Source organism: Camelus bactrianus, chromosome 32 (genome assembly GCF_048773025.1).
Source record: "Camelus bactrianus isolate YW-2024 breed Bactrian camel chromosome 32, ASM4877302v1, whole genome shotgun sequence".
Taxonomy (NCBI): domain Eukaryota; kingdom Metazoa; phylum Chordata; class Mammalia; order Artiodactyla; family Camelidae; genus Camelus; species Camelus bactrianus.
Window position 1 is genome coordinate 16,177,773 of NC_133570.1, and position 430,749 is coordinate 16,608,521.

The 430,749-nt window shown below is 48.4% G+C and overlaps 5 protein-coding genes, 4 long non-coding RNA genes, 1 other non-coding gene and 1 pseudogene across 25 annotated transcripts; 5 read left to right on the top strand and 6 right to left on the bottom strand.

The window, feature by feature from the left end:
* Nucleotides 1-6,018: 6,018 nt before the first annotated feature.
* Nucleotides 6,019-46,493, bottom strand: LOC141575775 (uncharacterized). Of its 2 annotated transcripts, XR_012503584.1 has the most exons (4): nt 46,249-46,493; nt 46,029-46,091; nt 7,017-7,079; nt 6,019-6,234 (listed from the first exon to the last, which is right to left on the bottom strand). It is a non-coding gene; the product is annotated as an uncharacterized LOC141575775 (long non-coding RNA). The 2 variants fall into 2 exon arrangements; XR_012503585.1 differs by lacking the exon at nt 46,029-46,091.
* Nucleotides 46,494-100,573: 54,080 nt separating this feature from the next.
* LOC105083136 (ubiquitin-conjugating enzyme E2 D2 pseudogene) lies at nt 100,574-102,681 on the bottom strand (annotated as a pseudogene).
* A 10,302-nt stretch (nt 102,682-112,983) lies between these two features.
* LOC141575779 (uncharacterized) lies at nt 112,984-130,814 on the bottom strand. The gene is made up of 8 exons (XR_012503593.1): nt 130,573-130,814; nt 124,063-127,419; nt 123,669-123,876; nt 123,129-123,256; nt 122,251-122,966; nt 119,766-119,867; nt 117,645-117,768; nt 112,984-115,657 (listed from the first exon to the last, which is right to left on the bottom strand). It is a non-coding gene; the product is annotated as an uncharacterized LOC141575779 (long non-coding RNA).
* A 12,899-nt stretch (nt 130,815-143,713) lies between these two features.
* Nucleotides 143,714-216,815, top strand: SGSM1 (small G protein signaling modulator 1). Of its 3 annotated transcripts, XM_074356772.1 has the most exons (26): nt 143,714-143,806; nt 143,905-143,948; nt 165,554-165,629; nt 168,341-168,503; nt 171,139-171,291; nt 174,127-174,194; nt 174,474-174,619; nt 174,751-174,882; nt 177,308-177,432; nt 180,953-181,020; nt 182,261-182,424; nt 182,605-182,737; nt 186,139-186,303; nt 188,187-188,325; nt 190,839-190,903; nt 191,808-191,953; nt 196,030-196,158; nt 199,031-199,213; nt 200,507-200,575; nt 202,143-202,733; nt 205,009-205,133; nt 207,541-207,623; nt 209,889-209,998; nt 211,292-211,388; nt 212,400-212,567; nt 214,670-216,815. In XM_074356772.1, exons 1-26 carry the CDS (start codon nt 143,788-143,790, stop codon nt 214,756-214,758), a joined length of 3,450 nt encoding a protein of 1,149 aa, XP_074212873.1. In that variant the 5' UTR covers nt 143,714-143,787; the 3' UTR covers nt 214,759-216,815. The 3 variants fall into 3 exon arrangements, 2 of the variants coding, with proteins under 2 accessions (XP_074212873.1, XP_074212874.1); XM_074356773.1 differs by lacking the exon at nt 186,139-186,303; XR_012503720.1 differs by lacking the exons at nt 211,292-211,388; nt 212,400-212,567; nt 214,670-216,815 and adding an exon at nt 207,085-207,162 and having other exon boundaries at nt 209,889-209,941.
* On the bottom strand, nt 145,472-147,746 carry LOC141575818 (uncharacterized). The gene is made up of 2 exons (XR_012503721.1): nt 147,609-147,746; nt 145,472-146,182 (listed from the first exon to the last, which is right to left on the bottom strand). It is a non-coding gene; the product is annotated as an uncharacterized LOC141575818 (long non-coding RNA).
* A 4,980-nt stretch (nt 216,816-221,795) lies between the features above and the next one.
* On the bottom strand, nt 221,796-229,543 carry LHFPL7 (LHFPL tetraspan subfamily member 7). The gene is made up of 4 exons (XM_010951256.3): nt 229,458-229,543; nt 225,736-225,953; nt 224,815-224,953; nt 221,796-222,351 (listed from the first exon to the last, which is right to left on the bottom strand). Exons 2-4 carry the CDS (start codon nt 225,934-225,936, stop codon nt 222,098-222,100), a joined length of 594 nt encoding a protein of 197 aa, XP_010949558.2. The 5' UTR covers nt 225,937-225,953; nt 229,458-229,543; the 3' UTR covers nt 221,796-222,097.
* Nucleotides 229,544-235,316: 5,773 nt separating this feature from the next.
* On the top strand, nt 235,317-394,116 carry KIAA1671 (KIAA1671 ortholog). 6 transcript variants are annotated; one of them, XM_074356218.1, is made up of 13 exons: nt 235,324-235,410; nt 279,949-280,100; nt 281,879-283,498; nt 285,359-285,446; nt 288,919-291,681; nt 298,051-298,185; nt 375,682-375,800; nt 378,924-379,179; nt 381,864-382,038; nt 383,753-383,877; nt 385,782-385,924; nt 387,701-387,783; nt 389,000-394,116. In XM_074356218.1, the coding sequence occupies exons 3-12, from the start codon at nt 281,934-281,936 to the stop codon at nt 387,777-387,779; spliced, it is 5,448 nt and encodes a 1,815-aa protein (XP_074212319.1). In that variant the 5' UTR covers nt 235,324-235,410; nt 279,949-280,100; nt 281,879-281,933; the 3' UTR covers nt 387,780-387,783; nt 389,000-394,116. The 6 variants fall into 6 exon arrangements, with proteins under 6 accessions (XP_074212318.1, XP_074212320.1, XP_074212319.1 ...); XM_074356217.1 differs by lacking the exon at nt 279,949-280,100 and having other exon boundaries at nt 235,317-235,410; XM_074356219.1 differs by lacking the exons at nt 279,949-280,100; nt 389,000-394,116 and adding an exon at nt 387,965-388,993 and having other exon boundaries at nt 235,317-235,410.
* LOC123615739 (uncharacterized) lies at nt 317,242-332,612 on the bottom strand. Of its 4 annotated transcripts, XR_012503640.1 has the most exons (5): nt 332,475-332,612; nt 328,790-331,393; nt 326,833-328,362; nt 321,800-321,851; nt 317,242-320,739 (listed from the first exon to the last, which is right to left on the bottom strand). It is a non-coding gene; the product is annotated as an uncharacterized LOC123615739 (long non-coding RNA). The 4 variants fall into 4 exon arrangements; XR_012503639.1 differs by lacking the exon at nt 317,242-320,739 and having other exon boundaries at nt 320,760-321,851; XR_012503641.1 differs by lacking the exons at nt 317,242-320,739; nt 321,800-321,851 and having other exon boundaries at nt 323,164-326,985; nt 328,208-328,362.
* TRNAG-ACC (transfer RNA glycine (anticodon ACC)) lies at nt 386,093-386,166 on the top strand. Its single transcript has one exon. It is a non-coding gene; the product is annotated as a tRNA-Gly (tRNA).
* Nucleotides 394,117-394,269: 153 nt separating the features above from the next.
* On the top strand, nt 394,270-406,439 carry CRYBB3 (crystallin beta B3). Its single transcript, XM_045513907.2, has 5 exons — nt 394,270-397,864; nt 399,231-399,349; nt 400,321-400,453; nt 401,233-401,375; nt 402,527-406,439. The coding sequence occupies exons 1-5, from the start codon at nt 397,790-397,792 to the stop codon at nt 402,690-402,692; spliced, it is 636 nt and encodes a 211-aa protein (XP_045369863.1). The 5' UTR covers nt 394,270-397,789; the 3' UTR covers nt 402,693-406,439.
* A 635-nt stretch (nt 406,440-407,074) lies between these two features.
* On the top strand, nt 407,075-420,648 carry CRYBB2 (crystallin beta B2). 5 transcript variants are annotated; one of them, XM_074356148.1, is made up of 7 exons: nt 407,075-407,488; nt 411,313-411,416; nt 412,889-412,968; nt 415,782-415,900; nt 417,226-417,358; nt 418,473-418,615; nt 420,394-420,648. In XM_074356148.1, exons 1-7 carry the CDS (start codon nt 407,436-407,438, stop codon nt 420,560-420,562), a joined length of 801 nt encoding a protein of 266 aa, XP_074212249.1. In that variant the 5' UTR covers nt 407,075-407,435; the 3' UTR covers nt 420,563-420,648. The 5 variants fall into 5 exon arrangements, with proteins under 5 accessions (XP_074212249.1, XP_074212251.1, XP_074212250.1 ...); XM_074356149.1 differs by having other exon boundaries at nt 407,337-407,488; nt 411,054-411,416; XM_045513909.2 differs by lacking the exon at nt 407,075-407,488 and adding an exon at nt 407,528-409,280 and having other exon boundaries at nt 411,054-411,416.
* Nucleotides 420,649-430,749: the final 10,101 nt, after the last annotated feature.

Here is a 430,749-nt window from a genome sequence, read left to right on the forward strand (position 1 = left end):
CTTTAGTCAATTTGCAGGTTCCCAATCACTGAATGTAAGACGGTAAAGGAAATAGTCTCCTTCTCAACAATTTCCAGGAGCTAAATTTTTAATAACTCCTACTTAGATCCTTTATTCCCTTTTCTGTCGTTTCAGTGTGCTTACTTGGCAAAACTCCCAACTGCACAACAGACTGATTATCACTCTTTCCCCTCACGTCCCCCCAGGCATCTAAGTGCTGCTGAAGAAAGTCACGCACTGCCCAGCGATCCTGCTACTTTTATTTAATTTGCACCTTCTTCCTTCTCAGTGATGATTTCAGATTCCCCTCTCTGTAAACATCTCCCTCTGTTTCTTCCCCTCTCACATGAACCAGACAGTCTTACTTCTGACGACAAACTTCCTGAAGGATTTGCCTGCTTCCCCACCAGCAGTCTGTCCCCACCCACTCTGGTGTGTCTTCCCCTTCCTCCATCCCCACGCAGCGAGTCACTGATGACTCCCACGTCTAAACCAAAGTGACACCTTTCCAGCCCTTGTCTAACTGAACTCATTCCTCCGGGCATTCCATGTAACTGACCTCTGTAACTGACAGCTGCCTACAGCTTCCTCTTTAGTCTTGAGCTGAAGAGGATGTTGAAGGTGAGGGCTGCAGCCTTCTTGGTGAGTTCACTCAGTTTACCCTGGCTGTCTCCGATGGGTATACACAGGAAGTACACGTGTTACTCAATTTTTGTTTATTTTTCTCCTGTTAGTCTGCCTCATGTCAGGTTAATTCTTAGACCAGCCAGATGAGCCTAGAAGGGTCGAGGGACGCTCCGCGCCCCCACCCCAGCACAAGTCTGAGCACAGGTAGCTGTGCTCATTCACAGCTGGCGTGGGCGCTGCCGCGCCTGCAGGGAAGAGATCAATGGCAAACTCCGCTATTCCTCCAGCACTAGCCAGTGAGCTGAAGCTCACCTGAATGTCCTCCAGGCTGAGCTGGGGTCACTGCTCCCGGCAGCAGAAGACTGCCTTTGTGAAAGAAAAATAAAAATTGAGTCTGCATTGCTCGAGAGGGCTCACGAAGGAGGTGTGACTTAACGCACATCTCAGCCCACAGAGAATCCGGCCCTGTGAGCATTTATTACCCTAAAGAAGTCATCCGGAACACCTGCCAGAAACTTCAGCTACTTACTGAGCCCCTACCCTGAAATAAACTGTGATTCCTTAAGGACACGTGTCTCCTGACTGACTCACATCAGTGTCAGTCACAATCCTCATCAGGCAACTTTTGACAGCCTCTTGGCTTTTTGTCTTTATAAGCCCCTGACTCCCGTCTTGAAACACTCAGTTTTACCCAAATCTGTGTCTCCCAAGTCACAATTTATTTCTTCCAGTTTTACTGAGAGATAATTGACTTGCAGCACTGTATTAGAAGTTGAAGGCATACAGCACCAATTTCCCACCGCCCTTGGCCGAGACCCCCAGCTTACCAGCACAGGTGAGGCAGAGCACCGCAAGGGCCAGGGGCAGGGGCTCAGGGCTGGGATGGCAGAAAATCTGAACTTGTGGAGGCGGGCCCAGGGTCAAGCTGGCTGAAGCCAGGAGTCCTGCCCCCAAACAGGTCTTGGGGGATCTGGCAGGGAGGGGAGGGGGTCTCGGGAAGCTCTGTGCACTAAAGTTGGGTTTACCACCCTGACTCTTCCTTTAGCCTTCTCTGGGCCATTTATTTTCCCACGCCTCAATTGACCCATCTGTAAAATGGAAACTATATGTGAGGGACTCCACTGAGACCTGCGTCCCGTTGCTGCCGACGACCACTGTGGGGCCTGGGCGAGCCTCTGCTCCCCCTTGGGGCTCCATTTCACCAGCCATAAGATGAGGGGTTTGGACGGGGCAGGCTTTAGGGGTTCTCTCTTCACGGTGGGATTCAGATAAGCCTCAACTTGAGCCCAGGAAATGTGGGTTCTGTGACCTTGGCCAAGGCCCTTCACCTTTCTGAGCTGCCTCAGTTTCCTCACCTGCAAAATGGGGACCACACAGGTCCCCACCTCAGAGGATGGGCTTGCAGCTCTGAAACAATCCACATAGAAGACTGATCCCACAGGAGCTGCCCGAGGACCCTCAGCTCCTGTTAGCTGACAGAGTCAGTGCAGAGCTCAGGAGTCAGGCAGCCTGCGCTGGGATTCAGGTCCCACCCGGTGAGGACATGCCTGGAATTCAGTTGCTGTTGTCACTGGGCCTCAGTTTCCTCAGCTATAGAGTGGGGATGATAACGTTTCCAAAGGGCTGATTTCAGGCTATGAGGATGAAAGAACCACGTGACATGCCTGTCATGGTGCCTGGCCCACAGCAGGCACCCAGTACCTGCCAGAGGTGAGGCTGAAGATGCGGGTGATGAGAAAGCAATTCCGGGCAGATGCAGCAAAGCCCCTGTGTCCCCCGGCTCTCCACACGGACATTCCCTCCTGCTGTGGGTCCCTCGGCTCTCTGGCTCTGATGTCCTCATCTCAGCCAGAAGGTTCAGGATCTTGTAGGGGCCACACGCCCCTCAGTCCTGGGAGCCCCTAAATCCTGTGGTTATTAGACCCCATGTGCCAAGCCCCAGCAGTGATGTTCGCCGCAGGCAATTGCTTGGATCTTGGCCAAAAGTGGGGGGAGGAACTGAGGACCCCTCTGACCACCCTCCTCAGTCCCTATGATCCTTAGGGCCAAGGAACGTAGAGCACTCGGGGAGGAGGCCGGATTTGGTGCTGGAATAGGAAAGCTTGGATCTGCTGCAGACTGGTGGAGTGCCTCCAGGGGCCTCAGCATCCTCACCTCTGAAGTGAGGAGATGCTGCCCTCCGGCTTGAATGGTCAGGGAGTTCTGGGAAAGGGCTCGGCTCACAGTGGGCGCTTCAGTCATGTCGGCATTCTCCACTCCCCTAGAGGGGGAGGAAGGGGAGTCAGCTCATGTCCAGAGCTCTGCCCTGGTGTGTGTGCCCGGTGGCACTGGGGATGTTGGGGAGGACCAGCTGCCAGTCTGAGGTAGGTCTGAAGGAACATCACGGTGTATCAGGAGCTGAAACTCTGGCCCTGAGCTCTGCCTTCAGAGCCACTCATGTGGGTCAGAATCCCTGCAGGGTAGCTGAGCAGTGATGCTGAAAATCCAGGAACACAAGCCGCCCCGTCACCCCCTTCACTTTGCAGGCACTGCGTGTGCTGCTCAGTTATCCTGGTCATCACAGTGCAGATTGTCCCTGTCACAGCTCACCAGCAGGGTGGCTCCACACCCACCAAGCCCCCAGACCCACTTCTGCTGTCAATGGCAAAGCAGAGCTGGTGGTAGGGTCCCAGACCAACCAGCACCCCTCCCCAGTGTCCCCCTGGCCGTCCTCTGAACCCCATCTGTTCATCTTCACCCCACCCTCTGAGGATAGGTCCGCTCCTGCTCAAGAAATGGAAATGGCTCCCTAGTGCCTACACCGTCAAGTCTAACTACATGGCTGTCTTTCATGGATGTCCGTGTTTTGTCTGCAGCCAGCATCCTCTTTCCCAAGGCAACTTCCTGACTGTGAGACCCATTCCTCCCTCCAGTCCTTGTTCCTTGCTGTCCCCGCACCTGGAATGTCATCCTTCTGGCATCGCTCTGGAGCCCAGCTCAAGTGGACTTCAAGTGAGTCCTTGCTCACGAAACCCATCCTGACCTTCTTCTCTGAGCTCCCAGGGCATTAAGCGCCACCACAGTCCAGCCCAAAGCTCGTAGTTTCATCCTTGGTAGGTTTCCCTTTTCACCTACATCAGGGGCTTGACATACTACTGCCCAAGGGCCACGTTGGGCTCAGCCACTGCCTGTTTTTCTGAGTGGAGTTTTATTGGAACACTGTCACCTCCCTTTGTTTCCATGCTGCCTGCAGCTCTCATCCCACAGTGGCAGAACCAAGTACCTGCAGCGGAGACAGCATGGCTCCAAAGCCTCAAATAGTTACTAGCTTGTTCTTGCAGAAAGTGTTTGCCGACCCCCAGTCTAGACTGAAAATCCAGAAGGACTTTTCCCTTCAAAGGAAGGTTTGGGCACCTGTGTGCTTGAAAATTCTTGGTGATGATTTTTCTCCCAGTGGAAGGCCCCCGGCCATGCCTGGCTCCTCTTTGGCCCCCCCCCCGACCTCGGCATCAGCTGGGACGCAGGGGGACACCTGAGGGGCCTCATCCCTCTTAACCCAGCCTAGAGCAGCTCCAAACTCCATCCCCCTTTCTGGGCCCAGCCACAGATCCCCTGCCTTGTCCACAAAGCCCCTAACCTGCCTGGCTTCACAGCTCAGGTCGCAGTCCAGGGCTGTGTCTGCAAGGGGAGGGCAGAGGGTAAGTCACGACAGGGTTCCCAGGAGCCCAGCACAGGCCCATGGCCTCCACCTTCTAACCTGTCTCAGGACCCATCTGGGGCCAGACAGACAAGTCATTTCCAAGAAGACACTGCCCAGAGGTGAGAGCATCTGGAGCCCCCCACCCTGGGCTAGGGGCACAGGGGCCTTGGGGAGGAAGAAGGGTCAGAGAAAAGGTCAACTGCTGCCCCCTCCAGGAAGCCTTCCCTGAACTCACTCTCTTCTGCATCCCTACAGTCCTCACTGGGGTGCGCCCTGTATGGAGCCCAGGTCGCCCTGGACGCCCCTGGTCGGTGTGGAGCTGCTTCATCTCCTTGGGATGGGGCAGTGAGCCTGGACTCTGGTGTCAGACAGTCGTGGATGTGAGTCTGGGCTGGCGCCTGCTGGCTGTGTGGCTTCTCTGAGCCTCAGCTTCTTCCCAATTCCCAGCCCCCGTCCCACCTTCTTAATCTTTCTCCCTAGAAATGTGGGGAGATTTTACACCAGTGAGACACTGAAGGGAGAGAGAAGACACCCAGCCCCCAGTATAGAGAGAATTTGAAATGATTTTTAATCGTGTGAAATGACACCCGATCACCGTGCAACAGGGCATGAATCTCACAAACACAACATGGGGCAAAAGGACGTGTGTAATATGATTCCATCCACAGAGAATTCAAATATAGGCTAAAATAGACTGTATTATTTGGGTGTGACCACAAGATAGTGGTTACCTCTGCGGGAGGGAGGGGCTTATGATCAGAGAGGAGCTTGGGAGCAGGGTATGCTTTGGGGTGCTTGTCACATTCCGTGTTCTGTTTCTTGACCTGAGTGATGGTTGCCCAAGTGTTTGCTTGGTATCTATTCACTAATGTGTGTGTGTGTGCACACACACACACACATAAAATAAAGCTTTGTGCACGTTCCTGTATGTGTATTTTCTTTTTTTAATTAAAAAATTTTAATTGAATTATAGTCAGTTACAATGTATCAATTTCTGGTGCACAGCCTAATGTTTCAGTCATACATGTACATACATATATTCCTTTTCATATTCTTTTTCATTATAGTTGGTTACTACCAGATATTGAATATAGTTCCCTGTGCTATACAGTAGAAATTTGCTTTTTCTGTATGTGTATTTTCCAATGAGCAAGGATGTCTCTGTGTTCTGGGAGGGGGAGGCAGAGAGATACCCAGCCTCAATCCTAACAAAAGGAAAGCAAATTAAAGCAACAGTGAGAATCTGTCCTCTCAGATTGTCAAAAAAGAAAAATGGCTGATAATGCACAGAGCTGGCCCAAATGTTGGTGGGTGCGTGAAGGTGTACGGTCTTTTTTGAAAAGCCATTTGGCAATATCTACCAGAATTTTAAATGTACATTGCTTATAGCTCACCGGAATCTGCTTCTAAGAATGCTTCCTGCACGCAGAAAACAAACTATGGTTCCCAAAGGGCACAGGGCGGGGATAAGTTAAGAGTTTGGGGTTAACAGATACACATGACTCTATATAAAATAAACAACAAGGTCCTACTGTAGAGCACAAAGAATGATATTCAATTTCTTTTAATGACATATAATGGAGAAAAATCTGAAGACAAGAAATATATAAGTATTTACATGTATAACTGAATCGCTTTGCTGTATGTGCGAAACTGTTACCGAGTCCAAACTCCGCTCACTGCACGACAGGCCAATAAATCAAAAGATGAGGTGTTGGGGCAAAGAATGGCAACTTTATTTGGAAAGCCAGCTGACTGAGAGGATGGCCAACTAATGCCTTGGAGAACCATCCTCCCCCAGTCAGAATACAGGCTCATTCTATACAAAAAAAAAAAAAAAGGCGGGGTGCGTGTTAGTTGTTGTAAACTTCTTGCTGTAGGAGTTCTTTGTTCCCGCAGCTGTCCGCGTGCGCCAGGCCATGGTGCTCCTGCAAAACCGCCAACAAAACAAATGTTACTTTCTAGTCTGCAGCTTGTTGTTCCAGGAGTGCAGAAGTGCTGACAGCCTTAAAGGCCAGCGCCCGGAGAACAGGCTCTCCTATTTCAGGCTACAGGCAACATTGTTTCCCAAAAGGTGCAGAGCCGGCAAGGCTGCGCCTGGAAAACAGGGCACAGGGTTAAAGGAAAAGGAACAGATCTAATGTGGAGTCAGATTTGTTCTTTTCTATTACATCACCAGTATTTGTCATTATTTTTTAAACTGCGCATGAAAAGATGCTCAACTTCGCTAATAATTAGAGAAATGCAAATGCAACCAACAATGTATTGAAAAATCCGAAGTAATCAAAAGCAGAGCACAGGACAGTGAACCCTCTGTGCCCATCTGCTGCAAGGATCACGAACTCCTGCCACTCTTGTTGGACAGATACTCAACATCCCTGCTCCTATGCGATTCTGGGGTTTTTTTGGGGGGTGGGGGGAAATGAGGCTTATTTATTTTAATGGAGATACTGGGGACTGAAGCCAGGACCTTGTGTAGGCGAGGCACGCGCTCTACCACTGAGCTGTACCGTCTCCCCCTCCCCAAGCTTTTCTGACGCACATCCAAGCATCATTTCAGCCCTAAATACTTCAGTGATTCAATACTCAGTTAACTATATTAAATTACCCATTATCCCAATGAACAGGCACTAAACTCAAAACAAAACGCCTTGAGCCCTCTGGCCACACAGATGTGCCTCCCCACCCTGGTCAGAGGACACTGGTTCACCTTTCATGTGGACTCTTGGCAAGCTGTTCTGGAAAGGGGCTGCGTGCATCAGGTCACATACTTCTAAAGACCAGAACAGAGAGAGAAGGTCACATTAGGTCATTTATCTCACAGCAAAGATGGACAAAGAAATCAGTGCTGAAAACAAGGCACATCTTTGTCACTTAGTGTAAAATAAATGGAGTCTCGGGGCTGGTGGAAATGTTCTCGGCTGTCCACCGAGGTAGCTGCCGGCCACCTGCGGTGATCAAGTCCTTGGAATGTGGCTGAGGAACTGAATTTTCAGTTTACTTACTTTTGACTAATTTCAGTGTGGACACGCACAAACCCAGCCTTGAACGTGGCCTTTGCTTTCCGGCACTGATGGCCTGACAGCCCTCCCTGCACAGGCAGAAAGAAGGCACTTCCTGTGCAAACAGGGCAGGAGGCAGGAGGAAGGGATGGCACCAGTGTCCCCAGAGCCCCAGACAAAGTTCTGAGCGGTGGCCCTGAACGTGCTGCTGGGTCACTAGCTGCTTTAGAGAGGCGATGACACCCTACACCACGCAAGGCCCATCCATTCTCCAGGAGAACCCAGTGTGGAGAAAAATTTACTTCCAGCATCACAGGGGTGACAGAACTCCCAGAGCCCCACCGTGCATCCACAGATGGTCAAGCACAGGGCACCCTTCCCGAGTCTGGGGCCCGCAAACAGGAAGGCTCCCCCGACTGGTGCCTTCACCTCAGGGCAGAAGATGAGCATGAGTTCCTGCACCTCCTACTCTGCACCTAACCTGCAACCATAATAAAGCAGGTTATTAAACAGAAATCAGAGCGTCAAAGCATATGACTGCCAAGAGTTTCCCTTGAGGAGCTCCCCCAAGGTGACAGCAAAGCTAAGACCGAGAGGAGGGAAAGAAGGCTTTCTGTCCCCAACAGGTGAGGGTCCTGTTGTCACCTAACAGACACCTAATGCAGCGGTCAGCAGCCATCCCCGGCTCCACCAGAACCCCCCAGAGGGAGGCTGACCCCCCAAGCTCCTGGTCACCTGTGCCTGAATCCTGTGCGCAGAATACATGTGACAGGTGCACTCGGAGCCAGCACGCACACGAGCTGTTCCCGGGCCTCCTCTAGAAGTGTGTATGTGTGGCGGGGTTGGGGGGGGGACATGCTCAAGGAAGGAGAGCACCGGATGGTGAGGCACAGCTTGCAAACAGGAACGAGGGTGGTGTCTGTGGGAGCCTATGCATCTACAGAAAGGTAGAGGAATGTCACCACTCATGTGCTGTGGTCTCCAGGACATATTTACTGGCAAGCAAAAAATGCAAAGTGGAGACGGGTGATCGGCCAGCCTGCGCCAGCAGGGCAGGAGGGCATTTGGAAGGTGACTGAGTGCAAGGAAGTGGCCTGGCCAATGGGTGGCATCATGGGGACAGAGCCACACAGACAGGGGTCTCTACTGGTGGTAAAGCACCTGCCTACCAGCGGTGCCCCTCCAGACGGGCCATCCAGCCATTTTTGCTGCTTCCTGCTGCCACAGCCAATGAGCTCAAATTTTTGCCCCCAAACCAAACCACAGAAAGACGGTGAGCGGCTATAAAAGTCAGCATTAGAAACAAGCAGGCAGCAATGTGGGAGGGTTTGGAGAGTGTCATTTTAAGTGAAATAAGCCAGAAAGAGAAAGAAAAACACCATATATCATTCATATGTGGAATCTAAAAAAGACACTAATGAACTCATCGACAAAACAGAAACAGACTCACGGAGTTAGTAAACAATCTTCTCTTACTGGTGGTGGGGAAATAGGGGCTGAGAAGGAATAAATTCAGAAGTTTGAAATTTGCAAATATTAACTATATATAAAACTATATATATATATATATATATATATACTTAAAACAAATTTCTGTACAGCACAATACTCAATATCTTCTAATAACCTTTAATAAAAAAGAATATAAAAATGAATATATGTATGTAATGCATGACTGGGACACTGTGCTATACATCAGACATTGACACGTTGTAACTAACCATACATCAATTAAAAAAATCAAAACAAAGCAGTGTAAAACTATTGTAAAACAAAAAGTTTAACAAGTATACACACATACAAGTTAAAAAGAATAAACTACATTGCGAAAAATTTCAGGTTGGGTTTAGACGGCAGAATTTGAAAAACAAAATGAAACAGCCCTTCTCCAGAAAGCAGAGATTCAGAGCCAGATCAACACAGTCATGGTGTCCCCGGCAGCTGGGGGATGGCGAACCCATTTGTCTAATTTGTGGCAATTTGAAGGCCACATCCACCCTTAACATCTCCATCTATATTAGTGGGAGCCCACATGGATGCCAAATGTACTTTGCCACCACTTTCCTTGGAGACACGAAAATCACCACCAAGGAGAGGTCGGTGTCTGGAGTCTGGATGTGATGGGATGGAGTTCGAGGAGCCAGGTGTCTTCCACCTTCCAAAGTCCACCCGGTGGACCGACTGGAAGACATTACCTCTATTTCTAGAAGGACCAAAGCAACAGTGCAGAATTCCAGGCTGGAGCTGAGGAGGCCGCACTGAGCTTGGCTGCAGGCCATCTTTTTATCTATGTTTCAGAAGTAGCCACCCACTCATAAGTCAAAGCTTTAAGATCAACTGACAGCTATTCATAACATCTTTTCTAGATGCCCAGTGCTACGTTCCTCACTCAGGGGAGTCATTACACAGTGCAGACTTGAGACCCAGGCCCACAAGGAAGGAGACACCAAGGATGTGTGTCAGTGGGGCAGCGGGGCCCAGCCTTCACCCACCTCCTGAGAGCTGGAAGGTCCGTCCGCTGTGGAGGCCGGTCTCCCAGGGCTGGGGGGCCTGTGAGAGTCCCAGACACCTCAGAAAGGCTGTGCTTGTGTCCAGGGATAGACAACGAAAATTTAAGGGTCTGGGCAGGTAAGGATCTCATCGGTCCCAGATTTTTCTTTACCAAAGGTTTTTTTTTTCCCCCCTAGGTATTTTTCATTACTATTTTTATTTATTTTTTTATTTTTTGTGGGGAGGTAATTAGATTTATTTATTTATTTTACTGGAGGTGCTGGGGACTGAACCCAGGACTTCGTGCATGGTAAGCACCCGCTCTACCACTGTGCTATACCCTCCCCCCTCTTTTCCAAAGTGTCTAACACAGGATCACACTCCTTCCAGAAGCCAACAAATGTCCAGGTGTTGCCCTGACAACTCCTTTCAGCTGATGAGAGATGAGTTCTGCCCCTCCAGCTTCAAACTCCTATGGTTCCATAATTATATTTTTCTCATGTGGAACAGAATATAATTATATTATTGTCTGTAATGAGATGTGCTAAGATTATTTTATCATCAAGGTTACCCATTTGTAGGTTAGTCACCAGTGAACCCAACCCATCTTCAGTTATTTCAGACAGAACAATGAAAAGTCAGCAAGGAAACATTTGCTGAAGAAAATCAATCATCTGAAAACTAGAATTTTTAAAAAGATTAAAGTGTAGTGATTTACAAGTTGTGTTAGTTTCATGTGTCTAGCAGAGTGACTTGGTTATACATGTATATCTCTCTTCTTTTTCAGATACTTTTCCATTGTCGGTTATTACAAGAGACTGAATACAGTCCCCTGTGCTGTACGGTAGGCCCTTGGTATGTATTTCAGATGTAGCCGTGTGCATCTGTTAGTCCCAAACTCCTAAATTAGTTTGCTTCCATAATTATTTTTTGTTCATACAAGGCATCCTTGACATTTTCTATTTTGTAAAGGAAAAGCTTTTGACAGTTAAATCTTATTTCCTAAAAGGGCAGCAGGACCAGAAGAGACAGCAGCCTCTAAGGGGTCCCCGCCACCAACCCGATCAATCCCACAGGGCGGCCCCTGCCCTGCCCTGGGGCCAGTGACCAAGGGGCACCTTCAGGCCTGGACACACATGGACAAGGCTGTGCTTTATGTGTGTGTGTTCAGAAAAAGCCACATGTGAGGGGAACTTTCCTGTATTAAACATTTCAATTTCATGATAAGTGATTACTATTTAAAGGAATATTCCCTAACTTACTCGGTTGTAAAACATTCACATGTATTTAGGGTGAAGATTCAGCTCTCCCTCAGCTGTCCCTGGACACCAGCTCCTCAGGGAGCCACACGCCACCTCCCCGCCACCGGTGCTACAGGTCAGGGTGGCCATGCGAGTCACAGGGGGCAGGACAATGAGGGCCTGGGGGTCCCCTCTCTCTGGAAAGGGTCTCCTTGGAGCAGAGCAGCAGAAGGAAAGCTGGAAGATGTGGATCCTGACCAGAGGTTGTACCCAGCATGCTTTGGTTTTTGCAGACACAGGTGTGAGGCGGCCAGTCCCGTGGCACAGCCAGCCCCCTACAGGCCCGGCAGTCTGACTGTCATGCCCAGCACAGCGTACAGGGCACCCTGGTCTCGGTCATTGCAAAACGCAACCCTGCCCCTGCCAAGCTGCCAGGGCCCTGGAGACAAGAGACTGCTTTAAGAAGCAACAGTGCAGGAGGAGAGGGGACAGCTCAAGTTGTAGAGCGTGTGCTCAGCATGCACAGGGTTCTGGGTTCAATCCCCAGTACCGCCTCTAAAAATATATAAATAAACCTAATCACCCGCCGCCAAATAAGCACCAAAGCAGCGACAGAGCAAAGACCTCCGTATACGGATCTAGAAGGCAACGCAATTCCCACTGAAATCCCAGTATGCTTTTTTAATCTATTTGACAAGCTGATTCTAATCCTTCCAAAGCAGAACCAGGATCCACGAAGAGGCAGAAGGTGCTTGAAGACATGAGGTCAGGAACACGTCCTGTCCGGCATCAGGACTGAAGTTAGAGCTACAATGCATGAGGCTATGAGCTGGAAGCCAGGGACAGATGCACAGACCAGTGGAACGTGGAAGAAAGCCAGGAGACAGAGCAGCGTGTCCACCGGGAGCTGCAGGGGGACAGAGTGACCCTGGGGACCAGCAAGGAGAGGCATCGCCCTTCAGCCACTCGAGGAGGGACAACTGGTCACCCCCCCAGGGAGGGACAAACAAACTTCCTCCACGTCTCATATCGGACACCAAAACCAACCCCAGAGGTATTAAAACTGAAACGTAGAAAGCAAAACCTGCAACGTGTACACGGAAAAATGCAAGAATATCTCCACGGCTCCTAGGTAGCAAAGGACTTCTTTTAAGAGACACAAAATGTGTTAACCATGAAAAACAAGTGACTATATTCAAAGAGTATCAGTTTATCAAATACCACCACTACTGGAGTGACAACTCAAGCCACAGACAGGGAGAGGTGTGTGCATCAAATGTAACACAGAAGATACACAGATTATAGTAAAATGGACACATGACACGAAGGGAGCATTTAACAGCAGGGAAAACGCCCCACTCCTCAGTCCTGAGGGAGACGCAGAGCGAGGCCCGTGAGAGCCCGTGTCACACTCACTAGGCCCTCAGTTCAGAGCTGTCCGTGGACATGACCTACAGGGGACAGAGGGACAGGCTAAATGACACCAGAGGCAATCAGTGGAGAAAGTGGGTGTCCCACACATGATTTCTTAGTGCTGAGGGGCTCCTAGTGTCTGCTTATCAGGCTCTCCACACAGCAGGGATGGGGCACATGCAGCTATTTAAATGTAAAATAATTAAAATTCAATAAAATTTAAAAATCAGTTCTTCCGTCACGTGGAGCCGCACTTCGAGGGCTCAACAGCCTCAGCTCCGAACTCTCCATCACAGACAGCGCTCCCGGGCAACGGCGATCTACACCTTACGTGTGTCACATATGTTCATTTAGATGCAGCAAATACTGTATAATAAAACATTGACGATGCTCACAGGGTAAACCATTCTTTAACGATGAACTCCATTGCATATCTGTTTTTCTTTTTTTTAAATGATTTTTCAAAATTTCCAATTTTATTTAATAGAATGGGTTTTGAACAGAATAGAAAAAACTCAATGGTAGTTTTTAGAAATTTATATAGAGAGAAATAGAACATCATCTGCAGAGAAAAAATAGCATAGGAATAAAAAAAATGATGCCATGATTTGTTAAAGCTTAAAAATCGTATTTCCAAATAGGAAAAAAAAGTTTACCTTTAATTTGAAATTTTTTTGTTTTTCAATTGTAGGAAACAAATTCAAATTAAAGTCTAAATAGTCATGAAGAAAACCCTTGCTCCCCTTCCCTTATTAATGATCCCAATAAATCAAGCCTCTAAATCTTCCCCCTCCCAGCACCCCGGGGCGGGGCCCGCCAGACCCAGGCGGGGCTGGGCGCCCACCAGGCTCCGCTGGTGGGGCAGGCAGGAGAGGACGGCGTCGCCCACCTCCCGCAGGTTCTGGAAGCACGCTGTCTTCAGCTCCGCGTATTCGACGACGTCCTTCATCTGGAACTGGAAGATCTCCAGGATGCCTGTGGTGGTGAGGGGTGAGTCTGGGGTTGGGGGAGGCTGGAGGGGCAGGAGATGCCCCAGGGTGCCCCCTGGGGTCCCTGGCAGGAGCATCCTCTGACACGGCCACTGTGCCCACATGGGCATGGCCACCCGTCTCCTGAGCCCAGCACCACCTGGGCCCTGGGCCTCAGCTCCAGAGCCTCTTGTCTCTGTCAGCCCTGTGCAGACAGAGCTCGTGCTACTGTGCTTTGCAGACACTGTGTGTTTTGCACATTGAAGTTTGTGGTGACCCCGCATCAAGCAAGTCTACAGGTGCCATTTCCCCAACAGCATCTTCTCACTTCCCGCCTCTGTGTCACATCGTGGTCATCCTTACAACAGTTTAAACTTAGAAACTTTTTTTAGATTTTTTCCCCCTTATATTATTTTTGTTTTTGCTTTGGGGCCTTGGATTTTCTTATTTATCTACTTATTTGTTTATCTATCTATTTATTTTTAATAGCAGTACTGGGGATTGAACCCAGGACCTCGTGCATGCTAAGCACACACTTTACCACTTGAGCTACACCCTCCTCCCTTAATTTTTAAACCCTTTTCTATTTTATAATTAAAAATTTATTTATGTATTTAGCCAAGTGGAGAGGTAATTATTTATTTAGTTCGTTTTTAGATGGAGGTACTAGGGATTGAACCCAGGACCTTGTGCATGCTAAGCACACGCTCTACCACTGAGCTACACCCTGCCCCCATTTTAAAGTTCATTATTATATTTGTTAGGGTGACCTGTGAGCAGTGGTCTTGGATGTCACTATGCCAAAAGGTCACAACTTGCTGAAGGCTCAGATGTTGGTTGGCATGTTTCAGCAATGAAGTGTTTTTTAATTACGGTGTGTACGTTCTTTAAGACATAATGCTGTTATGTACTTAACACACTACAGTCTAGTGTACACATAACTTTGCATGCCCTGGGAAACCAAACAAGTCAGGGGGCTCGCTTCTTTGCGGTGGTCTGGAGCCAAACCCGCCATGTCTCCCAGGTTTGCTTGTATCTTCCGAGGAGGCATCATGGCCAGCAGATATAGGAAAGGTAATTGATAAAACTCACTTCACAGGCACAGAGGGGAGTGTACTTAATCTGATAAAGGACATCCAGGAAAGCCCTGCAGATAAACTCCTACTGGGTGGTGACACCCGCACAGCTTCCCCCAGGGCTCCTGAGCAAGACAGCGAGTCTCCACTGCTGTCCTGGAGGCCCTGGACCTTGTGATATGGCAGGAAAAGACACAAGGCGTGAAGCCTGGACAGAAAGTCAATGTCGCCTGACTCAATCCGATAGTCAGTGCTGACCCAGTCAGAACTCCCCGAGCTGACTCCAGAATGGGTAGTCACACAGAAGACGTGGAAAAGCCAAAACAACCCCGAGAGGGACAAAGTCAGAGACTTAAGAGGTTTCAAACCCCTCACCCCAACAGGTCGGCCCAGGGTGCTGACCCACAAGGACCCATGGCCCTGCCCGCCCAAGAGGCCATCGCTTCCTCTCGTGGTCCACCGCCCACCCCATCCACCCCCCAGGCCTCAGTATCACCCAGCGTGAGCTCAGACCCTCCCAGGGGGATGTTCCTCCACATGTGTAGCCCCCCCAACAGGCACTAAATAGCAGGGTTCCCCCAGCAACACCGTGTCATCTACACGAGGCGCACAAGGTGCCACAGGCCTGGCCACACAGTGGGGTGAGGACATGCAGGGAGCGGCCCTGAAGTCCACAGCTCTGCCCCAGACCAGCTCTGGATTTGGCCTAAATGGCTTCATCTCCGACATTAAAAATGTCCCCCTCTGGCCAGGATCTGAGCACCAGTTTTATGACCCCAGTGTTACCATCTGTTTCTGACAATGGACTCAGGCTCCCGAGCCAGGCTCACCGACGGTCCTTTCCCTCCCCAGCGGCTGAATGGGTCACCTCGCCGTCTCCCGAGACACCAGCAACAGCCCTGGGGGCTCAGCCTCACCAGCCGACTGCCCATCAGAGCAGTCTCCCATGGGTGGTCCACATGTGGGCTCAAGTCACTTAGCAAGGCAGTCATCCAGCTCTCAGGGAAGTATTAATGGATACAAGACAAAAGGCAGTTTTGTTCCAGACAAGGGTTCCTGCAGTCCAGTTTTATCGTGGATGATGCTTTCTGAGATCACGAAGGCTGTTTGTGTGGGGATCCCCAAACCAGCGCTGTTCAGGCCGTGCAAGTCTGGCACCCCGCAGGGCACCCCCGCCCCAGGGCCCTATAGCCGGCCAGTCAGTGTGACAGACGGGCTGCACCCTGCGTGGAGCTGCCCCCAGGCCTGGGCCGGTCAAGCCCGGCGGGCAGCTGGACCTGGCAGTTGAGCTCCCCTCCCCTCCCTGGTCAGTGATGTTCAGGATCCTGGTGTTGCAGGAGAGCTGAGGTGCACAGGGTTCAGAGCCCTGTCACCCCCGCCCCACAACTCCCACACACCCTCCTGCAGCCTGCTCCTGGCTGAAAGGCTGCAGACACTCAGGCTCTGGTTGGCCCCCACCTCCTCCCGGCGGGGAAAAAAGATGGCAACCTTGTCAGTGACTGCCCAATCGGTCTCCCTCCCTGCGGCCGGGCTGACACTGCCCCCACCCCCCGTGCACCCAAGGAGGTGCCATGCTCACTGGGGGGGCCATACTTGTGCCAAGGCAGCCGGCAGACCTCGGGCATCACCTCCATCAGTGTCCCCTCATACTGCAGGATCGTGCCTCGCAGCTGAGGGAGAAGGTCCGTGTCAGCCACCAGCCCCCACTGCCCCATGGGCTGAGGTGTGACAGGGGTTTGGGAAAAGGAGTCTGTTCATAAAATGCCCTGTGATGACCCAGGACTGAGAATCACTGGCTGGAAAGGAAAGCCCCCCTAACCCCACCCCAGGAAGTGGATGCAGAATCCCCCCCCCCCCCCCAGGAAGGCCGCACAACCGAGGGGCACACACCAGGCTCCTGGCCACCTGCAGCAGCTCCCCCCTGGCCGCCGCGATGCCCTGGTAGCCCGCAGCCAGCAGACGACCTGGAAGAGTGGGGGCCCACGAAGCTGCGGCCGCCGCCGTAAATGCCCGAGCAGGCCAGGCTCCAAGGCTGGGGACAGAGAGCGTCAGTGCTTGACGGAGTCTCGGGGATTTCGAAGCGGCCCCTACGTGCTCGTGAAAAGGAGGAACTGCTTGCCAAAGTGCATGAGTACACAGGGCCCTCGGGTGGAGGGATCCGGAGAACCTGTTAGACCCCCCTTACTGGCATCTATGATTTCAACCTGAAGACATGAAAACAAACTTGCTAAAACAGAAGGAAAACAAAGCCATTTGGTTTTCAACATTTATTAAACTGCTGGTCCTACAAAAGCATTTTGAGGTCCTGCAAGGAGAAATGAAATTACCTTATAGCCTCTTTGCTGCCCCCATGGAACTGCTCCCAGTCTCCTGGGGGAGACATGCAGGACAGACTCTGATGGGGTAGGGGAGCTGCATTCTCAGGGATGCAGGGTGGGCTGGCAGGAAAGGTAATCAGGGTGGCTTCCTGTAAGAGGGGGACCTCCAAGCTTGTCTAAGGACATGGGCACACACTCAGCACGGAGACTCCTAACGCAAGCATTCAGTGCTATGCATTTCCCTCACACACTTCTTTAGCTGCACCCTTCACACTTTGATATATTTGCATTTCATTTACTTCAATGTCTTTTTTTAAAAATGTCCCTTGAGTTTTCGTCTTACCCAAGGTTTATTTAGAAATGTGTTCATCTGCGAGTGTTTGGAGATTTTCTTGTCATCTTTTTGTTACTGATTTCTAGTTTGAGTTCACTGTGGTCAGGTAACACACTCTAATATTTCAATTCTTTTAATTGTTTTGAGGTCTGTTCTAGGATATGGTTTATCTTGGAGAATGCTCATGGGCACTTAAAAAGAATCTGTGTGCTGCTGTCATGGGGTGAAGTGTTCTGTACATGCCAATAGTGTCCTGTTGGTTGAAGGTGTTCGGCTGACTTTCTGTGCACTCATGCTTTCAATTACTAAGTGAGAGGAAGGCTGACTTCTCCAGTTACAATTGTGCAGTTCATTTCTCCTTCCACTTACGTCAGTTTTTGCTTCAAGTGTTTTGAAACTCTGCAGTTTGGTGCATCATCATTTAGGATTGCTGTATTTTCTTCCCTGACCTTTTTATCATTATGTAATGTCCCCCCATCCCTGGTAATAGTCTTTGCTCTAAAATCTACTTTATCTTACATTTACACAGTTACTCCTGGTTCCTTCCTTCCTTCCATCTTTTCTTTCTTTATTAGTGGGGAGGTAATTAGATTTATTTATTTGTTTGCTTCTTTATTTAATGGCGGTACTAGGGATTGAACCCAGGGCCTCATGCATGCTAAGCACACATTCTACCACTAAGCTACACCCTCTCCCCTACTCCTGCTTTCTTTTCAAATCAGAAGGGTTTGTTTAAACATATAAAACTTTTGCAAGGAAGCATGATTTAAAAAAATATGAAAGGAACCCTCCTACACTGTTGGTGGGAATGTAGTTTGGTGCAGCCACTGTGGAAAATGGCATGAAGAATCCTTAAAAAACTAAAAGTAAAGTTACTACATCATCCAGCAATCCCACTCCTGGACATATATCTGGAGAAAACTCTAACTTGAAAAGATACATGCACCCCAGTGTTCATAGCAGCACTATTTACAATAGACAAGACATGGAAGCAACTTAAATGTCCATTGATAGATGACTAGATAAAGAAGATGAGATAAATTTATAAAATGGAATACTAGTCAGCCATAAAAAAGAATAAAATAATGCCATTTGCAGCAACATGGATGGACCTAGAGATCATCATTCTAAGTGAAGTCAGACAAAGACAAATATCAAATGATATCACTTATATGTGGAATCTAAAAAAAAAAGATACAAATGAACTTATATACAAAACAGAAATAGACTCACAGACAGAAAACAAAGCATGGTTACCCAAGGGGAAGTGGAGAGAAGGCTAAACTGGGAGTTTGGGATTAGCAGATACTAACTACTGTATGTAAAATAGATAACAAAAAGGCCCTACTGTATAATGCAGGGAACTATATTCAATACTTTAGAATAACCTTTAGTAGAAAAGAATCTGAAAAAGAACAGATAAATATGCATATATGACTGAGTCATTATGCTGTACACCTAAAACTAGCACATTGCAAAATAATTATACATCGATTACCAAAATATAGATTTGCTCATTACTAAATTCTAAGACCTTGATTAGCACAGATGGCACCTTAAAAAATTAACCAAGGATGTAACTGTCAAAACAACACCAGCGCATGAAATGAACATGCGCATCTGAGAGGTGGGCAGCGGCCCGCAGCACTGAGCGCGTTTGCACAGCAGCGGCATGTTGCTGAGTGGCTGGATTTTGTCCTCATCCTTTCAAGAGCATTGAGTGTTCGTGGGCAGGTGGCCAAGTTGCTTGCAAGTCAGCTGGATCCTTTCGTGACCTGTCAGGGTGTGCGGCAGTCACTCCCCGAGGGCTGGTACTGAGACAGGCCCTTCTGGCAACTCTCTCAAGTGCCCAGTGCTCAGTGAGGTTTCTCCGTTCTCGCGGGCAAGGCCCAGTGAGCTCTGGGAACTATTCCATTTACAGCAGCTCCCCCTCTCCTAGTCACGGAGTTTAATATTCAAGCAAAGACTAAAAAGGGCCCCTAGGTTGGTCTCAGGAGCTGTTTCTCTGTGCACCTCTCTCCTCTCTCATACTCTGCCTTGCAAATTCCAGCTGTTTTGGCTTCCTCAATTTCCAGTCTGTCTCCTCCACCAAGCAAGATGTCCAAAGTGCTTCCAGGCAGAAAGCCAGGGAAGTCAGAGTTCACACCCCTCGTTTCCTTTCCCTCAGGGGAACATCCAGTGAAAACAGTTTCTTCAAAAATTGTGTCCACAGTCCCACTTGTTTAAGGATAAAGAATAAATCCAAACTGTTACTCCGATATCCTAAACGACGTTTATTTTTAAAAACTGGGGGGGGGGGAGCGGTAATTAGGTTTGTTTGTTTGTTTGTTTGTTTAATGGAGGTCCTGGGACTGAACCCAGGACCTCGGGATGCTAAGCACACACTCTACCACTGAGCTATACCCTCTCCCCAAACAACTGTTAAACACCGTATTTTGACCGTATGTATTTCTCAATCCAAAGAGCAAAATAATGGAAACAAATACTGAATTCCGGTTAGTAGTTTGCGTTTTGCAGGGGGTAAGGTCAGTAATTCTGAAGCTACTTTCTGCACAGCCTAGAACTGAGCAAATGAGGGCATACACTAAGAAGATGAAACAAGAACCCTCAGTGTAGAAGGAAGTTACAGAAGTGGAACTGAAGCCTGCAGTGCTGAGTGGAAACTGATGGCCACAGTGTGAATACATGGCTTTAGTAGGCAGACAGCAGGGCGGACGGAGGCCCACGGAAACGTTAGGGGTTTAGCTGTGTCCCCCCAAAACAGAACTTGTAGCCCTAATCACCAGTCTCTCAGAATGCGCTCATTCAGACACAGGGTTGTTGCAGATGTAATTAGTCAAGATGAAGCCATTCTGGAGCAGAGTGTGCCCTTAATCCAATATAACAGGGCTGACGACCTCACAGGAAAAGGACAGAGACACAGAAGGAAATCACCATGTACAGACAGAGACAGAGACAGAGACAGAGATGGGCTGGGTTGCAGGCCAGGGACCACTGGCCACACCACAAGTGGGAAGTCCAGAAAAGTCCTTTCCCTGAGTCCCAGAGGGACCAGAGGCAAGGACACACATAACACCCGGGCTTGGCTTAATTTTAAAATATTCTCCATTAAAAGGAGTCCTGGTGAATTGCAGATTTCAAGGATAAGGTAGGAGAGTTCCAAGATGAACCTGGAAGCCCCTGTGGTGCAGAAGGCAAGGCAGGGCAGGGCAGGGCTGCAGAGCCCTGGGGACAGCCCAGAAGACACAGAGACGAGGCGGGAGGGGATCCCACCGACTCGAGCCACAGAATCAAGTCCTGCCAGTAACAGATCATAACCCCGTGTTAGGATCCCTGAGTCCTCACTCACAATAAATGAACAAATAAATAAACACTAACAAGCACACACAGCAGAATGCCAACTACTACTGCAGATGGAATGAAAAAGCTCACACATCACCACCGTTCAGCCGCCGCAGTGAGAACGGCTTTGGGTGAGAATCAACAGGTGCTGAAATCAGTGTTAAGTGTCCAGGAGCAGCTTGTTTAAGGTCTCAGATTATCTCCTTATAAATTACTTATCAACTTCAAACAGAAAAATGGTACCACGCCAGCAGAGAAACTTGGCAGCCACCTCCCTGAGCACGGCCAGTGGTGGGACAGCCTCGTGGAGCACCACACTCTACTCAGGACACACCCGCCTTCGGTGCTGTTCCAGCCAGAGGCCCGACTCTGAGCCCAACTGCTGGCTTACTGCCAAGGCTACAGCACTGTCGCAGTGAGCAGCTGCACAGGTTACACTGAAGTCACAGGCCACCTAAGCGCCCTCCCAGAGTCACCAGGAATAAACAGCAAAACAAGCAGACACGCCAGACAACAAAGGCAGTCCTGGTCTCCTGCAAGCAGCTCTCGGGAAACCCTGACGCAGGAATTAAAACACCGGGCGCGCACTGCGGTTCTCACCCTGGACACACAAAACACCTTTTCCAGCTAATGAAGCATTAAGGGTTCCACCAGAAGACCTAAAAATACAGAATGGCTCCTGCCAGCACCGACAGAAGGGAGAGGTCCCCCAGATCTGCTCTGGTGTGTGCCTGCCTGAACTGCACCCCAGGTTTCTGGGCCCGAGGAGGCTGAGGTCACATCACACTGGTCCCAGCCAGCACACGTACCAAGGTTGCAGCTCTGACACACATGACACTGGGTTTCCAAGTGATCGCCTGGCCTCCAGGCGCCTGGGCTTTGGGTGGGCTCTGCAGACCCGCCCGCGGGCTCCCAGCGCAGCACCAGGCGAAGGCAGCCTTCTGCTCACCGACATGATGTCGACATCATGGAGGGCAGGCTCAGGGGACTGAGGGCGGAGGTCCTGACCTGAGTTCTTGCCACCTTGGCTTTGACGTCGGGGATCCTGACGCCAGCAGGACAGGCAGCCCTGGACAGCGGGGCTGTTCCCTTGCATCAGCCACAGTTGGGGTGAGGGCACCCACGTGGGCCCAGCTCAGAGGGCGGAGCCTCAGAATCTCTTTCCGTAACTCCACACTCCTCACCCAGCTTCCACCCAGATGCCCGAAGCATCCTTCAGAAAACAGTGATTCAGCAGAAGGGTTTACAGCACGTGCCGACGTTCCTCCTCACGTCACTTTCACCTGCCCCTCCCCCCGCCGCCCCACAGTCCTTCCACGGCTCCTGGTGTTTCTGAGGCCTCGGCCCATCTTAATTATTGTCACCAAGATGACCAGGACAGGCGGGCGATGTGTGCACACAGTGCAGTGGCCACAAAGGGGGCCCAGGGGACATTTCAACTGTTCCTTTTGCAAGATCTCTGGGAATCCCTTAAAAGGGAGACAAACGCTTGGCAATCAAAAATGCAATCCAAAGTTAACACCCCAAAAATCACAGCTCCTGGGTAGCCTGATTCTGCTCCCCCTCCCCCGCCCCCACAGTAACATACTTTCTGGACTTGCCGACACTGGGGTTCTGCTGTGTTTCCCCTTGGGAGGTGCCAGTTCTAAGCACTGGGCAAAAATCATTTAAGGGACATAACAGAAATTCATTGCAAAGGTGAAATGGTTCCAAATGGACTAACCAAAGCAACGAACATCTTGCAAACATTGGCCATGACTTCAACAGATTTTCAGAAGCATAACAAGCATGTATATACCCTTGCTAACACGGCATGCTCTCCTTTGAGATCACATGGGGAAAAATGTGTATTTAACAGTATGACTATTGACACTATTTCTGCAAAATAAAAAAGTACATTGTCTTTGACCATATGGCTAAAACTCTAGAAGACATTTTTACAATGGAAATCATTAGGAATTTAATTATTTCCATGTATATATATATTCTAGCTTTTCTACAATTATGGGGAATTACTTGTATAATAAAAATATTTTTTCAGTTAATTCTAACTCTATAACAACTTTAAAAACACCTGTTTCAATAAAGTGGGCACTCAGAAGGGAGCTGACAGGGCTGAGTGGTCTCTCAAGTTTGCTTCTGGTGGCTTATGCCCAGCCAGGCGTGGGGACCCCCGACCCAAGGAGGCTCCTCCACCTGTGGCTCCTGTGGCCACGGCCCCATGTCCCCTCTGCTGCCTGGGGCTGGGCCAACGGCTCTGAGGCACAGCTCCACACACCAGGAACAGGCCTGCCTCCCCACAAGGAAAGCAACGCTGGGTCCCAGACAGACGAGGGCAACAACAGGTATGATCAGGCTGTAGGAGGGCCTCCCTTCGACCCTCAGGGTCAAAGCTCAGCCCCTCTGGATCAAAAAAATCTAGGCCTAGACATCAGCCCTGATTAAGCCAGCACGTGGTGGGATGTTCAGATGCAGTAATGAAGCAAAGTAAAAGCCAAAGACACTTATTTTTAAGCAGTGGTGATGACACTCACAGAGACGCTCACATACACGCACACACTGTCTCTTACACACCCACCATCACTCATATTCCCCCACTGCTCTCACTATTACTCACACACTCTTACATACACGCACACTCCTGAATGTGCTGACACAGAACAGGGCGCAGAGAGGACAAGCCTCAGGCAGGTGGACGCCCAGAGTGCAGGGGCCGCCCCAGGACGTGGGCCGCTTCACGAGGCGGGACCGCACGACCCTGCGGCCAGCAGCCATGCCACCCACCCAGTGGGTGGCTTTGTGCTGCTCAATATAGGAGTGAAATGGTAGGCGGGTGGGAGGGTGGCTGACCAGCTGATACTCATGTCCCCCAACAGCTCAGAGTAGAAGCAACAAAAAGAGAGGCGCCCAGCACATTCCAACGTCTGCAGACTTCAAAGTGTGCAGGCAGTGCCGACCCGGCAGCCGCCGTCCTCGGGCAGCACGAGCCCCACCCCGAGCTGCAGGGGCCGCTCCGGGCGGGAACCCCGGCCCCGCCACGCGGTCCGCCCGAGCCGCGACCGCGCTGCACCCCCTCGGGCTGGCCCACGGCGGCCCCTGCTCACACGGGAGACCAGGAGGGCCTGAGCACCCTGGACGCGGGAAATGATGGGAGACGGGGGGCAGGGTGGAGGCCCTGAGAGCACCCCGCTAGATGCCCGCTGGCGGGGCGCCCAGCATCCCGCGGCGGCGGCGGCGGCGGGCGGGCGGGAAGCCGGGGCCGGGCTCCAGGAGGACGCGGGGGGTGAGTGTGCGGTCAGGCCCCTGCTCAGCAGCGTGTGGGTCACGCGGCTGATTTCCAGGAGGCCATCCAGCTCCCACGGGACCAGAGGCGGGGTGTGAGGGCAGAGCCGGGCCTGGCACCGCGGCCGCCATCCCCCACACGGGCGGCGGTGGGCGGTGGGGGGCTGCGCCGCGGGGCCCCAGGGCCAGGCCAGGAGCGCACGGGGGCCTGGCAGGGGACACGCACTTGCTGCCCACACCCCGATTCAGCCCGTCCTCTCCACTGCTCCTGCAATGCCCTCCTTTCCACGGTTGTACCCCCAGGGCCACTGTCCTTTCTCCACTGTGGTCACCTCCCCACTGTCCACTGCTGGCCTCCAACCCCCTCATGGGGCAGAGAGCACTGGGATGTGTCCACAGCCCCCCGCTGGCAGGCTGTGTGTCCTCAGGTGTTGGCCTGAGTCAGCATCCGTAAGGCACCTGAATTTGTTCCCAAGCACAGCCTCACCACAGAGAGGCCAGCACGTTCAGAGCCAGCCTCCCAGGCTGTCACACTGACTGTCCACAAACCCGCCCAGGTCTGCACTAGCCACCACGCAGCCACCGGTCACATACAGCAACGGGAACATGGCTGGTCTGAACTGAGGTGCACTGTGCGTGAGACACACAAGATTTCAGAAACCGAATGTGAAAACAAAGAATTTAAGATACCCACGTCAATTTGCTTTTATAATGACTGCATGTTGAGCTGTTAATCTGGGGGCATAGTGGGTTAAATAAAACAGATTATTAAAATTAATGTCCCCTATTTCTTTTTCCTTTTCTAATGTGATGTTTAAAACAATCTCCACGGCCATATTCTACTTGTACTGGGCGGCATGGGTCTCGGTCAAAGCCTCAACCAGTGGTTTTCATTTGAATCACATAAGACCAAGGCCAGGGAAGATACTGTGGCCCAGACCAAGCCAGGCCGCAGGAGGGGCCCCTGGGGGCCTCCGATCCTGGACAGCCGCTGGATCCTGAGGAAGCGCTGCAGGGCTCCCTCACCCCCACCCCACAGAGATGCCCTCTGCTCAGAGGGCGCCCCAAGGGGACACCCCCACCCCCAGAAGCTGCTTCGCAGGAACAGTCTTCCTGGAGTCCTTGCCTGCAGACTTTACTCTTGGAAGATTGAAATGGCACAGACTCCTTAATTTGCACTTCCTTCCCTGCTGGCGATCAGATTTTCTGTCCTTGATCACACTGCTCAGACACCCAGGGGACTTTCCTTCTCCTTTAAAGCCCAACACTTTCGCTACAATAGTCCTTGGTGTTGGCCACCTTGGGTCAGTTCTCCCAGGCATGTGATGTAGGCTTTATATATATATAAATACATACACACATATATATATATACATACACACTCCATTCTTCATTTCATCAAAGTTAATTCTTGAGATACCACTTTTAATATTTGTTCCATCTTGTTCCTTTGATTTTCATCCTCAGGGATGTCTATGTGTGTTGCATCTTCACTGACCACCTTCTATGTGATTTTCTCTCAATCCTTTTTGTCTGTCTCTCTTTTCTTTTTCTTTCTTTCTTTATTGAGGTATAGTCAATTTACAATGTTGTGTCAATTTCTGGTGCACAGCACAATTCCTCAGTCATACATGAACATACACATATGTTCATTTTCATATTCTCTTTCACCATACGCTACTAACAGATATTGAATATATTTCCCTGTGCCATACAGTATAAACTTGTTTATCTGTTTTATATACACCATCTGCAAATCTCAAACTCCCAGTTTCTCCCTTCCCACCTCCCTCTCCACTGGCAACCACAAGTCTATATTCCATGTCTGTGAGTCTGTTTTTGTTTTATATATAAGTTCATTTGTGGTTTTTTTTTTTAAAGATCTACATATGAGTGATATCATATGGTATTTTTCTTTCTTTTTCTGGCTAACTTCACTAGAATGACATTCTCCAGGACCACCCATGTTGCTGCAAATTATTTTATCATTTTTAATGGATGAGTAGTATTCCATTGTAGAAATATTTCACAACTTCTATATCCAGTCATCTGTTGATGGACATTTAGGTTGTTTCCATGTCTTGGTGAATGTAAATAATGCTGCTATGAACACTGGGGTGCAGGTGTCTTTTTGAATTAGGATATATGGATATATGGATATCCTGGATATATGCCCAGGAGTGGGATTACTGGGTCATATGGTAAGTCTATTTTTAGTCTTTTGAGGAATCTCCATACTCTTTTCCACAGTGGCTGCACCAAACTGCATTCCCACCAGCAGTGTAGGAGGGTTCCCTTTTCTCCACAACCTCTCCAGCATTTATTGTTGGTGGACTTTTGAATGACGGCCATTCTGGCTGGTGTGATGTGATACCTCATTGTAGTTTTGATTTGCATTTCTCTGATAATTAGTGAGATTGAGCATTTTTTCATGTGCCTATTGGTCATTTGTATGTGTTCATTGAAGAATTGCTTGTTTTGGCCTTCTGCCCATTTTTGGCTATATAATCATGATCCCATGACTCCAGAAAAGTAGGTAAAACACAAAATAATCAGCCCCTCAAGCTGTGACTTGAGGGAAAAAAATACATTGGACTCAGAGACAAGGAAAAAAGAAGCTACCCACATTATATCACAGAAAAAAAACAACAGGACAGAGAAGAGCCACATGACCATGAACATGACATTGTCCAAACACATGAGAGCAAAAAAACAAAACAAACAAACAAACAAAAAGACAAGACAACCCAATTGAGAAGGAAACAATCCTGGAAAAACTGTTAATTTTCTTCAATACAGAAAACTTGTGGTTATACAGTAGGAAAAGGATCTGAATGTTTGGATATGTATTTTGAAGAATTTAGCAGTAAAGTGCCATGCATAATTTTCATGGAAGTGATTCATGACAGGACAAAAATGAAAAAGGACACAAATTACTATCACTTTCCACTTCTGGCTATAATGGAGGAAAAGGGACTCACTTTAACCTACCACCGTAAATAATTAGAAAACTAGAAAAAATATATGGGAGGAAAAACAAATGAGGTTAACAGCCACAACTGGCCCGATGTACTACCTGAGAGCAGTTTCTAGTTCCATGTGCGGGTGAAGGAACCCAGACAGAGGCTGCTGCTCTCACTGAATTGAGGAGCCAGATACCTGAGTCCAGAGAGGGTGGGCATTTAGGATTTGTGGGTCAGGGTACGAAAGAAGAGGAAGCCACACAGAAAGAAAGCTCGGAAACCTGAGGAGGGATCCCCTTACGTGTCTGGCTGAGCACAAATCTGATCATGTGAGCAAATCAACTATCCCAGGTCAGAAAAATAAACCACAAAGAAAGTAAGCAGAGGATTCTTCAAAGCTTATACAGAGCTCAGAAGTGTTCATACTCCCACCAGCCAGAGAAGACAGGCCTGTAATACATGGAGCACTGGGTAAAGTCTTCAGAAAACCATCACCTTATTCCTGGGGTAAAATTAGCCACAAACTAAAGGTTGTTCTGGACTACCCTAACACAGTCTAAAGGCCATCTTCCAAAGGATTTGACTCATTCCAAGTAGTTTAATTTCACACCCCTCCAAAAAATCTGACAGTGTTTAAAGGAGAGACAAAGTCAAACACAGAAAAACAGTAAAATCAATAATGATCTGCATCCAATCACAAATTACTACACATGTGAAGAATCAGGAAAATATTTTTTCTCCAATTACTAGAGGAAAAAAAAACAGACATTAGAAATAAATTATAGAGATGATGGAATCAGTATACAAACAAGTTAAAAGTTATTATAAACATGTTATAGGAACATTAGAAAAACATACAGGAAAAGAAACACGATGGGGGAAAAGTGAAAGATAAAATTCCGTCTATAGATCCAAGAAACTCAACAAATCCTAAGCAGGATAAATATAAAAGAAAACCACTCAGAGGCAAGTCATGGGCAAACGGCTGAAATCTAGGGACAAAAAACCTTAAAATCAGCTGTGGGTGGGTTAGGACCAAAGGAGCTAGAGAAAAAGACATTACACACAGAGGAACAAAGGTGTCGATGACAGCACGACTCTATACAAGTCACAAGGTAATTCAGAAACATGTTAAAAGTATGAGAAAAAAAAAAAAAACTCAACCTAAGATTCTATATCCAGTGTAAATATCTTTCACAAATGACGATGAAAGAAAAAAAAGTAAAATGAACCCTTTTTCAGACATCAAAGCTGACAATTCATCACCAGTAGCCCTGCACTGAGGAAATGTTAAAAGTTTTTCAGGCAGAAGAAATAATCCAGCTGGAAATCTGTGCTGACACAAAGAATAGTGCCAGAAATAATGAATATATGAGAAAATTTAAAAATTTCTTTTCTCATTTTTAAAATCTCTTTCAGAGTTAAGTGACCGTACTTAAAAAAAAACACTACATAATGTGGCATTTATGATGCACGTACATTTAAAATGTATGACAACACAGCGTGATGGAGGGGAGGAGAAATAGAAGCATACCACACATCAAGGGGCATTTTACTTGAAGGTATACACTGGTAACTTACAAATGTACGCTGTTCACCCAGGCACAGCTTCTAAAAATATATAGTAAACAGGTATATTACATAAACCAAGAGCAGAGATAAAATGCAATCATTTTTAAAGCAAATTAATCTCAAAGAATGTAAGAAATGAGGAGTAAAAAAAGACTATGAACAGAAGAACTAACAGAAAAATAGGATGGGAATTTTAAACTCAATCATATAAATAATTACATTAAAAGTAAATGATCTAAACATATTAATTAAATGACAGAAAGTAATTTTCTTCTTTTTCAAAAAAGAAAATGTAAATACACACTGTCTAAAAGACACTTTAAACACACATAAAAAGATGAGTCAAAGTAAAAGGGTTGGCAAAGTTACACCATCCAAACACTAACCCAAAATTAGCCCGGAGGGACCGCCATGTTATCAAAGTGAATTTTAAAACAAGCAACCGCCCCCAAATAATCTGAGGGATAAAGCAGACATTTGATAACGCATCCAAAGGCTGTAACAGTCCTAAGTGTGTATCACATAACAGAGCTTCAAAGTACATGAAGAAGCTGACAGAAATGCAAGTAGACAAATCTGTAATTATAGTTGGAAATCATAACAGTCCTCACTGAACAAGTAGACAAAAAACAAGGATTGAACACTATCAAACAACGTGACCCAGTGAACATTTACACAACATTCCACCCAACAAAAGAATACACATTCTTTTCACAGGCACATGGAGTGTGCACCAAGACAGACCTCAATTCTAGGTCTTAAAGGATGTCTCCCTAAAATGTGAAAGGCTGAAATAACAGAGCGTGTTTTCTTCCTACAGTGCAACTAAATCCGCAGCAGAAACTTGGAAAAATCCCCAAATATTAAGAACTTAACACACTTCTAATGAGCACATGGGTGAAAAAAGAAATCAAAATGGAAATCAGAAAGTATTCTGAATTTGCTGCAAAGAGCACAAGGCTGATGTGAATGTTCCACACTATTTTTACTACGGTAGTGGTTATACAACTACATACACCTCTAAACATTGTTGAATTTTATTGTATAGAAATTATACCTCAATAAAACTATTGTTTAAAAATTTTAAAGAAAAATGTTGAAACAAAATGGCAGGCATACGGGTATTTGGCCTTTCTCTTCCTTTTCCCTAAGTTATAAACTTTGTCCAAAAATAAAGTCCAGAATCAAAACCAAAAACAATTCAAAACATTTCAACTTGCCCTCCTTGAGGAAAATAAATAAAATCAACATTGTATTCACCTCCAAGAAACTATTAAGCATCCTATAATGACTCATTATTCATAAATAACAATATTTTGCTAATAGGACAGATGTAAGTAGTAAGAGATTGGGGAAATAAAAGATTAAATGGCAGCCAGTGGTCACAAGCACCAGAAGAGCTGGGGGACCAAACATCAAGGCACAATGTCAGCTGAGAAAGGAGCTACTAGACCATGTTGAAGAACTTCTGAGCGATACTGTAGGTCCGACTCAACATTTAGGCTGAAAAGCTAAAAGTAAACCTGGGAGCCTGCTATTCACTGCGTGTTCCGATAACAAGTTCCTTTGTTAACCATTGCCCCCGAGACTGGAAATATGTGTTTGTGGATATTTCAGTCCTTAACCAACCAAATTTTTTTGTGTGTACAACATTTTGCATTTTCCTCACACACGGTATCTTGCTATTCAAACTGTATTTCAGGAACTAGCTGCACGGGTATCTCCAGGAGAACTGTTCCAATACAGCATCTTGGGCTCACCTCACATCTACTGATCCCAGAATGACTCAGGCTCTACCCCGATGCACCTGATCCCCACCGTGATCTGCATACATATTCAAGTGTGACAAGCTCTGCAACTGCTCTGCATACGGAAGTTCCCTGACTTCCACCAGCAGTGAGAGCCTTCTTTTTCTACGTGCTTGCTTTAATCTACGCATTTAACGTTAAGTATGTTAATCAGGCTAGTGACCACCGGTGCTACCATTTTAGCAAGATATGTCTTATCTGATGTCACAAGTAATGCACTGATTAGAAAAAGTTCCCAAATGAAATAAAACAGGGGTAGGCAAGCTACAGCCCAAAGGCCAGCATCTGTTTTTTCAACAGAGCTGTACATTCATTCATGTGTGTATTTTCTATCACTGTTTTCATACGACAGTGGCAGGGCTGAAAAGGCAGAGCTTGCAAAATAGATGCCAAACCTACAGAAAGTTTACTCAAGCACTCAATTTCGTTAGTGCTGACTGGTTATAACCACCTTTTCCCCCCACTATAACAGGAGTTCTAACCTGAGATCCGTGTGCCTCTATAGGGGATTCACGAGCCCCTTGATTTTTACAATAAAAATTTCTAAGAATGTGTATATATATATTTGATTCTGGTTTCCATACTTAAATCTTTTATTCATTTATTCATAATTTTATCTGTTTTAATAAATTTACTACACTAACTAGAACTATCAAGCCATGCAGAGTAACAGTGAATGAGAGCATTTGCACTTTGCTCTTGACTTTAATACAAATATCTTTATTTTTCATCATGTAATATATTCATAATATTCCACTAAGGTTTACTCCCATTCCTACTTTAGAAACCTAGTATTTTAAAATTCACATGAAAATCTGGCTAAAATGATGTGTTTAAAACAAACATTTTTTTTTTTTTTTAAGCTTCACATTTCACATCTATAAATGGAAAAATGAAAAAGCCAAAACTATATATGTCTCCTTTATTTCAAACATGTATTCAATTCTTTAAATGTACAGATAGCTCGCTAGGTGCAAAAAATAGCCTGACTAGATGAACTTCTTGTTTAGAAACAATTACTGGACGTAATGATAGCTGACACTTACTGAGCACTTGCTGTAGCTTTTCATGTAAGCCACTCAACTGACCTATAAAGTAAGAACGACTAGCCTGTTTTAAAGAAAACTGAGTTGGGGTATATCTCAGTGGTAGAGTGTGTGCTCAGCATGCATGAGGTCCTGGGTTCAATCCCCGGTACCTCCATTTAAATAAATAAATAAATAAATAAATAAATAAATAAATAAATAAATAAATAAATAAATAAATACAATTAAATTGAGATCTATAAGAAGCCCAAGGTCACACAGCAATTAGGAGACAGTGCCAAGGAGACAACTTTGGTTTCAATCTTCATAACTTTCTAGAATAATTTTATTACAAGGGAAGTTACTGGTTCACATTTTTGCTATGACTAAAAAAAAAATGAAAAGAAAAAAATTATCTAAATATAGCATATAATAGGGATCTTTTAAACCAGTTTAAAATCTAAATTGACATCTACCTTGAAGACGTGGAAAAACATGTAACAAAATAATACAGAAGAATGTACTTCTTATACACCAAATATAGATATTTGATTTCCACAGCTAGTGACTGAAATTGGCACAGTTTCCCCTACAGGAGCCCATGCCAGTCTCCAGCTCCTGCGCTACTTGGCTCTGTCAGACGCCACAGAATTGCCTGCTCCCACACGTGGAGTCTGCATCTACTTAACTGAGATTTGTTCCTATACCTTAGCAACCAGTCAAAAGCTCAAAAAGTAGGGACAGATGCAGCTCTAACACCAAATCTCACTGAGACACTTAAATATTCACTCCTCTCCTCAACCATGTCTGAATAGACCCTGGCCTCTGATCCACTCGTATTTGTTATCTTCTCTCCCCTTTGATACAGATCTGATGCCCTAGTTCCAAGCTGCCTACTTGTCTACTCCAGTTCCTAATCGGCTACCCTATTCCTGACCCCTGTTACTTGCTAGACTCTCCCAGGTTCCATCAACCTATGAAAATATATGCCCTAATAAACGCCGACAATATCATTGCTTCTGTAAGAACAAGCATGAACCAAGAGAAATCATGAGCCAAGCAAAGGAACACCAGACACAGATATGAATACAAGGTGTTGTGTTTCTTGCAAATCAACGTGCAAATCCTACAAAGGAAACCTGGCCCAGAATCTATAGACTTTTCCATAAATGATAAAGCATTCTCCATTATGATCTCATTCAATTCCCATACTTCCCAAACAACATTCTTTCACTTGAAGTATTACGGTATTACTTGACAACAGTACTGGCACCCTCCCCACCTTTATCCTCCTCAAGACTATCCAGGTAGTCCCAGAAGCAGGAGTGTATCCCATAATTACCCCCAAAATATCTTGTGAAAAACATCAACCCTAGTGGAGAGCCCTGCCTCCCCAATGCCCCTTTTGTACCACAAACACAAGCTTTAAATGACCAGGGGGAAACCTGTCACAACTGTCTGAAAGGTGCACAGCATTGTCAAGACTTCAGCAAGCACACACGCCTGCTCAGCCAGAAGCCAGGTCTCCAGCGATGCTCCTGATTAGAGGAGCTACTTAAGAAGACTAGTGTACATGTCTGTGCCCTAGTTGCAAATGAAAGGCTGAGGAGTCTAAATTAGGGAGATGAAATTCTTAAGGCTGAAAATGTACCAAACAAAGCAAGATTTAAAAGGTTCTAGACAGTCAAAGCTCATGACAAATAACTGGCCTCCGCTCTCGCCCCACTGCAGTCTCCTTTTCACACAGCAGCCAGAGGAACAATGTTGAAGTGAAGTCATATCATGTCAGTCTTCCGCTCAAAACCTTCCAAAGGTTTCCCAGCTGCTCTAAGTCCTAGCCATGGCTTGCAAGGCTGACACGATCCTTACAGGAGGCTGCATTTCCGCCACTCCACTCGCGTATCTGTCTCACCTTACCTTCTGCCACTCTCCCCTTACTCTGCAGCCACGTGAGCCTCAACGCCTGTCCCTCTGCCTGGACCATCCTCCCCCAGAGCAGCGCTGGCTGCCACACTTCATTCAGACATCTGCTCAATTTCTTCACGAGCTGTCTCTGATCATCCTGTCTGAAAGCCTATGTCCCAATCACACTCCTTCTAGCCCTGCTTTGCCTTCCTTCACACTATCATTTATTGACATCCCTCCACCACTTGAATGTAAGTTCCGTAAGAACATGGACTTAGATTTGTTCTGTGATGTACCCTCATTACCTAGAACAGAGTAAGAAAGAAAATAGGGGCTCAGTAAATGTCTGCAATAAGAATTAAGGAATCCACTTACTGGTCCATGGAAATACCTGTTTTCATTTATATTTATTTTTAAAAAAAGCAGCCTATACCTTGCTGATAAGAGAGCCATGCATCAATTATCAGGAAATGTGATCTTACGATACTCATCCAAGAAGTATCAGAATTTCTAATAGGTCTAGCATTTGCAAAGTGCAATTTGTTAAAAATAAAATTATTATAGATCTGTTCACTAGATAAGGTTTTAAAAAATCTTCCACTGATGCTATGAGCACATTTCAGATATCGGTCTCTGGAATTACCCATGCAACTTTCAGCACCATTTTGCATGAGTTTCTGGACAGCATTGTAACTGTCATACTGCTGTTGCAACTACGTTTTTCAATAACTACAGAAGTACATGGTCAACGTCTTACTTCATATTTCAACACTTTAGCAAGCACTAGCTTTCATTTATAAGCAGAACTAAACTGCATGGCTTAGAATCCCAGCTCTGCCACTTACTAGCTGAGTGATCTTGGACAAGTTACCTCCCTCTTTGTGCCTCACTTTCCCTGTCTGTTAAATAAGTGAAATGGCAGGATCTGTTACCTAATAGTGTTGTCACCTGGATTAAATGAATTAATGTGCTTACAATAGCATACATTACCTAACAGGTAAGAATTCAGTAAATTATGGCTTAATTAATCAATGAATATACTATCTCACTTAAACCTCAAAACAACCATGTAAGACAAGTACAATTAATCTTAAGATGAGGCACAGAGAGGTTAAGTAACCCAACCAAGAGTACAAAACTTCCTTCTAACACTAACATTCTGTGATTCTAAATTTACCCCAAAATGAAAAGGGTTTTTTTTTTAATAAGGATTCATGTTAATAACATAGTCAACTTTACAACTTTTATTGGATAGAATCAGATAACCATCAAGATGTTCTACATTTCCCTTTAGTCTAATTTTTGCAGGGAATGACAACTGCTAAGTGTTTAAAAAATATTTTTTTAATAGGAAGACATAGTAGTTGAGAAAAAGCAATGAAGTTTTTACAGAGAAAATTCTAACCCATTCAGCCTTAGTAATTTTTTTAAATTAATAGGGAATAAAAAAAATACTCAACGGGGAAACAAACCTACAAATCTAGGAGTAAAAATAATAAAACAATGAACAATGAAAAAAATGAATATTCTATTGTAGTTCCTAAATACAGACCTGGAGCTGCTTTTATCACTCGGATATATTACCCAAGCAGGGCAACGTGAACCACAGGGGACAGACCGGGAAGGACTCAAAGGATGACAACCTTTAACTCCTTTTCTCCCTTCTGCTAAAGCATATAACACTCACTGAGGATGTTCTAATCATGTAAAGTCCTTAACAATAGAGAAAACAGATCTGTCTCCTGACAATGATGAAGACAAAATCCATTTAACCGAGAGTACAGTAAGACGGTAGTGATCTGACATTAAAGGAAAATGACAGCTTCCACTGAGGAAACTTTCTAGATAACTGAAGTTTATCTATGTGCCAAATACCTTTCCACTTGGACTAGTACTGGGTTTTGTTTGTTTGTCCTCTACTTTAGCATCTTCTTGAGCCGGGCTCATCCTTACTAATATCTTTATCCTCAGAGGTCATAATGCTGTGACAACCTCTAGGCTATTGCCTTATTGTGCTGTTGTTCTTATATAAAGCGCTCCATCCTGCAGGGTAGTTATATGTCAATGTCTCTTTTCTCTACTATTACATTATCTATACATAAAAAGCAGACCAACAGCATTTTACTTTCCAGTCCTTAGTTGTAATCACCAGAAATCTGCATAAAATAAATTCATGTGGTGCCTAGTACCTACAAGCTCCATGGGAAATTTGAACATCGCCACACTTAAAAAGAGACGATCATCTTCTTGGTTATGTAAGGACAATGCCCTTAAACTTGTAAGATGCAAACTGAGGTATTTAAGTGTATATAATTAGGAGTTCAGAACAAAAAAACAATATATATTAAGAGAGAGAAAACAAATGTGGCAAAAGATAACCATTAGTAAACTTAGGTAAAAAGTATACAGATGTTCATTGGACTATATATATTACCAACCTTTTAGAAAATATAGAAGATTTTAAGATTAAGAAGTTAGGGAAAAACAAACATAGTATATCAAGCAAATGCCTATGTGTAAAACTGGTAGAAGAATAATTAGATTGTACCTGTGATATGGAGAAAACAGATAACTAATTTTCACAGGTTAAAAGAAAAACGGGGGCGGGGGGAGTAAAGCTACACCAAAAACTCACTTACCTACACACACACAGGAATAGGAGGAAAATGGCCAGCAGACTCTAAGCAGAAAAAATAGAACTTGGTCTCCTTGCCACTGGAGAGCATAGCAGGTCTATTCTTTTTTATAATTTGAGAAAAGCATTTTAATTCCTGTAACTTTTTTGAAAGACACCAGGATTCTGGTATTTACTAAAGGTAGTCTGCCATTAAAAAAATTTTTTTTCCCCTGATGTCTTTTGTGAGTACTTGATCACAAAATTACATAAGGGATTACTTTTCTAATAGATACTTTTGTAAAAGATAGAACCTATATCTCACCATCCAGAGATTTATTACCTGTCCTCAGCTTTTAAAAAATGAATACATATATAAATTTATCTCTGGCAAAACTGAAATGGTATTGTGCATAAAATGTTTCTGTAAGCTGCTTACCCTCTCTTAATTGCAAACACTTTCTAACATCAAAAACGAAAACAACCAAAAACCTTGCAAAGAACTTGACCGACCAAAAGCCAAATGGCTCAAATACTCTAAGCACAAAGAGCCTGAATTATGCTCTGATTGTGAAATGATCCAAGCTTCATACAGAGGCAGAATCTAACAAACTCATTATACTTTTTAAAGCATATGTTTCTTAGAGGCAGTTAAGTTTTTAAGAGCATGAATTCTGGAGCCAGACTGAACACATTCAAATCCTGGCTTCCCTAATTAATAGCTAAAGGGCTTTTCTGACTTGGATAGCTTACCCTCCCTGATCTGTTCCCTCATTTATAAAATGACAGTAACAGAGCCTTACAGAGATGTTGTGGAATGTGAGTTGATACACCCTAACCTGGGCATTTGGTGTATCAACTCCATCCAGAAACCTGGCATACAGTAAGTATGCCCTAAGTGCCAGCCCTTAGGGTTATTTCTCATGTTCCATCAGGAGACAGCATCTTGCTTCCCAGGAATGCCTGCGAACAAAAGCTTCCTTCCTAACTCCTAAATCTAAAGCCTACGATCTTCTGTTCTGATCTAAATTAAATGTAACAGGACAAAAAACACAGAATGAACATGCCATTGACATCAGAGGAGAAGAGACCATCAGTACAGCTCACTGACGGTGGCTCAGTGTCATCTTTGTGTGGGAAAGCAATATTATATAAGAAACAAAGTGAATCATGTTCCTTTTATATGAAAGAAAGTTGATCAGACAATCTTATGAATAGAGGAAGAAAATCTGCAAAAATCTTTTGACATCACAGATCTTTGTGTTTACAGAAAAACTCAATTACAATATATGAGATGATGTGTAAGAATAAGCTAAGGCTGGCACATTCCCGTTCCTCAGGAAAATCACTTGTAATCGAGGTGTTCTGTACAGCCTTTTCACTTGTGCAATTTAAAAACCAGATAACAAGAGCATTTTCCCCAACATAAAATTGTATTTTCTTCCTAAGGAACTTGAGTCATCAACCATGTCTTAGGCATCACATTGTGCTGACCAGGGCTTCTAACATTTATGTATTCACTCTGATCTTAAAGAACTAAATTCCATTAACAAAGCTGTTCTCTTGTAGGACAAAGGCAGATTTCGAGGAACTGTCTTGTCTTATGTTTCAGCAACATACTTAAGTGCCTTTACTGCTGCAGTCTTGGAGAAGCAACTTGTACAATGTGACTTCAAACCTAGCTGCATTATCTATTTCTTCATTAGAAACTAGTCAAATTATTTTCTACAAATATCTACACCTAAGAGCTACAAATGAAAGTTCAAGATAGGAGAGTGTGTCTACAGTTATACGCATATTCCAACACACCCACTTTTTCAGACAAGCTAGTCTCTAAGAATTAAAACTAATGCAGCTAGCTGGCTCACAGTGAAATACTAAACTATAAATTATAAACTAAATCAATCACAAAGGACATAAAACATCGATTTAATACTGAATGTATTAAATTACATCCACTTATGAAATATAACTTAAAAATCCAAAAGTGGAAACATGTACATAATTTAGATTTCCACACTAATTTGAAACTCCTGTACACTATTTCAAGTAAGTGCAGACACAAGGACAGACATTAGCGACCTGCATAAAGGACTGTAACTTTCAACCATCTAACACACACACCCTCACACACACACACACACACACACACACACAATGGCTCTAGTCACTCCCCCAATGTTGGTATCTGTCTATCGCACATCCTACAGTATATCCTAAACCCACCCTCAAGACCTCACCTTTCTCCCATATTGCACCTCAAACCATCTGCCTCTGTCTCTTTCCAGGAAATCTGCATGTGTACATAAAACAATTCTGCCAAAAATGTTACAGATGAAAATAAGTGGAGAGAGGGATGGAGTTATGAGAAAGATATGAAGATTTTTTAGGACTTCCGAGTTAAAATTTTGAAGAAAATAAATTGTGAAAAGTTGAAGCTGAGTAGAACTAATTGTGAAGATAGATTTGCAGAGTAAATTGCTGCTTAAGTGCCTTCAAATATCTTCCCCCACAGAAACTAAAACCCTTCTAATCCAGGCTCTTCTGGGTTAACAAGCAACTGGCTTGGTCTGGTTTTGAGATAATCCCCATGGGCCATCATTCCATCACTGCTAAAAATTAACAGAATCAGGTATTCTTCCCAAACACAAGCTCAAAGATGAAGAGAAGCATGGGCAACCCTGGAAAGCAGACGCCACTTGTTCTGACTGCAGTGCCTGAGCGCTGGAAGAGGGAGGCTTCGCAGGGTAAGAATACGGGAAGCTTAGGCAACTGGAGTAATCAGTGAAGACAGCAAACCGCAGGAAATAACAACAATGCAAAAAAGACAAAGAAGACAGTGACAACAGTGACAAATCTCTGCTAGGGTGGGGTTTCTCAACCTCAGCACTGCAAACATTTGGGGCAGATAATTCGTTGTTGCCGGGGGCTGTCCTAAGCACCGTAAGCTGTTTACCAGCATCGCTGGCCTCTAGGCACTGGGTGCTGGGAGCACCCCTCCAGCTGCGACAACCGAACCGCCTCCATGCCTGCTACAAGTGCTGCGGGCTCTGCTCTGCATATACATTTTTTAATACAGGTTAATTTCTTAAAGGATACAAAACTGCATAAATACTATGATGTAAACTCATAACAACTGGCATTTTAAAAGACTGAATGATGAATATTAAAAAGTGATAAAATCGTATTTGAGAAGGAATTTGGCATTTTTCAGTTCTATTAGATGATGTTTGGTAATGATGTTCCAGTATTTCAACTTCTAAAAATACATTTATTTATCCATATTTTCTAACTGATGGATTCCAAAAGAAAGTAGGTCTGGAAACAACATAATTTTAACAATATTTGCAAAGCACTTTACAGTTTCTTCACCATTTTACAAACTTAACCTACTTAATTCTTAGGAAAAGAAGCAGTGTATAAATATCCCACTCAATTCCTAAGTATAAGATTCTATCTGTGTTCTTTTGAAAACTAAATCCAAACCTCAAAGTTCAAAGATGTGTATGTGTGTATCCTTTGCCATCATCAATGCAAGAAGAGATAAATGAAAAGGTAATTCTGCTCCACAAATCATACATATACATTTGCCTCCAATGCAGAGATCACAGTTTCCCCCACCTTGTCTCTGAAACAAGAATTTTACAATTCACATATAATCAATGGGATCAAGCATATTCTTGACCTGAAGAGTCTAATTCCAGCTTAAGGAGAGTGAATATATACCTGTAAAGGAGAAATAAAATTGATAATGTATCTTTACATCTAATTTCTCCCCTCCTCTCCAAATTCACCAAACTTCTACCTCCCAACTATCTGGACCAAAGCTTCCCAAAAGACTAGGCACAGGTTACTGAAGGACCGTGCAAACTTTTAACCAACCCCCAACAAAAGTATTAGCTTGCAAGTAGGATAAAATCGGACTTTGACACAAACCCCAACCTATAACCTCCTATCTGGATTCAGAATTTTAGACATTTTCAACTTCAAAGCCTGAGTTCCTTAAAGTTTTATAAAATCAGACTCTTTCCAATACAACAGCGTCTGTGGTCCAAATTCAACCCAGAGAGTGAGCCCTCAAGAAATTTTGATACTTTCACATCAAACATTTGCCAAGCTTGACCAGTTTTTCTTCCATGTAATGTCTTTTTCTACTCTTATTTATTTCGACAATCACTACCCTAATCCAGGACTCAATCAACCCAGTTCGTCAAGCGGCTAATTTATTTCCTATTGTATTATATCCCAACGGCTCAATCAATCAAAATTCCAAATACTCTGCCTCACGGTTATCGTGGCCTGTTATGTGAATAATCAGAGTCGCAGTTACCATGGTCCTGTTAGCATCTCCCCTCATTTCCTGCCTTGGATTCCGCACTCCAGGCAGGTAAACCTGCACGCCCCTCACTAGACTGCATGCCATTCCCTGCTACCTCAGAACGCTCTCCCCAGCTGGCTGATGTCTTTCCAGCTGAATAAATTCTCATTTCAACTGCAACTAAACACATAATTGGAACTCTAGTTTTAGGTCTTGATATTTCTGTCTACTCCGACAAACTGTGTTTTTCACTTCTCTTCCCCCTCCAGGCTGTGGCATCATGACTCCTAGAGTCACAGACACACCAGAAAGCCTGGGGACTGAACAGCAGAGCTCTCCCTGTGCACGTTTGCATGCTGTTGAGTTGGAACTGCAGTAGCTTCGGGATGAATTCACCCAATAGCAAAAGGAACCTGCATTCCCTGAGAACTGGTCTCAGCGCTGCTGTTGCAGCAGCCCGGCCAGGACAGGACTGGCCCCACGAGCACCGAGCCGAGGCCTGCGCGCTGCCAGGCGGCAGGGCCACTGCCTCCCAGGGATCTGACTTGGTGGGGGCTGCCTGGCCCTTCCCATCCGCCCTGAGCACGGCTTCCTCCTGCTGCTGTGCAGCCGGGCAGCTCAACTACGTGAGGGCTAGCCCTGCTGGGGTTTCATTCAGAATAAGCAGACTTCAGAGTTGCTAGAAGAATTAGTAACAATCATTCAATAAATCAAATCCTTCTTTGAGAAAAACCCGGGGGCTGTTTGCCCAAGCATGTCACGTAGAGTTGCTCATGTGAAAACACAAAACACAAATCAAGTCCTGCAGCCTGGAGAGTGCGCCCTGCGACTTGGGGCTCAGACTTGAAGGCACCAAGTGTTTCTCTGTTCACAGCCTTTCGCACCTACAATTTGTTTCCTGCAGCTAGTGGCCACGTAGGCCTCTCATTAAACTTTGTGTTAGCAGTTATAGCCAGTGACTGCCCTTGCCCTGCCCCCAAATCTCTCCACGTCAACAAACTCCACTTTTTGATACCCCATATAGACTGCATCTGAAGCTAGGCCACCCTAAAAATATACCTCTAACTTTGGCAAAATTTTCCGGACCATTAGAATGTAGTAAAATTCAAAGATGAACAAGCAAGTTCACTTCATGTGAGTCATAGTCACCAAACCTGTAATGTAATGCACAGCAGCGACTTACTACAAACTAACAGCAAAACAGCATCCGGAGCCCCTGTCATCTACCTCCTGCTTACTCTTTCCTTTAAATACAGAAAGTACTTTTTCTTCATTGATAATTTACATTTCTGGAGAGCCTATTACAATCAGACACTTTAGGCTATGTTTAATATCAATAACCTAGTGTATTAGTTTAGAGCCAGAGTACTCATGATTCAAATCTCAGAAATGATCTACCTGAAGCCTAAGGAATGTGCATTTTATTTGCTGTGTCTTTCTGGTTATTCATCAGTTTCTTCTCTCCATCCTACTTTGCTTCACTTTAACTAATACATCATCCCAGTTGTTTAGAAAGTAACAGGGCAATCGCAACACTAAACACTACACAGCCAAAACAGGTGTTAAAAAAAAAAAAAAAACGACTAAAGTTCATATATCTTACTGCACAGAAGATTCAGAATTTATTTATTCCACTTTACAGGCAAATGTCAAGGATGATTACTTTCTCCACAGAAAATATATTAGAAACAGTTAATCAGAAGGTGACATCCTCAAGGTTTGCAAGAAAACCAGGAAATTTAAATAAAAAGTTGGAAATAGAATTAAAACTAGATACAAGAATAAGAAACACCATCATCTAAGTTTATAATGCCCATTCAGTTGTTTCTGGAAAAATAAAAAACAGAAACTACAAGAGAGCTCAAAATAATAAGTTGTTCTTATACTAAACTTCAACCATTTAAGAAAAGATTAAACTCAGTCCACTTTAGGGACACAATAAATATGTAATACATTTCAGAAAAACTTCCATCAAAAACAGCCAAAATTTTTAAGTCTGGTCCCAGAGATTTTTACACAGCAATCTTCTCTTTGCCAAACCCGTCATCTACCAACAATGTTAGAAAAATGCTTATTGTTGAATTTATTATTCCATTTCATTGTCTTCATTTTGAAAGCAGAGTTTATATTTATAACCCATTCTTTTTAAATTGACATTTAGTCAGTTTACAATGTTGTGTCAATTTCTAGTGTACCAAGTTATACCTCAGTCATGCATATATATACATACATACCTTCTTTTTTTTTTTTTAGTATTTATTTATTTTAAATAAATCTGGATCACACATACCTTTTTATATTCTTTTCCATTATAGGCCACACAAGATACTGAATCTAGTTCCCTGTGCTATACAGTAGAGAACTGTTGTTTATCTGTTCTATATAAAGGACTTAGTATCTGCAAATCTCAACTCCAGTTTGTCCCTTCCCACCTGGTAACCATAAGTTTGTTTTCTATGTCTGTGAGTCTGTCTCTGTTTTGTAAATAAGTTCACTTCTGTCTTTTTTTTTTTTTTTAGATTCAACAAATAAATGATATCATATGGTATTTTTCTCTCTTTCTGGCTTACTTCACTTGGAATGGATGATCTCCAGGTCCATTCATGGTGCTGTAAATGGTATTATTTTATTCTTTTTTTATGGCTGACTAGTATTCCATTGTGTGTGTGTGTGTGTGTGTGTACCACAACTTCTTCATCCAGTCGTCTGTCCATGGACATTTAGGTTGTTTCCATGTCTTGACTATTGTAAATTGTGCTGCTATGAACACTGGGGCGCATGTATCTTTCGAGTTAGAGCTCTGTCTGGATACATGCCCAGGAGTGGGACTGCTGGATCACATGATAAGCCTATTTTTAATTTTTTAAGGAATCTCCATACTGTTTTTCCATAGTGGCTGCACCAAACTACATTCCCACCAGCAGTGCAGGAGGCTTCCTGTTCTCCACACCCTTCCCAGTGTTAATCATTCATGGACTTTTAATGGTGCTCATTCTGACTAGTGGAAGGTGATATCTCTATAACCCATTCTTAAAAGAAAAAAGTTATTTATATGATCTTCAATTAATTTCTTCTTTGTGAGTCTCATCCCAGTAAAAAAAGTAGTGGTTTTTTATTTGCTCACTGAGATGAAGAGATGTGGAAAAATTATAATCATCATTCTTTAGAACTTTCAAATTGTTACTATTATAAAAAACAAAGATTTTAAAAATACCTAATAAGCTAATACTGGATAAAAAGTATTATGAATACCACAGGTTTTATTAACAAATTTTTAGGACTTCTGAAAAAATTAAGAATGACAAACAATATATTAGAATTTGGATAAGTGGTCACAGTCCAAAAAACATTTTGTTTTTAAAGGTTGGAGTCATCCACGCAAGGGGAAGCTGGGGCAGAGACGTGAATGACACACCTACGAGGACTGAGGCAGGTAACAGAACATCAGTGCCACAGGCCACGCACGTCACCAGCCAGGGTGAGGGGACCACGCTGACTGCACACACACCCCGATCTACAAAGGGCAGCTACTGCCCCACCTCTCTGCCCCAGAAGGTGGGAACACAGCCTACCAGTGACTGACTGGATTTTCAAGTCATCCCTAAAAATCCAGAAATCCATAAGCCTCATCGAGAAATTTCCCAGTTTTTCAATGCTGATCACTAGTTGAAATTCAAAGACACTGCAAATCAACAAAACACATCTCTAAGGTGGTCAGTCTAGAGGCCACCTTTAGGCTAAAACATGAATAACTGCTTTCAAAGAGTTATGAGGGTCAATGAATAAAAAGCTCAGCCTTTGAGATCAAACTGGTTTGGGTCTGAATGTGTAGTTCACCACTTAGCAGGTGCATGATGATAGAAAAATTATTTCTTCAAGCCTTCTTCTTCAAATGGAACTCTCTCATAATTGTTGAAAAGTGAAACTTTTAACACAGTATCAGATACATAGCAGACATCACAGAAATGTCCCTTACCCTGACTGCCCCAGCCTGCAAGTCTGCAGGATAATTTAAAAGATACCAGATAATAAACACCCTGGAAGACTTTAAACAAGTTATAAAAAGGAGATCAGAAAACTGAGAGGTGCTTTCACTCCCACTTCCCTCAAACCCTGCTACTCAGAGAGGCCCTGAACATACACAGGGAAGATACAGTTAATGTAGGGGATGAAATGGGCCTTCTTAAAATGAGACCGCTAACTGGAGTATCAATCTCAGTTAATAAGCTGAAGAGTCCGAGCCCCTTAAAGCTAAAGACAAAAAACAGTCTTTCTCTTATTAATTTCACAGACCCTTACTTGCTGGTAGAAGTGAAACAGCTTAAGCTTGGAAACTTTTATAACTTTTGGCAAAAATTCCAGAAAATGTATTTCTATATAATGTGCGGAGCAAAGCATTTATACCAGATTTTTCAATGCAAAAAACATGTCATAATCTAAAGTTCATTTAAAGTATGGTTTCATTAAACCAAAACATTATGGGACTAAATTTACTGCTACAGTTAAAATACCTTTTGACCCCTCATACGCACCAATTAATTTTTTTTAAGGAGAAAAAGAAAAGACAATAACTCGTCAACATATTTTTTTAAAAAAGTAATACTCATACATAAAAGTTCATTGGGCTACACGCAATCATGACAGCTCCAATACATTTCTAGTGTGGTTACAGATAACAAAGAAAAGCACTTCTATATACGTGAGCACATGTCTATATAGACACTTACTGAACTCTAGAAAGTTCATGATGTCTTCCTACAAATGCAGCACAGGCTGGGGCACGTGCTAGAAATGGAGGCACTAGGGAAGTTTAAGTTTTATGACTCTAAACACATGAATTCTCCTTTCCAGCTTCCCACTCCTCACATTAAGTGCAAGAAAAACTAATGCAATATAGAGATTGACAAATTGGATGGGGGAGCAACTGAAAAAGGATTCAGTACCTAAAAATCCACTACGGTGTCTCCTTATGGACACAAACATATCCATCCTCTCATATGAGAACCTGAATGTGTTCTATTCTACACATCACCCTCATATAAACTCCTTACCAACTGGACCATAAATAGCTCTGACTTGTAGATAAAAATATTATATATTAAATAAAATTACAAGTATCTCCATGTACCCAAAAGCTACAATCTTAACCACTAATTTTAAAATGGAAGAGTTATTAATCTTTTTGAAAAAGTTCTGCTTAAAACAAACATCAAAACCTAAGTAGCCTTTTAACCAATGTTTAATGCAAAATGATATTTTTAAGATGACTCTAGAGTTCTGAATTTAGAAAATTTTTGTTTAACAAGGGTCTTAGCCCACGAAGATAAAAAGTAAACTTAACTTTTTTTCTTCAATCATCAAGCTACGCCAGTTTCTACTCTGTTTCACGTTTGAAAAGCAAAGGCTGTCATACATACCACTACTTACCAGTAGTTTAAACTGCCTCACATGTTTTGTCTTATTTTACCTCATAGAAATCAGTGTCTTAACAAAAAGTGAAAATGGACAGAGAAGTGATTTGTTAGAAGCCACATGTAGAAAGTAAACACAAACGTTAAAGAAAAGGCCCTATAGAGGGTCTGCAGCTACAACAGTTTAAACTAAATGCCTACTAGAACCTCCTAACTTGAAATGTTTCTCTGGCAAATGAACACCGCGAGTGTAAAGCAGAAATCTACCTACAGAGCATTATCCAGACCAAACAGAAGACAGGACAAAGCTAAGTGTGGCTCCGCAGTCAGACGACGTCAAAGGGACAAAGGAAAGAAAGGCAACAATCATGACGTGGGATATGCGGATATTTTCTAAATTATCAAATTAGTCTATAAGCATTCAAAGCATTGAGGAAAAAATTTCAATCCAAAGCTTTCGAACACGCCTTGAGGTCTTTAAGTACACTACGGGGAAGTCAAAAAGCTAACCCTGAAATAAAGCACTTTGCACAGCAACCACATGATGCAGCCGGCCCTGGAATACACTGGAAATAAAAGTCATCTTCAAAAACCCGAGTAATCTAAGAAATTATATGGTTTATCAAACTTTAACACCAACCTGGCGGGTGGAGGGCTGCCACTGTTCTCACAATCCACCAACTGCACTAAACGTCTCCTCCACCTGAGAATTTAAGAAAACTCTTCAAGTTGGGTCACCCAGGGGCCATCCCTCTAAAAGACCCAAAATAACGCAGCTTACAGAGCAAACAACGTCTAGAAGCGGCTTAGCTTCCTCCCCACCAACCCTCTCCCCTGGGCAGCAGAATGTTTTTACTGACCGTAAACACAGCCTCTCGCTCTCTCTCCGCAAACCCCGGGCAGAGGCGGGGCGCTGTGCGGAGCAGCCGCTGCCCGGCTGGGACACGCGGGACCCCGACCCCGCTGTCACCGCTCCGCCGGCGGCCCCGCCGCGGAGCCGGCTCGGTTCGGACCGTCGCGCCCGCGAAGATCAGCACAGCGGCCCGGCCGGCGGCGCGCCCCCGGCCCGCGCCCTGGGCGGCGGCTCCGCGCGGCGCTGCGGCTCCCGAACGGCCGCCGGGCGCTGCGGGCGGGAGCTGGGGTTAGGGGTTGACAGTGTCTTACTTTGCACCGTTTTTTTGTTTTTTGTTTTTTGTTTTTGTTTTTGTTTTTGTTTTTTTAACATTTTTTATTGACTTATAATCATTTTACAATGTTGTGTCAAATGCCAGTGTTCAGCACAATTTTTCAGTCATTTATGGACATATACACACTTATTGTCGCATTTTTTTCTCTGTGAGCTACCATAACATTTTGTGTATATTTCCCTGTGCTATACAATAAACAAGTATAATCTTGTTTATCTATGCTACAATTTTCAAAATTGTACTTGGCACTAACTTTAATCCTAAGAGTTATGCCCCTCTTGGGGTCTTACAGATCTCCTAAGAACCTTTACTAGACTGCTGGTTACTCACTGTTGGGCATTTGAAAACAATGATACAATCTAAAACTTGAAAGCAATAATGAAAATCAACCATATTATTTGATATATAAAATATTGAACTAGGAAAAGTATGTATGTTAAGAATAAGGGCAAGAACATGATAGTGTGTATAGCACTTTATGAACAGCTAGGGCTGAACACATATTTTTAAAATTTATTCTATATTTCATTGAATAACAATCTTGTGGCTTGAGTTTGCTCTTTGTGTATGACGGATGTCTAATTTTTAACAATACTGCTGTAAAAAAAGATTGATGAAATTGGGTCTATGCCATGCAAAGGTCCACAATCTACTGCTCAAGAGACAAATTATAAAAATTAATTATGTCACAAGGTGATAAGTCTCAAAATAGTTATGTGATTCATAGAGGAGGCACATTTGTATTTATATTTTGTAGATGAGCAGTTTGCAGTTTGATGGGAGCTGGGCTAGAGGATGAAAATTCTAAGTTGAAACAAGTGTTGCAAATGCGTGGAGACAGGAAAGAGTCTACAAGGAGGGCCAGCTGCATATTGTTTACGACGCCTTTTGTGGGGCGACTAGTAGAGTATATGGGGGATACATAGCAGCCAGAGAGTTAAGGGTGTTGTGCTCTCTGCTGGTTAGTCAGAAGTTTATTAGTAATGTGTAGTCATTGAGAAGATTAAAACACAAAAAAGCGTGGTCATTTGTGAGTTTTAGTAAGAATATTCTGCTAACAATGTAAAAGTTTTGGAGGAAGGGAGGGGTATGACCTAGAGCAGTGATTCACAATCCAGGTAGATTGTAATAAAAAAGAGTTACACAGAGAGTTAAAAAAAAAAAAAAAAAAAACTCCACATATTCTGGTTAACATCCCAAACTGAAAGAATCAATAGGACTGGAACTTGAGAAGCTATGTTTTTTAAAAGCCCACTTATTAGTTATATATTGCTAGATAAGAAGTTATCACAAAACTTGCAGCTAAAGCAACAAACATTCATTATCTCAGAGTTTCTATGGGTCAAGAATTGGGACACTGTTTATTTAGCCAGGCCTTTAGCTTCAAAGTCACTCACAAGGCTGTGAGCAGACTGGGGTTTCATCTGATAACTGTGATCAAACACTGTAGAAAGCATTTTTTCAACTTCAAGAATTAAAGTCAATCCAAATGTATGGATTCATCATAATACAATGTTTAAAAATGATGATAAAAATATAACTAGAACTTTATATATATATATAATATATATATATACACTATATATATATATATATAACCTATAGGTCAAAGAAAATTTTATTTTCAAAATTATAAAATATTTTTAAATGAACAATACTGATAATACCATACATCAAACTTTCAGGATGCAGCCAAATGACTAATTTCAGTGAAATTCATGTCCCCAGAGCCACATGCTAGTAAAGAATTAAAGTTGAAAACAAGCTAAATATCAATCTCTACACGTGATACAAATACACACAAAGTAGCATAAACCAAAATAAAAATGAAAGCATACTTAATGAAACAGAAAACCAATATACAGTAATGGGATCAAAGCATCCAAAATGCTGGTACTTTGTGAAACTCGTAAAGCTAGACTGACTAGTCAAAAGACATGAGATCTGTGTTCCAAATTGCTAAGAATCCAAAATGCCTCAAAAAATATTGTCACAGTCTGAAAAACAAGGACCAAATAACCTATAAAATCATGCTTTTAAAAATCCACCTCTGGTTATGTCACAAGGTAGGAATATAAACTGAATTCCAAAGGGTCCAAATCGCCTTTGAGAAGCAACATAAACTTGTTGAGCATTAGTAAATTATTAGAATTTTTAGAATAAATTAAATAAAATGTTAATGAATTTCTTGAAGACTGAATGATGGCTAGAATCTTGAAAAACCTTGACATAAGAGGAATCCACACATACTCATAGAAAATGTCCCACTGGCCCCCATCAGGTGCTCATAAAACATAGCTGATGTCAGGAAGGAGAGATGTGACATCCCTGGCTGGACAGGCTGACCACACTTCCCAAGGTTTGAGGGGCAGCAGGAAGACCTGGAGAACCTAGGAGCCCGTAGGCACTCAACAAAGCTTTGCATTAAGTAACAAAAGCAGCAGTCTACCATTGAAATAGGTCAAGGGCACAGAGAGAGACTGTAAGACAGGTCAGCAGGTCTGCTAACAGCTGAGGGTGGAACAGGAATACTCAGGAAACCCTCAGACCTGCCACTCAGAGCAATGCCATGGCGGAGTTCCAATGGAGGAATGGGACGCTTTTTGTCTGCTTGATGTAGCTGCAGCAACAGCAGAGCCCAGCCAGGTGGGGTACAGCTGCATTGGATCAGTGCCCCCCACAAACATTCTAACTGAAAATTTTCAAACATAAATTATTATCTCAATATCTACTTTTTTACAATGCCAAGCATACAATAAAAATGGAGTCAAGCAGAAACACGGAAACAGAACATGTTAAAACTATGAATCATAATGAGATGAGATGAGGAAACACAGAACCAAAATCAGAGATAGACCAAATGTTGTCAGACAGGGCAGGGATTTAAAATCGCTATTATTATTACGTTGAAGGATCTAGTGGGAAGGTGAACACACATGAACATATGAGAAATGAAATGGCAACTACTTTTAGAGTTAAATGAAAATCCTATAAAAGTAAAGCACAGTATCAGTGGTTAAGAATTATTTTAAAGGAATGAACTAAAAAAGATGTGGGCAAATTGGTGGAAAGAATCAGAGAACCTGAGCTAGAGCAATACCAGTTAACCACATGGAAATCAAAGACAAACAGAAAAAAATGACAACTGAGCATTCAATAGCTGAGAACATCCCACAGGACAATGTCTAAACGTTTATTGTAGGTAACTGGAAAAATCAAAATAGAAGAAGTAAAGAAGAAAGGGGAAAACATATTTGAAGGGAAAATGGCCAGGAATTTTCTAAAAATAATGAAAGGCAAACAAATGTCAGATCAGAAGCTCACTGAACACCAAGCAGAACAAAAGAGAAGAGAAATATGGCCATGTACCTCACAGACTAGCAATAAAAACCAAGTATAAAGAGAAAAACTTGTAGGCAATTAGTGAAAAAATGAAACACTACATAGAGAGCAACAAAAATTAGGATTGGAAGCAAACATTGCTAGAAATTATAAAAACTAGGAGAAAGTACAATAACATCTCTAAAGAGCTGAAGGAAAAATGTCAACCAGAATTATCTACATAGTAATTTTTTAAAGTGAATGCAAAATAGACTTTTGAAGTATAGCTTTTGAACCCTTCTGTCCTTTTGGTGGGAATGTAAATTGGCATAGCCACTATGAAAAACAGTATAGGGGTTTCTCACAAAACTAAAACTACAGCTATCATACGATCCAGCAATTTGATTCCTGTGTTTGTATCTGAAAAATCAAAAACTCTTAATTTGAAAAGACACCTGCACCCCAATGTTTATAGCAACACTATTTACAATAGCCAAGACATGGAAGCAACACAAGTCCGTATCAACACCTGAATTGATAGAGAAGACGTGGTGTATGTACATGTAAATATATACATAAAGTAATATTACTTAGTCCTATAAAAGAATGAAACTCTGCCATTTGCAGCAATGTGGGCGGGCTTAGAGAATAATAGTATGCTTAGTGAAATAAGTCAGACCGAGAAAGAAAGTACTGTGTGAGATCATTTATCTGCGGGATGTGAAAAATAATATAAATGAGTGTATATGCAAAACAGAAACAGACTCACAGATGTAGAAAACAAACTAATGGTTACCAGTGGGGAGAGGGATGGGTGGGAGGCAAATTAGGGGTACACCATTAAAAGACACGCACTACAATGTATAAAACAGACATCTAACAAGAAGACATTGCACAGCACAGAGAAGTATAGCCATTTATTTATAATAGCTTTGAATAGAGTACAGTCTGTAAAAATGATTAATTACTATGCTGTACTATGCTGTACAGCATAGTAATTTTTTTAAAAAAGGAAAAACATAGAGGCAGGGGCTGGAGGGGGTCAGGTATTGCCAAAACTTTAAGGACTAACCACCTACAAGAATATTAAATGCGTTTTAAAAAGTCAAAAAAAAAAAAAAGCTGACATAATTTATTGCCATCAGGCTTTCACTTTAAGAACTGCTGAAGGCGGGCGGGGCGTCGGGCTGCGGGAGAGCAGGTGGCCATCTCCACAGCCGGTCCCCGGCCCGGCCGCCTGCTCTCCCGCCCCGACCCGCGCTGCGCCTCCGCCTGCGGCCGGCGGCCGGGCGGCCGTGTGGGAAGCGCCGCAGCGCCGCCTGTCGGCCGCCGGGCTCCCCCGCGGAGCGCAGCGGGCAGCGGGGAGCAGGGAGGGTCCCGGCGGCCGTCCGGGCGGCGGCCGTGCCCGCTCGTCGGCCGCGCGCGCTCGGGGGCCGGGCTGGGCGGGGGCGGCGGCCGGTGCGGGGCCCCGCGGGCGCGAGGAGAGGAGCCCCAGGAGGGCCGCGTCCCCCTGGGTGCCCGAGGGCTCGCGTGGGGTCGTGGGTGGAGCAGATCCCATTCCTCGACTCGCCTTGACGCGGGCGGAGGAGGACCGGACCCCTCTTACCTGAGTGAGTCTTTTCTTTCTCTATTTGAGTGAAAAACTGCGGTGCAAAATAAAAGCGCAGAGCAAGGTGGAAGCTAATTGAAGAAAAAGTCACATCTTAGATTAGCTGTTCAACTGCTGCCTCATACTGGATACAATTTTGGTTTCCTATGAGTAGACTTTAACACTAAGGTTTTAGGAATTTGACCGTTAAAAGGTTGTGAAGTTTAAAAGGCTAAGTTTTGTTACTTAAAAGTCTGAGTACCTGTGATCTTTCATTTTCCTAATCATTGTTGAAACGAGATTGTAGAATAGTGTCTTATATTTCATGCCATCCTCGCATAATAAAACGAAGTTTCAATTCTGTAGGCGCTAAAATGGAAGGCTTCAGGGTATATTGTGTTTGATACTTTCAAGGTAATACCATTTCATATTCATTTTAATGAAAAATTGTGTTTTTTAAATTCCTTTTTTATTATGTACAGATGTCAGGGTAAGATCTTTAATGCTTTTAGTGTTGGGGAAGTATTTCGGTATACTTGAGGTCAGAACTATCTAGTAAAGCATGGATGATTTAAAGAGTGACATTTTAGTATTAAAATTTTAATTACTGTCCTTGCTATTTGAAATCGAATGTGCTTGTGAAGGGGGCCGTATCTTTTAGAGTTGTGCTTAGTACCTACCTATAGGCTCTTGAAAATGTAGTAATGAAGTGGTGTATTTTAATTTGATAGTTTTCATTTTGTGGATTTCATTTTTTATTTAAACATGATTTTTTCTCCCTAATATGGTACATAAGAGAGAGTGTGGACATATTTTGAGATTAGATTATGTTAATGGCAGATACTTTAACCACATTTAGTCAGTTTTGGAAGCTGAATATAAACTCTAAAAAGTTACTGATTATTAGTATATTTATTGTACATTGGAAGCCTGCATTTTCTAGTTTATAGTTAAGCTATCTAATTGTTACATTTACAGTGATTTTAGATTTATGAAATTTTATACCTTAGCACAGTTAAAAATAATATATTTTAGGCAGTTATTGATGTTTTCTTAAACCACTGAAATTTACTTTGAAACTGTTGCTAAAAATTGCGCTGGTCAATTTCATATCCCATTTGTTCCTTTTCTGTACTTTACATCGTTGACAGTATTCTCCAACTGGGGAAGGGAGGAGTGCAGAAGCAGTTTTGGACTATGTTTTAGAACTATTTTAAAATTATACTTTCTATTAGCTATACTTTTGTATTGTTTGCTTCTTGGTGGCATGGGAGGGAAAGAGTAGTTGTGTGTAGTTGTGAAATTTAAAATTAGGTGAACTAGATAGACGTACTGTACATGTTTTGTTTTTTACTCGAAAGTAAACATCTATCTTACTGTCAACAATGAACTAATTAACTGGTGTATGTTAGAAATAAAATTTTGAACTCCCAGTCTTTCCCTTCCCACCCCCGTCCCCCTTGGCAACCACAAGTTTGTATTCTATGTCTATGAGTCTGTTTTTGTTCTGTATGTATGTTCATTTTTTTTTTTTTAGAACTGACTTTGAACCTCAATAAGCTTGTGAGAGCATCATTTTGGTGAGCAAACAGTGAAATTCAGACAATGATAAAGTAGTTTCATACTGACAGTAAAAAGAAACAAGAGAATCAAGAAAGTTGTCCATAAAAAGAAAATCAATCTATTTCCTGTCTAGGTTACAGCAGTAAAGGCACGTTTTGCAATACCGAAGCCTTGTGAATTTTATTTGATTGACACAAAATACGTATTCATAGCAATCTTACAGCCCTAACCAGCTGATTTAACACATCATGTGCCAGAAGTGTTTGATGATGCTTTCTTAAGGCTTTTCATTTTTATAAAGTGAAGCAACCTTGATTGATAGTATGAAGAGGATATGAAAGCTCTAGATGCTGATTTATTTCAACAGCTATACTTAGGCAAGATAATGATTTCTTTTAGATATTCTGCTTTCTGTGCTGTATTAGGTGTCAAACTTAGTTCTTTCAAAGAAATTGTATCCCCAAATCAGGGCTTATATCTCTCATTTCTACATCTGTACTCCCTGAAGATTCTATTTACGTTCATTTTAAATATTTATAATAGGGTTTAGAAACAGTGTTAAATATATAGAAATGTTTTTTCCTTTACATAATGAAGATGCTAAGAACAAGGATACCACATCTCTCTCTCTCTCTCTCTAAATTTGTGTGTGTATGTGAGAGAGAGAGAGAAAGTTAGAGACAATTTTGCCATATAAATAAAACTTACCAATGTTCAAATGAGTTGAAAAGCATTATCTCATTTATTTCTTGTGAATTTTCAACAGCCTTGATAGCGTAAGCCCATTCAGATAAGAAAACAACAATTAAGACATTTTTTAAAAAGTGCATACACCTCAGTTCTCACAAGGCCAAGATATAAACCTATATACTCAGGTAACAAATTGTTTTATTTACTTTTTGTTGCTTATTTATTCTGCAATTGAAGCATTATTGGCTCAAGTGTTAATTAACTGACACAAAAGATATATTATCACTAACAATTTAAAGCATAACATTTTACAAATCTGAAATTTGACTGTTTTTGTCACACTCCCTCTTGCATTACCATTTCATTTTCATTCATTCTTGAGTTACTACAAAAGAATCATGGGCATTTTATTTATTTGTAAGATATCTTATCCTACTTAGCTTAAAGAAATTTAGCAATTTTTTTAAAAAGCACTGATGAATTCACACAGAAAAATATTAGAAAACATCCAATGATAGGCTGCCTACGAGTGACTCCGCTTAGATTTAGGATGCACACAGACTGAGTGCAGGAATGGAAATAAATGTTTCAAGCAAATGTTAATGTAAAGAAAGCAAGGGTAGCTACACTTATATCAAACAAAACAGACTTTAAGCAAAAGATAGTTAAGAGACAAAGAAGCATTACATGATAATGAAGGAATCAGTCCATCAAGAAGATATTTTTAAAATTGGGTATAGAAAAAATGTATCTCAGCATAATAAAGGCCGTATATGATGACTATACAGTGGTGGAAGGTTGAAAGCTTTTCTCTAAGATCAGAAGCAAGACAAGAGTGCCCACTCTCAGAACCCTTATTCAGTGTACTACTGGAAGTTCTAGCCAGAGCAATTAGGCACACACACAAAATTAGAGCCACCCAAATTGAAAAAGAGGTAAAACTGTTTGTAGATGACATGATCTTTTCTGTGGAAAATCCTAAAGACGTCACCATAAAAAAACCTTAGAAATAATAATCCAACTCAATAAAGTTGCAGGACATAAAATCAACTGACAACAAAATAGCAGAAAAAGAAATTAAAGAAACAATCTCATTTACCATCACACAGAAAAGAATAAAATACCTAGGAATAAACCTACTGAAGCAGGCGAAAGACCTATACTTGGAAAACTGTAAGGCATTGACGGAGACATTGAAGGCAACACAATCAGATGGGGAGATATTCCATGTTCTTGGATTGGAAGCGTCAATACTGTTAAAATGACCACGCTACCCAAGGAAACCTACAGATTCAGTGCAATCCTTCCTGCTTTGAAGTATATAAATCATGTTAAAAGTACTCCATGTCAGTATTATAAATGAGTATGAATAAAGTACAATATTGCCCAAGGCTATTTATTCCCTCTGAAGCACATTTGTTTCTAAATCTCTTAAATATGGTGTCTGTTATTAAACTCTTATCATTGTTTTAAATTCAATGAAGAAAATTAGAAAAGGCATGGGAAATCTTCAGAGAATGAAGTCATTCTTCTATTTTCAGTCAATCAATTTCAAACAGTCTCAAAAAACTGTGAAATAAGTTTGACTGTTTTCCCTTCTAAATCAGCTTTCAGCTGGCAGCTTAAATGTGCCTTTGCCATGATACTAAAGCCCAGTGATTGTCTCATATATTTTAGGTCCCTGAATGCCAAATATCATTCAATTTCAGAAATGTATTTGACAGTCTTAAAAGAGGAGAAATGATGACTTTAACCATCTATAGTAACCTTGAAACTCTTTCCTTTTTTTCCTTATTTTAAGTTCCAGTGTAAACTTCTTACAATAGTGGTATAACATTAAATAAAACAATTAATTAATTGACTGATTAAACAACTTCAGTTTTATTTTTCTAGATAACATATTTACTCTACACTTTTTTTTAGCATTTTGTTATATTATTTAAAGTCATCTGTGGTTGCATTTTGCTATTATATAAATATTTAAATGTAGTATTTGTTAAATATATTTTCTATCTGTAAAGTGTATATCCAACTGAATATTTTCCCTAAAAAAACAGTAATATTTTTGTATAATCAATCTTTACCACACTGATTCAGTCTTTACATCCAGAAACTTAAATGTTCCACCTGCTTCCCCAAATTAACTATTGAATATTTTTTCTTAAACATACTTCGTAAGTCTAGTTTTAAAATAATTTTTTATAATATCCTATGAACACTGGTTTTCCCTGTATAAACTTCTGGAACTGTTGAGTATTCCTTCTAATAAATAACCATTGGAGTAGAATATGATTTACCTCAGACGTTGGCTCAAAATATAATAATCAAGTCAATGTTTTTACTTATTTTATTTCAAGTCAAGTTAGACATATTGAAGCAGTCTTTCCAAAGCAAATTTTCTAGCCTTAGAAATTTGGTTAAATGATACTATTTACAAATCATTTTTAAAAAAGTTTAGAACATTGATCAGAATATTTTATTACATGAGAAATATTTAAAGAAATCAATCTATGCATTTGATTAGTCATTAAGTAGAAAACAAGTGTAGCTATGCTAGATTAATAGCACTGAACTGTAAAATAAATAAAGCTCTAAAAATAAGCTAATTTGGCATGAGTTGATAATAACCCACTTCATTGATGAACATGAGTTTAAGACATATTTTAACTCTTCGCCCTCATAAAAAAGACCAAATTGAACCAAATTAAAAATAATAAAATTCACCAAGGCATCCTTCCCTTTGGGAGTGATTTTAGGTAACTTTATTTTTCACTCAGATTTTTCTTATATCTACCTTTTACGTCAGTAGTCTTAATGAGGAAATTCAGGGACAATGAGTTGTTCTGGGTCAGTTGTGGTCATTTAAAGTTTAGCTCATTCACCCAGAATGACACCACTGAGTTCCTGTCGTCATTACTGAAGTTACAGAAAATGTGTATTAAAAGTACGTGATTGACTTATTAGAATGTTGTGACATAAGACAAGCACATAATTTTTTAAACTGAAATTTACTTTATCTTTCCTGATTTCTATATTCACTGATCAAATGGAAGGAGTAATTTTACGTTTCTTTGCATGAAAATTTAATGAGATGATATCACACCATTTGGGTAAAATTATGTCATTTAACTTTGCACCTCATTTTAAGAGTTCCAGTCATCAACATATTGTCAGAAGGAAATTTTGTGAGTTGAGACAAATTGCTTGCAAAAAGACATCCTAACTTTGTGAAGGACAGCTAGAAAGATTAAACAGAGTTAGCTCTCAGGTGACAACCAGGCTGAGGAAGTTTGGTTATTGACAAAGAATTAGTGAAGAAAATTCCTTTCTCTCTTTTTGTAACAGATGCAAGAATAATTAGAAACTGACCCAGACGTGTTCACAGTAAACCTATTAAAAATATAATGGCAGCAGCCAGCAAAAAACTGTCACATTTATTCTTTCAATACGTACAACATTCTTATAGCGGCCACGCATTTGCCAGCAATTTTTATTCCCTTTTCTCCTCAACCCCTGATTTAGGCCAGAAGAAATTATGAAGAGCTGGGGGCAGGAGGTGGGAAATATACTCAATATATTTGAAACATATACAAATATGCTCAGATAGCTACAGCTCTCTCTTCTATCTCCCTCTCACCCTCAGTCTAAGGGAAGCAGTCCCTCCTGGTGACAGGGAGACAGTATCAGCGAATCTAAACTTTGAGTGACCGTTGTTCATTAGAGCTTCTCTAATCATTTTTGGCTAGTAAATTAATTTTTGTGCTAAAAATAAATCTTGAAATTTCTGTGTACTTATTTCCTGTTGCTGCTGTAATAAATTATTATAACCTCAGTAGTTTGAAATATTTATTATTTTATATTTCTGGAGATGAGACATCTGAAGTCAATCCTGCTGGGATCAAGTCAAGGTTTTAGGAGGGCTCTGAGGGGAGACTTGTTTTAGTGTCTTTCTGGCATCTTGTGGATACCCACATCCCTTGGCCAGTGGACTCGCCCTGCATCTTCAGAGAACATCACTCCAATCTCCGCCTGCCATCACATCACTTTCTGTGTCCCTGTCTCCTTCTGGGGTCCCCCATATAAGGATTCATGTGATTAAATCAAGCCCATCTGGATAATCTAGGATACTCCCCTCCTATCAAGAACCTTGTCTTAACTATCTACAAAGTTTCTTTTTCATAAAAGATAACATTCATAGGTTCTTGGGATTAGGACATGCACATATTTCGGGGTTCCATTATTCAACCAACCATACACTGGATTCCCAGAAACTTCTCAGGAAAGTGATGCCTTCAGTTTATGTGGTATCTACTTCTGATGCTCCTGATCACAGATATTATGGCCTTAACTCCTGTTCATGAGCATCTGGAGAGAAAGCCACTGTCTTGATCTAAAATACAACACAAATGAGATTCATGTCAATCACCACACTTTTAAAAATAGTTTCGCCAGTGATTCCTTTTAAATTTTTAAGAGGCAATTTGTAAATTGTAAAAATTTCTCCAAGGGTGATTTTTTTCCTATTCATTTTTCTGTTTCATTATTAATGAAGACATATTGGCACTTTCACTTTCTCTGAGGCATTTCAAGTGTTTATATTTGTTTCTTACAACTATAAGCATTTCAACCATTCACAGAAATCACACTAATTTAGAGAAATTAAGCTGTCACTTCTTATAGAGCTGTTTTAATTCACTTTATCACTTGATATAAAAATTCTACTGAAAAAAAGCAAGAGAAATAATAAAATATATGCTTATAGCTTCTTCCATTCTTGCTCTTATAATGGTATGATATAGAATCAAGTCAAATTTTAAGTGTGAGAGAAGTTTTTGAATATATTCATGACTTACATCCCTCTTAAATTTCTCCCTATGACAAGACTAGAACTAACTGATTAATGATTAATCAGTAGGAAAAGTGTGGAATCACAAAGTACTACTCATCACAGACCAGTTTACACCTGCATGGACAAGTGACAGTGACATAAGCACCACTTCCTGAGTGTTTTTATTTTTGTCTTGGAACAACTATTAAGACACCTGTACATTTCCTGTACAAAAGCTATTGAGAGGCAATAGAAGCTGTGCGGTAACTTCAATTTCCCTTCATCTTTCTAAGCTGGGACTCTGTGTTGCTTTATTACTGCCTGCTGCCTAGCTACAAATTATACTTTTCTCCAGCTCCGAGAAATAGTCTATAATTTAATTAATTATTGCTTCTCCTTCATGTGTTCTTTTTACTCTTTCTAGAGCTGCTATCATTCACGTGTTAGACCAGCTCGATCTGTTCTTCCAGATACTCAGCTTTCTTCATCATGTCATTGCCTAATTTATCCACTAAATTCTTCAACAAATAACTCTTGAGCTCCTACTGTGGGTAGTTATTCTTCCAGGTAGGTGCATATTTTGATGAACAAATTCCTCTCCCTCATGTGGCTTATCTTTTAGTGAGAGATGACAGAAAATAAAAATCAGGTGTATTTCAAGAGAAACATAAAGCAAATGAAAGTGGACAGGAAGCTCTGGTAGTTGCTTTTCCCCCAGAGTTTGCCAAGGACAACTTCATGGGCAAATTACCATCAGTCCAGCAGAAATTTAGAGTAAGAGTCACGTATACAGCATAGAGGTCAAAGCAGATCCCCGTCTCTTTATTTTTAACTCTACTTTAAAATAGTTCTTCCATTGAAACATTCTAGATTGCTGTAACTTGAGTCACTATTTCCCTTTGAATTTTCAAAATTAGCTGTTTAATTGAAAAGTATAGTTTGTAGCTGCAGTCTGGCTGTGTACACAAAATGTCTTTGTTCTCCTTTTGAACCTCTTTCCATATTTTAACTATAGTTATCTAAGTTGTCCTCTCTTTCCTCCAGAGACTCTAATCCCTTCAAATTGTATCCATTTTATTCTAACCCATTTTTATCCCTTCCATCCTTAAATTCAAAACTGAGTTGATTCGTTGTGGTAAAGGAGATGGAGAATACCTAAGTAGACTGATTCTGACCCACCTTCACTAGTCAAAGTGTGCTGATAAAGTAGCCATTCTCTTCTGTCTATTGTCCCAGTGTTCCTTATACTAATTTACAAATGCTTACCTAGCTGACAAAGTCAGAAAAGTCTGCAGAATTGCTTTGTTGAGAGAGGCTAAGACCTAACTCATTGTAGTCACACAAGGTTTCCACCGACCATTTTGGTCAAAGAAGGCAGTTGCTTTAAATATGAGGAGAGAAGTGAGAAACCCATTTCAGATCATTATTTTCCTAGAATATCCAATGGATAGTTATATTTTATACAAACTATTATTTTATAATCAACATGAAAATGTTGCAGAAACCTGAATCCTGTTGAGGGACCAAGTGACACTTGGAGTGTTGGATTACTCGGGTTTATTTCACCTGCGGGCCCAGAGGAGTTAACACTCCAAGCTCTGGACCCCATTTGTAGGTTTACACAGGCTTTTATAGGGTTTTAGGTTTTGATTAAGTTTGCACCATATGCAAATTAGGTGTTAGAAATGGACCAATCAGGAGCGAACTTTTGAGAACCAATGGAATTTAAGGGGTAAGTTTCATTTTCCTAGAAGCAAGCAGATTTACAGAAGCACAAAAGCAGGAAGGCAATGGCCCTGCCTTGGAGGTCTTGCTGGTCCCTTTTTACCCTTCCAAAGTATTAGGAAACAGAAAATATATTCAGGAGACTGGAGGGTAACTGGGATATAAATGATTATGATGAATAGGTTAAAGATATCATTTTCAGTGGTAAAAAAGGAGATAATATATGGAAAAGCAGAGAGGAATTGCAAAGATACACATAAAGAAAGAAAAGAAAGATAATGGAAATAAAATATCTGAGTGGAAAAGCTAGGAGAAAAGAAAGAAAACAACTTTATCCTCTCCCCCTGTGTTTGTTTCTCAAGATGATTTCCTATAACTTCCTTAAAAGCATCTCCATTATTGGGCTGCATTTTGTCGTTTAGGCCAATACTTATTGGACAATTGGCTTTACTCTCTTTCTTGGACAGAGTTCCCCAAACTTTGTTCAATTACCAATGGAATACCTGCTACTCATTTTAAAGAGAAGTGTCAGGCTATGAGGGGGCACAGCATCCAGCAGAGCAGAACAATGTCAGCAATCCTAGAGCAAAACGTCTTCACTGGCATTGTGGTAAATACTTCAGTAATACAGAGATGCTGGCATTAATTACAGCTGTTTATTTTTTAAGTGTAGAGAACTCATAAAATAAAATAAAAAATCAGTGAATGTAAATATTTAATATATTTCAAATACAAGTTGTTAGAATAGACATTTTTTCAATATATCTAGAAAATCATAAATTTTATAAAATAAAACAATGTATAATGCCATTGTAAGTGAATGGTAGAAAATTATTGAAGCAATGCATTAAATAATGAAGTAACCATAAACGATAGAACAAAACAAAGAAACTTGAAAATTAAATATTATTTGATTTTTTTTTAACAAGCTAGCTTCAAAGACAGTATGCATCAAAGACAGTATCCCTTTTGGATACTTAGTATATTCTTGCTTAAAAATTTCCAGCTGCTGAAATAGCTCTTTGAAACTCAATACTATTCCTGGAAATTGAAAGGAGATAGTTGTAAATTAACTCAAAATTGTTTTCTCTGATTCTGTAATCTTGAAATACTCTTATCACTTGTTTGAGGTCTTGGAGGAGGTTCTTGGTACATTTTGGGGGGGGCTGAACCATTCTATTATAAGTTGTAATTTTTGTCTCAAATAGAGCATTGTGTTTACTTTTGTCATCTTTGGATTCATCATGTATAAATGAAGATTCTGATGCAGAGTTACTTGTACCAGTTTCACCACTGTCATGTTCCATTTCTTAGAAAAAGCCTTTGAAGTAAGGAAAACCATTCTTAAAATAGAAGCTTTGCAATATTGCTGGATGCTCAGTCTGAGACTCTTATGGGCACAGACAAGTGTATAACAATAGATCACTCATTTCATCAGTTTATCTTTTTGGCTTAAACTGGACAACCGAGTCACTATCCAGATCTCAAGACACGATGCATTATATTTCATAGGTTCTTCAAACCTTAAAATTAAGTTATCAGAACAAGTCTCTGTATTTTGGCCATTCAAATGAGCATGATATACTTCAATCCCAGGAGACAGAAAGTCAGTATTAAAAATAATAAAACAGCCATTTCTCTGGCTTACTGTGTGCTTAGACTGTGGCACAGAAAATCATAAATGCATAAAATATAATGATAGACTGTGATAAGGGCTATAAAATTTAAAAAATAAGGACAGGTTAAAGCAGAGAGAGTAGTGAAGAAGAGCTGTTTTAGGAATGTTTATTAAACTCAACAAGAAAGACATCTTTGAGGAGATGGTATTTGAGTAAAATCCTAAACGAAATGAACATTGAGCACCGTAATTTCTGGTTAAAATGTGTCATAGATAGAAAACCAACAAACACAGGGATTTGAAGCAGATGCTTAAGGTATTCAAGAAACTTCTTGTGGATCAAAGCGGCAGAAACTGAGTACTCAGAGGCACTGCAGTAGAAGGTAATAGTGGAGGGAAAGGCAGAGACAAAATACAGCCAGCATGATACGCATTTAAAGTACTTTAGATTTTATTTAAATGTTACAGGAACCCACCGAGGGAGAGTGGCAGGGGAGTAACATGATTTTAAAACAAATACGTTCTCTTGTGTACAAAAGAGATGATAAGGAAGAAAAAACTTTTCAATTCTGCTTTAGCTGTAGCTCTCACCATTCAAATGATGGCAATTTTGCCTTTTAATTGCTCAGCTAAAAACTATAGAATCATTAATTATACTCTTTTAAACTCAAACCAGTATAAGGGAATATCCTATCAAGTCCATCTTAAAAGTCTATCCAGAATCTAGCCACTTCTTACATGTCCCCTCTCCCATCCTGCTTCGAATCGCTATCCTCTCCTGCCCAGATCACTGCATTAGCTCTTAACTGAGCTCTTCGCATCTATCTGTCCTTCTCTACAGTTGTTCTCCAACACGGCAGCCAAAGCATCACTTTAAAGTATACGCAAAATAAGTCACCCGTTCGCCAGCAGCCCTGCTGTGCTTCCTATTCACCTTAGGGTAAAAGTCAACGGCCTTAAAATGGCATTCGCGGTCAGCACCCGCCCGCCGCTCCAGTTTCCTGCCCGTCTGCACTGCTTCCCCTTGTCTTCCCCTGACCTGCCACACCAGCCTCAGGAGTAGGATCTGAATAGACAGGGACTTGGCATTGGGTTCTCCCTCTGCTGTGAACGCTCGAGATAGCGGCGTGTCCCTTCGCCTCACTCAAACCACCGCCCAGACACTCGCTTTCTCAATGAGACATTCACTCACCATCCTACATACACTTGAATGGGGAGTCAAAGCAGGGAGGGAACGTGGGAGGCTAACGAGATTTCCAGATGAGAAATTTTGGTAGTTTTAACAAGAGAGTCACTTTTGTATAAATAAGTGAATAAATGTAAATAGTAAATAGAAAAAGTAAATAAATGAATAAAAGTGTTCATACACATGATATATATTTATGGGGGACTTAAAAGATTTACTGATATACCAGAAGCAGGCTGAAAGACAAATGAAAGAAATGATGGATCAAATAAAGAACACTGGCAGAAAAGCAAGTTTAATCCTGGGATTAAACGTCAACCACAGGGGAGGGTATAGTTCAAGTGGTAAAGTGAATGCTTAACATGCACAAGGTCCTGGGTTCAATCCTGAGTACCTCCTCTAAAAATAAATAAATAAACCTAATTACCTCCCCTACGAAAAAAAAAAAAAAAGCAAAAAGCAACCATTTCTTCATAATATATGAAGTTTGAGATGCCACATCAGGTTTGTATGGAAATGGACACCAGTTCACCTGGTTGGATGCAGAATTAAACTGGTTTGGTGTTTTCAGGTCAACAGAACATGAAACAAGGGAGATACAGAATTTGAAACTGAATATACAGGTATGCTGAGGGTGATGAGCAGAGAAGAGGAATTTCAACCAGGTAACTAGAGATACCTGTTGGTGGTAGGAAAACATGACGTAATTTCAATATTAGGGTACGTGATTGAGTGAGCTTGAAGTACTTGGAGGATGATCAGAGAGTGGAAACATTTAAATCAAGGTGTTACAGGGCATGTATTTAAAGGTCATGATGAATTAAAAGGCATGACCATGGGAAATGGACCAAGACCAGGAGAAGGAGGGAAAAAAATCATAAAATAATTGTTAAAGGATTTAAGCGACCAAGATAGGTGGATTTGCAAGATAGGTACTGATATCATGAAGAATGCTGACAACAGTGTTAGAGAAAGGGACACAAGCCTAGGGATGCACAGGAACTAAGAGGAGAGGAGATGCTTGAAAGGAGCCTTGGGAGAAAGAAACAGAGTTCGAGGGAGAATGGTCCACGGTATAGCCATCGATGAACATGGACAGGCTTTTGAGGGGGAAGAGGAGAAATGGTGTAGATACGGCAACAAATGAATAGAGCCACCCAAGAGGACTACAGGTCCTCAGGTTTCAGTCAGAAGAAGAAAGGAAAAAATGCAAAAAGAATGTGGCATTGGAAAATTTGCTGCTGACAAAATGAGGTCCTGAGGGAACAGTGGAAAGGGTATTGGATATTGGAGTGTTGGAGGCTGTGCAGAGCAGACTGGGACTAAGATTCATTTGATCAGGTGTCCCCTGGAAGATGTAGAGGTTACACGGTGCTAATTCAAAATGTACGTACATAGCTCTGTACTAACTTCTGTCGTGGTGTTTTATTATTTATTATTTGCAGAGAAATGAGTAGGTCCAGGACTAATGAAGAAAGGATTATACATGTATTTTCAAAATGAACCACTAGGGGGCCAGGCGGCAGGGTGACCTCTATACCAGTCCCCGGGGAATACAAAATTATATTCATGGTGGCAGAAGCTACTCGTGATGGTAAAATGTCAATGGTGTCCCAGATACTTTCAGTTGTAACAGAGTTTCAAACCCTAATCTGAAATATTAATATTGTGCTTAAACTTTAACAAACTTTTTTTCTCAGTTAAATTGCAGAATGATTTATTTGAAAGGGAAAGTTGGACTTACACATACGGCTACTGATTTCAAGGAAAGAAAAATGTAGCCACTAAGCTTTTGAGATAATTAACCCCAAGAGATTGAGGTTTCCTGTTAGTTAAGAACTAGAGAGCCACCAAGGGGAAACATTCCATTATTAGCAAACTCCTCATCCAAAAGTGTGATTGTTTTTTTTCCCCAAAATTAATGTAAAAATGTAACTTTATTATATGTTGAAAGGAAAGCTGTCTACCTATACATTTCTGTGGTCCAACACTCTATTTCAAAGTCACGATGCATGCTCAATTAGGTTGATTTGTGACAGAAACTGAAAATGCTAACTCTCCAGGGCTAACATGGTGAGACATCACACAGACTAATGAAATGATGAAACTGACTTGAGGTAAAAACATATGTTAATACATTGAAATGACACAAAAATTGGGCAAGCCATAATTGGGACTTCGTGAGTAGGAAACAGGAAAAAAAAACAACAAAACAATAAACTAAGAGAATAAAATAGAACATCATTATTCCAGGAAATATCTTTGAATTTGAGGGGAGAAAATAAAAGGTTCAGAAAGCAAAAATCTGTATATAGAACAAAAATTCTGCTTTTTTTTTTTTTAAAGCATAGTGCTTATTTTTCCAATATCGAGTTTCTGGCATATTTTACAAAGGTAACTCTCAGTAAATATTTGTTTAAATGATTGAGTTTCAGGCTGGAAGGAAAAAACAAACTGATGTAAGAGAAAGACACTGAGTAGTTCCATTAACATCGATTTCCTGATTTATGTTTCCTCATTTCATTCTAAATATTCAGAATGTGATCATCTTTACATATAGAAAATATTAGAGGCATTACATTCAGTAAATATTAAAATAGGCAGGTGTGTGTCTCTGTGCTCTGTGTGTGTGTGTGTGTGTGTGTGATGGCAGTACCAGCAGTGCCTCCAAGCCCTCATGTGGTCTAGTGGTCCAGGCCCTTCCCGCTCTGGTGCGCAGCCGAGAGCTCAGAATCTGCCTGCCAGGTCATGATGCCCCTCTGGCCACTGCCCAGCGCTCCTCAGAGGGCTGACCCGGAACCTCAGCACTGCCTCTGGAGGAACTTCTGGGCTGTCTGTTGAGCTCCCTGAGCACCTGACCAGCCCTCACACCCCTGACTTAATGCCGATTCTCGCAACTGCCCCACTCTGATCTATCTTCGAGGCCACCCGCCTGAACCCCTGATTACCATTCACCACAGAAACCTCCTGATCATGTTCCATCCTCCTCCTTAAACATTGCAGTTATTTGAAGACGGTACCTTCCGTCTCCTCCTGTGCTGTCCTTAACAGCTAACCCCCCTGGGCGTTCTTCTCATTCTAATTCTTCAGTATTTGACTACTGGCCCATCACACCTTCCTCTGATACAATCCCAGTCTCACTTATTTCAATATCTGCAGAGTTGACCCAGTTAGAACCCTAGCTTCTCAGATGAGGAGACCGTCTCAGCTCAAAGATCTCAGTCTTCATCCTGCCTCCAACCTACTCCCACTGCAGGGTTCTCCATGCTCCCAAACCATCGCACGTGATGTTCCTGCCATCATCTTAATGTCAAGGATCTCATGCTCCATCAACGGCCTCATTCTCCTTATTAGCTCACTCCTCGTGCTCTGAAGACAGCTCTTCAACCCCATAATCCATTGCCCCTACCAACTCTCAAATGTCTTTCAGCCTCTCCCTGTACCCTTACTTATTGAATTAGATCATGTGGCCCATTTCTATACTCACTGCTTGCATATGCCTGCAAATCCCCTGCGCCTTTCTCTCCATTACTGTAGCCTGATCAAGACCCAATTTTAGTTGAATTGAACACCCAAGCTGTTTCATGTGAACACGTGAATAACTACCCATATCTGAGGATGCTGCACTGTACTGTAGACTGAACTCACTCTTCATCCATGATCACTAACTTCAAGGAGTCCATTATTGCTGCGTTATCAGTAATGCTCCGTTTTCCTCCTCCTCATGTGGATAACGATTTCATGCCTTTTCATTTCACATGACTTCTTATTTTGCTTGAGAAATAGAACAATCAGAAGACACTTTCCAAATGATTCAACCCCACATATTCAAAACACCTAAATCAGTACAAATATCCTGCTTTGTCTCCATTGTAATTGATGTAGTGTCCGCCGTCCTGCCTAAGCCTGCTCCTCTGTTTGTGTGCCGCACCCCAGCCCATCTCTCCTACTGTTTAAAGATGACCAGTTTTGAATGTCCTTCAGCTGCCACTCCATTGCTCTATATTTCTACTACCCTTTATAGGAAAAGTCCATTTCTTTCCCTCCATTCACCTGTGAAATGGGTCTACCCAATATTTTCCCCCACCATTCTGTCCGATCGCTCTTTTCAAGGGAATCCTTATTTCCAATTGCAAAGATCAGTTCTCATTTCTGATCAGTTCTCAGTTCTCTAACTCTAGCCACATTGTTTGAGATAATATAGCACTGTCTTAATATTCTTAAAATATTTCCTGTTTCCTGTGATGATTTTTATAGCCCTGACTCACTGACCGCCACTTCTTAGTTTTATTTTCCTGTCCTTTAATTTCCTCAAATAGAAGAGTGCCCAGGGTCTCATCTGCAGACCTCCCACTTCCCTGTCCAAGCTCCCTTCAAGGTAACTCATCCAGTTTCCTGCTTTAAATGCCATGTCCTTGTTACTGTAATTCAAACACATATGAAGCTGAGACCTTTCCTCTAGAATGGAAACTTATCTGAACATATCTGAACGCCTCTCTCAGGGCTCCCACTTAGCTCTATTAGCTATTGCAGCCAACATGCCCAAACTGATTTCTTGATTTCCACCCTTCCCAACCATGCTTCTTTCTACACACATTTTCTCATTTTAGAGAAATATATTTCAACATTTCAGTGGAGCAAAAAAGCAAGCTTAGCATTATCCTCGACTTCTTTTTATCTCTTGATTCACATCCAGTCCTTCAGCAAAATATTGAATCTTCCCTTTAGAAATATATCCCAAATCTGGCCCTTAATTATCACCATCATGTGACTTCCTGGGGGCAGTGTCAGTCACCACCACCTCTAGGATGTATGTCATAGCACCTTCCTCACTGGTGTCCTTGTGTCTTCCCTTGGGGTCATACAACAATATACAGTCTAGGGAAAGGACGGAATGGTTCCTCAAAGCAGCACCTGCCTACTAGAATGGTCATGCTGACAGCTTTTCTCTACTGCTGTAGAAGAGGGTTTCACTGTTATGAGAGACTCTTCAAGTATTCTTATGTTATTTCTTTCATTTTCTGCAATTACTGTAGCTCATAAACTCCATTTTATTTTCAAATTATTAGCACTCCCAACTAACACATCCTTCAGTAGTTTCAGAGAATCATTGACTTTCTATTCCACCTGCCTGGTGACTCCAAGACATCAATTATCCCTTTTCCTTTCCCACCAGGTTGCACGTGTGCCCTCCCTGCTCTCAGTTTGTAGGCACAGATGAAAATGAGCTCCTGTCTAACACTGTGTTGCCTGTGGTCAGGAGATGCCAGTTGAATTCTTACGTCTGATGTCTTAGTGTCTTTCTCAAGGAAGCACTTTTATTTCCTCTCTCATCTAATCATAGGAATGCAGATCCAGTCCATCTGTGCAAGTAGAGAAACTGATGCCATCATCACCTTTCTATTCTCCTCTCTTCATCTTTACTTCTTCCCCAACTCCACACTCCCCCGCCACCCCAGATTCAGAATAGAAGAGTAGACGCTTGGGTTGAGGTGTGTGGATATAGCAGGGGAGAAGATAAAGGAGGATCTTCCTCATTGGTGCTGTTTGAGTTCAGTGCAGCATCTCAAGAATTTGGTAGAAATACACATTTGCAGCCCTCACTGGGACATATTGAATTAGAAACTCTAGGGGCAAGGGACAACTATTTTTGTTTTAAACAGCTCTTCGGGAGAGTCTAACATGGCTAAAGTCTGGTGCAGCTAGTGTGAGAATCACTTTTAGAAAAATACGCATTTTAAGATAACAATGCACAGATAATTTTTTTGCTAAACGCATTTAAATCAAAGGGCTTTTATTTTTCTTATTTTCAGTGATTCTCTTAATTTCCTTTGAGAAAAGAAAAATGGTCTTTCAGACTACTTTCTGTCACTGTTCATGCTTTATTAGTTTATATTGATGACATCGCCATCACTTCATCTGAGTCAAAGTTAGGGAATTTTTTAACTATCCGTGGTGAGTCGTGGGAGGGATGAGGATCTGGGTGCTGGAAATCCTGTTTTTGTGTTTCAAATTTCGTTACATTCTTACTGATTTCTGAGCTTGGATTTTCACTCTTCATTTGAATTGGACTGTGTTATTCCTGACTCATTAAAGCAGTTTAGTTTTTACTCTCCTGTCACTTCCCTAATATTTCCCAATATCTCCTGTCAAGCTCTAGTAACCAATAGTCTAATTTAGCCAAAGGATGAGACAATATTTTTAATTATGTAGATTCAAGTTAGCACAATGTATGTTGTGCTCAATGTAAATTCTTAAAGAACATGGATGTTACTGGAGAATGTTATCCTAAGTGATGTAAGCCAGAAAGAGAAAGAAACATACCGTATGAGATCGCTTATATGCAGAATCTAAAAAAAAAAAAAAAAAAAAAAAAAAAATACAAAACAGAAACAGACTCATAGACATAGAATACAAACTTGTGATTGCCAGGGGAACAGAGGGTAGGAAGGGACTGTGATTTCAAAATGTAGAATAGATAAACAAGTTTGTACTGTGCAGCATGGGGAAATGCATACAGGATCTTGTGGTGGCTCGCGGCGAAAGAAAATGTGACAATGAATGTATGTATGTTCATGTTTAACTGAAAAATTGTGCTCTACACTGGAATTTGACACAACATTGTAAAATGACTATAACTCAATTTTTAAAAGTTAAAAAAAAAAGAACATGGACAATCTAAACAATTAGAACACATATACTGGCTCATATTAATTTCATGAGTTGTTCATTAATTTCAAAGTTGTTACAACTTGTTACCTACTTTGATGTATCCATCCTTGAGAAACCTAACTTGTATCCTTATAGCATTCATCCTATCAAAAACATGCTTTATAAAGCATTCAAGATCAAATTCCATAATTTTAAGTTTATTAATTATAGAAAAATAAACTGAGGGATGATAGTAATACCTCTAGCTATCTCATTGTATCTTTGATGATAAAATTTAAAACAAAGCCTTCTAGACAACCAGAATAATGCTAGTAAGGGCCAATAAAAGTATCATACTTGATAAAGAATAAATTTTATATATAAAGGTACATTTACCCCATTTATATAATGCTATCCGTATTTTTAAAAGTACATTACTTTTCTAAGTAGATTCACAAATATACTAGCACTATAAGGCTTAGAACCAGAAATTATAATTAAAAAGTCAGTATCTTTAAAAGGATGGATTTATTGGTAAGTGAATATAAGATTGCATGCACTCACTAATTTCACTGGATGGGTAAGATCTAAGGTATCGAAATGATGAGGCTTCTCTTCATTCTCTTTTGAAAATGTCAAATTTTAAAAACTGAATATGTTTCTTTTGTAAACGTGTGTTTAGATTCCTTTGAAATTGCTGAAGGTACTGTCCAGTGTACTTCCGGGATGTACGTGAAAGCTTCTTTTCATTGTGTTTTAAGGCTTTTCCTGTACCAGAGCTTTTAATTTTCCTTTTTTATGAATATTCTAAAATTTTGAGGTTGTTTACTTCCCCTCATTAATGCCCGACAGAACTTACTTTAAGCAGCTGGATAAGTCAAGCAAGAGTGAAGAGCACAAATTGTGCTTCTTAACAGCGTGAGGAAGTATCTACAAAGCTATTTAAAATGGTCTAAAATTATAGGCCCAGATAACTAGGTCACTTCTGTCATTTACAAGTGGGTAATTTTTAGCAAGTTTTTATTTAAATAAGGCACTGCTTCCTAAAACTTTGCCTAAAGATCCTAAATGAAAACTACCAGCTGAGATCTGTGAATTGCAGAAAGAGATAATTACTCTACGCTTTCAAAATATAATATTAATGTTGTATGTGTGCAGTAGAAATAATACAGTGGATACTTACATCACCTCTTCTTTCTAAACCTTCAAATATTACTCAGTTATCCTACAAAAATCCATTATAAAGCAAAATATATGTTTTATAACTGTATGTTCAAATTCTGTCTGAGAATTTCTCAAGCATTTATTTAAAACCAATACCACAATGTTTAAATATCCCATAAAAACACATTCACATTTTTCTACTTTAACTGGAAATAAAATATTGTAAGCCATTAAATAAAATTTAAGCTTGAAACAAAACATTGTTTTATTTCTGCCCACATGGCTTTAAAATTCATATATTTTTGTTTAAAAATAGGAAATTAAGTAATCCTACCTGCAATGATCATCTTTGTCATATTTTATACTTGTGGCATCAGTCTTGCAAAGAAATGACTCATGTGGTGTTTGAAGTTGCTTACAAAGCTTGTCTGTCAATATTGGTGAACACATGCATATGATATCCTAGAAAAGATTAAAAGGTAATTTTTTACAAAAATGTTCAGGTATTTCGAATATAATGAATGGATTCTTACATGGGGAGGGGAGAAAACCATTTACATGAGCAGGTAGTAGAATTTCTCAGTTTAACAATGTGGAAGGTTCTATTTTCCAAAAAATCCCGACATCATTTCCCATGTCACAACCTATTTCTACTACAGTATTTCAACACTCCCCTAAGTGAGAGTTGAGGACCGCACTTCCCTCCTTGAGTGGAAGCAAGCTGTGACTCTGGGGAAAAAGATGTTCTGTGACTTTCAAGGCTAAGTTTAAAAGACCTCTGTCTTGGGAGGTTCGCTATTGGAACCAGCCACCATACTGTGAGGAAGATCAAGCCACATGGATAAGTTATACTTAGGTTTCCAGCCAATATTGGACCTGGTTGACTGCCAGCATCAACCACCAGACATGTAAGGAAGTCATTAATATATGAATATGAATTCTTATTATAAATTCAAGTATCAATCTTATTAAAAGGAAAGATATTCATTTGTAGGAATTATTAAATGATTTCCTAGTCTTACTTCTTTGACTATTAAATTTAAAAGTTAAAATGTAACAGTAAATATAATGAACTGATAAAGAAAAATTGTTTTAAATAACTAAAAATGAAAATTTAGACAATTACATTGTTCACATGGGAGAATTCTGGCAGAAGAACAAAAAAAGGAAATTGAGTGTTTTTGAATTTATGGTTTCTATTTAAAATACGAAAAAATGAAAATAAACAAGTTAAGTAGCTTTTTTGATTTTTCTGAATTTAAAAATTATATGTTAATTAGAATTTTAATTACTTGTACTTTTCAGACAGGTTGGTAATGGTAAAATATATTTTCAAATAGCTTCCTTGTATGATAGATTCACACTTACCTTTGGAATAGGAGTGCAGTCAGTATCATTCTGACACGGTATTGGTGAACATTCATTGACATCAGTTTCACAATTTTGATTGAGAAATCCTTCTGGGCATTCCCCAGTGTAAGCTGTCATTTTGACTAATTCCCCCTTCCCGACAAGACTGAGAAACACAGTGTTCCATTGACTCCTCACAGAATGGGCCTTAAAAGATGACACACACAGAGAAAATAAATATAATCATAGGCGTGTAGCCAACTTAGTACAGAAAAAGGCTCTAGAGTTCATGAAATCTTTTCTAACACATTTATCCTGGTGTAATTTACATACCATAGAACTCACCCATTGCAAATCTAGAATCCAATAATTTTTGCAAATGGAGCTATTGGACCCTCAACACCAGTGTTAGCACATCTCCATTACCAAAGAAGAGCTCTTATATGGTCCCTTCTTGTCCCCAGCTCCACCCCCACACGACCATTCATCTTTCTGTCTCTAGAGATTACTGTTTCTGGGCATTTCATACAAATAGAATGATAACAACATACTATCTTTTGTGATTGGCTTCTTTTCCTTAGAATAAAGTTTTTGAGGATTTTTCATATTGTATCACTATCTTGTTACTCTTTACTGCCAAAGAATCAATTCAAAACTATACAATATTTTATTTATTCATTCACAAGTTGGTAAACATTTGGGTTGATTTCACTTTTCAACTTTTTTACTTAGATTATAATTGACGTATAACATTATGTTAGTTTCAGGCTCATAACATAATGATTCAGTATATGTATATATTGTGAGATCATCATCACCATAAATCTAGTTAACATTCATCATAACACATGGTTACAATTTTTTCAAATTCTTCTTTTGTCAATTTATGTCTTCCTTTGTTTACTTCTTGGTCAGTCCAACTAAAACTATGTCAGTTTTGTTTTTATCAAAAGCCAGTGTTTGTTTTTTATCAATTTCTCTTGTCAGTTTCAATGATTTTGCCATTAATCCTTTCTTTTGTGTCTTTTGGGTTCAGTTTGCTCTTCTTTTTCTAGCCATTCAAGGTAGAAGCTTAGACTATTGCTTTAAGACATTTTTCTTTCTTAATCTGGAAATTTAAAACCATAAACTTCCCTGGGGGCATTGTTTTAGCTAAATTTCATAAATTTTGATATGATGTGAATATGTGTATTCCACTGTGATTCTTCTTTGACTCAGGTTGTCTTAGAAATTTGTTTAATCTCCAAATATTTGGAGATTTCTTAAAATTTTTCTGTCATGAATTTCCAATTTAATTCTATTAGGGTTGGAGAGAATGTGTCATATGACTCTAATTCTTTCAGACTTGTTGAGACTAGCTTTGTGGCCAAGTTCACTTGTTGACAACATTGTCTACCAACAGCAGAGTTGAACGTATGCGCTCTTGGTGCTGATTGCAATGTGAGAGTGGATACCTTCTTAAATTTGTACCCCAGGAAAGTCACCTGCCTTCCACTAATCCCCACACTAAGGTTGTGTGAATAGAACAAATAAAGTAGTGACCTTAAGGCCTAAGACTGGTAGCCCCACTGCAGCTTTCCTAAGAGCAGGATCAATACGTGTTTCATTGCAAAGTTGAGAGGCGTTTGTCAGCTATGGGTCAGCATGTTGCTATGGGCACCCCCTAGTGGCAATTGAAGGTACCTGCAGGACTGGCCTGACAAGCCTCGCCTTACCTGTTAAGTCCTGGGCTTCGAAATGGAACATACTCCTTTACTCCTTGTTGGCCTGATTAGACAATTCATACACGCTGGGGAGAGCTGAATAGAGACATGTTTGACTTCCTGCTAAAAATGGCATACCTGGCCTCCAGAAATTATCTACAGAAAGTAAAAACATATATATATGTGTGTTTCAAGTTTGTAACCCTTGTCAACCAATCACTCTATAACCTAAGGCCAACATGTATACAACATGTTCATTGGAAAAAAAGCTTTATACAAAACTCCAACTATTGTTACTTAGCAAGAATATATAAGCCAAAGAAAAGAAAAAAGAAAAACTTAGAATATATGCTATTAATGGATTTGAAGTTTGAATTGTGCGCCGGATTCTAAAATATAAAGGCAATATAAAATGTTGAATGGTCACAGTATTGACACTGTTATATTAAAATAACTCAGCGTCTAACTTCAGGGTATTAGTACCTGGGTAATTATTCTGATCACACAAAGAAAAAACAAATATGTATTTCTCAATGTTGTGATATACTAACATTATCATATTAAATAATTATAGGAAGTAAAATTTAATTACATTTAAGACATAAAGGTTATTTAGCATCATGGGAAGAATTATTTGAATGACATGACTTCATATGTATGTAATGCTTGCAGTTTCCATGGCGCTTGCATTCATTATATCTGATAAAATCCTTAAGATAAACCTGAGATGTTTAAAACATCATTATTATCTAGTTTTATGTTTGAATTCTTTTTTAAATGAAAAACTCATTTTGCTAGTGGTTAAGCAACTTGCAACATGCCAGACAGTTGGTTGATTAATGGCAGGTTAATAATAAAAAAGTGTGCATTCCGCTTAATCCTATTATAATTCACCACAACATATGCCCACTAGATTTGTTCTTTAAAAAAGAGATTAAGACTCAAAATCACTTGATTGCTAACATTAGTCTTTTAGACAGTTAGATAAGGAGGGGCACCAGGTAGAAGAGGTGGAGGAGAGAGAGGATGGTCTCTCCTCTCTAGATATTTTAGATAATATATCATAGCAACCCTAAACAATGAGCCACACTCCTCCCAACCCATGGATTTTTGTCCTTGTTGTTTATTTATTTGCTTGCTTATTTAGTGACTTGGATGTGTTAGGTGATTAGATAAGCGGGTGCACCAGGCAGATAAGGTGGAGGAGAGGGAGGAGGGTCCGGAAAATGGTGATGTGCCTGCCTTCAGCATAAAGGGGATTTGCTTCCTCTAAATGAGTGTTGGCAGGAAACCGCTTAGAACCTGACAGCCACAACTGCATGGTAGTGACAAGGACATAACCTGATGTGACCCAATGCCGACCGTAATATAATTAGCATTGTGGTTTAGGCACCACCCGCACCCCAGGCCTTTCTGTGTGCATCATGGGTAGGGACATGTGCAAAAGGGGGTGAACAGGGGGAGGAGCCAAGACGGCAGAGTAGAGAGACCCCCCCAGCTTGCCATCTCCCACAAATACACCAAGAATGACATCTACAAGCTCACTGAATCACACGGAACAGCTAATGAACTCTGGCAGAGTGTCTCTCATTTCAAAATACAAGAGGATTCTCAGAAAATCTGGTAAGAAATAAAAGAAAAAACTCAGTGCAGGACCAGTCTTGCAGGCACTGACTGGCACAGGAAGAAAGGTGCCCTCACCCTGGGATGCCCTCTCTATAGCCAGGTGGTCAGTGGGGACAGAAGCGGGGCTTCCGAGGTTCAGAGGAGAAAGTGGCAACTGTGTGGCAGACAGAACTATGGGGAACTGATGCAGAGGGTCCCTGTGACTCCCAGCCCTAGATGCAAGCCAGCAGGGACAAGCCAGGGCTGGCATCAGGAGATCGGTGAGCAGCCCAGGCAGAGGGCTGGGCCCCAGGGCACAGAGGCAGCCTCGGGGGACTGGAGGGTGGTGTGACTTCTGGCTGGGGGTGTGTGTGGAACAGAACAACCTGGGACCCTCGTGAAAAAGCACCACCTCTGGTGTGAGTGAGGGGAGGGGCACGATGCAGCCATGCCATGGCCGCTTTCTCTGCTTCGCTCCATTGTTACTGCGTCCACATGAGAAGAGAGTTGGTGCTTGGTCATAGCCATCACTTCTGTGGGGAGGCAGGGCTGAAGCTGAATCCATACCCAGCGGTCCTGCAACCAGTGGCACAGGCAGGACGGAGGTTTGCTTACAGTCCCAGGCAGAGAGGGCAGGTTTGCTCTCTCTGGACCTTTTGTGGACCCACGCCGCTGGGAAGAGCATGCAGTGAGCAGAGCCCTGACCTATGGCGTTCACCCCAGGCATTCACAACAGGCTGGCGGGCCCTACTGTGTGGGGGGCTGGGGCTGGAGTCCACACTGAAACCCTGGCATGCCACAGGCCCAGGCATGCGACTGCATTCTTGCTACTAACCCCTCACATTGGCAGATCTGGACTCGTGGTTACTGGGGCTCCGAACCTGGGGGACAGCAGAGCTGGTGGTTGACATTCCTGCAGCTAAGGTGGAGACAAAGTAAGTATCAATAAAGAACACTTTGTCAGCCCTCATAACAAGTGACAGATAACTGCCAAGTGGGCATCTCCTGCCTACTCCTCTTCCCAGCTGCAGTGCTCCCACCCTGCCCACCACACAGCCCAGCTCACAAATGGGTATAGAAGCCGATATTCTAGGGAGCAGATTTGGGCCTGACAAGGCTGTGACAACTACAGAACAAAAAAGGAGGTCCAGCGCAACAACAACAACCAAGGCAGGCTCTGAACACCACACCCCTACCCACAGCTCCAACCAAAAGGAGAACAGCCAACACTCATGGAAGAAAGACATGGCAACCATCCACACTAAGCACAGCCATGGCAAACAAACTGTTAGATGCACACAGTTTACACAAGAGCACTCCCACTTTAAATAAAAACAAACAAACAAAAATCAAATAGCCCTTCAAGACCACAGTAGATAATGGGTGTTCCTAAATCCATAGAGCCAGGAAACTATAAGTAAAATGAAGAAGCAGAGGAACCACTCCCAATTAAAAGAATAAGAGAAATCCCATGAAAAAACAATTAATGAAATAGACCTCAATAGTCTACTAGATCATGACCTCAAAAGGGGAATGATCAATGCACTGAAGGAACTAAGAGACTATCAACAGAGACAGAGAATACTTTAAAAAGGAAATTGAAACTATAAAAGAAGAGCCAATTAAAAACAGAAGACTCAATGTCTGAGATAAGAGCAAGATAAAAGCTGTCAAAAGCTGACTAGACAAGGCAGAGGAATGAATTAGTGACTTAGAAGACAGGACAACAGAAGTCAATCAATCAGAACAGCAGACAGAAAAGCAAGTAAGAACCAGTGAAAGCAACATAAGGACCTATGGGATAATATAAAGCATGCCGACCTATGCATAACAGGGGTCCCAGAAGGAGAAGAAAGAGAAATAAAATAACCTTTTCAAAGGTATTTTAAGAAATCATGACTGAAAACTTTCCAAACGTATAGAAGGAAACAGATATCCAAGTACAGGAGGCACAGAGATTCCCAAAAAGGAACCCAAACAGACATACACCAAGACATATTATAATTAAGTAGAAAGAAAGGATTCTAAAGGCAGTAAGAGAAAAACAAAGAGTGAGTTACAAGGCAACCTCCATAAGGCTTTTAGCTGATTTCTCTACACAAACACTGCTGGCTAGAAGGGAGTGGCAAGATATATTCAAAGTCCTGAATGAGAAAAAGCTGCAACTTAGGATATTCTATCTGGCAAGACTATCCTTGAGAGTAGAAGAGAGAGAAAGAATTTCACAGAGAAGCAAAAACGAAAATAATTCAGCACTACTAAACCCATATATTAAAAGAAATATTGAAAGATCTGCTTTAAATGGAAAAGAAACAGGAAGCTACAGAAATGAGAAAACCATAACTGGAGATGTGATAACTACAATGAGTTGCAAGAGAATAAACATGAAGATGAAAAAATAAAGAATATAAAAAATCATAGAAAGGTGGGAGAGGAGGGCAAGAAAATATAGATTTCTCTCTCTCTTTTTCTTCTTTATTTTTCTTCTTTCTTTCTTATTTTTTTTAGGATGTGCTTGAGCCTGCATGACTATCAGTCTAAAGCAAACAGATATAGTAAGGGTAACCACAAATCAAAAGCATACAACAGAGTCACAAATGCCAAAAAGAAACCAGGCTAATACAAAAGAAAGTTATCAAAACACAAAAAGGAAAATAAAAAGGAAAAGAAAGAAATAAAGAAGAAATACCAAGTAACTGGAAAACAAAATTCAAAATGGCAGTAAAGACACATCTATCATCACTGTAAATGTCAATGGACTAAATGCTCCAATCTAAAGACCCAGAGTGGCAGCTTGAATAATCCAACAAGAGCCTACAATGTGCTGCCTACAAGAGACCCACTTCAGAGTGAAGCACACACATAGATTGAAAGTGCGAGGAGGGAAAGATTTTTCATGCAGATGGAGAGTAGCATCACTCATATCAGACAAAATAGGCTTTAAAACAAAAGCCATAAAGAGAGATAAAGAAGGGTACTGTATAATGATGAAAGGAGCAATACAAGATGAGGGTATTACGCTCATTAACTTATACACACCCAACAAAGTAGCACCTAGATATATAAAGCAAATACTAACAGACATAGAGGGAGAAATTAATGGGAATATAATCACAGTAGGAGACTTGAACTCCCCCCTAAGACTGAAACAAGCAATTCTCCAATGAAGACATACAAATGGCCAATAGGCACATGACAAAACACTTAATATTGCTAATTATCAGAGAAATGCAAATCAAAACTATGAGATACCATCTCAGACCCAGTCAGAATGGTCATCATCCAAAAATCCACCAATAAATGCTGGGGAGGCATGGAGAAAAGGGAACCCTCCTACACTGCTAGTGGGAATGTAGTTTGATGCAGCCATTATGGAAAACAGTATGGAAGTTCCTCAAAAGACTAAAAATAGACTTACCATATGATCCAGCAATCCCACTCCTGGGCATATATCCAGAGGGAAACTTAATTCAAAAAGATACATGCACCCCAATGTTCATAGCAGCACTATTTACAATAGCCAAGACATGGAAACAACTTAAATGTCCATCAACAGATGACTGGATAAAGAAGCTGTGATATATTTATACAATGGAATACTACTCAGCCATAAAAATAATAAAAGACGGTCATTTGCAGCAACATAGATGAACATGGAGATCGTCATTCTAAGTGAAGTAAGCCAGAAAGAGAAAGAAAAATACCATATGATATCACTCATATGTGGAATCTAAAAAAGAAAAAATAAAGACAAACAAATTTATTTATAAAACAAACTCACAGACATAGAAAACAAACTTATGGTTACCAGGAGAGGAGGGGTGGGAAGGGATAATTTGGGAGTTTGAGATTTGCAGATACTAACTACTATATGTAAAATAGATTAAAAAAACAAATTTCTACTGTATAGTACAAGGAACTATATTCAATATCTTATAGTAAATTTAGTGGGAAAAGAATATGAAAATACATGTATGCTCCTATATGAGTAAAGTATTGTGCTGTACACCAGAAATTGACACAACATTGTATACTTCAATAAAAATGTATTTTTTAAAAAGGGGCGCAAACATGACGAAGCACTCCAGGGGCAAAGCCATCAATCAATCAAGAGACCATCTCTAAGCGAGGGTATAAGACAGAAGAGTCAAACAGAGCCATTGCTGTCTGCCCTTTGATCAGCCTGCCTCCCACCTTCTTGGAGGTGCACTTTCCTTATGCTAATAAAATCTTTAACTACACAGCACATTTTTTTCTACTGTCTGAATTCTTCTCTTTCAGGTGAGACAAGAACTGAGGTCTTCCCCTTTTGGGGTAACAAGTTCAATACTCCCACTCCAGGATACAACATCATGTGAAAAAAAAAAAAACCCACAAATAAATAAATATTACTTTAGCATCTTGTACAAACAAACCAAAAAAAAAAAAAAAAACCTCTCAAGGCATAAATATACCTCAGGAAAAAAAGGTGAACAGTGAAATGTTCATTTTAAAAGTTTTTATTTTGAAATAATTCACATACAGTTGCAAAGATAGTACTGAGAAGTCCTGGGTGTGGGTACATCCCATAGAACCATGATACAGTATCAAACTAGGAAACCAGCATCAGCACAATGTGTGGCTAAAGCTCTGTGTCATTCTGTCACATGTGTAGATTCAGGTAACACTACCTCTAACACGGTAGAGAACTATTTTAATCACCACAAAGATTTCCTTTTTGTCCCCTTTACAGTCTCACTCATCCCTAGTTCTCTTACAACTTTGTAGCCACTGGCAACCATTAATTTGTTCTCTATCTCTACAGTTTTGTCATTTCAATAATGTTATACAAGTAATGTGTGGCTTTTTGAAATTGACTTTTTTTTTTTTTTCACTTGTAATGCCCTTGAGAGACGAGACTCTAAGTTCTTATGGACTTAGCTTTGCTATAGGAAATTTAAAAGAAACTTTTGTACAGACTTGGTGCAAAGTAGCAGGGGATGCGGCACAGGAAAAGTCGCAGTAATGATCCACTGAACAGTGAGGAAGGAGTCAGCAATCGGTCAGATCCCCAGCTGACATCTCACTAATGACAAGCATAATTTTTGGAACAATGTGGTGGAGACGGTAAAGCGCATCTGTTATTTCAAAGGCGACATGAACTTCTAAGCCATCTTTATAAGCGGGGCATGTTCTTGCCAATGAGATCCTAGGAGAAATTCTGTGTGTTCAGTCCAAGTCAAAGCCTTTGTGTGTGGATACACATCCTTCCATCTCTCCCCATCTTTAGTTCACTGGCCTCTTGGAAGCCACATGTTCTAGTCGGCGCCCCTCCCGTATTCCAGGAGTCTAGCTCCCTGAGTCACTACTTGGGAAAGATCTGCCCTACGGAGGCACCAAGCCTCCAATGACTTTTGTGTAAGGAAAACATTGAGTTAAAATGTAACGTGTCAGGTGAATGTAAATCTAGCCTACAATGACAACTACTGAATAACTCTGCCAAAGTTGAGGTTCTGCCATAATGAGAAGTTAAAACGTGTGGTATTGGCTTCCGGAGTGGTGGGCACCAAGGAAATGTGAAAGGGTGAAAAGCTGACGATTCACATTATAAAGTATCACCTGATGTAACTGGAGAGTAACTGAAATGCAAGCCTTCTCAACACCTGTAGCAGAAGAGGTTGGAAAGCACAAATGTAGTAGAATGTTTCAGCTGCTATTTACTGCTTTTGGCAAGATAGTAAATAAAACAGACTATGGTCTATCTGCAAACAAATAAAAGAATGGAAAAATTGGAAATATCAGGGAGCAATATTCAGAATAAAAACAAAGTGTGATCATTTGCAGGCATGGACTGGTACGGCCCAGAATATGTAGGCTCTCTTTCTACCTCTTCAATATGTTAAAATGTTTGAATGATTCACCATGTGAAAATAAACCCCTTTATGTCAAAATATAGGGCATTAAAAATCTATTCAGCATAAAAAGAATTAGAGGGTAAATGCAAAAGTAGTGATGCCTCCTTTCATCTTTTAAACATCAAAATATGCATACAGCCATGGATATATAAGACACATGGTCCAAATAATTTCAACTATTAAGCAGAAATTCTATTCAATCACCTAAGTAAATTTTACTTTAATGGCAATCTTAATGGGTCTTCTACAAAGGAAACTAGCTCTGCTCTCCTAAGAAGGTGCACATATCCACTAAAAAGTGACAGTAAAGAGAAGATCATTTTAGACTGCAATATTTTATTATGATTTTAGTAAGTTCTTTAGGTCAATGCTCTAATGAAGTGTCAAAATTGTCTAAAGCGATTTGGTGTAAAATAATGCATAGCGGTTAGTTGAATATTTTATCCATAAAAATTCATTTCAGTCTACTTTCATGTGAGAATAAAGCTATTATACTCTAAGGATAGAGCGCACAGAGACATCATCACATAGGAGAGCAATTTGCCTTTTACTCCTGTGGGAAGAGAAAGTAAGAAAAGGTTGCTAGGAGCTCTGCTCAAGGAGTAGAAAAGTGTAATAAGCAACAAAATGAGAAAAATTAAAGAAAGACAGGCAACTTGTCGACTCATGTTTGAAGAATTTGTCAAGATGAAGAATTACTTCAAAATAAGAAAGGGTATTTGATGCAAATATTTAGTATTCATCTGTGTTAAAAGTCATCGTGTGAAATATTGATATTGAGGTATTTAAGATAAATTCAATACTAAGCTACTCATTTTATGCATACCTTAGCAAATACCATTTAAGTACCCTTATTCTTATGTTATTTATTCAGTTTCATCCATGCACGGCATGACATTGTAGCAGTTAAACATATCAGCTTTGTTAACTTCCTAACATGTGACTCTCACTAAGAAAGTAAAGCTGGGCTTTATTAAGGAGTGGATGGTTCACTGTAAGGGGGGAGCGGGCAGGGGCAGGTGAACAGCTGCCCTGCGTTTCTTTGGCAAGTTGGTTACACAGGCTGTAGAAATGAATGGGTGGGGTGTTCATTGGTGATGGAAGGGTTTGGGGTCCTATTCCCTGATTTTCACCCCGACTCCACTTTCCTGAAGGGAGGAGGGATTTTTGTCCTTATTTAGTCTGGATCAGAAGTGTCACGGCATTGGTGCATGGTGGGTACTTCTAATCTGCAAGGCTAATTTTATTGTAATGAGGGTATAATGAGCAAAAGGTTACACTCGGACACTGGAGATTCCTGCTGTTTCCCACCTTTCTTTGTTGGCCTCCAGGCCACTTGTCATCGCAAAATGTGTGGCTGCTTATCAGCCCAGAGGTTCCTGCTTTTCCTTCTGTGCCCAGAGACCCCTGTTGTTTATACGATATATGGTTTCCTGCTTTTGGCCCTGGTGCCCCTCCTTTTAGCCCAATTCCTGCCATTTGGCCTGTGCCCCTTTTCTCTGCTCAGATCTAGCTATCTGCCTGCTCTAATGATTATACCCATTATTATAGATTGAATGTTTGTGTCTCAAATTCATATGTTGAAACCCCTGCCTAATGTGACGACAGTAGGAGGCAGGGCCTGGGGAAGGTAACTAGGATTAGAGGAGCTCATGGGAACGGAGCCCTCATGAGTGGGATTTGTGCCTTATGAAGTCCTGAGAGCCTTCCTCTCTGCTGTCTGCCTTGTGAGGGCATCATGAGAAGCTGGCAGTTGGCAACCTGCAAGCCTTCACCCACACCTGACCGTGTGCCCACCCTGATCTTACACTCCCAGTCTGCAGAACCTGGGGAGTAAGCTCCTGTTGTTTACCAGCCGCCTGGGCTATGCTAGTTCTGTTACAGCAGCCCGAATTGACTGAGATGTCCATTACGGGGCGGGGGGGTGGTAAATGAGGTACAAATGTATCATTCCCCAGAAACTTTGAGGAGTGTCTACAAGAAGCACAAAATATAAGACTGCATTCAAGATGTACCTAAAGATGTGTGAGTCATGAAAAGAAAAAAAAGTCACCTCAGAGCAAATGGATACGGTCCCTAAAGTAAACCCACTCACAGTTCTCAATTCAGAGCAGCAGGAAGCAGAAATCAAGATGGTCTCTGGAGCACTCTGTTAGGGTACAAGGTGGGTGCAGGGGAATCCAAATCAGACTTTGGGAGCTTATTGAAAAGAAGGATGCCTGAGACTAAGTACACCCATCAGGTACGTTTTCATTGAATAAATGCGAGTTTTTCTGGTAGAAAAACTACATTTCCAATTAGAAAACTACTTTTTTAGCAGCAACAAATTGGTGTCAACAAAAAGACAAGGACAGAAGGTCTGCCATTAATACTAAAACTTTCTACCTCAAGGTCATAATCAGTGTATCTCCAATTAGGTAGGAAAGTAAAACCTCTATCAATCTAATTTTGTTCTCATGTTTAATCAAAGCCTTACAGATTTGAACAGGAATCTACTCAGTCTCTGGCTGAAAGCATGTCAATACCCAAATACCAGACAAGCTTGAGAAGACAAAGAAATGAGATCACACATGTGAAAAGAGCCAGTATTTCAAAGGAAGAGTTGAAAAGTACAGCAAACATCCTTGGCTGGAGCAGAGACACTGGTAGGAGAAGAAATAGAAATCTACAATTCAGGGACTGATAGAGCAAAACAAGATTTTTTTTGAAAAGAAATATTAAAGTCAATCTTTCAGTAATTCTTATCAAATAGTGAAAGAATAGATCTACTTGACATTCAGAATATTAAAATGGTCATTTATATACATATATTTGATTATATGTATTAAAAGGAGAATGAAGTATAACATAATAATTAATAATTCAATACCAGGAAAAACTGAAAACAGAAAAAGCATGCCCAAAATTAATACAGAGGAATACAGAATGGCTGACTATACCAATAACATAAAACACAATTTGTAAAGAAAATTGGAGAACTACTCGGACACTGAGCCTAAATTTTCTGAATCATTAAATTTTGTCAAAAGTGTAAAATTGGATTCATTATGTTCCACAACAGCCTTGTTCAAAGAAATAAAATATCAAATAAAATTTGAAATTTTCTAGTAATTACATTTAAAAAAATTAACTAAGCAAATGAAGTTAATTTTAATAATACACTTAACCTACCTCCAATCATTCCCAAACACAATTATTTCAATAATCATCAATATATGATATTATTAATGCCATATTTTATATTTTTTTTATACTGGGCCTTTGAAAACTGACGTGGGAAAGTGTGTTCTTTGCACTTATAGCCGTAAGTGGCTAGTGGTTCTGTCCTGGACAGCACATTTCTAGACAGAGGAAAAATGTAAATCTTCCAATTTCATCTCCCAAAGCTATTCTGAACTTGAAGGCAAACACCTTACTGAGCATAACATTTAATTTCAGTCCCATGCCTAAGGATGGAGGAAGCTTAAGTGAAATATGAGCAATTAAATCTCACTGACATTGAAAAGTAGTACTAAAATACAACCAAGTTAGGTCTATCCTGAGGTTGAAAATTTTAGAAAACATATGAATATAATGTCACACTAATAGAAATAAAAGTATATAAATCTGAGGGACAATGAAATGAAATTGTTCAAACCCCATCCCTGTATCTCATATCTTACAAAAATTATCAGTACAATCAGATTGGATATTTACATGTGATGGGTAAAACAATAAAAGTTTTAGGAAGTAAGATTTCTTAGATATTACACAAATCATTAAAATCTCCTGAAGAATAAGAACATCTACTTATTCAAAGATGCCACTGAGAGACTGAAAACTAAGAGAGAAAATGGGACAAAATATTTTGGACACTGATAATTAGTGAATAGAGTATTTAGGAACTCCTACAGATGAATAAAATATGTAAATTATATGTATGCATATTTATATATTGTGATATACATACTATAAAAACTCTTTAAAGCGTTTTATATATATACATAAAACAACTCAATAAACAGTGAACAAAAAAGTTAGATTCTTCGCAAAAAAGATATCAAATGCCCAATAAAGTTTCAAAGCATTCACTATTATAAGGAAATATAGAAATAAAAATTAAACCAAAATAAAATTCTAGTATGTAGTTGCCAGAGTGGCTGTAATAAAAATGCGTGATGTGCTGAGTGATGCTTGTTTGTACAGAAAAGGGAAGTTTCATACATGCTCACAGGAGTGTAAGTTAGCACAACCCTTTTGCAAACAATGTGTTATTAATTACTAATATTTAACAAATACATAAACCATGACTACAAACTCAACTGATATATATGTAATTGGTATACATATATGCACATATAAATATGTATATATGCATATATATACATTTACAAAGGAGAAACAAGATACAGGTGCAAGAACGCTTATAGTAGAATTATTCATGAAAGTCACAAACTAGAAATTGTCTAGATGATGTCCATCATCATTACATTAGATACATAGTTTTGATATGTTTATACAACTGAAAAGCACACAGTGACGCATTTAGCTAAAGCTAAACTCTCACAAGCATAACATGAATAAAAAAGGCTAGGCAGAGGAGAAAGCATCCTGGAAAATTCCATTCATATGAGATCAAATGAAGAAAAAGAAAGCTAAATTATAAAAATTCTGGAGAGTCTTCATCTTTGAGAGTAGAGGATCGGGGAAAATTCCCAGGAGGGGTATGGGAAGGGCTTCTGGGATGCTGGCGATACTTTATTTCTTGATCTATGTCCCAGTTATGTGGAGTTTTATGTTATGAGAAGTCTATATTCATAACACTAAATGCAATTTAGAAATACATGAAATTAAAGCACTCCCAAAATTAAAATAAAAAAAAAACTGGTTTAAAAAATAACTTATATTATATGTGATAGGAAGATGCTCCTTCTTGTTTCTAAAGGTTTGCTTGTGTCATTGGTAATCTAATGTGAGCCAACCTCAGGCTCACTGGAGGACTTGTTAAAACAGATTGCTGGACCTCATCTCCCAAGTTTGGGTGTCAGTGGGTCTGCATTCATCGCCTCAAACTGAGAGTTTTCATTTCCAGTTAGTTCCCAGGTGATGCTGATGCTGCAGATGCTGGACCACGCATTATAAAGCACCAACCTCTGGTATTCTCTTTGAAAGAGACTTCTCTCCTTGTAGTCACTTAACTAACTCATCCAGCCCCAGCTAAACCATGTACTAGGTTTTCCTGCCCCCAACCACAACCCCTACCATTAGAGGGCGTGCTTCTGCTTGTCCCTAGTACTTCCTTAGAAACTTACGTGTGCTTTTTATCTCCTTGTCTGGGTTTTTAAAATTTCTCCACTTTATACTGGCATTCTTTGGGGGCTTATTTTAATCCTTAGAATTATTTTGATTTTGCTTGTTGAATAAATAAACAAATCCCACTGAGTTCTCAATTTCTTGTGTGGTTTGAATTTTTTCTTTTGCGTTCCTGTATTTCTTGTTTTCAGTTCTCCCTTTGTCAAATTTCAGGCCAGATTCCTCAGGGCTGCCTTCCTCCTGTATTCCTGATGCGTAATGAATTGATGAAACTTGTGTCCAGACAGCCTCCTGCCCTACTAACCCAGAAGAAGACTGAAGAGGTTTTTTGGGGGTGTTTTTTTCCTCTCTTATATATGAAATCCTATTCACCTCTTTCCTGGCTGGGGGCACCATTCCTTTCATAAATTGCCAGGAAATTGACAATCAATTGCTCTTCTCTCATTATGCCCCCCAGCGACTGACTTAATTTCTATTTTCCTTTTCCCCTTTTCTCACCTAATCTTGCTCTGAAGACTTTTCTCACAGTCTGTGAATTATCTCATTTTTTTTTCTTTATTCCAGCTTTACTTCCCACAAAAACACTTTCCTAGAAAATAAATACTTTTCCTGTTTTCTTCACCTTCTGCTTTCAGAACCAGCACTTCCCTTACCACGTCCTTTTCCATCTTCTTTCTGGGTCACCAAAACCTGCTTTTAATATTCAATATTAAATAAACACATCCATCCTCTTGTGTTCAAAACATATGTTTTCTATGTTTAATGAAAAGTCTGTTTTATATTTCATCAAATCCATCTTTTTATGAATCAGTACACAATTACATTCTTTAGAGGAGAAGCATTAGAGAATATAGCTTAATTTTATAAATGCTTTGGAATTTTGTTTATACTACAGAAACATTCAATTACTCTGGTATTCAGGTGATGTGTTATATGATTAATTTAGATGTGTATAGGTAACAGGTAACATCTGTGAATATTGCAGAAATATTATGCCTTCAACTACCCTCAGACCTAGAAGCTATTATCAATAAGGGGCAAGGACACTTCCTCTGCCTTTCCAACTTTCAATGCATAGAAACTATTCCCCTACGTTTTCTGCTCAGGTGTAATTCAAGTCAGGAAGGTAAACCAGAAAGTCATAGACTGTTTTTCTTCTTTGGTGTCTGTATATGCTAAGAGTCTTATTCTAAACATTTATAACCAATGGCAATTGAATGACTAATGTAGCTAAATGTGCATGTCAGTTACAAAGGTTATTTTTGACCAATTGTCTTGATCAGCTGCAAAGCCTTTGGTTGTATAAATATATATTTGATTACAAAGTTAATATTGAATACTGTGGTTACATATTCCTTCATAAGGGCAGCAGATTGCCAAGATGGTGGAGTAGAAGGATGAGGACCTCATCCTCTCCCACAAATACAGTAAAACGACATCTACCTGTGGAACAAATCTCCCAAAATACCTACTGAACTTTGGTAGAATATCTCTTACAACCAGAAATACAAGGAAATCCTCACACAACCAGATAAACAAGTTTCTACTGTATAGCACATGGAACTAGATTCAATATCTTGTAGTAGCCTATAATAAAAAAGAATATGGAAAGGAATATATGTATGTTTATGTATGACTGAAACATTATGCTGTACACCAGAAATTGGCACAGCATTGTAAACTGGCTATACTTCAATTAAAAAGGGCAGGAAAACATTATTTTGTATATGAATAATAAATAATGACTGGAAAAGTGACATTTCAAAAACCTTGAATTTCAAACTCATTTTGCCCTATGTATGTTCTCTGTAACCACTGAGGACAAGTTATATGGGTAATTTTAAATATACTTAGTAAACATACCTAAGTAAAACAAGTAAATTTTTGAAACATGGTTTCTGGTTCAAAACTGTGTCCTGTATAGATAAATATTTGTTTTCTTTGTCTTTTGGGAGCACATTAAAACAATGGCAGTGATTTGTTTATATGTTAAGGAATGCCAAAAATCAGCAGAACCATGAGAACAAAGAGACTGAATAGGTAATTTAAGCCTTTTTGTTTTTCTACAGTTGTCATAGACAATATTTCTGCTTTATAACTAGTAGCTTTGCTACCAGTCTCTGTGTTTTAGAGGCAAAAACAATGACTAATGGGTTTAAATCAAATCTGGTTTGCTTTTTCTTCTCTCTTTCTTTCTGCCATTAGAAATTTGAACAATGAAGTGAGGTCAGGAGCCTCTTTGATAAAATGCTGGCTTTTTACTTTTCATAAAATGCTGGGTGTGATGGGCAAGTTCATGGCTAAGGACTATGCTTTTAATTCTCTTTCAGTCTTCACCAAAGTCTGCTCATGGGTATGGATGGTCATCTCAATAGGCATTGGAGAACTTGAGGCTTTATGACAATACGTTTTTCTTTCTGGGATACTGATGGCAGAGATAAAAGTAAGATATTTTTATGGCTGAATTCACTCATCAGACTCAAGTGCATACAAACTAGAGATTGTAATACAGAAATTTCTTAATAAATTAAGCAGAAATTCTATTTCACTTTATTGTTATTATCATTATTACTCATTTAGCTTTTCCCTCCTTGCGCTAAAACAAAATTTTTTTTCCTTGTCTAATTCCTAGGTAAAATGCAGCAGTGACTTTGTATTTAGTGGTTATTCTATATGGAAGTAAATCAGTAGTTGAATACATTCTTATCTTTAACTGTCAAAATAACAAGGGAAAAATGAGACTGTCCTACTCTGGGTCACAGATAATGTGATACGGTGCCTGTTAGAGTAGCTTAATTCTCCCACGCCACACTCCCGAAGGCACAGATAGCTGAGGGGACTGGCCTGCTGTCCCCTCCACTTTTCACCTTTTTTTTCCTAACTGATAGCCATCCTGCCATGTGTGAGGTGCTATCTAGCTGTGGTTTTGATTTGCATTTTCTCAATGATTCGTGATGCTGAACATTTTTTTCATTGACTCTCCATGGAGAATCTAGGTTTTCTTACCATTTACCTGGAAAGGGGGTGACTTTAATGGAAGGCAATTATAGTTTTTCCATTTCCCTCTCTCTCTGTACACCAAACATTATATTTTTCTGCTAAATGTATGGTTAGGTCTCCTTACCTACCCCCCAAAGTCTAGGGTATTCACTATTTTCAAATTATATAGAAGTCCATTAAACTGAGAATTGAAATTCAATTTTCAGGGTTTTTTTTTTTAGTGAGCATTACTATAAAGAAATAGAAAGTAGTTTTACTAAACTTTTTGGGGTGATTAACTTACAATATATACATATATCAAATCTTTATGTTGTGCACATGAAACTAATATAATTTTATAGTCAATTACATCTCAAAAATGTAGTAAACAGACAAGCAAAATCAGTTTAATTATAGAAGTTTACTATAGGCCTCCCAGAAGAAAGGGTAAAGGTAAATAAGATTTCCCTAATACAGATGTATATATTGGCCTAGCAGCAAGACACGATTGCTGAGGGACATGTCTAAATTCAGATATCTCCATAAAAGCAATGCATTGCATGAGTCCTATTTTTCCTTACTAGCAATTCCAATTCCCAGAAGATAGAGAGACTTAATAATCTGAAATTATTTTTGAACACAAAGGGACAAAGTTATTGACAATAAATTAATCCCAGGATTAAGAAACTTGACATACTGTTCAGATTATTAAACTAAAACCAACAGGATGAAATATAAGAAAAAAATGAATGAAGTCTCCTGGACTTCAGGTTAAATATCTACATAAGGCAACAGATGGAGCACATGTAGATTAACAATAGTTCGTGTGAGAAACCCGAATATCATGTAAAAGAGCAAAGTGATTAAAATGCCGACAGGAGCACTAAAGTAGAGCTAGCAGCAGCAGCTACTGGAATTGGTAAAAAACTCTGAGTCTACGTCTTCTTACTTACTAAGTTCATACCTGACTGTTTCACAGGAGTCAAAATTTTATTTTGTATTTATAGCTTCCCGCAGATTCTACTTAGAAACAAAATTTTCCATGGGAAAATATCTTGCTCAATGAGCTACTTGTAGGAAGTTCTTTCTGGATGAACAGATGTCAGCGTGGGCCAAGGCAATAGCGAAGGTAATCACAGTGGTCAGCTGAGACAAGGTTCCCGCCCACCCACCCCTCCCCACTCCCCGGGTGAAGGAGGACAATGCAAAGGAGAAAGAAAGGAGAGTGAAGCCGGAGAAAGGCGTTAGGAGCCGAGGACAAATTCTCCAGAGGAGAGGCAAGTGGAAAGTCCAAGGAAGTGAAGAAATTATACCCAGGTTAGCAAATTTATCATAATGCTTGTAATGATATTAACCTCTATAGGTAAGGGTGGTTTATAATGACCTCTTTCATATATCAATAGTAAGATTATAAATTTGCTTGCCAAGTCTTAAAGGAAATTTCTTTGTGTACATATGTCAAGAATCTTAAAAATATTGATACACGTGATCCAATAATTTCATGTCTAAAAATTTATTCTAAATTCAACTATGGAAATAATCAGTGATGTAGACAAAGTTTTGTATTTATATTATAGCATTATTTATATATTATTATTTATACATATAATATTTATATATTATTATTTATAGTCAACTGATTTTCCACAATAGTGGAAAAGTCAATTAAATGCACAAAGGACAGTCTTTTCAAAAAAATTTGGTTGGGACAATTACATATCAACATGTGAAAAAGCATATATGTATATACATTTTAAATGAACATACAACTAGAGTGGTTAAATAAACATATTGACTTAATAGAACACTTAAGTAGCTATTAAATTTTAATATTACATCAGTCACTCCTATAGTGTTTATTATGTGTCAGCCACAGCTAGAAACTTGTACATAGAAACTTACACTCACTTAAATCTCACATCTGTTGTGTGAAGTAGTAACTGTCGTTAGGCGCACTTCAGAAACACTGAGGTTAGGTTGGTACCCAAGGTCGCAGGTGGACCTGGACTGTATGCAAATCCATGCCCCTTCCTCAGTGTCTTCCCTCTTTAACTGTTAGGAGACGAACTCGTGAACTGGCTACCCCACGGACACCAAATTCTCCTTTGCCTTAAACTTCACCCATGCCTCCAGGTCTTCAATAACACGAAGACAGCTCTAGAAAATACAGAAAACCCTGCTTCATTCTTGAGAACCCAGGATCACCGAAGAATTCTCTTAAATATAATGCGAGTTGGATCAAATTGCTCTCAAGATATCCAAACCTGTCAAATGCATCGGAGACACCTGAACGCATTGCTAATAAATTCCCCTCTGGAGGCAGCACGGTGGAATTATGGGCTATAAATAAAGGATGTTCTGCACAGGCTTCTGGCAACTGTTAATTGGGAGAGAAATTCCCTGGGGCCAGCACAAGGTGCATGAGCAGAGCAAACTGCTTGAAATTCCGGTTTAACAGCCACTGGAACTTAACACATCGGAAAGCAGACTGCCTGGCCGGATGGCCTTTGGGATTCTAATGCTGGATTTACAAAGTTAAAAGCAAAATACCAGTGAGGCAGGGTTACATGGATTTTTTTCAGCTGCCTTGGGGATGAAGCTGTGCATAGTCAGAGAGAAAGCTAAATACTGAAATCTGACCTCCACCGTAGTGGGTCCAGTATCTGTAAAAAAAAGTATCAGGTAATAAAATGCACTTTCTAGGATGCTCACTTCTCTGGCCACAGACTCACTCCTCCACCTGTTAATCTACTTTGGTATAAACAACCTCCCAGCTCACAACCTAGAAAGACAACATGGGCACTTGAATAGCCAATAAGGGAAGCCGAATCCAAGAGAGTAATTGCATCTTTGTGAGAAATACTGGGGGAGTAAAGACTTCTTTCTTACATAGAATGAGTTTCCAGAAAATAAGTAAAACCAATTTGCAGTTGATGAAAATATCCTGGAAAATACATGAAGAAAATAACACTTGATAAGCATAGAAAAGACATTTTTTAATGACTGTGAGACAATGTTAGCTAATACTGTATGGTAGCATTTGTGTTTGCCATGCCAGGCAGGGCTCTACCAGACTTACGTGGACAGCCGCACTGACCCTCCAGTGCATCGGGCAGCAGCGTCACCCCCGTTATCAATTAGGAAAATGAACCGAGGAAGTTGAGTCCTTTGTTTAACTCAGCACGGCTCTGAATGGCAAACCGCGTGTGTCAGACCCGGGGATCCATCTGCACGTCCTGCTCGTACTGCTTTTCTCTTGCGCCTTCTCAACTTACTGCCTCGACTTTCACTGTTCAGAGTCAAACTTCATGAATTTTCTGACTCCACTGCCTCAGATCTGGACTTCCTTTCCACCATTCCAAGGATGGACAAGATCACTAACAGGCGTCATACTGCAGCATCCAGTGAAGTCTTTTTGTTTGTTTGTTTATTTTTGTTAATGGACCTGCCAGCAGAGCAGCAATTAAAGTGTGGATTGCTCTCTACTTTTTTTTTTTTTTTAATTGTGAACACTTAAAACATGAGCTGTTCTGTTTGAACAAAATTTTAAGTATACAGTATAATATTATTAAATACAAGCACTATGTTTTACAACAGATGCCTAGAACTTCTGCCCCTTGCATAATTGAAATTTTATAGTCTTAAAAAACAAACAAACACCCATTTCCATCTCCCTCCAGCCTTTGGACACCACCATTTTACACTCTGCTTCTACGAATTTGACTACATTAGGTATCTCATATGTGTGGAATCATACATTACCTGTCATTCCATAACTGGCTCATTTTACTCAGTGTAATGTCCTCCAGGTTCTTCCTGGTTGCTGTACATGGCAGGGTTCCCTTCTTTTCAAAGGCTGAGCAATATTCCGATGAAAGTATGTACCACATTTCTGTATCCATTCATCTGTGAATGGGCGTTTAGGTTGCTTTCATATCTTCGCTATTGCAAATAATTATGCAATGAACATGGGAATGAAAATATCCTTTTGGGGCTCCTGGCTCCAATTATTTAGGCTATATACCGAGAAGTGTGATTGCTGGGTCATATAGTAATTCTGTTTCTAATATTTTGAGGATCATAGTGTTTTCCATATCAGCCGGGCCATTCTACATTCTCATCAACAGTGTACAAGGTTTCCAGTTTCTCCACAGCCTCTCCAACACTTTTCTTCTGTTCTTTTGATAACAGCCACCCTAACGAGTATGAAGGGCTGTCTCATTGTCTTCATCTGCATTTCCCTGATGGTTGGTGATGCTGAGTGCATTTTCTTACACCTGTTGGCCATGCGTATGTCCTCTTTGGAAAAATGTCTATTCAAGATTTTGCTCATTTTTAACTGGGTTATTTGTTTTTTGCTATTGAGTTGTAGGAGTTTCTTATATATTTTGGATATAAACACCTTATCGAATGTAAGTTTGGCAAGTAGATTCTCCCATTCTCTTAGGTTGTCTTTTCATTTTATTGATTCTTTGTGCAGAAGCTTTTAGTTTGATACAGTTTCACTTGTGTATTTGGGGGTTTGTTTCCTGTGCTTTTCATGTCATATGTTGGGAACATTTGCCAAGGCCAGTGTCAAAAAGTTTCTCCTCTACGTTTTGTTCCAGGAGGTTTATAGTTTCAGGTCTTGCGTTTAAGTCTTTAATCTATTTTAAGATGATTTTTACTTACAGTGTAAGATAAGGGCCCAGTTTCATTCTCTGAATGTGGATATTCAGTTTTCCCATCACCCTTTGTTGAAGGGACTATGCTCCCCCCCCCCCCTTGTGTGTTCTTTCTCCCTTGTTGAAGATCAGTTGATTACATAGACATAGGTTTATTGTCAGTCTGTTTCTGTTTGTTCCCTTGATTCATATGGCTATCTTTAAACCAGTAATATAGTTTTGATTACTGTAGTTTTGTAATATATTTAGAAATCAGGAAATGTGATGTCTCCAACTTTGTTCTTTCTTAGTATTTCTTCAGCTGTTAAGGATTTTTTCTAGTTCTGTAAGCATTTTTGACTGTCTTCATGTAAAAAATATCATTATGAATTTGATGGGAATAGCACTGAATCTGCAGATTGCTTTGGGGGTATTATGAACATTTTAACACACTAAGTCTTCCAATATATGAATATATATTTCTATTTATTTCTGTCTTCTTTTGTTTCTTTCTTCAACATGTTGCAGTTTTCATGGTACAAATCTTTCACCTCCTTGGGTAAATCTAATCCCAAGTATTTTATTGTCTTTGATGTTAGTGTGAACAGGATTGTTTCCTTAATTTCCTTCTCAGACAGTTCACTGTGTGTATAGCAATCAATTTTTGCATATTGATTTCAAATCTTACAATTTTATTGAATTTGTTTATTAGTTCTAACACTTTTTCATGGGGCCTTATGGTTTTCTTCATACGAGACCAGTTTGTCTGCAAACAGGTATATATTTACTCCTTTTCCAATCTGGAATTCTATTTCTTTCTTTCTTTTTTTTCTAATTGGTTTGGCTAGAATTTCCAGCACCTTGTTGCACAGAAGTGGTGAGAGGGAGCATCCGTAACTTGCTTTTGATCACGAGACAGTCTTTAATTTTTCTTCCTTGAGTCTGACGTTAGCTTCGGGCTTGTCTTCTATTTCCTTTACCACATTGAGGTACATGCCTTGTATCCCTAGTTTGTTAAGCGTTCTTATCATAAAAGAGAGTTGAATTTTGGAAAATTCTTTTTTCTGCATCTATTGAGAAAATCATGGGGGTTTTATCTCTTATTCTGTTAATGTGGTGTGTCACATTACTGGCTGGGCTTGCTGAACCATGCCTACATTCAGGGGGGATAAAGCCCGCTTGATTATGGTGTGTGAGCCTGTTGACTTTGATGGCTAGTATTTTGTTGAGAAGTTTTGCATGTATGTTCATCAGGGATATTGACCTATAACATTCTTCTCTTGTAATACCTTTGCCTGGCTTTGGTATGTGGGTAACCCTGACCTGGTAAAATAGTTTAGAACTATTCTTTCTCCTTCAATTTACTGCAGGCGTTTGAGAAGAAGGGGAAGTAATTCTTTTTTTAAATGTTTGCTAGAATTACCCAGTGAAGACATGTGGTCCTGGGACTTTCTGTTTTTGGAGGCTTTTGATTACTGATTAAATCTCTGTACCGGTAATTAGTCTGTTTACATTTTATATTTCTTCATTATTCAGTCTTTGTAGGTTGTATATTTCTAGGAATTAATCCATTACTTTAAGGCTATGTAAGTTGTTGGCATATACTTGTTTATAGTATTCTCTTCGGATCCTTTTTTATTTTTGTGATATCAGTTGTGGTTTGTCTTTTATTTGTTTGAGTCTTCTCTATTTTTTCTTAGTCTAACTTATAACTGTCAATTTTGTTTATTTTTCAGAAAACCAACTCTTATTTTGATTTTTAAAAATATCTTTCTATGTTTTTGTTTTTGTTTTTGTTTTTGTTTTTGTTTTTTTTTTTTTGCTCTGAGTTTTATTATTTCCTTTCTTAATTTTTGGCTTAGGTTATTCTTCTAAATCAATAAGGTGTAAATTTAGGTGTTTTTTTTTTTTTTGAGGTCTTTCTTAATTTCTGATGTAGGTGTTTATCAATATAATCTTCCCTCTGAGTAATGCTTCTGATGGATCCCATAAGTTTTGGTATGTTGCATTGTCATTTTCATTTATGCTGACATTTTCTGATTTCTCTTTTGAATTTTTCTTGGCTCCATTGTTTGGTAAGGAGCATGATGCTTAATATCCACATATTTGTGAATTTACCAGTTTTCCTTCTGTTGTAGATTTCTAGTTTCATTTATCTGTGGTCAGAAAATATATTTACAATAGCAGGATTTCAATCTTTTAAAATGTGTTAAGTTTGTGACCTAGCATGTGATCTTTCCTGGAGAAAGTTCTGTTTGTTTTTGAGAAGAATGTGTATTCTATTGTTTTGGGGTGGAATGCTCTATATATGTGTGATAGGTCCATTTGGTGTAGATAGCATTATTTGAGTGCACTGTTTCATTATTAATTTTCTGTCTGGATGTTTTGTTCATTATTGAGAGCGGGGTACTGATGTCTCTTACTGTTATTATATCGGTGTTCATTTCTTCCCTTCAGCTCTATTGATGTTTGCCTTGTGTTTCTAGGTACTCTAATGTCAATTGTCCTGGACTGAATCTTCTTTCATTTCACAATGTCCTTCTCTGTCTCTTCTGATAGATTCTGACATACATTCTATTTTGCCTGATGTAAGTAATGCCACTCCTGCTCTCTTTTGTTATTATATTATTTTCCATTCAGCCTCTTTATTAAGTTGATTAAGGAGTTCAGTTTATATGCTTTTTTACGTATCTTTTCTTTGTGATTACCATGAGGCTTACGTAAGGATCTTATAATTATAACAGTCTATATACCCTTTATCTTTTAACTTTTATACTAAAATTAAAAGGAGTCTACACACTAATGTTACAATATTCTGTACTTGTCTGTATATTTACCTTTATCAGTGAATTTTATGATTTCATACTATGCTTTCTTTTTGCTGTTTATCAACTTTAAGCTCTCCCTTTAGTATTTCTTTAAAGCAGTTCTAGTGGTAATGAACTCCCTCCGCTTTTGTTCATCTAAAAAAATCATTTTCTTCTCTTTTATTTTTAGTGTACAGCTTTGCCAGGTATAGCATTCTTGTTTCATAATTTTTCCCCCAGTACTTTGAATATACTATTTCAATCTCTCCTGGCCTGCAAGCTTTCTGCTAAGAAAAGCACTGATCACCTTAAGAGGACTTCCTCCTACATGGTGGGTGATTTTTCTCTGGGTGATTTCAAAATTCATTCTGTCTTTAACTTTTGACAATTTGGTTATCATGTCTCAGCATAGACACCGTCTGTTTCATTTATGGGCTACTTTGGACTTCATGAGTCTGGTATCTACCTCCTTCCCAAGATGTGGGAAGTGTCGGGGCACTAATTTTTTAGACTTTCTGCAACTTTCTGTCTTTTCCCCTTATGGGACTCCCGCACTCTGTGCGTTGTTCATTTGAGGTGTCTCATCTTCTGCTTCCTTTACTCTTTCATTCTTTTTGCTTCTCTGATTGAATTATTTCAAATGACTTGTGTTGAAGTTCACCAATTCCTTCTTTGCTTTGATCAAATCTGATTCTGAAGCTCTCTTTTGAATTTTTAGTTGTATTCTCCAGCTCCAAAATGTATTTACTTCTGTTCTTTCTCTCATTCTCTTTATTTTTTTCTTCCTTCTTTTTTCTTTTTTAATGCCTTCTTTCTCTTTCTTGATATTCGCATTTTTAATATATCATTTCCCTGATTTTGTTTAGTTGTGTATATGTGTTATTTTGTAACTCATAAAAGCATCTTTAAGATGTAGCTTCTTGAAGATGATTATTTTCAACTCTTTTTTGGGAAATTCATAAATCTCCATTTCTTTAGTCTTGGTCTGTAGAGGTTTGTTTTCTGGTTGGGTCATGTTTCTTCTCCATGTTTCTCACAGTTTTCCATTTGTGTCTGCATACTTGTACAAACAGACGCCTCCCCCAGCCTTTACAGACTGGCTTTCACAGGGAAAGGGCCTCACCAGGCAGCCAGCTAGAGAGTCTCAGGCTTTTTCATGGATGTGCACATCCCCCCTTCTCTCTCTCCATCCTGGGCTGTGCGCCTTCTTCCGTTTGTGTGCAGCTGCACTGGCCGTAGTAAGCTGCCACCACTTTCCCTGCGGCTAGTGGGCTGAAAGGCCAAGGGTGCTGGGTGCAGGCTCCACTCTCTTTCTCCCGAGGGAGAAACCATGGGTCAAGCTGCGCCCTCTTGGTGCTGAACTGTGCCTGCTTGGGGGAGGGACTTCTGGGGGTGAAGTGAAGTTGCGTTCTTGCCTGTTTCACTTGGCTGCCATTAGCTCTGTGCTCATCGCCACGCTACAACTTACTGACTTGGATGTGGAGGTCTCATAAAGCTATTTTCCCCCGTGTGTGGTTTCTAAATCAGTGTTGCTGTTGGGGGACAAGAGTTGGGACTTCCCACTCTGCCAGCTCTCTGAAGTCACTCCCCATAGCCTAGTTTTTGAACGCTCCTTCATCTTGGCTTCCTAACGTCTTCTATTGCTCCCATCAGTGCCTTCAGATCAGTGTCTCAGTGCCTCTTCGTGTTCACTTTCATTGCTGGCATTCCTCCGGACCTCGTGCTAAATGCACTTTTCTTCTATTCAAGTTTCCTCCTTGGGTGATACTGCTGTATCCTAGGAAGTCACCTAAGATGCATATAATAATTGGGACAAAATTAAGAATATATTATTATAATAGTGGCTTCTATTCTGAGTATATTTTGTTGTCATGTATTTTGAAAATATTGTATTTATCTTATATATTTGTTCATTAAATATGAAAGTAATGTATTATTGGTGGAAGTATCTTTATATGTTGAAGGAAATTTTGATCTGATTGTGTTCCTGATCGTGCTAATTGAGAAATAAATGTTATTAGGTAATGTAGAGTTAAGATCGTATTCAAATGGCCATTAAAGTTATAAAGGAAATGAAGTATGAAGTCAGAGTTAGCTTTGAAAAGTTGAACTAGTAATTTTAGTAATAATGCCTAACTTTAAAAAACTCCAATTAAATGCATGAAGAAACAAGTATGAAATTAAATTAACTTCATCATTTTATAAACTTGTCTAAATTTTCAAAGTTCAAATATAAAGCTCTCACAAGATTTACATTTAACAGTATCAAGCCAATGTCTCTGGTAACTTGTTTTTATTGTATTTTTAAAAATATGGACTATAATAAAGAAAAATCCCTCACCAGATTCCTTCTGGAAAACAAGAAAATATCCAACAATAACAGCAAGCTTCAAATCCACTTAATTAAAATCTTCAGCTTTATGAAACTAAGCAGATATGTTAAACATTACTCAGTTTTATAAAGGGAACATGAAAGGAATATTGTGGTATTTTCAGAGTAGATATTAAGCTTTTCATAGAACAGTATTGAAAGAGTAATTTCATAAATAGTTTTTTTCCCCAAAGTTAATTACTGGTATGGTAAACAGGACATTATTATGTGCCAGGGGCTCTTCTAGGTACTGGAGCTAGAATAATTAAAAAAGCAGATCAAAATGGCCCCTTCCATGGGTTTTCATTCTGCTAGAAGAACATAACAAGTACATACACATTTTATTATTATTATTATTATTATTATTATTATTATTATTATTACTACTACTACTATTACTACAATATATAGCAAGTTAATTGGTGACTGTGAGGGAAAAAAAAAGCAAAAAAGAGGATAGAGGGTGCTTGAGTGGGGACATAGGGTTTATTATTAAGTAATGTGGTCAGAAAGTGTCTAATTGCACAGTCCAGCAAGGTGGCAGTAAGACTGCGAAAGAGTAAGAGAGGGAATAGTGAGACGGGAGATGAGGTCGGAGATGGAAGGAGACCAGACCATGCAGGTCCTCATCAGGCATTTTAAGGGCTCCTATTACGGTGATCTAGGCAGCCACTAAGTGGAAGGTTTTAGCAGAGTGACAGGATCTGATTCACATTTAAACAGAATCACTCTTGCTCCTATTGGAGGAAAAGGCAAAGGTGGAGTGATTAATTTGGAGACCATGTCCAGTAAACCAGCTAAAGATGCTAAAGATGATGAAATGACACCGAGATGGTAGTGATGGAAGTAGTGAGCAGCAGATTTTAATTCTGTTTTGTTGGTAGGGGCAACAGGATTTTCTGAGGGATTCAGTTTAGATGCAAGAGAAGAGAGAAGTCAAGGATAAATGCAAGTTTTTTTGCCTTGACCAAGGAGAAGAATAGACAGAATAAGGGGAGGGGGGAGGGGTGGTAAAAGGAATATAGGTGTTTGATTTGGGGCATGTTGAATTGAAATGCTGATGGGAATTCCAGGAAACATATCAAGTTGGACATGAGATACGAAGGTTTAGAGAAAATATGTCTGGAGATTAATATTTGGGCATTTTCTTCATGCACACTCTTTTTAGAGCTGTGAAAATGTGACTTAGAGAATGTTTGAGGTTGGAAAAATCCCAGAAATAATTAAATCATGTCCAAACTCATTATATAATATTAGACATAAAAGTAATAATATCCAGTTAGGATCAGAGACTATGAAACATCTAAAACTTTGGATCAGCCTACAAGCCCTTAGGGACGTATTTATTACATTTCCCAAAGGCAAGAAAATAGAAATATTTCAGGAGTTGTTAATGAGATGATGACTTTATAAGGATATTTTCTAATAAAAACTAGTACCCGAGGGAACTTCATAATGACTTTTAAAATTTGAATATACATTTACTTTCTACTTTAAATAGATCTGGATTTGTCTCTTCAACATGTTTCATTTACTTTTTTTTATATATGCAATGACTGTAGTAATCAGTTTATTACACAGATTAATCATTCTTGAACATAAAAGCTCCAGAGGAGCAAATGGGTCTTTAAATATACACAAGCATTTCCATCAAATGAATTTTCACCCTTACATCCAGATAGACCTAAGCAGTTAAAAACATAAGAAAAATGAGCTATTAGCTATGTATTAACTGAGAAACCACATACAAACCAAAGAATATGGAAGACAGAAAGAGGGGCTGAAGGATGAAGGGTGGGGAGATGTAAAAGAATTGGGATCAAAGCCCATCACACTTCATATACTCATAGCTCCAATCCATTTAAATGTTGACCAGTTAAACTTAGACCTTAAAGTAAAGGATGTGGGTAGAGTTTAATCTGGTTGGTCGTAACTTTCACCTAAGATGTAGGTCCTTAGAATGAAATGAATACAAAAACAGCTTTGTGTTCTTCGCCTTGCTTTTCGTAACTGTTTTGAGTTTAACAGGATTCCACTTAAAAAACCACCTCCTAAGGTCAGTGGAGCTTTTCTTCTCCTTTCAAGCCCGCACCATACCCACCACCCCTCACCTTGCTGTTATCCAAATTGAAGTCAATAAGGAAAGCTTTTATTCTCGCACCGAGGTTATGCCTGGAGACCTGGCTTGTCACACACACACTTCTCCGCTAGGAGGCAATGTTGGTACAGAAGTACAGGAGTTCTAGTTTGTCGTTCCAAGTATGTGCAACACGCAGCACTGCTGTATCAGGTAAACATGTGCACGGGGGAAGATGAGGTGTGGGCACATAGAAAGCAGTCAGATGGAAATCAAAAGGACTTTCTCTTTCAGAGTTCCCCTATCTTTATTTGTAGAGGTTATCCAATCATTTCTTTAATTACATCACATACTTCTGAGTCCATTCCCGAGCTATTCTGTTGTGTTTTTCTCCATGTTTTGTAGGTCCTCTGGGCAGTCGCAGGCACTAAAGGATCATCTGGATTGGGGTCACACAGCAGAGAACAGATGGACAAGAGTACTTTTGAAATAGTGCTGGAGACCTCTGTGACTGTAGAATATCAGGACAAATGTTGCCATTACTGTTAATATTTGGATGATAAATTCTTGTAAATGCACGCTTAGGTAGTTTGAAGGGTAACCTGTTAGGAAAAGAATTGTCAAGAAAAATACTCCACCCTGATCAGGACGGTCATTTGGCCCCAATGACATAGCTTGCCAATGGAAAATATCATCTCCAAAGGGACCTGTCCTGGGGGCTCCCGTGCCAGGTCATTCAAGGACGGGGACAGGGGAGGGACAGGGAAGGGGCGAGGGGGCACGAGGTCGCTTCAGTGATCTCAGATCCGCCAGAGAAGATGGGGAGATCCGGAGAGCCGGTCCGGCGGGACTGACTGAGGCCGGGGCCCAGCTGGCTTCTGAGCCTGCCGCAGCGGTCACCGCGCCACCTGGCGGCGGCCCCTGTATGCGGGCTCCGCGGCGCCTCTCGGTCGGACAGCCAGAGGGATTGCCTGCTGCAGGTGGGCGCTGTTTCATTCAGGTTTAATCCCTGTTTTGGCCCAGGGGAAAAATTAACGATTTGAAATGACATGTTTCGTTTTCATTCAACAATGAGACCTGAAATCTGAGTCACGCCTCCTCTTCAAATCATTTCAGTCATTTAGCCAGAGATATCACAGACCTCCGCCTCCCACTGTTTGACTCACACATCCTCTTGAAAATCAGACTTTCAAGGTAAACCCAGCTGATCTCATCATTAACCTGCCCTTTTGAGTGAACAGCACTTCACTGAAAATAAAGCAGAGCCAACTGGCTGGGGAGTAACGTGGAGGATTAACTGGTAAGGGTGCTTGGGAGCCAAGCTTTGCTGAACATCGTGGACTTTGTTAAGGACACGAACTGTTTATGCACAGATGGTGGGAAGCATAATATGTTACAGGTGGAAAGGCCAATATTTAAAAACAAAACACAATAAAACAGAAAAATTATAATGGGTGCTTTCTAAAATTTGCGTGTATTTTACCTAAAGAAGCAAGCTGTCTTTAAAATGTATCACCTTTGAGAGGCTACACGATGGAGCCCTGAATCTCTCCCGTCTTCCTCCCTCCTCTAAACGTACTACAAAAGCCATTGACACGTGCTACTCCTGGCAGCATCTGAAATGTGCCCTTAATGTGAAAAGTGTATCAATATTTTAAGGCTTTATTTATATTCGTCCTCCTCTGTGATGACCTACTGCTCTTATTCCAATCAAAATCTTCTCTTCGTTTTCTGTACTTTTGTAATTCAATTACCTCTACCCTTTGCAGCATGTTTCATATTTATTATGCATTTGGCCTTGGGGGCTAAAAGGCTAATATTCTGCAAGGGTTATACTTCGCATTGTTGCTAGGTCAGTTTCAGTAATGAACAAATGAAAAAATTAACGTTGTATCTGAACCTAATATACTTAAATTGTATGTTTCATTTATGTTAAAGTTATGCCTGAATATGCTTAAATAACTGAGGTTTTCTCACTGATTTAAGGGGAAAATTCAAAGACAAATTCTTATATGAATACGTACAATACGATGTTGCATTTATGCAACAGTACATGAAAATATAAATGTAACCTTATTTATTTATGAGAGTAAAGGTTTAATGAGACTGAAAGGTATTTTTGGAAGTCAAAGATTGTAATGCTTCACATTTTAGTTCTGTTTTCAGGAAAGTTACTGCTTTCCTGATTGAGTTTTGCTTTATATGATATATATTATTTAAAAGGAGACATCCCTTATTATAGGCTAAAAATCAGGAAAACTTTAAGTAAACCATTATGTAAACATGTTTATAGTGACTGAGCGAATGGCTGAAAAGTATAAAGGGAAGGATGGATTAAATTCATGACAACTGGAAAATTGAATAAAGGGTACATGAGATCACTATCTAGTATTTCTTGCACTTGCATGTGAATCTACAAATTATCTATAAGTAAAAAGGTTAAAATATTTTCACACTGAATATAGCATTTTATTTAAAAATGCATTATGGCTAAGAATACAAGAAAAATCTAGCAGCAAAGAAAATTATTGATGTAATTGGTCACATTAGCAGAGTCACGAAACAAAATCACGCGATCATCTTATTCAATGCAGGAAAAAGATATTTAATAAAATTCCACAAACTCTGAGTATAAAATGCCAGAACATTAGGAATGAAAGGGAGATTTCTAAATCTGATAGTGGTTACTTAGTAACAACCAACAACACACATCATTTTTAATGGTGAACACATTATAAACATTTTCTTTAAAAATCCATAGCAAAAGAAGGACGATGCAATGACAGCAGCTATTCAATGTTGTGCTGAGGGGCTCCACCATAACAGTGTGATGAGACAAAAAAAAGAAAACCACAAACGAAGTTATGATTGTCTATTCAGTCCTTGCCAGCATTTTTAATCTCAGCAGATACACAGAAATTGCTAAAAGATTCAGATCAATATCTTGCCACAGTTGTAACCTATTTGTGACACAGCAGCGTTCCACTGCAAATAGTGGGGAGCCCTGTACCATACAGTAAATCCATGTAGAAAAGAGCAGTCTTTTGGGAGAAAGCCTTCATCAAGTTTGCTGAATAAAATGTTAACAGAAAAACAGATACATTTCAGTGCATTTTTAACAATGTGAAAAGAAATGTGCAGAACATCTGTGGTGATAATTATAAGATCGTCCTTACACAGCACATCTAGGATTTACATAAATGCAGAAGTAGATGTGGATACAATAGTTAGTATCTTATAAAAACCATTTCTCCCCACAATCAATCTGTAAATGTAATGAATTTCTACTAAAAACTGATAAATTGGTACTCAAAGGCAGAGACAAGATAGCCAAGACAGTGTTGTATCAAACAAGAAGGGAGATAGAGTTTATCAGATATTGAGAGTTATATACATTATAAATCTTTAGTAATTAAGAGAGTATGATATTTTGTGTTTAGATGGTTGAAGACATGGACCAATGGAACAGAAAGAGAGCCCAGAAATAAACCCATAGACTTACAGTCAATTAATTTTTGACAAAGGAGGTAAGAAGATACAATGGAGTAAAGACAGTCTCTTCAGCAAGTGGTGTTGGGAAAACTGGACAGCAGCATGTAAAGCAATGAAGCTGGAACATTCCCTTACACCATACACAAAAATAGACTCAAAATGGATCAAAGACTTAAACATAAGAAAAGACTCTATAAACCTCCTAGAAGAAAATATAGATAAACCATTCTCTGACATAAATCTTAGCAATGTTCTTCTAGGGCAGTCTACCCAGGCAATAGAAATAAAAGCCAAAATAAACAAATGAGACCTAATTAAACTTATAAGATTTTGCACAGCAAAGGAAACCATAAGCAAAACAAAAGGACAACCTATGGAATGGGAGAAAATATTTGCAAATGATGCAACTGACAAAGGCTTAACTTCCAGAATATATAAACAGCATATATGACTCAATAACAAAACATCAAACAACTCAATCCAAAAATGGGCAGAAGACCTAAACAAGCAATTCTTCAATGAAGGCACACAGATGGCCAATAGGCACATGTAAAAACACTCAATATCACTGACTATCAGAGAAATGCAAATCAAAACTATAATGAGGTATCACTTCACACCAGTGAGAATAGCCATCATTAAAAAGTCCACAAACGATATATGCTGGAGAGGGTGTGGAGAAAAGGGAAACCTCCTACACTGTTGGTGGGAATGTAGTTTGGTGCAGCCATTATGGAAAACTGTATGGAGATCCCTTAAAAATTGAAAATTAAAAATATATGCCACTCCTGGGCATATATCTGGAAGGAGCTCTAAATTTGAAAAGATATATGCACCCCAATGTTTGTAACAGCACTATTTACAATAGCCAAGTCATGGAAGCAACCTAAATATCCATTGACAGATGACTGGATAAGGAAGCTGTGGTATGTTTATATAACAGAATTCTACTCAGCCATAAAAAGGAATAAAATAATGACATTTGCAGCAACATGGATGGATCTGAAGATCATCATTCTAAGTGAAGTAAGTCCAAAAGAGAAAGAAAAATACCATATATCACTTATATGTGGAATCTAAAAAAAGAAAAAAGAGGCACTAGTTAACTTATCTACAAAACAGAAACAGACTCACAGACACAGGAAACAAACATAGTTACCAGGCAGAAAGGGGGTGGGAAAAGATAAACAGAATTTGAGATTTGCAAATATTAACTGCTATATATAAAATAGATAAATAAGATTTTTCTGTATTGCACATGGAAATATACTCAATATTTGTGGTAACCTATTATAAAAGTGAATATATGTATATATATTATGCTTGAAACATGCTGCACACCAGAAACTAATACATCATAAACTGATTATGCTTCAGTTAAACAAAAAAAGGATACATGCACCTCAATGTCCACGGTGACACTATTTACAACAGTCAAGATACAGAAGCAATTTAAATATCTATTAACAGATGATAGGATAAAGAAGATGCATTGTATATATACATGGAGTACTACCCTGCCAGAAAAAATAATAAAATAATGCCATTTCCAGCAACATGGATGGACCTAGAGATTATTATATTAAGTGAAGTAAGTCAGACAGAGAAAGGCAAATATCATGATATTGCTTATATGTGAAATCTAAAAAAAGATACAAATGAACTTATTTACAAACCAGAAATAGTGTCACAGACATAGAAAACAAACTTATGGTTCCCAAAGGGGAAAGGCATGGGGAGGATAAATTAGAAGTTTGGGATTAACATATACACAGTACCATATATAAAATAGATAAACAGCAAGGTCGTACTGTATAGCAGAGGGAACTATATTCAGTATCAATAATGGAAAATAATCTAAAAAATTATATATATATAATTTTTTATGTATGTGCTAACTAGATGACGCAGAAGAAATGGATCAGCTCTTAGACATGCAGCCTGCCGGGGCGGGTCATGACGTCTGAAGAGACCCATAAGTATTTACAATATTGCATCAGAAATCAGAAACCTCCAAACAAAGAAAAACCCAGGACCAGCTGACTTCGTTGGTGAGCTCTACTAAACATTTAAAGAGGAATGAATGCTAACCCTTTTCAAACTCATCCCAAGACTTGAAGAGGAAACAGTCCCCAAGTCGTATGACCAGGTCAGCAGTATCCTGATTCCCATACAAAGGCACCAAAAGAAAAGACAGGCCAACATTTCTGATGAATATGGATGGAAAATCACAGCAATTTTCCAGCAAACCAAATTCAACAGCACATTTAAAAGGATCACACACCACGACCAAGTAGGATTTATCCTTGGGCTGCAAGGATGATTCAGCAGATGAAAATCAATGAACAGGACGCATCACCATTAATGGAATGAAGGATAAAAATCATGTAATCCTCTCAACAGAAGCAGAGAAGGCACTGGACACAGGTCACCACCCTTTCATGATAAAAGCTCTCAATAAACTAAGGAGAACGCCCTCCATGTCATAAAGATCAGATGTGAAAGGCCCACAATGAAACCGATGCTCCGTAATGAAAAACTGAACACGTTTCCTCTCAGATCTGGAGCAATGTGAGGACTCCCGTTCTCACCACTTGCGCTCATCACAGTCGGGGAAGTTCTAGCCGGAGAATTAGGCAGAAATTAATAAAAATAATAATAAAAAAAACCCAAAGACATCCAAATTGGAAAGAAGTAAAAGTGGTCCCTGTTTGCAAACATCATTATCTTCTATTTAGAAAGCCCCGAAGACACCACAAAAATAAAACCAAACCTGTTACAATAAATGTATCACGACAACCTTTTACGTCTGAGGATGACACCGTGAAGGTCAAACGCATCTGAGACCGGCTCAGCCTGCCAGTGAAGCCATCCACAAACCCAAGAAGCCGTGTTTCCAGAACTCCTAGTTACCGAGTGACCACACAAACGCATTTTCTAAATTCGAAAAGCAATTACGCTGAATTGGCTCGTGAGTGATGATGTCCACTTCCTCTCCCAGAAGCCTTAGAATACAGCAGGCGGAGGCACTGACCGCCAGGTGATCCACTGCGGGAGGGCCTGGTAAGCTGGCCGTGTCTTCCCATCTTGCCAACCTCGTGGGAGCGCCGAGGCTGTTGCTGTAGAATGTTCCTGCTGTCACGTGCCCTCGTGCGTTAGCATCCTCTCCCCTGCACCGGATCCTTCTTCTTCCTTCTGTTTACCTGAAGGCTGAGACGTTCCTTCTGCTTCTCTTAGTCGTTCAGCCCGAACCGCTTGGCTAACCCACGACAGAGACTGGGCTCCAGGCGGGAATTGATGAGGCTGCTGGATTTGACTAGGTGGCCGAGTCTGCATGTTTTCAGACATGGAAATAAAGAGTAATGTTATCCACGTGTTCGTCCATCATGTAAAAATTACCATATGCCTGCCACATGCCATGATGCGTGTATCAGGGCGTAAAGCAAAGGAACCTCCCTTGAAAAGCTCACATTCCAGGGACAGAAAATAAATTAAAATGACTTTAGCTTACATAGCATGAGTATGATGATTGCTAGGGAAATGAAGCAAAAAGCAGAAGGCAAAGATGGGAATTTGGGAGCTACGGGGAAGGTGGGGTGTGACGGGGCTGGCGGCAGTAATTAACGGGGGACAAAGCAGAGCCTCAGTGAGAAGGCGACACTGAAACAAAGGCGGGAGGCGGGGGGATAAAGCCACACCAGCTGCAGGTGGAGGGAAGCCAGCAAAGCCCCTAAGGGCGCAGCGCCCACGGAAAAGCAAGGTGCCCCAGGGCGAGGGGTGCAGGGGGACTGGAGCGGTGGTGGGAGGGGGACCAGCTTAAGGAGTCTGCCTCTGCCTCGGAGCAAGTGGGACCCTTACAGGGTGTTAGGCTGAACTTGAATCCAGTCTGTCTGGTTCTGTGTTGGGAAGAGACGGAGGCTGAGACCAGGGCCAAAGCCAGGAGACCAGTTAGGAAGGAGGCCCCGTGCGGGGTCCAGCCAGGGACGCTGGGGGTTGGAGATATAAAGACGGGAACCTGTCCCCATACCAGATCCCACTTAAAGCCATGACGCTGATGTGGTGACCGAGGTGTGAGTACAGGGACCAGGGAGAGGAGGCCCAAAAACTAGATCCTGAGCTTATCGACAGGGCAGGAGGCAGCCCAGCCAAGGGAAGCTGCAGAGGCGGCCAGTGAGGTAGGAGGAAATCCCAGGCTGTGCCGTGACCACCACACGGAGGGAGTTTATCAAAGGAGAAAAGAGGGGAGAGTTCTTCCAGGTACAAGGGATAGGCAGGAACAAGGAGGCAGGACCAAGGAGGACTGAGGACAGACCTGGGGATGTGACCATGTGTAGCATCCCGGTGAAGCTCAGCAAGAGCCGTTTCCATGGAGCGACAGGGAGAGCGCCCGCCCCAGTGGAGGGAAGGGACGGGAGGGGGAGGGGGGCTGGGGTTCAGAGCAGAGACGGGATGTCTTTGCTGGGAGGCAAAGAGCGAGGACTGACTGTGGGGAAAGCGGATGCAGGAGAGGACTCTTGCTGGCTGAGAGCACACTCAGCTGGCTGCAGGCAGGTGGGAGTGATGTAGGAGAGCAGAAACCTGCTGACTCTGGAGATGGAGGGGAGACTTGCAGGGGAGACGCCTGGGGGTAGGCAATTGTTAAAGGGCCCAGGAGCTACTTCCTTTAGGGACGAGCAGAGCTCGTGCCCTAGGGTCTCAGGTGAGGGGCCGAGGCCAGGATGAGGAGAGGCCCTGAAGATGACCTGGAAGTTCCGCTTTGATGTCTGTTTGTCTCGGTGACATAGGAGTTGATGACTAAGGCTGGGAATTAGGGCGGAGGAGGAGGGGGAGGAGGGGTTGGGGCTTGAGCAGGTGGGGGGAGGAGGAGAGAGGAACAGCAGTCCCAGGGGAGAATGAAGGGACCTGACGGGGTCACGTGACTGCCGGGCCGTGCAAAGTGCATGTGGGAGAAGAGAAGACAGAAGTGCATGGAGTCCACAGGGACAGCGAGTTGTAAAGAAGGCGAAGAATTCTATCCAGCCCCGTCTGTTCAAGCACTTGAGTGGAATTTCCTGTTTTGAAGACACTCCCAAAACACAAGTCACTGGCTGAAGCTATGAGATGTAGTTGCCTTTCCGTCCACCGGGGTTGGAAGAAAGGCTGTTTGCATGCGGGAAGACACATGGAAGGGAAGCGATGGGGAGGCTATCAAGGTAGGTGACGCCCACCCACACGTCAGCCTCAGACTCTGACTTTCCTTAAGAGACCTGTTCATTCTCTCAGCAGGAGAGAGCCCTAGACCTGACCTCTACTGGCTCAGCAGCCAATTCTCCCTCCTGCCTGGGGAGGCAGCATCGTTTACATACAGGCAGCAACACTAGGGAGCTCACTGCTGTGCGGAGGCTCCCTGCTTGGGCCAAGCTCACTGCTGGTGGCGCTCCAGGCACCCACGGCGATCCGGGCTTCCTCGGCGCTCTTGGCTCTCGGGGCGTCCCGGGTATTCTTGGCCCTCGGGGTGTCCCCCGTACCACTGGCGCTCCGGGTACCCCTGGCGGCTCTCCAGCGCTCCGGGCGCAGCATGTTCCCGAGATGCTTGACCACGCGCTCTGCCTCCGGCTCGAGCCCTAGCCCTGCCGAGCATTGCTGTCCTGAAGGCGGTGACCCTCAAGGGCAGAGGCCCTTAAAGAACACGGTTATGTCAGGCATCTCCGTATAGTTGCCTGAGAATTTTTTTTAACTATGACATCAAATAAAGCATCCGTTTACTAACTACACACGTTTTCCAATCACGCCAACAGGAGGGACTGCCCCGAAATTGTCAGAGCTGTGTCCTGTAGTAAAAAACAAGGGGCCCCGGTAAGATATTCATGGGAATGTGAGAAAATTGTTGATTATGATTCTCTTCTCCACACAGATTCACAGGACACTGTGGGTCAAGCGCTCGCGAGTACGAGGCGGGTGTGTACCGGGTTCTTCTCACCTACTAGGCGTCCTCTCAGCACAGAGAGGGGCCCTAGACGTTCTCTAACACACACACAAACACACACACACACACACACACACACACACACACACACACACACACACACACACACACACACACACAGCCCGCACAGCTCACCCGCCTTCCTTCCTCCCCTGGAATTAGGAAGCCCTGGCGCTCAGGTCCCGCTCCTCCAGCCCCGCAGCGTCTGAGCGCTGCTCTCCGCGGGGTGAGGGAGGCAGAGCTCCTTCCCAGAAAGGTCAGCGCTTCCCGGGACACAGCCCTGTGCCCGGGAGCAGTCAGCGCCCCGGGGTGGGCTCGCAGGGAGGACCAGCCTGGCCGCTGGGCGGGATGCGCGGCCCACACGGCAGAGCCGGGGCCGCGCCGCCCCAACTTCAACTGCAGCCCCGCCGGCCCCGCCGCTCCCGGCGCCGCCCTGCAGCGCCGCCCCGCGAGTCAGGAGGCGCTGGAGGGCGGGTGGGCTGGGAGCGGGGGCGGCTCTGCCTGCCCTTGGCCCCGCTTCCTCTCACCCATCAACCCTGCGCCTGTTAACCTGCCAGGTGACTCTACCAGATGATGTGCACTTGGAACTCCAGAAACGTTTGTCCTTCCCACTTCACACTTGAACTAAGTCCCTGCTGCTGCCAGTATAACTCACTCACAGCCGCTGAGGCTGTGTTTGGATTCAAGACTAAGTCTCCTTGGCACAGACCCTACAGGTGGATGTGCAGCGATTTGGGTGCAAAGTATGAGGGGGTCTTTTTTTTTTTAAATGATGTTTGTTATGTCGTTCTTTTTGCTGATTGCTTCCAGGTTTCTGTCATTCTTTGGCCTTGAGAATAAAAATGTGTAAAATCACTCATCTTTCTTTTAATATATTTATAATTGCATTGTTTTGCATTTAAATCCTTGGTGTACACAGTGATTATCCATTCTGATTACAAGAAGGAGAGTTATCTGACACTTTTTCTTGAATAATCCTTTCCGTACCTACTGCTGTGAAATTCCACTGTTACCCTGCAGACAGTTGTGTGCATGCTCAGCTCTAAACCTAAAGTCGATTCTGCACTGTCCATGGTGCTCTGATAACACAATGTCTTGTCTGCTGTATCTTGAAACTCTCCTGAAGACCAAAAAAGCCTGTATGTGCTAATGGCTCAAAACTTCCTGGTTCTTCCTTTAAATGTATTCTTTCAAACGCATGTTAGATTCATTGCATGGGGTTCTAGACTATAACAAATTCTGTTTTCCTGTTAATTTGGGGCTATATTGAATTTAGACTTTGATGTAGTTCCTTCAAGTTCATTATTTTCTTCTATCTGATTAAAAAGGATGCTCCATGAATATTACAAATCTATGTTGGTAAGCACACAATGTATAAAATTGTCACTTATATGACACTAACAACATGTAGGAGGGTACACAGAAGAGATCCAAATGTGAGTAGAGGTGTAAGTCACTGAAATTACTTTGGTATTGATCTAAATTAGAACGTTACAAATTCAGGTGTTAGTTGCAGTTCCCTGGGAAACCACTAAGACTATGACGCAGAGTATGTAGTCAGAGAAATGACATGGGCGTGCAGTTGACGCCCTGGAGAATAACCAACAACAGAAAGCAGTGATGGAGGAATCTTAGAACAAAAAGATGTAGCCCGTGTAGAAAACACATGGTGAAAGAACAGAGTCCAGTGCTACCTGACTGGTGATTAATTTAAATCTACATGGTTTGCAAATGCCAATTAATAGGCAGATATTGGCAGAATGGGTAAAAAGCTATGATCGAGCTCTATGCCATCTACAAAAGTCACACTTTAAATTCAAGACACAAAGAGGTTAAAAGTCAAAGGATGGATGAACACATACCAAGCAAATATTAACCAAAAAGGAATTAGACTGGCTTTATTAATATACGGCAAATACACTTTATGATAATATTTTTTCTAGAGACAAAGAAGGACATTTTATAGTGACAAAGGGGTCCACGTTTCGAGGAGGTGACACTTGTAAGCATTTTGCACTGAACAAGATAGCTTCAAAATAGACGAAGCAAACTGACAGAATAGAAAAGGGAAACACGCCCCTCAGCCATATGGCTGGGAACGTCCACATTCAACTTTCCATAGTGGGGAGGATCTGTGATTTCTCGGGCTGCTCCCATCAGCACTGTGGGGTGGACAGCGTGGGGCTGAGACCCCTCGTTGATGGCTCAGGGCACTGAAATGTAGGGAGGTTTATCTGCCCAGAGTCACAGCACTGCTGGGTGGCGGGCCTGAGGCAGGGGGTAGAGTTAATTCCTGGGGGTAGTGATTCCCAAACACCTGGACATGAGATCACGCCCTGGACACCCAAACCGACAGCTCCTCACTCCTCTCCCGCATCCTCCTGCTCTAAGGTTGCTGTGAAGAGACAGTGGGTACCCGGAGGAGGTGCCTGACCCAAAAGAATGGCTCAAATCTTGACCCAACTGCTCACTCCATGTTTCAATCCTGACCCCAAAATACAATGCCTTTCCCCCAAACGAAGACCCCTCAATGGACTGAGGGGATACAGACAAATATCCATCTCCCCCTCCCTTGCCCCTCAGCACTCAATCCCATCAGCTGCTTTGCCGTGAGGTGACCACCCTGAGTGACCAATAGACTGCTTGACTCTCGACTCGGAACCCGGAACATTCCAAACCAACTGCCCACGTGACAGTTGCCCAAAGAATATAACCGTCTTCAACTGACCAAACTGAGATGACGAGCTGTTCATATTCACTAACTGGGAAAGGGGTCTCCTGGGCTGGGGCTTTGGTGGCTGAACAAATGAAGTCTTTGGTAAAAGTGGGTCCTTCTCTTTTTGTGATCATAGACCATGATGAACACTGAGAGAACCGTTGACCTCTTGCTTGGAGAAGACCCCTGGGAAGTATCCGTTCATTCCCAGGTCACACTCCTCTCCTTGTTTCCTGGCTCCCTTGGGGGAGGCGGCTGGATCAAAGCTGGGCTGGGTAAGAGGGAAGCTGCCTCACTGCGAGTGCTTGAAATACTCAAAGTACCCATCAGACTGACTGTGTGGGGCATGACTTTATTCAGATGACAAATATTAATATAGAAGGGGAGGCCCGCACAGTGACCGAGAGCGTGGGAGCTGGTGCCTGACAGTTTGGGTTCAAACCCTGCTTAGAAGCCACATATATTATCTGGGAAATTTATATAGACCCTCTTGTCCTCAGTTTCCTGTTCTGTGATAGGAAAATGTTCATAGGGTCTACTTATGGCTGTTATGAGGCTAATAATACATGAACACAGATAAAGCCTGAGGAAAATGATCAGTACTTCATACATGAACCGATTATTGAAATATTAATAGTGAGAAACAATAAGCAAAAACAGTGGCAGTGATGCCTCCAGAGGAACGGCTGTGAGTCAGGAAAGACGGAAGGTTACTTTTCAGCCTCTTCATGTGTGAAAGGCTTTGCAGCTCAGGGGAGTATCTGTTATCACGTCCTGTGAACTCCACGTCAGCGCTGTGGGGTGGGCAGAGGAGGGGCTGTGACCCACCTTTTGTGGTGCAGGGCACTGAAGTTCAGAGGGGATCAATGACTTGCCCAGAGCCCTAACCCTGATGAGTGATGAATCTGAGACAGGAATGTAGTTGGCCAGCTGGGGACAGAGATCCCCGAACACCTGAGACCTCTAGATCATGCCCTGGACCACTGATCCAAGGGCTCCCCTCACTCCCTGTCCCGCATCCTCCTGTGCCTGCTCCAGGGACGCTGCGGGGAGACCGTTGATGCCCTGGAGGAGGTGCCTGAGGCAGGAGAAGGGTACATGCGTGACCCAGCCTCTTGCCTCTACATTCAAATCCCTGACCCCAATTTATGCACATGCAATCCACCCTCCATCAAAGGCCCTCTGAATGATCGGGGTGTTCACTTTGTTTCTCCTCCCCCAGTATCTTCAGCCTATGGGAGCGTTCCTGGTGCTCAAGCCATCACCCTAGATGGCCAGTCATCTGCTAACTCCCCTAACTGGCTTAGAACCCATTAGACATTTCAAACCAAGCATCCATATAACAGATCCACAAAGACTTAGCTTCACCTTAGCTGACAACTCCCGATGAACCGTTAAAATTCACCAACTGGGAAAGGGGTCTCCTGGGCTGGTGCTTTGGTGGCTGAACGAATGACGTCTGCAGGCCACCAGGGTCCCGATGACTAACCCCTGACCAGTCGTCCGAGCAGCCCAGACTGACGCCTGGCTGAGAGCGGGCAGCGGCTGTGCTGGCTCTGACTGGGCGCCTTTTCCGCCTGGTCCTTCCTCGCCCGGACCCAGGCCCTGCTGTGCACCACAGGCGTCACCCTGGAATCTACTTGTACTGTTTCCACAGGGCCTTCCAGGGAGAGGTTCGCGGGGGTGACGTTTGTGGTTGTGCCCTGTAGTTTGGCCAGATGCCCATCCTCAAGCTGCTGAACCACCGCTGGGGACCAGCGGCTGCAGATTATACTGATTGCAGATGGCGCTCTGGTGCATCCTGGGTCTGATTCCCGCATGGTCCTTCTCTTTTTGCAATCATGTGCCATGAGCCTGGAAAACACAATGAACGTTGAGGGAATTGTTGACACATCATTTGGAGAAAACCTCGGGAAATATCAATTCATTTCCAGGTCATACTCATCTCCCTGTTTATCCACCCCCTCAGAACTGCCAACGGGGTCAAAGCTGGGCTGGGGAAGAGGGAAGCTGCCATGGGGTGTGTGCTGGAAATACTCAAAAATATCCAGCAGACTGAGTGTGTGGGGCATGACTTTATTCAGATGAGAAATATTAATACGGAAAGGGAGCCCAGCACAGTGACCGAGAGCGTGGGAGCTGGAGCCTGCCGGTCTGGGTGCAAATCATATCAGAAGCCACGTGAACACTGCAAGCCCCCCTCTGTCCTCCGTCCCCTGTTCTGTGATGCACAAATGTTAACAAGACCCACTTATTAGCGTTCCCTGATGGAGGCTAATGTCCGAAAACTCAGGTAGACCCTGAAGAAGAATGGCTGGTGCTACCCAAGGGGCGTCCGAATATGAAACGTCCGGCAGAATAAGCAAGAACAATGGTCTCGCCTCCAGAGGGGGCTGGGCTGCCTGCGGGGCAGGGGAGGGTGCATGGCTGTGGGCGTGATGCTTTTACAGCCTGCTCTCATCTCCTGTCACCCCCACGTCGGCCCCGTGGGATACACTGGGCAGGTGCTGTGACCCGTGTCTTAGGGCTCACGGCACTGAAATGCTAGGTTTTTAAGTGACTTTCCGGAGTCACAATGCTGATGACAGATGGATGCGGGACAGGAATGTAGTTGGCTCCCTGGGGACAGAGGTCCCTGAGCTTCCCCTAGATGGTGGCCTGGACACCTGAACCAAGGGCTTCCCTCCCCTCATTCTCTAAATTCTCTAACTCCACGGCTGCCTCAAGGGCAGGAGGTGTCTGACCAACAGGAGGGCAGACGCCCGACCCAGCCTCCACCGTCCGTGTTAATCCCCGACCCCAAGGCTGTCAAGCGTCCCTGAAAGAATGTCCCTCGAAGGACGAGGGCATCGCATCTGAGTCCCTCCCCGCCCAGAACCTTCACACAGCAGCCACCTCAAGCTGAGCCTCCTGCTGGTCTGCCTGGGGGTTGGCTCGGCTCCCGCATGGCTCAGGGCCCCGGCTTCTCCAGGCCCACTGCCCACACAGCACCTCTCTATCGCATTGGCATGGCCCCCGATGACCAGCCCCGGGTGCACCGTTAGTGCTGGTGAATGAGGACGGTGGCCGGCTGGGCTGTGCTTTGGAGGTTTTGTGGGTGAAGCTGGCGTGCCCCACTCACTGTCTGCTGACTATGGATGTGAGCCACTGTCTGAGGAGCTTGGCTACACGGAGACAGGGCCGTGGGGCACTGTCCCGGCTCACCTGCCCCATCAAAATCCAGGCCCCACCAAGCCCTCGTCCATCCCGAGAACCTGAGGTGGCACAAGAGAGAGTCCCCTGTCCTCCTGGAGGGACACCCTCCACAGCCACAGCCACAGCCCGGAGACCCCACCCCAGGACTGTCCCTGAGGATGACGCAGGCCCTCCCAGCCTCTGTCACCAAACGTTCATTCCACTGAGCCGATGGCAGTGTCTCTCCCACTCCCAGATGCCCACTGCTCTCCCAGGCCACACCCAGACCCGCAGCCAGTGATCCTGTCCACAGCAACCCCCTGAACCACCTCTGCGAAACCTCAGTTTCCTTCTTTTCTGTAAATCTCCAGATTTAGACTGACAACTTTGTGGTTTGCATGTGGACATCTACATTCAGGGCAGTTTAGCCCCAAATCCCCCCTTTTTTTAATTCCTGTTGCTGGAGTGATTTCAATATTCCCCTGGTCTGATGCCAGGAGCGTGCGTGTGTCCCCTCGGTGTCCGTTCTCTGGAAGAGAGAGTAGGAGGCTGGTGTCACTTCTGTCTTAAATGTTTCGTGGCAACCAGAGGAAGCCCCCAGAGCCTGAAGTTTACTTTGTGTAAAACTTTGCCTTTTTTTTTACATTTCTTTCTAATTGAAACTTACTGGGCGTACTGCACAGGGCACAGATCTTAGGTGCAGGACTTCATGGCTTCTTGTCAGTAGAAACACATCTGCTTCCAACACCCCGGTTAAATACACAGGACGTCTCGGGGCCCCTGGCAGCCTCCTGCAGGAGGAGAGAGAGAGATTAATGAGGTTACAGGAATGACCTCAGTTGCTCCATGTAGATTCCAGGCAGGCTGGTTTGCACACTGTTGGCTCAAAACGAGTGTGGCCGCGCCCTCTGAACACAGTGGAGTGAGCGGGGAAAATCCAAGCCCTCTGGGGTTTTTCCCTGCGGCCGTCTGGGGCCGGGGTAAAGGGGCTGGGAAACGCTGCTCAGAGGCATCTGGGCTTTTATGGAGGGAGAAGCTATTGCTACCCAGGGAGTTGCGTCCGTCCTGGTTCACGGAGCCCTGCTTCTGTTTAAGGTGCTTTTCTACACTTGCCTGTGTTCCATAAATTTGTTTTAAAAATAAAACCCCCAGGAGATCCCTTTTGCTTCACGTGGAAGCCTCCAATGTTGAGTGCAGGACACGCACCTAAAACTCAGGCTGAGTGTATATACGTTTCAGACAGAAAATAACCAGCTCTGAATCGGTGACTTGGCAGCGGAGGGGCAGGGCGCCCGCTCCTCTTCCTGGGCCCGATGTGCAGACACTGTGCGAGCTCCATCCCCTCAGAGTCTCAGGCTGACACCCCCAGGTCACCGCCATCACTGGTATCAGACCAGAACCTTCCACCCAGACACAGGTGCTGGAATCAGTGGGAGGCACAGAGACGCAGGGAGGTGGGCTCCCTGGGGTGGGTGTGCCGGGACCCAGCGGGGTGACTCAGACCCTGGAAGTGACCTTGGGCCCTGACGTCCCCAGGGCTCAGATCCACAGGGCAACTGGGCCTGTTTGCTGCTCTTTGCCAAATGTGCCTATACACGTCCCACAGGGGCGAGGCAACCCGGGAACTTGGCTGGGCAGCGTTCCAGTGACTGGCCCCCTGAAGAGTGGAAGTGATGCAGAGGATGAGGGAGGCTCTGGGACTCGAGGGCCAAAAGCCCAGGGCCCTCCCCCTCGGGCCCTGTGAGGAGTGGGAAGTCTGGTGACACAGGTGGGAGCGTGGACCCTGTCCCTCCAGCCCACATTGCACACGACCCATCATGAGACCTGCGCGGTGCAAATGGCCAGAGATCTGCCACATTCCCCTTGCCCTTAATGACCACCTCTCTCTCTCTGACACCGGGGCCAAACTTGCCTGGGCCTTTAAACTTAAAAATATCCCGAAGCTGTGGCAAGAGAATCATAAATTTTATAGCTTTACTACAGCCCAACGTGAAAAGCTTACAGAGGACACTGCTTTTCAGGGTGTAATAAAGCCAGATATTTTGTATGTTATTAAATTCTAATATCAGAACACAAAGAAGCACAAACATAACTTGGAATCATGGCCTTTTAACTCATCCCCAATAAGCACTGCTCTGAACTGCCTTCATGGGTTTTTTGCACGTGCTGTATTCAATGTTTACACAGGTGTGAGAAATGTGTAGAAACTCAGGTTGAGAAATGCTGCCATGAGGTCACCCAGGCCCTCCACGGGGCTCCACAGATGCTGAGGGGCCCCCGGGGACTGGGGACTCCCAGCTGAGTTTGGATCCGGCAGTGTCCCCTACTTAACGCCCGGGCGGCCACGTGCCCACAGGGAGGCGGCCGCTCGGGGCCAGGGGAGCCGTCCTGCTTGCAGGAGAGGGACCCCCCACCGCCTACCCTGGGGCCTCTGTCCCCTTCACCCTCTTCCCAGGGGGCCTGAGCTGGGGGGGACCGCGGCTACTCCCAGCGTCTCACCACACCTAGTAATTATCTGGGGGAGTTGCCTGCTGACCCTGGCGGGTTGGAAGGTCCGGGCTGGGTCCTGCAGAGGGAGACGCTGAACCGCCCCAGCGGCGCTCTGCACAGAGAGCACAGTGTGAACGGCACGTGCAGGAGCCACGCTGCACGTGGAGGCCCTGCAGACGCCCCCACCCCCCCCCCATATGCAGGAGCTGCCGGAGCATGCAGCCTGGCAGCCTCAGGGGCTTCTCTGGCTCGGGGACCCCTTTCCTGGCGAGATGCACTCAGGCCATCCTCCACTTGCCTGCGTGCGTTATTACCATCCTCTTGTCTCCATGTCTTGTTTTCTTTTTGTGCACATGCAATGGTGGGTACTTCCATGCTCTTCTCTGGTGGTTTGGTTTCCCTGAAGCACCAAAAAAAAAAAAAAAAAACAAAAAACTTAGGGCTGCGAGTGGGAATGGACCCACTTATGCACCTGCTCTTCTTCCTGCCCTCCCCACACTCACATTTCCTGTTCTGGTTCTTCCTCATCCCCTTTTCCTTCAACCCTTCTCATGAACCCAGGACAAGAGAATTTCCTGACAGCTGGAGGGAAAAGAAGACTCTGTGCGTGTCCCGAGCTGCCCAGGGCAGGACGGCACCCACTGATGGGGGTGGGGGTGGGGGTACAGGGCTGAGTCACACTTCATGGGGAGCTGGGGGGCCCCTCCGGCAGGGTGGGCACACATTTCTACCTCCCAGCGCCGCCTCCTGCCTGGGGACCACGCGGGGTTGCTCAACAGGATTCAGTGCTGCCGTTGGGGTGGGGGTGGGAGTGGGTCAGGAACCAGGGCGGTGCTAAGAGAGTGGGGGAGGGGGCCTGCGGAGGGATCATACCGATTTGAGGGAAGGGTACCAGGACTTCAAGTGCCTGGGTGAGACCAGGTCCTCTAGGATGACAATCATAAATGGAGGGACGAGGGGAGATGGGGAAGTGCTTTTAAAAAGGAGCTTATGAATCAGAGAAGACAGAGAAGTAAATCACACGCAGATTGTCGCTCTCGCTCTCGGACTTTTCAAAACCCACCAAGTGGCCCTCCGCACGGACTGTGACAGAAATGGGGTTGGGATGGCCTTGGAAAAGGAAACGGGAAGCTCAGGGTCGAGGTGAGGACTCAGGGTCCCGCTGCTCCTGGCAGGTTAAAGCCTGGGCTTTGGACCTTCTCAGACCCCACCTCCGCAGTCACCCCCTAGGGCCTCGCCTGCATCACCTCTGCAATGAGGGGGTGGGTCTCGGATCTCCGACATCACTTTTCAGCCCTTCAATTCTATAACTGGGGCCAGGAATGGCCATCTCGTGCCTCCAAGAGGGCAGCCACGGTCCCCATGAGTCACTGTGCATGAATTCCTTTCTGTCTCTCTGCCTCCCTTCACTACATACTTCCCTGTCTGTTTTCTCTCTTGAGTAAAAGCCCCCTTTCTACCTCCCTGTCAACTCCCATCCGTCCCTGTTCTCCAACATGGGCCACGGAAGGAGTAACGATGGGTGTGCTGCCGCCTTCTCCAGGGCATCACTCCACCGCCCCGTCCCACCCCGGGAAGTCCCACCTGTGGTCGCGCTGGGCTCTGGGGGAGAGAGTGACAACCAACTGCACGTAGCAAGTGACCGTCCTGTACCTGGGGGTGATCTTAGGATCTTTAGGCATTGCCAGGTTTACAGGAAGAACACAGATTTTCTGAGGATGAACCCAAGCTTACAGGGACAGTAACTTGTCCCAATGTCCCTAGTCTGCAAATGGTGCAGCAGGGACTCCCCAGCAGGCGTGGCCACATGCACACCCAGTACCTGCCAGGGTGTGTTCTGAGCCTTGGAAGGACCGGGAAGGGGACCTGGGCTTCCCTGCGATAAAGTGACAGCTTGGGCGTGACTGGGGTGTGGGGGAGCAGAGGCAGCACCGTCTGCCTGCAGCCGAGTGTTCTGACACGAGCAGTGATGCCCTGGCCCTGCCGCCGGGAGGCTCTGTCCTGGGGCTACTCCTTCTGCTGAGAGCAAGTGTGTGAGGCCAGCCTGTCCCCTAGGATCCCTGCCGGCCATGCGGGGCTCACGGGGCAGCTGGACGCGGCCTCTCTCAGATGGAAGCACGTGCAGGCTGTATTGCTGGTCCGAGGATTTGGGATTTGAGGAAGGATCGGAGGCGAGAACTGTGCCTCCGGATGTGCCCCTACCCCATCCCCCCTCCAGAAGGACCTCGGAGTACGTGCACAAAGCTGGGAGGTTGTCGTCTCTAACTCGCCCAACCCTAGGAGCGCCCTTATTCAGAAGTAGCCATGAGGACAGGACGCCGAGGTGCTGTCCCTAGACCCGCAGGGGCAGCGGGGGAGGGGCTACTTGTCACCCGGCACCTGGATCCCACACAGAGACCTGTGTCTCCAGGTTCAAGTGATGCATCCACAGGTCAACCCCCACACCCGGCCCAGTAACGCTGGTGCTTCCTTCCCAAGAGATGCCAACCACGCAGAAGCAAAGCCTTGCCTCTGGCAGTGGCACCAGCAGGAGAGGGCAGTTCTTAAGGAAAGAGAGCCTAAAACAGCAAAAACACACTGGCAGCCCACGCAGACGGTCCCTCTGTGACGGCAGTAATATACGCAGGGCGCAGAACAAGCCCGCGTACACATTTCATCGCCTTCTTCTTCTTCTTTTTTTTTGAAATTTCATATCCCTGTTCCCTGGTCTCCAAAGCAGCCTGTGTAGCCCTGCTGCCCCCAGGCCCTCTCCCCTAGGACCCTACCCGGGGGTCGTTCCCCACCTGGAGAGTCTTCATCCTCGATGGTCACATGTGCTCTCCACAAGCCGTTCTTTAGAAACATGAACACGAACCATCACATTAGGAGAGGGAGGGGCTCACGCGGTGTCACCCGGCTCTTTGCTCTGGGATCCCAGCCATCCCCGGGCTCCGTGGAACCAGAGCCCTTCACCGCGACAGTGACCACAGTCGCAGACCTTCACGTGAGAGAGAGGGACCCGCTCAAGCCCTCACTTGCCCGTTTCCGCCGGGGCATCCGAGCTCGAGCCTCTGATCGTCTTGGCCTGTACTTGCAACTGAGATGCACGTGCTTCGGCTTAAGCAGCTCTGAGGATCAGATCCTGGAGCAGACACAGCGCTGCTGCCCAAGAGAATGTTCTGGGAGGACGGGAATGTGCTCTGTTGACTGGGCCCCTGAAATGCGGGCCGGTGTGATGCGGGCCTGCATGTGTCATTGGATCTCCTTTAGTGAATTTAAATAGGAGCAGGCACCTCTGACTCATGGCTCCCACTGGCCAGTGCGAGACTAGAGATGAGAAGATGAGGAAGACATAAGGGCCCCTCCTCTGGTTGCCCCGCGCTGCGAGCAGTTCGATGGTGCGATCTGACGATGCGTTTGCAGGTTCTTTCTGGGCTCGGCCCCTCTGCTGGGGCCCCGGGGACGTTGCGACACTTAGGCCAGCACGCAGGTCCTAGCGGCTTCCCGGCAGGAGGCCCACCTGTAAGCAGAGGCGATGAGCACGGCCCTGCACACCTGTGCTGGACGTGCTCAGAGCAGCGGGGTCGGGGCTGGGGAGGTAGGGGCACTTTGGGAGCCCACCCTCCTCACCCCTGATGTCTCCGGCCCCACTGTGTATTCTGACCTGTCCCTGCGGACTCACCTCCTGGCCCATCCCAGCTGGATCTCGGATCAGGCCCGCTTTGCCCACGAAAGCCAGCCACTTCTTTTTCCCTCAGCAAGTGAGTGGGTCCAGAATACGCCCCACTTTTCCCTTCTTTCTGATGCCACCTGCGGTTACAAAGAAATCGCAGTGAGGACCAGACCCCGATGGGTCCCCTTTGCACAGGTCTTCAGGTCTCTTGCTGACTTCAGCAAACCAGACGGGAAGCTGTGGTCAGGCCGAGGGCCCCCGAGCCCAGCTTGGTGGGCGATGCCCAAGTCCTTCACTCAAGGAGGATTCCTGCTGCCCTGCAAAAGGCCCTCCAATGCGCAGGCTGTGGGGGACGCTGGCCTTTGCAAACGCCCTCTTGGGTCAGGGCTCAGTCGGCAGAGACTCCCGCGACAGTCCCCCACCCCGACCACGGCAATGGTGTACGGTCATCCCCGGGGACTCGGCCAGCTTTTCACACACGCATTTGACTGAAAAGGAAAAGAAGCCAAGAAAGCAGCGTTTCTACCCCAAAAGGAGAGGCGAGCTCACCTTGGTACTAGATGGGACCTCTTTCTCTGCTCAGCTCTGAGCACGTTTTCCAACATGTCCCTAGGGGATCTCGAGGGGGGTGTCTCCGAGAAGCCTCAGGAATTGCTCAGGGAGCGGTGCCTGGTGCGGACGCGGGGGCGGGAGGGTGCGGGCGGGGCTGCTGAGCAAGCAGGGCCCGAGGTGCTGCGGGGCCGTCCTCCTCGTCCTCCTTGGGGACGTGCAGGAAGGGGAAGGAGAGAAATGCAAAAACGGCCATAAGAAACAGAGCCCTTGGCTTCGTCCCTAAAGGCGCCCTAAGGCACCGTGAACGGGTCAGCCTTCACACGCTGTCACCCGCAGGCCGTGACCCAGTGGCGCGGTCCCCACCGCTCCTCCCGCCAGTCCTGAAGCTCACCTGGCTGCCGCCGCCTCCCTGCCCTCTTCCAAGGCCATTTCAGTCTCCAGGACACAGCGGTGCCGCGGCGGCGTGGGAAGTCACGCTGCATGGAAAACAAGAGTTTTCTCCATAGAAGTGATGTGACTGCAGGCAGCGCGGTCTCCTGTGCGCGCTCGAGCATCCTGCGTCATGGGGATATTCCAGCCCAGCACATACGAGGTCACCGAACAGGTGCCATTTAGAAAAATGACGATGATTGGCTCTATGTTCCTCTCACCTCCAGCCTTCCCTCTCTCTGTCACGTGTGTGCACTCTCTGAGAGCGGTGGCCGTCCTTGCTCGGGTGGCGTCCCTGGGTGGGACAGCCCGCGATGGAGAGGACACGGGGCTGAGGATCAGTGCTCTCCCCTTGCAGCCGCACAAGAGAGTTGGAGCCAGGAGGGCAGGCACCAGACACGTTTAGTTCTTAGTCGTCACAGTCCTCAGGGTGAGCAGCTCAAGGATGTCAGGACTCCTGGGGCTCCCGGTGGTGTTGCTGCCAAATACACTGACCTTAACCTGCGCGGGGCCAGCTGCCCAGGAGTGGTGCCCCTGAACCGGCAGAAGGGGACCCCATTGTCCTGGGTGCTGCTGCCTTGGGTGCTCAGAACCTGAGGGCTGACCAGGAGCACGTGGACTCTGTGTGTGTTTTTCACGCTAATGACAGTGGCCCAGGTCTGTGTAAAATGCACCCATCGTGGCTGCTGGGGAGGCCGCCATGCCGAGAACCGTGGCCTCTGGGATGGCGTGCTTGCTGCACAGGGTCCAGAGCATCCGTCCTCTGTCGCTTGGCCCCAGATCCCTCTTCCTCATTGGGAGAACCTTTCCCCCATCCTGTGTCTGCACTGAAGCTCCTCCTCCTGCCCACGTGTGTGGTCCCATGGCACCTGGCCTGTCCCTCTAGGGTAACGTGAGGTCCGCTGCTCCGGGAGCGACCCACCGGCCACCGGGGACCAGCACACACTGCCAACGCTGGTCACGCCCCGTCGCCTCTCCTTTCTGTGCGTGAAGCTCGCTCCAACCCATGATGTGTGTGTGGGTCATCCGTGGAGGTGCCAAGCCCAGGGGCAGCTGACGCGGGGCTGCCGTCTGTGGGTTGCTTCTTTAGCGGTTGGTATTGTGAGGATCTTTGCGGTCCTGCCCGCGCCAGGAGCCCACTCTGGGCACTGGTCCTGGGCCTCCCTGCCCCATGGCTCCTTTGGTCCATGTGACCCTGAGGCCACCCCCTTCTGGCGACAGGGTCTGGGAACCCTGTGGCCTCGGGCACTTCTGAGCACCTGCAGCGACGCTGGTGACTGTGGTCGTTCCACTGATGAGTGACAGGTGCCTGATGGTCTGAACCACAGCAGTGGGGCCACACGCCCCAGTGTTCCCACTTTGCCTCTCTCACTCAGCAGCTTGAGACTGGGACACATGCGTATCTGCACCCCGATTTCTCCACCTGAGGAGGGGGGATGTCGGGCAAACCTGCAGGTGTGGGCGTGGCGGGGCTGAGTGAATCAATGTGGGTGAAGAGTGCGGTGGGCATGGCCGTGCCCACTCCATCCTGCGGGAGAAAGTCAGCCCTGGCCCTTGTGCTGTGTGAGCGGGTCGTGCCTACTGGGGAAGCTCATACACTGCACACGGGTTCACAATTATCCCATTTAAACTGACACACAGAAAGCCCCCCACTCATACTCATGCTCCTGTCCCCACCGCCTCCAAAAGGGAATTCAGCTGTTGCCAGGGACCGCAGGACGCCGCAGGACACTGCATGACACCGCCAGAGGCCTTCGCCCGCCCAGAATGAAGGTTGATTTCACCGCACCCCCGCCCCTCTTTCCCACCAGGGAGCTGTCCTCAGGATGGCTCTCCAGACCAACAGAAGCCAGCAGAATAGCTTCGCCTTCCTCATTCTCTAGCTTTTTTCCTTCTTAGCAGTTGAGTGCTTCCAGAATATGTGCTGTTTTCACTGCTTTTGGGGCTGCCCTGGATGGCAGAAACCTTAGGCTGAGCTCACTCTATCCCTGGCACAAGGAAACGTCAATCACCTCTGGTCCCTCAGTGTGGCAAGGAGGCGGGGGGTCAGGGTCTCTCTTTGGAAGGGCAGCATCCTTGGGCTCCTCTGAGGAACAGCCCTCAGCTGTTCAGCTCCTTTATCTTGGAAAAATAACTTCCCCCACAGCCAGTTGGGTCTGATGTTAATCTTTCTGAGAGGTCACAGAGCTTGAGGACACACTAGCTTTCGTGCAGGGGTCCTCTTGGAGTAAACTGAGGCAGTGGGGGTGTCTCCACATTTCAAGCACACGGCTTTCTTTCTCAGGGAAGGCCAGCACACAGGACATCTGCTTGCTTCTTTGAAGTAATCAGCTGTGGTGGCTGCCTGGAGGGAGATCCTGGGCTGTCCTGAACAGCACCATTCTCCTTTGTCTCTGAGTCTGACTACAGTAGGTGCCTCATGGAAGTGGAACCACACGGCACACGTCCTTTGGAGACTGGCTAATTTCACTGAGCACAATGTCCTCAAGGTTCATCCGTGTTGTACCCTGTATCAGAATCCCCTTCCTTTTTAAGGCTGAATAATATCTCATGGTATAAGTAAACCAAATTTTGCTTATGCATTCATCTGTCAATGGACACTTGGGTGGTTTCCGCCTTCTAGGTTTTGAAAATTGTGCTGCTGTGAACATGGGCATACAAATATGTCTTCAAGACCCTACTTTAGGGTAGATACCCGGAAGTGGAATTGTTGGGTCATACATTAATTCTATTTTTAGTTTTTTGAGAGGTTGGCCATACTGTTTTCTGCTAATGGCTGTACCATTTTACATCCTCCCCTGCGACAGTGCATAAGGATTCTAATTTCTCCACTACCTGGCCAACACTTGTTATTCTGTTTTATGTTTTTGAATAGAAGCCATCCTAATATATGTGAGGATGGTACCTCCCTCAGGATCAGCGATGTTGAGCTCATTTTATTTTATGCGCTTATTGGCCACTTGTGTATCTTCTTTGGAGCGATGTCTAGTCAAGCCTTTTGCCCATTTTTCAGTCAGACTGCAGTTGAGTTGTAAAAGTTTATATATTCTGGATATCAACCCCTTTTCAGACCTATGATTTGGAATATATATTTTTTTCCACTCGTGGGTTTGTCCATCACTGGGCTGAGGTGGAAGAAATGACCAGCCTTGTCTCCAGCTACCCCAACAAGCCCCCTTCGCTGGGACACTAACCAGGAGCAGGGCTGAGAATTGTAAGGAGCTGGGGTGGCGGAGGTGGGGAGGGGGTGGCGGCGGTGGTGCTGGTGGGCACAGTCCCCCTTCCTCGAGGTCCGAAAGTTACACGCAGTTTGAATTTCCTAAAAAAATAAAACAAAACAAAATACACATCAGAAAAAAAGAAAACAAAAATGGTGAAATCAACTTAAATCACAAATTTTTCAACAATATATCCAAAATGCTGGAACGTGTACATGTGGCCCATGGCCTATGGCCACATTTGTAGGGCTCAAGGGTCACACAGAGCTGGTGGCTACCATATTGGACAGGGGGCAAAGCTGCATGTGATTGCCGGGCAGAGGGTTGGGTCTCAGTAATGGTTTAGTTATCAGTGTCCAGATTCTAGCCACCCTTTTTAAGAACCTGAGAAAATTTAAAAAAATAAAAACGATTTGAGGCCTCCCTCCTTGGCTTGCGGACGGCCGCCTTCCCTCTGTGTCTTCACATGACCTTTTCCTCTGGGCTCTTTGTATGTTCTAACCTCCTCTTCTCCTAAGGACATCGGTCACATTGAATTTAGGGCTCACCTGTTGGCCCTGTTTGAGTCAAATCACCTCTTTAAGGTCTTATCTCCAAGTACGGTCTCCTTCTGAGGTTACGGGGGTAACAGGTCAACATATGAATTTGATGGGGAGACACAATTCTCCTCATAACAGAAGTTAAAGTGCTCTAATTTTTCATGGTCTTGTGAGGAGCGGGTAGTCCAGACATCCTCGGGATGAAGAGACAGAGATGTTTACTAAACTACATAGTCATTGGATCAGATGCGTCTTTGTCTCCTGGTGGAGATTTCAGACGTTTGAACACGGGCAGGGAGCTCAGGTCAGAGCAGGGAAGAGTGAAGCCCATTCACGTACTTCAGCTTACCCCAGCTTGCGGGGTAGCTGTCAGATAGCCTTGAAGTACTGTTTTTTATTATTGCATTAGTCAAATGTTGTTACATTGCAATAGTCGCTCAAGAACTAAAGGCTGGCTGGGTTTCTCATATTTGAAGACAAAAGGCCAAAAATATATGGGGGAAGCGTTTAACAACAGCATACCCTCATGTTTCGCCGGGGATTCAGCAACATGGGTCTTTAAAACACGTACAATTTATGCACTGCCGTTGTGGCCTCCTATGTTGAATCTTATAAGTATTTAAAAGGAGCTTCATGATTTTTAGGACACCTTCATTTTTACATTTTAATGCACAGTGACACAAGACGGCTATTTGAGATTTCTACTCTCTAGTCATTGAGTGTCAATAAAATCAAGGCGAAGAATGTCGCACAGGACGGGAATGACACGTGGCCAAATCTCATCTCACCTCCCGCGGGTCCGACCTGATTCCTTACGGAATGTGTTGTGTGTCCTTCAAACTGGACCCACATATTCTAAAGAGTTTAGTGGAAGTGGGAATTTATATCACGTATTAACAAAGGGTAAATATTAATTAGCAAGGCTGAAGGTTTTCATCTTAAAAAAGTATGAGTCTATATAAGTGAGAATTTTACCTACCATCATGTGGTTTACGGATGAAGCACAGAATATTTCCAAATGTATATGAAGTAATATTGACTAAATTGCAACAAATTAAGCAATGCAAGTGCCATTCATTTTGAAATTGTGGCTCAATGTTAAATAAAAATGTTCGTGGTACTTTACTTCAATAAAAACATGTTTGTGGTACTTCCCTGTGTTTTGTAGAAAATTCTCATTTTTTCCAACATTAAATACACATCTAATTGGATTCAAGAGGTGAGGCCTGATGCGAACAGAGTGAGAAGAGATCCTTCAATGTAAAAAGCCCCTTGGAGAAGAAGTGGTATATATGCACAATGGAATACTACTCAGCCACAGAAAAGGATGAAATAATGCCATTGGCAGCAACAGGGATGGACCCAGAGATGATCAGACTAGGTGAAGTAAGTCAGACAGAGAAAGAGAAATATCTTATGATATCACATATATGAAATCTAATAAAAATAGACAAATGATCTTATTTACAAAACAGAGACTCCCAGACATTGAAAGCAAACGTATAGTTACCAAAGGAGACAGGGAGGGTACGGACAAATTCAGAATTTGGGACTAGCAGAGACAAACTACTATATATAAAATATACAAGGTCCTAATGTACAGCACAGGGAACTACATTCAATAGCTTGTAACAAACTATAATGGAAAAAGGACATGAAAAAGAACGTATGTGTAACTGAATTACCTGCTGTACACCAGAAATTAACACATTGTAAATCAACTGAACTTCAACAGAAAAAAAATGAGCATGAAATATTGACACACAAAGATAGGTATCTAATGTTATATTTATATTGTACGTCTATATTTACATATAATGTACTAAATATATATATATATACATGAAACAATGAAGTAGAATCTCTATATTTAATTTTATGACATAAACCTCTCCTTGAGGTCAAAGGAACATCAAGAAACAATGAACACTTGCCAACAGCAATACATTGTGAGATTGGCAAACACTTAAAAAAACTTCTAGGGGGGAGGGTGTAGCTCAGTGGCAGAGTGTGTGCCTAGCCTGCACAAGGTCCTGGGTTCAGTCCCCAGTACCTCCATTAAAAGAAAGGAGAAAAAAAAACATCTAATTACCCCCCAAAAAAACTTTTTTAAAAGAAACTTCTAAAAGTGTGAATTTAAAAATATTCAACAATGTTTAAAAATGTAACAATTTGGAATTTTTATTTCTTAAATTACATTATCAAAATACTATGTACATAATTTAAAAGACTAAAAACAAGTCAGTTTGGATTATTGGTAAAACAAACCAGACGTTATCCACAGTGAATTTTACGTGATGACACCATCAATAGTTTCAATATGCACAAAGTTAACTAGATAAAATAGCAAGCAAAATCTGAAAGCTTGGCGCCCCTGCTGTCCGATGCTCCTGTCCCCGGTGCCGACCTCACAGCCCACCCACTGCCTGGGTCGTCCTCCCTGGCTCCGTGCAGCTGAGATCTGTCAGCGCCTCAGCCCCAGCCTCCCATCAGCCTGCCACCAGGTGCCACAGAATCGTGGACAGTCCCCCACAGACCCCACGAGTCCTGGACCCGATTCTCTGAGGGTTCCACCCTCCACTTCCATCACCGGAGTCCGCCTCCCTGTGGTTACGCAGCTGCCTGGCTGGACCCCTCCGCTGGGGACTGGGCCCTCCCAGTGTCTGCCTGGGGCCATACGTGGATTCACTGCAGGGACGTAACTGCCGGGCCTACCCCATCATTGCTCCAAGACGTCAGCTCCTTGCCCTCTTGTTATTTCCCCCCAAACCATGGCTGTCTTCTTCCTGGGCTCAGCGTCCAGCCATCCCTGCCGCCCCGCAAGACGCTCAGCAGCACCGTTGCTGGGAGCGAGGCAAACAAACGCGTCCCTCCTTCCGCAGATACAGAACGTTGTCCTTGCGCCCCCTAGTGGAGGTCCTGTGCACGCGCCCATTCACGTGGTCGTTAGGGTTCCCGTCTTCCCTGCAAATTAAAGGCACACGATTAATGAACAGCCTATGTTGTTTTCACTCGTTCATTGAAAACCACATGAGCTCCTTTGAGCCCGGAGAGCAGCCTGTTTGGCTTTCAAAACTCCACGAAAACTCCAAGCCCAGCTCAACGGTTGCCTCCTATGTAAACTTGTCCTGATAGGGCTATAAATTATTTCCACCATCATTTGCTTTTCCGTGAGAAACTGAACACCCACCTCGCAGGGCACCGGCCACAATTTTTAGTTAGAGATGTGTGGTTTTCAATTTTTCTTAATTCGATAATACGTGAGGGCTGGGCTCTGTCTTTACAATGACCAAAGAATGCAGCAAAAGGTAACCCACCCGAGGACTCCTTTATAGATTACTTCCTCTGTTTTAATTAAATCGAAGTCTGATTAAGTTAGAGAGGTGGGAACAGGGAGGGGAGCGACCGGGCCAATACAAGGTCTTTTCTGTGTCCATTTCCCACCAGACCCGAGCCACTGGTGGAGGCCAGTGGAGGACAGAGGAGTCAAAGGCAGAAGAGGTGAGTCCACTTTCTTTATTTTGATTTTACTTGTCAGCTGTCTAGAAACGGCAGTTGTGACATAGGAGGGTAAGAGGAACTTAGTAATTAATGAATTCCACAAATGTTGTCTGAGTGTTGACTCAATGTGTAAGAATCATTCTGAGGGAACACCCCCCAACTCCGGGAAGAGTACTCAGTCCCAAGGCTGCAGAGAGGGTGTACTTCCTATTTTCATAGATGGAACTTTTGCTTGGGTAACTCCAGGAAATGGTGAACGGACAGCTTGTCCACCGCTTTTAACACAGATGCGGCCACGTAACACATGCAGGCGGGAAGCTCCCTGTAAGCACGGACCTTTCTTGAAGCTCTGCCCAAGGCTCCATGAAGATTTGCGACTCCCTTTCCAACTTCAAGTCCCCAAAGATGGGGAATGTGTGCTTTCGTATCTGGCCTCTCATGGCCGTGTTCTGGGGGTGATAGCAGTCAGGACACAGTCACTCTGTGCATGTCAAGGTTGTCACTTGTCAGAAGGACTAGTCATTGAACTCTTGCAAAATCACTCTCACTTTCCATGTGCACCTCCCCCCGGCCGTGAACGGGGCTGACGGCATGGACGACACCAGCAGACGTCCATCCGTTGGGACTCTATCGGAAAACCAGTGTGTCTATAGTGTAGACGTATGATCTGCCTCAAAGTGCATCATTTCATGCATGACCCGTCAGGACTGCAAATGGAATTGTTTGATTTGTTTACAAATGTGGAAAACAAACGCCTGGAGTCACGCCCCACATAACCTCTGCACTTGGAGTAGCAAAATGCAGAACCAGAAAAAAACGTGGTTTCACACTGCTAATTCACAGTCTTAATTTTTGAGAGCGCTGGGGACTTGAGGGCAGCGGAGCCAGTGCCCTGAGCTGGACCCAGGGCAGATGGAGAACATCAGACAGGAATCTCTGAGCCCACAGGATCCAGAGAGCCGGCACCCAGGGCCGCCCAGGCAGAGGGAGGAGGGCCTCCGTCAGCACGTGGGGCTCAGGCACAGGGGAGGGTGTCCCGGGCGCCGACAAGGGGGCTTTGTGTGCCCTCCTCTGCTGGGGACACCAGCACGTGCCGGTTACCTTCGTGGGTTCTCTGCCAGCCTTGAAAACTGTCTTCAGAATGTCCTCGTGATACTCTGTCACTGTTTCTTCTCCTCCACTAGGTGGTGCTGTACACCCACCGAAGACAACCATTTGTGACCCCCCGCGAGGGTCCTGGTGTGGAGAAGACAGAGGGGTGATATGGTCCATCTTCCTCATTTTCCAGACAGGGAGTGGGGACCGCAGTGTTTAGCACGGCTACTGGACGTAGCGATGCAATAGCTGTAACTGGTCACACACTCACTGTGTGCCAGGCTTTCTTCTCGAAGTAGCTCCTTAAACCCCATGAGATCCTGCTATATACACCCTCCCACCTCTAAGTCATTTATAGATAGATGTTCTTTATATAGATTCTGTAAACTTCTTATTTGCATATGAGTTGCAAATGTTTTTTCTTACAGCCTATGTCTTGACTTTTAATGTTGTTTACGTTTTCTTTCGTAGTGCTGATGCTTTTAAGTTTTCAAATTGTGCTAAAATCCACATAACACAAAATGTACCTTCAGTCATGTACATTCACAATCTCCAAAACTCTCTTCATCCAGCAAAACCGATAACCATCTGATAACCATCATTCTACTTTATATAAGAATTTTAACCACTCTAGGGAACTCATCAAAGTAGAATCATATAATGTTTGCCTTTTTTGTGCGTGGATCGTTTCACTTACATAATGTCTTGAAGGTTTATCCACAGTGTAGCATGTATCGGAATTTATTTTATTTAAAGACTGAATATTATTTCACTATATATATGCACACATATATATACAACAATTTCTTTCTTCATTCATCTGTCAATGGATATATGTCACTTCCATGTACTGGCTACAGTAAATAATGCTGCTATGAACATGGCTGTGCAAATACCTCTTCGAGGTCTTGCTTTCAATTCTTTTGGGTGTATACCCCGAAGCGAAGTTGCTGGCTCATGTGGTAATTCTATTTGAAATCTTGTGGTGACCACCACACTGTTTTCCACAGTGGCCGCAGCATTTTACATTCCCACCAACACTGCACAAAGTTTCCGGTTTCTCCCCATCCTCTACCACACTCGTCTTTGTTTTGTTGACAGTAACCATTCTGATGGATGTGAGGTGGCATCTCACTCAAGTTCTGATTTGTGTGATGTTTAGTGATTAGTAATCACTAGTGATTAGTAACATTGAGCACCTTTTCATTTGCTTGTTGGCCATTTTGATATCTCTTTGGAAAGACATTTATTCAACTCATTGGCCCATTTTTTAATGGTGACGTCAGTTTTTTGGTACTGAATTATGAGCTCCTTATATATCCTGGATATTAACCCCTTCCAATTATTGGCAAATATTCGCTCCCATCCCCCAGGGTGCCTTTTTCACTCTGTTGATTGTGTCCTCTGATGCACATACGTTAATTTTGATGTCCATTTATCTGTTTTTCTTTGGTGGCCTATGCTTTTGGTGTTACATCCAAGAAATCATTGCCAAGCCCCTGTAGCTTTTGCCTAGGGATCCAACTTTATTTATAATCACATGAATATTTATGGCATTTCTCTCTGCTTCTGCCTCAGCCTTGGCCATGGCACCAGGTTCTGGTTCATTGCCTGGGGACACATTCATGGAAGCAGCTTGTCTGTACCCCTGATAAAGAGCCATTAGGTGGCGCTGTTGTCTCTCTTGATAATGACAGTGATCAATTAGCCTACGTAAAATTCCTTTTATTCAAATTCTTTACAATTGTCTCTAATATCCATGGAGGTTTTTTTTTTTTTTTCTCACGTGCAAAACAGTTTTTAAATCTTTTTTTAAAATCCAGTTTTCCAGGGCCAAGCGCCTTCTCTTCCATCTATATGGAAAGACAGACAAAGCTTTTGGAATCAGGAAGTGTGTGACAAACCACAGTGAAGCATTCTTGGGGCATGAGGACATTTAAAAAATTAATACTGTAGGTGGAGGTTTGTGACCGCCACAGTATCACTGTGGGATCCCTCTTTTAAATAGCCGTAAGTCCGCTTTTACACACCGCCACGTGCACATGCGAGTGGAAGGTTGTCTTCCCAGGAATAATTGCTCAATCTGAGTTTAATTTCCTTACCATTTGTTTTCCTGATTTCATAGGGTCACCTCTTTGAGCCTTCAAATCCCATATTAATTGAGATCTTTTGAGGCCCACGTATCTTCCCCAAACTGTCTTTTGCGCTTCAAAATTAAGTTGTTCAGAGAACACTTTCAGCCCAAGAATTCTTAAGGACTCCCTCTTTCCTGTGAATAGTGGGGCAGAGTGAGGGGGGCTTCCCTGGAAATAAGCCATTAAGGCAGTACATCCAACTGTCAATGACGTGGGTCCTCTGGTGATGAGATTCTTGAGTATGTGATGGTACTTCTTGTAGGGTTTTCTTTCCCCAGATCTGAGCTGCCCCTTTGTAGCACTCACTATTACAGCAGAAATGAGTAGGGTCCCAAGCACCACAAATTGCTATGGGGGGAAGCGTGGGCCTGAACACCTGGGGCCCCCCTCGCCCAAGCACCCCCATGGTGACCACGGGACACAGCACTAAGAATTACCCCGAGTTTGCAGACATGGCTGCCCCTCCCTGAAGTCAGAACCCAGAGGCGCCACCAGGTAGAGCCCCCTTGTCGCAAGTAGAGGGCCTGGTGACACCAAAACAAGGCTGTGCTTAGATGTAGCCTCCTGCCTTTAGTCCTGGTGGCTGTGCTTCTGCCGGGGGTACAGCAAGGAGCAGCCTTGCCATTAGGTCCCCTCATCACCTGCCCAGGACTTTGTTGGACAGAGAACAAGCCGGCCATCAAGCAGCTCAATTTCCTCTGGTTCAGGAGCCACACTCCTAGAGTCTAGGAAGCAAAAGCTGACCTGAAAGAATAGTTTGCTTAAGAAGCAGCTTGGGCTTGGGTTCCTGCATCCCAGACCCTGCTACTGCTCAGCTCTAGGTTTCTAACACAAACCCCCCTCTCATTTCTGCAGGACACTGGAAACCCAAAGCCTCAAAGGGAATGTGGAGAAAAGGAGGCAGGATGAGGCCAGATGGGAGACTTCTAGTGCCCAGACCTTGGGTTCTGATCCCGCTCTCCAAAAGAAGAAACCGGGGCTTCCTGGAGAAGGCGCAGATTCACAAGGAGGCAAGATTCACAAGGAGGCAAGATTCACAGAACAGGTAGGTGCTTCCGGTTCCGTCTGAGACCCCACCCCATAATATTTATTATTATCTTTAGCATTTTCTATTTTGTGAAAAGGTAACATACGTTCATAACAATTTTTTCCAAGCACACTGCTGGAAAGAGTGCACGGTTCACAGCAAGTCTCCCTCCCACACAGCAGTAAAGACAGAGAGACGTATCGGCAGAGGAAAAAAAGAGCCACACACAGGAAGAGAAAATCGACCCTCACACAGCCAGAGGTGCTGTTCCACTTGCCCTTGTTTTCTATAAAATTCCCCCCAAATTTTCCCATCAACTTAAGTGACTCAGAGTGAGTGTCTTTTCTGTCCCGAGAGCCTTGGCTAATATCTGTGTTGGCAGCTCAGTAACTTCCTCAGTAAATTAACGATCCTGTGTACGTAGGTGGCTTTTACACCAAGGTCTCCACAAACACGATGTCATTTGATTCTGATCCTCACAGGTGCACTGGGAGATAGACAAGTAGAATGAACACCTCCCCCATTTTCCAGATGAGAAAACTGAGGCTTACAGAATAAGGAATGATGTTCAGAGGGCAATGGCTGTGAAACAGGAACCAGGACCACCTGAGCGGGGACATCCTGGAGCCCTCATGGGTCATCTGGGAGGAACCCTTTTCTCTCCCACCTACTCTGGCCTCATGCATAGCCATATGCCATGAGCTGCATACTCTTCATTCTTCCATAGCCATGTTTACGCCAAATAGCTTCAGCCCTCTGGCTACAGCTGACTGGAGCAGGCGTGCTCACCTGACCCAGGATAGAATCAATTCATTGGCTAGGCTAAGCCAATCAGATTTTGAAGTCTGCCGACTAGAGACCATTATTTCTTGAGCATCTTCTGCGTGCCAAAAATAGCACTTGGCATCCACTGCATTCTCACAACAAGTTTATATTGATCATTATTGCCTCGTTTTATAAATGTGGGAAGTGAAGTTCAGAAAGGTTAAAGGATATGATCAAGGTCACACAGCTGGTGAGTAGCTGAGTTGAAGTTCAGTCGTGTGTATGTCCAACCAGAGCCTGTGGTCTTAACCACTATGGGATGCTGCCTCCCTTAGTGGACCCCAGAGCTTTCTCAGCCACCTCAATATTCCCCACACGGACACTCAATTTACTGAATGTGCAGTTTGACAAATACATCTTACTGGTTGTCACCTCTGAGCCCTGCGTGTGTTGTTCCTTTTGTTTTCATGCCCTCCCTGGATCTGCCGCCTCCTGGCAGTCAGACTTTGGGCTCTGTTACCCTAATTCATTGACTTCCATTTCCTTGTGTGTAGAGTGGGAAACACTGATTGTAACACTTGCCTCACAAGGACAATGTGAGGATCCATGAGGACTGTGAACCCGCTTTATAAACTTCAGCAATGCTCCCCCAAACGGTCTACAGATTCAAGGCAATCCTTAGGGAAATTCCAACACCATTTTTGCAGAAGTGGAAAAACTGATCCAAAAATTCATATGGAACTTCAAGAGCTCCCAAAGAGCCAAAACAGTCTTGAAAAAAAAGAACAAAATTGGAAAGATTCACACTTCCCTACAGCTACCAAAATGGAGGTACTGGAATGAGGATGGCTATACAGAGCAACTCAATAAAATGAAGGGTCCAGAAATGAGCCCATACGTCTATGATCAATTGATTTTCAAGAGGCTGCCAAGACCATCCAATGGGGGAAACATTCAATGAACAAATGGTCCCAGAACAACTGGATATCCACATGCAAATGAAGTTGGACCCTTACCTCACACCGTATATAAAATTAACTCAAAATGTATTGGAGACACATGTAAGAGCTGTAATTATAAAACCCTTAGAAGAAAATATAGGGGCAAATAGTCATAACATTGGTTTCGGACATGATAGCTTAGATATGACAACAAAAGCACAAGCAACAAAAGAAAAAACACATAAACTGGACTCTGTAAAACTTTTTTGCGCTATCTCAATAGGCCACTATCAAGAAGAGAAAAGACGCAGAATGGAAGAAGACATTTGCAAACTGTATATGTAATCAGAGTCTGCTATCCAAAATACATCATTTGTATAACTCACCAATAAGAAGACAAATAATTCAGGTTTAAAATGAGCAAAAGCCTGGAATAGAACTTCTCCAAAGAAGTTACACAAGTGGCTCACAAGCGTACAAAAAGCTGTTCAACATCATTAGTCATCAGGGAAATGCAATTCAAAATCACAGTGAGATACCACTTCACATCCACTAGGATGACTGTAATCTTAAGAAAGGAAAATAGGTTTTGGCAAGGATGTGGGAAAATTGATAGCCTCTTATGTTAGTGGCAGGAATGCAAAATGTTGCAGACACTATGGAAAAGAATAGGGGAGGTTCCTCAAAATGTTAAACAGAGAATGACCATATGACCATATGACCATGTCTTAGTTTCGACTGTTAGAATGAAATACCATCGCCTGAGTGGCTTATAAACAACAAAAATTTATTTATTTTTATTTATTTTTTTAAAATCTTTTTAAATTGAAGTATACTTAGTTTATACTGTTGTGTCAGAACAGAAATTTGTTTCTCACGGTTCAGAAGGCTAGAAAGTCCAAGATCAAGGCGATGGCAGATTCAGTGTCTGGTGAGAGCCCACATCATGATTCATAGATGGCTACCTTCTGGCTGTGTCTTCATATGGTGGAAGGGGCAAGAGAGTTCTCCAGGGTTTCTTTAAAAGAGCACTAATCCCATTCATGAGGACGCCATCCTCCTGACTTAATCACTTCCCAAAAGCTTCATCTCCAAATACTGTCACATTGTGGATCACGTGTCAACATATAAGTCTGGGGAAACATAAACACTCAGTCTATAGCACCCAGCAATTACTCTCCTGGGTGGATACCCAAGTTAAATAAAGATATCTGTCCACACAAAAACTTGTACACCAAAGTGTACAGCACTATTTATAGCGGCACCATTCACAACAGCCAAAAGGTGGGAACAATCCAAACATCCATCAGCTAATAAATGGATAAACAAAAGTGGTATGTCCATACAATGAAATATTATTAAGCCATAAAAAGGAATGAAGTACTGATACATGCTACAGCATGTATGAATCTCAGAATATAATGGTATGTCACAGAAGCTGGACACAAAGGCAACATGTTGTATCAGTCCATTTACATGAAATCTCCAGAACAGGCAAACTCACAGGGACAGAAAGCAGATTAGTGATTGCCAAAAGGTGACGAAAGTGGGAAATGGGGAGTGAGTGCTTAATGGATACAAGGTTTCCTTTTGAGGAGAAGTGTTCTGAAACCAAACAGTGGTGAGGGTTTCAAGACATTGTGAACTTACTAAATGCCACTGAATTGTCCACTTTAAAATGGTTAGAATGGCGAGTGTTATGTGGCTATTACCACAGTAAATTAAAAATACTTGCTGATGGATAGAAGGTGGGAATAGAAGGTAAGAGACAAATCAAAACTCTCCTAGGTTTCTAGGAAGTTATGGACAGGAGGAGCCTTAAACACTCACTGTGTTCCAGTCTCCACTGCATCCTTTGTCTTCTTTGCCTAAGCATGCTCATTCCCACCCCAGGGCTTTCCACCTGCTCTTCCATGTGCCTGGAATGATCTAGATCTATATTTATTCACATAGAGAGATGTTCCGTTTTCAAGTGAAAAAGTGGGTCAGTTCCTTTTCTATTCATGTTCATGGAAACAGATGAATGTATTACATAGAATAATTGTATCACCAAGATGTTTTCAACTGCAAGTAAGAGAAAACTCTATGTCAGTGATTTCACAATGAGGAAATGTGTTTTCCAAAATAACATGAGCTCCAGAGATGGCTCACTCTGGCCCCATTTCTATCTGATTCTCCTGGCTCTGCTCACCTTATTGCGTTGACCATGCCTTCAGGTTGTTAGATGAATGACAGGAGCACACAAAGTGCCAATTTCCAGGAGAAGTGGGCTATGTAGTTCCCTGGGTTTCTCTCCAAGAATAATACCTTTCCCAGAAAGTACCTAGTGGACTTCCCTCGTGTCTTATTGGTCAGAACTGGGTCACATGCTCACATCTAAACCAATCACTTGCAAAGGGAATAGGTGCACCATGATTGGCTTAGACCAATCAGAACCTACCCAGGATGGAAAGGGGGCACCTCCTCCAAGGTATGTGGCCAAAGGGAGGAGGGTGGATGCCTGGACGAATTCAGTTTCATTAGGAAGAGGGAGAGGGGAATGGATGGATGGTGAGGTGGCAACTAATAGTAGGGGTTCTGTAGAGAAACAGAACCAACAGGCTTTCCTTCTTTCTGTCTGTCTGTCTTTCTTTCTTATAAGGAATTGACTTATGGGACAATGGAGGCTGAGAAATCCCCAGATCTGTAGTCCGCAAGCTGGAGACCCCAGAGGGCTAGTGGTTAACTCCAGTCCAAGTCTGAAGGCCTGAGACCCAAGAGGGGCTAGGATTTCAGTTTGAGTCTGAAGTCGGCAAAAGACAGATGTCCCAGCTCAGGTAGTCAGCCCGGAAGGGTTCCCTCTACTCAGCCTCCTTTGTTCTATTCAGGTCCCCATTAATTAGATGAAGCCCGGCCACAACCTGCTTTACTCAGATATTAATCTGACCTGGAAGCAGCCTCACAGACACACCCAGAATAATATCTCACCAAGTATCTGGGCGCTCTGTGGTCCACTCAAGTTGACCCATAAAGTTAACCATCAGTGCACTTAGGAGCATCCTTTGCCCAGCACCCAACACAATACTAAGAAGGATTTCTCTGTATTGGTTGATTAAGAGTGCTTTGGTTTGAATCCAGCCTCTCTTATGATCTAGCTACAGGTCTTTGATTAAGCTATCTAACTTCCCTGAGCCTTTACTATAAAATGCAGGTAATGAGAGGAACCTACATCGTGAAGTTCGGTGAATTCAGTGAGAAATGTAAGTTTATTGCACAGTGCCAGACACGTTTAAGTGCTCAATAAGATATAGCAATTATCATCATTTTGATTATATTATGAATTGTGAGGTCATGCTTTGTACCAGTATTGAATGTGTTGTCTCTCAGCTCCAAATTCATTCTGCAATGCGGCTCCTCCATCTTAGGCAGGACTGCCCAAGCCTGTTACCACTTGTACCGAGCAAGATGCGGAGCTTTCTCAATAGAGGGCGCTAAAGGGCCACTGCCGGAGAAGCAAGCTTTTCTCACCAGTTCTGGCCGCTGCACCAATGGTCAGCAGCACAGGTATGAGGCAGAGCCTGGGGAGCATGGATCACATGATGGAATTCTGACACCCTGGGGAAGGCTTTGGGACCCAAGAAAGTTTTCTTGCTCTGGCCTCAGGGAGAGTTCAACTCTTCCCCAGCCGATCTTAGGTGGTGGCGCCCCTAGTGGTGAGTGGTCCAACTGCAACGGAGAGAGTCAAGACAGACCTCAGCAAGTCCTGCTCCCATCCATGCTTGTCTTCCTGTTGCTATTAAACCAAACATCGCTAAGTCCTTCATCTTGGAAGAAAAACTCCAGGTTTTCAAGGAAGGACCACACAGGTCACTTTCCCACGCTTAGGGTTTGGCAGGGAAGGGGAAAACTTTGGTTTTGAGAAATGTCTCCCCAGAGTGAGGCTTGGGCACCCTCCTTTTCTAAAGTGCCCCCGTTAACGTAGGGGTGCAGTCAAGGGTGAGAACCACTGGATCTATCTCTTGGGCCCAGAGGGCAGAACTGTGACTGCTGTTCGCTGGCTGTGTGAGCTTAGACAAGCCCTCTCTAGGCTTGGCCTTCTCCGCTATGACATGAAAATGGGGTGGGGGTTGGGGGGATGTTAGTAAGGTCCCTCAAGCAAAGCTGAAAGTCCTTAGCTCAGTAGGTCTCAATATATACACAATATATATATATATTGGTGGGGTGGGGTGGGGCTAACAAGCAACTGTTTCTCATTCTCTGAGCTCCTGGGGGATTCCAGACACCTGCACTGGAGATAGTCTGGTGGGTGGCAGGACTGTGATTGAGACTCCCCTCCCCCAGCAAGGAGCAGGCTGTGTGTCCCACACCAGGCCAATCAGATGCTCCTTCCCTGGGACGGGGCCTTAAATAGATGGAGCTCTCATCACCTGAGTGCTAGAGCCCTAACCACAATGTCTTTGTCGGCTGACCGTTCCCAAGGGGCTCTCTGGCCTTCCAGAGCTGCCTCAGTTTTGTCCCACTTCTGAGTCCTCCAGCCGCTCTTGGACTCTGGGAATTCCCATTATCCTTCCGGTTTTTTCCTTTCTGCCCAAGTTAGACAAATGCAGCTTCTGTGGCTTATGGTGACACTGACAAGTGGAAATGAGGGGACTCTGGATCCACAGCTGCAGAGGGAGGGCATACTCTGAGGTGTCAATACAGGGAGGCCCTTGGGGGAAGGAGGCAAATCCTTAAAATGGACTTCAAGGCCTTACAGGACCTTGGCTCACTACCATCCTCCTGTCTCATGCCATTCCAGCGGCACTGGTCTCCAGGATATTTATCGCACTCAGTGGGCACACTCCTACCTCAGGGCCTTTGCACATGCTGTTTCCTTGTATTCCCTGGAATGCTCTTCCTCCAGAAATCCCTGCAACCTATTCCTTTTCCTCTTTGCTCACATGTCACCTCCTCAGTATCAGCCTTTCTCAGCTATCCTGCTTCAAATACAAATCCCTCCCTGTCTCCTCTGTCAGCTTTATTTTTCTCCAGAAACTTCCACCATACTATATCATCTGCTTATTCATTTGTCTGTCTCCCAAGCCCACCAGGGCAGGTGTTTTGGCTGTCTTGCTCGCATCAGTATCCCCAGTACAGTCACCTGGCCCATAGTAGGTTCTCAATAAATATTTGTAGATCTGAGGTGCTTTCTGGGTGGATACAGTCAGGATCTTAGTAGAACAAGCCTTGGTCCCAAAGAACGCATTGCCTGCTTAGCCCTGGAGGTCCTGGTTGACAGGGGCCCCTACTGGGGTCCTGGCAGTACCCCACTCTCCCAATGACCTTCATATGGGGGGAGGGTACCACTTAAGGCCTAGCCTCTCCCGGATGGAGAACCAGTGTATCTCCGAACACTCTTAACAATACAGGCAGACCTCAGAAATATTACAGGTTCAGTTCCAGACCACAGCAATAAAGCAAGTCACAGGTTTTTTGGTTTCACAGTGCATGTAAAAGTTATGTTTACGCCATACTGTAGTCCATTAAGTGTGAAAGAGCACTATGTCTAAAAACAAGGTACATGCCTTCGTTTAAGGACACTTTACTGCTAAAAATGCTGACCACCCTCTAAGCCTTCAGGGAGGTTTCGATCTTTCTGCTGGTGGAGGGTTTGAAATGGTGCGAGAATTACCAAAAGGTGACACAGAGACACAGAGTGAGCAAACGCTGCTGGGAAAATGACACCAATAGACTTGCTTAATGCAAGGTTGCTACAAACCTGCAATTTTTTTTTTTTAATCTGCAAAGTTCAAGAAAATGAACCCAATTAAACGAGGTATGCCTGTAATAAAGATAATAATAATAATGGTCATAATGGTAATAGCAGTAGCACAGCTGTTTTTCATGGTTGCTGGCCTTTTTCCCTGGGTGTGTGTAAAGTGCTTTACATTCACTATCTCATTTAAGTCTCATATTGTTCCTATGAGGTGATCATATTACACCCATTTTAAAGATGAGAAAACTGAGGCTACGAGCGTGTCATGAGTAGCCACACCGTCTTCGGCCACTTGCGAGCCTGGCACGCAGCAGACGTTGAATAAATGACGCTGTCCTTCCGGTCCCTGTAAGGGGAGGTGGGACAGGTGGTACGGGGCATGGAGGGAGGGAGGTCCCTTGGGAGGGAGGTCCGCGGGCTGGATACTGGGGCCAGGGGGCGGGGGGCGGCGACGCTGTGCTTCGTCAGGGAGGGGCCTCCGCCGGGGACCCGGCGGGGCGGGGCGGCCGTGCGGGGCTGACGTCGGGCGCCGGGGCCGTCACTCGGCGCTCGCCCCGCCCCCGCCCGCCGCGGCCGCAGCCGCGGAGCCCAGCGCTCGGGAGCCGCCGCCGCCGCCGCCGCCGCCGCCGCCGCCGCCGCCGCCGCCGCCGCCGCCGCCGCCGCCGCCGCCGCCGCCGCCGCCGCCGCCGCCGCCGCCGCCGCCCGGGGACTCGGATCGCAGCGCGCGCAGCCATGGCTTCGGGGCCGGCGGGTAAGGGGGCGCGGGGCGCGGGGGCGGCGGGAGGGCGTCCCCAGCCCCTCGGCCCCTGGCCCTCGGCTGACCAGCCGCGCTCTCGTCTCGCCCCACAGAGGCAGAGACCCGACAGAGGCTGCTGCGCACCGTCAAGAAGGAGGTGGGTGCCGGGCGGGGGCGGGGCGACCCCCGGGGGCGGGGGGCCGCCGCAGCCACCGCGGGAAAGCATCTCCAAAGGAGGGGCGGCCACCTCGGGGGTGGGGCTCCCTCGGGGCTGGAGGCAGGTGAGTTTGGGGGTGGGGGAGCCTCAGGTATGGGGGGGACTCTGGATGGTTTTTTTGCTGTGTGCAGGGGAGACTGCAGCGTGAGGGCCCTCCAGATGGGGGGCACACCTGGATAGGCCCAGGTAGGACCCCCTCTTGTGGAGGAGCCGGTGGGTGGGTCTCACCAAGGTGAGACAAACACCTGGGGTCCTGGACGGGGCTGCAGCAGGAGGACAAGACTTAAAGAAGAGGAGAGAGATTCACTTTAGGAAAATAAAGCCTCCCGCCAACCCCCTCCCCTAAATTCTCAGTCCTTGGAGCCACCCCCCAGGAGCCAGGGGACTCCCTCCCTGAGACTCCCAGGTCGGCGGGTTACTCCATTTGTGGGCGTGTGCCCGAGTGCCCCTGGCAGGCAGGGCCCTCTGACCCCCAGTCCCGCCCCACCTTGGCAGGAGGGTGAGAATCAGACGGGGTTCAGCTGCCCTTCTGACCCTTCACTCTCCCTGGGGTGAGACATGAGCCCAGTCTAGTCTTTAGAGTTCATAGCTCATGGCTTCTTGCAGAGCGGGAGACGCCAAGGCAGTGGGTGCCTGGGGTAGCATTTGGATGCCAGGACTGTGTGTGCGTGTGTGCTGCGTGTGTACGCGCAGGCACATGCCTGTGTGGGTGATGACATGTGAGTGCGTTTCTGAGAATGTCTGTGTCTCTGCCTGGAGATATCTAAGTGTCTCTCTCTCTGTGTCCATGTCTCTGTGTGTCTTGTCTGTGTTTCTCGTGTTTCTGATCATGATGTGTGTGAAGCAGGAATCTGTGTGAATGAGTGAGGCTGCAACTGTGTGTGTGACGTGGGGTGTGTGAGTGTGTGTGTCACTGTGTGTATCGCCCACCTCCTATCACCCCCCCCCACCTGGGACCCCATCGCTGCCAAGCTTGCATCACCTCTGCATCTTGAGTGCTCAGACCAGGAGTGGCCACAGACCTCGGGGGCGGGCTTGATCCTGTGTCGGTTGGGGGTGTCAGTATCTGGTGACAGCGCTGACCACCAAGAAGCCCCTCCCCGCATGGTGGCAGATAGCCACCAAGGGCAGCCTGGAGGCTGAGACCTGTTGCTGCCCCTCCCCCGTCAGGCAGCGTGGGCGAGTGTCTGTGTGTGTGTGTCTCTGTGTGTGACATATTCTATTGTTGTTTTAAGAAAGCAGCTCCAGGTGGGTTGCACATTCTAGCATTTCTGAATAAAGAGACAGGATACATGGAATTCCTCGGAGAGGCCCAGAACTTTTCAGCTCAGGCCTCTTGTAGAGACCCCTCTGGGGACCCAAAGAAAGCTCTTTCTAGACTCTCTTTCCACCAAAACCTACACATTCTGATGACGAGGGGAGAGTGTGTCTAGACACCCCCACCCCCACCAAAAGCCTTCAGGTTAAAAACCTACAGTCTTTTTATTCATTTGTTTAATCAAACCTAGCTGTAATACGTGCTTCCCAGATGGTTTTACCTGGCGTGGCTGCGTTTTGAAGGAAGTGGTCGGCTGGTTCAGCTGGGGCGGGTGGGGTACAGGCAGAAGAGCATATGAGCCGGGCATCTTCGAGTGCGTGCTTCCTGCCTCTGGGCAGGCAGGTCTCCGGCTGGGCCCTTGGTCTCAGTGCTGCCACCAGCTCCCTCAGTGCCCTGGAAACTTCCTTCCCCTTTCAGAGAGTCAGTTTCCGGAGAGGGAAGCATTGGTCCAGTGTCCTTGGAGGTCCCATCCATGCCAGTCTAGCTTGGGGTATTGGCCGGGCCGTGGGGGACACTTTCCCCTGGGCGGCCAGTGGTCTGGGGCTGCATCCTCTCTCCTGGGAGCAGCTGAGTTTGGGGCTTGGGATGAGCTTTCTGCCTGGCTCGAGGCCAAGGCCATGTCCTGGTCAGAGGGACCTCTTGGCATCCTGCTTGGTACCTGTGGGGGTCAGGGCAGGGGGCGGTGGGCAGGGGCAGAACCTTGCAAGTTTGGGCAAAGGATCTCAAGTGCCCATTGCCCCCCATCTACAATCAGAAGGCAGGACAGACGAGCAGTAGCGAGTTGGTGGCTGTTAGTAAACGTTGCATTTCTTGGGGCGGGTGCTTCCACTTCCCAGAGCCTGCTGTGTGCCGTGTCCTGTGTGCACAGTAATTTTATGAGGTGAGTGAGGTTGTCCCCATTGTACTGACAAGGAAACAGGCTTAGAGAAGAGGAAGGAGTTCCTCGAGAGCACACAGCCCAGAAGGAACTTACCCCCAGCCCCTTGTGACCCCCAGCCCTGTCTGACGTTGGAGCCAGGTTCTTACCCCCTACGTCACACACATACCCATCCACATCGACACAGCGCCTCAGTCTTGGCAGCTGTGAGCAGTATAATTTCCATCATACAGATGAGAAAACTGGCCTGAGAGAGTGAGTGATGTTTCAAGGGCACAGAACCAGTGAAGGGGAACAGTCTTCTGTCCGTGAGCTCCGTGTTCAGCATGGGTGTCCCCCAAGGGCATGGGGACAAATCCATGCCCCCCCCACAAAGCAGACCTCTTCTCTTCTTTCCGCCTCCTGCCCACCTCTCTGCGGGAGCACCTCCAGTGGAATGGTGAAGGGGAGCTCTTTACCTAGAAATCTGGGAGTGAGCTCAGGTCTTCCTTCTCTCCACCCTCTGGGGTCAGAGCCACATCCCTGCCTGTCGCGGCCTCGCCCAGAGGCACCTCCCATCCTTCTTTCTGGAAGGAGTGGCTTTTGTAGATAAGCCAGGCATTTCTGCAAGCTTTGCCTGAGCCACTGAAGCCACAAAGGCCCGCAGAAGCTTTGGGGCTGGAAGCTCTGGTGCTGACTTGGGGAGCCAGGAAGAGCCAGCACCATGCAGCGGGTTAAGAAAGAGCTTTGGGCTCAGCCAGAGCTGGGTTCAGACCCCAGTGCATTTATTTACTGAGGATTATCTGTGGCCCAGACACTTAGCTGGGATCTGTGGATACAGCGGTGAACAGGATGGGCCCTGCCCTCTGGGGGCTGACCTTCCAGGACAGTGGACAGACCTTGACAGACATCCCAAGTGTAATTAAAAGGATAATTGCAGGCTGTCTTCCGAGGTCTGAAGGAGAGGCCCTTGGCACCACAAGAACACCTAACGGAGAGATGTAACCGCACGCAGGTGGCTCAGGAAGACTTCCCGGAGGAGGTGACATGTAAGACGAGTGAAGGATGAGGAGGCTTTTTAGGTGAAGATAGGAGGTAGCAAGAGACAGAGTAAAGCTGTTCTGGCAGAAGGAACTGCACATGTAAAGACGGTGGCTGGAGGGAGCACCATGCACTTGAGGAATGGGAGGACTCAGAAGTGGCTGGAGTTCAGCAAGAAAGGAGAGCAGTGCGGCCTGCAGAGAGGGGCAGAGCATGTGGTCCTATCCTAAAAGTAAGAGGAAAGGAATGGGGAGGACATGAGGAAAATGGGAAAAGAGGGTGAAATTTATTGCTCGTCAGTGGCACAATCTTGGACCAGCATCTGTTTTACATTCACAAGTGTCTGGGGTTCAGTTTATTCATATTAAGGGTGAAAATTACTCACCTGTCAGTATAAACCATGTGAAAGCACCCATCGCGTCAGCCCGAGCTTCTCCGGGGCAGGCAGGGGTCTTGTTTTTCTGTCTCCCCAGCGCCATCCGAGGGAAAGCTGTAAATGGGGTGGCCTCGGCATAACTCCCTCCAGTTAAATCCACCGACTCTATTTTGGCCCCTTCCTGGCTTGCTTTGCCCTCCCCTCCTTTCCCCTCCCCACCTCCACCCCTTAATTTTGTTTTGGTTCCCAGAGCAGCAGGGACTGGCTTCCTGTTGCCATGACGACTGCCATTAAAGGAGCGGGCCACGTGACATGAGTTGATAAGGGAAGCAAAGTGACTAACTGCCTAGTTTTCCTGCCCCTGGGAGGCTGGGCCTGGGAGGCCTCTTAATTGGAGGGGAGAAGGCAGAGGCTTGTGGGCGGGAGGAGAGGCCTGGGAAGGAGGCAGGTGGGGTGAGGGGGGTGCTGGACAGGAAGCTGTGTTCCTCTCTGCACCCAGGAGCTGGTGGTGTAAGAACTGTCCTGGAGAGCCGCCGCCACAGCTGCTGAGCTTCCCAGCCCCTGAGTAGGGGGTCCGTGTTAGGGGAGGGGGTGGGCATGCTAAGAAGGTTGGAGGGAGTCTGTTACTACTGGGATCCTGTGGTGGCGTCACTCCGTCCCAGTGGCCCTTAATGAAGGAGGGGGGACAATTTTGCCTCCCAGGAAGGAGCTGGTGACTTGATGGCCACAGCATCCTTTGTTCACTGATACGGCAGGCAATATTTTTCTTTCACCGAGGGGGGGCAATTTTGCCTCCCAGGTAGGATTGTCAGATAACATACAGGTCCCACAGTTAAATCCAAATTTTAGATAAACAGCGAATAATTTTTTTTTTTTTTTTAGAATAAGTGTATATTGCTAAATCTGGCAGCCCTAACCCTGGGGACATGTGGCTACGTCTGGAGACATGTTTGGTTGTCACAGCTGGGGGCGCTGCTGGCACCTAGTGGGAGACCAGGTGCTGTTCAGCTTCCTGCAGAGCGTGGGATGGTCCCTGCCACAGAGAGGTATCCAGCCCAGGTGGCCCTGCTTTGCTCAGTGCTCCCCAAATGCCACCTCCTTCACGCTTCACGACAGCCTTAACACAGAGAATAATCACCTCCTTCACTTCATAGAAGAGGAACAGGAGGCACAGAGATATTAAGCAGCCGGCTTTCAGGTCACACAGTGAGTCTGTGGGGAAGCCAGGATTCACATCCCACTTTGTCAGGATCTAAAGGGTGGCTGCACGTTCCCCAAGTCACGGAGAGCAGAGCATAGGGAGCTCCAAGCTTAGCAGGATCCCTGGAAGCGCAGCTTGGGGTCAGACTGTGCAGGGGAAGGAGCTGAGGCTGGAAAGGTCCTTTAGTCCTGGCTAGTGCAGGGCTGTGAGTTCCAGGCTCCCATCAGAAGGTGGGGAGTTCTAGAAAATGCATGAGCAGCGGAGGCTCTTGGAGCTGGACTTCAGGAAGTTCCAGCTGACAGCAGGTGCCAGAGTGGGCTCTCTGCCAGTTCTTGGAAGAAAACTTCCTCTTGCCTTGCCTTCTTTCCTTCTCTCGACTGAAAAAAAATGCACATCCTGTAAGTTGAGAGTTTTATGTTTTATTCGTTGGATTTTCTGAGGACTCAAGCACAAGAAATGGCCTCTCAGATCGCTCTAGGAGACTGTGCCAAAGAGGTAGGGGAGGGGCCAGGATATATAGGAGCTTTTGCAACAAAGGCCAGGTAGTCAGAACATGAAACTATTACTGTTAATTAAAGAAAACCGGGGGAAGGGTATAGCTCAGCAGTGGAGCACATGCTTAGTGTGCAGGAGGTCCCAGGTTCAGTCCCCAGTGCCTGCATTAAAAATTTTTAAAGTTTTTAAAAATAATAAAATTATTTTTAAAAAACAAAATAAAACCAGATATGTCAAGTTAGGGAATTTAGCACTTTTCTACGTGTGAGAAGGTGCACAAGTCTGGGCTCATTGAAGTCATTCCTTTGATGTGCACCCAGCTCTCTAGGGCCAGTGTCCTGTCCTTCCACATCCTGAGTTCCCTCAGGGGACACCATTGGGGGTGGCAGCAGAGGCCCGGCTGCCTGCCTGTCTCCATCCTGAGTTCCCCCTGCTCACTGTCCGGGGTGGCAGTGGTGGTGGCTTATGACTTGATGGTCGCAGCATCCTTTGTTTACCAAGATGGCAGGCAATATTTTTCATTCACACTTCCTTCCACAAATATTTATTGAGTATCTGCCATGTGCTAGGCACGGTTGCAGGAACTGCGGATTGAAAAGTGACCAAAGCAACGTTTCCCTGCTCACATCCCAGGCTCTCTTGAAGCATACGGTCTAGCTGGGGGACAGACAGAGAAACAGTAAATGTGTATTAAAAGTGACCAGTGCTATAAGGAAAAGGAAGCTGGAAAGGTGGTGGAGGGTGGTGGGAAGGGCCCTCCGGACGGGAGATTCAGGGATGGCCTCTCTGACACTGAGTCAAGTGACACTGAGCAGAGACCGGCCTGGCAGACACCTGCGGGAAGGGTGTTCCTGGCAGAGGGAACAGCGTATGCAAAGGCCTTGGGTGGGTAACAGCGAGGAGGCCAGTGAGACTGGAGCAGAGTGAAGAATGGAGGAGGAGGAGGTGGGGTCAGAGGAGGAACGGGAAGCCGATCGTGCACAGCTTGTGGCCCTCAGTGGGAAGCTTTGGCTTTTACTCTGAGTGAGCTGGGAGCCTTGGGGGACTATTTTGAGCATGGGAAAGGGCAGAGCATGAACTCACCTATGTTGTGGCTGCAGGACGGGCAATACCTGGAGGGGACGAATGAGAATACACAGTCTTTAAGCAAGAGAAGGAACTCCTATCTTGCTCTTTCTGAGCGTTCCGTTCCTGGGCTGGAAACCCTGCTGGGCCAAGTGGAGGTTCTGAAAATGAGTGCCGAGCGAATGAACGAAAGGAGAAGTCCTGGGGGGGATATTTTGGGGTTCTCTGATGCTTGCAGGGTTGGCTTACATCAGTTCGTCTGTGTCGTGTTTTCGGGCTTATGACGGCAGAAATCCTCATGAATAATGCAGCTGTCACTGCACACGGTCCATTCTGATGCTGGTTACAGATGTCTGGCAGCGCTGCTTCAGGAGCCTTGGAGACTGATGGGCGTGGGTTTGATGTGAGGAGGGTGACAGCAGGGGCCCTGGCTTTCCTGCTTAGCGATGTCTCCCGCACAGTCTGGCTGGGTCCCCCTGCGGTAGCCTCCTGAGGGGCTCCGGGAGAGGGTGGTGGCATTTGCTGCTGGTTGGCAGGTAGGAAAGGGCATTTCTGCCCGAGGGCAGTTGTTGGTTGCAGAGCCCAGCATGGGAGGTGAGGGACAGCCAACTCCTCATCCCAACTCTGCCCCTAACAGCCGCGGCCTCCTACTGGTCCCTTCTCCCTGTCTCATTCTCCTGGTTTCTAAGTGGGCCAGGTTGGGCAGCTCTGGAATCCTAAGAACCTCGAGCCATCTAATGTGGCCGGCATCACTTAACAATAGCCAAGCCTTCCCCATGTTTCCTCTACTCGGAATTTGCCAAGTGTGTATTTAAGACTTAATAAAACTCAGTAGCTGGTAAGACTTTGGGGAGCCTTCACTCAAGGAAAACAAGGGCTCAACTAAAGCCATTCTCATGGGATAAAGTAGTTTTTAGACAACACGTACTGAGCATTTTATATGGATGACCTCATAGAATTATCTCGATGTCCCTATGAAGTGGATAAAATATTCTCCCTTAAAGAGAAGGAGATCAAAGCACAGAGATGACAGGTAACTCCCCTAAGGTCACAGCGATGGTCAGTGGTGCGGCTGGGGGTGCTTCTCTGGCCTGAGCCTCCTCGTGTATCAGACAGCACAGGTATCGCCCACTGCAGAGCAGCGCTGTTACCCCATCACAGCGTTCACGGAGGGACCAGGCCCAGGGCTCGCCCCACCCAGAGAAGAGTGAGATAGAACTCATTCACAGGAGAACATTTTTGCCATCCTTTCTGGTCACATGTGAACTTGCAGACGCCCTCCGAGTAGGATCTTGCTCTCCCTGGATAAGCCTGGGGCCAGGGGGTGGGGGCTGCTGTGGCCACCGGAGCAGTGCTCCAGACCAGGAAGGGGTGTATTTGGGGGATCCAGAGGGATGGAGCCCTTGAGTGGGAGTCAGGAAGGCCGAGTCTCGACGGACGGCATCCATCCCAGGGTGGGAGGTTGGAGCTTCCCTCTGGGTCTGGATGCTCTTTGGCCCCGTGGAGGTCATCCCTCAGCCTCAGGAGGTCATAACCCTTGTGGGCCTGCCGGCCCTGCGGCTTACCCGCTGTGCGCCCCTGGGTGAGGCTGAGCTCCCATGGGAGGTGGTGTAGCCTTCTTTCTCTTAGTGGTACAAGAAGATAGGTGTGGAATAGATTTTTGTGCTTTTCTTTTGCAGAATCTTTAAGGAACTCACGTTCTGGGTGTTTGTAAAGGGCAGTAACGGGTCCTTTTGCAGTAGCCTCCATACAAAAGTCAGATAATGGAAGCCCTAAGCGATCAAGAGACTTGGTGATACTTTGGGCCTTCAATGAATTCTTCTCTAATTGTTGTTTAGTGAATTATGTCAAAATGGAAAGTTAGAATTAGAACAGCTATCATTTTTCTTTTTTTATTCTTTTTTTGAGAAATAAAAACATCTTTACCACTATTTACAATAGCCAAGACATGGAAACAGCCTAAATGTCCATCAACAGATGACTGGATAAAGAAGATGTGGTATATTTATACAATGGAATACTGTTCAGCCATAAAAACTGACAACATAATGCCATTTACCACTGCCATTTATTAAATACTGCTCTAAATGCTTTCCTCTGTCTCATTTAATCCACAAAGTAGTCTATCTATAGAGTAGGTACAGATAGCCGTTTGTCTTTACTGATGAGGATTTTGAAGCTCAGAGAAGTCAAGACACTGGACCAAGGTCACACAGCTGAGAAGCAGCGGAGCAGAGTATTTTTGCCAGCTCCATCCATTTCGAGTTGGATAATAACTTGCTAACAAAAATAGTTAAAACAGTAAATAAATATATCAATATAAAGCTAAAAGGGAAAGAGAAGCTAAGAAATGGATTTAGTGGTTCAAGGATGTGAGAATCTTGGAGTGATGCAGATTCAGGTACAGCTGTATCCAGGGGTTCCAATGATGTTGTCAGGACCCTGTCTCTCTCCATCTCTCTGTGCTGCTTTTCTCCGTGTTAGCTGTATGCTCTGTCTCTCTCTATGGGAAGGTAGAATGTTGCCCAGCTGCTCTTGGGGCACAATCTGCCAGCTTGGCATCCACAGAAGCAGAGCTTCTGCTTCCCCATGGTTCTTAGCAGAAGTCTTAGGATTAGATCTCATCAGACCAGCGTGGGTCACATGCTCCTTTTGCGCCCATCGCTGTGGGATGGATTTCTCTGATTGGTCAATCCTGGACGGGCAGCGAAGTGTGGAATCAGCCCTGAGATTCCACACTTTGCTGGGAGAGTAAGGGAGAGGACCCAGAGGAGAGTCAAGGTGAAATGACCAGACGGGGAGATGGAAACCAGGCCGGCAAGGCACAGACGTGCACCTCGACAGCCTGAGGGCGCTGCGTTTGGAGCTCAGCCCCTAACAGGGAAGTGGCCACTCTGGTGTTCCACGCTGGGCTGTGATCCCAAGTGCTGCCTGGGGACCTACTGTGTGCCACGTGTCTGCCGGATCAGGGATCTCTACTCAGGGGCATGCAAAACCCTGAAATTGTACAAACGCTTTGTACTTGCAGTATAGACAGAGTATCCTCCGTTATCAGTACCTGCAAAGGATCCACAAGCCAAGTACCCAAATACGGTAGAGAACCGCCCTGCAAGGTGCTAGGTGCAAAGATGAACACAGCTAGTTTCCTGACCTCCGCGTGCTCCGAAATGAAACAGTGTCTCCGATTTTCTAACCCACTGAGCCTTCTAATAACAATAATAACCCCTAATAATAATTAATCATAGTTAGCATTTATTGGGCACCTACTGTATTCCAGACCTGCACTGTCCAATGTGGGCCACTAGTGACCTGTGCCTGTTTACATTTAAATGGAGTAAAATTAAATTAAATTTAAAGATCTAGTTTGTCAACCTCACTAGCCACGTTGCAAGCACTCAGCCACCCCCCATGGGCTAGTGATACCACAATGCGGGGAAGAGCGTTTCCAGAAAGCCCTGTTGTGCTCTACATGTTGTGCTAAGTGTTTTATATCCATTAACATATTTAAGCTTAAAAAAGAGACCTCAGAGGGGTAGGTCCTATTTATTATCCCATTTTACAGATGAGTGCATTGAAGCACAGAGGAAGTGAAGTGACTTGCCGAGGTCACAGAGCTGCTAAGAACCAGGATGCTAACCCAGTCCTTAGACAGTATCCTACCGCTCTCCTCCCAAGGTTGGCTGGAGGTGGTCAGTCCATTTTCTGGCTGCCTCTGTGGGTGTTTTGAGCAACCATCTGGGAATTCCGTTTCTTACTTGCCTGCAGCGGCTCAGGCGCCCAAAGTTGGGGCACCCTTCCAGAGAATCTAGGCACCTCCCGTAGTCCCTGAGGCCCGTGGGTCTGCAGAAACGGGGCGTGTTGCCAGGGGAGCCGCCACATGCAGTGGGCAGAGCACCCGGGAGAAAGCTGGCCGGGGTCCAGGGTGTGGGCAGGGGATGTGAGACGCGCGGACCAATTTCCCTGGGAGCAGTCCTCCGTCTCCATCAGCGGCTGTGCCTGGGAGTATTGACCTGAGGGACCTTGTGGCCAAGAGACCCTTAGGTCAACACTCTCAGAATCACTGGGGAGACTCATTATTAAGGGGCAACTGTACCTGGCAGCGATGACGGGCCCGTTGGTGGGAACCCCACTCTCTGCCCAGGGACACCCCTGCTTCCAGGCATTGGCAGGCTGACCAGTCTGGTCCTCCTGCTCTTAGGAAACAATGCCTGGTGCCTATTTATAGCACATCAGTAAACGATTAACTGGGGCTGGACTGGTAGCTGCCACCACCGGCCAAAGGCATTTGCTTCTCCTGAAAGTGTCACAGCTGCGTTTAGGGGATTCAGAGGGCAGGACTGGAGAGAGAGTTTTCTAACCCTCTAAAGATCCACAGGCTACCGCTTTATCATGTATTTCTTTATCTGCTCACTCCCGTCACTGGGTGCGACTGTGGAAGGACACTCCCGCGGCTTTGGCTGCCTCACCTGAGAGGATGTGGAGGGCTGGGTGGAAGGATGTGGGCCGGAGGGTGGGACAGGTCAGTCCTGGAACTGGGAGTCAGAGGGAGCCCAGCAAGTGCGGCTTTGATCCAGCCCCAGTGGTCGCTGCGGTCCTAGTGCCGGACCCCTTCAGACCCCTGCTCTCCGCAGCCCCAAAGCCCCCTGCAGGCCACCCAGGCTGAGGGCACCAGTGAGTCCCTTTGAGAGGAAACCCTTAGCTCCAAAGCTTGGACCCCTGCCAATATCCTCCAATGAGCGGCAGAGTGAGAAAAGGATTTTTTTTTAAAAGATGGCTTTTTTAGATCAGTTTTAGGTTCACAGTAAAAATGAAGGGGGAAGTATAGAGTTCCTATACACGCCAACCCACACGCATGCACAGCCTCCCCCGCTCTGGGCCCCCCACCAGAGTGGGACATTTGTGACATTGGATGAGCCAACCTTGACACATCGTTATCTCCCTAAGTCCGTAGTTCACATTACGGTTCATTCTTGATGTTGTGCATCCCGGGTGTTGACAGATGCATATGGATCGATCATTATAGTAGCACAGGGAACACTTTCACTGCCCTAACCGTCTTCTGTGCGCTGCCTGTTCATCCCTCCCTGCCCCCGACCCCTGACAACCACCAGTCTTTTTATTGTCTCCATAGTTTTACCTTTTCTAGAATGTCACACTGTTGGAGTCGTATTTCAGCTTGGACGTTTCTTTTTGTGACTATGATTCTTCTTTGGGAACCGATGTGTGGCAGAGAGAGGGAACTAAGAGGTGCCAGGAGTGCTGGGATGTTGGAAAAATGGAAATAGTAGCAATGATACCTCTGTTTTTGTCAGTCTTTGGGCTCGTGTAAGTAAAGCACCCACCCAGCTTGTGGGAAGCGTCTGTAGGCGTCAGTTGAATGAATGAATGAAACTACTGTGTGCCAGGCTCGGTGCAGGGCAGATAGTCATGGGTTTGAATCCCTGCCCCGCCGTTTGAAAAACCTTGTGCCCTTGGGAAGTCATTTAATCTCACCGAGATGCAGTTTCCTCGTCCACAAAATGGGGACAGTAATTGTACCCATTTCTCCAACTTAACATGACAATTTGATGAGATAAACCCCCTAAGCACGGTGCCAGGCACACAGTGAGCGCTTTATAAATAAATGCTGCTTGCTCTTATGTGAAACAGATGCATAAAGCATGCACCACGTGGCTGCTCTTGTATTTAACACTTTATATTGAGTTGTCGGAGCTTTTTATATGTAGTTTGGCTATTAACCCCTTATCGACCATATCATTTGCGAATATTTTCTCTCGTTCCGTTGGTTGTCTTCTGGTTTTGTTGACAGTTTCTCTTGCTGTGCAAAAGCAAGAGAATTGGGTCCCATTTGTTTATTTTTCCTTTTATTTCTTTTGCCTTAGAGACAGATCCAAAAAATATTGCTAAGAAATATACTGTCTTATGCCTGTGAGGCAATATTATATCTAAATCAAATACTAATACTAACATCACCCATTTTATGGATAGGAATGCTGAGGCTCAGAGAAAGGACATGATTTGCCCGAGATCATGCATGCAAGAGCTGGGATCTGAATCCTGGAAGTCTGATTCCAGAACCCAGTGCTCATGGCTGTGCAGTTTCTCTAGGAGCTGGGAAAGGGGCAGCACATCAACTGGAGGGGGTCTCAAGAGGGAGTGAGGAGAAGGTCGCATTACCTGGGTCTGGAACATTGGGTGGTTTTTCCAGAGCTGGAGGTGGACGTAGGAGTGGGTGGGGCTGTCGGGTGGCGGGGACTGCAGAGGCAAAGGTCAGGTGGTGGGGATCACATGGGCCACACAGAAGGAACGCTCATGTGGCTGGAGCTCCAGACTGCAGGAAAGGAAGGGGCAGGACTCAGCAGGAAAGGAAGGTGGGGCCACACCATGGGAGCAGCTTGCAGCCCCAATGTCTGTCTGTGTCTGTGCTTTGGAGATTCCCAAAATATTCCTGTCCCCTCCTCGTCCACCACCCATCAGCCCTGTTCCAATCTCTCCCAGCTGTCACCTCCCGCGTGCCTCGCCCATAACAAATTAAAAAATACAAAGCGGCTAGCTATTTCCGTGTTTGTGCTTTCCCCTGCCACACTGTCTGTACATCTGTTCCTTCTTTTAAGCTCCAAGGTGCCTCTGGGAGGGTGGTGGGAGGGGTGGTTGCAGGAGAAAATTTTTTCCCTCTGCTTTGGAGTTGGAGAATCTGAAGCCCAGAGAGTTCATTTCTATACTTCAAATCTTGAGCATCACCTCCTCCTGGAAGCCCTCCTTGACCTCCCCACCCACCCAGTTTCCTTGTTATCTGTTCTCATAGAACCAAGTTCACTGCAGAGAATGGTCTCGCTTTGTCGTTATTTACCCATTGTTGTGATTTAGTTAATGTCTTTCCACTTCACTAGACTGTGACCTACATGAGGACGGGGGCTTTATCTGCTTGCCTCCTGGTGCTGGACACATAAGAGGTGCTTCCTGAATGTTGAGTGGATGAGTGATAGTTTCAGTTCATGTCATACGTGCTGGGAAGGCAGGTGTTAGCAGAACATGGAAGAGGCACACTTATCCCTGCTTGAGGTCTGGAGAGTCCAGGAAGGCTCCCAGGAGGAGGCGACACCTGGGCTGAAGCCTGAATTGCAGTTAGCCAGCTGGAGCATGCATGGAGGGGCACCTGACAGAAGGCACTACGTAGGCAAAGGCACAGAGGTGAGCTCTTTGTGCCGCCTTTGGTGACCTGTATCCAAAGGTTCCAGAAGGCAAGCCTGGAGATACTGGCCTTCAAAGGCATCTGTATCTTGTTCTCAGCATCCCGGGTGCCAGCCCATCCTCCGCTTACCTGCCTCACCCCAGTGGTTGTCGACGGGGCCTTTGAGTCACCCCCCTTTGCTCCCCACTATCTCCACATGCTAAGAGTTATTTTTAAAGCCACCTCAAGGGCCCTCCAGGCATCCTAACTTAACTGCCCTCTCCACTGTGAGTTTCTTGCAGACGTAAGAGGCGGGCTGCCTGGGGGCCTCTGGCTCATAAATGGATGCTGCCTCAGCGTTACTCACTCACCTGCACTCCCAGGCACCTGCCCCTACGTGGGGCGGGGGTGCTGGCAGGTGGCCGCTCAGGTGATGTGGGTGATGTTTATTTAGGCCTCCTGTGTGCCATGGGCACCGCGCTGGCTGCTGTAACCCGGGGGTCCCTGTGGGCCAAATGTAGCCTGTTTATGTACTTCCCTTTAGCTGAGAGTGCTTTTTGCATTCCAAAGGGTTGTAAAAACAAGAGACTGTGACTTAGGCTGTGGCCTGAAAATAGGTATGCCAGGTTTAGCAAATAAAAATTCAGAATGCCCAATTAAGTTTGAATTTTAGGGAAACAAGTAGTCTTTTAGTAAAAGTATGCACTGTGCACTATTTGGGACGTACTTATACCAAAATATATATACACACACGTACACACACACACACACACACATATACGCACATATATATGTTTCTTATTTATCTGAAATTTAGATTTTCCTGGGCATCCTGTATTTCCTGGGCATCCATCTGGCAGCCCTATTCCAAAGCCTGAAATGTGTGCTGTCTGACTCTGCAGAAGCAGTTTGCCAACCCCAGCCTTACACACATGGCGAATGAGACCAGGCGTCAGAGGGGCTTAGGGCACTGCCTGGAACCCAGCTCAGCAGCATCGGCTGCTGGCATTTGGGTAACTAATCCAATCAGAGTGATCACCACATATGTACTAAGCACCGACTGGTTTTCCAGGCACTGTCCTGGGGGCTCACGGTTTACTTGGGAGAGACGGACGGTAAAGGGATAAACCCACAGGTGTGTAGTGACAGTCTGGTCGTGGTGAGTTCTAAGGTGGCATGAACGAGGCTCGATTTTCGACAGGGTGGATCTGAGCACCGCGCATGTTTTGTCCTTGGAATCCTCACATAGCAGCCCTGGGAGGTGGTACGGGTACCATCCCCATTTCACAGATGAGGAAACTGAGGCCCAGGGTCCCCCAGCTAACTTTGACCCAGGCCTAGTGGCTCCCAAGCTCATGTTCTTACATCACAGAAGTGTGTTCCTTCATCTGGTGCCCTGTGTGTGCTGGGCCCTGTTTGAGCCCCTGCCCCCCAACACACACACACACTGGCCTGTATTTTCCATAGTCCTTACAACAGCCCTGCATTCCGGGCCATGTGATTCCCATCCCATCCGGGGCTCTTCGTGGACGGGCAGGGAGGAGTAGCGAGTTCGTTTGGAACCTGGCAGGTTTCAAGGAGGGGACCCGGGCGTGAGCAGGTGGCGGGTGCTAGGAGGAGCGAGAAGGAGCTCCCCCTTCCAGCTTTGCAGGTCGGCCGGATTTCCCTGCCTCCCTCCAGGGCTTAATCCTCCTTTTATGCTGTTTCAATATTTGCAGGTGGAGGGAGGGTGGGATGGCAGGAGGGCGGGGCATGTTTCTGTGTGGTTGCAGGGTGGGGCCGGAGGTGGGGTGGGGCAGGCACTCAGAGGCCTGAGGTGGAGGGCGGGGAGGGTTGGGGCTGGGTCGCAGCTGGAAGAGGCTGGGGTTGGTGACCAGAGCTGAAGGGCCACCTAGCAATCGCCCGTTCAACCAACCGTCACAAATAGCCAGGCAGTGACTGACAGTCACTGTCATCTCAAGAATCACTGTCATTTGTAGAATCCCTACCGAGTGCCAGGCACCATCTCCATGATCTCATTCAAGCCTCATGTTGCCCCCATTTTACAGATGGGGAGACACATCCAGCGTCATGCGTGTAGTGAGTGGCGAAGGATCTGACCCCAGGGCAGTGTCTCCACCTCCCAGGCTCTTAGCCTCTCTCAGTGGCCTCCTGACATCCTGTCCTTAGAGCTGATAAGCTGGTTCCAAAAGGAGTGAGTTCCCCATCGTTGGAGGAATGCAAGCAGATGTTGGAGGACTCCTTAGAACGGATGCTGGAGAGGGATCAAAGCTTCTTGTCCATGGTGACCTTTGAGGTCCCCCTGCCCCTGGAAGGTCCCCACAGTGGGATGTGGTTGGCAGAGACACATCCAGGAGACCCAGGTCTTCTGCCTCCTAGTACAGTGCCTCTTTCCATCCCTAAGTTGGGAGACTGAGGACTCCCTCCTCACAGGTTTCTCACCACATTGGGATTGCAGAGGGCTGAGCCAGGACTGGGCAGGGCTGGAGGCAGGGCTCCAGGTCAGGCTGTCAGACAAATCTGGGCTCAAGTCCTGGCTGTGTGACCTTTAGGCAAATGGTATAAACCCTCTTGTGTCCATCTTTAAAATGGGAATAATAATGTTCTTGTGAGAACTAAATAAGGCATTCTATGCAAAGTCCCTGGCACTCAGTAGTTATTCTCTTTAATAACAAAAGCAGAACAACAGAACCAAGGAGAGTAACAGAAGCGTTTGTTCACAACGGCCTCTGGCTTTTGCAGAATAACAGTTTCTTAGAACAAAGGGCATGAGTCTGAATCCTGCCGCCTCTGCATGACCTGGGGCAGGTGGTCTAATCTGTGTGTGCATCAGTTTCTCCTTCTGTAAAATGGGAATAGTTTGGGCATTTGCCTCATTAAGGTTGTTGTTCTTACAAATGGTCCCCAGAACCTAGTGATTACTCAAACGAAATGAGCAGTGCGCTTCAGCATCGCAAAGCTCCTGCCCTGCGCTAGCCCTGCCTGCCCATTTGCCGATAACATCACATGTAATCCTCCGCATAGCCCTGCAGGGGAATCAGTTCCACTTTACAGATGGCGAAACTGAGGTGCCAGCAGGGGTGAGGCTTGGCCGAGCTCACACAGGACATGAGTGGCCAAGCTGGGACGGGAAGGCAGGTAGGTCTGTGTCCTCAGAGTGGCACCAACCACAGTCACTGTCTCTGTGCTTCTTAAATGGGGCATGATTCCTGGGTGAGAGCTTAGAAGCTCACAGAGGCCACAAGGAGCCCAGGATGCACACTGATGACTCCCACTGTCTCCAAACCAACCCGTGGTCATTCACATCTGTCTGCCTCCAAGGCAGGACCAAGTTCAAGCCCGTGTATGGCAGCCTGAGAGGGGGGATGGTGGTTGAGCTGAATTTTGGAGGCCTTCTGAGGCTGCCTGGCCCTCTTCCCCCGCCCACAGTGCTGAGCTGTCCCCGGGGATGGCCTCCCCCCTCGCAGGAGTGGGCAGCAGCCTCTTTCTTCCTGTGGCGAGACCGTGTGCCCTCTTCTGCAGGACGCGCAGTGATCCTCCAGGGGAGGCTGGCACGGCATTGCCCTTTAATTTCCTCTCCTGGCTTCAGGCTGTCAGCCTGTTATTAACTTCTGGGGAGACGTTCCAGCTCACAGCTGGGCGCCAGCGGAAGTGAGGAGGAGTCCTCATGTCACAGAACCTCTCCATCAGGCTGAGACCGTCCTCAGTGCTGCATTTGCCTCCTCCTCCACCACCCATCCTGCCCCAGGTCCATCCCCATGATGAGGCCTGGAGCCAGACAGCCACGGACTCCCTCTACAGCCAGCTTCCCGGCTGTGTGACCTCAAGAGCGGGCTTACCCTCTCTGAGTCTCAGGAGCCACTGCTGTAAGCAGACAGCCTTCTGCAAGCCTGTTTGTGTCAACCTCCCAAATTCATCTATTGAAAGCCTGACTTGCAATGGGATGCTCTCACGAGGTGGGAACCCTGATTTAAAGCCAGTCTGTCAGAAGCGCAGGTGATAACCTGAGATTTGCAATTGGCACCAACTTCAGGTGTCTTACAATGGTGGTAAAATACACAGAGCAGAATATTTCCATCCTTAACTATTTTTAAGTTCAGTGGTGTGAAGTATGTTCACCTTGTCCTGTAGCCAATATCCAGAACTCGTTTTATCTTGCAAAACTGAACCTCTGTACCAATTAAGCACTAACTCCCCACGGTGCCTTCCCCTCCACAGCCTCTGGCAATCCCGTTCCACTTTCTCTGTGCATTTGACTACTCTAGATACCTCGTAAAAGTGGAATCCTACGGATCTGTCTCTTTGTTACTGGCTTATTTCACTTACTGTGATGTGCTCAAAGGTTCATCCATGTTGTGGCATGTGTCAGAATTTCCTTCCTTTTCAAGGCTGAATAATATTCCATTGTATGTATATACTATGATGTATTTATCCACTCATCCACCAGTGGACCCTTGGGTTGTTTCCACCTTTTGGCTGTTACGAATAATGCTGCTATGAACATGGAAACCTCTGTATGTGTAATATCTAAATATAAGATCATGTCATCTGGGAAAGGAGATAATTTTATTCTTCCTTTCCAATTTGCATCCTTCTTCTTTCTTTTCTTGCCTGATTTATCTCGCTAAGACTTCCACTGCTGTGTTAAATAGAAGAGGTAAAAGTGGGCATCTTTATCTTGTTTCTGAACTTAGAGGAAAAGATTTTTAATCTTTCACCGTTGAGTATGATGGTAGCTCTGGGCTTTTCATATTCAAGCATACCTTGGAGCTGATGCAGGTTTGCTTCTAGACCACCTCAGTAAAGCAAATATCACAATAAAATCAGTCACGTGAATTTTTTTTTGTTTCCCAGTGCATAAAAGTTATGTTGACACTATACTGTAGTCTGTTAACTGTGCAATAGCATTATATCTAAACAAACAAACAAACAAACAAACAATGTGTATACCTTAATTTAAAAACTCTTTATTGCTCAAAAATGCCAATCATCATATGGCAACTCAGGGTTACCACCAACCTTCAATTTGTGAGAAGCACAATAATTGGAAAGCGCAATAAAACAAGTTATATCTGTGTGACCTTTATTATGCTAAAGTAGTTTCCTTCCGTTCTAGTTTGTTCAGTTTTTTTTTTAATCATGAAACAATGTTGAATTTTGTCAAATGCTTTTTTCTGCATCAACTGAGATGATCATGTGGTGGTTTTTCTTTGTTATGTCAATGTAGTGCTACATTGATTGATTTTTTTGTGTGTGTATGTTGAACCAACCTTGCACTCCAGTGTTAGACTCCACTTCGGCAAGGTGTATAATCCTTTTGAAATGCTGCTGAGGCCTGTCTGCTAGTGTTTTGACGGGGATGTTACTGTCTGTATTTGTTGGAGATGTTGATGTGTGGTTTTTGTGTGGTGCTTTTGTCTGGCTTTGGTTTCAAAGTAATGCTTGCTTCATACAGTGAGTTTGAAAGTGCTCTCTCCTCTTTGATTTTTTTGGGAAGAGTTTGAGGAGAATTAGTCTAATTCTCTGTTAAGCGTTTTGTAAAACTCACCATTGACGCCATCTGGCTCTGACTTTTCTTTGTTGGGAGGTTTTAGATTACAATTCAATCTCCTTGCTACACTTAACAAGTCTACTCAGATTTTGATAAATGTGTGTTTTAGGGATTTATCCATTTACTTTAGGTTATCCACCCTATTGGTATACAGTTGTTCATAAGATTCTTTTATAATCCTCTTTATTTCTGTGGCATCAGTTTTAATGTCCCTTCTTTCAATTCTGATTTCAGTTTTTTGCATCTTCTCTCCTTTTTTCTTAGTCCATCCAGCTTAAAGGCTTTTCAATTATGTTGGTTGTTTGAACTGACTCTTCCTTTTGTTAATTTTTTCTATTGTTTTTCTGTTCTCTTGTTTCTCTCTAACCTTGATTTCTCTCTGCTCCCTTTGGATTTAGTTTGTTGTTCTTTCACAGCTCCATAAGATGTAAAGTGAGATTGTTGATTTGGGATCTTTCTTCTCTTAACTTGAGCATCTTCAATTACAAATTTCCCTCTTAGCGCTGCTTCCATTGCATCCCATAAATGTTTGCATGTTGTGTTTTCATTTCCTCCTGTCTCAAGATATTTGCTATTTTTTCCTTGTAGTTTCTTCTTTGACTCATTGGTTGTTTAAGAATGTGTTTTGAATTTCCATTTATTTCTGGATTTCCCAGTTTCCCTTCTGCTGTTGATTTCTAGCTTCACTCCATTGTGATTGGAAAAGATACTTTGATTTCAGTCTTTTAAAATGTTTTCAGACTTGCTTTGTGTCCAATATATAATCTAATCTGAAGACTGTTCCATATACACTTGAGAAAGTATGTATTCTGCTGTTGCTGGATGGATAGTTCTGTATGTCTGTTGGGTCCAGTTGGTCTATAATGTTGTTCAAGTCCTCTGTTTCCTTTTCTGTCTGGTTGTTCTATTGACTTACCTTCTAACAAGATCCTTCTGGATGTGTTAAGACAGCCTTGAGGAGGTAGATGCAGGGATCTCAGTGAGAGATTAGTGTTAATCCAGGAGAGATGTGACTTGGATCAGGGTCACCAGCATCCCCGGTGCTGGTGGAGGGGATGAGAAATGGTTGGACTCTAGGTATATTTTGACAACAAAGCCAAAGGAGTCAGTTAAGTGACTTTTAGAAGTTGCCAGGGAAAGGAATTTGCCCAGGGTCCTGCAACTAGTGACTGAGCCGGGATTTGAACCCAGATCTGTCTGCCCATGCTGTCTTAGCTCTTGATTCACCACTGTGCTTCTCTGAAAGTAACCCTGAGCAAGCCTCCTTGACACCCACCCCCCTGCTTCCCTGATAGTCCACTGTCTCCACTGCCATGTGTTTGTCCGGAGAGCGTAGCCAGGGATGCTCTGGGTTCTGTCTTACCCTCCAGGAGAGATGTCACTTGGATCAGAAGGAAGAGGGAGAGGGGCACTGAGAGCCTGAGACTGTGCTCAGACGGACGCATGGATGTGCTGGCCTGGCTGAGTCTGCGTGGGCTGCAGAGCAGCCAGAAGTGGCATACGGGCCCATCGATGGGGGTAGATTGAAGACCCCCCTGTCACAGCCCTAGTGATGGAAAGCTGGAGCCAGTCTTTGAGATCATCTCTTCTGACCTCCTTACCCTCAAAGTGGGCAAACTGAGGCCCTAGAGAGGAGAAACGCTTTGCTAAAGTACCACGGTGACCCCAGGCACTGGGGAGGCCTGGAGTCCAGCAAAGCAGAAGGCCGTTCAAGCCACCAGAGGGTCATGTCCACGAGCAGAAGCTTGGCTGCCCTTTCAGCATCATGTCCCCTGCGCCTGGCACATCGTGGGTACTCAGGAAATACTTGTTGACTGAGTGAGCATGGTAGGAAAAGCACACAGCCTGGGGAGTCAGACCCAGCTTGGGTTCTGGCTCTACTCGGCCACTCTACCTTTCTGGGGGAGTTTCTACACATTGCTGAGCCTCTGTTTCCCAAAGTAAGATCACAAATCCAGCTGGCAGGTACCTGAGCAGGGATTTGAACCGGAGTCTCCCAGATTCCAGGGCTGATTTTTCATACTCTGCCTTCCTGATTTTTTTAATGTACCCATTTCATTCATTCATCCATCCACTTAGAAGATGCTTCTGGAGACCTACTATGCACCAGGCACTATTCCAAGCTCCATAGGTACAGCAGTGAACAAGGCAGACAAGACCCTCCCCTTGGGGAAATTATATTCTGGAAGATAGAGACAGACGGTAAACAAATAAACAAATAGGACAGGAAATACTCTGAAGGAACCGTAATAGGAGTGGATGGAGTTGGAGGTGGATGCCTTAGCTTATATGATCAGGGAAGGGGATGACATTTTCGGTGTGACACTGGGCAAAGAGCCTGGAAAATTAATTCAGTTCACTGTGAAGTGTGGGGCTATCAGAGACAGGGGTGGGTGATGCAGCCCAGCCCTTCGGGGTGTCTGCACCCCGGGTGGATCAGGGTCTCCCCGTGTGGCTGCCCTGTCTTCCAGGTGAAGCAGATCATGGAGGAGGCCGTCACACGCAAGTTTGTCCACGAAGACAGCAGCCACATCATCTCCTTCTGTGGTGAGTCAGGGGCCCGCGGATGTGAACAGCGGCTCCTTCCTCTGTGGGCCACCTCGGGGATGTGGCGTCTTTAGGCAAAGGCTCTCACCGTCATTCTTTTGCTTTATAACTGCGAAGTTATTTTCGGATTCCAGAGGGATCCCGTGAGGGAAATTGGAAATAGAGAAAGGCTGAGAGACGAAATTAAGGATGACGTTGGCGCCCCGTGGAGAGGTGATCACGGTTAACACGGAGGCATGCCTTCCCTCCCGGGGGCTTTGTTCATGCCAGCCCCACCCCAAGCAACCGGGGTCTTGCATTTGAGGGATGGGTTCCACATCCTTTCCTTGCCCAGGTAAAGGGAGAGGATGGATGAGGACTTTAAAAAATAATACAAAAATCAAGAGCCATGGTCGCAGCCCAAGGGATCGCGTGCAGCTGGTTCAGCAAAGGCGTCAGGCCAGCAGTTGAGTGCGTGACTCAGCTTCGCTCCCTGAACCAGCAAGGCTCACAAGGTCCCAGAAATAACCGCGCTGCCAGGTTCCTTCTGTACTTTCACAATGGCCAGAGACACGTGTCTCGCGTGCCCCTGAAGTCAGGATTCAGCGCTTAAGCAGTGTGTACGCATACATGGGAAGGTTTCTTCCTTTCTCCCGGAAAACCTTTTTAATTTCATGATTGGAGTGGCTCATAACGAAGGACATGCTGTGTTGCCCCTCTCATGGTCTTGGCCCAGTGGAGGGGCCCATCAGCTTCCGTCCAGATGGCTGGGGACCGAGTGCTCACCGTGACCTGGGAAACCAATGACGTCCGCTCAGCCCCGTGGCAGCCCTGATCTGTTCACACCCCACCTCTGCCACTTCTTTGTTGAGTGACCTTGGGCAAGATTGTACTTTTTTAAAGTGAGATACATTTATTTAAATATAAATAAGTATATTTACATATATATTTAAATATATATGCCCACAAGCACACATACATATGTATATGGGAATCTATATCTATATGTATTTATGTAAACTAGGTATATATCTCCAGCCTTCTTTTTTCTCCTGGGCATTTTTATTTGCAAATTAATAATATGCATGTCTCTTTCAATACTTGCTAGCCTGTTGACCAATTAAAGACTTAGAAGACTAGAGAGTGATAAAAATCATGATCATTCTCTAACTCCGATCAAAGTTGGGGGGTGAGAGAAATCTACCGGCCCTAGACGAAGTCTGCAGGGCGTCCCTGAGGTTTCTCTTACCTATCGGTCCTTTTGAACCAAGCCGGAATGGATCATGAACTTGTTCAATATAAACAAATGACAAGTCCTGGGCGTGTAAGCAAAAATGAAGATATTTCAGAGATCCTCATCCAGAATGTTTTAAATCCATGGGCAGATGGGATAAATGAGGACAGTCATTCAGAGCCAAGTCATTGCAATAATAACAACAATGACGACAAGAAAAGACAAGCAATTAGACGAAAATGTCTTGATATTTCTCCTTGCACGTGGCCTGCCCTTGGCCAGGCTCTCAACTCTGGGAGTGCTGGTGTCCTCATCTGTGAAATGAGTGACTCGCTTCCTAGGTTTTGCCACAGGGATCAGGTAGAGTAAATCTTAGCGCTGACCTGACACCCAGCAGATTCCCCATAAGGAGTAGCTCTTATTATAAACTCAGCATTTTCCCGTAAACATTGATGATGCTCTCAGTGTACACCAGAGTGAGCTCCTAGTCTGCCATGTAAGACAGAACGTGAGAAGGTACTTAATTGCAGGCTGCTGGAAGTACCAGATAGACGATCAGAATGGCCTACACAGGGTCTGTTTCCCAGAAGGGACCGCTGAGGCCCAGAGAGGAAAAGTGATTTGCCTGAGGTCACACAGCAATTTAGTGACAGAGCCCAGGCTACAATGAGGTCTCCTGTTTGGGGAGGACTGGGCAGGGCCTCCAGGGGAAACGCAGAAATGGGAAGATATGACTGAATCCCGTCTTCAAAGGTCCTTTGTGGGGACACAGGCGGGGTGAGCATACCTGGGGCTCTGACCTGGGTGTGAGTGCCAGCTCCATCACATACTTGCTGGGTGGCTGTGGCCAACTCTGTTTCCCTCTGGAAGCCTCAGCTTCCGCATATGAAAATTGGGGATGGTTTTCCTTTCTGCCTGGCTGTGGTGGAGAGTGAATGAGACCCGTGATGTTAGCTGTTCCTGGGATCACGATAGTAAGGACGATGAAGTGACTTTTAACCCAGATAAAGCTCGGCAGTCCCGCGGTCCAGTCTGCTCTCCCTCACGAACAAGAGTAATAGCTGATGTTTGTAAGGCACTCATTAGGTGGCAGGCTCTGTGCAAAGTGCTTCCCATGTGTTTTTTCCACCTCATTCTAACAGCAGCCTTAGGGGGTTGATGTTCATACTGGCCCCATTTTACAGATGAGGAGACTAAGGCACAGAGAAGGGAAGTAATTGCACGTAGTCACACAGCTGATTAGTGGCTGGGAGAGGATGTGAACGGGGATGCTCCGACCTTGGGCAGCCAGCATGGGTTAACCACTAAGCTTTCTTGCTCCCTTTTGAGGGGCCGGAAGGTGGAGAGGCATACATTTTTCCTATGATGCTGTTATGAAATTTGTGATTCTGGGGGTCCCAACTCTTCAAGGCACCCATGTGTGGCTGCAGCTCTGAGCCAAGCTGGGTGCTGGGGAGCCTGAGCAGGGCAGGATCCGCTGACCCTCGTGTCCCCGTAGCGGCGGTGGAGGCCTGCGTCCTTCATGGACTGCGGAGGCGGGCGGCTGGCTTCCTGCGCAGCAACAAGATCGCAGCTCTCTTCATGAAGGTGGGCAAGAGCTTCCCACCGGCCGAGGAGCTGAGCCGCAAGGTCCAGGACCTGGAGCAGCTGATCGAGAGCGCGTGAGTGCCAAGGTTGGGGTACGGGCCAGGGCACCCCCCATGGGACAGTCTACGATCCCCCCGCAACTCTCCTCTCTGCTCCTCAAACCTGCCAGACTCTTTCACACCCCAGGACCTTTGCACATGCTGTATCCTCCACCTTGTTCACACCCCTCATCTTCCACAGCTGGTTCCTTGTCATCACTCGGGCCTTCCCCAAGCGAAGAGTAAATTCCAACCCTCACCCCATTTCTCTTTTATATCCTGCTGTTTGTTGTCTTCCCAATTGTTATCACCGTCTGTAGTTATTCACTCCTTTGTTTACTGTGTGCTTGATTGTTGTCTGTCTTCCCCTTGACTTGACTCTGAACTTAACAGATGCATCGGTATTACTCCCCATGAGGTCCCCAGGGTCTGGGATGGTGCTCAGCACCTGAGAAATGCCCAGGAAACAACTGTCAAATGAATAAATGCCCAGTGGGAGCCAAGCCTGTTCCAAATGCAGGAAATTCAAAGTTTAATGAAATCAATATGATCTCTGTCTGCATGGACCGGATGCTCACAGTGAAGCTGACTGTGTGGCTGACCATGTGTACTGGGGGGAGACTCATGGCCCAAATGTGTTTACATGAGTGCCCCCCACCAGAGCCACCTCCAGAGTCCCGACTGCACAGCCAAACCCCCATCCTGGAGCCTGGTCGTGGGTAGCAAATAGGTTTCAACCCCAGTTGGTACGAGTGGCTGCCCAGAGAACTGTGTTGTGAATGATTCTGGAGCTGTGATTGGGCTTTTCAGGAGAGAGTGCGTGGATTGATTAGCCATGTCTGTCATGGGCAAGAGGCAGGAGAGAGAAGTGTGCATGTCATGTGTTTGCCGTCCCTGCCATGGGTGATGAGTCCACTTCACTGGCTGAGAAATGGCCCTTTCTTTGCCCCTCAGGCCCTGCCAGCCCAGGGGTCTTGGCCAGATCTGCATGATGGGCCAGGCTCTGGATTGGGTATTGCCAGCTGCCATTTGGAATCTGACTCCTCACTACCTGGTCTTTAGGTGCCTTCCAGTCCATCTATTGATTTCCCAGGTGTTTGCTGATAATTTCTTTTTTTAATTTTTTAAAAAAATTTTTTGTTGAAGTATAGTCAGTTTACAGTGTTGTGTTAGTCTCTGGTGTACAGCACAGTGATTTAGTTATATACACATATCTGTATTCTTTTTCATTATAGGTTACAAGATGTTGAATATAGTTCTCTGTGCTATACAGTAGAACCCTGTTGTTTATCTATTTCTTATATAGTAGTTAGTTTCTGCAAATCCCAAACTCCTGTTTTACCCCTCCCCACTCCCTTACCCCCTTGGTAACCATAAGTTTGTTTTCTATGTCTGTGAGTCTGTTTCTGTTTTGTAGAATACCTTCATTTGTATCATTTTTTAAAGATCCCACATATAAGTGATACCATATGATATTTGCCTTTCCCTTTCTGGCTTACTTCACTTAGTATGATAATCTCTAGGTCCATCCATGTTGCTTCAAATGGCATTATTTCATTCTTTTTTATGGCTGAGTAGTATTCCACTATATATATACACACACACACGACTTCTTTATCCAGTCATCTCTTGATGGACATTTAAGTTGCTTCCATGTCTTGACTGATAACTTCTTAAAAGGGTGGATTTCTGTGGACCTTCCATAATACTGGGAGTGACTTTCTGAAAGAGGAATTAGAGATGTTCATTCCAGGTGCTCATTCATTCATTCATGCAGTCACTCCTTCATGAACACATTACTGAGCACCCGCTGTATGCCAGGCCCTGTGCTGGGCCCTGGAGATACAGGCATGAAGAGGCCCAAGGCTTGCCACGTGGTAGACTCTCAGTAAGGATTTTATTTAAGAAGTGACTGAGTTGCTTAGTTCATGCCCTCAAGGTCACAGTGTGGAGGGGAAGACAGAAAAGTGAGTGGGAAGGTAAGCAGCAGAGGCTGAGGGAGCACAGAGGAGGGGCCCCTCTCCAGCTTTGGCTGGTGCGAGAGGGCTTCCTGTAGGAGGGAGTACCCTCATTGGGACCTCAAGGGTGAGCAAGGGTCAGCCAGGGGACGGGGTGGAGAGGAAAACCAGGAAGAAGCAGCAGGTCATGGAAAGTCCTCAGGTGAGAGCTTGGCAGCCTCAGAGACCTGCAGAGATCTCTGTCTGGCTGCACCACGTAGACAGAGGTGGGGAGAGGTAAAGAGATGACTGGAGAGGTAAACTGGGGCAACGTCATGTAGCACCCTGTTTGTTATGAAAAACAGCTTACTTCTCAAGAGAAGTAGGGAGCCACCAAGGGATTTATAATCCAAGATTCTTCTTAGCCAGCACTCCTTTCCAGCAGAAAGAGAGAAAGGAGGGAGACAGACAGACAGACAGAAATTTCAGTATGAGAATCTAGTTCACCCATCAATAGTGTATGAAAGTGTCCATTTTACCACATCTCCACACTCACTTGGTATTATTATTTTCTCAGTCCGTATCTCATTTTCCAGGAGCAGTGTAGGCTCTTGTTGTTCTAGTTGCCATTCCTTCATTTCTTAGAGACGTTGGTCACTTTCCTATTTGCACATTGATCCTGTAGGATTTCCTCCTTTGTGAATATCCATTCTCTTCCTTTTCTGGTCTTGAAGCCGAAATCAGATCCAGGGCCTCCAAGAGAACGTGCGGAAGCTACCGAAACTGCCCAGTCTGTCCCCACTCGCCATCAAGCACCTGTGGATCCGCACAGCCTTGTTCGAGAAGGTCCTGGACAAAATTGTGCATTACCTTGTGGAAAACAGCAGGTGAGTGGGAAGGACCAGACACCTGGGTGCTCTCTGCCTCCACCTGCTGGCCATCTTGGGAATGGCACCCTCTTTCCCCCTTGATATACACTTGATTTGAAAGTGATTAAATAAGGGCCTTCTGGATGTTTGAACTAGCCTAGCCTAGAACCTTGGGAAAATTCACATGTTTAATTGCAATGCAGAGTCTTCAGATTTGGGGAGGGTATAAGGACCTTGCGATCTTAGAGATGTTTCTTCTCGCATGAATTAAGCCCATGTTCTATTCACTAACAGGTGACCTGAGCGGAGTCACTTAGCTTCTCTGTGCCCCTGTTATCTCTCCTGGTGAATGGGACGGGGCAAGAAAAGGAGTTAGCGAGTACACAGCACTTTGGAAATGCATAGTGATGCTTTTTACATTTTCCCTCCTAGCTCAGATTGACCTGGTATAAAGGCTTTATACTGTGAATCCTGTTGTAAGCATTTATTCATGCATCCATTCATTCATCCAATAACTATTTCATGAGCATCTACTGTGTGCCGGGCCCTCATCTAGATATTGGGGATATGTTGGTCTTGCCTGTCATGTTAAAGAGCTCGGATATTATAAAAGGAGCACTGGGGAGCTACTGAAGAATCTATTGTCTGAGAGTCCTGATGGTCAGCACTCATTTCCAGCAAGAGAGAGAAATACATCTGAGAATCTTGCCATCTTTAAGTCTGTGAAAGTGCCTGTTTAACCACATCCTCACACTCAGTGGGTATCATTATTGTCTTTTATTTTTTGCCTGGAACATGTGTTTGCTACGAACATGTGTATAAAAATGCTGAGCAAAGTCCTTGAGTGAGTTTCCTCACCAGGCCAAGCACGCAGAGACTGCTCAGGGAAGTCCACTGCCCTGATGTCCACACCCCAGGCTCAGTCCCCAGCCTGGACAGAAATCTGGGCTCTGGAACTTCACTTAACCTCTTCACCTTCTAGTAAGTCATAACACATCTGTGCCCCCTGCCTTGTTATGGGTTCAGGGTTTCTGTAGTTACTGCCTTTGGCATATGACCTTGTGTTTTCCTGCTGAAAAAAAAAAATGGTCCTATTTATTTAGTGATTTATTTGAGCAGCAATACCAACCTACTGTTTCTTCATTAAGCATTGTATTTTGGGTTTTAGATTCATACAATACTTGCCACAGCGGTACAGAGAGTTCTTGCCTGCCCTCAATGATTACAGCCCTACGTAACCTTAGTACAAGTCTCCAAACCAGGAAATTGCCATTGGTACAGCACTGTTAATCAAACTACCTTTTTTTTTGCAATATAGTTCTGTGAATTTTTTAAAAAAAATTTTGGGGGTAATTAGGTGTATTTATTTATTTATTTTTAGAGGAGGTACTGGGGATTGAACCTAGGACCTCATGCGTGTTAGGCAAATGCTCTACCACTGAGCTATACCCTCCCCGCCACTGTGAAATTTTAACACATGCAGAGTTTCATATAACCAGCACCACACTCCGGATTCAGAACTGTTCCAAAGAAACCCACCACCCCAAAAAAGCTCCCTCAGGCTACCCTTTCTAGTCACATCTTGCTCCCAACCCTACTTGCTGTTTTTAAGGCATCATTTCCAAGGCTTATGATCAGTAACTGCATTGATTTTTGGAACAGAAACTAAGTGGTGGACTGGAAAATATCTCAGATTCTTACCTTCAGATCTGACAGCAAAAATGTATAAACTTGATGTTGAGCATGTACAGGGGGTGTCATTTCTGCCTCAGCCAATATTCTGGTTGATCAAAGATTTCTTTGGGGCAAAATTACAATGATGTTGCTGCCATTTAGTGAGAACTTCTTGGTGTCAGAACTTAATATGTGCTGGTGGATGTTTAGTCCTCCCGAAAACCCGAGCAGGTGAGTTTTGTCATTCTTCCCATTTTACAGCTGAGAACACTGAAGATCAGAGAGGGTGGTTACCTGCCCAAGGACACACAGCAAGGGAGGGTGCAAGTGAGCTGGGCTCCTGCTCAGGCTTTTGACTCCAGACCCTGCATTCTTTACCTCCTGTTCTAGGATGGGAAGAGCCAAGCTGGTTGGGTGCAGCCTGCATTCATCTGCTGTGTGGCCTCCAACAAGTCACTTACCCTCTCTGGGCCCGAGATCCCTCAGGGGGTCAGAACAAGGTCCTTTTCTGGCTCTGAAATTCTGTTGGTTTCTAGACTGTATGAGTTTGCAAAGAATCAGAAACCAGTACACAACAACTCAAAACAAACAGAAAACCAAAACCACTGAGTACTAATTGATAGTGTCGCATGTTATTTTGAAGAGTCAGCGTCTGGGGGCTGTTTTGTACACATCAGGCCAGCATCATCTGCATTATTTATCTGAACAGGAAGCCCTGTTAATACAGCTTTTGGGGACACATCACAGCTGAAAAGCATTTTCATGCCTCAATAATATTAGAAGGGCAGACATCATCTGAGCCTCTAAGTGACTTCTGGTCTGAATGGAAGATGCAGTGGAAGCAGACAGAACCAGGTGGGGCCTGGCAGCTTTCAAATGATTATTCCTGTTTTTCTCATTAAGGCTTTATCACAGCCATGTATTAAGCAGTTACAAGCCAAGCACCCATGCTAAGTGCCTTACCTCTGTTGTCTCTTTCTAACATCCTTCAACAGTCCTATGAGATATATTATTATTATCCCCATTTTACAGATGGGGAAGTCGAGGCTTACAGAGGGAACTGGGTGACCAGAGGGGCATGGAACCCAGTCTGTCTGCTCTTAACCACCAGGCTGTAGTCAGTTGTGCACCCTCTGCTGGTCACCATCCAAACCTGCATGTCCTTTCCTCTCTTGCTAGTAAGTATTATGAGAAGGAGGCACTCCTGATGGACCCCGTGGACGGCCCCATCCTTGCGTCTTTGTTGGGTAAGTGGTCCAGCGCTCTGAGGTTCATCTGCATCTCTGGTCTTGGCTGGTGAGGGCATCTCCTAAGGGTCTCTCCCATGTCCCTCCAGCCTCTCCCTTCAGAACGGCTCGCTGCCTCTTGCTTTCAGGATCTCATGCTGGTCTCTCTTTAGCAGGACCCTGGGGCATCGTGGCTGCTTGGAGCGGGGGAGGGGTAGTAAAATAGGTGGTCCATCTGATGGTGGAAGGGAGGGTGGGATTTCTGGGGCGATGAGTTCCTAGTCCCCATATGCTCTGCAGTGGGGCCCTGCGCCCTGGAGTACACCAAGATGAAGACTTCAGATCACTTCTGGACGGACCCCTCGGCCGATGAGCTGGTCCAGAGGCACCGCATCCACAGCTCACACCTGCGGCAGGACTCGCCCACCAAGCGTCCTGCCCTCTGCGTGAGTGGGGTGGACAGGGGGCCCCATGAGGGAGTCTGGCTGAGTTCTGGACTTGGCATGGAGGTGGGAGCAGAAATGGCACCTTGGTGGTCCCTCCAGTCATCATGCTCCACCTCCCTTCACATGGCCAGATCCAGAAGAGGCATTCGAGTGGCAGCATGGACGACCGGCCATCCCTCTCTGCCCGCGACTATGTGGAGTCCCTGCACCAGAACTCCCGGGCCACCCTGCTCTATGGCAAGAACAACGTTCTGGTTCAGCCGGTGAGAGTTCATGTTGGGCCCAGTTCTTCCACTGGGGGTCTGGCTCCAGGTGACAGAGGAGGAGTTCCCTCGACTCCAGGTTGCTTGTCCATTTATCTGTCCATCTACCCATCCACCCATCCACCCACTCACCCATCTTTTCATTCTTCTGCCAGTATCTCCATCTCTCTCCTCCTGTTCATCCATGGGACATTTCCTTCTATCCATTTATCCATCCGTCCATCTATCCATCGGTCAATATTTCCAGCCAGCCAGCCAATCAGCTCTCTTACAGTCTGTATATTCATCCATCCTTCTATCCATGCATTCACCTACCATTCCTTTATCCATCTGCCTGTATTTATATCCAGCCAACCACCCATCTATTCAGCCATTCATCTACCAATCATTACATTCATCTATCCATCCACCTACTCATTGCTGCCTCTATCCATCCATCCATCCATCTGTCCGTCCATCCATCCATCTGTCCGTCCATCCATGCATCCATTATTACATCCAACCATCTACCCATCTTTACATCCATCTATCCGTCCATCCATCTTTACATCTGTCCATCCATTTGTCCATTTATTTTCCAGCCCATCTATCCCTCCACCTGACCACTCAGCCGTCTATCTGTCGTTCTCTCTTGCTATTGCAAGAGATGCATGAAGGCCCCTACCCCCATGTAATATCTCCTTCGCTGTCCCCTTCCTGGATGGTTGGGATCAGCATGGTGTTTGGGCTCAGCTGGGAGGAAGCGGAGGGAGAGCTGTCAGCCACTTCACCTCTGTGGTCACAATTGCCATCACCCGGTGACCCTGAGCAAGTCACTTCTTCTGAGCCTCGGTATTCGCATCTCCATGAGTATAAGACCCTATTTCCTCAGACCCAAGAATCCATGAATTTAAGATGCACAGTCTCTTAACATAACCATCAGAAAATTTAAAGTGCTATTAAATTATATACAGTGTGTTCTCACCCCTTGGAAATTTCATTTGCTACTTTTTCGAAAAGCTCTTTGAGGCTTGTTTTGAAATAGTTTTTTTTTTTTTTTTCAGCATGTACCCACAAGGGAAAATGTAATTGAAATACGTTCGTTAAGCTAGTCCTAAAACTTCTTCACGTTTCAGGATCCCAACCTTCTGTATCAGTTTTATATCAGTTTGTATTAGATAACGATACAATCTTTTTGTAAAAGATACAATTTTTTTGTATCAGTTTTCTTTTATTAGAGTCATTATCCTTATTTTTTAATATGATTATTATATTATGTATTTTATATATAATGTATAATATAATGCTTATATAATTATATAATTATAATATGATTGTAATAATATTATATTATAGTTATATAATATAATACAATTATTATTATAGTATAATACTTACTATATAATTATTTTCCTGATGTAACTTTCTGTTCCATCAAGAGAAAGGGTCACCAGATCCTGCCTGTGGGCCGAATGCAGCCCTCCGCCTGTTATCTGAGTAAAGCTGTACCAGAACGCGGCCACGCCTGGTACTTTGTGCATTGTGTGTGGTTGCTCTCCCACTATCAGGGCAGAGTTGAATGATTGCAGCAGGACCTGTATGGCTTCCCTATCTGACCCTTTACAGAAAAAGCTTGCTGACCTCTGATCAAGAGGACGGGAGGTACAGCCTCTCGTGCAAACGTGTGCACTCGGTAGTGCTGTGCAGGAAAATCTGGGGTTGTGGGCATCCCCGCGGTGGTGAATAATGGGTCTGTTTCACCGATACCGCATTAGCGTCCCGTTGCTCTGTGCCCAGTCTTCCTACATACGCCACCTGTCCTCTTCCGTTCAGAGCTGACTTACAGCCTAATCTTTCCGAAGATGTTTTAAAAAGCCCCTGTACTCTGCGTGTGGAGCAGCAACCCTGCACAGCACTTAATTGAAGTGACCACGGCGTAAACATCTGTAACCAAGTTTGCACAAGTTCAGGCGAAAGACAGCTCTGTCACAGTTGTGAGACGCCACTGATTATAAGATGCATCCGCATTTCAGGCGCATTAACACATGAGAAACAAACGTGCGTCTTAGGATCGATGAAATACGGCAAGGTTGCTTCCTCCGGGGGTTGCCGTGTGTGGAGCATGTGTGGCAGAGGGGAGTTTGTAGGGGAGTGGGCGACCTCCTGTGTGTGAGGCTTGGAGACAACCCCCCCACCACCACACCCCGCTTGGGATAAAACAGAGCAGGTGAGAAGCACCCTGCAGGAAAATTGAGAAGGCAGAGGATGGGGCTGAGTAGCACTGCCACCTGGATGGAGGTTCAGGGTCTTCCAAGTGGACGTGGCCTTGGAGGGGATGAACCAATCTCTTGGTTCTGGTTGCGTGTCCTTGAGCCTAATCGGCCAGGGTCCATGTCCACTGTGACGCCAGCACCGTGACCAGACCTGCATCCTCCTGTCTCTGCAGAGGGATGACATGGAGGCTGTGCCAGGATACCTGTCCCTGCACCAGACGGCTGACGTCATGACCTTGAAGTGGACTCCCAACCAGCTGATGAACGGGTCTATGGGGGACCTGGACTATGAGAAGAGGTAGGGTGCCGGGTCCCTCCCCTCCTCTTGGTACAGGGAAGTTTGTGCCCCGTCCCCTGTCCCGTGCTCCTGCCCCTGCTCCGTCTGGTTAAATAAGTGTATATGTTTGTGTGTGTGTGTGTGTGTGTGTGTGTGTGTGTGTGTGTGTGTGTGTGTGTGTGTAGACTCTTTCCAAGGGACATAACCAGGACACTGTTACTGTGTTCTGTTCACGTTAAGCCTCAGCACGATTAACACCAGGCTTTGATGTGATTAATATCATTCTCTAAGCTGATTGCTTCCTGGGCAGAGGTTACCATCTGTCCTCAGAGAGGGTCACTGGGCGGTGCAGTCAGTCCTGGCGGAGCCAGATCATTCAGCTCCAGCCAGACTCCTGAGTTTCTGATGGAGAAACCCTCAGGGAGGAACATTGTGGGGGCCGAGGAAGTACTCTTGGCCTTGAAAACCTTCTCTCAGTACATTCATCTGAAACCTTGATATCGGGCCTTCCCTAACCTCCCAGCTGAGTTCGGATCACACAGAGCCCTGAATCTCTTTCGCAGCATTTACAAAAGCATGCTAAATCTGCACCGACTCGGGCTCCGACTGTCCCGCCTTTTAGACCTGAGTTCCACGAAGGCAAGGAGTCTGTCTTGTGCACGTCTTCGCCCCAGCACCTGCCATAGACCGTAGCACATAGTAGGTGCTCAGATAATCTTTGTGAAACAAAGTAGGGAAGTCAAGGGACCTGGACTCATTCATCAGGTATTAACTGAGCACCTGGTATGTGCTAGACACTGCTGGGTATGAGAGAGAGCAGATGCTGAAAAGGAAAGGAAAATCTCTCTCTCTCAGGGCTTATGCTGTATGCACATTATACTTAGGAGACCATGAATAAGCAAGTAAATGAATAAATGTGCGTGATGGGACCCAGTCCTTGCTCAGCCCTCACCTTGCTGGGTGGCGTGGGGTACATCACTCCCTGTCTCTGGGCCTCAGTTTCCCCCTTCTATCAGACGATGGGGTTGGACAGGATAATGTCCCCAGAATGCAAAGGGCTCCCATAGGGTCTGTGGGGGATCCTCAAACATCAAAGTGTCTTCCGCCAAACATCAAAGCTTTAAGCACACACACACCCTGTTTGTTGGTTAAGCCTAAGCCTGGGACTGTGTGGGCAGGGGACTTTGGATGCTAATATCTTGGGAAAGGCATTGGCCCAAATGATTGCCAAGCACTCTCCCTCCAGCTCAGATCATCGGAGACTCTGTTTCTGCATCATCTTTTCCTCTGTGTGTGAACAGGCACACCATAAGTGCTTCGGTACTTAGTTCCAGCTGAATGTGCGCTTCCAAGGTCACTGCCCTTGGGGCTGGGGACTTCCTCAGTCCTGGAGTCTGAACCCCCGTGTTGCCTTTGCCTGGAACTGAAGCTCAGTGGAATAGAAACAGCCAGGGCTCAGAAATGTGGATGATAGCATGAGAAAGGGGGTACCCAGGGGTTGCAGCATGCCTTTGGGGACCAAGGAACAATGAAGATAAGTGGGGGATGCTCCCTGTGTAAGGAGGGTCAGGGCCTCTTTTCTTTTTTCCCAGCCAGCCTTCCCTCTTGCACAACCAGGATCATAACTCCCCAGCTGGGTTTCCTGACGTCCAAGCGGAAATATCACCAGAAAGGTGGATATTTGGTCTCTGGAGTCAGGCCAGACTTGGCTCAAATCTCAGCCCTGTCATGTGGACACTGCTGATGGTCCAACCACTTTATAAACCAGTTTGGAAGTCTCTTATAATATGTGCCTTTGCCATATGGCCCAGCAATTCCACTCTAGAAGCTGTTAGAACATGTAAAACAAAACCAGAAATTCAGCTCTTGCTCCTTCCCAGTTGAGTGACCTTGAACAATCAGCGTTATCTCCCCAAGCCTCAGTTTGTTCATCTGTAAAATGGGGATGTAGTCATGAACCCTCCAAATAGCCATGGAGGGAAGAGTCAATAAGAAAATGCATGTAAAGTGCTTAGCAGGAAGCCTGGCACCTGGAAAGGCCTCCCAGTCAAGGTGTTAATTTACAGAGATCCAAAAGGGCTGAGGCCACAGGGCTCCTCCCCTCCCTGCTGGTGTCTGAGGGTAGTTGGAGAGTTGCTCTGTTCCCTGGGGATCCCAAGATCCAGCATTCAAAATTCTCTCAGAACGTTCTCTGAGCATCTTGCAGAAGTGAACAAAACCCAGTCCCCCTCCAGGAGGTCAGCACCTCTTGGAGATTGTTCAGGAAGATTCTCAGACACAGTGCAGTTCTAAGAACATTTGACCAGATCAGTTGGGAGTCCCCAGGCTAAAACTGACAATTAGAGGAGTCCCCTGTCCCACAGGAATAAACCTGCACTGGCACCCCCGTGTGCTCCATCCTGCCTGAGAGCAGCCCACGGTAGCATGGTTTTGGCACAGACATGATGGTGGATCCAGAGGGGTGACCTCTGAAGCTGTTGGTGAGCTCTGAAGGAAAGCTGAGCAGTGCACTCCTATGGCTACCACAAAGCCCGAGTTCCTGTGGTCCCCCGGCCTCTTGTTCTGAGGGGAAAAGCAAATCTGTTTTAAGACAGCAGTAGGGTTTGAGCTGAAAAAGGAAAACTTTAAGTAAATGATCTTAGAAAGCATTAACCAAGTACTTTTTCATGTATCAGCACTGTGTTGAGCCCATCAAATATGTGATTCTACTTAATCCTTACAGCAACCCTATGTGGTGAGTATTGGCATCATCTCTATTTTATAGAGGAGGAAACTGAGGTTCATGGAAGCCTTGAAGTCACATTGTTGGGACCTGTGAAGTCAAAGCTGTTGAGTGGCTGCTCTGACCACATGGACACATGGTGGCCTGGCCAAGACTTTTTTTTTTTTAAGACTCTTAAATGCTGGTGACAGAAAACCATACTCAAGCTGACTTAAGCACTGGCTCATGTGAGCTGAAAAATCTAGGGGTGGTGGCTTCAGGCATGGCTGGATCCAGGGACTCAAATGATGAGGACCTGAACTCTTTCTGTCTCTTGACCCTACTTTCCTGACTATTGCCTCCATTCACAGGCAGGCTTTTTCTTGCCAGGACCCCCTACATCTCCAGACTTCTATCATCCTTACCTCTACTCCTAACAGAAAGGAGCATCTCTTTCCCAGTAATTCTAACATAAATCCAATAATTGGATCTCGTTGGTTCTGTTTGGGTCATGGGGCTGTCCCTGAACAAGTTACAGTGGCCATAACAGTGTAATATGCTGATTGGCCACATTTGGGTCAGGTGCCTATTCCTGGAGTCCTGGGTGGAGGATGGGTGGGGTCAGCCTTAGCCGTATGGGCTGGAGGTGGAGAAGAGGGGTTCCTTGGAAAATTGGGATACTGGGGCCAGAAGAAGGGGAGATGGAGTCTGGGAAGACCGAGACATGGATGTTGGGGATAGGTGGTCCTGGTGAGGACGGTGGAGGAGCCCATGGGTGTGCCCTTCCCCATGATGAGCTGGGCAGACATCCTGCAGGCCTAACCTTTCCTCCCCTTCCAGTGTCTACTGGGACTACGCCATGACCATCCGCCTGGAGGAGATCGTCTACCTGCACTGCCACCAGCAAGGTAGAGGCGGCGGGTCGAACATGTGGCTGGGGTGTGCCTCCTGGATTGCGTGCCTGCCCCACCCCCTTATTCCCTGTGCAACCTGACAAGTAACCTAACCTCTCTGAGCCCCACTTGCCCCATCTGTAAAATGGGAATCATAACAGAGCCTACTCATGGGGCTGTTGTGAGGATCAGATGGCATTTGTTAAGGGCTCGGCATCAAACCCGTGTGTGAAGCACGGTTCTCACGAGTCACATGCCTGTTATTTCATCACCGCAACAACTCAGTGACAGGGGCCCTGTCATTCCCATTTTAGAGGTGACATGGCACAAAGACACACTTCCTGAGCTCCACACTCTAGTTGTAAACCCCAGCCTTTGTCCTTCCAGAATCAGTGCTCTGAGAACCAAGGACAAACAGCTAGAGTTCTCCTTTGTAGCTCAAAGAAGGTATACCCTGAACAAGCAGAGGGCCATCCTGCTTGAGAAAGCAAGGGATCTGTGCCTCCTCGCCAAGGCACAAAACACAGTGGCTTAAGCTTATTTAATGAGATAGGCCTGGGTTCAGATCCAGGCCCTGCCACTCACCAGCTGTGTGACCTTGGGCAAGTTACATAACGTCTCTGAGCCTCGGTTTCATCATTTGTAAGATAGGCAATCATAGATATGTCTCACGGGGCTCATTTTGGGGATTACAATACGACAGTGCCTTTAACGTGCTGTGCTTGTATGTAGTAAGTGCTCAATACATGCTAGCGAGAGTCGTACATACAAAAATAGGTCAGAGATGGAGGAGGGTATAGATCAGTGGTAGAGTGTGTGCTTAGCATGCATGAGGTCCTGGTTCAATGCCCAGTTCCTCCATTTAAAAAATAAATTAAATAAATAAACCTAATTACCTCCCCTAACCTCCCCCCACAAAAAACAGGTCAGTTCAATTTGTAGAGGGTGCCTGAGGGGTGCAGGGTGTTTGGGGGCATTTTTTTCCTTTGGTGGCTGGCTGCAGGGAGACCAGCCACACTCATCTTGACCTTGGCCTATTGTTCCCCAAAAAACTCTGGTGGGTGGGATGATGGGGAGTCCGAGGAGGTGAAAACTGCCCCGTGACCTTCTGCCCAGGCGTTTCCCAGAGCCTCAGAGCAGGACCCCTGGGTCTGGCTGGGCGTGCCTAGGGGGTGTATATTTTCTGGGAGGGCCCCAGCACCATGCCTCATAGTGACTTCCTGCTGGGTCTCCTCTGGCTGGGTCGCCGTGGCAGTGGACAGCGGCGGGACAGTGGTGTTGGTCAGCCAGGATGGGATCCAGAGACCGCCCTTCCGCTTCCCCAAGGGAGGGCACCTCCTGCAGTTCCTCTCCTGCCTGGAGAACGGGCTGCTCCCTCACGGGCAGCTGGACCCACCGCTCTGGTCTCAGCGGGGGAAGGTGAGCGATGGTGGGGGCCCAGGGAGGCTGGGGTGCGGGTCAGCCGTGGGGAGTGGTCGTTCTTGCCCGTGGACCCTTATGTGGCTGTGTGGGCTCGTGCACATCCAGCGGGGACCCTCATGCTCTGCAGGTGGCGGGGACAGGTGTGTCCAAGGGACCACGCACTGGGTGTTCTTTCAGGGCAAAGTATTTCCCAAACTGCGCAAGCGGAGCCCTCAGGGTTCATCCGAGTCCACGTCCTCAGACAAGGAAGATGACGAGGCCACGGATTATGTGTTCAGAATCATCTACCCCGGCATGCAATCCGAATTCGGTAAGCTGCTCTGGCACTGGGCCCTGTTAGTTAATTCTGGAAATGGCTCCAGGCATGTGGAACTAGAGGACAAGAGATGTGGATTCTGGGGCCAGCAGGGGGACCTGGAATCAGGAAGTCGGGATCTTGAAGACCTCAGTCCTCCCTAAAGACATCCCTGGGTGCGAAGTGGCAAAGGGTAGCAGCAGTGACACAGGCTCTCAAGCCCTTGTTAAGCCTGGGCAAGCCACCTCACCCCTCTGTGCCTCAGTCTCCTCATCTGCAAAATGGGGATGTTCACAGCGCCCCTTTTCATAGGACTCTTGCGGGGATCAAATGAGATAAAGGGCTTGGCACAGAGAGAACACTCAAATGTTAGCGGCTGTTGTGTTGGTATTATTTTACTTCAGTATATTGTTGTGAGGATTCAATGAGATGATAACAGTGAGCAGTGCTAAGCCCACAGAATGAGGCCTTGCACACAGTAGGCCCTCAATCAATGGTTTGTCAGGACAGCAGAGGGGACAGGGAGGCACTGGCACCCGAGATCATAATGTACATCCAACAGTTGCCATGGTGATCACTGTGAAATTGATGCTTAGTGAATGGAAACTTACTAGTAAGCTGCTCATGACCAGAGGGCTGCGGTGAGGATTAAATGAACTAATATTTAAAAAGGTCTCAGAAGGAGGCCTGGCACTTTTTAAGCACCGTATGGATGTCTGGGAAGCAAATTAATAGGAAGTTATAGGTTCTTTCTATAAACTTCATTTTAACCCATTGTGGCCCTGTTGTTCCTGAATGGCTCTGAGCTGCCTTTCATTGAACCAACCACAGCTGGGCACCGAGAGGGTCTTTTGAAAGCAGACCTCCTCCCTGGCGAGGTTGGAATAATCCTACCAGGCCGCTTACTGCCCCAGCTCACACCCCTTGCTGTTGGATCCGGGATGTGAGGCAGGCTTGGTGGGATGAGCTGATGTTGCTTGGGTTACCTTGTGTTTTCACCCGTGTATTTTTCGTGGCCAGTTAGGAACAAAGCCTCTTGTTCCTGTGTCATTAAGAGCCATGGAGCGTCCTGAAGTGTCTCTCCACACCTGTTCCCCCAGGATCAGGGTCTGAAGCCCTCCCAGCCTCTCTGTGGTACCACATCACACAGCCCCAGCCAGATGCCCTGCGGCTGCCTTCCCAGGCCACTCTCTCCACAGAGCCTCTTCCAATAAATAATTTGTAGGGTCTTGCTGGGAGCCAGGCTGGGTGCTGAAGGTCGGACGTCTTTGGGGAATATCCACCTTCGCCTGTCCCTGTGGACCAGCAGAACAGGTGCTGGCTGTGCCCACCCACACCCCTCTGTGCATTCCAGCTGCCAGCCTCAGTGTCTCTTTGCCTGAGGGTTTCTCCAGCCACCAGGGTCCCCTCTGCCCATGGGTGGGGTGGATTAGAATCAGCGTCTCCCTGGAGCAGCCCTCAGCCCGTGACTGGCGGGAGCTGGTGCCCCAGCTCCCTCACCCATTGGGTGAGAACACCGTGTCATGTGTTCTGTACCATCTCCTAGAGGTCCCCCAGGAGATCAGGCACCAGTTGCCCACAGTGGTAACTTACATGGTAACTACCTCATTACTCTCTTTGCCCTTCCCTTCCCTGTCGCCTCACCTCCCCCCTACCCATGCTTCTTGGGAACATCTCCCAAGACTTGCACCTGAATCCTTGTCTGCCTTCAAGGAAACCCCAACCAAGTCAGTTCATTTAGAACAAGGCTTCTCAATCTTCGTACTCCTGACATTTCAGATGGCATCATTCTTTGCAGCGGGAGGTGTCCTGTGCATTGTGGGATGCTTAGCAGCGTCCCTGGTCTCCACTCATGAGTGGCCAAGTAGCAAATCCACCCCCATCACCAACACTGAGTTGTGACAACTGGAAATGTCTCCAGATATTGCCAAGTGGCCTCTGGGGGCAAAATTGTTCCCGGATGAGAAATGCTGGCTTAGGGAAAGAACACATCACTTCTTTCAAGTCTGCCACTGCAGTGTGGCCAAGTGACTTGCCCTCTCCAGGCCCGATGAATGGGGATAACAGCACCCCCACCCAGGATCATATTCTTAGCGGTCAGAGCAATAACACATCAAACACCTAATATGACAGATGCCCAGTGATGCCCTTGTGTGTTACGTGCCACTGTGTGCTAAGCCCACTTATGTGCTCTCTCGGTGTCTTGATTCACTTAATCCTCACCACAGCCCTCCCAGGCAGGTACCATTGTCAACACCATCCCCATTTTTCAGAGGAGGAAACTGAGGCACAGAAAGGTTAAGAAACTGGTCCAGGGCTGCACAGCTCATCTTTGACATGGCTGGAATTTGAACCCAGGTGGTCTGGCTCCAGAGCTTGGTCCTCTCACAAGCACTCCATGCAGATTGTTTTGATGGGGGGTGGGGTGGAAGAGAGCATTGTGGTTTCCCTTTCTTTACCCTCAAGGTCAGGTTTAGCCCACATAGAAATGGTGACCTCATCCTTGGCCGATTTTCTCGGGACCCTGAGCCTCAGAACATTCATGTTATGGTTTTCATCTGCTAGAGCTATAAAGTCTTCTCTGAAGAAGTGCCTAAATCAGGAACCGGCAGACTCCTTCCTGGGGGCCAAATTTGGCCCACTGCTCATATTTGTAAATAAAGTTTTATTGGAACACTGCCACACCCATCCATTTGCATGTTGTCTGTGGTCGCTTTTCAGCCATAGCTGCAGACTTGAAGAGTTGTAACAGAGACTGCATGGCCCACAAAGCCAAAGTACATTACTATCTGGCCTTTTGCAGAAAAAGTTTGCCAACACCTGCCTTAAATAATAAGAGAAAAGAGTTTTACCCTGTGGGAGGCAAGATGTGGCCACAGATGATTCTAAACTCCTTTCTTGAGTCTTCACCACCACCTGGGTCACTCCCCTGCTTCATCACTTATTAGCTGGGTGGTCTTGGGCATGCTGCTTAAACTCTGTGCCTCAGTTTTCTAATCTGTAAAAGGGGATAATGATAGCACGTGAGCTCAGTAAGTGTTAGCGGGAAGAGAAGAGACGGGGACTTTAGTCAAAAGACTAGCTATACTGGTGACTACCTGGTGAGGCTTTGGGTGATTAAGTTGTATCATCATTCTGTGCCTCAGTTTTCTCCTCCATAAAATAGGAAAACGAAATGCATTCCTTACAATGTCAATAAGGATAAGGCAATTTCCTGTGTAGCATGGCACTCAGCACATAGTAGGCACTTTATCGGCATTCTTTCTTCCTCTAATCAAACACCATCCCTGAGAACTGTGTGGAGTAGGGCGGGGGAAAGGTTCAAGCCCCAGAGAATTGGTTCTTCCTGCCTTTTCAGTGTTTCACCCACCTCAGACCTTCCATTTCACCAGTGTATTTTAATTTTGTCTCTTAAGTGGCTTCTGACTCCTCGGGCAGCACTTCCCCCGTCTCCGTGGGCCCTGCCTGGATGGTGGTTCCTGCAGGCCGGTCCGTGTTAGTGGTGGCCAGGGACAGTCGGTGGGCTCAGACCAAATGGGACACCACCCTCCCCACATCCTGCCTGAAGCCTCAATCCCCCAGTAATGTCTGGGCTCCCCCCACCCCTGGGGCTGGGTGCTGGCCACCTCTGCCATGTTGTCATTTGAGTCTTGATCCCATGAGAGATGGAGGCTGGAGAAAAATTGATGCCCTCACATAGTCCTGCCTCCACTCGGCAGGACACAGCTTAGGGTGTCATGGATTCTGTAGCAAAGGTACCCTTTAGTGATGTCTGTAGAGGGTGTGAGGCTGGGGGTGGAGGCATGTTTGCCACACCTGGGAGAAACTGATCAGTGCTTCGTTGAGACTGGCTGAGAACTGGGATGATTCTCCAGAACATTTTACGGGGGCTCACTGGTCTTTCTTGGCTCATTGGTGAGTCTGCATGAACAGGAGTAGTGCAACAAGCCACTTTTGGTGGCCCCAAGAACCTCATCCTGTAGGCAGCTTTCTGTTCAGTCAAGTGGGTGGGGACAGGTGCTGTCAGCTATGGAACTGTGATGACAAGTGGGGCTGGGCCCACAGCTTCCCCTCCCCTTAGAGCCTGAGGGGAGTGGCCGGGTATTACCAGTCATCCTTGAGGAGGCATGGCTCATGGGGCAGATCTGTCCCCCTCTTAATTTCCTACAGCAGGGCTTGGCAAACGGTGGCCCACAAGCCAAATCTAGCCTCGTTCTTTATAGCCCATGAGCTAAGCATGGTGTTTACATTTTAAAATAATTTCTAAAACTCAAAAGAATAATATTTTGTGACATGTGAAAATGATATGAAATTCACATTACAGCGTCCACAAATGAAGTTTTATTAGAACATACTCACACTCATTTGCTTGCATTTTGTCTATGGCTACTTTTGCACAACCACAGCAGAGCTGAGTGATTATGAAAGCAACCAAGGGGCTTCCAAACTCTAAAATATTTTCTACCTGGCTCTGTACAGAAAATATTTGCTGAGCCCTGGCCCAGAGACTATTAATTTTTTGCACCAAGAGGCCAGGAAATTAACTATAGAAATTGTAATGCCTGTGTCTCCAGTATGTTTGTTCTGCAGCGTTGCCGATGCTGTGGTTATCATAGAGCTGAGAAGGAAGACAGTGAGGGAAACTATAAGTGTGGTATCTTTGGGAGCAATTGATCAGGAAATCACCAGTGTCCAGGAGTTAGGAGATCATTTGTGCCCTCTTGGTTCTCGAATGTGGCCGCTATATCAAAACTGTTTTTGAAACACAGATTCAAGGGCTGTATCTCCAGGAAGCTTTCATTCATTAGTTCAGGCATGAGATACAGGCATATGGCTTTCAAACAAGCTCCCCAAATGATTTTGGGGGGGTCCCCAACCTGTTTGAGACTCTCCCGGTGGAGCAGCTATAGGTTCAGGACCATGGACAGCGTAAGGCCCTTGTCCGTGGGGACTCTACTGGGTCCCCTGCCTTTGGGTGCCCTGCCTCATTTGTTCAGCCAGGCTCCCTTCCATCTCACCACCAGGAGCTCCCCCTGAGACCTACCTCTGGGGGCTCGAGGCTATCAGCCTTCCCCAGAAGTCCCCAGCAGGCTCCCCTTCCCTCCTGCCAACCTCCTATGAGGACAACTGAATGACAACATGGTGAGGCTTGGCCTCCTGCTCTGAGATTGGGCCTGTTTTCTTGGCTCTGGTCTCCCTCTGTTCTGTTTCTGTCTCATCAGCTATCATCAGCTCTGCCCGTGTGCTGGGGGTCTGAAATCTTGGTGGTGGCTTTCGTTGGCTCAGATGGGCTCAAGGACCTGGATCAGACAATGATTGGGGTCGCTGTTTCCTACTGTGACCTTCAGGGTCTTTCCCTCTCCCTGTGCTGGCCTGGGGGTGGGCTGTTTGCTTTGGGGTGAGGTTTCTGGGACCCACATAGGCTTGACCAGAGCTGTTCCTCTGCCCCTTCTACCCACCACAGTCCCCCAGGACCTGATGGATGTCTCCGTAAGCAACCTGCCATCCCTATGGCAACCCAGCCCCCGGAAATCCTCCTGCTCATCCTGCTCACAGAGTGGCTCGGCTGATGGTGGCTCAGCCAATGGCTGCAACCATGAGAGGTATGAGGGGCTTGGACCGTGGATGGAGGGAATGGAAGGATTTACCAAAAATCTGTAGACATGCACTCCATACCCTGCACTGAATTCAGAGGTGTGAACATCAGCTGTAGACTCATCCAAGTCTAGGTTAAATCCCAGCCTTGTGAAGTCCCAGCTGTTGGAGCTTCCTTACATATTATCAGTCAGGATAAAGAAGGTTTTGTTGTTGTAACAAACAATCCTAAAATGTCAGTGGCTTACTACCATGAAGGATTATTTATCATGCATGCTGTGTGTCTACCATGGGTCAGCAGGGGGCTCTGCTTTCTTCACATTAAAGGGCCTGGAAGATGGAGCCACCACCGTCTTGAATATGGCGCATCACAGTGACTGAAGGAAAGGTAGCTCTGGATGGAGTTGAACCAACAATTAAATGCTCCAGCCCGAATGCGGCACGTCATTTTAACTCACATCTCGTTGGCCCCACCAACAGGGGGCCAGGAAGTACAGTCTTACCGTGCTCCTAGAAGACAGAAACCAGAAATATTACTTAGTGACAACCACACATGCCTCAGTTTGCTCCTCCAACAAGTGGGGATACTGATGCTGCCTTATGTAGCTGTTGTAAGGACAAGTCAAATAATGGTTTCAAGTGGCCACCACGTGGTACCTGCACATGGTGCTTTTCACTAAATGACACTTCTTTTTTTTAAATTTTATTTATTGGGTTTTTTTTTAAATTTGTGTATTTGTTTTGGGGGGAGGTAATTAGATTTATTTACTTATTTCAATGGAGGTACTGGGGATGGACCCCAGGACCTCGTGCATGCTAGGCATGCACTCTACCACTGAGCTCTACCTTCCCCTGACACATCTTATTTTATTGCAGAAAGTTAAATCCCCAGGTCATCTCTCTCCTTGCCCGTAGAGCTTTGGTGTCTGGAACTACTCAGCTGCTTTATGAGACTAGTTGTGTTTTCCATTGACCCAGCCTGGCCTGCCCTGGGGGGATGGAATCCTTTATTCCTTGCTGGGCCTCTGTCCCAGTGGGTGGGCCAGTCTTCGGCCACAGGAGAGTAAACTGTGAAGATTTATAATTCCTGGCTTTCAGTGTGCGGTATAAGGACCAAAAGCATCATCACTTGAGCAGATCTCTGTTTTTCATCCCAGATCTACTGAAGCAGAATCTGCATTTAATAAGACTCAAGATCACGTGTGGACTTTGAAGCTTGAGACACACTGATATGACCAGAGAGTCTCATATTTTAATGTGCAGCAGAATCATGTGGGGGAGGTAGCAACACATACGGCCTCCTGGACTGCTTCCTAGAGATGCTGATTGAGTGGGTCTGTGCAGGACCTAGGAACCCAATTGCTGGAGAAACCCCAAGTGGTTCTGTGGCTGATGGTCCAGGGACCATTAACAAATGCTGTTCTGACCTACTACCCCCTCTCATGGCATCTGCTTACACACTTGTAGTGATGGGAAACCTGCCACCTCGCAGGCAGCCAAGGCCACCATGGGACAGCTGTCAGTGTGATGCTGTCCTTATGTAACCTGAGCAAGCCTGGGGCACAACGAGGGTGACTTTCATGTTGAATGCCTCCCTGTGCATAACTGGAGGACTTAAGCCATTTGTGCCTCGTTCCGATTCTCCCTGGATCTCCCTGTGGGTGTCTCCTGGAATGTTCTGAGAATAAATATGTAGATATTCCTCTACTCTGTTCTCTCCAAGAATGCACAACACTCCCTTCAGCAATCCTCTTTTGCCCAGTAATTCTGAGGGCTTACTCCTCTCTCCTCTTTCAGCCAAAACAGCCCCCCTCCCCAATTCCCATGCAAGGAGAGGCTCTGAGACACCATCTACTCTGCAGTCAACCAGACTCTGATTCCCAGTCTGGCTCCACTTTGGTTCAGTTGGGTCACTTTAGAACTCAGAACACTTTTCTTCTGATGACAGAAACCCCCTTCAAACTAGTTCAAGTGTAAAAGAAAATCTGTTGACAGAACTGACACATCCAGAGGCACAGTGGCTTCAGGCATGGCTGGATCCAGATGCCCCAAATAGGAATCCCTGTTTCTTAAGTTCTCGACTGTGCTCTGTCTCTATGATGATTTCATTCTCAGGCAGGCCCTTCCTATGCAGTGACAAAAAGGGATCTCAGAAGCTGCTGCCCTATATCCCACTGGCTTAGGATCTTAAGCAGAGAAAAGGGTGTCTGTTTTCTGGTAGTTCCAACAAAAGTCCCAGGGGTGATTCTCATTGGCCCAGGTTGGATCATGTGAGCCCCCTCTGACCCAATCGCTGTGAGTCCAAGCTGAGTCATGCCCTGGGTAGAATCAGCTGCACCCAAACCACAGGGACAGAGTTGGGGAGGAGTTAACTCCCAAGCTGATAGCAAAAGAAGGGGCAGTGATACTTGACTGTCTGATTTTAATCTGTTCCCTAGAGATAAGGAGTTACGCTGCTCTCCAGCAAATGTGGGCTATGTGTTTCTCTATACTAAATGTCTTCCTCTTCCTCCACCTCCAGGGCTCCCTTGAAGCTTCTCTGTGACAATATGAAGTACCAGATCCTTTCCAGAGCCTTCTATGGATGTGCGTATTGGCCTTATTTGCCATGTGCTTTCCAGGGAGCATTTATTCAGTGTCTACTGCATGCATGCCAGCAATACCAGGGCAGGGAGCCTGGCTCTGTGTCTCTGTTTCCTAGATGTTTCGTTTTGGTGAAGTTATGTTTACCTTTCTGAGCCTCAATTGCCTCATTTACAGATAGAGGATAAATGTTCTCTCTTGGTCCTAAGAGGAGGCAGTGAACAATGGGGCTCCATGCTAGAAAGACTTTGGTTTAATCACTGTTGCATCCTACATGCCCACTCTAGAGGGTTTGTTTTCAGAATTGAATGGGAAGCATGTAAAAGGCCCCTAGCTCCCAGCATTGCATGCCATCTGTGCTCAATAAAGGTCACTTCCCTTCTCCTGTGGGCAGAAGCAGAAGAGTAAGGTGGCCCGATTCCTTCCCAAGAACTTAAAAACTAAAATCATAATACAGGTCCTCTGATGATTTCCAAGTAACAGATGAGGCAACTGAAGCACAGAGAGGGGAAGTGACTTGCCCAAGGTCACACAGCTAATAAGTGACAGAGCTGGGACTCAAACCCAGGCTTGCCTGACAGCAGATGCTCTGTTTTTTTCCCATTCTACCGTATTGATTGACAGGTTTTATTTCCTTCGCCTCACAGCCTAGAGGGGGAAGATAAAATATGTGTCTATTTTCAGGGATTCTAGAAATGTGTTACTACATCCTGCATGGGCCTGTGAAATACCAGTGCAGGTCGTAGCTAGCTGGATAGACAGGGCAAGTGTGAGCTCCCTGAAGTCCAGGCTTTTGCCTGTTCTGTTACTACATATTGTGAGTAGGACGGCCCTTTGGAGACTCCACGAGACCAGGCGAGGGGTGTCAGATGGTGGACGGTGACACTTTCACTCCTTCCTCTGGCAGGGCTTGCCTACTGCAGACACCTGTCCACTGTGAGGACCCACCTGTCAGCCCTGGTCAATCACATGATCGTGTCTCCAAACTTGCCCTGTGATGCTGGACACGGGCTGACGGCCGGGATCTGGGAGCAGTACCTTCAGGACAGCACAGTAAGGCTTGGCCTGGCTCGGCCTGTGATGGGGCAGGGACTGCTGGGGGAGGGGACAGACTTCTGGGGGCTGTCTTGTCATATGAGGAAGAGACTCACCTACTTGTGGGGACTCACAGATGGTGTGACATCCTTGTGTTCTATGTATCCAAACCGAAGGCCCCTTCCTCTTCTTAGGAGGAGACCCATTCTGCCCATGGGGGTGAAGATCAAGGAGGGTAGAAAATAACATATGTTCCCTGGAAGGAGTAAAGAATGAATCAGTCCGTAATCATTTATTGAGCATCAGCTGTATGCTCAGTCCTGCATGAAGTGCTGTCAAATCCCCAGCCAGAAGGAACTTAACAGTCCAGTTGCCTACTTAGAATGATGAGAGTCACCGAGTTAAAGGGAGGTGGCTGGACCAAGAAAACCCCACCACTGTTCAAAACTCTTCTCTCACCTCTGCCTTAAGGCTTGAGAATTCTTCCATCAGATATTTCATCTGGAGAGAGATTTATAAGATTTTCTTATTAGAATAAAAACATCCCTGGAGGGAAAATGTTTACGGGTGAAAAAAAGTTTCACAGTGAAATGATTGGGAAAGAAGATTAAACAGCTTTCTGTACCCTGCAGGACTTGTCAGAGCCTTGGCTGTGCCGATACACTTGTCCCACTCAGGAAACTGGGGGGAGTGTGGGAGAGCACATGGAACATTCCTTCAGATGTGTGTGGCCACAGGGACCTTTGTTGAAAAAGTACCTGCAGTGGCTGGTGGAAGGCAAAATCCACTTTGAGAAATCCTGGTTTATCTACTGCCAAGAGCAGGCATTTGGAGGAGATACCTGTGTCTTCCACGTGGGGTGAACCTAGTGACTGAGTCAGCTCAGTGCCTTTCCGCCTGTGCTCTGGGGAGGGCCAGGCCAGCGAGCACCTGAGTCAGATGGATGCTTTTACTTTTTTGCCAAAAAGAGTTGTTTTTCACAGTTATGGGAGGAATGCCTACTTCCTGTAACAATTCAAAGAATGAAGAACGCAGGGATCCAGAATATAACATTTTTTTTATTGAGTTATAGTCATTTTACAATGTTGTGTCAAATTCCAGTATAGAGCACAATTTTTCAGTTATACATGAACATACATACATTCATTGTCACATTCTCTTTCACTGTGAGCCACCACAAGATCCTGTATATATTTCCCTGTGCTACACAGTATAATCTTGTTTATTTATTCTACATTTTGAAATCCCAGTCTGTCCCTTCCCACACCCCGCCGCCCTGGCAACCACAAGTTTGTATTCTATGTCTATGAGTCTGTTTCTGTTTTGTATTTATTTATTTTTTTTTAGAGTGCACATATGAGCGATCTCATACGGTATTTTTCTTTCTCTTTCGGGCTTACTTCACTTAGAATGACATTCTCCAGGAACATCCATGTTGCTGCAAATGGCGTTATGTTGTCGGTTTTTATGGCTGAATAGTATTCCATTGTATAAATATATCACCTCTTCTTTATCCAGTCATCTGTTGATATTTAGGCTGTTTCCATGTCTTGGCTATTGTAAATAGTGCTGCTATGAACATTGGGGTGCAGGTGTCTTTTTGAAGTAGGGTTCCTTCTGGATATATATGCCCAGGAGCGGGATTCCTGTGTCATATGGTAAGTCTATTCCTAGTCTTTTGAGGAATCTCCATACTGTTTTCCACAGTGGCTGCACCAAACTGCATTCCCACCAGCAGTGAAGGAGGGGTTCCCTTTTCTCCACAGCCTCTCCAGTATTTGTCATTTGTGGACTTTTGAATGATGGCCATTCTGACTGGTGTGAGGTGATACCTCATTGTAGTGTTGATTTGCATTTCTCTGATAATTAGTGATATTCAGAATATTTTTTTTTAAGTTTTTACTATCATCTCTCTGCTACAGCCCCCTGGTTCTGATCCCCTGAATTAATGAATACTATCAGTTTGGTGTAGACCCTGCTATACATTTCCTGAGCTGATACATCCACAAATCTCTCTATATATAGCTGAAACTCTTATTTAAAAAAAAAATAAAGTGACATTATATTTGTATTTTAAGTAACTAGCTTACTTTTATATCAAGGATGTCATTCAAATCTCTATGTGAATTGGGCCTGTTAGAACCTTAGCACCTCATATATGGGTGGACCATAATTTGTTCCAGTCTTCCTCTAATGATGGACACCTGGGCTCTTTTTCTTTTTTTTATTTCAAACAATGCTGCAGTCAACATCTTTATAAGCGTATACCTCTCTGTACTAGTTCTCTTATTTTGGGGATAGATTCCTAGAAATAAAATTGGTGTCCACTTTAAATTTAAATAGATACAGCAGCTTACTTTCTCGAAAGGTCACAGTGTTCAGAATCCCAGGTAGTCTGTGAGAGTGCACATTTCCTGAGGAATTCAAAAGATTTATAGTCTTCTGGGCTTCCCTCCGGCTCTACTGATCGAGCATCTCTAAGAGTGGAGCCTGAGAATGTATATTTTTTGAAAGTTCCCCAAATGCTCTTTGTGATCTCCCCAATTTGGGAGGCGCTATTGTAAGGGAAAATCGGTTAAAACAATAAATTAGTCAAAAATGAATAATTAGTATCTCACGTTCCAGCAACGCTTTCACAATCTGCTTGGTTGCGTTGTCGTGTCAGGGTGAACTGAGCTGCAGTAACGCATGGTCCCCACTACTCTAGTTGCTCGACACCATAGAGGGGATATTTCTTGCTCACTTAACGGTCCTGGGTGGGCATTCCTGGTGAGTGGGCACCTCTCCTCCCTCTGGAGGTTCACGGGTCTTTGTCTTGTGGCCCCACCATCCTCTGAGACCTTGTGGTCGTCTACTTCCAGCCAGCAGACGGGAAGTGCAGGGTGTGAAGGGAGTACACCAGCTTCCTCTAAGACCTGGCCTGGAAATGGCTTACATCGCTTCCTCTCACATCCCATTGGCCAGAACCCAATCACATGGCCACACCTACCTGCAAGGGAGGCTGGGAGATGGAGTCCCACTGTGGATTCCGGGAGAAGAGGACATGGATTTCTGATGAGGCATTAACAGCCTCAGCCCCAAATAGTTCTCTGGCTTTTAAACAGTGTTGACAAGGCTGTCTACACAATATGAATCAAAATCCCCAACAGGAACAAAATGGCTGGTTTTGCAACTGTGGTTGGGTACATTTAAGACTAGTGTTAAGATGTAAAATATGGTTTAAATTTTCGAATGTGAATTAAAGAGGTGGGAGGACACAGGACCCCAGTGCCCTTTGGAGTAGCCTTTGAGCAGTCATTGGCACTACACACACACACACACACACACACACACACACACACAGATAGGACCTGCTGGTTCCTTGGCTCAACTGCTCAACTAACTGTAATTTCAAAGCCTTTGCCTGAAAATGAATTTTAAAAAAGAAAGAGGACAAATCTATTCCACAATACAGCAAACAGTTGCTAAATCATCTTAGTGTAAACAGAAGTTATTAGTGCTATGAAGAGCCAGCTGGAAATGATTCCTTTTTGGTTTAATTTTCATTTGGTTTAATTTAATTGTTTAGCTTTAAAACAATTTTCTTAGTGCCAAGTCAAGATTAATAACTCCAAGACAATATTAATAACTCCAAAACAATATTCCCAAATAAGCACAGTACAGAAAATTGGCTAAACATTAAGTAGAAATGTTCATTTATTATATTCTGGCCTTGTGGTTTTGTTTCTGTTTTTTTACAAAAATGGGGTCACCCTAGACCTATTCTGCATCTTGGTTTTTTTTTTTTCCACTTAACAATACACATTGAACATCTTTTTATGTAGGTTATCATAAATGCACCTCCCGCCCTTTTTACTCTCCATGTGGTATCTCCATGGAGAGATGCAGTGTTCCCCCGTTGGCGGGCAGTTGAGGGGTTCCCAGCGTCTTGCCTTTTTTGTATGATGCCAGGAGGCATATCCGGGGACTTGTGGCTTTGCTGGTTCACACCATGATCACTGAGGGCTAGATCTGAGAAGCCGAGCCTCTGGGTCACAGAGTCCATCCCCTGGTTTTCTGTTGACCAGATCTTTTGCTTCCTCCCCTCACTGTAGAGTTACGAGGAGCAGGAGCTGCTGCGTCTCATCTACTACGGGGGCATCCAGCCGGAGATCCGCAAAGCCGTGTGGCCCTTCCTCCTGGGCCACTACCAGTTCGGGATGACAGAAACAGAGAGGAAGGAGGTTGGTTACCCGTGATGGGCAGTGGGGTGTTTGGCAACAAAAAGGAGCAGATGCTGTGGGGCTAAGGGAGCTCTGGTCCCCTGGTGGACCAGGGTGGGGTGGGGAGATGTCGGGGAGCCAGGAAGCTTGAGAGCAGTGCTGTGCAGTAGAAATACAACACAAGCCCCAGATGTCATCTTTTTTTTTTTCTTTTTTTTGTTTTTGTTTTTGTTTTTTTCTGATGAGGAGAGGTAATTAGGTTTACTTATTTATTTTGATGGAGGTACTAGGGGTTGAACCCAGGACGTCATGCATGCTAAGCACGTGCTCTACCACTGAGCTATACCCTCCCCCCACAAAAAAATGTCATTTTTTAATAAATTTTATTTTGAGATAGTGATAGATTCACCTGCAGGTGTAAGAAATAATGCAGAGACATCTCATGTGTCCTTTATTCAGTTTCCCTCAATGGTAACTTCTTACAAAACCTTAACGTAATATCACAGTTAGGATACTGACATTAACATATTGGCAATATAGCTGTCTTCATTATTTTTAAATTAAAGTTTTAAATTAAAAATTTAAAATAAATAATATAATTAATTAATACTAGTAATAATAAAATAAATAATAAAATTCTAAATTAAAGCATATTTTATTGCATTTCTTTTTTGTTGTTCATAATAAATGTGTCTATATTTTTAATTGAGATATGGTTGATTTGCAATATTATATTTACAATTATGTGTTATATTATATATAATTATAAATACTATATTCGTTTCACCCGGTTTCCCCAAATTGAAACATCTTGTAGAACCATTTAGTGTGTTATCAAAACCAGCACGTTAACCTTGGTACAGCACAACTAGTTAGACTACAGACCTTACCAGGGTTTCATTATTTTTTGCAACCTCTTGTGTGTCTGTGTGTGTTTCTATGTTATTTCATCAGGGTGAAATTAATTTTAATAACATATTTTACTTAACCCAGTATATTCAATATATGACCACTTCTGCTTGTAATCAAAATAAAAATTATGACTGAGATATCTTACATTCTTTTATTTATACTAAGTTTTCAAAACCTGGGGACATTTTACACTCAGAGAGTCTGTGCTATTATTTACTAAATGTATGTCTTTAAATTGACTCACCTGAAAATCTATGTAACTTAATTTAAAAGGTGTTTTATATCTCTGCCATCAGTGGAAAACCAAGATGACTTGCCATCATCGAAGGAAACGATAAAAATAAAAAGAATGATAAATGATCATTTATCATAAACGTTGATAAACAACAAAATGAGGTAATTCAGTTCTGCCTAGATGTCAGAGCCTGCCTGAAGCCTCGCTCTCTGTTAAGAAGGGAGATTATAAAGTATTAAGGATGTTTTAAAGACACAGTCGCACCAGACTGGCCTTCCTCGTCGTCAGAAAAGTTGAAGGAGGGTTGAAAATGGAGACTTTCTCGTGCTGATGAGGCTGTGCTGTGAACTGTCCAAAATCATCGCAGTACCAGCGTGAGAATCCAGTGTGGCAGGCCCCGTGCTTGGGACTGGGGACCCAGAGGTGCATTCGATGAGGTCTCTGCCAGTTTGGGGGGGCTTTGTGCAAAATCAGATGGAGGCAAACTCGGGGGCTGTAAGAGCACAGAGCACCTCCACCAGGCAGAAGGCGCCCCGAACTCTTTAAAGGGATTGCTTTGCAGGCAAGGGGAGTGAGGAAGGGTCTCTAGGGAGAGGAGAAACCTGCATGATGCGACGTGTGTGTCTGTGTGCGGAGCGGTGGAGGGGCAGACGGTGCGGACGTGGACAGCTGGGACAGACGGGACGAGGTGGGTGGGGGCGGTGGTGAGAGGTGGGGCTGGAGAGGAAACTGCTGAGTGGGAGACGGGCAGGAGGGGCCAGGCTGGGACAAGCAGGCACAGAAAGGCCATCTGGGTGAGGGGTCCTGGAAGCCCGGCCTAGGGAGGTGGTGGGAATGGAGAAGTGGCCTTGGATGACTCTTTAGAAGTCTGTTGGGAAGGAGCTCCCCGTGACGGGCTTGGGCAGGGTGCTCCCGGAGCCTCTCTCTGGAAGCCCTGAATAGCTAAATGGTTCCTCTCCCATCCCAACCCTGACACGGCGCAGGCTCCCTGCCTTCCCACTTCCTGCGCCTCCACACCCTTTCATCTCATGCCCAGAGGTCTGGCAGATTCATAACCTCAGTTCCCTGGGCTGTGCAACACAGAAACGAAGCAAGCTCCCCTCTTGTTTGCTGAAATCCCACAAGGAAAACCCTCGAAATCTGTGGCCTTTCCCTAAAGCCATTGCTGTAATTAAAAGACGGGGTCATTTTTGTTATCTTTGTGTTCTCGGCACCTGCCCCCTTGCTGGGCATGTGGGGGGCCCTTGGTAAGGGTGTTGAGTGGCTGGAGGGATGGACAGGTGGGGCATCTCGCTCCTCTTGTATTTCATACACCTAGATTGGTGCCAGCACATAGTAGGTACTTACCAAATTAAATGACCAAGTGAATGAATGAATGAGGAAAGAGGAAAAGAAGGGAATACAGAAGGAGAAAAACAGTCTTGTCACTCTATCCTCAAGGCTTTGTACCCTGCCTGGCACAGAGCAGGCTTTCAGTACATACTTGAATAAATGAATGAATGAATGAATGAATGCATAAAAGAAGGAAGATAGGAAGGAGGGGAAAATTGAAAGAATTTGCCTTGCTCACGTTTGTGTATCCTGGCACATAGTAGGTGCTCAGGGACCCATGGACGTTAACTACTCCATGAATGTTGGGTGTTTCCAGGGCCCAGGGGCCTGAGTCAGAGCCACCCTCTTCTGAGTTGGGTTGGTTCTGCCCTGGGGTCCCAGTGTTTCCAGTGACCTTTGTATCTGCCCTGACAGGTGGACGAGCAGATTCATGCCTGCTATGCACAGACCATGTCCGAGTGGCTGGGCTGCGAGGCAATTGTGCGGCAGAGGGAGCGGGAGTCCCACGCGGCTGCCCTGGCCAAGTGCTCATCGGGGGCCAGTCTGGACAGCCACCTGCACCGGCTGATGCACCGGGACTCCACCATCAGCAACGAGGTGATGGGCAGCTAACATCAGGGAGCCGGGGGTGGGGCAGGGGGCGGGGAAGGAGTGCGTCTGCTCCGTCGGGCTGTTGTAGGAATGGAGAGGGCTGGGTGTCTAGGGCCTTGGGACAGAGTCTCCCCCCTGGGTTTTGAGTGGAAGATCACTTCGGAGTCAGACAGACCTGAGTTCAAACTCCAGCCCCTTCATTTCTTAGCTCTGGGGCTCAGGCAAACACCTTTACTTCTGGGCCTCAGTTTCCTTATCTGTGAAATGGGAATGATCGTTTGTAGAGGGAAGATTTGTGTGCAACTCAAATGAGATAATATGTATAAAGCGCCCAGCACAGTGTGAGACTTTCATTTATTCAACAAATACTGTTGAGTACCTACTGTGTGCCAGGTACTGTCAACAATGTCCTGGAGTGTGGGGAATATTCAGTGACCAGGTCAGAGATATCTGTCCTGATAGAATCTCCACTTTAACAGCCCAAAGTAGGAGTTGAAAAGGAAGTCAATTCCCTTTACCAGTGATGTCTCAGTCATCAATTGCCACACTAATGCTGCATAACAAACAACCCCCAAAAGCTAGTGACATCCGACAATAAACATCTAGTTTTCCTTATGAGTCTGTGAGTCAGTGAGGCAGTTCTGCTCCAAACAGGGCTGGTCAGCTACAAGATTTGTTGATCTTCATTGGACTCTCACATGTCTGGGGTGACTCAGCCTGGCTCCTCATGTCTTATTGTCCAGCAGGCTTGCCTGGCCATGTTTTTGCAGTGAAAGCAGCCCCCAGAAAGAGAAAGCAGAAATGCACAAGCATGTTTTAAGTGTCTGCCTGGTCGAGTTTCCCAACATCCCATTGGCCAAAGCAAGTCACATGACCAAGCCTAGCCTCAGAGTCAACAGAGACTAGACGTTAAAGGGCAAAAAGCAAGTCTACAGAGAGGAAGTAAAACGTGGGCATTCATACAACCAGTACTTGGAGTTGAACGAAGGTACTGGCTAGAAGTCTCAAGTGCAGAGCAGTTAAAAGTGGGGTTCTCTGGTTGCAGAGGTTGGGGGTGGGATGGAGGTCCAGTGGCTGCTGTGGCCCCAGGGAGCAGGGAGCGAGTCCCCCCCACCCACTTTTATTTGACAGATGGGAAGCTGAGGCCCTGAGAGGGGACTTGCCCGAGTCAGAAATAGAGATAAGACCTCATTTGCTGGCTCCCAGCCCAGCAGTCCTTCCTGAGCTCAGTGCCGGGGAGGGCCCCCTGAGCCTGGATGCAGCCTCACCTGCACTCCCTCCTGCCCCTTTTGCTTTCAGTCCTCCCAGAGCTGCAGCTCAGGCCGTCAGAACATCCGCCTGCAGAGTGACTCCAGCAGCAGCACACAGGTGACCTTCTGGAGGCCCCTCCCCCTCCCCCATCCCCTCCCTCCAACCTGGAATAATGGGATTGGATGACCCTCCTCTGCACTTATGGTTTATTTGTTTTAGCTTTTTATGCTAGCATTCAAAATTGAAGTTTTAGAAACAACACAAGTAATGCATGAATCTATTCTGTCTATTAAAAAAATTTAAAAGGCCGGTGGGGATAGCTCAGTGGTGGAGCGCACGCTTAGCATGCACAAGGTCCTGGGTTCAATCCCCAGTGCCTCCATTAAAAAAAAAAAAAGGACAAAATTAAAATATTACAGAGAAAACTAAATTTGGCTTTGACCATCTACAATCCCCACATGCCCTCTTTAGAAGTAACATTGCTATCATCAATTTTCTGTGTGTCCTTCCAGACCCTTCTGTCTGCCTTCACATACACAGAAATACGTAGGCAATATGCAAATGATAGTTGCCATGTTTAGTAGTTTTTTAAAATTTCTAAATAAATGCCATCAGATGTGTTCAATAACCTTGCATTTCATTCAAAAAAATTAACTCATTTTCACTCAATATTAAAGAAAAAAGCAAAGTGAAAAAAGTGCATTGTATAAACAAAGGAAATATTAATATACATATATATTTACATCTATTTTCTAAAACAATGGGGGGATAAACCAGAAACTGATTGAAATGGTTACCTAAGAGGGGATGGGACACAAGGAAAGAGGCTCCATTTCCCTGAATAGACTTTGTTTTCTAGTTTTGACTTTGGAGCTAGGTAAGGTTTTTTTACATGATTTAAAGCAGTTTCATTGAAAAGTATTTTTTTAAAACCAGAAACACAGGAAATTAACCGTAAATCAACTTGCTGACGTGACCACACAGAAGAAATATTTCAAGTGATCTTGGGACGTGACCTTGTTCAGTTTGTGCTTGATGGAATACAGCCTAGAGACACACACACAAAAAAAACCCCACAAATAAATCTTGAATATGTATCCTGGATGGAGACTTTTCCACGATACTTCATTTGCATCTAACTGGTTTTGAAAACAGATCCATCGTCGTCAACCCCGTGGATGCTTTTTTAGCCTGTTCCTTGTGTCGTTAACTAATGGTTTGAAAAATCACGTGCAGCAGGGAGGGTGTAGGTCAAGCAGCAGAGCACATGCTTAGCATGCATGAGGTCCTGGGTTCAGTCCCCAGTACCACTAAAAATGAATTAATTTAATTACCTCCCCCAGCCAAAAAAAAAAACCCACGTGCACATGATTTGGTAAGATGAAAGGTTTTCTTTCCCCGCTTCAGTTCCCTAATGCCCCTTCCTCAAAGTCAACTACGGTGCTCCTTTGTTTCTTTCCGGATTATTCTCTGCCTGTGCGTGCATAGAGAACACTTATTTTTCACAAATGGGAGCATATATCATACCGTGTTCTGCCACCCTTTTTACTGACTGCGTAGGGTTCCACTGCACGCTTGTTCCGTGTTTGAACCAATCCCCTGTTGATGGATAGTTAGGTTGCTGTTGGCAGCAGCACCTCAGTGGACATCCTAGTCCATCTGTCTCTGTGCACCTGGTCTGCAGGTCTTTGAGTCTGTGGACGAGGTGGAGCAAGTGGAGGCAGAAGGCAGACTGGAGGAGAAACAGCCCAAGATCCCCAATGGGAACCTGGTAAATGGGACGTGTTCCCCAGACTCCGGCCATCCTTCCTCCCACAACTTCTCCTCGGGCCTCTCGGAGCACTCGGAACCCAGCCTGAGCACAGAAGACAGCGTCATGGATGCCCAGAGACATGCCCCCCTGGTGCTGCGACCCAGGGGCAGCAGCGTGGATGACGGGCAGAGCAGCGAGGCCACCACTTCCAGGGACGAGGTCCCCCGTGAGGAGCTGGCCGTGCAGGACAGCCTGGAGAGCGACCTCCTCGCCAACGAGAGCATGGACGAGTTCATGTCCATCCCTGGCAGCATGGACATGCCTCTGCCCGAAAAGGAGGGCACCGGGATGGAGGGCTGGAGGGGCAGCGAGGCGGAGAAGCACAGCCAGGTGGACAGTGAGGACAACCTCTCAGAGGAGCCCGAGATGGAAAGTCTCTTCCCTGCCCTGGCTTCTCTGGCTGTGACCACATCTGCTAACAACGAGGCGTCCCCCGTGTCTTCCAGTGGTGTCACCTACTCCGTAAGTCACCAGGATTTTTCTCCACTCAGTTCTCTGCAGCCGAGGGAGGGTGGGAGTGTCCCACAAGCCTCAGTTATCCAGAACGACCTCTGTTTCATTGCATTTTCCCCATGATGGAGGAGTCACTGTAGAGTCCTCCATGATTTGGGAGAGAAGATGATGTAATACTTGAAGAACGCAGGCTTTGCAGTCAAACAGTACTAAGTTCAAATCCCAGCTTAGGCACATCACTTTATCTTTCTGAGCCTCATTTTCCCTATCTGTCTAGTACCTTCCTTCCTGAGTTGTCTTCAGAATTAGTGAGTCAGATCCTCTGTGCTTGGCCCATGGTGATTCGTTAATCAGTAGCAGTCTTGACCATGAGCATCTTGATTGACACTCAGGTCCAGTCTCTTTTAAAATTGGAGTTTGCTTTTTTTTTCCAAAAAGCCCAAAGCAAAGGACATCAGCCGAAAGGGAGGTTTTCCGAGCCAGGCGTTGTAGATCCATTTTCTTTTAAAGAACTTACTATTTCTATCCCAGTTTCAAGAGTCAAACACTCAGGCAAGGCTGGATCCAAACACTTCTTTTTCTGTTTTGAGGCTCGTGGTTTGTTGGACTTTATAATGTGCATGTGGATCTATTTTGTTCTGCAAAATTCTCTTCTGTTGTACATTCAACTGTTGCTACTTCCCAAATATTTCATCTCCTTCTGTGGGTCTGATTAAATGCTTGCTAAGCGTTCTCACGCTATTTTCCGTGTATGTTACTTCTCTTTCATTTTATCATCTCTTCGTCCTTCTGTGACTAAATCCTGGATGGTTTCTTTAGATCCCTTTTCAGTTCACTAATTCTTTTTTCCGTAGTGTCTGTGTCTACTTTTCTGGCTCTAGTGACTTTTTAAAAATTTTTATTTTTTAAAAATATTTTATTGTATTATTTATTTTATTTTGGTGGGGGGGAGGTAATTAGGTTTATTTATTTTTAGAGGAGGTTCTGGGGACTGAACCCAGGACCTTGTGCATGCTAAACATACTCTCTACCACTTGAGCTACACCTTCTCCCTCTAGTGACTTTTTGATCTGCTTTTTTTAAGTTTTATTTGGCTTATTTGCACATCTGCTATAAAATATGCTTGATTATTTTAGTCTCTTGCACTCTATTATTATTTTTCATCTCTTTTTAAAATTTCTTTTAAAATGTTAGACATACTTATTTTATATTCTGTTCCTGATCATTCTAATACCTGAAGCCCTCCTGGGTCTGATTCGATTGTCTGGTGTATATGCTGGCTGTCACTCATGGTGCCTTTTTTTTCTCTGGGTGTTTTATGATTTTTGAACATGAGCTCAGATTGCTTAGAACTTCTTCTGTTGCATTATTCGAGGCCTGGGTGGAAGGTGGATTCCTCAAGAGACGATTTGCTTTTTCTTCTTCCTTGTACTCAGGGGAATACCAACCTGAAGACACTTTCATCTAAATTCTCTGCTCTTCCAGATCACCCATGTGGTGAGAATTTGAGTTATACATAAGTTATAAGCCTGATTTGAGGCTGTTAATTATTCAGAGAGGTATCTTATACACTTAATTTAGCACCTATGTTTAAGATAGACAGTTGTCCTTGAGACCCCACGATGCTGGTAGGTTTTTTTCTGCTTTTCTCTTACTGTGGTGTGGCTTTGTGGAGGTCCTTCCTTAAAGTGGGGAGGTCTCTTAGATTTCTTACCCAGGAGAAGCCACAACACTGCAAAGCCCCAGCTTAAATTTTCCCTAATTGGCAGCGTCCCTCAAGGCAAAAGCCAGCTTTGGAATTTTCTTGCCTTGCTGGGTTAACTTTTGACCTTTTAAGTGTTTTTTTTTTTTTCCTTGCAATAGCATTCGTTGAACCATTTCATCAGGATTGTTGGGTCAGGGCATCAGGCCCAGCAATTGCCAGAGCAGGGCTTCTGTTCAAGCTTCCCACTCTTCTTACTCAGTTTTCAGTGGGGAGGGTTGCGCCTCCAGCTACAGCTGTAACTCTCTTCTTGTTTCTTCATCTGTAAAATGGGGGTAATAATTCCATACACCTCATAGGACTGTTTTGTTTTATAAAGGAAAAAAAGAAAAAATTTTTCTCATACAAAGTGAAAGAGGCTTTCTTGGGAAACAACAACAAAGTCAAACACCTGACCGCTCGAGGTAGAGGAAGGTTTTTTTCATTGACAGCAGGAGAGGGTTAGGAGGAAGAGAGAGACTGTCTGGAGGATTACATCGCTGGGGTGCCATGTTCTTTTCCTCTTCCCCTGCGGGTGTGCAGCCGGAGCTGCTGGACCTGTACACGGTGAACCTGCACCGCATCGAGAAGGACGTGCAGAGGTGTGACCGCAACTACTGGTACTTCACGCCCGCCAACCTGGAGAAGCTACGGAACGTCATGTGCAGGTGGCTGGGGCGCGGGGATGGAGCCGTAGGGGGTCCGGAAGGGGTGGCAGAGGGGCGGGCTACAGGGAGCCCAGTTAGAACCGCACTCTCTGCGGCTGGCACCACGCCCAGCTCAAATCTTATTCCAGCCTACCCCGACAACAGTGTAACAATCATGGTCATGATAATCAGAGAGAACACTTATTAAGCGCCTGCTGTATACCAGGCACTATCTTGAGCCCTTCGCTAACATCGTTTCAGTCGATCCCCAGAACAAGCCTATGAAGTAAGTGTTATCCCCTTTTACAGGTGAGGAAATGGAGGCTCAGGGGGGTACCGCCTTGCTCCACATCCCCCGGGGGGACAGTGGCTGAACAAGGACCCCCCTCTCTCTCTCTCTGGGGCTCTAGAATCTGTGCTGTATTTCTCTTAAGCAAAGATCTGGGGCTACTTATTACTTTTCATTAAATATTAACTATTTTATTTCTTAAAATATGGAAGGAACCCATGCTTAGTAAAAACCTGAATCAACTAAGGAAATCAGACGTTCATAAGGTGTAAAGGGAAACTTCTCCGTCCATATCCAGCCATCAGTGCCACTCACCTAGAATTGCTGCTCACAATTTAGTGATATCCTCCCGAGCCGTATATATGCTATATATACATATACAGTAGATACTATATTAAATAATATGTATTATACTATATAATATATAGTATATAACTATGCTTTATGTATTATATCATTAGATAAATATATAATATATAATTCTACAGAATATGTAGTATAATATGAATAGACACATGTTAATATATTAATATTTCTTTAAATATTAATACTTAATGTACTATATTATGCCATATAATATATAGTATAAAATTTACTTTATATATAGTATATAATTATAAATATATAGCATATAATTATACTACATAATATATAGTTAATACTGTGTAATACATAGCATAGGATAATATGAATGCACATGTGTTTTAATTTTTAAAAAATTTTTACCTATATGGGATTATACTATAAACTATTTTTGTACAACTTGCTTTTTACACTCGACTATACTACGTCCTGGATGCAAACTGCTACAACAGCCCATGGGCCAAATGCGGCCCACCACTTGCTTTTGTAAATAAAGTCTGTTTAGAACTCAGCCCTTGCCATATTTACATATTATCTGTGATAGCTTCTGCAGAGTTAAATAACTGAGAACCTATGGCCTACAAAGCTGAAAAATAATTGTTATCTGGACCTCTTAGAAAAGGTTTGACAAACCTTGCTCCAACTCATTTTTATTAATAAACACCACCTCTTTTTTTTTATTTCTTTATTTTTTTTTGGTGGGGGAGGTAATTAGGTTTATTTATTTATTTACTATTTTTAGAGGAGGTGCTGGGAATTGAACCTGGGACCTCATGCTTGCTAAGCATGCGCTCTACTACTTGAGCTATACCTCCCCCAATAAACACCACCTCTTAACTATTCTGCTCTGTAGTCTCCCAAGCAGTTACTGCCACTTAAAATTTAGTTGAGGAAATAACAAATGTAATTAACTTTAATATAGTATGCTACCTTAACATTAAAAAGTGCTGAAGGAGAAGGAAGGATAGGCTGACTTTTACCTCATTGTGGCCCCAGGAGAAATCGTGGAAGGCCTCATAGAGGTGGTGAGTCAAAATGGATTTCGGGGGAATGAGGAGACACTGAAGAAATCATTTAGCATCGAAGTTAAGAGCACATACACTGGAGTGAGGCCACCAGGGTTCAAATCCTGTCTCAACCATTTATTATTAGGTTAACGACTTGGTTAACTCTCTGTGCCTCATTCTCCTTCTCTGTGAAATGGGATGACAATGGTAACTTTTTCATATTATTATTTTGAGAATTGAATGATGCAATACATGTATAGCGGACTGAGCATACAGTAAATGCTCAGTAAATATTAGTTGTTATTATTAACAGGCAGATGGGAATTCCAGACAGAGGGAACTGCTGGGACAAAAGCACAGAGGCATGAATGTGTGCTTTATTTGTACAAAGGTAAATCCCTCAGTGTGGCTGGAAGGGAGGAAGTCCTGGGAAGTGACGGGTGAGACTGTGAAGATGGATTGGGAGGAAACTATGAACACTTTGCACCCCCAGCAAAGGAGTTAAGACATTATCCTGTGACACAGTGGGGAGCCTGTGAAGGTTTTTGAGCATGCAGTGGGCTCCTTGAGCTGAGCTTTAGGAAGGTCATCCTGGTGACTGAGCACAGGATGCTTGAAGAGAGCGAGACTGGGGTTGGGGATGCAGGCAAGAGGCTGAGGGAGTGGTCCAGGTAAGAGATGGGGGAACCAAACCAGGGTGGAGGTATAGGAGTGGGTCAGAGAGGCAGATTGTGGGTGCCATCACGGGCATTGTGTGTCTCTCTTGTAGCTACATCTGGCAGCACATAGAGATCGGCTATGTCCAGGGTATGTGTGACCTCCTGGCTCCACTGCTGGTCATTCTGGATGACGGTGAGTGTATCCTCCCCACCCCAGGACTCAGGATGCAGCTTCCTTCTCACTACAGAGAAGAAGGGTTAACCCTGCTTTGTGATTCCATGGAATGGGTCAGCGCAGGTGCTCAGGAGACCTGTCAAGTAAACAAACCAAGGTTCTAGCGAAGTAAAAAGTCCTCTTGTTCTGTGTTGGCCACTTACTTGCAGGTGCCCAACACCCAGCCAGGCTTTTGCTGGTCACTGACTGTATAAACGTGAATGAGAACAAAGGGAAACCCAGACCCAGATGGCTTCACTGGTGAATTCTACCAAATGCTTAAAGAAGAGTGAATACCAATACTTCACAAACTCTTCCCAAAAACAGAACAGGAGGGAACACTTCCCAACTCATTTTATGAGGCCAGTTCTTACCTGAGGCCCCACTGCTACCCTGATACCAATACCAGACAAAAACATCACAAGAAAACGACAGGCCAATATACTTCATGAAATAAAAGGCAAAAACCTTCAACAGTTGTTGACCAAAGACCCCGTATTGTATGATTTCATTTGTATGAAATGTCCAGAAGAGGCAAATCAATAGAGACAGAAAATAGATTAGTGGTTGACAGGAACGGAGCAGGAGAGGGAAATGCGTGATGACTGTCGATGTATATAGGGTGTCTTTGGGGGGTGATGGAAATGTTCTGAAATTAGGGATGAGGGTTGACAGTTGTGAATATACTGAAGCCACTGAATTACACTCTTGAAAGGGTGAATTTTATGGTACGTAAACCTCAGTAAGGCTGTTTAAAAATGGAGAGTGTAACTCGCTCCTCTTTAGGACTGAGCATAGTGACTTCCTTCCAAAAAGTTCTGTGTAGAAAGAGGTGGAAGATGAGAGAGAAACTATACAGTGGAGAAAACCCTGAAAACTTTGCCTTCACCTGGGTGACCAAGACCGCCATTCATGCTGATCCCGTTTTCCCTTAACACGATGTGGTTAACATGGCACATTCCTTATGCGGTCTTTCTCATAATAACCCATAATTCCAATCTTACTGTGAGAAAAGCGTCAGACGCATTCCAGTAGGGAGTCCCCGTAGAATACCTGACGAGTACGCTTCACAACTGTCAAGGTCATCAGAAAAAGGAAGTGTGAGACACCGCCATGGCCAAGAGGGGCCTGTGGAGACAAGGCCACTGTATGTCATGTAGTCCTTGGATGGGTGCTTGGAACAGAAAAAGGACATTAGGTTAAAAAAAAAAACCCACGGACTTGAGTTAATAACGCATCATCATGTGTCATTAATTGTAACACATGCATGTACTATTGGACGATGTTAGTAATGGGGGAAACTGGGTGGGGGGCATATGGAAACCCTCTCTGTTCTCATCTCAATTTTTCTGTGTATCTAACCTGTTCTGAAACATAAAATTTTAAAAAATAAATAAATGAGATTCTACTGTGCCTTGGGAAACCTTTCCATGACCTTCCTCAAAGTTGGTAGGTGCTAACAGAAAAAAAAAAAAAAGGTACTGTTTTTAAATAAATTCTTTAAACAGAGTTGAACAATATAGAACAGATTTTTTTTAATTACAGGACTTCTCAGAGCCTTTTTTAAATGAATATATGCAGTGGCTCCCTTCGCAGCATTTCCCAGTGTTATTTGACCCTTTCTTGGCATAATGCTTGCAAACACCCTTCCAATATTCACAACTGCTATTTAAATACAGTGGTTCTCAGACTTGAGAATTTCATGAACTCTGTAGAATATTTTTTTTTAAGTTTAGGACCAAACACTGTCAAATTTTTATTATAGCAAACAGGGATCTTTAAAACTGAGCATTTGCTGTCACCATTGTTTCCTAAAAGAAAAGATATTTCAATATGTCTAAGGTGGGAAGTCTGTAATTAATTATTTTTTTCTTCAAGGGTGCGTTCCCAAGAGCAGGTTTTTTTTTAATTTTTGTTGACTTTATTACTTTTTTTAGGGAGGAGAGAATTAGGTTTATTTATTTATATTTATTTATTTTTAACAGAGAAGCTGGAGATTGAACCCAGGACCTTGTGCATGCTAAGCACGCCCTTTACTACTGAGCTATATCCCATCCCTCTGTGATTAATTTAAGACTGGAGTGCATTCCCTGAAATGGTATACACAGGAACGCCATCGTCCGTATGTTTCTCATTTGGCCCTGGACTTCGTGAACCAGCCCGGGGCCTCCGCCCATCACTTTGGGACCTCCGGTCCCTTGGGCAGTGGCAGAGTTGACTGTTTCTCCTGTGCTCTTTCCCCAGAGGCCCTCGCCTTCAGCTGCTTCACGGAGCTCATGAAGAGGATGAACCAGAACTTCCCCCACGGAGGGGCCATGGACACACACTTTGCCAACATGAGGTCGCTAATCCAGGTATGACCTTGTCCGATTCAATAATGTAACTTACTCCAGGTCTGCCCAATGGACCTCAAGTCAGCCTAATGGCCATACCTAGTTTACCTGGACTCAGTAACTCAATCCTACTTAACTCAGTGCAACCCAATTCAGCCCAGTTGAGTGAAACTAAAAAACTCAATTCATCTCAAGCTTCACTCAGCAACTCAAGTCCACTCCACTAGATTCATTCTCAGTGAGTGTTTACTTGGTCCAGACAGTGTGGCTACCATGATGAACAAGACATGACCCTCACCCTTAACAGGATGTTTGATTGTATTGGTCCTTTTCTGCAAAGAAATGTTTGAGTATATTTCTCTCTCTCTCTCTCTGTCTCACACACACACACACACACACACACACACACACACACACACACAGAGCTTTATGGAGGCAAATTCACATACCATAAAATTCACCCCTTCATAATGGTCAATTCACTGGCTTTTGGAATATTCACAGTTGTGAAATCATTATCACTAATTTCAGAACATTTTCATCACTCCAAAAAGAAACCCCACACTCATTTCCTCTCGTGAGCCCTGGAAACCACTAATCTACTTTCTGCTCTGTAGATTTCCCTGTTCTGGACATGTCGTATAGATGGAGTCACACCACATGTGGCCGCTTGAGTCTTTCATGTAGCATCATGTTTTCCAGGTCCATCGGCGTTGTAGCTCGTATCAGCACGTCATTCGTTTTTATTGCCAAATACTCCGTTGCCTGGATAGACCCCATTTTGTTTATCCGTTCATCTGTAGATGGACATTTGGGTTGTTTCCACTTTGCTCTGAGTAATGCTGTTGTGCACATTCACGTGCAAGTTTTTACGTGAACGTAGGTTTTCACTTCCCTTAGGGCTACACCGAGGGGTGGAATTGCAGCTGCACCATTTTACCTTCCCACCCGCCACGTACAGGTGTTCCAGTCTCTCTACTTCCCCACCAGCACTTTGCCATGTTTATCATAGCCATCCGACTGGATGTGGAGTGGTACCTCACCATGGTTTTGGTTTGCATTTGCCTCATCACTAACGACGGTCAGCCTCTCTCATATGCTCATTGGCTATTTGCTTATCTTTAGAGAAATGTCTGGGTCAGGTTGAGCTCGGTTGATTTGCACTTCAAATCCTTTTGCCCACTTTTAAACCCCACCTGGTTGTTAAGGGCTGGGTGTTATCCGGTATGGGGATACAGCACCGTTTATCCAGCTGTTCCCTCTGGTCCAGCCTTTTCCCAGAAGGCGGATGCCTCTCTTGCCTTCCTCTGACAGATCCTGGACTCAGAGCTCTTTGAGCTGATGCATCAGAATGGGGACTACACTCACTTCTACTTCTGCTACCGCTGGTTCCTGCTGGATTTCAAGCGAGGTACAGACTTCAAACTGGGACCTTGTTCCCAGACTCTTGGTAGCAGAACCTCAGGGGAAAAGATACCACGGACGTGAGGCGGGGGGTGTTGGAACAAAGCCCGAGGAAGAGAGTAACACCCATTTGTTGAGTTCTGCCTATCGGTTCACCTACCTTATCATGCAGAGATGCCCTGTGGTAGATGGTGTTCCAATCCCTATTCTACAGGGAGTGAAACGAAGGCTGAGAAGAATTAAATTCAGAGCTAGGCATAGTAGAGCCAGGATCTGAGCCCCCTGCTGCCTGCCTAAACCCAGTTCCCTTTCATTCTATTAAGCTGAGCACTGGGGACCAGGAACTCTGAAATCCACAGACCATCTTTCACACATGACTTGGAAACGATATCTAAACACTGCATTACTATCACGTGAATTTGGGGTGATGCTACTAATAATATCTAACCTGTGTGGAGGTGTTCATTAAGTGCCAGGCACTGTACTGAGCCATTTGTACGTACCATGTCTTCAGTTCTTTATTCCCATTGCCATGAGGAAAGAGAGGCTCATGGAGGGGAGGGGACTAGCCCGAGGTCACCGTGCTAGTGAGTGATGGAGCCAGGATGCAGACTGAGTTTATCGAGCATAGGGAGCCTTGCTCTTCACCAGTGCTCTGTTCTCTTTACTAGATAGATGCAGAAGTGAGCTCTGCCTGTGGGTGGGAGAAAGGGGAGACACCCTCATGGGTGCTAAAGGAGATGGAGGGTGCAGGGAGAGAGGGGCTTCCACTTATAGGATGTCAGAGCTGGAAACATTCAACCTCCCTGATCTGCGTAGCCTGTTCTACAGAAGGGGGAAACTGAGGCTTATGTCAAATGACAGCGTCCAGGTCTCCTGCCTCCTGGCCGAGCTGTCTGCTGCCCAAGGACGGAAGCACGGGGCGCGGCTGGCCTGGGCTTTTTCCAGAGGGAGGGCAGCACGGTGAGCCCCACGGGCGACTCTCCCCCCGCGCGTGTGCGTGTTGGTGTCTTGGCAGAGCTCCTCTACGATGATGTCTTCTCCGTCTGGGAGACCATCTGGGCGGCCAGACACGTCTCATCCGCCCACTACGTGCTGTTCATCGCGCTGGCGCTGGTGGAGGTCTACCGTGACATCATCTTGGAGAACAACATGGATTTCACAGACATCATCAAATTTTTTAATGGTACCCACATGACACATCACTTCCCTTCTCTCTAAGTATCTGCTTCCTCATCTGTGAAAGGGGGTAAGAGTGTCTACTTCAGAGGGTTGATGTGTAGGAAAAGCAGATACAGGAGGGCAGTTGAAATGGCATGAAAAAGGTGCACAGCCTTTGGATTCAAACAGGTGTAGATTCTGGAGCCAACCTTGCCACTCAAGCAAGGGCTGTGTGACCTTGGGCAAGTAACTTCATGTCTCTGGGCTTCAGATTCCTTGGCGATAAAGTGGTACCAACCCTTCCCTCGCACAGCAGTGTCGGGGGGATTAAATGAGACCACGTGGATAAAGTCCAGCAGGTGGTACCTGGCTCATATGAGGGACCCCACCGCCAGAAGCTGTTGCTACTTTTACCACTGTTTTTAAAAAATTCTTTAACTAAAAGAGGTTTTGGAAAAAGCAAAAGAAAAAAAAGCCACCTGTGACCTTACCCTGGAAACATTGTTAGTTTTTTTTTTTTTAAATAAGCTTTTTATTTTGGAATAATTTTAGATTTACAGAAAAATTGCACATAGTACACAGAGTTCCCAGGACCCTTCAGCCAGCTGCCCTGAAGGTTAATTCGTTACCTGATCCTAGTCATTTGTGACAACAAAGAAATTAACATTGATACATTACTTTTAACTAAACTACAGACTTTTTTGATTTCATCTGCTTTTTAACTAATGTCCTATTTCTGCTCCAGGATCCAATCCAGGAAACCATGTGGTTTCATTAAAAAAAAAAAATTTTTTTTTTCCTTCCAGTCTTTCCCATGGTCATGTAGATTTTTATGTTGTTACCATCACAGAATCCAGTTGTATCTCATTTTTTTTTCCCCACTTAATATTTTTAAAAGCATCTTCCACATAATCATTGTTAAAGATGGCAGAATAAACCTGAAGTGGCTCTCTGTAACTTATGAACCATCCCTTATGGTTGGGCATCTGGGATGCTTTCAGTTTGAGGATGTGGTTTGAGAGCCCGAAGCAATTCCTAGCTTAACAGAGAGATTCTCAAACTTTCTCGGTTTACGGCACACCTAGTGTCTCTGTAAAATGTTTGCAGCTTCCCAGACCAAAAGTTCCATTCGGTAACGAGTTAGATCCAAACTACTTAATAAGTATATCTATCATACTTAGTAGCCATTTGAAAAAAAACAATACAGATAAATCTAAAGAAAATAGTATTTTTATTTTGCACTTAAATAAGCACAGTTGCTAATGGATGTGTGCACCTGTTGGGCTTTGCACAACTTCTCAAAGCTTGGAATCGGCCTGGATGCCACCACCTTCGTTTCCTGTTCCGCAGTGGTTTTCATCTGTGGTACCTACTTTCATCAGAGCAATCACTTGCCGAAAACCTAGCTTTGAAAAGCTCTAAAGCCATGGATGGGAAGGTGGTGCGATTTGCGAGTTCACTCGTACTAGCGGTTTATGTGGTGTTTGATGGAGTCAGAGTATCACTGTATTTACCTCAAAATTTCCACGAGTTCACAGTGGAACCCTCTGGGGTTCCTCGGCACCCAAGTTCAGGAACCACAGTCTAAGTGCCTTTTTTTTTTCCTAAATGATTTTTTTCCTAAATGATTTATGATCAACGTCTAAGTTTAGGATTATTCTGCTTTAAAAGTTTAGGATTATTCTGATCGATTTGTGTCCCTCTGGACAAAGTGATTATTTTTGTTTTCTCCCCTTCCCTCCCCTCTCCTTCTGTTGAGTCCATCCTTCTATACTTTTAAGCATCTACCATGTGCCTGGCCTTGCTTTTTTAACAGGTTCCCAGTCATTGTGTTTGTAGGAGTCGGGGTGGGAGGTCCTAACATTGTTTTAAACACACACTGTGAGCCAACTTCATCTCATTTCATCTCTCAGTGACCTTGTAAAAGTAGGTCCGGTTAATGATTCCCATTTCACAGATGAGGAAACTGAGGTCTGGAGATGCAGGCCTTCTCCAAGAGTTGCTCTGGGGATGGATGCCAGACGATGATGAGGGGGATGCCCCAGAGACCCCTCTGGGCGCTGGAAGTATGGCCTCAAGATGGACACAGAAGGAGGCTCATGAGATTTTTGCCTTCTGCTCTTTCAGAAATGGCCGAGCGACACAACACCACACAGGTCCTGAAGCTGGCCCGGGACCTCGTGCACAAGGTGCAGACCCTGATTGAGAACAAGTGAGGGCCGCGTCACCCAGGCACCATCAGCCGAGCCGCCGCCCGCCTGTCCCGCCCGCTTCTCCTCCCGGCCACCGGGGAGCGGAGGTCCTGGTGTCTGTTCATGAGCATGGACTTCTGGGCAAAGAGAGAGTACCCCAGCTTTAGCCACCGGACAGGTGGGGTCGAGGGGTTGCCCCTTCAGTTCAGCCTTACGTTTTCCTGTTTGACCAAAGATCGCCCAAGCCTGGGATTTCTCTTCTGTGGGAGTTGGGGGTTGTCAGTGGACCAAGGGAACATCTTCGTTCGTGGTCCCCAGAATGGTCTCTCTTCTCTCTCCCATCCCTCCACATTGTCCTGTCGGATGAGACTTAGGGAGGGAATTTTTTTTGGAAACGGGGGTAGGAGAGGTCTGCGGGGCTACCTCTGTAGTCTGAAGGGCGCCTTTGGAGATGTTCCAGAACATGGCTGGCAGGTTGGATTGGAGCAGAGCACTGTTGACATTTGGGCTGGGTAATTCTTTTTTGGGGGGGGGAATGCAGCCCTTGGGCACCGTTGGATTTTTAGCAGCATCCCTGGCCTCTACCTGCTGATGCCAGTAGCACACTCCTCCCCAGCCCTTTGTGACAAGCCAGAACACCTCCAGACGGTGCCAGCCCCATTTGAGAACAGCTGGCCTCGAGGTTCCCAGTGAATCTCCCTCCCCACTTGCTTTATACCTGAGCTGCCTGTATCCTGAGATTCCTCCCATTTAGCAAAGGCACGTGGGGGCCCTTCACTCATCTCGCCTGGGGTCTGGAATGCCAATTATTGTATTCTCTCATTTTCTCTCCTCCACTTGGCCCCGGAAGAGACTTCTTCTTTTCAAGAAGGATGTCTGCCTGTGAGAAGTGTCTGTAGGCATGAGATTGGCTTCTTTGGAGTCCTGTCCCAACTCCGCCCCCCCCCCAGGCAGGGCAGAGTCCACACCCCCTTCCTGTCTTCCTAGGGAGGACCTTGCCTCTCCGTCCACACATTGGGTCTGGTGTTCCAGAAGCTTGGAAGGTGTGTGTTGGTGCAAACCACTTGTTCAGGGAGGCTGACTTTCCCCCAAGTGCCCTTGCTCACTCAGGACAAAGGACAGAGTTTGGCCAGGGTGGGCGTGGTGGTGGGGGTCTTCCTTGGGAAAGAAGCTTCGGCTGATGAACTGGTACCAGAGTCACGGCTAAGCCTGGAAATGGTCACCTCCACGTCTTCACACAAAGGGTCACCCATCCCCAAACAGACCGTAAGTGAGCTAATCTACCCTGCCGACCTGCCCTCACAGGAGAGCAGGGCTGCCAGCCCTTCTGTTCTGAGGCTGCACTAGAATCAGGAGAAACAGGAGAGTCAGGGATGGATGCTCATCCGAAGGGCGCCAGGTAGGATTCTGGAGAGGGGAGGAGACTGGGAAAGCGTATTGAAGCACGCGCAGAAGGGGTGCGTTTGTCCTCCAGCCCTGAGCAAACCTGGAAGGGGAGCGATCCCTGCCCGGCATGCTTGTGAAGGCTCTTCCCTCCGACCCAGCACCTTCCGCTGCATCCAAACCCCCAACTTCCGTCCAAGTGGGGTGTCTTGGACAGAATGGAAGAGACTAGACGTTCCTTGAGAGTTGCATCTCCTCGCCGTAGTCCCCCAGCTTCCCAAGATGGGAGAAAAATGTATGAAAGTCCTGTCCAGATAAAAGTTTATTTTGCCACTCAGCTGTTCACTACAGAGGACGTTATTTTAGCAAGACCCAGGACCTTCCGATTCTTAATTTATTTTTTAACAGACCAGTCTGAAAAGTACAGCACAAGATCTTTTCTCTGCCTTGTCTCGTGGTGTTCCAGAGAGCATCGTGGTTGTGACTTGGAATAACTCATATTTATTCTGCTTGGTGTGTTTATTCGGGTCTCTGTGTGTCGTGTGTGTCCTTGTGTCCCAGCATCGAACGCGTGAGAGTCGTTCCATCTATGGAGCGCCTTCTTTTTCTCAGTGTTGCCAACATATCTTGTAACTGTTTACTGAAAAGTCGTGTCTATATAGAGAGACAATATATATATATAAACAGAAATGTGTAAACCTGGGTTATTTTTTGTTTCTGTATTTGGGGATTTTTTTTTTAATTTGAAAGAAAGAAATGTTCACTTCTGAAGATTGTGTCCTCGCACCCCATGCCACGCCTCCACCCCTGTGACCCAGACCCAGAGATGGACAGATTCTTGATAGCTGACTGGCTTTTCCCCAGGAAGTTCAAGGCTGGCCAATCACATGTCATCCTCTGTATCAGTTAGTTGGTACGTAAGTCATGCTGCGTAACAAACCCCTCCCAAGCCTTAGTGGCTTAAAACAGCCATTTATTTAGCTTGTGATTCTGTGGGTCAACAGTATGGGCTTGGTTCAGCTGGGAGGTTCTTCTGGTCATGGCTGGACTTCTTCGTGTGTCTGTGGTCAGCTGATGGCCAGCCAGAAAAAACTCTTGCTTTTGACAGTTGGCTGGCTGTTGGCTAGGACAGTGGGAGAAACTGGGCAGTGTATGTCTCATCTTCCAGTAGGCTAGGTCAGGCTTGTTTACAAGGCCAAGATGGCAGTTTCTAAGAAAGCAAGCAGAATTGTCCCATGCCTCTTGAGAGCTGGGCTTGGAATTGGCATAAAGTCATTTCTACCATATTCTGTTGGACACAGTACATCATATGGCTGAGCTCAGGTTCAAAGGGTGGAGAAATAGACTCCACCAGTTGATGGGAGGCTTTGAAAAGTGACATTGAAAAGGGTTGTCAATATAGGCAGGGAAACAATTGAGGCCATTAACGCAAACAGTCTACCGTGTACCCCAAGGTCCGTGCACAAGAGGGGTCCCTAGATGGCCAGCCACTGGACTCAAAGAGCATCCTTCTAAGTTGATGCCTCAACTGTGTCCCCACTGCTGGGGTAGCTTCTTTGTCACCCCTAATGTTCCCATGGACCATCAGCTTATCTTGACAGCACCCACAATGCCCACTCATGGCCGCTGTTCTGAACCATAGTCCTTGGGCAATGGAGACCTTGCGTGGATCTCCACCCCAGCAGCCTCTGACCGTGGGTCAAGGGAAACTTACGGTTTTCTGCTGCAGAAGCGATGCTTGATTTAATCTAATGTGCACCCATCAGGATTTCAGGTTTTACATAGAAAAAGTTAGTTTCCAAGTAAGCCAGCAAAGTAGAGGAGGAGTTTCAGGTGGCATGGGCAGCTGGGGGGAGCCCAGTCACCACTTTTTTGGAAGATTCCTAGCGGAGGTAAGTCTGAAGCCACACAGCAGTGGGCAGGTGGGGCTGCTTCTTTCTGGGGGAAACTTCTGAGAGCAAAGCATGGTCCCGATATCCTGACCATCCTTTGAAGCCACTGGTCTCATTTCCCCAGCTCCACCCACAACTTGGTACACTGGCTCTCCTCCGGGAGGGCACCACTCTGTTTGCAGCTGCCTGGCCTTGCCAGACCTGGGTACCGAGTGTACAAACAGGCGCTTAGATGCACTATTGACTTACGATGATGGACGGTAGAGTTTATGGGGGAAAAAAATCCTAAGAGAATATTTTTGCGTTTGTAAAAACTTCCCTAAATATGTGCTTTCGCACTTTGCATAGTTGTGAGAAAATGAGTCTCGGGCCACTGGACACATTTTCAGGACTCAGCGCAAGGCTGGAGAAGGGGTCTCTGTTGCCGTGTGTGTGTGTGTGTGTGTGTGTGTGTGTGTGTGTGATGCAAAACTGTCACGGTAGACTCCTCCTCCCATCTTTTTCTTCCTCCTCCCTCTTTCCCTCCACTTCTTTATCTCCTCCTTCCCCCGCCCCTCCTACGCCTCTCCTCTCCTTCCTCTCTCTCTCCCCCTTCTGCCTCCTTTCCTTGTAGCCACGAGTATTTGTCTGTGTACCCGTGTTCTCCTTGAATGATGCTGTTCCCGTTTAGAATGACACTGGGGTGTGAAGGTCCTCTGGCTGCTTGACCATCTCTCTTCTAAACCACGCTCCATTTTCTTTTCACTTGGAGCTTTCCATTTGGCTTGTGGGAGGGAAGAGCTTTCCTTATCAAAGATGGCTCGAGTTTGAGAGATGGTAGACCCATCACTCAATGAGTCTTCTCCCCAAGTTTTATGACAGCATCCCCGAAGCTCCAGTCACCTGCTGTCCACCTTTATGATTTGGACCGTATCTGTGTAACACTAGTAAAGTATTATATCTTTACTAGTTTTCCTTGAATCAGCTCACCTTTTAAACTTCAAACTGATGGAAAGTCAGGATCATTTGCATGAACAGAAGATAGTTATAAAAATCAATATTATTATCTTGCCAAAATACTATTTCCCACCAAAGGCTTTCTGAAGCCTGCTCTCTCGCTCGCTGTTAAGAAGTCATGAGGGCTGGAGAGGCACTAAAGACATGCTAGCCCCAGATAAGCCTCTCTTCTTGGAGGACTTAAAGGAGAACTGAAATGGGAATGATCTGCTCGCTGTGCCAACTAAAATCATCACCTCTGTCTCTTGTCCACTTGTTTGGGGAGCAATGACTTGGGATCCCAAATCTGTCACTTCTTGGCTGTGTGGCCTTAGGCAAGTAACTTTACCTCTCTGAGCCTTAGTCTTCATTTCTGTGAACTGGGAATAATAATGCCTCCCTTGGGTCTGGATTCAGTCCTGGCTCCTCTCTTTCACTGGGACCCTCTGTCCCTAACATCCCCGAGGATGGTTTCCTGGTTGGGACCTCAGTTTCCCCGAGTTCCCGTCATCTGCCTGGCTCAGGTTCTCAGGGCAGTCTCTGAAACCTGAGAGACTGTGGCTGCTGGAGGAGAACTGGGGAAGGGATGAGCTCTGAGCCCTCTTGGGCTGTGATGGAGCACCTGGAGATTGGGGTAGCGGGATCATCACTTCCTGGCAGGAGCAAATCCCACACTGACTCCGCGGTTTGCGTCAGATTCTACTGAGCCAGGAAAGGGCTCTCGGGTCTCTGTGCTGCTAGCTTTCAAGGCACGGGGCACATTGAGAGCTTGAGCCTAGAGGAGCACAGTTTGATCCTTTTTGAAGTGCCACCTTGCCAGTCCTTTGCTAAGTCAACCTTAGGAGAATGCGAATGACGCACAGAACCATGCAGTTCCCTGGGGACTTTCCATTACATCAGGGTGTTATGCAGGAATCTTCCAGCATCTTCCGAGCTTTCCTGATTCGGACTCACGGGCACAGTGGTTTCCAGCCTTGGTAGGCGCAGGGCTCCTTGTGAAAAACAAACGCCTCTTGTGATGAAGAGAAAATCAGGCAGACGGATTCCTCTGTCTCTTGGCAAATAAAGACAGCGTCTCTGTAAATGCTCCTGCTTTACACGCTGCAGAATTGCCCCCTTTGGCATTGCTGAAACTGCTCAAAGAGAAAATTAGGGGACTTGGGGCCATCGTAAGGTTATCACAGAGAGGAGACGGCTCATCCTGAGCACAGGTGGGTGATCTGAAGCTGAGTTTGGGCTTCTCCTTCGTGGCACCTACTTGCTGCCTTTGGCACTGTGACGCTGCTTGGGGCTCCAGGAATCTTCCCACACAAGCCTGATTCACATCAAAGTGTTCCTGATGACACTCGAAATCCACCGCTGGTCTTCAAATCGATTTAAACATCATGTGATGGCTTCCTGGGTTTTCTGTTATTCTATTAATTTTTTCAAAAAGCTGTCAAGTTGTCCTGGTTTTTTTTTCTGAGAGATGAATGCAACCTGCATTCTCTGTGGTCTGTGTGTTTTCCAAAGAATAGAATTGCCCTAATCACATAGTGTTGTTTATGGATATTCTTGGTTGAACATTTAAAGCCAAAAGAGTTTGATGAGCTGGGTCGGGGCAGAGATGATAAATCCAGGTGTTATTTTGCCTCCATCACAGAGTCTGACAGACTTGTATTCAAATCCCAGCTCTGTCACTGATCAGCTGTGCAGCCTTGGGCAAGTGACTTTACCTCTCTGAGTTTGTACTTTTGTGAAATGGGGATGATAAAGCTTCCCTTAAAGGGAGAGTTGGACATTGAATGTTTTTGCTTGCCCAGCATCCTTGCCCCATTCTAGGACCAGCAACTTCTCCCATCTTCTGGGGAACTATATCTCCTACATTATAACTTAACCATGTGGCCTAGTGAGATTACTGAAACGCCCCTCCCCTCCAGGAGTTGTCACATGACCCCATCCTGGCCAATCAGATTCCTTCCTTGGGAAGAGAGCAGTTCACTCATTCTTCTGGAACAGTCAAGCTAGAGGGATGCTGGCCTGGAGCTGCCTGTGCCCGTGCCTCCTACAGGTGGGGAAGCAGGCATGGCTGGATCCAGGTATTCAAATGAAGTCCTTAGACCTCCATCTCTTTCCATCTCATGGCTCCACTCATCTATGCCGGCTCATATAGGTCCCATGCCTATCTCTGACCCAGCCTGTCTGACCAGGCTTGGTTGGCTAGAAGGATTCATTTGTCCATCGTAATGTCTGAAGCGGTCCGAGAGTTGCTGAGGGTTATTTCCCAAGGGGAGATCAGGGTGCTGCCCCCAAAGAATGGGCCGTGATAGGCAAAAGCCACAGACTGAATCCAGCATCCCTGGCAGAGAAAGCAATGTGTGCAAAAGGGGTAGAGCTGTGAAGAGACCCACTGTGGGCTCAGGATGCGGTATGGCTGGAGGGAGAGGTGCAGGGCTCAGTGGGTGATAAGAAAGAAGCTGAGAGGGAGAGGTTGGGACTGGATCGTGGGGCACCTCATGCACCCCAAGTTAACAGTGAACTTTCCACAACAGTGGGACTATATGCATGGAGGGTTGAGACAAGTCCTTAACGCCTGTCCTCCCCTCCCCACCCCAACGCAGGACCAACTTTTATCTATAATGGGTACCCACAAAATGTTTGATGGGAAAATGAGTAATTTTCAAATTCTTCAAGAGGAGAGGAGTTTTTAAAAGGGAGGGAAGAGAGAGAATGTGCACATACCCATTAAAAGAGGTAGTATTTGAGTGAAGACCATGGACTCAGAATTGCCTCTAGGCACTTTTCATTAATAGATTTTATTCTCACCACAGTCCTGTGAGGTAGGGATTACAATAATAGTAACTAAAGTTTATTGAATGCTATGCTTAGCATTGTGCTACAATACATACATACAATATATACAGCATCTCAAGCTAATTTTCCTAACAACCCTACAAGGTATTTCACCCTCCACTTCACAGAAGCATCCCCTGAGGTCCAGAGAGGTGAAGTGTCTGGCCTGAGGTCACACGGCCAGGAAGCAGCAGAGGTGGGATTTGAACCTGGGTGCATAGTGATTTCATACAATTCTAGCGTGGGCTCTTTTTTGCTCCTCCTGGGATATTTTTATTTGCTCATTTCTGGTGCGAGATGATGCTGTCAGCGTCTCGGGAGAAGAGGATGGTCCTCCTCTGGACCTCAGTTGTGTGGGGCCACCTGATCATGGGCAGGAGGCTGGCCAGGACTGCGTTGAGGATGGCGGTCACATAGCCCCAGCCCAGCTGGCACTGACCACTGTGGTACACGGAGGAGGCTAAGCAGACTTCCTTGGCGAATGGGGAAGCCAAGCTGATGGGGAAAACCAGCAGGCCCACGATGGTGGCGGTGGCTAGAGACAGCAGGAAGGAAAACCAGTGTGTCGGTCAGGGGGCTCTGGGCTGGCCGTCCATCCCGGGACCCACCCACCCACCCAGCTGAGACGGGAGGGAAAGAGGCAGAGAAATGGACAAGAGGCGCAGCTGTTAAGGGGCAATAAGAACAGGCTGGAACCGGCTGGAACCAAGGTGGCATTGAGAAGAGTCCAGTCACTGACCTTTAGTTCATTACGCCTTCATTATAATGCTGAAAATCACTCCCCCTTATGCCACGCCAGTGCCGAGGCAGACCATAAAACGCCAAAAACTGGGCAGTGGCCCAGTCCCTGGAAATCCCCACCCTTCCCCGAAAGAGCAAGAGTATTTCCCCCTCTCATTAGCACGTGGAATTGCTCGGCCCGTGGAAACCGACCACCCCGTGCCCTGAGGCCACTCTCGCTCTCTGAGAAGGCCGGCACTCTGCCTCTGGAGCGTGTATCTCACCAAATAAACTTGCTTGCACCCTCATGTGGTGGTGATATTTCCTTCTCCGGCAACACATCTACCCATCCACTCACTTATTTATTGTCTTGTCTATCCTTTTATCCACCTATCACTCAACTAGCCTTCCACCCATCTGTTCATCTACTCACCCATCCATTCAACCATATTCTAAGCCACTCATTGTCTTCATTTTTCTGTCTACCTAGCCATTCACTCACCCGTTCATCTATCCAACCACCCACTTAGCCACCTGCCCCACCTCCAGTCCTTCCATCCATCCATCCATCCATCCATCCATCCATCATCTATCCATCCATCCATATTCCAGTCTACCCATTTTCCCCATCCCTCCATCTATCTATCCATTCTTCCATCCTCTACTAATATATCAGTTCATTCACCTACTTACCCATCCCACTGCTTCATTCATTCGCCAACCCACCCATCCCATCCATCCTGCATTCATTCATCAAAATCTGAGGCGCAGTGGAAGGCACTAATGATACTGAGACACTTCCTCATCTTCAAGGCACTCCCAGTGCAGGAGAATCATGTGACCCCCCCAGCCTCCCTTCAGCCACACCAGTCCACTTGAAGTTCCCTGCACAAGCCTTGCTCTCTTGTCTCCACGCCTTTGCCCCTGATCTTCCCATTACCGGAAATGCCCTTTGCATTTGGCTAATCCCCACTGAGTCTTCCAGACTCAGCTCAGTGGTGCCTCCTCCAGGAAGCCCTCCTTAACACCCCCCACACATTGGGTCTACCTCTAGGAGTTTTTCCTCGCATCCTGTGCTCATCCCTGCTGTGTCAAATATCCGTCAAGTTGTAACTGCCTGATGCACCCACTCCTACTGGACACTGTGGTAGCTTAGAACAAAGACTGTATCCCCATCCATTGATACAACAAATATTGAGGGAGCATCTATTATGTATAAAGCACTGTGTTAGGTGCTGGATGCTAGCAAGGCAGATGTGTCCTTGCCCTCATGGAGCTGACGTTCTAGTGGAAAGAGAGGTGTGATAATCAAGGCGGCAGATAAGATATTTCAGGTAAGTGCCATGAAAAATACAAAGCAAAGTTAAGAAGAAAGAGACCTTAAGGGGAAGGAAGCTCCCTTACCTCGAGGTCATGGAAGATGTCTGTGATATTTGAGCAGAATATGAAGTGGGAGGGGCAAGATGTGAAGATCTGTAGAGGGAGAATTCCAGGCAGAGGGAACAAGCTTGGCGTGTATGAGCAACAGAATGCAAGCCAGTGTGGCTGGAGCACACTGAGCCTGGCAGAGAAGGCGAGAGATGACGTCGGTGAGGGAATGCGGGTTTAATCAGCAGAGCCTCGTTGGTAACAGGAAGTCATAGGAATGTGGATAAGCCAATGTGTGTGGCGCGATCTGATTTCAGTTTTAACAGGACCCACTTGGCCAGGGTGTGGCAGACTGTAGCAGGCAAGTGTGGCAGCAGGAAGACCCGTGAGGCGGTCACCTCTGACCCAGGTGAGAGATGGTGGAGAATTAATTGGATGAGGGTTACAATCAAGACCTGAGCTAGATCCTCCAAAGCCCATGTGTGAATTGGAGAAAAGCAACCCTTCTGGGCAGATGTAGCGCTGCAGTTTCACAGCTTAGCAAGTGGAGCATAGGCTAGATTTCAGCAGCTCTCAGCCCTCAGCTGGACTCCCTTGTGCAGTACACAACCTACCCTACTGTATATGGTGTTTCCAGTAAAAATGATGCAAAGTGGATGGATAGGAGAGAAACAAAGGGGATAGACTGTTAGGACTGGGTTTGGCTGAGGGCAGGAGAGGGTAATGTTAACAATGCCATTCTCTACCCCCAATTTCTGGCTTGTTAAAGGACCAGGAATAGTCTGCAATCCTAGGGTTTATCTCTGAGTTTCCACCAGCAGTCAAGATTCTGTTTACAGACTCATTCATCCATCCACTCATTCATTCCACAAACAGGTCTGGAACACTTCCTATATGACAGTGGATTTACCTGCTGCTGCCTGCACCCAGGGCATTGGGCCACTGCCCCTCCTTGGACAGAGCCCTTTAGGGGCCAGGCCCCAGGACAGGAGGAGAATTGCATTGAAGGCCAACAGGAGCCAGCCTCCGAGGAGCATCGTGGCTGAGACCTGCCAGGAAAAGAAAGGAGGGAGGGTGTTGTCTGGGGTGGGTGCAGTCCTATGCTCTCTCTGCTTACAGATCAGCCCCTGAGTCCTCAAAACCCCACGAGGTCTCTGCCATCATCACCCCTGTTTTACATATAAACAAATGGAGGTACAAGGAGTTGGGTCATTTGCCTCAGGGCACACAGCTAATTAAGCGGTAGAGACAGAATGAAGGTCTCGGTCTATTACCGCCACACCCTCCCTTTATTGAGGACCTGCTGTATGGCAGGTGCGCCAAGGGAGGCACCTTTGAAATCATCCGTTTTGAAGGCTGTGTAATCTGGGAGTCCCCACCCATTGTCCCCATTGTTGAATCTGGCGATTTGCAGCACAACAGAGACCTTCAACATCTTAGCTGGAGTTTCAGACCTAGCAGTGCTTAAAGGATGACCAGGTAGGTGTGTGTAGGTTGTGCACTGCACAACTGGAGGAGCCGCATTTGGGAGTCATCACAGGTTTGCATATTAATTACAGCAATCTTCCAGCAGATGGCAGTACAGTGTCCCGAAGAAAGGACACCCTTTTCCTAATTTGTACAAAGGCGCTGGACTGGCTGGTAGCTGCCTTCAGAATCATCTGGGGTGTTTGCTAAAATGCAGATAGCCAGACCCCACCCCACACCTACAGAGTTAGAGCCTGGAAGGGAGGTGGGCAGAACTTGGCTTTTTTTGGGGGGAGTGGGGTGGCTCTGATGGGTTTAAGAGTGCCCTCCGAGGTCCCAGTGAAACAGTGAGCCCAAGTCTCACCTTCCAGGCAAAGTCAGGAATGTCATCCAGGGACCTGAAGGTCCCACAGCTCTGGTTCCTGCTGTCACCATGGGGCCAGGAGCAGTAGGTGAGCACACCAAAGGAGAAGGTGGGGGCCTGGAACCAGGCAGGGGAGGTAAGGCTGAAGGCTGAGACGCAGGTGAGGGAAAGTCCCAGAGCTGCCCACACGCTGCCCACCATCAGGGACTGTCAGTGACCTAGGGGGTCAACGGGCAAGATTAGTGGAAGGAGAGAAACAGGGGCTGGCAAAGGTCCCCCTCCCCCACCAGCCAGGGATCTGGTCCTGCCTTCAGCTCATCAATCCCGGCTTCGACCTGGGATGCAACGGGAGGTGTTAACTGGGGTGGGGGTGGGGGCGCTGCCCTAACAAGTCCTGCAAGCAGAGACCCCAAATCTTAAAAAAATGTTACTGCTTAAACAGACCTTTAAACACAAACAGTCCTCATAGGAAATAATCATCACGGGTCCAGGCAAGCCCCCTCTCTCATGGTGCATTCATTCATTCATTTGTTCCTTCATACATTCGCTCTGCCCATCAAGCTTTGCACTGTCCAAAGGTCTGCTTGTATCCAGAGGGGGCACCTTTTTCAAAATCACACGGATGCTGTGTTTTGAACAACCCACTATCCATCAGCTAACTCCTCCCAATCCCTGACCGTTTTAATTATTGACCGTGTATGTTTTTGTTTGGAGGTATTTTTACAAAATAGATATTGTTTAGTATGTGTGTATTTTTCGCGTATGTAAATGACACTGTTTTCTATCTTGTCATTTTTTGTGGGGCTGGAAATGATCCTTGGGGGATGTCCACGTGGTACTCGGACCCAGGCTTAAACGTCTCTAAATTATAGAATGCCAGAAGTTACTTAGTTTTCATTCGCCTTGAATCCTCTTTACATAAAGGAGAAAGTCTCTGTTGGAGCTGCTAGATCTTAAACACTTCCCAACCATCTGTCAATCTTCCCTTTTAAGAAGACGGGGAGCCTTGAGCAGGCGACGGAGACTAGTGAGATTTGGGGAATTTGGCTGGATTTTCTTTTATTTGTGGCAGTGGTTTTGTTCTAGTTTTTAGCAGCATACTGGTGATCCATTTAAACTTAAAATGTATGTTAATGAGAAAGAGAGTTGATTTCAAGTCTGGTCTTCCCTAAATAATCATAGAGGTTGGATGGGGAGGCTGAGGCAGGAAAGTGGCTTGTTCATTGCCAGTGTTGTCATTGATGGTCAGAAGTGTGGCCCAGAAGGACCGAGCCAGCCCAAGGGCATACCCAGTGTCAGAAGCAGCTGAGACAGTCAAGGGCATCTACACAGACCTTTCAGGACCAGTGCTTTTCAACCTTGGCTTTCCCTTTGGGAACTCTAAGCCCAGCCAGCACTTCAAACGTGGCCAGAATCCTGGGCTTGGAGGCCGGCCAGTCCCTCCACCGCTTCCTAGCTGTGTGACCTGGGACAAGTTGCCCCATTGCTCTGGGCCTCGGTTTCTCCATCTGTACAAGCAGATTAGAAGTCCCGGGGGGGCAGGTAGTGTTAGGTTCCATCGCTGAGCAGGGTGATGTGGTAGAAAGACGCAGATAAACCACATCCCAGTCTTCCCAGCGCTATGACCTCGGGGAGGGCAACTCGTCTCTCTGGAAAACGGGGCTGGGGTTGCTGTGCAGGTTCTAGGGGGTCAGATGCAGGTGTGTTGCAGGGGGCGGGGCTGAGCTAAGCCCACGCAGGTAGGGGAGGGTTAGGAGACACATTTTATTCCCAGGATTAGAAAAACCTCACAGCAGCTAGCCGGCAAGTGAGAAGCAGCTCCGTGAGGGAGGAGAAATATTTTCCCTCTACAACAAAATCAGCCTCTCCTTTGGAGCTGGCAGGATCCTGAGGGCTGTAATTCCAGCCAGGAAGCTGGGGAGCCCTGAGCTGACTGAGGCCCATGATTCGGCCTCTCTCTGGCTGCCCCAGTGCCTCTCCGGGCGTTTCTGACCTTGAAAGGAGTTTTGTTCTCCAGATAATGTGCTCAATGTCACCTGGGAAAAGCACACTGATCGTCCAGGTGCCCAGAAACTTAAATGAGGCATTATAACCCGAAACCACATCCGGCTGGTCTCCAATCAGCTGGAATCCACCTAGGGGAAACTTGAAAGGGATTGAGTATTTTCTCCTCCGGCGTGGCATTTAACTGTTAATGGCAGTTGACGATTTTTGAGCACCCATCAGGCTCCATTCTAAACTCTTTCAGAGCCTCACTCAGTTTAAGCCCTGTAGCCACTCCATGGTAGGGTGAGTAGTACCCATTTTACAGATGACAAAGAGAAGCCTCAGGAAGCAAGTGATGGACCCAGGACTCAAACTCAAGGAATCGGGCTCCTGATTCTGGGTCCTAAACCCAAAGTGATATCAAGGAATTAGTTTAAAAGGCAAATAAATACCCCAGCGGTTTTCTGGGGCTACCCAGGGTTGGAGTTTGGTCAATCCTCCCCCCTGCTCCAGCCAGGGGAGCACAGATGGTCCCAGGAGAGCCATAGGCAGCCACGGCAGGAGAACTGGGATCGGGGACTTTAGAGGTGGCTGCTAATGCCTTGGGATGTCCTGGGACAAGGAATGTTTGGATTCTGGATCTATATTGAAGGTCGAAGGTAGGACAAGCTGACCAGATTTACTTATGGATTGGACTTGGAGTGTGAAGGACCATGAGGAGGCAAGCATGCCTCCAGGGCTTTTGACCTTGGCAGCTGGGACGGGGGGAGCTGCCATTACTGAGATGGCGAAGCTGCAGGAGGGGCCGGTTTGCTAGCCTAAGTGAAGTCTGATGTGTATTTTGCCCACCCATCGATCTACAGATGCAAACAGACACAGTTGCACACCAAGAGAAAGCTCAGGGAGATGTTGGGGGCAGACAGGGTGACATCCAGGGTGAGGTCTGAAGATGGACAAGTCAGAGTGGATGATGACTTTGACTCCAATCCTTTGTTTCATTCTCCCAGCTGCACGGCCAGGTAAGCCGGATTTCTGGTTCTATTCCAGCTCCATTATGAGTAGGCTGTGTGCACTGGTTCGAATTATGTCATGTAACAGCTCTGAGTCTCAGTTCCCCCATTGCAATGGACTGAATGTTTGTAAGCCCCAAAATTCATACATTGAAATTCGAACCCCCATGGTGATGGTATTAAGAGGTGGGCCTTTGGGAGGTGATGAGGCCGTGAAGGTGGAGCCCTCGTGAATGGGATTAATGCCCTTATAAAAGAGACCCCAGAGAGTGCCCTTGCCCCTTCTGCTGGGTGAAGACACACTTCCTGGCCTTTTACATACCAGGAAGTGGGCTCTCGCCAGACACCTAATCTACCTGCATCTTGATCTTGGAATACCTAGCCTCCAGAACTGTGAGAAACAAATTTCTGTTGGTTATAAGCCATTTAATCCATGGCACTTTGTTACAGCAGCCTGAATAGACTATGTCACCCACTGGCAAAAGGATGGCCACGTCCTAGACTTTAACCTTTTGAGAGTGATAGACTCCTTTGAAAATATGATTTAAAATCATGGAAACATTCCCCGTGCAGGCTTAAATACACACACACACACACACACACACACACACAATATTGTTTGTAATTTCAGGGGCTCGTGGATCCTTAATGCTCATTATGGCCCCTGGACAATACTTTCCTCTCTCCCCACTCCTGACTCCACATCACTCCTCCCTCCAGACTCACCACACTTCTGGTCAAGACCCTCCAACCTGGTCACTTCTTCTCAGGCTCCAGCTTTGAACGTAAGTCTGTGACCTTGTAAAAGGTGTCCTTCCTTTTGAAGGAAACTCTCAGGCTGGTGAACAAAACCCAGGCATGTGATAAGCTGGTCTGAGAGGGGTGTGTGTGTGTGTGTGTGTGTGTGTGTGTTTTCCTTCCTAGTTCCTTAAATCTAGACAGCCTTTCACTGGGGCTGCTGGGTGGGCTGGACAAAGAGGGAAAAGCCAGCCCCAGATCAGGATGGGGTGAGGTTACGGTGTTTCCTGGGTAGGAGAAGGTGCGAATAGGGATTAACCGATCTACATTAAACACCAGGTGTTGAAATTCTTGCCACTGTGCTCTCAACATTTCTGCCTCGGTAATTCTAGTTGAGGGATATTTCTCTGGGATTTGAATATCTACCTTGCAGCCTGTGAACTTCCAGAGAGCAGGCACTGGATCTGAAAAGTCTTTATCCCCAGCATTCAGCATAAAACTTGGCTCAGTGTAGGTGCTTGTCTTGTCTTTTGCTGTAAGTGGTGGAAGTGCAACTCCAACTGGCTCAACTAGAAACGGGAAATGTGTTGGCTTACATAACTGTAAATTCCGTGGACAGCTTCAGGCACAGCTGGATCCAGGTGAACAAGTAATGTCTCTTTCTCTCAGCTCTGTTTTCTGCCGCATTGGGTTCACTCTCAGGCAGATTCTCTCTCACAGTGATGGCTTCTGGTGCCTCCAGGCTTAGCAACCATGGAGAAAAGAAGCTCCTCTTTGCACATAGTTGCCGCAATTGCTGTGACTAACTCTCAGTGGACAAACTTGTGTTACATGCCCTTCCATGAACCAGTTATTGTGGCCAGGGAAATAGGATGCTCTGATTGGCCAGACCTAGGTCCTGAGCCTTAGGACTAGGATTTGGGGACTGTGGATTGGAGTAGGCATGCTATGGGGTTCAATGCACTGGAGAGACATGGAATAAAGGTGGGGAGTGGGGTGGTTTCTAGGAGGAAAACCGAGGTGCTGTGAGCGGAGGATGGATGCTGGGCAGGTGAGAACAACAGGCATCACTGTGATGCTATAAATGCTGACGTGATAAATAAGACACACCAGTTGGTGCTGTCAGAAGCAGGCGGGTCCAGTGAAGCCTGAGACAGAGGTTCAGTCCCAGCTCTGGCACCTACACTCAGTGTGGCCTTGGTCAAGGCATCTTGCCCTTACTGGACCTCAGTCTCCCTGCTGTAAAATGAGAGCGTCTGGAATACACAAGGGTTTTGAAGAGATGATTGCCAGCGCTTTTTTTTCCATTCATTCAACCACATATTTATTCATTTTTCTCTTTCAATCAGTGTTTGTAGAAGGGCTTTGGAGTTAGTCTGAACTGGTTCTGAGTCCCAGTTCTGACGTTTACCAGCTCCATCCGGCTTGATGGGTGCTGCTTCTCAGGTGTGCTTAGCCGCGTCCTTCCCGGCCACCCAGCCGCACTGGACACCATCCAGCCCCCGCTCGCCTCCCGCTGCAGGCGGCCCAGGTCAGTCGCCGCAGCCTCTTGGCCAGCTCAGCCCGCGGTGATGAGGCCGGAGTCCTGGCTCGGTCTCCCAGCACCCCCAGCTGTTGTCCAGCCAACCTGATTGGACCCTTGCCCAGCGGGGTTGGGAGGTGGGGCGACACCTCCTCTTCCACACTCAGGTGAAGCCACTCAGGTGAAGCTCCGGATGTGGAACTGGCTTCCCTCATGGCTGCCTGAGGGTGCAGGTCACACAGCCCAGAAATGTGCAGTTGGGCCAACAGTCACTAAGGAGACAGGAGATGGGATGTCTGCAACATTTCATGTGGCTTCTCCGGAGACACCCTAAGTGACGGAACTCCTGGCTGTATTTTCTTGAAAAGCTCTGGCCAACCCGGTAAGTCATGTCTTTTTTGTTGTTGTTGTTGGGGGGTTGTGTCGCTGGAGGGTAGCAGTTAGGTTTATTTATTTATTTTTTAAATGAAGGTATTGGGGATTGAACCCAGGACCACGTGCATGCGCTCTACCTCCATCATAAGGCACGTCTTATATTTGCTCTCCTTCCTTCCCAGTCTGGCAGTCCCTTTTCCTTCGCTCTTGTTAAGATGGGATCACATCCTGAATAAAGCATTAGCATGTAAATTTTGCCTTAGGCTCTGTTTTCTAGGCAACCCAGACCGTGATCCTAGCTGTGTGACTTTGAATGACTTACTTAAACTCTCTGAGTTTCAGATGCCTTATCTCCAAAAGAGAGATAAAATAGAGCGTAGGATTGTTGTTGTGCTGAATGAGACAGCACAGGCAAAGTCTTGGTTCAATAAATAACAGCTTTGTGGGGGAGGGTATATCTCAAGTGGTAGAGCGCATGCTTAGCATGCATGAGGTCCTGGGTTCAATCCCCAGTACCTCCTCTAAGAATAAAATCAATGAATAAACCTAAATACCTCCCCCCACCAAAACAAAACAAAAAATAACAGCTTTCATTAGTATCATTGCCATGAACCAGGCACTGGACTGTATCACGTGGAAACATTTGTTCAATGTTAAACTCCAGGAATATTTACTGAGGGTTACTGGGCTGCACCCCCAGCTTCAAGACCAAAGAAAGAGGCTGAGACATCAGTGGTTTGAGGGACAGGGGGATCTTACACGTCTAAAGCAAGGTCCTGGAGGGACACCCCACTGTCTGCGCTGTCAGCAGGCAGGACTGGCAGCAGCCTTCGCTCCCGGTGGAGGGATTGGTTAGCATTTACAGTGGGGATTGACATCAGGTTGACTCATTGGTTACCAGGGAAACCAGCAGAAGGGCACGCCCCTTTGATAAGAACAATCACTGGCTGGGGTGGGGGTGGGGGGCAAGAATGAAGGACGGTCAGTCATGTGAGTAGGTGTAAGTGAAGCAGGCACTGGTCGAGCAGGAGATGGACAGGGAGCAAAAGAACAGCCATCCCGAGTGGCCTGACCATACGAAGGTCAACTCTGTTTCAGATATTATACTAATCTCTGCTCCTAAGGAGCTCACAGTTTAGAAAGTGAGACAGAGAAGTGTCATCATGTCATCAGAATCTAGGGGAGGGCAGAAGATTCAGAGGGTGAGGCATGGTGGTCAGCAGTGGTAGTCAGGGGTGGCTTCTTGGAGGAGTTAACATTAAAGCTAAGACCTGAAGGACATGTAGTTGTTACAGATGATGGGCAGGCAGAGGGCAAAGTGTTCCAGACAGACAGCACAGCACGGGCAAAGGCCTGGGGTTGAGAGAAAATATTTCAAAGAACGTACTAGAACGTACTAGCGCTCACCCTCAAGAAATAGGTAAATTACAGGAGAAACAAAATGGAGAAATATACACCAGTAAAAACGCATGAATACGGTCTTTGCCAAGGAGTATGTGAGTTCTAGCGCTATCCTGTTCAATTCAGTAGCTGTACCACACATGGCTATTTAGATTTAAATTGATTAAAATGAAATGAAATGAAAATGCAGTGCCTCAGTCACACCGGTTGAAGAGCTCAACAGTCATCTGTGGCTAATGTTAGCCAGGGCATATATATAAAACATCTCCATCATTGCAGAAAGTTGGACAGTGTTGCCAGAGTCTAAGAGCAGAGCTGGCAAATCAGGACAAACTTCCCGGAGGAGGGGGCAGATGACGGCCGAGAAGGGATTCTGGGAAAGTCTCCAGGTGGCACTGTCCTCTACCCACAGTAAGAGAAAAGCCAGGGCTGGGAGTCGGGGTTGAGGTGTTGGCTCTGAAAACAACATACAACCTGACACCTCTTTGGTCAGGGTGTAATCTCTGGGTGTGTGCCGGCTGGCAGGCTCTCACCTGGGAGGGATGACACTGGAATGCAGGGAGAGAATCAGCCAAGGTGGGGCTGAACCAGGAAGTCCCGCCCCTTCTGGGGCCAGGAGGCCCTTGGGAGTTGTAGTTTGGCACTTTTGGGAGTCCCCTTCAAAGCTTGGGTAGAAGAATTGATCCTGGAATTGGGGTAGGGCATCTTTTGTGGCCTAGAATTGGGGGGTAGGCTGGTTAGGGCTGGGGACACATCTAGGTTTGGGGTTTCTGTGAGGGGTGGCAGAAGAAGGACCGTCTTCTCCCTTCCCCTGTTTAAGTGCTGGGGTGGAGAGGAGGTGCCAAGATAGAGGACTAAGCAGGTTGGGGAGCTGAGAGACATCCAGTTCAGCAGAATCCTCAGCCCACGCGTTCTGGTTAATTGAGATTTGCCGGGGAGAGACAGAAAGTTCCGATAAGGTTAGGGAGGAGAAGTAGCAGAGGGTATCCTATCAGCAGCTGATCATTCTTGCATTTAACCCAATATTTATTGAGCTTAATATTTATCGAGCACTTACTCTGTGCCAAGCCCTGCTCTAAGCATTGAGAATCAGGAAGAGACAAAAGCCCTGCCTCCAGAAATTCTAGAAAGGGCAGCAGACAATAACAATGAATTTGCCTTTGCTCGTATGACATACACATCACGTAAAGGCCCTGCTTAAAGGTGGATTTTGAGGGATTTTAACTTTCAGTCTAGCCGTTCTTAGTCCCCTACCACGAAGTCCCCACCCTGGGAGTGGCAGTCATATTTAAAAGCCACTGAGTTGGGTCCCATTGTTCCCTGTTCTCAAGGCACCAAATGATGCAGGAGATTATTCAAAAATTAAGACCTCATGGGGCCACCACCTCACCATTTCTGGGTTCTGTCACTGTGGGCAAGTCTCTTAGGGAGCCTCAGGCTGCTCCTTGGTAAAATAAGGGGGTGGTGATCCTTACTTCAGAAGTGCGGACTAAAAGAAACAATGGATATGGTGTGTAAATCTCCTGTAACTGGAGTGCCTTCATCTTACACACACACAAATTGAGAGAAAGAGGAGGTAAGAGAGCTCCCTGCCAATTCTCCTGAAGCCACACAGTGTGATGTTTTTTCCTCTCTCTAAATTTATTAAGGTCTAATTGACTTACAATAAATGCATGTATGATTTTAGGCCCTTCGGTTATTCAATCTATATACATTTCCTTGGGAGCAAGTCACAAATGCAATTCAATTTATTTGTGCAAATATTGTTTGCAATGTCTGTAAACTCCACAAGAGCCTGGATCTTGCCAGCTGCTTCACTGCTGGGTCCTCGGCATCCAGCATACAGTAGGCGCTTAATAAAGGTCTATGGCATGAAATGAGTAAAGGATGGGAAAACAGGCATTTTCTCATTCAGAAGTGACTTTCAACGATTCTTCAGCTTGTCCAAAAAGTCTCTATACGCCTCACCCTGCAATCCCCACCTCAACACAATGGCAGCAGGCGTGGCATACAGCAGGCGCCGCGGCGGAATGAACAGCCTCCTGCTAGGGCCCCAGCCCTGCGGCCCCGGGTGCAATTCCCCCGGCTCGCCGCAGGACGGCGCGAGTGCTTCGTGCAGACCCCGCTCGCTCCCGGGACGGCGCCTGCAGCCCTAGCGATTCAATGGGCGAGGCTTTACCCAGCGCCCCTTGAGTTCCCGGGCTGCGTTAGGCTCTGGGGGGCGCAGGCCGCGCGGCTGGTCGGTGTCGGTTGCGGGGGACCCCGGCTGGAGACGGGGACTGACCCCAGGAACGCGGGTGGGGATCATGAACAACATTCTGAGTCAGGCGCGGCGGGGTCGAGGCAGGGGGACCGGGGGTGCTTCCGGGAGGAGCATCGGGGCAAACTCGCGACCTCTGACCTGCCCGACCCTACCCAGGCCCGGCGCCAGCGCGAGAGCACGGGTCGGGCCGGCTGCACTCCGCCCTGGGCCTCTCCGCGCAGGCGCCGCCGGGCAAGGTTCCCATGGCGACGGGGGCGCGTCCCCGCCCGAGGCCCCGCCCCCAGCAGGCTAGGCTGCGCTGGGCCGCGGGCGGCGCGGGCAGGTGCCGCGGGCTGCGGGCAGGTGGTGGCGCGGCGCGGGCCGGCGGCGGCGGCTCCAGGGTAGGTTGCGCGGCGGCCGCGGTGCATGGGGGCCAGCTATCAGCCCCCGTCCCCGGCTTGCGAGGGGGCTGGGGAGGCGGCAGCCGGCGATGGCCGCCAAGTTTCTTCCTGGCTGAGGCCCCGGGAGAAAAGTTGGCAAAGTTGGCCAGGGAAGAGGTGGGGACCCAGTGGATCTCCCCCGGCTCTGAGTCTGCAGGAATGGGGAATCTCGATTTGGGAGCCGGGAGATCTGTCCCTCGAGACTTGGGAGTGGATCCCGCGGGAAGATTCCCACACTGGGCAGCCAATGGATCCCGCGCCACCCGGCCGAAGACTTGGCAGTCGATCCCAGGAGTGGATCGGGAGCCGGCGGCCTGGGGTCCCACTCGATCCCCAGCCTGGGGGTGACGGTGGACAGTGATTAGAAACTGGGAGCTAGTTGATCCCTCTCTCCCGCCCCACGCTGGTCCGAGCCTTGGGGGTGATTCCGAGAGATCTGGTGGCCAGGACCTGGGGGATCCCTGGAGATCCGGGGTACCCAGCCTGAAACTGCTAGGATCTGGACGTCCGTACGGGTTGGAGGCCTGGGAGGTGGACACTGGGAAGCAAGGGTGCGGAGCGAGGCGGAGCCGGGTCAAAGGGATCCTGAGGGCTACGGGGGCGGTGGAGAGAGCAGCTCGCTGGGCCCGGCGGGCTCCGGGGCTCCGGGGCTCCGGCCGCACCCTCCCCGCCGGGCCTGCGCTCCCCTCCGCGCGTCTTCCCAGAGTAGAGGCGCCCAGATGGGATTAAGGCTCAATCCACCCCCCCCTACCCCGCTCCCCGGCAGGCTCTGAGGGCCCCCACCCCGCTGGCGGCTCCGCCTGGGGCTACAGGCGGGGCCCTGGAGAAGGGAAGCAAGCGGCCCACTGACCCCCGACCCGAGCCCGACCTTTCCACACCCGCCTAGCGCACACTCGGCACGGAGCCGGGGCGCCGCGCCCTGAAACCCTGCACGCTGTCCGTGCGTAGTGAGGAGGGCGTGTGACCTCCGCGCGCTGCCTAGGTGGCCAGGGCTTCCTGCCCGCCGGACTGAACTTTCTTAAGCCGGGAACAGCTATTACCTTTCGGGAGGGGAAGGGCTGGACCTGTTGCACAAAGGAAGCGCTTTTTCTTTGCAGCTTCTTTGTGACCTTGGACAAAACACTTAAACCTCCCTGAGCCCAAAACCTCCCCTCTGGGCAAAATGGAGGCGGGGGGGTCACAGTCCTTCCTCTTCTGGGTGACTGGCAGGATTAATAGGTGTAATAGGGATGAAACAGGTAGGAGCGCTGTCAATATTAGTGGACCCTCATTCTGCGGCCTCTCCTCTCCCCTGTCTCATCCCCTCCGCTTCAGGGGCAGTATCTGACTGAAGGCTCCAGAAACTCAACTTGCTGTCTTTTTAACAGCGGGATTGGAGAGGTATTTAACTCGGTCTTCCAGAGTGGTTTAATTGCCCCTCTGATTCCCCCTTGCAGAGAGACGCGCTAGGGTTTGGCTAATCAGTAACCAGGGCATTTGGACAAGGCTTCTCAGCCCAGCTTTCCCTCAGCTAATCCATCAAAGATCCCGGACAAACATGCATTCACCTCCAGACGCCGGCGTCTCATCCCTGGGACAGTTCAGGAGGGAGCTGTGCAGACAGTAGCCACGGTCTTGGTGGTTTTAGGGGAATCCTTTTTAAAGGATTTGCATGGTTGGCAAGGGTGCAATTACCCTAGAGTACAGGGTTTCATTTCGTACAGTGTCTGGGCACGGGCGCCCGCTCATTAGGTCAGCCAGCGTGGGCTGAGCACCTACTATGTGGCAGACAGCGCAGAGGGGTGTGACCCAGGGTGGTATATATAGAATCTGTCCTTCTGGCGTGATGTTCTAGCTTTGAGCAATTCACTTGCCTGGCAGTCCAGTGATGTTGGGGGTGCAGCTGTCACCCCAGATTCTGAGGCTGGAGGCATCCTGTCCCTCTTGGAGGTCCTGGGGGCTGGCTTTTATTCAGAGCTGACCTTGACAGGAGAATGGAACAGTCCACACCCTGGCCTGAGCATTACTCCCCTCTCAGCATCTCCAGAAGACATCTCTGACCAACTTCGAACAACAGCCCCAGAGGAGGGTTTTAAATGTGCTTTCATTCATTCATTCATCAAATATTTCAAGACTGTGTCAAAGAGAAGGCTAGTGGTCACGCCCTTAAGGGGTAAAGCCTTGGTGAAAAGAGGCAATTGTCTGGAAAGAGAGAGCTGGGAGGAGGGGCGGATGCCTTCTGGCCTAGGGAGGGATAGGGGGCAGGAGGTTGAGTTTCGTGGAGAGCTTGCCAGTGGGAAGAGGATGTATTCTGCGCTGGAAAGAGGGAAGAGAAAGTCCTGGATAGACTACTGGAGGAGGAGATGCTGGTGGGGGCCAGGTCAACCACTCCCAGGGGTTTGGGCTTTCTTCTAGGGCGGTGGGGCACCGTGGACGTTTCTCTAGGGGAGACGGAGGGAGTCTGATGTGTGTTCTGAGAAGCTTGCCCCTCTCTTGGGGAGGCTGGATGGGAGGGGGTGTGCCAGGCAGCTGAGAGGCCAGTGAAGAGATTGCTCGAAAAATCCAGGTGAGAGGTGATGGTGGACCTGGACTTGATAGAGACATGGTCAGTGTTGTGTTTTGAAAGTGACTCAGTTGAAGACCCCTTCCTGGAGGCGTGGCCGTCCACTGGAGAAGGAAACCCTTGGGGGAGGTGGCTTAAATATTTTAAGTGTCAGTATTTCATTCAATTCGGTGAACCTTCCTGAGCATTAGTTGTTTCCCTGCCTAGGGATGGTCATAAATATCCAGGTTCTCAAGGACTTTGCACTTGAACCCTCACCACTTCCCTGTGTGAGGGGGTGGGGCTCATCATTCCCATTTTACAGATTCAGGATTTAGTAGTGTGGTGGCGAGGTCTTTGTCAGCCACCAGTGGCAGAGCAGGAATCTGAACTCGCTTCTAACTTGGAATGGGCAGATGTTTGGAGTCAGTGAGGTTGAACAGAAAAGTCACAAAGGGTGGTAAGGTTGAGTTGGGGTGTAGTAGGGGCAAACCCAGGGGGCTTCCAGGAGGAGGCAGGGATGGAAAGCGGGGAGCGACCCAGGGAGACTTGGGGGCAAACCCTGGTGGTGCCCCATCCTGGCTGTGGGCTAAGGCCATGATATTTGTTTTGAGACTCGGCTTCCTCATCTGTAAAATGGGCTCATGATAGGATACTCCCCCTCCCTAAAAGGGTTGTTCTGTGGGTTCAGTGAAGCAGTGCATGGACCATTCCAGGCACAGTGTCTGCACTGGTCCCTGCCCACCAAGTGGTGGGTGTGATTGTCATCACCGTAGTCTGTCATCAGGATGTGTTTCAGGCAGGTAATGCCTACCTCTCCCAACCTTGTGTGTTTAAGGCTGGGGAGGGGATGTGTGTGTGGTGTGTGGACACTTGAGCTGAGTCTCAAAGGCGGGGAGGATCTTCCAGGCAGGAGCGTCACAGGCAAAGGCAGACCTCATTAGGAGAATTGTGTGCTCATTGCATGCACCCAGAATACAGGGTGTGTTGAAGGAATAAAAATTAGACCACTGGCAACAGAAATTCTCTTTACACCCCCTGCTACTCCCTAGATACCCAAACAGGAAGGCTCTGGCAGGTCTGGGATAGAGAGAGCAGGGGAGTTCCTGCCCAGGAGGGGATACATTCCTTCCTCTACTTACCCATCCAGATTATAGGAGGGTGACCCCCCAGACAAGCCACTTCCCTCTTGGAACCTCAGTTTCTTCTTCTGTAAAACGGGAGGATTCGAGAGAATGCAGGTAAAGCACATAACACATCAGAACAACTGCTTTTCACTGAACCCTTTCTTAGGTGCCAGGCTCTGGACAATGCTCTTTTGTTCTTTCTTTCTTTCTTTTTTTTTTTTTCTTTTTTTTTTTTTTTTATTCACAAAAAGCCCGGAGGTGCCTCCTTTTGGGATCCTTGATTCTGCAGTTTAGGAAACTGACGCTTTGAAGGGTCCTTCTGCCCAGACCCACTACTCAAACTCTGATCATTTACAAGGAAGCTAATGAAATTTGAATCCAGGGATACACACACATGCTCGCACACGTTTTTTCCCCCTTCAGTGTAATTAATATTTTATTGAGCATCTTCTGTGGGCAATTCCAAAGAGCCCCTGTCCTCAGGAATCCACTCCACAGGAATCTGGTCAGTTGGGTAGGAGGAAGTGCGGGGGAAGGTAAAGTGAGACAAATTATGGCTTGACCTCTGGGAAGTAGTTACTGCTGCTGCATTTGTTAATTGCTCAGTTAAGTGACCTTTGAAATGGTCTGTAGCTTTGTCTCCACTGAGAATATAAACTACTTCCCTAAAGCCTGATCTTTGGATGTCTACGTCATTGAGTCAGAAGTGATATACACACATACACATGCACACTCACACACACATACACTCACATACTGTGTGCCTATGTGTGTGTACTATATAGTGTTGTGAAAATAACATGTAACAAACCAACCACTTCGAAGATGGCAAAATGATTTTGTATTAAGTGAAAAGTGAAGCCCCACCCAAGACTCCCAGTCCCACCCCAGACCCCGAATCCCATTCTCTAAAGAAAATGCAGTCGGCAGTTTCCCTTGACCCTCCAGAAACTTTCCACATGGGCTCTGTTTACTTCTTTCCAAGCGCTCATCACACTCTGCTATCTTAAGTTGTTTTTATGACCACTCTGGAGCCAGATGGCAAGAGTTGCATCTTGGTTTTGTTACTTATCAGCTGTGTGACCTTGGGCAGGTGACTTAACCTCTCTGAGCTCCAGTTTCTTCATTGGTAAATGGAGGTAATAACGGGCCTTACCTTGAGGGTTGCTGTGAGGAGTAAATGAGAAGGGCCTGGCACACAGTCGGTGCTCAGTCTGTGTTGATTGTTATTATTCTTGTTACTTTGATGGTCGGGGTGGTTAATTAAGAAAGCAGAAATTTTCTTTGTCTTCACTACTGTTTCCTTAGTAAATAGTTGAGGAAGAAATGAGTCAGTGTATATGGATGTACTCTTTTAACAACAGTAATCATAAAACAAAGAATTTCACAAAGAAGTTAAAAATAGATTTGATACAAACTCCTGTAGATAAATAACAAGGTCCTACTGTACAGCACAGGGAACTCTCCTCAATAGCTTGTAATAACCTATAATGAAAAAGGTTATGAAAAAGGATATTTATATGTATAACTGAATCACTATGCTGTACACCAGAAACTAACACATTATAAATCAACTGTACTTCAATTTAAAAAAAGTTAAAAATTAAAAAAAAAAGTTTTAAGTGATTGACAATGGAAATGAAAACAGATTTGGACCCTTCCCCTTTTAGAATGTTACTAGTTATTGAACAGATGCTCTGTTGATGGGCATTGAGTGGTTTGTTTTTTCAGCTATGACGCACAATGTTGCAGTAAACATCCCTGGTCTTTGCATACTTGTTGCAGTCGATTGGAGGACAGATTCCAGGATGGGGAACTGCTGGGGAAAATGGTGTTTAGAATGTTGATCTCGCTTGCCCAGTTTCTCTCCAGAGTGGCTGTATAGCACATAACACCTACTCCTTCCAAGGCTCTGAGAGAGGGGGGCTGTTTGTATATTTCAGAGGGAGGGGAAAGGGTAGGTGGCTTTGGCTTATCAGTGGCCATGGGATATGACCTCTGGCGTGACAGTAGGGAAGGTGATAGTTCCTGCAGGGAGCACATTTTGTGGCCCTGGGTTTTTAATCCAACCTGCTGGGGTCTGTGTCTTGGAAAATATTTATGCATATACATACAAGTCCAGAAACACATGGTCCTTTGTATTAGTCAGGTTGCTCTATGATAATACTGTGTAACAGACATCTCCCAAATCACAGTGACCTTTAACAGCAAACATTTGTTTCATGCTTGTGGCTTATCCGATGGCTGGGCTGACTTTGTCTGGGCTTGGCAGGCAGGCTGGATTGCAGGCTTTGGGTTGGGGTCCTGTCTGCCCCGTGCATCTTCATCTTGGTACCCAGGCTGACAGGCAGCAGCCAGCCAGGACGTGCTCTTGGGTGGTAGACAGCAGATGCTCAGGAGCTCACTGGGAACCCACAGAGCCTCCGAAAGCCTCCACTTGAAACTGGGAAAGTGTCACTTCTGCGCTCACTCTATTGGCCAAAGCAAGTCATATGGCCAAGAACAGCACCAATAATCTCATCGAGGCTGAGAGGGAGCGAGTATCTATTTTCTGAGCAGGAATACAGCCTGCCACATTGTGTTTCTGACGGGGCAGGAAGGTCCTTGCCAAGGTGGAGGGTCTGCCTGGAGGTGGCGGTGAGCATCATGGCTCATGATTTGTGGGGGACACGTCGCAGGAGGGCTCTGGATGAGGAGACCCAGTTTAAGTTTATGACCCAGAACAAGCAGTTCACCTCTCTGAGCCTCAGTTTCCTCAGCTGGAAAATGGGAATAATGCGACCTCTCTGGCAGAGCGGCTGTGAAGCTTGAACAGAGTATTGGATAAGGTGGTGCTTTGTACCTGTGACAGGAGGTTCAAAGGTGAGAGGCCATCAACTTGATGATGATTTTAGACTTGGTTTACAGTTCCTGGTACGCGGGCAAGTGGACTGGGAGATCACAGGGAGGCCAAGGGGTGGCTGCGCAAGGGACTGATCTGGGTTCAAATCCCAGCTGTGCCCCTTGTGGGCCATGTGACCCTCGATCAGTCTCATCACCTCTCTGAGCCTCAGTTTTCCTGTTTGTAAAATGGACACTGGGTGCCTGTGACCATTAGCAAGAGGGACTGTGAAACACTTGGCATGAAGTAGATGAGTAAATGGTTCTGTGACTGCGCAGCTGGGGTGAGGGTTGCTGATTAGGGTGGAGTGAGGAATTCTGCAAAATTGGGTCATCGGTTTGGCAGAATTGGTTGCAGAATTCAGTATTCCCAACATCCCTTTGGTATTTTGCGGAGAATCTGGATCTAGACTGCCTGAGTTCAAACCCCAGCTCCACCACTTTCCAGCTGTGCAACCTTGGGCAAGGCAGTTAACCTTTCTGTGCCTTCGTTTCCTCATCTGTAAAATGGGCGTAATAACATTGCCTGCCTCCTGAGATGAATGGGCATTAAATGAGTTAATACATAGTGCCTGCTAATGAATGTACTTGTGTTGGCTACTGCTGTCATTATTATTAATATTAGTATTATTATCTGTGGGGTGTTGCTTCTGGTCCTTGGAGCACCAGGGTCTTGGAGAAAAGAGTGACTTAGGACTCCTGCTTCCCAGCAAGTGGTTTTCTCCTTCCGCTGTGGCTGGAGGGCTGTCTGTTAATGGATCACTGTTTACAGGACTTTCTGTCCCCATGGCAAGCCTTGATTCACCACTCGGCCCCAGTCCGGCCAGGGAGGGGTCATGGATGCTCTGTGTATAAGGAATATCCACACCACCCCCACGGCGGAAGCAAGCAGGTTTCAGGGAGCCCATGGTTACGTGGGAATATCACTGGGGGCCACCTAGCAGGGTGTAGGGTTAGAAGTCATGCTTACTCCTTCCTTTAATGAACATTTTTTTCCTGTAGCAATCACGTGGCAAATCCTGTGCTGGTCATGGGGAAAATGGGATCTGCTGGACGTCAGGGGTGGATTTCCAGAGGAAGCTAGATGGGAAGGTGGAGAGTCTGGGGTGGGCACCGGCATAGGATTCCTGTGTGACCCTAGGTAGGTCGCTTCACCTCTCTGAGCGTTTTCCTGTCTGTGAAGTGAGTCATGGATGGAGCAAAGTGTCACTGGAGGCGAGAGAGCATAGCCTTTGACCTGTGTGGATCTGATGGTTTCTGCCCTGGCCCATGTGCCTTCAGATGTCTGAGGCTGCCTTTCCTTCACTTGTTGAGACGTGGCTTTTGAGAACAATAAATGTTATCTAGAGTAAAATAAAAATAACAAGTAGAGAGTATCCATTCTGTCCCAGGCACTGCGTTCATCATTGTTGTATTTGATTCTCACACCCCCATTTTACAGAGGAGAAAACTGAGGCTCAGAGAGGGAGTCCCACACCCAGGGCCACTACTGGGAAGGGGGATGCTGATCCTTGTGGCTGGACCCAGCCCCATGCCCTGAATCCCTCCCCTCCTGCTTCCCCCGGGGTAAGGCAGGGCCGAGCTGGGCAATCCCAGTGTTCGGTCCCATTTCCACCATGTCTTTGGTGCATGACTCTGGGCAAATGACTTTGCTTTTCTGAGCCTCAGTTCCCATCTGCAGAGAGAAGATGCTAAGATTTTCCTTGTATGACCCCTTGTGGGGTCAAGTGAGGTAACTGTATACAAAGCCTCCCGCACATAGTTGGCACTTTAAAAATAGGAGCCCTTCCCCATATACAGATAAGGTTAGAGTTTTTTTTTTTTTAATGTGTGTAGGTTATGCCCAGGGATGGCTTTATAGATCACAATGTAAATCTTCCTTGTCTGGAGTAGCAGAAATAGTAATGGTAGCAGTCATTCAAAATGGTAATCAGCATTGACAGACTGCTTCTTATGCCGCGGTTGCTCTGACACATGGGTTTTATCCAGTCCTTTCTCGACTCATTCCTTCAATCAGTGAAGAAAGGGGCTAGTGCTCTTCCCGTTTTACAGATGAGGAAACTGAGTCCCCACGAGCAAACCGGGAGCCCTTCTGGCGTGTGAATCTCCTTGGCGGAGACACAGTGGCACTTTCAGAGTCTCCAGGTCAGGGCTGCAGAGCCATCTCTGTGTTGATTTTTCTTTTCTTTTTGTTTTGCTTCCTCAGTGACGAAAGCCCTTTCTGGGGGCCGTCCTGTTTACCCGCAGCGCAGCGTGGTGAGGTGGTGAGGCACCGCAGTGGGGGAAGGAAGTGCGGGGTATGCGGGGCTGGGGTGGGGGGCCCAGCAGAGGGGAGGCCACCCGCCGAGGTCGTGGTGAACTCACGCCATCCCGCCTGCTGGGACACGGCTCCTGGGCCTCGGTGGGCACGCTGCCTGCTGAGCCCTGCCCAGTGCCCTGGGCTGGGCCGGGGAGTGACTCGGGTGGGGAACTCCCAGGGCGCTTTGGCCTGGGAAGCAGCCCAAGTTTGTCTCTCCTTTTCATTGTAGGGCTCAGCCCTGGAAAGCTCGTGTCTTTGTTTTGAGAACAGATTACCTGCATGCCAGGGACTGTGCTTAGCACGAGAAAGGGGTCCTAGGCCATGGGAAAGATTACAGAGTGTTAGAGTGAGTTCTGGGCCGCTAGTCAGGACTCCCGAGTGCTAGTACCCACTTCTCTGCTGTGTGTCCTTGGGTAAGCCCCTTCCCCTCTCTGGGCCTTTTCACAAGGGGAGGGGGAGCTGGATGAGTAGATCCCAGAGCCTCTTATTCCTGCTGCACCTTCCGGGAAGGATCAGAACCAGCCCTTTAAAAGGTAGGGCCGGGAAAAACCACCATTTGTGGAGGACCTACTGGGTGCCAGCTCCCTTGCTGGGAGGTATTATGTATGCGTCTTCCTGTCAGTCCTCAGAATGACATGGGTGGGTGGTGTTACGAACCCCTCTTACAGATGAGGAAACTGAGGCTCAGAGACGTAAAGCCCTCCTCAAGGTTGCTCAGCTTGAGGTAAGAAGTGGCGAGGCCTGGATTTCAACTCAGGTCGCCTCCCTTGAAAGCCGCCACCTCCCTCCGGCGGTAACTCAACGCGGTGGGCTCCCTCCTTCCACCTCCCCGACCCTGTTGGAAATACCATCTCTCCTCTCAGAACTTCCAGGGCAGTGTTTCCTGTCCTCTCCTGGGACAGTGGGTCATTTTCATTTTTGTTATTTACTAAGTGTCTACTGTGTAACATACCAGGGCCTGTGTGGAGCCCGGGGTCTCAGAGCTGCCCGCCGAGAAGAGAGAGGAGGGGTTGGAGGGCAGTGTGCTCAGGGCTGGGATAGGGGGCATGGGACCTGTGGGGCCACCAGGTGGGGACCTTCTGGCTGCTGTGAAGCCAAACCGGTTCTCTTGACACGCTCAGGACTTGGATGAGACAGGAAGCCTTGGCAACCCGCAGCCCACCTCCTTGGCGAGGCCTTCATCAAAGCCCCTCGGCTTTCCTTCTCTTCATGAAAAGGAGGGTGGGGTGGAAGGGGACAGCAAAAAGCCCTGGAGGAATTTTTGGAATGCCCAGAATGCTGGCTGACCCAGCAGAGCAAGGGTGACCCATCTGCCTTGGCTTTAGTTGGATCAGCTAACTGCTCACTGCAGTTCTTTCTGGGTGTCGCCCAGTTCCTGCTCCGAGGCCCAGGTCATCCCCCTGGGAAGGTGGCTCTTCCATGGACCGCAGGCCACCATCGAAGACACTGCCCAGGTTTGGAGCCGTGCAGCCCTGGGGTCACCACCTGCTTCCGTTTTGTCCCTAACCGTGGGTGTGGCTTCCCCTCTCTGCCTCAGTGTCTGCGCCCGTGAGATGGGGGTGCTGATGCCCGCCTTTCAGCCTTGCTGGGAGCTCCCAGCGGGGTCACGTGGGTGAACGTTGGAGGTGACTGGCTAGGGGATGTCCTTGCTCATTTGTTGGGGTGGGCAGCGATGTTGGGTAAAGCCCCCACTGTGCGCATGCACTGTACTATGCTTGGCCAGTAAGGTGGTGGCCAGGGATAACTTCACTGCACTAATGGATGACTCTCAGTTCATTTTCTCAATTAATCATCTTTATTCTCTTTTTATGCTTCCGACAATCTATTTGCATCATGCTACAGTACATTTTCGTCATCAGACATTTAGAAATACAGATGAACGAAATGGAAGAGGTAAAACTCATATAACCCCACATCCTAAAGATAACCTGGGCTAATGTTTTGGGGTGCGAGTTTTAGACGGGTGCATCTGAGAGATGTCAGCACTGCATCCTGGGGTTTAGAATGTGGGCTTTCTTCTCCAGTCGCTTGGATTCAAATCTTGGCGCTGGAACCTCCTAGCTGTGTGACCTTGGGGATGTCACTTTCCCTCTCTGAGCCTCAGTTTCTCCTCTGTGAAATAAGGTGGCTGTGAGGATTAAATGAGCTAATGTCTGTGAAGTACTTAGGGGATACAGCAAATGCTTCATTTTTAAGAGCTATTGTTTTATACAGATGCATGGGTTTTTGTTTTTTGGTTTTTTTTCTTGTTTTTGGTGCTGAGCCCCTGCCTCACCACGCTATGGGCATGCAGGAATGCTGCAACTTACAACTGGTGGGTTTGGACATTAGGCTTGGGGGGACACCCCGACCACCTCCTCCAGGCAGGGCTGCTGCAGGTGGGGGCGGGGCCAGCTGGTTTGGCTGACACTGAGCGCTCCGGGCACTCTCACAGGCCAGTCCTGATCTTTATCGCTCAGGGATGCTTCCTGTCCCCACTGAGGACTGGGCGTTTGTCCAAATTAAAGCCGCTGGCCGTTCCCAGCGGGCTGGAGGTGGCCCCTGTGAATGAGCTCACCGAGAACCCTTCTTCCTCCTCCGTTGGCTTCAGAAGAAGGGGCTCAGTCACCCCTGGGAGAGGGACAGGGTCAGCCGGCGCCTCTAAGAAGGTCTGAAACTAGGAAGTCACGTGACACCGTTGGGGACCCGGAGAGCCAGAGAGAGGAGGGCGTTTGGGGAGCCATCGGGCAAGGCAGTTAATGGATCCTGCTTTTCAGAAGTGAGTTAGGGGTTGGTGATATCCACAGGGGGCAAGCAGTGTGTCACCAGCTCTGTGACCGTGAGTAAGTCAAACCGCCTCATCTGCCCTCAGTCTCCTCTGTAAAATGGGGCTATTAGTAGGTCTCACCTTATCCAGCTGTCATGCCTTAATATGTAAAGGCTCCTAGCGCAGCCAGGCACGGAGTCAGTGCCTCCTCATGGAGTGAGCCGGGCGCTACGCACTGTTTCATAGTCACGAATTGTCGTTGTTACTATTACTACTGTGTCTTGCTGTCTGATTCCACCCAGCTTGGGAGCCTGCTTCACCATGGCTTCATGCCTTTGAGTGTGTGATAAAACACCCAGCACACAGTAGGTGCTCAACCAAAGGCAGCCGGCAGTGCTTATTTTTTCTTAATTCTTTTTCTGGGGGGGGTGGGTAGGGTGGAAGGTAATTCGGTTTTTATTTATGTATTTATTTTTTGACGAAGGTACTGGGGATTGAACCCAGGACCTTGCGCATGCTAAGCACACACTCTACCACTGAGCCATGCCCTCCCCTCACAGCGGTCATTATTATTAGCTTTGCTGGTGCTGTACGGAGCTGTTGTACAAGACGCAGCTTCCTCGCCAACCCAGCGTCTGTGATTTGGAGCACCTGCCACCTGTGCGTCTTCTGCTGGGGCTGACCTTGAAAACCATGTTTTCATTGACCATGACGCCTTGGTGCCATGCCAGGTTGCCCCTCACCTCCCCATCAGCGGTCCTCCTGGCTCTGTTCATTCACTCCAACTGCTCTGAAGGATGGCCACCACATCTTGGGGGTACCTCTGCAATCCTCCAGATCGAATGTTGTACCCACAACATGGTACATCCCAAATGTCTCTCCCCAGTTTGGGGATGATTAATCTGGCTGCTGTTGTGGGGTGTGGTACTAAATTTGCACCCAGAAACGGTATGTTCAGGAGAGGGGGTGGATCATGGAGGAAGGAGTTTGGCTTGGATGCAGAGTGTTGGGAGCTAACTGGTTTTATGTGCTGCTGGCTCGCGCTGTGGCTGGAGTACCCCCTCGAGCAGGCTGGCATCTTCATATATGACTGGTTTCAGAGTGGAGTGCGGTTGGCGGGTAGAGTTCTTTAACAGTGCTTCCAAAGGCAGAACAATCCTGGGGAATCTCAGGTTCTGGCGTGTGTCTAGTGTGAGGGGGCGGGGGGTAGGGTAGGCAGCTATATCAGGCCAGGACCCCAGCTGGGTTTCCTTGTTATCTGAAATCCAAGATCGTACTAGAGAAAGATGCTAAGTATTAAATATAATTCTTTGGGTGGTTCTCATTACAAAAACAAGACCAGAAGCATTGTAGAACAGAAGCAAAAAATAAAAAAAATAAAAAATGAAAGTCATCTAAAATGTTACCCTCAGGCAGATACTGCAGTGATAAGAAAAACGATCAGTTAATGCTTATTGAGCACTTGCTAAATGCCTTACATGCTTTATCTCATTTCACCTCTTCAGAAAACAGTGCTTATGAGAGATTTGAACTCAGGACCCTGTGCTCACAAACACACAGTCAGAACCATCCAAAAAATCTGGTTCCCCCAGATTGATTCTTCCATCGACCCCATGGGATGTGCTGGACACTGTACTAACCCATTTAATTCTCATGTTGACTCTGAGAGGTAGGGAATTTTCTTATTTCCATTTTCCAGATGGGAGAACTGAGGTCCAGAGAGGTGAAGTCACAAGCGCATGGTCACTCAGGAGGTGGGATTTGAACCCACACAGAGCCTAGGTTTTGAGGATCTAAAGCAGCAATTCTGTGTTTCCAAACTCTAGTCATTTCTTGTATCACCTTGAAATTTTTTCATATTCTGTGTACCACCCGGACTGTTACTCAGTTAACATTTTGCTTGAACTGGATTCACTTTTTAAAATAACAGCTCTGATGAGATATAATTCACATACCGTACGATTCATCCATTCCAAGCGTACAATTCAAATGACAATTAAAAATAGAACTACCATATGATCCAGCAGTCCCATTTCTGGGTATTTATCCAAAGAAAATGAAAACACTAACTTTGAAAAGATATCTGTGCCCCTACATTCACTGAAGCAATATTCACAATAGCCAAGATGTGGAAGCAACCTAAATGTCCACCAATGGATGAATGGATAACGAAGATGTGGTATATACACATGACGGAGTGTTATTCAGCCATCAGAGTGAAATCTTGCCATTTGTGACAACATGGATGGACCTTGAGATCATTATGCTAAGTGAAATAAGTCAGATAGAGAAAGACAAATACTGGATGAGCCCATTTATATGTGTAATCTAAAAAAACCCAAACAAACCGTCCCCCTCCCCCAAACCCCACCCAAATCAAACACAACTCCCCTGCTCCAGCTCATAAATACAAAGAACAGATTGATGCTTGCCAAAGGGAGGGGAGTGGGCCCGGAGGTTGAAACAGATGAAGGTGATCGAAGGGTACAGACTTCCAGTTATAAAATAAATAAGTCCCGGGGATGTAATGTACAGCATGGTGACTATAGTTAATTGTATATTTGAAAGTTGCTAAGAAAGTCAATCTTAACAGTTCTCATCACAAGAAAAACCTTTGCTTGTAATCATGTATGGTGATGGATGTTAACTAGTCTCATTGTAGTGATCATTTTGCAAGGTGTACAAAAATGGACTTACTCTGTTGTACACCTGAAACTAACAAGTATGTCAATTATACCTTAATACAGATTTTTTAAATTAAAAGAAATTTTTGGAATACCCAGTTTCATGGTTTTTAGTATATTCACAGAGTTCTGCCACCTTCACCACAATCAAAATTAGAACATTTTTATGACCATAAAAATAAATTTTGTACCCATTAGCAGTGATTCTCCATTTCCTTCCAGTTACCCCAGCCTCTGGTAACCATTACTTTCTGTCTCTATGGATTTGTCTATTTTGGACATTTCGTATAGATAGAATCATACCGTGTGGTTTTTGTGCTGACCTCTTTGACGTAGCATAGTGCTTTCAGGGTTCACCCACGTTGCCACATATTTCAGGAATCTGTTCCTTTTTTATGGCTGAATAATATTCCTTCGTATGGCCGGCCCACATTTTAACTCATTTTTTAAAAACCTTTAAAAAGGTATTCAACATGCTAGTTCTGTTTCATCTAAAGCACAGGGAAATACATCACTTAAAGCACATTTATCAGTGTTATCACCATAGTCCGTACACACCCCATGCTCTGATGTACTTGGGACCTGACCTTGGAAACTCTCTAATGGGCCACCCCTAGGTGAGCTGTTCTGTCATGTAGTTGTCATTTCTGGGGTGTGTGTGTGTGATGAGATATTTTCCATTTTGTCCCATGAACGAGGAGAGATTTACATCTCAGCGTTGATGGCTCTCTTGCTGTACGCTGCCCCCCCCTCTGCATGTCAGGTTGGAACATATGAAAGTGCCACCTTTTGTAGGCCCACAATGCTGGGATATTGTGATTTCATATGGTACAACCTGAGGCTCGGCCCACGAGGTCAGCCATATTGGTCCCATTTTCCAGATGAGAAAACTGAGCCTCAGAGAGGGAGGTGACTGAGCAAACACAGCCGGGATGGGCAGAACTGGGATCCAAAGTCCCTACTCATTTCATTTGGCCTCTCTGGCCTCCGTTGGCTCTTAGACTGCTGACTCACTGGCAGAATGGGGGCTTTGGGGTATTTTTTTCGGCAGCATGGATGGGCTTCTCTGCACCATCCGCACTCCCCTCCTGGTGGCGTGGGCTGGCCATGTGGCTGCTGCATGCCCTGTGGGAAGCGGTGATCATAGGTGAGGCCACTGGCAGGGAACTGAGCAAGTTCACCCACCTCTGGTCTCCAGAACCTCCGCCAGCCTGGTCCTGCAGCCGGGAACGCTGAGCCCAGCGCATCTCCCCACCCCCTTCCCGGGAGGATTGCTCCACATTTGACAATTCCCTGTCTACGGAGCAGGATGGCAGAATCCCCAGGGGCGGGCATTGGATTGGGGCCCTAACAAGGCTGTCTGGATTTTTGTGCCTTGCCTTTGGAAGCTTTCCTTTCTAGGGGAGGGAACAAAGGGACGCGTGCTTCTCTCAAGGTCACACAGCCAGTGGGGAGAAGTGCGGTAGTTTGAGGGGAACAAGTTGTCAGGATTCCTGCCACCTAATTCCTGTTTCTCTCCACCTGACACCATCCCTACCCCTCTCACCACCACTCCCCCCCGTTGTTGTTGGAGGCATCCGTCCATGCTGTCCCCCCACAGCAGGTGTGGGCTGGCTCAGGGTGTCGGAATGGAGCTCCAGTAGCTACTGGCCACCCACCAGGCTCCTGCACTCCCCCAGGTGACTTGGGGAGCCCACCAGGTGGGCGGGCAGGTCATGACTTGAAGATGCTCCAGCACCCAGCACCCCAGCAGGTGGAGGAACGGGTTTGGCCTCTTTCCCCAACCATCCCCCACACGCCAGGGCTCAGCCGCTGTCTGGGCCTGAGTGTGCCAGGCTTTGCGGGGGGGGGGGGGGGGAATGCTGCTTTGGTCCTTCCTGCCCCAGAGGGACAGAGCCTCTTGGGACCCTGCCAGTGGGGAGGGGAAGGGGGAGACAGGGGCCAAATAACTTAGACCCCTAGAATTGCAGCCTAGTGAGGATGGCCAGGCAGACACAGACCCCAGTTCTGCTCTCGCCCCTGGGCAAATCGTATCACCGCCTTCTGCTTCAGTTTCTTTACCTGCAGCATGTATGACAGTGGGGCCTGCTGCGAAAGACTTCAAAGGGTCAGGCGTGTAGTCGAAGCTCAGTAAATGGCCGTGTAATGGGGGAGAGGGGAGAGAACACAGCCGGCAGGCCCTTGTGTCCAGGAAGCCTGAGCCCGAGTGTTTGGCTTCACCACTTGCTGCTTGTGTCACTCCGGGCAAGTTCGTTCTCAGCCTCAGTTTTCCTGTATGTACAATGGGGATGACAGCAGAACCACCTTCTAATGCGCTGTTATGAGGATTGATTGAGATGCTGCCTGTGGAGTTCTTACTAGCTGGGCATGTCTTTGGCAGCTGTTATTATGATTATTATGATTAATGTAATAATAATATAATAATAATGTTTCCACAGTAGCAGCATCAAACACATCTGAGTGTGTTTACTGGATGATCTTCCAACATTAGGAATGTGTTTCTTTGAAAAGGGGGATACCCAAAGGCCACGGAGGCAGGGGGATGGGTGATGGGACCCCTCAGGGGCCCTTCCTGTCCTGGGATTCTGGGTGAAATGTTAGTCCAAGGCCAGGGACTCTGTTCTGCCTGTCTGGGCCCCTGACCAACGGGGCTGGCGGCTGGGGTGAGGCTGTTGGGTGGATGGTAGAGGGGTTCAAGGGCCAGCTTCCTCCTGGGGTGTGAGGCAGAAGCAGAACGACCTGAGAGTGTCTGAACCCTCTAGCCCTGTGGTCAGCCGGGGGCACCTGCCTTCCCTCCCGCCCCCCAGCCCCTGGGGGCCCGGCGGGGACTGATGTGCCACGGGCTGGTTCATGGACTGGTTTCTCACCCTTAGATTTCCTGGGGGGTGGGGTGGGGGGGGCTGGGCTTGCTGAAGCCCAGACAGGGCAGGGCCTTCTCTTGCTGGCCTGTGTCACCCAGCAAGCCAAGGGCAGAGGGCTCTCAACCCTGGGCTCTGGGCAGGGACACTTTTTTTTATTGCTCAATTGGCCTCTGTTCTTGCTGAGTTTTAATTTCTCCACTTTCTTCCGTGCCGCACGTAGTCTTTTTTTCCTTACTCATAAGTGGCCCTTGGTATTAACCAAACCACAAGGCCAGTAATATACCCCCTTGGGCCTACATATGTTTCATGTGAGTGTCCTCCAAAACCTCAGAGCTCCCTGCCTCCAGTGTGGAGAAGAGGGATGGTAATGAGAACAGCCATCATCATGTTGCTGTTAACACATTGACCACGTGTGGCGAACCGGACACTCTGCTCAGCACTTTATCCCAAGGAACTCATTTCATCCTCCCCACGGTCCCATGATGCAGGTATTGTCATTTTTATGCCCATTTTCCAGATGAGGCAACTGAGGTACAGAGAGGCAAAGTAACTTGCCTGAGTCCACCCAGCTAGCACATGGTAGAACTGGGATTTGAACCCCGGCAGCAAAACCTGGCACCAGATGAAAAATATAAAAGTGATTTTAAAATTGTGGGGAAGTACAAAGAACATAAATTTACCCTCTCGACCGTTGTTAAGCGGACAGGCATTAAGTACGTTCATGTCATTGTGTTACTGTCACCACCATCCATCCGTAGGATTATTTTCATCTTACGAAACTGAAACTCTGTGCCCATTAAACACTAGCTCCCCATCCCCAGCTCCTTGCAGGCCCTGATAACCACTGTGCTTTCTGCCTCTACGAATTGGACTAACTCTAGATAATCTTGTATAAGTGGGTTCATGCAATTTTTGTTCTTTTATGTCTGGCTTATTTTACTGAGCATAATGTCCTGAAGGTTCATCCACGTTGTAACATGTGTCAGAATTTCCTTCCTTTTTAAGGCTGAATAATATTCCATGGTACTTGTGTCCAACTTGTGTCCGTTCATCTGTCCCTGGACACGGGTTACCTCCCCATTTTAGCTATTGTGAACAATGCTGCTATGTTCATGGGTGTAGAAATTTCTCTTTTGAGATCCTGCTTTCAGTTATTTTGGGTAGATACCCAGAACCGGAATTGCTGGATGATCTGATAATTCTATTTTTAATTATTTGCTGAACCTCTGTACTGTCTTCCACGGCAGCTGCACCGGTTTACATTCCCCCCAGCAACGTACAAGGGCTCCCGTTTCTCCACATCCCGCCAACACCTGTTATTTTCTGGGTGGTTTTTTTTTTTCTTTTTGTTACCAACCACCCTAAAAGATGTGGCTGGTACCTGATTTTTGTGGGAGATTCTTAGGATCTGTAGTTGTGGGGCCTCAGTTCCAGTTAGAATGTCTGTTTCATCATGATGTGTGTCCTGGATATACTGTGGCCTCTCCCTCCTGACTGTGAACTTTCCCAGTAGGTGCCCCAGTGCCCCAGAGGGGCAGGCTTGGGTTAGATGCTGAGGAAATAATAAAGACCCTGCTTCTCACTGGCCCAAGGCACATCCGGGGTCATGTGTCTTTTTTTGGGAGAAACGCTTAAGGCCTGGGATCTAATTCTTCCAGGATACTCTCTGGAGACCATGGTCCCAGCTCCTGGGTCAGTGGGGAGCCAGCAGCAGCTGAACACCTGAGACTGGGCTGTTCAGAAGAAAGCCCCAGGTGGGTGGATATAGCTCAGTGGTAAAGCGCATGCTTAACATGCACGAGGTCCTGGGTTCAATCCCTAGCATCTCCATTAAAATAAATAAATAAATAAGAAGAAACTCCCCACCCCCACCCCTGGCAGCTTTAAGAAAACAGGGGTACTGGGACCTCCACCTGGAGGCTCAGGCTTCGTGGCTGTGGGGCGGGGCCTGAGCACCTGTATTAAAAAAGAAATCTTTGCGGGGAGGGTATAGCTCAGTGGTGTAGTGCATGCCGCATGCATGAGGTGCTGGGTTCAATTCCCAGTACCTCTATTTGAATAAACAAATAAACAAACATAATTACCCCGCTCCCCCTCAAAAGAGACATCTCCCCAGGTGAGTCTTGCGGGCACCTGGCCCAAGAAGCACGGCCATATAAAATATCACTCAACTTTGGCCAAAGTTGAGGAATTTATCACAGAACTACCCGAGGGATATGTGTGTGTGTCTGCATCTTTGCTTGAGTGAATGGATAAACAATAAGGGAATGAACGAGTGCAAAGTCCCCCAAGCTCTGTCACCTACACACTATTTTCGTGATTTCTGCCGTGTCTATACAGGCAGACCCCGGAGATACTGCAGGTTTCGTTCCACACCAACCACAAATACAGCAATAAAGCGAGTCACACGAATTTTTGGATTCGCAGTGCACACTGAAGTTATGTTTACACCATACTGTCATCTATCAATTGTGCAATAGCGTTATGTCTAAAAAAATAATGTGCATTCCTTAATTAAAAAACACTTTATTGCTAAAAAATGCTGGTCATCATTCAAGCCTTCAGCTAATCCATAACCCTTTTGGCGGTGAAAGGTTTGAAATACCAGGAGAGTTTCCAAAATGTGACACCGAGACAGGGAATGAGCAAATGCTGTTGGAAAATGGCACCGAAAGATTGGCTGGACGCAGGGTCGCCATAAAACCTTCAAGCTGTGAAAAACGCAGTATCTGCAAAGCGCAATAAAACGAGGTCTGCCTGTATACTTTGTTACTATTCACGTACTATTTTAAAGTCACCCCCCTAGCTGTACTCCCAACAAATACATGTATCATTATTGTAAATTGAAAAAGCCAGTATCTCTGGCCACAAATAGATGTTTACGTTTAAGATACAGAGGAAACCAAACTGCGCCGGTAGGTTTCGACTAAACACAGCCCTCCCATGCTATCTGCTGGGGGCATTGGCTCCAGCACCCGCCAGGGATACCAAAACCTGCGGATGCTCCCGTCTCACTTAGGACAGGCGACCCTCCACATACGGGGCTTCCGCGCTCTCAGATGCAACCAACCGCGCACAGTCAGCATGGCCCACACTCCGCGATTGGTGGGATCCGTGGATGCGGAACCCCCCCGGATGTCGAACCCGCGGCTGTGGACTCCGAGGGTGCAGAGGACAGAAGGTAAATGCTGCATCCGCTAAGGGTTTTGAGCCGGAGGCTCTGCCCTCTTCATTTAAAAAAGGGTGGTTAGCAAGCATTACATAAGCGTTAAGGACAGGCTGACACCCAATGGAGACGGTCCTCTGCCCCGAACTACTTTTCCTCCACGAGTCAGTGCTCTTTACGGCTTAGCCCTTGGCCTGGGTGTCTCCCATGCCTCACAGATGCAGAATCAGGCAGTGAGGGTGTGAGGGAGGAGCGCCGGTGACAGGGACAGTGGGTGGGTCCCAGTGGGCGAGGCCGACCTTTTTGCCCTGGCGTCGCTGGAACTGCCCTGTGGGTGTCCCCGGAACCCGTGCCCAGGGCATCCCTTGCCCCATAGAGGCCCCAGGACCTCCGAGGACTGAAGAGGCTTTTATCTACAGGTTCACTGAGGTCAGGGAGGTCAGGCCCTGGGTGAGGCGCAGAGCCCAGAGGGCACAGGCCTGGCAGCTGCGAGTCAGGAGGGAGAAGAACCCTATCCTCTTGGGCCGGAGTCCCGTGTGGGATGGGCGTCGGCGTCCCGCTGCCTCTGGTGTGGAGGCCGGGGTCTGACTTTTCCTGGATTGTGACCTTGGATGAGCCCCTTGACTTCTCTGAGCTTCTCTTGGCACATGTGTCAGATCAGTTCATTTGGAAACTACAATTGGAGGCCTGCGGGGGCCAGGCTCTGAACTGGTTGCCGCAGGGAGCCCGGCAGCCCAGACGCCTTCTCCCTGGGAGTTTACGGGCTGGTGGGAAGGTGGACATTGCAGGAGGGGAAGAGGAGAAGGAGGCCGGGGAATATCCTTCAGCTGCCGGGCTGCTCAGGCTGTTCTGAGTGTAGTGTGACAAGTAGCCCCTACCTGTGTTGCTTAGAACCATGGAAATACATTCTCTCAACAATCTGGAGGCTGGAAGGCCAATATCAAGGTGTAGGCAAGGCCCCTCCCTCCTCAAAAGCTCTAAGGGGGACCCTTTCTTCTTCCAGCTTCTGGTGGCTTCCAACAATCCTTAGGGTTTCTTGGCTTGTATCTGTATGTCTGTATTTTCTCTTCTTATAAGGACACCAGTCATTGGATCCAGGCCCACCCTAATCCGGTGTGACTTCACTGCGCTAGTAATTATGTCTGCAAAGACCGAATAAGGTCACATTCCAAGATTCCAAGTGGATGCGAATTTTAGGGGGTTGGTATTCAACCCAGTTTGCTAAGAAAGGGCCATTAAAGCTGAGACCTAAAAATGTGGAGTGGTCACAGAGGGTTAGGAGGTGAGGGGAGGGGTTCATTCAGGCAGAGGGAACAGCATGTGCAAAGGCTTTCCAGTGGAAGTGTGGCTGCAGCCAGGGTGACTGGAGCAAGGGGAGTGATGGGGGCTGAGGATGGAGAGACTGGGGGCCTGGGGCACAGAGCCATGGAAAGGGGATGGATTTAATCCTGAGTGCCCCTGGGGGACATAATGTAATTGGGTTCCCTTTTGGAGGAAGGTCATTCTAACTAGAGGCAGGGAAGGGGCATGGCAGTGACTGACAGTGTAGATGCTTTAAGGTTTACCCCCAAGTACATCTACGTCCCACGGGGCAGGGAGGTAGGGCAGCGCTAATATCCCTTGAGGAAATGAAGGCCCAGAGAGGGTAAGCCGTTTCCCCAGGCTCACACAGCTAGGATGAAGCGCGCTCAGGACCCTCACCACTGTCTTCTGTCTGGTGAATGCTCAGTGCACCTGGAGGTGACAGTCCTTGGACCTTTAAAAGGCAGCTGAGATTCCGGGGCAGGGAGAATGCACTGATTTCACACCTGTTCCTGCCTGGGCTGTGTCGTTTGCTTGGCCAAGGGGAGGTTTAGCTACGTGTTGGGGATAAGGTAGCTTCACCAACTTAGTGAGTGTGGAATTAATTCCCTTATATTTGTGAGCCGCTGTGATCCTCCTCTTCAGAGCAGAGCTCCAGAGGAGAAAAAAGCAGGCCAAGGGCAGTCAACACCGACCTGTTCACCGAAGGGCACTTTGCAGGGTTGTGATTAAAACCTTGGCCCAAGGCCCAAAGGCAATAGCAGGATAGTTAAGACTAACAGAACCTTTGAGCTGATGTTTCACTGACATTTTGGGTGTATATTCATGCATAAAGGAACTTTCTTCGTCTTGAGAAGTAAAAATATCTATCTATTCAGATGAAACATCCCAAAGGGCGAATATATTCACTTAACCCACAGTGGGATTGAAAACATAACTTCAGCACCCTCCCCCGGGTACTGAGGATGCTAATATCCTCCTCAGAGACGGGCTTATTTGCTGGATCTGAAATTCCCAGTGGAGTGCAAGGTCATTATTTCCTGCCTTGTCTCTTGTTTCTTTAGTTCCCTCTTTGTCTCAGCGCTGAGAGAGAGATGGTGAGGGAGAGGGAGGAATTGCTCCAGAATACTGCCTTTCTGATGAAGATTTTTCTCCAACTGTGTTTGGAGAGCGCTGTGGGGTGCTCTTTGGGGAGAGAAGCAGATCTGGTGACTGGTGATGCCCTCCCCCAGCCTGGCTGCTGGGATGGACTCGGTACCCGGCAAGGCCGAGAGATGCTCTGTGTGTGTGTGTGTCCGTGTTTTATGTGTGTGTAGGGGTGGGGGTGATGTGTGGCGGAGAGAAGTTAAATTTGGTTCTGGATCTGAGGGCTGGTTTCCTTCCTCTCCTGATTGAAAGGCCCTGTCGAATGAATCACATCCTCTCTTTAGAATTCTGGGCCACAGAATATGGAGGCCAGCCTGGTGTCGTTGGAGGGGTGCCCACCCAGGGCATGTCGGACTCCAGTCTGGGACTCCGTGGAGGGACTTTGGGCCACCCCAAGGGATGAAGCTTGTAGCTTCCCTCTGCGGTGTGTGTATTTCGTTCCTTCCTTCATCCGTCCATCCCCTCATTGCAGACCTAGGTGATGCGCTACCCCCTGCTGGGGAGGGGGCCTTGCGTTAATACGGTGCAAGGAATGGAATCGATGCCAAAAGAGTGAAGGGGAGAGATGGGTGGTGAGGTCCCAGAGATGAGAGCACAGCCGTTTTAGATTCTGATGAGGACATCCCTTCTGAGTCTTGTTCCCCCATCTGTAAAAGAGCATATAGCAGCACCTGCATCCGCTAACGGGAGGCAGAGCTCATACACTCGACGTGTGTAAGGCAGCGCCTGACTCCAGCTGGGATGACGGTGGTGGCGGCGGCGGTGCTGCTTGTGTTAATGTCTTTCTCTGGGGTCACAGGCCTCTCCTCATTTTCTGCCCTCTATGTTAGGAATACGTCACCTGCTTGGATGTGCACTCCCCAGAGCGGACCCTGAGACAGTGACTCAAGTGCAAGAAGCTTGCGTGGGAGGTGGTCCCAGGAAAGACTGCTCAGAGAGTGGGGAAGGGAGACGGTGGAAGGAAGAGGCCATTGCTGGGCATGTTCGTACACAGGTTACCTTGTGGGTGATGGGGGTTCAGCCCCAGTGCAGGCCTCTGGGGATCATGTAGGACACGCACCTCATGTATCTCCCCGAGGGATGGGAGAGCTGGGGTATTTATACTCCAGCTTCTCTCCATCACTGGCTGAGGGTTGCTCCTGGGGCCTTAACTCCCAGCCACTTCTGGCCCATCTTATACCCAGGCTCCCAGGGCAGGGCAAAAGCCCTCAGGAAGAGACTGCAGGGCTTGGGAGTCATACAGGGTTGTGGACAGAACACTGACAGCATCCACTGCACTGGGATTTTGCACCTTTTTCAAGACATAGCTCAGTTGTCTCCTCTGCAGGAAGTCTTGTCCACTCCCCAGTGGCAGCCTCTAGTCCTCCTTGCTCTGCTCCCCCCGCAGCCCTTGGGTCAGCCCCCATCCTAGGGCTTCAGGGCTTGATGCTGTAATCCCTCCTGGGTCTGGGTTGGGGCCACATCTTGTTCACAGATAGAAAGTTTGGTGTGTAGCAGGTGCTGGGACAAATACCGGGTGATGATGAGTTCACGGTAATAAGGCAGGACCCCTGCCCTTGGACACTCACAGCCCTGGGGTGGGAGAGGCAGACGAGTGGCAGGTGGCTGTGGTTCAGGGCAGGAGTGCCCTGGAGGCTGTATATGAAAAGTGGCTGGTTTTTGGAGCCTCTCCAGCTCCCAGACCTCAGGCTTCTAACCCCTGGACGTTCCCTGGCGTTCCCCCTGGAATTCCATAAAGATACCCATGTTCGGGCTCCACCTGCAGAAATGCTAATTGAGTCTAGCACTGCATCTGGCTCTAAATATTGATCGAATCCTTCTGGCTTGGAGTGTTGACGGCCTCTGTATTAGTCTCCTGTGGCTGCTGTAACAAATCACTACCACCCTTAATGGCTGAAAACAACAGAAATTATTCTCTTGAGGTTCGGAGGACAGTCTGGAATCAATTTCACTGAGCAGGAACCAAGGTGTCGGCTCCCTCCAAGGGCCTCTAGGGGAGAATCCTTTTCCCTCCCTTTTCCAGCTTCTAGAGGCTGCTACGTTCCCAGCTCTCTCTCTCCATCTTCAGAGCCACAGCTTAGCATCTTCAAGTGTCTCTCCCCTGAGATTGTCACATGGCCTTCTGTCTTCCGTAGGGAAACCTCCCTCTGCCTCCCTCTTAGAAGGACACATGTGGTTGCATTCAGGGCCCACCCGGATAATCCAGGATGATCCTCCCATCTCAAGATCTTGAACTTAAGTACATTTGTAAAGACTCTTTTTTTCCACGTACGGTAGCAGGGATCCTGCTTCCAGGGCTTAGGACCTGGATATTTTCTGACGCCATCGGTCCTGAGAATGCGTCTCCTGAGCCCCCAGCCCCGGCAGGCACCCCGACCGCCCACCCACAACAGCCATATAGGTTCCTGCAAGGCTGGGCTCCTTACATCTGCTTTCCAGGTGGGGAAGCTGAGGCATGGGGAGGGAGAGTGATTTTCTGAAAGCGAGCCTGCATTTGACCCTGACCTCGCAGCCCCTGAGCCCTGACTCGAGTTCGCCTTCACTCCACACGCGCTGCCGGGCTGTGGATGCTCCTGCGCGGCCCCAGCTCGGGAGCCGGGAGCCCACTCGTTATTTTTAGGGTGTCTCTGTTCTGACCCCCTTCGGTGGGAAGGATTCTCATTTCTGCTTCATGTGACCCTATGGGAAGAAAGTCACTGTTTATGTTAGTTCTTTACAAATGGGCTTTGGGGGCGATCTGACTTATCTGAGAATTGCAGGCGGGAGTGGGGAAGGGCGTCAGACCCAAAGACAGGGAAGGGAAGGGTAGGGGAAAAGAGCTACTCTACATCCCCGCCCCTGCTGCTCTGGGGCCTCCCGTGTCCATCTGGGCTTTGTGTCACTATCCCCATTTCATAGGCGAGAAAACTGAGGCTCGGGGATGGGATTGATTTGCAACCAGAAAGTGGTGGAGCCGGGAATTGAACCCAGGTCCCTCTGACTTTGCGCTAGTGGTAAATCAACAGGCATGGAGAGTGGGAGTTTTGAATTGATTTTTTATGGTCCCTTCGGTTCTGATTTCCTTGCTTCCTGTCGGGGGTGGGAGGGCGGGGAGTTGGGTGGGATTCATGCTCTTCCCCTCACCCTCACATTCAGTCTGTCAGCCAGTCCTGTCATCTGTATGTAAAGCCACACTGTCTCTTCTGTCCATCCCCACTGTCCCTGAATTCGCCCAGGCCCCTCCCATCTCCTACCCAGGAGGCAGCAGGGGCCTCCACTCTTGTCCTCCACAGTTTCTTCTCCCCTGGGCACCCAGAGTGAGCTTCCAGACAGGTCACAGCCCTGCTAAAGCCCCCCAGTGACTTCCTGTCCCATGTAGGAGTGGATCCCAGCTCCTTCCCGCAGAGGCTCTGCCTTACACGCCCCCCCCCCCTTGTCTTGCCCCTGCATCCCCCCCACAGCCTGCCTCCCTCCTGGGTCTCCCCTTTGGAAGGATCTTTCTGAGCTGTTTGCTTGGCAGGCTCCTTCTCTTCACTTGGGTCTCAGCTCAGATGTCACCTCCACAGTGTCAGGTTTCTCCCCGCAACCCCTGACTCTCATCACATAACCCTGCTCTACTGCTTGCACAGCCACCGGTCAGCTCAGGAACGATCACGTCCTTTGGTTCACTTTCCAAGCCGAGACATCCTCAGTTTGCTTTGAGGCTGTATCCCTGATGCTTAGAGCAGTGCACATAGTTGGTGCTTAATGAATGCATTTTTGTTGAGTGAATGGTCCTGGTGAGGAGGTCCAGGTTCAAGTGTGGACCTGGGTCCGGCTCCCTGGATATCCCCGGGCAACTCTCGTCCCCCTCGAGGTCTCCTTGTCAGTGTAACCAGGGAACTTGGGCTGCGTGGTCTCGAAGATGGAAGATTCTGGGCTCCCAGGCCCCAGGAATTCAGGGCTGGTAGGGCTCTTGGTGGGGGGACGTGCTGGCCCAAGGGAAGAGTGTGGGAGGAGGGCTGACCCTGAGCCTCAGGAAAGGGAGGGTCCCTGGGTGGGGAAGAAACTATTTGGGAAGAGTTCCCGAGGTTTAACTAGAGTTCAGGACCCCCCCGCCCCCCGAGAAAACACTGGCTGTTGTCTTAGCTGCAGTGTTGGTGCCGGGAGGGTGTGTGGGGACCTCTGCCAAAGAGGCTTTTGTTTATTTGAGATTTGAACGAAAAAGAAGGCTCTCCTCTTAAAAACACAGCTCCAGAAGTCTCGTTGAGGTTTGGGGATCTGGGGAGAAGAGGGTAGGGATTCCTTCTCACTCTTTGTTAAACATTAAAAAAATTTTTTTTAAATTTTTATTTATTTATTTTAAGCTTTTTTTTTGTGGTGGTGGGGAGGTAATTAGGTTTATCTATTTTTTTTAATCTCCTCCCCCATCACAGCCACCCCCAAGCATCACTCCCCACCTTCACAGACAGAGCTGAGCAGCAAATATTTATACAGTCCATCGTGTATTCGTGTTTGTCCCCAGGCACCCCCAAAATGCACACACATCTCGTACCCACCCAACTGCCTGGAAGCTTGTTCCCCGGACCCAGGCGTACCCCACACACACACCCCACACGCACACACGCACATGTGTGCCGGATGTGAATACAGCAGCTGCCCTGGGTTGCTGCTGTTGGGTTCAGGCCACAGAACCACTGCCTCCAACCTGGCCCCACTGTGAACAGGTCCCCTCTGGGTGTCAACAGGCTTGGCGCAGCAGGCCCTGGCTCATGCCCTGGCCTTGCCCGTCTTTGGGAGGTGGAGTCAGGGTGGCCCCATGGTGACTTGGCCTTGTGGGTGGGCAGCTTCCAGAGTGCTGGCCTTCCCTCTGTAGCCCGGATGCTCGGTCCTCCTGCCTCATCGGTGGGAAGGGCCCACGTCTTGATGGGCGTGCCAGGCCTCTTTGCCCAGTCGGGTAAACTGAGGCTCAGGACACACAGCCAGAGCCACATGCCAGGACCACACTGTCCTGCTTGGGCCTGGCCCAGGCAGCACCTGTCACTCAGGCCGGCTTTGGGGACCCACCCCTCCATATTTTTTAAATTGTCCCCTCTCTTCATTCCTGCCAGTCCAGCAGAAGGGTTCAGGCTTTTGGACTCCGGAGTTTGACAAGATGCGTGACCTTGGACTGGGCCGTTAGTCTCCTTAAACCTCAATTTCCTCCTTTCTCAAGTGGGAAAGATAATAATACCTGTAGTCACGGGGTAATTGTGAGGAATCAAGGAGATGATCTCTGTCCAGAGTTTATTTTAGAGCTGGGGATGTGCGTAGTAAGCATGGTGTGAATGCTTGTTTTCTGGTTAGAGTGGTTATTTCCTCCGGCGCGGGGAGGTCAAGAACTGGGTTTGCCCTGTCCCCGCTGGTTCACTCCCATCCCCTCGCGTCCCCTCCTCAGCAGGGCCACACCACATCAGCGTTCGCGGACGTGGGTCAGGGGAACCCTCCCCCTCCTCTACAGAGCAGGCAGGACATGATTCAGGCCTGAACTGGCGGCCACCGCCCTTGACATTAACAGACCACGCCTGCAACTAAGCTTGCGAGAGGTTGTCTCTGGGGTTTAGAGATGTTGCCAGCGGTGGGTGGGGCTAGGGGCTGGGGCTTGGTCCCTGCTGGAGCTGAGACTGGCCCCTAAAGAGCTGGATGCTTTAAGGATGCCCATGCCCGGGCCTCTGCCAGGAGGCAAGAGTCTTAACTTGCTGAGTCCACGTTGTGGCTGCAGGCTCTGGGCTTTTAGTGGAGGACAGACTCTCAGATGTAGGGAACACACCTACTGTGTGCTTGTAGAATCCTGTCTTGTGTAAGCGTCATGTCTCCCTTGCTACCCACAAGCAAGCCCTGTCTTGTTCACAGCTGCATCCTGGCTCCTACGTACAATGCCTGGCACATAGTAGGAGACCAGTAAAAACAGAACCAACAAATAACCATTGCCAAGTGCTTCTATGTCCTTAGCAAATCTCTCGGCTACTTTTGAGAGTAGATAGGATTATAAACCCACTTGACAGGTGAGGAAACTGAGTCTAAGGGAGATCAGAAACATGTGCCCAAGTTCACAAAGGCAGGATTTGCGTTCGAGTCTGCATGCTGTGAGCTGCTACTCAAAGCTGTCTTCTGACTCAGGTGCCCACTTGCCAGGTGCCGATCTCAAAGCAGCTCTCCCTGCCACTCCCTCTCCCTGCCTTAGAGCCAGCAGTTCTCACCTGGATGCACAGGATGGAGGATGCTGACATGTGAGACGCCCTCCCCCCAGGATTGGGGGACTCAGCAAGGCTCCTGGCAGGCAGGTGGTAACTCCACCTTCTCCCACTCAGGAAATCGGATCAGAGTGCAGGGGAGGCAGGGAGAGGAAGATGATTCTGGGAGAGCCCCAAATGCAGTCTCATGGGTGGCCTCAGATCTGCTCGTTGCTCCTCCCCGCCCCCCCATCCAGATTCAGCTTTTGCCACGTTTTTTCACTCCAGCCCTTAGAGAGCAAGACAGTCAAGTTAACTGGCTTAAAACAGTAGGATCAGTGTCACAAAGAAGCAGCGAGTTGTGGGAACCAAAGCCTACCTCGGGTCGGGGGCAGGGGTCTGGGAAGGCTTCCTGGAGGAAGAAGCATCTCATCAGGGAGCTGTTGCTGCATGAGCGCACGTGGGTACTGACATCACTCAGGAAAAACAGAAATGCCTGGCATTTCCCTGCAGGTCTCTTTCCCATCCAAGGGTGGAATTCTTACAGTTTCTGACTGCCTCTCTGTCACAGCAAACTGAGATCTCCAGGATGAGTGGAGCCAGGAGAAAAGGCGGGGTGGGGGGTGAGGGGCACGACTTGGTAAGAGACGAGGCGCCGGGGTGGGCAGGGCTATGGTGAAGGGCGTGGCTTCATCTCATAAGCACCTGGAGGCCACTGGAAGTTTGAGGTTTTGTTTTCTTAGGCATAATTTACATACAGTAAAGTACACAAATCTAAAGTGTACATTGGAGGCATGTTTACATATGGACACAGCTTGTAACCACCACTCATATCACGATACAGAACATTTCGAGGTCCCCAGAAAGCTTCATTATAGCCCGCTTTAGTCAACACTCCCCAAACCGACCTACCTTCTTCCATTCAGTAGTTTTGCCTATTTCGTGAACCTTGTATTAGTGTACTTTTACAGTATGTGTAATTTTGGGTCCTGCTTGTCTTGCTCACCGTAACATCTATGAGCTTTTCCGCGTGTTTGCATGTCGCAGTAGTTTGGTGTGGGCAGGGCTATGGCTGTGTTGTATACCCCACCATGGGAATGTGCTGCAGTTTATCCAGGCTACTGCGGGTGGACACTTAAGTGGTTTCCAGGTTCTGGCTGTTAACGGATGAAGCCACTGTGAACGCTGATGTCCACATCTTTTGTGGACCCGAGCGCTCATTTCTGTTGGGTAGAAACTCAGGAGTGGAATTGCTGGATCATGAGTGAGATGTAGGTCAGCTTGAGTGAGTCCTGCCAAACAGTTATTCGAAGCGTTTGTGCCAGCGTAAACCCAGCCACACTCCCACGTCCTCGTCAGCCTTTGCTGACGTCCTTCTCCATCGTTTTGGCCCTTGGAGACGTGGGGTAGTATCTCACTGTGATTTTAATTTGTGTTTTCCGGATGACCAGTGAAGTCGAGTATCCTTTCATGTCCTTATTAATCATTTGGAGATTTTTTTTCTGTATGTGTGTGTGTGAAGTGCCTGTTTAAGTCTTTTGTCCTTAAAAAAACCAGACAAAAAAGCAGATTGTCTTTTTTTGTATTTGTTTAGAGTTCTTTATGTATTTTAGATAGAACCCTTTGTGAAGTATATATGTGTGTGTGTGCGCACATGTGCACATGTATATATGACATATTTCATATAATGTAAATTATATTTATAATTATAATATATAGATGAAATACTGTATATTATCTCATTTGTATGTGCAGTATTTTATCCCAGTCCATGTCTTGCCTTTTCATTCTCTTAGCCGTGTCTTCTGATGAACAGAAGTTTTACTTCATTTTATTTAAGATCAGTTTATCCCACGTTTTTCTCTGGAAGCTTTATGGTTTTACCTCACTATACGCACTTACAGGAAGTTCTGTCGGGCGAGTGTGGAGGTGAGACAGGGAAGCAGGAGCTAATAATAGGGTGTGTTATCAAGACAGTGCAGAATGTGTGCCTCAGAGTTTCACCCCAGAGAGGGAGGGAGCTGAGGTATTGATACACCAGTTGTCGTCAGTCTATAGTGGAGGGCAAGCTACACAGCATTGACCCCCTGGCACTTCCGCCTGTGCTACATGCTGGCCAAATGCTCCCATGGCCAGAAACCAAGCCCTCAGCCAGAGAATCTCAGGCGTCTTCAGTGGCCAGCACTGAAAATAATAATTCGTAGTATTTTCAGAAATTTAGTCTGTTTCACTTCGTGCTTTCACTTACTTAGCATTTTTAAAACATTTTTTTTTCTATTATGAGCATATTCATTTTATCAGAAGTCAACACAGCAGAGGAACCAAGAGGGTGGGCTTCGTGTCTCTGAGCCTCAGTTTTCTCGTCTGTAAAATGGGAGTAAAACACTACCTCCCTCGGAGGTTGCCGGGAGAAATGAGTCTTTGCCTCTGACGTGTTTCACGTGGAAACCAGCGACATGTTCAATAAGTAGAAACTGTTCCTGTTGTTATTAATATTGTATGAAATTTGGGGATTATAAGTAAGCAAAAAGAAGATTCAAATCCCCTGCAGTTTCATCTCCCTGCACTGAGAACTAGCCTTTCTGAACATTTCTTACATATTCTTCTAATGCTTTCTCTAAGCACCCATTTATATTTATATACCCATCCACGTGCGTCTCTGTTATAACAAGAACTGGGGTCTTACTGGTCCATATCGTACCTAACGTTTTACATGATTTTTTTTTGTTGTTGTTGGAGGTACGGGAGATTGAACCTAGGACCTCATGTGTGCTAAGCACGCTCTCTACCACTGAGCTAGTACCCTTCCCCACTAACATTTTAAAATTTAACTTTTACTAATTTATTTGGTCAGGTCATTGGCAAGTCTCAAAGAGCAAAGTTACTGAATTGTAAACAGTGAGAGATCTCCTTTGCATCTCTGCCCCTCAGTGTACCCATTTCCCTGGCCACCACCCCCAGGTAATGAATTTGAAACTTACTTCTATTTGTATTTTTCCCCCCAAAACTCTTTGTCACTGCCTCTAGCTAAACGTGTGAAAGATTTGATTATGATCACTCATGTATCACTCAGGGAGTCCCGTATATCCTTGTAAGTGGCAGAGGTTGCCTTAGAAATTGAACTGTGATATCCTGATATAGTTAGGGTGAGATTCTGGCCCCATGGATGGAGGTTTTCTTATGCCAGTTAATAAAGATGATGGATTTAGGCGTCAGAGGGACATCAGTTGATCACCTGGATAGGTGGCGCTCCTGAGTTTAAACCACAGATGCTCCGTGCAATGGCTGGAGCCTCTGCTAAGCAGAACCTTTCATTAAAGCCTCTTCTCTACCGACCTCACCTCTCACCCTGCATTTAAGGCAGCGGGACAAAGAAGTCAAAATAAACTATCCTCCGCAGTGCTAAAGGTCATGACTCGTCTCAATGGGAGACTGATTCTCGGCTCAGTTAAATAAAGTTGAACCTGGGGCAACCAGCCCTGTGGCCCATGTATTCTCGGTGTTGAGAAGGCTGAGGATGAATTTAGAAGATCCGAGGGTTGGGCACCAGCTTGTCCCTTCCTGCCCCCATGACTCCCTCTCTCTGAGCCTCAGTTTGCACATCTGTGTATTGGGACTATACAGTGCTGTCCGGTAGAACTGTCTGCACCATCCAGCCTCTCCTGTCTCCTGAGCACTTAAAGTGGGGCTGCTGTGACTGAGGCATGGAATTTAAAGTTGTATTTAATTTTAGTCAATTGACATTTAAGTTTTAGTAGCTCCCTGGAAAAATGCAGTGCCAGGACCTACCCAGTAGGATTTAATGCTGCTAAGGGTTCCTTGGTGGCCCTGGGGGGACTAATCCAAAGAACTTCAGAGAGGCCTGAGCTTTAGGGTTATTCAGGCAGCGATTCAACTCCATGCTGCCTCCTCCAGGCAGCCCTCCGTTCCTTTCTCCCCAGCCAATTTAAGCTCTGTGTGAGTTTCCTTTTGCCACTGTAATGAATCACTGCAATTTATTGACTTAAGCAATATGAGTTCATTACCTTACAGTTCTGGAGGTCAGAAGTCTAATAGAGGCCGGCTGGGGGGTGTTATTCCTGGAGGTTCTAGGGGAGAATCCATTTCCTTGCCTTTTTCAGCTTCCAGAGGCTGCTGCATACCCTTGGCTTGTGGCCCCGCATCACCCTAATCTCTGTTTCCTTCATCACGTTTTCTCTCTCTGATTCTGACCCTCTTGCCAGTCTTTTCATAAGGAACCTTGTGATGACATCCGGCCCATCCAGATAATCCAGGAGAATCGTCACATCTGAAGAGCCTTCCCTCAGTCACATCGGCAAAGATAAGGGAACAGAGTCACAGATTTTAGGGGTTAGGACCTGGACATCCTGGGGGGTGTTACTCTGCCTACTGTGAGCTCTTCCTCCCGTGTGCCTCCGTCCTACCCCACTGCTGTGGTCACTGTCTGGGGCCATGTCTGCAGCCCTGTCGGCCTCCCCTGCTAGACTATGCTTCAAGGACAAGGATGTTCTCCCCCAAAACTGGCCCGAAAACCCACTCTGAGCTGAACAGTTCCCGTGAACGATAAAATGGCAACGTGCATACCCTCTGGAGTCCGAGAGCCTGAGTGCAATCCCAGATCTGCTAACTTACTAAGACATTGACCTCAGCAAATCACTTGGCCTTTTGAAACCTCAGTTTACCTGTCTGTAGACTGGGGACAATAAATACCATCAGCCCCAGGAGGTCGTAGAGGAAGTTCACAGCAATTGCACACGTAGAGCCCTTGGCACTGTGCCCAGCACAGGGGTGGCACTTCACCCAGCAGCTGTTGACGCCGCCAGGATTAGCAGGGTGGCATTGGGAGTGAGGCTGCCTGAGTTCAAAGCCCGGCTCCATCCCCTGGGAAAACTGCTAAACCTCCTTTGGCCTTGTTGTCCTCATCCATCAAGTGGGCGTGATCGTGCAAACCGACCCCCCGTCCTGAGGGTGGATTAAGTGGGGAAATTCATTTAACGCGCCGTCTGGCACAAAAATCAGCACTCAATTAGTGTTAGTGACCTGATGACGGTAATGATTAATACCAGGCTTTCCCAGGGTCCAGCACTTAATAGGTCGGAGGACAAAGCAACTGAACAAACCTGGGATGGTTCATTGGGTTCTCTCTTTGGCAATCGGGCCAGGTATATTTCTCCAGCTCCACGGAGGCCTGGGTTCTGTGCCAGGCGCGGGGCCGGTCTGTCGTGCCCCGAGGCTGGCTGTGCCAGGCCCTGACAGGTTTACAGGGGTGCCGGGAAGCGGGTCCAGGAGGAGCTGGCTGCCTGGAGGGTGTGGGAGGCACAGTTACCCTCCTGGGAAAACCAAGAGCGGACATGTCGGCCGTCACGACAGGTTTATTGCCATGGGTGGCACCCCGGACGGGAATAGCTGGGTGGGGTGGGGTGGGTGCAGCAGTCAGGGATGGACCTGATGCTATTTACGTCCCTGGGACACGGGTTCAGTCTTGACCATCACTTTGAGGCTTTTCTCCTGCACCTGGTTTGGAGATGTTACATTCTTTGCTACCTCCCGCTGGTTTTAATCGAAACGTGTGTAGACAACAAACTGATACTAGATCTTAGGCAAGCCTTGCGAGCTGTACCGACTTAACCATCACCTTCCTTCCGCTCTTCCCAGCTATGCAACCGGGGTACAGTTTGAGAGTGGGCAGGCTGGAGTCCCCTGAATCACTGTCTCTCCCAAATTCCTTCATCAGAGAGCTAGCTATTCCTTTAAATTTAGCTTAAAAAAAAAAAAATCCCACCAATGCACAAGTCCCTGCACCAGGCTTCATGGTCTCTTTATTTGCTCATTTATTCATCATGCCTTTGCAGGAACCTTATTGTGTGCCAAGTATACTGATGGTGTTTTACATGCACCATCTCATTTAATCCTCAGAAGCCACTGAGGTAGGTAACATGGAACTTAATTTATCCATGAAGAAGCCGAGCTTTCAAGGGTAAAGTGGCTTGTCAAAGCCACGACATTCACTGTTTCCTCAGAAGACATCTGTCCATACTTTTGTCTCCATATAACAGAAACCATAACTAACAATGGCTTAAACAATACATCATAATTTTTTACGTAGCAATGACAACAATGAAAATCCAGAGAACAGTGTAGTTAGTGCAGTGGCTCAGCTGTGTCATCAAGGCCTTTTCCACGCCACTATCCTTTAAGTATCGCTTGTGATCCCACGGTCCCACGATGATTGCCTTGGCTCCAGGCATCACATCTTTGTTCCAGGCAGGAAGATAGGGAGGAAGCACCACAAACTGCAACTGCCTGTTTTTGACTCCAGTGCCACATTCTTTCCACTTTACTGGTGAATTCCAGTCTCATGGGCTTTTGCCATTTCTACATAACCCCTTGTACCATTATTTTATTAAAAAATTCTTCCTTTTTCTGAAAGTTAAATAAAGATTTTAAAAAACCTTTATGAAAATCTCTGTTGTAAACAGCAAACCAGTGTCACTTGTCTTAAATTGAAAATAACAGTAAAATTAAATATAATGAACATAAAATTATATTTTAAAATCTGCTGCTGCAGCTGATGGTCTGAGCTTGGGGCTGTTTCTTCTTTCTTAAACTGGAAGATTAGCAGATAGTGTTGGTGTTAAAGTCATGGTGGCACCAAGCAGAGACAGTCTCAGGGAATTCATTTATTTTGGAGCCGGGAGTGACATGATCAGAACGTCCCAGGGTTTGAGTTTGAGCATAAGGCAGTTCTTGGGCCAAAATAAGCTAATTCCTCCAGAAATCTACTTGTGCTCGGGGAGAGTTATTTATTTTTCTGAAATGCTGTATGCACCTCTCAGGCTTCCTAAGGGGAGAGAGTCTTGTGCTCACATTTTTCTGAGCCCCGCATTGTGCTGGGCCTCTTGAGGAACTGAGTCCTGAGGTTGCCTTTCCTCTGCTGTGAATGTCATTTCCGGAGTGTGTCTTCCTTCCTGCTCACTCTTCCAACGCCAGGCTGGACACAGCCTCCGGGCTGGGCCCAGATTCACCTCTCCCCATGAGCTGTTCTAATTGCCCTTGCAGACGTCACAGTCAAGTTTGTGATGGTCCAGCCATAAATGAGAACCAGTGAAGTGCCTGCGAGGACACAGCCAGCTGGGTGTCCTGGGTTATTGCTCATTATACATCTTTATTGGGTTTGCGCCCCAGGGCAGAGGTTAAGAACTCTAAGCTTTGAGTTGTCAGCATGGGATGTGTTTCCCTTAGGTATAAAGGTCCATTATGCATGTTTCAACAGCTCTAAAAAAAAAAAAAAAAAAAAAGCCCACTTTTAGGCAGAATTTATCTTGGGAACTTTATTTGCATGTGGGCGTTCATTGCAGTGTTGGTTTTAATAGTCAGTGATTGGAAACAACCTAAGGATACAATAGTGCGGGAATGGCTTACCTAATGATGTAATAGCCACATAATGAAACTACAGAAGCTTGAGAAACAGCTTTAGAGCTTGCGCAGCTATTGATGGGAAAGTTGTTTATGACATGTTTTGAAATTAAACAAGCAAACCAAAAAAGCAAGTTCCTAAATAGCGTGCATGACCTGATTCCATTTTAGTTTTGACAAAAAGTTCCCATTTATATTCAATGGCCAGATTGATGGGCATCAGAACGCTCATAACAGCTGTTGGCCCTGGGTGGTGGGATTTAGGATTATTTAAAAACATTTTGCTCATCTGTGTTTTTGAATTTTCCTGTAATGATTGTGTGGAGAGCCTGAAGAGATCTAGTGAAGGGGTGGGTCTCCACCGGAATAGTGCGAGAGCTTTGGATATTGTAGAGAGGGAAATGTCACATCCTTGGGGGAGTCCAGTCTCTCAGGGGACTGAGGTCTCTGCAATCTAGCACAGGGGTGTCACAAATTCTTTCTGTAAAGAGCCCAAGAGTAAATATTTTGGGCTTTCTGTCAAGCACTCAGGTTTGCCTTCATACCTGGGAAGAAGCCATAGGTAACATGTAAATGAGTGGGCGTGTCTGTGTACCAATAAATCTTTATTTACAAGAGCAGGCAATGGGCCAGATGTGGCCTGCAGACTGCAGTCTGCCCATCCTTGATCTAGACAAAAACAAACCAAAAAAAGCTGCTTGATTAATGGTTTCAGTGAGTGCTGTAGCCAGTCCAGAAATAGCACAAATAGTAGGAAGGAACAGGCCAATGAAAGTTGAAAAGGCGGATGTTTAAATAAAGGCAAGAAGATCATTCTTTCTCCAGATCAGCAGTTGCACCTGGACAAGGGGTGCTGGGGTGAAGCAGTTTGGATTATGCTTTGGAGTGTCAAAAATGCGAATTAGCACGCTAAAGTCTCCGAAAAGCCTTGCCGGAAGGCTTAGTTGACACACTGTTGAACCCAGCATTTCCCAAACCCTTTCTATAAACTACAAAACCTTTTTCACAGGCGTGAATGTGACCCTCCCACATCTGGTGGTCTGGAGCCAGTTTGGGAAAAGCCCCCTCAGACTGTTCCTCGGTTTTCCAGAGTCTGGAATGTCAGATGCGCTGAACTCTTAATTCACTCCGACTTGAAACTGACACAGAAGTCAAGGCTACGCTGTAAGGCGGTTCTTACAGAAATCACGCACACTCGGTGGGAACCTTAGCTGTCACTGCTTCTGTCCACAGGGAATGAGAATTTTATTTAGTTCCCCAACAATCCTTTATTGACGGTCGGTTGTTTGGAAGGAATTGGGGGGAAACCAGGGGACATAGGACATACGTCTCAGCGCCCAGAAAGTTGGGCTTCTCCGGGGATGAGTTGCGTAATACAGACCTGATACGTCCTGGGGTTGGGCCAAGTAGAATCACAGAATCTTTAAAACCACGGGGATTTAGCGACCTCTTCTTTCACGAGTGGTGAAACTGAGGTCCAGAGCAAAGCAGGGACTTGTCCAAGCTCTCACTGCAAGCTGGTGGAGGAACTGAGACCAAAACTAGAGTGAGAGATCTTGGGTGAGTCCACGTCTATGAAATGGCAAATCCATAGAGACAGAAAGCAGAGTACTGGTTGCCAGAGGCTGGGGGAGGCAGGGAGGGAAGTGACTGAATGGGTAGAGGATTTCCTTCGGGGTGATGAAAATGGTTTGGAACTGGATAGTGACCATGGTTGCACAACACTGTGAATTTACTAAATGCCACTGGCTGCATGCTTTGAAATGGTTGAAATGATGAATTTCGTGCTATTGATTTCTACCACAATTAAAAAAAAAATAGGATGACAGAATAATTTGTTGTCCAAACTTGGGTACTTTTGGGAACAAATGTGTTCTGTCCCAGGTAAACCAGGATGTGTGGTCACCTTGACTAAAACCATCCAGTTCTGATTCTCAGAGCAGTGTTTCGTACCCTCCAGCGTGACTCTGACTCAAGTTGAAAAAGGCGCCTGATTTTTAGGAAGTTCTGCCTCTCAGACTTTTCACCAACATAGCCTCATGTTGCCCCAAGGAGTGTAGATGAACAAGCTCACAGTATAAGACATGCTGTTCCCCCTGCTGGCTCCAGCCTCCTCCTCTGCTTGGCTGACTCCTACCAATCTCAGTTGAAATGTCACCTCTTCCAGGAAGGCATCCCTGACTACTCCTGCTTTGGTCTTTTACAGCCTCACTTTCTGCCCCCATCAGGGCACTCCCCAAATTTTATGGTGTTTCATTTCTTCCCCTTCCACTAGACTGTGTCACCTGTTGTGATCAGGAACAGGGTCTCCTTTGCTTCCCATTGCATTTCTGGTACGGATTGGGGCATAGCCCAGTGTGGACCACGAGGGCTTTTAATGGAGGTTTGCCTAAAGGATACAGGTCCCAGTGAGCTGAGTCACATGGTAATTAGAGCTTAAGCATTAGGTTTCCTTTATATTTGTTTTTAGTTTCTTGCCTTCTTTTTTTATTGTGGTAAAATACACACAGCATAAAATTTATCACCTTACTATTTTTAAGTGTGCACTAGAGTAGCATGAAGTCCATTCACACTGTTACTCAACCATCACCACCATCCATCTCCAGAATTTTTTTTTTTAAATCATCTCATCTGAAACTCCATGCTCATTAAACAATAAAGCCCCATTCTCTTCACCCTCCAGTCCTTGGCAACCACCATTCTACTTCTGTCTCTGTGAATTTGACTACTCTGGGCGCTTCATATAAGTGGAATCCTACGGTGTTTGTCCTTCTGTGTCTGTCCTGTTTCACTTAGCATCAGGTCCTCAAGATTCATCCATTTTGTATGTGTCAGTTTCCTTCCTCTGTAAGGCTTGAATAATATCCCATTGTTTATCTGCATTTTGTTTATCTGTTCATCCATCAAGAGACATTTGACTGCTGTGAATGATGTTGCTTTGAACACTGGTGGGCAAGTATCTGTCTGACCCCTGCTCTCAGTACTTGTGGGTATGTAACTCTGAGTGGGATCACTGGGTCACACGGCAATTCTGTATTTAGTTTTTAAGGCTCCACCATACAGTTTTCCTGGGCAGTTGCACCATTTTACATTCCCACCAAGCGTGCACAGAGGTTCCAGTTTTCCACATCCTCAACAACGCTGATTTTTTTTTTTTTTAATGATAGCTACTCTCATGGGTGTGCAGTGTCCTTTACATTTGAATACCATAAAAAACAGTTGCTGTAGTGAAGCCCTTGTGAACTTTGGAAGAAACCTTACCAGGGCAGGGGTGTGGATCAGCATAACTCCCACCGCCCCCGGGCAGGTCCCATCACTCTTTCGGTTTCAGTTTTCTCCCCTGTAAGACGGGCTTCACAATGAGACCTGCTTCTTCAGATCGTTAAGGGGACTACCTGAAAGCATCCTTGTAAAGCGCGTAACACAGTCCGTGGCACAGAGCATGTGCTTAATAAGTCATAGTTATCTTTAGTCTCCGCTTTTGAAAGCTCAGAAAATGGGCCAGAGAGAGCCTTGGTACCTCTGCATTTTGAACTGATGGGGCGAACCTAGCTCACAGGGATACTTCAGGATTGAGACATAAAAAGAAATCTGTTTGCCCAAACAACATTAAAAAGGACATTAAAAAGGAATCTCAAAATAAAAGGGAATCTTAAAATTTAACAATTCCACCCTAGGTCCCCAGCACTTTTTTTCCCCCCTCATTGTCCCTTAACACTTTTTTCCCCCTACTCTGTCCCTTTTCTCTTCCAGACCTTGACCAGTTGTATAAACAGTCCTTGCCATTGTCACAGCCTTGAATACAAAAAGATATCGCATCTGCCACCCTCCCTCCAATACGATTCTCATAAATTCTTTCCACTTTCCTGTGTAGACCCCCCCACCACTCACTTTCAAGAGATGCAGAATAGTCCCTTACATGTGGTGAGATGCTTTCCCCTTCTATGGAGAATATGGATTATTTCTAGGTTTTTGCCGTTGTAGCCATGGCAACCAACCCATCTTTTCTGATCACAGGCATTTAATGTACCATTTGTGGACAGGCTGGGAACCAGAGCTCTGGTCTACCTGCTGACATTATTTTTTTTTTTGCAACTTTTGTGACATTTCAAATGGCTTGTGAGTCCTGTGTTTTTTCAAATGAGGATTATCACCCTAAATCCAGGGTGCATTATTGCTGCCCATGGATGAATAACGCTGTAGTGAACATCTTTGTGTACCTGGCTTTCTCTTCCCGTAGATTCCTTCCATAGGATGCGTTTTTAGAAGTGGATTCCTGAGTCCAAAATGAATGTTTCTGGGGGGAGGTATATGTGGGAAAAACACCTGATTTGTAGTCAAGAGATTTCAGCCCCCTCACTACCCCTCACCAGCGTGTGATCTGCTTTGTCTTCCTCATCTCTAGAAAGGTGGTGGGAATAATTTGAAAAGCACAAGATTGTTGAGAATATTAAATGAGAGAAGGTAGAAGGTGCAGGGTCACACAGTAAGTATGGTGTCTGACTCTTGATGGGTCTCACAAAGTATCAGTTGAAGTGAATGTTGGCAAATTGCTTTTATAACTTGCATTGTCCCTGGGAGGAGATGAGCGTGTCAGTTTTTCCACATCCACGCCTGCATTGGATGTTATTGTTTTCTTCTCTCAGGGGTCCTCTCCTTGGAGGTGTTTTTTTGCACACTGACTTTATGTCACAGTACAGCATCAGACCCGGGGGATACAGCTGTGAACCAGACCCAGGACTCTCTGGGCAAGGAGCTCCCAGTTTAGTGCAGGAAACAGGCAATCACCACCTGTGGGATCAATGCTGGGCTAGGGAGAAGCTCCAGGAGTTAGGTATCAGAGCAGAGAAGAGGCTCCTGAACCCACCCTGGGGCATCAGGGAAGGCTTCCTGGAGGAGGTGGCTACTTGGAGCTGAGAACCAAGCGATGCAGAGAGATTAGCCAGGAGGTAGGAAATGACAGTGTAGAGGCATGAAGGTGAGGAAGAGCATAGTGAGTTTTGTGACCTGTCTAGGGTTCACGTGCTGATGTGAGAGACAGACAGAAAGAGGGGGAGGTGTCAATCATGAGGCTGAAGCTGGAGAGACAAAGAGGGTGCTGATCTTGCCGGGCCTCGGAGAGGAAGTTTGATCTTCATTCAGAGGGCAGTGGGGAGATGCTCATGGGCTTTGAGCAGGGAGGGTGACATGGTGGCACCTGTGTATGGGAGAATCACTCGGCTGCTGCTGGAAGAGATTGGAGGAGTCTCCAGCAGGAAACTCACTTACCTGACGTGCTCTGCTTCTTGCGTGTTTATGCTGTTTGTCATCTGTTCCATCTTCATGATTGTCAGCTCCGTGGGAACAGGGCTTTCTTTGTGTTCTGTTCATTGCCATGTCCCCTGAGCCTGGTATATAGTAGGTGCTCAATAATTGTGTGTTGGAACGAATGAATGAATGAGTGAGTGAACGAATGAATGAGCTAGGGCCACAGCCCCGGGGCTGGAGGGGGAGGATGCCCACACTCCAGCGACATTAGACATTGGGCCCTTTCCATCCGGGACCTGTGGGTGGACGAAGCACACGCGTGTGTACCACAGCCCTGCTTTCCGGGGGGGACCTGGGCGTACACTTGGCCCTTCCCACCAAGCGCCACACGGGGTGGATTTGCAGATTCGGGCGCGCAGGTCACGTTCCGGAAGGCGCTGGAAGGTGTCAGGACTGGCTCACACACCCTCACCAGATGGTGGCATTCCCAGGCAGCGGCACTTAGAGACGGCCGAGTGAATGGCGGTGGGCCCCCTGATCGGATCTAGGGGGTGTAATTATGAAATATCGGCAGCAGCTGTTAGAATGAATCAACGCCTCTGAATCGGGGAGAGAGGCTGCCAAACGGGTTCTGAATGGAAGCGCCTCTCCTGCCTTCTCCCCGTGAGGTCCTCTCGGATTCCCTGCTAGCCTCCACGGCTGCGCCCCCAGCATCCAGCACGGAGCCTGGCTCGTAGAAGGAAGGTCAGAAGGACGGATGAATGAAGGCTCTTGAACGAAATCCTGTCTAATTTCAGCAACTGTCGGTCTTGGTGACTCAGTTCCCAGGAACATGGTTTCCTCTGCAGGAAATTGCAGGAAATGGGAATTTCAAACTCTGCACATCAATTCGGGGAGATCAAGCCTGTAGACTTGGCAGGTTCAGCGACAGCAGAGGTACACCCGTTGCCACCCCCCACCTCTACCCGCACACCCTCTGTCTCCTGGTCCACCGCAGCCTCCTGACCTCTCCCCCAGATCAGCCTTGCTCCCTGTCCTTCCCTGCCCCACCCGTGCCGACCTCCTGGATGATTTGTCGGTAAAACCAGACACGGCGCCCACTTGACACGCCTGCTTTCTTCAGGGAGCTCTTGTTTACCTGCCTTTGGCCGCCGTGCTAATACATTTAAAAAGAACGAGCGAGGCCACCCAAAGAATAAACAGCATCTGTCCTCTGCGTAAGTGGGCTTCTGCAATGTTTTGGAAGAGACTAACATTTCTCAAATTAAGCGTAATGTATGTGATGCATTTAAAGTGAGGTTTAGGTTTCCATCGGGTTTCCTTGGATTTTACAACAGGTTAAAAGGAAAACCTGAGAATCAGGGGTTTCTAGGTTTGGGAAAGACTGCAAAATACTTAGCCGTCCACGATGGTGGTTTAACCCTTTTTATCCCCCGCGTTGTTCACTGGCTCGTTCATCCATTCACTGATTCGCTCACGCAACCATGTTTCTATACCAGGCATCTGCCTGACGTTTTAAATGGAAACTCAAGAGGGAGCCCAAGATAGAAAGGGGATTACAGATAACAGAGACACCGTTCTGATTAAGAGGGGTGTGGACCCAGAGCCTTCTTTCTCCTTTTCCTTTCCCTTTGCAGTGTAGCCGCTGAGATGGGTTCAGGGATCTCGAAGTGGGGCGATATTTGTGAACCGTCGATCATGATTCAGCCACATTGCTCTCGGTGGTTCCTCCCAGGCGTGGCTGTACAGAGAAGCATTCCTTCCCGGCACCTTTGGGCAGATGAGCTGGTGTGACCAAGTCGGGTTCATGTGGTCCCAGCAGGTGTCTGACAGTGGGTGTCCCGGGCGGTGGAACGCCTCCCTGTGGTCAGGCGAGGTCCGCAGGTCCAGCGTCCAGCTGAGCTCTTCACAGCTCTTTGGTTCTGTCATTCAGTAGCCGTTGACCTACGGCCGTGCCAGAACCGGCCAGAGCCAGAGGAACTGACGCATCTTACGTCCTAGGTCCCATGAACTCGGGACCCCTATGCTTTTTCAGAATCTTAGAGGGGCCAAGAGAATATTTCTTCCTTCGTTTATTTATTCACTCAATTATTACGTGTTTGGTGCTGTCAGCTGCCAGGCCTCTGTGCTGGTTCCTGGCGATTCAGGGTGCCCTCTGGGGGCTTACCATTGATGAGAAATGAGGGGTTGTGCACTAGGAAATGTAACTGTATGGCTGTGATGAGTCTGGCAGAGTGTATGTGTGTCTCCGTGGATGTTTAAGAGGGAGGTTGTACTGGGCTGGAGAGGGGCTGCTGTGTCTGAACTGTGATCTTAGGGGTGAACCTGTGTCTGTGCGTAGCGACAGGGGTATCCCAGGGAACAGGAACAGCACGTGAAAGGGCCCTGTGGTGGTGTTTGAGGACCTCCAAGAGGTGCAGTGTCCCAATAGTGCTGGAGAAACGGCTCTCAAGTTAGCCAGCTCCTTGAGTGTTCAGGAGTTACCTCCCTCTAAGCCAAGGAAGCCTTCCGGGACCACCACTCCCAATTCCAGGCAGTTAACCCTCCTTTTCCTCTGCTCCCGTGTCCCCCTTTATAAACCACGATGTTTATTGCCCCGGGTTGTCATTACCTGTGCATGTGTTTCTCACACAAGATTCTGGATTCCCCGAATGCAGGGGATATTTCTTACTCATCCTTGTGCACCTGGCAGGTGCTCAAGAAACATGTATCAGAGAGACAGGGGAGATTTTAACTGAGCACCTACTGTGGCTCAGCACCCTGGATGCCCACGTGTCTCTGTAAGGCTGCAGTACTGAAAAGCCAAGAGAGGCGTGAGTTTTACAAGCTGGAGGAGATGCTAGCAGATGCAGTTGGAGCTCAAAAGCTTTTGCGCCGTCTGTGCACATACTGCCAGAACTCCGGAACCGAGGCTGTCGCCCTGTGTCTCCCCAGACCTGCCGAAACTCAGCCTGCTAGGACGAGCCTCCCCTCCCCCGCCGGCTTCTGCCGCGGGAGTGTGCAGACAGCCCGGTTTGCCATGGGACGTGGTACTCCTGGCTTTCCCCCGGTGGTCACGCGTTCCCAGCCAGGACCTGCCAGCTCGGGTAAGTGGGGCTGGAAGGTCCAGGGGGTGCAGGGCTCCTGCGGGTTCCGCCAGGGAATTTTCTCTCTGTTTTTTGCATCCTGTTCTTGTCCTGTGTCTCATGTTCAGGCTACATCCATGTCCCAGAGCAGGGTTCCCAGAGGTCATGGGGACTGGCTCTAACAGTAAACAGTTGTGATTTGGGGCAGGACCCTTAGAACTCCGCCCCATCATTGCAGGCAGTTCCTCCCAATTCTCTGATTTTCCGAGTCTCCATTTCTTTCCCTCTCTTCTGCCTGTCACCCTGTCTAGACAGTGTTCTCCGCTTTGAGGAGAAGGAATCTGTTTAGCACCATCGAGCGTATAAGGAAGAGAAAATATCAAAAAATCTGTCTGCCTTTCTTTCCTGCAGGCTGCTGAGTGAGTCAGAGCTGGGGGCAGCAGGGTGGGGCCCCCGGAAGGGAAGCGGGAGGCTTGCGTGGAACTAAAGTACCTTCCACTTTTAGTGCATCTAGACAGGTGCAGGCTGGGGGCAGTTCTGTGGGGAAAGAGAACACTGATGTGAGCTTGGAGCCAAGGTCAGGGAAGGAATCACGAACAGCAACTTGTCTGGCACTTTGGAAGACCGGAAAGGAATAAGACACGATTTTTTAAAAGGCAGAGTTGAATGGGTCCAGGACTTGAGATGGAGTTTCAGGCTGTGTGATGGCTGGCAAGTCAGGCGACCTCTCTGGGCCCTTTCCCTTCTTCTCCATAGCGGAGATCACGAGAATCCCTGCCTCTTGGGGTTGTGGGAGGATGAATGAGAAAGGAGAGCTCTCCTGCTTTGAGAGAGCAGAGCTCACGGCTGGATGAACCAGGGGCTTCTGCCTGAGCTGCTGCAAAACTGGGGCTGATAATCACATGCCCCACCCCCACAAGGTTGTAAGGAGGATGTGATTTGTAAAACGTGGGACGCGCTTGGCTTGCCGGAGTCCTCGCCCATGGTCAGCTCTCCCCGTTAGCTGTTACTCTTCGTACTAAGACTGCGAAGGCAGCCAGCATGTTTTCGGCATTCAACCGAAAAGAACCCAAAAGCAAACACATAATAACAGCAGGTGGAGTGAAAAATGAGGAGGGAGGGCTTTTTTTTTTTTTTAAGGCTTCTGGAAGGACTGGGGAGGGGAGAGATAAGGGACGGTGATCAACTTTGTGACCTTGGGAACACCAGCTTCCAGTGGCTGTGTGAGCTGGGGCTGGTCACATAACCTCTCTGTGCTTGGCACTCACCAGTGGGTGGTGACAAGGCTGGGACGCCTGACTCTGGCAGGCTCTGAAACGGGAAAATACTGCAGGTGGCAGGACTCTCGCTGGGGCTCATGCCGGACTGCATCGTGTGAGTTTGGAGTCCGAACTGGGTTCGAATCCCAACTTTGCCTCTTATTCCCTGAGTGACTTCGAGCCAGTTACTTGGCCTCTCTGAGCTGGTTTCCGTACCTGTACAGCAGACATCATCACTTTTTACACTAAAGGCTGGCCTTGGGATTAGGGGAGCCAGGAGAGCCCTGGAGAATGTTGGCACCTTTTCCGTATCCTTTGAGCTGGAGTGAACTTCAAAATCGGGCCATTTAGTCCACTGCCCTTGCCCAGAGCTGAGGGGCGGAGAGACTGGCCCAGGCTTGCCCGGTGAAGGCAGTGGGGAGCTACTGACCAGACCCAGGGCTCTGGTCTCTTGATCCCATTTCCCCAAATCTCTGCTTTCAACCCAGGCACTAACTGAATCTTAAATCTTAAATTTACTTTTTTTTTTTTTTTTTTTAGTGGTTGCTTCTCCATCTCTGATATTCTTATTCCCCATGGAGCCACAACCGTAACCATGGCAACTCGCGTGGAGGTTGGCTCCCTCAGTCCTCTGACAGGAGTGCCCGGCCTGGGTGAGCTCTCCAAGGAGGAGACCCTGACTCGGACCTACTTCCGCCAGGCTGGCGACCCCGCCAGGGCCCCCTCGGCACTGCTGTTGGAAGGAAAAAGCCCCCTCAGGAGCCCCGTCCGCTTACTGCCCCTGCCGAGACTTGCCCCCAAACCCTTCTCCAGGGAGAAGGCCGCGGACGTGGTGATACCCCCGTGGCCCAGCCCGACCAGACCCTCTCTGACCAGGGGGCTCTCCCAGGACACAGAGGGGCCGGATCTGGACGAGATGCCTGGCTTGGTGGGGCAGGAGGGGGGCAGCGGGGGCAGTCTGCGAGGCTCGTCTCTGTTTGACAAGGCCGCGGTTGCACGGCCCAGCCCCAGCCCCAGCACCGTGATTCTCTTTGAAACCACCAAAGCCGGCCCCACCCTGGGGAAAGGGGTCAGCCAGGGGGCTCAGGAGGCCGACGCAGGTGTGTCCCAGGGGCCCCCTTCGGGCTCCCGGCCTGAGGTGGCCACCAAGCCTGCCCTGCCGGCCCGAAAGCCTGCAGGGTCCCTTCCCCGACCAGCCTCCCTGTCTCAGGACAGGAGGCCAGTGGCCACCCAAGAGGATACAGGCCCAAAGGAGCCTCTGTCAAAGGCCAGCAGCGTGGAGGACGCGGGCAGCCCCTCTGTGGAGCCCAGGCCACGCCTGAAGAGAAGGCCGGTGTCAGCCATTTTCATCGAGTCTATTCAGCCTCAGAGGCCAGGCCCGGGCGGGGCAGCTGCCATGGGGAAGGTGCCCCCCACCCCGCCTGAGAAGACATGGATGAGGAGGAGGCCCAGGCCTCTGTCTGTGGACCTCACGGCCCGGTTTGAGAGTAGAGAGGCCTTGCAAAGGAGGGTGGCGGATGAGGCCACGACAGGGACCCCTGCCCAGCGATGGGGGCCGGAGAGGCCCGACCCGGAGCCCAAAGTGGACTTCGAGTGTTTGGTCAAAGCAGAGGCTCCTCTTCACGACCAAGATTCCGACTTCCTGCAGGTGGCCAGGAAGATCCAGGAACGGAAGGAGAAGATGCTCCTTAAGCAGGTGAACACAGGCAGCCTCCAAACTGCCGGGGGCTCAGCCAAGGTCAGCCCCACAGATGACTGGAATCTCGGGGAAGAGAAAGCCAAGCTGGACGGGGAGCCGGAGGAGGCCCCCAGGGTCCCCGAGTCCCCTCCACCCAGGCCTGGAAAAGGCCAAGACATTGCTGAGATCAAGAGCAGAGGGGCTGATGGGGACACCTGGGCAGGGGGAGAGAGGCCCCCCAGGGGTGGCTTGAAGAAGCGCGTCAGCCTGTTTGGGGAGGAGAGTGCCTCAGCCTTGGCAGCAGCGTCCGAACCCCCACCAGCCACCCCTGAGTCCCCACTGGCCGCACCACAGTCAGAGAGAGCAGGTGTGAGCGTCCAGGAACGGATCAAAGGCTGGGCTGTTGAGAGCTCAGAAGCGAAGCTGGAGATCAGGAGGAGGGCGGTCCAGGCGCGGCCACTGTCAGCGGATTTGACCAAACTGTAAGTGGGAATATTCCACAGGCTTTCCCTAGCCCTGGAGAGCCTCAGCCCGCCCACTAGAGACCCCTTGGGAAAGGAAACTGCAGGGTGCCAGGCTTACCTGGTGATTTACCCACAGCCCCAAGAGGAAGTGACATTTGCTCCCATTTGTCAGATGGGGAAGCTGAGGTATGTGCCCACAGCCAGGCCGGGAGCTCCATTCGTCCCTTCCCCACTTTGCGCTTTACAGGGGAAGGTAGCGTGCCCATCTCACAGATGTGGACAGGAAAGGTGAAGGGTCGTGAGGAAGTAGGGAGCCCGGTGTAATTCCAGCTCAGGCTGTCTCTGTAGCTAAACTTTCCTTTCCTAAAGTCTGAGGACACTGAATATGTGGCTGAAACCTCCATGAATGACCCAAAAAATAAGATCAGATGGGTGGTGATAACCTGGGCATGTCACTTCCCCTCTGAAGCCTCAGTTTCTTCATCTCCAAGACGGAGCTGATGCTCAGACCTGCCTTAAAGGATTAAGGCAAAGACTCAAAAGAGGTAGTGCTGGAAATCACTTGACCCAAGGGAAGCCTTCAATATGATACGATTAATCCTGTTGGTTAATGATGATTCTCTAAGCTTGGCCTGGCCTCTGACATCCCTGTCTTTGTTTTTCCGCAAGTGGCTTCCCAGCTACGACAGGGAGATGGCACCAGGCGTGCCCACCAACTCGTTAATAGCGTACATGCCGCTGACATACTTTGGCTGGGAGGGAGCTTCCAGGGGGCGGGACCTCTGGGCAGACTGCCCTCCCGGCCCTGGGAACCAGGGCAACCAGCTCGGCCAGGGTTAGACCAGTGGTTCCCGGCATTTAGAATGACCCGGAAAAATGACCTACCCCAAGAGATTCTGATTCACTTGATCTGGGGAGGGGCTCAGATCTTGGTAGTTTTTTAAAAGCTTCCCAGGCGATTTTCATGTGCAGTCAGGCTTGAGAACCCCTGAATTCAGAAAACAAAGAAAGGGGCCTCCCCCACACCCTACACCACCCCTAGTGCCCTGGGTTATTCCCATAAGACAGATGGGAAAACAGAGGCTTGGAGTTTAGAAACAGCTCATGCTCACGCCTCCCAGAAGGCAGACCTTGGACTGCTACATATGGGTCAGCTTTAAGGGGTTTGATTTCTCTCACCTCCCCCGAGCTAATCTTTGGGCATCTACCCTTGAGAACTCTTTAGAGATGGAAAAATTCTAGCTCCAGAACTCCCCTTTCTCCTTCATCCCCTTTACAGTGGGGAATCAGGCCCATAGAGGGACAATGACTGGGCCAAGGTCATCCAGAGAGGCAGAGACACGCCCGTGCCCCCACACATTCCCTGACTCCCCACTGCCCCTGAGTCCATGGTCCCATGGTCGGTCTGCAGTCGGGCTGTTGCGCCTGGGGTTGCAACCATTAATTATCCATCCCGGGTCATCTTCACTCTTCTCCAAACACCCTCATGTAGCTATTAGGGCTTTGGGTAGCCTCTCATCTGCCCTACAACAGACTATGGGGAGGTGTTAATTATCCCCGTTTTATAGATGAGGAGACAGAGGCTCAGGTGATGTCACAAGCCTGACCCAAGCTCCCTCAGTGGGGAGGCAGCAGAGCTGGGGGACTAGCACCCAGGTCTCTTCACCCAAGCCTGGGGCTTCTGCTCCCTGGATGATGCTGTGTTTAAGGTAAGCTGTCTCCACCGGGCCCGAGAGATTTGGCAACTGGCAAAGACATGCCCCTTCTCAAAGGAAACTGGACAGTGTTTCTTTGATGTTCCTGAGCTAGTTACGGGGTGTGGGCTGGAGGGAGTCGCAGCTTCCAGCCCTGTGCAAGTAACTCGGATCTCTGTGCCAGGTTTTCAAGTGCAGCTTCGAGCAATGAAGTCAAATATGAGAAGAGCTCAGAGCTGAGCGGTGAGCTTCCGAAGGAACCTAGAGACAAGGTGAGGCGCTGCCGGGTACATCTTTTATTTTCCAGTGGGAAGTTATACTTTCATGATCTACAGGACCTAGGAAAGAATCAGAATCGTCTCATAAACCATAAACATTTTTTTCCTCTAATGTTGGGACTTGTGAAGTCCCTTCCAGCATAATGGGCTGTGATTCCTGTCCCCTGGGGTTAAATACGGTTTGCAAATATAATAGTTAGGAATTTATTTTTTTCTGTGCTCATAGGAGGAGGGACATGGCTTTCCTATGTTAGACTGTTTGCTTTATTAAGAAATTACTAAGAGTTAAAAAATGTTCATAGAAACCCCCTCAGTCTCTCCCATAATGGTCCCTGCTTTTTTCTCCGCCCTGATTTGTCCACCTAGCAGCAGAAAAAGGACGAAAATCCCCAGCAATTCAATTTCTTAAAAGGTATTTTCATTTAGTCTGTTTAATAGAGAGAAAAAAGCTCCTAACATCTACATATAATTGGTTTGTGGTTGATGGTTTCTGTAGTTTTAATTCTTCTGAAACGGCTTTACTGAGGTATAATTGACTGGACTTATTTAAAGTGTCTAAGCAGGTGAGCTTTGACAGGTGTGTACACCTGTTGAAACTGTCATCTCTATAAAGGTAACGAACATTTCCAGCACAGGCAAATTGTTCTTGGCGATCCCCCTGCCTGCCCCCTCCTCCCCTCAAGCAACTGACCTGCTTTCAGTTACTACAGATTCATTTGCATTTTCTAGATTTTTATGTAAATGGAGCCACTGCTGTTTTTTTTGGTCTGACTTCTTTCACTCGGAATAATTTGAGCTTCATGAGTGTGGTCACACATGATCAACAGTCCACCCCTTTTTACTGCAGGGTGGTATCCCATTGTACGGTTACCGATCATTTGCTTATCCATTCACCCTTTGATGGACATTTGGGATGTTTCCAGTTTGGGGGCCATTGCAAATAAAGCTTCTTTGACCATCTGTTCTCTTTTCTCGTGGCTAAACACTTAGGAGTGGAATGGCTGGATCATACGGTTTCACTTTTTAAGAAACTTAGGTAGAGTTTTAGACATGAGGGCTTGGTTGCAAGCCCGTCTGAACCCCTTCCATCATAAATCCCCAACCAAGGTGAGCCGGCTCTGAACAGCAGGGCCCACCACTCCTGGGCCAGGCAGTTTGCCCTGTATTTATCCTTGGACCTTCTGAAGCATGTCTTTAAAGATGGACAGGAGAGGGGCCCGTTAAAGTAAAACTCCTCAAAGTCACCTTAAGATACCATGGTGGCAACAACCGCAGGAACACAAAAGGCTTCCTGAAGCAAGCGGGGCAAAATGATTGTCATTGAATCCAGGGGATGGGTTGAGCCGATCTTATTCTTTTATTCTTTTATTTATTTTTTCACTCTTTTTTCCGGGGGGGAGGGAAGGGAATTAGGTTTATTTATTTATTTATTATTTTTTAATGGACGTACTGGGGATTGAGCTCAGGACCTCGTGCATGCTAAGCACGCACTCTACCACGGAGCTACACCCTCCCCCCCATTTTTTTTTTTACTTTTAATGATACTTATTTTTTTCTTTCTAGCAAATTTATTATTCTAATCTGTAATTTCATATATGTTGAAAATTTTTCCAAAAAATGAAGAGTTAATAAAGAAACCCTTGCTTTAATTATCATGAGAGTTCATCTCTATAAATAGCCTTTTCTTTTGGTGATTTTTTTTTTCCATTGTGGTAAAATACACGTAACATAAAATATACCTTTTAAACTATTTTTTAAGAACAATAAATATATATATTTTGATTTAAAAAACAAGCTATGTGTGTATACACACGCACACACACACTTAGAAAAATACACACACACGTTTGCAAGAAGATAGTTCTGGAAAGTTCTTCCCAGATCCATTCCCCATTGATAACAGTTGTTATCTGGGAAGGGAACTGGTATTTGATATTTGAATGAGGGCAGAAAAGGACTTGAGCTTTGTCTGTGTTGTTTAGGTCCTTGTACAATGAGAATGGATTCATATATCACTCAAAATTTATGTAATAAAATGTAAACAAAAAATTTAAATCAATATGTTTTTAAAAGTCTTTAATGGCATTCCATCATCTAAAGTAGAGATTAGTGAACTGTGGCCCTGCCTGCTTTGTAACGATTTTAAAACAAACAATTCCTTGGCATTAAGGAGATTCTCAATGTTGTGCAACCATCACCACCACTCTTTAGTTCCGGAATTTTTCATCACCCCAAAATGGTAACCCCTTCCCCAGTCACTTCCCACCCCCCACCCCTGGCCACCACACATCTACTTTATGTCTCTATAGACTTGCCTGTTCTGGACATTCCATATAAGTGGAATCATATAATATGTGGCTTTTTGTGTCTACCTTCTTTCACTTTGCATAATGTTTTCAAGTTTCATCCATATTAGAGCATGTATCAGTGTTTTAGTCTTTTTTATGGCTGAATAATATTCCACTGCACAGGTATACCACATTTTGTTTATCCATTCATCCATCAATGGACACTTGAGTTTCCGCCTCTGGCTACTGCAAATAATGCTGCTGTGGACATTGGTATACAAGTTTTTGTCTGAACACCTGTTTTCAATTCTTTTGGGTGTATACTCAGCAATGGAATTGATGGGTCATTTGGTTAAGTCTTTATTTAACTTACTGAAGTAGACTTATCTCTAACAGAAAAAAAGAAAGATTAGAAAAGGACTAAGTGAAAATGCATGCATATTATAAAAATCAAACAGAACTGAAGTGTAAGTTTAAAAGATGATGTTTTCGCCCTCATTCCTTCTTCCCACCCTCACTCCCTTGCTCATAGTTTGATTTATGTCTTTTCCACTGTTTATCTACATGTATATTTGTAGATACACATGCACACACACGTACATTTTTTAAAATGGTATTTTATTATAAAAATACAGTCTGCTTTTCTCCCACCTCAACACAACAACATTTTATCTGTGCTTAGATGTCACAACATGAGGACCCGCCCCTGCCATGGGTCCAAGTGCCTGTGTAGTATTCAGTTGTTTGGATACATCAGAATTTACTTAGCCAGTACCCTTCAGATGGGCATTTAGGTTGTTCCTGTGTTCTTTTGTTTCACAAACAGTGTTATATGAACGTTCTTGTTCACATAGACTTGTGCACATGGGCAAAGAAGGAATCCTGGGTGGAAACTGGCCAGATAAAAGGCAATGAGTATCTTAAAATCATGACAGACACACTGAATTGCCCAAGAGTCATGCCCACTTATCTTCTCTGCAGCTGTGTCTGAGAGTGTCCGTTTCCCCACATCCTCACTCACACTGGCTGTGTTCAGTCTCTAAAATTTTATAGTATCTCACTGCTGCGATTTGAAAAGCCACCTTTCAATCTCCTCCCTGCTTCCTTTCCATTTCGAATCCTTTAACTTAAACTGGATTGTTTCTTTCTTTCTCTTTCTTTCTTTTTTGCTTTCCCAGCAAAAGGAAGGGCATGATGTGGACGCAGCATCTGTCCCAAGAAGCCCCTGGAAGCCTGAGACGCCCCGGGAGAAGCCCAGGCAGACGGAGCGGAAAGACAGTTCTAACCAAGTGCCCGACGGCTGTCGGGGTGAAAGCGTGGTGGGGGCTCTGAGCCCTTCCGACGGCACTCCAGAAGATGATCGAAGCTTCCAGACCGTGTGGGCCACGGTGTATGAGCATCGTGTGGAGAAACACACCGTGGCTGACCAGTCAGGATGCTGCCCCTTGGCCACGACCCCCAGGGACGTGGCCGATCTCTTGGAGCTCAGATCCAGGCTCCAAGGGAGAAGCTCTTTGCCCCAGACGACATACCTGAAGAGGGAGTGGTTTGAAAATCCCGACCCCGAGACATCGGGGCGAACCACCTTCTCCAACGGTGAGCCCAAACAGCATCGCACGTCCTCCCTCCTGGAAAAATGCCCTTTGGGCGAAAAGGGCAGTAATAGCCCCTTCCTCCAGCGCTCGGAAAGCCCTCCCGCGTCGCAGAGGGTCGAGCCCAAGTACGACATCGTGCACGCGGTTGGGGAGCGCGCGCACAGTGAGGCCGTCCCCAGGGCGCCGGAGGAGAAGGCGGTGACGCTCCGGAGCAGCAGGTCTCAGCTCTCGCTGTCCCGCGAGGTCACCCCCGCTGACCCCGAGTGCAGGCTGGAAGGCCAGGTGGGCTCCGTCCAAAGGGCGAGTTTGATTTGGGAAGCTCGAGGGACGCGTGAGGTCAGTGGGCCAAAGCCTGAATCCCCCCGAGAGCCAAAGGACACATTTGGAGGCAATTGCCTGTCACCCAGGTGGACAGGTGGGGCGACTTCGAGCTGGCAGAAAGCCACCGTGGTGGTCAGTGAAGAGAGAGGCTCGGAACCGAGCCCCGAGGCCACCTCTGTGAGGACCATCCAGGCTGCCATCCGGGAGGCCCAGCACCAGGGGACCGAAGGGGCCGGAATCAAGCCGGGAGAGAGGGGTGCCCCCTGCGGGTGCCCTCTGGGGCCTCCCTCCAGGGCTAAGGGCGAGCCCTCTGACTCCAGAGCCCGGCCACACCCGGACGCACTGGTGCAGAAGGGGCCCCTCGCTGTGGCCGCCGGCCAGGGTGAACCGAGGCCGGAAGCCAGGATGCGGAAGGTGAGTCCCGGGGACCAGAGATTGGAGAGGTGGAGGCGGCGGACTTTACCCCACGACGTGAAGTTTGACGAATTCAGCTTCCTGGCCCCAGAGCACTCTTCAAAGGCAGAGCAGAGACGGACAGATTACTTGAGCCCCACCGCAGGTGCCTTAAGAACCCCACCACCACCCCACACTAGGGCGGAGACCCAGCAGGTGAAGCCTGGTGTTTCACAGGACTGGGCTTTTCCAGCGGCAAAGCAAGGGTCCTCTGGGGAGCCCAAGGCGACGTTTTTTGCAGTGACTTACCAGATTCCTGACACCCAAAAAGCAAAGAGCGTTGTTAAGCCCGGGCCTGAAAACACGGCGGAATATTCCAGAAAAATAGCCACACCTCCATTGCCTCATCCTTTAACATCTACTTTGGTTTCTCTTAACCACGGAGAGCCACTGGAGGCCGTGGGCAGTAAAAACCGGGCCCAGGGCAGAGAGCACGACAATGCAAGCTTTCCAAAGAGTCCAAAGAGGCCGGCAGACCTCCCAGTACCTCTTGGGGACAGGATTCTGGATCCTTCCAGTGAAAGGATCACCGATACCAGTGCTTTATGGGTTCACCGGGGACTGGGTGATGGCACTGGTTTCCACAGCGATTGGAAGGAGAGTGGGAACAGGACACCCCCCAGCAGTGCCCCCAAGACGCCCCCAGCTTTTAAAAGTCGCCCCAGAGCCAGTGATGTCCTCATCAGAAGGAAGACGGAGGTGGTCAGCGAGACATTTCCGGGTAAAATCAAAGATGGCTACAGGTCCAGCGTCCTCGACATTGACGCCCTGATGGCCGAGTATCAGAGGCAGCCGGCCAGAGGCCCCGGGGAGGCTCAGGAGCGGGTGGGGGGTCCACCCGCAGAGGCCATGGGCTCGAACCCCGAGAGGCCTGGCCAGCAAGGCGCCGTGGATTGGAGACGGAGGAGCCTGAAGGGGGGCCCTGAAGCGGAGGGGCCCCGGAAACAAGCCAGTTTTGCCGAAATAAACTCCAGTTCCACCCCTGGCTCGGGGAAGCAGCCGGCGGAGACCCCGGGGACACCCACAGACACCAAGTTCAGCCCTCCCCTGTGGGCTCTGCCGCACCCGGCTGCCCCTGAGAGGTCTCCAGGGGCCTCTTCTGGCCCCGCAGTTCCCAGGAAAAAAGGTCTGAGAGTAGCTGAAGATGAACAGAAGGCCTTTGCTAGTAAACATCATGGTGCAAAGGGCCAGAATCACCCGGCCGAGTCCAAGCCCACCACCAGCTGGGGGGATCCAGGCAGTGGGGACTGTGTGCCGCCCAAGTCCTCCCCCGCTGGCCAGAAGACAGGGGCCCCGAGGACATCCCTCGGGAGGGGAGAGGAGGGCAGTGTGGCCCAATGGGGTGACCACCCACAGGACTGGGGAAGGTCACTGCTGGATGTCAGGAGGGCCTGTTCTGAGAAAGGCCCCCCGGTCAGAATCCAAGAGGGCCTGTCCGTCATGCAGGAAGCCAGAGAGAGGAGGCGAGAGCAGCTCAAAGGGAGGCCCAGCCTCCCCAGGGAGAGTCCGGAGGCCAAAGAGACCAAGATGCAGCCCTGCCGGCAGGAGTTGGGGAACCGAGACAGTCAAAAGGTGAGTACGAAGGCCGTTTCAGTTTTGTCAAACGTTGGTTAAACGTGCAGGCCAGGGGCCTCAGAATCAGAACCTACCTGGGCCAGGTGGGTATGGAAATGAGTGGAGTCTGGCTGGGTGTGAGACGCTAGGGAAAGGTAGGGATTGTGGCAAATGGAGAGCTCATGCCTTAATGTGACAGGGAACAACCACTGCTCAGTCCCCACTGGTTCTTGACCAGTGAGAAAGACTTAACGAGAGAATCAGAAAACAAGACAAAACAGATTTTTGTGTGTAATCTGCACCCCCATCATGAAATGAGGACAACTTACTAAAAAAAAAAAAGCCAAAAAAAACAAACAAACAAACGCTGTTTAGTCCAAACAATGCTCGTGTCCCAGCTCTCTACAGCCTGTGGGCTACCAATTTGAAACTTCTGGCCTAGAACAATGATGACAGGTATCATTTATTTATTAAAAAAATTTTTTTTCAAATCGTTCTTTTTTTTTTCTTCCAGTTTTTTAAAAAATTGAGATATAATTGACATGCACTGTATACTTTTTTTGGTGGGGGGTAGTTTGTGTTTTTTAAATGGAGGTACTGGGGATGGAACCCAGTACCTTGTGCCTATTAGGCACACACTCTACCTCCAAGCTATACCCTCCTCCCCTCACCCGGTATCATTTATTGAGCACCTGCTGTCTTCCTGTAGGTTGCAGCAAGCTCATTATTGTATCCCCAGAATTCAGCATCCTGCCTGACATTTTGTGAACCATTCAAGAAGTGTTTGTTGAATGAGCAAATGAGCGATCTTACGTGACCCTCACGATGGTCCCACAAAAGAGGGAGTGTCGTGGTTCGGGTTTACACAAAAGCAGCCCCTTGAAAGGTGTTTTAGAAGATGACTCCCAGGGGAGCTGGGTGGGGGCGGAGCAGAGAAGTCATGCAGGTGAGGGAAGGCAGGTGAGAAAGGTGCCACTGTGGGCACTGGAGACCGCTGGGAATCAGTGCAGGTCACCTCGGCGTGGCCCTGCCCAAGGGGCAGGGAACCTGGAGTATTTATTTCCCAGTCCCCTTCTGTCCTTGCTTGAGGCTGTCTCTGGGGCTGTTAATGTTCAGACTCCTCTAACCTGGCTGGTGCCACACTCAGTGCTGGAGAGAAAAATCGTCCCACAGCATCAGTGTGTCCCTCAGTGTTGGGCAGAGCGCCCACAACATCTGCTGCAGGTACCATCATCTAGTGCAGATGGACAAAGCTGAGGCTCAGAGAGGTTCAGTAACTTATCCCAGGTCACACAGCACCAAGTGGCAAAACTAGTGTTTGCACCCAGTTCTGGCCTGGTACCCGAGTGTTCGGTGGAATGAGGGATCGTGAAGACGGGGAAGAAATCTGAGGCATGGAGCCTTGTCCTCAGGGCGCTTCAGATCCCTGTGCAGAGATGGGACATGGTGATGAATAGCCAGCCCGGAAATGATATGGTGCAGAGTGTGGCACTGGAGAGAAGCAGCCCAGGAAGGCGTCCCAGAGAAGGGACTGGCTTGAGCCCACCTTGAGGGATGGATGTGAATTTGGATGAGCTGATGAGGGCAGCTGAGGGCATTCTTGGTGGGTGCACAGCCTGTGCAGAGTCTCAGAGGTGGGAAAAAACATGGCATGCCCTGGGGGCAGTGTGGAATCTGACTTAGTGTCCCTCCCCGTCACCCCGCCATCCAACCTAGAAGGGGATGCTGTGGAAATTAAACAATAAGAGAACTCATCTATGGTTAAGAGTGGGTAAGTGGTGGAGTCGGGCCTTGAACCCACGTCTCTTCCAATGACCGCATTCAGGCTTGCGTTGGAATCTCAGCAGCTCAGCTGCGTGGAAAGCAGGCGCTTGGCACTCCCCGAGCCTCAGTTTCCCACCTTCGGGTTAACGAGGATTCCTTCCTCGAAGCACTGCTGTCAGGCTGAGAGGACCTAAATGCCCGGCACGGGCCGAACACGCAGGGGGCCCAGCAGATGGGCTCCGAGAAGGGTGCCCCCCCAACTCCAGGCTGTTGTTGTGGGAACGTGGGCCAGGGGAAAGGCCATGGAAATGTGACACTTCATCTGGGTGCCAGTGCCTTGCTCCGGGGCGCGCTGGCAGCGGGAGAGTTGGGGCCTTGCGGAGGGAGCCCCCGGCCTTGCGTGCCTTGGATGCCTGCCCGGGGTGCCAGGGCCCCACAAGTGCTGGTTGCCAGGGGGTCTGTTTTCTCACCAAGGGACTGGGAATCCTTGGACCAGCTCCCCCGTTCCTCTTCTGTCCTGCTCCAGGATCTCTGGTTCTTGACCTTTGAAAAATAAAGAGCAATGCAGAAATACAAAATGTTGGTTGCTGAAAATTCAAACCTCACAAGAGTGTATAACGTATATAGAAAAGTGTCCCCTTGGACCCCCTTCCCTTTCCCGTCCCCAGATGCATCCAGTTACGGTTTTTTATATCCTTGGGGATTCTCCTGTATTACAGAGTGGCTTACCATCATATATGTATTTATTTAGAAAATTTTAAAGCCTTTATTGGTTATTTAAATTTTATAGGCAATATTACCGTTTATTCTTTTTTTTTTTTAATGGAGGTACTGGGGTTTGAACCCAGGACCTTGTGCATGCTAAGCATGTGTTCTACCACTGAGCTATACCTTTCCTCCCTATGTATTTATTTATAACTGTTGTATTTTTCTTATTGCAAAAGTAATGAATGCTTGAGCACAATTTAAAATGTGATAGAAACACGTGGTTTAGAAGGAAATGCTCCCCAAAATGAGTCTGCAGCACACCCAGGCCCTGTTCATGGTTCTCAACCACGGGCAGCTTTACTTCTTGGGCACGTTTGGCAAAGTTTGAGACAGTTTTTGTTTTCACAACCGGGGAAGAGTTTACTTCTGGCATGTGGTGAGTGGAGACCAAGGATGCTAGCCAGTATTCTGCAATGCACAGGACAGCCCCATCGCAGAGAATGGTCCTGCCCCAAATGTGCGTAGTTCCAACGCTGAGAACCCAGGGCTTGACACAGAGAGATAAACACATACTGTTTTATGAAAACATGGCTGCATTCTCCTGAAAATCTCACAACTTGCTTTCTTAAATGTAGCAGTAAAAAACAGTGCATACCTAATCCCATTGTTTTTCATGGTTGCAAAGTCTTTTATTATGGGACTGAGCCCATTTTTTTTATCCAGAGTCTTGTTGATGGACATTTGGGTTGATTTGAGTTCTAGAGCTTCATCGAGCATCTTGAGATACACCTTTGCTGCCTTGGGTGAAGATGTCTTGATTGACAGCCAGTTCGGCTCATGTACCCCACACAGGGTGTGATGGCAGTTAGTGATTCCTCCCTCCCTCCCTTCCTCCTGCTCTCTCTCTTTCTTTCTCACTTAACATTGATCAAAATTTTGTCCCAGCCCCAAAGATAGCCCCAAAGATAGTTCAATTCCCAGCACCTCACTAACCCCCAAAAATAAAAAAGCACCCCTGGGGATTCTTGGATGGGGGGTCACTGCTGAACCCACAGATCTGCCACCTGCCTTTTTTTTTTTCATATAACGCATCTTGAAGAGCTTGTGGATTCAGCGCACAGAGAGCGAGCGTCCTCATTGTTTTTGGTTGTGTGTGGTGGAGTTGGGTGCTATTTCCCATCTCTTACTATTGACGACCCAGGTCCTTATGTCATTTCGCACACATGTGGGTAATATCCCTGGGTCCAGAAAGGTGGCTGCCCGTCCAAGGGGGACGGGAGTTGGGATTCTGCAGGACTGTGCTGGCTCGCCCTGCAGTGGAGCTCTGCCATGTCACATCCTCACCAGCAACGACGGGGCCCCGTCTCCCCTCAGCCTTGCCAGCCGGCCGGGTGATCAGGCTTCTGGAGCTCATGTACCCCCTGCTCCAAATGAGTCCCCCTCATCTCGTCACTGTGTGTGTGGCCATTTGCAATTCCTTCCCGTCACCTGTGGAAGTTCCGCCACTTTTCTTTTAGAGAAAGAGTTCTTTATTAGGAAGATGAGCCCTCTATACGTTCATGATTTGGCTTCTTCCTGGAAACAGCCCTGGACTGCAAATGCGGCAGACCTGGGATTCGGCAGACCTAGCTTTGTGAATTACCAGCTGTGTGACTCCAGGCACCTTGCCAGACCTCTCTGAGCCTCAGTGTCCTCATCTGTGGAATGGGAATCCTGCCTGCCTCACGGACTAGCTGGAGATTTGTCACAAAATAACGTGCAGTCAAGTGCTTGGTCCAGGGCCTGATGGGAAGAAGGTTTGAGGAAATCAGAGGGATGCACTTAGGGTCAGCCTCCCCTCCTCCACTCATTGAATACACGTGCGAACCCGGGGCCAGGCCCTGTTTGCAGGTCCTTTGCATCAGGCCGTGCTGTCCAGTATGGCAGTCACTAGCCGCATGTGGTCCTTGAAATTCAGAATTCAGTTCCTCAGTCACACTGGACACATCCAAGCGCACAAAAGCCACCAGCGGCCCCCGGCCGTGGCAGTGGGCAGCCCAGATGGGGAACATCGCCACAGCCACAGAGGGCTCTAGTGGGCAGCACTGGTCTGGGTGGGCAAGCCGAGTGAGTGGGATGGTCAGAGAGAGTAAGTCTGGGGGAGACAGAGTAACCTCCCTGTCACCCCCTTTTTCTAAGGGGCTGGTCTCCTGGGAAGGGACTTGACAGATGCCATTCGAGCGATGGAAGAGACCCAGGCAGGCCAAGATCTGTGGGGAGGAGGCAGAGGCAGCAAGTGAAGAGGCCCCAGCACGGAGAGGGGTGGATGCTGGAGGGACCCCAGTGGGCGCTGGACTAGTTGGCTAGAACCAAAGACAGGTGACAACAAATGTCGGTTAGAATGTAGAAAAATTAGAACGCTCATACTCTGCAGATGGGAATGTAAAATGATGCAGTTGCTTTGGAAAATAGTCTGGCAGTCCCCAAAACTGACACCTGGAGTTACCGTATCCCAGGTGTGTATCCAAAGAAATGAAAGCTTATGTCCACACACAAACCTGTACATAAAGATTCCCAGCAGCGATCTCCATAATAGCCAACAAGTGGGAACACCCCGAGTGCCCATCACTGATGAATGGATAAATAAAATGGGGGTGTATCCATACAACAGAATATTATTCGGCCATGAAAAGGAATGAAGCACTGATACATGCCCAGTATGGATGAACCCTGAAAACATGATTCTGTGTGGAAGAGGCCAGGCACAAAGGACCACTTGTGTGATTCCATGTATGTGAAATGTCCTATGTTCTGGCCAATCCATAGAGGCAGAAAGTAGATGAATGGTTGCCCAGGACTGGAAGGCATCAGGGGAATATGGGTGCAGGGCTCTCTAGGGGGTGATGAAGATACTTTAAACGTGAGTGTGATGATGGTTGTAGATCTCTGAGGCAATTTTAAATGGGTCTCAGCTTTGTTGATGGGGCAGAAAGAAGGGATGGAGGGTGAGCCATGGGCCTTGGCCTGCCTAGCTGGTGACAGGCAAGGCAGGGAGGAGTGATTGGAAGGGTCTGTGGCTGGCCTGGGACCCACCTTTCGATGTCCCTCTGTGACACAGGGAGGCTGAGAGGGAACAGCCAGGGAGGTCAGAAGAGAAACAGAGGGTCTTATAAGGCATCAGAAAAGAGGCTGTGAGGCCAGGGATCAGGAATCCAGCCTTGCCCTTCACTCATGCTGTGTGTCCTTAAGCAGATGCCTTCCCTCTCTGGGCCTTCTTTTCCTTGTCTGTGCAGGGACAGTGTGAGGTAAGTCCAGTCTGCATTTTGGAGTCTCATATTTACTGGCTTGTGAATGTTTCCCCTGTGTATAGAAATGGAAGGTTTCACACTAGCATACCTAGTACCGTCGTATTCATGTATCATTTCTCTGTGTATCATGTGCATGTGTGTTTGGATGCATGGAAAGCTGTCTAAAATGAGGTTGCCTAAAGTTGCCAGTGGCAGTAATGAGGCTGGCTAACATTTCTGAGACCAGGATGAAGCAAGCCAGGCGCCCAGGTCTTATGCACATCCGCCCCCTGGTGGCAGCACTGAGTCACATACTTTCCATGTGCTCTTCCTCATTTGGTTCATCCGGGAACCTAGAAGCTAAGGACTGTTATTGTGGGTCTTTTCCCATATGGTCAAGGATCAGAGAGGTTAAGGCACTCACCTGAGGTCACACAGTTATTAAGTGGCTGAGGCTGGGCTGAACCCAGCCCCCCCCCACCCCCCCATCACGGAGGTGGACCGCCGTGAGATGGGGAAGGTAGGGATGCAGCTGGCACTTTAATTTTCCTCTTTGCTCTTTTAGGTAGAATGGACTCTTGGTGCAACATAATCTGCCTGTAAATGGGGAAGCCCCTGTAAAGTTCTCTTCTTGTATTCTGTGCCTCAGGTGCCGCCACAGGACCTGGGGAGAGAGCAGGCCCTCCAGGACCATGAGCTGCAGCTCCGGCAGGTGACCCCCACAGCCGCCGGCCCCCGGAGAAGCCACAGCTTCTGCAAGGACAGGAGGAGCGGTCCCTTCATGGTGAGTGGCACCGGCATGGCTGGAGTGGATGCCACCGGGAGTGTGGCCGTGGGGAGAATCCAGGCTTGGCCCAAGGGCCGGAGGGGGACGAGGACGGGAATCTGGTGTTGCCTGATTGTGCTGCTGTTCGTGACATGGAGGGTGTTTGGTGGCTCTGCCAGGGCAGGCTTCCCCCTTCTTGGGTTTCCAGCCCACTGCAGAGGGGTCACCCCTGCTGCCTAGCACGGAGTGGTTCAGAGAACACGCGCTGGGCCTGGGTTTGAATTCCAGCACCGTCCCTGCCTCTCAGCCTCTTTGAGCGGTTTAGTTAATTTCTCTGCATCTCAGTTTCTTCACCTGGAAAATGGGACTGTGGTTCCAATTTCTTCTGCACTGTTGGGAGAATGGAGTCAGACTGCATGTAGGAACCAGCACAGAGGAATTCAGACAGTAACCGGTGGTTGTGGTAGTGACAGGAGGAAGGCAGTGTCCGGCTGGTAACGGAGCTGGATCACCTGGCTTCAGATCCTGGCTCTGTGTGTAACCTGGCGTCCGGCCTCTGTTTCCTCATCTGCAAAATGGGGCTAATAATAGTATCTCCTTCACAGGGCTGATGTGGGACTCAGATAAGATAACTGGAGATGGGTTTAACACCATCCTGGGTGCACAGCAAACACTTTAATAAGTGTTAGGTTACCATTATCATTATTGTTTTTGAGCCTCCATTGGCCAGCACTTCCTCCCTCTCAGCCTGTTTCCTCACTTGTGGAAGAAGGTGGGTAGAATAACGCAGCAGGACCCTGGGGAGGCCCCTCCCCCGGAACCTCGGTGTCCCCGGCTGGATCCCAGGGCTTTCCCACTTCTGACTTACTGTGATTTTCTTTTCTCATTTTTCTTCGTGTGTGTGTGTGTATGTGTGCGGGTTTTTGGACTTCAGTTCTTCAGAGATCTGCTGAGTTCAGCACTGGCTCGTGAAGTCCCTCCTGGGCCCCAGGCCCTACGTGGGGACATCTGAGATAAGCCTTTTTTAATGAGGCAACACCAGTTCTGTTCCTGAGGTCATTTTGATTTTGAGGCTCCGTGCGTCTCAGTGGTATCTGTGCCTGTTCTCACGTCTCCGCGACGTGGGATCCTGCAGCCTTGAAATCCTAGGTCCATTCCTTCCAGCTTTACGGCCCGAGACAGGAAACTTCACCTCCCTGAACCTCGGTCTCCTCTGTAAAACAGGGTGGGGCAGCATTCTGAGGACCAGGCCCCACTCCTCCTGCCTCAGAAACCCCCTGACCTGGTGATTCCTAAATGCCAACCTCAGACAGACGCACCAGGGTTGCCTCCGGGCTTTTGAATCTGGATTTGCAGGGGGTGTCCCTTGAGATTCCACATCAGGAGCTACCCCCAGAAGCCAGGCCAGGTGGGCATGGGGGCTTAATGACAGACAGGCAGGAAGGAGGGGACCCTGCTGCGTTCCAGCCCATCCCTGCCCAGAGTGGCTGGACCATCTGATGTTTCAAGCAAACCTGAAGATCTTGATTTGATCTTAATGTGAAACCTCACCATTTTTATACACTGGGGAAAAAAAATTTTTTTTTAACTTAACCACACCCCACCACCTTCAATGAACACATGCAGTGTGGGCAGTCCTGTCTCACATATTATCTCGCTGAATCCTTGCCACAACTCGGGGACACTGAGGCTTGGGAAGTAAGTGCCTTGGTCTAGGTTCATACAGTGCGCACATGGCACTGGCGGGACTCCGTCCAAGGATGTCAGACCCTTTTGGAAGCCTCCACCTTCTGGGGGGGTCAAAAATGACCTGAGTGTCCTCCATCAGAAATGACCTGAGTGGGGATTCTTGCTGCAATTTCCCTGTCTTCCCCCCCCCCAATCTTCCTACCCGATTAAAAGGTTATCAGCTTCTGGGTGCAATGTTCACAAGTGACCACCAGAGGGCAGGATAGGGGGGTGCTCTAGTTTGAACACTGCTTTCTTGTTAGTTTTTAACCCGTTTTGCATTAGAGCCTTCATTCTAAACCAAAAAAAAAAAAAAAAAAAAAAGCCAAAATTTCCACAGCCAGTTAGATTTTCATTTAACACTTGTCACTGATTTGGGTGCACGTGTTGTGTTCCCCATCAGGTCCCATCAGGTCAGTTTTGCAAGCCCGTCAGAGCTGCGGGGCTGAATTGGGATGTTCACCTGCCATCCTCACAGCCCTGGCTGCCCTGGTTTGTTTTCTCTGATGCTGTTTCTCTTCTGAAGAAATGATTTTTTTTGCTAGAAAAAAAGTTTTTATTTTATTTCTAAAAGAGGTGTGTTTGGTAGGGGTATGTGTGTGTCTGCGGGATGGGTAGCCCATAATGACAGCCCTGTGAATAGAGAAATGACATTTCTGACCTAAGCAGATATATTTTCAGAGATGCTGAATCCTCTGCTTGAACATAGGGTCGCTTGAGAAGAGGAACGTTCGGTCCTATTTCAAGCCCCGGCCCCTCCCAGTCCATTTCTCTTGGGCCATCTTGGTCAGGCTAGTGGGAGGCTGAGCAGTGGCCGTCAGCAGCCTCCACGCCCCTGGTGGTGATGGACAGCTCCTCCGTACGTGAGTCAGAGTCGGCAAGGGCCACCTTCCCGCTGTTCTCTTAGCCCCTCAGTGAGCAGTGCTGTCAGTCAGTCAGTCAGTCAGTGAGCAGGGCCCCAGCTGTGCCATTATCTGGGACGCATCGCCTGCCAGATGTCGGGCGCTGAGACGGAGGAGCCACAGGCCTGCTTTTGAAGAGCTTTGAAGTTCGCCCCGTGGTTTCCTCCCCTGCTGAGCTCAGCTCTCCCTGCTGGTGTCCCTGTGGGTTTCCTGTCAGCTGCTCTGCCCCAGGTTGGGTGTGGGGCTGATGCGTGTGGTGCATGTGGTCCGCAGGGCCTGGGGGGCAGGAGCCCGGCTCCCCGCCCGGCGCCTCTGCCAAGGGCCTGACGCCCCTCCCCGCCCAGCTTTTCCCTCCTCCCCTCAGACATGGCTCTCGTGGGACCTGGGCTGACCCAACGGAGGTGGTGTTGAGCTGGGGCTCTGGGCTGCCCCACCGTTCACCCGGCAAACTCCCTTTGCTCTCGGGCTCCAGTTTCCTCATCTGGCCGGTGGAGATGATGTTTCCCCCAGGGAAGCACTGTGGGGTCTAAACAAGATGTTTTGGTATTATCCTACCTCAAACGGTGCACAAAATCCTGAGCCGCAGGGGTAATCCATGCCATTTTACAGAAGGGGTAACTGAGGCTCAGGAATGTGGCGTGGCTTGCTAAGATCACACTCTTTTGAAGGAAACATCCAGAAAAGGTTGCCTTGGGTCAGCCTCAGGTGTGCTCTAATTGGCATTTCTAATTTCTGAAAATGGATGCTTCCCCTGCCCCCTACCCCCTCTGCTGGCAGATGGTGACTCTGGGAGCCGGTCTCCCCCTTCCTCAGCATCGTCTTCCCCTGTGCTGGGCGGCTGCCCATAGGAGCAGGCAGAACCCAGGACTGGGTGGGAGGCTTCGGTTCCTCCCGCCTTGGCTCAGGTTCCACCTCGCTGTGTGACCCTGACCAAGTCCCTAGCCCTCTCTGGGCCTCCGTGTTCCCCTCTGTAAAATGGGGCTAACCAAGCCCTCCTTCCAGGGCTGCTCAGAAGCTTAGCTGAGGCAGGAGGAACTTGACTGAAGCTGGAAGGAGCTGTGGGGACCTGTTGATTTATTTCCTTTATGTGGAAGGAGTCAGGGAGCACCCCCCTCAGTGTGTGGCTTGGGGGAGGAACTTGTGCTCACAACTCACATGACACACACGCACACACACACACACACACACTCAGTTCAGGGGCTTCATCCTCTCTTTTTCTGCCGCACAGCTGAAACCGCCTCCATCCAGGGTCTGGACCACTCGGCTGGGTTTGGGAGGGGCCGCCCCTGGGTGGGCCCCCGCTGGAAGAGCCACCAGAGATGCTCCAGGGGGGTGCTCACAGGACCTGAGCGGAGGCTTCCCCGCCCCGAAGGCGGCCTTGGCCATTAGCGGGGCGTGGGCTGGTCCCCTGGCCGCGAGCCGGCCCCTGAATGATTCATGTCGCCTTGAACTTGACTCCTGCGTGACAAGCGGGGTGGGAGGGGCCGCCCCCTCGGGCGGGAGACTGGAAGCGAGCGCGATGCCGGCGGCATAACCCCGGGCGCCAGACATGGAGTATTATTACTGCCCCGGCTTGCTGAAGCTCCTGCGGTGCCTCTGGGTGAGTGCGCTGTCCGGCAGGCGGGCTGGCCGGGACTCCCCCCCCCCCCCCCCCCGCATCCTGCATCCTGCCAACTTTGCTTTCTGGCTCATCTGCCCAGCGGTGTCTCTGTTTCCTGTGCGAAACGGTGGTTGTTTCAAGGAAGAGGGGGCGTTGGGAGAGGGATGGGGGTTTGGTTTGGGAGGCAGAGGGGGTTAGAAGAGCAGGAAATCCTGGCTGCCCTGGGCCAGTGGGCACAGCGGCCCCCTCTCCAGTCCTCGGAAAAGCCAGAAAAACATGGAGCGCGTTAGTGAGTTTTCCAGAAAACGACATTCCTTTGATTTTCAGGACTCTTCTTTATTCTGAAATTATATCCTTGCCTTTGTGTACATGGAAAAACGTCTTGTCTTTTCTGAGATGAAAAGAATAGATTTTGTTTTCCTTTCCGTGAACTTAGTAAGCAAAAGTAAAAAGTTGGAACCCTCTCCTCTGTGGAACAGAGGGAAAAAAACAAAACAAAACTTTTTTGGTGGAATGCCAAAAGCAGGGAACCCACGTAGAAGTGCTTTGTGGGATGTAAAGTGCTTTTCAAATTTTGTTTTGACTCTGAGACTGACCTGCTGTGTGTCCCTGGGCAAGTTGCTTCCCCTCTCTGGGCCTGTGTTTCCTCATCTGTAAAACAAAGGGGCGAGCAGTAGGTGATGGTGGTCTATGTGACATACACCAGGGCTCCTCGAACAGAGGGGCTTAGCAAGGAATCCTCACAGGTGGGTCCCAGAGTTTTCCAGAACATTTGGAACCTGGGTGAGAATGCCCAAATAAGAAAAACTTGGCAAATATTATTTTTTCCCCTGCTGAATGTTTGCAAATACTTCAGATGCCTTCTCACCCAGGGAATTTTCCGGAGCTCCTAAAAATATAATTTTCGGAAACATTGTCCTTCGGTTTTGCTCTCCCTCCCAAGTCCCCTGCTGAGTTGAAAAACTGGAGACCCTCCCAGTCTGTTTCCTGTGATCCTTGACATTTGAATATCATTATAAATGTAAGGCAACATTAATTGATTTTTAAAAAATTTTTAATTACAAAAATGATGCATGGAGTTGGTAGAAAACTTGGAAAGTAGTAGCCTGTGATGATTTGCATTTTGGGGATTCAGCCGCCCACAGGGTCAGGGTCCTGATGACTTCGATGTGCTGTCCTGTGTGTCAGGGAGGCTGTGATGTTGTGATGTATAGTGAGAAATATGTATTTGGCCTTTGTTCCTGGTTCTGGCACAGAGTTCCTGAAACCCTTGGAATTTCCTAAGCGATAAGAGTAACAAAAGGTGTCTAGTTATTCACAGCAAACCCCTTTCAACCGCACCTGCGTCTCTGATACTGGGATGACTTTTGGCCTGCCCCTAAGGCTGGGGGCTGGTTGCCAGGGACACCGACCATGTGAGCTCTTCCTCATTCCCAGGAGAGAGTGACCAGCTAACTATGGACTACCGCGTGGGTCCTGATGCGTGGGGGTGGCCTTCCCTATCCCCGCTGTGGACTCACGGGGTAAAGAACATGCATTCATTCGCCAGTCACTCCTTCAGCCCGGGTCCCTAACTGCTCTTAGGTTTCTGCTCACGGTCATTTCTTCATAACTTTTTTTTACCTTGGAGTACTTTTAGGGTTATAGAAAAGTTGCAGGGGGGGGGGGTCCCTGTGTAGTCTGTATCCAGTGTCCCCCCCATGTTAGCACCCACAGTGCAGGACTGTTAGCTAAACTCCAGACTTGATCCCAGTGGTTCTCATCCAGGGCCGACCTTCAGGGGACACAGCAACGTCTTCTAACCTTTGACGATCATAACTGAGGCCGGGGGCATGCTGCCGGCATCTGGAGGTCAGGGATGCTACTAAAGATCGTACAACGCACAGGACGGCCCCCTGCCCCGGACACCGCCGCCAAGAATGACCCAGCCCCAGACGTCAATCCAGTGAGGCTGAGAAAGGACCCCTGCTTGATTCAGGTCTCACAAGCTTTTCCACTGACGTCCTTTTTCTGTTCCAGGATCCAATCCAGGGTCCTGTGTTGTATTTTGCCTCTAAATTTCACGCATCGCAGTGAACACGAGTGCAGGGTCTCTCTTGGTGTGCCCAGTGATACCACGAATGCTTGCCCGCATCACCTAGAAACCCTCTGTAAATGTGATGTTTAATGGCTGCTTAATTACCTGCGCGTGTCACCAGCCTTGATTTATCAGCCGTTCTCCCGCGGTTGGACACTCAGGTTGCTCCCAGGTGTCAACTACATGAGCAACTTGGTGATAACCGTTCTCAGCCTTAAACCTTTGTTCACCTTTCAGGTTATTTCCCAAGTCAGTTTCTTAGAAGTGGGGCCAAGCGTGGGCTGCAGCAGCAGCTTTCTGCGAAGTTTGTCATTTGTCATTGGGATGTCGGTGGCTTCCTGTTGGCGGCCCGAGTCCCCACGTAGCTGCAGTTCTGTTCTGGGGGCAGAAACCGCACCCCCCCACCTCCACCGTCAAGCCCCATCGCCGCCCAGCATCAGCTGGGAAATGGGGGAGGGAGATTAAGTTTCTGCTTCAAATCATTAGTAACCGTAGCCGGTGGCTACCCTGCCGTGGCTCTTTTGAGTTACTTAATCTCCTCTGTTGCCGAGATAACCCCAAGCCAGACAGTCCGAAAGCCAGTGGCCTTGTTGGGGCCTCGGCACCAAGCTGGTTGCTCGCAATTGTCAAAGGCAACAATAATAATAATGGTAACAAACACAACCAGACGGCCGCTCTCCCCGCCGCCGCTCCTGCTGAGCGCTCACAGCATCAGGGCCCGGGCCAGGTGTCTTCCACGGGGGTCTCACTGTCGCCTCATAAGAACCCGGAACCTCATGTGGGGGGTCTCATTATCATCCCCATTTTTGCCATTGGGAACCTGAGGCTCAGAGAGGTTAAGCTGCTCATTTAAGGTCACCCAGCCAGGAAGTGTCAGGGCCTGTACGGGTCTGAGGACGGGTCTCCAGCTTTGTCATTTTATTTATTTATTTATTTATTTATTTATTTATTTATTTATTTATTTAAATCTCTTAATTTTTAATTTTTAATTTTTTCTAATTTACATGTAATCGGTTTACAATGTTGGTTTCAGGGGTACAGCAAAGCTATTCAGTTATGCATATACATACATAGATATATATATGTGTTTTTTCAGTTTCTTTACCATTATGGCTCATTACAAGAAACTGAATGTAGTTCCCTGTGCCCTACAGCAGGTCCTTGCTGCTCAACCACTTCACATAGAGACATGCGTCATGTTAACCACTTCATTACGGGAGTCTGGTCTTCCCATTTCTCAGATGGGGAAACCGAGGCCCGCAGGCTGAGGTGACTTGCCAGCCTACAGGAAAGCTTTCTGTCCGTTTTGCACAGTGGGGGGGGGGGGGTGAAAGAAGGCTGTTGCCCTGGGCTCTAGAAGGGAGAGCCCTGGCTGAGCACCCCAGCTCCACCAAAGGCAAGTCACACATCGCCTCTATGAGCCTGGGTCCCCATCTGCACGTGGTTGTGCTGAGGATTAGCTAAGATAAGGGACATTAGTGTCCTTGGCACAGGACTGGACTTGCAGGAGGCCCTCACTGTCCAGATGTCCTTTTTGGGGAGTGGGGAGGGCTCCGATATAATGGCAGACACACCCCGCCCCGGGCTTCCGCAGCCTCGCAGAGAGCCCAGGAGCTGACCAGCGGCTGGCCACCTTTCCCTGCTGCGTGTCACCCACCGCCAAGGGAGTTGCCAGGGGTTGTCACTTCTGACAGCTTCTTCAGGAAGATGCTACATGACGCAGAGACCAAACCCAAGGACGGACCCCTGTGCTGTGGGTGGCGAGTCCCTCTCCAGCCCCTTTCACATGCCCCCTTGCCAGGGTCTGTGGTTCAGTGGCTCCATCTCCGATGGAGTGTTGGGGGAACCACTTTGTTTTCCCTGGTGGTTGGCTGGTAAGCTTCATCTCCCCACGTTCGACTCCATGACCAGATTTTTTTTTTTTTTGATGGAAAAATGTCCAGACATCTCATTGTGGCTAGATTGGCATTCTCCTCTCCTCCCCCCGCCCCAGCTTCCTCGCTGCTTCTTTACTTAGCCCTTGACCCTCACTCGGCCTGTGTGAGGGACAGGCAGTCCCAAGACTGTTACATGCATCCGTCTCTCTCCCTCCCTCACTCTCTCACATGTGGCCTCGAGGTTAATCCTCACAGCAGCCCCGAGAGGTGGGTATTATTATTTTACAGACGGAAAAGCTGGAGCTGCAGGACGGTGAGTCCCCAACTGGTACGGAGCAGCCGGGAAGGGGCGGAGCTGGGATCTGAACTTGGAAAGTCTGGCACCGAAGCTGATGGACTTGGTTTCAGTACACAGCTTCCTTCGGGCAAGAAGGATGCCCATCTTCACCCAGCCCCTTGCATGGTGCCCAGCACACAGTAGGTGCTCAGTGCACACCCATCAGTAGTCACCGTGGCTCCAGAATCTCAGATCTTGGCGGCCTCAGTCTGTGCTAAGGGTCTGGTGTGGCTTTAAAACGCCTGTGGCTGAAATAGAAGAACTGACTATTTTTGTGCCCTTGGAGTCGGGGCTGAGGTTTGGACCACAGACAACTTGCATCACGCGAGGTCTGCTCCTAACTCGAGCCCCGGGTGCCTTTGTAAACCCAGTTGCGGAGCAGAGAGCTGGGGCCTGGTGTCAGGCTCCCTACCTAGCTGCTTACTTACAGAGCAGGGGGTTTCGAGGAAAATCTCTTAACCTCTCAGAAAGTCAGTCTTGCCATCTGTACAGTGGGAGCAATAGCATCTCCCTCAGGGGAGGTCCTGCATCCTGAGGTGCTGCCAGCAAGCCCAGGGTTCGTTGGTCCTGAACAAGCATTATCAGCTGAGACCTGTGTAGACACCTAATGGGCCCTCAATTCAATTCAGCTAAATGCCTCTGGCGGGCCCTGTTCTAAGTGTTTGGGGTAAATGAACCAGATGGTCAAAGAATATTAGCCTTGGGGACTAACATTCTATTTGGGGGGTTCAGGCCCGTGAACAACGGGCCTGATAACACAAGAACGTCGTATAGTATGTCGGGGGGGTGGGGTGCTCTGGGGAGGAAGTAAGTGAGAAAGAAAGCTCAGGAGGGTTGGATGGACGGGGCTGGGGGAGGAGAGGGGCCACCCTGAGAAGGTGATGTTTGAGCCATGACTTTGGAAGAAGGGAGGGAATAGGCCGGGGAAGCTTGGGGGAAGAGGCAGCAGCCAGTGCAAATGCCCTGGGGTCCAACTGTGTACAGGCAGGTTAGTGGAACCAGAAGGAGGCCAGGGTGGCTGCAGCAGAGCGAGTGCAGGGAGGGGAGTTGTTGAGGTCACGCAGAGCCCAGCAGTCGCTCCAAAAACTTTGCCTTTGTGCTCTGAAGGGGATGGAGCTGGGGAGGGGGGTCACTTGGAAAGAGAGGGACACAGTCTGACTTGGGTTTTGAACAAAGGTAGAATCGGGGAGACCAGCAAGGAGCCTCGTGGTTGTCCAGGTGGGAGGTGACAGTGGCTCAGACCAAGGGCTGCAGAGGAGGTGGTGAGAAGTGGGCAGATTCTGGATCTGTCCTGGAGGGCAGGCCACAGGATTAGATGTGGATGGGAGAGAAAGAGGAGAACCATGGAGACACTGAGGATTTGGGGCCTGACCGTCGGAAGGATGCAGCTGCCGCTGACGTCTGTTAGGAAAGCTGCAACGGGAGAGGGTCTTGGGGGGCAGACCGGGGTTCGGGATTGGCTTCGGACTTGTGGCGCCTGAAATGTGTGGTAGACACCCTGTGCCATCACACGTTCCCCAACCTTCCCCAGCCTCGCTTTCCCCATCTGTACAATGGAAGGAAATCCCTGCCCTGCCCGTGTCTGAAGGTTGTTGAGATGCTTCTGTGGGAATTTGAAAGAACCCCCCCATAAGGATTAAAATGCCAAGCCCACGTCAGGAGATTCTTTAGCTCCTTGGATGTTTCCCGGCATTTCTGAACCCCCAGGGAGAGGCACTCATAGCTTTTTAAGCACAAGGCCCTGCTAACTTCCACTGTGGGGTTTATGGGAATTCATCTGGACCCAGGCTAGCTCCCCTTGCCGCCTCCCTCATTGTGACAATTTCTGACTCTTTCCACCTGTTACGATCCCTCCCGGCAGGACCACTGCCCCCCAGCCCCTACCCCTTAGTTAGTTTGCAGGATCCTTGATGTAAAATGAAAAGAGAACTCTGTTCTCAGATGCTGATGGCTCCCCAGGCCTGGAAAGGCCCCTCCCTGGTCCTCAGTGGGCCTCGGCCACACTCCCGTGCCACTGGGAGCTGCACGCTGACAGGTTGAAATGAACCCTGCTCTCAGATGGAGGCCTCTCAGGCTAGCAGTCCTTGCCATCCCAAAGGAGCCGTGGCTGGGTTTCAGACATTCCAGGGCTTAGAGCCGCTAGAAGGGACATGCCAATACCGTGACTGCCAAAAGGAATGATAAATGCAGGGTAGAAGCTCTGGAGGGTGGGCATGTGGGCAGAACATTTCAGGGAGCCACGAGTCTGGAGTGTAATTGCTGTGTGACCCTGAGGCAATTGCCTGTCTTCTCTGGGCCTCAGTTTCTCTATTGATATAATGAAGTATTGGGCTGAATTCTCCTTAAGGATTTTTACTGTGCACAGTCTCCCATTTCTAGGGATCCAGTAAGGAATGGAGCTTTGGAATCAGACAGACCTGGATTTGAATCCAGCCTTCCCTGCTGTGTCACCTTGAGCAAGTGGCTTTCTGTCTCTGAGCTTTAGTTTTCTCATCTGGGGATACATAATTTGATTATGTCAGCATCTCATTGTGGAGAGCTGGTACATAATAAGCGCGAAATAAATGGGAGCAGTAATCTTTTTTCACTTCTCAAAGGTATTATCAAAAATGACTGGATACGAGATGTGGGCTGGGGGCCTCACAGGCAGAGTGATTTCCAGATCAAGACACTAGAGGGCGCTCCTGTTCTAACAAATCCCTTGATGAGCCTCTGCCTTTTTAAAGCAGACGCAGAGCTACCCACCCACTTTCCACACCTGGGCACGTGGAACCCTCTCCAGAGAGGCAGGTGCTCTGATTGTCCCCATTTTACAGATGGGGACACTGAGGGATACCCAGCTCGTCCAAAATCACACAGAAGGGAGGCCTCAGAACTGGGTTTCTGGGGCCGAGTTGCTTTCACACTGGAGCCCGGGGTCTCTCTGCGCCTCAGGTCTCCTGCCGCCTGAGTTCCAAGGCCAGAGAAGGCTAAGGAGTCATGAAAACTGCGTCGCCTCCGAGATTGGTCTCAGTGGGCTGTATTTCAGCTGGAAAATCCGTCAGGACAGCAGGGTGTGGTATGGAGCATAAATGAACTTTGCTAAATTTCGCTAAATTCTAGGATGTCGGTCCTTGGAGAGAATCTGCACCTATTTGGGGGGTGAGGGGGAGCAAATCAGGCTTCAGTCCACTAGCAATGGAGGAATGAATGGCTTGGTGTAGGCCAGGGCCCGTTCCGCTACCTGCTTTTGTCACTGGTGGGCAAAGGGATTTTCCAGAGCTTAGAGGGCGCTTGGCTTTGCGAGTTTGAAACTGGGGGAACACGTGATGTCCATGTCTGAGACAGAAGGGATGAGTGGGGAGGCAGCCGGGATGAGCGGGAGGGCACCGCTGAACTGGGAGCCAGGATGCTGGGGTCTGGTCCTGGCACAGTGACCTTGTGTGGGTCACTGCCCTTCCCGAACCCGGCGCCTCACACGTGAGATGCAGTCGTTGGCTTGTCTCAAAGTTGCCTGCTGTGCACGTATAGTGAGTGCCTTCTCGGGGCTGGGCCACGAGCTGGGTCTTAAAGCCTGAGCAGGAGCAGGTCAGGGGGAGGGGTGCAGAGGGACAGTCAGGCATCAGGACCAGCATGTGTGGAGGCCTGGAGATTTGCATTGTCTTTGTTTGGAGGCAGAAGAACACTGTAAATACTTCCTTAAGAGTGAGGTAGTTCCTGGGAGAGAAAGCCACCAAAGAATCTGGCCCCAGTTACTAGCTTAAGAAAACTCTTTGCTTTCTTTTTAAGAAAACTTGATGTTTTATGTAGCAGCTCTGAGGTGGGGAGGGACAACTATTTGCAGGTGTATTCTGCTTAATGTCACGTCGATATTTTGTATCAAACCTGCTCAGATTCATAAACTACAGGCACATTCCTGTTCACATCATATGATGTCATAGTTCCAGTAGGAACGTGATGATACAGTAACCAGATGTCCTCACGTACCTCTTCCTGCGTGTCAGTGTGTGTGTTTGTGCAGCTGCTGGAGAACACCACAGACAGGGCGCCTCAAACAACAGGAATTTGTTTTCCCACGGCTCTGGAGGCTGGAAGTCCAAGATCAAGGTGTCGGCAAGTTCGGTGTCTCCCGAGGCCTCTCCCCTTGGCGGCAGAGGGCCCCCCCTGGCCTGTCCCCACGTGGCCTCATCTCTCTGTGTCCCGATTTCCTCTTCTTGTAAGGACACCCGTCAGGTGGGATTAGGGCCCATCCCCACAGCCTCATTTTCACTCAGTCAACTTTGAAAGGCCCCGTCTTCAAATGCAATCCTCTTCTGCGATCTGGGGTTAGAGCTTCAACGTACATGTTGTGGAGAAACCCAGCGGCCCATGGCCACCGGGCCACAGTCAGAGCACTTTATGTTACTTCATTGTATCCTCGCAGCAGCCCTGGGAGGGAGGCGGTATTGTCGCCCCCATTTTATAGATGGCGAAACCGAGGCTCGGGGAGAAGTTAAGTCCCTTGGGGAAGATTGCACCGCGGCTCGGCAGAGGGTCTGGGATCTGATCCGTGCTGCCTGTCTGGCCTTGGAGCTCACACTATGTTAGCTTCTGTTTATCATGTGGTTTGATTCCTTAAGGATGCTTTTTTTTTTTTTAACCTCTCACATTCTATTGAACGTACCCAGTATTTCCTCTCTGCCTCTCTGTACTCTGCCCTGTCCTTGTTTACGGTGTGATTGGAGAGGCCCCAGAGGGGGAGGGAAGGCACTTAACCAGACCCCATGGCTGCCCCGGCTTGCCTGGGCCCTAGTCGGCCTGCTGGCCACCTGCCCAGGAGGGGCGTACCTGCCCCTCCCGCCCCCATCCGCCTGTGTTTGCTGAGAGCAGCCTGGGCCCCATGAAAGCAGCCTTTGTCCTCCAGTCCTTTCCTCCCAGAGAGATGACCTGTGTCCCAGCTCGGGGACAAAGCAGCGACCTGCCACGTGAGCTCAGGTCAGCCCCAGGAGCCCAGGCTGAGCCGGGGCGGGGGCAGCCTTGGCTATGGGGCTGCAGAGTTAGTGGGATCCAGAAGGCGGCAGAGCCCTCCTGCATCCTGAGTGAGGGATGTGCACCAGACCTTACAGTTTATAAAGTTATTCCATACTTCCCAGGTCGGCAGGGCCTCCCAGATGGGGCAGGCAGCTTTTAGTCACCACGAGGACTCCCTTCAAAACAGAGCAGTGTAAGCCAACCACTGTTTTTTGTGCTCATGATATTCGGTGGGTCTGTGAGATTTGGGGTGTCAGTGGGGAGCCCCGAGCTGCTGGGGGCTGGAACCAGCCAGGAGCTTCTTCACCCACCTGTCTGGTGCCTACAATGACCGGGCTCTCTGGGACCGTGGTCCAGGCACCTGCTGTAGCCCAGGCCTCCTCACAGCATGACGGCTCAGGGCTCCCAGAGCTAAGGCCCCCCTGACGATGGAGCAGCCTCAGAAGTCACATGGCCTCCCGTCTGCTGTTCTCTGTTGGTGGAAGCAGTCACCAGCCCCCCGAGATTCAAGGGGACAGCGCATAGACCCCACCTCTCAATAGGATTGTCAAAGAATGTGCAGCCCTGTTCCAAAGCCCCGACAGCCAGAAGGAAGGAAAGACGTTGCTAGGTAACCTTTACTGAGCACTTACTATGTGCCGGGCACTGGGCCAACGGCTTCCCGGGAGGAACCCCTGTTTGCCTCCCCACGGCCCCAGGGGGTGGTGGATTTGCAGCCCGATGTTTCCCCGACCAGCTTGCAGCCTGAGAGCGCGGGGGACCCCGGGGAGTCAGCGGGGCTGCCGGCAGTTTGGTGTTGAACATGCCACAGTCGGAAGCTGTGGGCTGACTTGGTTTTTTTTCTCCCTTCCTCCTCTAAACTTAGAATCCTTGAGTTCTTGAAAATTCTCACTTAGCTGTCTGATTCATCTCCTCCTCACTCCCAGTTCTTCCCCTTGGCGCTGATTTCAAGTGGTCTCTCTCTCTCCCCAAGGTGCGCCGAGTTCCCCCAAAACCATCACCTGTTCTCCCTCTGCAGCTCCCGGGAAGGGTTCGTCCAAAGCCCCCCACCGCCCGCCTCTCCCTGGGCTTTTGAGGAACTCTTGGTCCTGACGGAGGAACCAAGCCATGGCTCAGCCCTGCGTGCGCGCCGGCTTTTCTGTCCCTCCGGGGCCAGGCCTGGGGCTCATTCCTCTGCCTCCCCAGGGTCTGACGTACAGTAGATGCCTGATGAATGTCTGGTGAACTGAACCCATAATTGGTGAAGGAGAGGGGAAAGGCTGTCTCCCCAAGGACGGAGATTCTCTCCTGTGCACCTCTGGGTTCCTGGCACACAGTAGGCACTCAATAAATGTTCACTGCACCGAATGAAAGAGGGAAGGAAAAGGGGGTGAGACTGGGCCTTGGTTTGTATCCATGTCACGTAAACACAGTGCTTCATGGCCTTTCGTTCCATCAATGAACTCTCCACCAGGAGGGCAGGTATCTTATTTCACATCTGTACCCACAGCCGGGCACACAGTGGGTGCTCAGTATTGTCTCTGGAGCTGAATGAAAGACAAAGCGAATGAAAAGAATGACCCAGTGAAACTGCTCGTCATCAGGGACCTTGCCTTGTTCATCTCTGTCTTTCCAGTGCCCGGCCCAGAGTCTTGTAGTGGATGCTCATTCAGTGTTGAACTGAATGAATGAATATGTGAATGAATAAATGAAAAGTGAAGCTTCTTGAGGGTAGGGACGTGTCTTACTTGTTTCTCCAGTTCCTAGAATAGGGCCTGGCACACAGTAGGTGCTCAATAAATGTCTGTTGAACTGGATTCATGAACGAATGAGCAAAGGAGTACGTAAATGAGACTTTGGGATCTTGTTCGTTTCCTTTCTTTGGTCCTAATACAGGGCCAGGCATACAGCAGGTGCTCAGCACATACTTCCTGTGCTGCCCTGACCTTTGTGGGAGCGTCCTCCATCCCTCACCCATCCCCGCAGCAGACTTCCTCTTGTTCCCGTCTGCACAGGTGGACAGGAAATCCCGGAGGCCTGCCTGAGAGCCGCTTCCCGTATTTCCTTCAGCCTGGGCTGGCCTTGGTGGGACCCGGGCGCCACACCAGGCCCCAGCGCCGGCTGGCCAAGGGACAGTACCCCCCAGGGACCCTGCTTCCTGACCACGTTAGCGGTTCTATTTTAGAGGCTTCCAGGCAGTTATTGCATGAGGCAAGTGAAGCCGGGGACACTGTTCCACTCGGAAGCCAGCCCGTAAAATCACCTTGTCCTGATGCTGGGCAAGGTCTGTAACCCCCTCACAGCTGAGCAGTGGGAACAGAGCAGAGTCAAGGCTTTGGGGTCTGGGAGATCTGGGTTCAAATCTACCTCTGTGACTTTAAGTTGAGCCTCAGTTTTCTCATCTGTGAAATGGGTGTTATAAGCCTCCCTCCCCCACCCCCCCCCCCACACATCCAGGATCCTGGTTTTCTATCTTGACCACAAGTCTGTTGCTCCCTGTGTTCAGGCTGCCCGCTCCTGGAGTTACAATTTCGGTAGATTCCCAGCAACCGTGTTTAAAGAGCTGTCTGCCCCGGTTGATTCTGAGGGGCAGCGTTTCAGGCCGGGTCCCCTAGAAACAGAAATAGAGACGAGGATTCATGTGTCCGCAATTTAGTGACCAAGAGCTTGAGTCCTCCTGATCCCTGGCGGAGTTCTGGGGACCAACAGCACCACAAAGTCAGCCCCACCTTGGAAAAGCTGGGCAGCTCTTCCGCCACAGGCCAGGGCCCACTGTTGGGGAAGAGGCGGCTGTGAGCTGTGGCAGCTAGCACCCCAGAACCTGGGGGGCGGGTACCCCAGCCAGTCCCGGGGGTCTGGCAGGGCACCGACAGCATCCGCTGCGGGCAGCCGGCCTCGAGAGTTACTGACTCAGTGCAGTGAAGTGCTGGGTGTAAATCGGCTGGCTTGGAGACATCAGTGCTCAATAAATAGTAACTTGGTAAAAAGTGAAGCGCCCTTGTGAAGATGGAAGTAGATAAACGGGCTATGTATGGTGCCGCTGACTCCTCTAGCAGGACTGAGTGAGTGCCCTGTGCCGGGCACATCCGTGCCTCCGAGGAGGGGTGACGCCATGTAAATGGATACGTGGGTGATGGTGCAATACCGGGAGTGTCTCCACACACTGGAGGGAGGTGAGGCCCGTTTTTAGCGGGAAGAAATTCAACATAGGTGATGTCCAAACATAAATAAATAGTGTTTTTTTTTAATTGAAAAAGTCACACATGGACGTAGTAAATGTTTCTAACCATGCAACCAACATAGCACGCTAAAGAAAAATTAGTCTCTCTGCCACCTCCAACCTGCAGTCTTCTCCCTCCCTAGAAATTGGTGACAGATTCATGCGTCTCCTTTCAGAAGTATTCTCTGCATATGTAAGACTATCTGTGCATATATCTGTATTTTCTGGATACACACACACACACGCACACATTATTTAACACCCATCAGACCATACATAGTGTTCTATGCCCTGATTTTTCTTTGTCTCACAGCAGTGAGACCTTTCCCTATCAGCACAAGGCGTCTGGCTCCTTCCTGATGGCTTTCTATTTTCCCTCCCACTCTGTTTATGGAGCCAGTCACCTCTCGATGGACACGTAGATCATCTCCAGTTTCGTGTGCCATAAACAACGCTGTGGTGAATATTCTTGTGCAGACGTCCTGGTGCCCTCGTGTGCCGCGTCTGCAGGGGAAGTGCCTCGCGTGGACTTCCTGGGCCGTTTGAAGGTTGAATATGGTTTTCCAGATAGGCTGGGGCTGGCAGGGGTAGGAGAGAGGGGAGAGGAGGTGTCTGGACAGAGCTGGAAACCGAGAGCAGGTGGCCTGCCTCAAACACAGCTGAGGTCTGGGTTCCAGCCTGATGTTCAAATGCAACATCGCAAGTCACGGTTTCCCTCCTGCTCTGAGAATCCAGGGGTGCGGGCAGCTCCTTATAAGGGGTTTGGCCCAGTGGCCTCTTGCCGCTCTTGGGCCCCAGGGCTTGGTGACCTCTGGAGCCTGCAGCTCCAACGCTGTCTCCATTGAGAGATCTTGATTTTTTTTTTAGCATCTAAGGCCCCAGCCTCCCCAAACACACAGCTAGTTTGGAGAGAAGCCACAGTGTTGGCTTCTCTTAGCATCCCCCAGGCTGTCAATCTTGGGCCAGTTCAGCCCGGCTCCCAACCTGAAACTTCGCAGGACTCCAGCCGCGGTGGGGCTCTCAGCTGGCTGTGAGGCTGAGTTGGTTAATGTCTCCTCTTCTCCCAGTCTTTTCCCACATTTGTTTTGAAACTTGAAATCTCAGATGTTGCCTAGACTCCTTTGGTCCTCTAGAATACTGCATTTCTTTGGGAAAACCACATATCCAGAGAGCTTTTCTGAAGCCCCTTTGGGAGAAACAGCCAGGCTGGCTCCTTCCTCTGTAAGGGAAAAGGAATCGCTGGTAGCTGAGTGCTAGCTGTGTACCAGGCACCACCCAGGGCACTTTTTCTGTCATCTCATTGGGTTCACATAGCACCTCGATTAAGCAGTATTTTTTTAATCACCCCTTTATCATGGGCTCAGAGAGGTGCAGTGACTTGCCCAAGATCACACAGCCAATGAGTGATGGATCTACTTGATCCCACAGGTGAGTCCTTTCTCCTCCACCAGCCATGTTGCTCCTTGCTATTTCTTGAGAATTCCATCATGGGAGTGCTGATCTCTGTTCCACGGACTTCTCTCCCTGTGGACCACAGGCTCCACAAGGGCAGGCATCTTCACCTGCTTCATCCTCTGCTGTATCCACTGGAGTCCAGCATAGGGCCTGGCACACAGTGGACATTCAGTGAGTGTTGAATGACCAAGTGCGTGAGTGAAGGTTAAAGTCCTGGTCCATTCCATTACAAGCAACACTTCTGTTTGCTTACAATAGTATTTATGGTGATGATGATGGTGGTGATCTGGTTCCTACTCTCAGAAATAGACTCACATTAAAAAAAAAATTGAAACCTCTTTCTTTGCAAACCAGTTTATCTCCTAGGAGTCTGACATTTTGTGTTTTCCCCCTCTGGGAGCCAAACGAGGATGTCTGTTCTGTAGAATGTCACCGGGGAAAAGATTCTGAACATTTCCTTTTAGAAATTTCTGCGTTAAAAAGTTAAAGCGAGACGGAACTGTACTTGAAGATTTCAGTTGCCATGGCTACCGGGTAACACAGCGAATCGTGTTCATACATATGGTCCTCGCTAGACCTTCAGCCGCTGTAACTCAGCTACAGAATTTCGGCTTTTAAGTGTGTTTTATGCAGTGAGGCTTTGAGAGGAGATTCCTGCCGCTGGGTCTCGGCCGGCCGAAGTGCTTTAACCAGCAGGTATTTTTCTGAGCGTCTCCCAGGCACCTGTCCGCCAGGGTTCATCGTCACAGCATCCTGTGGGTGCTGGGACTGACACCTCCGCTTTAGGGATGAGCACGCGGAGCCCCACAGAGTTTGTGTGGTGTATCTGCGTGTTCATCCGCTCTTTACCTATTCACTTATTCAACAGTGTATCCGCTCAACGGGTACTTTTTGAGCCTCTGCTCTGTGTCAGACACTGGTCTAGGCACCGAGCATCATTGCAGGATGAGAAAAGCAAGGCCCCTGCCCCAGCAGAGCGTGTTTTCCAGTGGGAGAGACAGATAAGATATACAAATAGAAAATACTGATAAATTCATGAAGACAGTAAAACAGGGAGATGTGGCAGAGAGAGGCTGGGAGGAGGTGTGGCTGGAAAGGCCTCTAGAAGGACCTGGCATATGAGCAGAGATCTGAAAGAAGGAGCCCACCTGTGGGGCCCCAGGGGAAGAGTGTTTCAGGCAGTGGGAACAGCACATGCAAAGGCCCTGAGGCTGGAACCAGCGTGGAAGGATTGAAGCCAACAGTAAGGTCAAAGCGGCCGGCCTGGTATTGAGTAAGAGGGGTTGTGGGGAGGCAGGTAGGGGGCTCAAGGGCCAGGCAGAGCATTTGGAGTTTACTCTGATTGTAGTGGAGAATGGACGGAGTGCTCTCGGTGGAGACTAACATGATGGGTGGGATGCAGGATGGGGTGGACGAGAGAGGCGGGAGGTAAAGTGGGGAGGCCGGAGGTGATGGGGGCTGGGATCTGGCGCTGAGGCGGGATGGCAGGGCTTCTGAACCAGAAATGATCTGGTTCAGGCTGACGATTTTTGGAGGGGTTGGGGGATGGTGAGAAGAGGCACTGAGGATGGTTTCCAGGTTTCTGGCCAGGACCGTGGGGTGGGTGGTGGTAGTTTTTGCTGTAACAGAGAAGAGTGTGAAGGAAGAAGATCTGGGGCTGGGGACCGAGAGCTCGGTCCTGGGGTGTTACATCTGAGGCGCCGCTAGACTTCCAAGCAGAGACGGGGGTGGGACTGAAGGACTTTCTGTTTGGCTTTTTAAGATGAGTGATGTTGACGCTTTCCTGATGGGGCCGGCCCAGCGGAGGGGGAGGCACCGGTGCTGCAGGGGACAGGGGGACGGCCAGCTGCGGGGGGTGAGACCGTGGAGCTGGTAAGAGGAGCTTAGGAGGAGGGGCTGGCCCTGGCTGCCAGCTTTGGGGAAGCAGCACCACCACGTTGGCTCCTAGCTGCGGGGGGCCGGAGAGGGTGGGCGCACTCGCCTCTATTAGCTTTGATTTCCTACAGGGTATCGATAGGCAGAAAGGAAGGGGACTTGCAGATTGGTGGAGAGAGGGAGTTGATGAAGCTTTGTAAGCAAGCAGTTTCCTGAGTTCAAATCCAGCCATTCAGCTGCCTCTAAGTTGATGAGCACATTCACTGTGCACTGACTACATGCTAAATGACTCCCCCCACCAGGCAGTGTCTCAGTCCTCACAAAATCCCCCTGAAGAGGTCACTGTTGTTATCCACGTTTACAGATAGGTGAGGAAACTGAGGCTCAGGGAGGTGCAGAGGCTCGCCCAGAGTCACACATCTCCCTGGTGGACGGGCCAGGCTTTGAGCCCACGCGGTCTAGGCTGTAACCACATCAGAGACCCAGATTTCTCATCTTTTAAGGGGAGACAAGACCTCATGAGGTTGTTGGTAGAGCATCAGTGAAATAAAAGATATGGGGGCCCCACCATGTGCTCAGCCCAGGGTAGGTGTGTGAGTGATGGCCTCCCTCCCCGGACCTGTTTCTGTTCACTCGGTGTCCAGGACGTATCACCCGCGGCTGGCATGTCATGCCTGCGTGGCTTTTCCAATTGCTTCGAGAATTTCTCCCGCCAAGGGATCTCATTAAGCCCATTTTGAAATGAGAGCACTCGGCAGGGGGAAGGGAAGTTAGTTACCACAGTTATTATTAAAATCTGAAATAACTTGTTTGGGAGGAATGGGGAGGCGCTGGGATCTGGCCTGACCCTCCTCCTTCCACTCTGTCCGCCCCCAACACACACCCTCTCACTGTCCCCACGTCTTCCTCTTTGGGCAGAGACGCTGGCTTGCAGGCACCTTGTCCACCCCTGCCTCTCCCCCAGCAGTTCTCACGTCGGGCCCCCGTGGCGGGGTGGGGGGGGGCGGCTTTTGCATCCGAGCATACGTTGTTGTAACCTCGGTGCTGTTTTTGAGGAAAGCAAACCGTTAACTCAGACCTTCTTGAGAAAGGATTTGTGTCATCAAAACAGCTAGGACATTTAATGCTGTTCCCGAGTTCGTCAGGCGGGAGCAGAAATGCCCACTGTTGAGACATCAGGGCAGGTGATCTGGTCCCGAGCCCTGAGCTTTCTGGAGGGGCCTGGCACCTGCAGGCACTCAGGATGGTTTTGTGGAACGAATGAGTGGTTTAGACTTGGAGGGCTTTCGCGGGTGGTCAGTGGCGTCCCCTCCTTGTCTGCTAGGAGGACGGAGGCCTGGCAGCACCTGGACACAGCCAAGGCCTCACAGCAGGTTAGCGGCGGGGAGTGAGAGTTGAGAATGACCAGAACACACCTCCCCGGTAGTCGTGCGTCTCAGTGATGGCTGATGCGACATGACCCCCTTGACCTTCCCCCAGCGGCCTCTCCACGCCTCCTTCCCTCTCTTGGAAGGACAAGCATGTAGGCTCGAAGCTCAGGACAGTGTTGACAGAAATTATGTCATGTGTCTTGAGCAAGGTGACTGAAAACAGACGCTTAAGATGCCTTGACCAGTGACGTGTCCTGGTTCTAGTTATGACTTAGTGTTTTAATGACCAGAGTCTGCATCCTGGGTGGGTCTGGGGATCCAGCGCTTCCTTCTGGTCTCTCCCTCCATCCTCCTTCAGGTCCTCACCGAGCACCAGCTCTGTGCCTGGCCCTCTGCTGGAGGCCCTCGTTCACTCAGCAGCTGCTTGTGAAGGGTCTCAGGACTGGGGACACCTTGATAAACAAGACAGACAGCTGTGAGCGTAGGGTTGCTGGGAGCTTTGATCAGGGCTCCCTCCGGAACACATGGATGAAAGCATGTCTGCCCACAAGCCAGACAAAGCCAGGTTCCAGGCCTAGCACTGTGGCTTCCTAGCTCAGTGACCTTGGACCAGACACTGAATGCCTGTGAGCCTCAGTTTCCCCCTCTGCACAAGGGCACAGGGACTGCCCACCTCATCGTGTGGTTTTGGGGGATTCCAGGGGAACAGGTACGTGTGGTTCTTATAAAAGATGGGCTCCATGTGGTCCAATCTCTGCACAGAATCACATCCAGGGGCAAAAAATTTTTTTTAAATTTAAAATTGTAATATTTATTTGTGTCTCTGAAAGTAAAAAGCCACAGGGACACCGGTGACCTGTGAGTCTGCCCAGATTCATTGCTGCACACCTGGTCTGTCTCCTCCCTTGATGGTGTAGCCTGACCTGCCCTCCCGGGCTGGCCTGCGGCTTCCTCTGCCTTGTCTCGGGGCCCGTTGTTCTCCGGTTAGGACAGAAGTCCCCGCTGAGGGGGCAGTGCCGGAGGGAGGGCGGCCGGTTTTCTGCCGGGCCTGCTGGCAAGCAGACTGTCCCTGGGATCAGATGAGAAGCTGCGGAGCCAGACTTGTTCTCGGCCTGTTGCAGATGGTAGCTGGAGAACTGAGCTGGGAGTTCTTCCTGTTCTTTCTGGGATGAGTGGAAAAAAAAATTTTTTTTTTGAAGTCTAGGGCTTCTGGAGAATTCTGTCTGGTGTGTGTGCCCTGGGTGTGCTCTGGCCCCTGGGAATTCCAGGAAGAATTGGGGGTGCTCAACACAGCCCACGTGGGTCCTTGAGGCTGGACAAGTTAAAGCCACTCGTCTACGAGCTGTCCTCAAGGGCTCCCACTGGGGCCTTCTTTGTCAAATTAGGAACATTTCAGGGACTGGGTTTCACTTGTCCTCAGCTCAGCCTCTGGACTCTCAGGCTCCCACCTTCCTTCTTCCCCAACTTTTCTTCTGGACCCACTTGACCAAGACTTACCCATCTCCCGTCCCTTACCCAGAACCTAAGGGCTCTGCTGATTATAAGAGCCACCACTGTTATTTTGTGCGTATGACAGCTTTGTTGAGATATAGTTGACATACAATCAGCGTACACAACTAAAGTGTACAATTTAATGAGTTTTGACATGTGTGTATTCCCAAGGAACCACCACTGTGATTAAAATAATAAACCCATCCTTTACCCCCATGAGTTTCCTCGTGCCCCTCTGCAAGCCATCCCTCCATCCCTGCCCCCGAGCAACCAGGATCTGCTCTCTGTCACAGTAGATCTGTTTGCATTTTCTAGACTTTTATATAAATGGAACTGGACGCCATGTGCTTTCTTCGTCTGGCTCCTTTCACTCCGCCTAATTATCTGAGATCCACCCGTGGCGTGGTTAGGTATCAATGGCTCATTCCTTTTTGTTGCTCAGGACTGTTCCTTTGCGTGGAGGTACCAGTTTGTGTCTCCATCCACCTGTTGACAGACGTTTGGGTTGATTCCACTTTTTGGCTCCTGTGAATAATGGGGCCATGAGCATTGTTGTTCAAGTCTCTGCAGGTTTTCATTTCTCTCCGGTAAACACCTAGAAGTGGAGTGGCTGGATCACACGGTAGGCGTGTGTTAAGCTTTTTTTGAAAAACCTGCTGAACTGTTTTCCAGTGTGGTTGGACCATTTTGCGTCTCATCCCCTGAGAGTTTCGGTTGCCCCAACATTCTTACCAGTACTTGGTACACTTCTGTCGTTCTGTCAGTGAAGATGCTTTTGAAGATGCTGAAAGTAACAAAAGACCCCATAAAGTTGGGTCAAACTGTAAGGACATGTATTATTTCAGATACTTCACCTGGTGGTAGGAGGGAACGTGGTGCAGGGTTCATCAAACTATGGCCGGTGAGCTAAGAATGAGTTTTACATTTTAAAAAGAATATTAAAAAAAAAAAATCCAAAACCAAAAAAATATGTGACAGGGACCACATGTGGCTGACCATACCTGAAGTATTTACTATCTGCCCCTTTAAAAAGTATACCACATCCTGGATTAGTGGATCAACTCGGTTCTTTCCATCTTCCTACGCTCCTTTCAGCATCTTGTCCCCTCATGGTCCCAAAATGGCTGCCACAGTTCCAGCCATTCCTGGGAGACCTGACAACATCTAGCCAAGGAAGAAGGGGTGCATTGGGAGGAAGACTTCTCCCTGAGCCCACCCAGCAGACTTCCCCCCCCAGATCCCATTGGCCAGGATTTGATCCCATGTCTGTGCTCTTGCTGCAAGAGAGGGTGGGGAGTGAATAGTCAGCATTTTCAAGGCTTGGCCAGGAAGGAAGAATGCTGTTCATGGCTGTATTTTTCTGGGCCAGTTCTTTGATTAGTTTCCAGGTGCCCAATTGTCTTGAGTGAGTTTGAACTGGGTATGAGGACCCTGTGTGTCCCTGGCCTTGGTTCCTTTATTTGGGATTCAGGGAGCGTGATGTCTCCTTTAAGCGCTGATGAGAACTGAATGAGGTTTATGTAAAGTGCCTCATGGGTTGCACACAGTCAGCGCTGGAGGACAGTGCAGTGTAATGGTCGCCCCGGGTCCTTGCCGTGTGACACTAGCCAAGTAGCTCTTCTTCTTTCTGCCTTGCTTTCCTTGCCTGTAAAATGGGATTGAGGTGGTCCCCCTCCTTACAAGGTGAATTACCTGATTCAGAGCACTCAGCCTGGGCCTGGTATGGGGTTAGGCCTTAACAAGCGTTTGCTGTGTGCCAGGCCTCAGAATGGGCCCCGGAAATACACGAGGGAATGGAAACAGGCCTGACCTTCACGGTGTCCACAGCCGGCAGGCAGGGGTGAGGGTGTTGGCCCTTGTCGTGACAGCGAGGGGAGTGCTGTGAGGGGAAGCGCAGAGGAGGCACTAAAGTGGGGAGGGAAGCAGGGAAGGCTTCCTGGAGGTGAGGACATTATTGTGAAGTCTTCAAGGGTGCGCAGGAACTGGCCAGGGAAAGAGGAGGGGAGGGGAGGGGAGGGGAGGGGAGGGGAGGGGAGGGGACTGCAGTACAAATGACATAGTGCTTCTTCCCTCCCCTCCCCTCCCACTCATCCCCCATTCCTCGCTTCTCCTCCCCGCCCCTTTCTTCACTTCATTCTTTCATTTATGCATTCATTCAACACTCAGAGCATCCAATGTTCTAGGCATGGGGGCAGTAACAGAGAATGAGACACAAGCTTTCTGCTCTCACGAGCCTTTGTTAGATCATACTAACTAGTCAGGAAAATACCAGATAATGGTATTAACGTGCACAGGAAAGGATGCTAAGATAGAGGGGGTCTGGCAGCTCCTTTGTGCTAGGTCGTCAGGGGAAGATTCTCCGAGGAGGTGAGATTCAGAAATAAGAACCATCACGGTGTGGGGGCAGCAGTCAGGTTGGGGCTGCCGGGAGGTAACTTCCCCGGCAGGAAGCAGCTGAGTGGAGGGAGCCCGGGGTCTCACCTTCACTGCCCTGTGAGGGGACACGGCTCTGGACAGCCCTGAGTCCAGGGTAGCCCAAAGTCCAGGACTCCAAGGCTGCCAGAATATACCTCGTGCCTACAGGTGTGCTATTGTGGGGACCCAAAGGGTGACACACTTTTGTCAGAGTGTTGAGGCTGCCTGGCCGCCCCGCTCCCCGCCCTCCCCGCCTGCTGGGCGCAGCATGGCTCCTGGAACAGCGTGGGTGGCGCAGAGGAGGGGCTCCCCATGTGCCAGGAAGCAAGGCCCAAGATAATAAAACTCTAGCAGGTCGGGAGAAAGCCGAGCCTGTGTGAAGGCATTGGCAAGTGGGGACTGTTGTTCACAGCCGCTCTGAGACGAGAGGAGGGCGGCCGAGGGCCGGCGAGCTGGGCAATGAGAATGGTGGGGGTGGACGTGGGGGGCCAGGGGTGCCGGCTCCTCAGTGCCCATTGTCCCCTTGCCCTCTGAGCCACAGCTGCCGAGCGTGGTTTGCCGCCCTGGCCTCTGAGCCAGACTTCGCCTCTTAGCTCTCGTCACCTCAGTGTCCTCATCCGTGTAATGAGGATAGTTGTTCTGCTCTCACGAGATGGTCAGGACACACATCACGTAACCTTCAGCACCACCTGAAATTTATCCCGTTTTAAAGACAAGGAAAGAGGGGCTCAGAGAAGGCAAGCCACTTGCCCAGGGTGACACAGCACAGAGTCAGTCTTGGGAGCCCTGCCATTAACCGTGTGTGTGTGTGTGTGTGTGTGTGTGTGTGTGTGTGTGTGTGTGTGTGTGTGTGTGTGTGTGTAGGGGGTGACATGAGATGATTTAGGGCCTGGCACATCTTTGGTGCTTAGTAAATATTAACCGCATCCTTGAAGCACTTGAATAGATGTTGACGAGGCATTTGGGAGGCCACGTTTCTTCTAAGTCTGTTCTCACAATGTGAGTGCTCTAGCCGCAGACATCCCCGTCAGAATCTGACTCCATCCCGCCTGCCTGTGCCCAGGGCCTGCATTGTGCCCCTTGACCCAGGAGGCAGGTGTCACAATCTCCATTTGTGGCCCCCTAGGCAGGGAGAGACCACGTGGGTGTTTGCACGAGGCCACGTGGTGTTTGCACCCAGCTCTGCTGCACTCTCGAGGCTGGGCAGGGTGGCCTTTGAGCGGAGGCAGCTGGGGTTTTGAGCTGGACTTCTGGTGCAGCCTCTGTGGGGGTTCAAGGCCCGGAGAGGAGAGGGGTACTGCCTGGGGACCCCCAGTAGTTGGGGCAGAGCCCGGCAGCCCTGAAACCCTGGTCAGTGGGCCCTGGCTTGCCCTCTCCCCTCTGTTCAGCTGGGACAGGTGGGGCACAGGGGACCCTCCGAGGCCCCCAGGCCTGCAGATCCCTGGAGCTGCTGTGGTGGCCGAGGCTGGGAGGGGGACCCCGAGGCCATCTCGGGAAACCCAGTGCTCGTCACAGTCAGGCTTCACTTGGGCTTCACGGCTGACCTGAGTCTGAGGAAGGGAAGTGAAGAGGAAGAAAGAGGAATGGGGATAAGGTCCCTGCTCCCATGACCACCTCTTCTGCACGCCGCCATCCAGCCCCATTCTGGCATGAACCGGGGCGCTCACAGGGGCAGGGCAGCCTGGTGGTTAGGGCCCCGGCTGTGCGCTCAGCCAGACCTGGGTTCCAGCCATGGCTCTGCGCGCGGCAGCTGTGTGACTTGAGCCGGGGTCTTCCTCATTTGGCGTCTATGCAGTGGGGATTGCATGCTCCTGGCTTGGGCAGGTCGGAGAGGTGACCGGGCACACAGCAGGCCCTCGGCAGCTCAGAACTAGTGCAGTTCGTTATTATCTTTACTTCAAAACCCTAGTAAAACCGCTCCGGGGGCCAGGGATTGGGGCGCCAGCACCTGGCATATATAGTAGGTCCTCATGCAGGTGTGTATTGAAGTCAGAAGGGAGGGGGGAGGGAGCAGGGAAGGACGGTGTCTACTCATTCTTCCAGCCTTTTGTTATCCTCAGGGAGAGCCTTCAAATCTTGGGGTGCTGCTTGCGGGGTGCTTAGGGCAGGATAGCAGGCTCGCTGCTCAGGGATGAATTCCCCAGGGGACGCTGTGACTCCCTCGTCCCAGTTTGGATCTGTTGTTCCCCAAGAACATCTTGCTTTCTTTCGCTTACTGATCCAAAAATGCGAAATTCCAGCTGCTCTGGTGGAAAAAGACGTGTCCTCTAACCCCAGGCAAGGCAACCAGATGAAGACTCCAGGGGGGTCCCCCTCGCCTTACCAGGAGGCCTGAGGAGAGGGTGGCCCCCCAGCCCCCAGGGCCACTGGGCAGCCCAGCAGGAGGAACTAGGCGGGGTCCTGGGCCGCCCCGTTTCCATTTTAGGGGAGGCCAGGGCGTGCAGCTTTATTAGACGCCCAGCTCTTCAAAGAGGGGCTGTGATTACAGACTGGCCTTGCCACGCCGGGCGGGGCCACACAGCGGGCTCTCCCCAGTGTGAAAAACGCTACTTTCTACTTGAGCTCGGGGTGGGGCCTGATAAAGCAGGGAGATGCGTTCCTGGCTGTTTCTAGAAAGATCTCCTTTCCAGATGACTTTTTTCTCCCCTCCCAAGATTAATTAAAGGCATCTTAGGTCATTAAAATGACTATTTGAATAAGGATGTAATAAACGAACACAAGGAAAGAGTCTTGGACTTGGTTTATAAATAATCTGGGGTGGACTTGTCAGATCAAGTCATTTCTGGGTGGTTGTTGTTGTTGTTTCCCATATCAGAATTCTTTTCCCTGTTGCCTTGGAAACCAGCCTAGGGAGAGGGATGCTGGGAGTTGTAGGACTTGGGTTCAAGCCTCAGTGAGTCCTTCATTCCACACGGTAGGCATGTCAAGGGCCCTGCTGATTGCTGGATGCTAAGAATCAAGGGTGACTGGGACACGCACCTGCTGCCCGTGGGCTCAGAGTCCAGTGGGGAGACTGATGCGTAAATTGAGTCACAGCCCAGCTTTTAATGATGCAGTGGGGGGTAATACGGCGAGGTGGGAGCCGAGAGGTGGCCTCCATGGGCATGAAGATTTTGAGGGAGGCTTCTTGGAGGAAGGAGTAAACTGAGGTTTGAAGGACAAGAGATTCTGACTAGGCGAGGAACAGGTGGAATGGTGTCCTAGCCAGAGGGAACAGCATGTGCAAAGGACTGAACAAGAGACAGCATGGCACATCCCAGAGACTGTCAAAGTCCAGATTGTGAGCGACTCCTATGGAAAATCAGGGCACCTATCACAGATTTACTATGAGGTCTGGGACAGCTGCCTACCTGGGCCTGATTCTTCAATGAAATGAGAAGTTTGACCTTCGACTGGCCCTCCGAAAACTTTGCTCCATCCCATGGGGAGAGAAAACAGGTTTAAGCTGGGTTCACAAGTCAGCCCTTCTCACACATGGTCCCAGGAATTAGTATCCAGACCACCTGTCAAGAAAGGAAACTATTTGATTTACAAGCAGACAAGTCCTTCTGCAGGCATTTCCTGACCCAAGGTAGTCTGAGGAAGCCAGAGAAGTGTGTGGAATAGTCACTGCCCTCATGCATGGGGCTTAGGGCAGAACTGACCATTTTAAGGGGTTTTAGACATGTGGATAGAGTCTGGCTTTGACCCTGGAAGGGGGAGGGCTTTGGAATCAGACAGATCTGGGTTCAAGTCCCAGAACCCCACTTTCCAGCTCAGTGACCTTGAGCAAATTCCTTCAGCTGTTTAAACCTCACTGCCCTTCTCTGCAAAATGGGGATAATTAAAAACAGAACTCACCCTATAGGGTTGTTGCAAGCGTTACGTGAGGTGAAGTGTACGGGGTAACAAGCTCCCGGCACACGGTAAATCCTCACTTAATGGTTATCATTTTTTCCATTGCATCACCTTCCTCACAACATAACATTAGTAGAGTTCCAGGCCCAGGATGTATACTCCTGGAGTGTCCAGTCTTTGGGGAAGCAGAATGTGCAGAGGGTCGTGCAATTAATCGAGATCTCCTGGGGGAGATTTGCTGAAGGTGGTCTTGGGGTAGGGAGAAGTCTAACAGAGATGGAGAATAGCAGAAGGCAGCTCCAGGCAGGGGTACAGCCTGTGCAGAAGCCCAGAGGCAAGACTGAATATGGCCATGCCCATTGGCCTTTGCATATGCCATTCTCTTTCAGCCTTCTTGGAGAACTCCTATTCACCCTTCAAAACCCTACCCACATTTCATTCTTCCAATTGCAGATCCTCAGTAAATGATCATCTTCCCTTTGCTCTTCATTCCTTAACTTCCTACTTTCTTGGTTGGGTTTCATCTATGCCTCTTAAGTTTCCATTATAGTATGTTATTCACTAGTCCCTCTGAGCCTTGGTACTTGTATTGCAAATGTTCGGGTTTTTTTCTGTTTTTTTCTTCCACCCAAGGGATTCTCTAGAATGTGCTTGTTTGTATCAGACTTAGGGGAGAAAATGATATAGCCTCAGGTTTGAGGTGGTCCATTGGGACTCCCTTCCCCCTTAATGGCAGAAACCAGAAAGCTACCCTGGGCTCTTCAGGGACTATAGGTCCCCTCAGGGCCAGCACAGAGCTCACACAGAGTAACAGCACAGGGAACGCTTGTTGAATGAATGAATGAATGAATGAATGACATTCTGATTTCTGGAACTGCACACGCTCACCCAGAAATGGTGACCTCTAGGCTCTCCATCCCACTGTGGATAAAATCCCCATCTATTTCCTGGATCTCAGTAGCTCCTCCAACACTTTTTGGATTAATTATGTAAGGAGATGGTTTTCTTTCCTTTTAGATGCCCAGCAACATCCCAAGAGTTTCCTGGAGAGAACAGAAGAATTTGCAGAAAAAGTCCTCTGGCGGGGATAGTGCTCGGGCTGCCCCAGTTTTCAGAGAGTGACGCTTTTTATAGTTACACTTTCAGACCACATTGTACCTAAAGGGAGCCAGGAGTGGGGAGCAGGCACGCAATCTGGCTTCCCAGTTCCCTTCTGTACCCCTCTCCCCCGTTATGGAAGGAGGCGGGACTGTGCGGTCCTGCCTGCTGCCTGGTCTCCTCTGCCTTTCCTGACACTCCTCTTCCACCCAGACTGATGTGGCAAGGACCAAGTCCTCCTCTGCCTTGTCCAAGGTGCAAAGCTGGGGCTCGCACACGCTACCACTTAATAGCTGTGTGGCCTTAGGCTGGTCACTGAATCCCCCTGCCTCACTTTTCATCTGTAAAGTGGGGGTAATAACTAATACAAACCTCATTTCATTGGTGGGAGGAGCAGACAGTGTAATACAATGCCGGGCACACAGTAAACAGTACCATCTGCGTCAGTGACAGTGATGACTTTGATGATTTCATCTCTGAAAATCAGAGAGGTTCAGTAACTTACTCAGGGCCACACAGTGAACAAGTGCTAGAGGCACTTAAAGTCTACAAACCCTTAACTATGATACTCTATGGGTTTAGCATATCCAAGGCTGGGACCAGGGTGAGGTAGCTAAAGCACACGCCCAGGGCACAAAACTGAAGGAAGCACCAAAAAAAAGTGTCATCAAGATAAATATCTTAATGCAGTATTTTTTTTTAAATCAAAATTAATTCAAAAATCCATGATGAGCAAACTGTCAACATTATACGTACAGGCAGGATCGGTATTACCGATATTTTTTTCCTTTTGCCTCTGAGGTCAATATGGCTCGGCCCAGCCCTGGCCGAGTCTCTCTTTGTTGGACGATAAGGATTTTACTGACTTTTCACAAAGATGACTATTGTGTATGACTGTGATAAACACCCCTGAAGCAAAAGGTTTGTATAGATCCTTCTCATTTCCAGACAGGTTGCTGGATGTGGAACTGGGTCATGAAACGCAGGGTCAAAAGGCAGGCACACCCTCCCACCCCAACCTTTTATTATGAAACATCTCAAACATACGGAAGAATTGTACAGAGGACACCCGTAGTCTAACCAGGTGGATTCTGCAGTTGCTCAGGGTTTGCTTTATTTGCTTTATGAAGATGTAGCCATCCTTCCATTCCTCTGTGTGTGTGTGTATACACACGTAACTTTTTTTGCTGCATTTCAAAGTAAGTTATAGACATCAGTCCACTTCAGCATGTATGTCCTTAACTGGCAGACCATCATTTTTAAGACTTTGGATCTTAAATGCTAAATTCCCTTCAGGAAATACATACCAATTTCCACTTCCATCTGTGGATAAATGTTCTCTCTCTTGCCGCAGCCTGGCCAACACTGGGTGTTATCATTTTAAAGGTGTCCTAGGTGCTGCTTTGGTTGACCTTTTTTCCTCCTGAAGGTTCTCAGTAAATCTTCCTCACGTCTGTGCCCAGGTGGCCTGTGAAAAAGTTGCGTCCCTTTCCAGCTCCTCGGGCATTTCTGGTGACGCTCTTCTGGGGTTAGATGGGGAGCACCCAGCTCTTTCTCGTCGCGGCTGCCCACTGGAAGTCCCGGTCCGCTGGGCGAGGGAGCAGGGCTGCTGGCTGTAGACGCTCCGTGGGAGGAAAGTGGACAAACCCCGGAGGCCAGAAGCTCTGGGAGCCTGGAGGCTGTACTGCGTGGTGGGTTGGGCCAGACACATGTGTGGAGGTAGGATCTGGGCCCCTGTGCCCTCTCCCTTACCTGTATAATGGGGTGATGCTTCCTACAGGTCCTGCAAGAGCCCCTTGTCCCCCTTCTCTCTCCCCTCACTCTGCTGGCCCTTGGTTTCCTGATGGGTCAGGCGCCATCCTGCTGCTGGGCGTTTGAATCTCCTGTGATTTCTCTGGGTCAGGAAGTTGGGAGGAGCAGGAATTCGGGGCGGGGTGGCTCTGGCTCGGGGCCTCCCGTGGGGTTGCCACCCAGGGCAGCGGTCCTCCAAGGGTTTGATGGGCGACATGGGATCTGCTTCCAGAGTGGCTCGCTCCCGTGGCTGGGAGTCAGTGCTGGCTGTGGGCTGGGGGCCTCAGACTCCACCACGTGGGTCTCTCCGCAGGGCTGCCCGAGCGCCCTCACAACCTGGCAGTCGGTCGGCTTCCTCCAGCACAAGGTGGAAGCTGTGATGCCTTTTATGGTCTCACTTTGGAAGTTACTTCTGCCTTATCTCTTGGGAACACAAACCACTGACTCATTGTGGGAGGGGACCACACCAGGGTGTGAACCACAGGGGGCAGGGATCCGTTTGAGGGGGCTGCCTACCGCCTTGGAAGACCTTCGCAGATGACGTCACCTCTCTGGGCCTCAGTCTCCTCCTCTGTCAAATGGGTTTGTGTGAGGATTCATGAGTTAATGCCTATGAACGCTTAGAATGGCACCAGAGTCTCAGTTACACTCTCAGTAAATGTTAGTCACCAGGATAGTGTCCCGCCGGACTGTGAGCCTTGAAGACAGGGATGGTTCTCAGTCTCTGTCTCCGGGGCCCATCCCGGAGTGCGCAGTCTCTGTTTATGTGAATGAGCGGGAGAATGAATGAATGATCATACACCCCAAGGACCAGGCATCCAGAGAAGGAGACCCGCGTTGGCTGCATTGTGAGACGTCTCCATGAAAAACTTTCTCAAGTGAGGCCCTCTGATCGGTGTCTAGGGAGCAAATATTTGTTCAAAACTGGGGCGATGTGGGTGGGGAAAAGTGCCCAGGATGCAATCAGACTGATCAAAGTTTCACTCTCGGACTCGGCGTTTGAGCAATGAATATTTACTGAGCCACAGCTCTGGACCATTCGCCAAGTCAGACCCGGAGTGGGGCAGGAAGGGAGGAAACAGCCTCCGTCCATGCTCTGGTGGTACCCTTGCTGTGTGACCTTGGGCAAGTGAATCTGTGTCTCTGAGTCTGCATTTCCTCGTCTGTAACGCAGAGGGTGGATCCCTGCCAGAAGGAGAATGCTGCTTCAACAAGTGTGCCTCCCTTCAGGATTCAGCCTCTGCTGACCCCTCCCCACAGGCACCCCCTCCAGTCTCAGATGCTGCTGTCTTGTGTCGCCCCCACCCCGGGAAATTCCAACCACTCCAGCTCCACAAGAGTTAAAAACCCAGGCGCTCATGTGACCCAGTGTAAACCATGAATCATTCCCCTTGCTCCCTGTGCCGAGCCTGCGCGCCCAGGATGGGGCAGGTGCTGTGCCCCGGGGTTGCCATGGCAACCCCGCCTGTACTGAAATGCAGCCCGGCCCCGTTCCTTCCTTGGGGGCCTTGGGGGCTGTTTCACCTGGCTGGGTGTTGCCTTTCAGGGAGGGAGGGAGAGAAGGCTGGAACAGAGGGAGAGAGGGAGGGAGAGAGAGGGAGGCACGCTTAGGGAGGAACAAGTGGAAATGGAGACAGGGGAAGGAAGGAGAGGCTGGAAACCTGACAGAGAAACGGACCGCCAGAGGGAGACAGACTGACAACCGGCCAGAGGTCCCAAGACGCTTGCTGCCTGTCACCCTAGAGGCAGTTTCCCAACTGTTCCAGCCTTCCCCGGGCTGCCAGATCTCCGACATACATGCACACATGCGCCCACATGCACACACGTGCCGCCGCATCTCCCCGTGCGCCCGCGGTCAGGGCACAGGGCGGGTAGGCTGTTGGGCACGTGCAGCCACCATCAGCCCCGCGGGATGGTGAGCGAGTTGGGACTTGGGGGGAAGAACAAATAGAGGCGGACGTCAGCTCCCTGGGCGGCCACCTCCCTGAGGCCCCTCCTGCATTCCTGGGCAGCGAAGCCCCTCGCTGAGAACGGGGGCTGATGTCATCCTGGGCTGCCAAGCCAGGGGACCTGGGGCCCCGGTGGCTGCCTCTGGAAATGAGCTAGCTGCCTGCCAGCCCACAGGTTTGGAACCGCCGGCCGGAGGACTGGAAACCTGCACAGGTCAGGTGAGCGGGGTCCCCGCCGCCACGGGCAACCAGGCACGGGGCAGAGACAGTGGGGGACACCCAGTCCTTCCAGCGGGTGCCTGCGGGGGGCCGCCTACCTGGGAGAAAGTGAGGACGAGGGTGCTCGGGGGCCACTGCCTCTTCCTTCCCCCACCTCTGGGGACCGTCACGCCCTGGAGCCAGCGAGGCAACCCAGTTCCTCAAAGCTCCTCGTCACCCGAGCCAGCCAGCCAGCCAGCCTGCGGGTGCTGGGAACTGGATCTTGGAGCTCCCAGCGTGTTTACTCACAGCTCCGGGGGGTGGACTCGCAGCCTGACCCTGAACCGCCTCCGGTTCTAAGCGAGACCCGAGGATGCCGCCAGCTGCTGGCTCAGCAATGTCTATTTACTCTCGGTCCGGCTGAAGAGGGCTGCTGGCTTTTCTCTCCAGCGAGCCCAGAACTTCCATGAGTGGACAGTAGGAAGAGGGGAGAGGGCCCTGACATCTCACCTCCTTCCTCCCTCTCCTCCCGGCCCCATGGATTACCTGGGAGACAAACTCACGGTGGCCCAAAGCCACATGACCCAGTGGATGGGGACCGTCCGGCGGTCCTTCCAGGAGGCCCTCAACTTAGTGACCACCACGGTGGGCCACGAGCGGGCGAGCGGAGAGCCCGCCAGCCGGACCCCCTTCAAGCGCACCTCATCCTTCCGACACCTCGCTTCCCGGAGCCGGGAATCTTTCCGCCGCTTCTCGGCCCGCAGCCAGCAGAGATTTTCTTCCCTGAGGAAAAGGCAGCCGGACTCAGAGCCACCGGATCTTGTAAGCTTATTATGTTTTTTTAAAAATATTAAAACAAGTGTGAAAACTCCTCCCCGCCCCAGGGAGGAGGAGGAGGGGGTCCCATAGATCCAGCCGGGGAAGTGGCCTCTTCCAGAATCATTGTCAGTCGAGCCCAGCCGCTTCCTGCTCCCGTGCCTGGGAGAGGCGTGTGGTGGTGATTCCCCTGACCGTGGACTTGCTCGCTCCCCCGAAGCGGTCGGGAGATTTATACCGGATTCAGTGTCTGTCCAGACGGGGCAGGCACACGAGCGGGGCTGGCTTTGCCCGTGGGTTTATCTGTAAGTGCCGGCACTCCAGCCCCGACACAAATGCCTGTCCGCCCTATTTTTAGGGAGGCTTAGCTGGCACCTGCTTCATCCCTCACAACCCTCTGGGATGACCCAGGGTCCACGTCATGTACACGTGTGGTTGTGGCTCTCATGGCCTGTCGTTGAGCCAAATCGCGAGGTCTCATCTGATCACCCGAAGTGGTGGGCAGGTTTGCCCGCTGACCCATGAGCCTGGGGCTTGGTGTGAGTGGGCCAGGATGGGGGTGCCCAGTCTGGGTCCTGGGACTCCACCATCTCTCACTCTGGCAAGCTTGATGGGGCTTGGGAGGCCAGGGTGGAAAGACATCTAATAATTAACAACCCAATCTGCAAAAAGGTTTTTTTCCTCAAGGACCTTACTGATGATTTAGAGCAGTGGCGCTGAGCCCAGAGAGGGAAAGACACCTGCCTAGGGAAGCACAGCAAATAAGCGGCAAAGCCAGGGCCAGAACCCCCAGCTCTGATCCCCACTCAGGGTTATTTCCGGCCAAGCTCCAGACCTTCCTGATAACTTCAGGGAAGCCCACACCACTGACCAGGATGAACTCAGACAGGGCCTGGTATTATCACGAAAGAGACATCTGCCACCTGACTATGTGACCCAGTTCGTAGGACACTGAAGATGGGTGAAGGGCTCAGCCATCTCCTTCCCTGGATTCAGCCTTGTGATGAGTCCCGATGGTCATTACAGGACCCAGCATTTAGGGATGGAGCTGCGGGGTGCACCAGGCTCTGAGGCAGCCTCCTGCACCCACATGGTCCCTGAAAGCCTACACCAGCCCTCAGGGTGCAGAGACCCCCCCCCCCCCAGCTAGCCGAGAGGTGCGGTGATGGTCCCAGGGTCACACAGCAACCAGAGCACTCAGGTGCACACACATGTCTCATTAATGTGACATCTCTTTCCCTTCTGGGTCTGTGCTGCTTTGTGGCTCTGGACAAATCATCGGGGCCTGAATATATGAGACAGTTCCCCAGCCCAACCTCTGGGGGGGTGACTTAGCCCAGGGGGGGAAAGCCTCTCATTCATTCTTTCTGTCCCTCTATGGGTGTGTCCATCTGTCTCTCTCCTCCTTCACTCTTGTTCCCTCCCTGGCAGTTCAGTTAAGGGTGTGAGGTTGGTAATGTTCAGTTCTGCCGCCGTGTGACCCTGGGCGTTGGCCTGAGTCCCCAGGCCTCATTGCCCTGCCCTCCTGCTTGCTGAATGAATGAATGAATGGATGGATGAAGTTAGGTGGCGCAGGGCCTTTGTCTCCTCTGTTCACTGTTGCCATGCAGTGCCTCCAACAATGTTACTACTTGCTAGATAAATCTGGGCTAAATAAATCTGTTCCCTTCCCATTTAGTATTTGTCCTCTACCAGTTGGCATTGGAGTTGAAAGCTTGAATCAGACTTGGCCATGCCCTGGCAGAGGGACCTTGACCCATTCTCAAGCCTCAGTTTCCTCTTCTGTCAAATGGGGAGAACTCCTCAGGTGACTGAAACGGGCACCCACCCGATGCCTGGCACGATGTAGGTGTGTGCTCACAGATGCTTTCTGTCTGTTGGGTACCATGATGTTTTGACTGAGCAGAATGGGGGCAGAGTTGGGATGGGGACACCTGCTCTGTTGCAAAGGACCTGGGTTTGACTCCTGGTTCTGCTACTTCTCAGCTGTGTGACCTTGGGTGGACTGTTCCCCCTCTGTGTGCCTCAGTTTCCTCATCTGCGAAATGGGGATTATCCTCATGCCCTATGTACGTTTACCATCTCACTTAAGGGCAGTGACATGCCCTTAGACATGTGATGCCTGGGGCCGTGCTTAGCCCATGGTATGTGTGCCTTAAAAGTTAGCTGTTGTGACAACCAAACCTTTTCTTTCAAACGAGTCCTTCAAAGATTCCCAGTGAACTGGGAAGTCCACACACGCCCCTTTTACTTGGGGACTTTGCTTAAATATTTGTTTCATGGGAGAAAGTTTTTTAAAGCCACAGACTAGAGTTCAGGACACCTGCGAGATCTCTGGGTGGGGCTGGGAGGGGGACAGGATTTCAGTCTTTAGGACTTAAACTTGTACGTGATTTATCTAAATAAGCCTTCTGTTCCAAATCCTGCCTCAGGCTCCTATTTACTCCGAGCAGAGTGGAAGAATCTATGGCAGGCAGAAAGTCACCCTCAGAGGCGTGCCCCGAAACGTTTTTCTAAAGCCAGCCTTGAACTAATTTGCTAATGGCCTGCCTTGGCGGCGTCTGCGGGATAGAGGTGGGGAGAGGGGAAACAATCGCATTGTCTCTGAGGACAAAGGCAGGAAGAAGCACGTCTGTGCCGCAGCCCAGCGCGAGCCTGAGAACGAAGCCAGCAGATGAGGTGGGCTGCAAGCAGAGGCCAGGCAGAAAATTCCAGAAGCCAGGCACGGTGGCAGTGCCACAGAGGCCGAGGGCTGGAGTAAAAGTGGGAAGAGAGGGTGTCCTCCAGGGCCAACGGTGTTCTGTTCCACAGAGAGGGCTTTGGAACTGGACAGACTTGGGGTCAAGTCTCAGCTCCCCCGTATGCTGGCCCGGTGACCTTGGGCAAGTTAAATCACCTCTCTCAGCCTCAGTGTCCTCATCTGTGAAGTGGGGGTTCTTCTGGGACTTGTCTGGTGGGGGGTCCAGTGGGACAGAATGAGTAAGAAACCAGCCCGGCCCTGGCACCTGTTACGCACCTGGCATCCAGGAAGGGCTCAGAGAGTGTGCGTTTCTTGCCACTTTCAAGGGGGGACTGGATGCAGGTGCTGTGGATATGAGTCCCACCTGCAGGTGGCCACACTGGTGCCACTTGCAAAGGAGATAAGAAGCTACCTGACCTTTCGTGGGCGTTTACTGTGTGCCAGGCCCTAAGCGTTAGGTGTGAGGTGTCCCTTCTTTGTGTATCTTCATTCATCCACCCACATTTTCATTCCACCAGTATTTATCAAGCACCCACTAGGGGCTGGCGCTGGGGAAAGAGCTGTGAGTAAACCAGACACAACTCCAGCCTCTATAGAGTTGCCTTTAAGAGAGTAAATAATAAAACCCCACGTCAGCACATAAGTATGTCATGTATGTTCTGAAAACGAGGGAGCTGTCTTAAAAGATCAAGGGCTTGTCTGTAACACCAAACTCATGCCATATGTCAGAGTTTATCGGACACCCCCATGGCAATCTTGGGCCTGGTCGTTCTTTGGGGGCCGGAGAGCAGTCCTGCATAGGACCATCCCTGGCCTTTCCCCACTAGATGCCAGTAGCACCCTCAAGTCATGACAACCAAAAATGTCTCCAGACATTTGCCAAGTGTCTCCGGGAGAAGAGGGCAGAACATCCACCCCCTCCCCAGCTGAGAACCCCTGCTGTAGGTAAATCAGTTTGGGGTCTATAATCATAACCAGGGTACTCTTCCAAGGACCTGAGTTGGGGAAGAGAGGCAGGCAGGGACCCGACATCCCTCAAGCTTACCAGGAGTTGGTCTCATCAAATCCACACATTTGCCTGCCCCTGAGAGACGTGGGGTGGAGCCCCATATTTCATAGATGAGAAATCAGAAGCACAGAGAGGTCAAGTCACAGGCCTGGGGCCACACAGCTGGGATCGGTGAGGCTGAGACTCCAACACTCTAGTGTGTCGGCCCTGCTTGGCCCACGGCGGCACCCGGTGCTGGGGACTCATTGTCGAAGCATCGGAGTCCATGCTTTGATCCTCAGTGGGAGTGTTTGGTTCTGTGTCAATTATGGAGTGAAATGGATGCTTAAAATATTCAGGAGGGCTCAGCATCTCCCCCCTCCACAAATGTACACACTCTCCCTCCCTCCTTTTTTAGCAAGTGGGAGAGAATTTGAAGGGAAAGAGATATTTGTGACTCTCATCTTCAGAAGCCCCGATTTCAGTCAATGGCTCCTCCGTGTCCGTTTCTTTAGACTGCCATAATAAACGACCACACGCATGGTGGCTGAGGACAACCGAAGTGTGGAGACCAAACGTCCCAAATTAAGGTGTTGTCAGGCCACGTCCCCTTCTGGGGTTCTCAGGGCGGGTCCTTCCTGCCTCTTCCAGCCGCCGAGGGCTCCTGCGTTCCTGGGCTCGTGGCCTCATACGTGCAGTCCCTACCACTGGCCTCACATGGCTTCTCCTCTGTCTCTTATGAGGACACTTGTCATTGGATTTAGGGCCCTCCAGATCATTCAGCATGGTCTCATCTGGAGAACCATAACTGAATTAGTTAACGTCTGCAAAGACCTTCTTCCCAAGTAAAGTCACATTCGCAGGTGCCGGCGGTTAGGTTGTGGACGTATCTCTTTGGAGGCCACCATTCAGCGCACTATGCCCTCCTCACTGCTTCTACTCTGGCCTCTTCCCCTCCAGGGCATCCTTCCCCCAGCCCCCTAGGGGGAAGTTGTCCCCCTGCCTCACTCAGACCTAGGAAGCCCCAGCTTCTTCCCGTGGCCTGCAAGGCCCTGTGGGACCTCGCCCTGCCTCCCTCTTGCCCTGACTCTTACTGCCGTCCTCCGTGCTCATCTCACTCCTGCCACTCTGACCTCCTGCTCTTCTTCAGTCACCACACGCTCCTTCCAGACCCAGAGACTTGGCCCTCACAGTTCCCTCTGCCTGGAATGCTGTTCCCTCTCCCTTCACGTCCGCAGAGAGGGTTCTCGACAGCCAGGGCTGGGACAAATCCCTGCCGTGCCGTGTTTCTCTCCACCCTGTTAATGTCCTCCTGCTACTTATCCCAGTCTGCACTTGGCTTCAATTCACTTGTTTATTCTGTCTCCTCTGCTAGAATGTAAGGTCTGCAAGGGCCGCGGTTCTGGTCGACTGGTCACCTCAGTATCGCCAGGACCTCGAGGAGCGTCCACCACACCTGCCAGCTCGTGCCATCCTGCCCGCCTTCCTGAAACCCACTCTCCTCTGTCTGTGTCCACCTTGTGGCACCATCTCCATATCATAGACGGGTCCACCAAGGCCCAGAGAGCATCAGTGATTTGGTCCTGGTACACACCTTCTAGGACTTGACACCAAGATTCTAGCCCAGGGCAGTCGGGGAATTCTTTCCTTATAGCGAGTCTGATGGAAAAATCTGAGATATAATGGTGATAAAAACTATTGATTGATTTGTTAGGAATTTTTTATCTAACACCTCTTCTGTGCCAGGTGGAGGATGAGACAGACGGGGTCTCTGCCCTCTCAGGGCTCACAGGAACAGGGAGACACAGTAAACAGATAAGTCAACTAATGAATGAACAGATATTTGTAAGGGCTCTGAAGACATATGTCACAGGGTATGGGGACTTGGTGGGAAGAGAGGTCTGGGAAGTCTTCTTAGGAGGTGACATTTTAGGAGAGACCTGAATGAAAGGAATGGGCCTTAAGAAGGTTTGAGGGAAGACCATCTTGGCAGTGGGAGAAAGCACGTGCAAAGGCCCTGAGGCAGGACTGTGCCTGGTGTGTTTGAGGAACAGCAGGGAGACCAGGGTGGCTGTTGCAAAGCTAGTAGGTGGGAGAGGACAGAAGTTGAGTGGGCAGGGGCCAGCTTGTGTAGGGCCTGGGAGCTCTGGTAAGGATGTCAGATTTTAGTACCATAGGGTTTTGAGCAGGGGAGGGATATCAAGAGCAGAGTAACAACCACCACTACCAGTTCTTGAGCACCCACTATGTGCCAGGCACAGGTTGTCATGTTTCCCCTGGAGACCTAGGCTTCAGGGGATTGGGTCCAGCTGCAGTGACCCCAGCCATCTGTGCCGATGCTGCCCGCCACTGCTCGTCCAGAGCCCTGCCAGGTACCCTGGCCTCAGGCCGCCCCTTGGGTGTGGAGCTGGGGCGCTGGCCTTCATTGCAGCCCCAGAGTCCAGTGTGCAGTGACTGCACCTCTGCTACGGTGGGAACAGGCAGGCAGGATGGGCCACCTTATTTTGGGCTGGCCACACCCCATTCCAGGTCTCCCCTTCATCCTGCAGGCAGCAGAATGATGTCACACACAGAACAATGGCCCATTCATGGGTCCAGCCGGGACCAAAGGCTGGGCCCAGAGTTGGTGCCTCTGGGAGGGACCTGGAGTGGCGTGCAGGGCGGGACAAAGCTTGGCTGCTCCACGGGGCTCCGCTGGTGTGAAATTATGTTGAGCTCCCCACCCCTCCTTGCCCTCCAACTAAAACAGTGGGGTGCCCTCGCTTCATGTGTGGGGAGTGCAGAGAACCTGAACAGCAACAAAAAAATCCACCTGTGATTCTAACATCCAAGAAAACCACTCTTAGCATTTGAGTACATTTCCTTCCTGTCTTTTTTCCTCCATCAAAAGCAAAATCTCCCAGCTTCCGTCTTTTTCTGTTCTTTAAAAGACGTGCGGGTTTTGTCTGTCGTTAGTAAAGACCATTGTTAATGCCCACGTGACCATCGGTCGTGCACACGTGTGCTCCCTCGTTACTCGCCTCTGCCTGGCCTTTCGGGGTGCTCCCCATTTGGGGTGATCGGGAAGGACTCTGCCCGGGCGGCGCTGGGCGTGCACTTCCTTGTCTGGATTCCTGAGTGGTCCCTGGGGTTTAAACAAGCTCCTTTTCGTCTCTGTGACCCGAGGACCCCCCAATGACTCTCACTTTCCCTCCCTCTTTTCATCGTTTTCAAATCTCAGCTATTTCGCTCTGACAAAATGCCTCTTGCTTTCCTCGTCAGGAAGTCAGAAATTTCAGGAAGGAAATCTGGATCGGTGCATATCACAGGGAACGTTGTATTTTTGGATTTCGCAAAGAATGGGGTCCCTGGCAACGAGTCACCGAGGTCATTACCTTACCAGAGGGAACGCTGTGTGGGGTTAGTTACAGTGGCCCACTGGTAAATGTTTAACATTAACCGAGGCTTTGGGAGAGAAACCCCTATTTGTATGTAGATTTGTCTATTCCTGTGGCGTAAATACTCCCACCAGGGCCGACTGCAAGCTACTAACTAGCTGCTGGTGCACACAGAGCCGGGGAAAGATGTGCAGCACGTCATTGTCACACAGCACTCCCCCCTCCTCATCCTCGGATGACGCAAGGTGACAAAATGCCCGCGTGATGAGATGAAGCGAGGAGGGTGGCGTAGGCGTCGTGACACAGCGTTAGGCTATCAGGGACCTTCTGATGATGACAGGCCAGGGGGAGGCCCACTTGAGCTCTGGGTGGTCGTGGACCCTGGAGCTGTGACCGAGTCGATGGTTGGATGTCGAAGGCAGATGATGTCAACGGTTGGGAATCCAGGAGGGACGGTGTGAGATTTCATCACGCCACTCAGAAAGGCGGACTGTTTATTTCTGGAACTTTCCATTTAATATTTTTGGACCGAGGTTGACCGCGGGTAACTGAAACCAGGGAAAGCGAACCTGCAGATAAGGGGGGCAGACTGGGGCTTAGTGTTTTCGCTGCGAGATTCAATAGACATAAATGACCTCAAGACCATAGGTACTAGTAAAATGTAGTCATTAGGAAGTGGTAAGGTTCGGCCCTTCCCTACCTTTGCTTTTAATAGGATCCATTTCATCGTAAGTGTGTATCATTTAATTTTTAGTAATGGCTGTGTTTAGCAACCGGCTCAGAACTGACTCCTGAAAGTTTCGCAGTTGTGTCTACGCCACTGTTGTTGAAGGGAGTGAGTTGTGGAGCCCCAGAGCTGTGGGTTGGAATCCGGTTCTGCCTCTCCCTTGCCGTGGGACTCTGGGTAGGCTGCTTGGTCTCTTTGTGCCTCTGTTTCCCCCCCTGTAAAGGGGGGCCCATAATGCTAGCTCAGTCCCCAGGTCCGGAGGATAGTATTTGGAGGTCATGCCCAGGGAACATCTAGCACAGCGTGTGTCCGTGGTGGGGTCTCAGTGAATGTTTTCCATCCTCCTCCTCCTCATCATCATCATGGTTATTTGTTTAGTGTTTAAATAGTTGGCAAGGCACATTCAGACAGCCAGTTTGGCCCCCAGTGAGTCTCCCCCTTCAGTGTTCACACACAGCCCCCTCCCACCCCATACCAGGCTGGGCTTTGGGACCAGTAGGATGCAGCCGGAGTGACGGTGTCACAGCTGAGATCAGGTTACAGAAGATACCCTGGACCCCCTCCTGGTCACCCATTCGCTCTCTCCAGCATTCACTCTGGGGGAGGCCACCACAGGGTCTTGAGGACACTCGAGCAGCCCTGTAGAGAGGCCCACATGGCAAGGAGCTGAAACCCACCACCAATCATGAGAGTGAGCTTGGCAGTGCGCCCTCCAACCTGCAGAGGAGATGTCACCTCCAGCCGAGAGCTTGATTTCCACCCCACAAGACACAATGAGCCTGAACCACTCAGCAAAGCCCCTGCTGGTTCCATGACTCCCAGAAACCAGGAGTGATGACCGATGCTTTTTGTTTCAGGACACTAGGGTTTGGGCCTATTCATTACACAGCCCTGATAACCAATACACATTTCTTCTCATTCAAACAGACAGTCCGAGGGTGGCCAGGGAGTATTACTTCATCCCTCATCTCACAGGGGAGTAAATCAAGGTGGGAAGAACTCAAGGGACCCTCTCGAGATCCATGACGTGGTAGCCCTTGGTGTTCCTCACAGATGCTTTTCTCATCTTGGGGGTTCCTGCTTGTAAGGGAGGCTGCTCGGCCAGCCTGGGTTCAGGGTCCTGGGGGCTTTTGAGCAATGCACCCTTTTCAGGAGTTGGCATGAAGCCCCCACTGTGGGAGGGAATCCAATTCCTGGATCCTAAAGGCTCATCACTCCGTTTACCTCATCAAACATTCATTGTAAATGTTGGGCCATTAACAGCAGCGAACTCTCCACACGGATCTGAGAGCCCAGCATCCAAGAGCGGCCTTTCTCCTACATCAAGTTCAAGGCCAGAGGATCCCTCTCCCACTGCCCTGCTCCATTGAAAGGCAGATCCTAAAACAGGAATGATCACCAAGAGTTAAAAAACTGCGACGTTTGTGAGCAATTTCACTTTTGTTTTTTTCGACATAGGCTTGGTGTCATCCTTGGCTGTCCTTTCTTGATTGAGGGGGGAAAATGGGGTTGGGAGGGCTGCAGGTATGTTAGGTCACACCAGTGAAGAGCTTGCTTCTCCCTTTAGGCAGATTTGAGTTTGAATCCCAGCCTTGCCACTAACTAGCTATGGGACCTTGGACAGGAGATTTTCATCCCATTAGAGTCAGTTTCCCTCTGAAGTACTTAGCACAGTGCCCGGAACCCAGAAAGTGCATCATATAAGTGTTCTTTTTTTTTTTTTTTAATCTGGACTTTTTGGAAGTATTTTTCCCCAGTTTTACTGATAAGTAATTATATATCACATTTATAATAGTTTCAAGTGTACAACGTAGTGATTTGACACCCATATAAACTGCAAAATGATCACCACGATCAGTTTAGTTTACATCCGTCACCGCACAGAGTTGCCCATTTTTTTTTTCCTTTGTGATGAGAACTTTTAAGATCTACTCTCTGAGCAACTTTCAAATACACAACACAGTGTCATTAACCATAGTCACCGTGCTGAACCTTGCACCCTGCCCCAGGACTTATTTATCTTTTAACTGGACGTTGGTACCTTTTTCACCCCCTCCATCCGTCCCAGACCCCGAACTTCCACCCCGAAAATGTTTATTTCTTGCTTCACACAAAAGTCAGCTGCGGGCCCAACGACTCTGTACAACTGCTGTGTCTCCAGGCTGTTTAAATCTGGGAAAACGCGACTTCTGCGTAACGGCATCAGAGGGAAAAAGCTTGAGAGTCACACCAAGGCAGAGGCTACGTTGTCCCACTTCACTGGGTGGGGGTGGTGGGGGCAGGATGAAGGCGTTAAGGGTGACACGTGACCAGTACTCACCACAGGCCGGCCTCTGAGCAAAGCAGACCGTTGGATCACATCCTTGCAGAAACCCCAAGGGGTCGGTATTATTTTTGGTATCCCTGATTCACAAAGGAGAAAACCAAGGTCCCAGGGAGGACGTGACTTGCTCCAAGTCACCTCGCTCGCAGCCTGGATTCCAGCCCAGGTCTGCCGACACCTCTCTTCTTGTCCATCAATGGACCCTGGGACCGGTGTGCTTTGCTGAGAGACCCCATGGTGAAGACCAGGGCTTCACACCACAGTGACCCTGACACTTTGGGGGTGGGCTGTTCTTTGCTGGGGGGGTGGAGCGGGGGGCTGTCCTGTGCCTCGTAGGTTGTCAGGCAGCATCGTGGCCTCTACCTAGTATTTCCAAATTTGCCATTTGGCCCTTGGGGGGGGGGGCAAAGTCGTCCGCGATTGAGAACCACTGGCGTGGATGGTAAGAGTCACGAGATGTGAGTTGAGGTCCCTGCCAGGCCCTGGGTGACCACGTGGCCTCAACCAACAGACTCTGAGCGAAGGGAAAACGGTAGTAGTAGGGCTTCAGAATTTCCTCACTTTCGGGCGAAGTAACCTTTGATTCCTGGGGTCGTTCTGGGCAAGTCTTTCCACACCTGTAAAGCATTTTTCTTCAGCCACCAAATGGAGCAGATGGTGTCGTCCGCGAATAGAGTTGTCAGGAGAGTGACAGGAGATGCTCATCAGGTGCCCCTGCCGGGCACTCAGCACGTAGTCAGCGCTTTATGCTCCTAGTATGACCTGTCACGTGGGCGGGGCGGGGCGGGGCGGGGGCAGGTGCATATTCCGTAGCAATCCAGGATGCCTTTCACGGTCTGTTGAATTCCCAGCCCTGTGTCTTCAGGCTCTACATCCAAATATTTGCCTTCTGCCAAAGCCAGGAATTATCCAGCAGCCCACACTCCTGTCACTCACCGGCACGATTTCTAGAAACAGCCCTTCCCTGGGCACACCTATAATTTAACATCCGTAATCCCTCAGTTAGTAATTAGAAGTCCGTTCCTTTTTCCTCAGCAGTTGCCTTTTGCGGTGGGAAGGGTGAGGGGTGGATGCGGGGGTCGTGTTGAGGCAGCTGCCACCCGCACCCACTGCAGACTTCTTGGCAGGAAGGTCCTTGAACCTCTGGCGCTGGATTTGAAGAATGTACCACGGTAGCCACCCTGGTGGATGATGGGAAACAGGTTCCTTATCCAGAAAAGTTTTTATACAGGCCCTGGGAACAAGTGTAAGCCGGCCACTGAGGGGCAGGGCGTGAATGTGGAGGTCCCTCCTCAGAGGACCTCTCGCGTCTAGGTTATTCCAGTCCACCCCTTTCATGTTACAGCTGGGGAAGCCAAGGCCCAGAGATGGAAAGAGACCATCACAAGGTCACACAGCAAGTCAGGGACAGACCCAGGACCGGAGCTTGGGTTTCTGAATTCAAAGTTGGGGCATTCAGAGGTCGTGCAGTTCCCAACCCTGCTCTCCTTCAGAGTGGAGCAGCAGACATGTATTGAGCTCCTACTGTTTGCAAAACTCTGCAGCTAGCTGTGGGAGGCCCTGAAGATAATGAGATGCAGTTCCCACCTCAGAGAAGTTTTCAGAAAAGTGATGAAGATTCAGATCCCAGGTACCCAGCCTTGAACCAGCCCCTCCTCTACAGGCCTGGTGGTGGGCCTCAGTTTCCCTCTCTGTCCGTGGAAAAGGTCTCTGGTGTGATCTTCTCAGGCCTCTCCATAGAATCAGCCTGGATTCAAATCCCTGCTCCTCTGTCTGCCAGAGTGTGACTTTCAGCCAGACTTTGAGGAGGCCTCCGTTTCCCCATCGTGATGGCTTTGCTCTGCCTGGCCTCCCTTTCCAACCACGTGGGGCTGCTCCCAGCTCTGGGAGGAACTACCCTCCTCCCTGCCGGTGCATCAGCCACTCCCTCTGCCTGCAAGGGCGGAACAGGGCCCTGCTTTCTGTTGGAGGCTGGAGAAAGTTAAGCCCTTCCTTAAAACTGCGCTATTTCCTCTCCAGAAAGATCATCCCCATGTAGGTGTCTTGGTCATCAGGAGAGGGACGAAGTAGAGCACTTGGGTCCGGCCTGCAGTGACCGAGCCAGCGGCTCCCCCGTCACCCTCCCAGACGCCTTTCCTTCCACTTGGCATCCCCACCCCTGTCCCAGGACACACCCCTCGGAGCCCTCCCTGCCTCCGTGCCTGAGTTGCTACTTGGTGATGACGGCGTGTCGGGGGGTCATTAACAGTAACCAGGAAGGCAGCGACCACCCGGAGTTAGACAAGGGCCACTCTGTGACATGGCTGGGGGCAGGACAGTTGGACCGTTTTATATCTCATGCTGGATTTTTTTTTCCTTTTCTGATACATAAATACAAGCCCTTTGCGGGGATGAAAAAATGGACAGAGCCCATCAGAGTTCTGCTTAACAAGTTTCCTAGTCTTGTCATGTGATGTGGAGCCCTGTGAATATTCAACAACTCAGTGCCGTCTCGGTGGAAACGTCATCCTTCCTTCCAGGTTTCTGCTTTGCCTAGGTGACTTCTGTCTCCCACGGCAGGGGAGTGGGGGAAGCAACATGGGTGGTCACCCCAGGTGGGTCTGGGTCCGAATCCTGGTGCGGCCACTTCCTGTATGTGGGACCTTGGCCACGAGTCTTGACTTCTTCGAGCTGTGGTGTCCTTGAGTGCAAAAGTGGGCTGAAACCGTGAGGACTGAGCTCGGACTTTGGCGAGCGCCTTGGATACTGGTTCAGTAAGTAGTCTCGGGTGGAGATCTTCTCGGTCGGAGGTGGGCCCCAGAATCTGCCTGTGTTTCAAGAGCCCCAGGTGAGGACGGTCACGTGGGCACCACCCTTGGAGAAACAGTTCTTTAAAACAGTCCCTTCTGTCTGCAAATATTTATCGAGCACCTAGTGTGTGCCAGATCCGGTCGGAGGCCCTAGAAATCCATCAGGGAACAAGACAGAGATGGTCCCAGACCTCCAGGACAGTACGTCCTTCCCAAAGGGCATGCTGAGAATTTGCACAAAGAACAGCTTGTGGTTGGTTGAATTAATGAATGAATGGCTGAACAGTGAATGAATGAATGAACAAATGAAAGGCTGCCTGACTTGTTAGTATTGTTCTGATCCTAGGTGTGTCTCTGCAGCATCTTCCAAATTCTTTCTAGCCATCCTTGCTAGACCACAAAGCGACACTGAGAAGCCTCTGCCCTTTCCCATCCTCAGAGGTCAGCAATGCACCTGGCACATCCGTGACACTCAATAAATATGTGATGGATGGATGAATGAATGAATGAATGAATGCATAGACTCATGCGTGAATGGACTCTGAGCTCCTGGGTGGCCACAGCCAGATTAGTCAAGTGGATGACCAGGGCTCAGTGAACTTTGCTTTCTTGTTCGGAACATGCTTTGGCAAGGCTCTAGATTGTAAATCGGAGTTCCATGTTTAAAGTGTCCCCGAGGGCCATGGAAGACCCAGAAGACCCAGAGGCTGTTTCGGTCAAGTCTCAAGAACCTGAGGGTCAGTCCTTGTCTTGACCAGCCAGAGAAAGTCCAGCTTTGTTCTCCCTCCTCTACTTGGTGTACCGTCCAGGCCACTTGGGTTTCCTGGGGGGTGCCCTGTCCCTGCTCCATCTCCGCGCTGCCTCTCGGGACCCCACATTCTCACAGCTGCGCTCCGCTCACAGGTCGTTGTTGGAGGCAGGCAGCCTTCCGGAGGGCTAGTTTGGAACCCTTTCTGATCTGGTGCAATGTGTCGGGAGGGAGGCTCCGCGAGCCTTCTCATTAGCTAACGGGGATCCATCCTCTGCTCATGCATTCAGGCCGCCTGTACTAAGGACCCGCGGTGTGCCAGGCCGGGTGCTGGGTGCATTCATGTGCCTGACTTGACCGCACCCTCATGATCACCCAAGGGTTTGTGCCAGAAGGGAGGATCCCACTGAGTGGCCTGCGCTCTTGCACGCCAAGGCTGGGGCTTCTTCCCCGGTTCCTTCATGCACTTTTACTCCTGAGATCCGAGTTGCAAAGGTGCTTTATAATGTCCCTTTCCCAAGAACAGCAGTGCCGTGAGGACAGGGACCTCTCTCAGTTTTGTCCAGAGTCAGAAAAAGCTAGCTGGTGACGAAAATCAGACCCTGGAGCCAGACAGGTCTGTTGGGGTCCAATGCTTGCAACCTACTAACTTGTGCAGGTCTCAGTTTCATCATCTCTAAAATGGGTTAATAACAGTACTTCATAGGGTTATTGTGAAGAATGCATCAGATGACATACATAAAGCACCTGGGACAGTGCCTGGCACGTAGTTGGCTCTACAAAGTTCTTAGTGTGGGTGTTAACATTGTTACATTCCCCACTATAAGAATATCATAAACAAATATTTTTGAGGTATGATTTACATATGGCAAAATGCGTGTATCTTAAGCATACAGCTTGATGAGTTCTGACAAATACCCACACCCACGTAACCCACAGCTCCATCAAGATCTAGAGCATTTCCATCCTCCCCCAAAATTCCCTCATGCCCCTTCCAATCTGTCCTCCTTACCCGGGACTTAATAGACACTTCTTGAATGAATGAATGAACGAACGAACGAATGAATGGAGATCCATTGGGTTTGATCCCAAACCTTTTTCCCAGTGGTGCTTGCAGCCATAGCTGCGTAACTTGGTTAGCTCTTACGTAAACGTAGAAATAGGCGTGCAGAAGGAAAGAGAGTTGTCATACTATGAAAACTTAGATACATTGAAAACATTGCATAACGGCAAACTGCTAAAAAAGAATGACTGTCCCGTAGGGGCGGGGGAGCCTGTGACAGATTGGGGATGAGAAATCCAGACATCGAGGTGGGTTCTCCGTCCCAGGATGCCCCAGGGTCGGGGTCTCCATTCCGAGCTCAGGCGCCTGCAGCACCCGGGACCCATCCCTCCGGCTAAGAGCCCCCTCCTCTCCAGTGCTCTCCCAACCTGCCCCTCCGGAGGAAACAAGCTTAGCATCCCAGACCTGTGACGAGGGGAGGTGGAGGAGCTCCCGGATTACATGCTGCTGGTGGTTTCCATGGGGATGGGGGGACCAGAAGGAGAGAGGTGGATTCCAGGCCCCCAGCCCCCACCCGTTACCCACCACACCCCAAACGTGGTTGCGCCTCAATCTTTGTAATATACTGGGCTTCTGTGATTTTGCTGAAAGAGATTTTTCTCAAGCTAACAAAGGAAAGTGGAAAACCGGAGCTGTGGTGCCACCCACTGCCCTCGATCAGAGGGGAGGGGACGTTCGATCAGGACTAGGGCCCAGCCAGTGACGCACAGCGACGCAGTGGCACCAGCCGTCCCGAGTCTGGCTCCTGACTCCGAGTGCTGAGTCTTTCCCGTGGCCCCGGCCGGGTGTCGTGCAGCCCTGGAGAGCTGGGTCCAGGGGGCCTGCCTGCAGCCCCCTTGACACCCATTTTCGGGATCCTGGATGCACTGATGCCCAGCACGTGCCTGGTCCCTGGTCAGCCCGCACATGGTGACAGGTCTCCAGGCCTGCTCCTGCGGGGGTCTGTTGTGGTTCGGGCCTTTGGTTCAGCTTTTCTCCCTCCAGGGCCAGGCAGGCGGCGCAGGGCTGGCCACTCCCTCCAGGGAGAGGTGGCGATGAAGTCACCTCCAGGGCCCTGGGCCGCGTGGCTGGTCAGGTGAAGGGGCCATTGGCACCTGCTCAAGCTGACGTCATCCCGGGAGGCCATTCAGCGCCAGGGGCCGCCTCCAGCCCTGGCCGCCCGCCCGCCTGTCGCCTGTGTCCTGTTTTGTTTGTTATGTGGCCCGGCTCAGGGAGGGTCCATGACGCCATCCGTTTTCTCCTAGAGGCACCCCAGGTTGTGGGAAGGACTGGTTTCGAGTTCCAGTCTCAACTCTGCCACTTCTTGGCTGGGTGGCCATGGGCAGGTTGCTTTGCCCTCTTCTTCCTCCCTGAAAGGGGGTGATGGGGCCTCGCCTCCCGGGGTTGTTCTGAGGATGGCCAGGTGATGTGTGTGTCTGCTCAGCGCGGTGTCTGTCCCCAGGACCGCCTGTGAGCCACTGTTACGGTGGCGGTGGTGATGGCTGCTGTTCCCATTGTGTGGGACACAGTCACCAATGTTGTTTGCATTATTCCCAGAAATGATTTGAGTCAAGCTTTAAAAAAAATACAAAACTAAAACAAAACAGGACCAGATACACTTGCTCCCTCTTGAACCCTCACTTGTTTTAAATCAATGCAATTTAACAAGACACAAACAGTCTGTAAGCAGGACTTGGGCTGTTTCCAAAACCTTCCTTCACCCTGACAAAGCTCTCAGCCTCCCAATTTGCAAACCATTGTTAGGGAACAAATGCAGAGGCCTGGGCCCCGCTTCTCAAGAGTCTGACATAATTGGTCTGGGACGCCGGCCAGGACGCTGGAGTTTTCAAAGCGCCCCAGGTGATTCCAAGGTGCCGCCAGGGCTGAGAACCATTGGGTCGGGCAGTGTAACAGAAGGGGCACAGTAAGAAAGGCCCAGGATCAAACCCCAGACCTGCCCCTTAGCTAGAACCGTGGGCGGCTTCCTGCACCTCTCGGAGCCTCAGTTTCCTTATTTGTAAAATGTTTCTAGAGGCTGCTGGGAAGGACAGGAGTGGATGCGAATGATACCTCTTATGAGGTTAAGTCAAAGGACAGACATTTCACAGCTGTGTTCCCTGTATCAGGGCGGGGCAGGGACCCTTTTCCAGCTAGCCACCCCTACCTCGTCAACCCTGGGAACCCCTGTTGCTGGTTTCCCTCCTTCACTTTTCTGGTCTGGGAGTTTTCCAAAATTCTTTTTTGCTATGCTTGACTTGTTGATACGTGTTCCATGCATAAAGATTACTAGAGACAATTCATTTAAGAATCACTTGGTTAAGGAATGTTTCCGATGCAGGACTTTTCAGAGCCTTTGATTATGCAGATATACAACGTCCGCTCTCAGAAATGCTACATCTGGGGGTGGGAAAACGTGCCTCCAAGTGGAGGAAATTGATAGCACTCCTTGAGAACGGAACACATAGAGCGTTTCGTTAGGTTGGTATCTTACATAACACACTTAGGGAAACGCGCCCAGTCTTTTTTTTTTTCTTCTTCTTCCCCTCTAGAATTACATACATTGGCTTCCATGAAAAGACTCTGCTCTCCAAACTACCTTTGTAAAGTCAACATGGATCCATTCCCTCCCCTGTTTTTATTGGGCAGAGAGGAAGGTACATGCACGGATGTGTCGCTCACTCCCGCCTGGGCATCCGTGGGGCAGGCCTAGGCGGCCCCGAGATTCCAGAAGAGGAGCTCCGTCTGCTCAGGTCCCTTTGTTCCGAGAAGGGGGCTGAGGCCCAGAGGCAGAAATGACTCGGCCAAGGTCAATCCAGCACCGCCGCCGAGACCTGGGTTTCTTGCTGTGCCTCGCTCCGCCCCGAAGCTGAGTACTCCGCATGCTATGCTGTTTTTGCAGCCTGAGCCTGGTTGGCCTCCAATTATTATTGAATTGAGTGGAGGTTTCCGGGAACAGAGCAAATCCATAGAGTTTAATTAATGAATGTGCCAGAGGGCTTGGCAGCTGGATTCTTGTGTTTACCACGGGCTTGGCTGGCACACAGCTCCTACTGCAAGGAGGAGGGTGGGACCCGTCTCCCCTCCCACCCCTGCCCTCCTGATGGAGAGGGAGAGAGAGAACCTGAAATCTGATCCCTTTTACAGCCCTCTGACAGCCGGAGCTTTTCTCTGTTGTTTCCAGAAGCACTGGCATTTTGTTTCTAGTGCTCTTTATCAGTCTATTGAAATGAGACCGTCCCTCAGAGACCCTGGGAATGGAAGGAAGTGAGCTAAGTAGAAGCCATGCTGTCGGTTCTGCCGTCCAGCACGTTAAACCAGACGGGGTCCGGTGGTGACCGGTAAAGCCGGGTTGACACTGGGGTCCTGAGCGCAGACAGGGATGGGTGCTGGGGGTCCCGGCAGAGCCACACCTAGTGCTTCGCAGCCCTGCCAGCCAGGACCTCCTGCAGAGCAGTTACAGCGCTCGGAGTCCCACAGCCCTGAGTTTACATCCCAGGTCTGCCCCTTGCCAGCTGTGTCCTGGGGCACACTCTTCAATGTCTCTGAATCCCAGTATCTTCCTAGGTAAGATGGGGATAATAATAATTCTTTTTATCACACGCACAGAGAGACACAGATTTAATGTGAAGATTAAATGAGCTAATGCAGGCAGAGCACTTAGCGGAATGTCTCACGGCAAACGCTGTAAATGTGAGCAATTGTTGTATCATCGTTGTAGCCATCCCATTTCAGAGCGTGACTGCCCAGTCCTGGGGAGGTCCATCGCCTTGCCAAAGGGTTGCCTCACCTCGGGATTAGATGTGCTTGTGACAGTCCCCGCGGGCCCCGCCCCGCCCCTTAGACTCAAAGATCTGAGGGGTCCTGGGCACTTGGGGCTGGTTTTGCGTTGCGTGGACTCTGCGTGCTGTTTCTCCCTCTGCCTTCACACTTTTGAAATTTCCTTCCCACTCTTGAATCCTAGAGACTCCGAGCCAGACGTGTGACTAATGAACGCCTCTTAGTGGGGAAGTGTGACCTTTCAGATGTCATTAAAATGGCAGCCACCCAGAGAAGGTGATTCTGCCGTCGCGTGGCCGTCTGGAGGGTGGCAGGTCCGGAAGCGGGCAGTGACAGTGCTTCTCAGCCGTCGCCGTGGGCCCTGCGCCGGCCTCTCAGCTCACTGGGAGGGCTGCACGGCGGCCACGCTGAGGGCAGGTGACATGCCCGAAGTGCTGACTTTGTGCGGGGCACTGGTCCAGGCGCTTCGCGTGCTTGACGCTCTTAATCCTCACAGACATCCTCGAGGAGGGCGGCCGTGTCCCACTTCCAGTTTGGAGAACTGAGGCCCAGGGAGGTGAAAAGGCCTGCTCAGGGTCACATGGCAGGGAGGGTACAGAATCAACACTGGACTTGAGCCCTCGAGCATAACCACGATGCTGACCCAGAGCTATGAAGTCTGCAGTTCAACTTGAACTCTGGGTTAAAAACTGCCCTGGCCCTGTTCAGAGGATGGGGCGGGGGGAGCTGACATTCCATATGTAGCTGCTCTGGACTTCATGTGTCAGCTGGTACAAGCCTTGCACATAGATCTGCCATTTCATTCTTTTTTAATATACTCCCTCTTCTCTCTTTTCCCTGTCTGTCTGTCTGTCTGTCTCTCTTTTACACACACACACACACACACACACACACAATTAACATTATGGTCCCTGCTTTTTCCATGAAGAAGTCAAGCCTCAGAGACCTCATGGGACTTACCCAGATCTCACAGCCAGTAAACACCAAACTTCAAACCCAGGTCTGGGTGATTCTGAGCCCATACCTTTGTCCGCACTGAGTCAGATTGTGACGTTTCTGATCCTGTCCCCAAAGCAGAGCAGGGATAATGTGAATCTGGAGCCTGGCATCGTACAAACAGCCCAAGACCAGGAGTCAGGAAGCCAGGAGCCGAGTCCTGGTTCTGGCAGGACCCTGCCGTGGCCCGCCCCCTGCCTCTGCTTGTTTCCCCCATTATCCTGTTTATATCGCCAGGGGTTGGTCCCACTGGTTTCTGGGCCTCCTTCACGTGCCAGCATTCCATGCGGATTCTGCTTATAGCAAAAGGTACCTGGATGTGTATCCTGGACAAGACAAAGCCTGGGGCAGACCTTTGAAAGAGTGCCCTGCGGTGGGAGAATGGAGGAAGCCCTCTGTTCTGCTCGGGCCTCAAGGTGTTTACTTAACAACAAAAGAGAAACATTCCCCCAGCACTGGAGTAGACGGATCCCATCACTGGGATGCACTTCCGAAGCTATAGATATTCGGGGTTACCCAGCCACTGCAGACATTAGAGCATGTGAAATAGTGAGCCTCCTGTCTCTGGAGGAAAGCAAGCAGAGGCTGGGTGCCCTAGACGTGAGGCAGAGCTAGCATGATCTCTCAGACAACTTTCAGCTCTGTAATCCCATAACTCTGATAAAAGATAACCAGCTGGTGAGCCTAGAGCAGGGTACTGAATAGGTCTCTGCCTACCTGCCAATTCTAAACAATTGGCAGTGGTTGCCTGAGTGCTGTGTTGGAGATTCTCAGGGCTCGACGGGGCTCAGTTCTGTAATTGATTATTGATGTCTGCCATGGGCAAGCAAGGGAGTGTTGTTATGGACTTTCTCCTCTCTGCCCCTTTCTATAGTCATGCTTTGCATTTCCAACTTGGAATTCTTACTTTTTTTAATTTTTTAATCTAGGGGCAGGGGGCATGGTCGTTAGCAGTCCACCCTGCATCCAGAGTTCTGTGTCCTACATTGGCAGGCCTGTGGGGTCTGTCTGGAAGGGTCAGAGGCTTTAGGAAAGTGTCGTGGAATCCTGGAATGGTCACTGTTCATCTTGGCTTCCCTCAGTCTGGGGGAATTTGGCAATAGCCAGTAATTGAGGTTAATAGAAGCAGATGCTAAACAAGAACATTTGAGATCAGTCTCTTCTGGTACTTGAGAGGGCACCATTGTGTACCTGCCTAATTTTCAAAGCTTATTACCAATTAATCAGTGAATTGGACAGGTGCTGGGGGATCAAGATGGCCATAGTCTCTTTCCCTGTTTAGTCTCTTTTTCTCTTTCTGCTCAATTACTGTTATTAGCCATTGTGTCCTCACCAAGTGATTTCCTTCCAAAGCAAAATGAAAGTTTCTCATCCCTTCCTGGGAGAGTTTGTCCTCCTGCCAGGATCTGCGTAGAGTTGGGGAGGTTTCCTGCCAGTAAACAATTTACAGTGGAGGAGATGGAGAGACCCAGAGAGGTTAAGCCACTAATGACTAAGGCCACACAGCCAAAAAAGCAGCAGGGCCCGGCCTGTCTGCCTCAAGAGCTCCTGCTTTTACATATGTCAGATGAATGGCAGTCCTGCAGTGGCTGTTCAGTACACAGTGGGTCATTTTTCCTGTCCTCTTCTCAAAAGGGGTTTGCCTCTGTATCTGTCAGGATAGGCTAGGTTATGCTGCAGCAATAAATAACCCCCAACACTTCGGTGGCCCAAAACAGGAAAATAGGTTTCTTTCTTTTTTTAACTTACACTTTATTTTTATTTTTTATTGATTTATAATGTGTTCATTTCCAGTGTACAGCATAGTGATTCAGTTATACATATGTGTATTCTTTTTATATTATTTTTCATTATAGGTTATTACAAGTTATTCAATATAGTTCCCTATGCTATACAGTAGGACCTTGTTGTTTATCTGTTTCATATATAATAGTTTTATCTACCAACCGCAAACTCGTAATTCATCTCTCCCTCCACCCACCTTTCCCCTTTGATAACTGTAAGTTTCTTTTCTGTGTCTGTGAGTCTGTTTCTGTTTGTAAGTAAGTTCATTTGTCTCATTGTTTTAGATTCCTCATGTAAGTGATGTTATATATTTGTTTTTCTCTGTCTGACTTCAGTTAGTAAGATAATCTCTAGGTCCATCCATGTTGCTGCAAATGGAATTGTTTCATTCTTTTTTTATGACTGAGCAGTATTGCATTGTACATACCACATCTTATTTATCCAGTCATCTACTGATGGACATTTGGGTTGTTGCCATGTCTTGCATGGGTTCATGTGTAGAAATGAGTTTACACAGGCTCATTTTTTCCCATCCCTATAACCTGAGCCACCCTTTTGGATTAACTCTGTCCTTGTTTCTTGGATTTATCAAGGAGCCCCGAGTCGAACACATACCCATTCTCTGGTACCGCACAATTTCTGATTCCGACATTTCGGTTTATTTATTCATCTGTTTGGTTCACCCCGGAGGTGGACTGCCAACTGGCATAGTGGAAAATAACCTTCAAATACCATAGTCCTTCAAGGGAATGCAGAATCCTTTATCCTGGCCTGTGTCCCTCCAGCCCACGAAAGTATTGCCAAGCGGACTTTAAGTTCTGGGTTCCTCCATGTGGGCAGCATTTACCGAGTGCCTGCTGTGCACCAGACGCCTCCATGCCTGGATCAGAGTGGTCTCTGGTTACAGGCTGCCCCAGGAGGGTTCCAGGGAGCTCAGGGAGATGGCCTTTCTCTGGGGGCTTGGGAGTTCCACCCCTGCCCATTCTTCATTTTGAGGGAAAGGGACAGACAGCTTCAGTGCTTAAGCAGAAAGAAGCCCCAGCCAGTTACACGCCATCCCCCCACCAGCCCCAAGCTGAGCAGCAGTGGAGGAAGGATTAATCTGGGGTCTAGGCACAGTCTTAAGGGGTCTCCTGAGCATTTGCATTCTTCTCTTCTCAGCTGGGAATTCTGGGGATGCTGCTCCAAAGATATTTATAAAAGGAATGCTCATCGCCTGCGGTGCTCAGAGAGGCAGTTACATAGTAAGAAGTGGGAGCCGAGGCGCCCTTGCTGTGGCTCACCTGGGATGGCCGCAGGAGGACGGGGACCTGGCGGGCTGCAGCCGCCAGCCTTGCTCCGCGAGGAGGGGCCCAATCTGCATGTCTGCCCACATTTGTTTTATCTAAAGTGGATTTTCATTTTCCATCTTCCTGCAGCGGAGTTCCAGTTCTGATTTAGACCATGAGTTCATGGGTCTGCCTGGCAACGTCCCAGGTCTGGAGTTCAGGAGACGGGAATTTGAACCCTGGCTCCATTATGTACTAGCTGTGTGACCTTGGGCAAGCCCCTTTCTCTCTCCAAGCCTCAGCACCCCCAACCCCAGCTTTAAATGGGGCCATGGATAGTCCTTGCCTCCTCAGGGGCAGATGAAGGGGAAAATGCAATGGGGTGAGTCACACGGCTGTGCCACCTAAGCTGGGAAACACCACAAAAACTGTGGTTATTTTTTCAAGATTAAGAATTAATGAGCTGCAAATTTCTCCATCAAGCTTTTCTGCGGGCAGACCTTTAACATTCGCAGTACCCCGTAATTCCACACTCAAGTCCCGGGGGGCGGGGGGGCCAGGGGAGGCAGGATGTGCACCATAACCACAGTCTGGTTGCCTAGCGACGGGAAACCCATCTCGGTCGATATTCTAATTTGTCAGAACATTTCACACGCAGCAATGGCGCCAGTATCCAGTTACCCGAGAAGGAAAAAGTCAGCTGTGTGTGCAAACCTGTCCACAAGTTGCAGAATCCAACCCCCTTCCCAGGGCCTTCTTAAGCCAAAAGCAAGGCTCGGAGTCTCGAAACTGGTTCCTTCCCCGCGGGGAGCATGTCAGCCCTGTGTATGCACAGCTATGTTCCCCTGAATTGGCCCCCGCTACCATCTTGGTCTGTGGGTCCGGCTTTGAACTGGTGTCTGGGGGCAAGGCCAGCGGGATAGTCTGTCACCCTCAGTCCACCTGAGCTCCCTCTAAGCCCAGTGGGCGAAGCCCAGGCTGCCCCAGCTGGCCTTCCCCGCTTTGACTCCCACCTGACGATCAGTCCCCACTCACAGCGGGCCAGTTACGTTCTCGCGGTCTGCACACACATCTGGCTGTGTCCTCCCTGGTAAATGTGATACTGACTCCTGGCCCCCGGCTCTCCACTGGGCCCAGTTCAACAAACGACATTCCCCCTACACAGCCCTGCAGGCCACTGGACAAACTCAGAGCAGCTCTAGGGTTTGGCAAAACAGAGCGCGGGCTTTGGGCTGGGACACTTTTCTGAGTCACATGGCCACCCGTGTGAGGAGGCTCTCTCTTGCCAAACCGAAAACAAATATTTGTACGGTCGTCAACAGCAGCTGAGTGCAGTATGATAATTGTCCCCATCGTACAGACGAGGAAACTGAGGCCCAGTGAGACTAAGGGGCTTACCCATCCAGGGCCCCACCGCCAGGCAGGGGCAGAGCGGGGCTTGGAATCCAGGCCTGTCTACACCCAGGGTTCCCACTGTGAACTTCCTCCTTTCCCTGGAAGCCTTGTACAAGCCGTGTTCACTGTTAGTTAGCCCGGACCTTGCCAGGGTTCCTGCGTGGCTAATAGTACGTGATGACGTTTCTGCACGAGAAGGGAGAACGGAGGTCTGTGGCCTTGGTGCTCTCACAGTGCTTAACTAACCTGCTTTTCATCTCCCTCGGCCATGAGCACCTTGGTCCAGGTGAGGCTGGGAATCCCTCCCCTTTAGGGACAGTGAGTGCATCCCAGTGGTCCCCAGAGCCACCTGACAGCCTCAGGGCCCACCCGAGGCCAGGGTCCCAGTGTGGGTTCCCTAATTATTGCTGGAAACCATCCCTCCCCTGTCAACACGCTATAAATAGGGAGCTGGAGGAAGAATTGAAAAAATGCCACTGGCTCTTTTCCCCAGTGTGGGTGGGTTGAGTTAAAAACCCATCAGATCGCCAGGGGGCATCGCAGTGTTTGAAAGCCTGAGGGGGTGGAGGGCGGCCACCGAGGCTGAAACTTAGAGGTGGCCCTGGGCCCGGCCACACCCTCCTCTCTTTTCACTTCTTCTGGCAGCACAGGTTGCAGAACTGGATTTTAAAGTTGAGAGTCCTCCAGTGACCTGCCCTGGGGCAGTGACAGTGACTGTGATTTCCCCGAGGCCACAGAAGGGCCCAGCCTGACCGTGACCCCGCAGACTTGTTTCGGCAGGATTGGGAGGGACTGGTCCTGGCGACCCCCTGACCTGTGCTTCCTCCAGACAGCCTCCAAGCATCTCTTTTGAGCACTGCCTCCACTAGCCGTGCCACCTGCCCAGGCCACCTCCCCTCTCCGGGCCTCGAGTTCCTGGACCCTAAATGAGGTTCCCGCCAGCTCGGATGCACTCAGTGGAAAAGCCAGGCAGGAGAGCAGGGTCCTCTTTTGCCAGTGGTGTGCGTGAGAGGGTGTGTGTGCGATTCTCTTGATAAACTGTGTATTTAAAAAACAAAACAAAACAAAAAAAAAACAGTGACACGCTGGGAAGGTTATCCGTGCCGAAAGTCAACCTTACACTGGTCAGAAAGTCCTTTCTGGGCAGGACCATCTCAGCAGTGTTTGGTAGACCCTAATTCAGTATACAGTATAGATAATAGTGATAGAAAGTTCTAGTAGTCATAACGAAGTATCGGCTCAGAGAGGTGAAGCAAGTTGCCCAAGGTCACACAGCTGGTGGGTGACACAGCCAGGACCAGAGCCCAGATCCCTCTGACCTCAGATCCACTGTGACACTTGGACTCCCACATCACGTAGCCTTTCCGAGACGTGTTGTTCAAACAAATCCTTTGCCTGCACTTCTTTCTGGCGGGGGGCGGGGGAAGGGATCAGTCTGCCTTTCCCAGCCTTGCTCCCAGCTCACCGGCAGATCGCTGACATGTTACTTATAATGAAAACATCTGGGAACAATAGCAGTTCCCAGGGCCACGCTTGCGCCGTTGGCGGCTGTAACGCTGTTCAGAATAAGTGGAAACGAGGAAGGTAATGTCGGAGGACGAGGAGACGCTAGGCGGCCCAGGTTTCACTCCTGTGGGTCCCCAGGGAAGGTCACTTCCCTTTGACCTTGGTTCCTCATCTGAAAAATGGGATCCTGACCATGGATAACATGCTTCCCAGAATATTGGAAGCTCCCCAGTTTGGTTTTCATTGGAATTGTATTTGGATCACATTTATGAATGCACCCAATCATGGGTCTCCATGTAGACAGTCGGTGCCCACTCAGTGTTTGAAAATAAAAGAGAATAAAATGCAGTGGGGTCTGTTTGGGAACCGAGGATTGGGATATGCCAGGCAGACCGCAGCCCTGCCAGACCTGGCAGTGGACTGTCATCTACTCTGCTGCCCCCCGGGGATGAGGGAAGCACCTAACGCTTGTCGTGCTTAACTTGTGTTCTTATTTGGGAAGCTCCAGGGTTTAGAGTGGGCACAGGGAATGCTGGACTTAGAATAAGGTCTGGGGAAACCGGGGAGGGAGGGTTGGGGGCGCTTCAGCCTAGACTCCTGAATCAGCACACCAGGTACCAGAAAACACTGTCTGCAGTGACAACAGCGTTTATAACAACAGCCTGCCTCCGGCCCTTTGCACTGGACCGTGCCTCCTCCTGGATGTCCACCTGGCTGCCGCCCTCACCTCCTCCAGGTCTTTGCTCAAACGTCTCAAAAGAGACACCTCCCCTGATGGCCTGTTTAATGCTGCAGCTCCCCAACCACGTCCCTTCCGTGCTCCTCAGCCCCTGCCCTGCTTTCTTTTCCTCCACAACACTGATCACTTCGCAGCCTAGTCTGTAATCCACTCCGCTCTGTGTTCTGTCTGTTTCCCCCACTAGAATGTCGGCTTCCTCGGGGCGGGGGCTCACCTGCTGTTCGGTGTCTGTGCATAGTAGGTGCTCGTGTGAATGAGCGGAGGGAGGAAGGGCTTCCCGTGTGCCCGGCCTCTGCACTTACTGCTGTGTGTAATCTTTAACTGCCAGGAGAGGTGGGTTCTATTGTCCCCATTTTTATAGATGCGGACATTGGAACTTGGTTTCTAGTAATTTAGTACCTTGCTACCTTCTTCATGTTATCCACAGTCTGGGACTTGGGCCTTCCCTCCTCCTCGCCTTCTCTCGCTCCCACTTGTCTCTTTCTTCCTTCCCTCCATCCCTCCCTACTTCCTCAGACATTCACTGAGCACCTGTATTGGGCTGGGTCCCCTGAGTTTGGCCCTGGAAAGAGGGAGGTAAACCCAATATGGCCCTGGCCCTCAGAGGCACTAGTCTCGTGGTAGGATAGTCAGAGCTGACACAGACCCCTGCCAACCAGCATCCTAAATGCTCTAGATTTATGAGTTAGGACTGCTTGCTCCCCTGTGCTGTGGCGAATTGGGTTCTGATGGTAGAGTAGGAGTTTTCCAGCAAACCAGGCAGGGACGGGAGTTCCAGGCAGAACAGCATTGCTTGTGGCAGAACCACATACAGTCCAGTCTCCCTGAAGCAGGATCCTGGCAAGGATGAGAGGCCAGTGACGCGCCTGGGAGGTGTCCTGGGGGCTGCAGGTGCCCAGCCAAGGAGCTTGGATTTTATCCAGCCGGGAAGGATGTCAGCCCAGGAGCTTCCAGAAGGTAGGAATGGTGGGTGGGCATAGCTGAAGTTTCTTCCCTGCCCGGGATTCTCTATATTGTCCTACATCTCAGTTGCATTTCACTCCCGTAATTGCTCCGCTGTACCCTCCAGAGAATAACGGTTATAGCTAAGGCCGTATTTCCCGGAAACCGAGGATAGTCGTTGCTGCAAGAATTCTTACACTTCCTGTAAATTCCGCCAGCTCCTCTAAGGGAGTGTTGATGGGGTGGTGGCCCCACACTGATCTAAACCAACAATTCCGATAACACCTAATTCCTAAAAGCTTCTTGTGTCATTGTCTTTGGCTCTGTGTCTCCTGCTGGTTTCAGAGCCAGAGGTGATTCTGACTTAAAGCGTCATAGCAATTACGGTCATTTCCTGGGTACCTACCACATGTCAGGCGCAGCGCTCAGCACTTCCTGTGGAACATTAGCCTATGCAGTGCTGGCATCACTGCTGGACGTTGGAGGGCATCTTTGCTGTCACTGAAGCTCAGAGAGGCGAAGCAACTTACCCAGGGCCACGCAGCTTCTAAGAGCCTGAGAACCAGGACTGGAGCCTCGGTCCGTCTGCCCCAAGGGACCTGTCTACCTGACATCTCTCTTCCCTGAATCCATGTGACCTGCATGGTCTGTAGCTAACATCCCAGCCCCTCAGGGGCGAGGCGCCAACCCTTCACTTCTTTACTCCTTCTGGAATCCCCTGGAGGTGCAGAGAGGTATCAGGGAGGAAGCAAGTTATAATGCCTGGGCAGTGGTGACCAGCATCTTCCCCATTGGTCCCCCAGGTTCCTCTCTTGCCCCCTCCAGTCCATCCTGCACACAGCAGCCGGGGTGTCCTCTTCCCCTTGGTATTGTAAATTGTCCCTCCCCAAATGAAAGCCCTCCAGCAACTTTCCATGGCACTCTCAGGATAAAAATTCCTTAGTGAAGTACTCAAGGCCCTGCCTGGCCCCACCCTTGCCTCGCACCGCTCACTTCTGACTTAATACCTGAGAAATAAATGCTGGGCTCCTTGAAGTCTCCTTGTCACTTCACACCCCTATTCCTTTCCCTTAACCGCTGCTCTCCTTCCCCTGGCTAACTCCCAACTCCTCATGAAAGATTCAACACAAGAGTCACTGCCTCCAGGAAGCCTTCCTGATCTTCCCTGTGCCCTTCCTCTGGCTGCATCCAGTCCAGTCCATTGCCCTTCCTGCTCCCTGTTGAAATGATCCACTTACACATCCACTTCCCTGACTTGATTTTAAGTTGCCCCTGGGCAGATGTGTGAGGCATCTAGGCATTCTTAGCAGAGAGCTGGCATACAGTAGGTGCTGGATAAGTGCTGTTGTCCTAGGCAAGCTCTAGGCAACCCCAGCCCCCTTTCCAGTGGCTCGTGTGATGGGCGTGGTTTTTCTTCCACCTCCCCCCTCACTGGGTGGTGGCGTTGTAGAGGAGGGGCCGGATGGGAGCAACACCAACGGACCCAAGAGGGGAGCTACTCTGTTCCAGCAGCAGAGCCCCTGACGCAGTGATGCAACCCCAGTGATGACCCCTATTTGACAGAGGGGGAAACTGAGGCCCTAAGAAAGTGACTCATGAGGTCACACAGCTCATAAGAGGCATGGCCAGGGACCCGAGGTCTGACTGACTGCTGGTCCCTTCGCTGCACTGAGTGGAGGAGGCAGGTAGGGATCCAGGGCAGGCCCAGCAGGACTGGATGGTGGACGTTCTCAGGGAGGCCTGGGCTGTCCCCCCACCCCCTTCTCTAGGGCCTAATCCGCCTGCTCCTCTGTCCTCGGCTTCCTCGTATGTGTCGCCAAGGCTGGGGAGCAAGACCCTGCCCGGCTGCAGTTAAACACCTGGGCTGGGGCAAGTCTGCGTCCGTGAGAGCCCCAGCCCCAGCTCTCACTGCAACGGGAGCACGTGAAAAGGGGCTGAACAGCATCCTGCCCCCCACCCCTGGGCCAGACGCCCCCACTGCTGGCCTGCCTGGGTGTGTTCTGGGTCCTTCTCCTATTTTAAAAAAAACTACACAAACAAAACATGCTCACTATAGAGAAATAAGGTCATAGACAAGAGAGGAGAAAAGAAAGTACTCAACATACCACCCCTAGTTATATTCCTTATTCCATGTCTATATCCCACAAGTTTTTTTGCATATATATGCAAAATATATATGTATGAATGTATAGTACACACACATGCATGTATAAATATATTCATGTGCCATACATCTAAAATATATATAGACATGTGTAGCAAAATATATATGTGTATAATAATATATGCATATATAAAATAATTTATTTTGCATATATTTGTATATATTTGCTATATACATATATACATGCAAAAAATCTGTGCAATACATATACACGCCTATTTTTGCAGATAGATCAATAAAATGGAATTCTGCTACAGGAATGCTTCTGTGCCCACCTTTCTTTCACTTTTCTCTTCTACGACTAACTTCTCATGGCGTGAATGTGCACCTGCAGCCTCCTTTTCAGTAGTTACACTCTATCCCATGTCTCGGGTCACGCTCACTTTATCTAGTCAGGCCCAGCCTGATTTTTGGACCCCTGGGTTGTTTCCCATCTCTTGGCATTGTCTTTTAAATAATGCTGCAGTAGACATCGCTGGACACTCATCTTTACACACCTGCATAATCAGAATCACTTTTGGAAGATGCACAGAGCTGGTGCAGACCAGTGATCATATCTGTCTGGTGTCATCTAGACCTCGGCCTGAGCGCGTGCACACACACAGGCACATGCAAGTTGTTTCGTTCTCCCGAGTCCCCGTTCTCTCCTGTATAAAATGGAGCACCAGGTTTGCGGTCCCTTATCCACCGTCCTGAAATCCGCAAAGCTGTCATCTGCAGCAGAACTGTCTGTACCAATGGGCTGACGTCAGGTTATTAATAGTATTTACGCATGGTGGGACTGCTCACATGTTCTGCTGCAGAAATATTAATACGTTTGCTTGTGGGGTGTTGCCCTACGCCAGTGTGTATTCACCTTTTGGGGTATTTTTTTCATTATCATTCCCCAAAGGGCTTTTTAAAACATATTTTCCTTAATTGCCTTTCCATGAAAGTTTAATAATATCATAGTATTGTATCTCTGTACGTGTACTGTATGCACACCTGTGCTTTATATCAAAAATAAGTTCCCTCCCCCTGCAAGAACCAGTTTTCACTACCTTGGGGACAGAATCACGCCTATAGAGAATGTATGACCTAGACCAGTAATTCTCAACCCGGGGTAACTTTGCCCCACCAGGGACATTTGGCAGTGTCTGGAGATAGTTTGGGTTGTCACAGCTGTGGGGAGGAGGTTGCTGCTGACATCGGTGGGTGCAGAACAGGAATGCTGCTAAACGTCCCTCCAGCGCGCAGGACAGCCCTGCCCCCCGAAGCGTGTCAAGCTAGTGTGCTCTGACCCCACAGGGGGTTCCTCCCAAATGCAGTGTGCCCACTTGTTGCCTTCCTAAAATCTGAACTGTCACGAGTTTGGAATGCATCGGCCCCGGAGTTAGAAGTCAGGGCCAATGGAGCTGTGACACGAAAGCCCACTTCACAGGTCGGTGGGAAGACCCTCTGGGGGGGTGACACAGTAAAGTGTGTTTCTCAGCCCCTGGCCTCACTCACCCAGGATGATCCAGAGTGCCCAGGTGCCAGGCACCCCGGGTCCCGTTCCTCCATGCTGTCTCCACGTTGAGAAATACACGTTTGGGAGTCTTTCAAAATCCCTAGGTTTGCCTTCCAAGTCCCACTAAGTGAGGCCTGGCCCCAAGGATGCCAAGGGCCAGGAAAGCTTGCTGGAAGGCTTACATGGGCGCCAGCTCCTTCCAAATGGGCCTGTAATTTTGTTCGTGGGCTTTGACCAAGGTGCGGTGTCTGTCTGAACACGTCTTCTGGGCTCGGCCAGCGCACCATTCTTTGCAGCCAGCCGGTCAGCTGGCTTGGAGCCTGGCGTGGGGCCTGGCTCACTCCGCAGGCTTCCGAGGGTCGTCCTCAACCTGTGACCCAGTGAGTCATGTGATGCACGGACGGGACACTACCTCAGGCAGTTCCGCCCGACTCAGGGGCTGCTAAGAGTTGGCCACAGAGACACACACCGTCCCCCCGGGCATTTTCCACGGTCTCTGGCTTCGCGGGGGCTGGACTGGGAGGCGGGGTGGATGTAGCTGTGAGTTAGAACAGGCACGCCCTGGACCCTGGGCAGGGTCTTTGAACAAAACCACAGGCTGGGCTGGGCATCGGAGGGAACAGAGCCCTGGACTCTGTCCCGGGCGATGGAATGTCGGTCCAACTGGTTTTCCTCCTGTGCTGGGGCTGTGTGCCCATCAGCAAGGGAGCCTCCATGCCCATGGGTGGCAGAGAGGTCCCAGGCTCGGCCCCGCCCCCACCCAGACCCCACTCCAGGGGAGGAGGCGCCCCATTCATGCCCGGTGCCATCTCTGCACACCAGCCCCTCATCCTCATGGTGGGTCCTCTGCCTCCCTTGCAGGGCTGCTCCCCAGGTGGATGGGACGGGGGCCGTCTGGTCCACCACGTAGCAGCCTCCACCTTTCCCCACACCTGCATTGCCTTCTCTGTTCCCCCCGACCTGTCCAATCTGACAAACTTTTCAAGGCCTGGGCCACGTCACATGTCTTCCACGAAGCCCTCTGTCACCCCGATCCTCTGTGCCCACTCTCCTCTCCCTCTGTCTGGGGCCCCGGAGGGATTTGGGTACCAGACCAGGGATAGGAAACTGTTAATCAAGGGGCCCGCAAGGACCAAGGCGTTGTCCACCCCTTGCTCTTAGTAAACTTACCTAGAACACTTGGACATCTTTCCATATCAACACTTAAAATTCTACTTTTTTTAATGGAGATTTTTTTTTTTTAATAGAGGTATTGGGGATTGAACCCAGGACCTTGCGCATGCTGAGCACCCGCTCTCCCCCTGAGCTGTACCACCCACCCCTCGACTTCATGGTTGTTACTGGCAATGCGAGATTCCCTTGCAGGGATAAACCTGTGTACAGACGCCTTCATGGGAAGGCAGCTGGGTTGTGCTCGCTCTCAACCAAAACTGGTGCTACTGCTGTGAACATCCTGGGGGGGTGTGTGTGTGTGTTATTTGTGTTTTTATGTTATCAGTATTTATTGTATAATGTGTATTGTCTGTGTTTTGTGTATATGTGTGTGTGCATTTGCGTATATGTGTCTGTATGTGATTTGTGTCTTTGCATTTGAGTGTATATGTGTCTTTTGTGGCTGTGTATTTGAGTATATATCATGTATGTGTTTATTTGTCTGTGTATGTGCGTGTGTATTTGTGTGTTTTGGGTGTACATCTGCTTGTGGATGTATTTGCATATGTGTGCGCGCATGTGTGTGTGTGCGCGCATGCGTGCGTGTCTCTGCCGGGTGAATCGCCCGAAGCAGGTGGGGTGGAGCAGTGTTAGGACATAGCAGTGGGCTCACTGCCACAGACCATGGTGGCAACGGTGGCTGTACCCTGCCAGGGGGAGATCCCGGCCGCTCTGGGGTCCTGAGGAAGTGTCAGGAGGGATGCTGGAGGATCTGGGGTCCGAAGACCGTGGAGACACACACCGGTTCCCTGCCTTCTCACTGGGTTCACACTTACTCGTCAGGGCTGCAATTCTGCCGCCTGACAAGTTGAGCCCTCGCCTGAAATAAACATGGGAGAGATGCTTTGACATGTGATGTTTCAAAAAAAAATTTTTTTTTAAATAGTCCAATTTGGCTGAGAATGTTTTAAGAATCCCTCCAAGAGGAGCCAAGTCAGGGTGGGTGGGAGCAGAGTCTATGAAGAGGAGATGCTAGGAGACATCAAAGAGGGGTGTATTTATATAGATTGTACATTTTCAACGTGTATTTTTAAAAAATTACTAACCGCGAATGTTACAGAATACAAAAAGAGGTAGAATTGAAAAAACATGTCCCCCTTTTCCCCACCCTTACCTGTCACTCAGTTCCCCTCCCAGACACAAGTGTTATTACAGCTTTCCTGTGTCCTTCTCACACATTCTGTGCATTTTCAAATATTTACGTGTGCGTTTTCTCCTCCCACAATGGCAGCCCGCTCCTGTTTTTTTTCAGCCTTTCCTTATTCACTTGACAATGTGTCTTAAAAGTCATTGCGTATCAGTACGTGTACAATTGCCTCCTTCCTTTCAATAATTAAACAGTATTCCGTGTCACAGTTGTTCCCTAATTTTAAAATATAAAAATACATTTAAAAACCCCAAATTCCCTTTCCCCTTGGCTCATCTCACCTTTGGAACTGTAGGCCTTGTCTCAATAGAACTTCAGACTGAAAAGGAAAATTGAAATTGTCTGTTCCCATGTGACAGGACCTCAGGACTTCTAGAAAGTTCTATGCCCCTCCTCCCAACACACACACAAAGTTTCCTGGTTTTTTAAGGGGATTGTCTTCCCTTCCTTGAGTACTCTCTCCTATCTTGCACCTTAAAAAAAAAAAAATCACAGTCACCAGTCCACTTTCCTGGTTTGTCAGCACTCCAAACATGGTGTTGCAGAAAAAAGATCTGTTTTTAAAAAGTAACGAAAATTAAAATTTAAGGGCACATAGGAACATAGACAGTCCTGGGATATATCGAGAGACTTTGAGTAGAGAGTTATATGGTTCATCAGCACGAGAGAGGGGGCCGGGATCCTCTGAGGGTCATTCATTCACCGATTCCTTCATTCATATATCTGTCCATGAGCAGTGGCTCCCCTGACCACTGTGGCCATCTCTTACCTTGGCGCTGGGGTTTGAGGGTGAGCAGACCCCCGGGCCTGCCCTCGGGGAGCTCACAGTCTGGAGGAGACCGTCCAGCAGACAGTCAGCACAGCCCAGGACAAGTTGTAGGGTAGGCTGAGCACAGGGGGCTCTCAGGGGCCCCAAGGAGAGACCCAGGCCCGCTGCAGGTGGAGGCCACCTGGGGAGGCTTCTTGGAGGAACCAATGCCTGAGCTGTATGTGTGTGTGTTTTATTGAAATATAATTGATTTAAAGTGTTGTGTTAGTTTCTGATGTACAGCATAGTGATTCAGTTATACAAACATGTACATATTCTTTTTCATTATAGGTTATTACAAGCTATTGAATATAGTTTCCTGTGCTGTAAAGTAGAACCTTGTTGTTCCTCTATTTTATATATAGTAGTTTGTATTTGCTAATTCCAAACGCCTAATTTATCCCTCCTCCCCCTCCCCCTTTGATAACCATAAGTTTGTTTTCTGTATCTATGAATCTGTTTGTAAATAAGTTCATTTCTGTCATTTTTTTAGATTCCATATATAACTGATATCATACGATATTTGTCTTTGTCTGACTTACTTCACTTAGTATGGCAATCTCCAGGTCCATCCACATGGCTGCAAATGGCATTGTTTTGTTCTTTTTTATGTCTGAGTAGTATTCCATTGTATAAATACACCACAACTTCTTTATCCAGTCATCTGTTGATGAACATTTAGGTTGCTTCCATGTCTTGGCTATTGTAAATAGTGCCACTGTGAACATTGGGGTGCATGTGTCTTTTCGAATTAGAGTTTTCTCCAGGTAGATGCCCTGGAGTGGGATTGCTGGATCACATGGTAACTCTATTTTTAGTTTTTGGAGGAATCTCCATATTGTTCTTCATAGTCGCTGCACCAAATTGCATTCCCACCAACAGGGCAGGAGGGTTCCCTTTTCTCCATGCCCTCTCCAGCATTTACCGATTATGGCTTTTCAATGATGGCCATTCCGACCAGTGTGAGGTGATACCTCATTGTAGTCTGGATTTGCATTTCTGAGCTGCGTTTTAAGGACACATTCCAAACAGGCCTGGGGCCAGCACTGGCCAGCGGCTGACCAACTGTACCAGGGTCTCCCCGAGGGGCATCTCCTGGGTTGGGAGGACAGCAGGGGCTGGTGGACTGGGGCGTAACTGGCCGTAGACTCGGAGCCGCCTGCGTTTGACTTGGGCTCCTTCAGTCACTCCTGAGGCCTCGGGCAGCTTGCTTCACTTCTCTGTGCTTTGGTCTTCTCATCTGAAAAGTGGGGTTAATAACAGCACCTGCCTCTTAGGCTGTGGGATAGGGCTAATCGCGGCAGCTTGGCAAGCAGTAGGGCCGCATCCGTGTCTCTTATTGTTGTTCCTATTCATCTGTGAAATGGGCGTATTAAAAGCAACTCCTCTAGGAATTAACCTTGACAGTGCACGTAAGGAGTTTGATGTGATGCCAGATGCATGGTTGGTGCTCCTCACATGTTCCCAGTTGTCACCATTCTTACTGCCTCCTTGCCCACCTCTGACATCCAGAGCGCAGGCCCCAGGGTGGCCGCTGGGCTTCTGGAGCCTGAGCCCCCTGCCCAGCTGTCCTTTCTGTTTATAGACTCAGAGGCGGCGGCCCTTCCCGGAGCCCTGCGGGGCACTCCCGCCCAGAACCAGACAGGCCTCCTGAGGACCAGCTGCCCGCGTGTGTTCCCGTCACTTTGGGTGACACACTTGCCCCTTGGGGATGGCACGTCTCAGCCAGAGCTATCATTATGCCTGGTTTGGCCCTCGAAGGTGGCAGGTCTGCCAGGCAGGCCACTCGGTGGTCGAGGGGGAGCAGCCAGCTCATGTCCTGGTTGAGGGAGGTCCCAAGGGGTCTGGTTAAGGAAGCCCCTTTGCTCTCAGCTGAATGATAGGGCTGTCAGGCCTCCTTAGGGCCCGGTAGCACATTGTTAGAGTGTTTGTTTAAATAATGTGTTCTGGGAACTAAGCCAGCAGACATCATTGCCATCAGGTCAAATGGAATCTATTCCACACTTACCACGTGCCAGGTGTGTGCAGCTCTCACCAGACATCTTACAGAATCCCCCCAATGCCCCAAGCACCCTCCTCACCCCCATTTTACAGATGGGAAAAGTGAGGTTTTGGAGAGATTCACTCCCAGCTAGCAAAAGGCAGAGCTGGTCTGCCCCATCTCAGAGCCAGTCCCACCTCCAACTTGTCAGAGCCTCGGGGTAGATTAATTTCCCATCTGCAACCTAAAAACTTGTGCTTTATGTTGAGAATCCCTCGGCACTGCTAGCTTCTCCATGGAGTGTTTATGAAAATGGATTTTATTCAAGACTTGAACAGCCTCATTTCATCATCTGTCAGGTGGGCGAACCCAGCAGTGGTGTGAACACTCCAAATGGGCACTCGTTTAACGGGGAACGAACCAAACCCTCCTCCCCAGGAAACAGCAGGCGGCTCACACCGGCCGGCGTGGAGAACTCCAGACACTAGCCAGCAGGCAGAGTGAGCAGTCAAGCAGCGGAGGGCCACTGAGACCTGCCATCCCTGACCGCTAAGTCACCGAGAGCATTAAGATGGCAGAGTGAACGGTCATAATGATCATCAGCGCTTACAATCATGGTAGCCCCGATGTTGTTGCTCAGCTGCGGTGTAAGTCTGACCCGGGCACAGGCGGGGAGGTGCCACCAGGCCCCAGGGGCACTGGGACACAGCAAGTGTCCACGGAGCTCCCTGCACAGCTGAGGGTGTCCAGTTGCAGGGGGGAGGGGGCGCATAGCTTGGATTGCTCGGAATTGCCCCGTCAGCTGTGGGCCACCCAGCGCCGTCCTGACTCAGGCCTCCTTCCTGGGCGGATGTGTCAGACATCCCAGAATACTCGCAGGCGTTAAGCTTTTCTCTTTTCCCCGCCCCCCCCCCCGACAACATGGCCTTTTCTGGTTAAGGAGCTCATACCTACTGACTGCAGAAAAAGTTATTTTCAGAAACATATTCCTCCAAAAAAATATGTATCCAACAAGTACTATAAGCCTGGCATGGGGGGCAGCCGTGGGTAAAATAGTCCCCATTTTCATGCCGCTGACCGTCTAAAGGGATCCGCCAACCCCTCATGGGCCAAGTCCAGCCCGCCACCTGTTTTGTCAATAAAGTTTTATTGGAACACAGTCATGCGTTTACTGGGACACAGCATTGTCTGCGCTGCTCCCGTGGTGACAGTGGCAAAGGCTGGATAGTTGGGACAGAGACCCCATGGCCCACAAAGCAAACAAAGGGCCCCCTTCTGATCTGTTCTTTAGTTCACGATGTGGACCGCACGACAGTGTTGGGGGTATGATTTAATTACTCTTATTTAATTGTATCATCGGATGATATGGGGATAGAAAATCGCAAGTGTTGGAAACTAAGTAAAAATCGTCATCAGTAATAGAAAGACAGCCTGTTTGCTCAGCCATTACCGCTGGTAACCGTTCTGCTGTGGAAGCGTCCGGAGATTTCCTTTGCTTATTCTCAACGTTCGCTTACGTATTTGCTTTTACAAAGCTGGCATTGTTAGCACACATGCTGTTACGTTGTTTTTTTTTTTCTTTTTCTTTTTTAATGTTTGCTCATATAGGGCAGACATCTTTCTGCGACAGTGAATGATCCTTCCGAACATCATTTTCCTGGGCTGCGTTTATTTTCCATCGTGTGGATAGACCATCTTGTGTTTCACCAGTCCCTGTCTTATTGGTCATTTCTATTATTTTGCAATGATATTTCTAATATTTTGCAGTATTTGCTCTCCTGGAGGGGAAGTGTGCATGTTTGCAGATCTTGGTGAGCGTGTCCAAGGATTTTCTTGAGATAAATTTCTGGAACTGAAATTGCTGAGTTAAGGTTATGCACATTTTAAATTTCAGGACCATGTGTTGCAGCTTGTTTAAGCACATCCCTCGGAGGCATCTGTTAGCCTGGTCTCCCCAGCCTGGGTGTCACAGAGCTGTCCATCGTAGGTCCTGGCGTGAGGCAGTCGTGTTTACCTGCAAGACGACAGCCTGGAATTTCCACCCATCACAAGCTTGGGGCTTGGTGAGCTAGTCCCAGCAAGCGGTTTTTAAACCTGCCAAGATCTCGAGGCTTTTAAAGAGCATTTTAATATGCATTTCGTCATCTGAGTCTCTTTTTTTTAATTTCTTAAAAAAAAATTTTGAGGGGTGCAATTAGGTTTATTTATTTAATTATTTTTTTAACAGAGGTACTGGGGATTGAACCCAGGACCTTGTGTGTGCTAAGCATGTGCTCTGCCACTTGAACTATACCTTCCCCACTCCTCATCTGAGTCTCTTGAAGCATCCTGGAAAATGTGGGGGGAAGCTGAAGGAGCCCTGAGGTAGGGGCCCAGAAAGCTGGGCTCCAGCCCCCACAGCTCTGCCTCTCACTCACTGTGAGCAGTCCCTGTCCCTGAGCCACAGCTTATCATCTGAAAAAGTTTATCATCTTTAAAAGTTCAACTGAATGGACTCAAGGGTCCTTGGAGAGCTACATGTTTAAGATGTGATGACTTCATGAGACAACTGACAACTGAAATTTGGACTGTGGGTGGTTGATCTCCATCGAGGGTGCATGTCAAGAACCAGCGTGTGACCCGATGGGGGACTAACTTGGACGAGTGTTCCTCAGACAGCTCTTCTCTTTAGTCCTTCGTGTGTTTTCAGACTACCTTGCAGACACCTACTGGCCTGCAGACAGCGAGGGCTTTTATAGCAGCCTGCCAGGCGACACTAAATTGGAAGAACACCTTGCCTTATAGATAATTTAAAAACCTGACTTTCAGAAAGTCTTTAGAAGAATGCTGGCCTCCACACCCCGAGTCTGGCTGTAGGCGGTGGATGGAGAAGCCACCAGGGATTCCAGATCCCTGAGCATGAATCTTTAAACCTCTGCAGGAGGGCCCACGACTGGGAATGCATGGAAGCCAGTGTGTTTTTGCCGAGCACCGTCTGTCTACCCACCCCCTGCCACCCAGAGCCGTCCAAAGGAGGTCAGGAAGCCTTCCCCCGCCTCCCGCCCTGATTCTGCACTCAGCATCCTACAGAACTTGCTGTTCTGATTTCCAGAGGCCCCACCTGCAGATCCCTTCCTCCATCACTCAGCCCTGAGAGAGCCCTGTCTCTTGAGGGTTCTGAGGACCCAAGAAGAATCACACTTTGCCCGGGGTCCTTCTCCTCCCCGATTCTGGGGAGGGCCATGCACGTGGCTCTGATCACATCGGCTCCTGTCTCCTGAGCACCTGTGACGTGCGAGGCTCCAAGCTGAATGCTTTCGAGGGATTGTCTCCTTGAAGCCTCAAAACAAGCCTTGTTTTTTCCATTGAGGAAACTGAGACCTGAGTGGGTGGGGTCCCTTGGCCAGGCCACCCAGCTGGGGCAGGGCAGAGACAGCAACCCTCCGCCTCCACACCCTGGGCTGTAAGCTGTCCCTGAGCAGTCACCCCTCTGCCTCCTGCTGAGCTCAGCACCCAGGCCACAGGCTCAGCACCCAGCTCGCGGCTGGGGACAAGGACGTCAAGGCCACTGGAAGCAACCCCCAGGCCCTGACCTCTGGCCCTCAGCTCTGACCCAAGTGGGGGACTGAGTTAGGGAGTGACTGATTCTGTGACATCTTTGAAAACAGTAAGCAGCTGGGAGCAAGCTCAGAGGACCACTTCCATTCCTGGGTCTCAGGGGGCGATTCTCTTAAGGGTGGCGGGCATCTGAGCATGTCAGGCGACCTTTCAAGGCGAGAACATCCAAGGTTCCCCAGCTGGGGACTGACTTCATCTCTAAAGTATGCCAACAGCCAGCCCCGCGTACTACCGTGTGCTTGCAGGTTACGCGACTGTCCCAAGGCTCACTCACTCATCGGGAGCCAAAGCCTTTAACACACGCTACCCCTCAACCATGTGATTCTCTGCCAAGGGAGCTCTCTTGTGGGGAACAAGCAGAGATGTGTCACTCTAGCCCCAAGGATGCGCATCATATTGTTGATTGTAGCAGTGAGCAAAGGAGGGAGGGGATAGCTCAGTGGTAGAGCACATGCTTAGCATGCACGAGGTCCTGGGTTCAATCCCCGGTACCTCCGTTAAATAAATGAATGAATTAATTAATTAATTAATACCTCCCCCCCTTCAAAATAAAAGGAAAAAAAAATTTTTTTTTAAACAGTGAATAATCATCAGCAGCCTAAATGCCCCGACACTTGGAACTGGTTAAACGAACAGTGCTGCGTCCAGGCAGTGGAATAGTCTTCAACCGTTAACAATGATGGTCTGGATGACTTGACCCAGAGGAAATTCTGGGCAGGATTATGCCAGAATATGGTCACTGGATGATGGGTGATTTGAAAATGTTATTTGTGTTTTTCTGTAATTTCTAAACATTTTACAATGTGCATGTGTGATTAAGGTAACGAGAACAAGAAAAGAAATCTACAGACAGTGAAATTAGGGCGTGTGAGTGTGGCCGTTTACCCAAGGTGACTGAGGGGTTTATTCTGATACTTGGAGGTCCTTGCACACACCTCACCCACAGCATCCTCCTGGACCTCATGGGGTATGCAACTGTCCCCAAAAGATGAGAGAAAGAGAATGGGGAAGGGGGTGAGCATTTATTGGGTGTTTTCTGAATGCCAGGCCCTGGGAGCTGTCACATGGGTCCTCTCACTGCAAACATGCCCTTGGGGTACTATCATTTCCTCACTGAATCCTTGCCACGTGCCTCAGAGAGGGAGACAAAAGCCCTGAGGTCACACAGCAAAGCTTTCTCCCCGAGGTGCGTGCATTCCACGGGACCACATACACTTGCTCCATTAAGGATGATTCCATTGAAGCTGCGAAGGGGGGCGCCCCCACTACCTGGGAGGAAGGGACAGTCAGCCCGCCTCCACTAAGCACCTGCTGGGTGCCAGGCAGGCTCTGGCTGAAGAGCAAAGATGATGGAGCGGCCGGTCTTAAAGGGTGCCTCCACCGAGTCACAGAATCTCAGGGGCTTTGTCTTTGTTGTGACCTGCACCCCCGGTTCCCCAGTGCCTGGCACATAGTAGGTGCTCAGGAAATGTCTGTTGTGTAAATAACTTATTCATCAACTTTACCTGGAACAACGAGTCCAGAGTGGGCAGGAGGAGTCGAGGGGAAGGCGAGACCACTGTCTGTGGGCTGTTGCTGTGGCTTCGGTGGGGAAGGATAGAGAGGAAGGGGGGACAGCACAAGCAAAGCCAGAGGCTGAAATTGTGAGGACTGCTTGGGATGTGGTTGGTAGTTTGGGGCGGGTGGGATGGAGGACCCATTGGGGGCAGGGGTGGGAGATGGGACTGGACAGGAAATTTGGGGCTCAATTGTAGGGGTGTTGGATCTTAGCAGGAGGACCATAGGGAGCCATCGAAGGTTTTTGAGCAGGAGATGCACACTTGAAGCATATTCCAGCAGAATATCCTCCTGACCTCAAACGGATACTCAAGTGGATAACCCTATTGGTTTTTCTGGAATTGGGGCAAAGTTGCTCTCACCCCCGCCCCCATCCCCCCCGTTCCCTCCACATTCCTTATCCACTGGCCCCAAGTCTTCAAGAGATGGTGGCTGGGAACATCCTTCAAAGCTCAGAAGTGAAAGCCATTTAATTGCTCTTGTGCCAATGGCCACCCAAAGGGTGGGAGTTTGGGTTCTGCCTTGAGCACTCCAGCTGCTCCCCAGTCAATAACGCAGGGGCCCAAGCAGTGGCCGGTTCAGTAGTCAGTCACCAGGAACAGGCTTTTAGTTTCCAAGTGAACAAATTGGGGAAGCCAGCGGTTTGGTCATTTGATGGAGATCTGCTGCTGCCAGGCACCAGACTGGGCCCTGCGGCCAGTGCCATGGATACCAGGACCCTCTCCTAGAGCCCAGGGACCAGTAACTGACAGGTGGTGACAGAACCAGGGACCCAGGCTTGCAGTCCAAGCCCCCTGCCCGGGTTTAAGTTCCACCTCCCCATTTACTGGCTGTTTGATTTAGGGCATGTCACTTCACCTCTCTAAGCCTCAACGTTCTCATCTGTAAAATGGGGATTGTAATGAGCCCTACCTCATGGGATTGCTGTGGCACCGCAGCTCAGCGAGGCAATACACAAACAGCTTGGTCGACCCCGGGCACAAGTTCAGTGCCCCGTGGAAACTGTGCTGGGTGATGCTGACGGGGGAAGCCGGGGACAGGGGACGGGTTGGGGAGTACCCCAACCAGACTGATAAGTCCTGGGAGCGCTGAAGACAGAGAGAAGTCTGGCCTGGCAGGGGCAGCACCTGGGTAGGGTGGCACCCACGAAGGATGCTGCGTGCTGGGTGGGTGACCCCTTCATGCCAGTATTCATTCCCAGCTTTGTTACTGACAGTCCTTCATCCTGCATGTCTTGGGAAAATCCAGATTACTGGTCACCCAGGCCCCCAGCCCAGACATTTGGGGCCACTTCTGAGAGCAGTAGAGAGCTGGGGTGGGCTTGAGCTGGGGGCGATGCAATGTGATTTATGTCAGCTGGGACCACGTTCCGAGCATTTTCCCTTGATGGAAGCCTCTGGTTTGTCCTTGCAGGACCAGCTGAAACAGTGTTTCTCCAGGCGGACCCCTGAGGCCAAGGACACTGACACGCTCGTGCAGGAAGCCGACAGCCAGTATGGGACGTGGACAGACCAGCACCAAAGCGGGGAGAGGTAGGGTGTGTGGGGCGGGGCCTCCGGGCGGGAGTCAGTGTGGCCCACCCCTCTCCTGATTTCCGTGTGACTGAGTTGAACCTGTTTTGTCTGTACCTGGAAGAGTAAACCGTTCTTTTTGTAAAAACAGAAATTTTTACAAAGTACCAAAAAATTATTTTTAAAAAATGATATATGAAATGCCCAGAATAGGCAAATCCAGAGAGAAAGCATATTCATGGTTGCCAGGGGCTGGAGGAATAGGGATTTACTGCTCAACAGGTACCAGGTTTCCTTTTCGGGTGATGGAGATGTTCTAGAACACAGGGTGGTGATGGCTGCCCGGCTCTGGGAGGGTGCCAGTCAGATTCACGTTACATGTACTTTACTGTCATGAAACAAAATTAACAAAGAAAAAAAAAACCACCTCTAACCCCAGCACACAGATACAACTTTCATTAATGTTTTTTGTTGTAAGTTTTTCTAGACTGACTTCTGTATATAGTGTGTGTTTACAGATACAGGAGCATACGATACATGTTGCTTTATAAGCCATGTCTGATTTAATATCACCCCAATTAGTAGCTTGTGGGGCCCCTCAGGTCCCAGCCCCTGACTGGGAGGGAAATTATGACTTGGTACCTGAAGATTACTGAGAGTCACCTGGATCAGGAGACAGGCAGGTCTGAATTCCAGCCCCACCCTAACTGGCCATGGGGTCCTGGGTAAATTAGTTATGTTTTCCAGATTCCACACTCCTCCTCCACAGACAGGGAATGATGCTTGTAAAAACAGCCAGGATTTATTGAGTGGACGGGCCAAGCACTGTTGTAAGCACTGAGACATAACATTTAACCCCATCACCCCATCTTGCAGAGGCAAAGACTGAGACACATGGGGCTGTCAGGAAGGTAACCTGTGCAGCCATTGGCATATTTCCAGGCACACAGGGGGAGCCTGATACATTGTACCTGTTCATTTTTTTAATACAATTTTCTTCTCGCCCTTGGGTGGGATTGAACACAGTAGCAGCGTCGTGGACCCCCAGGGTGGACCTGTCGTGTTCTCAGCTCACGCCTTCCCCCGCCACGGGCTGCAGGATCACACGGTCTTTTGAAGTCAGAGGTTCCCGGGTTGGCGCAGCATGGCCAATCAGCAGTTGTGTCACTGTGTTACTCAGTTTTCTCATCTGTGGGTGTCATGCCCGTGGATACGGTGTGTCCGTGGCTGAGCTGGACTCAAACGCATGTCTCCCCTCCTCTTCCCTCTCCCCCCCGACCCGCCCTAGTCAGGAGCAGTCACATCCCTCTGCTGGGTTATGACCCATAGCAGCCATTGATACTAAAGTTGGGTGGAGGCTGATGGAATTGGAAATGGGTAAGAAAAAGAGAAAGGGAAGTACAGGTTTCTTACAGTACCTTTTTGTTTTGGAGGCTTTTTGTTTTCTTTGCAGCTCCATGATTTGTGTTTAGTTGATAAGCTTACTTGAATCTCAGTAGACTGCTCCTGCGGGAGCTCTGGACTGCGAGTCTGGAAGCCTGGGCCCTGGGTTTGCTGTCCCTGTGTGACTCTGGGACTCCCCTTCTCCCTCTGGGGCTGCATCCTCCCAGCTCTGATAGGGAGCTAGGTGAGATCTTAGGTGGCCACTGGGATGTGGCATCACCCCCCCCCCGTCCTGGCATCGCCCCCTCCTGTCTCCCAGAGGTACTGCGGCTCCTCCTCCTGGGAAAGGCCCAGGAGCCACTGTGCTCCCAGCCCTGTGCAGCAGCGCCACCTGCTGCCTCCTCAGTGGCATTTCCCCCATTTTTTGTGGATTTGCCTCAATCCCACCCCACACCCCAACATCTCGCCTATTCCAAGTAGTAAAATCCTCCCAGAGCTGACAAAAAGCATAGCTGTGTTCCTACAGTGAAATATCAGTACACTGGGCTTGAAGGTTCTGCCCCAGGGTGCAGTTCAGGGATCTTTCCGGGCCGATCGGGGAGGTGGTGTCAGGTGTGCCCGTCTCCCCGTCCTCAGGGTAAGGCTTCCCTGTACTCTTGACTTTGGAATCTTTTTAATGGGAGGAGCAGGGAGCCTTTTTAATTTAATGGCTTGCTTTGTTTATAAATTTTCTATCTTGTGTGGTTCCAATTATCCAAGTGGCTCTGGGAATACATTATCATGGGAACAAATTCCGAAAGGAGGAGAGGGTCATGGACGTGGGTTCTGGAGTCTGGTCCGCCCCCCTGGGGAAGCCGCTTCACATCTCTGTGCCTCGGTTTCCTCATCTTCAGCGAGGTTAATATTTCATTTCATGAAGTTAATCCTACCTCGTAGGGTTGTGGAGATCAGATTGTGGAGACAGTTCTTAGGAGAGGGCCCGGCACGTAGTAAGTGCTCAGTAAGTCTTCAGTGAGGGAGTGAATGGATGAGGGAAGGAAGGAAGCAAGGCAGAAGCTTCCCCGTCTCCTGCCCTTCTGCTGGTGACAGGTAGTAATTATTTGATCAACATCAGCGCTGTCCAACAGAAATACAACGCAAACTGCAAACTCAAGACATACATGCAGTTTTAACGTTCCAGTAGCCACATCAGAACAATAAAAAGAAACAAGTGAAATTCATTTTCACAGTATATGCTGCACTAGGCTGGACCCCAGAAATTGACACATTGTAACTGACTATACTTCGGTTTAAAAAAAACAAAACAGTATATTCTGTTGAACCTAATAGACCCGAAAAACTATCATTTTAACATGTAATCAATATCAGGTTATGAATGAGATATTTTATTCTTTTTTTCACTCAAGGTTTTGGGAATCCCGTGTGTATTTTGAACCCACGGCACATCTCAGCTGTCGCTCACCACATTGCAAGGGCCCAGTGGCTACATGTGACCAGCAGCTCCTGTACGGGACAGTGCTGGGTTAGAGAGTCTTGAGTGGGACGGGACTGACTCCTCCCACTCTGCACCTGTCCAGGTGTTCTGCATGCACAGCACCCACCTGTGTCCGGAGTGGTTCTCCTCCCAGGATGTTCTGTCTGTCTTGTTTCCCGGCGTATAAAGCACACCCTACACCCTTCTTTCTGCTGCTTCCTTCCCTTGAAATTCAGCTCTCTGAAACAACCTGCCTGACCGTGTCTCCCTTCCTTCCTTTCTCGCAGCTTGGCCCCCGAGTCCCCGTCCCCCGACAGCAGTGCCACATCGGCTCGGAAGCAGCCGCCCAGCAGCCGTTTGTCCTCCCTGTCCTCCCAAACGGAGGTCACCTCAGCCGGGGACCAGCACGACTGCTCCAGGGACCAGCGGAGCACCAGCGTGGACCGATCGAGCACCGACCTGGAGTCCACGGATGGGATGGAGGGGCTGCCCCCTCTGGACACCTGCCCTGTGAAGACAGTGGATGACTTCTCCTTTATCGATGTAAGTCGGTAACTGGGACCACATGCTGGGAACAGTCATTTCTTTTTAAAGAGACATTCTAGCATCTCCCAGTGAATCGCCCCTTTCAGGGGTAGAATCTGTGCCAGGGCCCCCTCTGGTGGGAGCAGACGGCACAGTCCGACATGGGCCTGATGGCTGCATGTGGCCTGGACCTGCCACATACCAGCTGTGTGTCTTGGGGCAAGTGTCTTCACGTCTCTGAGCCTCGGCTTCCTCGTCTACTCGTAAAAGAATGGTGGGCTCAAAGGCCTTGAGTACAGTCACATGTGTTCAGATTAAAACTGAGCTGAGCCCTCACCAGTTAGGAAAGCAGGCAGTGTGGCTTCTCACCCTTAGGGGCAGGGAGCCCGCCTGAGGTCTGCAGTGCTGGGCGTGCAGTCTGGACTTGGCTCACACCAATTCCGCTGGGGCTTCTCGCCAAGGTCTTGCCAAGTGGGACCATGTCCCTGGAGCTAGGGGATCCAAGTCTCTGTAAGGGCCCCGTCAGGCATGAGCAGCCCCCAGAATTCAGCTCTCCCAGGTCTCCCATGCAAAGCCACCCCCCAGGATGCCATCCCCCCAGGTCCAGCCGCCTCCCGCCCCTGCCTTTTCCAGACCAGTAGCGGCGCCCTGCAGGAGTCAGGCAGGTTTTCCTTTCCAGTCCTTGAGACATTGGGGGGGGGGCATTTTGCTTCTTCCCTGACAGTAGGGCTATCTGCCCACCCTCTTGAGGGTGCAGCATCTAAATGATGCAAAATCTAAAACGGATCCTCTCTCCGAAGTAAAGCCTCATGTCCACACTCTTAGCAATGGCTACACAGATGCCCCCCAGAGAAGGGACACCACTGTTTTGGGTCAAGGGGCTTCCTGTAGGGCCTCAAAGGGGATTCCCCTTCCTAAATACATTCAGGGTCTCTTGCTGGCCTCTCTAGACAAGGACAGAGATGGGGAAAGACACAAGTCCAGTCTCCTTTGGGGCATCCCACTATATAAATGTGGGCAGAGTGTGGCGTGTAAGGAGTTATTGAGGTGATGTGTTCAGTTATTCATTCAACAAACATTTATTGCACTCCAGCTATGTCCCAGGCATTGCTCTAGCTTACATGTTTGTATGATGTCATCCTGAGCCATAGCATAATTCTCTAGACTTACCTTCTAGGATGCTGAGCCCAAGAGGCAAAATCCCTCTGTCCCATACTTGCAGATCAGGGAACAGATGTGGCCACTGAGTGATCAAAATGCTAGTGGCCCTAAGCACAGGTCCAGCTGATTGTGTGATACCCAGGTCTCCCGTGGGCGCCGTTTGGAGGCTGAAAGGTGGGGCAAGGCACTAAGGGATCCAGCCTGAAGCTGCAAGGGTGGCCCTGGGAAAACAGAGCCAAGCCCCCGCAGGCCAGCCCCTGCATTGCTGTGGTTCCCTCTCACTTACTCCGCATCTGAGTCACCGGCTCTATTTGGTGACAACTGGAGATGTGTGCTGTCCTCTTGGGGGCGGTGCACCCTTTGTGACTTCCATCCCTCCCCCGCTCCCACCAGCCCCACACAGGTCCCTGCACTGGACACCATCGTGGCCAGTTCGGGAAACAGCTGTACAAATATCAGCTCCCTCCTCCCACCCCCAGTGGGGTGTCTGTCACTTACCAACTCCACGAAATGATTCACTGAAATTGGCTCATCATCGCAAACTGAAAAAGCCCCAGGTGGCAGAATTTCTCCAAAGTGGATGTGAGAGGAAGAATCCGACATTTCCTGCCAGGACCTGAGCCGGCCAGGAAGAGAGAAGCGCCCTGTGGGGACAGCTCCCGCCGTGAGCCTCGGTCGGGCACTGCTGGGACCCAGGACTTGCCACCCCTGGGCTCACTGGTTTCTCTCAGCCACCCCAGGAGGGGTGTACTATTATTGTCCACTTTTACAAACGGGGAGACCCAAGTTCAGAGAGGGCAAGTCCCCTGCTTGAGGGCACACAGCTAGGATTTGAACGGAGCAGGGTTTGAACCCAGAGCTCTAAGCCCTTCAGCTCCATCTCCTGGGAGGTCCCTGAGCCAGTGGCTGCCCCACCTCCTTGCTGGGCCCACCTGGGTGGTCTGCCCCCAGCCCTTTCAGTGTGAAAGGTGGTGACCTTGGAAACCGTCACTGACTCTCCACCTGCTTCTGTTCAGAGTGTGATGCTTAAAAACCAATGCCTAGTACTTAGCAGGTTGCTCTACCCACCCCCCAACTGCACCCTGAGGCATTGTGGGTAGAAGAAGGAGCACACTGAGAAGCGCTCAGCTCGTGGACCCTGTGTGGAATAGGTTGTTGTAAGGATTTAGCCAGATGACGTGTTCAGTTATTCATTCAACAAACAAATGTTTGTTACGTACATGCTCACATGATGTTACATAGCTCACATGCCCATATGGTGTCATCAGGAAGGGAAAAGCATCTCCACTGTGTGCCCTCTATACTTTAGGCACCAGGTGGGCCCTCAAGTTCATTTGCTCCCTGGAATCAGCACACGTGGTATGTTTCACAGAGAAATTCAGGCGCGGGGCGTTAGGTTTCTGTTAAAATGCAGAAATGCCAGCCCACATACCACCTAAATAGCGTCTTGTGTATCGCAGCTACGCACACCTCCCTTGGCTGCTGCCTCCATTTAATGTTTCCCGTGCTTTTCCCCCTCCTCCTCCCTGCTGCTCCCACAGCAAACCTCAGTCCTCGACTCAAGTGCCCTCAAGACCCGGGTGCAGCTCAGCAAGAGGAGCCGCCGCCGGGCTCCCATCTCCCACTCCCTCCGGCGCAGCCGGGTCAGCAAGTCGGAGAGCAGGTCTCCTCTGGAGGAGGAGGCCGACAGCACGTGGATGTTCAAGGACTCCACAGGTATGCCCCGTCTCCTCCACAGAGAGCACGCTGAGTGGCAGGGGGGCTTTAGGCTAAACCCTGGGGAGAGCTGCCTGACTTTGAAGGCTGCAGGATATTAGAACACAACAACATAGGGAACTGTGCTTTCTCATCGCACAGGAGCTTATTGGAAACTAGGGAAGAAAAATTTTGAGGGTGATCTATTCACTGGGGCTCTGCAGGTTGGTTGTAAGTGACTGAGACACAATTTCACAGGATTTCACTGTTTTTGCTTTTACCCTTGTTAAATTCACTCTTATCCTCTCTTTGGATTTGTTTGCCAGTCTTTCTCTGGATTCTTGAGTTGGAAGATCAGTTCATTTATTATCAGTCTTTTGGGGTTTCTAATAAATTATATCAGGCTATACATTTTCCTCTAAGGACTTCTTTGGCTGCACCCCATGTCAAAACCTGAGCCACATCTTAAAGACTAGGTAGGAATTAGCCAGAGGAGGGTAAGCCAGATGGAAATATCAACAGGATCAAAGGGGCAGAGGTGTGGAAAGAACATTCTGCAGGTGTGGCAGGGAGGGGGGTCTGTCTAAGCAGTGCAGGGTTGCCTAAGCCAAGGATAGCAGGAGTCATGCTAGAAAGGCTGGGCCAGTTCATGGAGAGTTGTGATTCCTGGCTAAGGAGTTAGACTTGATCTGAAGGTGGAGAGCCAGGGAAGGGGTTTAAGAAGAATGGCAGCCATAGCCGGTGACCTCTCTGCTCTATGCATAAGCAGTCTTTAGTTTACATTGTAGGGGCTTTTGTTCATTTGGGATTTGCTCGTGGCAAATAGCAGGGCATCAGGCCAGGCTCTGGGCTGGGTGAAGAGTGTAGCTTCTGACCGGATAAAACACTCCCATCTCATGTCTGTTATTAAAGGAAAGGTTTAAGTATCTAGGTTGAGACTTCTCCCTGCACACGTTCTTGGTTTTCCGAGCCAAATTCCACAGAGCTGCCTGGAGCAAGGAAAGACCAGAGTGAGGGCAAAAGCACATAATTACTCCCAACTGGAGTGTAACAGCAGCCTTCTGGTTCCCAGCATCCTTGAGTAACTGGCCAAGGGCTGGGGAAAGCCGGGGGATACACCTTGTGAACATGGCCGAAGTCCTTACTTGGCCTGGGGGCTCCAGAGGACCCAGCCTTGCCTTGGTCATCTCCGCCCCCTTCTCCCTCCTCTCACTGTGCCTAAGCCCTCAGCCGGGTCTCCAGGAGGTTGGCTCCCCTCTCCCGTTACTCGTGGAAGAGGGGGGCCAGGCAGTCTATCGCCCAGAAGTCTCACCTGGAGCCCAGTGATGGGGTCAAGTCCCAGTGATGAAAAGTGCTTTCCTGGTCCAACTCTGGGCAGCCGGTCCGCAAGACACACGAAGCCCTCCCCATCCTCTTCTAAGACCATGACCCCCATGTGTTGTTGGCTGAAAGCGTTTCCGTCTCCTTCCCTACTTCTGTCAGAGATTTCCTTCTGTTTCCTTGACCTGGAATGAGCCAGGAGCCCAACAGCTGGGTCTGTCTGGGCCTCTCCCAGGAGCAGACCCATCCTGCCTTACTGTCAACCATAAGGCACCTGAGTTTGTCCTCATCTGTAAAATGGGCCGATGATGCCCGTTGTGTGGATTGCATGAGGGATTGTCTGTGCAAAGGATCTGGCACAGAGGCCCCAGAATGGTGGCTCCCAGTGACTTCAGTGCCCTTTTCTTTGCAACAGAAGAGAAATCCCCCAGGAAAGAAGAGTCAGATGAGGAGGAGAAGCCACCCCGGGCTGAGAGGACACCCGTCAGCCGACCCCAGAGGATGCCTGTGTTTCCAGGAGTGGACCCGGCAGCACTGAAGGTACCAGACCTCATGCCCAGAGCTGCGCTCATCGGTGGCTACAAAACACACAGGCCCCGGATTTCTCACCCTCCTCCCTCCTTCCTCCCTCCCTTCCTCCCTGCCTCATTTTTGAAATAGTCAAAGAGTCCCGAAGAATTGCAAAAATAGAGCGAGAGAGTACCTGTGTAGCCCTGCTCAGCCCGCTTCCCCCAGTGCTAGTGCCCCCCGTGACCATGGCACGTTACCAGGCCAGGACATTGACCTTGGCCCGGTGCTGTGAACAGTAGTACTGACTTTATGTGCGTTTCTCTAGTGACCCCCTGTTTCTGAATCTCCACCTTCTGCCTTCCTTCAGCCCCCAGACCTGCGGCTCAGTTCGGTCTCCTAGGTCAGCCTCGATGTCCGCATCTGTGCAGGGGGCTGAGCTCCTCCTGAGGCATCACGCCCAGTGCCGGATGTTGGGGAAGCAGGAGTGAACCAACCCAGCCTTCTGTCCTTGAGGAATCTGGGGTGCTGGGGGCGGGGGTAGGGGGTAGACAGGGAAAATGATCATTTCGATTCCAAAGGACGGGGGAGTCCAGCACTAGAACCACATCACATTCTCTCGAATGACACCGCAGTCCCGACTGGACTGTGGGCTCCTGAGCCAGGGCTGGGCTGTCTCCCCTCTCCCCACCCTCAGCTCCCCCAAGCATCTCACATAGCCTGGGGATGCAGGGGGTACTGAGTTGGGGGGAGCCTCTTTTACCCCCTCTTCTGGGCCCCAGCAGCCCGAAGAAAGGCAGCCCTTTACTCCCATTTTATTGAAGAAGAGACAAAGAAGCTGGTTGTTTGTGGAATTTCTCAGCTTGACACTGTGCCGATCAGGAAGCCTCCCGTCGGGGGCCACGAACTTGCCACGGCTTTGCTTTTCAGGTCATTTCCAGCAAGAATGAACCATCAGTAAGCAGCGAATGCACGCTTGTCCCTGTCACTGGCTTTACAGGCCTTTGAAACGTGGACATCTTGCGGCCACTGGCCCGGCCCAGAGGTTTTCTGGCTTATTTTGTTAAGCATCAGAACAAAGGCTGTCTTCCAGGGCAGCCTAACACGGCAGGCAGAGGAAGGCCCTGCTCACGGGACGGGGCGGAGGCTGCCGGTCTCGTCCTGGGAAGAGCCCTGGGGTTGAAGTTGGGCAGAATCCCAGTTTTTGAAAACAGTGTGACTTTGGGCAAACTGCTCGACCTCTGACCTTTCAGCTACTCCTCTATCAAAAAAAAATGGAGAAAGCCACGTGTCCTATAACTCACGCCTGGTGGAGTCCAGACGACAGGGGCCCAGTGCACAGAAGCATTCGGGTGGACGGTGGCGATGGCCACTACTGCCGGGGGCTGGGCCAGCATTGCCACGGAGACAGGTGCCACCTGCCACCGCCACACCCCTGGGCTCCCAAAGGAATCCATGCACACCATTCTGAGTCATTCCATTCCCGACGTGCCCTCCAGAAATGGTGGAATCCACCCTGCCTTTTCCCCGTGGGAATCTGATGGTCAGAAACCTCACTTTACTTGTATTCACGGAGCCAGGAGCTTAATAGAGCTGGGCCCTGCCTGTAAGATGCGGCTGCTGTCTCCACTTTGGGTGCTCAGGGAACTAAAGCAGACGGGTTAATGGTGGCTTTTCAGCCAAAGATACTGTGATCGTGCAGATTTTTGATGGTTGATCCCAGTGGTCAAAGATGGCCACTTGGACCACAAGCCTGACCTCTGTTTTTTTTATGGCGTCCAAGGTCAGGCAGTGTCCTCCCCCTGCCCCTGTGTCTGCTGCTTGGGTCCACTCAGATGCCAGGAGCCCCATCGTCCCCATGCAGTGACAGTACCATAGGATGATACCCTTCCCCAGACCAAAGGTGGTTTACAAACTCCACTGTCTTCTCTCTCCAGGCCCAGCTGCACAAGAGGCCAGAGGCGGACAGTCCCAGCGAGACCCCTGGCTGGGCCCCCCAGCCCAAGACCCCCAAGTCCCCCTTCCAGCCCGGGGGGCTGGGCAGTCGTGTGCTCCCCTCCAGCGTGGACAAGGATGAGAGGTGAGGGGTCCTGGGGCTGAGACTCAGGCTGCACTTCTGGGGAGGGGCTTGCCTGGGTTCTGGCGCTGGGCGGAACGAGTTTCACCTCTGTGTTTTCTCTCATTGTAGAACTTTGTTCACGTAAGTTCTGGGCCCTCTGACATCTTACAGACACACAAAGCTGGGGCGGGAGGGTGTAGCTCAGTGGTAGAGTGTGTGCTTACCGTGCACGAGGCTCTGGGTTCCAATCCCCAGCACCTCCAAAAAAAACTAAATAAATAAACGTAATTACCACCCCCCCAAAAACACAAGCCAAAAAAAATTTTTTTTAATAAAATTAAATATGTAGAAATTGAATGTTAAAACACACACATACACACACATACAAGCCTGGGGCAGGGGGCCAGGAACCAGGCCAGCGGGCCCCAGTCCTTCCCCCTTTCCTTCACACCCTGCACGGATGTCCAGGGCTCCGTTGTTGGAAAACTACTGCTCCAGTCCAGCCCTCTCCAGACCGATGGGGAAACTGAGGCATTCTTCCCACTCTTACCCCGCAGGGAAGGGCCTCTGTCTCAGGAGGAGTGAGGATACCTGGGAAGAGGGACCAAAGGGCACAGCCGGGTGAACGGGATAAACTTAATTCAGCCGCCCTTGGGGAAGCAGCTGCCCCGTTCCCAGACTAGGTCTGCTCCCCGCAGAGATGAGCCCAGCCCAGAACAGGGCAGCAGCTGGCGGTGAAGGTTAAAGAGCGCAGCTCTAACATCACACAGCCGGGGCTTCATCCCAGCTGTGCGGCTTTCAGAGCCATTCTCTGAGCCTCAGTTTCCTCATCTGCAAAGTGGGTTGGCTAATCCTCGCCTTCCGGGGTGGTCATGAGGATGAAACGAGGAAGCATGTGTAAAGCCCTCTGCACTGGCGCTGGCTTGTGGATGCGCTCAGTCAAGGATAGTGAAGTTCGTATTGTGAGTACTGTGAACATGTAGAAGTTAGGGGTCGTTCACGGTACCGCCATTGTGATATAAGTGCTGCGGTAGAGCAGGGGTTGGCCAACCATAGCCCGCAAGCCAGATTCAGCCCACTGTCCGTGTTTGTCAATAAAGTTTTATTGGCACACAGCCATCATTTAAGGATTGTCTGCCACCGCTTCCCTGATACAAACACGGGCTTGACTAGTTGACACAGACACCCTCAAAGTTGAAAATGCTTACTGTCTGACTCTCTGACTCCCTGTGATAGAGAAATTCAGAAGAAGGGTTCATAACCTAGATTTGAAGAGGAAAGGTGTGGAAAAGGCTTCGAAGAGAAGGGGATGCCCGAGCTGGGTCATGACAGACAAAGAGGTAGCCACAGTCACAGCACGTGCAAAGGCCCGGAGGCCTGGTGCAACCCGGCGCTGCAGTCAGGGCGTATTATCGGAGCACAGAGTGGGCTGTGGGAAGCAGAAGGGCAGGAAGTTGAGAGAGAGAGACAGGGCAGTGGCTGAGATGGTGCCTCTATTGCTCTGGGAATGCTGGAGTTGCTCTGGAGTCCACGGAGGGCTCCAGCGTTTCTCCAGGGCTGGAGCCCCCCCCCCCCAGAACAGGAGGTCTGCTCTTGAGCCTCCACCATCAGGCAAGGCTTGCTTGGGGTGGCCAGACCCCTATCTGCCCAGAGGACCTTTCCTTCTTCACAGACCCCCACCCCAACCTCAGCCAGTCAGCAATGTCCCTGAGCCCTCCAGAGGGGGTGCAGCTCAGCCCCCACTTCTGCACAGGTGGTCAGGCTTACATGTGACTCCCATTGCCTTTGTGGTTTCAGATCAGAAGAGCCCTCTCCCCAGTGGCTAAAGGAGCTGAAATCCAAGAAGAGGCAAAGCCTGTATGAGAATCAGGCTTGAGCAGGTATGAGGGGCTCTGAGGGGAGACCCAGACAGAGCCTGCAGTCCGAGGAGCAGGGAACTGGGGCCGGGAGGCAAAGGCTCAGAGCCTTAGGATGCTGTAGCCTATGACAGAGAAGGGGAAACTTGAGTGAGGGGGTTCTGGGTTCCTGTAAAGAGGGTGGTGATCATCTGCTTCCTTGCAGGGGAATAAACACAGCTGGACGGCCCGGGGTGGGTGCACAGGGCGTGGGCTCTGCTCTCATGCCCTTGGCCCGCCCTTTCTCACTGCTTCTCAGTCCCCCTTCATAAAATGAACAGGCGGAACATCAAAGATCAGCTTAATCTGAAAGGTCCCCAATTTCCACATTCCTTTACAACTTGTATCATTGAAAATTACTCTGAAAAAAATAAATTAAAAAAAAAATCAAACAATTACACATGCCCTGGTGTAGATCCCAAACAACTGAGTGTCTTGAACTTCAGTTTTCCCATCTGTAAAATGGGGTAGTGCACCCATGTCCCTGAGTTGTCCCCAGAGCTCCCTGAGAACGCACCGGGAGTGATGCCTGTAAGTTCCCAGGGGAGGAGCGCCGCAAAAGTCAGCTCTGCTCCGAGCAGCCCAGAAGACCCGCCACCCCTTGTCCACAAACCTGAAATCCAGAAGGCTCGAAAACAAAGCATTTCCATCCCTCACTTAGTGACAAAACCTGACCTGCATTGTTACAATGCTATTTAGGCTTTATGTGAATATCCATACATTATGCTACAGGCCTATTGTAAATGCTTAATTATGGCAGTGTTGCCTAATATATATGTATCTATTATATGTTACATAATATTTACATATATGTATGTAAGCATATATATCTCTCTCTATATATATATATAATAAATTCAAAAAATTTTCTAAATTCCCCAGTAAATCTCTGCTCAAGCGTTTTGGGGAAGGGATCAGAGCCGGTGTTCATCTGTGGGTATCCGGTGCTGTGCACGTGATATCTCAGTTAAGCCTCCGGCAATCCATTTGAGGACACTGAGGCTGGAACCCTGACTTCATTCTAAACCTTACCTTCATTCTGCTGTATCCAGCTGCCCACCATCTTCCTCATCCCACCCCTCAAAAGCAAAAACAGTCATCTTTCCTGGCCTGTGGCTTGGAGGAGGGGGCGAATTGGGGATTACCAGAAAAGGCTCAGTGGTGGAGGGCCAGGACTCCAGGACTGTCCCTTCCTCTCCAGACAGGGGACGCTGCCACGTCTGATGAACAAGCCTTAACTGTCAGAACCCGAAGACAAGGTCACGCTGCTGCGGTCCCCGCCTGTGCACGCCTGGTGGAGAACGCGGCCCAGGGCCCCCGCCCCTCGGCAGGCTCTCCCAGATGGATCGGGGCAGGCAGGCTCTCCCTCCACGAGCACTTGCACTGTCTCCCCGGACGGCGCTTCCGGCTGGGAAAGAAGCCAGGCGGCCCACAAATGTCCATGCTGGCGGTTTTGTGGGTTGTTTTTTTTTTTTTTTTTTAACGTAAAAATGTGCACTTCTGCCCGTTTTAGACCCCTGCAGCAGCTCCAGGAACACAGATGTAAGGCTGGACCGTCTCCCTGGGCCTCTTCCTCCCCCCCCCAGGGCCGCTCTTTTTGGAAAGGATGTTCCCAAGGAAAACGCAACCGTTCATTTCCTGCTGTGACCATGGCCCAAGGCAGTACCACCAGGCTGGGGGGTTTGATTGCTTTTTTGGCAAGATCCTTCTCCCTCTCGAAGATTCTTTCAACACACCCACCCTCGGTCTTTCAAGTGTATTCCTCCTTCCAGTGGGGCTGTGTGTGTAGCTGGCCTGTTCCATCGTACGTCATGTTTCGTTTGCTTTAGAAGGTGATAAAGCAATAATCCAGCCAACTTTCTTTGAAATTGGAGATGTATACATGTTTTTCTGTTAAAGAGCAGGAGCAGAGGTGTGTGAATAGTTTGCTTGAAGTATCCAATCATCTCAGGTTCTCTTATCCCTACCTAAGCTTTTAAAAAATTCTCATTGTCACCCTTGTGTCCATTTTCCTGGTTCCTTTTCATTTGAGCTCTGATGTCTATGGGGTGACCTTTGTCCCTTGGCCTCAAGGGTTCAAAAACTGCAGCCCAGATGGCAGTGCCTTTTTCTCTCAAACATCAGACACACCCCGAGACTTTCTCCAAAGTCCTTCTCTGAATGCGACCTGAGCTGCTGGCATGGAAGAACTACCCCCAGTTGGCCTCAGAGCAAACATGTGAATGAGGGGTACTTTTTGTTTCTTCTCACCTCTTCTTTCTACCCACCCTCCCCCGAGTTCTACCTGACCAGGTGCTTTTTCTAGGTCCAAAATGCAGGAAAGGAGAGTCTTGCTTAAAGTCCTTTTCTGGAGGGGAGCCTCCTAGTCCCCAGGCCAGGGACTCTGGACAGACATGCTGGATGCCAGGTGACCAAGTGTAGGCTTGCCTCGCCTCTTCTTTTCTTGCCAACTCTAAGCTCATTCCCAGGAATCTCCAAGACCTCTGGGGTCTCCAGCCACTGTCTACTCTGTCCCTTTTTTTTTTTGGAAATCCTCCACACCAGCCTCCCCCACCTCTTAAGCCCAAGGCTCCAGCAAACAACTCAGAGATGGCTGGCCCACCCGCCATGCCTGGAATTGCCATAAACTTCGTGCCAACCTTGCCCAGGAGACACCCATCTGTGAGAAAGATGCTTGGACAGTTCGCAGGGCAGCCTCTGACTGCTGAGGGGTGCTGGGGCTGAGTTTCCTAATGGATCTGTGCCCGGCACTAGACTTCCCCAGAGGTGAAAAATCTCTTTTGATAAATCCGCTCTTTGCAAATGGTGTCAAAACCTGCATCCCTTCTCCCTGGCCACCTCTCCTAGAGTCTCCATCTGTCTCCCCAGTTCCTCTTCCTCCCTTATCTCCCTCACCACCTCTTCTCTCTCTTGGGGGTGACAGGATGGAGACCAATCCTGTCTCTCCAGGTTAAGGCAAACGCCTGGGCCGTGGGGAGTTGTGGTCCAGCACCACGGACAGCGACTGCAGCCCCCCCCCCCGACCCCCACCCCACCCCACCCCCCACCTCCCCGAATCCTGTCTACTGAGCTTTGGCCACTGGATGGGCAATTTTTGGAGCCTTTCACCTGCCCAGCCTTGTGCATCTGGAAGCCTCATGCTTCTGTGTCTGCAGGTTTGGCCCTGCTTGATCATGGTTTGTCTTCTCTTCATTCCCTGAGTTAGTGGCCAGTCCGTTCTCTCTGGCCATTGAGGGATTTAATCAGTTGATTTTTCTTTCTTATTTTTTAAAGATCCAGTTCACATTTTATTTCAGTTTTGATGTAGTGGCTTTCTGGGTCAGCAGGTTCCCTTTAAAAGACCCAACTTCTTTTCTTGACTGCCATCTTTCTTTGTCTTTCTCAAGGTGCAGAGGGCCCCTCGGTACCACCTTAGGCAGTAGGAAGTGACCTGCTCTGTTTGGTTAGTACGTTGACACTCACCGTGCAAAACGCTCAGTTTTGAATGAGTCATGTTTCAGCCTAGATACACCCAACAGGAAAGAAAAACACTTGAAAACGAGATTGAACTGCAGATCTTCTACCTAACCTCCCACACCTGGCTTGGAACTCAAAATCCATTTAATTCCTTGGTGATGAGGACGTACAAAGTCCACCCCCCTCGGAACTGACCACAGTAGCCTCGTCCCTCCACTGCAGACAATCACAGTGGGTCAGGAGTGGCCCACTTAATGCAGGCTCCCGTGAGCTCTGGCTCCTGTGACCTCTGGCTCCCGTGACCTCTGCCTCCCGTGACGATGACCCATGCAATGAAGTTAGCTGCAGCTGATGCTCGGAGCCTCTGCAGATAGCTGGGCAAATGGGTTATTTATTTCTCCTCTGTCTAAACTGGGTGAGCTCTTGGGGGGCTAAGCAAGGGGTTGCGTGCTAGTTTCTTGAGTTTGCTTGGAGCCACCTTTGGAAATCTGTCTCCTTTCAAAGTAACTTACTATGCCTTAATTATTTGTATGCAATTAAGTCACCTGCCCTCATCCAGCCCTCCTCCCCTGGGCCTTTGGCTTTCTTTAAATGAGAGTTTTATACAGAATGCGTCAAAACTAAGATGGGTGATTTTTTAAAGTATAATCTCTCTCTCTCTCCCTCCCTTCCTCGCCCCGCCTCCCCACACCCCTTTTGCACATCAGCATTTTGATGGCTGGTCTTTTGATAAGTCTGTATCTTTTTCCCTCCAGTAGACCCCCTTCTTCATAGTCCCTTGCCTAATGTAACAGAAGCCTTTGGCCTGTAAAATTCCATGGCGTGGCCTCCAAAATCAGTGTTGTGGAGACTCCCTCAGTGCCACCAGAGAAATTCCAGTGGAACAGAAGCCTCGCGGTGTTTAGAACGTTGGAGGTTCTGAGTGACACTGACCTGACAGCCTCGTGTCATCGAGGATTCGGGGAAAGGACAATCAGATGGGGGAGGTTTTGCAGGGGACAAGCTGAGTCATGTACTTTCAAGCAAATGTGTTTTCCTTTGGAAGTGAGGCCAAGTGTAGGTATCTCCAAAGAGCAAGAGTAGAAATAAGCCTAAGCCTGAGGTCCTATACCTTAGAGGCTGCCAGGGGATTTGGAAAAACTTTAGGCATGACTTCCCAGAAGAAGACCTCAGCTGCTCCCACCTGGTGCTGACAGCTGCCTTGTCCATTTACGCAATTTTTCATCGCGATGCCCCCGGATTGCCCCAGGAGCTAGGCATAATTACAAAGCGAGACACCCACAGGCGTGCGGTCAGAGCACCTCCAGAACTCTTACAGGTGACTCGGGCCTGCATGGAAGACGGAGCCCCCCTCCCCCCATGGAGAGGGCTCTCAAGGCAACCTCTCCCTCCGCAGTTTCTGCTTCTCCTCCTCAACCCCTGAGGCCCCTCCCACACAGCCCTGTCCCTTCGTATAAGAAGTGAGATGACTGTTGCCTCGATGTAAAGTGGCATTTCAGGGCGAGGTCTGCGGGGAGGTGGGAGAAAAAGCATTATCCACTGGGAATTGCACCCCATCCCCCCAATTTAAGCCATTGAGAGTCACTACAGTAACAAAGACTTCTTAGCCTCGGGGTCTTTCCTCCTCCAAAAAGTGCTAAAACAGGAACCCCCCCAAAAAAAGCCCATGGCATCTGATTCCATGGGGTAGAAGGGACAGTATTAAGGTGGGGGGAGCCACTTAAAGGAGGCAGGACCCACTCCACGTCTGATAGGAGATCCACCTTGCACTCCATCCCCTTACAGAGGGGTGGATCCGAGCCCTGTGCTGAGAAGCTGCTAGGAGTCACCCTGCTGGACTTCTGGGCAAGCCCAGGGTCTGGAAATGTAGAGCCACACAGAAAGCAAGTGGGCTTGGATGTGCCGGGTCTTAGCCGATCTGTGTCTCCCTTGGCCCCACCACCTCTCCAGAGATTTTTCTTTTGTCTGTGTTGATACGTGCAGGGAGGGGGCCAGAAAGCCAGGTTAGTTCTGGAAAGTCAGCCTGAGATTTCTGGCAAGGTGAACCTCGCAGTCCCCTCCCTTGTCCTCCCAGAATCTCCTTAAATTGTTACCCTCGCACCTGGTGCCACATCATCTAAGGCATCAGCCCTGGCGCTTTTATGACAATCTCCAGTGGCGTCACATCTGCTTACAGAAAAGTGATGCCATTGTCTGCAGAAGAATTTGAGCTTTTTAATGATCTCCCACGCAGCCTTATAGATCCTGTAAATAGGGGGCTCGCAAAAGTCATCCATCATGTATGGAAGATATTTTGTACCATGGTGTTTCCTAAATCATAGCCTACAAGTCATGCACTTCCCAGATAATTACAGTCCTCAAAATGCTTTGTAAGATGGGGAAGCTGGAAATATACATACGTACGACACTCTGTTTTCCTAACCTTTCTTCGGGGTCCCTTCCTCGGATATCTGAGTCATGATGGGAACACGAGTCCTGGGTGCAGGACAGTTGGTGCCTCCTGCCAGCTGGGCTCCTTGTAGTTGCCTTATGAACTCACAGGCTCTCAGAGTTCTGAACGGAAGGCGGTCGAGGGGCAGGCACTTTATCCAATCCCAGAAAGGGTCTCTAACCATGTGACTGAGAATTCATCTAGAGAAACCTATATTTTTAACATTAAAACAAACGGGGGCTTCCCGGACCTCACAGAGTGCTGGATGTCTACAAGTGCTTTTATATTTTGTAACTGCAAAGAGGTTTCCTGCGCACAGAAGAGCAGTTGGGAGTCTGGTCGACTGCCCTGAAACAAACTGACCTCTGCATGTACAAAGATGTTGCATTCAGACTACGAAAACAGCAAATAAAGCTTTGACGCGAGCTGCACTGGAGAAGTGGGCGTGTCGGTGTGTGGATGAATGGGCGGCCCCACGCACGCATGCCTGTCACCAGCTGAGTCAGTCTCTCCTCTGTGCTGAGCTGGGGGCCAGGCAGCGGGAGGGCGTAGCGGGGGTCCTGGGAGAGGGGCCCCGTGGACACAAAGCAGGATGTCCATACAACGTGGGGTTGAATCCTCATTCTGACTCCGAGGTGTTTCTGAACCCCCACCATTCTCCAAAATAGGGGTGGTGACGGCGACATTAGTGGACAAAAGGTTAAGGCAGCGGTTCTCAGGTGGGTGGATTTTGCCCCTGTGGACATCAACTGGCAATGACAGGAGACATTTTTGGTTATCACAGTGGGGTAGGGCATTGCCAAGGGCAACTAGTGGGAAGAGGCAAAGGATGCTGGTAAAATCCCACACTGCACAGGACAGCCTTCCCCAATCCATCATCACAAAGAATGATCCAGCCCCAAATGGCAATAGTGCCGACTAGTTGAGAATCTGGGCACATAGTAGGTCTTCAGGATCTAAGGAACTGATAGTGGGGGGAGTCACACCTGATAGGCTGTCCCCACCACTGACTTTCCCCTTAGAGTCCCCGCAAGTGGCCACTGAATCCCAGGTTAAAGGGTTGAAACCAGCTGTGTTTTCCATGAGCACCTTCAGGAAGTAGCCCCTTGTCTGAAATGGTCATTAGTAGGAGGGATCTTCAGTGAGTAGAAGTAATAAAGTAACAAAAATGAGTGCTTTGCTTTCCTCATCTCTCAATGGTTGGAGTAAGCATCTCCATTCACAGGTGAGGAGGCTGTAGCTCTGACTTTCAGTAAGTCATCCAAGGTCACCCAGCTCCACCTGTTTCCAGAGTCCAGCTGTCACTCACATGTCCAGGGGTACAGGGGTCTTGGGTCCTGCCTCTGACCGGGCTCGCTGTAAAATGAACGCTGAACGTGATTTTCACCTTTTGCCTTTTTTCATAAAAGCAAAAAAAATCTCTCCAGATTCCTTTCGGTTAGAGAAAACAAGTACTAATTAACGTAGGTCTTCCATAAAAGCAAAATGGCCTAAAAGCAGGAGAATTCTGTAGCTATCACGGGTGAAGTTTTACTTTGTTAGACACACACACACACACACACAATGCCTGGATTTTTTTTTTTTTTTTGTCATAAATAAGACGACTGTGATGATCATCTTTATTTCTGTTGAGGCTAAGACCTGGGTCCTGGAGCAGGCCAGCCCCTCCTTCTCTCTCCTGTGTGACCCTGGGTAAGTGACTTCACCTCTCTGAACTCAAGTTTCCCCCTCTATAAAGTGGGGATCTGAATTCCTCCCCTAGAGAAGGCAGCATGAGGACTGAACACAATGCTTGTGAAGCTAGCAGAGTGCAGTGCACATAGTAGGTCTTCAATAAATGGTCACTGTTATTTGTATATGCCTTCTTTTTATATATTTTTTCTTTTTTAATTGAAGTATAGTTGATTCATAGCAAAAAGCAATGCATTCTTTTTCATATTCTTTTCTATTATAGGTTATTACAAGTTACTAAATATAATTTCCTGTGCTATACTGTTGTCATATATGCTTTCTGTATAAAGAAACTGAATCTTTTTTTTAATCACCAATGCAACTCAGTTGACTGCTGGAAATATTCACAATATAGGGGTAATGTTAAGCACATGCTTTAGACATTTTTGAAGATTGCAAAACAGACGAGTGAGTCTCATAGTGCCTGGCATAGCAAATGTTTGATAATTGTTATTTTTTTTTTATTATCAACATAATTTATTTTACCAACATTTATTGTTGGATTTCTACTTGATTTCCAATACTTTCATACTTGAAACAGCTCTGTGAAAAACGTCCTTGTCTGACTGTCTGTGTGTATGTGTGTATGTCTAAGAAGATGCGTCTTTGCTGGGTCTGTTACAACTTCCCGTGGGAATGGCTGGAAGGACTAACATCCAATGTGGAGGGTATTTTGGGGTCATTGGACTTAACATTTAGGCCACATGGCACATGGGAAGATGGAGAGATTCCAGGGCCCCTGGCTTCAGGCACTGGCGCCATGGCAAGGATGCCACGCACCCAACAGGAAGACAAGGAAAGGGAGTTGGGGGGCCCTGGGGAGCTTTCCGCCCTGAAGCCCCCCTCCCGGTGCTGTCGGGCTGCCCACAGAGCTGATGTGGTCTGTCTGCCCCCCAGGAAGTAACCAGAGGCCACGGCTGAGGACACACAGGCACGGGGGCCTCCCTGGCCCTGCTATTGGGATGAAATGGCCCGAGCGGAATCGGGCAGACAGGGCGCAGCCTCAGCAAGCCAGGATGTGCTGGGCTGTCAGAAAGCGCCCTTAAATAGGGCGCACCTTGCGGCAGCAGGCTGAGTCTGCAGACGGTGCAACCCCTCGGTTCTTCCCAAGGCGACTGCAACAGGTTCACTCTGGGATTCGGGGACTGAGGGGCAGGTGGCCCCCAGAGGGGCATGCTCGGCTGGCCCCCTGCGCAAACTTGAGGGCTGGAGCTGAGAGCGAGGGCCCAGGACAGCCACCAAGGCCAGGGTCGAGCCCTTGGGCTGGAGCTCCAGCAGGAGGGCTGCAAAGACTGAGCAGAGCTGGGGAAGGGGAGTGGGCAAACTGGAGGGCTGCCACATCTCCTGAGAGGCCTCCTGCTGAGGCTGGACACGGGCAGGAAGACAACCCGTGGGCCGTGCATCACTGGGCCCGTGTCCAGAGTAGCTACTCCCAGGAGTGGGGGGTGCAGGAGGCGTGGCTGGGCAGCAGGGGTGGGGTGTAGCTGTGGTTCCCTAGGGACACTGTGGACGTCTGCAGTGGGCATGCATGTGTGCGGGGGAGTGGAGGGGTAGGCTGTGTTTGTGCAGCAGGTGGGAAGTGACCGTGTCCAATGACCGTGGGAGCCTGTGTGAGTGTGTGTGTGCCCGTGTGTGTGCTGCCAAACAGGAAAACTGCCCCGTGTGTCTGCGTGTGCAGCATCATGAGAATCCTTGCACGTGACCGCTGCAGGCTGGGTGTTGTGTGGCACAGCGCCTAGGGATGAGGGTCTGTCTGCCGGGCTCCGTTTGTGACTGTGTCTCTTTAAGTGACTGGGACACAGTCAGTCCTCCAGAAACACATAGGGAGTGAATAACTGAATGCAGAGAAAGGGGGCTGGAGGGGGTGTCCCATGCCTTCTCTAGATGTCCATCTGTCTGTCCATCTGCCACCACTCTGTTCTGTTCATCCCTGTCAGCCAGCACAGGGCCAGGCACCAACTAGGTTCTCACGAAACCTTTGGCAAATGAAGTAATCAGAGAACAAAAGACTACTGCTTGGGGTGCGGAAGTAGGAGATGTCCCAGTGGAGGAAGCCCAGTGGAGGGGTCTGGAGGTGCCGTGTCCGCACAGAGCTCCGGGTGCAAGGAAGGGCCCAATCCCAGCCTCACCTCCCTGGGACTTGGGATTCCCCTCTGTAAAATGGGGGCCCTGATCCCCCTGTCCCCGTCCCTGGGGTCCCTAGTATGAGCTCCGTGGATGTTTGCTGAGTGACTGAACGACCGACTGTAGGTTGTGAGTAATGACCTCATCTCAGAGGCAGCCAGGTTCTGTAGCTCAGCCTCGACGCCAATCACATCGACACCTGGTTTCGCCCGTTCTCCTTTGATTGAAGCCACAGGTGTTCCCGGCAGGATGGCGGAGCAGCACAGTGCCCCGGAGCAGGCTGCCGCTGGCAAGAGTCATGGAGGCCTCGGAGGCAGCTACAAGGTACCAGGAGGGAGGGGTTCTGACGGCTCTGGGCCCAGGGCTGCTCTTGGTCCTCGGGGCCAAGTTGGCCAGGCCACCTCTCTCCAGAAAGGAGCAGCAGCCCTTCCAGCCAGCCGGGACCAGGAGGAGTCCTCAGCTTTCTGCTGTAAACTCACGTCCTGGCTCTGCTGCATCCTTCCTCTTCTGTGTCCTCGTATGCAAAATGAAACCCATCACCCACACCCTGTCGGTTCCAGTGGGGCACAGAGGTTTCAGGAGACCCAGCGCTGACTCTCCTTCCTGCCTCAGTTCCTGGCCCGCTCTGGGCCTCAACAGCCCCGACTTTAAAATGGGAACAGTATCCAGACTTAGTCCCCGGAGCTGGTGTGAGAGCTAAATACCATGGCCAGCTAATGGAGAATCCGAGAGCTGGGGTTTGTTGGCGCTGTCCTTTCCAAACTATCCTGGGGTCTGAGGCTGAGTTGACAAAGGAGGTAAAACTAGGGGCTTTAACCAGAGTGGGGGATACCGAGAGGGAAGAGCCTGCCTGGCGCTGGGCTTGATTCCTGCCTGATCCTCTGTTTCCCTCCTGGGAGAGCGCAGGGTTGGTCTAGTGACCCCGGTGGGCCTTGGCAAATGCCCAGAGGCAGCTGCCCACTGGGAACTGGGTATCACTGCCGGACCTTCCTGGCTCCTTTTGACATATGTGCTCGGGAGAAAAGAGCCGGCTGACTTATTGAATCCGGTGCCTCCGCTTAGTTTGCCGTGCAGCCCAGGACCCTTTCTGAGCCTCCCTTGACCCTTCTTATAAAATGACCAGAGCTGATGTTCCCCAGGGACCTTCTACAGAGACAGCTTGTGCTTCTAGGCAGATGAAGGAGGCAAAACCTTCCTCAGCCTTTGCAACTCCTTCCACTGAGGTTTAGGGACAGGCAGAAGTCAACTGTTGCAAACTGGGGTTTCAATTGTCCTGCAAGGGGCTTTTTAAAGGGAGAAATTTCATCCTAAGGAAATAGTACAGATTTCTGGCTTCTCTTGAAAAAATTTAGAACAGGGCCCACAATCCCTCCTGACCACAGCGGCTTTATTTCCCTACAGTCTTCCCAATGGTCATTTCGGTCATTCCGCTTTACTGGATTCTGCACTGACTCCAGCCAGATAGCCGAGTTGCAATCCCTAGTTTAATTGAGGTTCCTGGAGGTGTTCCCCTCCGTGGCCACCAGAGGGCAGGGCAGGCCTGCAGCCGTGCCGGCTTCAGGCCTGTAAAGAGCAGAGCTGATGGAGCGGATGGTGGTACCTCCCTAGAACACCCTAAGGACTGGGCAGAACAGGGGCTGAGGCTGGGACCCCCCGCCAAGGTGGGACACTCAGGAGGCTGCCCTTCCAGGTGATCGTGTACGAAATGGAGAACTTCCAGGGCAAGCGGTGCGAGCTCTCGGCCGAGTGCCCCAACCTGACGGAAAGCCTGCTGGAGAAAGTGGGCTCCATCCAAGTGGAGTCGGGACCGTGAGTACCTGGGCCCCTGGCCCCTCCTCACAGCCCTGAGCTCTCTGGGGGTCAGGAGGTCCAGGACCCAGCTCTAGATCTGCTGTGGGGCCTTAGGCAACTCCCTCCCCATCTCTGGCCTCACTTCTCCCACCTGTAAAATGACAGCATTGAATTGTGATTCTCTTAGAATTCTTCTATCTCTCCATCACTGGGATCTGTAGCAGGGGCGCCGGGGAGAGAGGACAGAGGAAGACACCCCAGCACCTAGCTCAGTGCCAGACTACTGGCATTTAATGGTTATAATTTTAATAGTAATGATACCACCTCAAATGGAACGTGCCTTATGTCACTGAATCCCCACAACTGCCCCACTTGACAGATGAGGAAACTGAGGCTGGAGTAGTTGAGTGTCCCGTTCGTGTGCACGTGACAAGCAGGAATCCCAGCTGGACCCTGAATTCTCGTCTTCAGGTGGGAAGTCCAGGCTCTGGCACTAACCACCTGGGTGAACCTGGTGGGGTGCTTCACCCTCTGGGCCTCTGTTTTCTCGTCTGTCAACTGGGGACAACAAGGGTTACCTTCAGAAAGAGTTTCTGTGAAAATGAATGGAAGGATGCACATAAATAATAACAACATAATAGTAATAATAATAACAAGAAGGAGAAGGAAGAAGAGGAGGAGGAGGAGTTGGCTGTGTAATACCTACGTGTACCAGGCATTGCATTCAAAACGTTTCTGAGCAGCCTACACAGAGGCTGCACATGAAATAAATTTTCAATATTATTTCCCAGGATGATTTTCTGGCTCAGAGTCTCAGCTCCCAGTATGGCCTAGTAGCTCCCTCGATATCAGGACCAGGGGTCCATAGTAGGTCTGGAGGGAGTGTGTGGGGTCAAAGGTCGGCAGCTCTTCGCCACCCCCCCCCCTTCACTAGACTTGGGTCCTCTCTCAGGGCAGCAGAGGTGACCCAGGCCGCTCTCCTCCTGCAGGTGGCTGGCGTTTGAGTGCAGGGCCTTCCGCGGGGAGCAGTTCGTCCTGGAGAAGGGGGATTACCCTCGCTGGGACGCCTGGTCCAACAGCCACCATAGTGACAGCCTCCTGTCCCTCCGGCCTCTGCACATTGTGAGTACAGCTCCTGGCAGCAAGATGCTCCTGTCACAAGCTCAGCCCAGGGGCTTAGCTGGTGTGGACGTGGCCTGGGAAAAGCCCTCATTCTTTCTGACCTAAATGGTGGTGTGGGACAGGAAGTTGGCTATTGAATGGGCACTGGGCTGGGGGGTCAGGAGACCAGGATTTTCATCTTGAATTAGCCAGCAGGACACTGGCACATCCCTCTGTAACCCTAGTAAAGTTATGAGCCACGTGGTCCAGTCAAAGACACACGGCCTGGAAAAGAGCTTCAGAAATAACTGCAAAACCAGCTCCGGTCCTTTACTTATGTTTCTCAAACACCTGAAAGAGGCTCGGTCCACGGTGACACTTTACAATGTCGCTCTTCTGTCCCCACTACTGCACCCACACTCAGCCACTGCTCCGGCCCTTCCTCCTTGTCACAGAGCAGATGCTCCTTGGGAGGGATCGGGGGCGGACAGCTGGGCACACCAACTCAGAATCTGGTTTCATAAAGAGGGAATGTTCCTACATTAATAATAATTCTGGTCTCCTGCCACCCTCTCTGTGCCTCAGTTTCCCCATCTGCTAAATGATGGAGTTTAACAGGACCTGAAAGTTTCCTCACCCACCCCCCTTCCTTGTTTTGGTGGCTCTCTGGCTCTGAGATTCCTAAGGAGGCCAGCTCTCGGGGTTATTTTGTGGTGACTTGACTCCCCTGCATCTGGAGCCTCCCTGGACCCTGTTCCGGGCATGGGAGCAACCGGTTCACCCCATGGTCTTGCCCCCAGGATGGCCCGGATCACAAGCTGCATCTGTTTGAGAACCCAGCTTTCAGTGGCCGCAAGATGGAGATCGTGGACGATGATGTGCCCAGCCTCTGGGCTCATGGCTTCCAGGACCGTGTGGCGAGCGTCCGGGCCATCAACGGGACGTAAGGGACCCAGCCCCACTCTTGCCCCTGCCCTGTCCTCCAGTTAGTCTCGCCTCTGGCTCCAAACAGAATCTCTGTTCACGGTTTCCTACACAGTTGACATTTCTGCTCCTCTGGGTCTGCAGGCCCTTCATTCAAGTCAGTGCTCCTGCATCATCCTTGCTCAAAGCCCCGTTCAAGAGCCCCAGGTGTTCAACTGCTTGCACTTTTGAACCACTGGATTCCCAGGAAGCCTTGACTTAAGTGAAATATGTTCCACCTACCTGTCTCCATCAAAGCCTTCACTCCTTTTCTGAACATCCCTAGGCCTTTGAACTCTTATTATCTTTCCTTTTCATAGTCCTTGTCCTTCTTACCAGGGGGCCCAGCATATATGTAGGTGTGCCCTGAGTAGTACATAGGAGAGCAGGCTCATCACCTCCCTCCTTCTAGGCTTGATATCTCTGTTAATGCAACCATAGGATCATCTTCCCTTTGTCAGTGACTACATCTCACTTGGGGGCTTGTGATCTAGGGGTGGAGCCTTGAAATGTGCCACCTCTTCCTGATAATAATTTATTCAGCAACTGTTTCCTGAACATCTGTGATGTGCAGGGCACGGAGGCAACAAGAACCACACAACTCCTCCCTCAGGGATTTCACGGTCTGATAGGGAGAGAGGGAAATATGTATTCACAATTCACTGTGATCAGGATTGTAAAGGGGGATGTTCTGGGAGTCCTGATGAGGCACTTGATTCAGCCTGGGGGAATCAGGGAGGGCTTTCTGGAGGAGGAGATAACCTAACTGAGATGTAAAGGATGGTAATGAAAGAGGGGATGAAATAAGGATGAGGCAAGGAAAAGCATTCCAGGCAGGAGGAACAGCATGTGTAAAGGCTCAGAGACATGCAGGTTCAGGGAGAGAAGAATAAGGCAGGCTGGAGTGTGGGGTGTAAAGAAGGAATGAGAGGTGAGGCTAGAGGCGTTTAGTGAGGGATCCTGTGAGCAGGGCTGAGTTTGAATTCATCCCAAGGGCACTGGGGGTCCAAGGAGGGACTTAGGCAGGTGGAGAGAGAGCATGGTCAGGTGCTGGCTTTAAAAGACTCGGTCTGGCTGGAGGCAAGACACTGGTGGCTGGCCGTGCTGACCCCAGCCTCGGTGTCCCCGCAGGTGGGTTGGCTACGAGTTCCCCGGCTACCGCGGGCGCCAGTACGTGTTTGAGCGGGGCGAGTACCGCCACTGGAACGAGTGGGACGCCAACCAGCCGCAGCTGCAGTCCGTGCGCCGCATCCGCGACCAGAAGTGGCACAAACGGGGCTGCTTCCTCAGCAGCTGAAGGGCGCCCAGGCCCCAGTGGCCCAGGCCCGCCCTGGGGGGCAGCGAGGGCAAGAAGAGGAGGCTCCAGGGCCGGGGTGAGGGCCTGCCTGGCCACCCTTCCCCAGAATCTGCTCAATAAAGCCTGGGGCCGGTCCCCGACCTGCCATGTTCCTCCGCATCACTTCTTGACGGGGCCAGGCCCGGGTAGAGCCCGCGGGAGGGGCAGAATACCGGGGGGGGGGGGGCAGGGCTTGAGGGCTCTGAGAGCCCCACGGGAGGGCTGTGAGCCGCGCTCCTGCTCCAGCCTCCAGTCCTTATCAGTCCACATGCACATCCTGCCCTGATCTTGTGTTTGTCGGCCTGTGTGTGTCTCCATCTGCCAGTCCATCCGTCCATCCTTCTAGTCTTCCTTCCATATTTCTGTTTTTTCTCATTGATTTATCCATCCCTCCTTCTACCCGCACATTTTTCTATTCATTCTTCCATCCCTCCGTACAGGTCCGTCCATCCACCATCCTTCCCTCCCTCCCTCCCCCCATATCTTCCTTCCATCCCTCCATCCATTCCTCCCCCTGTCCATCCATCCATCCTCCATCCCTCCATACCCTTCCTTTCACCTATTAATTCACCCACCCTTCCATCCATCCTTCCTCTCTCCCATCCATCTATCCATCATTCCCCACTCCGTCTCTCTGCCAGCCTCGATTTTCATCAACCTACTCAGCAAATGACAGGCCCTGTTCAAGTTCACGCAAGTGAACAAAACAAAGTCTCGCCCTCACAGTTCCCACGTTCTATGAGAAGGACAGAACATAAATGAACAAGTAAATATTGAATAGGACATCAGGAGATGGAGAGGGCTAAGGACAAGAAAGCAGGGTATAAGGATGAGGGGTGATGGTTTGAGAACTCTGCTCTGAGGAGGTGACGTTTGAGCTCAGGCATGAAGGAGTCATGAGGACGTTCCAGGCAGAGGAAGAACAGATGGGAAGTATCGTAGGCAGGAGTATGGCTGAGTGATGGAGACAAGCAAGGAGGCCCCAGGTCTGGAAAGAGCTAAGTGAGAGATGGGGAGGGGGGTCAGAGAAGGTGTGGGGTCAGTATTTAGGGCTCTACAGATTCTGGGAAACTCTGACTCTTCTCTGGGTGGTGGGAGCCATGGAGAGTTTGAACGAAATAAGACATGATCCGCCTTTGGGTTTAATACGATGACTCTGGCCGTGGCTCAGAGCAGTGACCGCGGGGCCAAAGGGGACGTGGGGAGACTGCCGGGGGCACCTGCAGAGATTCAGGTGAGCCAGGATGCTGTTGTGCCCCGGACTGTTTCTCTTCCTTGCATCAGTAAATGTCTGCCTGCCCAGAGGTCTTCTGCAGCCTCAGCTTCGGGGCTGAGCCCCATCCCCTCCCACCTCCGAGCATCCCTGCCCTGAGCCTCAGTGGCTTCATCTGGCCTAAGGGGGGGCACCACGGCAGTGCCAGGTATACGTGTGAGTCCCCATGCCCCCAGTGGGAAGAGGTGGGGAGTCTCCCCTCTGGCAGTCATGTGACAGCTGGCTTCCCGCAGGCCCAGAGACCAGCCCCCGCCCCTCCCACCTCCACGAGCGAACCCTGACTTTGTTTCCCTGTCGTACCCGGAGCCTGTCCCAGCCACCTACAGCCTCCCCACGCTGACGCAGCTGGTGTGTGGGAGGCCTGTGGGGGCCCCGTTAAAAAATAATACAGTCATTTCAGCCCACGTGTTTAAAAAACTAGGCCCAGCCAAGAAATCACCTTGAATTACTTTTACTTTGGTGTGTAGGGGAGCGCCGGGGTGGGGCCTCAGGCTCGGGTGGGTGAGGGATGCCCAGCAAGGAGGCAGGTGAAAGGCAGGAGCTGACTCCCCCGACGGGGGCGGGGGGGGGCGGCAACACCCACCCCTCCTCGCCCCTTCCTCCCCCACGACCCACTCCTTCCTCCCGCTCACAGAGAGGCCTTATTAAACTTCATAAACCAGGGCTTACTGAATGCCAGACCCAGCGAGGGGGCCTTTTCTACATCACCGCATTGAATGGTAACGACGCCCTTGGAAGGCGGGCACGTTATCAAGCCTGTTTAACAGATGAGGGAACTGAGGTTCAGAGAGGCCGTACCACCTCCCCAGGGCGGCACAGGCAGGGAGCGGTAGAGCTGTTTGCACGAGGCGCTAGACCATCCGTTCCTGAGCCCCGGCCCCCTTTCCCCTCCCACTCTGACGTATCTGTCAGGGGCAGGGAGCCATCACGGGAAAGGAAACAGCAGCAACTATCAGAGCAGTAGTAACAGTGGCCACGCTACCCCCCCCCCCACTTCACCGAGCCCACGGCTGCTTTCCTGTATTCTCTCTAATCAAGGGGGGGGTGATAATGACCCCCATTTGCAGAGAGGGAAAATGAGGCCCAGGGTGCTGAAATAAATTGCCAGACTCGTTCAGGCTCTGGAGCTGGGCTGATTCTAAAGGTGGGGTTCAGCTGGGCCCCCACATCCAGGGCAGACCCAGGAGGTCGCTGATGTCCCAGTGACTCTGCCTAAAGCCCAAACCCATAATAACCGGCTGTGTCAAGGTTCGCTTGCTCTCTGCAAGGACTCCCAAGCGTTACCGATTCAGTCCTCCTCAAGCCCATGGAAGCACAGAGAGGGGGAGCCGACTGCAGAAGTCACACAGCCAGCGAGCGGCAGAGCGGGGATCTGACCCCAGGCCTGCTTGATTCCAAAAGGCTGCTCTGAACTCCAGCCTAGACTCAAATTCCGGCTAAGGCAGGGGCAGAGCCTGAGCAGGACAGTGAAACAAAAACATCCCTCAGCGACAAAAGGGCAACGTTCAGGGCCAGGAAATCACTTTCCCTAATTGAGAGGCAGTGTAGACTAATGGTTAGAGGCAGTCCAAGTGAACTGATTAGCGGGATTAGAGGCAGTGTGACTGAGAGGGGCCTTTGATCCACATCACCTGGGTTCCTTCCTGGCTCCATCACTTACTGTGTGTCTCTGGGGAAGTTACTTAAGCTCTCTGTGCCTCAGTCTCCTAGTCTGTAATGTGAATTAATAACACTGCCTATCTCTTTGGTTAAGTATTAACCTAAGTTTACTGTGCAGAAAGGGATGAGAACAACAGATGAAAAAGTGTGGGCTCATCATCATCATTAAAAGCGATGACCCCAGAGATGAGCTCCAAGGTTGTGTGGAGCAGAGAGAGTTTCCAGCTACTCAATAATGTGGCTTCATCCTAAGGACGCCAGTGCAAGCAAGGAGAGATGGAGACCAGGCTCCGCAGCAGGCTCGGGGAATCCAAGCTGTGATGAGGCTTCGTGGGGAGAATAGGGCCCGAGGGTGAGGAGGACTCATGGAGACAGGACTGCAGCTCAAAGACTCTCGGGAGCTGGGCGGCAGGCTCTGTGGGCATTCTCCTTGGGGTCCACCATTGGCAAGTCTCAGTGAGCGCATCCCCCATGCCTGGCTCTCTTAGGGTCCTCTTGCCACTCCCTGCTGCCAGCTGCCCCCTCTCTCCAGTGGTTATCCTGTACGTCTTTTATCTGCCCCTGGATGGTAGGGGTGCTCCCCCATATCCCTTAGAACTTACAGCGGTGGTGTGTGAGCATCACTTCTGGCAACCAGCATCTGCATGTCCCGGGGGGAAGCCGGAATTCTGGGAAATTAACACCTACCAGGAGCAGCCTTTTTCCAATGGCTACCGGGAATCAGCATATAAATACCCTCAGCTCCCTACCCTCAGCTGGGAACTTGACCAACCATGCATCCCCATTTTGGAAAATCATGGAGTTCGTGACAATGTTGCCTGCCATGTTTGCATCACCAATAAATCACCTCCGGGTCAACCTGCATGTCTGGCTGTATTATGTTCAACATGATTCTCCACAGGCATATGAAAATGTCAAACGTTCATTTCGATATTACCTTCTTATCCAAAATTGTCCATTGTAAGTAGCACAAATATCCAGGTCCTTGTGTGCATCATTCTGGTATAGCTGTGTCCAAGCCTTTAGGTATTGAAATATATTACGCTACATTGCATTTTATTATCCTTTTATATTATAGTTAGGACATTTTATTATTCATATATTCTGAAAGGATGTATGTAGGTGATTTACTGTTTCAATTTTGTTTCAAGAAAGTGAAGGGGCTGTCACAAAATGCTTGTCATGAGACAGGAGTGTTGGTGCTGATAAAAGGGACAGATTCTCAGCTTGATGGTCTCTAAGGCTCCTTTTAGTTCTGGCTCCAACGTATCTAAGAATCAAAAAACTTCGTATTTGGGGACACAAAGGACTGTCCCCATTGTAGTATCAAGAAGGTGATTTCAGACTTTGGGCTTTCACAATAAGACAATGTTATTTCCAGACGTGTTTTTTTGACATTTTTATTGTAGTAAAATATTCATAACATAAAATTGGCCATTTTAACCATTTTTAAGTGGACGGTTTGGTGGCATGAAACACATTCGCACCATTGTGCAGCCATCACCGCCATCCGTCTTCAGAAGTGTTATTCATCTTTCAAAACTGAAACTTTGTACTCATTAAACCGTAGTTCCCAGTTCCCCACTCCCTCCAGACCCTACCAACCACTATTCTACTTTCTGTCTCTAAATTTAACTGCACTGAGAATCTCATAGAAGTGGAGGCACACAGTATTTGTCCTCTTGGATCTGGCTTATGTCACTGAGCATAATGTCCTCAAGGTTCATTCAGGTTGTAGCCTGTGTCAGAATGTCGTTCCTTTTTAAGGCTGAATGATATTCCATTGTCAGGACAGACCACACTTTGTTCATCCATTCGTCTCTCAGTGAGTATTTGGGTTGTTTCCACTTCTTGGCGATTGGGGCATAATGCTGCTATGATCACGGGTGTACCCATATCTGCTGCAGTCCCTGCTTTAATTCTCATGAGTATAAGCCCAGAAGGCTGGATCACACGGGAATTCTATGCTTAATTTTTTGAGGAACCACCATCCTGTTTTCTACAGAAGCTGCACCATTTTATATCCCCAGATTCTGTTGTTTTAAGCCACTAGTTTTGGGCCCTTTGTTACGGCAGTCCTAGAAAACAAAACAAGTACCTACCATGTGTCAGGCGCTGGGCTGTGGGGACATGATGGTGTAGAGTCAGGCCATTCCAGATGGCCGCTGTCTTGCTCTCTGTCCATCCCTTGCTCAACCCCTGCTCCACCTACAACCTACTCAGGCGGACGTGCCTGCCCCCTGCCACTGCCATTGATGCTTCTAATCCCTAGGCCAGAACGTCCCCACCTGCTAGTTTATCACAGGGAAGCATCTACCCTCGGGAAGCTCGTTAACCTGAGGGGCTGTGAGGGACGTGCCCTGCCCTGGTTCCCCCGGTAACGGATGAGCCCACCTGACGTCGTCCCCCCTCTGTGGCCGCCTCCTCCCCGAGTGGGGCAGAGTGCCGTCGAGTCCTGCCTGCTGGCGGCCGTACACGGTGGGGAGTCGCTCCAGGACCCCTTGTTTGGGGCGTGTAAGGCCCCCTGTCTGATAACCGCTGATATCCCTGTCACTGTCTCCGGGCTCAAGGCTCGCGGTCCTGCCAGGCGCGGCCCAGCCATCCGGCAGCCAGTCAGGAGGCGAGGAAACTCCCGCGAGAGCCGAGACTTCGGGGGAGGAAGGGCGGGAACGGAAGTTGGGGGTGTGGGGTCCCCAGGCGGCGTCCGCCCGCGCGTGGGGCCCTGAGGCAGCGGAGCGCCACCAGAGGCGTCGTTCTCTTCCATGATGTCGAGGGCGTCCTGTTAACTCAGCGTGTGCTTCCAGGTTAAAGGCAGCAGCCCGGGGTCGTGGCCCCGCTGACGCCCGGGCCTGGCTGGTGGCCGCGGGCCGAGCGCAGGGGCCGGGCGTGTCTGTTCCGTGCTTGGCGGCTGCCTGGTCGGTGAGACAAGCCTGCCCCCCGCCCACCACCCCTAAACAGCTGCAGACACAGGCTTTAGGGCTGTTACCTCGGGGACAGGCTTGTGACTTGGACGTGGCCAGTTACCCAGAGGGGTTTGGTTGGGGCCTTCGGCGACGGCGGGATAACCAGAGCGCCGTTGGGCTCCGAGTCCCAGCGATGGGAGGGCGGAGCAACGACACAGTGATGGGACCGCAGCTACACGCCGCCTACAACGCGGTACAACAGGTGGGAGACCCACAAAGGGCCAACAAGTAATCCAGCCATAAACCACTATCGGGTCTAGAACAGCTGTGCGTGACCTTCGGGACCCCCGTGGGCATCCATAGTGACCAGTGGCCATGAAGTCCAGGAATGGGCCGACAGTAATGCCGTCCACTGCGTCCACTGGCTTTTCCTTACAACCCCACTGCTGCCGGGCTAGGAAGGGACTTAAACACAGCTGACACGAAACCGGCTCTCAGCACGTGGGCTGGGAGGCTAACTCAAGCCCCCGGCACTGTAACTGGCCATCCCAGGAGCAGTGGCCCCAGTGCCCCCGCCACATTAGCCCAGAGGCAACCAGTCAACACCATCCGAGCTCAACTGTTGACCATCAAAGGATTGTTGACTTGCTTTTGCCCTTGACACGGGATCTACCCCCAGGGGAACACGTTATAAAATGGCCCTGAGACTGGCAGGTAAGTCCCCTGCTGTTTGGGTTTGCTGCCTTGTGGGGAATAAAATCAGAAACGGATTTACAGATCTCACTTGTCTTCCATCTACCTAGGACTGCTGCGGTAGTTAGGCCAGGCCCCTGCTGGAGAAAGGCACCACTGTAGTACCCTGTGGTCCGTCGTTAACACCGCCTCTCCAGTATTGGGCACCGGCCGTGCGGACTGGGGCAGGCTGGCGGTGGGTTCTCCAGGCCAGGACAGAGCCACAGGCGGGGGTGATGGGAGCTCCGAGCACTGCTTCTGCTTGTTTCGTGCTTAACGGCCTTGATCTTCTCTGCCTTGTGCCTGTTAAACATCTTACATTTCCTCCTGAGTCTGAGCAGAGGGAACCTGCAGACTGAGTGACAAGCATGACCTTCCTCCGAGACGATTCTGACTGCTGGGTCGGCTGCGAGAGGCCGTTGTCATCCGCCTCTCGGAATTCCATGAAAGTTGACGTAATAAGCGCCTGGCTCCAATGTTTGCCCCCCTCCTGAACTCATGATTCTCTTTAGCCGCTGGTGTCTGTACTGCAGGGTGTGTAGGGGTGGGGTGTAGGGTCAGGCCACGCCAGATGGCTGTTCTCTTGCTCTTCCTGCATTCCCCGCGCAACCAGTCCCTGCTTCACCCCCACGATCACCCAATCCTCATGATTATCGTGCTTCATTAGTCCCTGGTAACTGATGAACCCACCTGATGAACCCTGTAAATGGCAATGGCCACTTGGGTAGTGAAAATTCCTGCCACATCCCTGCCCACCGTGGCATGTTGCTCCAGGAACCTTTGTGTAAGATCCACTGCGGGCCTGCGGGGTGCAGCCCCTCAGATGGTAAACCAGACGGCGCTTCCCTCATGAGGCGCTTTTTTTCTGGTGGGTGGGGTGTACTTAGGTTTATTTATTAATTTTTTTTTTTTTTAGAAGAGGTACCAGGGATTGAACTCAGGACCTTGCACATGCTAAGCATGCACTTTACCACTTGAGCTATCTCCCCTCCGCCCAATCATGATGCGTTTCTTCCCATTGGAAGGACAGCAAATTATGACTAACAGTGTCAGGTGGTGAGAAGTGCTACAGAGAAGCAGCGTGGCTGTGTGTGTATCAGGGGCATAGAAGGTGGGGCGAGCAAGTCTCCTCACTCGAACCCAGTTTCCAAACCCCAGTGCCGTCCCCTCTCTCCTGCCTGACCTTGGATTCGGTCAAGACACACTGCAGGCTGCAGGGAAGCCGTGCAAACCGGAGGAGCGCCAGGAAAGGCCAAGAGCCCAGGGGCAGCGATGGGGCCGGCAGTAGGGACCGGAGAGGTTTCTCCAAATCACGGGGCCCGAGGGTCCTTAGGGCGCCCCACTTGGGAACAGTAGGTGCTGGGACTGTCAGGGCCCTTCAGGATGGCCATCCCTCTCCTCGGCCCTGCGCGATCAGGTCCTGCCCCACCACGGGCCACCCTGTAGCTGCATTAACCTGTTTGTAAGTCTTCTTGAAATACCCCGGCAGCGTGTTCTATCTGATCCCTTTCTGCTTGGAACTCTTCTCCCATCCTGGCTTCCCAGACTAATTTCTCCACATCCTTGAGGATTTTGTCCCTCCCCAGGAGCTTTCCTGGGTGCTCCAGGCTGGGGTACATCCCCTCCCTGACATACCCACTAGAGCCAAGCTTGGCATCAGGTACATACGTGATAAATACTTGGATGGATGGATGGATGGATTCTGGACCCTGCCAAACCAACTTCCTGTGCTTGTTTTTTTTTTTTCTCCCCCAGGGCCACTGAGATTTGCCTCTGTCTGCCTCCCCCAGGGCTCAACTGACCACACCAGTGAACCCAGCGTGCCCGAGTCCTGGCAGCGGGAAGGCTGATGCATGCAAAGCGGGCATCTCCTTGCCTGGCCACCTGACCACCCTGGCGCGGCCGAATCTGAAAGCTAATGACATTATTGTGCAGAGACACAATGTCTGTGGGCATTTGCTGACCCGGGCTTTGGTGTGGGCTTAATTCAGCATTCTCACCCTGCTTTCCGCAGGGACGCAGTGGTCACCCGTCTTGGCACCAGCACTCCTGGGGAAGGTATAAATGCCACCTCCCGCCAGCCAGCTTCACGGGCACTCTCAGGGGCTGGTGTCACTGGTAAGAATGCCTCTCTCGCTTGTCTTGCCTTTTTCTCTCATCCTCATCCCTGATGGAGAGCGTAGGAGACCTGGGTTTGAATCCAGATGCTACCACTTTCTGACAGGGTGACTTTGGGCGAAGATGTCAAGTCTCTGAGCCTTGGTTTTCTTTTCTGTTAAATGGAGAGAGGGGGTCATAAAACCTCGTTGGCTGTGGGGCTCAGAGATGACGTAGGTGAGTGGTCCAGCGCAGCGCCTGGCCCAGAATGTGTACTTTGAAGATGCTTTGTGTTGATACTGAACAGTCCATCAGCATCCTCGTTTTGCCAGAGGAAGAGAATATAGCTGAGGGTTTGCGAGTGGAAAGAATAAAAGCACTGAAGGTTCAGCTTCGTTCAAGGGCGGTGAGTCCACTCTCCATATCTAGAAACGTTCCTGGGCGCCCACTCTGTGTCCCGCCACACTGTCCCCATTTTACAGAGCAGGAAATTGAGGCGCCAAGACGATGCCCTTCCCAGAGCCTCGATGCTGGTAAGCGGCGGAGGCAGCCCGTGAGTTGAACCAACTGAGCTTAATCTTTGATCTGAGGATGCCGATAGGGGACGGTAATGGTGGGGTCTCGGGCACAGTGACCAGCCCAGAGGGCTGGCTCCCAGACTGCTTAGTTGAATGTCCTCTTTCTGGGGAACGTCCTGGCCTGGTCTCTGGAATAGAAGGAGCTTCTGGAAGCTGGATGTTAATCTCTGGAGAAGGAGACAGGCTTCCCCTCTTCCCTGGGAATATAGACTGGGTTCTCTCCCGCTCCTGCAGGAAGGAAGAAGAAACCGACACTTTTGCCACCTTTCCTGATGTTCTCAGACGCTAAGAATTTCTCCCCCTTTCTGCCTGTCATGGTGTCTGAACTTCTACCTTAGACTCAGGTCTTTGCTCTGGTGTGGAATGAGTTCCATAACAGATGTGTGCGCTGATGGGGGAGGGGATAAGATGAGTGGTGGAGAGGAGCGTTCTGGGTACTGGGTGTGGGGCGGGGAGTCAAGGAGGAAGTCGGGGACGAGGGGCAGGGGGTACAGGGGACTTTATGAGATGGCAGATTGGGAGCTACAGACTGATCAAGCATGGATTTTGTCAGGCCACACTGTTTTCTTTTAATCAAGAAATTTCTGCATAAAATCAACGGGGCTGCATTCTATGTAGCATCAGTTGTCTGGTTCTAGGTGATGAGGACCCACCTGGGGCCCCACTCAAGCGCTAGTCTGCCACTTTATTGTTCAGTAGACCTCATCTCTCTCCTCTCCCCTACCCCCTCGGAGCTGGCCTGGACCCAAAGAAGGGAAGCTAAGGATGGACGTTCGGGCAGCTGCTTTGCAGACCCCACCGCTCCAGGATCTCCTGAAACCAGGGAGACAAAATGGGATTCGGGGTCCCGAGGACCCCCAGTGAGAGGGACGAGGGCCCAGAGAGACCTCACTGCTGCTTCCCCGTGTCTTCCAGGTCAGTCCTGCACGAGACAGCCCACCATGGCCTCAGACCTCCAGACCCAAGCGGGCAAGCCACAGCCCCTCAACCCCAAGGTGGGTACCATGCAGGGTGGGGAAGATGGGTGGCAGGCACCATGCCTCTCCCAGACTTGGTTTCTCTTTTGTAAAGTGGGGTTGACATCTTCCTTCCCGGGGTTCCCCTCTCTGCCCCTCTCTGGACCTCAGTCTTCCCTACTTGAACACTGGGATTGCGGGGGGCACTGATTCAGAATGTCCCTCCCCAGCCCATTACTGGCATGCTTCTGGCTTCAGATATTCAAGTTTCTTTGCCTTGCACCCCATTGCCTGGGGGGGTGCCCAAAGCTGGGGCGGACCCTCAGTCCAGTCTGAAAGGGGGCTTGTGAATGGGAAGTGGGCTGAGATTCCTGACTCCATACCTGCTGTGTGACCTAGGCCAGTCACTTGACCTCTCTGGGCCTCAGTTCCTTCCTTCGTAAAATGGGGAGAATTGGTTTCACAGCAAAAGGTAATTGTGAAGAAGCAAAGAAATCAGGCTGAGCCAGTGTGTGTCCACCTAATGCCAGCTAATGGTGCCGCCTTTGTCTTCTCTCCTAAGGTGATGCGACCTTATCCCAAAGTCAGGGGCTTGTCACACCGAATCTGCCCCCAGACTTCTACCAGCAGCCGTCCACCAGGCTGCCTTCCTGTTTCCCTCTGCTTCAGGGGCCCCGGACATGAATTCCATCCTGGATCTGCCCTTTTGTCTGATTGCCCCCTAGCTTGGAAATCTTGAGCTGATACAGCCCCTTACCCAGTCACCCCATTCTGTCCCTTAAGGGGCTTTCTAGAAATACAGACAATAAACTAATAAATGTGACTTCGAGGAGTGAGAAGTGCTAGGAAGAAACTAAACGAGTAGGCTTCCCAACATTTGGGGTGGATGGGGAACAGGTAAGCTAAAGTAGCCAGGGTGGACTTCTTGGAGGAGGTGACATTGGAGTGGAGTCTGGAGACAAGTGAGGAAGTAGCCATGTGGAAGTCAGGGAGTAGGGGTAGGGGAGAATTCCAGGCACAGGGCACAGCAAGTGCAAAGGCCCAGAGGTCAGAATGAGCTGGGAGAGTTTGAGCAGCAAGGCGGCCAGTCTGAAGTGGTTTGGAGCAGTGCCCTCCAATAGATTTCAAACAAGTCACATGTGGAGTCTAATGTTTCCTAAGAGTCACGTTGACAAAGTAAAAAGAAATAGCAGAAATTGTCATATTATTAAATCCAGTATATCCCAATGTATAGTCATTAAAGAAATTATTAGGGAACTATTTTACCTTCTCTTTTTCAGACTGAATCTGCAGCATCTGATGTGTATTTGATACTTACAGCACATCCTAGTTCAGATTAGTAGCATGTGTTCAGTAGACATGTGTAGCTTACTGGTTGCCATATTGGACTGTGCAGGTCAAAGGATTGGGTGATGTGTAAATTTTTACCATCCACTTGTTGATAAATAATAATACTGAACTCCTGGGCTCTCTGAGGCCTTTCAAATGCATGGAGAGGCTGACTTTCCTCACTCTTCACCCCTACAAGCCCTGGTCTCCCAGGCCAGGGTCATAACATACTAGCCCCTGACTTCCATGCTGTTGAGTCTTGTAACCCTACAAAATAGACGTGGTCCCCCATTTTGCAGATGGGGCAGCTGAGGCTCAGAGCAATCACGTGGCTTCCTGGGGTTGCACAGCTGGATGCAGCAGAAGTGATGTTAAAGCCCAGGTCTCCTGACCCATCTGTGGTCGAGTCAGTGACCATGAAGGCTGAATTGAGCCCCTGGAATGTGACTCTGAGCCCTGCTGTGCCTCCCTCCCCTGGCTTTGTCTGGCTAATCCCCAGCCTGGGAGAGAGGGGCATGTTTACCTAGCCAGTGCTGACCATGTGAATTGTGCAGCTGCCCCTCCTGAGAGCCTCTTCATCCAGGGGCAGCTCCCTGGGGCATGTGTGGCTGGAAAACGCTTGCCTCCAGATTCTCTCTGGACTCATGGAAGCAGGCAGTTGGCTCCCTGTTTGCACTTGGCCATGAGCCCCTTCATTTTCCTGAGCTTCAGTTACCTGGATGGGAACCCTGCCAACCCCTCCCTGGGCTGATGAGAGGACCAGGTCAGGCAAGGGGATGAAGTCCTCTTAAGTATCCCGAGGGGGAGGAAAGCCTGCAAAACCCATGGGGCTCAAGAAAAGGGCACAGGTATGTGTAGTTTTATGGGTGATTTGTGGGTGTGGGGTGGATACAGTGGTACTGGTCCAGCTCTAATGGGGGCAGAAGAAGCTTAAGCAGCATGGTCTGGCATCTTGCTACTCCTGCCGTGGTCCACAGGCCAGTGGTACCAACCTCACCTGGGAGCGCATTAGAAATGCAGAACCAGGGGAGGCACCCCAGACCTGCTGCCTTGGAAACCATGTTTATCAGGATGCCAGGTACCTTGTGTGCGTGTTAGAGTTGGCAAAGTGCTGCTGCTCTACTGGAAACAGCATCAGACAAGCTTGGGCTCCAATTTCAGCTTTGCCACTTACCCCCTTGGGATCCGTAGCATGTCCTTGAATTATGCCCCCCACACCAGAGCAGACATGGTGTGTTAACAGTTATGCTCCTCTGAATCTTCCCAGCAACACCATGAAGTAGGTTCTGCCTTCATTTCCATTTTACAGCTGTGGAAACTGAGGCTCAGAGAGGTGAAATACTGGCCCAAGTTCTCACAGCTGGTAACTGGAGCCAGGACTGTCTGACTTTATGTTTGGTTCATGATTCCCAAGCGTGGAAGCCTTCAGCATCCTTTGAGGCTCTCCGAGTCCCCTCTCCACACCCACTGCCCCACTCACCCTCCTCATCATCATGATGGGTTCCGACTCTCTCCTCCTGCAGATCATCATCTTTGAGCAGGAGAACTTCCAGGGCCACTCGCACGAGCTCAACGGCCCCTGCCCCAACCTGAAGGAGACTGGCGTGGAGAAGGCCGCCTCCGTCCTGGTTCAGGCTGGACCGTATGTACCTGGGGGGCGTCGCTTGGTCGGGGGCTGCCAAGGTGAGGCAGTCAGGCTGTGGAGCTGGAGGGATCCGCTGTCACTGAGCTCCTAGGCTGTGCGATCAGGGGACCAGGATTTGGGGTCTTGGCAGAGCTTGTGCTATGACATCACAGCTGATTCAAATCCTGGTTCCACCACTTCTGGGCTGTGTGATGCTGGACCAGAAACTGCCCTCTCTGAGCCTCGGTTTCCTCCTCTGTAGGATGAGGATAACCATGTTCTCTTAGGGATGAAGGGAGAGAGTTCATGTGAAAAGCCTGACACCGAGGGCAGCTGCTTCCCTGAAGCAGGGAGACGGACACAGGGACTCTCAGGGACTTTTTTAGAGCTGCCAGTCTCTGGCTCTGCGAATTGTCCTCACTCTCCCGGGAGGTTTAAAGCTGGACATCCCAGCTCTGCATCCATCCCTCCCTTCCCAGATCCTGGTGATACTTAATCTAGCAGATTCACTGATACATTTGGGGGCCAGCAGGCTTGGTAACCCTGACCCAAGAGAGAAGGGGAGGGGCTGGTTGGATTGGCTCTCCTGGGACCATGTCATGTAGATGAGCACAGCCTGTAGGCCTTTCCGTGTGGTTCCCTCTTTGCAGGAGCCTCCAGAATCAGAGGTGGCCCCCGGTGACCCCCAGCCAGCAGGTCAGTGAGTCTCATGTGGGTCCTGAGTGAGCCTTATTCAAGCAGGGCCATCGCACTCTGCAGAATTGTCTGTGGTGACGCTGACCTGGAGAATACAGCCAAGGCGGCGGTCCTGCTACGGCCCGCTTGCCTGATGCACGTGGGGCGTCAGTGTGCCTGAGAGCTCACCTTCCTGGCCGGCTGAAATGTTGTTGCCTTTTCCTTTGTTTTAATGGAGGGACTGGGGCTTAAACCCGGGACCTCGTGCCGGTGGCTGAGCTAGTACCCACCCCGGACGACTGAAGTTCTGACCGCTGAAGTGCCACATCTGCTTTTCAGTTGTCTTTTGTTAGTGTTTAGATGGAAGAGTTTCTCAAACAGACTTTATGTTCCTCTGCTTGCTTTTAAAAAATCTAACTTTGATGTTTTTATTAATTATTGTTTATTATTTAAAATGAAGAAGAAATGGTTTGGTGCAAAAAAACCAGACAACTCTAATCTCACCACTCTTGGCTTCGCTGTGCTTGGAGTTAGGGGAGGCTGCTGCTCGTTTTGATGAGCAGAGCAGCTGTGAGCTCTGGGGCCCAAGCGCGTGGCCAGGGTCCCACCAGAGGGAGCCTGGAGTGGGCCTGACTTGCTCTCTCTCTGTCTCTTTCTCTCCACTGCAGCTGGGTGGGCTACGAACAAGCCAACTGCAAAGGAGAGCAGTTTGTGTTTGAGAAGGGCGAGTACCCCCGCTGGGACTCATGGACCAGCAGTCGAAGGACGGACTCCCTCAGCTCCCTGAGGCCCATCAAAGTGGTGAGCCCCCCGATCCTCCTCTTCTTCCTTTGTCGGCCCCCTTGGAGCCAGAGGTCTAGGGACCAGGAAGGAGCCTTCACCTCTGGCATCATGCCCCTTCTGACTGGTGGGGGACTTCCTGGCCATGTGACCTCACCTAAGTCACTTCACCTCCCTGAGCCTCAGTTTTCCTCATCTGTAAAATGGGGATATTAGTGCCTACTGTCCTGAGATTCCAGCCTGCTTGGCCCAAGAGGCACCAGATCGCACAACTTCAAGGGATCCATTCAAAATCCTCCAGGGGGCACTGTGCACATTGTAGTCTGTGTGGACAGTGCTCTCCAGGGCTTTGTGCCTCCAGTCACAGAGCAAGTGCTCAGTATACGATTCCCCCCATAAATACTCAAAGAGATTCTGGGTTTGGGGTGGTGGGAAGGCAGTTTAGCTCTTGTTCATAATTCATACCAGGAAGACCTCTCAGTGCTTCTCTGATCCTGATGCTTACCAGCGTGTGAGTGTTCTGGGAGGGCAAAGGGCCCAGAGATGCTCAGGTACACCCCAAGCCCCGCCCCCCCAGCCCAGTCTAGTTCTCTCCAGAGCTTGATGGAAGATTGGAGAACACTGGACTTGGCATTCCTGAGATGTGGATTCCTCTGCTGGCTCTGGCACTCCCAGCTGGATGGCCTTGGCCAAGTCACCTTACCTCTCTGAGCCTTAGTTTTCTCATCTGCCAAGTAGCATAAGAGTAGTTTAAAGGATTAAAGGAGATGATTAACAAAAATGTCACAGAACGGGAGGATAAGAAGATACGTAGAGATGAAGGAAAGCCAAAATATTTCAAGTGTCTACTTAGAGGCACAATAAGCCTGTGTGTGTATATGTGTATCCGGCTGCCATTTATTTTTAAAAGGAGAGTTGAGGCTGTGGGAGGGGAAATGACATTTCACAATCAGATATTCCTCAAAGTGCAGAATCCGGAGTGTCTGTCACGTGAAGATAGCCCAGGGGGGTCTTCACGGATGGCCACTGTTGGATGCAGTTGTCGTAGACACGCTCATGGCTGCAGGTGGAGCGTGCGGGGCACGAGGGTGGGTCCCCTCATTCACACCCACTTCCCCCTGCCTCCTGTCCACAGGACAGCCAGGAGCACAAGATCATCCTGTACGAGAACCCCAACTTCACGGGAAAGAAGATGGAGGTCATAGACGATGACGTGCCCAGCTTCCACGCGCACGGCTACCAGGAGAAGGTGTCCTCTGTGCGGGTGCAGAGCGGCACGTGAGTGCACCCCCGCCCCGGGAGCCCGGAGCCCGGGCTTCTAAGTCCTCTTCTGCCCTGAACTCTGCTGGTCATCTTGGATGCTCCTGACCTCAGTCTTCTTGTTGGAAAATGGGCGTGCAAATCTTCAGCCTTCTTGTGGCTTTCAGTCCCGCAGTTCCACCCTGACTTGTCTTGTGGGCAATACCTGACCTTTGGGGGAGAGAAACCCTGGACCCTTGCCCTAACCTCAGCCCCAGAAAGCAGGACAGTAAATGGTGTGGTGGCGGCAGGGGGAGGAGGGGGAGGACAGTAAATGGTGGGGCGGGGGTAAGGCAGAGGCCCGGGGGTGGGGGTGGGAATGAGCTGAGTGGCCCTGACAGAGCTGGGCGAGGCCGGAAGTCCAGCCCGTGCTCGCCTTTTACTGCATGAGTTCCTGAGATTGGCAATAGGAGGCGTCCTCCTCCACTGAATTAAACTTTGGCACGTACACCTCAGCTGTCAGCATCGGGGAATTTCTCATGGTGAAAAGTTCGGGTTCCACAGGGAGTCTGAAGACGGGCTTCGGGCAGCTGTGTGCTGGGCCGGCTTGTACCAGCTTGCAAAAGCTGACTGTTAAAACGTCTTAGAATTTTTGTGAGCTGGTGGCTTAATCGTTCGTAGCTTGAAATAATCAGTCGCAGAAGTATCTACACCACAGAAATTGGAAAATCAAGACTTTTTCCCCCTTAAGGGAGCTAGTTTACCAGCACATACTGGCTTTCTGGAGCTTGTCAGACTCTTAAAATAGCATGCAAATTTCTGTACTCACGTTCTTTGTAATGTACTGACTTAATCATTAATTGATTCAACTTGTTGAGAGACGTCATGGGCCAGGCACTGTGTTAGGTGGTCAGTAAGCCTAGGTAGCTTGAAGAGACCTGGTCTCTGCATTGTGTCACTACAGTCTGCTTGAGGGCAACTCCTAATAATTTAGGAATCCACACACATCCAGCCTCATTCCCTGAGGGAAGGGACTCTTGAGCTGAGTAGGAATTGCAGGGGGTAAGGAAGAGAAGGAAGGACATCCCAGATGCTGAGAACGGCACGTACAAAGGTCCTGTGGTGGGAAGAGCCTGGGGAGTCTGAAGGACTCTATGAAGGACAGAGTGGCTGGGCTGCAGAGGTATAGGGGCACGAGGCTGAGAAGCAGAGCTGGAGGTGCCCACAGGGGCTGGCCGGGCAGGTCCGTGGGGGCCAGGGCTGTGCGACGTGTTCTGGGGAGAAGACTGATGTTCATCAGGTACTCAGCACAGAGTGACCCACTGAGTGGTGCTGGCTTCAGAGGGGAGAGGGATGACAGGGCTCCTGGGGCCTCGGCCACCGCCCCTGGCCTTGCAGTGGGGCTGACGGTTGGGCTAAGAGGCCTGTCTGATTCGAAGCTTAAGTGAGCTTTAGATCACCCTTTCCTCTGAACCCAGTGTCAGGCCTTTAGTTAAAATTTGCTTCTGGGGGTGGGGTGGGGTAGAGCTCAGCGGCAGAGCGCATGCTGGGCACGCACAAGGTCCTGGGTTCAATTCCCAGGGCCTCCATTAAGGGCAGGGGAAAGAACAAAAAAAATAAAAACCAAAGTTGCTTCTGGAGGTAGTGAGTTCCCCATCAAAAGGAGGAAGGAAGAGGCTGGACCCGGGAAGGGTGGTGGTGTTCCTGCTCAAGACCTGGGAAGTGTGGAATGTCTGGGGGACTCCACCCTTCTCAGTGGCTGAACGGTTCCCTCTCTGTCTCTCCATCTGCTGCTCCCGTCCCCCGCGGCCCCACAGGTGGGTCGGCTACCAGTACCCTGGCTACCGCGGGCTGCAGTACCTGCTGGAGAAGGGCGATTACAAGGACAGCGGTGACTTTGGGGCGCCCCAGCCCCAGGTGCAGTCTGTGCGCCGCATCCGTGACATGCAGTGGCACCAGCGGGGCGCCTTCCACCCCTCCAGCTAATGCTCCTCATCTCCTCCTTCCCAGGGGCCTGGTCTGCTTCCCAGGACCCCCCACCCCAGACATCCTGGCGAGTGAATAAAGTGTGACTTGCAAGTTGGTGGTGGCAGTGTCTTTTCTCCCCAGTGGGAGCCCGGGTGCCGCCGTGTGTGAGTGCTCGTGTCAGAGATGGAGAAGGACCAGAGAACCAGGTGTCCGGTTGAGAGGCAGGACGTCCTCACCGAGACTTACAGCTCCACAGCTGTGTAGCTGTGTGACCTTGGGCCCATCGTCCAACCTTTCTGAGCCTTTGCTTTTTCTCCTGACTGACAACCCCCTTTGCCCCATGAGTGGCTGCCTGGGCCGACCGCAGAACTCCCTTTTGTGTGGTTGCTGAGCACAGTCATTCAAGGGCAGGTGATGGATGCCCCAGCCCTTAAAAATGAACCCCCTGCCTGCCAACCCCACAGGACTGCCTTATCACCTTGAACCTGGGGGTTTTCTTGGACCTGCCCAGAGCAGCCAATAGCCCTGCAGTCCGCACCCCACCCTGGAGGGAGGTCACTAGGACTGCACGTGGCTTTGTGTGGCCCTTGGTCCCTTGGTTGGTGGCTGGTTGCGGTGGTCACTTAGCGTAGCAGCTGAGGGCTGGGTTCAAATAGTTGTTCCAGAGCCCGGGCCAGTGATGGAGACTCAGAGCCTCAATGCTTCTATTTGGAAAAATAGGGGAAAAATATAATACCTCCCTAAGAGGGTTACAGCAAGGGCGAGATGAGGTACCCCGGCGTTCTCCATGTACGTGTTAATCGCTGATTGGGTTTCTGCTGTGCAGATCTCCACTCCCAGAGAGTGCCTTCTTTTTGCTTTGTCTTTAGTATCTTTTGATATAGTAGTTTTAAATTGTGATGTGCTCTAACATCCATCTGTTCCTTTACGGTTTCTGTCTATCGTGTCTTCATTTTTTTTTTTTAACATTTCTGTCTGTCAGGTCTTCTTGAAGAAATTCTTTCTCACTCCACTTCTCACGAATACAATCCCCCCCCCCTTTTTTTCCCTTAAAAGTTCGGAAATTGTGCTTCTCCCATTTAAGGTCTCAGTCCTCCCGGAGTTGGTTTTTTGTTTGGGTTTTTTTTGAAATGTGCTTGGCCACAACAGATTTATTTCATGCTTCCAGACCAAGAAAGTACAACACTACCCAAGTCTCCCCTGAAAAATGTGGTTTCTCATCTATAAATTGAATAGATGATCTCAAAAAAGCCTTTCTGAGTCCATGGTTCAAATTCATTTTTGAAGGGTGATAATGTTTTATTAGAGTTGATTTTTTTGTGTCTATTGTGTAGCAGGGACCTAATTCCTTTTTTGATTTTTCTTTTTTCTTTTCTTTTCTTTTCTTTTCCTTTCTTTCTTTCTCTCTCTCTCTCTTTCTTTCTCTCTCTCTTCCTCTCTTTCTTTCTTCCTCCCTTTCTCCCTTCCTTCCTTCCTCCCTTCCTCTCTCTCTCTCTCTTTTAATACTTTGGACCACCATTGACCTGGAATAATTTACTGAGAAGCCCATTTCCCCCACCGTGGTGCAGTGTTCTCTGTGTCGCATATAAATTGACACGTGTAGGGTCCGTTTCTGGGCTTTTTTTCCCTGTTCCTTTGTGTGTCTCTACTCTTGCCACTCTGTGTTAATAACCACTGCTGTGTAATAAATCTGAAAGTGCCTTAAATCATTCCTGTTTTTCAGGGACATTTTAAATCGGCTAGTCCCTTTATACCTCCATGTAAAATCAGTTTCTCAGATCTAGAAAATGGGAAACCTTGTTGAATGAGCTAAAAGGATTAGTCCCCACCTCCATGGTCATCATTTTAATCAGCGCTTAATCAGCAGAGCCAGCTTCTGAATGGTCATCCTTCTGCCAGCGTTTGCAGAGTGCCTGTTCTGTTCCTGGAGTGGGCAGAGTGGGGGATGCTAGGGAAGTAAGCACCCAGGTAGCTTTCACTCCGGGAGGTGGTACCAGTCTCTTGAGAATAGAACCATGGTGATTATTATGAGTTGAATTGTATCCCCTTCAAAATTCATGCGGTGAAGTCCTCTCCCCCGATGTCTCAGGATGTGAACTGCTTTGGAAATAAGGTCGTTGCTGATGCGATTAGTTAAATTTAGTTGAGGTCAAACTGGAGTAGGGTGGGCCCTTAATTCACCATGACCAGTGTCCTTATGAAAAAGGGAAATTTGGAGACAGACAGACAGACACATGGAGAATGCCCTGTAAGATGCAGCAGAAGTCCTGAAACACGAAAGATTGTCGGGAAACCACCAGAAGCCAGCAGTCATGGAACAGATTCTCCCACCACGCCCCTAGGAGGAGCCAATCCTGACACCTTGACCTCGGGCTGCTAGCATACAGAACCGTGAGAGAATAAATGTCCACTGTCTACGCCATTCTGTTTGTAGTACTTGTTCCCGCAGCCCTGGGACACTAATACAGAGATGGTGAGAGGAGGGGGCCGGAGATACCAAGGGGAGGCAGGAGTTACTGCCTGGGGCATGAGGGTAGACCCCAAAAGTGCAGGTGTTTAAAGAGGAGCTGGCGTTTTCCAGATGAATCTTGGGGAGAACAGTCTTGGCAAAGGGAACAGAGTTTACAAAGTTAGAGAGGCAAGAAAGAGCATGGCATGGTCCAGTGTTGCAGGCACAGCGGGTACTTTGTGGACATGGAAAGTTCAGAGAGTTTGTGAAGCACAGGTTGGAGAGATTGGAGAAGGATGATGACGGTGATGGTGGTGCTGATGGTGATGATGGTGGTGATGGTGATGATGGTGGTGATGGTGATGATGATGGTGGTGATGCTGCTGATGGTGGTGCCAATGGTGATGATGGTAGGGAGGGTATTGTTGATAAAGATGATGACGATGATGTGTGAGGGGTAGGTGGACTTCTAGTTACCTATTTGAACACACTAAACAACTGCAAACTTAGTGGGTAAAACTACGACCATCATTTATTTTGCTCACACGTAATCTGGGCAGGACCCAGGGCGGGCAGTTCATCTCTGCTCCCAGTGGAGTCGTCTGGGGTAGCTCAAAGGCTGGGTGAGTCACACGACTGAGGGTTGTGCTGGCTGTTGGCTGGGACCTCAACCACGGCTCTCAGAGCAGACAGCCCCAACATGCCGACACTCCGTGCAGCTGTTTGGCTTCCCCACATCCTGGTAGCTGGGTTCCCAGAGCAAGTGTTCCAAGAGTAAGGTGGAAGTTGCCTGGCATCTTATGACTTCGTCTCAGAAGTCACACAGCATCACTTCCTCCATACTCTTGGAAGGGAGGTCCTAGGGTTGGGCCCAGGTCCAAGGGGAGGAGACAGAAACCCTACCAGTCAATGAGAGGAAGGTGTGGATGAGACATATTACGGTGGCCATCTTTACCAGGTACAATCTGACGTCTGGGAAGGGAGGTGCCAGGAATGGGCTTTCACGAGGCAGGGACGAGCGCTGGGTTCACAGGACCAGGGACATGCCGTCTCTCAGACCTCATCCTGCTCAGTAAAAGAACAGACTGGACGCGGTCTCTGGTTGGGGTCACTTTCCTTCCCCTGACATCTCGCTGACTGTGTCTCGTGTATGTGTGTGTGTGTGTGTGTGTGTGCGCGCGCGCGCGTGCCTGCCGCTCTCCCTTTAGCGCTCCTTATCTTCTGTCTCTCTCAGGACTTGTCTTTATTTCCGACGGTTCCTCTGCCTCTTTCTCCATCTTTCTGTCTCTCTCTCTCTCTCCCTCTGTCTTTCCATCTCTGTTTCTCTATCTCTATCTGCCCATACATTCCGTGTCTTCCCCCTTCCTCTCCCTCCCTCCCGCTCTCTCTGTCGCGGATAGGCTGTGCTCTGCCCTCCCCTGCCCACCCCCTTCAGCGAGGAAAGCATTTTCACTCTGGTCTCCACAGGGCCCGCCCCGCCCCCCCCGCCCCCGCCCCGCCCCGCCCCGCCTGCCCACCCTCCAGGAGCCACTTCCCCCTCCAGCCACCAGGTGTCAGCAAAGCACCATGCTCAGGGCTCCCCGCCCGCAGGGACGGGATTGGACCACGTCAGTCACGGGGGACGGAAGCCCCCCCGTCGTTACAGGTTAGGTGGTTGACTCAGGGTCGGCCCAACAATCACCTGGGGGTCATTCCCATTTTGCAAATGAGCAGGTGAGGCTCACAGAGGGGGAAATGACTTGCCCAAGGCCACACCAGGAGCAAGCGGAAAAGCTGGGGTTGGAACCCAGGGTTCAACCTGACCACGGTCATCAGCCTTTCCGACCGTCCTTGCACCCCCACCCCCCAACTCCAAACCCTGCACCAACCACCCTGGGAGCCCCTTTCCCAGCTGCCTGTGGTCACTGTGCGGCCCTGTGCCCATTCTGGTCTCTGATGCTGGGCTGGTGGGAGGTCAGGGGATGCCCTCAGAAGCTTTCATTAATGGAGATGCCAATGGGCAGGGCGTCCTGACCCCGGCTTTAAAAATAGCCTAAAATAGTCCTTCCCAGGCCTCCTCCTCACTGGAGCCTTTGATGCTAGCTGACTGGTTGGGCTGGGCTGCCGGGTCCTAGCGTCCTGCGGCAGCTCTGAACAGGATCTGCGGGGAATCTGGGCTGGAAGGCAGGCCTGCCTCAGAACGACTGTTCTTCCCAGCAGCGTCCTCCTAAAACCAAATGTTTGCTACCATCTCGAGGAGCGAGTTGGCTGGCGGTGGACTTGGGCATCGGGAAGCTTTTGCAGAGCCGCCCTGAAGGAGATGCTTGAAAGGGAACAAGTATGTGATTTCCCTTCGTTGGTCTCCTGAATTTCCACCACCCTTTGACCTCCTGAATTTCTGTTAAATCCACCCAATTCTCACCAATCCCCGACTCCAGGCCTGCACCCTCTCTGGTTCACATGATCCCAACAGCCTCCCCACAGGTCTCTCTGCCCTCTACAGTTCCTTCCCCACACAACAGTCAGAGCGAATCTGCTCAATATACAAATCCAATCATGACACCCTCCTGCTTAAACCTCCCATGGCTCCCCATTTCCCTCGGGATAAAGACCCTAATCAGTGACTCATAAGATCTTTAAGGACTAGTCCCGGCCTTGTCTATCCAGCCTCCTACGACATAAATACATGCTTTTTCTGTCCTTTGTAATCATCATGAGCCCTCCAACCACAGGGCGTCCCAGTTTGCTTAATTAACCTCTGTGCAGTCTTCAAACCACAGCCCAGTGTCTCCCCCAGCTTCCCAGGCCAAGCCAATCCTCTGGTGACATGTGATATTTTGCGCTGCTCAGTTGTCTTCTGAAGGCCTGAGCACACGTGTGGTTTTACGTCTCTTTCTCTGATTCCCTGATGCATTTCCATTCCCTTCTCGACAGAAGTCTCCATGAGGGCAGGAGCCAGGTCTCATTTTGCATTCTCTGTATCCAAGAGTCTGGCTCCTGGTTGAAGCCTGATAGATACTGAATGAATGAATGGATGGGCCAACCCAGAGATCAGAGGCTGACCAGCAGGACGACCTCCTTAGAATCAGTCACATCCAGGTAAAAGGCTGTCTCAGGAAAATCAGGCAGCAGCAGTGGGGAAATCTCGTCTTTCTCTCTGGCCTGGTGCTCATCCCTCCTTCTTCTGATATCTGGTTCAGGTTCCAGCAGAAATGCTTTCTCCTCCTTGAACTGGTGACCAACCCCCATTAGTCATTCCGGAGCACAGACTCCAGAATCTGTCACAATGCCAGATGTGAACCCTGACACTTCATAGCTGGGCGGCCTAAACCAACAGAGTCCTAATATTCTTGTCCAGAAACAGGGTGCACGAGGAAACGGTGTCGCTTATTCAGCGACAGGTCCTGAGAAGTGATGAGTTCAGAGCTGCCCAGTGCCCAGCGCCCAGCTGCCAAGGAACAAAGGTAACTTCTCGCTTTTAAACTTCCAATGCTTCCTCCTACCCTGGTGCCATCCCAGGCGTCTCAGTCTAGAGAGTATAAAGAAAAGTATCCAATAAATGCCTTCAGTCTGGAGCAGGGCTCTTAACCTCAGCACTCCTGATGATCTCGTGGGTCCTGGACTGACTGTCCCACGCATCGCAAGATATTCAGCAGCATTTCTGGCCTCTGTCCACTAGATGGCAGTAACACCCTCGAGTTGTGACTCCAAACAGCCAAATACCTGCTGTGTGCAAAATCACCCCAGGCTGAGAACTAGGGATTCTAGTGTTAGAATACATATACTTAAGTGTGGGGTAGGGTATAGCTTAGTGGTAGATTGTGTGCTTAGCATGCACAAGGTCCTGGGTTCAATCCCCAGTACTAAAGTAAATACATACCTAATTAAAAGAATGCATATACTTAAGTGTATAGGCATTTAATGTGTACATATATAATAGATATACATTTGACACCTGTTGTATATAACTCTATTAAAAACGGATATGGAGTCACAAACAGGAAAGAAATTTGAGACTTTTTCTCCGTGTATCACGTGTAGGCACCTGTGCACACACGCACGCACACGCACGTGCACACAACTGCAGTCCAACCTTCTTGCTTCTTTGTGTTGATTCTGGGAAGAAGAGAAAGTGGAAGGAATTTGGGGTTCCTTTGCTGCCTGAAGTCTTTCGGTCTTGAAGTCTTGAAAGGGGAGGAGAAGAAGGAGGGGTGGGCAGGGCAGGAAGTGCAGATGGAGCAGATACCCCTCTGCCCCACCAGAGAGTCATTTGTGGGCTCAATGAGAGGACAGGGTCATTTTGTCCTTTTATCAAATTGTGTTGGTGGCATTCATTTGGTTTTGAGTGAAAAGGGCTTAAATTGACCTTTAATTTTACAAGCAAGTTGTTATCAAACACACAACAAAGACAAGAAGAAATTTTGAAGGGGAAGTAGGAAATGACCCATGTTCCAATCTTTCGACACAGCCTTTCAGACTTTTCCCAGGTGGCACTGGGGGGAGGGCACTGGAGGGTTCTGAGCGACAGTGACACGGTCCGATTGGCACTGGAGTGCACTTCCTCTGGCTTGTGTGTGGCGTTGGGGAAAGTGGAGAGAGGCTGGAAGCTGTTTTCTTTGGCCGGAGTGGGAGAGGTCAGCAGCCTGCCCTGTAGGCATGGGGCTATGCTAAAGGATGGGGTGGGGGGTGGGTCTTCTTATAAGGGGCACCTGGGCGCCCTGCAGTCTGTGTATAAGGCTCCATGTGGTCCAGGGCTTTGTTCTTTTCATAGTACATTTGTTTATTTCTTGCTTCCTACGGTTCTTTTACAAGAAAGAAAATGTTACCTATACAGTGCAATGTGCCCCTTGAATCCGTCCCCTTTACCTCCCCTTCCTTAAAGTAACTACTTGTGTCTTTATTTTTTTACTTTTGCTACGTGTGTGAATATCCATAAACAATGAATAGAATTGTTTATAGATGTTCCATAAGCATTATACTCTATGTATCCCTTCGGAATTTAAACTTTCCTCTCAATATCATGCTTTCAAGACTTACCTGTGTTGAATGTGGAATAGCTTTACATCATTCACCTTAACCGGTGCGGCGTGTTTCATTGTCTGGACATCATGCAAGTTACTAATCCCATCCCGAATCGAGGGACATTGCTGTTACTTCTGGTTGGGGGTTACGATAAAGTAAGCTGCGGTGAACACCCCCCCCGTTCACAGTTCTTTGTCAAACTTCTGTGGCTGCTTGTGCTGAGAGCAAGAGGGCTGCAACTAGAGCCCTAGTTTCCAAGTGTTGTGAGGATTGCTGTATTAATGTAGCTGAAGCACTTGGAGCGGGGTGGTGCCTGCGAGTGTTTGATGTGATTTTATGTTGTTACGTGTTAACTTGAGGAGAAAGTGAGTGGAGTTATGTAACAGCCTCCTCTTCCAGATTGTGTGACTTTGGAGAAGTCACTAAACTTCTCTGGGTCTCTCTGTTATTCGTAAAATGGGGTGTTGTAAAGATTACATGAGATGGTTTGGGGGCGTATAGTAGACACACAGCCAGAATCCACTTTTCTTCCCTCACTTCTGTTTCCTCCCCTTTGTGAGGTAGTTCAGGCACATGTTATTGGACAGATAAGGAGACTGAGGCTCAGAGAGGGAGAGCAACTTTCTGCAGATCACACAGCATGTCGGGGTGAATGGACTCGCTCCCAGCAACACCCCTGGCTTGGGTCCCCATGGCTATTGTTGTAGATTTCCAGGGCCCTCCTGCCTCCTGCAGATCCCATTGCACCCCCCACCGCCTCATTCCCCCACTCCCCACCTCCTGCACTCCCTCACCCCTAGCCTAGAGCTGAGCTTGGCCACCCTTGGTGTTCTTGCCACGTGGTAGAACTGATACAAGCCATCTCCACGTGGCCTCTCAGAAACAGCCACCAAACGCTCCTGTATCGTGGCAACGACAGAATCAAAACAAGCTCTTAATAAAAGATCGTAAAGGAGGGGGAGGTAGAAAGCCCACCTCCCAAACCAGCCGCCCCTCTGTTGACTCCCAGCACTGGGCCTTCATCTTGCTGATTTTGTTTGCTTCATACCTTCACAGTTAAAGGACTTCTGCCCCCCCGCCCCCCCCCCCAAGTTGTTTCTCTCCAACTGACTGGGGCCAGGGGCCAAGAAGCAGAGTTTAAAAGATCCAAAAGTTTTAAGGAACTGAATAGGACATATATATTAAATGACTAAAGCTGATTAATGAGCCAAATACAAAATGACCTAGATGGCGGGATAACGTTTATACTGCTTGAGGTCAGATGTCTTGATTTTTAAAAATATTTCCAGCATCATGTATAGTACGTGGAACTCAATAAATATTTGTTAAATGGAAAAAAAAAAGAAAGAAAGTTACAAAAGGACACAGATCTCGGAGGAGAACCATCAGAGAGTGGGTGCCCTGGGGCAGTAGAGGGGAAATGATGCGGCGCCTTGCCTGGGCCCCCACCCCCGGCTTCATTCTGGCCCTGAAGTCACTGGGGGGGCCAAACAGTGACACTGTAGCCCCTCGTGCCCACTGCTCAGCCCTTAGGTGGCTCCTTTTGGGATTTCATCCCAAGTCCCAAAAACATAAAGCTGGGAAGGCCCCAGAAGACCATCTGATCCAATGGTTCTCTTTTTTTTTTTTAAACAAAGAAATTGTTTTCTGGGTAATCTAGCATAAGGCATTATGCAAAGCAGATTAGAGCTCACTGGAGTGGGAGTGGGGGGTCTGGAATTCTGCCTTTGGGGGCTCTCCACTTTATCTCCCACCCATGGGAGCCCCTTAGCATCTCCTTCCAAGGTCAGTACCCTAAGGGCACCCAGGACAAACCCAGTCCCTTCATTTACAAATGAAGAAACTATTATGGGCCATCATATTCGCTGACTACTGTTATTTGCACTTGAAATCTGCTGGGTATGAGGATGTGATTTTGTGTGTCTGAGCGGATCAGATCTCCACAACCACCTGGTGAGGTCATTGTCCTGATGATCCCCACTTTGCAAATGAGGAAACACAGAGAGGTATAGTCACTTCCCAAAGTCACCCAGCTGGTACGTGATATGGCTGGAACTCAGAGCCCAATGTGATTGATTCCAGAGCCCATGCCATCACCTCCTATATGGCCCAGGAAGTTTCAGGACCGTCCCACAGGGGCACAGGAGCTGAGCCACGACAAAGAGGTGGCTGGTATGTGGGGAAGCTCACAGGATGTGCAGGGTTGGCGTTCTTGGTCCTAGACATGCACCAGACATTTGTTTGGTTATAGAGTGATGGTGAGTGGCCAGTGAGCATGGGAGGAAGATGAAGGAAGCCTTGAGATCACCCTCGGCCTTGAACTAGGGAGCTACAGCAGATGCTTGAGCTAGAGAGTCAAATCCTACCCTTGGCTGCACTTGAGTATTGGGACAATGGGCCCAGAATATTTTGTTAACGATAATCACAGCTGTGCTAGCCATTGCCCTAATCACTTTATAGGCATGACTTTAATGATCACAGAACCTCCATTTGGGAGGTAGTATTATCATCCCATTTTACAGATGAGGTTGTTGAGGCTCCGAGGAGTGAAGCCCAAGGCCACACACCTGGTGAGTAATGGAATTGACATTTGAAGCCAAGACTGGCTGATTCCCAAGTGCACATACCTATATCACTTAAGTACGGCCACCAAAATGCTACAGAACAACCAACCACAAAATCTCCCTGCCACCAGACAGTAAGTGTTCATTTAGCTCACATGTCTCATGTGTGTTGTTTGAGCCCAGCTGGCCTC

Bases quoted from the DNA above. Each gene is read 5' to 3' on its own strand.
- SGSM1 (XM_074356772.1), top strand. The intron at 168,504-171,138 runs GTGAGTGCCAAG...CTGGTCTTGAAG, and splicing joins GAGCAGCTGATCGAGAGCGC to CCGAAATCAGATCCAGGGCC. The intron at 174,883-177,307 runs GTGAGAGTTCAT...CTGTCTCTGCAG, and splicing joins ACAACGTTCTGGTTCAGCCG to AGGGATGACATGGAGGCTGT.
- LHFPL7 (XM_010951256.3), bottom strand. From the start codon at position 225,936: ATGGTGGGCAGCGTGTGGGCAGCTCTGGGACTTTCCCTCACCTGCGTC. The intron at 224,954-225,735 runs GTGAGACTTGGG...TTTTCCTGGCAG, and splicing joins TTCCTGACTTTGCCTGGAAG to GTCTCAGCCACGATGCTCCT. The intron at 222,352-224,814 runs GTAAATCCACTG...TGCTGTCTCTAG, and splicing joins CTGGGTGCAGGCAGCAGCAG to CCACCGCCACCATCGTGGGC.
- KIAA1671 (XM_074356217.1), top strand. From the start codon at position 281,934: ATGGCAACTCGCGTGGAGGTTGGCTCCCTCAGTCCTCTGACAGGAGTG. The intron at 298,186-375,681 runs GTGAGTGGCACC...TTGTCCTTGCAG, and splicing joins GGAGGAGCGGTCCCTTCATG to GACCAGCTGAAACAGTGTTT. The intron at 379,180-381,863 runs GTAAGTCGGTAA...CTGCTCCCACAG, and splicing joins ATGACTTCTCCTTTATCGAT to CAAACCTCAGTCCTCGACTC.
- CRYBB3 (XM_045513907.2), top strand. From the start codon at position 397,790: ATGGCGGAGCAGCACAGTGCCCCGGAGCAGGCTGCCGCTGGCAAGAGT. The intron at 399,350-400,320 runs GTGAGTACCTGG...CTCCTCCTGCAG, and splicing joins ATCCAAGTGGAGTCGGGACC to GTGGCTGGCGTTTGAGTGCA. The intron at 400,454-401,232 runs GTGAGTACAGCT...TCTTGCCCCCAG, and splicing joins CCCTCCGGCCTCTGCACATT to GATGGCCCGGATCACAAGCT.
- CRYBB2 (XM_045513908.2), top strand. From the start codon at position 412,615: ATGAGGACCCACCTGGGGCCCCACTCAAGCGCTAGTCTGCCACTTTAT. The intron at 412,969-415,781 runs GTGGGTACCATG...CTCCTCCTGCAG, and splicing joins CACAGCCCCTCAACCCCAAG to ATCATCATCTTTGAGCAGGA. The intron at 418,616-420,393 runs GTGAGTGCACCC...GCGGCCCCACAG, and splicing joins GTGCGGGTGCAGAGCGGCAC to GTGGGTCGGCTACCAGTACC.